The sequence below is a fragment of the Lepisma saccharinum genome, chromosome 23, assembly GCF_977018435.1.
Source record: "Lepisma saccharinum chromosome 23, izLepSacc3.1, whole genome shotgun sequence".
NCBI classification, from domain to species: Eukaryota; Metazoa; Arthropoda; class Insecta; order Zygentoma; family Lepismatidae; genus Lepisma; species Lepisma saccharinum.
Window position 1 is genome coordinate 5,915,922 of NC_139251.1, and position 510,386 is coordinate 6,426,307.

The window sequence follows — 510,386 nt, forward strand, 5'->3', positions numbered from 1 at the left end:
TACATAGAAATAACAATTACGAATGAGAAAAATGAAATCATTGATTTTGCCGGTGCTAATAGCACTGCGATAATAGAAATTAATATTTAAAATATATAAATAAATACTACCAAGATGGAAAATATCGAGAGTTATGAATTACAGTCTTTTCCTCCAAACACGAGGACATTTGCAAATTTGAATCGAACCAATAAAGAGATACAGTATGACATCACGGTTGAGGGATGGGTTTATTCATCCACATAGATTTGATCTGTATATAAAGTTTGATATGGTAAAACAAAGTAATGGTGAAGAATATCCCCTCCCCGGGGCTAATATAAAACTTATAGATAATTTTGTTCCATTCTTGTTTTCTCAAATTGAAGTCAGGAAGCATGGTACAGTAATTGACAGGATTGATTGTCCTGGAATTACATCCACTACAGTGAGGGCATTGAAACTTTCCAAATCAGAGAGTGCATATTATAAAGTTGGTGGGTTCGAAGCTGGAACAAAAATTCAAGCAAAAAGTCACACAGTACTGTTCCCCATGAGATTGCTATTTGGATTGTTCTCTGATTATAAAGAAATTATGTGGAAAGGTGGCTTGAGTGTCATATTTCGCAGAGCACCCAATGATCATAATGCCATCATGAGATACAAAATTTTGAATGCAGATGGAACAGCAAATGAGGCTAGTTTACGCAAAGCTGCGAAATATGTGATCCAGTCTATGGAGTTGCGAATGCCTATAGTTGAATATGAATCGAATTATGCTCTCAAATACAAAGCCAACATTTTGAAAAATCCTCAAATTCCGATACAATTTTATACATTCAGAGGTCAGTGGAGGGTAAATTGTTTGAATTTGACATTACTAATCAGTTCCAATCTTTGCAATGTGACATGCCAGAGTTCGTAGCTGTGCTGTTTCGAACAGGGAGAGATGACGATCAGGAAAAGGATAGCAGCCAGTTTGATAATTGTAAAATTAAAAATGTGTATCTGAATAATGGCAGACATGAAGTATTCCCTCATGAAAATTATAATTTAAACATTGCAGAAAAAGGTTATTTAAAATTATATGAAGCTTATAGTGCATTTAATAGAGTAACGGAAGGTAACATAGATATGTATTATAATCCAGATGAGTTCATAATTAACAGAAAAATGTCTTTAATAAATGCATCAAAAAGAAAATTGGTAGTTATAAATGATCGAACGAATATTAAATTGATATGTGAATTTCATGAAACTCTACAAGAAAATACTACATGCAGTGCCATTTTAATTGTGGAGAAATCATATACTTATGATGTAAAAAATGAAAGAGTGATAGAAAAATGTTAATAGGAGAGAATAATATATAAAAAATTAGACTACGTGTAGATTTTTTTTATTTTAAAATTTTGGTTTGATGTTAGGTTTATTTTTTTTCACATGTGTTCAGTGCAATTATTATTAACTTCTTAACTAAAGTGCCCCCAAGGCAAAGTATGGATTCCACACTCGAGAATACACCTCTTGTCGTCGTGTGGATCCAGGGCTACTTTTTGTATTTTATTTGTTGTAATCTCATTGTTTGAGCTTTGTATTCTATTATCCTCTCGAAGTATCCTCGACTGTGAAGAAAGGCAATCAATATAATCCTGGAATGTTAGTTTGTTTTCCACGGTATCTTTGCACGTTCCTTTTGCTTTCTTCGTGACGCTGCTTTCTGTTCTTAATGTATACATCTTCGAACGCAAACCAGCGAACTCAACAATAATATCACCGTTACATTCATCTTTGAACTTACCGAGAACCTTCTTGATGCGGGAAGGAGTTCCAAATCTGTTGGGTTGAGGGTAGGAAGAAGTGTCTAAATACCCAAGCATGGAAGGATGTTTAAGATCTTAGTAGAGGTTAGGTGTTTGTATGTCATAAATAAAACTATCGGTGTCTATGTACAAAATTGACAGCTTATCATTATAGAAAGGTTTCATAATATTATAATGAAATTCGAACATGTACAGTTTTGACAAGTCGAGAACTGTTGCACCAAAGTTAATAGGTTTTCTGAATTTTATTAATTTTATATCTAGATTAAAAAGTGTTAAATTCTCGTTGTAAATTTTTCGCGATTTGAATCTAGGATTAGATACCAATTTTCTACATTTCTTGTTATCTGAAACCAATTTTATATCTATATGCTTTCTGACGTTCTCCAGTGTTTTTCCATAAACGGCATTATTCATTAGTTTATAAAAATCTCTATCTAATTTTGAAATGGCAGCTGTTCTGTGTCTCATGTTGGTCTCAATATAAGATTATAACCATGGAGAGTGTTTGAACTTGACAATTCTTCTCACATTTACTACCTGAACACCCTTCCCAATCAAAAACTGGAGATTCTTGTAGTGGACGACATATCTCTCTTTTCTCTCCAGATTTAACATAAGCTTGCTTTGATTAGAATCAGGTGGACATTTAATTTCGGGAGCCGGAGGTAAATCGGAAAAAGTATCATGCAAATTATTTGGAAATTCATTTTCCACCTCAATGAACAGACCAAATTCACGATCATCCAGATGATTAATATCAATTGAAATAGGATCTATCCATTCGAATCCTCCGTATGGAAGTTTTTATATCATTGCAAATCCGTAGAGATTGCTTACGTCAGCGTAAAATATGTAATTCGATGGCATGTGAATATTGTTTGCCTATGCGTATCTCTGCGAGCATTGAACCATCCCCCCACATATTCCCCTTTCTATAAAAAGTAACAAGTCCACGTCCGATATCAATTGCAACTTGATCCTGGTCTGGAGCAACATAGCAGACCACGCCAAACCAGGAAGACTGTACACGTATGCCGGATCTAATTTATAAATATCTTTTGCTGTTTTTCTGACTACCTGAAAAACATCAGCAAGTATTGTTATGTCTAATTTAAGATATGCATCGCGATAATCCCCGAGAGTATTGCATCTTAATTTCTTCCATATTAATTTCGCATTTTCGTATTCTTCATTCGTAATTTCGGTTTTTCAGTTAACTGAAGAATTCTTTTTGAGGTGGGAGAGTGGCATCATCAAATTTAGATTCATCGGTTACATATTCATAAGGATAAACACCTTTACGTTTAATCAGTTGTACGTGTATGTTGGGAAAACTAGCTTTTGTAATTTTAAATTGTTCGTCAGTAAGTTTACTCGCTAAAGCATCGAGACTTTCCGATAGGTATCTAAAATAATCTAGAAATTTCATCTCTATGATTTCATTCCTTACTGGAATTTTAACTTTCTTACTTATAGAAATATAACGTTCTTCGTTTTAGCAAGAATATCTATTTTTTGCATATCGTATCCAAGATTCCTAATTAAAAAGTGGAAATCGTAATTGAATCCATTGTGAAAAATTATTGGTACGAATTTGGGCTTCTGGATCTTGAGGTTGCAGGTGTTACAAATTCCACTAATGTAGTTTCCGGTGAAATGATTATGGTGAAATATGTTCCGATTCTCATCCGTAAAATGTTGATCACACACCGGACACGTTTCAATGTTATTGTAAGATTGAAGTTCATCGCTAGATAATAGCAGCATTAATTTCGATTGGCATAAGAGGCTTCCAATGTTCTCAACCTCCTCCACCATCTTTTTAAAGAAGAGTTCAATAACATTCGGTCCGCGATATATGTATATATATGGTTTATCTATCCTATCCTGCCAAACAACAACATATCCAAAACTATTTGGATCATGAAGCTGGTACGGTGTTGTGGAAGAAAATTCAGGATCCGGATCGCAATAGAACAATGGTTTGAGAAAAGTCTCAAAGTCTGGAATGATAATGGTCTGATGTTCCAACAAGGCCTTGTGCATTTTAAATTCTTCGAATTCATTTGCTTTGGGCATCAACATGCGAGCCGGTCTGTTGACTCCACAGTAGACTTTATGTTCAGCGAATTATTGTTTGGCAATTTCTTGATTTCGGAAATGTTGGTAATTACGTTTTTCACGATCCTCGAATACGGTTAAACACCTTGGACAAATTTCGATGTGTGCAGGAAACTTGGTTGTTTGGCTTCTGACTACGCGGGAGAGTGAACGAATTAGAGTGTAATGATGAACATTATCGTAAGCAATAAGCAGCAGATTGATTTCCACGGGTTCGTCATCAACCATATTAGTTATCCTAACGGGATGCACAAAATGCTTAACTGAAGTATACGAATATACATTTATAGCTAATCGTTTTCCTTCTCTATTTCGTACCCTGTTTTCAAACGTTGTTACGTCAGATATAGCAACAGTGTATTTGATGCCTGTCATAGCATATTCAATCTCGTCTACATATTGTGTGTAATGACTAACCTGTTGCGAATTATTTGAACAATGAACTGGTTGAAGTGCCGCTAAAATGCACCACATAAAACACTTATTGTCAGTGTTATGAATATTCTGCACGGCTCTCTTATGCTGAATTTCTACTGGAAGTGGAATGTAGCTGGAAGCAGAAAAAGTTGTAAATTTGTTTACATAAGCGATTAATCAGCGTAAAAACCAACCCGAACCCTCACCCTCGAACTTGTCGTGTTTTCTAATCAATTCACTAGTAAGATTAGAATAAAAAACGTTCAAATTATCAATGTCTGCTAAATAAAGAACTTGGTTTTTCGTTTTGTGAAAAAAAAATATTTCTTGTACCATTGGTTTTCTCATATTTACAGATTAGATCAACATATACTTTTATGGAGTTGTTTTCCAGTTTATTTTTCAAAATATTTATGATAGATGTTTTAATTTCAGTCAAGAAACTAGAAATATCACAGCCTAGTTTCGAAGTAAAAAGAAAATCCAGGAGTTGGTTGTTGAATGCAGATCTAATCAGCTTTTGATCATTAGACATTTGTTTGGAAGTAGAAGCTTCAGTTTCAGGATGATCAATTTTTCCTTTCAATGTTCCATGTTCGGTTGATGCCTTGCAAATTTTCAGGTGTTTACTTAAATGTGCAATGCTAATAATTTTTTTGCATTGAGGACAAGGCTTAGTAGGTAACGAACGATTTATTTTCGAACCGGTTTCGAACCGGCTACATCTTGCAATATGCTTGCTAATATTAGTTTTGAGTAGGGGTAAAAAGACAGTTCTACGCCAGAAAGTGGTGCGTTTTTCGCAACCTTAACGGAATATATCGTAAGGCAAAACAATGCCTTGGAAAAGCGTAACAAAAATATTGATTTGTTCTCTATGCCATATATACAATTTAAAAACTGTGTAATGAAAACAATATCAAATAACAGTAACTGAAGCATGTATAAAAACCTGTATCTCTGAACTCTCTAACTGGGCGCCAGCCTGTTGAGTTCATTATTGAAAATAAATAAATAAATAAATAAATAAATAAATAAAGTGGTGCGCTCGCAGTGTTGGCAGCCCACCCCAAGAAAATTTCACCATATGATATTTTACAGGCGAAGCTAACCTACAAATAGGAGTTGGCAACACTGACTATCAGCGTCTTGGAAAACGTCTTAAGACAAATATCTTAATTTTTAAGAAAGTCGACTTCCGGTTTTTCAATTCCGGCTTCTAGAGGCTAATCTACAAATAGGAGTTGACGGCGTAATATTTTGTAGCCTTCTAAGATGATAAGTATGCAGCAAGATGAAGAAGAGTTGGTGATGCTAACTGGTAATAGTGGTGGTGGTGCAGTGTTAATATTTTCCCTCCTCCTCCTCTATTTTTTCTAGCATACTGATGTATTGCAAGAGTAGAGGTTCTTGGCGGGTTCACCAACACTAAGTGAGGTTCAGTGTTGCCAACCCTCCCCAAGAAAATTTCACCTTGTGATATTTCACATGCGAAGCTAACCTACAAATAGGAGTTGGCAACACTGACTAGTTGCTTCTTCGCGTCTTGGAAAACGTCTTAAGACAAATATCTTAATCTTTAAGAAAGTTGACTTCCGGTTTGTCAATTCCGGTCTGTCAAGAAAATTTTCTTGAGACAAATATCTTAAGACGTTTTTCCAAGACATTGATTTTCTTGGCTCCTAATTGAGCTAGGATGACGATTTTAGGTTTGTTGGATAGGATTCGACGAGAACTGTTCGACTGGAAAATATAATCAATTCTACCCCCTCCCCCTCTATTTTTTTTCTAGCATACTGATCTATTGCGTGCTAACCAAACCTCTTTTGAGGCAGGGGGGATCTTGTAACGCCACGTATGTATGTATGTATGTAATGTGATTTGTGAGGGTCCAAAATTTTGAACTTACGGCTGGAAAATGTTTCTATAAAATAACCATGCCTATGAACCTGTTTGGCTTCAGGAACCCGTCCAGCCCACGTCGTCGTCGAGCTTCAACGAACTCCTGCCTTCCATGCTATCTAAACTTAACGGTCTGTTAATTATACACTTGAATAGCATCCTGACCCAGTACGACGAGGATGTGGGCAAAACTTTCTATGTATTCAACAACAACTTGAATTATTACCGGTTCCCCATCTCCGGCAAACTAAAGTTCGACATGAACCCCGAGAACGAAGGGGAGGCTAAGGTTTCTTCTGGCAAGAACATCTATCGCATCAAGCATGATAGGATGGATGCGACTACAACATACGATGTCTCTGCTGGCGATCGCCTGTACGTGGAGCTCTTGGACGACTACGGTAAACTCATCCCTCTCTTCATAGAAATGAAAATCACCTATCCTATAATAAATAACCACAGTGGCAAGAATGCCTAACGATATTTTCGGTCACACGAAACGCAACGATCACGGCGACGAGCTTCTCATGCTCGACGTCAGGGTCAAGTAGTTGCGAAGGCGACCTGCAGGCCCTGCAGTCAACGCTCAACTCCAGCCTCCAGTCAGAGTTCATTAGAGGCGAATGCTTTTGATATTGTGTTTTCTAATTAGTTAAAAAAATACGTAATGTGATGACTCATATTTTCTGATTGCCCAACAAATTATGACGTAATATGGTCACTCATATCTAACGTGGTCTCTTCTGATTGGTTGAAAAATACGTCATAATTAACGTGGTCTCTTCTGATTTGAGGGAAAATACGTCAGAAATAAACCGAGGTTATATAAGGGTTGCCAGAGCAGTTAGTCACAGTCTGCGAGAGCAGCTTGAAGAGTACGGACGTCCTGTCGCAGTGTTCCTCGTAGATTTGCCTTACATGGTGATATTTTCTGTTTGATTTTTAAAAATTTGTATACACAGTAGTTGAGTTTTTGTGAGACTGATTGAAGAGTAGTGTAGTGCTTTTTTTTGGGGTATCTATTTGTGCAACACTCAGTACCTAATTGTGCAATACTCTGTACCTAATTGTACTGCACTTTATACCTAATTGTACAACATTTTGTACCTAATTGTACAACAGCACGTGTGGATTCGACATCTAAAAAAATCATACATCAGCATATCTACATATATAAATAAACACCCCCCCCAAAAAAAATATGCGTCCTACGAAGATTTGTATTACATGTAAGAAAAATATTTCAAGTGCTCATTATGCACGACATAGTCGTACCTGTGTGCCTGGCAAGCATTTAACAGCAACCGAATTGTGTCCTAAGTGTAACAAACACTTTACAATTGCACATGTGAAAAAGCATATGCCTAATTGCAAGGGTACAGGATACCCTGTGCTGCAACCATCGAACTCGGTCAAAAGAAAGGCTGAAGCAGATATTTTTAACATATTACCATCTGCCAAACGCGTCAAGTCGGCAACAAAAGCAAGCCGGTTTGCTTTTGATCATATATTAGAGGATTTTGTTTTTACCTCAGATAGCTTATGCGATGTACGTAGCTTCCTAGAGAGTGTGCGACCCAAGATAATTTCTATCTTAAGTGATGTACTGGTTTTAAACTCTACTAAATTTTATGCATCGCTGGGATGCCAATACAAAAAGCCATCTGATGAGGAATACAGCTTTCACCATAATACCAAGGCATAAATATTGCACTTGGCAGATGTTGCCAACCTCTAGAGTATCTTCGACAAATTCTTGGAGGAGCTGGTTGCCAAACAGGAAGAACATCAGGCTGAAGGCTCGGGTGGTTCATTGTGTGGTAATCCGCATAATCTTAAATTGAGGCTTAACAAGTTTGTTCCACTGTCTGGGTCTAGTTATGTTCCACTGCCGGCAATAATTGCAGTCACGAAGGCTGTTCTAAACATCCAGAATAGCGATTCAAAATGTTTTCTTTGGTCGGTGCTGGCAGCGCTGCATCGTATCCACTGGAAAGATCATCCGCATCGTGTTAACCACTACATGCCCTACGAATCAAAATTGGAAAATACGATGGCTGGGATTACCTACCCAGTTCAATTGTTGGACATAAACAAATTCGAGAACCATGCACACAACTTACTAAACCTGCAACTAGCTATCAATGTTTACGGCCTTACTAAGAACACAAATATTGTATATCCTATTCGAGTGAGCAACATGGAAGGTGAAGCTGTACAAGAAATCAATTTGTTACTTATTAAGAACGAGACTTGCCATCATTACACGCTTATTCGCTCTCTCTCCCGGTTAGTTTCAGGTCAAAAAGCAAGCATGATGGTTGTATAGAAGTCTGTCGCAGGTGCTTGTCCACGTTTGATAATCAAAAACCACAAGATTACCAACATATTCAAGGTCCTGATATTGCTGCCCAGAAGCTTGCACACCACATGCGCTATTGTAACGACAACTGACCTGGGGTTGCAGTCTTACCCCAGCCTGGTACTGTGGAGCAATTTCGGGCGCATAGTGCTATGGGAGAGCACCCTGCTATTATCATTGCAGATTTAGAGGCCTTCCTTGAACCGCTGTCCACCTGTAAACCCAACCCAGAAGTTTCTTCTACCATGCTTTGTCAAATTCACAAGGTCTCCAGTTTTGCCTACTTTGTGGTGCGACGAAATCAAATAATTGCCCCTGAGCCATATGTATATCGCAGTCCTGATACAGCCAAACATTTTCTGGAGAGGATGATTGTATAAGTGAACGAGATACGAGAATAATTGTTAGATCCCATAGCTATGCGAGACTTAACTCCGGAAGAAAAGCGTAAACACGAAGAGGCTACACACTGTGCAGTTTGTAACGAAAAAATTATTGATAGTAGGAAAAAAAAGAAAGTTCGACACCACGATCACTTTACCGGAAACTATATTGATTCTTGGTGTAACGGGTGTAACCTGAACGCTAAGGACCCACGCTTCATACCCGTATTCTTCCATAACGGCTCCGAGTATGATTTTCACCACCTTATCAGGCATCTCGGATACGATTAATATTGTAGCACAAAATGAGGAGCACTACATTGCCATCTCTAAATGGGTGCAAGGCATAGAACTTCGGTTTCTCGATTCCCTAAGGTTTCTCCATTCAGGCCTCGATGCTCTTGCTGGGATGCTCAACAACAATCAACTAATTATTATCTGAGCCAATTTCCCGAACTTGGATGCTAGTCTCTTCAGGTGTAAGGGAGTCTACCCCTACGAGTATGTCGGCGACCCTTCCAAGTTCGATGAGGAGTCGTTGCCTCCCCAGGCTAAGTTTCACAGCCGGCTGCGAGGTTCGGGCATCAGCGATGAAGAATATCAGAATGCTCAGTCCATGTGGCTCAAGCTGGGTTGCCGAAATTTTGGAGAATACCACGATGCCTACTTAAAACTCGATGTAACACTCCTCGCAGACGTTTTTCAAGCGTTTCACGCAAATGCAATGCAAATCTACAAGCTGGACCCTGCATATTTCTACGGTCTCCCCGGGCTGGTATGGTCGGCCATGCTCCTTCTAACAAAAGCCAATGTGGACATGATGCTTTTTGTGGAAAAGTTTGTTCGGGGTGGCATGGTCCAGGTGTCACAACGGTACGCTCGCGCCAACAACCAACACATGTCGACCGGGAACGACCCTTCTCATCCAGCTACATAATGTACACGGATGCTGATAATCTTTACGGGCACTCCTTGGTGCAAAAATTTCCATTTGGAGGATTTGAGTGGGCTGATCCTTCCAAATTCGACGTAGAAGGTTTCGACGACTCAGAACGAGGCTTCTTTGTCGAGGTGGACCTCGAGTTTTCCGAGAAGCTGCAGGATGTGTTCTGCGACCTCCCACCAACATCGGAATTCAAGTGTCCACCTGCGTCAAAGCTGAAAAAACTCATCATGGATTTCGAACCCAAAAAGCGTTACGGGTTGCACTACCGAAATCTTCGGTGGTTGATGAAACGAGGGGTCACGATTACAGCAATTCACCGAGTCCTCATTTTCAACCATTCAAATTAGTTGAAGCCATACATCTACCTCAATACCAAACATCGTACTGCTGCTACCTCGGAACTTGATCGCAAATTTTTTAAGGACATGAATAATATAATATTTGGTAAAACAATGGAAAACACGCGAAATCGTGAAGACATAAGGTTGCTTACTAGCGTCGACCGTTGTGCAAACTTGTTGCAAGCCCACTGTTTAAATCTCGAACAATCTACAACGAACAGCTTGCTTTGGTACACATGAATCGTGGTGAGGTAAAGCTCAACAAACCAGTCTATGTTGATGTAACAGTGTTAGAGTTAAGCAAGCTGCAAATGTTCGAGATATATTATGATATACTATGCTTGCACTATGGTAACAACATCAATCTTCTCTACACAGATACGGACAGTCTGGTATATCAGGCCCACACTGCTAACGCATATAAAGATATCGCCACGATTCCAGCTCTCGTTAACTTGTTCGACACGTCGAGCTATCCCCAACCAAATCGATATGGAATCCTGGGTCGAAACAAAAAAGGACCTTGCAAACTAAAGGATGAAAAAGATGGAGATATTATATTAGAGTTTGCTGGTCTTCGTGCCAAAGCATATGCAATTCAAGCTGAGAGTTCTGTGACCAAAAAAGCTAAAGGCATAGACAAGCGGGTGGTTCAGAGAAAACTCAAGTTTGAAGACTACGTCGAGTGCCTCGAAACCAAAAAGCCGATTCTGCGAAAAGAGTATCGCATCCAGAGTGTTAAACATATACTTAATACCAACGCCGTCAGGAAAATTGCTCCTGATGCACGAGACGACAAGAGATGTGTTCTCGAATGTGGGATTCATACCCTGCCGTGGGGCCACTAACGCCTGAAAACAGGTAAAACTTACTCTGTGTGCTCAAAATAAAAAAAATTAAAAAATTGGCCTCGAATGCAAAAACGAGGGAGTGGAGGTGGGATATTTTTTCAAAATATTAATTTCACAGTTTTTTTTGTAATACATACTATATATTCAATCAACAGAATTTTTTGTTGACCTACACAAAAGAATACAAAAAACTTAACAATGTCTGCAAATATATAGTATGCATATTTTTTTAACGGAACTAATTCCCGCCGTGTCCTACGGGACGAAAATTTGGGGAGCATGAGCAGGGCCAAAAAGGGAAGTTCCTTTCCGCGCTCAAGCATGGTTTTTTTATTTCTTGTTATTTCCTACGCATACTTAAAACTGTTCGGTCACTCTTTCATTCTTGACATCATACACAAAAGTTTTCTCTGCAATAAGGATGACGCTGCATAGAGTATTGGCAGGCAAGGCATCGTGGAACTCACAGACAATCTTGATGTTGGTGCGATCGTTAACAATCACCTGCATTCTCTTCGATGTGTTAATGACGAACATGGGTCTGCGAGCTATGAACTCATTGGGGTTGTAGTACACGTCCACGTTGCCGGAGGTCTCTCTCTTGTAAGCTGTGTATGCCTCGTACAGTTTCAGGTAGTCGTCGTTTGCAATGTTCAGGTTGTAGTTCTCACGCGGGAATATCTCGTTCCTGCCATTTTTGAGGTAGATGTTTTTGATCTTGCAATTGTCGAACTGGCTCGAATCTTTTTCTTGGTTGTTGTCCTCCCCCGTCTGGAAGAGCACGACCACAAATTCTGGCATATCGTACCGGATGCTGTTAAACTGTGTGGTCACGTCAAATTCAAAATGGTTGCCGGAAGCAGGTTTCTGCACGTACTGGTAACCGTAAAATTGGATGGGTACTTGGGATTTTTCAAAATGTCTGCTTTGTACTTGAGAGCGTAGTTAGTTTCATATTCCACTACGGGCATGCGCAGCTCCATGGACTGGATGATGCACTTGGCAGGATCATGTAGAGTGTTGGGAATTGCTGAACCGTCTGCGCTCAAGGTGCTGTAACGCATCAGCGCATTGTTGTCGTTGCCGCTTCTGCGAAAAGTGACGCGCAAACCACCCTTCCACATAATCTCTGTGTAGTCGGAGAAGAAGCCAGGAAGCAGGCGCATGGGAAACAGTACTGTGTGACTTTGAGTTTTGATTTTTGTACCTGCTTCGAATCCACCTGCCTGGTAGTATGCTGCATCGGTCTTGGAGAGTTTCAGTGTTCCCACAGCTGTAGAGGTAATCCCGGGGTAGTCAACCCTATCGATGACGGTGCCATGCTTTCTAACTTCCACCTGCGAGAATAAGTACGGCACAAAATTATCTACGAGTCTTAAATTTGCATTGGCAAGGAATGCTTCGCCGTTGTCTCTCTTCACAACTTCAAACTTGATATACAAATCGGCTCTGTGAGGGTGAATGAATCCATCCCCGACGTCCACATCGTATTCTATCTCTCGATTCGCTTCGTTGAGGTTGGCAAACGTGCGACGCTTGGGTGGGAAGAACTGCAACTCGTAACTTTCGATTTGCTCCATGATGGTTATTTATTATATGTTAATCTCCACGACGGCAGTGGTCGTGGCTCCTGCAAAATCAACCACCTCTCCCTTCTCGTTTGTAATTGCCAATTATATGTTGTTTATGCGATTACGAGATACAGGAAAGTATATCGGTGGGGAGGGTGTATAGATAATTGGCTCCATGAACTCAGAGTTTGGTTTGAACGTAGCGATAATACCTGTCTGCTTGTGACTCGCTGGGATGCCGTCCGAGGATTTGGTGATCATACCTTCTGCCACATTGCAATGTATGTTCAGAGTCTCGATGGCTAGAAATTTAGGAATGTTACCACCGATGTGCTTGATGCCAGGTTCGAGCTTTGTGTTGTTCTCGAATCCCAAAAGCTCTCCGATGGTACCCAGGTCTACGGTTTCCGTGGCAGACACCAGTTCCACCCTGTGAGTTACAGAATTTTGCGACAGCAGTACACTTCTTGGCAATTGAGCCTGCAAGGTAGACAGGTTGTACTGGCCAGGGGTGATGCTAATTTTCTCGCTGCCAATTTTGATGGTATTGTTGTGTACCGTCACGTTAGGTATCAGGTACAAGCTGTAGAATGCACGAAGAGCAATAGATTTAGGATAGATGATATCGTCATGCAATGTGAGTTTCAGAAGCGATGTCTCGCTTGTGAGATGGAATACCCCCATAGTGTTTCAGGTGCCACAATGCTTTCTGGAAATCCTCTATTGTTGGGTTATTTAATTGGAGAGGAAGACAAGCATGGAAACGCAGAGATGGCCACAGTTCACATCGCTGAGACCCTGGATGCGTTCGTCATTGTAGTAGAGGTTGGCAACACTGAGATACTTTAAAAACCCAGCAGGTGGCGTGCCTCCGAATGAATCGAAAACAAATGCTTTGTTGTTGTTTTTGACTTTGCGGTAGCATATCCAATGTATACCTGGATTTTCGTAACTGTCCAGGTTAACCACACCACACTCTTTTTTCTTCAAAACAGAGGGTAGAGAATCAGACATGAAAACGCCCCTGAAGTTCTTGACCCCCAACTTTTCGATCAGAGATTCACTATCGAAGTTGGACAGGGGCTCTTCTTTTTTTAAACTTTTTGAAAGCTTCGAGGTTGTTTTTTCACTTTTTGGTCACACCTATCCTCTTCTTCTCCATAGCCAGGTTGCGTTTCTGCTCTTCCAGCTCGGCCTTGATCTTTTTTGCATCCATGACGGTCTTGGCAATGGTGACACTGCCTCCTGCCAAGCTGCCAACTGCGCCCAATGCTGCCAAGATAGCCGGGATGCTGAATATGAAACCTCCAGTCTTCTGCTGCTGCTTTCGCGAACCTTGTAACCTCCTCAACTGAGGAATGCTAAACAGCAATTTCATTCCATGACCTTTTGCCAGGCAGGAATGTTTCTTCTCGCGCTGGTTTTTGGTGAGAATTCCATCAAGAGCTCCGAGAGACTTGAGGTTTGCGTAGGGTATTTGGTAAACAACACCTTTGGGCTTCATGGTGATAGTATGGTATTTATATATATCGTGAAGAAAGGTAAGGCTTTGCCCCCTAATAGGTTGGTTACACAAGTAGCTTTTTTCACAGGTTGTTATTTATTTACAGCCCCCACCCCAATTTTCGTTTTGTGTTCATGGCGATGGTCGTACCCAATGCGGCAACCCGTTCACCTAGCGAGGCATCTCTGCTGACGAGTCTCCCGAAAGCTGCATGCTCCAACTTCCTGTCGGCATCGTGACGTACGTCAAGATCTGTGTGAGTATTGTAGGCAATGTCGTGATCCTTGCATGCTGCGTCCAGGGGGTTCACACCCTTGTCTCCTTTGTCCAGTCGCTGTTCGAGTTTCGTACACGGACCGCAGTACTGGTAACCCGGCAGGTGCATCTCGAAGGGTAGCTTGTTGATAATATCGTTCACGAGACCTCGACCCTCGGCCACATTCCAGAATTTGGGAGGCAGGTTTGACAATGAAGTTGCTAAGCTTGGTGCTAATCATGTCCACGATGCCCACCTTCTCGTTGTGGAAGTTGCGATTGCCTGCATTTTCTTCGCCTGAAATAACCAGCAATCGATCTACAAGCTTCCTTACGTCGTCTACCCAAACAAACTCTTTAAGTAGGGTATTGTAGAGTTTGACACCGCTGCCAGTCTTGAGCTGGGTCCATATCGGCTTGATGAGGTTCTTGTACTTTTCTCCACTGCTAGATTTCACGCGATTCTGCGTCCGTCATGATCAAAATTTCTGTGTAACTTTGGTAATCCTCGTCTGTATAATCTTTAGGTTGCTTCTTGGTGATAAGTTCCCACAGTCCCACCGTGCCGGGATACCTAGTCCAGCTGTTCTTCTCGCCCAAATTGATTTTCACGTCGTCACCCTCGAACGTGACTTTCGATTTTCCAATTTTCCAAACCACACCCTCGTTATGTTCCATGGTCGGGTACTATCCGAATACCTCGTCTTTTTCGAATTTCCCGGTGCTTACGTAATCCCTCGCCAACGGACCTAGATCGACTAGCTTGTCCAAAGAGGTACTGCCTAGGGCCTGGCGTCTCGGAGCCGGAGCATGTTCGAACGGAGTAGTGTGAATGCAGGATATCGGTGTGGGTATGGTATAATTTCGAACAGTAAGTGGCACAAGCTCGTTGATTAATTCTTTGTTTTGCTCGGTCACATCTTTGACTTCTTTACCAAGCCCACTGATGGCATCGATGATAGGCTGGTCCTGACGTTTTTTCTCTTCGTAAATTCCGCGATTCTCGGATTTCCAACCCTTAAACCGTTTTGCCAGGTAGCTACGCAGCTTCAGGTTGTCGTCTGCAAGTTTGCGTTTCATTTTTTGTATTTAGTTATTTATAATAGATCTTGCAACGTTGCAACGTTTAGAAAATTATTAATTTTGTTTCTGTATTTTCCGTTATTGGGTTTCCTCGTCATGTCTCTTGTGACAAATCCGAAATCATCTTGGTTCTTGAAGACCAAAATTTGGAAAACTGATTGTAGTTTATGTCTCCACCTACATAATCATCGTAAGCGTGTTTTAAATTGGTGTAGTCTTGACGAAACAAACAAATGAAATCAGCATTGTCTCGGAGTAGCTGCTTGGGGATTTTGGAAAAAGTCTGGGCAAGGTAGAAGCAGTCCATGCCTCTGTGCCGACCCTGAGTAAAAAAATTGCGAATTTCGTTCTGGTTCTGCAGGATCACATCGTCAAAAACCACCACCGAATTTTCGAGACAGCAGTCTAGTGGTATCACTTCAGAAGCAAATATAGCTATGCCTAGTCCCTCGTACAGTTTCGACAGCTGACGATACTTCGATTGGTCCAAACTTTTGGAAAAAAAAACATACAGGTGCCTGTTCTTCCAGTTTAACCAGTTGGGTGCAAGAAGAAAATTATCAATGAGCAAAGTTGTTTTTCCACATCCAGAAGGTCCAACAATATGGCAGCGAATGTTGTCGGGTAGAAGCTCGCCATTTTTCCTATCCTGACGTTCCGATGAAAAATCTGGCAGTCGCCGTACCACGTCCCAAGCACCCGTTACACAATCACCTCGTTTGCGTCTATCCAACTTTTTTCCTCGAGTCACAGCCATTTCACCAACAGTTTGTCACCTTTGCTACGTAATACCTTTTCAATAAGATACGTGTCGGGGTATTTTGTTTTAGAAAGTTGCTCTTCGTAAAATCTTCCTTTCAGAATTTCGTCGCGATTATCTTTTATTATATACGTGTGACGGTTTCCGGGTAAGACTTGAACTACGGTGAAAAGTTCCGTACTCCAATTTTTTTGTGAAGCCCTTTTCGAACGCACGCTTAACTTTACTAATTCTCACCTGAGCTCCAATTTTGTATTTCGGTTTCTTGCTTGTAAATTTGTACTTTGGACAATAAACCGTAGAAATTAAACGTCGCTCGTCAGATTTGTTGACGTCAGCCGGTTTCATGTTTATCGTGCGATGCAAACTGTGATTATAGCTGTTAACGAGTTCCGGAAGCATGTCGAGCCACTTGTAATTCCCCTGAAGCGTGAACTGTTTCCACATCCGTGTTTTGAGAGTTCTGTTGAAACGTTCCACTATGCTGGCTTTGATGTGACTAAAAGTGGAGTAATGTGGAATATTTCGTTTTTGAATAAATTGCCGAAAGACAGAGTTGTAGAATTCTTTTCCGTTGTCTGTGTGAAGAAAACGAGGTCGCCTGCCACTTTCATCGAAAATAGTTTTGAATGCTTCCACCACGCAGGTTCCTGTTTTTGCCTTTAGAGGTAAAGCCCACGCAAATTTTGAAAATGTGTCTATAACGGTGAGAAGATACTTGTATCCCTTGTTGATTCTATGGAAATTTTTTGATTGCCACTGCTGATTTCCACAAGGTCAGCTTCCCACAAGTCGTCTATGCCTTTGGTCACTACCGCCAGTCTTTTGTAGTTTCGCCGTGCAGGTTTGTGCAGCTCGTTCACAATAGCCTGCCTAGACATTCCGCGAAAATAAGAATATAGCTTGGATGGGATTTCTGGCCGCAGACAATGTCGGGTTTTCTATGTACAGCTTATCACCTACTTCTATGTCGATAATTTGAGTGGCATCTTCGGCATAGGCAGTCTCGCGAGTTTCGGGGTGGGTGAAATCAACCAACTCCACTCCTCTTATTTTAGGCTCGTCACTGATGTTCGTCACGGTCATGGTTGGGTAGTGGGTTGCGTGAGGCAAAGACCAGTATGAAACCTTAACGAACTGAAGTGTGCCAGCGATGAAAAATTGGTGATAGGCTTTGGCAGGAGTCAGCATGTGGAGATTGACACCAGGATGGAATAGCGAGGAAAATTCCCTGTTTGGAATGCTGTACAGTTCGATGACAACGTTGGACTTGAGATTGTCGATGCTGACATTCAGGGTGTTTACGTTGGTTCGAACCTCGCTCTCCACATCCCCCAATCTACCGTTCACCGATTCCAGGTGTTCCTCGATAGCACGGCAACAGTGTCGTAATCGGGCTTGATCTTCACATCGACAATTAGCCTCTTGAATTTTTCGTTTAAGTCATGTAGTTGGGTACTGAAATTAGCTATGTCCAATTCCGGGCTCGCCTCGATGCTGCCAATTTGCTCTTTCACATTGGCGATAATCTGCTGTAGACTTTCCACGAGTGTCAACTTGGAGCTCTGGGTTGCGAGGTCGTGGACCTGGGTTCTAATTTCCGCAAACAAGGCATGCAGCTCGCTGATGTTCTGGTTGGTGGGTAAGGTTGCAACAGACTCCCGAAGCAATTCAATTTCGGTTTGGATGTTTTTGATGTCGTCGGATTTGAGTATTCGGTTGAGAGCCGTCTTCACGCTTTTCAGTTCCTGCGAGGTAGGCAGGGTGGCCACCGTATTTTGGAGCGACTCCAAAGCTTTTTCATCGCGTCCAACTCCGGGGCAGCTGCAGCAGCACGTATGCCTTCTTGTAATTGTGTTATGTCGTCCTGGGTGGGGGTGGATTGTTGCAAAGTTTCCAACTCGGCCTGTATGTCGTCGATCAAGTGATGAAAATGCGACAACTCTGATTCGGTATTTAGATTTTCCAGCTTGGTGATCTGCTGTTGAACGCTGGCCAGAGTATCCCTGATGCGAGGCAGTTTGGATTCCAGTGCTTCGTGTACGTTTGCCAGATCATTTCTAATAACTGCAAGAGCATCCTCAATATGGGCTATGGTACCTTGCAGCTTCCCGAAATCCTCGTAGGTCTCAAGTTGGAGTTTTATGTTGGCAACTCTACGGGCAATGGCATTCAGCTCGCTGGACGAAGGTAGATTGTCGATAAAGTCCTGTAGCGTTTGGAGTTTACTTTTGACTTCGTTGATGGCTGCATGCAGAGCGTCCGTTTGAAGCTCAGCCTTCATGCTTTCCAACGTAGGAATTTCGAACGATTGAAACTGTTCACGCAATTTGGCATTGGCATTCACGCGATCGTAGTCATCTTGAGTCTTGATGCTCTGGATAATGTTTAGCAGTTCAGTCTGGATGGTGCTCGTTTGGTCCTGCAAGTGTCGCTTCAGCTGTTCCACATCGGAGGTCTGCGCTTGCTGCAGCTTCACAAGTTCGTTCTGCAGCTTGCCTACGCTCAGCGCCAAGTTGTCAAAGTTGTTTATTGACGCGAGGTCGGTGTACTTTTGCAGGAGCGATTTTAGCTCGGCATCAATTTTGAGTACGGGCTCCAGGCACTGAGACTGTAGGCTGGCTATCTCTGACTGGAGGCTGGAGTTGACTGCAGGGCCTGCAGGTCGCTTCGAAACTACTTGACCCTGACGTCGAGCATGAGAAGCTCGTCGCCGTGATCGTCGCGCTTGGTGTGACAGAAAATATCGTTAGGCATTGTTGCCACTGGGGTTATTTATTATAGGATATGTGATTTTCATCTCTATGAAGAGAGGGATGAGTTTATCTTAGTCGTTCAAGAGCTCCACGTACAGGCGATCGCCAGCAGAGACATCGTACGTTGTAGTCGCATCCATCCTATCATGCTTGATGCGATAGATGTTCTTGCCAGAAGAAACCTTAGCCTCCCCTTCGTTCTCGGGGTTCATGTCGAACTTTAGTTTGCCGGAGATGGGGAACCGGTAATAATTCAAGTTGTTGTTGAATACATAGAAAGTTTTGCCCACATCCTCGTCGTACTGGGTCAGGATGCTATTCAAGTGTATAATTAACAGACCGTTAAGTTTAGATAGCATGGAAGGCAGGAGTTCGTTGAAGCTCGACGACGACGTGGGCTGGACGGGTTCCTGAAGCCAAACAGGTTCATAGGCATGGTTATTTTATAGAAACATTTTCCAGCCGTAAGTTCAAAATTTTGCCCCCCTCACAAATCACATTACATACATACATACATACATACGTGGCGTTACAAGAGCCCTCCTGCTTCAAAAGAGGTTTGGTTAGCACGCAATAGATCAGTATGCTAGAAAAAAAGAGGGGGAGGGGGTAGAATCGATTATATTGCCAGTCGAATAGTTCTCGTCGAATCCTATCCAACAAACCTAAAATCATCATCCTAGCTCAATTAGGAGCCAAGAAAATCAATGTCTTGGAAAAAACGTCTTAAGATATTTGTCTCAAGAAAATTTTCTTGACAGACCGGAATTGACAAACCGGAAGTCAACTTTCTTAAAGATTAAGATATTTGTTTTAAGACGTTTTCCAAGACGCTGAGAAGCAACTAGTCAGTGTTGCCAACTCCTATTTGTAGGTTAGCTTTGCCTGTGAAATATCACAAGGTGAAATTTTCTTGGGGAGGGTTGGCAACACTGAACCTCACTTAATGTTGGTGAACCCGCCAAGTGCCTCTACTCTTGCAATACATCAGTATGGTAGAGAAAATAAAGGAGGAGGGGGGAAAATATTAACACTGCACCATCACCACTATTACCAGTTAGCATCACCAACTCTTCTTCATCTTACTGCATACTTATCATCTTAGAAGGCTACAAAATATTACGCCGTCAACTCCTATTTGTAGATTAGCCTCTAGAAGCCGGAATTGACAAACCGGAAGTCGACTTTCTTAAAAATTAAGATATTTGTCTTAAGACGTTTTCCAAGATGCTGATAGTCAGTGTTGCCAACTCCTATTTGTAGGTTAGCTTCGCCTGTAAAATATCACATGGTGAAATTTTCTTGGGGTGGGCTGCGAGCGCACCACTTTCGCGTTTGCCATACGATATTTTCCGTTAGGGTTGCAAAAAACGCACCACTTTCTGGCGTAGAACTGTCTTTTTACCCCTACTGTTTTGGAGATTGATTTCCCACAAAAAGCACATTCCATGAAATTGGTAGATGACATTTTTTTAATATTCTTTTCTAGAGAAAACGCAAATCGAAAAAATTAAGTAAATAACAATAAGACGCACAATCGACTCAAAATTCAATGAGATAATTACAATATTTGATAGAATGTAAGTTAAATAAACAATAGTTATATTTATAATAGAATTTTTCAGCTCAGGTATTTATATATAAATTTTCTCGGGAAAATACAAAAAAAAAAAAAACGCACAATTCAAGTCAAAATTCAATCTATGTGAAAAAACCACTTAAATCACCTTCAAAATAAAATATATATTTGTACTAAGTATAAAAAACAATTAATAATAAAGATAAAATTTTTAGTTATGTTATTTATATAGAATTTTTCCGAAGACAACAAATAACATCCAATCACATCAAAACTAAATCTGATCAAAATTACTATAAAAAACACTTGAAACACTTTTAAACTTGAAATATAAAATAGTATGTAGCTTTAAAATAAGTTAAAAACCTTAGCTTTTATCAAAAAGTAACTCTTTAAGTAGCCTAAGCGCAAAACCATGTTGAAAAACAGAAGACACCAGGTCAGATACAAGTCATCATAATTTTACGCAATAACCTGTTTCCATAAACATGATGCAACAGGTAACCTTCTGTGCCATTGTAATGTTGCGTAATGTTATGTAATAACCTGTTGCATAAGCATGATGCAATACTTTACGCTTATAAAAATACAATAAAGGGAGATTAATATAGGGGGCATCACAATATAATGTAATGTTACGTAATTTAACTCGTAATAAATTATGAAACTCGTACCAAGTACGAGATGAAAAAATCACAGATTTGCAATAGTATAAAATTAACAAAAACATCGTCAAATAGGTTTTCAACTGTGGTTAAATTAAAAACAATAGGCCTCGACATTCGTACCAAGTGTTAGGTAAAAAATCACAGATTTGCATTAGTATAAAATCGACAAAACCATCATCAAAATACTTAGTTCATTCAAATGAAAAGGTCCATTTCCTTGCAGAAACTTTATTACAGTAGTTGGCTACACATATTCACCGTATGAGGTAAGACACTGGTCCCACTTTGAAACAAGCTTATGAATTCCTTGGTAGAAGAAGTCCTTGTGCTGGGAATGAAACCATTCCCTTTCAGCTTCCTGCAGCTCAGGACTCGAGGCAAAACGTCGTCCTCTGAGGTGTTTCTTCATAGGTCCGAAAATGTGATAATCACATGGACTGAAGTTAGGACAGTAGGCAGTTTGGTCAAGCACTTCCCAATGGAATGATTGCAACATATCCTGTGTCTGTCTCACTGTATGAGGACGAGCATTGTCCTGGAGTAAAATGATGCCTTTGCTGAGTTTTCCTCGATGCTTATTTTTGATTGATGTCCGTAGACGATGCAGTGTTTCACAGTACGTGTTTGCGTTAATTGTGTGTCCCTCCGGAAGGAACTCTACTAGCAGTGGCCCCTGGTCATCGAAAAATACGATCATCATAAGTTTGTCGACTTTAGGTCGTGACTTGCTTTTCTTTGTTTTTGGTGATCCTGTATGCTTCCATACCATACTGTCCCTCCTTGATACTGGCTGGTAATACGGGCAGATGGATTCATCTCCAGCAATGATTTTGCTGATAAAGTCCACACCTTCATTCCTGTATCTCATCAAATGAGCCAATGACATTCCCATTCTGCACATTTTTTGTTCCTCTGAAGTAGTGTAAAAGTATATAGGATAAGGACAACAAATGAAGAGCCCATTTGATTAACAGACCCGATTTGGCTACACTTAAAACTATGTCAAGATGCCCATATGGCTCAACTGCCCCAAGTGTGCTATGCTGTCAATCCCAAGAATCCTGAATCCTAGTGTACAAATGAAGAACCCTCAATAGATTAATTTGGCTACACTTAAAATTATGTCAAGTTGTCCATATGATCTTATTGCTTACAGTGTGCTACTCTGTCAAAATCCCAAGAATCCCGAATTCTAGTGTATAAATGAAGAAGCCTCAACAGATTGATTTGACCATGTGTGCAAAAGCTACATCTGTGAGATTGTTGTCCATAAGCTTGTCAAAAATATGCCCTTCTTGATATTGTTATGGCTACACTTAAAACTAAGCCAAAAATGCTCATAAGAGCTTTTGCTTACACAGTAGTATAATGTAATATATGCTTAAATACTTGTTGCTGTTATGTTAATATGTTACCTGGAATATGCTCAATATTTTAATTGGACCCAAGGCCCAACTTGCATATCTAGTACAAAGACAATGTAATAAGCAGAGGCTTTCTAGAATTGCTCTGTGACTCTCTCATTTCTTACATCATAAACATATGATTTTTCACCTATAAGAATAACACTACATATGGTGTCATCAGGGAGTGTATCATGGAATTCACAGATAATTTTAATGTTTGTCCTGTCATTAACCACAACGTGTTTTCTTTTTGAGGTGTTGATGACAAAAATGGGTTTCTGTCCTTTGAATTCATCTGCTTTGTAATACATGTCAGTATTGCCAGTTGTGACCCTTTTGTATGCTGTAAATGCTTCATATAATTTGAGGAAATCATCCTTGGACATGTTTAAATTATAATTTTCTCTAGAAAACACCTCATTTCTGCCATTTTTAAGTTATATGTTCTTGATGTTGCAGTTATCAAATTTACTTGAATTTTTTTTCTGATTATTGTGTCTTCCAGTCTGAAACAGTACCACCACAAGATCTGGCATGTCATATTGTATACTGGAGAATGAATTTGTAGCATCAAACTCATAATAGCTACTAGTGGCAGGCTTCTGCACACATTGATATGTATAAAATTGTAAAGGCACCTGTGGATTTTTTAGGATATCTGCTTTGTATTTAAGAGCATAACTGGCTTCATATTCAACTACTGGAATTCTTAGCTCCATAGTCTGAATAAGGCACTTGCCTTCATCAGGTAGGGTATTAGGCAGAGCTTCCCCAGTAGAGTTTAATGAACTGTACCTCATCAAAGCATTATTATCATTCGCAGCTCTTCTAAATGTAATTCTTAAACCACCCTTCAACATAATGTATTTGTAATCTGAGAAGAATGCTGGCAACAGGCGCATAGGGAACAGCACTGTGTGGCTCTTAGATATTATTTTATCACCAGCCTCAAATCCACCTATTTTGTAGTATGAGGCCTCGGTCTTGGATAATTTTAGTGTGGCCAAAGCTGTAGAGGTAATACCAGGGTAATCTACTCTGTTTATAAGAACACCATGTTTTCTGATCTAAATTTCAGAGAACAGATGTGGCACAAAATTATCTACCAGTCTTATATTTGAATTAGCCGGATAATCTGTACCATCGAGTTTTACAACATCAAATTTGATGTATAGATCTGCTCTGTGAGGGTGTATATAGCCATCCCCTACATCAAGATCAACCTCAATCTCTGTGTTGGGTTGATTTAAATTTGCAAAGGTCCTCCTGTTTGGGGGGAATGATTGTAGCTCATAACTCTCAATATTTTCCATTTTTTTGTATGTATTTTTATTTAAATATTAATTTCTATAATAGCAGTTGTTGTGGCTCCAGCAAAATCAACTAATTCTTCTTTTTCATTAGTGACCATCAATTCAATGTTATCTATTCTATTATGGCACACAAGAAAATATAATGTTGGTGATGGAGTGTAGATGATCGGTTCCATAAATTCAGAGTTAGGTTTGAATGTTGCAATGATGCCAGTTTGTTTGTGAGTGCCTATGCCATTTGATTTGGTGATCATACCCTCGGCCACATTACAGTGAATATTTAGAGTTTCTATGGCTAAGAATTTAGGTATATTAATAGCAGTGTGTTTGATGGCTGGTTCAAGTTTTGTGTTGTTCTCAAATCCTAACAGCTCTCCTATAGTACCCAGATCTACTGTCTCTGTAGCAGATACAATTTCCACTCTGTGAGTGACAGAATTTTGAGTTAACACTATACCTCTAGGTAACTGAGCATTTAGAGTGGATAGATTATACTGCCCTGGAGTGATGACAATGTTTTGGTCACCAACTGCAATCTTGTTGTTGTGGTGTGTAATATTAGGTATAAAGTACATGCCATAAAATGCTCTAAGAGCCATTGTTTTGGGATAAACTATATCATCATGTAATCTAAGTTTCAATATTGAATTTTGGCTGGTGAGATGGAATACTCCCATGATGCTTCAGATACCACAAGGCCTTTTGAAAATCTTCAATTGATGGTTTATTTATTTGAGACAGATATCTAAGAACAGATAAACACAGATGTCCACAATTAACATCTTTGAAATTTTGGACACAGGCATTATTGTAATAAAGATTAGTTGATTTTAGATATTTTACTAAATTCTCAGGTGGAATACCTCCAAATGAATCAAACACAAATGCCTCATTGTTTAAATATTTAACATAACAGATCCAGTGTGTGCCATGATTTTTGTACTTATCCAAATTAACTATGCCACACTCTTTGTTGAGTGGTTGTTCTGGTAAAGAATCAGTCATGTACACACCTCTAAAATTTTTGATGCCCAGTGGCTTGATTAAAGCTTCAATATCTTGGTTTGTAAGCGGCTCTTGTTTTTTTAAACTTATTCATGGCTCTCTTAACACCTTTGCCTTGTTTTTCCATGGCCAGATTACGGAGCTTCAATTCATCTAATTCTGCCTTATTCTTCTTGGCATCTATTACTGTTTTTGCTATAGCAGCTGATCCCCCAGCCAAGCTCCCAACAGCACCAAGTGCTGCTAAGATGGCCGGGATACTAAATATAAAGCCATCTATATGTGATTTTTTTCTAGATTGATGTAATTTTTTTAATTGAGGGGTACTAAGTAATAATTTCATACCATGGCCTTTGGCAAGACAAGAATTTTTTTTCTTGCGCTGCTTTTTGGTTAGAGGACTATCAATAGTTTTAAGAGATTTAAGACCTGCATAAGGTATCTGATACATAACACCCTTGGCCTTCATCCTAGGTTTATTATATACATATTCTGGGTTTACATAGCTTAATTAAGTTGCTTAAATTTATTTAATTTATCACAACCCCCACCCCAGTTTTTGTTTGGTGTTCATAGCTATGGTGGTCCAAAATGCTGCTATTCTTTCACTTAAAGAAGCATCTTTGCTTACAAATCTACCAAATGCAGCCTCTTCTAATTTATTGTCTGCTACATGTCGCCTATCAAGATCAGAATGTGTGTTGTATGCTATGTCATGGTCTCTACAAGCAGCATCTAGAGGATTAACACCAGGGTCACCTCTGTTTAATCTATGATCTAGTTTTGTGCCTGGACCACAATACTGATAGCCTGGTATGTGTAGTTCAAATGGCAGCTTGTTTATGATGTCATTAAACAGCCCCCGACCCTCAGAGATATTCCAAAATTTATGTGGTAGAGTATTAATAATTTTTATAAGATATTCAATCCCCTTAGTGTCATTAACTATAAAATTAGACAATTTGGTGCTTATCATGTCCATAATTCCAACCATTTCATTGTAAAAATTGTGGTTGCCAGCATTTTCCTCCCCAGTTATCACCAGCAATCTATCTTCAAGTTTCCTGACATCATCAACCCACACAAATTCTTTAGGCAGGGTGTTGTAATGTTTGATTCCACTACCTGTCTTAATTTGTGACCATATGGGCTTGATTAAGTTGTTGTATTTTGCTCCACTGCTAGACTTGACTCTTTTTTGTGTGGGATCATTGTTCTGGTATAGAGCATCTGATTTTATTAATATTTCTTTGTAGTGCTCATAATCTTGATCTGTATAGTTGCCAGGTCTCTTCCTAGTCATCAGTTCCCACAATCCAGGTGTGCTAGGAAACTTAACAAAACCACCTCTTTCTCCAAGATGAGATTCTGAATATACAATTTGATCATCTCCCATAAATGTTACTCTAAACTTGCCAATTCTATGTATGATGCTACCATCACGCTCTGTGTCAGCATATAAGCCAAAAACCTCATCTTTGTTGTCTTTAGGTGTGCTTAAATATTTTTGAGCAAGAAGACCCAATTCAATAGGATCCTGAGTAGCTTCAATTCTTCGAGGAGCAACAGGACTAGGTGTATGAATACTAGAAAGTGGGGTGATTGGATAATCTAATATGTTCCTTGCAGCTACAAGTACAAGATCTGTGATCAAATTTTGATTTTGCTCTGTAACAGTTTTGATATTTTTACCTAATTCACTAATAGCATCAATAATAGGCTGTCCTGTTTGCTTGTGTTGTTCATAGATTCCTCTGTTCTCTGATTTCCATCCCTTAAATCTTTTTACAAGATAATCTCTTAATTTAAGATCATCAATGATTGGCCTTTTCATGGTTATTTATATATGTTTCAATGTCTAGAAAATTGTTAATTTTATTTCTATATTTACCACTATTAGGTTTCCTTGTCATATCAATTGTGACAAACCCATAGCTGTCCTGGTTCCAACACCTACTGCAAAACTTGGAAAAATCATTGTAGCTCAAGTCCCCACCTACATATTCATCATGTATGTGTTTGAGGTTGGTATGATCTTGATGAAACACACATATAAAATTGCTGTTGTCTCGGATCAGCTGCTTCGGTATTTTAGAAAAAGTCTGTGCCAGGTAGAAGCAATCTATGTTTTTGTGTCGGCCCTGTGTAAAGAAATTTCTAACCTTGTTTTGATTATCCAGTATAATGTCATCAAACACAACAACATTGTTATCAAGACAGTCATGGAGTGGCTTAACATCTGATTCAAAAGTGGCTATATCCAGTCCATTATATAGCTTCATCAGCTGCTGATATTTTAAATTTCCAAGCTCTTAGAGAAAACATACAAGTGCCTGTTTTTCCAGTCTAACCAATTGGGTGCCAATATAAAATTATCAATCATTAGTGTAGTTTTACCACAAGCCGATGGCCCAACAATAAGACATCTAATATTATCAGGCAGCAGCTTTCCATTTCTCTTATTCTGCTGTTCAGGATCTGGTAGTCTCTTTATAACATCCCAGGTGTTCATAGTATCACTTTGTCTGCCTCGATCCAGCTGTGTACTGGAAGTCCTAGCCATTTAACCAGTATCTTGTTGCCTTTTCTGCGGATGATTTTTTCTATGAGATATGTGTCAGGCTGTTTAGTTTTGCTGAGTTCTTCTTCATAAAACCTGCCTTTGAGAATTTCTCCTTGGTGATCTTTTATTATATATATGTTAAGGGTCCCAGGTTTAACTTAAACCACTGTAAATAATTCAGTGCTCCAGTTTCTGGTAAAGCCTCTTTTGAATATGTGCTTATATTTGCTGATTCTTACTTGATCAAGTACAATGTATTTGGCTTTTCTTGTTGTTGGCTGGTATCTAGGATAATAAACAGTACTGATCAATTTTTGCTCATCAGATGAAGTTACCTCACAGGGTTTTATGTTGATTGTCGAGTGGACCGAGTTGTTATATCTATCTAAAAGCTCTGGTGGGATTGTAAGCCATTCATAATTACCTTGAAGGGTAAATTGTTTATACATATGATTTTTTAGGGTTTTGTTGAATCTTTCTACAATAGAGGCCTTGAGATCACTGTAACTCGAGTAATGTTGTATTGACTGGCTTTTAATAAATTGTTGGAACACCAAATTCTAGAGTTCTTTGCCAATATCTGTTTGTAGATAGCGCGGTGATCTTCCACTCTGATTGATGATTGTCCTGAAGGCTTCTGTAACACATGCTCCAGTCTTGGATTTGATTGGCACAGCCCAGGCATATTTTGAAAATGTGTCCATGACAGTGAGTAGATACTTGTAGCCCTTGTTGATCTTGTCTAAGTTTTTCAGCTGTCCACTTGCCATCTCAACCAAGTCACACTGCCATAAATCATCTATGCCTTTTGTAACCACTGGCAGTCTCTTATAATTATGTCTGGCTGGTTTGTGTAATAAATCAACAATAATTTGTCTAGACATAGTATGTAAACAACAATATTGCAACTATAGGGTGTTCAGCAGCTGATACTACAGGATTTTCTAAATATAATTTGTCTCCTATTTGTATATTAAATTCAAGAGAACCATCATCTTCAGCATAAGATGTCTCTAATGTACTGGGGTCTGTAAAATCCTCTAACTCTACACTGATGACTTTTGGTTTGTTTTCAGCATTTGTTATTTATAAAGTAGGGTAGTGGTGTGGCTGTGGTTGTAGCCAATATTTGATCTTGATTGGTCTAAGTGTGCCCCCAACAAAAAACTGGTAAAAAAATTGTGCAGGGGACAGCATATATATTTTGCCACCTGGTGTAAATGGTGAATCATATTCTTTGTTGGGGATACTGTACAATTCAAGAATTACTCTATGTTTAGGATTCTCGATTAGGCCAGTTATTTCTTTTTCTGCTGTAAGCAATCTACTTGTTACACATTCAAGATGCTCATTGATAGTACTAACAATCTCATCGTGGCCTGGTTTGATCCTTATGTCCACAGCAAGTTTCTTGTATTGTTGCACAATCTCTTGTAGCTGTGTGGCAAAAACAGACAGAGCATTTGCTTGGTTGGATTCCATGGTCCCTAGCTGTTGCTACAATTTGCTGTAAATTTTCAACAAATGCCAATTTTGAATTTTGAGCAGTAAGATCATGGACTTGTTTTCTGATATCCTCAAACAAAGCATAAAGTTAATTAGTATGTTGATTAGTTGGTTGAGTGGCCACTGTCTGAGTAAGTTGTTTGATCTCTGTCTGGATATGCTTGATATCTTCTGATTTCAATATGCGATTCACAACTCTCTTAATATTTTTAAGTTCCTGTGATGTAGGCAGATTTGCTACAGTATTTTGCAAAGATTCAAGTGCCAATTTCACATCATTTAATTTAGAAGCATCAGCCACACTACGCATAGCATCTTGAAGCAGGGATATGTCTGCCTGAGGTGGTGTTGATTGTTGTAAAATTTCAAGTTTTGTTTGGATATCATCGATCAAGTGAGGAAAATGAGATAGCTGAGATTCAGTGTTGAGGTTTTCAAGTTTGGTGATCTGTTGCTGGACACTGACAAGGGTGTCTACAATACCAGGCAGGCGGGATTCTGGAGTTTCTTGTACATTTGTCAGATCACCTTGTACTGCTGCTATTGTACCCTCAAGATGGGTTATGGTACTCTGAATTTTTCCAAAATCTTCATATGTTTCAAGTTGCAGCTTGATGTTGGCAACACTACGAGTTATAGCACTCAGAGCATCAGAAGATGGTAGGTTGTTCATAAACTTTTCAAGTGTCTCATTTTTTTCTTTAACCTCGGCTATGGCATTGTTCAGAGGGTCCAGATTAGGTATCTGTAGTGATTGAATCTGTTCCTTTAGAGTGGAAGTTACTAGATCAAAATCTTCTTGTGACTTTATGCTTTTGACAATTGTTTGGAGCTGTGTCTGGACATAATTAATCTGTTCTTCTAATTGTTGTTTCAATTACTCAGAGTTGGTAGCCTGAGTCTTAAATTTGGCTTGAAGAGATGCTACAGCTTCCTCTAAACTTTGAAAATTATCTAATGTGGCGAAGTCAGTATATTTTGGAAGCAGCAATTTGAGTTCTGAATCAATTTTAAGAAGAGGGTCCATGCATTTTGATTGTAAATTTGTAATTTCTAGTTGAAGACTAGTATTGAGTGTTGTTTGTAAAGCTTGTAAATCACTTCTTAATTTTTTGACTCTGACATCAAGCATCAGAATCTCATCACTGTGATCTTCATGCATTGTATGGAATATATCATTAGGCATTTTTTTATTTTAGTGGTTATTTATTATAAAATATCTAATTCTTAATTCTATAAAAAAGGTATAAGCTTGTCATAGGATCATGGGACCTCAATATATAAACAATCACCGGCAGAGACAGTATATACAGTGCCAGAAATCATGTTTGAGTCCTTAATTCTATAAATATTTCTCCCTATTGAAACCTTGACATAACCCTCGGGAGTTGTAATAAATTGTAATTGACCACCTACAGGTAATTGGTAATGATTTAAATTATTATTAAATATGTACAATGTTTTACCTGTTTTATCATCAACATCTGTAAGTATGCTATTCAGATGAATAATTAACAAAGCACTTAGTTTAGATATCATAGATTGTATATCAGAAGAGGGTGCTGGTGTTGGCAGGTCCATAATAGCCTGTTTTTTTAACCCAAATAAGTTCATAGGCATGTTTATTTATTTCAAATCATGCCCTGTAATTGGGTTTTGATTACCACTTCTCAAATCACAATGACCCCATGGTAGATTATGTATGCCACATGACAAAATACATCTCTTATCATCATGTGGGTCCAGAGCCACTTTTCTTACAACATTTGTAGTCAACAAGTGATCCACACTCCGAATTCTGCATTCTGATGTTCTGATTACACTCTGGGATTTGAGACAATCTTCATAATCTTTAAATTGGAGCTCTTTGTCAACAGTTACTCTGCCAATGCCCTTGGCTTTTTTGGCAACAGAACCACTACATGTTTCAAAACTATACATCTTGGCCCTTAACCCAGCAAATGCCACAATAACATCACCAAGTGTCTCATCTTTTAACTTGCCAGGCACCTTTTTGTTGTGGGGTTGAATCTTTGTATGTTCACTGGTATCAAAATATTCAAGCAATGCAGGCTGTAACATATCTTGATAGACATCTTCTGTCTGAATATCAAGAATAAAGCTATCTGTGTCCACGTACATCAGTTTTACACAATCACTATAAAAATACTTCAGCACATCATAATGGAGCTCCAGCATGTGTAATTTGGCCAATTCTAATATCACAGCCCCTACATAAATAGGCTTATCAAACTTAATCTTTGTTTTTTCATATTAAAAGTGCCATATTGTCATCATAAATTCTTCTATAATTGAAATTAGGCTTTGCCACCAATTTTTTGCTCCGGCTGGGGTCAGTAATTAATTTAACATCAGTATGTTTTCTGACATTTTCTATGGTTTTGCCATACACTGAATTTACCATCAATTTAAACAAGGTCTTATCAAATTGGCTCATTGCAGATGTCCGAAGCTCTGTGTTTGTATCAATATATGGCTTCAACCATCTTGAGTGCCTGAACCTTAAGACTTTGCCAACCATAGTTACTTGAACACCATGATTCATCAGGAACTTGAGGTTTTTGTAATATATGTCATAACCCTGTTTTAGCTCTAGAGTCATCATTAGCTTCTTCTGTTTAGAGCCAGGTGAGCACTCAACCTCAGGAATTGGGTGCAGATCAGAAAATTTGTTGTGTAAATCATCAGGAATTGTCAGATCAACCTCTAAGAATAGACCATAGTGACTGTCATCAAAATCCTGAAGATCTCCAATATTGAAATCTTCAACCCACTCAAGCTCTGCATATGGCAATTTATCCATCATAGCATAACCATACAAGCTGTTTGCATCCACATAAAGTATATAATTTGATGGCAGTGCTGGATCATAATTGGGAATATCCTTGTTATTTGCTCTGGCATATCTCTGAGAACATTGCACCATGCCTCCTCTTATACATTGCTCCATAAACAGATACATATCTTGATCTTGGATCAGATCCAATTGCATTTTAGTGTTTAAAAACATTGCAGACCATGCTAGGCCTGGAGCACTGTAGAAATACATTGGATCCAGTTTATAATTTTCCATCGATGATTTTCTAAATGCCTGAAGTATATCAGCTAAGAGAGTCACATCAAGTTTTAAATATGCCTTATGATAATCACCAAATTTCTGTCATTTTAAGTTGTCCCACATCAACTGGGCATGGTGATAATCATCATCAGTAATTCCAGATGCCCTGAGTTTACTGTAGAATGCTTGTTGTGGTGGCAGAGAACACTCATCAAATTTAGAAAAATCTGTAACATAGTCATATGGATATACACCCTTCCGCCTAATTAATTTCAGGTCCTGATTTGGAAACAAAGCACATGTGATTTTGAATTGATCATCAGATAATTGAGTGGCCAGTGTAGCCAGGCTAGCCGACAGAATTCTGTAGGAATCAAGAAATCTTAAGTGAATGGGAACACCATTAACTTTAATTATCTTGCTAATAGCTATATATATTTCTCATCATTTTCTGCTAAAATATTTAAATTCTGCTTGTCAAATCCCTCGTACCTGATCAGATGATGAAAATCATAATTAGATGCACCATGGCAAAATATAGGGACAAATTTTGGTCTCTGGATCTTAATATTACAGCTATTACACAGGGCCATTTTGAATTTACCATCTGTGTGAGAATTGTGTTTCACCTTGATATTTGTATCTGAAAATTCAGAATCACATACCGGGCATTTTTCTGCATTGTTGAAATCTTCAATCTGATCCTCTGTTAAAGGCAACATAGGTTTTGATTTTAATAAGACATTAGATGCTATGTCATGGCATTCATTTTCTATTCTATGTGCAAATTCTTTGATGGCATCTGGTCCCATGTATAAATATTCTTCACTAACAACACCATCCTGTACAACCACATAATAAAAACTAGAATTCTCATGTAACTGGTATGATGTAATTGAAGATTCATCAGGATCTGGGCTGCATAATGGAAGGGGTTTGAGGTTTTATTGAAAATCACAGACTATATATGCTGGGTGTTCCAACAAGGCTTCAAATTTTTTGAATTTGGCATTTTCATTTGGCTTAGGCATAACCATATGAACAGGTTTATGGTTGCCACAGTATTTTAAATGTTCAATTAACTTGTTTTTAGCAATTTCTGCATTTTGTTCCCGAACCCCATTTATTATTTTTTTACCATCAAATACAGTTAAACATCTTCTACACAACTTAAATATTGTATTAGATTTGTCTAGTTGTTTTCTGACTAAAGCTTCAAGACTGTGTATCAGAGTGTAATGATATGTGCCATCCTCTTCAATTAAGAGCAGCAGATCAATCGGAAGAGCAGAATCATCATCAAGTGTACTGATTCTGAGAGGATCTATCAAGCAATTGCCACGGCCAGTAGAACAAATAAAAACATTAATAGATAATTGTTTACCATTGTTATCTCTGGCCTTTTTTTCAAATTTATCAATATTATGAACAGACATTGGATATTCTAAGCCCTCCATAGCATCATCAAAATCATGTTCATGTTGTTTATAATAAGTTATTCTCTCAGGATGCCTTAAAACTGGAAACAAAGCAGCTAAAATACACCACAGAAAACATTTCTCATCATTATTTTCTATGTTAACCATGGCTTTCTTGTTTTTTATATTGGCAGGTATGTAGATCCTTGTAATGGGCTGAATTCAGAAATATTAATATATAACTTGTGTGTAGATCCACATAGGCTCCAACCCGATTCCTTAGCAGCAAATTCAGAACGTTTAATATTCAATTGATCTATCAAACTGCTTATTATTTTGTCTAAATTTGTATTTGAATATATAGCTACAGTTTCTGTTATGTGGGGCTGTGTAAATTTTGTGCCATTTGGTTTCTTATATTGTGTAAACAATTTGAGGGACAGCTTATAAGAGCCATTTTGTGCATTTAGAATAGCCTGCACATCAGGATTTATACTGCTCAAAAAATTCTTAATGTCACATCTTGGCTCTGATACAAAACTGTAATCCCTAAGTTGGCCAGCAAAACTGCTACAGCGTGGCTGCTTTGCTGCTCTAACTTTAACAGGTGTTTCAAGCTTTCTTTTTAGACAGGATGTAGATGGTTGTGGGGGCCATATTGATGACTGTACATAACAAGTACACTTTTGCCTATTGTAATATGCTTTGCTTAATATTTTATGGCATTTTGGGCATACTTTTGTGGGTGTTCTGCATTTTTCTGGATCACAATTATGCCGGTGCCTAGCCCAATTAGAACTTGATATATTCTTATTGCATTGATTGCAATATTTCTGATTTGGCATTTTTGTTGTTGGGTTATTATATAAAATTTCTTGGTCCAAAAAACAAAACTATGGATAATATGCCAAAACAATTATAACAGCAGTTAGTGGCTGAGCTGGTGCTTTAATACCCAGACAACAGCAATAACTAGGCTCTGGTGATCCCCAATATAGAGTAGTTTTGCTCTATTATGCTGTTGTATAACACACTTTACCAGGTATCAAACCCGGGAGCTATCAGCTGGATATCAGCTAAATACAGTCAAAATTGGATTTTAAATCTGCATTGAATATTCTCGAAGTCTCACGTGTGGGGATATTATTCTGCCACATGTATTTCAATCTCACACACTCTACCAGGCCTCAAACCCGGGAACCTCTTGATTACAAGGCAATAATACCAACACTTTGCCATCAGGGAGGCCCACACACTCTACCAGGTATCAGACCCGGGAGCTCTTGATTACAAGGCAGCAATATTAACACTTCACCATCGGGGAGGTCTCAAACCCGGGAGCCTTTGATTACAAGGCATATAAGCCTTGGGGCTAGGCCCACACTCTACTGAGTATCAGACCCAGGAGCCTCTTGATTACAAGGCATATAAGCCATGGGGCTAGGCCCACACTCTACTGAGTATCAGACCCAGGAGCTGTGAGCTGGATATCAGCTAATACAGTCAAAGTCCAACTTTGGATGTGCAGTGAATATTCTCAAAGTCTCACGTTTGTATATATTATTTCAGAGCATAGACATGTGGAATTGGAGTCAGGTTTGCATGCTCTCATGCAACGGGGTAATGTCCTTTTAGTAAGAATTTTCCCTATTACACAGAAATATCAATTAAAGTTTCTTGCCCTTCCAGTGAATTGGAATGAATAGCATGTGTCAGGCCTGCATGATGGCATGCAACGGGGTAATGTTCTTATAGTAAGAATTTTCCATAGAATTACACAGAAATATCAATAATGCCCCCTTTCAGCTTATTTTTCTGTGTAGATTATCTCCCATGCGTGCCAGCAAAATGGAATATGAAAGCCCCCAAGCCTGCACAATTTATCTTCCCGATCGAAACTGTCTGACAGACTGAAGTATTTCTGAGCTAAGTAATTACTGCCCCCGGGCAATTAACTGATCAAAGATTAGGAAGGAAGCAGGCAACAGTTCAATTTGCAGCCTGATTTTGTCCAAGATAATCCTGTAATCTGTAAGTTGTTAGAGGCACCTACATGAGTATTTTTGGCTTAGTTTTAAGTGTAGCCATAACAATATCAAGAAGGGCATATTTTTGACAAGCTTATGGACAACAATCTCACAGATGTAGCTTTTGCACACATGGTCAAAGCAATCTGTTGAGGCTTCTTCATTTATACACTAGAATTCGGGATTCTTGGGATTTTGACAGAGTAGCACACTGTAAGCAATAAGATCATATGGACAACTTGACATAATTTTAAGTGTAGCCAAATTAATCTATTGAGGGTTCTTCATTTGTACACTAGGATTCAGGATTCTTGGGATTGACAGCATAGCACACTTGGGGCAGTTGAGCCATATGGGCATCTTGACATAGTTTTAAGTGTAGCCAAATCGGGTCTGTTAATCAAATGGGCTCTTCATTTCTTGTCCTTATCCTATATACTTTTACACTACTCTCTGACAAACACTTTGGCACCCATTGTGTGCACACTTTACTGTAACCCAGTCTGTGCCTCACAATGTCATGCACACTACCCAATGACACGTTCACTTGTTCCCTAATGGCTGCCATGGATATTCGTCTGTCTTCTTGAATAAGGTTGTCAATAGCAGCCACTGTCCAATCAGGAATGCGATTTTTCAACTGTCCCGGCCGAGCATTGTCCTTCAATGTGTTTCGTCCACCACGAAAATGCCTACACCATTTTCTCACTGTTTTGTCCGATACACATTTTTCATACACAACTTTCATTCTCCTATGAATGTCCGCTGGATGTACTGATTCCGCATGAAGAAACCGAATGACACCCCACTCTTCTTCCTTGGACACGTTCCTTAATGGTAGCTCCATTGTTCAGCACAGCGTTCCACCTAGGGGAAAGAAAGTGAAGGTGATTAGATAACGGACACGTGCTACCTGGACACACTTGCACATGTGCAGATGCCTCATTACTAAAACGTCATATATACCTGTGGGTATACAAAACACATGAAATTACTGTCTCGCATAAAACGCTCTTTCAGAAAAAATAAAATGGACCTTTTCAATTGAAAAGGTCCATTTTATTGTAATAGGTTTACCTTTGTGCTGGTTAAATTAATAAAAACAATAGGCCTCGTACCATGTATGAGGTAAAAATCACAAAGTTGCAATAGGTGTGCGTGGGTGGGTGTGGGTGGGTGTATGTGTGTGTGGGTGTGCGTGGGTGTGCATGGGTGGGTGTGGGTGTAGGTGGGTGTGCGTGGGTGTGCGTGGGTGGGTGTGGGTGGATGTAGGTGTGCGTGGGTGGTTGTAGGTTTTACGTACTTTACCTCGTAAGAAATTATCACACTCGTACAAAGTGTGAGGTGAAAAAACACAGATTTGCAATAGTATAAAATCGACAAAAAACATCGTCAAAATAGGTTTACCATTGTGCTTAAATTAATAAAAATAATAGGCCTCGTACCAAGTGTTATTTTGATACAATCTGATTATTCTACTTTGGAGGAGTTAGATAAACTCTTCATGGACCCACATGAGCATGTGTGGGAGTGATTTATGCGGTAGCGAAAGTGGTGTTCATGACATATTTTGTCAGAGTACACAGCTCTTTCAAGTAACCCAATAGAAGAATGTCCAGGGGAGCGATGTGGGATAATCTTGGTTGCCATTCAACGGGATGACAGGTTAGTCCCATCATTTGTAACGTGCAACAAACAGACGATCTCTCAAACTTTAGTTTTAATAACTTTTGTTCCTTACATCTATCACAAACGTAATTACATTATTGTAATTCTTTTAAAATTCTATTATGATTTCATACTCTACATAAACCCTTGTCATTTGAAGAATCTGAAAAGAAAATTTCCTGTATATTCTTCAGGACTTGAACATATTTGCAATCGATTAACTATAGATTGAGTACGGAATTGCAATATTTTCTCAATCACGGATTATGTTCTAATCTGTCAGGTGGCGTATTGCAAGCAGTTAACCTGTACAGCATTGGATGTTCTTCAATAAATAGAATAACTATAGCTTAATATGAAAATAACAACTTTATGATTTTCACATATATGTGTTAAAGTATATATTTTATTTGACAGGAGATCCAAAGAGAATGCAAATGAGATACCAAACATGACATTCATCTGGAAATTTGAGGCAAGAAGAAGGCGGATGAGAGTCTTACGAGATATGGTGGATATGTTTGGTAATTTAAATGTTCTATTTTCAATCCAATTCCCAACTGTTTTCAATTGACTAACAACATTTATCATAATGCTACTAAATGTACCAATTATTGTAGTAAATTTTAACGATTGATAATACTTACAATCTGTGACTGGAATTAGGAAGAATGAGAGACAGTTGCAACATCCGCCACTTTTTTACACTTTTGTCCCGCACTATGGTAATCCGTATGTACATTTTGTTCACATAAACTGGCACAATCAATTGAATTAAAAATCACCTTAGGAGCCGATCAATTATGTCACTACTGCCGAAGTAAAAGTTCGTACTCTTGACTGTTTCTTACCACTAAAGTTTTTTACCGGCTGCAGTTAATTTTCTGACTTGCCGAAGGAAAAGAAACTGTTACTGAAACTTCTTGCATTGTAATTATTAATGCAATGAAGTGTCGAATTTTACAGGCAAATTACAGGAGAACAATTTGGTAAAAATTGTATTCCGTAACTAATCAGTACAGGCTGGATGGATATTTCGTAGATTCCTGAAAAATCACTCTTTGTCAAATAAATATTACAAAAATTAAATAATGAATGCCTTATTGACCCTTAATGTTCGACGCCATATATAAGAATCCGCTTTGATGACAGAAGCTAGAGTTAGGTGATAATTAAGGTTGAAAACACTAACCATGCCCAAACGCACGTCTTTTTCAATAATCTTAATTACCACACTGTAACGCGATGTCTACTTATTTAACGTGCTTGACGTCGATCTGGTTCTACATTACAATGGTAATGTCAAACCCACAAAAACAATTAAACAAATAAACAAAAGGCAATCATTAATAACCTATTTACCTTTTGTCCCAGGGTAAGTGCCATCAGTTGGAGCCCAAGAGATTACATAGGGTAGAACAAATCACACGACAGGGTTAGTTCTATATATATACTGTAATTTCTATAAAAGAGCACATGCATAAACATTACATCATTGCCCCTTTCATTCATACATTCACTCACGCATTCATATCTCGGCAATCCAAAAGACATGAGTAATTAGTACAATAATAGTTCGGCGGCATGTTTAAAGTTAGCTACATTGATTTAAACTGTTCTTAATTTGACATTTACTTTTGCTTTCCGGGAAAACCATGTTCCGGCAGGAGCTTAACCTGTACGACAAAACACTACTCCTTTTATGTTGTTGTAATTTAATGTTAATCTTTATATTGTTACTTTTGCAGTTAACTAGGATCACTGTTATATAATTATATTGACAATTTATAGCGTCGTACAATCTGAATGTTAAATACTTTGGATAAATGAATAAATGAAAGCTGTACGGTTTTACATGTTAAAAATATAGTTGATGCAATTTAATCACCGTAATAAGCAATGTCTTGGTAATGTTTACGTGATTAGCGAGTTCATTGGATGTCACGACGGGGCAAACGAAGCTTATCCATTTTCACGTCCATTCCGGCTTACCTTTGTCGGCTCAGACTGAAGCCCTCGTGGTGGAAATGTGGAAGCTTGTCGGCGTGGTCAATAGATGGTTTCCTGGCGATAAGATTGGATCTCCGCATCCTCAAGGATTGGCAACTAGGTCAGACGCCCCCCCCCCCCCTAACGGGGTCTTTCGCTGTCTCTACTCCATCTTGATAGTAAACAACCACGTGCGGAATAAACACAACACGGAACGGTGCGACACACAAAGCGGATACTGTACGCGGGTGGTTCGCGAGAGATTGTGCACGATAACACGTCGAAGAAAATCTGAGTAAAACTGTACAGCTTTCATTTATTCATTTATCCAAAGTATTTAACATTCAGATTGTACGACGCTATAAATTGTCAATATAATTATATAACAGTGATCCTAGTTAACTGCAAAAGTAACAATATAAAGATTAACATTAAATTACAACAACATAAAAGGAGTAGTGTTTTGTCGTACAGGTTAAGCTCCTGCCGGAACATGGTTTTCCCGGAAAGCAAAAGTAAATGTCAAATTAAGTTCAAACTGTTTAAATCAATGTAGCTAACTTTAAACATGCCGCCGAACTATTATTGTACTAACTACTCATGTCTTTTGGATTGCCGAGATATGAATGCGTGAGTGAATGTATGAATGAAAGGGGCAATGATGTAATGTTTATGCATGTGCTCTTTTATAGAAATTACAGTATATATATAGAACTAACCCTGTCGTGTGATTTGTTCTACCCTATGTAATCTCTTGGGCTCCGACTGATGGCACTTACCCTGGGACAAAAGGTAAATAGGTTATTAATGATTGCCTTTTGTTTATTTGTTTAATTGTTTTTGTGGGTTTGACATTACCATTGTAATGTAGAACCAGATCGACGTCAGGCACGTTAAATAAGTAGACGTCGCGTTACAACACAAACACAATATTATCTTATATTCTATGCGCAATGGGTACACATATTGACACTATCCGATGAAGTGTATTGTTTTCAAATAAATGTTATTATGAAGAAGGGACATTGAAAGTTTGGAACAACATAGGAAAAGGTGCAATCTTCACGAGAAATCACCCGAATAGCATGCTTTCTGCTCCTCCGGTTGTGTCCATGTCAGTAGAAATTCAACTTCGTAAGATGAAATCCTACGTTCGATTCCCCGTGTGATCGATGAATTTATTTTAATATTTCTGCCAAACGGGGGCCACGAAAAGTATTTCACCGAGTCACAGATTTATACCGTGTTGTTGTTCGTGTTGCAAAAAGAACATAATTATTGAAGAAACTATTCGTGAGTCATAATTTCGAGTTTGGAACGATTTGTTCTTTATTGTGTTTTTATTGGAACTCCTTGCAAACAACAAACAATTCTAATGTTTCTCTTCTGGTAACAAATCCCACCCGAACATCAAAAGTTATTGTTATGTGAAAGAAAGCATTAAAAAGAAGTTAAGTTCAAAATTTGGGTTTCAGTGGTAATTAATATCTTCTGTCTATCATGCCACACTTACTTCCTTTCATACAAACACTGACAGACTGGTTTGATACACAATCCTATTCCAGTATTTTATGCATGAGAGGAGGAATATACCGTTAAAATTATAAAGTCAAGATATTTCAGTCTGTCTTATTAAAGGCGTGTTTTTTAAACAAATAACAACAATATTCGTCTACGGTTATTGGACGAGAAACATTGTTGTTATGTTTAGAAAACAAACGTAAATTCAGTTTATTGTTAATTAGATATATAAATTTTTTACAGCATATAAATAATTATTTGTCATATTTCTTATGATGCTATTTTGTCTTCCCTATTACTATTGGTGGCCGCTGGGTTCTATCCTCCAAGAAGAATGAATTTACAGTTTTTCAAATTTTCTCCATTTTTTTTATTTCTATCCCATTTTCCCATTCGTCGTATATTGGATCTGCAGATATTCATTAAATTTTCACACTAACTTATACAAATTTTTAATCTTTTTTTCATTATTTTGCATTTTTTCTGTCCATATTTGTTAATTATTCTACGTCTCCCATTGTCCCTTGTGCTCTTTGCTTTGCTTCTAGTATTTCATCCTTTCTTCCTATGTATCTTACTAAGTTATAGTTTATTTTCATCCGTTGATACAATCTTTCTCCATTTTTGAAGGACAATTTACTTCCCTTGAAGTCTGTACAGACAACAGCACCAAAATAATTCAGTATAATAGGCATATTAAGTTGTACGTGCTTCTAACAGCGGTTGCGATTTAATTTCTTTCTGGGGTGCATTTAATGGAGGAATGCTTGTTTTCTAGTGATCAGAATCTCAATGTGGTGAGGAAGTTACTTAAGGGTGTGGACGAGGAAACGAGTGACTGCTTGCTTGATTTAGTTGGTTTATTATAATTCGTTTTATGCCACTTTTAATTTATTGCTAAGATGGGGTGAGTGATGACAATATGAAATTGATGAATTAAGACTCACAAATATCCATGAACAGGCCGGGATTTGCACTCGGGACCCCTGGCTTCCCAGACGCTGTCATAACCAAGGGTAAATGAACAGAGTTCTTATTAGCATAATGTGTGAAAAGTTGTAGAAGGAGCGATAATGGGGAAATTATGTTTCGTTTTTGCGACCCAAGTTATTTTATTTCTTTAATTCCACATGGCCAAATTCACACTGGACAAATCGCATCGATGAGAATGAAAGATGGCCAGACGTAAGTCTGACACGTCGAAATCAGTATCAGTTATTCTAAGATATTGGAACCTAGATTGTTTGTTGATAAAGATAGATATATGGTATCTGGAACAAGTCCTAGTAAACCGATACACACGTAATATAAATAGGAAATATTAGGGTATAATTTTGTAATAGTTGGAATTAATGAAATCGTGAATAACCTATTTCAGGTTGGTTGGGTCGTTGGTTGGTTGATTTAATGTTTTGAGCCTTGTTTATGCACAGTAAGGCTAATCGGTACTGGAGGTACAGTTTAAAGTGAAATCCGGACCACTATATGCCTCTGCCGGGTATCGAAACCGCGACCCCTTGATTACAAGGTGACAACGCTACCACTGAGCCATCGGGGAGGGCCCTATTTTAAGTGGAAATACTTTCTGGTTACTAATTTTAGTCACCTGCTCGCGTAGTCTACACACAAACACACACACATATCAAGACCTATTTACATATATGCGTACAAGTGCATTCAACACATTGAATTCTTCATTCAATATGAAGAATTATTCTCTGCGAAACAATTAGACTACTTTTCCTAATACATGTCCAAGTGCAAGAGTTAAAATGAAATGTTTCACTAAAAATCTGCTGAGATTGAACAACTCAACTTTTATTTACTTCCGACTTCGGGGAAAAGTCACGACGAAACGTCCATAAATAGTGAATGCAACGTAATGACAATAATAAAAAATAGGACAGCGTCCCCTCTGTAAAAAAATGAAGCAATATGTCGCTCTCACTCCACATTACCTTCCGTGACATCTCTTGTGCCATATCTATGTAAATGAATTGATTTACAAGTAATCTCTGATACTTATATTTCGTTAAATATATTGTTCTTTGTTACAAATGATCGGCAATTTATATAATAACAGGGCTCTGAAGTCTGAAAGTACAGTCAGTATTATCCTCTGTGGGTTTTGGGTTGTGTTCATGGACGTTCCCAGGAGAGAAAATAACGTTATTTTGAATTTCAAGTGGGGCAAACGAGGCAAGTTCTTCTCCCTTTAATATTGTTTCCAACTAAAAGAAACACTATTTTAGTTTGTAATCATCATGTCCCTGTACACGTTTTCAAAATTGAACAACATATTACTGTTAGTGAAATTATCTGTGTGAAATGTCTAACTTTTGTTGACCACTCCAACCTTGCTCCCCTTCCGGACAAACATTATAACGATAAATGTTGTTTTTGGACTTTTGAGTCGCAGTTTCGTTTAAGCTAGAACATATTTTTGGTTTTACATTTCTAATTTACACTTTAAAACTCCTTAAGAAAACCAAAGGATTCTTTACTGTTTTTATTACAAACTTTTAAAAGAAACTAGCGGTTAATAAAGTTTTAATTTGACATGGAAAGCTGCAGGGCTTTGTTTTACATAGTTAAAACTAATACAAAAATTACCTCCAGTTGCCATAGATTAATCTTAGGTTAGTAACATGGATTAATAAACAGAAAATAAACACTTTGACCTCAATTAAAAGAATATGGTCGACCTATTTACGAAATTTACTCAGCGCTGCGCTTTCATTTTTATTGTAATCAACAATTACGATATAAAAGTAAAAAGTAAACATCTCGAGAGCTCTCGACACTAGGGGGAAACACTATTGGCAGAAGCTCCTTGATGTCTTCTTTCCGCCGCTTCTTCTTTCCCTCGAAGATCTTCGACGTCTATCCCTCGAAGAAATTCACCGTCGCATTCATAGTTCAAAGTTCGAACTTGGTATCAACGTCGTCACCCTGATTAGCAATTCTCTGTTCACAACTACACACTTGCAGTGTTCTTTTCACTTCTCGCGCTATAAAAGTTGCCACGAGAAAACAGTCTGTATTTAAATAAAATTCCTTGCGCTCTTCTGTCAATCACGTGAACGTTCAACTGTCCGGAACACAGGTCACTGTTAACTGTCCACTAGGCAGACGACATCTACAAAAAACAGACCACGAATAACTAACTGCAACTTGCTGCCGATAGCACAATCAATTTCGCGAATTCTCCATACCCAGAAATCTCGACGCCAACTGCTGCATGTAAACTTCTGCAGTCAACGCGCGAAGCAACGCGGCCTTTCACTCAAAGGCTCTACAAACACTGCTCCTTTGTCCCTTTACACAATGCATAGTAAGGACAGTTCATTTTGCTCGAGGGGTGTTAATCTCTCTCTCCTCCTTCTTCTAGGAAGAAATAATCAGTCCTCAAAATAATGTGTTATAACATGTGTATGATGCTCATTTGTGTATGTGGTTGAATCATTCACCTTACTGTCATTCGTCCTCATCTTTATGAGTAGCAAAAGTGACAGTAAAGAGAGGTACAGTAATTGTTGTGGCCGGCACGCTAGATAAAGATAAGAAGAAAACACATGTTTCCGTCGTACGTGGTGTTCTCCCCAGGAAGCAAGAGCGAGCTTCCTTGCAGTTAACTTCACACACAATGAGTGTATAGAGCGCATACGTCGTTGGACTGACACTTCTCGTTTGTATTTTTAAATTAGAAGTCTGAAACTTTTTGACTTAAGTTTGAACCGTGTTTAGATCATTACTTTTTTTAAGTCAAGAGTTATATGTGACATATTTTGAAATTAGACTACATATTTTGGGCTCAATTTGGCATTTACAAAAACAAATTTCAAGTAAATAGCAAACCTTTAGATGTCAAAAAGTAGTGCCAAAGAGAAACAAACATATTTTACGTTTAAGGTAACAATCCACAAACAGAACATAATTATGACATTTTTATTAAATAATTATAATTTAGTATTTTATTACCTTCATTTTTTTTTATATATTATATTTTCAAAGTGACGTCCTTCTTGCAAAGTGTTTTTTGCCTACATAATGTCTCGAAAATCTGTCGACATGTCACACTTCATTGTTTTAGACGCTTGATTTACAAATTAGAAGCTTGAGTACAGATATAGGCTGATAATTTTTATAGTTCTTCCATCATGCGTTTCAATTTTGATTTAAACCCGCTCATCCAAAGACAGTCTAATCGGAGCTAGGCCTACAGTTCGAGGTGAATCAAGACCAGTGCATACTTCCAACTGGTATCGAAACCCGGACCATTCGATTGCAATATGACAATTTTACCAATATGGCATCGGGGAATATTTTGTATCTTTCATGTTTATAGTCACGCTTAAGCTAGGGAAGTATAAAATTGATTCTCTAAATTAATTCGTGAAATTAAACATAGTTCAACAATGAAAATATAAAATAGCCCATGTTCCTGCATAAAAAGGACATGCACATTTCTATCGTGGTTTAATGGTTTGAATTAAATGTTCATAAAATATGGCAAATTTGATAGTTGAGTTAGGCGCCAAACGCAAAATTCAGGCAGAGTTTTGGAATTTGCGACAGCTGCATTCTTACTGAATAGTGAAGAATAAAATACCTTTAAAATGTTTCCTTCAGTGTGTATACATTTTAGTTTCCTGATTCGGAAGAGTCACAAGTGTTATTCCCTTATAAAATGTATAATGGAATTAAGAAATAAAGTTAAGGTAATACGTTTATCACTGTGCCAGAAAGGAACACCTACCACCGTTTATTTTAAAGTATACAAATTTGAGACGAGATTCAACTTTGTAGTATTAAGTGCAAAATTTTCAAGAAGAATAGGATCTTGTTGGCTTAATTATAATATTTTATTTATATTGTTCCCTCATCAGAGGTGAAACCTCCAATTACATACTTCTGAATGGTCACTAAATTTTATTATGTGAGCATTTACCTACTATATATGTGCTAAATTATGCAAAACCTTATAATAAAACTTGCTTGCTTGTTTCTTAAGTAACGAAACTCTCATCAGACAATACAAACCAACTACCTGTAAAACTCACAATTCTACTATTTTTAAATTTAATAATAGATTTCTCAAACAAGAAGACATTTTTACCTCTTCCTCAAGCAAATACAAAATTTATATAATTTCGGTCGATATTAAAGAAATCGAAAATTTATAGTAATAGGACCTTCAATCACACATACAGGAAGTTGATTTTACAATTTCGTTCTAGATAAGCCCCCACCAACTCTATCCATTCTGTAGTAATCTCTTCATGTGTATTTTTATCAAAAATAAAAAGATTGCTGTTTTTCTGAGTGTAAAAAGTGTAAATTTGAAAAATTCAAAAGTACTACTACATTCACTTTTTATAGGGTAAAATCGCAAGATTTAGATAATTTCCCCTTATTTTTAAAAAAATTCTAAATGTAAATAAATAACTACTTTTTTTAAAAAAAATGTTATTTATTTGTTTTGAATAGGGTTGAATTTCAAAATCCAGATGTTTCTAATTTAAGAGAACTTGTTCTTAAGCAGTAGCTTCAAGCAAATTAAGTATTAACACAAATGATTTAAGAATTCTCATGTAACCTAGTTTTTTTACTCAGACAAATTCAATAGTCTCGCATTCCAAAGATTCCTGAGTGTGTGTGTAGAGATTGATGTGCCATTGACTTGTTAAGAATGTCACATCAATAATACTGGCTGTGGAATGTCATGACCTTTACCTCTCTACAAAGAAAAAAAACATGTGACTTGTGCTAATTAGCTGGCTAAGGGAAATTTCCTATTACTAGTTTTGTTACGAGAATTCTTTGCATCCAAACATTCCTGGGTGTGTGCGTAGAAATTGATGCACTTATGCATGTGTGTGTGAATATTGTGGCATTGACCTGTTAAGAATGTCACATCAATAATAGTGGCTCGGGAATGTCATGTAACTTGTGCTGATTGGTTGGCTAAGGGGAATTTCCCGATTAATATTCTTGTCACAATAATTCTATGCATTCCAAACATTCCTGAGTATTTGCGTAGAGATTGATACACTTACAGCTATGTGTGAGCATTGACCTGTTAAGAATGTCACATCAATAATTCTGGCTCGGGAATGTCATGTGATTTGTGCTGATTGGTTGGCTAATGGGGAATTTCCCGATTAGCAAATTGTGCTTAAAAATAGAGGTTTGCTACCTAAAATTATTATTTGTGAACTAGAGGTTGTACGAAGAGGTTTGTTAATAATTTATTACCTAAAATTATATAGTTTTTGAGAAGAATCATATAAAAGTAAAAATTTATTGGAGAATATAGTATATTTTTATAACATTTTCTATTTTTCTACAGATTTTTAATAATATAAATTTATAATTATTTTTTAATTAAATATATTAACCTATTTTTATATACATATATAACCTAATTATAAAAAAATAACAAACAAATTAAATTAAACCAAAAAAAGATATTTTATATCATGTTGTATATGATGCAACAAATAATATAAATAATGAAGCATTAGATATTCCAAGTTTTCTAACTAATCTTAAATCTAAAATTAAAAATGAAATCTATAAATGACTTACAGAGTGTTCCCTCACAATATATTTTATGTTATCATCAATGTATAAAAATCCTCATCTTGAAGAAGAAAGATATTTTCATCCTACCTGTGTGTTAACTTTACACTATGATCACATTCATCGATTAAATGATATTACTGATGAAAAATGTGAAGAACTTAGTTAGCACAAGAAAAGTTCCAAGGGAGAGGTTCTGGTTGGTCACTTAATGACACAAACCATAAACGTGAATTAAAAATAGCAAAATATGCCCCTTTTGGAGATGGAGCTAGTTATATTAAACGGCCTGACCAGATCAAAAACAGAAAAGCTGTATTGAATATTAAAAATAATGATAATAAATGTTTTTTTCTGGTGCATTTTAGCACATTTTCATCCAGTTAGGAATAGAATATCCAGTACACATCTCAGATATCGCGAAATTTGAAAAACAATATAAGCAGTATAATAATCAATTGATAGCTGTGTATGTTTATGGTACTGATAAAAGCAATGAAATTTATGTACTGCGCATGAATCATATGTTGCACATATTACAAAATTATATATGTCACAAAGGGAAACAAGAAACACTATTGTCTCATACAGGACCGAGGACGATTGCTACATAGTCAAATAACATCAAATTGTCATAAAATTAGTGTATGTAATAGATGCTTGTCAAAATTTTATGGAAGAGGTGAGAAATCCAGCAAACAAGAATTAGTGGAACATGTTGAAAAATGTTATCTTTATCCTCATGTAACTTACGAATTTCCATCCAAAAGTATAAAATTTTCTAATTATAATTCATTAATACAACATCCATTTCTAATCTATGCTGATTTTGAAACAATACAAGAACGAATGGCATCATGTATCCCAGATTCGAATGTATGAAGTACAACAAATATAGCTAAGCATTAAGACTGTGGTGTTGCACTAAAACTGATAAACACTTATGAAAAATATAATTCAGAACTATATTTTTATCGAGGTGAAGATGCAGCCGATAAATTTATTCAAAAACTTCGAGGGTGGGGTAATAAATATGGTCCATAATTACATAAAGAAATACCAATGAAGAATCTTACACCACAACAAAAATGGGAACATGATAATACTTTAAGTTGTATATACTGTAGTAAATATTTTATTTCTGATAGTGAAAAAAAGAAACACCACAACCATTTTAATGGAGAATATATCCATATAATTTGTAATTCATGTAACTTGAAAATACAGAAACCTAAATTCATTCCAGTATTCTTTCACTATTTACAAAATTTTGATGCACATTTATTTATCAAAGAATTATGGTATGATACAGAGAATATTAATATTATACCACGTACTAAAGATAAATATATTGCCATAGAGAAAACATTTAAATTAGAAAAAGGAAAAAAAGTTGTTCTTAGATTTCGGGATTCATCTCGGTTTCTCTTCCAGCACTTTGGCTACTCTGGTAAGTCAATTAACCAACAAAGAATTTGTTCACACAAAAGAATATTTTGGTGAGGATAAGATAGAATTGCTGAAAAGAAAAGGGTTCTTCCCATAGGATTTCATAGATAGTTTTAATAAATTCAATGAGACACAGATAAATTTTATAACAAATTTCAGGATGAAGAATGTAGCCAGTTAGGTTTTTAATATGCACAGAGAATCTGGAAAACACTAAATTGCAAAAGAATGGGAGATTATCATGACAACTACTTAATTTTAAATACTCTACAGTTGGCGAATGTGTTCGAAAATTTCGAGAACGTTGTATTAAATTATATGAAGTAGATCCAGTGCACAACACCCGGTTTATCCTGGCAGGCCATGCTTTTAAATACAAAAGTTGAAATTGGTCTCATTAATGATATTAACCAATTCATGTTTGTTGAATCTGGTAAACGTGGTGGTATAGTCCATTGTCCTTGAAGATATGCAAAAGCAAACAATAAATATTTACCTAACTATGATCCTTGTCAACCATCTAAATACATATTTAACGTCGATATGAATAATGTATATCCTTATCGGATGACTGAATCAATTGCAATTGGTAATTACGAATGGATGAGTGAAGAAGAACTTAAAACCGGGTATTTCCTAAAGTGGCCTGAAGATCATCTTCAAAGTTGATATAGAATGTCCATCACATCTCCATGACGAACACCACGGATTAGCTATGGCACTAGTTTCTCAGAAGGCCCCGGGTACAGAGGAAACAAAATTGATATTATCATTTGAAAATATAAATATTATGTGCTTGATTATCAACTGTTGCAATGTTACTGGAAGCAAGGTTTGAAATTAATAAAAGCCCATAAGGGGTTAAAATTTGACCAAGGAAAATGGTTAAAATCTTATGTTTATAAAAATACAAAGAATCGAATACAAACAAATTCAAAATTTGAAAAAAATGTTATAAATTAAAGAGTAACTCCATATATGGAAAATGTACAGAGAACAAAATAAATCGAGTAAGGTGTAATTTGGTGTGCGATCGAAAAACTCAAGAAACTTATTGCCGATCCCACATAAAAAGGTTTTACAAGAATTACTGATAATCTGACTCTTATTGAAAGATCTACTACCAGTGTTATGTGTGATGCACCAATAGCGGTGGGTGTTACCGTCCTAGAATTGGCTAAATTAAAAATGTAAAAATTTCATGATATTATGAAAACTAGATACAAAGATGATTTTAGCAATAATCCAAAAAAATAATCCATTATACAGTCTTGAAAACCACATGGTTCCTGGGAAAATGAAAGATGAGGCAGCAGGGTCTATAAAAACAGAATTTGCTGGTCTAAGACCAAAAATGTATTACCTGAAAACAGATGGGAAAAAATAAATTAAAAAAGCCAGGAGTGTAAATGTATAAGAAATTTTACAGTGGAAGATTTTAAGGAATGTTTATTTGAAAATAAAATAAAAAAGATGACTGCATGTCAACTGAGTAGCAAATTGGATGGTGTCTATACTACAGAAAAAGTCATGTACCTCTTGATAGCAATGATAATAAATTGCAAATATTAGATTGCAATGTCCATACTAGAGAATGTGGACATTATAACACAAGTAAACAATGTGATAAATGTTTACTTAAAAAATTGATATAGATATTAATATTATATTTTTTAAATATTTTTCTTATTTATTGTAATATATATTTGCAGAGTTAGGTGGTGTAGAGTAGTCCTAAAGATAAATTTTGTTCTAAAAGTAAAAAATAAATAATAATATATTGTATTAGTATTAAATAGTATAAAAATTTAAATTAATCTATCACTCTTTCATTCTTTAGCTTCATATACATATTATTTCTCTACAATGAAAATTGAATTGCATTTGGTATTTTCTTGTAAAGTATCATGAAACTCATATATTAACTTTATATTTGTTCGATCAATAATAACCACCAATTTTCTTTTTGATGCATTCATTAAAAACATTGGTCTGTGAATTATAAACTCGTCTGGATTATAATACATATCGATATTTCCTTCAGTTACCCTCTTAAATGCACTATATAACTATATAATATATATAACTTCAAATAATCTTGATCAGCAATATTTAAATGTTAATTTTTACGTAGGAATACCTCATTTCGACCATTCTTCAGATATGCATTTTTAATTTTATAATTATCAAACTGGCTGCTATCTTTTTCCTTTATATCTTCTCTACCTCTTTGAAACAATACAGCTACAAACTCTGGCATATCGTATTGTAGAGATTGAAACTGATTAGTAATATCGAATTCAAAGAATTTACCCACCACTGGCCTCTGTATGCATTGATATGTATAAAATTGTATCGGAATTTGAGGATTTTTTCAAAATATTCGCTTTGTATTTGAGAGAATAATTCAATTCATATTCAACTATAGGCATATTTAGAACATCACATTTCAAGTATACAGTAGTCCATGATTGTATCTAGTATATGAACGCGATGTGTCCCTCTTCTGAAGCAATACGTGGGTTGTCCCTACGGAACAAAATGTGTCACTTATAAATTAAGTATCCGAAAGCAGGTGTTAGTCATGAACAGAACAAAAAATACTCGTGAGCAACTAGAAATGTTAGAACCAGTTCATGTCCGGGAGTTATTGACGGTCTTCCCCAACATATATGCTGTAGGTTTCAGGTTCGAGTTCTGGTCTCGCAATCTCCCTTTTAAGTGTATCTTCATCAATTTAATCTAATTAACATCCATCTACATAGCTTCGATTAATTATAACAGCGACATAAAAGCAAAGCAAATTAAGACAAACTAAATAATTGTAATATGACTACAATGTCAGAACTACATTTGAAATATAAAAGATAAATCTTTAAACAGGTATTTGGGGAGAATTGAGTAGACAGAGAGCATGCTCCCGAACGTTGTCAATCCACTTGTAGCATGACCTTCGTTACTGAAGTGGTACTTTTCAGGAAAATTTGGTCAACCGCTCCTCAAGCGTCTTTTAAAGAATGCTTCGGTCTTCGCAACATTGACAACTGATTTTCCCTCGGTAAAATCGTTTTCGTACTATTTAATTTGCGGTTGGCTGTACCCTTGTTAACTAAACATTTACAATATATCACTTATAGCTGAAACATATCCAGATATTTGAAGAAATGTGAATATTGTACCTGTAACTATTAACAAAATTGGAAAAATCAGTTAATTTAATAATTATAGCCAAATTACTATATTAAATGCCATGGCAAAGTTTTAGACCACAAACTTGCTTATTTTTTGTCTTTCCTTTAAAACCATATATGTATAAAGTTTTACTTAAAGTTTGAGATACAGTACTGAAAGACCATTTTATACTGAAACTGTAGACACAAGGAAAAAATAAGAATATCAAAAAAGAAGGCAGGACAATACAAGATGGCAAACGAAAAGAAAATAGATTGTTACATGTATATTCTCAGTGACTATCGGAAACTGTTCTGACAAGAAAATATCAACATTTACTGGCAAGTGTGGGGGCCTATAGTAAAGAGACCGCTTCAGGAGAGAGGGCCTTGTAGCGGGATGTGAAAGAGCTTTACGATGCGGGTTGGCTCTGCGGGTACTCGTAGATGAATTTGGTTGACAAAGAATTCAGTTTTAATTTTGCCATTAATGATTATATGCAAATATTTCATGTCTGCTAGTTCGGGACGAGTGTGGTGGATGTATGTTCAAAATAGACATAATATATCTTTTAAGGAAGTCTCTGAGAGAAGGTATTCTATGGCGAGCAATGGCGAGAAAAAAAGCTGAGAACATAATGAAGCCTGGAAAGATTAGTTTTAAAAGCCATAGTCCAGATGGGAGAACAGTGTTCAAGAATGGGAGAGATAATGGATTTGAAAAATATGCTAAGGGTTATTTGTTTTGTATTTCGGGAACCTATACAGAATTCTGAGGAGACGTATGGCTCATTTAGTAGTATACCTATGTAATGTGGTCATTGAAAATTAGCATTTTGTTGATGATAACACCAAGATCTTTTGAGAGGAAAACTGTTTTCGAGAGTATAAAAAGAGAGCACTTTGTTCCTTTTTAAGGAAATGGTTAGGCAGGAGCATTTCTGAGTTTTCAATTCACGTTTCCACTGGCGGAACAACGAAGTAGTACTGTAACAGCTTGTTGTAAGATTAGTGAATCGCGTTCAGATGAAATTTCTTTGAAAAGTTTAGAGTCATTGTCAAAGAGAAGTACATTTAAGGGAAGAGAAGACAGTCTGTCGGGCAAATCATCCATGTAAAGAAGGAACAAAACTGGCCCAAAACTGGCCTGGCAGACTGCCTGGGGGACACCAAAGAGGGACGGATAGAAAGATGAAAAAGGAGCCAGAGAGGATAACACGCTACTCTCGTGCATGCAGATCGTATTTTAGCAGAGATAGAAGTTTACCATGGATGTGTAATCTGGAGTGTAATTTATAAAGAAGGAGATTATGGTTGATTTTATTGAAGGCTTTTGAAATATGCAATTATATAAGGTCAAGCTGGGAATTGTTTGAGATAGACTGAGTAGCATAAGCAAGTAATACCGATAAATTGGTCAAGCAAGGGCTGCCTGGAAGAAAAAAAAGGACATGGTAAGCAGTATTTATAAGAGGTGATGTGAACTTCAGTAACCTGTCTTTGATTATTTTCTCACAGATTATAGACAGAGGTGACAAAAGAGAGATAGGTCGATAAGATTTTACCGAATGTTTGTCTAGAGATTTATAGATCGGTACGACATCTGCACGCTTGAACAGTTCAGGAAACACACCTGCATAAAAGCACTTGTTTAGTAAGAAATACAGAGGGTGGGCCTGGGAGCCAGCAGTTTTGCAAAGCAAAATGGAATTTCATTGGAGTCTAAGGAACGGCAAAACGGCAAAGAGGTGAGGAGAGATTTGACTTCTTGAGGGGAGGTTTTAATCGAAGAGAATGTGTGGGAATTATCAGACTTTACATGAGGAGAAGGTTAGAAATTCTAGAGTAGAATTTCTTCGGTTCAGCAACACACTCGGCTGTTATGTTATTTACATATTGATGGAAATCAGATTTTCTTTTTAGAGAACGGTTTGCTATTATACATTTATTGGATGTAATACACACACTTAAATCTTAACATTAGGAAGCAATCCATGACTGATATCTTATTATTGACTTTGCTAAAGTCTTTGAGAGTGTTAGCCATTTCCTATTACTTTATAAACAAGACCAAATGGGATTATCATCACGATTTCTGGAATGGTTTTCAAATTTCTAGTAAATAGAACATTGCCTGTTAAGATAGGTGAAATAGTTTCCTCTAAGAAATAAATATTTTGTGGAGTACCTCAAGGGCCGACACTTGGCCAAATTATTTTGCTGTTTTATCAAACATGTTGCCTTATATTTAAAATCTAGCATGGGTTTACTATATTCAGATGATATTAAAAAATAAGAGTATTTTAACAAATTACACTGGTCTGCAAAAAAAAAAGAAAAATCGAGCCCTGACACCATTCCTGCTGATTCTTATGTAAAATGACCTCCTGAATCCGAATATAACCCCCGTTTTCCCCCATCACCCACCATTTTCGGGGGGAGCCCCCACCTATTTTTATCATTTTTCGATAATTTGGAGGGATGATAAGGATTATTTCAGCCTTTACATTTCTTCTGAGGTGCTAGAGAGGAGAAAAGATCTAAAACATGAACATTTGTAGCAAGGAGTTAGATTTGGGGGGATTTGCCCCCTTAAATTGTAAAAAAATCATTAAAAATGATCGATTTTTCCAGTTTTTTCGCACTTTTTCACTTATTTTCCACATATTCTAGCTTCCAACCCCTTCATCCTCCCCCAAACACCCCCAAATAATAAACATATATAGCAAAAATATATATCAACAATAATAAAAACATATAGCAACAATAATAAAAATATATAGCAACAGTTCGGAAGATTCACTGTAGCATGCTGGCGCTCTCAATACCTTGCGGGAACAGGTTTGCATAGGAATTTGCATCCTTTGGCAAGTTTAAACTTGCATTGCTCTTGTCACTATAGTCCTGCACTGTAATCCTTATCTTTCCTCAGTATAGGTGAACGCTCAGGAGTAGGACCCCGAATGAAGGGAGACGGAGGAACAGAGGAACGGTGAAGGTCGGCTCGAAGGTACCCGTAAATCAATGCCATTTGCTGTGCCCATTGTTTGGCGGGAACCTTGCTGTCATCTCACAGATTGTTACTTTTGTGTTACTTCCATCGTCGGGTTTTCTAGCAAAAGTAAGCATACAATTCAGTATTCTAATATCCCTTCAGCTCTAAGACCAGTTCCTAACAACGAATCTTTGCCAATCCCAGTGCCCCCAAAAACCTATACTCTAGAGCCAGAAATGGATTTGAAAGACTTTGAGCCACAGCCTGGACCATCAAATGATACGTCCACCGATGATGAAGAGTGTTCTGCTTATTCAGCTCTTTGACAACTTCACCTCGTTCCTCAGTCTGAATTGAATGATATCGTCAGGGATTTGGAGTTACGTAAGATTAAATATCAACTTCTTGGATCTCGACTTCAGCAGTGGAATCTCTTAGAAAAGGGCGTAAAAATCTCTTCTTACAGGACCAGGCAGTCAACCCAAAAATTACGTTTTTCGGAAGATGAATGCTTAGTGTTCTGCCCTAATTCAAATGCATTGATGATAGAACTGAAGATCGCATGTGACCCAGACAAATGGAGACTGTTTATAGACTCATCAAAGACAAGCTTGAAAGTTGTCCCGTTGGCCAATGGGAATGAGTTACTCTCAGTCCCGGTTGCATACCCTGTGGATATGAAGGAGACGTACGAAAACATCAGCCGAATCCTTGATAAAATCAGTTATCATGATTATAATTGGAAACTTTGCGCTGACTTAAAAGTTGTTGCTCTTCTCACGGGCCTGCAATTAGACTTCACAAAATACTGCTGCTTCCTATGCGAATGGGATAGCCGAGCCCGAGACAAACATTACATCGTACGGAACTGGCCTCTGCCAGAAAGTTTTACTCACGGTCAGAAAAATGTCACTCACGATCCTCTGGTCTCGATTTAAAATATTTACTTGCCGCCTTTGAACAATGGACAAGACAGGTGATTTATTTCAATTTTTGAAAACAAAATTTCCTCGTCTCAGTGAGGTTAAAATCAAGGAAGGAGTTTTCGTGGGCCCCCAGATAAGACAACGTTTCCAAGATTCGACGTTTATTGAACACCTGAATCGAAAAGAAAAACGAGCTTGGCTTGCATTCCAAAACGTGTGTGACAACTTTTGGGTAATGAGAAAAGTAATGATTATGTCGCTCATGTCGAGGAATTGCTGTCAGCGTACAAGGCCATGGGGTGTACCATATCTCTTAAAGTGTAAAAGTGCATTTCCTCCACTCACACCTGGACTTCTTGCCTGAAAATTTAGGAGCAGTTTCGGATGAACACGGGGAACGGTTCCATCAAGACATCAATAAGTTCGAGAGGAGATTTTCATGGAAGTGGAACGCGAGCATGTTAGCAGAGTACTACTGGTTTTTGGTACGAGAAACTTCTACCTCAGGGTACAAAAGGAAAAGAAGCACCAAATAAAGGTACTTATCTTATTTATTAATTATGCTCTAGATTTATTATTTTACTTTTTATTTATTATTCTTTACAGCTGAAATATTCTTTTCAACTCTCCAAATCAAAATCATGGCCATAAAATATCAAAAAAAATAATAATAAGGGGGCTCCCTCGAAAACGGCAGTTGATGGGGGAAAATGGGGGGCGCACGAGGTATTGAGAGCGCCAGCATGGTACAGTGAATCTTCTGAACTGTTGCTATGTATGTTTATTATTTGGGGGTGTTTGGGGGAGGATGAGTGGCGCTGGAATCTAGAATATGTACAAAATAGGTGAAAAAATTGCGAAAAAACTGGAAACTCGATCATTTTTAATATTTTTTTTACAATTTAAGTTGGCAAATCCCCCCAAATCTAACTCCTTGCTACAAATGTTCATGTTTTAGAACTTTTCACCTCTCTAGCACCTCAGAAGAAGGGTAAAGGCTGAAATAATTTTTCTCATCCCTCCAAATTATCGTAAACTGATAAAAATAGGTGGGGGCTCCCCCCGAAAACGGTGGGTGATGGGAGGAAACAGGGGTCATATTCGTATTCAGGAGGTCATTTTACATAAGAATCAGCAGGAAGAGTGTCAGGGCCGATTTTCATGCAGAGCAGTGTTATCATATTGCTCCACTTCAGTCCGATATCGATTGATCTTCATATACTTGTATAAAACGATAGTTCGTCCTATATTTCAATATGCTAATGAATTATGGTTTCTGACAGTCACCAGTTGCCTTCACAAGTTGAATATGTTTAAAAAATTGGTCAGGTTATTATGCACCAAGTTTACGAAAATACTATGACCAATATTACTCGGAATGGTTGGCGCAGTTGAATATGATTACCTTAAGAGAAAGAAGAACATGAAAGGGATAAATCTTGTACAGAAAATCTTAACTTTTCAAATAGACAGTGAATACTTCTTGATTAATATATATATTATGAAATTCCAGATATTCCAGTAGAATATCTCAATTCTTACATGTCTAAGTAAGGCCAGATATTTAGTAGCTGAACTTGTTGAAATCTGCAATTTGAATTTCTGATGATGTATAATACCGTAGGATCCACTTTTGTTTTACCCATTAGAACCCAAAGTTGTTTTGATTGGAAAAATATATTTATATTGATGTCTCTTCCTTTTTCTGTCATACTAGAGACCAGAAATTACCTTTTTGTGCAATAGTTGTTGCGCACTGCATTCTAGGTAGTGTCCGTTTAAACGGACGTCGGGCACAAGTCCAGTAACAGCAACTGTGAGTAGAATATTTATGTTGCATGCGTTTATACTTTCTATTAGCACTTTTTTGTTCTTGTCTTAAATTAACATCTAACATTATTTTTATAATAATCTAATTCTTATTAGGTATTATTATTATTACTGCTATAACAACGCGTTTGAAAAATAGATAATCATATGAAGTGGAATATAAATTTCCAACTCATTGTTTTCTTTTAAATAGATATTTATTTGTATATTTTCACATTATGATACATAATATTAAATGTGTAATATTATTTAGACCCATTATATATATATATATATATATATATATATATATATATAATTATTTATTGAATGGTAACTACTTGCATTCAAGATAATGATGGTTGACGTTATATGTACCCAAGGCAAATCAAAAATATTTTTACATTTCTTATATATTTGTGTTACATGCAGTAACAAATCTCTTGCATAATAGCACATCCCAAGGTTAAATTTAACCTGCATGATAATATTTGAAGCAATATGCATGAAGACCAACATTGCATTTGTCGCAGTAATGCTTTGATAATAATCTGTCCTTCAGCATTGAGATGAAAACTCATAATTTGACAAGCTTATCATTTGCACGTAGGTTTGTGTTGTTAGCTAAATTGATATTCTTAAGTATATCATCAAAGCTATTTCACCACATAGAAATTGACAGCAATTTGGGTACATCCTCTTCAAGAGAACAATACATCCTGCTATGAGATAACTTATAGTATCCACAAAGAAGAAGACCACCAACATACGCAAACAATTCATCCATCGACACATTCAGTTCTGTGTTCTTCTGACTTGCATACAAATTGGTATTAAATTGTATGTACTCCATCTTTTCTGTGTCGAAAAATAGTGAAAAGAAATCTTTTGTTGTTTGCAATTGAGAGTTATGAATCATAACATTTGGATTGAATAATAAGTCACCTAGATACGAGTTTCTATCTGACAGCAACTTCAACATCTTCAACAACTTCAATATCTTCAGCAACCTCCACACTTTCAATATCTTCAGCATCTTCCAGCCTTCTCCTTCCCTGGCAATTCACAGTAAGAATTTAGTGTCGACCAAAATGATTGATGTTCCATTCACAGTCATCATCAGATTTGTCACTATCTGCATCTGTAATCTTTACCTACATCTATATAAATGTCCACGGGTCCAATATTGCCATCATCAACTTCAAATTCTGCAAAAATTCAGCTAATGTCCTCAAAAATAAGAAATGAGGGTAATATCAGAGCCAAATAAGGGTTAGTGCCCAGCGTCCGTCTAAACGGACGCCATTTTATTTTTGATGTATTTGCCTGGAAAATAAAAAAAATGAATTTATTGTGCTATTGTATAAAAAAATGAATGAAAATAGAAATATAATGGAATATTTACTAAATCCCTGATGTATTTGATCCAAAAGTAAATTTGCTTGTTACATGCAGATTATTTGGTTTCCTCTCCATATTGAAATAATAAAAATTTTAACAGGTGGGAATCTCATCTAATGTAAAAAATATATCCAAAGAGGCACTCAAAGGAGTAATTACAACCATCTAAGACATCTGAGAGCAAAAAAGTAAAATTTCGATTAATAACAAAAGCACCAGACACAATAAACAAATGTCCGTTTTAACGGACATCGGGCACTAATTAGTTCAATTCCTTTATGAAATCTGTAATTTTGCATGATCAATTTTGCAATTTTGACATGGTGGTGCACCTGGTTGTCAATCGTGCTTAAATATATATTATATATTACAAATGGAGGGACAACGTTTGTTTGACGGAAGGTGAACTTTACTTATGGGACGGGAGACCTGTATCACACAATGAACCATGTACGTATACCATGAGCCAGTTTTGAACTTAATGTTGTATATTACGTAGGTATTTTTTGAAGTTCAATACAAAGAATTGATCATAGACGTCTGCTTGAATTGTTACGGAAGGAACGCCACAAATAATCAAGAGGGAGTGGGATTTCTTTGGTATTTCGGCTCTTACACTTTCTTTTAAGAGTTCCTGGTTATTGAGATACTTATATGTGTCTTCATTGTAGATGTCTCAATTGTCACATTGGCATTGACAGTTCTCAGACTCCATATCTTTATATTGCCAAGGATCGACAGGCCTGCCTACTAAAACACATATTGCAATTGCATTATTTTTTTTCCTTTCTGTGCCCGAAATGAAGACTGCGTGTTTTGTTACAGCGGTTGCGTTTTGGATTTTAGGTCGACTTAGAATATGTAACCGGTGGGCCAGCTGTTGGGACTGGTTGTTGGAAACTGTGCCTCTCTTCTTTCAAGGTGTTATTTACGACTGTGAGATATCTGATTTCTGATATTAGATCTTAATAGGGTTGAGAGCTTCTAATGGGGAGGGTTTTTTTTTCTATGGTCGGGTTTTGCGCGAAAAATAGTTTCCGAAATGTTTCTAAATTTATCAATACGTGTCTATGTATTCAAGTTATTTGGCTTGATCTGAACTCATGCTTGTCGTTTTGAAGGAGGAAGTAGGGGAAGGTTGTTTTTTGAAAGGGTTAAGAAAAATTGGAATGGGCATCTTCTTGATACGTTGATACACTACGCGGTCTGGTGAAAGCGGTTTCCTTTTTAACGGGCTGTGCATTATGTCAACCATGTAAACTTCCCTCTTCTTCTCAGGGGGTTGAGAGTAGTTTTGAGGTTGGATGGAGGTAAATCCCCTTGTGGCGAAGAGTGCTCATAAATGGTACAATCCGAAAATGTCCTGGGTGTAGAGGAAACCTTCCTACATGTCTTTGGAATTAACCACCATTTGAGGTGTTTTTCTTCGGAGCACTTTGTGCAGTGGGAGATATAGTAAGGATTCTCTAATCAGTATATTGGATACTAAAAGTATCATTATTGTTCTTGATGTATATGGTGAATACCATATGTTCTTCTTCTTAGTGACTTGCATTCAGCTACTTTCAACTAAACAGTGTGTTTGATGCAACTAAGTGTCCATCCCGAGCATTGACCTTCAAAATTGTCTTTTTCTTAGAGATAGTTGTGCAAGTTGTCGAGGATTTTATTCATGTTCAACAAGAATATGTTGCATAATATCTTAACAGGGCTTCTAATCCTTTGAAATTATTATCGATTTTTAAAAATCATATTTGCCGTATCTCTACTAATTTTGTATTCTGCCTGATCAGGAACTGTTACTGCATAATCTTCCAAACAGAAATTCAAATCAAAAACATCACTTACACGAGGCTTCTGTGTGGGAGAAGTAATACCACTTTCAGATTTATAAGAAGATGAGGGCGATGATGGTTAACATTAGAATGCACGGCTACTATTGAAATGATGATCACATTGCACAGTATGATCATAGTTATGTAGATAGAATGCGAGGACCACAAATATGTTTGTGCCGTGGGTTATTTTGTTTATTTTCGATTAGTTGGGCAGAGTTGAGAATTCATGTTGCTCTTTCATGTATGCTCTGCCTATTTTCTATGGGATTGGTTTGTAATATATCATATATTAAACGCGGTATAAGGAAGATTATTTTGTAAAAAAATTTCTAACTGCGTACATATATATATCTATTCCTTCTTTCTCTGTTAATGTTAATGCTACGAATTGCTTATTCTACCGTGTCCATGTTTGTTTTGTTTGATTTTCGCAGTAATATATTTGATTTATTTGTTCATCTGTTATTTAATGTGTAATTTTAACTTCTTCTTCATAAGGCACTACAACCTCATACACTAAAAGGATTGGCCTCCTCAAGAATTGCTCTCCATTGTTTCTGCCCTAGACATACTTCTACCTTTTGTTGATCTATATATATATATGTGTATTATATATATATATATATATATATATATATATATATATATATATATATATATATATATATAATTGAGAATGATGACGCAAAATTAGAGGCAAAGTAATACGTGTGCGTGTGTGTGCGCGCGCTTCGTCATGCAAATGTGAGAACTATAGTAAGTGTCAGTGTGCCATGAAAATTCTGAAGAATCATGGAGAAGAATCTGACGGCACTACAAGGCATCATGAGAGAGAAAGAAAGGACTTAAAAATACGTGTCAGCAGGTACTCGTCTTTATCAACCGCAAGTACCTTCCTTCCAGGAAGACACTGCCATTTCGGAAGATGAAGTTGTAGATGATCCAGACTACGTTCCCTCTACGAGGAGAAGACAAAATGAAAACAAAAATTATTGCAGTGGCGAGGGAGGTCCCATGTACACTCCCCTCAATTAGTACTCCGGCAGTTTATTTCTTTATACAGTATATTTGCAGAAGAGCAAATTCAAAATTCAAATGTATCAATTGCGCTGTATAAAACACAACTTATTACCAATTTTATTGACCCTGTACTACATCAGAAAGATAGCCACAGTAGTCTTCGTGACAGGAGCCCTATAAGACCACCGGACAGTGACGTGGAGGACACCTCGAAGGTACTTCTCAGAAAAGCAAGATGTTGGGACAAGAGAATATAGCGTAACCAGCAGAGGTTAAGGTCCCCAGTTGTCCAGAGTATCCCCAAAAATAGGACTAAAGATTGGATATTGATATCGATGCCATCCATGCATGCCACTGACCCTATGGTTGTATGTGAGAGGCGTCTGGAGGGAAAGCAGCGTGATGACGGAAGATAGGAACCCGTAACACACGAATCATTACATTTTTAATATTGTTTTCTGCTGGTTTTGGTCCACTCTGCTGACTCTTTCCTTTTGATGAACGGTACCAGATGTCTTTCCTTATTGGTTTGGTTTGGTTTGAGTTTGTGTTTTAAGTCCACTTTATGCACAGTAAGGCTAATCGGGACTGGACCTACAGTTTAAAGTGGGATCCGAACCACTTGTGCCTCCAACGGGTATCGAACCCGGGACCCCTTGATTACAAGGCAATGACGCTACCACTGCGCCATGGGAGAGGCCCTTCTATCCTTATCATTGAGATACACAACTTGCTCGATATGGCGAACGTAGGGTACCGAAGGCGACGTCTGAGTCAACCGTTACATGTGTTAATCGTTTTTATTGTTGGCATTTCCGGCTTGCGTCAACAGAAGATGTTGTCTCATCGAAAATATATTTTAGTGGCGATCTAGTTTTGTAGTTGTGTGCTTGTGCGTATGTGTACGTTTTTCTGTATACACGGACGCACACACACACCATACATACAAGAACATACGCACACTTCTTACTTTGTCTCTAATGTTGCGTATTCGTTCTCAATTTACCAGTAGAGTACAGTGTTTGGATAACGTAAATGCACCCTTAAGGACGAAAAGCGTGGCAAAAAGGCAATGTCAGTTCTCATTGAGGCTCGAACCAGCGATCAGCCTTAACGGTGCATGCTACGTTGAAAATTGAAGCCCATTATATTGAAAACCTCATATTTCCAACTACTTTCCCCTTTTCCCATTTTTCGCCATCTGCTATACTCTAATAACGCAGTTCTCCTATGGTGTCAAGACTTTTGAAACTTCCTGTACATCTAAAGGTTTTCAAGAATTGAACTAATTTTATTTAATGGACTTAGTCTGACGCACATTTTGTTGGTACCGTTGACCTCTGGCACATCCAAAACGTAAGGTTTGATACAAAACATCATGAAATAGCTGAAAGGGTTACTTTTAGACTTCTCGCAGCCATATTGGCAGCTATATCTAATAGTATTTGATAAAGTGGGTCATTTTAATTTGTAATTATCATAATACAGTTATAAACTGCAAATTAGGTGAAAATAAGATGTCATGAATGATAAATAACTGCAATAAACTAACAGGTTTCAGGTTTAGAATATTCGTCAAGACCGCCATTTTGAAGACGTCATTACATACACACGAGAGATTTAAAACATGGGATGTGGGGCGTTTTGGGTTCGGGAATTAATGTAGTATCCGCCCTCAAAAGGGCACGTTCTCCGCCGGAAGTGAAATATTTTCTGTCGTTCCGACCCGACTAAAATATCCAAGATCCTAAAATCGACTTTTCTGTATCAACCTTAAGAGGTGTCCCCAAAATGCCAGTTTGCAAGTCCATGCGCGAAAGCCGAACTTGTGGTTATGCATCGTTAGCCTGTGTCGACAGGTCTTTTGCCAGGGCGATTCCAACCCGACTAGTAGCAGTTTTCTTCAAAGAAAATCGTGCCAGCGCTCGAAGTGAGGAACGCCGACTGGGACCAAGGGTGTCTACATGTGTTAAGGAACAATTTAGTCTTGTTTCTTTTGCTTTTGATCTTTGAGTCTAAAGGCTGGACTCGCAAGTTACAGCAATATGGAAATACAATACATATGTATGTAACTTATAACTTATTTTAAACCAGTATAAAAAACAGCATTGTTTCCTACAAATCTTTAAAAAGTATAAATCATAGTGTGGCAACGTTTTTCAGATTTGTTTAAAACACATTTTGAAACATTCTAGTTAATACTGTGTTTAATTTTGTATCATCCTTTTCATTCAATCCGTGTCATTATGTTTATTGTGTACGGAAATCTGTTCAATGACAGAAATTATACGTATATTGAGTTAATAAAACAAGATGCATAACGTAAGGAGTACCAATTGAGCTTGTTTAAAACACATGGGTAAGTTATCTTTATACTTCTTTCTTTAGTGTTTGAAATATTTATAAAATTAAATACTAAATGCATGAAACAGATTTGTTTCGCACTTAACACACTGCACATAGTTATTAATGAAGGACATATTAAAGAGTTATTTCACGGGGTGGGGAAACCCCTGAAAGACTTGCTACATACAAGAAGAAAATGAAATTATGAAATAACTCAAATTAAATATTGAAGATATACTTGTTGCTTAATCCAAGGTGATATATTTATACGAAACGTACTGGACGGTGTAATGGACGGTTTGACCATTACTGGTTTTGGTATATTGTACTAATTAAATACTGGCTAGCTACAAGGTGTAGGGTTAAGTAATATGTTTCCATGAGTGTACTTTTATGTTATTGTTGCATGTAAGCGTATGTGCTTATTGGATTGTGCTTTACTGGATATTAAGATTTTCCTGTTTTTTATCTCCCCGGTTGGGGGAGCTAGATGTCTTACAAATGACCGTTGGCACTGGAATGTTTCCAACGCTACGGGGTCCACGTCCACGGACATTTACCCCGACTATAAAAAAGGCCAGTGGGCTTTAGCTAAAACACAGTGCTTCCCCATTGATCGACGAAGAGGAAAGTCTCCTGAAGTTTAGTCCACTTTTGGTGTCTATACTCGATATAATAATGTAGCATTTGGTATAAGCCGACCCCTGTTGCTATCCCAAGTCCCCTTTTAGAAAAAGCTTTGAATATATGGATATTTACGTATTAAATAATTGATGCCCATAAGAAAGAGTGAAGGCATAAGTAAACGCATTTGTAATGAACGGAATATCATTTAAGTTGAGGGTAGGCCCGAGATATTTATGCTAACTCTACGGTAACGAAATTGCCGATGGCATAAGCCATAGGTGCGCAATTATGTTAATTTAGAGATTTGTTAATTTGGTCAATGCAAGACACACATGGAAACGCTATGTATATATATATATATATATATATATATATATATATATATACACACACACACACACTCTGTAAAAAAATAGCATAACTTCATTATTTTTGGTCGTCAGCATTTCGCTCGTGAATTATCAGTTGTTTTATTGATTTAATTCGACTTGTCGATTTGTTTTCCTAACAATTATATAAAACACTATATCTGTACAATATATTTTTATTATTTAAGTCATAGTTACGTAGATAATGCACTTGACAGAACTAATAACAAAATTATTGCAAATATAGATTGTGGAACGTTTTCGCACAAAGACAATTTTTACAAGTAAAAAGATTGAACAAAGGTTTTAAATGCATCATGATATCTCAATTTGAAATGATAGTAAGTAAATACATTGACTAGTACTTAGTGTGGCCACCCCTGGCTTCCTAAGTGCTTCCAACCTTCGAGGCATGCTATGAATGAGATTTTGACAATATTCGACCTCAATTTCATTCCAAACATGTACAATTGCTGCCATAAGTTCCTCTTTTGACCTGTATATCTGATTATCAAGTATTTTACACATCATAGCCTACAGGTTTTCTATAGGATTCATGTCTGGAGAATTGGGCGGCCACCAATGTCTTTCAGTATTCATATCATGAAACCAGTTATTCACCACTTGAGCACGGTGACAGGTTCCATTATCGTCTCGAAAAAATAAAGTAGTTCAAATTCTGTCCATAAAAATGATCTCCTGCAATTTGTAGAACTTTCCGATTCAGGATTTCCAGATATTGATCAGCCTTAACGGTCCATGTACAAATATGCATCCTGCCAATTACTTTTGCAGAGAAACATGCCCAAATCAAAACACTGCCACAAAACTTTTGAGTTTCCAAAATACAAGATTTTGCAAGTTCTTCTCCCTTCCACATCCACAGTTTAACTGAGCTGTCATTCCCCAGCAATTTAAATCGTTTTTCATCAGAAAATATCACATGTTCCCAATCTGTGTCATTCCATGCGCCATAACGTATGACAAACTCACGTCTAGCTTTTGCATGTGCGTCAGTTAGTCTGTTTTTTTTTTACGGGGACGTGTTTAGAAACACCCTGTTTCTTTAGTCGGGATACTACAGTAGCATGAGTAAGATTAACTCCCACCTCATTTTGAAGTTTATGTGCAATTTGGAGTGAACTCATTCCTCTGTTCTTCAGTGCCATGTCCTTTATCATACGATCCAGTCAAGGTGATGTATTTTTCTTTCTGCCAGAGTGACTTCTCAGTGAAGATTTTCCATGTTCTTGTTATTTTTGCAGGCAGCAGCTAACTGTCGATTGATGCATTTGAAGTTGTCGACCAATTTCTCTCTGAGAATGACCATCCATATACAAAGCAAGAACCATTCCTTGCTTTTGTGGGGAAATGTCACACTTTCTGCCCATTTTTTCGAGAAAACACGCTCAAATACACTACACACGACCAGAACATTTCACAAATATGATAACGTATCAGAACTGTCAATAATGAACATCTAGTTGCAACATAAAACACGTCACAAGTTGCACTACTAACAATCGTTTTACAGATTCCTGACAATTGATTACAAAGCCTTGCAGCAGTAACTGATTGATACTAAATCAACAAAAGAATAACACCACACTACGCAGTGATACCAGACCAATGCTTCAATCAATTGATTTCAAGTTGTGCAGGAAAGATGCATACATGCGAAACTCAAAATTGTCAACATCCGTAATACTAGGGACGTTCAATATATAAGTTTCCCTGTGCTATAAAATATTGTATAAAGCAATGACATTAAAAAGAAGCACATGGTTGACAAGCGCCATCCTTTGCTACAAGGAACAACAATCGATTCGTTATCAGACGTGAAGGCACATGCGCTCAAGGGCGAAAAGTAAATGCTTGTTCGCAAAACGTGGGCTTGCGTCATAAGGAGTTCGGAAACCTGGATGCTAAGGGTGTTCTGCTGATGGACTTCTTGGAGCGAGGAAGAACAATTAATGCTGACCGTTATTGTCAAACATTCGATAAACTGAAAAACGCAATTCGACATAAGCGACCAGGTCTCATGTCAGCTGGTGTCATTCTCCTTGACGATAACGCTCGCCCCCACTCAGCAGTGCAAACACAACGGTGGGAACGGTTGCCCCACCCTCCATACAGCCCCGATTTAGCAAAGAGTGATTTCCATCTTTTTCCGGTGTTAAAGTCTGAATTGTAAGGTTACCGTTTCGAAACAGATGAAGAAGTGAAGCGTAATGTGAGAATAGTGCTCAATAGCCAGAGCCCTGATTTTCTTGCAAAGGGTATGGACAAATTGGTGCAACGGTGGGACAAATGCCTGAATCTCTATGGGGATTATGTGGAGAAGTGAGGAAGGATCCTCCTACACATGTATGTATAGTTTTCTAATGTATCTTAAAAATAATTTTTTTTACAGCATACGGAAACTTATATATTGAACAACCCACGTAAGAATACAGTGATGCTATTTTTTTTTTTGCAGAGTGTATATATATATATATATATATAAAACAACGTATAATAAACAAATATAATCCTACTAGAAATGTTATGATTCCAAGAATTACCGTACTGTCCATTTTCAACCAGCTGTTTATTCACTTGCTGTAAATGTGTAACGAATCAGAGACTAAAAAAGTATAAATTGTTATGTGAAACCCCTTTTGTAATTCTGGCGCAAATATAATCTGCTCGCTTTTTAACCCAGAGTGAGGTGAAAGGAGATATTTGAAGGATTAAGACAGGAAGTATTCCAGAGACCCGGATTAAAACAAGGGAAAGGGGGGCCGAAAAATGAAAACTAGTTGTTGAAACTTTCTGATGGACTCAGCCAGATACTGAAAACATAGGCACATATGTACTGTTCGTAAAATTATTGATTCCTACCTGCTTGCAAACATCTTTCCACAGACTCTCGTTGCCATACAGACAACATAGTAGAAAACTAATTGACTCCTTCTTTTCATTGTTTTATCCATTTATGAACAGTAACTTAGTGTGTTGGAAGTGGCCCCTGCTCCCACCCAGGGTCGAATAACATGGGTACTGGGAGAAAACCGGGGGAGTTAAGGCGGTCAGGGGCGTGATGCTGATCACATCATCCCAACTAACGACCGGATCAACAAAGTGTAAGGCGTTACCCCCAGACCACCTACACGCGTTTATGGCTTGGTGCTAAGCACAAGGGAGCACTTTGCATTTTTTTTACTCAGTGTGTTAGAAGTTAAGGTAGTATCTTTGATTTCTATTATTCAGCTATTATTCAGCCATTCAAGTCCTGCATTTAAGTTTGTGGGATTACAATCAGATAAATAAACCATGAAATCAAGGTCATACGTCAAATAAAAATAATGTATATAACAAATATCGACATTCTCCTTTTCTTCTGAAATCTCCTGCTAGAATACGGGTTGGAATACATTTCGTGGTTTGGATAACGGCCAACCTGTTTGTCAATCTTATACTTTGTCGTACAACCTTAGTGACAATGAAGTTCGACCAGTCACAAATATAGGAGTGCGTTGTGAAAGAAGGAGAACTCATGCATATGCTGAACATATTTTATTCAGCAGGCTACATGGAACAAAGGAAAACATAAATTTCCACTGCAACGCAGCAATGTATGGTGTCCACACAAAATAAAACATTTTCGTCCATCTACACGTGACATTGAGGTTCGACCACTGTTAGAGGCGATCCTGTTTACCATGGTGTGACGCCGCCCCGTCGGCGAATAACTGTGGCAATGCGTCGGGGCATGCTGCGGACGAGTCGTTCAAGGTATTCCACATCGATGCGGTGCCATTCCTCCTGCAGGCAGGCGATAAGAGCAGCCACTGTCGTGGGTCCCCTCTGTTGCACACGTCGCTTAAAAACACGCCACACATTCTCAATGGGCGACAGGTCGGGACTCGATGGTGGCCATGGCAGAGTTCGCACGTGATGGCGAGTCAACCATTCTCTTGTCAGCCGCGCTGTATGAGGCCTGGCATTGTCGTGTTGAAAGATGAGACGCCTCCTGTGGAACAGGTGCCTTCGCACTGTGGGAAGATGCCGCTCCAGTATGTGTGTATAGGCGTGTGCATTCACAATGCCCTCACAGACGTGTAGTGGGCCAACCCCAGATGCATCCCCATACCATCACTGACGCAGGTTTCTGTACACGACGTGCATAACATTTTGCTTCATTCTGTTCCTCCTTCCGATAAATGACTGTTTTCCGTATTTTCCCGTACACAACATTGAAAATGGATTCGTCCGTCCACAAAACCCTGTTCCACTGCCGAAATGTCCATCCCCGGTACATTCGTGTCCACCGTAGTCGAATGTCTTTGTTCAACATGGAAAGGAAGGGTTTACGTTTCGCCTTGTACACTTGGTAACCGCATCGTGGAAGGTAACGGCGAATGGTTCTGGTTGACACTTCATGTGAAAGCGTTATCGAGTCCACAGTCGTAATTCGGCCACAGAAACATGATTGTTGGTCTGGAAATAGCGCCTAAATATCCGTAGGTCACGCACGCTCAGCAGGCATTTTCGAGCGGGGGCCTTACCTGACTCTGTAGTACCCGTATTTTGGTGGTGTTTGATGATGCAGTGGACGGTTGACTTGGGTAAGTTCAGTTGGCGCCCTATTTCCCGTTCACTGAGTCCATTCCGTTGCAACTCCACCACTCTTGTCCTCACGGTGTTGTCAATAGGTTTGCCCCTGGCCATGGTGATGATGCACTGCGGTTCCTCGGTGCACAGCATGCGCTTATATACGACGGACTCCCTTATCGTGTCCGTGACGTCATGCTTCCGCTGGAATTTTCCGTATGGGTCTGGTACCTGGTCGAAGTTCAATGTCACGCGTATTGTTCCCCGTTTTCGTTCTTTACGTGACCTTGGGTGCTACATGCTGGGATCACGATTCTTGCCTGCTCACACGCCTCCTCTTACACACATGCGTCACTTCTGCGGTTCACCCATTCCACCGCCTATACCTCTGTGCATTTAATGACGTATTCCTTTCTGGTCGAACTTCATTGTCACCAAGGTTGTACTTTCATCCAGGGGGTTGAATGGTCTGGTTCCACTGTCAAGTCTATTGATGGAAGCGGAGATGTGGTGGTTCCCCTTTTTGCTAAATATGTACTTTCACAAGTGTTCCGTTCCATCCTTTGGACATCTCACGAGAAAAGAGCTATTAAAATGTGACGAATCTTCTTCGCTCCATCAGCTGTATGGTGTTTCTCACATTTCCCTTCCGTTGAAAATAGGTTATTTTAACTGTATTTGAGATTGAATAAGGTCACCTCACCGATGGTCATTTGCTCCAAGAGCTGAATCTACAATATGTTGAGCACGTATTTTTATTTGAAATGTTGAATGTTCGTGAACTTATCGAATGTGCTGATTTAACTGTGTTAAAAATCGACTTTCAAACCTTCAAACTCCTAAAAATCCTTTTATTGGCTGTTGCCAATGTTTAAACAATTGAATGTAACATTTCTACAAGTTCGGGCATTTTGTGCTTTCTGTGAGAAATTATTTACTACTTTATGGATTACTTGCAGGTCTATTTCAATGTTCCACTTTTAACTTTTCAAAAGGAGCTCTTAAATCCATTCTCAACTGCCAAGTAAGGATGTTAGGTATTTTATTTTCCTCCCATAATTGCAAGTATGTAATATGTGAAATACCTTGGTGCAGCACTACGGATGAAAAGAGTATGGTACTGAAAGCATCAGCTTCAATATTATCCGGTAATGTACGTGCATTGTGGTAACTTACACAATTCCTAACAGGATTTTATCCCATGGTGTAAGGAGAAGAGAATCGTCCATGTCTTTTCCATGTTGAAAACAAGACTGCAATTAACATAAAAAAACGAACTTTGTATTAAGTCATATTCGGAGTATAAAATACACAATATATGACTCACTATACATATGTTCCAAGTTTAAAAAAAGAAACCCTTCAACTGTAAAGAAGGTACAGCACATATTTTCTAGCTTATTAAATATATCAGTGTTGATACTATTGTTTTGTTTTGTTTTAGTATCAATTGGAGGTGCCGTAGGACTCTTCATCGGAGCAAGCATCATGAGTGTTGCTGAGATCTTCTACTACCTACTTGTCAGACCCATATTCCAGTACTTGAAATATTAATGTTAGGATATACTTAATATCTGTTATCAACATCATAAATTAATGAGTAAATGCAAGGACATTGTAATTCTAACTGTCATTGCGAATTTTATGTTTTTCAATGGACAATATATGTTGGACTGTCCACATTGCTTTCTTTACACCGACCGCACAGCATGAAATATATATATATTTTTGCAAGAAAACACCTGTTTATATAAATGGGAAATTTATTACTATTATACATTACACAGCAACATCCTATCTGAAGTTACCTTTATACATTATTGCACAATATGTGAAGTGTTGCTAATTAATTATAAATATGGAATAAATGAGGAAAACTAACAAACCCAATGTTATTTTGCTGTAAGAATATTCCATTATTGGTAGCCATTACGTTTGATATAATATTCTTAACATATTTGGGAGTTTTGTTTCAGTCTGTTGTGCAAATTTGACTTGTTTGTTTTGATATTTGACTTGTGATTTGTCTAAATTTCTGATAATTTTCTGACAGCGTTACGAGAGTTGATCTTTAGGATCATTTTCCAAATTGTGTTTACTAATTCTTAAATTTTATAACAACAAATATCAGGAAATGAGAGGTCTAACTGGAAACTTACAAAAAACATTATTATTTTATTTCAATAACATTGGATAAGTTGTGCTTGTTATTAACGATAAAGGCCATTGGTATTCTTTAAATTTTATTGAATGAGATGAGGTATACATTAATAGTTTCAGTTAGTATCATTCGTATATTTTGTGCTTTCAGTATGTAGATTATATACGCCTGTCACACAATGTGGCGATAATAATCTTAATTAACATAAAGTTTGGGTCGGATCCAAAACAAACAATAGCAACATTTGTTAAAATCTCCCTAAATAAATACTCAAAACTATTAATTCATTCATTGCATATAATGAACTAAAAGTACACTTTCTCTGAGTACTAAAATATCCTTAACTATTAAAAGCTTTGGCTGTAAAATGGTATTCAGCATACAGAAGGACAAACATAGGAAATACCCACTTCAAAGGGATTATATTGCTCGTGGATCCAGGCGCCAGGTATATGCAAAAGTAGTTACCAGGGTGTACTACGAAGAAGTACATTTGAAGTTTAGGTGCGACACCAGAATGTGCAATGTATACCCGTACAAATTAAGAGGTTGATAGATTCGGCATCTACCTGGGGTATAAATGGTACAAAATCCATTCATAGTTGGTTTGTGATTGTGGCCCAACGCCGTATAAATGAATTTGCAATAACCTGCCCACGGTAGAATTGAATATCTGTGCTAGGACGAAGCGGGTGAAAATTTATATAATAATATCTCAAGCAAACTTTATTGCTGCTTTTATTTGTCAGTGCCATCCACACACGTTAATTATTAGTTTCTACTTTACATTTATTTATTAAGTTTTAAAAAAACATTTAGACATTACAGTGGAATGTATTAAATGGTCAAAATACAAACAACGCAACAAAACATATTTATATATTACACAGAATTATATAATTTTTACGCATAAAACCTAAAAATGTATTTAATTTCTGAAAATGCATATAGCGATTATAATGTAAGTGTTACAATAGGTGGAATCAGAAACATAGGATCAGGGTCATCCCATATACTTACATACTCCTTGAGTACTGAAGTCCTTAAAATTCCTTGGCCTCACTTACACTGTAGTCCATTTCGTTCAATCATCTACTCTCCTATTGTATCTTTTTACAGAAATCCTCGTGGTTGCAACCACAACACCTCAAAACATGTTATTTTGGAAAGTCCTCTTGATCTTCTCCATATTGACTATCCTGTGAATACATTCTTACTGTCCTATTTCAGGAATCCTTTCTACATTCTCCAGCCGCCTCACTGTCATGTATGTTATATCAGGTACTAATTTAGTATACCGGGTGAGTCGCCTAAAATTACGAAATATTTTGTGAACAATAATAAATATTGAAAAAACACTTTCGCAGATATATAAGTATGAGAGGGGCTCATGAAATTATTGGACACAATACGATCAAGGACGTATCAAAATCACAAACTTAGTTTCTCTAGTGGGAAGCCCATTTGATTTTCAGCTCATTTAAAAGCACGGAAAAAATCATTAAGAATGGTGTTTGTTACATTGTAATACATAAAGTAGTTCTCAGGTATGTAACCTTAAGTTGAATGTGAAGGCGCATCCTTCACTATGTCTGTCGGCAGAATCAAGCGAAAATGCCGTCGCGCATACAGCCTGCACGACTGTGCTGCAATTTTCCTAAACTCGCCATAGATAATTATCATCCCAGCCTTTTCAGAGTTTGAAAATACTATTTTCTCAGCAACAGTTCTGACGTACGTACACTATCACCAATGTCTTGTTAATTAGTGCTCTTTGTTACGCCCTTGCTTTATTTGATAAATTTGATAAATCAATTTGAAGGAAAAAAATGTATAAGCTGCAAAGTTTAAAAGTTGAAAGCTTAAAGATTTATCATGACCCAACTTGAAGAGTTGGTTGTTCCAATGCACTAAAAATTATGTCGCAAATAAACGAACACCAACTAAAAATTAGAAAGATGTTAATGTACTAACATTTATGTATGTAACAATATTTGTTAACTCAGAAAAATGTGTAAGAACCTTTTAGATAAATTGTCAAAGCCTACTTATGTACAAACTTCACATTTTATTGTAACCCGCAGCTGTTGGAACGTAACAACTTTCCTAAGCACAACGCATAGTTTACAGAAGAGTAACATGTTTGTTACGATACCATAATGGCGTCAAAAGCGGATTATTTATTGTAGAAGGTAGGGTGTAAGCGACGCACAAAACTTGTCTAATGCCCACGTAAGCTCGACGTCAAACGTCCAGCGTGATAGGAAGGTCATACACCTACCTGCTATATGAGCATAGGAGCAATTATGTGTGGCTCTCTTTTGTGTCTCTCTTGTCATCCAAGTTACGCCTAAGCTATTGCGCTTATGATACGTTGTCTTCAAGGAAGCATCGCCGGATTAGGCAAGGTGAGTGAATGAGTGTGCCTTCCGTTTACAATCCTTACCTACAGTCACATCAATAAACCTAATTTGGAGATAGTAGTTAGTTATCTTAGTTAGATTGGAAGGTAGTTGGAAACACTTCATTACTCCTGTATTGGATAAGAAAGTGGGGGAAGGCAGTTGCAGACAAGGCCATCACTACCCTATGCGCACGTAAACTTGTTTCCGGAAAGCTTTCTGTTGGAGTCTTATCAGGCATGATCTGGTCAGTTTGTGGAAGATTTTTGTGTTCCTACCCTCTCCCCCCTCCCTGTGTATGTGTGTGTGTGTGCGTGCGCGCGCGCACGCCGACACCCGTTTCTTTTTAAGTTTGGCGTACTTTTATTGCATCGACTAATTGCTGTTATGGCTGGGAATGAACCAGGTTAGCAATGGGCAAATAAAAAAGTATAAAAAGTACCAAAATTCCTGTCATGAGTAGTTAGTAGTAGTAAAGGTTAGGTAAAGTTCCTCGTGCGTAGAGCAACCTGCCATGAAGACACATTTAGGGGGTGTGGTAGTAGGGCACCGCATATTCTCGAGCTCCGCCATTTTGGAGGTGATACGATCAGCACCACACTCCAGCCGACTTTTTTCCGCCAGGGTTGTAGTAGAAATGAGAAAATAAGAAATGTTTTGCATTCTGTTTATGTGACAGTATTCTTTGGATATTGTCCCTGAAATATCTGATAACATCCTAACCCGCAGTTTTTTCAGGATAAACTAGTTGAAGGCCACGAGGGGTTCCTGAGAAGTAATGAACATATCACAGAATGCGCACTAGTTTAGCTCACGTTTCTTGGGGGGAGGGGGGAATGATATACAAATTTATTCTACGAATGCTTACGTCATTGAGACAATGGAGTATATTTTGGAGACTAACGAGGATCTGGCGTCTAGACAAAAGGCCAGTATAATGGTCTGTGAAGTTTGGGCTGTGTCCTACGTTTGTGACTGCCTTTCACAAATTTCGTCTTAACACACATTTCATCCTTATCTATGTGATTACTCAAAAGTGGAAGAAAAGCGAAGTAAAATAAATAAATCAATTGGTCATTGTGTCCCTGCGTTTTTCAATATTTCTTCCTAAACGAAAATTAGTGTTTCACCGATGTAATGTATCAATATAGTCATGTGAATTATTATTTTCCGTCATCATAGTGTGCTTAATCATTCCTTCAAGCATAGACTTTAACGCTGTTGTCCTTAGTGTAAACGATCTTAACTGTGTGTAAGTTTTTATGTAGGCATAAAAATGGTTAAGAGTAAATCCCAATTGATTGTTAGAAATGTAAAATATTATAACTCTGACGTGACGCATATTAACTGTTCTTAGTTCGTTGTCAAGGAACGATTTCTCCTAACTAAAAAGGATTCCGGCCTCCGTGGTAGAGTGGTTAACACAGCTTGCTTAAACACCGCCTTGGCATTGTGTTCATTCGGTGTTCATTGTGAGTGTCCCTTCATCAATTTCATCATTTCATCGCTCATCCTCATCGTCGCGTTTAGCCAAAAGTGGCAGAAAAGCAAAGTAAAATAAACGAAATCAAACATAAATAAGAATCTGAAGGGGAAAATATTCCATTACCAAAAATAAAATATATAAATATACAGTAATTACTTTCTTGACACTGCAGTTTTTTGGCAGTGTGTAGCTGTCTTAGGGTCGTATGTTCGAATTAGCCAACCTCAAAATATACGAAGAGTGAACGATTAATGGAAATGGGGATGCACATTTCTATTACTTTAGTAAGCGTTCAGTCGTAAATCCTGTGGACACAGTGTGATTTTCATGCAAGGAAGGGTTCCTGGGACATCAACTAGGTCGACGTTTACTTATAACGTTACGAGGGTATAGATTTCTCTCAACAAGTGCAACAAATGTTTATGGTCATGGCAATTATTTATACAATTTGTTTGAATAACGTCGTTTTCTACCTCTTGAAATTAATGGTGACTGGAGATGAAAAGACGCACGTGGCAGATTGAAACGTTCTTTGAAGACAGAGATCTTAAGTTCGAACCATGATTAAGGCATGTTTGCCCCATTACATCCATGGTATCAATTGGTCAATCATTCTCATCGCTACGGATTAACCAAGAGGCAAAAAGGCAACGTAATATATCCTAAATAGAAAAGAATACAGAAAAGGGGCAAGGAAATACACATATCGTGCCTAGCCGAGGTTGCGTGTTGAAAGACGGAAATGTGTAACAATTATCGCAAGAGCACGTTCAATTATATTAGGGCAAACCATATATCACACAATACAGATGAAATTGTTGTAGGTTGACGTGAACTGTTAATCTGCCTAAACTCTTAAAATACTCTAATATCAGGTTGTTTTTTTTTGTTCCACTTATTATTTCAATTTTGAGTGTCTTCATGACCGAGTACTTTGCATACTTCTCTATGAAACCGGAGACCCTATGTTCGATTGATTGATTTGCTTTATTTTACTTCGCTTCTTGTGCCACTTTTGGTGGCAAATATGGAGGAGGCCTCCCCGATGGAGCAGTGGTAGCATCGTCGCCTTGTGAACAAGGGTTCCCGGGTTCGATGCCCGGTGGAGGCACATAGTGGTTCGGATCCCACTTTAAACTGTAAGTCCAATCCCGATTAGCCTTAGTGTGCATAAAGTGGACTTCAAACACAAATTCAATCAAATATGGGGATTAGTGACGATATGATGAAATTGATGAATAGACACTCACAAATCCATGCCCAGGCCAGGATTCGAATGCGGGACGCCTGGCGTCGTAGCGTGACGTGATAACCACTCTGCCACTGGGGCCGGAATCTATTTTCGAAGCGTGGGTAATATTTAGAGCTTTTTGTGTTCCTTCATTTTTTCTGGTCACTCCAACATTCGTCCTTATCGTTGAAAGTAAACAAGAGGAATATAATATGGTCGTAAAAATAGCAAAGTTACCACATATGCCTGTCACGTGCCGAATGAAATGGCTTTCCGGCCTTCTTTGCTCGTTTTCTTTTTATATTTGTTTTAGAGCTAATGACAGAAGAGAGAAAAGAAACGAAAAAATGAACAACCTATTTTCATTCATGAAGGAAATAAATCGCCAGCTCAGAACCTGATTTCTTGAAAGCTCAAAATGGACAACAAATATTTCTTCCGAGGCCGAATAACCACAGAAAGAAACGCTGTGCTAATTCCTTGATGACTCATGGTTAACATTGCTCTTCTGTGTGGTGTTCACGACTGACAACTCTGCAGCTCTTCCTTATCTTGTTTTGTTTCGGCATTGAGGCTGGAGTGTTTCAAACTCAATATCGGTTTTTGTTTGTTGCTTCCAATGTAACTGAGAGGAGGGAGATATTTTTTTAAAGTTCGCCAGTGTACATGTCATTGTAGTTTACGGTGTGCCTTATCCCGGTATGATATCTGCTCTCCCACAGGATACGCGGTTAGTAGAGCAACGATCCAGCATCGACTTGTCCTTTAGCGGACGCCGTTCCCTCGGGGAGAGTGGAGACTAAATAGTAGAGGCGCCGAAATTAAAATTTAGGCGAACAGTTAATTGATTCTGAAATAAAATCACACACATTAGAACCTTGGATGAAATAACGAGACTAGCGCTCACACCAACCCCTATAGAAGCTCGTAACAGAGTAATAACTTGCAGTCAGGCTAGGTTGGCACAGATTAGAATAGACGAAGGGCGTACCTATAGTGCATTACCGTTCGACACATCAGATACCACTTTCGCAGGGAAGGAAAAAGAAGACGTCCATAATTTTCTGTAGTGTTTGAAAATATCGCAGAATATAATGTGTGGAAATCAGAGAAGAATAACACAGTGCTTGCAGTATGTCTTAGGGGTAGCGCTAGAATAGTTCTCTGCTGTACAATTATCTCCCAGTTATGCAAACACAACATTCGATCAGATCGCACAACTCAAAGAAACCTTTCACCAAAGGCCAATCTGCTAATGACTGAGGATAGGATCAGAGCCTGTATCCAGAGGAAAAATGAATCTGGGCTGCATTATATCGCTGCGAATTCAGCATTAACGAGAAAGTTAATTCCAAACATCGTGCATGACAAATTAATGTACAGTTTAATCAGGTGCCTCCGTCAATGAACAGGGGGAGACTGAACTTCAGCCCATCTGCTTCGCGAGCCGCACTTTGAAAGAGGCTGATAATAAATACGACACTTTCTTTTTAGAAATTTTGGCATGCAATTATGTATTACGTAGTTTTCGCTTATCTATTGGGAATACCGGTATATCTGTTCACGGATAACCGTGCTTTAACAATTTTTAACAACAGCAAGAACTCACAAAATTCAAAAATGGCGAGGTGGAGTCAGAATATCTAGGAATTTCAAATATTTCCCGTTCACATGAAAGGGGTAGCCAACAAAATGGCCGACAGTTTATCAAGACAGCCACTTGAACCCACAGAAGACGAAGACACAGACAAGACAGATATAAAAATGCATCACTTGGAAAGTCCGAATTTTTATATACGGTGCATGCAAAATCCAACTCACTCTCCTCTCTCCAAAACTCAAAAAAACCCTTTTCTTACTCCCGAACCACTCTCCTGTTCTCTTCCAAAACTCAAGACCAACTCTCTGTCTCTCTAGCGCCAGATCCAACCTGCCTTCCTCCTCATCAAAACTCCTCCCCTTTTTCTCTCTCATCAATTTTCCTTTGCAAATATTGGCGAATGCTTTTCGCTGAGCTGGTGCTGAAGTTAACACTTTCCTATACTTCCTGTCAGGCTGCCTAGCTACACGTAACTCGAAAATGAAAATGAGGGATACGTAACGCAGACAAGACAGATATAAAAATGCATCACTTGGAAAGTCCGAATTTTTATATACGGTGCATGCAAAATAAGGACCCATATTTTTCTAAAATTTTCAATCATCTCACAGGACAAGAGATTTCAGACCAGAGACACTTTAGAGTTTCATAACTGTTCCAAATTATCGATCGGAAACTCTTTCGACGTCAGAGACACGCAAACACTAAGATCAACATTTTGTGTATTGCACATGAACTTAGACACGAAGGTGTAACCAAAATAGAACAGTCGCCAGCAATGGCTGCTCATTTAGGCCCGACCATAACGTACAAACTGTGCAATCAAAAGTACTATTTTCCCGAGGCTATTCTACCTTGTACGCTACTGTCACATTTGCCAAATCTCAAAAAGAGCCAACTGCCCACCAAAGTATGAATTGAAACAGGTAGAAACGAACCTAACACCTTTCCTCGTAATTAGTCTAGACACCTTCGGTACCTTGACATCGACCCCTGTAGGCTACCAATATGTTCTCTCTTGTGCGGCCAATTGCACGAAATTTATTGTCCCAAAAGGTTACTCGTAGCACTACGGAAACAGTTGCAGAATTTTTAACCGAACATATAATCGTGTCATATGTGTCCCTCAGGTTCTTCTGCTGGACAAGGCTACTCCACACACGTCTAACGTGTTTAAGTCTAACTACTTAAATAAAAATTAAATTCATTATGTAACAATTATAACCACTCGCAGTGCCTTGGCCATGACGTTAAACTCCACATGTGCCTTTTACTCTTATGCAGTGAAATATGGCTTACCGATATATTTTCGAGACATTGAGGTAGCAAAAATGTATTTGGCAGAAACGTAAACATAATGAAATATTTGTTTTTTAAGTTACAATTGTCTATCTTTCTATGTATGCAACATAAAAGTGCTGAATTCCAGGTCCCATTTCCACTGATTTTATGGTAAATGAATATTTCTCTTGTTTGAGGCATTCCAATTGTACGTTATGAACCGAAATATCGAAGCCTATCTTCAAGTACTGTTCACATACACAGACCATTTACACATACCACTGCGCCATCGGGGAGGCCTCACCCATATTTGCAACTTAGCCAAAAGTGGCACAAGAAGGGAAGTAAAATAAAGCAAATCAATCAATCAATCAATCGAACATAGGGTCTCCGGTTTCATAGAGCAGTATGCAAAGCACTCGGTCATGAAGACCCTCGAAATTGAAATAATAAGTGGAACAAAAAAACTGATATTAGAGTATTTTAAGAGTTTAGGCAGATTAACAGTTCACGTCAACCTACAACAATTTCATCTGTATTGTGTGATATATGGTTTGCCCTAATATAATTGAACGTGCTCTTGCGATAATTGTTACACATTTCCGTCTTTCAACACGCAACCTCGGCTAGGCACGATATGTGTATTCCCTTGCCCCTTTTCTGTATATTTTTCTATTTAGCATATATTACGTTACCTTTGTGAATCTTGGTTAACCCGTGGCGATGAGAATGATTGACAAATTGATAACATGGATGTGATGGGGCAAACATTCCTTAATCATGGTTCGAACTTAAGATCTCTGTCTTCAAAGCACGTTATAATCTGCCACGTGTGTCTTTTCATCTCCAGTCACCATTAATTTCAAGAGGTAGAAAACGACGTTACTCAAATAAATTGTATAAATTATTGCCGTGACCATAAACATTTGTTGCACTTGTTGGGAGAAATCCATACCCTCGAAACGTTATAAGTAAACGTCGACCGAGTTGATGTCCCAGGAACCCTTCCTTGCACAAGAATCACACTGTGTCCACAGGATTTACGACTGAACGCTTACTAAAGTAATAGAAATGTGCATCTCCATTTCCATTAATCGTTCACTCTTCGTATATTTTGAGTCAGCTAATTCGAAGACACGACACTAAGACAGCTACACACTGACAAGAGACTACAGTGTCAACAAAGTAATTACTGTATATTTATATATTTTATTTTTGGTAATGGAATATTTTTCCCTTTGTTTGGTTTGTTTTACTTCGCTTTTCTGCCACTTTTGGCTAAACGCGACGATGAGGATGAGTGATGAAATGGTGATATTGATGAAGGGACAGTAACAAAGAACACCGAACGTACACAATGCCAAGGCGGTGTTTAAGCAAGCTGCATTGACCACTCTACGACGGAAGCCGGAATCCTTTTAAGTTAGGGGAAATCGTTCCTTGACAACGAACTAAGAACAGTTAATATGCGTCACGTCAGAGTTATAATATTTTACATTTCTGACAATCAATTGGGATTTACTCTTAACCATTTTTATGCCTACATAAAAACTTACACACAGTTAAGATCGTTTACACTAAGGACAACAGCGTTAAAGTCTATGCTTGAAGGAATGATTAAGCACACTATGATGACGGAAAATAATAATTCACATGACTATATTGATGCATTACATCGGTGAAACATTAATTTTCGTTCAGGAAGAAATATTGAAAAACGCAGGGACACAATGACCAATTGATTTATTTATTTTACTTCGCTTTTCTTCCACTTTTGAGTAATCACATAGATAAGGATGAAATGTGTGTTAAGACGAAATTTGTGAAAGGCAATCACAAACGTAGGACACAACCCAAACTTCACACACCATTATACTGGCCTTTTGTCTAGACGCCAGATCCTCGTTAGTCTGCAAAATATACTCCATGGTTACAATGACGTAAGCATTCGTAGAATACATTTGTATATCATTCTCCCCCTTCCCCTAAGAAACGTGAGCTAAACTAGTGCGCATTCTGTGATATGTTCATTTCTTCTCAGGGACCACTTGTGGCCTTCAACTAGTTTATCCTAAAAAAACTGCGGGTTAGGATGTTATCAGATATTTCAGGGACAATATCCAAAAAATACTGTCACATACGCAGAAAGCAAAACATTTCTATTTTCTCATCTCTACTACAACCCTGGCGGAAAAAAGTCGGCTGAGCGTGGTGCTGATCGTATCACCTAAATGTGCCTTCATGACACGTTGCTATACGCACGAGGAACTTTACCTAACCTTTACTACTACTAACTACTCATGCTAGGAATTTTGGTATTTTTTTTTATACTTTTTTATTTGCCCATTACTAACCTGGTTTATTCCCAGCCATAACAACAATTAGTCAATGCAATAAAAATACGCCAAACTTAAAACAGGTTTAGGCGTTCGCGCGTGCGGGCACACACACACACATATACACACAGAGAGAGAAGGGCGGAGGAACACAAAAATCTTCCACAAACTACCCAGATCATGCCTGACAAGATTCCAACAGAAAGCTTTCCGGAAACAAGTTTACGTGCGCATACGGTAGTGCTGAACTTGTCTGCAACTGCCTTCCAACACTTTCTTATCCAATACAGGAGTAATGAAGTGTTTCCAACTACCTTCAAATCTAACTAAGAGGAGCGAGACCTTTTTTTAAAAAGTTCGCCAGTGTACCAGCTGCAACATGAAGCAGCCATTTTACCTCCATATCATTTTCTACAACATGAAAATCACATATTTCCGCTATTATTAGACACATTAAAATACGTTTCCAACATGAACCATGATGATTTTTATTGAGCTGTTCGTCAAATTCTTGAAGTTTTTGTTATTCATCTGGTAAATAAGCTCACAAATCTCTTGATTGTATTCCTCAAATATCATAATTTCCTAAATATTTGAATTCAGTTGTTGATTAGATTACGTAATATTCAGTTTAAAATAAATAAAATTTCTGAGTAATCTAATTTACTTCATCCCCCATAGAAAGTTTAACACTATTAATTTCTGGAGGCGTTCAGAGAAATGGATTAAATATTTACAAATATGATGCTATAATTTGAATGAATAAATTTCAGGATTACATTATATTAGTTATATTACAATAAGTAATCCAGTATGTAACTGTTAATTTTAAGCTATTTACATTATATCAACAAATGATATTTACATTATGTATGGATCTGGTTAATTTGACTATATATGATTGTGTAATTGATTTCTTCTATTATTGGTCTATTTATATGTTTGTACATACGCTTCTAGTATTAAAACTTTTCATTATGTTTTGTTTCAAAACCACTATATGTATATGTTTATCTGCCTTATGTAATTCAAAGTTCAACTCCTGTTGAGGGCAATTTACAAAATAAATAATAAGAAAAATCCCTGGTTAAAATATTATCATTGCGAGATAAAATGGCTTTTCACTAATTTCTGTATATTGCAATTGAGAGATCACATTACTGTTGTGAAAATGAAAAGTTATATATCATGTCCTAGTTTATTACAATTAAGTTCTTTAGCATAATTCCCTGTTCAATCAGATACAATATTTCCTGGTTTCAAATTTTTACAATAGCGTTTTTGTTTTAAGACGAACCGAGACGAGGTTTACCCTCTCATGTTGTTGTTGCTGTGAAAATGGATTGCGAGGTGAATTTCGACTTTTCAAAAAAGCTGATTGAGAAATCAAACAAATAATTATTAAACATGCAATGCTGAAATTTAATGATTCATACCAAAATATTTCAGTGAGCACCACACCACCTACGCGTCTAATGGATTTACGGAAACAGCATGCATGGTGGCACAGAACGACACAACATTCATTTCGTGACAAAAACAACGGAATTCTCAAAATATTCACATCAATTATTACAGATGTATAGCTGATTGTTCAGTAGTGTGAGATTAAGGTTTGGTACAATAAGTTCACTTCATGCACAGTAAGGCTAATCGGGAGTGGACCTAAAGTTTATAGTTGGATCCGATACACTATTTACCTCCACCGGGTATCCAACCCGGAACACCTTAATTACGAGGCAAAGCCATCGGAGAGGCTTCAGTGGTGTGAAACAAGAGGAAATAATATAGTTTTGCTTAACAATTAATACATATTTCTGATTATATGTCGGTGAGCACAACACCGTCCACTCCCTTAGTAACGTTTCAGAATTTACGGCGTGTACTGCTGCGTTAAATGAGTTATACAATCGCAATGGTAACATTCTTCTTATCAGCCATTCCTATATGAACAAATTTCTTCAACAACTTTCTATTTGAAAATAAACTTATATCAGAAATGCTAATATCTAAAAAAAAATCCTCAGTAATTAAGTTCATAACAGCTGTGAGTAACAATTAGACAGTAACAACAATTACTGTTTACAACACTTGTTATGGTGGTTCAAAATTGGATTTATTTTCTTGTTTTCATAAATGGTATGTTTTATCTCAAATTCTATATTGAAAAGATCTCAATTGCTTTACGATGTTCAATTGTGCACTCAATGAAATCAGAACGTTAAAAATAAATTGCCTCTACGGTAATAGTATCTATTTTGAAATAACTGTTGAAAACATATCACCCAATTAACGCTATTTTTAAACATTTTTTCTTTAAATATACGGATTTAAGTTGTAAGTGCAAAGTCTTTTAAGAAGCGAGGAACAATCAGTGCTGCCATAAACTTTGCTAAATTTCCTTACACATTACACAAATTAATTTTCTATAACTAAATTATGTGCGTCAAAATATGGATATATCTATGTATGTGAGTAGATGTTTGGACCGTTTCTGCGCCCTCTTTTTGGGCACAGTGGCTCGCAGTATTGCCAAACTACCTCACGAAAATTTCACCATATATTTTACAGGCGACGCTAACCTACAAATAGGAGTTGGCAACACTGACTATTGCCAGAAAGACGCTTCACAAATGTTTTTTGGACTTAGTGTTGTCAACAAACACTATGAAAAGTTTGCTATATGATATTTCACAGGCGAGGCTAACCTACAAATAGGAGTTGACAGCGCTGACTACGATCTATGCTGTAATATTTTGTAGCCTTCTAAGATGATAATTCTGCAGTAAGATGGAGAGTTGGTGGCAATGACTACGATCTAACACATGCTAACTGGCAATAGTGGTGGTGCAGTGTTCATGCTCTTGTTAACCCTCCCCCCCCCCCTTCTCTGTCTTTTCTAGCATACTGATCTATTGCATGCTAACCAAAACCATTTAAGCAGGCTCTTGTCTTGTAATGACACGGACGAAAACATGCATACCTCTGTCCTCCACATGTATGTAATGCGATTTGCGGGGAAGAGGGGGTCCAATTTTAACCTTACAGCTTAATTAATCTGCATGCATGCTTAATGTTTGACTTCTTTATTTCTAGTTTGACGAGATACACACAATTTTACTTTTTGAAGTACAGTTAATATTTCTGATTAATTTTACTGTCCAAAAGTGAGCAAATTCAAAGTGTGATCTATCGTGAACTAAACTTACCTCACTCACCCACCCACATATAGCCTTACAGAGTACAGCAGATGTGACTCAAAGGCAGAAAGTGGTGCACAGCTTTGATTGGTCGTGACAGGTCGATCTATCGTGAACTAAACTAACCTTACCCGCTCATCCACACACATAATATGCCTTGCAGAGTAAGGCTGCTATATCACTTGTAAGGGCTGACGGTTGCCAACACACAAGATCTATTGCAAACTAAATTAACCTACGACATAAGCCATGGACACACACACCAAGCCTTCCAGATGGGGTATAAGCAACTCACATCTTGCAATTGTTTTTATATTTTATGACGGGGAAAATGAACCTACAGCTAGCAACACTCTTTGAACTGCTTTCGACGAGCAATGTTACCAAACTTACACTTTGCAAATATTTATTTCTATAGGCTAAAGATAATGCTCTACAGTTAGAGGCTTGAAACATATACACACAAAACACCCTAGCAGAGCATGCTAACTTACCTGATGTAAAAATATTACCTCGTACGGTTTTTCACGACCATCTGACGAAAATAAGACACACAGACAGGGAGAGTGAGACAGTTTATACTCAGTTTTTCCTACACATGTACTGGGTTTAAAAGGTAACTTGCAACAACTATTTCACTCACCTCCTATCAATTTCGACTAACATATAAAAAAATAACCACAGGTTTTTCATACTTGGTGCCAGAGCATAGTGGTTTTAGACTGTAAATTATTCTATTTGTGAATAAAGTGAACTTAAAAAAAAGAAAAATGATGATGCCTGCATTTGGAATATATAATTCTCCTTTCTTGGCTTACGGTATTTTGCGTGCCACAGTAACCTTGCGTTCAATTCACGGAAGCTATGACGTGTATTTCCTGTTTCGCGAACATACGAGAAAATTTAACAATGTTGCATCAGATAATATATTGCAGGAGTGAGTTGGTTGTGTATATAAATCTAGTCTTGGAAATGGACATGAATATAATGTCAAAATTATTGCATAACTTAAAACATTGATGAAAAGGACATTTATTGTACTGCGCTTTCTAGCAAAGGTATTATTGTTTGTAAATGTGGAATGCAAAAAGCTCTGTCACTGGCTCCTCAGGGATTCGAATTCTGTTAGGTTAAACAGCATAAAAATGTCATCACTAACAGCAAGCACTGTCACATGGACTGACGATTATTATTTTTTTTTTTAAAAAAAGACCTTGTATTGAGTTATAACTTGTGCTGTCTTGCAAGTCACTCAAGTAGTTAGAAACGGGCCACGAGCTATCACACCCCGCTCTCCAAAATCTAACAATTTCATAGTGAGCTCTCTTAGTGTAATTTAACTGAAAATCATGACTTTAGCTGATTTTCCAAGTGTAAAAAAACTGAAAGTTTGTTTTACGCAAGAGCTTAAATTCCAATTTTATTGTACACAAATTCTAAGATTTAGATAATTTCCCCTATGACATCCAATTTTTAAATTTTCACTTTTTTCAAATAACTAAAGCGAAATCCATTACTTTTTTTAAATAATTTTTTGCAACTAGATGGCGAGCACTTACACACACATAAGTATATTTGTTAGTACCACCCTCCTCCTCCTCTCCCTCTTCTGGAAAGGTGTAATATGCAAGTGTATGTACAAACATTGAGGCATTGCTAAATATTACTAACTCGGAGAAAGTTACGCATGCTCAGATATGAAAGATATATTAGTACTTTCTATTGCAACTAGATGGCGAGCACAAACACACACACACACACACACACACACGCGTTCGCGCGCATGCTTCTATTCTGTTTTCATGTTTCTCCAAGTACAATTATTTGCTACTCGATGGCAATACTGTGTAAAAAATAACCTGTTTCTCTTCGGAGGCTCTGTAATATGCAGGTATATGTAGGATAGGAACAACATGCAATGCTCTGTTAGAAATATTATTGATTTGCAAAACAGTGTTGTTCGGAAAAGTCAAAGGTTCCCGAGGGAAGCATGTTTTTGTTTGTGCAGGTTGCTTAAGGTTACATGATTTATTGCAAGGTGGAGATATTGACCAGTTAGGGAAAGTTATGTTAATAAATACTGTCTTGGGGGGGAATGTTAACCCCTCCCTCTCTTTTTTCTCCTCCAAAAAAATGAGAGATACAAAAGCTGAATGAATGAATGAATGGCGAGGTCATGTTGTGCGAACACTGACATATGTAGTGTGCGAACAGGAGATCGATGACAGTTCGTGACATGACACGCTAAACAGATTCAACTTGGAATAAAGATTTTTATCTGTTTCTTTGCGTGTAATAAAGAAAGATAATAAGTAATAGATTTTGTCTTACAGTTTTCTTAACCCTCGGATGCATGTGTGAGGTCATTGTCTGTTTTTTTCCTGGTATTATAATAAAATCTAAATAAAAAAATCTCATTTTCTGTGACATCTTATCATGCTACTTCAGATATAGGAACATGTATAAATAAATTTCTTACAATTTATTTTAAATTATATTTTTAACGTTTTTTTTAACAATATCCCTCCTTTCCATGTGTGGGGTCATTTTGATCCCAGCCTGAAAACCGCAGGAAAACATTCATAAAGGGAAATTGATCCTACATATTATGTTCAATTATGCCCAAACTAAGCGCAATCATCTCAAAGTCAACCACCTACCCTGCCATGACTCACTGCAAAGTGCGCATGCGCAGATGTATTTGGCACGGATCGAGGAGAAACAAGCCACCAGTTATTGTGTAACGAGGCGGCGTGTGAGTCGATCGGTATTTCTACTTACAGTTCGTCGTTTAGATTTCATTGTTGCATACGAAGAGTTGCCGATAGCGTCTGGTAGGTCGTCGCATTGTGTTTGTTACCAGTTTGTTAGTGCTGTTTTGTGCCACTCTAAAAGCGTCTGTGTATTACATTGAAAGTGACACTGACAGTAATGACCACAAGAGGATTAACTCTGAATAAAATTCACGAGCTGCTAGAAGAAGACGACGATGGTGTTGCCAGTTCCAAGGACACCTTTGACGAAGAGGATGGTGTTACAGAAGCGGAAGAGGTTCCGAAAGAGAGCAGTGATGTTGAAACAGACATAAGCAGTGAAGACCGTGAAGAGGATGATGCAACAGATGAACAAGAACTTTTCGGCATGACCTCAAAGAATGTAATTCAGTGGAAAAGCAAGCCGTCAAGCTCTTATCAGATTGCTGCATACAACATCATACGAGAACCATCAGATCTGCCGCGGTCTGTAGTCTTGACGTCACCAAAAGAAAGCTTCGATTTGTTCATGTTCAAGTTGGGATGTTCCTGTTCGTGAGCTTTTTCTCAACAAATTCTCCAACCCGAAGTACAAAGCAACCTTAGGAGTAAATCGTTTCTAAGACATCAGAAGACTGCTCCGATTTGATGACAAACGTACTTGCGCTGCACGTCTTGAGACTGCATTTCGATATATCTGGACACTTTTTATCGGATACTGTTGCAGAATCATGTTACCAGGCGCCTTTCTTATGATTGATGAACAGTTAGTACCTTTCCGTGGGAGATTCAAGTTCGTGCAATACATGCCAAGTAAGCCGGCCAAATACGGCATCAAGATCTTCTGGTTGTGCGATGCTGATAACTTTTACGGCAAAGACGGTCTAATCTACTTGGGACGACAGCCAGGAGAGCCAGTTCAAAAGAACCTTGTCAGCAACGTCTTGAAGAAACTGTGCTACACACAGCGGAACTCTGGAAGAAATATCACAATTGACTAATTTTTCACAAGTCATGACTTGGCTAACGATCTCCTGTTGCAAAATGTACCCATTGCTGGAACAGTAAAGAAAAACAAACGTGAAATCCCACCTGCACTTACCAATATCAAGACAATACAGCCTTGCATATCACAATTCGCCTTCCATGAAAATGAGACCCTGGTAAGCCACGTGCCGAAGAAAAACAAGAATGTCATTCTACTCAGCACCATGCATCATGACATACACATTGATGATGATGATTCTAAGAAGAAGCCAGAAATCATAAAATGTTACAACCTATCAAAGAGTGGAGTGGAGGCCATGGATAATCTGGTTCAAACATACACCTGCAGAAGACAGACACGTCGATGGCCAATGGCCCTCTTCTATAATGTAATCAATGTAGGCGTTCTCAATGCATACACATGCTACTTGTCACAGCATTCTGATTACCATTCAGGCGTCAGTCACAGACGCCGTATGTTCCTTATCGAGTTGGCGAATGAGTTGATTCTTCCTCACATGCGGGGGAGGTGCCAAAGCTTGAACCTGAAGAAACCAGTAACCGAGGCAATGAAACTTTGTGGCGTAGTAAGGGAGTCACAGAGACTGGAGGATAGATCTTCAAAGAAAAGAGTAAGATGCCAAGTCTGCACAAGACAAGAGGACAGGAAGACGACGGAACGTTGCAAAATATGTGGGAAACCTGTGTGCGAGGTCCACAGCAGCGTGATTGTGGTGTGCACAGAATGCGAGTGAGGTGTATTTAATTGTCATGAGAGGCCGGCATATTCTTATTTTTATTTCTTTTTTAATATTTTCTTATTTTTATTTTTTTAAATTTATTTGTTCTAGAAAAAAATAATATTTAGTGCTGTGTTCTGTTATCTCTAAAATACTCTTTCTCAGGTCAACTGAAGTTCTGATAATTGCGAGCGAAATGTAACTACCATTAATATGTAGAAGAGTGAATTGTCAAAACACTGCTAACTTTTTGGGGCGTGGGGGGTTAAATAATAATAAAGGGTAATTGTTTCCTATGTTATTAATATATTCAGAGAAATTATTGATCAATAAACCATATTAGCTGAACTATTTACTCTGTCGCACTTATTTCAATGCATAATTGCATTCGGGTCAAATTGACCCCACGTATGTAAAGTTGTAGAAACAAAAGTGACGTGCATCCGAGGGTTAAACTAGTGGTTATTTGCAAATTATTAAAACACTCATATCTCGAAAACTATACAACGTAGAATGGTGCGGCTTTTTTTATTCGCTTCGTCTCAACGTACTTTTTAAAATGAGACTAAAGTCGACATAGCTTATTATAAAAAATATTTTATATTTTAAGAATTAGTAAAAAATTAAATATATTAAAATGATAAAAATATCCCAAAATAAAAAAATGCCAATGAATGTATTTGGCTATAAAAAGCAACATTCCCCAAATAGAGAGAAGTTCAGACAGCAGTATGCAAGTGATTTCCGATCTTCATCGTAAATTGAGAGGGTTGGTTATTATTCAACTTAATAGTATATGGTACGAAGTTGATGAGAATACCGGAAAGCAATTATATGTTTTTAACAACAACTATTCGTCATATGAAATCCCTGTGACAGGAAAGATCCAAATAAGAATCTCTCCATCCAATTCAGCAGTTCTACACATAGGTCGAAATTTGTACAAAATTAAACACAATAATATGATCCCCAACAAAATATATGATGTGGAAGCAGGTGATTTAATCTATGCTGAAAAATTAGTTTATCATTAGTTATGATAAACTAATTCTCCTCTTCATCGAAATAAGAATAATCTATCTTCTTATGAATATATAAATACCGAAACAAAAATAAAAATAAATAAATACAAATTAAACATAAACAAATAAACAGGAAATACCAGATAATTCCAGCGACATTACCAGATTAGACGAACGTATTAAGAAACGTAAATCTGATTTATTAATATTACAAAATTCTTTGAATGTAAGCCTACACGCTGAAATTACCAATCTACAGTTTGAATTAATTAATCCCATAGTAAAAATTGATGGGGAACTCAAGCCTTTACTTCAAAAATATACTAATTTACCGTCTCTCGATAATGTTGAAAATTTAAAAGAGAATTTAGCTAAATTAAAAAATTATCTTAAGAAATTCCGTCAAATTCAAACAATTACCTCGGAACATCTATAGCAAGAACTAAATAACCAAGTGAATACTATTCGTACCGAACTACTTTCCATAACTGAAACTATCAAGACTCAAGAGCAATATGAACTGCTTAATGCAAGTATTCTTGAATTACGTAAGCAGTTTTTATCTTTTGAAATTCCCTCACTGGAATATATTAAATCCGAACTGCAAACAGACCAATTACATGCAGCCATAACAGAAGTTCAATCCAAACTACAAACATTAGAAGACTTTATCAATAATTTACCTTCATCTTCGAAATTAAATAACATCGCTTGCAGTGTTGCCAGCATCAAATAGCAATTAGAAACTTACGAAGATTTTGGAAAGAATCAGGCTACCATAGCTCATATTGAAGATACTTTGACAACCATGAGAAACGAATTGACGAATGTACAGGAAACTCTGGAATTTAAGTTGCCAAGCATAACTGAATCATTAAATGTAATTCAACGACAGATCACAAAATTAGCGAATCTCAATACTGAATGTGAACTATCTCATATTCACCATCTCATAGACGACATACAGAACAAAGTGCAAACACTGCAACTGTCTACCCCTACGCAATATGACATACAGCAACTTAAAAATGCCATAAATGAATATCAAGAAACGGTATTAATCAGATTAGACGATCTCGAATTACGTCAATTTTTCACTGTTTAGATAGTTAGGCTTGAGAGTGTACCAAATGTACGAGGGCACTGGACTTACGTTAATGCAGGAAATGTTTACAAAATGTACCCTTACAGTCAGTCTCATGAATTTTTCCTTGATTGCGAAATTGAATTTTTAAAATTTGGCTATGTGAAGAAGGGAAAGGATGTGGAAGTGCCAAATTTCACCATACAGAGAAAAGATGGCATCTACAGAACACTACAGATACCTGTTGCATATTGGGACGAATCTGGAAAGAAATATAAAATACATGAGGATCAAGAATTATCTGTTTTCTCTGTGCAAGCTAATGACAAATTATTATTTGAGGTGAAACAATTATACCCCGAGGATAATCCATTTTATGTAATATTTTCTCATAGAATCCGATGTCACGACAAGATATAGTTAATGAATTACACAGACCACCTCGTCGTAACTAGAAACGACTGAATGTGGTAACTATAGGTGAGAATGATTTGTCTCAGGCTGATTTGATTGAGATGGCTACAGGGACTTTAAAAATTTGGATAAGAGCAATCATGGTTACAAATATATGCTTACAGTTATTGATACATTTAGCAAATTTGCATGGGCTGTTCCCCTAAAATCCAAGACTAGTACTTGTGTTACCGAGGCTTTTAAGTCGATATTTAGTGAGGGAAGGATACCAAAATATTTACGGACACATAGAGGGAATGCATATTACAATTCTACATTTATTAAGTTAATGCAACTACATAATATTAAACATTATTCTACATACAGTGATCTGAAAGCTAGTATGGTGTAACGATTCAACAGAACATTAAAAATTCGCATGTGGAGACAATTTACTCCACAGGGTAATTATAAGTGAGTACAAATTTTACCCGAGCAACTCGGTTAAGACTGAGGAGAGGTATCCGAACCTTGGTTCGACCCCAGCCTTGTGCTGAGGAACAAGTTACCCGAGCCTTAGTTGGCTCGTCTACAAGTCTTTAACTGAGCGGTAGGTAATCGAACCAGATTCGATCCCGGCTTCGTGCTGTGAGGAGTCTCTTGTCATACCGACTGGTTCGACCCCCGATGTTGCACCGCGTACCGCGGGAAGGCACCCGAACGTGAGTATGTAATGACCCTGCGTGGTCATCACATTTAGCTATCCTGCGTGATAGCCATATTCTTTAATATATAATTATTAATGCTTCAGAAATGCCCTGCGAGGCTTAGGCTTTTGATTTATCTTTTATCTAATTTTGAGTGCATTGTTGTTAAGCATATATTGTTATGGCACACACGTTTCGGTTAAAGAAAGCATGCTAAATACCCTGCGTTGTTTACGCATTCAGTTATCTTTTGTGCAGTAATTGTTGTTTAATTTGTAACTTGCATTGTCGAATCTCTTTATCTTGTAATTTCTTTAATGTAACGTGTTCAGTTCAGCACACAAGTGTTAAGTTTATATCGCCACATGCTAGTGGTTTTTACAATGCTAAACTTGATATTTTATAACGCACGATTTGAATCTCGTGAATTGAAGGGAGTTTGCAACGCTGCAGCCGGCTTAGTTCCGATCTTCTCCACCCGCTTCAGTGCTGCCACCAAACAGTATATAAACAAAGCAGCGAGGCCCGGAGCTCAGTCGACTGCCAGATGCCGACTGCGAAAGACCTGGTTCCCAGAACTAGTCTGGATGTTTCCCCTACCAGGATCCAATAGCTTCCTTGAGAAGGAAGGAGGAGATTAAGGAAAGCAGATTCCCTACCTACCTGGTCTGCTCCATAAGAGCTTGGTGTGCTACCCTTGGGTCGTGGCGGCCCAAGCCCAAGTCTCCGGGGTGCTTCCAGACCTTCCCTTTGTACCTTGCCGTCTCTTGCTACTGACTGGACATACCAAGGGACCGAACCGTTCCCTTGTCGTAGCTGGATTGACTTTGCTGCGTCCTTTCATACCAACACCTTTGTGAAACCGCGGGCTCCCTGGCCCGTTCCTCGCTATTGATTGGACGCTTTCGCATGTTGTCCCCAGACGGCGTGGCACGTGACGACTACCAAGGTTCCTATTGGTTACCTGTACTAGTTGGTTCCCCCTAAATTAGATAAGAATACTAATACTGCCCAGGTACCTCACTGAGGAAGATTTAAGAGCGTATGTGCTAAACAGGTTATTTACATGCGTGTATAAATATAAATAAACTTTAACAAGTTGACCTTTGACCTTTCCATAAAAAAACCCGCAAGCTCTGAGATACTTTGAGTCCATGTCTTCGGCTGGCTACAAGCTAGCATATATGGGTACACTTTTGCACCGCTCCGTGGTGTAGTGTGCAGTGCTCCGGCGCGCGGACGTTGCAAACGATTCAACACAACATTAAAAATTCGCATGTGGAGACAATTTACTCCACAGGGTAATTATAAGTGAGTACAAATTTTACCCGAGCTAGTTCATAATTATAACAATACAGTGCACAGTACTATTCACATGAAACCTGCTGAGGTAACCAAATCTGATGAGCAACGATTGATTTCTACTGTTTATTGTCAAAAATATACATACACTAGCAAGAAGCCAAAGTTTAAAAATAGAGGATCAGGTAAGGGTCAGTAAATATAAACAATTATTCGAGAAGAAATTGACTAAAAATAGGAGTATGGAGTTATTCTCTGTGGTTCAAGTTTTACCAGGGAATAGAAATAGTACATATATCATAAAAGATAATCATAACAAAATATTGAAAGGAAGATTCTATGAAGAGGAACTCAGTAAAACAAAATATCGAAATACATACCTAAACGAGAAAATATTGAAGAAGAAAAATAATAAATTGTATGTGAAATGGTTAGGTCTGCCAGACAAAAGTTGGATAGAAGCAAACCAGGTTATTCTTTGACACCAACATGGAATGTGGTACAGCGTTTACCAGATGTAGTGGAAAGTAATAAAAAATAAATAAAAAATGAAGAGTTGTTACCTGATAACATAAGATGCCTCATTGCAGGCACATCAGGTACTTTGCTGGTTGATAATTTCTTGCTTGCCACCAATTGGTTAGATTGGAAAAATAGACACTTGTATGTATTCTAAAAGAGTTTAGAACAACCGAAATACCAACAACTCATGAAGCTGTACGAGGGACTAGGCACAGCTACATTTGCATCAACAATAAAACCTCTCAACCAATGTTTGAAAAATTCTGTTGTGGTTTTTGATGATGTTATTCTGGAAAATCAGAATGAAATTAGAATTTTTTACACAGGGTCATCACAAAGAAATAGAGTGCTTTTATTTAGCTCAAACTTATTTGTATTAGTACGAGATAATACAAACTTAATCTGTTTGTTTCGTCAAGATCATACTAATTTGAAACATGTATACGATGATTATGTGGGAGGAGACTTAAATTACAACCAATTTCCAAAATTCTGTTCATCTTGTTGGAACAGCGACGATTTTGGATTTGTTACTATCGACATGACTCGGAAACCTAACAATGGTAAATTCAGAAATAAAATCAACGATTTCTTAAACGTTGAAACGATATAAAATAACCATTAATCAAAAAATAAATATGACGAAACATAAAATAGAAGATAATTCGAAATTACGAGAGTACTTGTCCGAACGTTTCAAAGGTTGGAAATCAGAGAACCGTAGATTCTACGAACAAAACAAGCGTGAAGACCAACCCATTATCGATGCAGTCAGTGGTATTGGTAAAGAGATTTAGAGTGTGACAGAACAAATTAAAAATCTCATCAATGAATGTCTACCTCTTACTGCTAAAAATTATGCAGATTTCCCTCCTACGCCATTATCCAGCATCCATACTTCTGTGATACTCAAGGAACCAGCTGCTAAAACAGCTATAGAAGAAGCAGAGAAAATCGAGTTTGGTCCCATGGCAAGGGATTACCCGAGTACTGGAAAATTCGAAAAGATGAAGTATTTGGATTGTATCCAACTATGGAGGGAAATGAAGGCGTAGTATGGAAAATTGGCAAATCTAAAGTAACATTTGAAGGGGACAACATAAAAATCAATTTGGGTGGGATAAACAGCTGGTCCAGATACCATGGTACTGTCGGGCTATGGGAGCTGAACACTAAGAAACAACCAAAAAATTTTAAAGAAGATGATTATCAAAGTTTCTCTGAAATTTTGACACTCTCTGTTGCTCTGTACCAAAATAATGATGCCAGTCAAAAAGGAGTGAAATCGAGCAGTGGTGAAAATACAAAAATCTAATCAAACCCATCTGGAACCAACTCAAAACCGGTAGTGGTACAAAACAATACAATACTCTACCTAAGGAATTTGTATGGGTAAACTATGTGAGAAAACTCACATATAGATTGTTGGTTATAGCAGGGGAAGAAAATGCTGGGAACAACAACTTCCATAATGAGAAAAAGGGTATTGTGAACATGATTAGTGACAAAGTAGCTTATTTCATTGTAAAAGATCCCAAAGATATAGGATACTTCATTAAAATTATCAATACTTTACCTCCTAAATTCTGGAATATATCAGAGGGTCGAGATTTGGTGAATGATATTATTAATAAACTACCATTCGAATTACACGTACCTGGTTACCGATACTGTGGTCCGGGGATAAAACTTGAAAAAAATTAGAAAGAGGAGACAGGGGTATTAATCTTCTCGATGCAGCTTGTAAATAACATGACATTGCATACAACACATACAAAGATCTGGATGATCGTCATGTGGCTGATCAAAAATTAGAAGAGACTGCATTTGGAAGATTAACCAGCAAAGATGCTTCTTTAGGTGAACGAATAACAGCATTGGGTACAACTATTGCTATGAATACAAAACAAAAATTAGGGTAGGGTTTGTAATATAAATAAATATATAATATAAATACCCTGAAAAATAATAATAATAATAAGTAATAACAACAACATGAAGCCAAAATGAGTTGTGTACCAAATACCATATCACAATCTTAAAAATTTTAAAATAAATTCAATTTGAACAAAGAATCAACAAGCAAAGAAGAGACAATGGATAGGTAAAGGAAATGGAATGAAATTAATACTCAGTACGCTACAATTAAATATATTGCAAAATAAAAGAAAGAAAACACATAGTGGTGGATTCATATTCAGCATTCCAGCCATCTTAGCCGTTTGGGGGCATTTGGGAGCCTAGCCGTGCAGTGCTGCTATAGCCAAAACTGTAATTGATTAAAAAAAGAATAAGGCAGATCTAGAAGAGCAGAGCGTCATAATCGTGCCATGGAGAAAAAAATAGGCAGCGGAGTAAAGTCCAGAGCACTCAGAAAATTAAAAAAAAAACGCACTTACGAACCAAGATATTGAATCTTTAGTTAAAATATTTAAAATTAAACACTTCAGGGGGGTTTCATGTTTGATTCTCTCCCTAAAGGTGGTCCCCACTCTCGAGAATGTTGTGTGATCAATTTGGATAAGTTCGAAAACATTGGTACCCACTGGATATGCTATTATAAACAAAATGACAATGCTTTTATTTTTTATTCTTTCCCCTACAAAATTAATTCGTTACTTACAACATGTTAAGGTTTATTACAACGACGATCGTATTCAAGATTTCGATCAAATTTGATGTGGCCATGTTTGCATTACGATGCTCAGAATATTAAATAAAATACCAAACATCAAATTAAAAGATTTTCAAAAAGATGTATTATATATTAAATATGGGAATTTTCCATCTCTCCAGCGAGACTTCGGTTTTGAAACTACATCTTCACGATGATATTATCTATCCAAAATCCATAGCTCTGAGAGCATTCTACAGCATGTATCTGATTCCGAATGTAACTACCTACAACAATAATATATTAGTAGGTAATGAAAAAATTATTGTTCCTCCCAGACAGTATAACTTATCTACTTTACAATCTCAACTTCCAAACACTGTATTACTGTCTCAAAATTCTGTAACACACAGAGTGGAGATGTGTCTACCAATGAAACAGTGGACTTATCTACCATGGGGGAACTTCTAGGATTCGAGAACAATAGCAAATTAGAACCAGGTGTTAGGCACATAGGTAAATTTATACCAAAATTCTTAGCTATAGAGACATTAAATATTCACTGAAACATTGCCAAAGGTATGATTATCAAAGCTGAGGAAAATTCGATTGGTAGTCACAAAGAAACAGGTATCATTGCTACATTTAAACCAAATTAAGAATTTATGGAACCCATCTTCTATTTACCAATCCCACCAGTCTATTTTCCTGTTTCTATTGATAAAGTTAATTACATAGATATAACAATTACAAATGAGAAAAATTAAAACATCGATTTTGCTGGTGCTAATAGCACTGCAATAATAGAAATTAATATTTAAAATATATAAATAAATACCAAATGGAAAATATCGAGAGTTATGAATTACAGTCCTTCCCATCAAACAGGAGGACATTTGCAAATTTGAATCAGCCCAACAAGGAGATACAGTATGACATCACGGTAGGGGATGGGTTCATTCATCCACATAGATATGATCTGTAGTATATAAAATTTGATATTGTAAAACAAAGTAATGGTGAAGAATATCCCCTCCCCAGGGCTAATATAAAACTTATAGATAATTTTGTACCATTCTTATTCTCTCAAATTGAAATTAGGAAGCATGGTACAGTCATAGACAGGATTGATTGCCCTGGAATTACATCCACTACAGTGGGGACATTGAAACTGTTCAAATCAGAGAGTGCATATTATAAAGTTGGTGGGTTCGAAGCTGGAACAAAAATTCGAGCAAAAAGTCACACAGTATTGTTCCCCATTAGATTGCTATTTGGATTTTTCTCTGATTATAAATAAATTATGTGGAAAGGTGGCTTGAGTGTCATATTTCGCAGAGCACCCAATGATCATAATGCCATCATAGGATACAAGAGTTTAAATGCAGATGGAACAGTTAATGAGGCTAGTTTACCCGAAGCTGCGAAATGTGTGATCCAGCCTATGGAGTTACGAATGCCTATAGTTGAATATGAGTCCAATTATGCTCTCACATACAAAGCCAACATTCTCAAATTCCGATTCAATTTTATACTTATCAATGCATTCAGAAGCCTATGGAGGGTAATTTTTTTGAATTTGCAATTACTAATCAGTTCCAATCTCTACAATACGATATGCCAGAGTTCGTAGCTGTGTTGTTTCAGACAGGAAGAAATGACAATCAGGAAAAAGATAGCAGCCAGTTTGATAATTATAATTTAAAAATTGCAGAAAAAGATTATTTGAAGTTATATGAAGCATTTAGTGCTTTTAAACTAGTAACTGAAGGTAACATAGACATGTATTATAATCCAGATGAGTTCATTTATCTTTTATGATATATGTATTTCTATTCCCTGGTAAAACTTGAACCACAGAGAATAACTCCATACTCCAATTTTTAGTCCATTTCTTCTCGAATAATTGTTTATATTTACTGACCCTTACCTGATCCTCTATTTTAAACTTTGGCTTCTTGCTAGTGTATGTATATTTTTGACAATAAACAGTAGAAATCAATCGTTGCTCATCAGATTTGGTTACCTCAGCAGGTTTCATGTGAATAGTACTGTGTACTGTATTGTTATAATTATGAACTAGCTCGGGTAAAATGTGTACCCACTTATAATTACCCTGTTGAGTAAATTGTCTCCACATGCGATTTTTTAATATTCCGTTGAATCGTTCTACTATACTACGGTAGCTTTCAGATCACTGTATGTAGAATAATGTTTAATATTATGTTGTTGCATTAACTTAGCAAATGTAGAATTGTGAATTCTAATCTGAGAACCCAAGTCTATAAGTAAATTAATTTGTTTTTTTCTAGTACGTTGGCGTTAATATATATATTATCACCCATTTTTCTCAGTTTTTGGAAGTATCTGTTATTAGTTTATCGTCGGTTACATTCCTGCAAGCCGAAGATGAATTCAGTTAATCGAGGGGCCTATCTTAGTTTTAAAAACACCTTGAAATTTAGTGGTTATTTTTACCACAGAATATGCAATTTGGTGCATTAGTGCTTTTGCGATTAGCATTATTTTTATATTGTCCTCTTGAATTAAATCCTTGTGCCCCCTGAACTGACTTTTAGTATTTGAACTTTATTGTCCTCTTTGATTAGCTCTAAAGTTACTTTTGTGAGGGGGCAATTGTGGTTCCCCACACTGTTAGACCTGGTGCTTCTTGTATTGTTAGAATTACGAGCAAATTCAAAGATGTTCGCAGAAAAATCGAAAACAGATCTGGGGATGTGGGTATTTTTGCCTGTAAGACATAAACACTGAATCTGTGCAGTAATCTCATCTAGGTTTGTTATTTCACCACTAGGAGTCGCTGTAGTGGTACGAAGAATCAATTAATTCTGGCGCCGCGGTGTGGCCGGTTTGGAAACCACTTGGAGCAGGGAGGTTTTGTCGCTGATAAAGGTGCGTGGGAACAGAAATAGGGGTTTGTCCTTGATGGTAGTGCTGGAAATTCTGCTGTGCTGGGTGAAGTGGACATTGGTTAGGTTGAGGAAGGCACTGGTAGTTTGGAAAAGGATTGCTGTTCATGGGAAATGAACAGCTGTGAAGCGGGGGGAAACTGTTTGATTGAACCTTGCCTGTGTAACGCTCGCTCTATTTCTCTCCGTTCCTCAACCAAACGAGACTGAATTAATTCTTCCTCTCGCTCAAAATTCAGTAAATGGGTAATGAGATCTTCAGTTTTGAAGAATTGCTTATTTGTCAGGCAACCAATGTATTTGGATTATGTAATTATGTGTGACATGATTAGGTCATCATTTGCTCTGGCAAAATATTATGAGACTAAAGACATTTTTGTCTTTACATAATCGTGAATGGGTTCCGTCAGCAATTGCTTCTGTTCTAACATTATTTGCACTGGCTGACTGGGCATGTAAACTCCCATAAATAGAGTACTTAGTTCATTCTTAATTTAGTTGTATGTCTTTGCATTAAAGTTTGGTCTTGTTTTACTGTCTTGGAAGTGGGTAAATGCTATGTCAGTCAAAAATAGAGGCAAGATCTCCTTCCGTTTCGCATCATTTAAGATTGTAGCAATTGCAATCGATTCAAATGTCTAAAAGAATTTTCCAATTTCTCGAGGGTCTTGTCCGTTAAAAGGAGAGAGATATAAGGCTTGAGGCATATTAGTAGGGTAAATCTAAGTATCTGTTACTGGGAGTACTTGCTATGGGCAGAATATGTGTTCATTTGGGTGTTTCATGACTTTGAAGAAATTGTGGATAGGTTTTTATAGCAGTTTTGGATATAGTTAATGGTGGTGAGGGTGCGGTATTTAAGGGTTGTGCTGGTGGTGGGGTTACTGTGAATGTAGTAGGTAATTCTAGGATTTGGTATAGGGATTGTTTGTAGTATTGATGCCAATCTAACTGTGATCTATGCATGCGCTGTTTTTACGATAGAGAAAAATTAGGGGGAGGGGTAATAGCATTGCAAGTATACCCGAGAGTAGTGGAAATTAGTTGTTTCAAAGTAACACTTTGTAGGTATGCATTTGTAGCCTCTTTTTTTATCAATTGAATATCAGTTTTTGACGTATTTTGACAATTTTTTGTCGATGTTTTAGCGTTTAGCGATGTTTTAGTAAAATTTCCCTTTTTTCCCACTCACACTTGGTAGGTATGCATTGGTATCCTCTTTTTTTATCAATTGAATATCAGTTTTTGACATATTTTGACAATTTTTTGTCGATGTTTTAGCGTTTAGCGATGTTTTAGTAAAATTTCCCTTTTTTCCCACCTCACACTTGTAGGTATATCACGATCTTACGTGATATAACTTAACCTATTCATTTTTTTTATTACGTGCTAAACTACACGAGAGCCTCTACGTGCCTTGACCTACTTTACTAGTAGTGGTAGAAGCCCGGTTCACCAACCGAAAATGAGGCTCGAAGTGAGGCTCGGTGAGGCTCGACTTAATGGTTTTCTCTTGTAAGGCATAAGCCTCATTTTCTCGCAGTGTTGCCAACACCTTACTCGATCACGATCTTACGTGATATAACTTAACCTATCTTACGATTTTTTGCTCTTGTAAGGCATAAGCCCCGTTTTCTCGCAGTGTTGCCAACATCTTACTCGATCACGATCTTACGTGATATAACTTAACCTATCTTACGATTTTTTTCAACGATCTTCAGTGACCTATCATTTTTTTTTATTTACGCACCGAACTAACTTACATTGAACTCCGCGTTTGTTTTAATATTTCAGTATTTTAAAGTTTTCACATATTTTATATAACCTAAAAAATGTATTGATTTTTTTATTTAGTATGTGGCAATTTTTTTAGGATTTTTTTTTAAAACTGCTCCGTGACCCTCTCGTTCTTCACGTCGTGGATGAAGGACTTCTCGGCGACCAGGATGACGCTGGCGACCGCGGTGTCCTCGGGAAGCGCGTCGTGGAACTCGCAGACGACCTTGATGTTGGTTCGATTATTGACCACGACCTGCTTCCGTTTCGTCGTGTTGATGACGGACATGGGTCTGTGGGTTTTGAATTCGCTGGGCGTGTAGTACATGTCCACGCTTCCCTCGGTCACGCGCTTGTAAGCCGTGTAAGCTTCATAAAGTTTTAGATAATCATCTTTGGTCATGTCGAGGTTGTAATTCTCGCGCGGGAACACTTCGTTCCTGCCATTCTTGAGATAAACGTTCTTGATCTTGCAGTCGTCGAACTTGCTGGAATCTTTTTCCTGATTCTTGGCCCTCCCGGTCTGAAAGAGCACTACGACGAAATCTGGCATGTCGAACTGTATGTTGTTGAATTGAGTCGCGTGTCTTTCCACGAACTCCAGGTAGGCCTTTGCCGTTGGCCACACGATGCTCGTGACGATCTGATAGACCGAGTCCGTCGTACGATATCCCGTGTCGAAGTATTCACCCCACGCTTTCTTCAGGATCGTGATCAGAAAATTTCTCTCTCGCACGTCTATGGCGGTTCTCAGCCCTTTAAATTGCACCTCGTCGCTGTCAGCCAGCTGCACGACGTACTTTTTCTTGGTCAGCGCGAAAAAGTTTTTCAGTACGAATTCGACCTTCACCCTCAAGTTCGGGAACCAACCGCTCGTGCAGGAGATCGATCAAGCTATCCTGATCGCGTTTATCCGTGAGTACATCATGCGCGGTCGCGGGTTCGAGGGAAAATTTTCGACCACGTCGCGCGATTTCAGTAGGATGGTTCGCGACAGAAAAGTGACGATGGGGACGCGCAAGCGGGGTGTTCTTCGAAACGAACGAGCCCCCAACGTTTTCCCGTACGGCCTTCGAATGTAAGGCTGGTTCACGTGAGCGCGAATTTCTTCGGGAATGTCTTTCAGCTCGTACATCTGACCGTACATGCTGTTCATCATCAATTTTGCCGTATTCTGTTTCGCGTCCATTTCGAGCAATTTTTGCCCGGCGGCAGTGGGTCTTGCAGTTCTTGGCATCCTTGATTTTTTTACGCAAGGTCATGATCTTGCGAATGCACAGGGCGTTGAGCGTATCGGGCGAAAAATACACGTGGAGATCCGCTTCCGTGCAGGCGGTTGGGGATTCGTGCTGCCGCGATAAACGTCCACTTCCGTGTCAGGTTGTTCCGGTGTGGAATTCACGCCCTTCAACGTGAACTTGGAGTGGCGAGAGCCCCGCTGCGACCATGACGCTCGGGTATAGGGAACGTATGAACCCCGAGAAAATTCTATTTAAAATAACATACCTGGAAATTATATTCACAGTAGATTGAATTTTTGATTTTTGTATTCCCCTGAGAAATTCTATATAAATAACATACCTGAAAATTCTATTCACAGTATAGATTGAATTCTTGAGTTTTTTGTATTCGCACCCAAGAAATTCTATATAAAATAACATACCTGAAATTCTATTTACAGTATAGATTGAATTCTCGAGTTTTGTATTCACACCCAAGAAATTCTATATAAAATAACATACCTGAAAATTGTATCGCTATATATACTAGACTTTTTTGATTTCTGTGATTTTGGAGAAAGCAATGGTATCCACCACCAGTTTCAATCGTAAAAATGATAAAACTGAATGTGTTACTTGTGGGAAGCTAATCTCAAGGAACAATTTATCGGTACACAGGGCAAGATGTAGCGAAACAGCTTCGAGTTTAAATCGTTCGTTACCTTCTAAGCCTTGTGCTCGATGCGGAAAGATGATCAGCATTGCACATTTAAGTAAACACCTGAAAATTTGCAAACCATCGATCGAACAAGGAACATTCAAAAGAAAAATGGATGATCCAGAAACGGAAGCTTCCACTTCCAAACAAGTTAAATTATCGGATGAACGCAAAAACCAATTAGATCTGCATTTAACCGTCATATTCAGGATTTCTCTTTTACTTCGGAACCAGGCTGCGACATTCTTAGTTTCTTGCGTGAAACGAAAACATCCGTGATAAATATTCTAAAAAATAAATTGGAAAATAATTCCATAAAAGTATACGTTGATCTATTTCCGAATACGAAAAAGTCGATAGTACAACAAGAGTCTTTTATCATCGAACAAAAAACCAGGCTGTTCATTTGGCGGACGTCGATAATTTGGACGAATTTTATTCTGGTCTTTCAAATGAACTGGTTAAGAAACACGACGATTTCGAGGCTAAAGGGTCGGTATGGTCTCTGTGTGGAAGTCCTCACACGTTAACCGTTTACGTGAACCAATTCTCGCCTCTTCGCGCTTCCAGCTACGTTCCTCTTCCACCGAACATTCAACACAAGAGGGCTGTGTTAAATATACAGAACAGCGATAACAAGTGTTTTCTTTGGTGTGTTGGCAGAACTTCATCCGATTCATTGGTCAAATAATCCAGAACAGGTTTATCATTACAAGCAGCATGAACCCGAACTGGAAAATGCAATGGCTGGCATCGAATACCCGATGACCACCATTTCTGATATATCAAAATTCGAAACACGAGCACGAGATGCAGAAGGAAAACGCTTAATCATCAACTTGTATTCCTATACGTTGGATAAACATGTCGTGCATCCCGTCAGGATAAGCGATGTCGACGATGATGATGCTCGTGTGATTAATCTTCTTCTAATTTCAAACGACAGTGTTCACCATTATTGTCTCATTCGTTCACTATCACGTTTGGTCAGAAGTCAATCAACCAAGCATGCAAACCACATCGAAGTTAGCCCAAGGTGTTTGACCACGTTCGACGATCAAAACAACCCAATTATCGAAAATACACCGGACGTCAGGTTGCTATCGATAAACTTGTTCAACATAAAATATATTGCGGCAACAACAGACCGGTTCGAATGTTGATGCCCGAGAAAAACGAAGTGGAAGAATTTAGGATGCACAAGGCGTTGTTGGAACATCCGGCCATCATCGTTGCTGATTTCGAGGCGGTCCTCAAACCACTCTCATACTGCGATCCGGATCCCGAAGTTTCTTCCACCACACCTTACCAGCTTCACGAACCAAACAGTTTCGGTTACGTTGTCGTGCGACAGGATAAAATAGATGAACCGTACGTATACCGAGGACACGATGCAATCGAACGCTTCTTCGAAAAGATGATCGAGGAGGTTGGGAAAATTGGATGCATGCTGCGAACATCGAAACCGATGCTTCCGTTATCTGCTATCGAACTTCAAAATTACTATGACACTGTCAAGTGTCCTGTGTGTGATAACCACTTCACAGACGACAATCGTAAAGTGTTTCACCATTCGCATACGGACGGTCGCTTAATAAGCGGAATCTGTAATGCATGCAACCTCAAAATCCAGAAACCAAAATTCGTCCCCATATTCTTTCACAATGGCTCTAATTACGACTTTCATCCCTTAATTAGGAAACTCGGATACGACACTCAAAAAATAGATATTCTTGCTCAAAACGAAGAACGATACATCTCTATAAGTAAGAAAGTTATGATTCCTGGGACTAAAAATACCATCGAGATGAGGTTTCTGGATTCATACAGAATTCTCTCTGCCAGCCTGGACGCTCTTGCCAGCAAACGTTTAGACGAACAATTCAAAATTACAAAAGCTAGTTTACCCAACGTAGACATAGAACTCGTTAGACGTAAAGGGATTTATCCTTACGAATATGTTAGTGATAATTCTAAATTTAATGACGACGCTCTCCCACTTCCAAAAGAATTTTACAGCAGACTCAGAGAGAAAGGAATCACGGACGAAGAATACCAACACGCGCAACTCATGTGGTAGAAATTAGAATGTAGGACACTCGGAGACTACCACGATGCCTACTTAAAATTAGACGTAACGATACTCGCGGATGTTTTTCAAGCGTTCAGGAAAACGGCAACAAATATTTATAAATTAGATCCAGCGTATTTCTACAGCCTACCGGGATTAGCGTGGTCGGCAATGTTATTCCAGACAAAGGTCAAGCTGGAACTGATATCGGACGTGGACATGTTACTTTTCATCGAGAGGGGGATTCGGGGCGGGATGGTATAATGTGTGCAGAGATATGCAAAAGCCAACAACGTGCACATGAAAGAAGATTATGATTCAAATCGAGCATCGAATTACATCTTCTACGCCGACGTAAATAATCTCTATGCAATGGTACAGAAACTTCCTTACGGGGGATTCGAATGGGCGTCAATAGATATAGAAAATTTCGACAATAGTGAGTATGGCTTCTTCGCAGAGGTGGATATCGAATTCCCCGACCATTTACACGATCTGTTCAGCGATTTACCACCGGCATCCGAGTTCAAATCTTCGCCTCATTCTAATCAATGCAAGATTTTATTGACTCTAGAGGGGAAAAGAGATACGTTGTTCATTACTCGAATCTCCGATTCTTGATGGGGAAGGCTGCTAAGGTAGCAAAGATTAGAAGAGTCCTCAGGTTTAAACATTCCGAGTGCCTCAAACCGTACATTGAAACAAACACGCAACATAGGACAGTTGCCACTTCCGATTTAGACAAAGATTTTTTTAAATTGATGAATAACGCGGTGTATGGCAAGACGATGGAAAACGTGCGGAATCATGTAGACGTGAAATTGGTTTCAGATAAAATTAAATGCATGAAGTGGGTGGCCGATCCTAGATTCAAGTCGAGAAAAATTTACAACGAGAATTTGGCACTTTTCAATCTAGATATAAAATTGATGAAATTCAGAAAACCAATTTACGTTGGCGCAACGGTTCTCGACTTGTCGAAACTTTACATGTTCGAATTTCATTACGACGTGATGAAACCCTTCTTCAATGATAAGATATCACTTTTGTACACGGACACCGACAGCTTCATTTACAGCATACAAACACCTAACCTCTATGAAGACATAAAAAATCCTTCCATGCTTGAGTATTTCGATACTTCTGCATATCCTCAACCCAACAGATTTGGGATTCCTTCCCTCAACAAAAAAGTCCTAGGTAAACTGAAAGATGAATGTAACGGTGATATTATTGTCGAGTTCGCGGGTTTGCGTTCGAAAATGTATGCCATGAGAACAGAAAGTAGCGTCACGAAGAAAGCAAAAGGTGTGTGCAAGAATACGGTGGAGAACAAACTCACCTTCCACGATTACATCGATTGCCTTTACTCACAATCGACGATACTAAGTATAGAACAAAGAATCCAAAGTGTAGACCACGTGATTACAACAAACAAAGTTAGGAAAGTAGCATTAGATCCGCATGACGATAAAAGATGTATTTTGTCTTGTGGAATCCACACGTTGCCTTGGGAACACTATCGTTTAGAAATTAGTAAAAATTGTAGGCAATGCAAATGAAAAAAAATAAACTTAAACTCTCTTACATACACAATAAATAACTAGCAAGGACAATGAATCTCTTTGGTTTCCGAAAGCAAACAATGGAGACTGTACACCGCACGACAGATCATGAATTTCTGCCTTCCATGTTATCTAAACTCAACGGTCTACTGATTATTCACCTCAACAGCATTTGGACGAAATTGGACGAGGACGTGGGCAAAACCTTTTACGTCTTCAATAACAATTTACATTTCTACGAAATTCCGATCGACGGGAAACTTCTGATCACCGTGAACCCGGAGAACGAAGGGCGAAAAATCAAAATTTCTACCGGCAAGAACATTTTTCGAATGAAGCACGACAAGGTACTTTCTAACATGGCGTACGATGTTTCTGCAGGAGATTGTTTATACGTGGAACTCCTAGGAGATTACGACAAACTCATTCCTCTCTTCGTAGAATTACGAATAACCTATCCTATTATAAATAACCCTTAACAAAATGCCTAACGACATTTTCGGCCACACCAAGCGTGTAGACCACGCAGAAGAGATTCTCATGCTGGATATTCGAGTTAAAAAGTTGAGGAGCGATTTGATCGCTTTGCAGGAGACCTTAAACAAAAGTTTAGAGTCGGAGATCGCTACGCTCCAAACGCAATGTCTCGATCCTATTCTGAAAATCGATTCCGAACTGAAAACGCTCATAAAAAATTATGTTGACGTACCTTCTTACGACAACGTTCAAAATATACAGTTGAGCGCGGATTCGCTTCAAAATGATTTGGCCAAATTACAGCAATTTCAATCGAAAGATTTGGAAAAATTGAAACTCGAAATCGAAGAACGAACTTCCGCAATTGAAAAGAATTTCTCTGAACTTCAAACCGTCGTGAATGATATCGATGTAGATGTACGCTTGCATGTCGTCGTTTCCAAATTACAAGAAGAATTCAACACCACGTTGGAAGAAATTAAATCCAAGTTACAGACTTTGGAAGATACCATGACGAACCTACCATCTTCAGACGAACTGCAGGTCATCGGTAAAAGCGTCGCGAACATAAAAATTCAATTGGAGGCTTATCAAGATTTCGAACACATTCAAACCACCATCGCTACGCTTCAGGCGTCTTTGGAGTTGATCAACGAAGAAATGAAAAATATTCCCGTTCAAGCAAGCGCGTTGACGAGCATTCAAGACACGTTAAGCACGGTTCAGCAGAAGATCGAATATTTAGAAAATTTGTACGTGGAATCGAACCTTGCTCATTTTCATCACGTACTCGACAACATACAGGGTGACTTGGAATCGTTACAGACGAGCGTGCCTTCGAAGGAAGATTTGGAAAAATTGAAAACGGTTGTGACGGCATTATCCGATTCGAGCGACGTGGAAAGATTCAATCGCACTCTGAAATCGCGCATGTGGTCACGCTTTACGCTTCAGGGAAGCTACAAGTGGGTCACCATTCTTCCGGAACTCGTTAACGACTATAATCACACGGTGCACAGAACGATAAGCATGAAGCCAGCTGACGTTACGAAGTCCGACGAGCAACGATTAATTTCTACCGTTTACTGCCCAAAGTACACACCCACGACAAAAAAGCTAAATACAAAATTGGAGACCAGGTGAGGATCAGACAATTGAAGCGAACGTTCGACAAGGATTTCACACGAAACTGGAGCACGGAACTTTTTACCGTGGTTCGTGTTTTACCCGGGAACCGTCACACGTATATAATAAAGGACAGTGGCGGTGAAATTTTATTGGGGCGCTTCTACGAGGAGGAACTCTCTAAAACTAAATACCCCGACACGTACCTTATCGAAAAGTTTTGCGTAAGAGAGGTGACAAACTTTTGGTGAAATGGCTGGGACTTCCGGGAACGAGTTGGATCGATTCGAACGAAGTGATTCTATGAGTACGTGGAATGTTGTGAAACGTTTACCTGATTCGGAAAGTCAAACGAAAAAAAGGAACGGCGAGTTGCTCCCCGATAGCATACGATGTCTGATCGTAGGACCTTCGGGGTGCGGAAAGACGACACTGCTCACTGATAATTTTATCCTCGCACCAAATTGGTTAGACTGGGAAAACAGACACCCCTACGTATTTTCGAAAAGTCTCGAACAACCGAAATACCAGCAACTTATGAAACTGTACGAAGGACTGGGCATTGCAACTTTCGCATCTGAAATCATTCCACTGGACGATTGTCTCGAGAATTCCGTTGTGGTGTTCGACGACATGATCCTGGAAAATCAAAACGAAATTCGTAATTTTTTCACTCGAGGTCGTCACAAAGGATTAGATTGTTTCTACCTGGCACAAACTTTTTCCAAGGTTCCGAAACAACTGCTACGCGATAATGCTAATTTTATTTGCTTGTTTCGACAAGACCACACCAATTTAAAACACGCACATGATGATTACGTAGGGGCTGAAATGAATTACAATCTATTTTCTAAATTCTGCTCCCACTGTTGGAACCAAGGTGATTTCGGATTCGTGACTATTGACATGACTCGAAAAGCAAACCATGGAAAATATAGGAATAAAATAAACGTTTATCTAGACGTCTCAGAGGCTAACAAGAGGAAAATTTCAGATTTGCAACAAGAAGAAAAAATCCAAAAAAATCAAAGCGGTCGTGAGAATCTAAAAAATAAAATTTGATTTTTTTTTCAAACATCTGACAAGCATATATAAAATAACCATTACAACAAAAAGTGAGTGTTAGAAAAAGTGGATAGTCTCAAGCGGGTGAAGGCAAGAAAACTACGAGAACCGAACGTATAGGCTGAGAATTCGATGTTTCAGAAACGTTTCGACGTATATAGAAAAATGTCAAAACGTCAATTTCAAGAAGACGAAAATCTCAAGTTGCCGGATTACCTCGCGAAACGCTTCAAAGGTTGGAAATCCGAGAATCGCGGATTCTACGAAGAGAATAGACGTCAAGATCAACCTGTGCCATCAGCGGTCAAGGTAAAGAAATTAAAAGTGTCACGGAACAAAATAAAAATTTGATCAACGAACTCGTACCACTTGCAGCTAAAATTTACGCTGTACCCACGCCCATTTCGAGCATTCCTTCGACGCCGTTCGAACTGAAGGACGTACCGGCACGACGTCAAGCCATAAGCAGTACCTCTTCGTCTTCGGATAAGATCGAGTTGGGACCTTTGGCACGAGACTACCTGAGCACGGGGAAATTCGACAAGGATGAAGTGTTCGGATTGTATCCGAGCATGGAAACCAACGAGGGTGTGATTTGGAAGATTTGGAAATCGAAGTCACCTTAGAAGGCAACGACATTAAAGTTAATTTAGGCGAGAAGAATAGTTGGACCAGGTATCCGGGTACGGTGGGACTGTGGGAACTCGTTGCCAAAAAGCAGCCGAAAGATTACACCGACGAAGATTACCAGAGTTACAGGGAAATTCTAATCATGACGGATACCATGTACCAGAACAACGATGCCTCGCAGAATAGGGTGAAATCGAGCAGCGGTGAGAAGTATAGGAATCTCATCAAACCGATATGGAACGCGGTGAAGAGTGGAAGCGGCGTCAAACGCTACAACACGTTACCCAAAGAATTCGTTTGGGTGGACGACGTAAGGAAGCTCGTGGACCGATTGTTGGTGATAGCCGGCGAAGAGAATGCAGGCAATCGTAATTTCTACAACGAGAAGGTTGGCATCGTGGACATGAACAGCACGAAACTTTCCAACTTCATCGTGAACTACGACAAGGGCATAGGTTACCTGATCAAAATCATCAACACGCTGCCTCCGAGATTCTGGAACGTGGCCGAAGGAAAGGGACTCGTGAACGACATCATCAAGAGGTTACCTTTCGAGATGCATTTACCTGGCTACCAGTACTGCGGACCGGGTTTCAAACTCGAGAAAAGATTGGAGAGAGGAGACAAGGGTGTGAATCCGTTGGACGCGGCATGCAAAGATCACGACATCGCTTACAACAACACTCGCACCGATCTGGATGCACGTCACGAAGCAGACAAGAAATTGGAACATGCCGCTTTCGAAAGATTCGTCAGCAGAGACGCTTCTTTGGGAGAAAAAGTTGCAGCACTGGGCACCACCATCGCCATGAGCACGAAACAAAAATTTGGATGGGGTGTATAAATAACATACAGTAAAAAAAATAACAACATGTCTTGTATAACCGACTTACCACACGAACTGCTATGTAAAATATTCAAACACGCAGTAAACGGAGATGTAGGGAAACTTTTAATCATAACAAAAACAACGCCGGAATTTCGTATCCCTTGTGAAATGGTTGTCAAGGATTATCTTCGGGAGATCAGTGGAATGAGGTGCGGTGATCTCGACACTCTTCTTTCAGCTGCAGGGGAAAAATTAAACGAGAGGATGGATGAACTTCATGAGGCGAGGCAGGGAAGAAGACGATACACGGATGATTGGCGCAAGTCTAAACAGGAGACCGAAGAAATCATCACGCACATCATCGCGTTTTCCGAAGCACGAACTTTCTTCCTCTGTGAAAAAAAAAAATAATATATACATGTCAAAACTTGATATATAAATAACACACATCGTGAAAAAAAATAATCTTCAGTATATATAAATAACACACATTGTGAAAAAAAAAATTCTATAACACCCTGAAATTTCTCCTCGATAGGACTGACCTCCAAGCATTAAAACAAATGCTAAATTCATCAGTCGAATATGTAAAAATTCAGGAATTGGAAGTGGACAAACCTTACACGATTACTTCCGGTTCAATTGTTTCTACCCAGTATGGTCCCAAGGTGCGTCTGTTGCTCAACGGACAATACAGTCTATTTTTACCAGATCGATACGCTATCATGTTATCCGACGAGAAGCTAGCTATTTTAATCGAGAACAAAACTCAAATCGTGTACAAGGGGACAAAGGAACTTCTTGGTAAGAAAACGAAGCACGTAATAGAATTTGTGCAAGGGCTGCGCGGAGTATATCCTTGAGAAAAAAAAATTACACGAAACAAAAAAAATCTCAGAAGATTCATATATAAATAACATACCGTGAAAAAAAAACATGAAGCCCAAGGGTGTCGTGTACCAGATTCCATATTCGAATCTGAAAAATCTAGGTGCCCTGGATGGGTTACTCACCAAGAAACAACGCGAGAAAAAACGTTCTTGCCTGACGAAAGGACACGGAATGAAATTACTTCTCAGCACACCTCAATTGATTGCAGCGCTCGCGGAAACAGCAAAAGATCGGAGGTTTCATATTCAGCATCCCGGCCATCCTGGCAGCATTGGGGGAAGTTGGAAGTTTGGCTGGGGGTAGCGCCGCCATCGCGAAAACAGTCATTGACTCGAAGAAGAACAAGGCGGAATTGGAAGAACAGAAACGTCACAACCTGGCCATGGAGAAAAAGGGGAAGGGGGTCATGAGGAAGTTTAAAAAAAGAAACAGCACTCACCAACCGAGACATTGAATCTTTGATCAAACCATTACAAATCAAACACTTCAGAGGAGTTTTCATGTCCGAATCGTTACCTTCAACCGTTAAAAAAAGAGAATGCGGAGTAGTCAACTTGGACAGTCAAGAAAATCCAGGCACGCATTGGATATGTTACCACAAAAAATATAAAGCATTCGTTTTCGATTCTTTCGGAGGTGTTCCACCTACAAATTTAGTTCGTTATCTGAAAACGAACAAACCTATATACTACAACGACGAACGCATTCAAACTTTCGGAGACGTGAACTGCGGTCATCTCTGCCTCTCCATGCTCGCGTTTCTCTCTAAAATAAATAACCCTTCGATCGAAGATTTCCAGAAAGCATTGTGGAACCTGAAACAGCATCACGATGAGCGTGTTCCATCTCACGAGCGAATCTTCGATCTTGAAACTCACGCTGCACGACGACATCGTCTATCCTAAATCAGTAGCTCTGCCTGCATTCTACAGCATGTACCTCATACCTAACGTCACGCAGCACAACAACAAAATTAGCGTCGGAAGCGAACATATCGTCGTCACGCCAGGTCAATACAATCTTTCTACTTTGCAAGCTCAATTACCCAACGGCACGTACCTTTCTCAAAATTCGGTCACGCACAGAGTGGAAATCGTGTCCGCTACGGAGACCGTGGACCTGGGCACCATAGGAGAACTTTTAGGTTTCGAGAACAACCACCCAAAACTCGAAGCTGGCATCAAGCACACGGGAGTAAACATTCCTAAATTCTTGGCCATCGAGACTCTGAACGTTCACTGCAACGTAGCGGAAGGCATGATCACGAAATCCTCGGACGGATTGCTGGGAAGTCACAAGCAGACGGGAATGATAGCCACGTTCAAACCCAGTTCCGAATTCATGGAACCGATCATCTACACACCCTCTTCGCCGATCTATTTTCCAGTATGTCGCAACCGCATAGACAACATAGAGTTGATGGTGACGAACGAGAAAGGAGACGTGGTGGATTTCGCAGGTGCAACGACGACGGCCGTCCTGGAGATCAACGTATAACAAATAACACACATAGTGAAAATGGAGCTGATCGAAATTTACGAATTGCAATCTTTCCCTCCGAACCGTCGCACGTTCGCAAATTTGAACGAAGCGAACCGGGAGATCGAATATGACGTGGATGTAGGCGACGGGTTCGTTCATCCTCACAGAGCGGACCTTTACCTTCAATTCGACGTGGTGAAGAAAGAAAGCGGAGACGCGTTCCCCGCAGCAGCCAATTTGATACTCGTGGACAACTTCGTGCCTCACCTGTTCTCGCAGGTGGAGGTGAGGAAACACAACACCGTCATCGACAGAATCGATTATCCAGGTATCACGTCGACTGCAGTGGGAACATTGAAATTATCCAAAACGGACGCAGCATACTATCAGGCGGGAGGATTCGAAGCGGGGACGAAAATATCGACGAGAAGTCACACGGTGCTCTTTCCCATGCGTCTGCTTCCGGGATTCTTCTCGGACTACAAGGAGATCATGTGCAAGGGGGGACTGAGAATCACATTTTGAAGAGCGGCCAACGACAACGACGCACTGATGCGATACGCTACTTTGGGTCCGGACGGCACCACGCCACTGCCCAACACTTTACCCGAAGCAGAGAAATGCGTCATCCGGAGCATGGAGTTGAGAATGCCGGTGGTGGAATACGAAACGAATTACGCCCTCAAGTACAAAGCGGAGATCTTGAAAATTCCACAGGTGCCGATTCACTTTCACGGTTACCAGTGCGTGCAAAAGATAGCGTCGGGAAGTCACATGGAATTCGACGTGACGACTCAGTTCAACAACATACAGTTCGACATACCAGATTTCGTCGTAGTGCTCTTTCAGACCGGGAGGGACAAGAATCAGGAAAAAGATTCCAGCAAGTTCGACGACTGCAAGATCAAGAACGTTTATCTGAAGAATGGTAGGAACGAAGTGTTCCCGCGCGAGAATTACAACCTCGACATGACCAAAGATGATTATCTAAAACTTTACGAAGCTTACACGGCTTACAAGCGCGTGACCGAGGGAAGCGTGGACATGTACTACACGCCCAGCGAATTCAAAACCCACAGACCCATGTCCGTCATCAACACGACGAAGCGGAAGCAGGTCGTGGTCAATGATCGAACCAACATCAAGGTCGTCTGCGAGTTCCACGACGCGCTGCCCGAGGACACCGTGGTCGCCAGCGTCATCCTGGTCGCCGAGAAGTCCTTCATCCACGACGTGAAGAACGAGATGGTCACGGAGCAGTTTTAAAAAAAAAATCCTAAAAAAATTGCCACATACTAAAAAAAAATCAATACATTTTTTAGGTTATATAAAATATGTGAAAACTTTAAAATACTGAAATATTAAAACAAACGCGGAGTTCAATGTAAGTTAGTTCGGTGCGTAAATAAAAAAAAATGATAGGTCACTGAAGATCGTTGAAAAAAAATCGTAAGATAGGTTAAGTTATATCACGTAAGATCGTGATCGAGTAAGGTGTTGGCAACACTGCGAGAAAACGGGGCTTATGCCTTACAAGAGCAAAAAATCGTAAGATAGGTTAAGTTATATCACGTAAGATCGTGATCGAGTAAGGTGTTGGCAACACTGCGAGAAAATGAGGCTTATGGCTTACAAGAGAAAACCATTAAGTCGAGCGTCACCGAGCCTCACTTCGAGCCTCATTTTCGGTTGGTGAACCGGGCTTCTACCACTACTAGTAAAGTAGGTCAAGGCACGTAGAGGCTCTCGTGTAGTTTAGCACGTAATAAAAAAAATGAATAGGTTAAGTTATATCACGTAAGATCGTGATATACCTACAAGTGTGAGGTGGGAAAAAAGGGAAATTTTACTAAAACATCGCTAAACGCTAAAACATCGACAAAAAATTGTCAAAATATGTCAAAAACTGATATTCAATTGATAAAAAAAGAGGATACCAATGCATACCTACCAAGTGTGAGTGGGAAAAAAGGGAAATTTTACTAAAACATCGCTAAACGCTAAAACATCGACAAAAAATTGTCAAAATATGTCAAAAACTGATATTCAATTGATAAAAAAAAAGAGGCTACAAATGCATACCTACAAAGTGTTACTTTGAAACAACTAATTTCCACTACTCCCGAGAAAGAAAATACTTGTTGTATAAGCATATTCACATAGTTACTCTTGGCATTATGTAATTGTTCTTGGAGTTTGGGACGTAATAATAAAAACAATTTCGACGGGTGAAGTTAAATAACAAAAAAAATCTTGGGGCTGGGAAAAGCTTTTTAGAATTTATACAATTTGTCCTGGAGTGTACAAAGTTACAGGAAAGGCCAAAGCATCTCCTCCAGGAAGTTTGACTCGGATAAATCTTGGGGATCGAGAGTCACTGGGATGTAGCAAATTATTAGACGAGAGGTTTTAGGTTCATAATGGCTGTGAAGAGCCCGCCCCTGTCCATGAAGAGAAATATGAGATATAACTGAGTCAAATGGCCTCTCCACACTTATCATGCCTGTCCGGTGTTCTCAATGAATACTGCCCTTGATGAACCTAACAAGAAGTGTCCATAGCTTTGCCAGAGTTTGTGCTTCGACTCTGACACACGCATCTCCCGTTATGCCGTACTAAGTGTAGCGATGGAATTTGTAAGTCAACTGAGGACGATGTCCTTCCGAAATTAACCCCTTTCAAGAGAATTCAACCGAGGCAAGTCAAATTTTGAGTAGGCTACTACATCGTTACAAAGGACTACACTTGGAGCTATTCATACGAACCCGAAGATAAACAGCAATCCACTGTTTGGGTTTTCAAAATAAGCCGAAACCAACAAAAGTTGTTCGTTCGAGGAGTGATGGCAAGCAAATGATTGCTTGTTTCTTCCGTTAAACCGGATATGTGGCAACAATAGCTTTAGAAGATCGAAGATGCTGTAGATGCTGAGTGGTATACAACAATTTGTTTGCCAGAGGTCATCAACGAATTGCGTAAAGCAAACCCAAATCGTCGCATTATTCTTCATTACGACAACGTCAGTTCCCACTCAGCACAGCAAACTGTTGATTTTCTAGGTAAAGCACAATATGATTTTGGGTTAGTTGATCATACTTCTTCTTGCTAAATAAATTAATTATGATTGGTTATTCTTCATGCTGTATTCTTATATTCTACTCAAATTAATATCATATCTATTTTATATCGAACAACCCACGTCCTATCAAGAAATAGACTGGTTCAAGCAGGGAATCTAATTTTTACTGTGGATATAATTTTAACATCTCAGATGGCAAATACAATCGAAAACTTCCAGTAAGCTTTCAGAGAGATATTCACATATAGAGCTCTGGGGACGTAATACGTAGTAGGAATTATTCCACTCAAAAAAAAGATCATAATATTACTGTAAAGTCTTGTTTATATGATGTGAAAATTATGAAGTGTGTTCTAAGTGAATTTACTTACATTTTGCTATTTTAAAGTATATTGTAAAAAAAATCACTAGAATACCCGTCTCCGCTAATTTATTGCACATGCAAAAAATACCAAATTGAAAAATCGCATGTGGATAACGAAACAATGACTTGTATTTCCAGTAGCCTATTTAAAAAATAGAACATTACTTCAGTAAAATTTCTAAAATATTTTTGTTGTAGTTAGCACAGTTAGAAAACAAATTACAACTGAATTAGAATTAGAACTATCAACTGTCATTAAATATGTACTATACTCATGAACAATTGTGTGTGGCAATAATTCTAGTTATATATTTCAAATTGTTTTTAGTCAATTTTATTACTATGGAGTTCTCAAAGTTATAGATATATATTTACGTTACTTTAGTTCAAATTAAAAGTAGACATACTTGCAATTAAATGATTTTCTAAAAGAAATAAAAATAAATTATTAATATTCAAAAAATAACAAATATAATGTTTAAAGAAAAAACAACTGTGGATTTTAAGACGAATATATGATTAATGGTTTGTAAAATTTTCTTCTATCCTCTGCCAATTCTATTATCGATTTTTGTTTAACTCGTTATTTTGTTTTAAAATCAGGCGTAAGCAATATGTTGCTTGGTATATAGTGTTTTAATTTCTCTCTGCCCCTGATATTACCTCACAACATTGAAGTTTACACAGACTTTCAATGGTTTTTGGGAAAGATGAGGACCCAACAGCGATTGTTGAACATGTCGTTATCTGTGTCAAAGAATTCCTTGTGTTTGGATTAATTTAATTTCTGTTTGGTGAACCCATACGAAATATGGAAGGAATTTAATGAGATCATCTCTAAGCATGCCTTGAGACTAATGGCGATCACTTTTAACCCTTGGTTCTAGATTATCTTGCTTCTCATAGACAAAAGGATATCCTTGTCAAATGTTACTGATATACGTCCATTAACTTGAATGTTATGGGAGGAAATTAGGGTGAAGAGCAAGTGTAACACACTGCAGTATTATGAACTGACAATGGTTATCTTTCTGTCAAGACACAGCAATTTCGACAAACAATATTTCCACTGAATGATTAGAGTCGTAACCTTAGCCTAACTGGCCTGTGCGAGAAATCTACTTCCATAGTAGCGAGGGGGTGAGGAGGCTCACAGACCTACACTTTTTCTCATAGTTTAAATTCAGGAAACAATTTTGTTATTGAATTACTGTCATCTTTGATGATTATACAGCGTGTTTCAAAAAGAATATACGTATTACAAACTATTATTTTGTCCAAACTATCGATCGCTGTGCCCCGGCTCGGCTATTACAGAAATGAATACATAGTCTAGTTTATATAATAGCCGTTAGATGTCAGTTGTGTTCTGTTTTGCTTGGTAACCGTCAGTTGTTTGAAATGGCTACTCCGCAGCAGAAATCATTTTGTGTTATCGAGTTTGCGAAGTGCAATTCCGTGATTACAGTGCAAAGACGTTTCAGGTTGATGTACCAAATTGATCCTCTGAATCGGTGGAACATTCGCAGATGGTATCGACAGTTTGTAGACACAGGATGCGTATGTAAAGGAAAGAGTCCTGGCCGCCCTCGTGTTCCTGAAGAAAATGTTGCACGAATTCAAACTGCTTTCCAACGTAGCCCTTCAAAATCAACTCGCCGTGCCAGTCGGGAGTTACAACTTCCTACAACAACAATTTGGCGTGTTTTGAGACGTCGGCTGGTTATGAAGCCGTACAAGGTACAGCTGTTACAAGCTCTGCGTCCTGATCACAAACGCAAACGTGTGGCATTTTGTATCGAGAATCTTGATGCTATTGACAATGACAACACTTTCGCACAACGCATCGTGTTTAGTGATGAAGCTGCGTTTCATGTCAGTGGTCAGGTAAACAAACATAATGTTCGCATTTGGGGCCTACAGAACCCACATGCATTCATTGAACATGTACGAGATTCGCCCAAAGTGAATGTGTTTTGCGCGATATCCCGATCATCTGTTTACGACCCATTCTTCTTTGATGGAAACACGGTTAACGGTCAGCAGTTACAAAACTGGTTGTTTCCGAGGCTGCACGAAGACAACTTAATTTTTCAACAAGACGGGGCACTCCCTCAATGGAGTCGCCAAGTGCGTGATTATCTGAATGAAACTCTACCGAACCGTTGGATTGGTCGTCAAGGAGCTGGCGACTTAGCATGTATCAGCTGGGCTCCACGGTCACCGGATTTGACACCCTGTGACTTCTTCCTGTGGGGTTTCATTAAAGACAATGTTTATGTACAACCACTCCCACAGAACCTGGAATAGTTGATGAACCGGATCCGTACTGCCGTAACATCAGTGACGAAGGACATGCTTGCCCGAGAATGGGAGGAATTTGAGTATCGATGTGATATTGTTCGTGTCACTGCTGGAGGACATATTGAACATCTGTAATCTTAACTTGAGAGGTTCGTAAGTATGTGTGTCAAGTTTCATCTTCGTATGTCTTAAAGTTTAATAAATATATGCATGCGAAATACGTATATTCTTTTTCGCAAACAACATCATCAACGTTTGGGTGCGGGTAGATATCATAAAACAAGCAACTTTTCATAATAAATATTACTTCGAAAGCAATTAGATTCTGTGCAACAAGCGCTTAATACCTATCCTGTATGTATGCAACGCAACACAATGAAGGATCTCTCTGACATAAGTCCCAGGGACACGTGGCAGGGTTGTCACTAGCGTTCCTCGTTAAGAGAAAAACTTGAAAAAAAAAAATTAGGAGTCTTACATTAGCAAAACACAAAATGATAATTGGACTTTAGACTTTCTAAGAAGTATTTACACTATTTTGAAACAGACCAAGGCAAACAATTTCCAATAAATGCGGACGGAAATACAAGAGTGTTCACGTTTCTGGATACATTGTCAATAATTGCATGACTGATTGGTTGATTCATCTGGATTATTTTATTTATTTTTCTGCCGCTTTTGGCTCATCGCGAGGATGTGGATGAACGATGTGATGATATGATGAAATGATGAACGGACACTCACAAATAAAATCTATGCCTAGGCCGGGAATGAAATAATCGCAAGAGACACGTGCGACAGGTGTTCATTACATCGATGAACAAACAAATGCAAATATTATGTGTTCGGTGCCTCATTACAAACACAAAGACTGTAATGTTGTTACAATTTATTTATTTGGAAATTATACCTATATGTGTTACAGTAGTTCCTGATCGAGTCAGTCACTTAATTCCCTTGCAAGTCCGTTACTAAAAATAAAATAATGTTAAGGGTTCTTGTAATAAAATAAAAAAGCCGGTTAGATAATTTTTGATTCAGAACAAAGGGATGAACTACTTAATAAAACCTAGAATCAAATTGCCCATACTGATCTCAAGCTCTGAGCTGTATAGGACGCTCGAAACGCATAACGACAAAACACAAGGCAACACAAATCCCTGCAAAGGAATATTCACGAGCCGCCTTAGTAACCGATTACTGTGAGTGATCGACACACGATCTCACCACTGAAGGATCCCTATTCGAGTTTATCATAGACAAAGGTGCCACTTCACCATTTTTCGTCATCGGTGTGATTTTCCTGAAAAGGCAGAATGGTTACGAAAAATGAAAAAAATGGAAGTGCACAAGGGTAATTCTGGAAACTGGTCCACTTGTCAGAAGCTCGCGCGTCTTCTGCAATATGATGAAATAAATGTTGAAATTTTGGTGCCTTCCGGAAACGCTACACTTCCACTCCAATGTATCATGAAAAATACGGAAAATTAACGACTTGATCTCTATATTTCTTTTTCCTTAATAATATTTCTTGTGTTATGGTAAAATTCAGCTACGCTACAAAGCACAAAATAAGGAATTCCACGTAAATAAAGTATGAATTACGAGTATCTCAGTTTAACAACCAAGGTCATTCGATGTGTTGAAGTGTCGAATATATTAGCACAGGCACCAAACTCATTTCGATGAAAACCAAATCATTGATGTAACTTTAATAATAGAGCATTTTGTATGATAGATACACTGATAAAAGAAATTACTTGCAGGTTCAAGAGATATTTTGCTGGAGAAAATTTGTTACATTAAGAAAGTTTCGTTACTCCTACAGTGCAACTTTTTACATAAACCATTTGGTTGAGTTCCTTTAAGAAAACTATTTATTTCACCTTATTTCGTTTCACCGAAAGATGCATTGTGCCTTGTGACAGTCTCTTGTTACGATGAAACATATGTGTTACTTATCGGAAACAAAGGTGATGTTTGTACTGGCAAGTGTGACAAAAAGAAACATGGCGGATCCCGAAAGAAAGGGATATAAGATCTTCGATTTTGTTTAAAAGTCATGGGGATTTGAAACCGTGATACCTACATTTGCTGGTAAGTGTAACGGTATTGGTGTTAAATGTTGTTAAATATGTTAAGTAGCAAGTGTAAGTTATAGAAATATATATATATATATATATATATATATATATATATATATATATATATATACACACAGGCGTATGCAAATTTTGAGGTGGTTTTTGCTCGTACCTTAATTTGTGATTGCTATGCAAATATTTAATATCTGATCATGCTGAATGTAAAATACAATACATCACAAGTGGTGCAAGCGTGTTTAACGTCAACATAAACGCGATTGCTCTGTTGATATAGGCTAGCATCTTGACTACCATACGGAGAACCTGGGTCGATCCTCGGGTTAGGTGATCTTGGCCAAGCAGGATTTCCACAACAGTGAAGATAATTTTTACAACAATTTACCTTTTGATTGTAAGCTACTGGCGTAGCAATGCAACATGTACCTTGTTAGTCCTATCACATACTGCATCTTGTTACATTATGGGGTCCGTTGTTCCACTGTCCTCCCTCGAGAATTGCTTTGTGTATTTTTAAAACGAGAGAGTTCGATGTTTTACGGAGTATAAAATTATTTCCAGCATGCGAAAAACACATATAACGGAGATGTCTAATATCAAAATATTGTCAGCATAATTAGTTTTGCCATGACGAAGTAGTTTCGCCTCTTGTTATTAGTAAAAACCGGTTGTATGCACACTCAAATAGCTAAAGATCAAATCGGAAATTGCTATCAGCCCCAAACCTAAACCTCTTAATCTAACTGCTGTCGTGATATGTCATATTAGGTGCTACATTCACTTGGCACGAAAATTTCAGGCGGTTCTGCTTAATGTTAAAGTAACAGGTATAGTTTTCTTCACAATAACACATTTCTTCAGGCTATAAGTAAGGGAACAACACATTCCTCATAAAGCATGCAGAATATTTCATTTGCCTGAGAGCGTTAAACACATTATTATATTGGAAAGGTCAAACAGCGTGAAATGAAATTTTTATTGCATTTTTATTCTTTCACTCAGCAACATCCTACAAAATAAGTATTTTAATATTGTGCGCATAAACATAGGGCATGGGTAGTATGTCATAGTGTTTCCTGTGCCAATTTCCCCTTTTTTACCACAAAATAGGTTGCCAGGTGCAAAGTAAATAATAAGGTGATTAGAAATGTTCTCTCAGCTCAGTATTTCCTTTGGTTTTCCTCAAAAAATATTTATTTAATTAGATTCAGTTTTGGTCCATATGTAATACAATGACTTGTTTTGCATGAACATTTTGCTTTGGTTGATAGGTTCAACGTCTCTCTTTAAATATATGTATATGTAATCTTTGCAAAATCTCTATGCTTAGTATGTTAAGCATTTAGATCGAATGTCTCTCTTCAAAAACACTATTACGGTAATTTTATTTATGCTTAGTGCCATTGATTTTACCTACAAAACATTGGCAATGTGTGAAATATAGAAAGTACTTGATGACATAAAATGCTGGTGAAAGTAGTTAGTCTGATAATTTGTTTTGCCCCTTTATTTTGTTGGCACCCACACCACCAACATACCACCTAAATGTAAAGTGTTATAATGGTGGTATCAGAAGTTTTTAGAGCACAGAATCATGAAATATATTTTTACGGAGTTATGGTAGTTAGAATGTATTCTGAAATGGTATGTTTCAAGCACAACGGAAATGCCATTTCACAATTGTGCTAGAAATGTGTAAACATATATATCAAATCATAATAAAATCATGCATATACAGGGTGTTAATTTTAACTTGACATATGAAAATAGCGGGAGTGATATGCATGTGAGGAAAATTTGGTCCAAACAAACCATGATCCTTGTCGGGGGGAAAGTTAATGGAGTACAAATGAGCCCCCGCACAGGGCCCCCTGGGGGGGCAGGGGGGCAAGTTGTGTTTTTCCAATAGGAACCCCCGAATTTTGTTTCATTTTGGGATTCGCGGAGTCAAAATCAATAATAATTATGCTTGACATGGATGCAACAACATGCGAAATAAGAAAGATATGGCCATGTGTATGTTTGGAAACACGTAAATGTCGTGCATGGAAAGACGGTAACAGGCCCCCACGAAAATACGAAGAATGGCGTGTGCAGAGGAAAATTTCATTGCTGTCGATGGTGTCATTGAAGAGTGGAAGAAGTACCAAAAGAAGAGTGCGGAGGGCATAGGGGGAGGGGGCAGCATGCAACGAACAAAGTGGAAATACATCTGCTGGATTAATGCAGATGCTAAGGATATGAGGGAAACAAAATAACGAACTGTGTCTGTGCCAGAAAAGTGATGGGGTAGGGGATGTAAATCGTGTTTCCAGAACTCACGCGAAGAGTATGTTATCGCCACCGACGTTGTCGGATCAGCTGTGTTATCAGACGCCAGCCACACGTAAGGTACAAACTAGGCCATTTCACCTTGCGCTGAAGTCAGCTCTCTGTGCCCGTGCTTGCTTGGGGAAATAGGTAGTTTTTGGGCGTGAGTGCTTCAGAAGGTTAGTGGACGTGCCCGTGTTCGAAGTGAGTGCAGGGTAAAAGTGCAGGTATACCTAGGACGATGGAGTGTGTATCTGTGGAAGACAGAATTGAAATGATATTCATGTATGGTGAATGTCGACGGAATGTGGACAATGCTGTCACCGAATATGCCAGACGCTATCCGAACAGAGTGCGTTCGCGGTCGACTTTCGCCAGGATTGTCAAGCAATTTGCAACAGTAGGAAGCGTGTGTCCGCAACAAAGACGGCGTCGAAGAACTGTCACTGGGGAAAATGATGAAATCGCTGTAATAGCTGCAGTGGCGTATGGTTCCCATTCCAGCACGCGTAACAAGCTCGCCAGAGTGGCATGTCCCATGTCAGTGTTTGGAACATACTCAAGAGGCACAAGTTTCACCCGTACCATGTGTCCCTGCACCAGGAACTTCATGGTGATGATTTCCGTGCACGGATGGTGTTTTGTGAATGGGCACGTGGACAAATACATCGAAATCCGGCATTCTTTCGGGACGTTCTGTTCTCCGACAAAGCAACATTCACAAACCATGGCCAGGTTAACCGGCACAACATGCACTACTGGAATGCCGACAACCCACACTGGTTGCGTGAAGTTGAACATCAACGCCCGTGGTCAGTGAACGTATGTTGTGGCATCATGGGTGACAAACTCAATGGTCCGTTTTTCATTGACGGTACATTGAATGGGCGAAAGTATCGCAATTTCTTGCAGGACGCACTACCGATATTGCTGGAGGATCTAAGCCTTGCACAGCGACAGGCCATGTGGTATCAGCATGATGGTTGTCCGGCGCATTATGCTGCCATAGCTCGGGAAGTATTAACGCGCAAGTTCCATCATCGCTGGATCGGACGACGTGGTCCTGTCAATTGGCCGGCTAGATCACCAGACCTTACTGCGCCAGATTTCTTTTTGTGGGGTTTTCTTAAAGGAATGGTGTATCAAACTGTACCCACAACGCACAACGACATGATGCAACGAATACGAAATGCTTGCACATAAATTGATGCAGCCACACCTTTGCGTTGTGAACAGTCATTTCATGCAAGAATAAATAAATGCATCGACGTTCGTGGTCACCATTTCGAGCATTTGCTTGGGTAAGGCATGTATGCCCACACACCACCCCATCTCCACAGTTGAGAGGCAAGGGGACTCACGTGAAACAAGCACCCAAGAGGTGAGAGGCAAGGGCACTCACGTGAAACAAGCACCCCACACGTGAGAGGCAAGGAGACTCACGTGAAACAAGCACCCCACAGGTGAGAGGCAAGGGGACTCACGTGAAACAAACACCCCACACGTGAGAGGCAAGGAGACTCACGTGAAACAAGCACCCCACAGGTGAGAGGCAAGGGGACTCACGTGAAACAAGCACCCCACAGGTGAGAGGCAAGGGGACTCACGTGAAACAAGCACCCCACACGTGAGAGGCAAGGAGACTCACGTGAAACAAGCACCCCACAGTTGAGAGGCAAGGGGACTCACGTGAAACAAACACCCCACACGTGAGAGGCAAGGAGACTCACGTGAAACAAGCACCCCACACGTGAGAGGCAAGGAGACTCACGTGAAACAAGCACCCCACAGTTGAGAGGCAAGGGGACTCACGTGAAACAAGCACCCCACACGTGAGAGGCAAGAAGACTCACGTGAAACAAGCACCCCACAGCTGAGAGGCAAGGGGACTCACTTGAAACAAGCACCCCACACGTGAGAGGCAAGGAAACTCCCTTGAAACAAGCACCCCACATGTTCGAGGGTAATAGTATTTGCATTCCATCCGTCCCATCTCCTACACTTTTCTGGCATCCCTGAATACGTTTTTGTGTTTCCTCATCTCCATGCCATCTGCATTAATCCAGCAGATATATTTCCACTTTGTTCGTTGCATGCTGCCCCCTCCCCTTATGCCCTCCGCACTCTTCTTTTGGTACTTCTTCCACTCTTCAATGACACCATCGACAGCAATGAAATTTTCCTCTGCACACGCCATTCCTCGTATTTTCGTGGGGGCCTGTTACCGTTTTTCCATGCACGACATTTACGTGTTTCCAAACATACACATGGCCATATCTTTCTTATTTCGCATGTTGTTGCACCCATGTCAAGCATAGTTATTATTTATTTTGACTCCACGAATCACAAAATGAAACAAAATTCGGGGGTTCCTATTTGAAAAACACAACGTGCCCCCCTGCCCCACAGGGGGGCCCTGTGCGGGGGCTCTTTTGTACGCCATTAACTTTCCTCCCCCCGACAAGGATCATGGTTTGTTTGGACCAAATTTTCCTCACATGCATATCACTCCCGCTATTTTCATATGTCAAGTTAAAATTAACACCCTGTATATGTGAATTAAATGTAATTGAAAGAGGGAAGACTAAAACTAACTGCTTAACCTACTCTTGTGTGAATTCCTCTCCCATAATGTCTAGAGAGACATTGGTAGGCTAATTCTTGATTAGCCTACCTACAAACTTTCATTCAGAGAAATAATGAAGAATGAATATTGGCAGGAAGTAATAGAATTTTCAGCATAGCCTTCTATTTTCTTTAATTTTATTCTCATTAATAAATGACAACTTAGAATTTTTTTATGCATTCTCAAATAAGAACATTGTGTTTTTACATTTCCATGTATTTTTTTCACTCGTAATGTTGTTCTCGTACCTGTGGTTGATATTCTACATATTTCACTATTATTTATATTGTTATTAATGTTTAGAAATTTATCAGAGTGGAAAGTTTTGACCATAAGGTGTGTAGTACATGTAAATTCCGCCATTGTGTGAGGGCAGCACTGTCATGCTTTATTAATTGTGAAATTAATGGTTTAGATTATAAATGCCTCGTAGACTCGGGTAGTGAACTCTCCTTACTCTCTGCAGATAAATTGAAAGAGATTACTCAAGAAGTTACACGACCAATTTAACAACCAGTAACAGACAAAATACTTGTAAATTATTCAAGATGGAATTTTGTTGTATCGTATTTTCATTTCATTGATCATTATAATTTGTGTATACCTATATATTTAGTTCCAATACTTTTAAGGTCATATCATGACAACATGGGTCATTTTGGAGCAGACAAAATGCTCAGAAGAATGAATAAAATATTTTATTGGTCTGCAATGAGAAAAGATGTGCAGAAATATGTTAAGAATTGTGTGGTATGTCAAAGAACCAAAGCTGACAGACATCCATCTGAAAATGTATTTTCATTTCAAGATTCTTCTTCGAATGGTGTTAGTAGTTGTATTGGCTACATAACCAGCTCGATAAATGATGAGCCCCCCTCAAGCAGATTTGGCTACACTTAAAACAAGCTCAACATGCCCATATGAGCTTTTTGCTCAAGTGTGGAACCCTGTCTAATCCAAGATTTTTGTAAAAAAGCCCTCGGGAATTTTCTGTGAAATGATGAGCCCCCTCAGATTGATTTGTCCACACTTATAAAAGGCACTTCTGTGAGATTGTTGTCCATAAATTTGTTAAAAATATGCCCCTCTTGATATTTTTTTTGGCTACACTTAAACCTAGGCCATGATACACCCACCTACACACATATACACACATACATACATACACATCCACACCCACCCACACCCACCCACATACACCCACACCCACCCACACATATTCACTTCCGGTTCACTTCCGGTCCACTTCCGGTCCACTTCCGGTCCACTTCCGGTTCACTTCCGGTTTACTTCCGGTCCACTTCCGGTCCACTTCCGGTTTGCCTACTTCCGGTCCACTTGTGGCCAAGTTGTGGCCTATTTCTGGTTTATTTATATTGCATCATGCTGTGCAACAAATTATTAACCAATATAGGGTTTTGATTTGAACCCCAAGAAATTTTATATAAATACCAAAGCCAAAAATATTAACACACATACACACATACACACATACAAAATATACAAAGCACACTGCTGAACCCAACTGATATTTATTATTAAGCATAGAATTTTGATTTGGACCCCAAGAAATTTTATATAATAAACTAATAATAAAAATGCCGAATCAAAAATATTGTAATCAATGCAATAAGAATATATCCAGCCCTAATTGGGTTAAGCACCAAAAGAATTGTAATCCAGATAAAAGCAGAATTCTCACAAAAATTTGCCCAAAATGCCATAGAGAATATAGCATGCAATACTTCACATATAAACATACAGATACTTCTTCTGCACAGTCATCAATATTGCCAAACAAAATTGATTGGAAATATTTGTGTGATTGCCCTGTATAGCTTGGATTGCAAGGCCATATTTTGTAATTTTGTAGACCAGGAACTTGACCCTGTGCACCAGAAACAGGCCATAAGATGTTTATCTACAAATTATGCAAATATAATGGAGCATTTTACAATTTTGATAACAGAAGATGATGAAAAATATAATATTGTTCCCCTATTACCCAGGCTGTGCTCAAATATTCAATATGAATACCTGATGATGTGCATGTATTTCCAGGATGACAATAAAACAATTACAGATGTAAGCAGGTGCGGGCAGCCTATTGTGCCCAATATTGAATCTGCAAAAATTTGTTGCACTGATGTGAAGAGCCTATTGAAAATTAAACTTGTTAGAATTGACAATGTTCGTATCACCGATAAGAATAATTATTATAAGATTACAGATATGTTTTCAGGTTTATTTTTTTGTTTAGTTTATGAAGTTGTTAGAGCATATAATCACAGAACATGTGGCAGATATTATTACAGTGATGGCCCATATGTTGCTGAGTACATATACAGGGACAAGACTAAAGTGTTTGTAACAGCAGAGCTTGAAAAATACAGAAACATAAAATCAATAAAACATCTCATACATCCAAATTGTTGCAGGTTGTCATATCTTATAGAGGTTTGTTCTGAGTACAATTATATCTTATCAATTATGAACAGCTCTGCTGCATGTTGTGATGATGAATATCTAGTCCCTAAACCTAACAGAGCTGTGCAGTGATGTTGTTATTGGGAACAGGATTCAAATCTTACACAGATTTATGGATAGGAGTGAAGAATTAATTTTTGCCATGAAATTATATCTAGATACTTAATATCCCTGTGCAATAATGCTGTTATTGGGAACAGGATTCAAATCCTACACAGATACAGATTCTTGCTGAGCTTAATAGGTGATTGTCATGGAAGATACTCAATATTTCTGCTGTTATTAGGTACAAAATTCAATTACACAGACACAGATATAATATCTAGATAAATAATAATGCATACAGAACTGTGGTTTCTATAAATTTATACTCAATATCCCTATACCTGACAGATGTGCGGTGATGCTGTTATTGGGAACAAGATTCAAATCCCACACAGAAACAGATTTTTGCTGGGCTTAGAACTATTATGGATAGGTGATTGCCATGAAATAATATCCCTATACCTGACAGAGCTGTGCAGTGATGCTGTTATTGGGAACAATTTTAACAGAGCTGTGGTTTCCATAAATCTATACTCAATATCCCTATACCTGACAGAGCTGTGCAGTGATGCTGTTATTGGAACAGGATTCAAATATACAGATCCTTGCTAAACTTAGAACTATGCCATGAACAAAACTGTGCGGTGATATAATTATTGGGAACAAGCTTCAAATCCCCGCACAAATACAGATTCTTGCTGAGCTTAGAGTAAAGATACCAGTGATATAATTATTGGGAACAGGATTCAAATTTTGGAACTATTATGGATAGGTGATTACCATGAAGATACTCAATATTTTTGTTATTAGGTACAAGATTCAATTATACAGTTACAAAAATATTCATTAACAGAGCTGTGCGGTGATGTTGTTATTGGGAACAGGATTCAAATCCTACACAGATACAGAGCCTTGGAATTATTATGGATAGGTGATTGCCATGAAGATAGATACTCAATATCTCTTTACATGACAGAGCTGTGCAATAATGTTATTATTGGGAATTGGAACTTAGGTACAAGATTCAATTACACAGATACAGACACGGAAATAATATCTAGATAATAATTTTTAACAGAGCTGTAGTTTCCATAAATTTATACTCAATATCCTATACCGTGCAGTGATGCTGTTATTGGGAACAAGCTTCAAATCTCACACAGATATAGAGCTTTGGAATTATTATAGATAAGTGATTGCCATGAAGATAGATATTCAATATCCTATTAGACACAAACACAGTATCAATAAATTTATAATATTTTTATATTTAATAGAACTGTGCTGTGATACTGTTATTGGGAACAGGATTCAAATCATAGATAGGTGATTGCCATGAGGATAGATATTAGTCACAGGCACAGAAATAATATTTATCAATAAATTTATAATATCCCTATACCTGACAGAGCTGTGCGGTGATGCTGTTATTGGGAACAAGCTTCAAATCATGGATAGGTGATTGTCATGAGGATAGATATTAGACACAGACACGGAAATAATATTTTCCATAAATCTATACTCAATATCCTTATACCTGACAGAGCTGTGCGGTGATGTTGTTATTGGGAACAGGATTCAAATCATGGATAGGTGATTGTCATGAGGATAGATATTAGATACAGATACGGAAATAATATTTTCCATAAATCTATACTCAATATCCCTATACCTGACAGAGCTGTGCGGTGATGTTGTTATTGGGAACAGGATTCAAATCATGGATAGGTGATTGTCATGAGGATAGATATTAGATACAGACACAGAAATAATATTTTCCATCAATCTATACTCAATATCCTTATACCTGACAGAACTGTGTGGTTAATATTATTAGGAACAAGCTTTAAATCTTACACAGATATAGAGCGGAATTATTATGGATAGGTGATTGCCATGAGGATAGATACTCAATATCTCTGCTGTTATTGGACACAAACACAGAGAATGAAATAATATTTAATAACATAAATCTATACTCAATATCCCTATACCTAACAGAGCTGTGTAGTGATGCTGTTATTGGGAACAGGATTCAAATCATGGATAGGTGATTGCCATGAGGATAGATATTAGATATAGATATAGAAATAATATTTATCCATAAATCTATACTCGATATCCCTATATTTAATAGAGCTGTGTAGTGATGCTGTTATTGGGAACAGGATTCAAATCATGGATAGGTGATTGCCCTATACCTAACAAAGATGTGCGGTGATATAATTATTGGGAACAGGATTCAAATCTTACACAGATACAGAGCGGAATTATTATGGATAGGTGATTGTCATGAAGATAGATATTAGACACAAACAGATACAGAGCCTTGCTGAGCTTGGAATTATTATAGATAGGTAATTGTCATAAAGAACACAGAGAATGAAATAATATCTAGTTAATAAATTTTTGTAAATCTATACTCAATATCCTTTTGACAGAGCTGTGCGGTCATAATGTTATTGGGAACAGGATTCAAATCATGGATAAGTGATTGCCATGAAGAGGTAAATAATATTTATCCATAAATCTATACTCAATATCCCTATACCTGACAGCTGTGCGGTGAAGCTGTTATTGAGAGGATTCAAATCCTACACAGATACAAATCCTTGCTGAGCTTAGAATTATTATAGATAGGTGTGTTATTGAGAACAGCATTCAAATCCTACACAGATACAAATCCTTGCTGTGCTTGGAATTATTATAGATAGGTGATTGCCATGAAGATAGATATTAGACACAAATTTTATAAATCTATACTCAATATCTCTATACCTGATAGAGCTGTGCGGTGATGCTGTTATTGGGAAGAAGTTTTAATACTGAGCTTGGAATTATTATAGATAGGTGATTGCCATGAAGATAGATATTAGACACAAATTTTATAAATCTATACTCAATATCCCTATACCTGACAGAGCTGTGTGGTGATGCTGTTATTGGGAAGAAGCTTTAATACTGAGCTTGGAATTATTATAGATAGGCATGAAGATAGATATTAGATACAAATTTTATAAAGTTATATTCAATATCTCTATACCTGACAGAGCTGTGCGGTGATGCTGTTATTGGGAAGAAGCTTTAATACTGAGCTTGGAATTATTATAGATAAGCATGAAGATAGATATTAGATACAGACACAGAAAATAAAATAATATTTAGTATTAATTCTATACTTAATATCCCTATCTCTAACAATTACAAATCCTACACAGATACAGAGCCTTGCTGAGCTTGGAATTATTATGGACAGGTGATTACTATGGAAATAACATCTAATAGAGCCTTGCTGATATTTCTACAGCATGGAACTGTTATGAATCCCTAACAGAGCTGTGTTGTGTAGGCTGCCTTGAAAATATTATTTACCCTTGCTGATATGTTATGGATAAGATGTGAATAATACATACCCTGATAATCTGATTCTGATATTTTCCACCATTGTTTTTTTTTATAAACGTTTCAACATACGTTCCAGCAAAACTAGAACAAAACTGGAACGTATGTTTATTAGATTATCAGGGTATGTATTATTCACATCTTATCCATAACATATCAGCAAGGGTAAATAAGATTTTCAAGGCAGCCTACACAACACAGCTCTGTTAGAGATATGGATTATGACAATAACAATATCAACAAGGCTCTATATCTATGTGCGAGATTAATGTTAAACCTGTTAAAACTGCTCCGTGACCCTCTCGTTCTTCACGTCGTCGACGAAGGACTTCTCGGCGACCAGGATGACGCTGCATAGAGTATCGGTAGGCAGCGCGTCGTGGCACTCGCAGACGACCTTGATGTTGGTTCGATCGTTGACCACCACCTGCTTCCGCTTCGTGGTGTTGATGACGAACATCGGCCTGCGGATTTTGAATTCGCTGGGAGTGTAGTACATGTCCACGCTTCCTTCGGTCACGCGCTTGTAAGCCGTGTAAGCTTCGTAAAGTTTGAGGTGATCGTCTTTGGTCATGTCGAGGTTGTAATTCTCGCGCGGGAACACTTCGTTCCTACCGTTCTTCAGATAAACGTTCTTGATCTTGCAGTCGTCGAACTTGCTGGAATCTTTTTCCTGATTCTTATCGCGTCCGGTCTGAAAGAGCACCACGACGAAATCTGGCATGTCGAACTGTATGTTGTTGAACTGAGTCGTGACGTCGAATTCCATGTGACTTCCCGACGCCAACTTCTGCACGCACTGGTAACCGTGAAAGTAAATCGGCACCTGCGGACTTTTCAAGATCTCCGCTTTGTACTTGAGGGCGTAGTTCGTCTCGTATTCCACGATCGGCATTCTCAACTCCATGCTCCGGATGACGCATTTCGCCGCTTCGGGTAAAGTGTTGGCTATCGGCGTGCCGTCGGCGTTCAAGTTGGTGTATCGCATCAGTGCGTCGTTGTCGTTGGCCGCTCTTCGAAACGTGATCCTCAGTCCTCCCTTCCACATGATCTCCTTGTAGTCCGAGAAGAATCCCGGCAGCAGACGCATGGGAAAGAGCACCGTGTGACTTCTCGTCGATATTTTGGTCCCCGCTTCGAATCCTCCCGCCTGATAGCACGCCGCGTCCGTTTTGGATAATTTCAAAGTTCCCACCGCCGTCGACGTGATGCCTGGATAATCTATTCTGTCGATGACCGTGTTGTGTTTCCTCACCTCCACCTGCGAGAACAGGTGAGGCACGAAGTTGTCCACGAGTTTCAAATTTGCATTGGGCGGAAAGGCTTCTCCGCTTTCCTTCTTCACCACGTCGAATTGAAGGTAGAGGTCCGCACTGTGAGGATGAACGAACCCATCCCCTACGTCCACGTCGTATTCGATCTCCCGGTTCGCTTCGTTCAAATTGGCGAACGTGCGACGGTTCGGAGGGAAAGATTGCAATTCGTAACTTTCGATTTGCTCCATTTCTTTTTTCACTATGTGTGTTATTTATTATACGTTGATCTCCACGATGGCAGTGGTCGTAGCACCTGCGAAATCCACCACCTCTCCTTTCTCGTTCGTCACCACCAACTCTATGTCGTCTATGCGGTTGCGACATACTGGAAAATAGATCGGCGAAGAGGGTGTGTAGATGATCGGTTCCATGAATTCGGAACTGGGTTTGAAAGTGGCTATGATTCCCGTCTGCTTGTGACTTCCCAGCAACCAACCGTCCGAAGATTTCGTGATCATTCCTTCCGCCACGTTACAGTGAACGTTCAGAGTCTCGATGGCCAAGAATTTAGGAATATTGACTGCCGTGTGCTTGATGCCAGCTTCGAGTTTTGTGTCGTTCTCGAAACCTAAAAGTTCTCCCATGGTGCCCAGGTCCACCGTCTCCTTCGCGGATAGGATTTTCACTCTGTGCGTGACCGAATTTTGAGAAAGGTACGTGCCTTTGGGTAATTGAGCTTGCAAAGTGGAAAGATTGTATTGGCCTGGCGTGGCGACGATGTGTTCGCTTCCGACGCTAATTTTGTTGTTGTGCTGCGTGACGTTAGGTATGAGGTACATGCTGTAGAATGCACGCAGAGCTACGGATTTAGGATAGACGATGTCGTCGTGCAGCGTGAGTTTCAAGATCGAAGATTCGCTCGTGAGATGGAACACGCCCATCGTGGTGATGCTGTATCAGGTTCCACAATGCTTTCTGGAAATCTTCGATCGTAGGGTTATTTATTTTAGAGAGAAACGCGAGCATGGAGAGACAGAGATGACCGCAGTTTACGTCTCCGAAATTTTGAATGCGTTCGTCGTTGTAGTATATAGAGGTTTTGTTCGTTTTCAGATAAGTGACTAAATTTGTAGGTGGAACACCTCCGAAAGAATCGAAAACGAATGCGTGCCTGGATTTTCTTGACTGTCCAAGTTGACTACACCACATTCTCTTCTTTTAACGGTTGAAGGTGTCGAGTCTGACATGAAAACTCCTCTGAAGTTTTTGATTCGTAATGGTTCGATCAGAGATTCAATGTCTCGGTTGGTGAGTGCTGCTGTTTCTTTTTTTAAAACTTTTTCATCACCCCCTTCCCCCCTTTCTTCTCCATGGCCAGATTATGACGTTTATGTTCTTCCAATTCCGCCTTGTTCTTCTTCGAGTCGATGACGGTTTTCGCGATGGCGGCGCTTCCGCCGGCCAAACTTCCAACGGCCCCCAATGCTGCCAGGATGGCCGGGATGCTGAATATGAAACCTCCGATCTTTTGCTGTTTCCGCGAACGCTGCAAGCGTCTCAATTGTGGTGTGCTGAGCAGCAATTTCATTCCGTGTCCTTTCGTCAAGCAAGAACGTTTCTTCTCGCGTTGTCTCTTGGTGAGTTACCCATCGAGGGCACCTAGATTTTTCAGATTCGAATATGGTATCTGGTACACGACACCCTTGGGCTTCATTTTTTTTTTGATGCTATATGCTATCTGGGAAAGAGAACAACTTTTTTTTCCCGTTAGGTTTACGATGTGTGTTATTTATATCGTCTCACTCAAAACAACTGTGGCGATGTGTTATTTATATATATGTATTCTGGGAAAGAAAAAAAGTTTTTGCTTCGCCTAATGCTATCATGTGGTTTACAAGATCGACAGTTTCAATGTTCGACGCGTACCAGTCTTCGGTAAATCTTCTTCTCCCCTGCCTCCACTCGTGCAGCTCGTCTAACCTATCGTCAATTGTTTTGTTTGCGGCTCGAAAGAGAGTCTCTGGGGATCGGAACATTTTTTTCATTCCGCTTATTTCTCGGAGGTGATCCATGAAAATCATTTTGCACGGTGAACGAAATTCTGGCGTTACTTTACACAAGTCTATGAGTTTAGTTACATCCCCGTCGAACGTGAACGTAAATATTTTGTGCAACACTTCGGGAGGAAGTTGAGTTATAGAAGTTGACATTTTTTTTTCATTGTATGTTATTTATATATATATATATATTCCGGGGGTTGGGGTGTCCATGATTAAACAAATTCTATTACGTGCTTCGTTTTCTTACCAAGAAGTTCCTTTGTACCCTTGTACACGATTCGAGTTTTGTTCTCGTTTAAAATAGATAGCTTCTCGTCGGATAACATGTTAGCGTATCGATCTGGTAAAAATAGACTGTATTGTCCGTTGAGCAACAGACGCACCTTTGGACCGTACTGGGTAGAAACGATTGAACCGGAAGTTATCGTGTAAGGTTTGTCCACTTCCAATTCCTGAATTTTTACATACTCGACTGACAAATTTAGCATTTGTTTCAATGCTTGGAGGTCACTCATTTTTTCAGTCGTCATATCGAAGAAAAATTTCAGGGTGTTACAGAATTTTTTTTTTGATGATAAAAAATTTTTACGATAAGGCAACTTTTTTCTGACGGTAATAATTTTTCCACGTCAACTTTTTTTTTTACGAGACAAATTATTTTTTTGACGATAAAAATTTTTTACTATAAGGCAACTTTTTTTTTCTGACGATGTCCACGTCAACTTTTTTTTTGAAGAGACAAATTTTTTTTTAACGATAAAAATTTTTCCCATGGCAATTTTTTTTTTGGACATGTACATTTTTTTTGACGTATATTTTTTTTTCTCATATTTTTTTGACACTTACATTTTTTTTTTGACACGTACATTTTTTTTTGACATGTATATTATTATTTTTTTCACCGTGTGTGTAAGAGGAAGAAAGCTCGTGCTTCGGAAAACGAGATGATGTTCGTTATAATATCTGCCATCTTCTGTTCAGACTTGCACCAATCGTCCGTGTCCATCCTTTCGTTTAATTTTTTCCCTGCAGCCGAAAGAAGAGTGTCGAGATCACCGCACCTCAGGCCGCTGATCTCCCGAAGATGGTCCTTGAGAACCATTTCACAAGGGATGCGAAATTCCGGCGTCGTTCTTGCTATGATTACAAGTTTCCCTACATCCTCACAATCTCCGTTTACTGCGTGTTTGAAAATTTTAAATAATAGCTCGGGCGGCAAATCAGTTATACGAGACATGTTGTTATTATTTTTTTTTACTCTATGTTATTTATATACCCCACCCCAATTTTTGTTTCGTGTTCATGGCTATGGTCGTACCTAATGCGGCGACCCGTTCACCCAGCGATGCGTCTCTGCTGACGAACCTTTCGAAAGCGGCACGTTCCAATTTCTTGTCTGCTTCGTGACGTGCATCCAGATCCGTCTGCGTGGTGTTGTAGGCGATGTCGTGATCTTTGCATGCGGCGTCCAACGGATTCACACCCTTGTCTCCTCTCTCCAATCTTTTCTCGAGTTTGGTACCCGGTCCGCAGTACTGGTAGCCAGGTAAATGCATCTCAAAAGGTAACTTGTTGATGATGTCGTTCACGAGTCCCTTTCCTTCGGCCACGTTCCAGAATCTCGGAGGCAGCGTGTTGATGATTTTGATGAGGTACCCTATGCCCTTGTCGTCGTTCACGATGAAGTTGGAAAGTTTCGTGCTGATCATGTCCACGATGCCAACCTTCTCGTTGTAGAAATTACGATTGCCTGCATTCTCTTCGCCGGCTATCACCAACAATCGGTCCACGAGCTTCCTCACGTCGTCCACCCAAACGAATTCTTTGGGTAACGTGTTGTAGCGTTTGACGCCGCTTCCACTCTTCACCTCGTTCCAAATCGGTTTGATGAGATTCCTGTACTTCTCGCCGCTGCTCGATTTCACCCTATTCTGCGAGACGTCGTTGTTCTGGTACATGGCATCCGTCATGATCAGAATTTCCCTGTAACTCTGGTAATCTTCTTCGGTGTAATCTTTCGGCTGCTTTTTGGCAACGAGTTCCCACAGTCCCACCGTACCCGGATACCTCGTCCAACTATCCTTATCGCCTAAATTAACTTTAATGTCGTTGCCTTCGAAGCTCACCTTCGATTTCCCAATCTTCCACACGACACCGCCGCTTTCGTTGCTCTCCATGCTCGGATACAATCCGAACAATTCGTCCTTGTCGAATTTTCCCGTGCTCAGGTAGTCTCGTGCCAAAGGTCCCAACTCGATCTTATCCGAAGAGGTGTTACCTATGGCTCGACGTCGTGCCGGTACGTCCTTCAGTTCGAACGGCGTCGAAGGAATGCTCGAAATGGGCGTGGGTACGGTGTAACTTTTAGCTGCGAGCGGCACGAGTTCGTTGATCAAATTTTTATTTTGTTCCGTGACGCCTTTAATTTCTTTACCTAGATCGCTGATGGCGTCGATCACAGGTTGATCTTGACGTTTCTTCTCTTCGTAGCATCCGCGATTCTCGGATTTCCAACCTTTGAAGCGTTTCGCGAGGTAATCGCGAAGCTTAAGATTTTCGTCTTCGATTTTTCGTTTCGTCATAACGTTATTTATACACGTCGTTTCTCACAACGTTCTCACAACGTTTAGAAAGTCGTTGATTTTGTTTCTGTATTTTCCGTCGTTGGGTTTCCTCGTCATGTCGATCGTCGCGAATCCGAAATCGTCACTGTTCCAGCAAGAAGAGCAGCAGCGTTCCGAAAATTGATTGTAGTTCATGTCTCAGCCTACGTAGTCATCGTACGCGTGCTTGAGGTTGGTGTGATCTTGACGAAACAAACATATGAAATTAGCGTTGTCAAGTACTAACTGTTTTGGAATTTTGGAAAACGTTTGAGCTAGGTAAAAGCAATCCATTCCTTTGTGACGACCTTGCGTGAAAAAGTTGCGAATTTCATTTTGATTTTCCAGGATGACGTCGTCGAACACAACGACCGAATTTTCACGACAATCGTCGAGTGGTTTTATTTCCGAAGCGAACGTTGCAATGTCCAGACCATCGTACAGTTTCATCAGTTGCTGGTATTTGGATTGCTCCAAACTTTTCGAGAACACGTACAGGTGCCTGTTCTTCCAATCTAACCAATTAGGTGCGAGGAGAAAATTGTCCACGAGCAGTGTCGTTTTCCCACACCCCGAAGGACCTACGATCAGACAGCGGATGCTGTCGGGAAGCAACTCGCCGTTCTTTTTTTTCGTTTGACTTTCCGGATCCGGTAGACGCTTCACCACGTTCCACGTACTCACAAGATCACCTCGTTCGCGTCGATCCAACTCTTTTCCGTAAGTCCCAGCCATTTCACCAAAAGTTTGTCACCTTTCCTACGCAATACTTTCTCGATGAGGTACGTGTCGGGGTGTTTCGTTTTAGAGAGTTCCTCTTCGTAAAATCTTCCTTTCAAAATCTCGCCGCTACTATATTTGATTATATACGTGTGTCGGTTTCCGGGTAGAACTCGAACGATCGTAAAAAGTTCCGTGCTCCAATTTTTTGTGAATCCCTTCTCGAAGGTGCGTTTGAATTTGCTGATCCTCACCTGGTCTCCAATTTTGAATTTTGATTTCTTGGTAGTCGTGGGAGTGTACTTTGGACAGTAAACTGTAGAAATTAAACGCTGCTCGTCAGATTTCGTAACGTCAGCTGGCTTCATGCCTATCGTTCTGTTTATCGTATCATTATAGGTGTCGACGAGTTCCGGCAGGATGTCGACCCATTTGTAATTTCCCCGAAGCGTGAATCGTTTCCACATGTGTGTTTTCAAGGTTCGATTAAATCTTTCCACGATGCTGGCTTTGATGTGACAGAAGGTCGAATAATGTCTAATGTCATGTTTTTGAATAAACTTTTGGAATACGGCGTTGTAAAATTCTTTACCGTTGTCCGTGTGCAGAAACCGAGGTCGTCTGCCGCTGCTTTCGCGAAAAATTAATTTGAATGCTTCCGTTACGCATGTTCCCGTTTTGGCTCTCAACGGCAGAGCCCATGCGAATTTCGAAAATGTGTCTATGACGGTGAGGAGGTACTTGTTGCCCTTGTTCAATTTATGTACATTTTTTAAGTTGCCGCTGCTCATCTCCACGAGGTCACTTTGCCAGAGGTCATCGATTCCCTTGGTTACCACCGCCAAACGTTCGTAGTTGCGGCGTGCAGGTTTATGCAATTCTTCGACGATGGCTTGCCTAGACATTTTTTTTTTTAGAGATTACGTTTGAAGAGAAGCACGAACGTGAGTCTCCTGTAAATCGATTAAATCGCTCCTCAACTTTTTAACTCGAACGTCCAGCATGAGAATCTCTTCTGCGTGATCTACACGCTTGGTGTGGCCGAAAATGTCGTTAGGCATTTTTTTTGTTAACGGTTATTTATTAAAGGATAGACGATTCGTAATTCTACAAAGAGAGTAATGAGTTTATCGTAATCTCCCAGGAGTTGAACGTAAAGATAATCGCCTGCAGACACATCGTACGCCATGTCAGAAAGCACCTTGTCGTGCTTCATTCGAAAAATGTTCTTGCCGGTAGAAAATTTTGATTTTTCGCCCTTCGTTCTCCGGATTCACGGTGATCCGAAGTTTCCCATCGATCGGAATTTCGTAAAAATGTAAATTGTTGTTGAAGACATAAAATGTCTTGCCGATTTCATCGTCCAATTTTGTCCAAATGCTGTTAAGGTGAACGATCAGTAGACCGTTGAGTTTAGTTAACACGGAAGGTAAGAGGTTATTGGAATTTGGTGGTGCAGTTTCCATGATGGTCTGCTTTCTGTATCCGAACAAGTTCATAGGCATGGTTATTTTTTATTTTTGTACGTGCAAGATTTTTTGTCATTTTCAAATTTTTGGTTTGATGTTAGGTTCACTTTTTTTTCAAATTTTTGGATTGATGTTTGGTTCACTTTTTTTGTCATTTTCAATGTTTTTTTTTTTGTTTGATGTTAGGTTCACTTTTTTTATGGACATTTGTAACATTTTTTTTCATCTCTCAAACGATTGTGTCCCCATGGGAGTGTGTGGATTCCACATTGGAGAACGCACCTCTTGTCGTCGTTGGGATCCAGGGCAATCTTCCTCACCTCGTTGGTGGTCAACACATGGTCGACGCTCTGGATGCGCTGTTCTGCTCTTAGAACCGACGACCTGGTCTTGAGGCAATCCACGAAGTCCTCGAATGTGAGATGCTCCCGAACCACCTGTCTGCCGACACCCTTGGCCTTCTTGGTAACGCTACCCTCGGCTTTGATGGCATAGGCCTTGGCGCAAAGACCTGCAAACTCAAGAATCACGTCTCCGTCCTTCTCGTCTTTGAGTTTGCCAGGCACCTTCTTGTTGCGGGCCAGGATGCCGTACTTGTTGTGCTGGGGATAGCCCGAGGTGTCGAAGAGTTTAACCAAAGATGGAACTGTGGCTATATCCCCGTATGCGTCGGCTGTGCGAACGTGGTACACCAAGCTGTCCGTGTCCGTGTAGAGAAGCGAGATGTTGTGGCCGTAGTGTGGACGTAATATGTCGTAGTACGTATCGAACATGAGGAGCTTGCTCAGATCCAGAACCGTGGCTCCAACGTAGATGGGCTTGGTGAGCCTCACCTCACCTTGCTTCATGTGAATCAGAGCCAGCTGCTCGTTGTAGATTGTTCGAGACTTGAACAATGGACTCGCGACAAGCTGACGACATCGCTCTTTCCTCGTCACCAATTTTATGTCCACGCGATTCCGTACATTCTCCATGGTCTTGCCAAACACCGCATTATTCATGAGCTTGAAGAAATCCTTATCAAGCTCAGACGTGGCTGCGGTGCGGTGTTTAGTGTTTACTTCAATATATGGACGCAACCACGGAGAATGCTCGAACTTGAGGATGCGGTGAACTGCGTGGACCGTGACCCCTCGCTGCATCAACCACCGGAGATTCTGGTAGTGCAGGACGTAATTCGTCTTGTGTTCGAAATCCATGACGAGCTTCGTCTGGTTGGAATCGGGTGGACACTTGAACTCGGGTGCAGGGGGAAGATCGCAGAACAAATCCTGCAGCTTCTCGGAGAACTCAAGGTCCACCTCGGCGAAAAATCCGCATTCCACATCGTCGAAACCTTCGACGTCGAATTTGGAAGGGTCAGCCCACTCGAACCCTCTAAAGGGGAGTGGCTGCATCATGGAGTGCCCGTACAAGTTATTCACGTCCGTGTGCATGATGTAGCTCGACGGTTGGGTAGAGTCGTAGCCAGTAGCCATGTGATGGTTGTTGGCGCGCGCGTGCCGTTGCGACACCTCGACCATGCCACCCCGGATAGCGCGTTCCACAAACAGCACCATGTCATAATCGGAAGGAAGCTCCAGCTCGATTTTCGTCACCAGAAACATGGCTGACCACGCCAGTCCGGGGAGACTATAGAAGTAGGCGGGGTCCAGCTGGTAGATCTTCATTGCGGTCGCCCGGAACGTCTGGAACACGTCGGCGAGGAGCGTCACATCAAGTTTGAGGTAGGCGTCGTGGTAGTCCCCGAGAGTTCGACAACCCAGCTCGCGCCACATGGACTGGGCATGGCGATATTCTTCGTCGGTGATGTTCGAGTCTCGTAGCTGACTGTAGAACTTCGCCTGGGGAGGTAGCTGGGAGGACTCTTCTTCGAACTTGGCAGGGTCTGTGACGTATTCGTAGGGGTAGACCCCTTACGCCTGAAGAGACCGGCGTCCAAGTTCGGAAAGTTTGCAGAGGTGCTGAGTATTTGCTCGCCGCTAAGCTTCCCCGCGAGAGCATCGAGGCTTGCCGGGAAGAACCTCAGGGAGTCGAGGAAGGGAAGCTCGACGGTAAAGTGTGATCCCGGGATCGACACTCGTTTGCTCACACTGATGTAACGCTCCTCGTTCTGGGCGAGAACGTTGATTCCCTCGTTGTCGTACCCAAGATGCTTGATCAGGTGGTGAAAGTCGTACCCCGAGCCGTTGTGGAAGAAGATCGGAATAAATCGCGGGTCCCGGGCCATGAGGTTGCATCCGTTGCACCAAGGACCTACGTAATCTCCAGAGAAGTGGTCATGATTGCGAACTTTACCGTTGTTGGCGGTGTACTCCTTGACGCAGACAGGGCAAGCGATGGCCTCGTCGTGTCTACGTTGATCGTCGGGGGACAGTGGGAGCATAGACTTGGGGGCCAACAGTACCTTCCCTATCTCGATGGCCTCGACAACCATCCTCTCGAGGAAGTGTTTGGCTGCGTCGAGACCACGGTACACGTAGGGCTCGGGGGCGATGTGCTGGTCTCGTCGCACCACAACGTAGGCGTAACTCGAGGCCTCGTGGAATTGGTAAGGGGTAGTGGAGGAAACTTCGGGATCGGGATCGCAAGTGGACAGGGGCTTGAGGAAGGCCTCGAAATCCGCGATGATGATAGCGGGATGCTCCACCATGGCACCGTGCATGTGGAAACGCTCCACGGTGCCAGGTTTGGGCAAGACTGCCACAGCCGGCTCGTTGGCATTGCAATAAAGTTTGTGGCGAGCGAGCTTCTCGACAGCGATGTTGGGACCTCTGATGCGCTGGTAATCCTGCTGTTCTCGATTATGAAATGTACACAAGCACCTGCGACAAACTTCTATGTGGGTTTTTTCTTTGCTCCGTTGGCTCGAAACAAGTCTAGAGAGGGAACGGATGAGGGTGTAGTGATGGTGAGTTTCATCCTTGATGAGCAGAAGGTGAATTTCCTGCGCACCGTCGTCGTCTACGTCGCTCACCCGGATGGGGTACACCACATTTTTGTTCTCAGTGAGGCCATAAACGTTGATGGCCAACCGCGGGTTGTGTGTACGGGCCTCGAACTTGCGAATGTCCGGGACCTCCACCGGGTAGTCGATCCCAGCCATCGCATCTTCCAGCTCTGGCTCGTAGGGTAGGTAGTGGGTAACGCGTTTTGGATTATTTTTTGGCTCAACTGGGTGCAACGCTGCAAGCACCGAACAGAGAAAGCACTTGGCGTCACTGTTCTGAATGTTCAGGACGGCCTTCTTTGTCGCGATGGAAGGTGGTAAGGGTACGTAGCTAGAGGCGGAGAGAGGCACAAACTTGCAAAGTTTGATGCACAGTTCGTGAGGCTCGCCACACAGCGAACCCCCCGAGCCCTTAGCTTGATGTTCTTCTTGCTTGGTCACCAGCTCCTCGGCAAACTTTTTGTAGATGACCTCGAGGTTGTCGACATCCGCCAGATGCAGCGTCTTCGCCTTGGTGTTGTGGCAGAAGCTGTAAATTTCGTCAGACGGCTTCTTGTACTGGCAACGTAGCGATGCGTAGAATTTGGTAGAGTGCGTTGCCAGCCCATCGCCGAGGATGGAAATAATTTTGGCTTGCACGTTCTCCAAAAAACTACGCACGTCGCATGAGCCCTCCGAAGTGAGGACAAAGTCCTCTAACAAACGCTCGAGAGCAGACTGGTTCGCTTTCGCCACAGGCTTGACACGTTTGGCGGATGGTGGCGAGTCGGCTTCCGTTTTCCTCTTGGTCGAGCTGGTCGACGGTTGTGGAACAGGTGCTCCGACGACTTTGCATGATGTTATATGCCTTTTCAAATTATTAATGGTTATATGTTTGTCGCACCTGGGACATGGTTCTGTAGCGGTCACATGGTTACCAGGTACGCAGGTACGACAGTGCCTTTGGAAGTGATTAGTTGAAACTGGTGTTTCACAAGTGGGACAAATTTTCACAGATTGCATTTTGTTGAAAATAATATTTGTGGGTATGTTTAGTGGAGTGTCACAAAATAAATACTTTTACAATAAAAAAACCTTGGAAGGCTAATTCACGATAATGAAATATTTGTGGGGTATGTTATTTTATATATATAGTAGAGTGCCACAAAATAAATACTGTGCAATAATAATAAAAAAACCTTGGAAGGCTAATTCACGATAATGAAATATTTGTGGGGTATGTTATTTTATATATATAGTAGAGTGCCACAAAATAAATGCTGTGCAATAATTCACGATGGTGCAGGGTTTGGTATATGCTACTTCTTGCTTCTTAATCAATCCTGTAAATAACTGAAAAAAAATAATTAAGCTTGTGTATAGAAAACACAAAAATATTATGTGTACATAATTCTACCAAACAATCTTTTTTTTTCTAACCCTCAGCCCTCTTGGTGTATGAAGTATAAATCATAATTTCAGGAGAAAAAAAACAGTTATTTTCCGGTCGCCATTTTTTGAAATTAAACCATAAGCTTTATTTATGTTTATAGTATTCGTCGAGTAATAGCAGATAAAACAAGAATGGGTTTTCTACAACCCATAGTTGATGAATTACAAATCATCTTAGAAATTACATCTTGAAATTTTAATCTAAAATAACTCGGAAACAGCTAGCACTAGTCATCATCCCTCCAATAGGTTGTAGAGTCTTTCCAATTTTTTTATCGAATGCTATTAAAATTTTTGAATTAGGGTCAAAACTAAGCCAAGACATTTTACAAGACGTTGATTATCTCGACTCCTATGGGACCCAGAACCTTGTAACTTTGGTCTATGTATATACTAGTGCTTTTCCAACATGTTCACAAAACCTTAGAACCTTCACAGACAAGAAAAAAGATAAATTTTCCCCCTGTGTACATGTATAATTCGAATCCCACTGTGGGTCCAGTCCCGATTAACATTACTGTGCATAAAATAGACTTAAAACAACAAATCCAACCCAGAGTATCAACAAATTCAAAAAGATAAAGTTTCCCACTGTACACTTGTATAATTTAAAACACCAAGTTCGATACCCGGCGGAAGTGGTTCGGATCCCACTGTAGGTCCAATTTCGATTAGTCTTACTGTGTATAAAATAGACTTAAAACAACAAATGCAACCCAGAATATCAACAAATTCAAAAAAGACAAAATTTCCCCCTGTGCACATGTATAATTCGGATCCCACTGTAGGTCCAGTCCAGTGCATAAAATAGACTTAAAACAACAAATCCAACCCAGAGTATCAACAAATTCAAAAAAATAAAGTTTCCCACTGTACACTTGTATAATTTAAAACACCAAGTTCGATACCCGGCGGAGGTGGTTCGGATCCCACTGTAGGTCCAGTTTCGATTAGCCTTACTGTGCATAAAGTAGATTTAAAACAAAACAAATGCAACCCAGAGTACACGCGTCAATATCATCCACCATGAGTAAACTAACATGATCATGATCATCGTCCCTCCCCTCCCTCCGATTGTTACCTCGCTTTTATGTTATTCGCGATCATATTTTTTTTGTTTAGCGTAAATTTCAATGTTTAATCAAAACAACACTTCCTGTTCACTAACGCCACTCGCAATTATTATTATTAACACACACACATGCAAGAGAAATAACAAGAAACAAAACTTACCTACAAAAAAGCTGCTAGCAATTTAACACACACAAAACGGTAGTATAATCGCGTACAGTTGCAAAAACGTTACTCTTCTGTACAGAAACTTTCACAGTACTGTGTTTGATCTGACCTACATCGACACCACAGAAACGAAAGTCATCTCTCCCCCACCCGTCGTCACATCCGATTGCGATGACAATATAAGCAAAAAACTAGGTCGTGTCAGTATTGCCAACTCACTAGGCCGTATTAGTGTTGCCTCTGAGTTTCGAGGCAACTCGAATTGGACGGCATCGAAGTGGTGCGTTATCTTTTCGGTAACCTCTCCTCGTACACGCTGAAGTACGTGTCGCTGTACTTCAACCTGGGCGAGAAGCTGATGCCAGAGGGCGAAACTGTGCAGACGCTCTACGAGAAAAACAAGATAGACGATTTATTGCAATACAACGTCCCAAGGATTCGATGCTTGTGAGGGACGTGTGTTTCTGAAAAAAAAACGGACTCGTGCAAACGATCGTATCCACGTGCTGCCAGAGCGTGTTGCGAGCGGACCAGGTTCGAGGGCACCAACTCAACTTGCATCTCTCGCATTGCTATTTCAGCGAAGCGTTGCAGAACAAGCGATGTTTATGTTTCCCCCGGCAACATCTCGAGTACCACCACAAGCTTGGTCGGGGGCTACGTGTACCGTAAACCCTCCAACATGAACGTGGCGCTCAAGAACAGGACGGAGGACGAGATTATTTTGGTGCTGGATTTCACGTCACTCTACCCGAGCGTCACATGGTTGCAGCTGGCCTCTCCCCTTTCAAAGTGAACTTTGGGAGTGGCGCGAATTCCACACCGGAACGTCCGTTCCGCCGGGCACGGAAGTCGATGTTTATCGCGGCAACACGAATCCCCAACCGGCTGCACAGAAGCGGATCTTCACGTGTATTTCTCGCCTGACACGCTCAACGCCACGTGCATCCGCAAGATCATGGCCTTGCGTAAAAAAATCAAGGAGACTCAGAATTGCGAGACCTTGCCGCCTGGGGCAAAAACTGCTCGAAATGGACGCGAAACAGAACACGGCGAAATTGATGATGAACAGCATGTACGGTCAGATGTACGAACTGAAAGACATTCCCGAAGAGATTCGATCTCAGGTGAATCAATTTTACGTTCGAAGGCCGTACGGGAAAACGTTGGGGGCTCGTTCGTTTCGATGAGAGAGTGCATTTACTCATCACGCTGTGTCAGCGCAACGAATGAAGGCGCTGAACGTGGAGAGAAAGTGAGTTTTTTGAGGTTTTGGTGCTGTTTTCTACGCTGCGAAACATCGTCAGCACAATAAATGAGGCACGGAACGTGGAGAGAAGGTGAGTTTTTTTGAGGTTTTGGTGAACGCCAAATGAGTAAAGTGAATTTTTGAGGTTTTGGTGCTGTTTTCTACGCTGCGAAACATCGTCAGCGCAATAAATGAGGCGGGGAACGTGGAGAGAAAGTGAGTTTTTGAGGTTTTGGTGAACGCCAATTGATGACGTTCAACCCGGGCACCTGCACTACTATTTTCCATCAATCTATACTCAATATCCTTATACCTGACAGAACTGTGTGGTTAATATTATTAGGAACAAGCTTTAAATCTTACACAGATATAGAGCGGAATTATTATGGATAGGTGATTGCCATGAGGATAGATACTCAATATCTCTGCTGTTATTGGACACAAACACAGAGAATGAAATAATATTTAATAACATAAATCTATACTCAATATCCCTATACCTAACAGAGCTGTGTAGTGATGCTGTTATTGGGAACAGGATTCAAATCATGGATAGGTGATTGCCATGAGGATAGATATTAGATATAGATATAGAAATAATATTTATCCATAAATCTATACTCGATATCCCTATATTTAATAGAGCTGTGTAGTGATGCTGTTATTGGGAACAGGATTCAAATCATGGATAGGTGATTGCCCTATACCTAACAAAGATGTGCGGTGATATAATTATTGGGAACAGGATTCAAATCTTACACAGATACAGAGCGGAATTATTATGGATAGGTGATTGTCATGAAGATAGATATTAGACACAAACAGATACAGAGCCTTGCTGAGCTTGGAATTATTATAGATAGGTAATTGTCATAAAGAACACAGAGAATGAAATAATATCTAGTTAATAAATTTTTGTAAATCTATACTCAATATCCTTTTGACAGAGCTGTGCGGTCATAATGTTATTGGGAACAGGATTCAAATCATGGATAAGTGATTGCCATGAAGAGGTAAATAATATTTATCCATAAATCTATACTCAATATCCCTATACCTGACAGCTGTGCGGTGAAGCTGTTATTGAGAGGATTCAAATCCTACACAGATACAAATCCTTGCTGAGCTTAGAATTATTATAGATAGGTGTGTTATTGAGAACAGCATTCAAATCCTACACAGATACAAATCCTTGCTGTGCTTGGAATTATTATAGATAAGTGATTGCCATGAAGATAGATATTAGACACAAATTTTATAAATCTATACTCAATATCTCTATACCTGACAGAGCTGTGCGGTGATGCTGTTATTGGGAAGAAGTTTTAATACTGAGCTTGGAATTATTATAGATAGGTGATTGCCATGAAGATAGATATTAGACACAAATTTTATAAATCTATACTCAATATCCCTATACCTGACAGAGCTGTGTGGTGATGCTGTTATTGGGAAGAAGCTTTAATACTGAGCTTGGAATTATTATAGATAGGCATGAAGATAGATATTAGATACAAATTTTATAAATCTATATTCAATATCTCTATACCTGACAGAGCTGTGCGGTGATGCTGTTATTGGGAAGAAGCTTTAATACTGAGCTTGGAATTATTATAGATAAGCATGAAGATAGATATTAGATACAGACACAGAAAATAAAATAATATTTAGTATTAATTCTATACTTAATATCCCTATCTCTAACAATTACAAATCCTACACAGATACAGAGCCTTGCTGAGCTTGGAATTATTATGTACAGGTGATTACTATGGAAATAACATCTAATAGAGCCTTGCTGATATTTCTACAGCATGGAACTGTTATTAATCCCTAACAGATCTGTGTTGTGTAGGTACAAATCTCGCACATAGATATAGAGCCTTGTTGATATTGTTATTGTCATAATCCATATCTCTAACAGAGCTGTGTTGTGTAGGCTGCCTTGAAAATCTTATTTACCCTTGCTGATATGTTATGGATAAGATGTGAATAATACATACCCTGATAATCTGATTCTGATATTTTCCACCATTGTTTTTTTTATAAACGTTTCAACATACGTTCCAGTTTTGTTCTAGTTTTGCTGGAACGTATGTTGAAACGTTTATAAAAAAAACAATGGTGGAAAATATCAGAATCAGATTATCAGGGTATGTATTATTCACATCTTATCCATAACATATCAGCAAGGGTAAATAATATTTTCAAGGCAGCCTACACAACACAGCTCTGTTAGGGATTCATAACAGTTCCATGCTGTAGAAATATCAGCAAGGCTCTATTAGATGTTATTTCCATAGTAATCACCTGTCCATAATAATTCCAAGCTCAGCAAGGCTATGTATCTGTGTAGGATTTGTAATTGTTAGAGATAGGGATATTAAGTATAGAATTAATACTAAATATTATTTTATTTTCTGTGTCTGTATCTAATATCTATCTTCATGCTTATCTATAATAATTCCAAGCTCAGTATTAAAGCTTCTTCCTAATAACAGCATCACCGCACAGCTCTGTCAGGTATAGAGATATTGAATATAACTTTATAAAATTTGTATCTAATATCTATCTTCATGCCTATCTATAATAATTCCAAGCTCAGTATTAAAGCTTCTTCCCAATAACAGCATCACCACACAGCTCTGTCAGGTATAGGGATATTGAGTATAGATTTATAAAATTTGTGTCTAATATCTATCTTCATGGCAATCACCTATCTATAATAATTCCAAGCTCAGTATTAAAACTTCTTCCCAATAACAGCATCACCGCACAGCTCTGTCAGGTATAGAGATATTGAGTATAGATTTATAAAATTTGTGTCTAATATCTATCTTCATGGCAATCACCTATCTATAATAATTCCAAGCTCAGTATTAAAACTTCTTCCCAATAACAGCATCACCGCACAGCTCTGTCAGGTATAGAGATATTGAGTATAGATTTATAAAATTTGTGTCTAATATCTATCTTCATGGCAATCACCTATCTATAATAATTCCAAGCACAGCAAGGATTTGTATCTGTGTAGGATTTGAATGCTGTTCTCAATAACACACCTATCTATAATAATTCTAAGCTCAGCAAGGATTTGTATCTGTGTAGGATTTGAATCCTCTCAATAACAGCTTCACCGCACAGCTGTCAGGTATAGGGATATTGAGTATAGATTTATGGATAAATATTATTTACCTCTTCATGGCAATCACTTATCCATGATTTGAATCCTGTTCCCAATAACATTATGACCGCACAGCTCTGTCAAAAGGATATTGAGTATAGATTTACAAAAATTTATTAACTAGATATTATTTCATTCTCTGTGTTCTTTATGACAATTACCTATCTATAATAATTCCAAGCTCAGCAAGGCTCTGTATCTGTTTGTGTCTAATATCTATCTTCATGACAATCACCTATCCATAATAATTCCGCTCTGTATCTGTGTAAGATTTGAATCCTGTTCCCAATAATTATATCACCGCACATCTTTGTTAGGTATAGGGCAATCACCTATCCATGATTTGAATCCTGTTCCCAATAACAGCATCACTACACAGCTCTATTAAATATAGGGATATCGAGTATAGATTTATGGATAAATATTATTTCTATATCTATATCTAATATCTATCCTCATGGCAATCACCTATCCATGATTTGAATCCTGTTCCCAATAACAGCATCACTACACAGCTCTGTTAGGTATAGGGATATTGAGTATAGATTTATGTTATTAAATATTATTTCATTCTCTGTGTTTGTGTCCAATAACAGCAGAGATATTGAGTATCTATCCTCATGGCAATCACCTATCCATAATAATTCCGCTCTATATCTGTGTAAGATTTAAAGCTTGTTCCTAATAATATTAACCACACAGTTCTGTCAGGTATAAGGATATTGAGTATAGATTGATGGAAAATATTATTTCTGTGTCTGTATCTAATATCTATCCTCATGGCAATCACCTATCCATGATTTGAATCCTGTTCCCAATAACAACATCACCGCACAGCTCTGTCAGGTATAAGAATATTGAGTATAGATTTATGGAAAATATTATTTCCGTGTCTGTGTCTAATATCTATCCTCATGACAATCACCTATCCATGATTTGAATCCTGTTCCCAATAACAACATCACCGCACAGCTCTGTCGGGTATAAGGATATTGAGTATAGATTTATGGAAAATATTATTTCCGTGTCTGTGTCTAATATCTATCCTCATGACAATCACCTATCCATGATTTGAAGCTTGTTCCCAATAACAGCATCACCGCACAGCTCTGTCAGGTATAGGGATATTATAAATTTATTGATAAATATTATTTCTGTGCCTGTGACTAATATCTATCCTCATGGCAATCACCTATCTATGATTTGAATCCTGTTCCCAATAACAGTATCACAGCACAGTTCTATTAAATATAAAAATATTATAAATTTATTGATACTGTGTTTGTGTCTAATAGGATATTGAATATCTATCTTCATGGCAATCACTTATCTATAATAATTCCAAAGCTCTATATCTGTGTGAGATTTGAAGCTTGTTCCCAATAACAGCATCACTGCACGGTATAGGATATTGAGTATAAATTTATGGAAACTACAGCTCTGTTAAAAATTATTATCTAGATATTATTTCCGTGTCTGTATCTGTGTAATTGAATCTTGTACCTAAGTTCCAATTCCCAATAATAACATTATTGCACAGCTCTGTCATGTAAAGAGATATTGAGTATCTATCTTCATGGCAATCACCTATCCATAATAATTCCAAGGCTCTGTATCTGTGTAGGATTTGAATCCTGTTCCCAATAACAACATCACCGCACAGCTCTGTTAATGAATATTTTTGTAACTGTATAATTGAATCTTGTACCTAATAACAAAAATATTGAGTATCTTCATGGTAATCACCTATCCATAATAGTTCCAAAATTTGAATCCTGTTCCCAATAATTATATCACTGGTATCTTTACTCTAAGCTCAGCAAGAATCTGTATTTGTGCGGGGATTTGAAGCTTGTTCCCAATAATTATATCACCGCACAGTTTTGTTCATGGCATAGTTCTAAGTTTAGCAAGGATCTGTATATTTGAATCCTGTTCCAATAACAGCATCACTGCACAGCTCTGTCAGGTATAGGGATATTGAGTATAGATTTATGGAAACCACAGCTCTGTTAAAATTGTTCCCAATAACAGCATCACTGCACAGCTCTGTCAGGTATAGGGATATTATTTCATGGCAATCACCTATCCATAATAGTTCTAAGCCCAGCAAAAATCTGTTTCTGTGTGGGATTTGAATCTTGTTCCCAATAACAGCATCACCGCACAGCTGTCAGGTATAGGGATATTGAGTATAAATTTATAGAAACCACAGTTCTGTATGCATTATTATTTATCTAGATATTATATCTGTGTCTGTGTAATTGAATTTTGTACCTAATAACAGCAGAAATATTGAGTATCTTCCATGACAATCACCTATTAAGCTCAGCAAGAATCTGTATCTGTGTAGGATTTGAATCCTGTTCCCAATAACAGCATTATTGCACAGGGATATTAAGTATCTAGATATAATTTCATGGCAAAAATTAATTCTTCACTCCTATCCATAAATCTGTGTAGGATTTGAATCCTGTTCCCAATAACAACATCACTGCACAGCTCTGTTAGGTTTAGGGACTAGATATTCATCATCACAACATGCAGCAGAGCTGTTCATAATTGATAAGATATAATTGTACTCAGAACAAACCTCTATAAGATATGACAACCTGCAACAATTTGGATGTATGAGATGTTTTATTGATTTTATGTTTCTGTATTTTTCAAGCTCTGCTGTTACAAACACTTTAGTCTTGTCCCTGTATATGTACTCAGCAACATATGGGCCATCACTGTAATAATATCTGCTACATGTTCTGTGATTATATGCTCTAACAACTTCATAATCTAAACAAAAAAATAAACCTGAAAACATATCTGTAATCTTATAATAATTATTCTTATCGGTGATACGAACATTGTCAATTCTAACAAGTTTAATTTTCAATAGGCTCTTCACATCAGTGCAACAAATTTTTGCAGATTCAATATTGGGCACAATAGGCTGCCCGCACCTGCTTACATCTGTAATTGTTTTATTGTCATCCTGGAAATACATGCACATCATCAGGTATTCATATTGAATATTTGAGCACAGCCTGGGTAATAGGGGAACAATATTATATTTTTCATCATCTTCTGTTATCAAAATTGTAAAATGCTCCATTATATTTGCATAATTTGTAGATAAACATCTTATGGCCTGTTTCTGGTGCACAGGGTCAAGTTCCTGGTCTACAAAATTACAAAATATGGCCTTGCAATCCAAGCTATACAGGGCAATCACACAAATATTTCCAATCAATTTTGTTTGGCAATATTGATGACTGTGCAGAAGAAGTATCTGTATGTTTATATGTGAAATATTACATGCTATATTCTCTATGGCATTTTGGGCAAATTTTTGTGAGAATTCTGCTTTTATCTGGATTACAATTCTTTTGGTGCTTAACCCAATTAGGGCTGGATATATTCTCATTGAATTGATTACAATATTTTTGATTCGGCATTTTTATTATTAGTTTATTATATAAAATTTCTTGGGGTCCAAATCAAAATTCTATGCTTAATAATAAATATCAGTTGGATTCAGCAGTGTGCTTTGTATATTTTGTATGTGTGTATGTGTGTATGTGTGTTAATATTTTTGGCTTTGGTATTTATATAAAATTTCTTGGGGTTCAAATCAAAACTCTATATTGGTTAATAATTTGTTGCACAGCATGATGCAATATAAATAAACCAGAAATAGGCCACAACTTGGCCACAAGTGGACCGGAAGTAGGCAAACCGGAAGTGGACCGGAAGTGGACCGGAAGTAAACCGGAAATGGACCGGAAGTGGACCGGAAGTGGACCGGAAGTGAACCGGAAGTGAATATGTGTGGGTGGGTGTGGGTGTATGTGGGTGGGTGTGGGTGGGTGTGGATGTGTATGTATGTATGTGTGTATATGTGTGTAGGTGGGTTTATCATGGCCTAGGTTTAAGTGTAGCCAAAAAAATATCAAGAGGGGCATATTTTTAACAAATTTATGGACAACAATCTCACAGAAGTGCCTTTTATAAGTGTGGACAAATCAATCTGAGGGGGCTCATTTCACAGAAAATTCCCGAGGGCATTTTTACAAAAATCTTGGATTAGACAGGGTTCCACACTTGAGCAAAAAGCTCATATGGGCATGTTGAGCTTGTTTTAAGTGTAGCCAAATCTGCTTGAGGGGGGCTCATCATTTATCGAGCTGGTTATATAGCCAATACAACTACTGGTGTTGTATTATTTTTTGACGTACAAGGGCCACTTGTCAGGAGCAAGTGTGGCAAGAAATATTTGTTGAAAATTCAAGATTTAAAAACAATATATTTTTTTGTTTATCCTATTCGTAATTGTAATAGAGATAGTATTTTAAAATGTTTGAAAGAAGGATACATCAGACATATAGGTATTCCAGATGGTATTGTTTCTGATAATGCTACAACATTCCATTCAAAGAAATATGTGAATACATTAAGTTCTCTAGGTATTATCATGCAAGTTCTAATTTAGTAGAAATGGTACATGCAGAATTAAATAGAATGATGAATATGTGTTGTTCAGAAAGTCAAGAAAACTGGCCAAAATATATAGATATTATTGTTCATTTAATCAATTATAGTATCCATTCCAATTTAGGATATGCATCAGTAGAATTAATGTTCAATCGTAAGTTAGATGCCAATGTACTAAATTATTTTAATATTCCCCGGACAGAAGAAAAGAATTGGGATGATAAACTTTTATGATTTGTTCCTTGTCTTCAAATGGACCCAAATATTTCATCTTCGTGTCTTCCACACCGTCATAAGAATCTCTTTGTACAAGTTGAATAACTACTTTCTCAGCAGCATTTATATCTTCTATTGACAATTCTGCTGTCCTATTGTTTTTTGGATGATGACAATCGAAAATTAATCTTCTCATCCACCCTATCATTCGAACAATCTGTTCATAGCTGGAAAATCTGCGATAGTACCAATCATCCCTTTGTATAAATGAACGCATGTTTTATGGTGATAAAATAACACGTTCCCTGTGAGTTCTTTCTGAATATTTTTCTCCAATTGCATAACGTTGTCGTCTTTTAATGAAGAGGTTCTGGTTTCTACTGCCCCCTTCCCTGGTGGGAGCACAATGCACACTGGTTCGCACTCCACTTTAAACTGTAGTTTTAGTCCCGATTAGCCTATCTGAGCATAAAAGTGGATTTAAAAAAAAGCAAATGCAGAAACATTATAAAATATAAGGAACATCTGCAGATTGTGTTGACCTTTTCGGCTGAACCTCTGATGCTTCAAAAGTTTACCCTATTCTCATCGTGATTGATTAGTTCTCTGACGCCCTCAAAACAAAGCTTTCCTTCCAAGCCCTTCTTCTGGTAATTCTACGTAAGTTTATCACAAGAAAAATCGCATGATTCCGTAACTGATAGGCAAAATTTATGTGTGAAACTAGGATTTCTAAATAGAATTAGCCACCCACTATCAATTCAAAAATTCTGTTGCTTTTTCCAAACCCACATAACTGTTACATCAAAAATAATATACCTCGGTATTGTAGTGGCTATTGTAATTGCTTCTTATTAGTATTTATTAGTAGAACGCATACGAAATTGTTATTTTGTATATACCATGTACATATTTGAAAATTACAGGTAAGTAAAATATAAATATAAAAATTGTAATGATCTAAAGAAAGAGACACTTCTGGAATTTCAATGTAGACCTAATTAAAAGGTCGGTAAAACTGTCATATTAGGGAAATCGCTCTAACTCGTTCATTCTCTACTTTTTTACATTCGTACTTACCTATTCTGGATAGCGAAACATTGTTTAACAAGAAATTTCGCTTTTTTTAACGAAATTAGTATCCATTGTAGACATATTGAGTAATTATTGTTCGTTTTTTCCTCGCTTCCTGAACGCGCAAAATGGAGGCAAATCTTTACTAGCGTTGTGTTTCAAACCGCAAAGCAGTGTTTCAACCTTCTTAACAGAAAAATTCCCGCATAGCCCCGAAAACCATTCCTGCATAGCTCCAAAAACCATTCACCTATAGCCCCAAAAACCATTCGGGATAGTATGACCATCCACGAATAGCCCCCAAAACCATTCACGCATAGTCCCTAAAACCATTCTGGATCGTATAATCATCTACGAATAGCCCCAAAAACCATTCACGATAAGGTAAGGTTAGGTTAGGTTGCTTTAGGTTGGACGATATAGTGAAAGAAACTGTGTGTTTGGAAACACTTACCGGGGATTACGTCATCAGATGCTCGCAACATCCGGTTCAAGTACATGGATGGAAATGCAAGTGGCAGCCCTTAAGCTCACCCTAAACCTGATCTCATTTTGACCATACCCTGAATACAGTTCTTGCATGGATTAGACGCAATGAGCCGTGAAATAGCTTTGTAGGAAATTGTGTGCGTGAAATAAAAACGATGAGTAAGAGATAATTTTGGAATTATGTACCAGGTATTATGAACTGTGCTGATCTTCCTTCGAGAGGGTGTTCATCAAAACTGTTAGTAGAATCAAGATGGTGGGACGGTCCATTATGGTTAAATGAAGCTAAGAATGAATGCCCTGAACAAAGGTACATATGTCAAGAAGAAATTATTGTCCAAGAGAAGAAGAAGACGATTGTATCGATTTTAGCTAATATTAAAAGGGTGCACTGCGAGAAACAAATATTTCAGACTTTCGGAAAACAACGTTCTTGTTCACGGAGTTAGCAGCCTTGATCCAAGAATGAAACAATGTGAAATTGAAACTGCCACCTCAACTTTCGAAGCGGTATGAAACTCTACTTTTGGAAGAGTAAGTTGTTGCTGATTCCAGTGATTTGTTCTATGTGAAGTCACTTTTCTGCTATTTCGCTAATGACGACGACGAGGTTCAATGGTGATTAGGTGAATTAAGGGGGAAGCCCCGAATATAACCAAACCTCCACCTATATACATTCGAGGGTATACGTTAATTTATTATGTATCTTCTCTAACATCACATTTCTTCCCACTTTTGGCTAATCGCGACAATGAAGATGAATGACTACAAGAAGTATTCGAAGTCGGGGTGAAGAAGAAACTCCCTCCCTCCCGCACACACACACTACCTCCATCACCAACCAGCACAAACGAAGTATCGCCCAACCTGCCACTATACGAGACGAAGTTTTTGGTCTGTCTCATCTCGTTTCGAAAACATTCACTTGTCCCGTCTCCTTTTACCGTATAAGATGAGAGGGGAAATTTCTCGTCTCGTAAGCAACACTAACATTAACAGTAGAAGCATCCCCCTAGCTGTCCCCAAAGTATCGAGAAAACATCGCCCATTAAAAATTTCCAGTTCAATGAAATGCCATTCACAAAGAAACAGTCATGCCCAGGTCGAAAGTCAAACCTGGAACATGCGACTTCCTCAGAAAAATAATGAATTTTGTGTATAATAATTGCAACACCAGTTCATTAATGGTATTTCTGAATCTGCTGTTTGGTTTGCATATATAAGCAGGATAATATCCAGTTTTCGAGTGCTCGTAGCGTCGAAACGAGGAGTCAAACAAACAACAACAAAAATAATTAAGAAAAGTTATTTTTCTTGTATTTATAATCTCTATACATTGTGAAAGTTTGTACGATAAGCGTTTGCATACGTTGTTATTCCTATATTTTTCGAGACTAGAGACGAGAACGAGAATTGCTCCGAAACCGAGACGGATGTTTATAAATCGTGACGAGACTGTCAATTAGAGACATACAAATGAACACGAGACTGGCATTTACAACTCTAAACGAGAACTAGACCAAGGCTGCCATGTCTATACTCGATAGGAAACTTTAGTGATAAGGTTGTGTACCAACCAATTAATGCGCTCGGTGTAAAAAATTCAAAATATATCGTACCATTTCAGTATGGGGTATATTGTTATACAAAATGGGCGGATATACATGGTGAACAGAAACTACAGGGACAAACTTCTGGAGGTGATTGCTGACAGGTAAAGGAACAAAAAAGTTCATATCAACATATGTCCAGAAATGGACGGTGAGTCTGCAATAAACCAATTAGTACCGGTACGCATAACATGGAGTGACTTTCATCCATGTTACAACAGGTGTTCAAAGTGGCCTCCATGGGATGCAATGCAAGCGTCCACACGTCGCATCATGGATTGCCTCACTCGTTCGAATGTTCCAGCCTGTACCCGAATAGCGTCACAGGCTACACGGACACGCTATTCAAGGGTCTGCATATCAGGAACTAGCTCAGCATACACAACACTTTTCAGATGCCTCCACAAGTAAAAATCAAGGGGTTTTAGTCCGGTGATCGAGCAGGCCATGCCACAGGTCCTCTTCGTCTGATCAATCTACTGGGGAAGATGTTGTTGAGGTGCTGACGAACAATAATGCAAAAGTGGGCTGTCGCTCCATCATGCATCGGCCACATTACCTGTCGTATTGTCAAAGGCACATTCTGAAGCAAAAGAGGCAGTGTGTTCTGCAGGAATTCCAGATACGTCTGTCGATGACTGAATACAGAAATCCCAAAATGGTGGTGGCCTGTTGCAAAAACATGGCTGTAAAGGTTTTGTGGTTCGGGTGGTACTGTCTATCCGGGTACTTGGCTCGATAAATCCGTGTGGCCTCTCGACCGTTTCCACCTGCTTGACTCTATACGAAGACCATCTCGGCTTGTTCCTGGTATGAATAACGGACCATGGTGTTTCGACGTAGCTCCCATCACACCATCTTCAGCACAAAAAAGTACACGGCGAGTGTTGTTATGAGAGGATGATGTCGTAATTCAGTGCCATCTACCTTGACAAATATGCGTTTCCGGACATATCTTGATATTAACTTTTTTGTTCCTTTACCTGTCAGGAATCACCTCCTGAAGTTTGTCCCTATAGTTTCTGTTCACACTGAACAGTTCACGTAAGGGGGGGGGGGGGCAACTTTTGGTACGATTAGCGTTGATTTATTTCGTAAGTGAAAATCCAGGACACTCCTGGCCGGAAGCATGTTGGGGAGCAGGAAGGAGGGGGTTCTGGACCCGACAAAGTTGTGTGTATGTAGTCACGAAGTCACGCTACTTAGTATTGATACTTTTTTGTTCATCTTGTGTCACTGCGTTTTTAAAAAACAAATTTATTTTAGATGACTCTGGGGGGGGGGGGGAATAACTGATTTGACAGTCGTAATGCAGTTTCTTATCGCAGAAATTCCGAAACTATCAGGAAATTGCAGACATTTTGTCTGCAGTCCCATCTGGTGCCTGGGATTACGTAATTTCCTCTCCATCCGTATCCCGTCTTTTACGTCTCTAGTTTAAGAGAATTAAATAAGTCCGAAAAATGTTTTATGAAGAAGCGGATAGAGCAGGTAATCTGGTAATTTTACTGAACCAAAATGCGAGGGGTTGGAGCCGTTGACCACCCCCCTTAAATACGCCCATGTTTATACCCATTATTTCCTTGTAATAATTATACATAAACTAAGTATTGATATGTACTGTGCAACTGATGTAATCTTCTCAGTGTATTTCCTCTTATCTGCACAAAAATATTGGATCATAATTTGCGCAAGAGAAATTAAATACAAACTTAAATTGCTTTATGGAAAAGAAAGTAAAATAGGCTTTATAAATAAAGTGAAGAATTTGAAATATCTTATTTTGCACTACATAGCTTACGGTAAATTTCGATGAATACAAGTTTAAAATATATTTTTGAAAGTTTGGTCAGCAACCAAGTTTACAAGCAAAATTTTTCGCATGACCTGAGAACACAACCACGCAGCAAAACCCTTTCATTCATCTTTCACTTGAGCAGCAGGGTTATTTCATAGAAGAATGATCAGTACAAAGAATAGCTTTCTCTTCCCTTCTATTATATAAATATATACAGATTTGTAAAATTGTTGCACATGTTCGCTCACCATGGGCCACCCCCCAGGAAGAGCTCGAAGCAGATGTCAAACAAGCTCTCTCTAAGTAGTGACGTATTAACATGGCGGGGCGTGTTTTCAGCGCAACGCTAGCCTTGCAACTTTGGAAGTCTCGTTTTTGCCTGAAACTGAACGCAGAAAAACGCGACATCTTTCAGGGGTCATTTTTCCAGGGTGTAGTTTATAAAAATGTTGTAAGAAAAATTGAGTGGAAATATCAATTGTCTTTACGTGACTCTAGATGGGAGAATGTTAAAAATAGAAAAGCAGTATTCTGTGTATTTGCTTGATAAGAGTAATCTGTGTGTGTTTTTGATGTGAACATTCTGTGTATGTTTTTTGCGGGATACTTATTCTGTGACCGGAGAGAAAGATTTCATGTATTGGATGTCTGTGTGTGAAATAAAACATTAGTTTACTTATATTGGCGTTTTGTTTCCAACAATTACATTCATCATCTTATTTATAAGAAGTCTATGTAGCGTCAAGTATTTGGAAGATTATGTTCTCTAGACTTTAGAAAGTTCTTTCACAGATAATGTTTGTGCACTGATTCGCATCACTATGGAGGACCATGTGTTTGTGCTTTTAGATGTTTTATTATTATCATGAGCAATACACATAACGAATATTGTGGTTGGGTATCGCAATATACACCGGAGCTGCTTTTGCACAAAACGTTCGAGCAGACAACACTGTTCGCGAGCTCTCGCCAGACTGGCGCAACGTCCTTACCTCTGTCCTTACTGGCATGCGTACATTAAAAAAAGTAACAAATGCATATTCCTATGCGCGCAAAGCGCTGTGTTTTTGGTGACACATGAAAAAACACATGATTATCATACACAATCGTTTTATCTAAAAATGTCTGATACTTCTTATTTTCGTTTCTTGGATATTTATTATTTTTATTTCTGTTAAAAGTTCATTTCTAGCTTGATTTGATGAAAATAGCCTGAAAGAAAACACTGTGACTTGTACTACATTCGTTATTTTTATAATTCCTATACTCTGCTAAGCCTTTTGATTTTTTTTAAAAAATTACAATCGTAAAACCTCACAAGTAATAAAAATAATAATGTAGAACGTTTCCTGAAAAAAAAAAACTATTTGAATTTTTTGGTGAGTTTATCTAAAAATAAACAGTTGGGGAAAACTGGACTTGCCCCACCCGGTAAAACCCTGATGCGGGGGGGGGGGGGCAAGCATTTATGGCGCCCTTGCTATACCATTTAGATATTCATATATGTGTTTGTAAAACAGTTAACATGGTAATTTGTCCAACACCACAGATAAAAGAAAGGACAACGAAATATTGAATGTTTAATGATTTTTGTTCATTGTAAGTTTGCCAAAATGCAGTCAGCGGGATTCGAAGGGGTACTTACTCAACCCTTGTTTTACTTCCGCACCTTTTTCAGTACCACCTTTTCAAAACCTATGATAAACCTAAAATCTTACAGTACCATATTATGACATTATTATATGGAGCACTGAATGTTAGATACTGAAGTGAGACGGCTGTTATTGTATACAGCAGGCAATCATTGATCCTACTTTGAAAGAGAAGCCGCATTTACTTTACTGTATTGGCAACAATCAATTTAAAGGTCAGCGAATTGTTAACAATTCTCTCTCTAAATGGTCTGTTCTTGGTTTTCAATAATTGCCTATACTTCAGTATAAGTGGTTTAATATTTCCTTCTCATCATTGATAAATGGTTTTATTTTTCTTTGATTGATTGATTGATTTAGTTTATTTTACTTGGCTTTTTGTGCCTCATGGCTAATTTGCGAAGATGGTGATGAGTGATGAAATGATGAAATTGATGAATGGACATTCACAAACAACCAACCCGAGTTGGATTCGAACCCGGGACCCTTGGCGTATTTTTCTTGAGTTAGAGTAATGTATGTTAATTATTATAATAGTGTTCCAAGGACATGATAATTACAGTGAAGGAGTTCTTTCAGAACAACACTATTAGCGAGAAAAATATAACTAGTTTGCACCACTACTCGTGGAAAAATATCTTGCTTGTACCTCCCTGGAAAAATCATCGGGTTGTTCATACAAAGGCATCATGTATGTCCTTCCACGTGATTTTCTTTTGTGTGTGTGTGTGGTAGAATGTGCTTTGCTCCCACCACCAAAGCCCATGTATGTCATTGACCTCCCTTTGGCAAACTCTTCCTTTCAAACTTGTCATTGTTGTGCTAAAATCAAGCCAAAAATGAAGCAAGTTCCAAGTATTCTTCAGTTTCATTGTCATATATATACTGCCCCAATGTAGGCAGAAGTTTCCGGTTCCTGAGATTCGTTTAATGCTCCATACCACTAACTAAATATTAATATATGTGTAACAACAAGTGTTTCTTCCCTAGATCTGTGGTGTGGAAATAGGAGTTAGAGTTCGAACTCCGGGGGGATGAGGGGGGGGGGGGGGGGGCTGCACAAATAATTTGTATTCTCCTAATTTTCTTCCAGTATTGACAGTAATGTGGCTTTGGATTTGCTATTTGCAAATTGTGTGAGGATATCAAATCCTATTAGAAGAGCACTTTCGGCTAAGAAAGATCTTTATTCTTAAAGCTGTTCATCACATAATGACAGATGTGAAAGATAAAGGAAAATCCGAGGTCCGAGCTTCATTATTTCACGACTTTTACATAAATCACGTAGTCATATCACTTTCATTGATATTTTTCGAGAATGTCTTGACTAATATGATGCATTGCACAAAATGTATATTATATGAGTAGTAGTATTTACGGTACTATAAACCCGAGAAAGTATGAACCCCTCTCCAGCAGATTTGCTATACTTAAAACAAGCTTAACATGAGCATATGAGCTTTTTGTTCAAGTGTGGAATCTTGTCTAATCTAAGATTTTTGTGAAAATGCCCTCGGGAATTTCCTCAGAAAGTATGACCCTCTCAGATTGATTTGTTTATACTTACAAAAGGCACTTTTGTGAGATTGTTATCCATAAATTTGTTAAAAATATGCCCCTCTTGATATTGTATGATATCTTAAGTATAGTAACTGTTATAGTGCCCTAGCATGTATAGATTTCAAAATTTTGTTAATATTGCATTTTTCAGAAAATTCTATTTATAAAAATTGGACATTTACAGCTTAAGTATTGCATATATCAGGAAAATTATAGAGACATAAAATGTAGAGAATCATGTCTAAAATATGCCTACAAAATTTCAAGTCTCTAGTACTGATAGTTTTTGAAAAATCTCAAATCCAAAAAATTATCGATTTTTTAACAAAACTTCTAAATCTCATCCAGAATTGAAATAAACAACTCCCATGCCTCTATCTTGAAAAATAGGTAAGTTATTTAAGATCTAGAGAACAACAAGATATTTTGAAAAATTTATAGAGACCAAAAAGTTGCATCTTGCCATGCCCAGTCCAAAGCAACAAACCCCATGTCTCTAGGATTCATGGTTCCAGAGATAATCAAAATCCAAAAAATTATCGATTTTTTCAAAATTTGAGTATGTTGCTCAGGGGGCTATGCTGAGTCACCCCATAAAATATTACTGGCCTAGGATCAAAATTAGTGAAAATAGCAAAAATAAAACAATCGATTTTTTCAAAATTTCAGTATGTTGCTCTGGGGGCCATGCAGAGTCACCCCATAAAATATTACTGGCTTAGGATCAAAATTAGTGACAGAATGCAGAAACAAAAATTATAATAGGGCTTGGATACAGCTACCAGCCACTATATTTTTATTTTGAACACAGCACTTAAAACTAAGCCAAGATGCACCCCCACTCCTACCCACCCCCACCCCTACCCATACACACACATATACACCCACACATACATACACACACACATACACACATACACACATACACACATACATATTTATTTCTGGTTTAAGTTCAATTGGCCACCAGGTTCAATTTACATATCTAATATTAAAACAATGTAATTCTTCTAGAATTGCTCTGTGACAACAGACCCATCTATGTGCAAATGCCTGAACTCGGTGAATACTTGGGAACAAGTCAATTTTTTTCATTATGTCAACATTTTTAACTTCTTTTGCCAGTAATAGGGAATGGTAGTAAGTGTTAAACAAAGTACTTTGGAGCTGAATATGCCTTTCTTAAGACGTCGTATATTGCTAAAATATCTTTAATTCACATATTTCTCATACCGCCGTATCTTGTTCTATTAGGCCTCTTCAAGAAAATTGCCAATTAGTGAAAATTAATTGAGCACAACAGCAAAAGAGGCTAATAGGCAAGCATACAATGATATGGGGATATGTGAATTGTCGGTTTCTTCAATTCAGATAAATGGATTGAATAGAAACTGGGATATTTTGTATTTGTTATATTCAGTTTCTTTGTTGTAATCTGTTCATAATATAAAATCAAGCCCCGAGAAAGTATAAGATCAATACTTGAACAATATGTGCGCATGACGGCCCCAAAGCGGTGGGATCGATACTTTCTGCACAGCGATCAGTTCATTTCGAGCCCAGCACCGGCGTGTCGATCAATATTTGGAGCAGCGATCCTTTACAAATTAGTTCCAGACAATTCCGCTCCCCTAAGCGTGGAGGCGCTGCGGTCGGGATTGCATGTACGCTCAGCAGAAAAACGGGATACATTCAGAAGAAAGTACTTCGGCAAAAATGTTAGAGAATAGCTCATGTTTCTGAATGTACTCTCACAGTGTTTCTATTGGCTCTGTAAAACTATAAAAGCTAGGGTACAGTGCAGATTCTTCACCATTGCTGGATTGGCAGTGGAACCCACTGCTCCACCAAAGTATAGGAGACTTGAAGCATATAATTTGGCGGAATAATCCAAGTAAGGTCATATATACATATACATACAAAGCACAGTGCTGAACTCAACTGATCCAGCATAGAGTTTTGAATTTGAACCCCAAGAAATTGTATATAAATACCAAAGCCAAAACTATTAATACACATACACACATACACACACACACAAAGCACAGTGCTGAACCCCAACTGATCCAGCATAGAGTTTTGAATTTGAACCCCAAGAAATTGTATATAAATACCAAAGCCAAAAAATATTAAGTGTATACACGCATATATACATACACACACACAAAGTACAGTGCTGAACCCCAACTGATATTTTTATTCAGTATAAAGTTTTGAATTGAAACCCAGGAAATTGTATATAATAAACAACAACAAAAATGCCGAATCAAAAATATTGTAATCAATGCAATAAAAATATATCCAGCCCCAATTGGGCCAAGCATCAAAAAATTTGTAATCCAGACAAATACAAAACTCCCACAAAAATTTGCCCCAAATGCAATAGAAAATACAACATGGAATATTTCACATATAAACATAAAGATACTTGCTCTGCACAACCATCTACATCTGGTCTGAAAAGAAGGCACGAAGCACCTGTTAATGCCAGAGCAGCAAAACAGCCACGCCATGAACCTACCCGTAGCAGTTTTAATGCCCAACTTAAGGATTACCAGTTTGTATCAGAGCTAAGATGCGGCATTGAGAATTTCTTGAACAGTATAAATTCTGATCTGCAGGCAATTCTTAATGCACAAAATGGCTCTTATAAGCTATCCCTCAAATTGTTTGTACAATATAAGAAACCAAATGGCACAAAATTTACACAGCCCCACATAACAGAAACTGTACCGGTATATTCAAATGCAAATTCAGACAAAATAATAAGCAGGTTGATTGATCAATTAAATATCAAACACTCTGAATTTGCGGCAAAAGAGTCCGGATGGAGCCTATGCGGTTCATCACACAAGTTATATGTTAATATTTCTGAATTCACTCCATTACAAGGATCCACTTATCTGCCTTTACCTGCCAATATTAAAAACAGAAGAGCCGTGGTTAATATAGAAAATACCGACCAGAAATGTTTTCTGTGGTGTATATTAGCTGCTTTGTTTCTAGTTTCAAGGCATCCTGAGAGAATAAGTTATTACAAACAGCATGAACATATTTTTGACGATGCAATGAAGGGTTTAGAATATCCAATGTCAGTTCAGAATATTGATAAATTTGAAAAAAGGGCCAGGCACATCAATGGCAAACAATTATCTATTAATGTTTTTATTTGTTCTACTGGACGTGGCAATTCTTTGATAGAACCTCTCAGAATCAGTACACTTGATGATGAATCTGCAATTCCGATTGATCTGCTCTTAATTGAAGGGGATGGCACATATCATTACACTCTGATACACAGTCTTGAAGCTTTAGTCAGAAAACAACTAGACAAAACTCATACAATATTCAAGTTGTGCAGAAGATGTTTGACTGTATTTGATGGTCAAAAAATGGTGAAGGGGGTTCGGGAAGAGAATGCAGAAATTGCAAAAAACAAGTTAAAAGAGCATCTGAAATACTGTGGCAACCATAAACCTGTTCATATGGTGATGCCCAATCCAGGTGAAAATTGCAAATTCAAAAAGTATGAAGCCTTGTTGGAACACCCAGCATATATTGTTTGTGATTTCGAATCGAACCTCAAACCTATTGCATTCTGTAGCCCAGATCCAGAAGAATCATCAAGTACACCATACCAGCAACATGAACCATCCAGCTTTTGTTATGTGGTTATACGGGACGGTGTTGTTATTAAAATAGATTCATACATGGGAGAAGATGCCATCAAAGAATTTGCACATAGAATGGAAAATATGTGTCGTGACATAGCATCTAACATCTTATTAAAATCAAAGCCTATGTTGCCTTTAACAGAGGAACAGATTGAGGATTTCAACAATGCAGAAAAATGCCCGGTATGTGATTCTGAATTTTCAGATACAAATATCAAGGTGAAACACCATTCTCATACAGATGGTAAATTCTTAATGGCCCTGTGTAATAGCTGTAATATTAAGATCAAGAGACCAAGATTTATCCCCATATTTTGCCATGGAGCATCCAATTATGATTTCCATCATCTGATCAAGTACGAGGGGTTTGAGAAGCAGAATTTAAATATTTTAGCTGAAAATGATGAAAAATATATATCTATTAGCAAGATAATTAAAGTTGATGGTGTTCCTATTCACATAAGATTTCTTGATTCTTACAGATTTTTACCTGCTAGCCTGGCTACACTGGCCTCTCAATTATCTGATGATGACTTAAAAATCACACGTGCATTGTTTCCAAATCAGGACCTGAAATTAATTAGGCGGAAGGGTGTATATCCATACGACTATGTCACAGATTCTTCTAAATTTGATGAGTGTTCCCTGCCACCACAAGAAGCATTTTACAGCAAAATCAGAGGATCTGGAATCAGTGATGAAGATTATCACCATGCCCAGTTGATGTGGGACAATTTAAATTGCCAGACATTTGGTGATTATCACATGGCTTATTTGAAACTTGATGTCACCCTCTTAGCTGATATAATACAGATATTCAGAAAATCTTCTATGCAAAATTATGGACTGGACCCAGTGTATTTTTACAGTGCCCCGGGCCTAGCATGGGCTGCAATGTTTTTCAACACCAAAAAGCCATTGGATCTGATCCACGATCAAGAAAAGTATCTGTTTATGGAGGAATGTATAAGAGGGGGGATGGTGCAATGTTCCCAGAGATATGCCAGAGCAAATAACAAATACATGCCTGATTATGATCCAACACGGCCATCAAATTATATACTGTATGGAGATGCAAACAACCTCTATGGTCACGCTATGATGGATAAATTGCCATATGCAGAGCTTGAGTGGGTCGAAGATTTCAATATTGAAGATCTTAAGGATTTTGATGACAGTGAGTATGGCCTCTTCTTAGAGACTGATCTGACAATTCCTGATCATTTACACAACAAATTTTCTGATCTGCCCCCAATTCCCGAGGTTCAGTGCTCACCTGGCTCTAAACAGAAGAAGCTCATGACGACACTGGAGCCGAAACAGGGTTATGTCATATATTATAAAAACCTCCAATTCCTGATGAAACATGGTGTCCAAGTGACCAAAGTTGGCAAAGTCTTGAGGTTCAGGCACTCAAGATGGTTGAAACCATACATTGATACAAATACGGAGCTTCGAACATCTGCAAAGAGCGAATTTGATAAGGGCTTGTTTAAATTGATGGTGAATTCAGTGTATGGCAAAACAATTGAAAATGTCAGGAAACATACCGATGTTAAAATAATTACTGACCCCAGCCGGAGCAAAAAATTGGTTGCAAAGCCCAACTTCAATTACAGAAGAATTTATGATGAGTACATGGCACTTTTCAACATGATGAAAACAAAGATCAAGTTTGATAAACCTATTTATGTAGGGGCTGTGATATTGGAATTGTCCAAATTACATATGTTAATATTGTATTATGATGTGCTGAAACCTTTTTACGGTGATCGTGTAAAATTATTGTACATGGACACGGATAGTTTTATTCTTGAAATTCAAACAGAAGATGTTTATCAAGATATGTCACAGCCTGAATTGTTTCAATACTTTGATACCAGTGAACATACAAAGATTCAACCCCACAACAAAAAGGTGCCTGGCAAGTTAAAAGATGAGACACTTGGTGATGTTATTGTGGAATTTGCTGGGTTAAGAGCCAAGATGTACAGTTTTGAAACATGTAGTGGTGCTGTTGCCAAAAAGGCCAAGGGCATTGGCAGAGTAACTGTTGAAAAAGAGCTTGTATTTGAAGATTACAAAAATTGCATCAAATCACAGAGTTCAATCAGAACATCAGAAAATAGAATTCAGAGTGAGGATCACTTGTTGACTTCAAATGTTGTAAGAAAAGTGGCTCTGGACCCACATGATGACAAGAGATGCATTTTGTCATGTAACATACATACTCTACCTTGGGGGCATTGTGATTTGAAAAATGGGAAACAATGCCCAATTCCAGAGCATGATTTGAAATAAATAAACATGCCTATGAACTTATTTGGGTTCAAAAAACAAGCTATTATGGACCTGCCTACACCACAAGCCTCTCCTGATTTACAATCTGTAATGTCTAAACTGAGTGGCTTGTTAATTATTCATCTGAACAGCATACTTACAGATAATGATGAAGAAACAGGCAAAACATTGTACATATTTAACAATAATTTAAATCATTACCAATTACCTGTAGGTGGGCAATTGCAATTTATTACAACCCCTGAGGGTGATGTTAAAATTTCAGTAGGGAGAAATATTTACAGAATTAAGCACTCAAACATGGTTTCTGGCACTGTATATACTGTTTCTGCTGGTGACTGCTTATATATTGAGGTCCCTGGATCCTATGACAAGCTTATACCCTTTTTTATAGAATTAAGAATCAGATACTCTATAATAAATAACCAGTAAAACAAAATGCCTAATGATATATTTGGCCATACAAGACATGAAGATCACAGTGATGAGATTCTGATGCTTGATGTCAGAGTCAAGAAATTAAGAAGTGATTTACAAGCTTTACAAACCACACTCAATGCCAGTCTTCAATTAGAAATTACAAATTTACAATCACAATGCATGGACCCTCTTCTCAAAATTGATTCTGAACTCAAATTGTTGCTTCAGAAATATACTGACCTTGCAACATTGGATAATTTTCAAAGTTTAGAAGAAGCTGTAGCAGCTCTTCAAGCTAAATTTAAGACCCAGGCCAACAACTCCGAGCAATTGAAACAGCAATTGGAAGAGCAAATAAATAATGTCCAGACACAGCTCCAAACAATTGTCAAAAGCATAAAATCACAGGAAGATTTTGATCTAGTGATTTCCACTCTAAAGGAACAGATTCAGTCACTCCAGATACCTAATCTGGATCCTCTGCACAATGCCATAGCCGAGGTTAAAGAAAAAATTGAGACACTTGAAAATTTTATGAACAACTTGCCATCTTCTGATGCTTTGAGTGCAATAACTCGGAGTGTAGCAAATATTAAGCTGCAACTTGAAACATATGAAGATTTTGGAAAAATTCAAAGTACCATAACCCATCTTGAAGGTACAATAGCAGCAGTGCAAAATGATTTGGCAAATGTACTAGAATCCAGATTGCCTGGAATTGTAGATACCCTTGTCAGTGTCCAGCAACAAATCACAAAGCTTGAAAACCTCAACACTGAATCTGAACTGTCTCATTTTCATCACTTGATCGATGATATCCAAACAAAACTTGAAATTTTACAACAATCAACACCCTCTCAGGCAGATATAGCTCTGCTACAAAATGCTATGCAAAATGTGGCTGATGCTTCTGAATTAAACAATGTAAAATTGGCACTTGAATTTTTGCAAAATACAGTATCAAATCTTCCCACATCACAGGAACTTAAAAATATTAAGAGAGCAGTGAATAGGATATTGAAATCAGAAGATATCAAGAATATCCAAGGAGAGATCAAACAACTCACTCAGACAGTGGCCACTCTACCAACCAATCAACATATTAATGAACTGCATGCCCTGTTTGAGGATATCAGAAGGCAGGTCCATGATCTTACAGCTCAAAATTCAAAATTGGCAGTTGTTGAAAATTTGCAACAAATTGTAGCTAATATCAAGCAACAGCTAGGGACCATGGAATCCAATCAAGCAAATGCTCTGTCTGTTTTTGCCACCCAGCTACAAGAGATTGTGCAACAATACAAGAAACTTGTTGTGGACATAAAGATCAAGCCAGGCCATGATGATGTTGTTAGAACCATCAATGAGCACCTTGAATCTGTAACAAGTAGATTGCTTACAGCAGAAAAGGAAATAACGGGCATAATCGAGAATCCAAAACATACAGTAATTCTTGAATTGTACAGCATCCCCAACAAAGAATATGATTCACCATTTACACCAGGTGGCAAAATATATATGCTGTCCCCTGCACAATTTTATTATCAATTTTTTGTTGGAGGCACATTGAGACCAATCAAGATCAAATATTGGCATCAGCCACAGGCACACCACTACCCTACCTTATCAATAACAAATGCTGAGAACAAACCGAAAATTACCAGTGTAGAATTAGAGGATTTTACAGATCCCAATACATTAGAAACAGCATATGTTGAAGATGATGGCACTCTGGAATTTAAAATACAGATAGGGGACAAATTATATTTAGAAAATCCTGCAGTATCAGCTGCTGAACACCCCATAGTTGCAATATTCTTGTTTACATATTATGTCTAGACAAATTATTGTTGATGAATTACACAGACAGGCCCGACATAATTTTAAGAGACTCCCAGTAGTCACAAAAGGCATAGATGATTTATGGCAAAGCGACTTGATTGAGTTGTCAAGTGGACAGTTGAAAAACTTAGACAAAATCAACAAGGGCTACAAGTATCTACTCACTGTGATAGACACATTTTCAAAATTTGCCTGGGCTGTGCCACTCAAATCCAAGACTGGAAAATGTGTTACAGAAGCCCTCAGGACAATCATCAATCATTCAGGAACATCCCCGCGCTATTTGCAAACAGATAATGGCAAAGAATTTTATAATTCAGTGTTTCAACAATTTATTAAAAGCCAGGCAATAAAACATTACTCGAGTTACAGTGACCTCAAGGCCTCAATTGTAGAGAGATTCAACAAAACTCTAAAAAATCTTATGTATAAACAATTTACACTTCAAGGTAATTACAAATGGCTTAATATTCTTCCAGAACTTCTACATAAATACAACAACTCGGTCCATTCCACAATCAACATGAAACCCTCTGAAGTAACTCCATCTGATGAGCAAAAATTGATCAGGACTGTTTATTATCCTAGATACCAGCCAACAACAAGAAGGGCCAAATACAGGGTGGGCGATCAAGTAAGAATCAGCAAATATAAGCACTTATTCAAGAGAGGCTTTACGAGAAACTGGAGCACCGAATTATTTACAGTAGTTCAAGTTAAACCCGGGACCCTTAACACATATATAATAAAAGATCATCGAGGAGAAATTCTCAAAGGCAGGTTTTATGAACAAGAGCTCAGCAAAACTAAACAGCCTGACACATATCTCATAGAAAAAATCATCCGCAGAAAAGGCAACAAGTTATTTGTCAAATGGCTGGGTCATCCGGAAAACAGCTGGATCGATGCAGACAAAGTGATAATATGAGCACCTGGGATGTTATAAAAAGGCTGCCAGAACCTGAACAGCAGAATAAGAGAAATGGCAACTTGCTGCCTGATAATATTAGATGTCTTATTGTTGGGCCATCTGCTTGTGGTAAAACTACACTAATGGTTGATAATTTTTTATTGGCACCCAACTGGTTAGACTGGAAAAACAGGCACTTGTATATCTTCTCTAAGAGCTTGGAACAATTAAAATATCAACAGCTGACGAAGCTATATGATGGATTGGATATTGCCACTTTTGAACCAGATGTTAAGCCACTTCATGAATGTCTCGATAATTCTGTTGTTGTGTTTGATGACATTATATTGGATAATCAAAACAAGGTTAGAAATTTCTTTACACAGGGCCGGCACAAAAACATTGATTGCTTCTACCTGGCACAGACTTTTTCTAAAATTCCGAAGCAACTGATCCGAGACAATAGCAATTTTATATGTGTATTTCATCAAGACCATACCAACCTCAAACACATACATGATGAATATGTAGGTGGGGACTTGAGCTACAATGATTTTTCCAAATTTTGCAGCAGGTGCTGGAGCCAGGACAGTTATGGGTTTGTCACTATTGATATGACAAGAAAACCCAATAGTGGCAAATACAGAAATAAAATCAACGATTTTCTAGACGTTGAGACATAAATAAACAACCATGAAACGACCAGTCATTGATGATCTTAAGTTAAGAGATTATCTTGTAAAAAGATTTAAGGGATGGAAATCAGAGAACCGGGGAATTTATGAAAAACACAAACAAACAGAACAGCCTGTCATTGATGCTATTAATAATTTAGGTAAGAATATCAAAACTGTTACAGAGCAAAATCAAGATTTGATCACGGAGCTTGTGCCTGTAGCTGCAAGGAACATATTAGATTATCCATTCACCCCACTTTCCAGCATTCATACACCTAGTCCTGTTGCCCCTCGAAGAATTGAAGCTACTCAGGATCCTATTGAATTGGGTCTTCTTGCTCAAAAATATTTAACCACACCTAAAGACAACAAAGATGAGGTGTTTGGCTTATATGCCGACACAGAGCTTGATGGCAGTATCATACACAGAATTGGTAATTTCAGAGTAACTTTTATGGGAGATGATCTGATTGTTTATTCAGAATCTCGTCTCGGAGAAAAAGGTGGTTTTGTTAAGTACCCCGGAACACCTGGATTGTGGGAACTGATGACTAGGAAAAGGCCTGGCAGCTATACAGATCAAGATTATGAGCATTACAAAGAAATATTAATAAAATCAGATGCTCTATACCAGAACAATGATCCCACACAAAAAAGAGTCAAGTCGAGCAGTGGAGCAAAATACAACAACTTAATCAAACCCATATGGTCACAGATCAAGACTGGCAGTGGAATCAAACAATACAACACCCTGCCTAAAGAATTTGTCTGGGTTGATGATGTCAGGAAACTTGTAGATAGGTTATTGGTGATAGCTGGGGAGGAAAATGCTGGGAACCACAATTTTTACAATGAAAAGGTTGGAATTATGGACATGATAAGCACAAAATTGTCTAATTTTATAGTAAATGACACTAAGGGGATTGGATATCTTATAAAAATTATTAATACTCTACCACCTAAATTTTGGAATATCTCTGAGGGCCGGGGGTTGGTTAATGACATTATAAACAAGCTGCCATTTGAACTACATATTCCAGGCTATCAGTATTGTGGTCCCGGTACAAAATTGGACCATAGATTAAACAGAGGGGATCCTGGTGTTAATCCCCTAGATGCTGCTTGTAGAGACCATGACATAGCATACAACACACATACCGACCTTGACAAGAGACATGTTGCAGACAAGAAATTAGAAGAGGCTGCATTTGGTAGATTTGTAAGCAAAGATGCTTCTTTGAGTGAGAAAATAGCAGCATTGGGAACCACCATAGCTATGAGCACCAAACAAAAACTGGGGTGGGGGCTGTGAATATGTATATAATAAACCTACGATGAAGGCCAAGGGTGTTATGTATCAAATACCTTATGCAGGTCTCAAATCTCTTAAAACTATTGACAGTCTTTTGACCAAAAAACAGCGCAAGAAAAAAAATTCTTGTATTGCTAAGGGGCATGGTATGAAATTGTTACTTAGCACCCCCCAATTAAAAAAATTACAGCAATCAAGAAAAAAATCACATGTGGGGGGATTTATATTTACTATCCCGGCCATCTTAGCTGCTCTCGGGGCTGTGGGGAGCTTGGCCGGGGGATCAGCCGCCATAGCAAAAACAGTAATAGATGCCAAGAAAAATAGGGCAGAATTAGATGAGCAGAGGCGCCATAACCTGGTCATGGAGAAACAAGGCAAAGGTGTTAAGAGAGCCATGAATAAGTTTAAAAAAAACAAGAGCCGCTTACAAACCAAGATATTGAAGCTTTAATCAAGCCACTGGGCATCAAACATTTTAGAGGTGTGTACATGTCTGATTCTTTGCCAGAACAACCACTCAACAAAGAGTGTGGCATTGTTAATTTGGATGAGTACAAAAATCAGGGCACTCACTGGATTTGTTATCTTAAATATGTAAAAAATGAGGCATTTGTGTTTGATTCATTTGGAGGTGTTCCACCTGAAAATTTAATAAAATATCTAAATTCAGCTAATCTTTATTACAATAATGCCCGTGTTCAAAATTTCAAAGATGTTAATTGTGGACATTTGTGTTTATCTGTTCTTAGATATATGTCTCAAATAAATAAACCATCAATTGAAGATTTTCAAAAAGCCTTGTGGTATCTGAAACATCATGGGGGTATTTCATCTCACCAGCCAAAATTCAATATTGAAACTCAAATTGCATGATGACATAGTGTATCCCAAAACAATAGCTCTCAGGGCATTTTATGGCATGTACCTAATCCCCAATATTACACACCACAACAACACAATTGCAGTAGGGGATGAAAAAATTGTCATCACTCCAGGGCAATATAATCTCTCCACTCTAAATGCTCAATTACCCAGAGGTGTAGTGTTAAGTCAAAATTCTGTCACTCACAGAGTGGAAATTGTATCTGCCACAGAAACAGTGGATCTGGCTACTATAGGAGAGCTGTTAGGCTTTGAGAACAACACAAAACTTGAAGCAGGCATCAAACACACTGCTATGAATATACCTAAATTCTTAGCCATAGAGACTCTGAATATTCACTGTAATGTGGCTGAGGGTATGATCACCAAATCAAATGGCATAGGAACTCACAAACAAACAGGCATCATTGCAACATTCAAACCTAATTCTGAATTCATGGAGCCCATCATCTACAATCCATCCCCAACATTATATTTTCCTGTGTGCCATAATAGAATAGATTATATTGAATTGATGGTCACTAATGAAAAAGAAGAATTAGTTGATTTTGCTGGAGCCACAACAACTGCAATCATAGAGATTAACATTTAAATAAAAATACATACAATGGAAAATATTGAGAGTTATGAGCTACAATCATTCCCCCCAAACAGGAGGACATTTGCAAATTTAAATCAACCCAACACAGAGATAGAGGTTGATCTTGATGTAGGGGATGGCTTTATACACCCCCACAGAGCAGATCTATACATCAAATTTGATGTCGTAAAGCTCGATGGAACAGATTATCCGGCAAATTCAAATATAAGATTGGTAGATAATTTTGTGCCGCATCTGTTCTCTGAAATTGAGATCAGAAAGCATGGCGTTGTTATAAACAGAATAGATTATCCCGGCATTACCTCCACGGCTTTGGCCACTCTAAAATTATCCAAAACCGAGGCTTCATACTACCAAATAGGTGGATTTGAAGCTGGTGATAAGATATTAACTAAGAACCACACAGTGCTGTTCCCCATGCGCCTGTTGCCAGGATTCTTCTCGGATTACAAAGATATTATGTGGAAGGGTGGTTTAAGAATCACATTTAGAAGAGCTGCAAATGATAACAATGCTTTGATGAGGTACAGCACATTAAACCCTACAGGGGAAGCTCTGCCTAATACCCTACCTGATGCAGGCAAATGCATTATTCAGACTATGGAGTTAAGAATCCCTGTTGTTGAATATGAGGCCAGTTATGCTCTTAAATACAAAGCTGATATAATAAAAAATCCACAGATTCCTCTGCAATTTTATACATATCAATGTGTACAGAAGCCTGCCTCTGGTACTTATTATGAGTTTGATGCCACAAATTCATTCTCCAGTATTCAATTTGACATGCCTGATTTTGTAGTGGTATTGTTTCAGACTGGAAGACACAATAATCAGGAAAAAAATTCAAGTAGATTTGATAACTGCAACATCAAGAACATATATCTTAAAAATGGCAGAAATGAGGTATTCCCCAGAGAAAATTACAATTTAGACATGTCCAAGGATGATTTTCTCAAATTATATGAGGCATTTTCGGCTTTCAAAAGAGTCACTACTGGCAGTACTGATATGTACTACACTCCAGATGAATTCAAAACACGGAGACCCATGTTTGTAATCAACACTTCAAAAAGAAAACAAGTTGTGGTGAATGACAGAACAAACATTAAAATTATCTGTGAATTCCATGAGGCTTTACCTGAAGACACCATTTGTAGTGTCATTCTCATAGGTGAAAAATCATATGTTTATGATGTAAGAAATGAGAGAGTCACGGAGCAATTCTAGAAGAATTACATTGTCTTAATATTAGATATGTAAATTGAGCCTGGTAGCCAATTGAACTTAAACCAGAAATAAATATGTATGTGTGTGTGTGTGTGTGTATGTGTGTGTGTATGTATGTGTGGATGGCCAGTTTTAAGTGTGGCCACAAGAGGGGCATATTTTTAACAAATTTATGGATAACAATCTCACAAAAGTGCCTTTTGTAAGTATAAACAAATCAATCTGAGAGGGTCATACTTTCTGAGGAAATTCCCGAGGGCATTTTCACAAAAATCTTAGATTAGACAAGATTCCACACTTGAACAAAAAGCTCATATGCTCATGTTAAGCTTGTTTTAAGTATAGCAAATCTGCTGGAGAGGGGTTCATACTTTCTCGGGTTTATAGTACCGTAAATACTACTACTTATATGCTAATTCCAATCTACTTACCAGTTCGACATATAAACATCTCCTCCAATCGCAAAGACTGCTTGGATACAGTCACAATTTTATATAACCTAGCCAACGCTGAATTTTCACACCTAGACCAGCTCTCTAAGGGGTCTCCCCGATGGCGCAGTGGTAGCATCGTCGTCTTGTAATCAAGGGGTCATGAATTCGATACCCGGTTGAGGCATATAGTGGTTCGGATCACACTTTAAGCTGTACGTCTAGTCCTAATTAGCCTTTCTGTACATAAAGTGGACTTAAAACACGAAATCAATCAATAAACAGCTCTCAGAAGTGACTTATCAAGAGTTTCGTCTGTGTATGACTTTACAACACTTCTGCATTAAAAGTACAATACAATTGTACGTAGCTCTCCAGAGGTATGCCTACCTCCGTGGCAGAGTGGGTAGCACAACGTGCAACGACGGAGGCACCTGATTAGAATCCTGGTATGGGTGTGCTATGTAGGTGTCCCTTCCTCAATTTCATCCTCATAGCATCGATTAGGCAAGAGTGGCAGAAAATCGACGCTAACAAAAATGAAATATTTTTTTTCACACACACACACACATTGAAGAAATTGAATAACAGCGAAAGCTTTGGCATGTCCTTTCACAAGTGTATTTTATATTCAATTGGCCTTTAACGATTACAATTTTGCATAGCTAAGAAATGAAAATTACTTACCTCTAAGAACCAAGATAATGGATTTTGGGAGTAGAGGAACACCCACCTGTAAATACAGATAAGTTTCATACACGATTTTATTTCTTTAAAAAAATGATATTTTGATATCCATGTAATAATATCTGTCTATCTAAAATTTAAATATTATGAAACATGAAGTTTTTGTTCAGTGTCCGGATTGGAGATAGGCAACACTGGCATCGCCTTCTGAATTCCATTCCGTACGATCACTATGCCGTAGTGATTATTTATTTATTTATTTATTATTCATGTATTTATTATGCTGATATTATCCTGCTGAAAAGCAGCTGCCGAGCCATAGTACAGCAGTACGTATACATGTAAAGATATATAAGTTACAAATTTATAATACAAGATTGAATGTAAATGTAAAAGTGAAATACAAAATACATTAAAAAGTACAATAAAATATACATGATAAATACGTTAAAGTATACCTGATGAATACATAAAAATTAAGGCTGAGCTTATACCAATACCGATGTATCGGTATCGGCCGATAACGGCGGTATTGGCATCGGCGAGTATCGGTTGATTTTCTCTTGCAGCACCATCCGATAATTTACATTAAATATTAATCAGGAACTTTACTCTTCATGAAATGGACTTACGTACCATCATTCTCTTTGTTATTCAATAAATATTCAATTTTTTTACTTCTGTGACATAAACTTCCTTGCCATGACTTTTGGGATTGCCAGAAAAAAGTTGGATAGATGCAAACCAGGTGATTCTATGATACCAACTTGGAATGTTGTACAACGTTTACCAGATTTAGTGGAAACTAGTAAAAAAAATGGTGAGTTGTTACCCCATAATAATAAGATGTCTCATAGAAGGTCCCTCTGGTTGTGGAAAAACTAAACTGCAGGTAGATATTTTTTGCTTGCCATCAATTGGTTAGATTGGAAAAATAGACACTTGTATGTGTTCTCTAAACGTTTGGAACAACCAAAGTACCAGCAACTCATGAAACTGTATGAGGAACTAGGTCTAGCCTCATTTGGATCAAATATAAAACCACTTGACCACTGTTTGAAAAATTCTGTTGTGGTGTTTGATGATGTGATTCTGGAAAATCAAAATCAAATTCGAAATTTCTTCACTCAGGGTCGACACAGGGGAATAGATTGTTTTTATTTGGCTCAAACTTATTCCAAGATTCCCAAACAGTTACTGAGGGATAATATAAACCTTATTTGTTTGTTTCGTCAAGATCTTAAACATGTTTATGATGATTATGTGGGGGGAGATTTAAATTACAATCAGTCTTCCAAATTTTGTTGATCCTGTTGAAACAATAATGATTTTGGATTTGATACAGTTGATATGACTCGAAAACCCAACAGTGGAAAATTCAGAAACAAAATCAACGAGTTTATGAACGTAGAATCGATAAAAAAAACGTTATAACATAATAAAATAACCTCTAATCAAAAATATGACGAAATATAAAATCGAAGACAATTTGAAATTACGTGATTACCTGACCAAACGATTTAAAGGCTGGAAATCAGAGAATCGAGGATTCTATGAACAACACAAACGTCAAGACCAACCAATTATCGATGCAATCAGTGGTCTCGGTAAAGAGATTAAGGCTGTCACAGAACAAAATAAAAATCTCATAAATGAATTGGTACCTCTTACTGCTAAAAATTATGCAGATTTTCCTCCTACACCACTATCTAGTATTCAACCATCTCTGACCCTCCAACAACCACCTACTAAAACTATAAGTGAACCTGAAAAAATTGAATTGGGTCCCTTGGCAAGGGATTACCTAAGTACTAGAAAATTTGAAAAAGATGAGGGGTTTGGATTGTATCCGACCATGGAGCCAAATGAGGGTGTGGTATGGAAAATTGGGAAATCTAGAGTAACACTTCAAGGCGATGATGTAAAAATTAATTTGGGTGAAAAAACAGCTGGTCCAGATATCCTGGAATTGTGGGCCTGTGAGAATTGATAACCAAAAACACCCCAGAGATTATACAGATGAAGATTACCAGAGTTACTCAGATATTTTGATATTGTCTGATGCTCTATACCAAAACAATGATGCCAGTCAGAATAGAGTTAAATCAAGCAGTGGGGATAAATACAAGAATCTGATTTAACCCATCTGGAACCAACTTAAAACCGGTAGTGGTATCAAACAATACAATACTCTACCTAAAGAGTTTGTGTAGGTGGATGATGTGAGAAAACGCATCAATAGTTTGCTGGTTATACCCGGAGAAGAAAATGCTGGGAACAATAATTTCTATAATGAACAAATGGGTATTGTAAACATGATTAGTGACAGACTAGATAATATTATTGTAAATGATCCCAATAGTATAGGATACTTCATTAAAATTATCTATAGTCTACCTCCTAAATTCTGGAATATATCAGAGGGTCGAGGTTTGGTTAATGATATTATTAATAAACTCCCATTTGAATTACATGTAACTGGTTACCAATACTGTGGTCCAGGGACCAAACTTCAAAAACGGTTAATAAAAGGAGATATCGGAATTAATCAACTCGATGCTGCTTGTAAAGACCATGATGTTGCATTCAACACACACAAAGATCTCGATAATCGTCATGTACCTGATCAAAAATTGGAACAGGCAGCATTTGGAAGATTAACCAGTAGATATGCTTCTTTGGGTGAAAAATAGCAGCATTGGGTACAACAATTGCTATGAACACAAAACAAAAATTAGGGTGGGACCTGTAATATATAAATACCCCTTCAAAAGTATGAAACCAAAAGGAGTTGTATATAAAATTCCATATCATGATCTTAAAAATTTAAAAATTTAAACTAATAAACGACAGGATAAAAAACAATGTATATCCAAAGGAAATGGAATGAAATTATTACTCAGTACACCCCAATTAAAACGTTTGCAAAATATAAGGAAAAAGTACATAGTGGTGTATTCATATTCAGTATTACTGCCATCCCAGCTGCTTTGGGTGCGGGGGGAAGTTTAGCTGGTGGGAGTGCTGCTATTGCAAAAACTGTTATCGATTCAAAAAAAAATAAAGCTGAATTAGAGGAACAGAAACGTTACAATTTGGCCATGGAGAAAAATTAGACAGTGGTGTGAAATCCAGATTACTCAGAAAAAAAAGAAAAAACACTTACTAACGAAGACATTGAACCTTTAGTTAAAATATTTAAACTTCAATATTTTACGGGAGTTTTCATGTCCGATTCTCTCCCTCAAGATAGTACCCATTCTCGAGAATGTGGTGTGCTTAATTTGGATAAGTCCGAAAATAATTATTAATTATTTAAACCATCTTAATATTTATTACAATGACTTGATTTGATTGATTGATTTCATTGATTTAGTTTATTTTACTTCGCGTGTTGTGCCTCTTGGCTAATTTGCGAAGATGGGGATGAGTGATGAAATGATGAAATTGATGAGTGGACATTCACAAACAACCAAGCCCGACCGGGATTCGAACCCGGGACCCTTGGCGTCGCAGCGCGATGTGCTAACCACTCGGCCACAGGGTCCGGCTTATTACAATGACGATCGTATACAAGATTTCGATTAAATTATATGTGGTCACATTTGTATTATGATGCTCAGAATATTAAATAAAATACCAGATATTAAATTACAAGATTTTCAAAAAGCAATATTACCTATAAAATATGGGAATTTTTCATCTTTCTAGTGAAACTTCGATCTTGGAACTACATCTCCACGATGATATTATCTATCCAAAATCCATAGCTCTGAGAGCATTCTACAGCATGTATCTGATTCCAAATATAACTTCATACAACAATACTATATTTGTAAGTAATGAAAAAATTATTATTCCTCCTGGACAATATAAGTTATCCACTCTACAATCTGAATTTCCTAACACTGTAATACTCTCTCAAAATTCTGTAACACATAGAGTAGAGATCGTATCCACCTAACATGGGTGAACTTCTAGGATTACCGAACAATTCAAAATTAGAACCTGGTATTAGACACATAGGTAAATTTATACCAAAATTCCTAGCTATTGAAACATTAAATATTCACTGTAATATTGCCAAAGGAATGATTATCAAAGCTGAAGAAAATTCAGTTGGAACTCACGAGGAAACCGGTATTATTGCCACATTTATACCAAATTCGGAATGTATGGAACCCATTATCTATTCCCCAATCTCGCCAAACTATTTTCCTGTCTTTTATGATAAAGTTAATTACATGGAGATAAGAATTACAAATTTGAAAAACGAGATTATCGATTTTGCTGCTGCTAATACTGCTGCAATTATAGAAATTAGTATATAAATAAATACCAATGGAAAATATCGAAAGTTATGAATTACAATCATTCCCTCTAAACAGAAGGACATTTGCTAATCTTAATGAACCGAATAAGGAAATTCAATTTGACATTACAGTAATCGATGGTTTTATTCATCCACATAGATTGGATCTGTATATAAAATTTGATATGGTAAAAGAAAATGATAGTGAAGAATATCCAGCTACTGCTAATATAAAACTTATAGATAATTTTGTTCCATTTTTATTCTCACAAATTGAAATCAGAAAGAATGGTACAGTCATTGATAGAATTAATTATTTTGCAATCACATCCACTCTAGTGGGGACATTAAAATTATCCAAATCAGAGAGTGTATATTATAAAATTGGTGGATTCCAGGCTGGAACAAAAATCATAACAAAAAGTCACACAGTACTGTTCCCCATGAGATTGCTATTTGGTGTCTTGTCTGATTATAAAGAAATTATGTGGAAAGGTGGTTTGAGTATCATATTTCGTAGATTACCCAATGATCAAAATTTAATGATGAGATACAAAACTTTGAATCTAGATGGAACAGTCAATGATGCAAGTTTACCCGAAGCTGCAAAATGTGTGATTCAGTCTATGGAGTTACGTATGCCTATAGTTGAATATGAAGCGAATTATGCTCTCAAATTCAAAGCTAACATTTTGAAAAATACTCAAATTCCAATACAATGTTATACATAGCAATGCATACAGAGGCCAGTGGAGGGTAAATTCTTTGAATTTGATATTACAAATCAGTTCAATCTCTACAATACGATATGCCAGAGTTTGTAGCTGTATTGTTTCAGACAGGGCGAGATGACAATCAGGAAAAAGATAGCAGCCAGTTTGATAATTGTAAAATTAAAAATGTATATCTCAAGAATGGTCGAAATGATTCCCACGTGAAAATTACAATTTAAACATTGGAGATCAAGATTATTTGAAATTATATGAAGCATATACTGCTTTTAAAAGAGTAACTGAAGGAAATATCATTATGTATTATAATCCAGACGAGTTTATAATTCACAGGCCAATGTTTTTAATAAATGCATCAAAAAGAAAATTGGTAGTTATTAATGATCGAACAAATATTAAGCTAATATGTGAGTTTCATGAAACTTTACCTGAAAATAACATATGCCATGCAATTTTAATTGTAGAGAAATCATATATATATGATGTAAAAATGAAAAAGTGATAGAACAATTTTAATAGAATAGAATAGAATATATTTTTATTTATTTACTTCAGAGCAAAATTTAGCCTTAGGCTACTCTACACCACTTAACTCTGCAAATAGATATTACAATAAAATATAAAAAATAATTATATAACATGAATAAATTAAACATAAATAAGAAAAATGTTAAAAAATTATGATATTAATATCTATATCAATTTTAAAAACTTGAATTAACATTTATCACATTGTTTACTTGTATTATAGTGTCCATATTCTCTAGTATGGATATTACAATCTAATATTTGCAATTCATTATCATTGCATTCAAGAGCTATTTTATTTTTTATTGTAGTATAAACACCATCCAATTTTCTAGTAAGATGATATGCCGACATTATTTTTTTTTTCATTTTTGTTTTTTAAACAGTTTATGAAATCTTCTATTGTGAGTCTTGCTGTACATGCTCGATTCACACCCTTAGCTTTTTTAATTTCTTCATTCCCATCTATTTTCAGGCAATACATTTTTGATCTGAGTCCGGCAAATTCTAATATATTAGATCCTGATGCCTCATCTTTCATTTTCCCAGGAATCATCTGGTTTTAAAGAGTGTTTAATAGATCATTTTCTGAATAGTTGCTAAAATCGAAATATTCTTTCATAGCAAACAAGTATAGCTTGGGTTTTAAATTAAACAAAGTGTTTTTTTTTTGTGTTAAACTTTAATTGATATTTGTAAGTTTTATGTCCTCAATATTTAAAGATAACATCCAATAAATGACCACCATTCGAATGATGCAAATTTGGGCTCTTTTTATTGCGTTTTCATGGTGTTGGAAAAAATCTGCGGGGAAATGTTTTCAATTTTATGCTGAATATTGTTCATTAGTTGCTGTAACGTCTCTGGCTTATTCACATAAACCAATTACTTCAAATATTCCCAAAGGAAAAACTCCGTAGTGGTTAAATCGGGGGAACTGGCCGGCCATGGCAAATCACCAAAGGATATTACTCTGCCCGGAAAAGTGTCACGCTAATGTTTCGCGGGCTGTATGTGGGGTATACTTATGCATCTTCTATTTAACTGACAAAACACTACTGATATAAACAACAAGATGTCAAAATAAAGGTCAGTTCCCATAGCATGATGACTTTTGCGCCACCTGTTATAATGAGGCATAAATTTTACATCTTAAAGTTTTTTTATGTTAATTCTTTTAATATGGAACATTACAGGGATAATATACATATTGCATCATCACTGTTAGAATGTTTATACATGCCTAATTTAAAATTATACTTGTAATATTTTCCTTAATTGATTCGCAGTGGGACTTAAATGAAAGCCTGTACCCAGGAGAGGTTACCATGAAATATTAAATGTGAACCTATAAAAAGCTACAAAAAACATCGACGATTGTGCAAATTTGGAAAAAAATTCAATTTTGTTCTTGCATAAATGAAAGTGTTTGTTATGTAGAAGTCTTTATAGCCTGCGATATTAGGTAGTTTCAGCTTTACAATCATTGATGCAAGGCTACCAGACGTCCGATTTAGCGATTTAGTGGGGGCAGTCCATTACTTTTAATCCCTGTCACGGAGCAGACAGACACACACACATACGATATATATATATATATATATATATATATATATATATATATATATATATATATATATGTGTGTGTGTGTGTGTGTGTCTGTGTGTGTGTGTGTGTGTGTGTGTGTGTGTGTGTGTGTTTCTGTTTGTCTTGTGTAGTATCGGTGGTGTGTATGTACGTGTCTTGTGTTGTAGTTGTGCTGTCTAGTATGTTTGTTTTGTCTTGCGTAGTAGTTGTGCTGTCTAATTTGTTTGTGCTTGTCTTGTGTAGTAGTTGTGGTGTATAGTTTGTTTGTGTTTATATTGTGTAGTAGTTGTGATGTGTTTGTGTTTATATTGTGTTATAGTTGTGATGTGTTTGTGTTTATATTGTGTTATAGTTGTGATATGTTTGTGTGTGTCTTGTGTAGTAGTTGTGCTGTCTAATGTGTTTGTGTTCATCTTGTGTAGTAATTGTGCTGTCTAATGTGTTTGTGTTTGTCTGGTGTAGTAGTTCCTCCATTTATATTGGGGGTTAGGCGTAGAGCTGACAACTCTGCACTGTAAAAAGACATGTCAAGAAACAGCAATATAAGGCCATGGATGTTCCCAAGGTAAAATATTCCGGAGGTAAAATAGTCCCCCGTTCGGATCTCCGGGTGGGGACTACTTTGGGAGGTCCCTGGACTAAGGATAAAATCTACATTAGGAATAAGGATATTAAATAGGCACCTGGAATGTTCTGAGCCTTTACCAGCCTGGGGCATTTCAGTGTACAGTTAATGAGATAGTTAAGTATAAATTAGATGTAGTAGCTGTCCAGGAAGTTAGGTGGCCAGGAGAAGGGAATTGTAAAACTAAAAATTATACTTTTTTCTATGGTGGTACTGAAAATCATAATTTTGGAACAGGCTTTTCATAAATAATATAATTATCTCGGCTCTTAAAACAGTAGAATTTATTAATGATAGGATATCATATGCAGTTTTACAGGGTAGATGGTGTAAAATTATTTTAATAAACATACATGCACCAACGGAAGATAAAGATGATAATACTAAAGATGATTTTTATACAGAGTTAGAACAGGTCTTTGATAAATTTTCACAGTATGATATGAAAATTCAGTTAGGTGACTGTAATGCACAGATTGGCAAAGAAGAGACATTTAAACCCACGATTGGTAAAGAAAGTCTTCATGAATTAAGTAATGATAATGGTATAAGATTGATTACTTTTGCAACCTCAAAGAATTTAATTGTGAAAAGTACCACTTTTAAACATAAAGATATCCATAAATATACCTGGTCTTCTCCAGATGGTAAAACTCATAATCAGATAGATCATGTTCTCATTGATAAGAGAAGGCATACTAGTATAATTGACGTTCGTACACATAGAGGTGCTGACTGTGCCAGTGACCATTATTTAGTAATTGCTAAATTAAGAGAAAGACTCAGTGATAAATCATAAGCAACAAAATCTAAAAGTTATAAGATTTGATACAGGAAAGTTTACTGATGAAAGAATTAAGAAAGATTACCAAATTAAACTAACAAATAGATTTGATGTTTTGCAGGATTTAAATGATGATGAAAATATAAATGAAACAGACGTAAATAAGAATTGGGAGCACATACGTAATGCAATAGAATTAACAGCTAAAGAAAGTATAGGATACCATAAACCGAGAAAAGGTAAGCCATGGTTTGATAATGAATGTCATAATCTAATAGAAATAAAAAATCAGGCTAGACTTAAGTGGTTAAATAACTCTGATGATACAAATCTAAACAATTATAATAGAATAAAGCGAGAAGTTAACCGCACGTTTAGAAGTAAAAAAAGAGATTACTTGAAAAGCAAAATTAACGAAATTGAAACAAACAGCAAGAATAAAAATATCAGAGATTTATATAAAGGTGTAAATGAGTTTAGAAAGGGGTGGCAACCTAAAGTAAACTTGATAAAAGATAAAGACGAAGATTTTCTAGCTGACCCAAGTGATATTCTAAATAGATGGAAGAACTACTTTAATGAACTTTTAAATGTCCATGTAGGAGATAAATCATAAGTAAATGAAGTACACACAGCAGAACCTTTAGTACCAGAACCTAACTTGATTGATGTTAAAGATGCTATTAAAAAGATAAAGAATAACAAAGCACCTGGCATTGATTTAATACCAGCTGAGTTAATTAAATGTGGTGGAAATTCATTAATATGTCAAATTCATAAATTAATTTGTTTAATATGGAATAAAGAAGAAATCCCTCAACAGTGGAAAGAATCCATAATTGTTCCTGTGTTTAAAAAAGGTGATAAAATGAACTGCAATAATTACCGTGGAATTTCTCTACTCTCAACAACATACAAAATATTGTCTAACATTTTTTTAACAAGACTAACCCCATATGCTAATGAAATTATAGGTGATTATCAATGTGGATTTAAACGTAACAGATCAACTACAGATCAAATTTTTCACATCAGACAGACACTTGAAAAAAAGTGGGAATATAATCAAAATGTCCATCAGCTATTCATTGATTTCAAAAAAGCATATGATTCGGTCAAAAGAGATAAATTATATAATATATTAGTAGAGTTTGGAATATCTAAGAAGCTTGTTAGTATGATAAAAATATGCACCAGTGAAAGAGAAAGTAAATTCGTGTGGGTATTAATATGTCTGACAAATTTACAATTCATGATGGGTTAAAACAAGGAGATGCATTATCTCCATTGCTCTTTAATTTTGCCTTAGAATATGCTGTTAGGAAGGTAAAAGAAACTAAAGAAGGACTAAAATTAAATGGTGTGACTCAGTTGTTAGCATATGCAGATGATGTAGACTTACTGGGGGATGATGTGAATACAATTAAGAATAATGCTAAAATATTTTTCAAAACTGCTAAAGAGATAAGTTTGGAAGTTACCAAAGAGAAAACTAAATATATGCTTAAAGGCCGAAACCAAGTGTTAGGTAATAAGCAAAATCTAATTATTGATAACAATTTGTTTGAACCAGTTTCCAAATTCAAATACTTAGGTGTAATATTAACAAATGAAAATGATATTAAAGAGGAAATAAAAAGTAGGCTTAATTCAGGAAATGCATGTTACTTCTCTCTTCTTAAACTTTTGTCTTCTCGTTTAATATCTAAGAAACTAAAAGTTAAAATATACAAAACAGTAATTTTGCCTGTAGTATTATATGGGTGTGAAACTTGGTCCCTTACATTGAAAGAGGAACATAAATTGAGAGTATTTGAAAATAAGATCCTTAGGAAAATCTTTGGACCTAAAAGGGATGAGGAGACAGGTGAGTGGAGAAGGTTACATAATTTAGAACTACATAATTTGTATTCATGTCCAGATATTATTAGAATAATTAAATCAAGAAGACTTAGGTGGGCAGACCATGTGGCACGAATGGGAGAGGAAAGAGGAGTTTACAGGATTCTTGTTGGGAAACCTGATGGTAAGAGACCTGTAGGAAGGCTAAGACGAAGATGGATGGACAACGTTGAGATGGACCTAAAGGAAATCGGTAGGGATGGAAAAGAGTATATAGATCTTGCTCAAGATAAGGAAAGATGGAAGGCCTGTGTTGCTGCAGCCATGAACCTTCGGGTTTAAGAAGGCTAGAGAGTTAGTTAGTTACTTTTAGCATACAAGTCACTGTATAAATCACATGTTTCTATCACATATACAAAACTGTCCATATCTATATAAGCTATTTGAATATTATTTTTGTATCTGGGTTTCATAACATTATGATGAAATTTATACATCTCCAATTTACTTAATTCTAGGACGGTAACACCCACAGCTATTGGTGCATCGCACATTACATTGGTATTGGATATTTCAATGAGAGTCAGATCATCAGTAATTCTTGTAAAACCTTTGTATGTTTCTGAACTTTTTTTGATTGGACACAAATTACGCGCACTACGGTCCATAACCTCACTCGATTTCTTTTGTTCTCTAGACATTTTCCATATATGGAGTTACTCATTAATGTATAAAGATTATTTTTAACTTTCGAATTTGTTTGTATTCGATTGTCTGTATTTTTCTCAATATATTGAGCTAACCATTTTTCTTGGTCAAATTTTAACCCCTTATGGATTTTTATTAATTTCATACCATGTTTCAAATAATATTGTAACAGTCGATCATGAAGCACATAATTATTTTTGTTTGCAAATGATAATATCAATTTCGTTTCCTCTGTAACCGAAACGTTTTGAGAAACTGGTGCCACAGCTAACCATGGTGTTCGTCATGGAGATCTGATGGATATTCCAAATCAACTTCTAGTAGACAACCTTTTGGATGATCTTCAGACCAGTTTAAGAAATTGAATTGAATTCAATTGAATTGACTTTATTGCTGGGCGAGGTTCAGCTCTTGCTGGTCTACCACCTAACCCCAAAAACTACAGGAAAGTAAGTTATCTATTGGTCATCCATTTGTAATTACCAATTGCGAGTGATTGAGTCATGACATACCCATATCAATTATTCATATCAATATATAGAATATATTTATTTTTTTCATTAGCATTTTAATTAGATAAATATTTATTGTTTGCTTTTTCATATCTTAAAGGACACTGGACTATACCACCACGTTTACCAGATTCAACGAACATGAACTGCTCAATATTGTTGATGAGACCAATTTCAACTTTTGTATTTAAAAGCATAGCCTGCCAGGCTAAACCGGGTGTTGTACACATAAAAACAGGATCCAAATTATATTTCTTGAAACAACGATCTCTAAAAATCTCGAACACATCAGCCAACAAAAGAACATCTAGAATCAAGTATTTGTCATGATAATCTCCCATTTGTTTACAACCTAGTGTATTCCAAATTGTCTGTGCATATTGATAATCTAACTCGCTACATTCTTCATCCTGAAGATGGTTATAAATTTTATCTCTCGATGGTAACTGTGTCTCATCAAATTTATTAAAACTATCCATGTATTGATAGGGTAGACTCATTTTCTCCTTAGCAATTTCATGTTATCACTACTAAAATATTCTGTAGTATGAACAAATTCATCATCAGTTAATTGACTCACCAGAGTAGCTAAACTGCTGGAAAGAAACTGATATGAATCCAGGAACCTATGAACAACTTTATTTTCATTTTCTAATTTGATAGTTTTCTCTATAGCAATATATTTATCTTTACTGCGTGGTATAATATTAATATTATCTCCATCATACCCCAATTCTTTGATAAATTAATGTGTATCAAAATTTTGCAAATTGTGAATAAATATTGGAATATAATTTGGTTTCTGTATTTTCAAGTTACATGAATTACAAATTGTATGAATATATTCTCCATTAAAATGGTTATGATGTCGAACTTTTGGATAATCTAAATTAAAATTATTTTTACAGTATTTACATTGTATGGTATTATCATGTTCCTGTTGTTCTGGTGTAGGATCCTTCATCGGTTCTATATTATGAAAGATTGGAGCAAGAGTTTCACCCACTTTCGAAGTGTTTTGATAAATATTTGAGATGCATCTTTGCATCGATAAATATATAGAGGTGGATTATTTTTTTCGATTAGTGTTTACTAATTTTAGTGCAAAGCTACAGGCTTCATGCTTAGCTATATTTGTTGCGTATGATGCATCTGAATCTGGAAAACATATTGCCATTTGTTTCTGTATTGTTTCAAAATCAGCACAGATTACAAATAGATGTTGTACCAGTGACTTATACAGTGCTCAAAAAAAGTTTTGCATATTCAGGGTTTGTGATCATTATATTGTACTAGATACATGGAATCATATTTAAGAGTACAGGGGAGACATACAAACTGAAAGAAAACAGTGCAGCCACACAGAAGAAACAAAATCATACCAGAATCACACCACAAGCACAAGATTGAAAATGTGGAATGCGAAACACAAAAGAAAGGCAGTGCAATACCGTGTACCTACGGCTCGCAGGCATGCTTGGGATCAACAGATGGGAGTTCAGTACCGTGTATAGCCACCTCGAGCCCGAAGGCATGCTTGAACACGACGGGGCATGCCAAGGATAAGAGCATTCAACTTCTTCTGAGGAAGACTGTCCCACTCATGAATGGCAGCCTCCCGCAATTGCACCTTGTTCACAGGAGGATTTTCGCGGCTGACAATTGCTCGCTTCAGGTGTCCCCATGCATGTTCCACACAGTTCATGTCTGGAGAATACGCCGGCTACACCATGCGTCGAATGCCATGCATATCAAGGAACTCTTGAACCACTCTGGCTCGATGTGGTCGAGCGTTATCATCCACCAGCGTGAAGCCATCCCCCACAGTTGTAGAGAAACCGGCTACCACGGGTTCGAGAATAGCGTTTCTGTACATCAGACCAGTCACGTGACCCTGGAGAGGAATTAGGGGCGTACGTCGACCAAACATGATTCCACCCCAAAACACGATGGAGCCCCCCTGCTGCTGGTGACGTTCCTGGATGAAGGGCTCGTTCAATATCTCATCTGATCGTCTCCAAACCCTTATGCTTTTGCTTAACGGGTGCAAACTGATGGTGACCTCATCTGTAAAGAGCGTGTGCTCCCACTGTTCCAGACTCCATACGCTGTGCATTGTTGCCCACCTTACACGGTCTCCCTTATGGTGTGCTTTCAGAAGAACCTTGGATATGGGTCTTCTTGACGTCAATCCTTCCTCATGAAGTCGATTCCGCACTGTCTGATCGGAAACATTCGCTCCTGAGGTCCTCCGCAGATCCTGGCACAAACTGCTAGCAGTTGCAGTGGGTCTACGACGTGCCGAAATCACCACGTACCGATCTTCCCTGCGTGTTGTTTTGAGTGTCCGCCCTGTCCTTGGTCGATCAGCAACTGGTTGTGTCTCCCTGAACTTTTTCCACACTCGAGAGACATTACTTTGGCTCACTCCAACATGGGCAGCGACGTTCCCTTGGCGATATCCTTCTTGCAGCAGCGTTACAATTCGAAATGGTTGCTCGAGGCATGTTGCCCTTCGTTTTCCACCCGCTCTCTGTACAGTTTCCAACTCACAAGAGCGGATAAGACAAGGACAATGCTTCCCATCGGGCTGCTTTCAAATCTGCTCAGGGATCAGGTGACAACTACTGCCCTCTATCTGCTGAATATCGAACTCACTCGGCGCATTATGTCGGTTTCTGTCTCGGGCATAGCTCACATAATGAACATTATATACCTTTTGGGGATATCGCGACTCAAACCGCATGCAATCATAATATGCAAAACTTTTTTTGACACTGTAATTAGAAAATTGTGTACATTTTTATGGAAATTTGTAAGTTACATGAGGATAAAAAACGTTTTTTAATAAGTTTTGTTACCCCTTCCATAAAATATTGACAGGCATCTATCACATATAGTAATTTTATGATGATCGGATGTTATTTGTTTTCTTACCAATTTTGGGAGATCCTGTATGAGACAATAGTGTTTCTTGTTTCCCTCTGTAACATATAATAATCTTATAATATGTGCACCATCTGCTGGTGGATGGTGTCTGAGTACATAAAAATTATGATTTTCATTATAACCATAAACATGCACAGCTATCGATTGATTATTATACTGTTTATGTTGTTTTTCAAATTGCTCGATAGCTGAGATTTCTACTGGATATTTTATTTCTGACATGGATTTTTTAAATTTTGTTTCAAATTTTTTTTATTGGGAGACACGGCATTTATTAATTTTAACTGGATGAAAATATGCTACGATGCACCAGAGAAAACATTTATTATCATTATTTTTAATATTCAATACAGCCAATTTGCTTTTGATCTGTTCAGGCAGTTTAATATAACTAGATCCACCAAATGGGGTATTTTTTGCTATTTTTAATTCACGTTTATGGTTTGCATCACAAAGTGACCAACCCGAACCTCTCCCTTCGAACTGTTGTTGCTTTAACTTAAGTTCTTCACAAACTCTATCATAAATATCATCTAATCGAAGATTGTCATTATAGTGTAAAATTAACACACGGGTAGGATGAAAATATTCTTCTTTTATTACGAAGATTTCTATACATTGATGATAAAATCAAATATATTTTGAGAGAACATTCTGTAAGTTTTTTAAAGATTTCATTTTTAATTTTGGATTTAAAATTAAGTAGAAAATTTGGAATATCTAATGCTTTATTATTTATATTTATTGTATCATATACAACATGATATACAATTTCTTTCTGTTTTTGTTTTTTTTTGTTTTTTAATTTGTTTGTTATTCATTTTTTATATAATTAAGTTTTATATATATTTTTAGGATAACATATACTTAATTAAAATAATTATAAATTTATATTATTAAAAATCTGTATAAAAACAGAAAATTTTATAAAAAATATACTATACACTGCAATGAATATTTACTTTTTATATATTTCTTCTCGAAACTATATAATTTTAAGTAATTAATTATTAACAAACCTCTTCTTACAACCTCTAATTTACAAATAATAATTTAAGATAGCAAACTTTTATATTTATAACCTCAATTTACTAATCGGGAAATTCCCCTTAGCCAACCAAATAGCACAAGTCATACGCGTATGACCTTTTGGCCATGACATTCGCAAGTCAGTATTATTGATGTGACATTCTTAACAGACCAATGCGTCAATGTTCACACGCATCCCGTAAGTGCATCGATCTCCACACACACACACTCGGTAATGTTGGAATTCACGTGACAATACTATTGATTTGTCAGAGTAAAACTAGGTTACCTGAATTATTCATGCAACGTTTCTGTTAGTATTCAATTTGTTTGAAGTTACTGTTTAAGAAAAAGTTTTTTAAATTAGAAAAATCTTCAATAGAGGGGGATTTTGAAATTCAACCCTATTCAAAACAAATAAATAACAATTTTTAAAGAATTAGTTACTTATTTACACTTAGAATTTTAAAAATATCAAATTTTTAAAAATAGGAGGAAATTATCTAAATCTTACAATTTTTATAGAGTAAAATTTAATATTGAACTCTTGCGTGAAGCAAATTTTCACTTTTTTACACTTAGAAAAACAGCTAAATTTTGATTTTTGATTAAATTACATTTGAAGAGATCACTATAAAATAGTTAGATTTTGGGGGGTGATCTGAAACGTAGCGTTCTCTCTATTATTGTCTTTACTATTTATGTAATAACAATATTTATTAGTCACGATTGAAAGAACAAAATAGATATTATTAACGTTGTCGTTCCTTCTTTTCTTAGTCTGTGGTTACATACACCAATACTCCACACGCATCGGAGAAATTAAGTACTAATTAATTAATTTTCATATTATTACAAATAATTATATTAACTTATTAATTCACCGTTTCTTATTATATTTCTGAGACACTTGGCTCGGACTGGCTCCCCAAATTATATATTTCTAAATGCGTGCCTAGTGATGTGACGAGTTAGTATGACTCGGTAACAAGCCTTTATATTTTGTACTGGAATTATAGAAGTATCGGTATCGGCATCCGTATCGGTGGGTACCGGTCATGGTATCGTTATCGGTATCGGCAAATGTTGGTATCGGCTCAGCTGTAATTAAAATACGATTGATCTTTTGGATCAGTGTAAATCATTATAATTGTTGACTACAGACTTTAGAAAATCATTGTATTTATAATTTCTACATGTTGCAATAACGACCCTTTGGCTCGTATATAATGCTGTCGCCTTGTAAACAATGAGTTCCGTGTTCGATCCTCGGTGTAGGCACATTACACAGGGTCCGGTATCAATAAGCCTAAATGGGATAGACAAAAGATGAATTGGCCCTTTCCTTTTATTAAAAAACTCGATTTCAAGTAAACGAATTCACTAATTGTAACTAAACATATTGTGAGCAATTGTAGCTCAGTTCATCGGGGTTGTTAAGGGTCCAGGAATTTTAAATAAATTCAATTCCGGTCCAGGATATAACATAAGATTGCGTTAATGGTTTCTGGACCATGAAGAACCGTTTTATCTGTAAAGACTTTCAATTAGGTTCAGGAATCTCTTTTTCTGGATCAATTTAATCCGTGAATTAACAGTATCACCTACAGGTGCAATGATTTCATAATATTATTAAAAATAGAAGTTATCACAGAAAATTTTTCATTTTATAATATTTGTTTCTTAATGCTTTACCATAACGGTTCAGTGCCGTCGAACACTGCTCTGCTCTTGCGTCCAACATTGAAACTAATTGATCAAGATGACGGATTGTAGAGACGAGATCTCCCACTGCCTCGTTCACATTTCGATATACTGCGCGAGACATAAATTATTATCATCATATTTGCATATTTAGTTACAAGAACGTTATTAGTATGTGATATAATTGTTTTTGAAAGAAAATAGTAATGTATAATTTATATCATTCATAAACTTCTTTTCCGGGTGTATTTGCTAATTGTTATATTTTCCAAAATTTACCCGTAACTGTGGCCTCTGTAGAACGTACACTTTAAAAACTTCAGCCAATAAAATATTATCTACGGAATAGTACAGTTCTCCAGTTCCTTGCGAGCCAGAGAGATCGGGAGATGTGTTGCGGGAGGCGCTAGCGGCGATGCCGACATTTTCGACCAGTAACGTCCCGCTTAAGTGTACCCTCGAAATCGTTTTGCTTCGCTCGGAATCGTTTGGAGGTTTCGAATGTGCAACACTGTATCAAGATTACGTTGCAGACTAAACTGTTAAAGATGAAAGGTTTTCCTGAGCATTTTTTTTTCAATCTGAAAGCTCCGAGCTTGAGTTTTTCTTTGCTTCGCGACTACAGGTGCCCTGGACAGAGCTACGAACGGAGTGAGGAACAGACCCTGAACCAAGAGCGGGTTAATTTCGTACTGTGTGAAAGAGTGTGGTTTTTGTTTACTTGCCGTGCTAGTTCATTGTGTAATTGCAATGTTTGTGTGTGTTGCATAAGTGAGGCGATTGAATTGCCAGCCGCAAAGTTCAAGTTAGAACATAGAACTTTTTATGTATGACTCTTACGTGCGCCATTATTATTTGTGGGGGGAACCTTAAAAAATAATGTCCTGAAATAAACCTCATACTATCGACGAACTAAAAGACAATTTAAAGGCAGAACTTGGAAGAATTACGGAAGTTGAACTTTTGCGTGTGAATCAAAATTTCATCAAACGATGCCAGGAATGTGTGAATGTAGGTGGACATCACTTTGAACAACTCTTATAACAGAGGTTAGTGATCGCTTTGCAATATTAATATAAATATCTGCAAGCTAAAGATATGTCCATAAAAATAAGCGGGAAGTTACTGGTAGAAAATGTCGGCATCTCCACTAGAGACGACCGCCACACTTCCCCCGATCTCTCGGCCTCGCAAGATAATGGACGCACAGCACTTCCTCGGCAAAGAAAGACATTTACATGTATACACTTTTTGAACAATGAGCACAGGTAAACGAAACGGCTAAACGTTGAGCACGCTGTGAAACATTTTGCTCATGCCAAAGCATGCAAGCTTATGTTTTAGATTTTTAAATTATTATTTTACGCTAAATTTACTATTGTTACTTATTTCTTGTATCTTGATTGTTCGATATGCGTTAAACACACATTCAATCTTGTTTTGTTATAATGTTCAAACTTCTTTCAATAAACATCAACCATGCATTGTGGAATTTTTGAGTTAAACATGCAATTCATAATTGTTACCGTCAAATACCATTGCTGGTTGCGGAGAGGGGGGGGGGTCAAACACATGATACACGATCGGGCATCCAACGTTTTACGTTTATTACATATATGGTAGGACCGTAGTTTGGGAGGAAAGTGTGCTGGGCCCCAAGAGTTCGGGGGGGAGGTGTTCCGAAAGAGGTGTCCGACCCTCTGAAATAACGTCTTTAATCCGCCACTGTACACGTTGCAGATGGTGGGGATACAACTATTGTTCTCTCTTCACATAGTGGAACGAGGAATATCCACTTGCGTTGCTAACCTTCGTTTGCTGATTTCAGGAGTTGCAGGCACAATAGAATCTCCTCTTCTTGCAGAGGAGTCCTAGATCGAGGTCGTCCTCTTTCAACAACACGAGGTGCGAAATTGCCAAATTCACACAGGCGGCGATGGATACTCACAAATGTTTTTCTATCTGGGTATCTTCGGTGTGGGTACCTTTCGTGGTGTACAGTGTCTCTCAAAAGTTTTAGAACAATGCCATTTTAAACTAGGCAACACAATTTACACAAGGCGTTGGTGGGTTGCGTGTAGAGTTAGCCTCACTTTCAGGGTTGGCACATGCACAATATATATATTTATGAAATACGTGAAAGAAATAAATCTAAGTATTATTGCATAAAACTAGAAAAAAATATCAGTATTACATTTGTTGCAAATGAGAAATACTTTCTGAAAGAAAGCAAATCGATTTTCTAGTACACAAAGAAAAGAAGAGGAAGGAAACGAAAGGGGATAAAAGAGAGGAGAAGAGAGAATGGGTAAGAAGGGAAGTAAAGGAGGGAAGAAAATAGAGGACAGATATGAGAAGTAATGAGGAGAAAGGAAAAAGGTTTGTGGAGAGATTAGGAAAATGGAGTAAGAGGAGATACAAAAAGGAAAACGAGATGAGACAAGAGGAGAAGAGGAGTTTGGAGAGGAGAGGAGGAGACAAGAAGAGGGGAGTGGAGAGTAGAGTAAAAGAGAGAGAAGGAGAAGAAGACGAAGAAAAGAAGAGGAGAACAGTGCAGTTGAGTCGGAAATCGAAGACAGGAGAGAACATAAGAGGAGTGGAGAAGAGTGGGATGGAGACAAGATGCGAGAAAAGTAGGGAAGACCATATGAGATAAAAGGAGAGGAGAAGGAGGGGAGAGAAGAAGGAGAGAAAGAAGAGAAGAACAGAAGGGACTGGAGACGAGAGGAGAGAAGATGTAGTTGCAGAAAATATCGTCTCAGCGTCAAGAGTTGATGCATTAATCAAATTATCGACATAAAATATTCAATAACATTTTGAAATGGATTGGAGAATGTATTAAATATGTGCGAAATGCCTTTTGGCTGAGTACAAATCAAGAAAAAAATCTTCCACGTAAGATCTTTGATTTTACTAAAAAAATTTAGTCAAATTTCATTAAAATTACATTGATGCTTTTAGTGATATAATTGCAGGTAAAATTAAAGATCTTACGTGGAAGATTTTTTCTTGCTCTGAACTCAGTCAAAAGGCATTTCGCACCGATCTAATACATTCTCCAATACATTTCAAAATGTTATTAAATTTCCTCAATGCATCAATTTTTGACACCGAGACGATATTTTCTGCACCAACCTCTTCTCTCCTCTCGTCTCCAGTCCCCTCAGTTCTTATCTTCTCCTTCTCCTTCTTCTTTCCTCACCTTCTCCTCTTTTATCTCATATGGTCTTCCCTACATTTCTCGCATCTTGTCTCCATCCCACTCTTCTGAATTCCTCTTATCTCCTCTTCTGTCTTCGATTTTCGACTCCACTGCACTCTTCTCCTCTTCTTTTCGTTCTTTTCTTTTTCTCTCTTTTACTCTACTCTCCACTGCCCTCTTCTCGTCTCCTCCCCTCCACTCCTCTCCTCTCTTGTCGTTTTCCTCCTCTCTTCTCTTCATTTTTCAATTCTCTTCACCTCTCCTCCTCCAATATTTCTCCTTTCTTCTCACTACTTCTTTTCTCCTCATCTATCCTCTCTTTCTTCTCCTCTACTTTTCCTCTTCTCATCTTTCGTTTTCTTTCTCCTCTCCTTTGTCACCTTTCGTTTTCTCTCACCTCTTTTTCTTTCTGTAGACTCATCAACAATGTAATACTAGAAAACCTATTTTTTTTTCTTTCAGAAGGAATTTTGTCTTTTGCGATATAATAGTGATATTTTTATAATTTTATACAATAATACTTTATTTCTTTCGCGTATTTCATAAATATCTATTGTGCATATGGCAACCTTGAAATTGAGCCTAACTCTACACGCAACCCATCAACGACTTGTGTAAATTGGGTTGCCTAGTTTAAAATGTCGTTGTCCTAATACTTTTGAGAGACAGTGTACAAACGACGGCCCTCTACAGCATTGCCATCTGCCAAATCATACATGAAGTGCATATCTGCTCGTTTCTGATTGGTGTACATGGTCGCAACAGCGCCAATTTAGCATGTACCACTTATCAAATACCTGGTTGTTATACAGTAAACCACCTGTGGAAGATAGACAAATTCCAGTGAGCACGTTTGGGACAGCCTATAACTCGGAAACCAAACATTTCCGAAGCTATGTTCATATAAACTTTTTCGATTATTTACATATAACCTGAAGTTATACCACCTATATCAGGGACACCCTGTATATTGGAAGGCAACTATGCTGACCATTATCAATGGGTACTTGGAGTAGCCCTAGAGGATAAAGGCGGCCGAAGCATGGTGCTGATCACATCAGCTCCGAAAAAGCCGCGATCGAGAATGTGTGGGGCCCTGTTCCCCCATCCAATAAATGTGCCATCATGGCACAGTGCTATATGCACGGGTAAATATACCATTCATTTTATACTAGCTCATTCCCCGGCGTTGCCCGGGTGTTTATTTATTCCAATCTTCTATTTAAGTTGTCCGTGGGAGAAACATGGCGATCTTAAATCCACTCCGCAGTACTTAAGAGACTGCTCCTGTGAGTTGATCGTGATCGAGAGAGCAAGTCTCACACTCTCACTCGGTCTCTCTCTCTGTCTCTCAAACGTCGTCGTGAATGTCATCAATTAGCTAAGCGACTCCGAAAACTATGGATTCCACACTAATGTAGGATATTTTTGACATTTCATTTTTCACCCCCTCTCACCCCCCCCATCCCGATAGGTGATGAACTTGTAGTTGAACGGCATTCGTATCGTCACTGTTTATCTTAGCGACCCAGAAACCTAATATCGCTAGTTTTCGATTATTTTTATATGCCACACCCTTCCCACACCCACCCTAGTAGTACCAGAAGTTTGAACGGCATTCGTAGTGACATTATTCACCTTAGCAACCCCGAAAACTATGGATTCCACACTAATATCGGTCGTTTTCGATTATTCTTACATCACACCCCCTTCCAACTTATACCCCTATGGGTGTCAGTGGCGTGTTAGAATTGAACGACATTCGTAATGTCACTATTCATTTTAGCGACCCCGAAAACTATGGATTCCACACTAATATCGGTCTTTTTATTATTTTTACATCTCACCCCATTCCAAACCCTATCCCTAGAGCTGCCAGTGGGTCGGTAGAGTTGGACGGCATTCGAAGTGCCACTATTCATCTTAGCGACCCCGAAAACTATGGATTCCACACTAATAATGGTCGTTTTTTTATTATTTGTACATCTCACACCCTTCCAACAGTGGTGTGTGAGAATTGAACTGCATTCGTAATGTCACAATTCATCTTAGTAACCCCGAAAACTATGGATTCCCTACTAATATCGATCGTTTTCGATTATTTTTACATACAATCTCCTTCCAACCGCTACCCCTAGGGGTGTCAGATGTGTGTTTGAGCTTAGCGGCATTCGTAGTGTCAATATTCATCTTAGCGACCCAGAAAACTGTGGATTCCACACCAATATCGGTCGTTTTCGATTATTTTTACATGTCACCCCCTTTCCACCTCAACCCCTACGGATGACTGGGTGTCTTACCCCCACAGTATTTCTTTCCAGATTGTAAGTGATATGTGTACCAAGTTTGATTGAAATAGCTCCAGTTGATTGTAATTAAGTTTACTGCACCATAGCTACATACAAAGGCTTCGTTACGTAATTTTTGGTGACTGTGTACAATTTACATGGCATGGGTCCGTAGGTCCCGAGCCCACTGAATAATTCATTTATCAAACACTTGAACTTAATTTCAAGTGTTTGAGCCCACCCAATGATTTGAAATATTCGCGCCTCTGGCTGTCTCTCTTGTAGATGCAATGTATTCGGTATTTTTTCAGACTTCTGGTGTTTCATAGCCTACATTTTTATCGAATACTAAAACTGGGCTGTGTGTCTGACGTATGTTGGGTCGCTTTGTCTTTTAATACCGTTTGAAAGATTGTTGATATCTGTAGTGGTTTGTTGTGTCTTACAAAAATAAGCCGAGATGGTACCCGATCGACTCGTGGTGGAGGCACATAGTAGTTCGGATCCAACTTTAAACTGTAGGTCCAATCCCGAGTAATCTTAATTTGCATAAAGTGGACTTAAAACACCAACTCAATCAATCAAACCGTGGGAGGTCCAGGTTTGAAGGATTGGTAAAACATTTGACAAAGTTGTTATATATGGTGGCATTGGCTGTACTTTATGACTCTCTACAAGTTCTGAAAGTAAAGTAATTTTATTGCTTCAGTTCTCAGAGCAAAGCAAGAAATTGACGTGGCTACTTTTGAAACATTGAAAACGATTGGTTCGCCGTGTAGGACGACGGTAGTTCAGGAATTAGAGGAAAACCATACGTTCGAAAGGATTTTTTTCAATCTTTGGTGCACAATATGAATAGCCGATTTGAAGACCTTTTCGCATGTAGTCCTATTAAATGAACTCACATGACATTTAGATGATTAAGAACGTGTGTTGTATGAAGACATATCAGGTGATCTTTAATGGAAGGGAAAGCATGTATCTACAAGGAAAATCCAAAACACATTCAAACCTCATTCAAGGATTATGTGAATTCAGTTAAAATTTTACCAATATCCGGCTGAGTTTGAATGCGGGTTCAGTGCCATGAATCTAACCTTTACTGAACAGAGTGAGACGAAATATTTGCTTGGATCAAAGAATGCTTCGGTGTAAATCAATTTTGATGATAGCCAGTTGTTGGTGTTTTATTTTCATGCAATATGAGCTCCAATTACCATTTAAAACTTTTGTTTTAGGAGATATTCAAACACAAAAATAGTTATCGGGGGCCACTAAGTCCGACTTCATTACTGCCGTCATTTCATTTTTTTTTTATTTTCTAAAAATTTTGGGGGAGCTGTAACTTCTTCACCACCACCCCCCTCTGCGTACGCCAGTGGCTCTTAAAGAAATGGGAATTGTCGGATTAAGTACAACCCAGAAACCTATTTTCAATTAAACATTACGCAACTTGGATCGAATTTAAATTATGTGAGAAGAAAAGTTCCGATCCTGCAGAGGAGCCCAATGGAACCCTTCCTGAACCTTCAACAACCATGAAGTCCATGTCGACGTCCGTGGAGGAGTGATTATGCCAGGGTCCCGGGTTCGAACTTGGGTGTTTTTGTTTGTCCCAATGAGAAGAGAGAAAATTGATAGATGTGAAAATTGAGAAATAAAGTGTATAACGGGGGATACTACCGCTTAGGGGTATTCTGTTGTTGTTTTTTTTTTAAAAAAAAAGTCGTTAAGCGTCCCGGGTTCGATCCTCGGTGGGGGAAATTTTCAAGCGTGCACCTGAAGGAAACTCGGGGGGGGGGGGGGTAAAGGCAGCCAGGGGCGTGGTGTTTATCAAATCACCTCCGCCTTCGGCCGTGATCAAGAAAGTGTAGGGCCCTAACTCCACACCCTCTACACGCCTGATGTATAGAACAAAGGATAGCACTTTACTTTTTACTTTTTACTTGACTGAAAATGCTGAAGTACTTAGAGTTCTAGGCTAACGTTGAGATTGCCATTGACAACTCCGGGGATTTTTAAAAAGCATTCAAAACCTCTAAAATCAGGGAAATTAATCAATTTTTTGATTTGCTTTTTTGTAAACGAAAAAACATTTCGTTCTTTCTTCACGAGATTTTTTGGTGGGGTAATATTGTCCACATGTAATAACGTTATTCATTTGAATAACTTGCAAGGTATAACACTTATTTATTAGTAAGTTGAATCATAATATTCAAGAACCCGTGGCTCTATAGCCTCGGCCTATCTCCCGACAGCCAGTCTTCCTCCCACAATCCTACCCAGAGGTGTGGAGTTCTTAAACCGGTAACGGGGTGTCGTGTGGTCAGCACGTCGAACCCCCAGCCGTTGTAGGAGATTTCCGAGACCGAGCTACGCTACTCACTCGTAGCTCCCCAATTTCCTCAAGATGGTGGGTTTCCACCAGTCCTATTCACAGGCCGAGAACCCAGAGACTGAACCAAGGCAGACTCGAACCCATACCATCAAGCAATCAAGCCCAAAACACTGCGCTTCAGATCTCACTGCCACGGAGGAGGACGGGTCATAACATAGCAGCATGGAAAGATATTTGAAAATTCGTGGGAATAGTCAAGTCAAGTCAACTTTGATTTTGCAAAATTGGTGTGAAAGCTCATCTACCACCAACACGTTGCTTATAGTAACATTTTCGATTTGCTATTATTTTTAAAAAAGAAGGGAACACTTTATTATATTTTTCTATTTTTGTAGTGTGCGTTTGTTAGTTTCATTCAGACCAATAAAGAATCATATCCATCCTCCCTTCGTTACAAGGTGATAACGTCAACCACGTTGTTATCGGAAAAGCAAATTATTCACATGGAACGATGCCTGCGTGTTAATTACAGAGGAAAGGAAATCATTACCAATTAAATTTCATTTCACTTGTGCATGAGATTAATAACATCACGAACAAGGGTGGTTATCGAAATAGCACGACATTTATTGTCAAAATCTGAAACGAATTTATCTCTTACCACAGCTTTCTGTGTTGCCTGATATCAGTCAATTAATGGGGAGCGGAAGGGGAAGTTGTATAAATAAGGGTGAACAATTACACATAGGCTTCTTCCACTGTTATTAATCACGAGAGTCAACAACCACTCACCATGACGAGGCTAATTGTTGCAGCGTGTGCTGTTACGTCCCTTCTGTTACTTGTAGATGGTAAGACTTTCTGGATTTTTCTTAATTTACAGCTTCGTGATTCATTGATATCCTTTATTTTATTTAGCTTTTTGTGCCACTTTTGGCTAATTTGCGAAGATGGGGATGAATGATGATATGATAAAATTGATGAATGGACACTCACAAACATTCATGCCCAGACCAGGATTCGAACTCGTGACCCGTGGCGTCGTAGCGCAATGTGCTCACCACTCCGTCACGAGGCCCGGCAATTTACAACTTGTGATTGTGTTTGTGAGTAAAGGCCGAATCACACGGAACTGGATTTCCAGTAGGAATGCCCTAATTAGTGCTGCACATCTGCTAGTTTTCGCCTCACACGATACTTATTTACCGTACTTGTTTGTCGGCATGCTTTTGTTCCCATAAGACATTGCGCAGAGCAGACAATTTAAAAAATGAACAGTAATTTGAAGAACGTTGTAGGAGAATTACTGCTGTTATTAAAAATTAGGAACGAAAAGTGTGGCCTAGAAATTGGCTCGAAAGAGAATATGGTACTCAAAGGGTACTGAACAAGCTTTTTTATTAACTCGGGTCTCGTACATATTCAAATGTAAGATTCGCCGAATTCATTCATAAAAATATATTTTCTTCACCTAAATATGTCAAACATTTAATATGCTTCTAATAATAAAGATTTTTATTATCAGCTAATCATATTAGTCAAATCTCATCGCATTGCATAAATACCTAAATATTAATGAACTGGACACGAATGCACATTTCTTTCTCTTTTATCGAGAAGCGAACCAAAACAACCAACACTCGAAAACCACAGACAAAAAGCTTTCATTGGCAAACTCACACATTACTTTAGGGAACAGCCATTTTTTATCCTCTTAGCGAATAGCTGTTTTTAACCAATGTCTGCATGCTGATTTCGGATTTGCCACTCACTTTTCTCCCTAACGTTCGATACCATTTTCGAGATACAAGTGACGTCATTGTATATGATATAATGTGGGGGTCATTAGATGCCATTTCGACAAATTTTTAATTATTTTGTCGCCTCACAATTTTTAAAAATGTAAATAGTTTAAGCACATTTTTTACAAATAAGTGTTCAAAACCAACATTGAAAATTTTCTCGAGCTTGCGTTTGGATCTGGCAGCCATTTTTAATCAGCCCTTTACGACAATTACTGTTAACTTCTGTTCTATAATTCCAAATGTTATAATACAAAATATAAACATCTTTATTTTTGCTTCTAGATTAGTAGTTTCTATGCTATTAAGTCCGATAGAATTGTTTTCGAAAATTTATCTTCTTTGGGGAGCAAAATTACCATAAAGGTCGCGAAACACCATAACCTGATTTCCTATGTTTACTGTGTGGTGCCGGATAAGTCCGAAAATTGTTAAACATATGAGTTCTTTGTGCCCCCTTTTTTTCAATAAGCTTCCAAAAATTGAAAATTTTGAAAGCAAAAAAGTTTGACGCTCTGTATCCGAAATGGAGAACAGGAAAAATCTGAAATTTGCAACTTTTGAGGCTCAACATAATAAGGAAATTTGATGAAGGTGTTTTTCCGAATAAGAAAAATATTTAAGATAAAATGTACCCAAAAATAAACAAAGACAAATATCAAAACTGGGAAATGAAATTTCAAGACAAAAGATATCTATAAATACATTTCAAACCTAGGATTATTAAAAATATATATTACGTATGAAACTACAGATGGGGGACAAAATAATACGAACACCTGTGGAAAAAGTATGCCACATTTCACACCGGCAGTACAGCAGCACCACCTGGCACTGAAGTCTGCCACCTAGTGGCTGTGAAGGGGAAGGTATTAGTTTGCCAACAGCAGTCATTGGTGGTACATTCGTCTATCACACGCTCTCAAGAGACACTGCAATGTCAGACCTGACAGAGTTCCAAAGAGGCATGATTGTTGGAGCACGTTCAGCTGGAGCCACGGTGACTGAAACCTCAAAGCTTGTTGGGTGTGCAAGGAGCACAGTATCAGCTGTTATGACAGCGTACACAACACAAGGTAAGATGGCATCTTCAAAGCACAACAGTGTACGAAAGACAAAGCTTGCTGCTCGGGATAGGAGGGTGTTGAAGCGCATAGTGGCCCGAAAGCACAAGCAATCGTTATCCGAGATAACATCTGAAATGAACAGGCATCTCCAGGACCCCATTTCAACCAAAACTGTCAAAAGGGAACTCCATGCTGCAAACATACATGGCCGAGTGGCAATTCGTAAACCATTGGTGACATCATGTAATGCTGTCAAGCGACACCAATGGTGCAGAGCTCACAGAAGTTGGTCCCCACAGCAGTGGCAACAAGTCATCTGGTCTGATGAATCAACATTCACGTTATTTCAGACCACGGGGCGCGTTTATGTGTGGAGAACGCCTCGAGATGCATTTCATCCTGACTGCCTCTTGCAGCATGGAGGTGGGTCCATTATGGTATGGGGCGCGATATCTTGGCATGGTGTGGGACCACTTGTTTTTCTGCATGGGAAGATCAATGCCAGTCACTATCGCAGCATTCTAGGGGATCATCTCCATCCTTTTGTCCAGACTTTATTTCCTGGGGACCGACCGCTTTTTCAAGACGACAAAGCTTCTATCCACACTGCTGGGTCTGTCCAAACATGGTTTGAAGAACATGACAATGAAGTAGGATATCTTGAATGGCCCCCACAGTCTCCTGACCTGAACATTATAGAACATTTGTGGAGATATTTGGAGTCCAAACTTCGTGCTCGAAGTCCGCCTCCAGCCACACTTTCGGAATTGGAGACTGCTCTGGAGGAAGAATGGCTCCATATTCCCTTAAACATTGTGCATGACCTCTATGCGTCCATCCCACGTCGCATAGAAAGTGTACTTCAGTCACAGGGTGGTCCAACCCCCTATTAATAAAGATTTTCTCTACATTCACAGGTGTTCGTATTATTTTGTCCCCCATCTGTATGTATTATATGTAAGTGAATCAAAAATTCGTGAAGCACCCCAATCTCTCTAAAACGCTTGGAGTGAAAATATTCAAAAGCATTATCATTAGGTATCATATTAGTTTTTGTGTCATTGACTATGTGACATGCCTCCTCCTTGAAAGGAATTATTTGGAACTCAAGGGCACAATTTTACATCAACATCAACAAAGTATAGGCTACCTAGAGGTTCCCATTGACAACTTAAAAAAAACTACAAAACTCGAACATGCAACAAAAATCTCTAACTTCGTGCATTGCACAGTAGTAGATATGTAAATAATTTTCTCTATATCTGAAGAAAGTACAATATCAATTCATATCAATTTAAAAAATGGACATTAACATTTTTCATCCTTGTTATTATTTTAAACATTAAACATTAATTTATAATTTATGTAACTGTTGCTCAAATTATGTATTATATGACGTACCAGCATTTGAATCATTATATTTATTACATAAGAAAATATTACACATATGTTTCATTAAGAGCACTTAATCATCTGTTTAGGAATGAAGTAAGTCGTATGTTCATTTATTTTAATCCTAAGCATTTCGCTCTAAATATTAGGTATAATGAACTCTGTAATACAAAGATGTATTAAATTTTAAGTTGGCAAAATATCCACTGAGAACGCAACACGAGTCTCTTAGACTAGATTGTGTAGTTGTAACGAAGTGGCATTTTAACTAAAGGGTCTCGGGTTTGATCCTCGGTGGAGACATTGAACGGTGGTATGATTCTACTCTAAAGATTAAGTTCATTCCCGATTAGCCTTCCTGAACATAAAGTCAACTTCCAAGAAAATTTTGAAAAAATAATTTAGATTACGCGAGGTAGTAATAGGGACAGTGGCGTGCCCAAGGGGTGTTGTAACTCTCCCTTTGGTCCAGGATTCCTAAAAAAGAGAAATTTAAAGGTAGGAAAAAAATAACAAAATGAGGGTTGACTACCAAGAAAAAGTATGCATAACGCCTTCCTTTCGAAAATTTTGGGCACGCCACTGAATAGAGAGACATGGACGTCCGCAGACTTTTTTCCAGGGAGCAAGGTAATTTTTTCCATGGGGGTTAAATAAGTCATATATTTTCCCCCATAAGGGTGACGGCCTTTCAAAAATCCATGCTTCAGGCTGAAATTATCATGTTTTTTCAACACCCTTATAACATTTAACATAAATTAATGTGACCTGAAATGAAATTATGTGTGAAACATATACATTTTAGGTGGACATTCCTTTTCCAGGGGTGCCATGCACCCACTTGCCCTCCTTCTGGAAGTCCATGTGGAGAGAGTAATATAGTTGAAAATATTATATAAAAAATCGCAGTGTTGCCAACCCATAAAATAAAATGTTCCTAACCGTACAACAATTTCTTGGCCCGTTTAAAAACAAAATGACTAATTTCTCAAAAACTGTAGGTAATGTATGCAAGTGTTGGCCATATCTCTTTCTATAGTAAGTGCCCACCTATCACAAACACCACACGAAATCCAGGAAGCAAAACCTTTGTTGCACAGTGTTATCTTGAGATACAGGAATTCCATTTTATTATATACGCAATCCATTAGTGGTGCAGTACTTAATGAAATCGGTAAATAGCAGATATATATTTAAAAAAAAAAAAAATAAACATCCATTGCTGGTGTGCATTATTATCATATGTCGATGGGAGGGTTTGTGCGAATTTTGGGGAATTTAAAATTCACGTTTATGAGTCCACCCACAACTAGTCTCTTAGATGGCAGGCATTCCATAATTTCTCAGAGTTCTGGTGTTTTACAATTACTTTTTTATCTAATTCTAAAACTGGGCAATGTTTGTGACGTATGTTGGGTCGCTTCGCTGTTGAATTAATCCTGTTGGAAGCCATGTTGAGGTTTACAGCGTTTTGTTGAGTCGACCAAAAAATGATTCTGGACCACAGATCTCTAGATACAGACTGGAAACTATGCGCCTTTGTTTGAAGTCGCCCATCTTCGCTCGCACATAGCCAGTGGGATAGAAATATGGTTCAGAGGAGCATTAGATCTTTTTAAGTGTTCATTTTTACAAATACATTATTTGTACTCACTGGTGGAGCGTAATACGAAGAGTTATATCCTTCTTAGTACACTTACAAATTGCAATGGCTCTTTGTTGTTACAAGTAGAAATACAAAGGCATGCTCACCGCCATAATAGTATCACCCGGCTTCGATATTTTTGTCTTCAAGTTGACTTGCTAAAAGGCTCACTTTTCCGGTCTGGTATCTGTGGTCGGGACGGTCCCCAGTCGATTCGTGAAAGGTTCAGGTTTGAAGGATTAGCCAACATTTGATAAAGTTGTTATTTATAATGTAATTTGGTGTACTTTAGGACGCTCTATAATAAATGAAAGTACAATCATTGTATATGCAAAACCGGGATCCTATATTGCTTAGAGCAAAGCAAGAAATTGACATGGCTACACTCTTGAAGGTTAAACATTGATTGATTTGGTTTATTTTACTACGCTTTTTAGTCACTTTCGGTTAATCGTGAAGATGGGGATGAGTGATGATATGATGAAATTGATGAAGGAATACAGGGATTTGAAGCTAAAACCCCTGGCGTCGTAGCGCGGGGTTAGCAGGAGTTAGAGGAAAACCTTACCTTCGAAATCATTTTTATGAATTTTTCGTGGACAATATGAATCGCCGGTTTGAAAACTAAGATTTTGTTTCGAATGCAGTTCTTTTAATTGCGCATACATGTCATTTAAATGATTGGGAACCTGTGTAAGCCTCAGAAATGACAAGTTCTTCTTATAATATTAAGAAGAAAACCTTGTTGGAACTCGTTTTTGGAAAGCACCAATTATACCAACATTAAACGTTCCATATTGTTACAATGTAACGATGATGTTTGCGACTTTCGTGAAATTAAAATCTTCGCTCAGAGCATAGAATACATTGCCGTAAATAAATTTCGGTAATACATCGTTGATTTTGTTTTCCTGAGATGTGAGATCCAATTACCATTTTAAACCTTCGATTTGGATGTGATTTGAAGACATAAATGGGTATCAGGCGTCATTTTATGAAGGGGGAGGGGCACTTCTTATCACTTTCGCTTTCACGACTTCTTGACTTAGATGACCAGCCAAGAGGCAAAAAAGCTAAGAAAAGTATTTTACCTACTAAATGAACCAGTCATAGGTCAGACAGAAATACTAGGATGGATGTCCCTAAAAACAATTACCTTAAGGGTCATTTCAAGGTCATATTGTTGGCCTAAAAGTCAAAACACAAAGTCATCCAAATATAGTCATGTAATATAGGGTGTTCCGTATAGGACGCCGAATTAGAAAATTATATAAAAATAGAGAAAATATCATGAAAATAGTTATATTTCACATATATGTAAGCACCTCCCATTTACGTATGAAAGACAATGTCAGGCATACGTATGTCCACCACTACTGAGTCTGCATGCATTTATACGCTCCTCAAAATTATTGATAACACTCTCGCAGATGTCTGTCCCGAAGCCTCCAATCACGCCTATGATTTCCGCCTTTAGTTTCAAAGGGTTCGTGGTTTGTTGGCGTACCCCTGTGATTTCACAAACATAACTGGGAGATTTGCCAATGCAGCGCACCTCTTGACATGTAGTGTAATATCTTCGTTATCGGTGTACTCTCCGCTTAGATCCACTCTCTGTTATAACACCATTAAGCCTTGTTTCCATGATATAAAAACTAAATATGCTGACGAAGGCAGAAATTTATTTTATTATAAAACATAAACAAAGTTTTTATTCCACTCTCTGAACTGCTCTCCACAGCGCTTCGTTGAAGTGAAAATCATATCCCTTTATATCTACTGCAGGCCAAGCATCCTGTGTAGCGGAAAATGCTGCAGATTCGAAGTCCATCATTATAGTCTTGGGATTAAACCCCGGACACCACCCTTTGACTAGATTGAAAAGTCGTAGATAAGTGCAACGTTTCTTATCTGGAAGAAGAGCGTACACTGCTGGTATAACACAAGTCACCTCGTCAGTACTCCCTGCATCTAAGTGAATAGTGTACAACTGAATGAATTGTTTTGGACAACTGTCGAAAGTCCCGTCGGCAAAGGCACAATTGGTATTTTCCATAAAATTCCTTACTTCCTCCGTGGCAAACATGAGAATTCTGGAACCATCAGTCGAATCAACGTGCAGAAAACTTTTCCCGTCATAAAACCTCATTCGTTCGTCCGGGATGACAATGCCCTCTGCCTTCTCGGGTTTTTGCCTGACACCCAGATAGGCTTTCCGTAGCTTGTTCAAGCCCGACTTTACCGACGAATACAGGGGAAGTTCGGTAACCATTTCGTAACTGTTATCCTGCACAGCTTTCATCTCTTGCGAGAACACTTCGCGAACAGGTACACCTACATCTTCCCGTACTCTCTTCCTACATACAATCCGTGCCTTCCTCACTTCAGCTGCCGCTATATTTGGTACACAGGTATGGGCCTTCTTTGAAAAAAAATGTTTCTCCATTTGTTGATATTGTCGCCGGACATCCCCTCTTCTCGTTCAGGCAGGTCTGAAATAACATTAAAAAAATGGTTGTGTACGGTTTCTATTAATTAATTAATTCATTCTATTAATTACAAGAAAACAAGAAAGAGATTATTATTACAATTTATGAAGAAACTTGCCCATAGCACCGATCCCTTGTTTCTCCTCTTGAGGCGAAATTGAATGCCCTGGCGAATGAGCACTGGTTTTCCCTTGTTAGTTTCCGTTACTTTGAACTCCATTTCTCACACGATACAAGTACTGAAGTACTTGCAAGTCTGGTCTTTATATATATATATATATATATATATATATATATATATATATATATATATATATTGTCCTGTTCGTATTTCAATTCCTAGGAAAAGTGAAAGATGTATTTCTATTCGTATGGAAAAGTGACAGGTGTTTTTCTATTCGCAGAGAAAGTGAAAGGTGTAGTTCTATTCTATTCCTATGGAAAAGTGGCAGGTGTTTTTCTATTGGCTTACCCTATTTTATCCGTAGAAATAAATAAAAAAAAAACAGGTAAAGGAGTGTAAGTGGGGTTGGCAACACTTAACGCAAAATCCATCCGGGAGCAAATTCCACCGGCGCAAAATTCCCGCATTCAGTAAGGGACTGGGTGCGACTTTGAAGGAAAAAAAAAGGAAATCCTACAAAATTTATAAGTAATAAAATAAAACGAAAAGCCAAAAATATATAAAAATAATAAAAATAGGGTGGCATTACACTATTTTAGGTCAGAATATCGATCTCAGAAGTAGGTAGATAGATAGATTTATTTTCTTTTTGTGCGAGCCATAGGCTGTACGCACTACATATTTTTGATTTTTCTACACTATTTTGTCACATTTAGTTTTCTTTTAAGCTGTCTCTTACTTTGTCCCCTATATACACATTCCTCCTCTCCCAGTCTTTCTTCCTTCCTCCTCTCCCCACTTCTCTTTTCCTGCACTCTCACCAAAAAACGCATACATTTTGCTTTACACATACTTACACTATAAAGATGGCTCGTCTGGAGCATGATCACTCATTTCGCTGCCTTCTCTAATAGCTTTCCCCCGCCGTTCTCTTACTTCTCCCAGTATTTCCCCACTTGCTGCCCCCGCTTCCTTTATCTTTATTCTGTTGTCTACCACTTCTATCACCTCCCTTCCTGTTAAGTTTTTCATCCATTTGCCCCTTAGGTCACGTGTAGAAAGGCAGTTCAGTAGGATATGCTCGTCCGTCTCCTCCCCATCGCACAAAGGACATATCGTTTCCCCGGCTTCGTTTATCTTTCTTAGTTGTTTCTATCCCCCTAATCTGAACCATGCCAGCGCGCCACTTTCATTTTTTCCCACAACCTTGATATATTTCGCTTTCCCCCATTCTCTTAGTCTTAGCTGTTCCCTGATTGAGGTTTTTGTTTGGAAGTCTGCTATTATTTCTTAGATTGATTTATTTAGCATTGGTGCTCGCTTTTATTAACATTCCATGCATTGAAAGTTCTTTAAAGCCATCTCGGAGAAAAAACGCTGATATTTCATGCGGTATGGAGAGTATCCTAATGTATGGTCCTGAATTTTTTTTTACATATGTCAAAGAATAAGTAGCGATATGCTAATAGTGAATTGTGATATGAACTTTATGATTATATTATGATATTGTAAATCAACAGCAGAAATTATCAAAATTTATAAGATATCAATAAACAACTTTTCGCAAGACGCATCACTCAAGTAAGTTTTGAAAATTATAGGAATGTGTCTGTGAATGAGCAACAACTGTTGATGTGCAGACAAATACAAACTACAAAATTTATCATAAAAACCATTGTGTTCAGAAAATACCGAACCAGACTCACAATATGAACTTTTATTTTGTTTTGTTATTTTCCATTGAAAGTTAGAGTTCTTATTTTATTTTTAAGTTCAATTTATCCATAGATATGGTATTTGGGACTGGACCTTCTGTCTGAAGTAAGATCCGAACCACTATGTCATCCACCGAGTATCAAACCTTGGACCCAGTGATTGCAAGAGACTTCGAAAGTTACCTATTGTTGATCTACATGTTTCCATCCAGTTCTATTTTCTATATTTTACTCTGCTTTTCTACCTCATGATATAATCGAGACGACGAGGATGACAATGAACAAGGACAAACGCATTCATATCTTCGCCAGTGTTCTAAGCAAGGACCCATGGCTTGAGGCTGCCACTCTGCCACGATGTTTAAATATTTTATGTTACATTAATATTTCATTAAGGGAACTGTTCATATTGTTTTCTTATCTTCCCTAATGACAGGGCTTTTAGCGGAGTAAAAATTTATAAATTGTGCCTCCCAATAATTAGTGTTATGTTGAATAGAATATTTAAAAACATGGTGCATCCCTCAATGGACCGAAGTGAGTGAAAATGTAGTATGTAGCGCAGGTACATTTCTGAAACCCTGCAAAGTTTTGCTGAGATCAGACTGATCTTGCGTAAAAAGTAATGACATTATATAAAGAGCAGTGTTGCCAGATTCGGAATTATGTCAGGAATTTCGCTTCTATAATCGGCTGTATGAACGCTGTATGGATAAAATTTGTCAGCAAACACGACAGAAGACCACTCTATGAGGATATAGCTATAATGCCCGTGCCGCAACTTTGAAATAGAAAATCGAAAATTACGGTGTTGGAAAATTTTGCGTAATTACAGAAAATTTCGGAATTTGGTCCTTTGCTCCCGCTTCCCCTCCATTGTCAGATGTAACTTAAAATGTTGCTTCTTAGTCATTCTTACATTTCGAATTTAAATTGATGAAAAAGATGCAGTGTTTGGGAAGTTACAGCCTTTTTTCTTTAAATTATCCCATAGTAACAAAAGGGAAAACAAAGCGTTAGCTAAATAGTAACAAATAACAGTAACAACAGATGTATTGTTTTGTAATTCTAATATATAATACCTCTAGATGAATACTAATAAAGGAAAAGGACAGATCTGAAATATCATGCAGCTATAGTTTTTAAGAAATTAATTGCTGCTGCGCGCTAATGGTCGAAATGTCGGAAGATCCATCCTCAAAGGGGTTCATATGTTAGAAATACTCTTCCTTTAACATGTATGTAAGGTTTCATGCTGTGAGGTTGGCAACGCTCGAAGCAATCTGCCTGCAACCACCCGACGCGCATACGCTGGCATGGGGAAAATACATGTACGTATAGAGCACGAAATGCGCGTAAAAAGATAGAGAGCCCTCCAATGCCCTCTTGAAGTGGCAGGAGCTTAAGGCACTTGTCTTGTCTTACGGCGGACGGCTACATCCTGGCAAGGGAAGTGGCGAGCGGGGAAGCGACTAATCCAGCGCGATAAGAAACGCAGCAGACTGTAGGACGAGTTGTGCTCAGCACATCCTCCCACGACTTCATAACTCTCAGCGCCACCGCTGTTGTCTGTGGCGTATTCCCCGCTCCCCACTTCCTTGTCAGCATGTAGAGCGCTCGCCGTAAGGTTAGACAGGAACTATAGTACATCCTGCACGGAAAGGAGATTTTCATCCCGCGCACTAGCACTGACCCCACAGGCAAAGGAAGAAGACTAAGTTTGCAATAATCGTATTCTGATATTTGCTACGTTCATTAAATCATGTTAGAAACATTTGGAAATGTACCACGAACATTTTATTATCTTTGGTAATCTTATTCAGTAATATAGTGTATAAATTAGCCTAAAGTAATTTCACACGTATCAGGTATTGCATGCATTCTTAAGAACCTGATGAATACTCTCTACAATTTACATGTAAATTATTGATATCAATTACTTACCTTTTGCTTTCATTTTGTCGGTAGTTTTACTTTCGCCATTCTCAATTTCGTCATTTTTTCCATTTGCCATTTTTACTTCTGCCATTTTTTCCGTTTGTCATTTTTACTTTTACCATTTTTTACGTTTGCCACTTTTGCTTCGCCATTTTTACCGGACACCGGTTGAATACGTTTGTTGATCCTGTCTGGAAATCAGCACCCTTCATTCAAATAATTGTTGTTATTATTATTATTATTAATAATAATATTAATAATAGCAGTTATAAAGTTTAGTTAGTCTGAGTTTCAAAGATTTATAAAGTTAAAATTGTATTACAAGGACGCATTTAGGGGAGATCAAGGGGGTCCTGACCCACCGAAAGACTTTTCAAGTACAAATTAAATAATGAAAAATATATTCGTTTAGCCTCAATTCTATCGTATTCAAAAGTATGCAGTGCATCTTAGTCTACACCGAAAGCAGCTTACATCGTAAGAAGTAAGTTTTAAGTAGCCTGAAGAATTTATGTGTTTTAAAAGAAGCTTTACGTAATGGGCATAATCCCTCTAAAAATTTGGCATGAAATCTGCGACTAATATGTAGAATTAGTCAAACACCTAATTCGACTAATATTAGTGGAGAAAGTAGCCCACTATTTTTTTCCGACTAATTTTGTTACGACTAACGATTATTTAGTGGATGGTGCCTTTCAAGAGCTTTATACTCTACCGTTATGCCTGATTGAGGTACAAAGTGAACAGGATCCCACTTTAATCTGTAGGTCCAGTCCCGAGTAGCCATTTTGTGCATAAAGTGAACTTAAAAAGAAAGGAAATAAGGAAAAAAGCAACTAAAAACTAACCTTGCGGCCGTATGAGAATATCGCTAACCTTCTTCAATATATGATGGTGTATATTGTTAGTGCTAAAGCAGGGCACATTACTCTCCTAACGAAAAGCGCCATTGTCGGCAGAGAGATTCGATAAATGTTACCAGACTGGCTTAACAATAATGAAAATGACTAATATACGTGCTGTGAAATGCAATAACAACACGAGAAATATATTTTTGGTTTGGAAATCATCGAATCGTTATGTAGTTCTTTATTATTTCAATATCTCCTTACTAACAATATCATGGCACACGTCTTACAGGAGTATATTTAGTGTTCTCGCACGTAAATTGTTCTACTAATTTAATAGTGTGTTACAGGCATGCGTGCATGACACTAAACTGGCAAGCTGAAAGTACATGACAGTGTGAGTACAACTTCCATAAGCATTTTTCCATCTGACCTTTTGTAATGAAAGTAGCCGAATGCAATGGATGGAAATCCCAACTGCTGGCGCTGTAATCATAGTCACCCTTACCGATGAGTTTCTTTCTTGCGAACTTCTTGCAGGCGTTCTTTTAAGAATGCAGAAGTTTGCCGCCTGAGATGAATGTCTGCATTTTACCTTTGTCTGTGCTGGCACACAACAACAGAAAACGTTCAGCATGAAATTCGCCTTATATATAGTATATTATATAACTATTATGCACTACAAATAAGTTTTAATTTTTCTATACAAGTTCAGGAATATGTGGTTGTTCCTCAACTTTGCCACGTCGTGGCTCCACAGCCTTAACTTTGTCAAGTACAAGACGAAATAAATAATAAATAAGGAGCCGTTACAGCTGCTTCTCGTCCAGTAGGATCATGAGTGCTTTCCCATTCTTGTCATCCCTCTCCTTCCTTCCCGCTGCTGGCGTCCTTGAGTGATATGACAGTAATAATTATGTAGCTATATCTTTCTAACACACGCTGGAAAGCAGCAGATAAGAAAGTGATATAATCTTCAGTCCAAAAGTCAACGCGTTAGCCTATTTTAATTTCATGCTCACAATTAGCATTGACTCAGGTTGAATACGAATTCCCATAACATTCGTCTGTCATTGATATGGATTCCTCAACTTTGCCACGTCGTGGCTCCACAGCCTTAACTTTGTCAAGTACAAGACGAAATAAATAATAAATAAGGAGCCGTTACAGCTGCTTCTCGTCCAGTAGGATCATGAGTGCTTTCCCATTCTTGTCATCCCTCTCCTTCCTTCCCGCTGCTGGCGTCCTTGAGTGATATGACAGTAATAATTATGTAGCTATATCTTTCTAACACACGCTGGAAAGCAGCAGATAAGAAAGTGATATAATCTTCAGTCCAAAAGTCAACGCGTTAGCCTATTTTAATTTCATGCTCACAATTAGCATTGACTCAGGTTGAATACGAATTCCCATAACATTCGTCTGTCATTGATATGGATTCAAAATTCTTTTCTTGTCCTTGCTTTAAAGCCAGAGAAGTGCAGAGGGGCGGCTCAAGATAAAATTTTCACCAGGGAGAGATGAAATCTTTGCGCCCCTTAATTTCTACCTTGTTATGCGCCACAAGGAATTCAAGCGGTGGAAATTTTCTTCGAACATCATATTTTCCGAACAATCATGTTGGCTATAGCTATGCCTTACTTTATTTGTTTGAAATCATTATCTTTTCTTCAGTAGCAGGCAGGCATGGACATAACAAGTAGAGCCGGCCTCCGTGGCGGAGGGGTTAGCACTCTGCTGCGACGCCAAGGGTTCCGAGTTCGGATCCCGGCCTGTGCATGGATGTTTGTGAACGTTCATTCATCAATTTGATCATATCATCACTGATGCCCGCAAATTACCCAAAGTGGCACATAACCGAAGTAAAATAAAGCAAATCAATCAATCAATCATAACAAGTGGAGCTGTATCGGTTTATTTTATTTTATTCCCTTCCTGATCACACTTGCGAAGAAAATGAATGAGTAAACAATTCAATAACATTATACTTCCGAAACGCCACGCCCTGTGTAGTGGCACGCGTCGCATACCCTTAACTGCATAAACATTTTGTTGAAGCTCAAACAGTTTTTCTTAGAAACAATATACAGCGTAATTGAAAATGAATGGTACAAAGAGAAACACTATCTGCGTCCGCTGTAATGAATGTAATTCACAATTATCGATGTAACGTGAAAAGTCAACTCATCAAGTTACTTGTTACACAAAATACACGTTTCTACTTTGACTTTGATGGGGCATTGTAGGTAAGATGAACGAACGGTTTCAACCACTTCGTTCTTGGCAGATGACCGTCCTGTGCATTTTCTCTTGCACCAGCATCCCGTTCCCTCAAACTGTTTCACCCACCTTATGATGTTGTGACGGTAGGGCGCTTCTGAATCGAAGTTCGTGATATAATGTGAATTGAAATTTCGTGAATTTCATTGCCATGAAATGTCTCAAACATTTAGACTCGGTTTTCAAGCTAACTCCTAGACTTTTTTAAATCAGGTCAAATTGAAATTTATTTCAATAATATCGACGGGACCACCGGACTGTGCTAGTCGGGACGTATGGTCACCCTATTTTTTCAAGTTTTCGTTCTTCCCGACTGACTTTTCATGTTGCAATACTCTGCCTGCCCTTCCTCTCCCGTTGACTAATCTTCTGATATGATCATTGTTTCAACATCTTCTTCCGGGTATATTTGGAAAAAAGTCGCTTTTCAATTTGAAGTTTTGTATGGAAGAAAATGCAGCAGCTTTCCGTTACCCTCTCCATACCCTCCCTCTTTCCCAACTTGAAATATCTCGAGAACTCTGTCTCATCTATCTCTGGAGAAGGCCGCGCATACCGTCAGAGAAGGGGAGGAAATCGAGCGGACAGTAGGAGACAGCAAACGCTGCTGCGAAGGCTGCAGTCGCTTTGTCCCTTCCACGCAATTCCGTTCATTGGCGTGGCCGTCTCGCGTCACTACTTGCGCAATCATTTGTTTCCGTTCTCTTCCTCCAGAGATTCCCGGGACAGGGAATACTTCAATTTATAATACTATGTGAAATACACGTAGAACTTCTTAATGGAAGGAAACGATCAGCCATTATTCCGGCGTTACTTGCCTGTAAGCATTTTTTTGGATTTCAGGTTTCCATATGAGTGGCATGTACACGAATACCTGCAGAGCACAGTGCGAATTAGACTATTTTATTTGGGGGCGGTGCTAGAAAATTATTTATTTTGGAGAGGAGATTATTGTTATCATTAGCAATTATTTGCAGTAGTGGTGGTGGTGGTGTTACTGATATTATAATTGTTATTATTAATACAATTACTAACAGTACTTAGATGATTGTCATAAATTATTGTTATTATCTCACTGATCTTTTCCCAAATATTCGCTGTTTCATTGAATGCGGCAATGGATTTTGTTTTTCCATCTATTGTTATTGCACATTGAAAAGCAAGTGTCGCTATATAATACATTTTACTGTTTCATGGAATCAATATTTATTTGAGCTCTATGAACTTCGAAAAACAGCTCATTCAAGCACTTCCTTAATACATGTGTGAATGGCGAAACAAAAAGCAATCGATTGAAATAACACCTCTGTGTTCTAAGTTCGGAATGTTCCGGCCTTCTCCCCATATAAAGTGGCTCTTCGGTTCACCCAGCCTCAAATCAATGGTTACCTGTGCTCAACCCGTTTGAGGTGAAGGCGGTCGGAGCGTGATGCTGATCACATCACCTCCAAAACTGTCGAGATCGAGAATGTGTGCGGCTCTACCCCACATTCCCTAAAGGTGCCTTCATGGCACGGGGAACTTTACCTTTGCCTTACCTTAAGTGTTTTCAGGCCTGTAGCCTGGCATGGCCAGTGTCCGTTGCTGGACCAACAGTTTAAAGTGGGATCCGAACCACTATGTGCCTCCACCGGGATCTTGTTTATTAACTGAAGTCTAAGTAGCGGCAAGTATTTAGAAGTTTATCTTCTCTAGTCTTCAGAAAGTTCATCAACAGGGGAGCTTCTTCATCTGTACCTGTTACGACCACCTGTTTAGACAGAAATCTGTGACATTGAAGTCATCATATATTCCCTCCGTAACGCCTGTTATGGGCTGCTGTCGATTTACCCAGTTAGTATTAGATGACGTAAAGGAAGCGCGTGCAAAAGGATACCCATATCGACATCTAAACCCGCGCAAGCGATACAAAACCAAAATAATGCGACGTCCTTGCTTCGCGCGAGTTCCAGGAACTACTCCGCTAACAGGGAGGTCGCATTAGGATCTAATTATTATTAGAAACCCGAAGAACGGGGCTAATCATGCTGATTCCGTTCTATTTTACCCTATAAAGGAACAATATTAGTTATTTACGATAATATGAGATTATGTTACCGCTTTGAGCGATTATCTTCCCATACCTGAAAAAAGGCAATCACGCACATATATGTTATATCTTATACCAACTATTATCTACTAGACCCTTGTAACGTCGCTAAGGTGTACCAACGCCAATCGCGATGGCCTTACTGTTCACGTTAACTATGTGGTACAATCTATTTTCCTTTACACAGATTCATAAAGTAAAATGACTGTTCTTGCTTTAGGTTTACCGATATCCACTAGAGGGATCTACAAAGGTTCGATTAATTAGTCATAGTCCAATTTTCATAACTTTAACAATTTTCCCTTTTTTATTACGGTGTTTGACACCTAACCAATTGAACACTACATTAACAACTACGCCACAAAGGCATCCCTTCAAACATATGTACAACTGTACATTCAGTAATTACATTGTGCTAACATTGCACCATTCATATTCATATATGTATATATATCCAGCGAATCTTTTCGCAGTTAATCATGCATACAATAAATACTCTTAAGAAGGACGCTGTTTTTCAAACAGCCGCGCCATTCATTAATTCTGGTCCAACATTTAACATTAAGGACAACTTTACAACGGACCCATATAAGAATCAATTATGGGTCAAAAAGTTTCATCACTAGAATAATAATTTAAATTCTTTCAATGCCTGTGTTACTTGATTATCTTAGTTTCTATTCAATACACTTCATGGACGCTCTTAAACCTTTGTGCACGGATTTGATGCTACTAGCTAGGTCTAGGAATGCTAAGGTCGTGTTTCCTATTCATCGTATTGTGCAAGGTGGAGGAAGGATCTTCTCTTTTTTTACTAAACGCTCAAATCGCGAAGAACGATAACCTGGGATAAATGGACAAACACCTTATTCGTCGTTCTTGAACAAGCAAGTCAAAAAGGGCAATTCACCATGGATTGAATTATGCAGCACATTATTATTGTGTTTAATTTTATTTTCGCACGTATAAATCATTTATGTCCTACGATTATTCGCCGTGTTGGCTTAGTGTCAAATTCACTGGCACAAATGGTCGAATAACGACTCGTCGAACAAACACATAAGTCTCGCCAATTTTAACGTTAAGATCGACTTCGTAGACAATAGGTCCTATCGTAGAGCAAATAACGGGTATATTTATGAAGTCTCTGATTTACCTTGTACTCCTTGACGCCTGCTTGAATATTCCTCTTTTAACCGCACGGGTACCCACTTATACGGTTAGCTGATTCCACATGGATGCAAAAGCACTCGGCGACAAGGAAAAGGCTCCCGTTTCCGCTGACTGTAGAGGCGTGCGAAGGAACTGCTGTACTGGTAGCGACTTCTGAACTGCCACTTGCTTCCGATCCAATTTGATCCGCTTGACGGCGACAAAAGTCCTGGCACAGTGCTGCTGCCGTCTGCATGCGGATGTGAGAACTTAATTAAAACAAATAAGTTCTGTTTCCGTACGTTCACGTACGTGTAACTATCACAAAAGTCAATAAAGGCTTTGTGATGTTACATGCGTCAAAGGTGACCAGCTCGCAAGTTTTGGGATTTTTATTGCCTTGGTCGGGGTGTAACTTGCGGTAGACACTATGATTGAATATTGTGCACTTTTTCTTGTACGTATAATATAAATATCTGTATCATCAAAAGTAGTAGGGAATGTGTATAGCTCTTATTCCAGTCTTACGGCGGGCGCTCTATATGCTGGCAAGGGAAGTGGGGAGCGGGGAAGCGGCCAATCCAATGCCATAAGAAACGCATCAGCCTGTAGAACCAGGTGCGTGCAGCTCCTCCCCCAGTGAGTTGGTAACTCTCGGCGTCACCGCTGTTGCCTCTTTTGTCTGCTACGTATTCCCCGCTTCCCACTTCCCTTCCAGCATGACGGCCTCTCGCCGTAAGAGTAGAAAATACCTATAATAAGGGATGAAGCCAGTAGTAGTCAATTAACACTTCAAGAAATGTTTGAGAAGTATATATATATATATATAAATGTAGTATTTCTATATTTTATATTATCTTAATGACTCCCAATGTAATATATCTTCATTTAATATTGTTCAACTTTTGAAAATCCCGTTGGAAATCAATTCTAGCAACGACCTATTTTTCTTTTTCTTATTTTTAGTAGACCTTTATAACAATAAACGATGAGGCAAAAGTCAAATTACAAAGGAAAACAAATGCATACATACAAACATTCACATAAATGAGAAATAAATGGTTACAGTTAAAGTACATGTTCATTCACCATCTGCTTCAATCCTTTCCCCCACGCCCCTCCAACTTGCCACGGCCATACGAGTCATCGGCTCTCTGTCACAATGTCGCCCGTTGAATTCCGGATCAGTCTCTGGATAGCATGTCAGTAATCTGCAACAAACGAAAATAAATATATCACCAGCCTGGACTCCTTGTAGGAAACACTCTCCCGCGGAATCGAGTCTGATGTGACCGTACAGTGGAAACTTCCCAGAGAGTGCCATAGGTGCCTTGAGGATGGTCATTGTAAATTATGATCTTACAGTTACTACGAGCATTTATTTCAATTAAGCATATAAATATTTTCACCTGAAGTGTATTCATTGTCTGGTGGTAACATACGTTTCAAAATCCTTCAGATATCAGAAAGGCTCTTTAAACCCTTTTATCAGTTGAATGATACATTTACATACTTTAACCCTCAACTACTATGGTTGGGTGACGGCTGACCCCACCTGAAGTATTTTCCTTTTTCGCCGCCAGGTTGTGTTTCTGTTCTTTTCGTGCCGTCTTCTATTCTGAATCCAGGCCGTGTGCTTATAGAATGGAACAATTCGTGCAGGTGCTGCCAACTGTTGCGGTTAAATAACTGCAAGGGGTCTTACTTGACCCCACAACAGATCAGGCGCTTAACGGGTCGAGATAAATTGGCTTTTTTACAGACAGTGGCGAGAATGACAATGAACTTGAAGCAGTAGCTTTTGCAAATTTGAACATGGAGGAAAGTGACAACGAAAATGAAACAAACTCAGAAATTGTGTGAGTTGTAAATATAATACTATAAGTGTGTGTAAGGAAGGTACATTCTCATGCTCCCTTCATATTTGAGGAATGTCTGGGAATTAGAAAGATGATCTTTTAGTTGTGAGTGAGGACGCCTGATAATTATTGTGTATTGATACATTTTACCAGGGATATGCGTATATTCTATATTTTATATCGAAAACATGTGTGTCATTTTCTTTCCTATAATACATTGATTTGTTTATTATCCTTCAATTCTAAGTTTAGTACTATTACAACAACACTTGAGTATAAGTTCATTGTACATTAGGTATTCACGATATTAAGCATAGTTAAGGAAGAGTTTGAATTTCGTTTGAAAATTGTGTAACTTTTTTACTACGTTTCAAAAATACACTTTATTGTACAGATTCATAATTTACCATACTTTTCTTCCTATTTTAAAGTGCAAAGAATTGTCATAGTCAGGGCTCGAAAAATCTCGCCATGGCGACTAAAAATTTCAGCCTGGCGACTGTGATCTTTTGCTGTAATATTGAAGTTCTTTTAAGTTTGCATGTACGAATTTTTGAAGATTCTAAGTTCATATTGTAGTACAGCGTAAGTTAGCAAATTAGTTTTTTGAAAAACTCAATATGCTGACCAAGGCAGAATTTTATTTTATTTTAAAACATAAACTAAACGTAACGTTTCAACTTTCTAGCAAGGTCTTCTTCAGACTCTGTACCAAGTACAAAAGACCTTGCTAGATGGTTGAAACGTTACGTTTAGTTTATGTTTTAAAATAAAATAAAATTCTGCCTTGGTCATCATATTGAGTTTTTCATATCATGGAAACAAGGCTTAATGGTGTTATGATTTTTTTATTAATGTTGCGAACATTTCATAGAATCAGTAACTATTCCTTACTCTTTGTCCCCCAACCCCTAATTTTCTACTTTCTCACATGATTTAGCAATGTTTTCAATACGGTGATGCTCAACTTCTTATAGTATTCACAATTGCTAGCAGGTGGTTTCCTGGCGCCTGAATTTCAGAGCTGGCTTCTAGCTCTGATGAAGATTTTTCGAGCACAGGTCATATTCAATTAGAACCTTCAAAAAATACGTAGTCCATCCTCAGTAAGTTTTAAGAATTCGGAGTTAGTCTTGACTCCATCATAGTAGTTGTGTAACCAAAAAATCATAATAATAGTTAAGGGTTAAATCTTAGTACACAAACAAAACCTACAACATCTTCACTTTCAATACTTTTACCTATTGTACGTAACGATCTCAACTCGCTTAATTGGATGGTGTGTGTGAACGTTCAAGCACTATGCAAGATACGTGTCAATAACATACATTTTGCTCGTTCTTTACCAAAAGGCGCGCCCATTACATGAAGTGTGTTCGAGCTGTGTGTGTGTACGGCTTGCTACCCAGAACTCGAGTTCGTATTCGGTAGCACCAATCATATCACGCCTGACGTGATATATACTATTATATCTAGTAACGCCTATATACACTCCAAGGCCACTTAATAATAACATGGAGTGGTCTTAATCAATATCACCTATGTAACCTGACTTTCGCCTTACCCTCTAGGTCGATGTAGTGTAAGCGGTGTCTTAGACATGGATTTGTATTCATTGTATTTATTTATTTTTACTAGTATTTCTTATTCTGCTGAAGAACAGCTAAGGAGCCTTAGTACACAGATAAGAGTTTAACTTTAGAGAAATGTGTAAATGTATGACTTTCTCCGTGGTGTGACTGATGCCACGGATTCCTGGAGCCACTTTGGGGGGTGGGGAGTGTTATAAATAGAACTAGGATTTTAGGTTTTTAATTTATTTTCTCCTGGGTAGATAAATAAGAAATTAATTAGGTCAACGTTTCGTTAAAAAACACAACAACTGATGTACTTTTAAAGATCCTAAAATAACCTATTTTGCTTGTTAGTACTGTACATATTGTGTATATTATGCGCCAAAATCCAACATTTTTAGGTATTTTTGTATATTTTAAGCAGGGTGGATAAAAATCATGATCTTTATTTAAGAAGCCATTTTTATGATTTTCTTGATTTAAATCTGATTTTTTTAAATATAAATCGATTTTCTTCCGTTTCTTAATAAAACGCTAAAATTTCTGGTATAGATCTTGGCAGCATACATAAATGTAAGTTTGTTGCTTTTCTTTTCTTTTCATATAGAAAGTTTTATTTTAGCAAACAGCTCTAAAATATGTAATGATCGGATTGACCATTACTGGTTTTAGTATTTTGTATTAATTAATTGCTGGGAAGCTACAAGGTGTAGGGTTAATTAATATGTTTCCATAAGTGTACTTTTATATTATTATTGCACGTAAGTGTATGTGCTTAATGGATTGTGCTTTACTGGATATTAGATTCCCCTGTTTTTTAGCTTTCCAGTTGGGGGGGCTGTCTTTCAAAAGACAGAGTGCTACGGGGTCCACGTTCACGGACGTTTACCCCGCCTATAAAAAAGGCCAGTTGGGCTTAACAAGACAACAATGTTTCCACATCTTTTCGACGACGAGGAACGTTTCCTCGAGTTGAGTCCACTTTTGGTGGCTAGACTATTATACGAATGAAGCATTTGGTTTAAGCCAACCCCTGTTTGCTCTCCCAAGTCCCCTTTAGAAAAGTTTTGAATATTTGGATATTTCCGTATTGAATAATTGATGCCCAAAAGAAAGAGTAAAGGCGTAAGGAAACGCATTTGTAATGATCGGAATATCGTTTAAGCTGAGGGTAGGTCCTGAAATAGTTATGCTAACTCTGCAGTAAAGGAAGTGCCGATTTTGTTGATTTAAGAGTTTTGTTGATTTGGTCAATGCACACATGGTTTATTGATTGATTGAATTGGTGTTTTAAGTCCATTTTGTGCACAGTAAGCCTAATTGGGACTGGACGTACAGTTTAAAAAGGGATCCGAACCACTGTCCAATGTGCCTCCACCGGGTATCGAACCCGAGACCAATGCACACATGCAACGCTATGTAAATTTGTATATAAAACAACGTATAATAAAACCATGTAATCAATCCTCCAAGGTAACGTTATGATTTGTTGAATTGCACTCCCTGAGCAATAGTACTGCTTTTTACCAATTGCATATTCACTTTCTGTACATGTATAACGAACCTAACGACTAAAAATATAAATGTTATGTAAAACCCCTTTCATAATTCCGTCGTTAATATAATCTGCTCGCTTAGCATCCAGGCCGAGGTGTAAGGAAAGATTAGAAAGGATTTTAAAAGGAAAGTAATACAGAGGGCCGGATAGAAACGAGGGACTGGAGGGCCGCCTATCGTAAATATTTGAATAGTTTCATTATAGGAAACAAAATAGTATATGTAACTATATATTTTTCTGTTTCAGAAATTATATATGGGGGGGATGTCTGTGTGTGTGTGTGTGTGAACCTACTATGGAACTGCTTGTTGAGTGTGTTAATGAAAGTACAATACGTAGTTTCAGTAACTTATCTTCCAGTGAAAATTAAACATTCTGGATGAACTCTATAATTGTAACTTAAGATATATTTTATAATCCTTGTATCTGAATTTTTGGCAATTCTTTTAATGATAGATTGCAAATACCAGCTGCCATGTTGTTTGTTTACAGTTTAATGATGATGACACTGTTTACAGTTTGACATGATTAGTATTTTGTATATTTTTCTACACAAAATGTTTGCTATTTTTGCCTATAACAGTTACTGAATTTTAAATGGAGAGATTTTAAATGCGTTTACAGGTTACATGTTACATTTCCCTTTGTATGAGCTTCACCCAATAAGTACATACATTTCGTTTCCTTTGTTTTCCTTTTTCTTAGAACCTTGGCGAGTGTCAGTTTCCAGAAAGCCCCGCACTACACAGGCTAACTGGCTGAACTCCACCCTGACCCGAATTATCCTAAATTCGCCGGTTCCTGCACCGTGGCTGGTGAAGTAAAAGACGCAATAAGACAAATATACATATATATAATTAGTACTATATACAAATTCACGAATGAATACACGATATACACGAAGGACTGTCAATTCGGCTGTAGAATCTGCATCTGCAGCGCACTTGTAACAGCACGCGTGTGTCATGGTTCTTTTCACGACGACCCTTGGTGACGCCTGTTGGCAACGCCCAAGCAGAGAGCCTGGATGAGCTCTCGGGACGTTCCCGAATTCACTTCTGGGAGTAAGTTCCCGTTTTCAAAGTCTGCGGGAGGTTCCGCAGTTTTTACTCCCACACACTTCACACACCTCTAAGTTACACGTAATATAAAATCACTTACACTTGATTTATACACAAATAATAAAAAAGATAAAACACTAATTATGTACATTGTTCACCGAACACACTCCCCTCCGTTGAAATATTAATTTCAACCGCAATCAATAATCTGAATGTAAGTACACTTACGATGTCTCCTTGCAATAGTGGAGAGGGGCAAGTTTCACAATTGGTTGGACGTCTATATTGTCCATCAGCTGTTCGCACTGTCACAGATCGTACTAACTTGTCTGGTCCTGGATGAACTTTCACTACTCTTCCTAGCTTACCTTGCTGTGAAGGGGTAGGTTCCTTCAACAACACCAGATCTCCTATCTGTAGATTTAAATTCTTTCCATCCATTTGGGCCACTGCTGGAGTCTGGACAAGTACTCTGTTGCCCACCGTTTCCAAAAATGTTGAGGCATTTTTTGGATCAACTGCCACTTAGACAAACAATTCGACGTGGATGGCGTAAAGTCTGCTTATGGTACAGCCAGTAACGAATCACAGGTTAATAAGTGTCCTGGCGTGAGTGTCGTTAGGTTATTTGGATCAGTACTCAGCGCCGATAATGGTCTTGAGTTAAGACACGCTTCTATTTGTATCAATAACGTGATGAACTGCTCATAAGTGAGTAACGTTGAGCCCATAACTCTTTTGAAGTGATATTTCACTGCTTTCACTGAAATTTCCCATACTTCATTCCAGTGTGCTGCTCCCGGTGGATTGAAATTCCATTGTATGCCTTGAGAGGCCGTAACATCTCACACCGATTGGACGTGCTTTTTTTCTCGCATGGATTGAAGTAGCCTTTTCCATTCTCTGTTTCCCCTACGAAGTTTTGTTCCGCAATCGCTGAAGATCTGGTTAGGTTTGCCACGTCTGGTCACAAACCTACGTAAAGCAACAATGAATGTAGGCGTTCATGCATCATTTACCGCTTCCAAGGGAATTGCCTTTATTGCAAGACACACAAAAAGAGCGACGTATTCTTTGTTGATTTTTGAAGACCTGAGTTGGCAACTCTTACATCGAGCTCGGAATTCGTTCGGCCTTTCTCTGATCTCGGTTTACATCTTTGTTGTGATACTTTGCACGAGTGTTAGCTATTACTTGTGAACAGTGTGGACGGAAAAAACGAAAGACTTCATGCGTGGAAGTGCAGTGAGAGATGTTTTGTTGTTTCAGCTGCAGGAGTATCTCCGACGCTTTTCTCTGCCTCGCCGAGGGAGACCCGTGCAACGGACAGCGGCCAAGGTAAGCACCCGCCTCGCAGCTCTTGAACTTTCTCTTCCTTGCGCTGTTGCGTGGGGACGCTAAGCTGAACCCAGGCCACAGCCCGATGAGAAACAAGTTTAGTGTGTACGTCTTGGACACAGCTGGCTTGTAACGACCCTATTGAAGAAGCAGTGAAACAAGCCATCTATGTCTGACCACAAAGCGCCTTGTGACTAGACAACCCAAACAGCATTGCAATTTTGCGGCTTGTATACCAGTCACGGGTATACATCTCTGTAAATTGAGTAGTGATGCCAAAGAGAAATACGAGATGAAGATTGTCGATCGTAATGTCTCGTGTTCTCGACATGGAATAATACTCGGTCCACGTTACGTTCCATTATTTAATGTTGTTTGGGAATGAACCTGACGGACTAGGTTTATATTTTCAATCCTTGCATTACAGTAAATTCCATATTTTACAATTATATTAATGTTTGAACGAAAATAATGCCCAGAAAAACATCGAACACACGTTCACACCATTCTTCTCACACACATGCAGGTGAAAACAAACACACAAAGCTAAGTTTTGACTTCCAAGTGAATCTCCAAATAACATTAAATGGAGAAGAACGATGTGCGAAACATGGGATTTTTCACATAAAGAATGCGTCTATTTGTGACATACGTGGTTTCTATTAATAGACAATGAAACAATTATGAGAGAAATTAACATGCATTTTCGTCTTCAGGTGCTGAGGAAAGAAACAGACTGACTGGAAAAAAGAAAGCATGGTGCTATTGATAGGCTGTTGGTTAGCGTACAGAGCTTTCATCAGTGAGGTCTAGGTTCGATCCCCACCAAGGACATTTATTTTTATTCTTTTCTATTAGTGAAGAAGTATATAATATTGTTTTCTAGGCATTTTGACGAAAGGATACGCATCAAATTTGTTCGTTTAATCTGTATTTTCATTCTTCTAATAAGTTCTCTATCGCACCCACCCACTTGTCTTATTTATTTACTTCATTTCATATCTAACGAAAACACACAAATATAGTTAGAACAAGAAACACACCTCGCTTCGAAGGTTCCAGACTCGAGTTCTGGCTTTTTTTTGCGAGGGTGATTATTCTTGTGTGTCTGTTTATCATCTCTGTCAACAAAATATTCCTCATTATTGCCGTGATTAACTTAGGGAGAGACCAAAGCGACTGAAATAACAAAAGTACAGAAAATGCAAGACATATCTGTCTAGGCATGTTATACCTTGGGAATTAGCAATCTGAAAGTTAACTTGCGTTTCAGTCGACTATTTGCGAAAGAGTTTCGTGTTGTCTCGTTTGGAGTGTTGGTTATCGTGTCGGACTAGCAGGCGGCCAACCCGAGTTCGAGCCCAGCGGAAGGCAAGTTGTTTTTTTTTTTTTTTTTTTTTTTTTTTTTTTTTTTTTTTTTTTTTTTTTTGGTCTAATTTTATCCAACCTTTTTTATAAAACTGAGGTTTCTGCAAAACCTTTTGAATTGCATGCCACTTCGTATGTTGGTAATCTGAAAGCATTAAAGATGAAAATTTGATGTTTCGAGGCGACGATGTATTTGTGTATGTGTTCAAAAAACGCAGTTATTTAATAACGAAAAACATGCAGCCACGTGATCATTGAGAACGCTTCCTAGTTGTCAGTGCTAATATGGCAGTAACTACAGTCTGTCAACACACACCAACTTTTACATTTCCCGTAAAATGATTACCTTTCCACGTTTCAAAATCATGAGTGCTGTCTAAAGCAATACTTTGATACTTGCGTTTGCATGTTCGAATCTAAAGTAATACGAAACTTTTTCCCCAACAAATGACATTCAAACCATTAATAACTGTTTGAAATGTGATACTGATATCATATATATAGAAAGAATAAAAATGGAGAATTTCGCTTAATACAACTTATAAATAGGGAGCGGAAGTTGATGAAATGTCATCTTTTTTCTGACATCTCGGACACGATGCCCATTAAATATACACAATATTACATTTCATCTAGAACCCAAAAAAGGTAATTTTAAAGTGCATTTATTTGCATTTGTTGCCATTTGTCAGGTTTTAGGTCATTTTCCCGGATTTTCGGCATTTACCCATCATTTTTTGCAATATTCGGTATATTGTTTCATCATATTTTGTCACTTCTTTAATTTTGGTAATATTCTTGAATCTTTTCGCCAAGGTATATATATCTCGCAGGATTGCAATTTACGAGCAAAAGAAATGCTGAACTGGTGACAGTCTTTGTTGTGTCGGGGGAAACCACCAGGTGCCCGTCTGGGGCAAACTCAGATTTAAGATCAGATAAGGAGAGGCTTGAAATACCATAGCTAGACCCCGTTTGCACTGAAAATCCTCGTTGCATATTTTAATTGAATGTGCATGTGCTATCATTTGGTGCCCTTTTTTTTAAAGCAAGATTGCATTTTGTTTAATTTCATTTTCATTTAAATTTTTAAACTGAAACCAACAAATTTGATGGTCATTTTTTGCATTTTACGTCATTTTTCCCCATTTTTTAGGATATTCTATAGGTCATATACCTATATTTTTTAGGTCATCAACTTCCGCTCCCTACTTATAAATATATTAAATTATGTGGATACCTGATGTGAAACGTACGATGCACGATCAGAGAGCCTGAATGTTGCATTGAAAACTGCAGAGAACAATGACTGACTTATGAACAGTGAAAGGTTTTTCCATGCTCCAATGGGATTTTATTTATAACTATAAATAAACAAGGGAGAAGGACACAGGTGGGTATGATGAACTAAATTTTAATCTAAAAGTTTTAATTGAAGAAACAAAACACGTTCGCGGTTAAAAATAGGGCATTCAATTTCAGACACATTAGACTAACTGAAAGACTATTTTCAAAATTAATAATATTTGGTTAACCGGCAAATCCAAACTTGATGTTAACAACGTAATGCATTTGATAATCAAAGAAACATAATTTTTCTTGAGCATGCCCTTTATTTTGTGTCTTGATTGTTGAAATCTTACGTTGAAACGAACAGTAGTATGTTTTAGAGCGTGTTTAGAATCTCTTGCGTACTGCATGTAAATACTGAAGTCATTTTAGTTTCCTAATCAAATAACAATTATTCAGTGTAATCCTTTAAAAGGAAAGCCTTTGTTTCTTTGCAGCTGTTCATGACAGAAATTCAATTGCAAGACAAGTTACCAAATTAGCAATAGTTATCTTACATATTTGTGGTATGTGCTTGTCTGCCTTATACAGGTGATGAAGGAAGCAGGTATAAAAGATAGACAATTACTGTTCTTGAGTAGCTCGTCCTGCTTTTGTCAGAAAACCTGATCAGCATACTGCACCAAGCCATCACACGAGATACGACTTCAATAATATAATCCCGTTTCTGTGGCCAAATACCTCAAAAAAAAAAAAGGCAATAAAATTGTCAGTGTGAGGAGACGGAGAAATAATTTCCTTTTATCTTACATTATACTCTGTCTGTATGCCTAGTGTGGTTTGTCTGTCCCAAAGCTGAAGACAAACCTCAGTCTGTTGTAACGCGTGGCATGTTTTCTTCCAGTTTACAAATCAAGCAAAATACCTTCCTTCACTTCAGTGTGCTGGTTCTGCAGGCTCAAGGTCATGTCGACGGATAACGAGATAGACCACGTGACTCCGGGGCCAACTGTCAGCACCGAAGACAAGCTTCAGTAACTTTTGCGAGGTTCCTTCTAGCTAGTCCATGACAGAGCGCATGCTCCGTAATTATGTTCAGAAAACCCATGTTTTCTGTGTATAAAATTTACGTATGTTTGGATTGTGTGCTCAGATGTTGCAGTAAACATAACTCCGTGACACACAACAACAATTACAAGCGCTTGAAAGATTAGAAACTTAGCAAGCGTTACTCATAAGACGATTAGATTGTCCGACAGACAGAAGAACAGGTGGTGGGTTGGTAGCGTGTAAGTTTGACGCGCAGGAGATACTAGGTTCGATTCCCCTTTGATTGCATCCAATTTTTTTTCTTAACTCGAGCGACTATATATTTGAATTTATTTATTGCGAACATTCTTATTTTATTTTCAATGCGAATTGTTGAATTTTGTTATCCAAACGATTACGATAATTTCTTGTGAATAGTATTGTATGTATTTCTGGATCATTTTCTCGAAATAAATGTATACTTTTCGCCAGGCATAACATTTTGTTGAGTATGTTTGTAAAATGATGAGATATGTAGAAAAAACTATCGCAAAAAAAATTTCACAAATAAAATTTAAAACGGTAAAGTAAAGATTTCCACCCAAAATTAAAGTAAAAATGTATTTAACTTTTACTCAAATAAATTATTAAATAAAATGCAATAATTAGTTGCACGAGTTATATAAAAAAACATAGGGCAATAGAACTGGAATCGAACTCAAAGCCTTCTGTACGTGAAACTTATACGCTACCACGGGGCCACTTGACCACTTGAAAATAATGTAATAGCTTCGCCTCATCAAGGCACTTGGAACTCATCGAAACCTTCAAGCGCTTTTCCTCGATTTTTTCCTTCTTTTTAAGTCCACTTTATGCACAGTAAGAAAACTGGATCTATAGTTTAAAGTGGGATTTTAACCACTTGGAACCACTAAACCGCGTATCAAACTTTTCCTCTGGAATTGTTGGCTAGCGTGCGATATTACCAATACTCGGTTCGGGCATGGATGTGGGTGTTTGTCCCAATGAGAATACAGATAATATAGAGGAAATTGACATGTGTCACAACTGAGAAAAAGGTGAAGAACGAGAATACTATTAATTTTGAAAATACTCTTTCAGTTAGTGTAATGTACATCAGGTATCCACATAATTGAATATATTTATAAGTAGGGAGCGGAAGTTGATGACCTAAAAAATATAGGTATATGACCTATAGAATATCCTAAAAAATGGGGAAAAAATGACGTAAAATGCAAAAAATGACCATCAAATTTGTTGGTTTCAGTTTAAAAATTTAAATGAAAATGAAATTAAACAAAATGCGATCTTGCTTTTAAAAAAAGGGCACCAAATGATAGCACATGCACATTCAATTAAAATATGCAACGAGGTCTAGCTATGGTATTTCAAGCCTCTCCTTATCTGTTCTTAAATCTGAGTTTGCCCCAGACGGGCACCTGGCACATACGAAGTGGCATGCAATTCAAAAGGTTTTGCAGAAACCTGAGTTTTATAAAAAAGGTTGGATAAAATTAGACAAAAAAAAAAAAACTTGCTGGGCTCGAACTCGGGTTGGCCGCATGCTAGTCCGACACGATAACCAACACTCTAAACGAGACAACACGAAACTCTTTCGCAAATAGTCGACTGAAACGCAAGTTAACTTTCAGATTGCTAATTCCCAAGGTATAACATGCCTAGGCAGATATGTCTTGCATTTTCTGTACTTTTGTTATTTCAGTCGCTTTGGTCTCTCCCTAAGTTAATCACGGCAATAATGAGGAATATTTTTTTGACAGAGATGATAAACAGACACACAAGAATAATCACCCTCGCAAAAAAAAAAGCCAGAACTCGAGTCTGGAACCTTCGAAGCGAGGTGTGTTTCTTGTTCTAACTATATTTGTGTGTTTTCGTTAGATATGAAATGAAGTAAATAAATAAGACAAGTGGGTGTAAGGGACTGGAGAATCGCAGCTACGTAACCATTGAGAAGATATCCATCGCCTAAATAGAGAATCTCTATATCCCATTGCGATAGAGAACTTATTAGAAGAATGAAAATACAGATTAAATGAACAAATTTGATGCGTATCCTTTCGTCAAAATGCCTAGAAAACAATATTATATACTTCTTCACTAATAGAAAAGAATAAAAATAAATGTCCTTGGTGGGGATCGAACCTAGACCTCACTGATGAAAGCTCTGTACGCTAACCAACAGCCTATCAATAGCACCATGCTTTCTTTTTTCCAGTCAGTCTGTTTCTTTCCTCAGCACCTGAAGACGAAAATGCATGTTAATTTCTCTCATAATTGTTTCATTGTCTATTAATAGAAACCACGTATGTCACAAATAGACGCATTCTTTATGTGAAAAATCCCATGTTTCGCACATCGTTCTTCTCCATTTACTGTTATTTGGACATTCACTTGGAAGTCAAAACTTAGCTTTGTGTGTTTGTTTTCACGTGCATGTGTGTGAGAAGAATGGTGTGAACGTGTGTTTGATGTTTTTCTGGGCATTATTTTCGTTCAAAGCATTAATATAATTGTGAAATATGGAATTTACTGTAATGCAAGGATTGAAAATATAAACCTAGTCCGTCAGGTTCATTCCCAAACAACATTAAATAATGGAACGTAACGTGGACCGAGTATTATTCCATGTCGAGAACACGAGACATTACGATCGACAATCTTCATCTCGTATTTCTCTTTGGCATCACTACTCAATTTACAGAGATGTATACCCGTGACTGGTATACAAGCCGCAAAATTGCAATGCTGTTTGGGTTGTCTAGTCACAAGGCGCTTTGTGGTCAGACATAGATGGCTTGTTTCACTGCTTCTTCAATAGGGTCGTTACAAGCCAGCTGTGTCCAAGACTGTACTATCAGAATGCCCAGAGTATCAAAAATAAGCTCATTGACTGCACTATAGAAATGGAAAATTTTATGGAACAATATTACATTGCAATAACTGAAAGATGGCTCAACGACAGTGTACTGGATTGTGAACTGCCATTTGCAAAACAGTTCACTATCTACAGGAAAGACAGAGGATCAAGGGGCGAAGGAGTGGTGCTTTGTGTAAAGAACAAGTGGAACATTGTTGTTCGTAGTGATCTGAATCGTAATTGTGAAATTCTGTGGGTGGAGGTGCTTCTAGGGAAAAGAAGCAAACTATTCATCGGTTGTTTTTGCAGGCCACACAAAACTTGCCTCGTAGCAGTTCTGGAGGCCTGTTACAATTATGTTCTGTCGGCATCCTCTATGGGCGATGTAATTCTTTTCGTGGACTTCAATCTCTCAATTACATGGACAAACTCCACGTACGCCTTTCTAAAAGACAAGAACGACACGTACGTTATGGATCACTTCATACACGGCCTCGGACTTCAACAGCACAATATTTACAATACACGTGAAGACAATAATCTGGATTACATTCTCTTCTCACTCCCTTCAACGCACATCACGCCTTCGAGAAACCTGATCCCTTCGGACAACGAATCTCTGGACGCTGCATTCTGGTTCCCTGACCACCTGAAGACTCAACAACCACCCCCCGGACGGCAATAACTTGTCTGGCGCAAATCAGCCTGGGGGGACATCCGTTCGGCCCTGAACTCCATCCCCTGGAAGATACTGGAAAGTGGAGGTGTGTTCGAAGAAAGTGACGTTTTGACAGATGTGATTCACTCAGTGATAAAAGGCTATGTTCCACTCAAGAAAAATTAATCTTGCAAATTCCCTTCTTGGTTTGACCCTGAATTTCTGCTTGCCTTTCGCAACCGATAGAATTCCTGGGGTATGTGAAAAAAAATCATATGAAAACACACGAAAAACTTTCACGGAATTACGACGCCACTCTAAACAACTGCATAAACTGAAATACATATACAGTGAATACATTGGCAATATCAAACTAAATTAAATCCAATCCCAAACGCTTTTGGTCACTCATTAACTAAAGGAGCCAAAATTCTCGAATACCTTACAAAGTTAAACAGGACTCAGTATACGCACAAGGCTCTGACAGAGCGGATATTTTTAACTCTTTTTGCACTAAAAATACAGTATCAAATACACTGGCTTCTACTCTTCCCAACGTCACTCCAGTTTGCTGTCACTCTCTGACATCTCTCTGTACGTCTCCAGAAGAAGTGCAATATATCCTATCTTCAATGCCTGAATAGCGTGCTAATGGTTCTGTTGAAATCACTTCTATTGGCCTAAACACCACTGTTTCATCTCTCTCTATCGGCGTCTCCATTTTATTAAACAGGTGCTTCAATGAGGGTACATTCCCAGACTCATGGAAAAACGCTAATATGGAGACAAGGGTGCCATTGCTTCTTATCACAGCTTTCTATCGCCTGTAAAAATATAATAAAGGACCGACTCTACAAATTTACTTCTCATTACATAAATACAGCTTTGACTCCATAAACCACAATTACTTGCTACATAAATTATCTCATCGATTGAATATTCATGGAAAATTTCTCTCTCTGCTCAAACATTACCTCCAGAATAGACAACAATAGACAACAAAAAGTTGTACTTTCCGGAATCTCCTCTTCTTATCAAGCTGTTTCTTCTGGTGTGCCCCAAGGCAGTGTTCTTGGACCTCTTCTCTTCCTGTATCTTGATGACCTTCCAGAATATCTTTCCGACTCTTGTAAAAACCTCCTTTTGTTTGCCGACGATTACAAAATTTACAGTAAAATATAAAATTTCAGTGACGTTGCACTTCTGCAAAAGAATTTAGGCTCCCTGATTAAGTGACGAGAAATATGGAACTTAAAACTTAACCCTCAAAAATGTACTACAATGACATTCTTCTTAAATAAAAAAACATTAAACACAAAATACTTCATGCATAAAAATTGTGTACAAAGAGTTACAACACAAAAGTACCTGTGAGTCATATTTGATAAGAAACTAGCCTTTTCTTCTGAAGATTTTAAATATCCACCTACCTCACGAGAGACATAAATTGGCAAAGCAGGCATTCTTTCATAAAATAATTAATGGTACCATCAGAAGTGACCGCCTTCTTCGGGAAATCAACTTTCGAGTGTCATTTAAAAAACAAGAAGCACTCAATTTTTCGCTTCTCAGAATCCAAGGTGTATGGGTCTTTATATGACGTAATTTTTTGTTTATGTTATTATTATTTTTTGTTATTTTTATTGTTCTTTTTCCACTGTTTACATTCCAATGTAAAATGGTTAACGCTGTATTTTGAATTCTTGTTAAATAAATAAATAAATAAATACTTTGTGTCAATTTCCCTCCCTTCAAGTTCATCATGTTTTTTCCAAGTATCCTTCTACATCTTTCACCATTCCCAGAAGGTGAAGAAGCATTATACGAGATTTGTCGGAAAAGCCAATAATAGTCAATAGAGTTGATTATGCTATAGGAAAAGCACTATTTGATATTTTGATATAACAATAGAATATCCTACTTATGGTCTGTTGAGAGTATCAAATGAATTAAAGAAATGCGGCGTACTTGTATCTCTTGGTGGGGCTAGATCAATAGCGCTAAGGAATGGCCTGAATATTTTCAAGAAACGGCTTATAGCATTGGAGACAAAAATAGCTTATCGTCAAATAGTATTCACCCTAAGATATGACCCTATTCACCCAAACTCTTGAGGGTGAACAGGCTCATGTAGGGTTGAAGTGTAAATGCTACGGGTAAAAAAATAAGAGAATTATTAGCTACTGGATCTCTTTATTACCATATTACCTATAATTTAAATTTGAATGAAGTTATTGGAAATATTTTCATTACTTGATTTTTTGATCCGATTTACATTAAGTTATTTATATATGTTCTTTCTGCAGTGGTATCGTCCTGCTCGCTGCTGCAGTTTGAGTGCAGGAATGGACGATGCATTGAGTGCAACTACCTCTGCGACGACGTTGACGACTGTGGCGATAACAGCGACGAAGGGACCGAAATTTGCAGTAAGTGTTCGTTTCTGGCAAGTCATGATTTCCCACTAATTATATCTACATTCTTAAACTTTGCTACATTTTTCTTTGTCGGGTTAAGTGGTAGATCAGCATTTGCTGAACCTCGCCCAAGAATAAAGACCATTGAATTGAATTGAATTGAATTGAAATGTCAAAGTGAACCAACTTCATTGTTATTTATATATTTATTTTGCAATAAGTATGTTTTTAGAATCTGTATGAGTGGAAGTATTTACGAGGGTAAGTCATTAAAAAGCAGAATTTTTTTCTAAACTAAATGGAAATTTAGGCACAACCGAAATTTGTATTTCGGGACTCGAAATGGTTCCTTGGCAACACGTCATAAAGGTGTCGTGACGATCGAGCAGTATGCGTCTGCGCAGTAGCTCGTGCAAAATGGTCGCTTCACTGTTGACTTTCACCGTCGGAGAGCAACGAAGTGTTATTCTCATTTTGTGGTCAGAGGGAGTGAAACCTTCTGATATTTACAGCAGAATGAAGGTTCAGGAGCAGTGGCGTAAATAACACCTCCGCAACCCTGGGGTTTGCGGGGCACACGAGCTTCAGGGGCGCAGTACGAATGATAAATTAAGAAAGACCGACAGGGTTCACAGACGTTTTCCTTTCCACGTTAAAATATATTTTCAACAAGCATATTATAGTTTTATGCCTGTACAACTCCAGACAGAAAATGTTAATCACTAGAAAAGTAGAAAGCACATTAGAATAAAACCTTCATTAGCTGAGTAGTTCAATTGGATTGATTGGATTGATTTGTTGTTTTAAGTCCACTTTATTCACAGTAAGGCTAATCGGGACTGGACCTACAGTTTAAAGTGGGATCCGAACCACTATGTGCCTCCACCTGGAATCGAACCCGGGGAACCCTTGATTACAAGGCAACGACCCTACCACTGCGCCATCGGGGAGGCCTTGAGTAGTTCAAGAATGATGGACGACAGTCAAGGAAATGCGTTGGCTTTCTCGACCCATTGAATTATTTTGAAGTAATGATTTTCTACCGTGCATTACATAATCTAGAAAATCGAGTAAAGAATCTATTTCAGAGTACGAAACAAATCAAAGAAAGCTTCAACTTCTTAAGTTCCTCCGCTCTCACGGAACACACCGACAGACAGTTAGTGGTATCAGCTACTAATTTCTGGGAGAAATATGAAGATCATGTATCTTGCACTAGAGCGACAGGGATTAATAACTGAACTCGGTCAGTTATTGTCAACTGAAATCAAAAGAAGAAGATCAGTGAAATTTCAGAATCCCTCTTGTTAGAAAACAAAGTTCTGGCTAGTGGCATTCCTGACTTATGCACTTCTTATATTCTGTATTTGATTTGACCCTATCTGTGACGTCTTCGTCACACCTGAGAGCTCGTTTCCGAAGCTAAAATTGATATAAAAAATATTTGAGAACACAATGACAAGAGTCAGATTGAGTGGACTGGCGCTGTTAAGCATCGAATCGGATCGGGCTCGAAAACTAGGCTTTACCAAACTAACTGCTTCCATCAAAACACGCAGAGGACTGGTAATATTCATTTAACAATATCCTATTTCTTGTAGTAACAGTTTATTTCCAAAGTGTATTAACAATGTACTATAATTCTATAATTGCAGTATATAATTTTGTATAGTTTGTCTTTTGTCTTAACTTTTCGTACCAATTTTTAGGTTGATTCAAGTTACGTGTATGTATTTTCATATTTGTATGTACCTGATATAAATGTAGGCGTGAATTGATATTTTAGAAATAAAACTTTTATTAAAAAAATGGTAGGGGCACAACTGAAAGTAGGGGCAGATCCTATACGTTACGCTTCTGTTCAGTACGGAGACAATGTTTTAGTCAGGGGAGATTCTAGTAAATTAACAGATATGCTGGTCGTTCTGCTGTTTCACTGCCTCAGTTGTCACTCAAACTGGCCTCCAATTCCGGTGTTTGTCACTAGCATTTCGTCTACTGCTTTTAAAAACGGATCTATCAATCCATTCAAACAATCTCTCGTGTCTTAAACAATTGTCTCCGTACAGAACCTTCATTCTGCTGTAGAAGTCAGAAAGTTTCACTCCCTCTGAGCACAGAAAACGAATAATACTTCGTTGCTCTCCTGCGGTGAAAGTCAACAGTGAAGCGACCATGTTGCACGAGTTACTGCGCAGGCGCATACTGCTCGCACGACACCTTTATGACATGTTGCTAAGGAACCATTTTGAGTCCCGAAATACAAACCTCGTATTAGAACCACAATGTATGACAGGTTAGACATTCTTCTAGCCTATGTGCAAATAGGCTACACTGAACTGAATTGCTCAAATTAAACTAAAAAAGAACATTGTAATGTCACCTTTCCACTATATCTGTTGAAAATATTGACATCATGCAGTGGACACATCTGTCTGCTCTTTTCGCACCGGGAAAAATAATCACATATTTATTTGTTTTTTAATACGCATGTGTGAAGGTGATTGCTTTTTTATCTACAGTATTGAATCACAGCAGCAAAACACTCTTCGTTAGCTTCACAACAGCAGTAAACTATACTTTGCATACATGCAGAAGTAGAAATATAATCCCCGAGGCGAAACATATTAAATTTCCAACATATTAAATTGCAAGTAGAACAAAGACGAACCAACTCCACAGTAAGATGGCCGATAGTGGAAGGGCTGCCGCTGCAAGGTTGGTTGAACACAACGACGATTTCTTAAAAGACATGGAAAATATATGCAGAAAAGATACGAGGGGAAGTATAAAATTATCCGCACTATCACTATATTCCTCCACCGGGTATCGAACCCCTTGATTACAAGGCGACGACCCTACCACTGGGCCATCGAGGAAGCCAATCTGGAATATTTTGGCAATGACATTTCCCCCCATGCAATTTTAGATAGTTAACCTTGGAAATAACAGTATCACTAAATCAATAAAATAATATTTATTTATAAAATAATATCAATAAAATAATATTTATTTTAGGCAATATTTACTTTTGACGACAGCCCGACCCTGTGGTCGAGTGGTTAGCACATCGCGCTGCGACGCCAAGGGTCCCGGGTTCGAATCCCGGTCGGGCTTGGTTGTTTGTGAATGTCCATTCATCAATTTCATCATTTCATCACTCATCCCCATCTTCGCAAATTAGCCAAGAGGCACAAAACGCGAAGTAAAATAAACTAAATCAAATCAAAACTTTTGACGACAATTATTTGAAGCTCCTGAGGCATAACATAAAAAGTATATTTCAAAATCGTTTGCAAGTTAAGAGATTAATGTTATTTCCTTTTAAGATTTTTGGTTGTTTGGCAGAATTGTTTAACATTTCTTTTATAGTTATCTTCCGTTTCCTTCCAAAATATTCCCAAGCTTCCATCTTTGCTTGTTTTACTGCCTCCTTGGCACTACTTCTTATTTGAACATGTTCCTTCCAGTTATTTTCTGACTTTTTTCTCAGATACTTTTTCCAAGCTTCTTTCATCTTTTTAAATTTCATCTTTAAGAGTATTGCTCCACCATTTTGTTCTTTACTATTGTCCGCACACCTCGTCTTCCTTTTTCAGCAGAGTTGTTCTTAACAAATTCCATCTCTTTCCCAATATATTTTCCCCATTAATTTCTTCCTCTCTTATGCTCAATTCTTCTGTCACTCTTCTTTCAAATTCTGATCTTTCTCTGGGATTCGTAAGTTGTGCTACTTTCAATTTTGTTTATCTTTCTCTATTCTGTTTTCTTGGTTCTATAAATTCTGTGTTCATAATAAGTAGGCTAAATTCAGTGCTCAGTTCTGCACTTCTACTGTTATACCCTAACATCCTGTACTGCATATCTCATTGTCCTGGTGTATGTAAAGTAATGTATTGTACTTCTAGCTCCTATATTTCCGACTTCGAAAGTTATCTTGTGGATCTGCTTGTGTAATCCCTATGAGCCAAGTTGCTACCTTTAACCAAAGTTTATCATTCACTCTGCATTTGTGTAACAACTATAGCCGAGATCAAGAATATGTGGAGCTCCTTTACCTGCTACCTGCGCATCACCCCACATGCCTTTTTACCTTACTCATGCTCAAGAGTTAATAATCAAGTTAAGCTCATTGGTAAATGTATAAGCAGTACTTCAAATTATAACATTAAATACAACACACGAAGGTATAGCATCGGAATTATATGCTTGTTATTTTTATAAAACTCTCTTATTATGCTTTTGTTTTTTCTAGGATTCCCAACGCCTAAAATTGGAGTGTGGATTACAGGTTTGTTCATTTTATATGTTAAAATGTAACAATTTATTATACTTTTTTACTCATTGACAGAAGTGTTGAGAAAGCGAAGAAGTAAATGTGAAGATATACTGTGCTAATATTTTTAAGGTTTTAACTTGTTGTCTTGTGTAAGCAAGGTATGGAATTGTCGGAATAAATACATTTTTAGTCACTGCTTTGTCTTGATGATGTGTTGCTATAATTGGCGACAATGATAATAAGGATACTAGTATGATGATAATAATGACGATTAACCAGCAACGATTCCGACAGTTTGCAATGATTTTCCCATAGTTGTAATGAGTATTAGGAAGTGTTCTAGAATACTGAAAATGATTGTGGAAGTAAATTCGAAGCGTGGGTAAACTAATTAGCACATGTACTAGCTACACTTCGTATTAACCAGAGAAATTATTGTTTCAAAACACTGCCACTTGAGGGACCCTGGTTCGATTTCTGGGGTGGGTGATCAAAGATCGGAATTCTTCCAGCCTTATCCTCCCATAAATTGGCTCTGAGGTTCAAACAACCTGAAATCAATGGGTACGTGGGGGCAACCATGGGGGGTGAAGGCGGCCTCTTCCCACCCCATGCACCTGACGTAGATGGCAGCAGCAGTCCGTACCAAGACGGCTGCCTGCAAAGGATCTTATAGAACATAAGAATATCGTTCCCCTGACAAGACTCAGGTGGTAATCAATAAGACTGAATTATGTGCTGATAGACAAAAATAGAAATCGGGATGTTGTAAAAAATGCCTGTCTACCATGATTAATTTGGAATTACACAATCGAAACTTGGTCAGATTAAACTTTGAAGTACGTAGGTCAGGAAATGTCACAATTCAGGAAGTGCCAAGTGAGAAAATTCCAAATTCCAGAACTGATCTGTTCGGTGGATTAATTGAGTGTAAATTAATTAATCTTCCCAAATCAGAAAACCCTACTCCAGACAGTGGCATAGCTAGAATTACTCATCCAGGGGTTCTGAATGAGTTCGGAATGAAATTTAGGGGTGCGATGTTGAAAATAAACATATAAGACGCTTTAGCCATCACATTGAATATCAATCAACTTTTATTTGTCTTTTATGAAAATATGCCAATGAAACCGAAGGCTACTTAGTGACTTGCTTCATGTTGCTTTGAACATAAAAAAACACATGTTTTGTAATTTGAAACGAAGAAAGCTTTTTAGGCAGGCCAATGACATATAGAAGGTGGCCACGAATTAAAGGGCACCATTTGTCACTGTAACTCGTGTATTAATTGAGATAGTATTCTTCTATCCTTTTTATCTTTTCTTACACGCATGTAAAATCTACCCGACATAGCAGAAGAAGTGGATGTCGTTTAGAATTGCTTGCTGCAATTCTAAGTATTGCCTAAGTATTGAGCAGCGTGTCAAATGTGTACGTGCATTTTCCATTACCAATAACGTGTAGCTGAAGTTCAGCGACGAATACTGCAGAAATGTGGACCTCCAGCACTTAAAAGTTACACTATCTCAAGAATCAACAAGTGTTTCAATCCTTATAAATTTTAGAAAGCCACGAACAGATACAAGGAAAGCCGATTACGTCTCTTGATTTAAATGGAGCTCAAATTGATACTTATGTGGAAAACAGATAAAATTGTCATTGTGATGTCTAAGCTACTATCTTCAGAAAATAAAAAGTTGCCAATTTTATAAATATGTTCTCATTGCTAAACGCAATTGATGATCAAAGGGTGCCTCTTAATTTATGACCACCCTGTATATTGTCTTTACAAGAAAAGAAAACCTTAATAACAATTATGACGAAAGAAACACAACTGCCCTTGGTAAGTGTTGCAGAGAGTGTCCCTAGTTCAGGATAGTAAATGCGACTTCTCTTGCACAATAGCATCAATGAATTGTCTGCTGTATAAATAACACTAAACATTCTACCTTCAATATGACGAAATTGTTTAAGTAAGTCATAACGTAATAAGACAATTTTACTTATTTATTTATTTAAGTATTGGATTATACTGCTGAAAAAAGTATACATGCCTTATACAACAGATTATGATGCTATATCACATATGCCCAATATACACAATAAAAAACTTCAACAAAAGTACTACATGATAACAATAGAGTCAGAAGACCAATTTCGTTAAAATAAAATAATTACAAAATTTAAAAATACAATGAAATCACTTATAGCAAAACACACGTTAATAGTAAACTTATACATGTTATTATCATAATAAAAGGTTACTAGGCTCCAGTGGATTATGGTATTGGGATGTAAGTAAATTAAAATACCTATTATATCTAAAATAAGAAGTGCCGGAAATTTCAGAGCAGATAGTGACTAGTCTTTAGTGTAATTTTAGATAATAAATATGGTATATCACGTTTTCCATTAACTAATTTGTAAATTAAATTGTAATTGGTAGCATTTCTTCTTTCCAAAGGGCACGAAATATTAAGTTTGTCTAACAAATTATAATATTCATAATAAAATGTAAAAATTCTCAATTTAAAGTACAAAAATTTAAAAAATATATTTTCTGTACATTTTCAAGAATGATTTTAATCTTATCACTACATGCAAAATTCCAAGTTGCTGTAATGTATTCCAAAATAGGCCTTACATACACAGTAAATAACTGATCTAACAAGAGTAGATCGCTTGAATTTGACCATATGTAGATGTAAGTGTAAGTGGCTGTATTTCTTTCTAACTTTTCTTACAATTTTATATACATGATCTTTAAAATCAAGCCTCATATCTAGAATGGCAACCAAATATTTGATAACTTCAACTCTTTAACTGCACATAAGTCTAATTTATAATTATGACTGCGCCACTGACCCCCCCCCCCCTTGGTGCCACCCCTGCCTCGGGAGGGGAGAGGAAGGACAAGTTTTCGAGATGTTTTCATCGTTACCGCATTTTACCTTGAAACGGTACATAAATATTGCCCTTTTTGATATGTGTTGTTCGTGTGATTCGTGTACGTACAACCACCGGTAATAAAAGTGGGACACCTAGAATCTGAATGCGTAATGTGTGTTGTACAGTGTCTCTCAAAAGTTTTAGGACAACGACATTTTAAACTAGGCAACCCAATTTACGCAAGGCGTTGGTGGGTTGCGTGTAGAGTTAGGCTCAATTTCAGGGTTGCCACATGCACAATAGATATTTATAAAATACGCGAAAGAAATAAAAACAAGTATTATTGTATAAAATTATTAAAAATATCACTATTATATCGAAAGTGACAATTTTTTTTTCTCAAAGGAAAAAAAATAGGTTTTCTAGTGTTTCATCGCTGATGAGTCTACAGAAAGGAAAAGAGGTGAGAGAAAACGAGAGGTGACAAAGGAGAGGAGAAAGAGAAAGCGAAAGGAGAAGAGGAAAAGTAGAGGAGAGAGGAAAGAGAGGATAGACGAGGAGAGGAGATGTAGTGAGGAGAATGGAAAAAGATTCTAGGAGAGATGAGGAAAATGGAGCAAAGAAGAGAAAAGAGAAAGAAAACGAGGTGAGAGAAGAGGAGACGAGAAGAGGGGAGTGGAGAGTAGACTAAAGGAGAGAAAAAGAGAAGAACAAAAAGAAGAGGAGAAGAGTGCAGTGGAGTCGGAAATCTAAGACAGGAAAGGAGATACGAGGAGTGGAGATGAGTGGGATGGAGATAAGATGCGAGAAAAGTAGGGAAGGCGATATGAGATAAAGCAGAGCAGAAGGAGGGGAGAGAAGAAGGAGAAGAGAAGAGAAGAACAGAAGGGACTGAAGAGAAGAGGTAGTTGCAGAAAATATCGTCTCAGCGTCAAGAATTGATGCATTGGTCAAATTATCGACATGAAACATTCAATAACATTTTGAAATGTATTTCAGAATGTATTAGATCGGTTCGAAATGCCTTTTGGCTTAGTTCAGAGCAAGGTAAAATTTTCCATGTAATATCTTTGATTTTACCTGAAATTATACCACTAAAAACATGATTGTAATTTTAATATTTATAAGAATTATCCAATTTTTGTCCACTACTCGGTTCGTTGAAATGGAGATTTTATAATTTAATATTTCCCCTCCCCCCATCGTTAATTCCAAACTGAATCATTCCGTTTCACAGAGTGCGGACAATGAACACAATAGGATATGTCTAAAACTTACGAAAATTTTCTGCCACCGGAAGGGTTTGAACCTACGACCATCAGATTCACAGTCCTGAACGGTAAACACTACCCTACAAGCTTTCGCTCCTGAAATTAAGTAGAAGGAGCTGACCAATGTGAAATGTAGATGCAACTCTCCTCCTACATGTAATGTGCAAACAATACTTGTTTGTAACAAAGAAAAAGAATGTAGTAAGACTCGGCGAAATCAATTAATGGAGAATTGCACATGATGAGAACTTTTCATTCGATATTTGCGGAGGTATCCTTGCATTGAACTCGAGTGGGAAAGGGGTAAAATTAGTATGTCCTGAATTGCCACAAATATAAATAGTTATTTCATTAATATTTGTCAATGTCTTTGAAGCAGTAAACAATTATCGTTAGAGTATCATAATTCACGATCTTATACATGAAAATATCCCTTTGAACGTGTGTCAATTCATTTATTTGTTTATTTTTTTATAAATTCCATATGGAGAACAATGTAGCCACTATACACTGCTATTACAAATAATGTTACCATGCTCTTGTTTATAATAAAAGGAGAATTATAAAAAAGAACACCGCCTAAGGAGAATCGAACCTGGGACCGCTAGCAGACTAATAAAGAACTCTAACCACTACACCACGCCCTTACCTTCGATTGAATCAACAATTTTTAAGTATTCTGTCCCTCCAATATTGTAAATGTCGTTGGGTATACATGTAGTCGAACTTTTACTTTAATTTTGAATTGCTTTCTTGTAGTATAGGAGATATATTCGAGAAATAATTTTCGAAGTGATGAAGAAAAACGAGAATATTTTTAGTTCTGAAAATGCGAGTTATTTCTTCTAACTTATTATTGTGATTAGACATTATTAATGGAAAACATCTAGAGGCTTGAACATTGCAGGACGATATTCTTTTCCTATGATACTGCAATAGACGAAATGCTTGTTTACTGACGCAAGTCCCGTGTTCAGAACAGTCTTATGAAATGTATTTGCTGTTCCGTAAGGTAACACGAAATAATTACATCGTTTGCGAACTACCAAATCTGCGTAACGTTAGACGTAAACAGGCAGAAAATTTTATTCATAAAATCACTTCACATTTGACAGTATTAGTCAAGAGAGACTCGTGGGACACTGTGTTAAGGTGCTGGAGTAAATCCTTCTTATTTTTCTTCCTCGAAGAACAACAATTTTTAAAGTAGAGCAACAGTCGTTCCGCTCTTTCTTATTTCTTTTAAATTCTTCCACATTCCTTTAGTTGGGTTAAAAATAAATAAAAATATTGCTTGCATTTCTGTCATTGACGTAGAGTAAGCCCTTACGCAGGATTTCTTTGAGGGAGGTGCCAGACTCAAATTTATATATATATAAGAGAGAGAGAGAGACAGATATTACAAAATAGTTCAAATAGTGCAAGCGCCATTGAAAAGCCATGATAATTTTATGTTTAGAAAATAATATATTTATAAATTAAATGTTGCGCACTAGGAATTATTATTACAATAAAGAACATGTCTAATTGTGAGTTAAGAAAAAGACAATAATAAAGAGACATTCTCGCATCACGATTGCAGTTCGAAAAAGCCGGGAAAGGGATTGAAAGTAACGCACTGTCCTGACTAAATCGGTGAATTGGACGTCTGGTAGCCTTACATTATAAAACTAAAACCATCCAATATTGCAGCCTGAAGACTTTTGTGCAAGAAACAGATTAATTTATGTAAGAACAAAATAGAAATTTTTACACATTTCTAAAATCGACGATGTTATTTTCGTAGTTATTGATAGGTTCACATTTAAATATTTCAGGGTTCGAGGGGGCATGGCCCCCATGCCCCCCCCCCCGGGTACTGACCTGACCTGATATAGACAGTGGGAGAGAAATCTTGGAGAATCTTTCTATTAAATTTATTATCAGATAGGTTTATTGACAATCGTGAACTTTTCGTTTAATAGATAATATTTGGTTTTATACGACGGGAGAACATTGGTCGAAATTCCTTTCTTGCTCTTTTGAGAGAATATATACTTCTACAATAGCAATCGAGTTCGGAAACGGTGAAAAAAAATGACTTTGTTTTCAAAGGCAGACAAGCTTGGTAGCGTAGCTTGCTCGCGTTCAAAGTGACTCACTCACGCTATTCAAGGCCGCTTGTTATCGCAAAACTGTGCGCCCATGCACAGTGTCTGCACCCAGCAAGTTACAAGTGACCAGAGTCGAATTTGAAAGAGAATCTAAAGAATGATAGATTTCATCAGAGGCGGCTAGGTGGACACTAGCTCAACATGCAATAGTTTAAGTGATAATTTCTGACAAAAAAAGAAACCTTATTAAATAATTATTGGGATAGTAATACGTGTATCAGTTCCTTTTTAACAATGTAAGCTCGAAAACAATCTGTATTCCATTTGTTTATATTGGCAAATTGGTCAACCGGAGTTTATTATAAGGAACTATTTCGTAGATGTTCATGTAACCGTTACAAAATTACAAATAAAGTATATTCACAAGCTTAGATATACTAACAACGAAGAAATAAATTCAGAGTTAAATTTCAAATGCATGTGTATAGAGTAATTCTAGAAGTACAGAGCTATATCAGAGTATTGGACTTCTTTTTGCAGGATAACGTTTACAATATTGACGCGACAGAATAATTAAGAACTGTTGCTCCAAGGGAAACAAAGGGCGTAGTGTATTGGTTAGAGTTCTTGAAAGCATTGATTGCGGTCCCAGGTTCGATCCTCCTTAGGAGGTGTTCTTTTTGAATTCTCCTTTTATTATAAACAAGAGCATGGTAACATTATTTGTAATAGCAGTGTATAGTGGCTACATTGTTCTCCATATGGAATTTATAAAAAAATAAACAAATAAATGAAGTGACACACGTTCAAAGGGATATTTTCATGTATAAGATCGTGAATTATGATACTCTAACGATAATTGTGTACTGCTTCAAAGACATTGACAAATGTTAATGAAATAACTATTTATATTTGTGGCAATTCAGGACATACTAATTTTACCCCTTTCCCACTCGAGTTCAATGCAAGGATACCTCCGCAAATATCGAATGAAAAGTTCTCATCATGTGCAATTCTCCATTAATTGATTTCGCCGAGTCTTACTACATTCTTTTTCTTTGTTACAAACAAGTATTGTTTGCACATTACATGTAGGAGGAGAGTTGCATCTACATTTCACATTGGTCAGCTCCTTCTACTTAATTTCAGGAGCGAAAGCTTGTAGGGTAGTGTTTACCGTTCAGGACTGTGAATCTGATGGTCGTAGGTTCAAACCCTTCCGGTGGCAGAAAATTTTCGTAAGTTTTAGACATATCCTATTGTGTTCATTGTCCGCACTCTGTGAAACGGAATGATTCAGTTTGGAATTAACGATGGGGGGAGGGGAAATATTAAATTATAAAATCTCCATTTCAACGAACCGAGTAGTGGACAAAAATTGGATAATTCTTATAAATATTAAAATTACAATCATGTTTTTAGTGGTATAATTTCAGGTAAAATCAAAGATATTACATGGAAAATTTTACCTTGCTCTGAACTAAGCCAAAAGGCATTTCGAACCGATCTAATACATTCTGAAATACATTTCAAAATGTTATTGAATGTTTCATGTCGATAATTTGACCAATGCATCAATTCTTGACGCTGAGACGATATTTTCTGCAACTACCTCTTCTCTTCAGTCCCTTCTGTTCTTCTCTTCTCTTCTCCTTCTTCTCTCCCCTCCTTCTGCTCTGCTTTATCTCATATCGCCTTCCCTACTTTTCTCGCATCTTATCTCCATCCCACTCATCTCCACTCCTCGTATCTCCTTTCCTGTCTTAGTTTCCGACTCCACTGCACTCTTCTCCTCTTCTTTTCGTTCTTCTCTTTTTCTCTCCTTTACTCTACTCTCCACTCTTCTCTCATCTCGTTTTCCTCCTCTTTTCTCTTCTTTGCTCCATTTTCGTCATCTGTCCTAGAATCTTCTTCAATTTTCCTCACTACATCTCCTCTCCTCGTCTATCCTCTCTCCTCTACTTTTCCCCTTCTTTCGCTTTCTCTTTCTCCTCTCCTTTGTCACCTCTCGTTTTCTCTCACCTTTTTTCCTTTCTGTAGACTCATCAGCGATGAAATACTATAAAACCTATGTTTTTCTGTGAAAAAGAATTTTATCACTTGCGATATAATAGTGATATTTTTAATAATTTTATACAATAATATCTGTTTTTATTTCTTTCGCGTATTTTATAAATATCTATTGTGCATGTGGCAACCCTGAAATTGAACCTAACTCTTCACGCAACCCACCAACGCCTTGTGTAAATTGGGTTGCCTAGTTTAAAATGTCGTTGTCCTAAAACTTTTGAGAGACACTGTACATATATTTCTATTTTGAAAAGAAGCAGGTTCAATATTGTGCTTGATAGGGGGCCTTTCCACTCCACCTGTAATACATATGGACGTAACAATTTAATATGGATAGCTTCTTGACTGAAAGGAATAGAACAACAAAAACACTTTATGTCATTATTTCTGCTGAGTGTGATGTAGATATTTTACTTGTAGGAATTGCTCGTCGAAAATTGTGTTTAAGTGAGTCTGGCGTTAACAGTTTCTGAAGGGTGAGGATGGAAATTTCGAGGGCATTCTTTCTTCTCTTAATACGAGGGTCATACAATAAGTTCGTGCCCTGAACTATTTACAGTAGCGATATCGGAAAATTCCTTCTATCACTTTTCGACATAGTCCCCTCCGAGTGCCAGACACTTTCGTCATAGTTTCTATAACGCTGGAATTCCAATGGAATAAAATGTTCTTTCTTGTTCCTCTAACCACCCCTCCACTGCATCAATGATGTCAGAATCTTTGTCACATTTCTCCCTTCCTTTAGTTTAAGAGAACAGGTATTGTTTGGTCCCTTGGTGCCAGATCTGGAAAACAATGTAGTCAGTCTATGGGCCAGCCAAGAAGTCGGTATAATTTGGGGGTACTAATTTTGCTTTATTTCATAGTTATATGGGTGCGTAAGGATACCAAAAACCATGCTTGTCATCTCAAAGTGGTAGCTAATAGAAATGACGGCCATTCCAAGATGGCGGATGTTGACATTTGAAAAAAATGACTATATCTCTGAAACCAAGGGCCCGACCTCAATTAACTTTTTTTTTAAATGAAAGACTGATATATGTTCAAAATTAATGTTATCTTTAGTTTTTCGATAGGATCAACTGTTAAGTACTTAATCACGGAATTAGTAAAAAACATTCGTATTTTTTACTATTAATTTTATATTTAGCAATAATTTATTAATAATATAGGCATCTGAGAATAAAATGTTCCAAAAAACATTGTAGCGTAGACGCTTCTCTTTAATTCGACATATTACACTTGTTAGTTTTCACTAGAATTCATATAAAACAAATGAATTATGTAGTGTGTGCATCGAATTCTTCTAGCAGCATGTGTCCTTATTCCTATTTAGTTACACGTTTTGTAACTGCTATTGACTATTGTATAGTACATTATTGTTATATGCATGCAATAACATTTCATAATAATCATAATGATTGATATTAGTATTCTTATTAATATTATTATTATTATTAATAATAATAATAATAGTTATTTTTGTTGTAGTATTAACTAGCTATTAATTTTGTTTAATTGCTACCAATGTTCATAGAATAATGTTATTGATTGATTGAAATTCAAATTTTGTATGCGTCAGCACTTACACTATTTTCACCGGTCATATTATATGATGCCAAGTCCCTTACAATGTATAAGAAATCACCATGCTAATATATTCCTATGAGCAATACACAGGAGACCATACATACAACCATACAAAGGCAGCCTCCCCGATGGCTTAGTGTAACGTCATCGTCTTGTGATCCAGGGGACACTGGTTCGATATCCTGTGGTGGCACAAAGTGGTTCGGATTCCACTTTAAACTGTAGGTCCACTCCGGATTTTCCTATCTGTGCATAAATTGTACTCATAAAGAAAATCTCAAATCAAACAACACTACAAAGGATTGTGCTTGCCGTGGGTTCAGACGACAGGGCCTCGTTTGGTCTCCAAGACTGCAGTTGCTGAGGAGAAGTACGTGGAAATGAGGTTAACATTTGGGAGTGTTCAGAAGAACATCATAACATACGTGTATACTCGTTATTAGTTATTAAAGCCGAAATGTCTGCTTTAAAGAAATTAAAAGTCTGTAATAACAGAAGACGGACCAGAGAAGTTAGTAGGGGACATGCATTCGCCAAAACACGTAGACAGTTTTGTACAGTGCTGCCGTGAGCATAAATTTTGATTGAGAATAAATATGCATGATTTATCGGCTGAAAATTTTCATCGCATATGTCTAGCAAATTTTACCAATATCAAGTCCTTAAGAAAACTAGAAGCAGATGCTTCATCCTCCAATTTGTTTCTTAAAGTCGTCCTTGCTCATCAAAGCATGCTGAGAAATGCTTGAAACGGACACTCACAGATTAACACATCGTATACATCAAGAATTGTGTTTCGTGTGACAAGGAAAGGAAATACAATAGAATATTAAGATCAAGGGAAACACTTACCCAAGTTCCTGAGCTTCGAATTGATAAGAAATTGCGTGGGACTGCAATTGAGAGGAGAGAGGAAAAATCATCGCAATCAAATATTGGAAGATTTTAGCTGCCGTACATGTTATCATGAATCTTATTACTTTGCCTACAACAAATTCAGATCAGATGAACCTGGAAATATTGGTGAATGTAGTTAAGCAAGAAAATGGGCACGTATATATTTTATCCGAGAAATTAGAAGGTTGAACCTCAAAGTTACTTCCCTTCAAACAATTAAGGATGATGATGATCAAATATAAGAGTCTGCCGAAAAAAGTTTCCGTTATAGTTTGTACCAAGAATTTTGTTCCTCTTAGTGTATTCCAGCATTGACGGTACGATATGTAATCTTACTTAGGATTTGCTACTTGTAAACTATCTGAGGATGTAAATCATATTAGAAGCAGCTTTTGAAATGAAAAAGTTTAACTGAAGGGTTGTTTGGTCGAGACTTGAAGTTATCTGAGGGGATGCTTCTATGGAATGAGGTAACTGGGAAGATGATTTGCGAAAATTTCGCTAGCTTTTGGGATACCATTTCCAAGCATACCCTCTAACTTTGAGCATTGATTAGAAGAGCACATTTTGGCTAAGGTAGGGGGAAACCTATTCATGGAGCTGCTAAAAACATAAAGGAAGATGCGAAAGGTGTAGACAAACCCCATCATCATCTTACGAGCTTTACATAAATTACGTAGTCGTACTTCCTAGGAAGATTGCCTCGAACCTTTTAGATTGATGCAATTTATAAAAAATGTAAATGTTAGCTCGTAGATATAGCGTTGTGTATAGAACAATTGCTCACAATCATTTCAATTGAAAGGTATGTAATCTTGCATACACGAAACTGATACTGCAATACTTTCTTGATTGCTCCTGCTAACTGTACTACTAGACCTATGTTGCAAGTAGACGACATTTTTTTGGCAATAATTATATTGACACGATAGGAAGTGCCACCTCACTTAATGTTTCCTCTGTATGGTGTAAATTGTCCGAGACATGAATGCTGCTTGATTGTCACACGAAACACAATTCTTGATTTATGTATACGAGGTGTCCATCTGTGAGTGCCCATTTCAAGGGTTTCTCAGCATGCTTTGATGAGCAAGGACTTTCAGAAAACAAACTGGAGGATGAAGCATCTGCTTCTAGTCTTCTTAAGGACCTGATAGTATTAAAATTGGCTCAACATATGACATTTTCAGCCAATAAATCATGCATCTTGATTTTCAATCAAAAGTTCTGCTCACGGCAGCACTGTACAAAACAGTCTACGTCTTTTGGTGAATAAATTTCCCCCACATACAATATAACTTCTGTGGTCCGTCTTCTGTTTTTACAGATTTTTACTTTCTTGAAAGCAGATATTTCGGCTGTAATAACTAATAACGAGTATCCCCGTATGTTATGATGTATTTCTGAACACTCCCAAATGTTAACCTCATTTCCACGTACTTCACCTCAGCAACTGCAGTCTTGGGAGACCAACGAGGCTCAGGCGTCTGAACATATTCTTCTCAGATGCCTAGATTATTAATCAATTAATGATAAATATAAAATTAATATTAAAAAAATACATTTTTCTTACTATTTCGTGATTAAATACTTAGCGATTGCTCCTATCGAAAAACTAGAGAAAACATTAAATATAGAACATATAATAAGCTTTTATTTAAAAAAAACGTTAGTTGAGATGGGGTCGTTGGTTTCAGAGATGTAGTCATTTTTACAACTATCAACAACCGCTTTCTTGGATTGGCTACAATTTCTATTAGCTACTACATTGAGATGGCAAGCATAGTTTTTTGGTATCCTTACACACCCATATAACTGTGGTAATAAAGGACAATTACAACCCCCAAATTATACCGAATTCTTGATTATGGCCACTTGGCCCATAGACTAATGTAGATGTCGCAAGCTTTTGAAGCCACAGGATTGGAAAGTCGATTTTGTTAACATTTGTCATGTTTTGAGCATATGCCAACATTAGTAGCGGCCAAAGACATCTTACTCTATTTAACCCAACAATATCACCAAGTGTTTTAGAGGTGAATCTCATATCAGTGTTTATTAGTTGCTGCACACGATCGACAGTTTCCTAGGTAATGGCTGTTGATTTTCTTCCGGTACATTGTTAATCTTCACATGACTCACGACTGCAGCTGAATTCCCTATGTCACTTCTATATCGTCGAATATGAATGTGCCTTATCCCCCAATGTCTGCACCATATCATTGTGGACGTTTTCAGGTGATAGACCTTTCAACAATGGATATTCGATCACAGTTTGCAACTCTGAAGACTCCATTTTCCAATATAGCCTTACCTTCTGTTATGTTTAGCACCTTCGTAACTCACATCCCTTATACCCTTTCATAGCGTGGTGCATAGCACAGGGGAGCACTTTACCTTTTATTCTGTTATGTTTACACTTGCAACACAAAAAGTTTATTAGATACAAGATATGGTTATTGGTATTTTATTAATTAAACCCCACATACAACGAATATCTTGAACATCCCCTATAACATGAATTACCGGCATCCACGTATCTTATTTCCTACGGATGGTATGACCCATGAGTGTAATACATCTGCGGATGTATTTAGAATTCGAATATCTATATTAATCGGCAACACTGTCCGGTTATCTACATCTAATAATCGAAATGAGTTTGTTATTATTTCATTTGTTGGAGTTATATATGAGTCAAATTCTGCCATTATAAAATCGCAACACATACAACGAGAGGATATGAGTAATACTACAGAATTTGGTTCATCAAACACATATTGTAGTAATCCAAACCACAAAGCGCTAAAGTGTTCCAATTGAAGTGGGTGAAATCAAATCACTGTAGAAAGACTTAATTATTGTTGATATCGGAAGAGTTAAGACAAATTACATTGTTGTACAAATTACAATTGCGCTTTTGTACAATTCCTTCTCAAATATAATTTTAGTAGGTACCCTTCTCATATGTCTGTTGATTCATGACAAATAATTAAAAGATATAAATTCAATTACTACAGCTCCTGTCTACTCTTGTGGCGGGAAGCCTACATGAAACCTAGCAGCTTGTAGAACGAAGTGCGCGCAGCACCTCCTCCTTCGACGCCGTAACTCTCGGCGCCAGCTCTGTTGTCTGGTTGTCTGTGGCGTATTTTCCGCTCCCCACTTCCCTTGCCAGCATGTAGGCCGTCCGCCGTAAGACTAGACTAGAGTTATAGTAAAATTATATTTTTATATTTGATAGCAGAAACGTTACAGAAAATTGAACTTACTCGCCATTTCAATGTGGAAAGGAAAATTTTCTAGACAAGCATTTACCAAATTTTATCACTGTTGCCAGCGTACACAGGAATTTCTTATAGTAAAGAATGAATAATATTTTCCACATAAAAATGGCATATTTCTTCCCAATTGTAGTCTCATCAAATAACATATCATGTTTGTACGAATCCTATACCGTATATTTCTTTTCGTAGAAAACCAAACATGTCCTGCTTCGAGATTAGGATGTAATTACTATGAATGCTTCCCTTGCTCATTTCTCTGCGATGGAGTAAAGGACTGCAGGGATGGTGAATTGGACGAGAATCCAGATATATGCAGTAAGTTATTTTGCAATCTAATTTTTTCCTTGTTCATTCATTTTTTAACATAATAAATGAAGATTATATTAATTTTGAGTAAAAATAATGGAAAGCAAAAAACGACTAATTTATCCTTGTAACTTTTAAAGATCTTTCTTAACTTTTATGTCTGTGCGTTTTTCACAGATCTCTAGATACAGACTGGAAAAGATTCGATTTTGTTTTAAGCCGCGCATTTTCACTATATTTCGTATAGAAATATGGCGGAGATGAGCATTAGTGCTTATTAAGTTTTCATGTATATGAATAAATTATTTGTACATTAAAAATTGAAGCCTTTTGGTACAATGACTCATAGTTGTTGCAAATTGAAATATGAAAGTATGCTCACCGCCATATTATATCCCGACTTAAAAAATTGTCTTAAAGTTGAACCATAATAAAACGCTCGCGTTTCCGGTCTGGTATCTAGAGGTCTGTGGTATTTCTCCCCTGGTGAAACTACACATACAATATTATCTCTTTGGCCGGCTCCCGTGGTGAAGTAGTTACCACATCGTTTTACGAAGCTAAAGGTCTCCGATTCGAATCCCGGTCTACGAAAGGGTGTTTGTGAGTGTCAATTCATCAATTTCATCACATCTTCATTCATCCCCATTTTCGCAATTATTCAAAATATAAACTATTTAGAATGACCATACGAAGGAGACTTATGACCTCCCCACGTAAATTACCTCTATACGAGTAGATGAAGCAACTTGCGAGCGAACGTCTTACCATGTGATGTGTTGCCAAATCGTACAGCTATGAAATGGGGTGGTGATAACCTCCCCCTCTTCCCTAAAAAATATACAATATAATATAACAACACCTTTTCTAGCTGTAAAGAATTTATAAAGATATCAATTTATGCCTTGGTCTTCGGGTAGCGCTGTGTGCACGTGTAGTTGTTCTATGTTGACCTTATACCATCATATCTCCTGAAATGCACAAGGACAAGAAACAGTATCGTTGTACAATTATATATATATATATATATATATATATATATAAACACAGACATGGATATGAATTCATTTTTAGTTTACAATATTCCCTTTTGCATATAAAGGTGAAATCGATTTCTAAATCAATTCATTATCCGGTACCATTCAAACTGATTTACATACAACACGTGATTACGTAAACGTAAACAAACAACAGATCCAACAAGAAAAACAGGAGTACGTACTCTTCACAAATATACAAGATAAACCAACACGAACTCGTCGGTCTCGAGTAGCTAAGCCTAAAGCTATGGATTGAGGCGAGGAAGATATCTTTTAAGATAGCATACATGTGACCTTCGCAAATTCTTGATGTCTCTGCAGTCTTCCAGCAGAACAGTGCTTCCACTTAAGAAATTTTTAACCAAATATGCTCCCTGATATTTCGAACATAAAGATTTAGTAATTTTATCAGACAATTTGGAAATTTCCTGAGACTGTATCAGTACTAGATCACCAACCAATAATATAATATCAGAATATCTTTTCTTGTTAAACGTATCAGATTTTTCCACATTTTCGCCATATTTCCAATAGCAATTTCCCATTTTGAAGCAAGATCCTTTATATTCGTATCTTCCTCAGATTGAGAAAGTTTCCATTTAATTTTCAATGGCGAATGTAATGGACGTCCCAAAAATAATTCTGCTAGCGACATTTTCAATGTTTCGTGGTACACAGAATTAATGCTAAATTGAATTTATTTTAATACTGTACTCCATTTTATCTGATTATTATGAATTTAAGTTCATAATGCACCTTTACTGGTGGCAATGTATCGTTCACTTAAATTAGCTGCGGCATGATATGGAGAGGTTATATGGAGAGGTTATATGTCTTATTCACATTTGAAACAAATATGAAGCAAAATACTCACTCTTGAAATACGCAGCATTATCTGTGACGCATTCAAAATGTATGCCATGTAACATAAACCAATTATGCATAATTTTAACTTAACTTTTAGCACTTAATTGTGTCATAGGGTGGCACATGCAGAATTTTGAAGACTCGTCTACACAAATAAGAATATATTTAAAATTATTAGATATTGGCAGAGGGTCAACCTCATCTATATACAATCTTTGCAACGCTTGCGTGACAATTTCTGACTTTAGAACATTGAATGGTAATACATTTCTCTTTTTTGCCTTTTGGCAAATATCGCAAGAAGATACAATGGGTTTGATATGTTCTTTCATACCAGTCCAAGTGAACTTCCGTTTGAATTTGAATTTTGAATTTTGAATTTAAAATTTTGGGTGCGTCAGCACTAAGGCTATTTTGCACCCGTCACATTATACGGGGTCCAGCCCCTTATCGTTACAAATAACAACTCTAACGTTGCAGAACTAAAATCATAAAATACTAAAATGTTCTGACTTTCGTTAAAAAATGAGGCTGTAAAGGGGCACTCAGCACACATAAGGACAAAACAGGACAATACAAACCCAATTATACTGGCCATGGGGCCAGTCGCCAAAGCCTCGTTAGTCTTCATTCCAGGGTGTACTACGTGGAAGGTCACCCCTTACACCCCCAAGTGAACTTCCGTTGTATCTTTTCCAAGGTTTTAACCCAATAGCTATGAGCACCTCCTATAACATTTGCGTGATAATAATCTATGATGGAATTTTGTAAATGTTTAGGAACAAGAATTTTCAAAGGTTGTCCACTTGCTCTGGTACGTTTATACAACAAGCCACATACTAATTTATAATCCTGTATTACTTCCTTATTCTCGATCCTATTCATAATGTTTGACAATTCAGAATTTTTCCGTTGTTCATCTTTCAAGTACATATAAAACAGAGGATGAAAATACATACTTAAGTTTACACTTTGCAATGTTTCTACATCTATTTCTTCAGTATCAAATTCGTTACTATTGTATATTCTAGACAGAAAATCTGCTATTACATTACTTTTACTATAGATGTGTTTAACTTCACATTTAAATTCAAACAATTTCTCCATATATCTAGCATATAACGGGCACCTTTTTGCTCTTTTTAGCATCCACGTTACACTTAAAGAGTCCATTTATACTTCAAAGAGCTGTAATTTCAAATAGGATGCAAATTTTTCAATGGCTCACATGAGGCCTAATAATTCAATTTCATAAATTGACTTATTCTTATCTTTTTCTATAATTCGTTTAGAATAAAAATGAACAGGCCTCAATATACCCATGTCATCCTTTTGTAACAATGTACATCCATACCCTTTTAAACTACCATCTACTTGTACTACAAAGGGCTTATTCAAGTCTGGTAACTTTAATATTACATATTTTTGATTTTCTCTAAGGCCAATTCTTGAGCCTGTCCCCATTTAAATATTACTTCCTTAGTTTTTAATTCATACAGGGATCCCATTAATTATTGAAAATCAAGAATAAATCTACTGAAATATGATAGGAAACCACATAATATCTTAAGTGCACGTATGTTCTTAGACTTGGGGATCTTTCTTATTGCCTCTAAACGTTCTGGATCCATATTCAATGAAAAAATCTCTAATAATAAATCCTAAATATTTAATTTCATTTTTCATAAACTGGCTTTTCTCTCGTGAAATTATAACGCCCCATTTACGAAATCTTTCAAATACTGTACGTACATTTTTCATTCCTTATCTTCACTAAATATAATCACATCATCCGCGTAGAATTCTAGAATAGTCCCCTTGAGATGCCCTAGAATTTTATACATTATTCTAGACAAACAGCTACTTCCGATTGAAACTCCAAATGGTACACGAGTGTACTGATACAAATCAGAAGGAGCAGCAAAGGCCGTTAACGGTTTGGATTCTTCTGTTATATTTCCGTGGTGAAAGGCTTTTGTTATATCAAAAACACTATACAGGGTGTCATTTTAATGGCGCCCACGGACCACGGAAACGTATAGAGGACATCAAAACAAACAATTTTTCTCCGTAACATTTTTCTCGTTGGTGCATCATTTCGGTGCTACAGTCGTTCAAAAATGACAGTTTTGCCGCCTGAATGCTGGCAACCACACACAACATTTGATTGCATTTGTGACGTCATACACTCGTCGTGAAGCGATGCGTTCCAGGATTGCCAGGAACACACATATTCTTTGAAAAATGACATAGCTACATTATGTACCTTTAAACAAAACGAGAAAACACGTTCTGTAACCTAACAGGAAGCAAACAAACGATACGAGAAATGGTAGAAAGAAAATAGAGTTCAGTGTAAGTGGCCATATCGAACTTTGTCTCAGCTTACAGGTCAAATATTTGCAAATCTAGTTACCATGTTTGCATCTACAATTTAGTTTATCCATTTCGTCGGTAGTTGTCTGTGACACACTGGACAAATGACAAAATAGATATGAAAGAACTCAAAATTCAAAGGTAAGCAACACATGTATAATGTATATTCAGAGCATTACGAGGCAAGAGCAAAAATGGTTGAAAATACAGGGATATAAGTAGTAGTAGAACAAAGTCTCCGACGACTGTGTTTATCTACGCACCAGAAATAAATGTAATAGTTGGCAACTGTGAACAGTGCAGTATAGGGGAAGGTGGGGGACTTTGCAACACTTTTCAGTTTAATTTTTTTTATTCAAAAACTGTTACAGTTGGAACAAGTTACAAATATGCTATGAAATGGTACATCTTTTGGCTACTTAAGAAACAAATATGAAATTTTAATTTTGAACCTCAAGTGAGAAAAGTCTGTTAATTTAAAGCAGGTCCGAGTGTTGGTATGTGCCCCATGCATGGGGTAAGTTGCAACAGTGTTTGGGGTACGTTGCAACAGGGATTATGCGTTGTCTGAATGACACTATTTGCAATAAATGCACACATAATAAGGATTTCTCTTCGCGCACAGCCAATGGGACCACATTTGCAATGCTTGCACTGCACCCAGTCTTCTTCTTCTTTGTAGGATTCTCCACACACTAAACAGTGATATTCTTTGCAAGAACTTTGGAATAATGTTTTCTTGCACATAAATTTCTTCTTGCCCTTTTCCTTTGCACTACTCTTTTTTGCATCTTCCAAAGCCTTTTTTTCCGGTGTGTCTGTTAGAATGGCACTTCGTTTACGTTTACGATTCGTCGTTTTCCTGGGTTCAGCCTTTGGGTATGGACGAACATTTTCAGGAGAGAAGGAAACTTTAGGTCTACTCACTACTGACCACATTTGTGTGCCACTTGGACCCGGCATTTCAATTTGCGAAAGCAAATGTTCATTTTGAACATCACCTGAAGATGATTTAGTTGGCAGTGCATCGCACCTGGCAGTTTGGACTATGTCATTACTATCAGATACGGGAGGCCTACTATCTACCTGTCCTGCTGGATTTGGTCGATCTGAAACGAAACACGACGCAAAGTCGCTTTCATGGAATACCTCAGAATTGAAGGGAAATATTCCTGTTTGAACAAAACCTGATGTTATGTTGGTAGGGGTAACTGTATTCAAAAATGCTGTTTTAACTATCTGTGGTATGTCGTAGATTGTAAGAGCTTTTCCTGGATGATTCTTATGCCAAGAATCAATTGCTCGGCCACACACTTTCTTAAATGGACCAAAAACACTGACATCTAACGGTTGTAGTCGATGCGAACAGTGTGGAGGAAATGACAAAAGGGTAATATTATTATTTTTGCATTCATCTAAAGCTTCACAGCTGAGATGGGAAGAGTGATTATCGATGAAAAGAAGCACAGGGGAGTTTTCGTTAGGATTCACCTGAGAAATGAAGTGTCGAATGAATTGGACAAACGTTTCCTCAATCATCCAACCTGAACCAGTAGCTGCTCCAATGCAGTCTGTTGGGCCATCTCGAATGAAATGGTCCCGAAAGTTCTTACGTGGAAATATTAGCATTGGAGGTATAAAAGTCCCTTGAGCACTAACTGCCACTGCAACTGTCACAAGTTCACCTCTTTCTGCACTGCTCACTATGCCAATCTGTTTTGCTCCTTTTCGAGCTACAACCTTATTTGGTTTCATGACAGTTGTGACACCAGTTTCATCCATGTTCCAAATTCTTGAGGATGAATAATTGTTTCTGGACAGAACTTCGGAAACTTTGTCAAAAAACATGCGCACATTTTCTTTGTTGAAACTGGACATTCGTGCTAAAGAAGTTGATTCAGGAAAGCGCACCGAAAGATATTTGTTTCTCTGTAGGAATCCCCTGAACCATTCAATACCAGCCATTCCGTTTACCGACCACGATGAAGGAGCACTTATATCAAACTTAACTGCACAGAGATGAGCCAATTTTCGCACTTCCTGTGGTGTTAGTCCAAACATAATCTCACTGGAACGCTGCAAGTACATTTTTAAGATATTCTCTTCTTCCTCTGAAAACACTTTCCACGGTTTCGCATAACCACAACTTATGTTCTGTCCCTCACGAGGACCACTTTCTTGTAATTTCTTCTTTTGTATGTATCTTGAGAGGGTTGAATAATGGATGTTGAACTCTGCAGCCACTTGTCTTAAGCTGACATTTTTGTCATCTTCGTGTTCCAGGACTAAATTTGCTGCTCTATCCATCACATCAGGCGGTGTAGTCCCCTTTTGGGTCTTCCTCTTGTAGTTCCTCATCTTGCAGGCTACCTGAAACAATATAAATAATAATAATAATAATACGGCAACAATTATACAGCAATTCGACAACAATAGTTTCGGCGGGAACATAAGAAGGAACAATCTTTTAAAAATAAATCTGCAAGACGAAAGAGACCATATCAGAAAGCATAACAATATTAATGTTTCGTGCTGCTAGTAGAAATTACATGCACATGATTATAAACAAAAATTCATTCACAATTTATCTAGCACTACTTAGTGAAATATAGTGTTTTCTTGCCGTACTGACGTGCGTGTAATTTTGTATAAGAATAAATAAGTGAAAATTGAAAATGTGTGTTGGTTACTGAATATAGGACTAAATATATGCGATCACATTTTTCATTTACTTGAAAATATTGTAAAATTAGTAAACAATAAACCGTATTTCGATTTATCACATTCGGGACAGTGAACAATTACATTCAATATCTTATTCAAGCGCTGGTCTGTCATGGGGCAGTTTGCAACATTGTGGGGTTAGTTGCAACATCTGTTGCAACTTGCCTCACCGACATGTTTGATTAAGAAAGCTATTCTTGCCTCCACAAAAATTGCATAACATAAAAAGCAATATCACTTTCCACACCTTCAATAAACATGCTTTCAATTGACCACATGTCGCATGCTGTGGTCATTTATAGGAATTGCGTATTAAAAATTGTAAGAGATTCTTAAAAATTACTCACCGTCCTCAAAATCCTTCTTTCTTCCTCCACTCTGACAACATCTGAAAAACTGGTGTAACGAACGGTTCATCAGAGACACCTACCAACGTGTGTTGGAACGACAGTAAGCGCAACGCAGTAGAGCCATCCTACATAACAGAAAAAGCACTGTTGTAACGTGCCCATGTTGCAAAGTGCCCCACTTTCCCCTACTCGCTACTGATTCATCATTAGATTATTACTGTTGTTGTACGTGTTTTAGCAGCAATGTAACAACTTGAACCTAAGATACTTCCGTTATCAGCACAAAAGTACCACTAGGCATCTAGACACAAACCTGTAGATATCAACCTTGCAACGAGATTTGCAAATACAGATGTAGCTGGGCGTAAACAACCACATGTAAGCTGTCAGTCCAATAAAAACTATTGTTGTTGATATTTGACATGTAGGCTGAGACAAAATCCGATATTGACACTTCACTTTGAATACGCTTTTTACCATTTCTCATATGGTTGGTTCACTTCCCCCTTCCACTGAAATGACTGCTGATCTGACTGGTAGGCTATGATGTTCGGTTTACTTGACGCGTTCCTCACTTCATTTTACAGCTAATAATGTGGTTGGTAGTTTGTCATTTCTCGCACAATTTGTGTATTCCTTGCAACACTACCGTGCGCTGTTTTGCGGTAGGAAATGACGTCAAAGATATTATCAAATGTTGTGTTGGGTTGTCAGCACCCAGGCGGCAAAACGGTCTTTTTTGAACGACTGCAGTGTCGAATCGACGCACCAACGAGAAAAACGTTACTGAGAAAAGTAGTTTGTTTTGATGTCCTCTATACGAATCTGTGGTCCGTGGGCGTCATTAAAATGACACCCTGTATATAGAACCCTGACAAAGTGATGTTAGTGTTTCTTCCAGTACACTATTTGGACAAAAATCGCAAACTATATTTTTATTCAATTCTGAATAATTACAAACAAGCCTGCTCTTGTTTTCTCCTTTAACTAGAAAACCGGGACTACAATAATTGCTACTAGATTCTTCAATAATACCCTTCTTTAATAATTCCTGTATGATTTCTTCCATTTCAAGACGTTTTCACGTGTCACAGGATGCGGATTAACTCTAACAGGAATATTATCTGTTACTTTAATTTTATATTCCAAATCCTTAATGCATCCCACTTCATTATCACAAAAAACATCAGAAAATTATTTCTTTAATATACCTATTTCATTTCGATAGTATTTCTCCCCCGAAAAAGCTGCATTGAGACATTGACCTCTCTGTTGTGGAGCGGGTCTTCTGTTTTGCTTCCAACGCTGACCTTGGCCACCTGCAGCAGTGCGTCGAGCTCTTGTCTGTGGGTTACTTCCTTCTCCAGAATAGCTTTAATGAAGTCCTTGGGATGGAGAACTTGCTGTAGAAAAGGAGTTAGCACTATCCTGAAAAATGTCACATCCATTAATAATACTGCCACTATTCCACGCAATAGGTACACTATTTTTCGAATGTTTCAAAGTGACAAAACCATTTTCGAAATTTATCTTCATGCCTTTTTTTATATATTTGAAAGTTTAATCCTAATACGCAGTCTGTAGGTAAGTTCTTCGCAACATAGAATTCGACAGGGCATGACACTCCATTTATCACCAAAGGTAACACTACTTTCTTATTAATTTGCAACACACTTGAATTACCAACTGTAACTTGAAAGTTTACCTCCTGTTCATTACATTTCCTGTTCTTTTTATATTTTCCCACAAGGATTCTTTCAAAATATTGTGAGTGATTCCTGTTTCCACACAAGCTAATAATTCTTGTTGTGCAACCATACAGTTAACGAAAATAGCATGACACTTAATATTAGGAGAATTGGTTCGTGGTTGGGGAAAATGAAAGTTCCCTTTTTCCCTTTTAGTATTTCCATAAAAATCCTGTTCAAGTTTATGGTGTTCCTGGATGTTAGTCAAGCCACTTAAAATTCAACAAATGAATTAAGGATAACACCATCAAACGAGAACTATTCTGAATATTTAGGCAACAAACGTTCCAAAAATAATTTGCATTTTTCTTCTTCTGTCTACGAAACACTAAGTATACTTGCTGCAAGCATTCTACTTTCCAAAAATTCAAAAGGATCTTCAGTTTCCCCTTGTTTCTTGAATACCCATTTAGCTATTAAATGGTCACGGCCCAAGGCACTTAAGAATTTATCCATTAGTGTATCCACTATAAATTGCCAACAATATCCCTGTTCCACACTTTTCATCCATATTTCATGATTTTCTCGTGCACCTTACGAAATAATGCTAACAATAATTCTCTTAGAGGAAAGACATTTTGTCCACCAATACAGTCTACCTCGTACGAGAAGGCAAAAAGTTCATCACATCTATCACTTACACATGGGACTTTATTAAGTATCCCTGTCAAGGTTGTTTGGGCCACATGACTTGAAATTTTTCCATAAGAATGCCTCGAAAATATAGGGTAAGAATAATTTCTTATTGCATTTGGAACTGAACTTTCGTCTTTCGAATCGGAAAACTGAATCAAATGTTCCCTAGGTTTACGACCAATCCGTGAAGTATTAAAGGGAATTTTTGGTAACTCTTTCTGCAATAATATAACATATAGAAATGAACAGACACTATCAGAACAATTTCTCGCAGAAGCTTTTAAGGTCAATATAGCTACAGTTCTCTGGCTCCAAACCAACCATGCTCTTGTCTGACCTCCCCACGTAAATTACCTCTACAGACGAAGCAACTTACGATATAATGTTGTGTTGCCAAGTCGTAGAGCTCTGATATGGGATAGTGATAAACTTTAAATATAACTTCATGTTTCAAGTTATATTCGAATTCAGCAAAAAAGAAGCACCTGATTATAATTTCAGTGTTTGTTAACTGTTGTATGAACAGCCACCTCAATGACGTGTCATCATAAAAAACCGGGGAAAAGGGTATATAACAAAAAAGTAAAGTATTCTCTGGTGCTGTGCATGACGCCATGAAGCTGTGTAGGGGGTGTGGAGTTATGGCCACACACTTTCTTGATCACGGCCGAAGGTAGAGGTTATGTGATCAGAACCACGCCCCTGGTCGTCTTTGCACAACATAGTTTGCTCCAGATACCGACTTTATACGACGCTGGGTGGGCGCCGGAGCCGCTTGAAACCCAGCCGGTATCAAACCCGGGTCTCTCGCATGGTAGTCAGACGCCTAAAGGAGTTTTATTAAAAGGAATACCCCTATGCGGTAGTATTCCCCATTCCCCGAGAAACACAAACATCCATGTCCTAACAAGGATTCGAACGCGGAACCCCTGGCGTCGTAGCGCGCTGAGCTAACCACTCCGCCACGGAGGCCGACGACGACTGAGCTATCGTGGTTCATGAAAAAGGGTGTCCATACAATTTATCAGATAACAGATCCAAATATCCTCACTGTAAAAAATGTTCTCGAAAAGAACAGACATGGTATTACATTTATTGACTCAAATGAGTTGAGGCCGGACCCTGTGGCCGAGTGGTTAGCACATCGCACTCCGACGCCGAGGGTCCCGGGTTAGAATCCCGCTCGGGCTTGGTTGTTTGTGAATGTCCATTCATCAATTTCATCACTCATCCCCATCTTCGCAAATTAGCCAAGAGGCACAAAACGCGAAGTAAAATAAATTAAGTCAATCAATCAATCAATCATGTGAGTTGAGTTTTTGAGTTGGTTGTAAATCCACTTTGTGCACAGTAACGCTTATTGGGACTGGACCTACAATTTAAAGTTGAATCCTAACTACTATGTGCCCCCATCGGGTACCGAACCCGGGACCCCTTGATTACCAGGCGACGACGCTACCACAGCGCCATCGTGAAGGTCCTTATTGACTCAAATAATTTATAGTGAACATACTTCCCATTATTAATAAACCTCTACATGGACACCCTGTAACTATCACGATATCAAGTCTGTTGATGAATTCACTCCACGAGTAACGGATCATATCCAAGGTGATTGATGCCACAGCCTCCTCCACCCTGGACTTCAATTCCACCAATTCCGTAGCTTCCTTGCATTAGACGATGTCCTTCACGTAACTCCACACAAATAAATTTTACGCTGAACAGTTACAGAACATAAGATTTTGTTCCCCACAACCACAGCACACACGTTGCCTTTCCTGCACCGTCTCCATTTTCGCTGGTTTACTGTTTTGTCGCAATGCATGATGGTATCAAGTATTGCCAAGTACATGGTAGAATCTTTTTAGACGTTCTTCATGTTAATAATAAAACCTTCTTCACTCCACTTGCATATAATTTTCTTTATGGACAAGATTTATAACTAACTCTCTAGCCTTCTTCAACCCGAAGGTTATGGCTGCAGCAACACAGGCCTTCCATCTGTCTCTATCCTGAGGAAGCCTGTACTCTTTCCATCCCTACCGATTTCCTTTAGGTCCATCGAAACATTATCCCTCCATCTTCGTCTTGGCCTTCCTACTGGTTTCCTACTATCAAGTTTCCCAACAAGAATCCTGAAAACTTTTCTTTCCTGTCCCATTCGTGACGCATGGCCTGCCCACCTAAGTCTTCTTGATTTCATCATTCTAATAATATCTGGACGTGATTACAAATTATGTAGTTCTAAATTATGTAACCTTCTCCACTAGCCTGTCTCCTCATCCTTTCTCTGAGGACCTTATTTTAAAATACTCTAAATTTATGGTCCTCTTTCAATGTAAGTTTCGCATCCATCCTATTACAGGCAAAACTACTGTTTTGTATATTTTAACCTTTACTTTTAGTTTAGCATGAACAACATTTATTGGGTGCATAGTATCTGGACACGCTGTACATCTTAAAATGAACTGAATCAATGGCATGTTGTATTTGACTTTATGGTATTCAATTGTGGCTCATAGAATGTATCTGTCGATATAATGCAGCCAATGTTTATTTATATCGCAGGTGCTGTGAATGCCGAAGGTGAGTTCAGATGCAGAGTTCCTAGTTTCTTTCGTGCTTCATTAGTAAGTATAATTGTATTTACAATTTCACCAAATAGTCACACGAAGTGGAACCACTTAAATAAATGCTGCTTATATGTGCCTGAATGTGGTCAAACGTTCCATTTTAGATTCGAATAGTGAAACTCAGACGATAGACCATCGATCCCATATTCCAGTCGTCTATTTGTACGGTCAGTCGTGCTACTGAGTCTGAATCTGCCTGGCCATTGCGATCCCTAGATTTCAAACCATTAGACTTTTTTACATGTGGCTTCATTAAATATGTTGAATACAAGAGGAAAGTTCGCTATGTGGAAGATTTGAGACAGCGTGTTGTTGCGCTAATAACTCCTCAAATGCTGGTCAACATTTGAACGAACTTCAGTATCGTTTGGATATCTGTCGAGCTACCAGTTGTGCCCACATTGAGGTGTGCAGTGTCTCCAAAAAGTCTTAGGAGAACGATATTTTAATCTATGCAACCCAAATAACAGAAGGCATTGGTGGATGCGTGTAGACTTAGGCTCAATTTCAGGGTTGACACATGCACAATAGATATTTATAAAATACGCGAATTGTATAAAACCAAGTATTATTGTATTAATTATTTAAAATATCAGCATTACTCGTATATCGGAAATAGCAAAAATCTTCCTAAAAAAGAAAATAGATTATCTAGTATTTCAATGCTGATGATTCTACGCAAATTAAAATAGGAGAGGGGAAACGAAAGGAGCAAAGGAGAGGTGATAAGAGAAAGCGAAAGGGGAAGAGGAAAAGTAGAAGAGGTGTTCTTTTTTTAATCCTCCTTTTATTAAACAAGAGCATTGTAACATTATTTGTGATAGCAGTGTAAAGTGGCCACATTGTTCTGCATCTCTTATTTACTCAAACAAATAAGCTAATAAATGAATTGTCACATGTTCAAAAGATATTTTCACATAGAAAAGAAAGGTTACAAGATAGTGAGTTATGATACTCTGACGATAATTGTATACAGATTCAAAGACATTGACAAAAAATAATAAAACAAGTATTTATATTTGTGGTAATTCAACACATCCTTTTTCCCACTCGAGTTAAATTCAATGCTACCTGATCAAATATCGAATGAACAGTTTTCATCATCTGCAAATTCCAATTAAATACGTATATACGTTCTTCGTTTTTTCTTACAAACAAGTATTCGTTACACATTACATGCAGGAGGCGAGTTGCATCTACATTTCACATTGATGACATCCTTCTACGTAAAGGAAGTTACCTGCTTTCTCACTTGTAGTATCTGGTATTGATTGAGCAATTAAAAATCGAGAACCATGGTCACTTGCACTTATTATATATTTATGGCGAAGCAAACAGCTTGGTGGATACCGTCCGCTAATATCTGGAGCTGACACACCTGCCGTGTCAGCCAAGGATATCGTTGAACGCACTAATGTCGCCGCAGCGACGATAGCAGACACAGCGGGGTTGTTTGGTCTCACTAGACAATCGTTGATTCGGCGTTGTCATCTCTGCGTGGAAGTTAATAGCAGACAGTTTGAACATCGTCTGTGATGTGGTTCCCTCGGCACCTCCACTCTGCACACAGTGAACATGTCGACCCATATGCAACCTAGCGCACCACCACCACCATCTTTGTTTTTCTACGTAATAGTGATGTCCACTACGGATATTCGCTTTATTTTTCTTCTTATTTGTCAGTCTCCACATATCACATATCACATCTCGCTAAACCCTTTCCTACCCCCATGACTGCAACAGACCCATTCGCTTCGTTTGGGGAATCCCTTGCGCATCAACTTCACACATCTGACATGTGCTCTGAATAGAGCATGCCGTATTTCTTTGTGGAACGCCCTTCGCCGCAGTCATATAGTTCGCCTTATATATATATATACACGTTGTCTGCTTCAAGAAGAGTGAAATTCATTGATATAGGAAGAGACTATCAAGTGCTGTTAAAGAGAGTAATATTATGGGAATTTACTTGAACTTTTTGTGAGAATCCGGATCAGGAAATTTTTTCTCCTTCTCCTTCTTCTCATTCTTCCTTCTCCTCTGCTTTTATTTCATATCACCTCCTCTCCTGTTCTTGCCTCTTGTCTCCATCCCACTCTTCTCCACTCCTCTTATCTTCTATCTTGTCTTCGATTTCCGACTCCACTGCACTTTTCTCTTCGTTCTACACTTTCTCGATCTCTTACTCTACTCTCCACTCCCCCGTTCTCGTCTCCTCCTATCCTCTCCAAACTCTTTTTTTCTCTCCTCTCATCTCTTTTTCCTCCTCTCTTCTCTTTGCTCCACTTTCTTCATCTCTCCTCGCATCTTTTCTCCTTCTTCTCACTATTTCTACTCTCCTCCTTTCCTCTCGTTTTCTCTTTTCTCCTCTTTCCCTCCTCTACTTTTCCCCTTTCCTTTTTAATTTGTATAAACTCATCAGCAATGAAAAACTAGATAATCTAATTTCTCTTTAGGAAGAATTTTGTTATTTGCGATATAATGCTGATATTATTAATAATTAGAACAATAATACTTGGTTTTATACCTTTCGAGTATTTTATAAATTTTATAAATTGTCATTGTTGACAATAATGATAAAATACTGGTTTATTACCATCGGGATATACAGCAAAGGTAAAATTTCATTTGAAATCCAGTGCTCTTATGTTCGTGACACATATATAAGTTTTTTGGCTCCAATGTTTGCATATTTCGCGTTATATACACTGTGTATATATTTGGAAATGCTTTTTATATTTGTTAACCACCCAAACACTTTTTTGTTATATTTCTGGTGAGTCAGTGGCGGGTCCAGAATTAACAGTTGGAAGGGGCGGATTTCAGTCGAGTGCTTCGCCTCATCCAGAAGCTTTTCTAACCTACTCTTACACTGTATTATGTAAACAATATATAGTACTGTAAAAAGGAAACAAGCTGATTTTCATGTTCTAGAAATTAGAGTATTGTTTCACAAAATTAGGTGTCCAGGGCTGAAATAGATTATGATTGTTGTGTGAAATGAAGAGTCTGAGTAGAAACTAGATTAAGTCTACACTGATTTATTGAACGTGCGTATTTTTCTGCGTAAATATTTATTTATTGAACTTGTTTGGATGGCAATCAGGGCGATAGAGCTATTCTCTCAAGGAGTCTATGGTTCGATCCCATTTTGAGGTTCGATCCCTGTGATTTAACTTCGAAATCTCCAAAAAAAAAAAAAAAAAAAAAAAGAGAGACTAACTCCAGTGATTTGGAAATCGAATGAACTATATTTTCGCTGCAAAATAGGTGGCTAGGATAAATCTTTGGCTCCTCGTATCTGCAGTGCTTCATGTGAGATACTGTTTTCCTATGCCTTTCGAAGTGCCCATGGATTGGAGAAAACCATTGAATCAATCAACGGATTTCTGTATTACAAAAAACTCTGGAATAAAAATAAGCGAGGACTAGGCATTTCAACTAGAAGACCTGTGCCTCATATTTCAGCCTTTCCATGTTTGAATGAAGCTGATTTGGAAGCAAGGGGAACAATCTAGGAAGTTGTAAACAATTTCATCGGAAATCACAAGGCAGATAACTACAAATAACTTGTTAGATTGAAAACTGCAGAAATCATCCAGGCCATTTCACCCACCACCTCCGATTTTGATGAAATTCGGTACACTTATACAACTTTTGATTCTGATTCCAAAAAGGACAACTTTCCTTTCATTGGTTAAGGGGTTCAGAAGTAAAGTGCTTTTAAAATCTTCGTATGCGCCACATTAGGCTCCAATTTGAATGACATGCATTAGGTTATAAACTATCGTATCTTCTATCAAGTTTGCCGTAGAAACTTCAAATTTGTTTTCGTTTGTTCAGAATAGTTTAAGCTTTAATTTAAATAAAGTTTCAGACGAGTGCATTAATATTCATGTATTTTTTGTATAGTTTCATGTATTTCTTTAGAAAAATAAATGACTTAATTCAAGAGCAAATTTCGTGCAATGCCCCCCCCCTTCAATTTCCCCCCAATTTTATATGTAGCTAGCTCAAAGTAGATACTAATGCCTGATGCAAAAATTGGGATGGGCGGTTTAAAGACAGGATGATAAAAAATCATTTGCATCGAATGACATTTAGATTTAATCTTATTATAAATACTTATGTAAATTATGTAGCACAAAGCCTGAAGTACAAAATTTTTTTAAGGTATAATATTCTAAATTTCTGTTCACTGTGTGTGAAGGGAAGCATGAGCTGAACCTGGCGGGAGCAAAGGGAAGCATTTGCTCCCTCCCAAATTTATAGATTAATTAAAATTTACAAATGAAAAATATATATATCCCAAGTTACGCCTATAAAGATAGTACCAAATAATACTTACTCTATTGTACTCTATGCATTGTCAATATTTCGTGAACTTTAAATTGTGCCGTTCACATTTTAGAAGAATATTTCGATCATTTCGAACAGACTAAAGTATTTGACTTATCACTAAGTACATATACCCTTCCATTTGTGTTGTTAATGCCCACTGGACACAGAATACTTTGTGGCCAGTAGAATGAAGTTGATGGATCAAGTGGATGCAAGAATTTAATTGCTGAATTTCATTTTTTCACGTGGACTTTTGAAGCAAACCTACAAACAAGTTTGAGTCGCACACGCAAGCTACTACACAACTGTTTGGGACTGGAATGCAGGAAGCCACTTCTTCACAACTGTCAAACCATACATCTGATTATACAGTTCACACATTCATCAGCACTTGTAATTTTTGAATTGTCTGTAAAACGACCAGTGTTTGGAAGTAACTGATTACAAGTAACAGTTACTTTCTATTTAGGAATTCTAACTGTAACTAGCGACTTTTGAAAGTAAATAACTGTATCGTTAACAACGGTAACAGAGCTAGCTACTTTTTGTAGTAGGGGGAAAAGCAAAATTTGACAATTCTGTTCCCAACTACGTATAAAAAAAATATATGTACCTTCTCTGGATGCTAGGTGAAAGGATTTTCTTGGAATTGCTGGCCTGGCAAGGAAGCTATGCTTTGTTACATGCTAGCTTTAGAACATCCACGCATTCATTTCTAATTGTATGTGAAAACTTCACTGTTTTTGGTGGACTGCTGCGTTCGTTTGGAATGTGGTTGTCAAACTAGGAAGAAGTAATTGTCGAAGGAGTGGATCTTTGGATCTTTTTGAACTTGGAATAGAAGAAATAAATATGTGTAAGTGGAATCAATGACACTCTATTCAAAATACCGTGGTCAGCAATCAAATGATTCCTTAGTGAAAATAGTTCAAGCAAAGCTGACTCTGGGTTCCATCATTTATTTGCAGTAGTAATGAAAATATATGAAGACATACGTGTATTATGTATTAGTAACATAAGTAAACGCAACTACAAACGCTAGTCTTCATGATCATTGATTGTGTGTAATTTCTACACACAATCAATGATCATTAACTGTAAGTTACTTTCACAGTAACTGTAAAGTAACTCAAAGTTACTTTCACAGTAACTGTAAAGTAACTCAAAGTTACTTTCAAGGTACCAGTAACTATTACCGAGTTAATTTTTAAATGAGTAACTGTAACTCGGTTACTTGTAAACAATAACTTATCGAACACTGTAGATATCCTAAGTTTAAAATTGTGCATACTTAATTTTCGTGGAGCTGTTGTATACATAGTACTGACACATTGTACTGCGGGTTGTTGTCATTTCACCTTACGTGATTTATAAGAAATGTATGCCTTTCTACGGGATTGGTACATCATTGCCGCACTTGTCACGTATTACTGTGGAAGACTATACAAGTCTTTTAACTGTTCCAACCAGCGCGTCACAAAGTGATTTTCTGTGGTATGTGGCAAGAAAGCTCCAATTGGAAAGACTTGAATCAGCACAAATGTGTATTATTTATTCTTACTTCATATTACGTATCCCCGTGAAGAGTAGTCAAAAACGTAACTTCCATATTGACATAAAATTCATAGAAGAATGTTCTCGATGAAAATTTGCCAAACTTGGGAATGCTAATAATGATGATTATAATTTATTTAAAAAAATTGAAGACAGTTGAAACTTAGATACAGTGGAACCTCGATTTTACGTTATTCAGGAGGACAAAGCTGAAAAAACTTAAAATGCCAGAAAATGTAACACCAAGGAATATTTCTTAGCAATTTGCTATGTTCGGACCACCAACATTGAATGTAAAATGCAGGAAAATGTAAAATCGAGGAACTTGAAATCGTGGTTCCACTGTAATTATGATTTGTAAATTTTAATTAATCTATAAATTTGGAAGGGGCAAATGCTTCCCTTTGCCCCCACCAGGTTCCGCCCATGCTTACCTTCAAACACAGTGAAAAGATATTTAGAATATTATACCTCAAACATGTTGTACTTCAGGCTTTGTGCTAAATACATAAGCATTTTTAATAAGATAAACTCTTAATGTCATTTGATGCAAATGATTTTTTATCACCCTGTCTCTAAACCGCCCATCCTAATTTTTCAGGCATTCTGAGCTATCTACATATAAAATTGGGGGGAAATTGAAAGGGGGGCATTGCACAAAATTCGCTCTTGAATTAAGTCATTTATTTTTCTAAAAGAATACATGAAACTATGCATAAAAATACATGTTTATTAATATACTACCTGAAACTATATTTAAATGAAAGCTTAAACTATTCTGGACAAACGAAAACAAACTTGAAGTTTCTATGGCAAAGCTGAGAGAAGATACTATCATTTATTATCTAATGCGTGTCAATCAAAGTGAAGCCTCAAGTGGCGTACACAGTGAATTTAAAAGTGCGTAACTCTTGAACCCCATGACCAATCAAAAAAAAAAATGTCATTTTTGTAATCAGAATTAAAAGTTCTGTAAGTATACGGAATTTCATCCAATTTGGGAATAGTGGGTGACATTTTCGCAAAATTCTGCATGATTTGACATGGAATGACCCGAAACTAACATCTAATGTGTTCCTAAAGTCTATTTGTTGCTCTAACGTTTGGACTTATCCCCCTCCGACAATGGCAGTGTAAGGGACTAAAATGGAGAATGCTTCCAACAAGACAAATCTGGGTTCCTCGCATCTGCTGTGCTTCATGTGAGACACTGTTTATGTGTGGCTGAAAGAGATTGTCACGTGCCTTTCGGAGTGCCCATGGATTGGAAAACAAGTATGGAAAACATGGAAAAAAATTATCAAGGTAAATGGAACCTACGAATGTTAGCACAATACTCCTGGAATCTCGAAGGAAATGTTCCTTAAGCTTAACACAGCCGAAAATACTTTCGGAGTATATTTTAGGTCAGCATACAGAATATGTAGCATATATTAGTTTCAATAAAGCAAAGTTATTTTAGCACAACAAAAAGTTGTATTGCAATAGATCTGAGTCCAATAGAGAAAACAGTAAACAAATTTGAAATCAGTGAAAAAATCCTATAAGGGACCTTTTCGTTTCCATTTAACAGAGAAAAAGTTATAATTTGTTGTCGTCCAGTATAATTAGTATTGCTAAATTTGAAAATAGGAAAAAATATCTCACGTGTGAATGTGCCGTATGTAAACTCTAAATGTGTTTTTTTTTCATTAATAGACACAATGATCTGTTTTCTGCTAACAACGATGTCAATTTTACGTTGTATTGGGTTTAATTATATTTCAATGTAGACGGTAATCTCCTGCGCATTCGGCCGTGCTATAAGATGTTCATCACATTTAATTTACAGTGCGTCCGTTCTGGCTCTGGGTCGAGATAGCGCGTGACTGCAGACATGGAGCACAAGATTGCATTCTCAACCCGTGACGTCCCGCTGATTTTCACACATACCTTTAGCAAGCATAATTATAATAATTATAATATAAATATAATTATATTGCATAACAAGTACTCGCCTGTCTTATAAGAGTTATTCAAAGTGGTCGCTAACCACATAAACACATTCCTGGCATCTTTTGATGAAATTTTGATATTTGGGTAAAAATAAGCAGGACGTCATGGGCCGAAAGTGCCTCCATCTGCACCATGCCGCGTAGTCTGCAGTCACGCGTTATCTCTGCCCCGGCCCAAAATGAACACACTTTATTAGTTACTCAAAATAACAAGGAATTTCTCCCCTTAGATGCTGCCCCCTGTGCTCACACCCGATTCAGCTGTGGCGATGGGAAGTGCATTAAGGGCACCTGGCAGTGTGACGGCTACAACGACTGTGCGGATGGAAGTGACGAGGACGCTGCTCTCTGCGGTGAGTATATGTTGTCGAAATAAATAAGCTAACGTCAAGCCTGTTATGGCTATTGTGTGACCTTAAAGCGGGCGGCCTACATGCTGGAAAGGGAAGTGGGGATCGGGGAAGCAACCAATCTAGGCAGAATGAAAAGAAACACAGCGGCTTGTAGAACGAGGTGGACGCAGCACTTCCTCCCGCGACGTCGTAACTCTCGGTGCCACCGCTGTTGTCCGTTTGGTCTGCTCCGTATTCCCCGCTCGGCTATCAACTTCCCTTGCCAGCATGTAGGCCTCCCGTCGTAAGACCAGACAAGGGAAGTGCAGCAACAGAAAATAGCATTGAATGTCTGTTTAGTGCTGGTTATAACTATTTAGTTTGTTTGTAGTGTGATAGGATACACGATTACTATGTTACAGTTTTAGTTAATTTGTGGTGAACCATACTGGTCCTCCGCACGAAACACTTAAATCTCTTGAGGATCAACATTTTTTTTTATTTAACAAATAAGATTAGTGTACATTATATATTTACGTAATTCATGGAATGAGGGGGCATTTTTTGTGGTGATATTATAACGGTCAAATATTGAGTGACAAGTAATTAATCTAATTGCCCGTTAGTAGGAATTAATTGCAATTAATAATATTAATATCCGTCGCGAATACAGGTGTCTAGCGAACTGCCTTAGCCAGCACTAGCTTGCTCAACCACAGTTTTCCGCCCGAATTCGGATTTACATGCATTCTTATGGGAATAACAAGAAAAATGCAACTTCTAAACCAATGGACCGAATTGGATGAGATTTTCACCAGCGGAAGAACACCTCATGAAAGTACTGATTCCAAGATTTGAGCCTAATCAGAACAGAACTACGGGAGTTATGAATTATTAAAGATTCATCGCCGGATTGAAAGGGAGAAGCTACCCTACTGAGTTGTTCCTGCGTTTCGTGACTGAATACAAAAGAGGAAGAGTTAGCCTAATCTCTGCGCGAGGGGCTGCTGCCAGGGGTTAAGGACCTGAGTGAGCATTGGCCAGGATAGGAGGACAACGGTCAAAGCACCAGAAACAATAAACAAGCACCTGATCATAGAGGGTACAGCGTCACTACGTTCAAATCTGGAATAAAAGGGATGATTTGGAACAGTTTTGCACAGTTTTGCCTAGAATCGCCACCGGAGTGTGAGCTACGCACGACCGAGCTGCGAGTTGCAAGCAGACTCGAGGTCTGGATTTGTTTTTCCACGAGTGAGTGTTTCAGAGCCATGGAGTAGAGCAGAATATAGAACCAGGGGGTCGTCCTCCCCTTGCCGTCAACGCATCCGTGCACATACGTGTGGTTATGTGAGAATAACGCCAGACACGTCCACCCGTGTCAATCGTCCGAAACAACGTCCAAAGTAGTGAAAGTTAATAATATTTGATATCCATGTGAAACCGCGAATGGCTCATCGCGTATGTTCGTCTCATCGCCCAAGTCACGTATCTGTACTTACGAGTGACCGCGAAGAACTGACCTATTATTGCGCAAGTTGTCGTATGGAGTCGACAGTGCACGAGAGAAGCCAGGATCCGATGAGGCCAGATGGAGCTGCCGACCGATCCACTTGTGCCAACCAAGATAACCGTGAAGTGCAACACTGGAGTGCAGATGTCTTCCAGAACTGTAGGACCACTTTCACCCAACCCAGGTCAGAGGGAATGCAGCGAAGGTAAGATCCAACCATGTGCGTGTGTGAGAAAGATGACGACTATCTACCGCGAATCTGCATGAATCAAATCATTGCTTAACTTAAATCAGTGCTATGGCAACCCTAGACATCTGTTTTCCGGCGGAGTAATCAAATGTTAAAGATGAGAGTTTATGTTAGCCGCAAACGATAGTTCATGAAATATATTTATACCTTCAGAAAAGATAGAAGGGGTTCGCACAAGGAACAATTATTCACTTTATACTTAAAATCCTAAACGATAAATTGTAAAAGGCAATGTAGCCAAGACATAGCAAGAGTATGGTCAAAGTAGTAATTAATCTAACCTTTGTATTTGTCATATTGTCGCAATATGCCATGGAATGAGAGAATGAATGTGAGATCGAGTGAAAGAGGGCAAGATATAATGTGTATTTATCTGTGCTTTAATATATATGTATATTCAGAAACACCGTAGTATTATGTAACGTCATTTCAGGTATTTAAAATCAAATCCTCCTAGGTTTATTCTCGGTAAACCCGACTGTTAGGCACTTATCCTGACCGTATTATATTTCATGTAGTGTTTAATTCGCCCAGCAGGTGAGGCGAAAGATTCTTCGTTGTTGCGTTGCTAAGCTCAGCTCAGTTGAGTTAGTTGAGTTAATTAGTTATTTATTAAATTAGCAGCCCGTGACAAAATATGGCGCCCGAACATTCGACGAGTAGGCGAATAAATATGTAGGCATATAAAAGTTGCCCGAACAAGGGACGAGTAGGCAAATAGATATGTAGGCATATAAAAAGTTGCCCGAACATTCGACGAGTAGGCGAATAAATAAGTAGGCATATAAAAAGTTGCCGGAACATGCGACGAATAGGCAAATAAAATAAGTAGGCAAGTAAAAAGGTACGCCGAATAATCGACGAGTATGTGAATAGACAAGTAGGGGTGTAAAATAGTACGCCAAATAATCGACGAATAGGCAAATAGAAGAGTAGGCAAATAGGAAGCAAATAGGAATTAGGCTCGTAGAACGATGTTACAGGCAGGCTAGTAAGGAACCTGGAGGTCACGAGTATTCTAATTAGTTGCTTATCTACTCAATGTGAAATTTATTAAGTTTGATTGTAATGGTTAACAATCAGTTATGTCTATTACCCAAGGGGATTTAATACTTGTTGTTAAAGAGAGTTTTCAGCCTACGAATGTCTACGACAGGGTACCAGAATTTAACGCTAAGGAAGAACTAAGATTTTTTTGTTGAAAATTAAATAATCGCAACCTGTAACTGAAAATCCTGATAAGAATCTATAAAGACGTGTTCGTTTAAAGTATTAATATTTATTTTGTACGGTGATTTTAATTAACTGAATATGCAATCGATGTGTAGCTAGAACTATATTGTGTGTTTTTTATGGTGTAATAGTGAAAATACTTTGTTGCGACTATAGCATTTTTCCATAGCAGAATTATTAGAGAATCTTATTATTTTATTAACAATGGGCGTTATTAACTTCGGACGATAAAGGACAAAAGGACACGCGTTATGACACACGGAAGCAGGTGAGGGGTGCGATCCCCGGGATCTGAAACCAGAAACCAGGAAAAGAATTTTGATTTTTTCCTTCGGCGATAGCAAGCCACGAGAAGAAGAAGAAGAAGAGGAAGAAGAAGAAGGGAGAGAGGCATGCAAAGGAGCACTCGACGCCGCCAGCGATTAGCCGACAATACGATGGACCGCCCAGAGGTTGAGCATCCCACAGATACAGGCGTTTCGCCAGCCGGCAACATTGATAAGGATCTAGGGAAAGATCAGTCGGTAACGGGGTTGCCAGTTCCAGAGAAGATGGACGTGCAGGCCATGTTCTCTCAGCTAATCAGCTACATCCAAGCCAGAGATGAAGAAAGAGATCAGAAGAGGAAGGGAGAAGAAGAAGAAAGGCGGAAGATAGAGGCTGCCGAAAGGAGAGAGAAGGAAGAACGCCGAAAACAGAAGGAAGAAATGGAAGACAGAAGAAGGAAAGAGTGGGAAGAAAAATGGGACCGCCGTTTCCAAGTACTGCTATCCGAAAATGACCGAATGAAGGAGAAAGTACTTCAGTCGGAGAAGGATTGCGAAAAGAGGCATCAAGAGACAAACATTAATGTAGTCACAATGGAGAAAGATCTGCGTATAGAGTTACGTCAAGTTCAAGAAACTATTGGAACGCTGGACGCAAGAACGACCGAGAATCAGGCGGGCATAACCAGCCGATTAGAACGACTGGAAGCGGAGACACGTGAATTGAAGGGTTTCCAAATCACGCAACGGAGAAGAAACGAGGACGAAGAGATTCGCCGATTGGAGACAACGTCCAGGGATGCGAACCCAACCCCTTTGCTCGTCGCAGCAGACGTGACCAACCAGCTGACCTGTCAATCAGCACCAACTTCCTTAGATCGCCAAGCAGCGCGTGACGTCATCGGCCGGAGCGGGAGCTCGCCGAGCTTGAACGCTTTCGCCCAGCAGGAGACACGCAGTGTGTCCAACCCGGAGTCCAATACTCGCGGAATCTTCTCAAAAGTCGGCCTAGATCATTTTCAAACGTACAACCCCGATCACGACGAGGCTTTACCGTCAATGTTCATAAGGGACTTCAAGGAAGATTGTTTGTTGTACGGTGTCGATAGCCCAGACTGCTTGAGGCTAATGCGAAAATTACTCAAAGGGAGTGCAAGGATCTGGCTCGAGCAGCGTAATCCACAATTTAATAGCTTTGAAGAGTTTGAACTAGCATTTCTACAACAGTTTCAAGGTCGCCAGCTAGTAGAACGAAAAATCACTTTACTTAGAAATCGCAGGTTTGATGAGAGCCAGAAAATCACCTATAAACAATTCTTTTGGCAGCGAGTGAGTGATTTCCACGCCCTGAAGCCCGGAATTGAGCCAGTTGAAATGTTAGCCGCAATACGCGCAATGTTTCCGCATTATGTGCAACGTCAGCTAACCGGAGACGCACTTTCCAACCTGGACACGATGTCGATGATTCTTTGCGATTTGGACGCGCTGGAGCAAGAGAAACGAGCATCCTGGGAAAACAAGAATCAGAGAAGAAAGTTTGGAGATTTTGATGAAGGAAGGCAAGGGGGATTCCCGAAAGTAAACTTGGCAAAGAACAATAGACGGAGACAGAACTCTGGGAGGAACTATAGAGAAGCTTATCCCCAGCGAGGCCAGTACAGCAATCGCCGCCCACAACAACAACACTTCAGAGACGATAGGGATGGAGAATACGCGAGATGGCAACACTGCCGGGGTCAAAACAACACAAGACAAGATGAGAGGAATCGTGCTGTGAATGCAGTTAGAACAATGGTGACCCCGCAGACTGGTGGTAATTTACCCGACTGGAATAGACCGTCTACTAGCCGTAGCGTGAACCCACTCTCCCCAGATTACCAACCTAGACGAAGTGGACTGAGGCAAGAACAGCGATCTCTGGAGCAGATAACCGATATTCAAGGCCCGACGGGAAACTAGCGGACTCCTTTGTCAGTCCGGCTCATGTCAAAGGAGACACTGAAGAAAATACCGCACTAGAGCCACCCCGATTATTAAGTAAACAAAAACAAAAAATGACCGATATAGAAATTAGAGACTGTTGGTTCATAAATGACCTGTCAGAAGATGAGGAACAAATCGAAAATGACACAGTCAAAAGTAAAAAACTTTGGCCAACCAGGACTCCACAAGTCGAAGTTCAAGTAGGAGAGCAGATTGTTAAAGCCATACTGGATACCGGCTGCGAGCTGAACCTGTGCAGTACCGAGGTGTGGAAGCGCATTTCGCAAGAGATATCAAGCCCGCAATTAAAGCGCTGCCAAGATATACGTTTGGTGGACTTCTCAGGAAAAGTGAAAGAAAAACCAGTTGGATATGTTACTATTGGAGGTAAAGTGGGGCAGATGGATACCCTGATTGAGGTATATGTAGTTAAAAGTCTCAGCATAGACATGATATTGGGGATGGATTTTTTGGCCCAGTATGAGGCACATATTAACATAAAAAATGGCAAATTGCGATTGCAGCACGATGGTGTTAGTGAGACTGCCGAGTTTTCACATGAAAATAATGCCCCAGAAATTAGAGACTGTTTTTATGTGTTTGAAGAAACCCCTGATTGCCCCGGCGAAGATGTGAAAAAACGAATAGAAAAACTGGTTTGTGAGTTGGATACATGTAGCTTGGAAGACAAAGTTGGCTTTAGAAGAGTTTTGCTCGAACTGGCAGAAGTTTTCGCAAAGAAACCCGGTACGTGTAAAGTTTACACTCACGAGATAAAAGTGAAAGGAGAAGATCCCGTAGTGTCGCATGTCTATCCCATAGCCTATGCCTATCGGCCCGAGATTCGCAGGCAGATAAGAGAAATGCTGGAATGGGATATCATCCGTCCGTCAAGTTCATGTCATCTCAACCCTTTACTGGCAGTGAAGAAGCCAGGGGGGAAGGGGCTACGCATCTGCATCGACTTCCGGGCGCTCAACCAGCGTTGCCAACTCCAAACAGTGAAAACACTAAATTTGAATGAAATTTTACAGCTTTTCCACGGGAAGAAAGTCTTCTCAAAATTGGATATGAACAGTGGATTTTGGCAGCTAAACTTGTCCGAGGACAGTAAGTCATTCACGGCTTTCCTATTTGAGGGTAATTTATATGAATTTCAAGTCATGCCGTTTGGACTTTCAAACGGAGTACAAGGCTTCACCAACGCCATGAACGCGGTACTGGGGCCAGAAGTGAACAGTTTCTGTCTAGCTTACGTTGACGATCTAATAATTTTTTCGGATGATGTACAATCACACTTGCAACACATCCAGATTGTACTAAGGAAGATAAAAGACGCCGGCATGACGATTCAGCTGGAAAAGTCAGCATTCTTTCAGAGAGAGATCGAGTATCTGGGACATGTAATCAACACCGAAGGAATAAAACAGCACCCAAAGAGATTTGAAACGATTAGGCAACTGAAACGACCGACCTCCATTAAGGGAATACAACGCTTATTAGGGATCTTTCAGTGGCATGCAAAATTTATTAGGAACTTTGCCCAGCTAGCAGCGCCACTGTACGAGCTCCTGAAACAGAAAAAAAAATGGAAGTGGACAGACGAGCAACAAAAAAGTCTTGACGGTTTAAAGGACGCCGTTTGTGAAGAACTACAGTTATACCACCCTGACTTTGAGGACAAGTTCTATGTTCAGAGTGATGCGAGCCTACGCGGATTAGGAAGCTGCCTGTACCAAATAAAAGATGGTGAGAAGCGCATTATCCAATATGCGAGCAGATCACTCAAAGGCGCCGAGACGTCATACAGCATCAACGAGCTCGAATGTCTAGCCATTATATGGTCAATCAAGAAGTTCCATGTGTACCTGGCGGGCAGAGAGTTTCTCGTTGTCACAGACCACAAAAACCTACAGTGGTTACAAAGAGCCAGAGACTGGAACAGCAGACTGACCCGCTGGAGTTTGCAGCTTCAGAATTACAACTATAAAATTCTACACTGCAAGGGGAAGGAAAATGTAGTCCCAGATAGCCTTTCACGGTATAATGAAGGAGCAGGCGTGACAACAAGCCATGTGTATTCCATCTTTCTAGGAGAACGGATGCTGACAGGATACACCGCGGAGCAGTTTGCAGAAGAGCAACGGAAAGATGAAAACTTGCTGAAAATTGTACAACAACTAGATGGCAACCCTGATCGAGACGAAAGGAAGGACAGGAGAGTGAAAGAATATTTCCACCTACAAAACGGAATCCTGGTCAGGGAAGATTTCCACGATAACAGCCAGATAAAGATCTGTATACCAAAACACCTCACCGAGAAGGTGTTGAATGAAAGTCACGAGAAAACGGGGCATTTCGGTTTTGAGAAAACCTGGAGGTTGTTGACAAACAACTACTATTGGAAGGCAATGCGCAAAGACCTAAGAAACTGGCTGAGAGATTGTGAAACGTGCGCGGAAACAAAGCCTGGAAAACAAAAGAAGAACCGCATCCTTTCGTCGCTGAGCGCTCCACACGCTCGTGCCCTCGTCGCGGTTGACCTGGTAGGTCCCTTGCCCCGGTCAAAAACCGGGGAGAAGTACCTTTTCACCGTGATGGATCTGGCTACCCGTTTCCTGGTGGCATACCCAGTTAGATCATCTAACACGAGATTATTGCTGAAATATTTGACGAGATTCTATTTTGTCCACTTAGGGACGCCAGAGTGTATTCTTAGTGACCGGGGACCACAGTTTTTGAGCAACGAGTGGAAAAGCACATTGCAGGACTACGGAGTGAAAGTAATGCTAACCGCCCCTTATCACCCAGCATCCAACCCGGTTGAGAGGCTACATGCTGAGATAAATAGACTAATGCGCGTGTTCTGCAAGGATAACCACCCAGCATGGAGCGAACACGTGACATCCATAGTGTTATTGCTAAATTACACTGTATCTGCCTCAGCGGGATACACCCCGGCAGAGCTCTTTATAGGACACACAGGAAACAAAACACTTCTAGAACACTTCGGCATAAAGGCTCAGGGAGAGGAAGTTCGCTGGGAAGAGAAGCTAATAATGGCAGAGGCGAAAGTCACAAGAAAGAAGAAAGAAAATAATGAAAAGCAGAGCAAATCTGGAGAAGAGATCAAAGAAGGAGACCTTGTATTCAGGAAGAGCCATTATTTAAGCTCACAGATTGATAAAAGGATAAGCAAATTTTTTAACTTGTACGAAGGTCCATTCCTGTGTGAAGAGAAACTGGGGAACAGGATATTCCAGTTAATCGATTGTAGAAATGGTAAGTCGGCGACGCCACAACACGTGGACAATCTGAAAAAATGGAGATGTTCAGAAAAGAAGAGGGAAATATGGCTGGCACATCTGGAGCAAAACGGGAATCTGCCCGAAAGGGCAAGCGACCACTAAAAGGCCCAGAAAGTAAACAATAGGAAAATTAGAGATTATTTTTATATATTAAAAGGCAAAAAATGTAGACCTTTCTTATAATTAATGCAAGAAGTATGCAAACATATGTGTGAGAGGGAACAAATTGCAAATCAAATATTTACTTGTATCTTATTTACTTTATTATTCAGTATTCACTTTATTATGTATAAAACTACAGGGTGAACCCAAAGTTAGTAGGTATGTGGTAATATACGTTGAGATTTTGATGTTAAAATGTACTTTATATTGTATTCTTGTATAATGTATCATATTCGTTTATATTCTCATGATTATATCACAATTGCAGAAAGTATAACTTCATTGTAATGTTGAGTTAAAAGTTATACAGTCCAGGGTTCGAGTCCCTATTCAGACGCCTATGTGTACGATCACTAACAAATATCATTGATATGTGGTATGAATTTTTTCCTGTCACTCGCAAGTTCGTTCTGAAAAAAATTCATAATTAAAAGGAGGGGAATGTTATAACGGTCAAATATTGAGTGACAAGTAATTAATCTAATTGCCCGTTAGTAGGAATTAATTGCAATTAATAATATTAATATCCGTCGCGAATACAGGTGTCTAGCGAACTGCCTTAGCCAGCACTAGCTTGCTCAACCACAGTTTTCCGCCCGAATTCGGATTTACATGCATTCTTATGGGAATAACAAGAAAAATGCAACTTCTAAACCAATGGACCGAATTGGATGAGATTTTCACCAGCGGAAGAACACCTCATGAAAGTACTGATTCCAAGATTTGAGCCTAATCAGAACAGAACTACGGGAGTTATGAATTATTAAAGATTCATCGCCGGATTGAAAGGGAGAAGCTACCCTACTGAGTTGTTCCTGCGTTTCGTGACTGAATACAAAAGAGGAAGAGTTAGCCTAATCTCTGCGCGAGGGGCTGCTGCCAGGGGTTAAGGACCTGAGTGAGCATTGGCCAGGATAGGAGGACAACGGTCAAAGCACCAGAAACAATAAACAAGCACCTGATCATAGAGGGTACAGCGTCACTACGTTCAAATCTGGAATAAAAGGGATGATTTGGAACAGTTTTGCACAGTTTTGCCTAGAATCGCCACCGGAGTGTGAGCTACACACGACCGAGCTGCGAGTTGCAAGCAGACTCGAGGTCTGGATTTGTTTTTCCACGAGTGAGTGTTTCAGAGCCATGGAGTAGAGCAGAATATAGAACCAGGGGGTCGTCCTCCCCTTGCCGTCAACGCATCCGTGCACATACGTGTGGTTATGTGAGAATAACGCCAGACACGTCCACCCGTGTCAATCGTCCGAAACAACGTCCAAAGTAGTGAAAGTTAATAATATTTGATATCCATGTGAAACCGCGAATGGCTCATCGCGTATGTTCGTCTCATCGCCCAAGTCACGTATCTGTACTTACGAGTGACCGCGAAGAACTGACCTATTATTGCGCAAGTTGTCGTATGGAGTCGACAGTGCACGAGAGAAGCCAGGATCCGATGAGGCCAGATGGAGCTGCCGACCGATCCACTTGTGCCAACCAAGATAACCGTGAAGTGCAACACTGGAGTGCAGATGTCTTCCAGAACTGTAGGACCACTTTCACCCAACCCAGGTCAGAGGGAATGCAGCGAAGGTAAGATCCAACCATGTGCGTGTGTGAGAAAGATGACGACTATCTACCGCGAATCTGCATGAATCAAATCATTGCTTAACTTAAATCAGTGCTATGGCAACCCTAGACATCTGTTTTCCGGCGGAGTAATCAAATGTTAAAGATGAGAGTTTATGTTAGCCGCAAACGATAGTTCATGAAATATATTTATACCTTCAGAAAAGATAGAAGGGGTTCGCACAAGGAACAATTATTCACTTTATACTTAAAATCCTAAACGATAAATTGTAAAAGGCAATGTAGCCAAGACATAGCAAGAGTATGGTCAAAGTAGTAATTAATCTAACCTTTGTATTTGTCATATTGTCGCAATATGCCATGGAATGAGAGAATGAATGTGAGATCGAGTGAAAGAGGGCAAGATGTAATGTGTATTTATCTGTGCTTTAATATATATGTATATTCAGAAACACCGTAGTATTATGTAACGTCATTTCAGGTATTTAAAATCAAATCCTCCTAGGTTTATTCTCGGTAAACCCGACTGTTAGGCACTTATCCTGACCGTATTATATTTCATGTAGTGTTTAATTCGCCCAGCAGGTGAGGCGAAAGATTCTTCGTTGTTGCGTTGCTAAGCTCAGCTCAGTTGAGTTAGTTGAGTTAATTAGTTATTTATTAAATTAGCAGCCCGTGACAATATGTTTTCACTTTTTTGTGTATACCTAGGTATAATGAAAAAAACTGTGAAACTGGACGTCTGGACTATATTTCATACAAGGGTTAAGGTTCTCCAATTCCCATGGTCAACTGTGGCGGGTGCGGAGAATGATAGAAGGACTTAAGGCATAAAAATGATTTAACGTAATAGTTAATATGAAATATTGTCAAAGTATTCCGTTTTGGACTGTGTTTAAGTAAGTGTAATGTTGGACTGTGCTTAAGTAAGTGTAGTGTTATGTATTTCCTTGTACGTGTGTATGTGTAAGGGAAAAGGTATGTATGTGTGAGTGTGAGTGTGTGTGCCCGTAACTATAGGTTACATTACCATTCTTATATGCATTTTTTTTATTTCCCTGTAATTTTTATATATTTTTTCTTTCTTTCTTTTTTCAATATTTCTAATTCAAATTTTGTTTAAGCATGATTAAGTGGAAGAAAACGCTCCACAGCCTTAACTTGCAAAAGAAGACGAAATATATAAATAAATAAATAAACTATATAATATTTTAGAATGTTTACCTTGTGGATCATATGCCTGGTGTCCATTCATTGGAATTGGCACATTCATGTGCATGTTTCTGCTTTTGTTTCATAAAAAAAGCTTGTTTGCATTATTATTTTAACTTGATTTTAATTTCCTGTATTGTTGTTCTAATTTGACGCAAAACCATTGTTCGAATAACATTTCTAGGCTTTCCCAACGGTCAATATTACGAGATACCTCTTTACTGTAGTGTAGTGGAGAGTAGAATCCATTCGAGTTCCCGTTTGTTTTAATCGATTTTCTGTCATTTTTAATTAAGATTACTGGGTCTTTATTGACTTTTATTAAGTTTCGAGGTGGACGCTATTGTTAATTAATTCAGAGGAGAGTATAGGAGAAGGGGCAGGTAGATGAGTCATGTATGACTCATGCCGTGGCGTAACTTAGAGTTTTTGATATTCAATTAATGTACAATAGATACTATCTATTATGTATCCCGTTTCCACCCTAATCTAACCCAATTGTTGTACTTTACATAAGCGTTACAGCCGGATATGAGTCACGGATGGTTCATGCACACTTCGGAGCTGGGTCTTAATGGTTTTCAATTTGTGTACAATAGATACTACTATTATGGAGTGCGTTTTTCTTATTCTCACCAAATTTATGTATTTTATATAAGCGAGGATGAGTCACGGATAATTCATGCATTCACTTGAAGTTCATGCGTTTTCAATTAGGGAACAATATTCACTAACAAGGACCCGTTTTGGCTATTCTAAGCCAATTGATGGTGTCAGGAGGGGTTTGCAGTCCGCGATGACGTATAGTAGCGTCGCTGGTAACTCATACTTGGTATACTTAAGGAGCTCGAAGGGACCTGGGTAGAGTCTATTGTAACACAATATTTTGCGTTAGGTACGTTTTAAAGGCGAAGCAATTAATTATTAGTATACAGAGGCCATGTAGCCTATATGAAAAAGAAGTATAAGGACATAATACGTGCTAGAGTGCATCACACATAAATTTGCCGTTGCGTAGAAACGAATTTTCGTTTCGTCTCCCTCTCTCTTACCATCACGTGTTCTACCCTGCTATTGTTGCCATATTGTCATTCCATTCCTGGACACACTCGCGCAAACATCATTGAAAACAATTGAATAGCGCTCCAGCTCGCGGTTCCCACCGTTCGGCAGGGACGGTAATGTGGCAATATAGCACGGCGTAGTGGTTGCTTCTTTTATGCAGTGCATGTTCATTGGCTAGCTAGTAACTAGTGTTGCCAACTGTAATAATGAAGCACTATTTCTGTCACGAACGGGGAAAGGCAGGTAAAGTGGCGGTGAGTTTTGTTGGATTGGAAGCAGCGTATTTTTATTTTATACTAAGTATTTGACCGGTTTGACGTTGTGTGCGTGTATTGCGTGTGTGTATGTAAAAGTGTGTGTTTGCTAATGAACGTTAAATTCCATAATGTCTCCAGTTCTGTCGAAGTTGAAATCAAAAACCTTGCATAGCCAAGCTCGGGAAATTCTAAGCAACGTGCACGAGTTCATGAAGGAGGAAGCCAGTCATGGTTTTAACATCCCAATAACTTTAATAAATACTTACCTTTACATATTTAAGGAAAATATACTTAATTTTCCATATTTCAACAGGTTTAATTCACAAATTGTTCATATTTCATAATTTTGGAATTATTCAAAATAAATAAATTATGTGGCTCCAACATCATTTCAACTCTGGCTCCGGCACGTGTTCTTGTAGAAATTGCATAGAGGAGGCTGTCATTTTTGCTGCTTAATGCGATACATATTATTTTCTGTGTTAAAATTGCCATGCTTTGATGGGTGACCAAGTTCATAGCAGGGCCGGCGGAAGGGGAGGGCGAACCGTGCCATCGCCCAGAGCGGCAAAATTTGAAGAGAAGAAAAAAATAAGCCTATTGAAAACTGTGATCGAGCGAGATATTCTTTTGCGCTGAATAGTATTGAAATAGCATAAGAAGTCTCATTATTTATTTTATATTTTGATGTTTTAGTTAGGAATATATTGATTTTCAATTTTTCGTTGCTGCGTAATGACCGGGGGGGGGGGGGTCGAAATAGAGCGGCATCTGCCGCCACCTCCCAGGGAGGCAAAATGACTACCGCCGGCCCTGGTTCATAACAAAAGAAAAAGACGCGCAGCTTATCGTCTAGTGGCAGTATATGTACTTGTTATTGTTGTGGAAGCCGGCATCCTTTGTAAATGTACAACAAAGGCAACCGACTGTCGCCGATCTCAGAGAGGAAATAATAATACTGCTTGAGGAGGAGTGTTATGGTGCAATTGTAGCGGTTTAACACGTTGGCATGTTATTATCTGCCGTTGCAGTTCCATACCAGTGTATACGGGTTTTGGGAGTGAAAAGTTAGAACGCCACCAGTGCATTAATGCAATGAAAAATAATATATATATTTTTTTATTTTGTTTGAAATCACTCAAATAAGGAATCGTATGAAGAATTCTTCTTTGCAGCATTTTTGGTAATTTTACTTATGTGTTTGTTCATATTTTGCGAATTTTTAGTCCATTTGTATGTAGCTACATACAAAGCCACTTGTTAGTACATATTAATCCTAGTCCTGGTATAATGCATGACGTTTAAAACTCAACGTTAGATAGACCTGAATTCTCTAATTTTATTGTTGTACGTAACAGCTGTGCATCGGCGCACTGCAGCGATTTTTCTATCTGCTCTATTAGCAACACTGCTTCTTTAGTTGTATCGCGCATCGCACGGCAGAACTATCTGCGCTGGACTCTATTAATAATAGTTACTCTTTAAAAAGGCAAGAATGTGTTCCGTGAAGTCTTCCCTTTCGTACGAATTTGATTACATAAGAGAAGAATATTTCCCCACCACCCCGACCCGCGAGCGTTCACTCCCAACCTAGGGGAGATAAAGGATCCGTTATTAGGTTCCCATCGGTCGCTTACCAGAACTGAATGGGATAATAATTTGTGATGGAACTTGCATGGCACCAATATCTTAACACGTAATGATACTTTGAGATTCCAATTTTCCGTAGTAGAGGTAACTTAAGTGGGTTTTTCCTCCTTCAGAATGTAGCTAACAGGCTATTTCACCTCAAGCGTAAGGGATTTATCCGAAGTAAAAACAAGACGGAATAGGAATTACAGATTGAAGCGATTTCGATCCACTATTTGCTTTTATTACTGGGTTTCGAACCACGAACCCTTTTATTATCAATTTATAAATTATAGGATGGTTGTTAATGCGTATTTGTTTATATAAAATTGACAAGATTTTGACATTATGTCCAATATTTCACAATTTTTCAAGTATTTTTAACCAAAAAGCGCAATTGAAACTATTCATGCAAGACTTTTACTTATATTTTGTATTTCCAGAGATTTTACCAAAGAGAGAATTATACCAGGTTTGAGTTCTATGTTTCTCTCAAAGATTTTCAAATTCTCAATGTGGATTACAAGTTTATTTTTTAATATTGTATTTGTGGTGGTTTAGAAAGTTGATTTAGTTTTCAAATACCTTTTTTTAGTAACTCAATACCGTTTTTCTAATTAAACAAATGGTCTACACAAGAAATGTTTATTTTTATATACTAATCTACTACAAAGTAGAATTAAAATAATGCAATGTATGTAATACATAATGCCCTTTCATTTGTTACATAGCAGAGCATACTATTCTACTACAAAGTAGCGTTATACAAAAGCTTTTTTTTATCACAAATTTAATTTCATCATGTTTCTACTCAATTTCTTGATTTTTCAGTGATTGGCAGTATGTTTGGCAAGACCTTTCGATTCATTCAGCTCCCAAAAGTTATGTTAACACACATTAAATATTTATATGTCATAAAAAGATGTTCTTAAGCAGGATGTTGTAATCAATGTGTCCCGGGTTTTATATCAGATGGTGGCTCATTGCACAGTAGTTCGGATTCCTGCTTAAACTGAAGGTCCCGATTAGCCTATCTGTGCATAAAGGAGACTTAGAATAACTACAACAACAACAACAACAACACACACACACATACCATCATACACACATACACACATATTCCATATTCTTTGTTTGTGCTCTTCACTGTGGACCTAAAATATACGTCGGATTTTCAAATGATACAAGCACAGATATTATGCTATATTCAACGCTTGAATCTACTCACCTCAGAGTTTACATCGCATGTTTCTGCATCCGGAAATGCTGGACGTCAATCGCATAAATATCACCCACGACCTTCCATTCCGCAAGCAAACACGATCCACCTACACCACATGGTTCACGTTATTTTATGCAGTCGTTTCGAGGCATGAAGACATACACATTTTTGTTGTGATGTAGTTCAGTGTAAAGTGAAAAGTTTTAGGTGTTTGCTGGAGTCATTAGGATAGCTGAGGAATGCTTGTAGGGTTAAACATGATAACTAAGGCTCGAAAGTTGGTGACCTAAAAAAATAAAAAGATGACTTATAAAATGACCTAAAAATGATAAAAAAATATTATAAAATAAATTTCCCACTATAAATGAAAGATTGAATTTTTTCATAAATTACAATAGTAGTAATATCGATTACTGTTTGATATTATGCAAGGTATTGTATATAAAATGTCGCAGAAACTATTCACAAATTTGCTACTTTTGCTTAAACGTGATGGCGATTTCCTCCAGGTGGAGAAAGATTGTATTCAGTGTTTCAAGTCGAGCAAGGAGAATCGTAAAAATTCCTCAAAGATCCTTTTCCAATGTATTATTTCTGCTTAATTGTGTGTTATAATAGCGGGTTATAGGTTGTAAGTTCATGGAAAGTGCGAAATTGAAAACTTCTCTACGCAGTGTTTTTTTCTAGTGGAAAGACCAACTCAAAGTTGGATACTCTCACTTAGAGCCGAAGTGCAATGTTGCTACGTTTACGAATTCTGGACTTAGAATTCTTTTGGACGGTCAAATATGATGTTGGGAAGAAGAGTACGGTGCGGTCCAATGTATTCCAGGTCCAGAATCTCGGCCTGTATTCATAATCAGGGAAGCTGGAAACTTGATATTTTTTTCGGTAAGGTGTTGTCCTCAAACACTCCAACGAAGCTTTCAGATAGAACATTGTCTTGATCTACTATCATGGCAATGCTTATGGTATCCATTTTGCAGGTGAATTCAATGAACATAAGGTCTCGTCTGGCGACGAGATGCTTCCTTTTATGTGGTCTGATGTCGAGTTGTTCTCGCCTGTGGTTGATGCACAAGCTGGTACAACGTGCTGAATGAAACTGTAGTGGTGTTGAAACTGAACGTACTGGTGGCGTATCTCAGAGCACAAGATATTTTTCTCCAGCGGTGGTTCTTCTAACAGCAGCTATATGCAGGGTAACTTAATAGAGCTGATGTAGGGCATGCAAGCTGACCCAAGTTAATCACAGTGCGGTGAAGTAAGGTAGAAAGAAAGTGGCATTTTTCTGCACCAAAGGAATAAATGGCTCAGGCGTTTTATGTACAACAGGATAAAATAGTGGACATGTTGGAAACATTCACTTCCCCAGGTTCCCAGGAGAGACCATGCACATTTTGAGTTTCCAAAGAATTTTCATTTTGTATTCTGATATCAAGATCTTCCCATGCGCAAAGTGGTTTTGTCACCCATGATTGCAAACAATTGAAATCTGGATCGACAACAGCTTTTTCTTTTGGAATATATTTGCCATGATCTCTAAATCCTATAAAATCGATAACGACTATCATATTGTGATCCGACTTTGTGACTGACAGACACTCAACTGAAGGCTTATTTGCTTTAATCAGCATATATGCTACGGTTTTTGTCAAATTGGATCAACGAATCAAATTCTCCATAAATAACACAAGTGACTTAGGAGAGGAGTGGCGAAGGAATAGAGACCTTTAATGTTACACTACTATCGCGAATTAAGTCCCACGTGGAATCAGTTTCCATGGTTGGTGAAAGAATAAAGGCATACAGGCAAACGCATTTTCGTAGTCCTCACGCGATATACTGTTCCCACTTTCAGAAAAATAAAGAGAAGTACCAGAAGTTAATGTGTAATATGCTTGAACGATATTTTTGTCACTATAATTGAGTGTCAGTGGCTGACTTGGGATATACTTATTTCCAATTTTAAACTGAAGTGAATCAAGATTGAAATGTTGAAAGTTGAAAGGGTTAGATTGAAATCGACCATTGAAAGCGCTATTCGATACGAATCCTACTGTGATACGTTTACGCACTGAACCTAAAAAAGATGTTGTCGAGATTATAGGAAGTGATATTTGAGGCAGTATGATTGATTTTTCTTCTACACGAGTTACTTTGCTATTGCTTTTCAAGGGCCTCACTGTGTGCTAAGCCTACATTAGGACTAATAGTCACACGGCGAACAAATAAGAAGACATCTTGGAATTGAACTCGAAATTCTGAATTCGCACTGGTTATTAAGCATCACTTGTTCTGTGCAATTTAACTCGCGTAGACACTTTGTTCATTAAAAGACGTGGCTTAGAGGTAATGTCTGTATGAAGGCGCCCATATATTTCGAAACTACGGCTACCTGTAGCAAAAGACATGCGTTTCTCAATTCCTTTGTTTTCTGTTAGATTTTCTAGTTTTCCAGGAGTATCGCGGTACCAGAGAGGCAGTGAGGTGTGATTTTTTTTGCTTCGTTCGAGTAATTCGATAAAGTTTCAATGTAAACACGGTACACATATGACCTTAAGGAGGGTAAAATCAATTTGTCGCTCAACATTACATCAACGTGAGAAATGAGTGAATGTAGAAAATTTTTCACTGGGGAAACCAAGTTATCTGCAGCCAAATTTGTTCCATCAGGTTTAGTAACCTTCCATCTCACGTACAAATAAACGTGCGAAGCGTCCAAATATTCATCACTGCCACCAACTACTGAAAAATCAATTGGAGAATCTGATGTCAACGTTGAAAGTGGGCGATATTCAACTAAAACTGAATTCTCCATACTTGTCTAAGTGAGTGGAAGCGGAAACAAATCAAGTTCCGAGTTTGTACAATCGCAGGAGGCAGGATGTAAGAAAGACATGACGCTTAGCTATCAAAAATATATCTCTTTCCTCTACGCCTTATCTTTTTCGACTGAGAAGGTACTAGAGTGATGCCAAATTTTATAGTTGCAGCCTTCCGTTTTCTTTTTCCGCTACCAGAGAGAAGTTGAGCAACTTTTTGTGCTGCCTTGTCTCTCAATGTTTCCCTTTTTTGGCCTAGGCGGGTTCTAATTGAATGCTTTACCAGCTTATTTTCTAGCACATCCCCAACTACTTGCATATTAGTTGTCAGTGCTTGTTTTTCCAAAGTTTTAGCGCCTTGTCTGAGCAAAGGAATTGTCAGACGGGCCCACCTCTTGAATATATATCCTGACCCGTGACCCCTTTTAAACACCGGACCTTAAAAATATGGGTGTCCAGAACTGGCCTAGTCGAGATAGTAATTGCGTTACAGCTCTTTTCTGTCGTATGTCATTTTCTCTTAAAATGAAGTTTAGGCGGGAGAACATCGCACTTTACTACCCCGAATATGTTCACCATTGGTGGAAACTCGGAGGTGTAAATGACCGGTTTGCCCGAAGACATCTCTCGCTATTTCATCATGGCCGGGTACAGGGAAACAACATCTAAAAGTTTCATACGTGAATTTTTGCCATCTTGGCGTTCGTATAGTGCTCTGAAAAGTTTAGTACGACCTCCATTGAAGGCATGTTTGGGGATAAGAGGGCTGTCAAGGAAGTAGCATTTCTCACCAATAAAATTGCGTAGTTCTCTTTGGTTTTTATTATGTTACGGAGCTCAAATTCCCATTTTTCAATTACCGTGTACCCAATTTACTCCAGCAGCGCTTTACTTGTTACCATGCGTTCGTACTTCTGATTTAATGTTTCGCCTGTTTCATTAAGGGTTTTGTTCCTATTTTGAGGGGAGCATGACCTGCAAACGTGAAAGTTTTACTCTCTTCATGGAGCCCGTCCAGCTTATAACGGCCTGCTTTCGCTTCCCCGAGATTGCCAGCATGCCTCAATGTGAAATTGTTGGTATACTCTAACCATTTCATCCATTTCAGCGAAATTAATAAATAATTATCCTGGTCCTGGAATCCTTTCGGTGGTATCTTGATAACTTTGTTATCTTTTAGAAATTTTGCCCTGAATATCAATGAGGATAAAGATGCAAGTGTGGCAAATCTCAAAAAGCACTGAATTCCCGACAATTCATCAATTAAATTTGAAAATTTAATACACTCAGCTGAAAGGAAATCCAGATCATTAATACAATACTGTTGCAACTCTTGCTGGAAATCAAATATTTTCCCAACCTGAACAGTTTCTTCATGCCACTTGCGCATTCCTTCGCGTTCTTTAGTGGACTTGGAATCAACATCATAAAAAGATAACCCACGTAATGTTGGTTCTCAGGCGTAGAGAATAGATAGGGAATGTCGCCTTTACGCAGTTCATCTCTAAAACCCAGACATGTAGGCAAGTCTTTTAATTTCAGTAACATGAAATTCAATCAATCACGGAAAATATTTTTCTTGCATATGCCCATTTCGATAATATTACGACCATCAAGGCATAATATTTTTTTTAGTGATCAAGTAGTTTAGCACAAATGGATTTCGTAATGTCCAGAATTATGTGCTATGCACACAATTTTCTTAAACTCCTCTTTTGGTGTTTGAATATAATTCATACATTCCTCAAATATTAGGGAAAATGTCCCTTTCCCCACACGTTTCGCAGAAATCTGCTTCAGAGTTTTTACATGTATGACAAGCCCGCTTGGCAACAGCCAGGTTCACTTCGTGTTTTTGTGCATCTTCCCCGTCAACCAACATACATTCTAAATCATAAAAAAATATTACGAAATTTAGTGATTGGTTCCACTTTGACCCGGAGAATATAACATATTTGTGCAGGATCAACAAAAGCACTACAGCTTTTACAAAAAATCTTCACATTTATGTGGTGTTTTGCGTGTCCTTGTATTAGTAATCTTGCAACAGATAGTGTACTGGTGTACTGTTTCACACACACTGGATTTTCTGCCTTCTGTACGTAAATGATTATAGAAACAATTTCTGGACAGAAACGTACATTTACATGTAGATCATTTTCGAAGGACAGAGTGGCTACCTTCACATTTAGAACAATATAGTGTACAATCCGTATGCTGGTTTTTGTTATTATACCCTATTTGGCATTTGGAGCACTAATAATGTTTCACGATAAGTGAAGGAACCAAATTGACTATGATAAAGTGTTCGTTCTGGTATAACAAATTGATTTATTTAGGGGCGAACGGAGGAACCCGAATAACCTCGTAGTCCCTTTCCCCATCTTTCGTTGTAAAAACTACAATCTGGTACTCTGGACCAAGATTTATTTGGAATTTTAATAAGTCTTCCACAGCACAGCCATTGGAAGGGTCGACGCCTGCTTCACGGCACAAACGCATATCGGCTTCCCTGAATTTATCATCATGTCTTCGGAAAGAATTGATTTTCTTGCTATCCTTAGCGATTTTGGCTTGTGCGTAAGCGATAGCTCTGGGTATACAATGTTTATCACCACTATTGATAGCCCGCTTAATCTGATTAGCGTTGTTCAATGTTAGTAACGGAGCATTCTTTTTGTACACGGAGGATTTACTTTTCCGTCTTCCACGTGTCGGTTCCACAATATGCACCGTGCATTTAATAGTAGTCCCTCAAAGATAGACTCGTTCCTATTCAGGACTTTGGCAACATAATGATACATAATGTCAGCATTTAGTGCTTAAAGGCGTCGCCAAGGGATGGAGACATCCTTGTCGTTACCTTCCGCAGAAATAATCACTCCAACTTGACTTTCGGGTACACCATCATAAAGAACCCTCCCCAGAAACTGAAACATTGAATTGACAAGAGATTGGGGTACCCGACTACCTGCATTGGGATATCAATAGAAACCTCCCGTCCTAACATGGTAAACCGCCTGCAATACCTCTCCCTTTCACCAACCACAAAAAATTAGGTTCCCTCACTCCAATTTATTTCAGTGTGTTGTGATCCGACTCACAAAACAAGGTCGGATCAGAATATGGGTAATCATCGTAAAAAACTACCCTCTCGCAAAAGTTATTATAGGTATTAATAATTTCAGAAGTGCATTATCCCACGATTAAATTCGTTTAAATTGATTTGGCAGTACTCACCGCACTGTTGTTGGCATTGGAGTTGGAACCCATTCTTCGATCGTTGAATTCAGAGAGAGAACCTGGAACATTAACATTACATATTGTTATTGTTATTTTCGACTATTCATTGTATAATATTTTCAAATATAATGTAAATCGGTTAAATTTGTTTCCCGGGCAGTAAGAAAAACAATATTCCAATTCAATCCTCTTCCTTAATGTAAGATATAGTACACAAGAAAATACTTACCAAGTTAAAAAAGCCTTTACTTTTCACTGCAACAACTCAGTCACGCTAAAATCAGCACGTCTTAAAAGACAAACACTTGAAGACACTCTGGGTCCGCTCCTTATTTATAGATTCATTTCTCTCTGATTGATTCATTCATTTAATAAAAACCTTCTCCCATTGGTTAATATTTTCTAGCCTCTACAGAGGACCCTTCGAGCTCCTCAATTATACCACATACGAGTCACCACTGACGCTACATTACGTCATCGCAGAATGCAAAGCTCGCCTGACGCCATCAATTCGCGTAGAATAGCCAAAACGGGTCCTTGTTAATGCATATTGTTTCCTCGCGTACATAAAATGTTTAAATTGCCTTAAAATAGGCCGAAACCGGGTTCCATAATAGTATCCATTGTACACTAATTGAAAACATTAAGTCCAAGCTCCCACGTCAGTAGTGGGGTTTGTGGTATAACCAGCACGAGAAATGATGAGCCCCTCTCAGGCAGATTTGCTTACACTTAAAACTAGCTCAACATGAGCATATGAGCTTTTTGCTCAAGTGTGGAACCCTGTCTAATCCAAGATTTTTGTAAAAATGCCCTCGGGAATTTCCTGAGAAATGATGAGCCCCCTCAGATTGATTTGCCCACACTTACAAAAATTGCATCAGCCAGATTTTTGTCCATAAACTTGTCAAAAATTGATATTGTTTTGGATATACCTGAAATTAAGCCAAAAACCCATACCCACACATATTTACTTCAGGTTTAAGTTCAATTGGATACCAGGTTCAATTTGTTTATCTAATATTAAAATATTATATGCAGAGACCCTCTAGAATTGCTCTGTGACCCTCTTATTTCTTATTTAGATCAAAATGATTAATGTGCACAATTCCCGACACAGTAGTATTGATTTTTGCTTTGCATGTTTCAAGTGGTTCTCCTCTGCGTCAGTGCTTACAGAAATTTCCGAGTATTGAAGCTTTGCGTGCAAACAAAATTGCATCAGCCAGTATTGTGAGAGTGGCTGAGGAGAACAGATGTGTTGTTACAGTGCTTCTCATACTTACAGGCCTGTTTGGTTTAATATATAATTATTCATATTTCTGGTATGTTGAACAATATTTTGTATAAAAAATCTGATATTTGTTACATCCAGCTTGTTTGTTGTAATCCACTCATATTTAGGGTCAAGCTTATATCTGTCCCAGCCTGTTATACAAAAATCAATACATAACACTCAGTGCTAGGCCATTGCCATTCTAGACATGCATGTCTGTGCAGGTATTTGCGGAAGGTCAGTGTGAATCAATATTTATTCTCTTTTTCCACTTGTAGGCTATTGGCTTTACAACTTGTCATAATAAGCATAGAGTTTTGATTTGAACCCCAAGAAATTTTATATAAATACCAAAGCCAAAAATATTAACACACATACACACACATACACACACACACACACACACACAAATCACACAGCTGAACCCAACTGATATTTTTTATTAAACATAGAATTTTGATTTGGACCCCAGGAAATCTTATATAATAAACAACAACAAAAATGCCGAATCAAAAATATTGCAATCAGTGTAATAAAAATATATCCAGCCCCAATTGGGCCAGACACCAAAGGAATTGTAACCCAGACAAATGCAGAACTCCCATTAAAATATGTCCTAAATGCAATAGAAAATATAGCATGGAATATTTCACATATAAACATAAAGGTACTTGCTCTGTACAGTCATCAACATTGCCCTCACAATCATCTACATCTGGTCTGAAAAGAAAGCATGAAGCACCTGTTAATGCTGGACCTGCAAAGCAGCCACGCTATGAACCACCTATCCATAGCAGTTTTAATGGCCAATTAAGGGATCACTGTTTTAAATCAGAGCCAAGATGTGATATTAAGAATTTTTTGAACAGTGTAAATCCTGATGTACAGGCAATTCTAAATGCACAAAATGGCTCTTATAAGCTGTCCCTCAAATTGTTTACACAATATAAGAAACCAAATGGCACAAAATTTACACAGCCCCACATAACAGAAACTGTACCGGTATATTCAAATGCAAATTCAGACAGAATAATAAGCAGTTTGATAGAACAATTGAATATTAAACACTCTGAATTTGCAGCAAAAGAGTCTGGATGGAGCCTATGCGGTTCTCCACACAAGTTATATGTTAATATTTCTGAATTCAGCCCATTACAAGGATCTATTACATATCTGCCATTACCTGCCAATATTAAAAACAAACAAGCCGTGGTTAATATAAAAAATAATGATGAGAAATGCTTTTTGTGGTGTATTTTAGCTGCTTTGTTTCCAGTTTCAAGGAATCCTCAGAGAATAAGTTATTTCAAACAACATGAGCACGATTTTGACGAGGCAATGGAGGGTTTAGAATATCCAATGTCTGTTCAGAATATTGATAAATTTGAAAAAAAGGCCCGGGATATCAATGGCAAACAATTATCTATTAATGTATTTATTTGTTCCACTGGCCGTGGCAATTGCTTGATAGAACCTCTCAGAATCAGTACATTTGATGATGATTCTGCTGTTCCGATTGATTTGCTCTTAATTGAAGGGGATGGCACATATCATTACACTCTGATACATAATCTTGAAGCTTTAGTGAGAACACAACTAGACAAATCCAATACAATATTCAAGTTGTGCAGAAGATGTTTAAGTGTATTTGATGGCAGGAAAATGGTAAATAGGGTTCGGGAAGAGAATGCAGAAATTGCTAAAAACAAGTTAATTGAGCATCTGAAATACTGTGGCAATTATAAACCTGTTCATATGGTGATGCCAATGCCAAGTGAAAATGCAGGATTCAAAAAATTTGAAGCCTGGTTGGAACACCCAGCATATATAGTCTGTGATTTTGAATCAAATCTCAAAACTCTTGCATTTTGTAGCCCAGATCCTGAAGAATCTTCAATTACACCATACCAGCTACATGAACCTTCTAGTTTTTATTATGTTGTTGTACAGGATGGTGTTGTTAGTAAAAAATATTCATACATGGGAGCAGATGCCATCAAAGAATTTGCACATAAAATAGAAAATTAGTGCCATGACATAGCATCTAATATCTTATTAAAATCAAAACCTATGTTGCCTTTAACAGAGAAACAGATTGAAGATTTCAACAATGCAGAAAAATGCCCGGTATGTGATTCTGAATTTTCAGATACAAAAATCAAGGTGAAACACCATTCTCATACAGATGGTAAATTCAAAATGGCCCTGTGTAATAGCTGTAATATTAAGATCAAGAGACCAAGATTTGTCCCTATATTTTGCCATGGAGCATCCAATTATGATTTTCATCATTTGATCAGGTACGAGGGGTTTGACAAACAGAATTTAAATATTTTAGCTGAAAATGATGAAAAATATATATCTTTTAGCAAAATAATTAAAGTTAATGGTGTTCCTATTCACATAAGATTTCTTGATTCCTACAGAATTTTGTCCGCTAGCCTGGCTACACTGGCCACTTAATTATCTGATGATCAATTCAAAATTACATGTGCATTGTTTCCAAATCAGGACCTGCAATTAATTAGGCGGAAGGGTGTATATCCATATGACTATGTTACAGATTTTTCTAAATTTGATGAGTGTTCTCTGCCACCACAACATGAGTTTTACAGCAAAATCAGAGGATCTGGAATCACTGATGATGATTATCACCATGCCCAATTGATGTGGAACAATTTAAAATGCCAGACATTTGGTGATTATCACATGGCATATTTAAAACTTGATGTAACCCTCTTAGCTGATATACTGCAGGCATTCAGAAAATCTTCCATGCAAAATTATGAACTGGACCCAATATATTTTTACAGTGCCCCAGGCCTAGCATGGGCTGCAATGTTTTTCAACACTAAAAAGCAATTGGATCTGATCCAAGATCAAGATATGTATCTGTTTATGGAGCAATGTATAAGAGGGGGGATGGTGCAATGCTCTCAGAGATATGCCAGAGCAAATAACAAATATATGCCTGATTATGATCCAGCACGGCCATCAAATTATATATTGTATATGGATGCAAACAGCCTCTATGGTTATGCTATGATGGATAAACTGCCACATGCAGGGCTTGAATGGGTTGAAGATTTTAATATTGAGGATCTTCAGGACTTTGATGACAGTAATTATGGCCTATTCTTAGAGGTTGATCTGACAATTCCTGATGATTTACACAACAAATTTTCTGATCTGCCCCCAATTCCTGAGGTTAAGTGCTCACCTGGCTCTAAACAGAAGAAATTGATGATGACTCTTGAGCCAAAACAGGGTTATGTCATATATTACAAAAACCTCCAGTTCCTGATGCATCATGGTGTTCAAGTGACCAAAATTGGAAAAGTTTTGAGGTTCAGGCACTCAAAATGGTTGAAGCCATATATTGTTACAAACACAGAGCTTCGAACATCTGCAAAAAGCCAATTTGATAAATCTTTGTTTAAATTGATGGTCAATTCTGTGTATGGCAAAACTATTGAAAATGTCAGAAAACACACCGATGTTAAAATAATTACTGACCCCAGCCTGAGCAAAAAATTGGTTGCAAAGCCTAATTTCAATTACAGAAGAATTTATGATGAAAATATGGCACTTTTCAACATGAAAAAAACAAAGATTAAGTTTGATAAACCTATTTATGTAAGGGCTGTGATATTGGAATTGGCCAAATTACACATGTTAAAATTGTATTATGATGTGTTGAAACCTTTTTATGGTGATTGTGTAAAATTGATGTACATGGACACTGATAGTTTTGTTCTTGATATTAAAACAGAAGATGTTTATCAAGATATGTCACAGCCTGAATTGCTTGAATATTTTGATACCAGTGAACATACAAAAATTCAACCCCACAACAAAAAGGTGCCTGGCAAGTTAAAAGATGAAACACTTGGTGATGTTATTGTGGCATTTGCTGGGTTAAGTGCCAAGATGTACAGTTTTGAAACATGTAGTGGTGTTGCTGCCAAAAAAGCCAAGGGCATTGGCAAAGTAACTGTGGAAAAAGAGCTTGAATTTAAAGATTACAAAAATTGCCTCAAATCATGTAGCACAATCAGAACATCAGAATCCAGCATTCAGAGTGTGGATCACTTATTGACTAGCAATATTGTAAGAAAAGTGGCTCTGGACCCACATGATGATAAGAGATGCATTTTATCATGTGGCATACATACTCTACCATGGGGTCATTGTGATTTGAAAAATGGCAATCAATGCCCAATTACAGAGCATGATTTGAAATAAATAAACATGCCTATGAACTTATTTGGGTTTAAAAAACAAGCTATTATGGATCTGCCGGCACCACAACCCTCTTCTGATATGATATCTAAACTGAGTGCTTTGTTAATTATTCATCTGAACAGCATACTTACAGATGTTGATGATAAAACAGGCAAAACATTGTACATATTTAACAATAATTTAAATCATTACCAATTACCTGTAGGTGGTCAATTACAATTTATTACAACTCCTGAGGGTGATGTTAAAATTTCAGTAGGGAGAAATATTTACAGAATTAAGCACTCAAACATGGTTTCTGGCACTGTTTATACTGTTTCTGCTGCTGACTGCTTATATATTGAGGTCCCGGGATCATATGACAAGCTTATAACCTTTTTTATAGAATTAAGAATTAGATGTTCAATAATAAATAACTACTAAAACAAAAATGCCTAATGATATTTTTAGCCATACAAGGCATGAAGATCACAGTGATGAGATTCTGATGCTTGATGTCAGAGTCAAGAAATTAAGAAGTGATTTACAAGCTTTACAAACTACACTCAATGCCAGTCTTCAATTAGGAATTACAAATTTGCAATCACAATGCATGGACCCTCTTCTTAAAATTGATTCTGAACTCAAATTGCTGCTTCAGAAATATACTGACCTGGCCACATTGGATAATTTTCAAAGTTTAGAAGAAGCTGTAGCAGCTCTTCAAGCCAAATTTAAGACCCAGGCTAACAACTCTGAGCAATTGAAACAACAATTGGAAGAGCAAATAAATAATGTCCAGGCACAGCTCCAAACAATTGTCAAAAGCATAAAATCACAAGAAGATTTTGATCTAGTGATTTCCACTCTAAAGGAACAGATTCAGTCACTCCAAATACCTAATCTGGACCCTCTGAACAATGCCATAGCCGAGGTTAAAGAAAAAATTGAGACACTTGAAAATTTTATGAACAATTTGCCATCTTCTGATGCTTTGAGTGCAATAACTCGGAGTGTTGCCAATATTAAGCTGCAACTTGAAACATATGAAGATTTTGGAAAAATTCAAAGTATCATAACCCATCTTGAAGGTACAATAGCAGCAGTGCAAAGTGATTTGACAAATGTACAAGAAACTCTAGAATCTCGCCTGCCTGGGATTGTAGATACCCTTGTCAGTGTCCAGCAACAAATCACAAAGCTTGAAAACCTTAACACTGAATCTGAACTATCTCATTTTCATCACTTGATAGATGATATCCAAACAAAACTTGAAATTTTACAACAATCAACACCCTCTCAGGCAGATATAGCCCTGCTCCAAAATACTATGCAAAATGTGGCTGATGCTTCTGAATTAAACAATGTAAAATTGGCACTTGAATTTTTACAAAATACAGTATCAAATCTGCCTACATCACAGGAACTTAAAAATATAAAGAGGGCAGTGAATCGCATATTGAAATCAGAAGATATAAAAAATATCCAAGCAGAAATCAAACATCTCACTCAGACAGTGGCCATTCTTCCAACCAATCAACATATTAATGAACTGCATGCCCTGTTTGAGGATATCAGAAGACAGGTCCATGATCTTACAGCTCAAAATTCAAAATTGGCAGTTGTTGAAAATTTGCAACAAATTGTAGCTAATATCAAGCAACAGCTAGGGACCATGGAATCTAATCAAGCAAATGCTCTGTCTGTTTTTGCCACCCAGCTACAAGAGATTGTGCAACAATACAAGAAACTTGTTGTGGACATAAAAATCAAGCCAGGCCATGATGATGTTGTTAGGATCATCAATGAGCACCTTGAATCTGTAACAAGTAGATTGCTCACAGCAGAAAAAGAAATAACAGGCATAATTGAGAATCCAAAACATACAGTAATTCTTGAATTGTACAGCATCCCCAACAAAGAATATGATTCTCCATTTACACCAGGTGTCAAAATATATATGCTGTCCCCTGCACAATTTTATTACCAATTTTTTGTTGGGGGCACATTGAGACCAATCAAGATCAAATATTGGCTTCAACCACAGGCACACCACTACCCTACATTATCAATAACAAATGCTGATAACAAAGTGAAAATCACCAGTGTAGAATTAGAGGATTTTACAGATCCCAATACATTAGAAACAGCCTATGTTGAAGATGATGGCTCTTTGGAATTTCATATACAAATAGGGGACAAATTATATTTAGAAAATCCTGCAGTATCAGCTGCGGAACACCCTATAGTTGCAATATTCTTGTTTACATATTATGTCTAGACAAATTATTGTTGATGAATTACACAGACAGGCCAGACATAATTTTAAGAGACTCCCAGTAGTCACAAAAGGCATAGATGATTTATGGCAGAGCGACTTGATTGAAATAGCAAGTGGACAGTTGAAAAATTTAGACAAAGTCAACAAGGGCTACAAGTATCTACTCACTGTAATAGACACATTTTCAAAATTTGCCTGGGCTGTGCCACTCAAATCCAAGACTGGAAAAAATGTTACAGAAGCTTTTAGAACAATCATCAATCAGAGTGGAAGATCACCGCGCTATTTGCAAACAGATAATGGCAAAGAATTTTATAATTCCGTGTTTCAACAATTTATTAAAAGCCGGTCAATACAACATTTTTCGAGTTACAGTGATCTCAAGGCCTCAATTGTAGAGAGATTCAACAAAACCCTAAAAAATCTTATGTATAAACAATTTACGCTTCAAGGTAATTATAAATGGATTAATATTCTTCCAGAACTTCTACATAAATATAACAACTCGGTCCATTCTACAATCAACATGAAACCCTCTGAAGTAACTTCATCTGATGAGCAAAAATTGATCAGCACTGTTTATTATCCTAAATATCAGCCAACAACAAGAAAGGCCAAATACAGGGTGGGTGATCAAGTAAGAATTAGCAAATATAAGCACTTATTCAAAAGAGGCTTTACAAGAAACTGGAGCACTGAATTATTTACAGTGGTTCAAGTTAAACCTGGGACCCTTAACACATATATAATAAAAGACCACCGAGGAGAAATTCTCAAAGGCAGATTTTATGAAGAAGAGCTCAGCAAAACTAAACAGCCTGACACATATCTCATAGAAAAAATCATCCGCAGAAAAGGCAACAAGTTACTTGTCAAATGGCTAGGACTCCCAGAACACAGCTGGATCGATGCAAACAAAATAATAATATGAGCACCTGGGATGTTATAAAGAGGCTGCCAGAACCTGAACAGCAGAATAATAGAAATGGCAACTTGCTGCCTGATAATATTAGGTGTCTTATTGTTGGGCCATCTGCTTGTGGTAAAACTACACTAATGGTTGATAATTTTTTATTGGCACCCAACTGGTTAGACTGGAAAAACAGGCACTTGTATATCTTTTCTAAGAGCTTGGAACAATTGAAGTATCAGCAGCTGATGAAGCTATATGATGGATTGGATATTGCCACTTTTGAACCAGATGTTAAGCCACTTCATGACTGTCTCGATAATTCTGTTGTTGTGTTTGATGACATTATACTGGATAATCAAAACAAGGTTAGAAATTTCTTTACACAGGGCCGACACAAAAACATTGATTGCTTCTACCTGGCACAGACTTTTTCAAAAATTCCGAAGCAACTGATCCGAGACAACAGCAATTTTATATGTGTGTTTCATCAAGACCATACCAACCTCAAACACATACATGATGAATATGTAGGTGGGGACTTGAGCTACAATGATTTTTCTAAGTTTTGAAGCAGGTGCTGGAACCAGGACAGTTATGGGTTTGTCACAATTGATATGACAAGAACACCCAATAGTGGCAAATACAGAAATAAAATCAACAATTTTCTAGACATTGAAACATATATAAATAAACATGAAAAGGCCAATCATTGATGATCTTAAATTAAGAGATTATCTTGTAAAAAGATTTAAGGGATGGAAATCAGAGAACCGAGGAATTTATGAAAAACACAAACAAACAGAACAGCCTCTTATTGATGCTATTGGTGAATTAGGTAAGAATATCAAAACTGTTAAAGAGCAAAATCAAAATTTGATCACTGAGCTTGTACCTGTAGCTGCAAGAAACATATTAGATTATCCATTCACCCCACTTTCCAGTATTCATACACCTAGTCCTATTGCTCCTAGAAGAATTGAAGCTACTCAGGATCCTATTGAATTGGGTCTTCTTGCTCAAAAATATTTAACCACACCTAAAGACAATAAAGATGAGGTGTTTGGTTTATATGCTGACACAGAGCTTGATGGTAGCATCATACATAGAATTGGCAATTTCAGAGTAACATTTATGGGGGATGATCTGATTGTATATTCAGAATCTCGTCTCGGAGAAAAAGGTGCTTTTGTTAAGTACCCCGGCACACCTGGATTGTGGGAACTGATGACTAGGAAAAGGCCTGGCAGCTATACAGATCAAGATTATGAATATTACAAAGAAATATTAATAAAATCAGATGCTCTATACCAGAACAATGATCCCACACAAAAAAGAGTCAAGTCTAGCAGTGGGGCAAAATACAATAATTTAATCAAGCCCATATGGTCACAGATCAAGACTGGCAGTGGAATCAAACAATACAACACCCTGCCCAAAGAATTTGTGTGGGTTGATGATGTCAGGAAACTTGTAGATAGGTTATTGGTGATAGCTGGGGAGGAAAATGCTGGCAACCACAATTTTTACAATGAAAAGGTTGGAATTATGGACATGATAAGCACCAAATTGTCTAATTTTATAGTGAATGACACTAAGGGGATTGGATATCTTATAAAAATAATTAATACTCTACCACCTAAATTTTGGAATATTTCTGAGGGTCGGGGCTTGGTTAATGACATTATAAACAAGCTGCCATTTGAACTACACATTCCAGGCTATCAGTATTGTGGTCCAGGCACAAAATTGGACCATAGATTAAACAGAGGTGATCCTGGTGTTAATCCCCTAGATGCTGCTTGTAGAGACCATGACATAGCATACAACACACATTCTGATCTTGACAAGAGACATGTTGCAGACAAGAAATTAGAAGAGGCTGCATTTGGTAGACTTGTAAGCAAAGATGCTTCTTTGAGTGAAAAAATAGCAGCATTGGGAACCACCATAGCTATGAGCACCAAACAAAAATTGGTGTGGGGGTTGTGAATATATATATAATAAACCTAGGATGAAGGCCAAGGGTGTTATGTATCAAATACCTTATGCAGGTCTCAAATCTCTTGGGTCTATTGACAGCCTTTTAACTAAAAAGCAGCGCAAGAAAAAAAGCTCTTGTATTGCCAAGGGTCATGGTATGAAATTGTTTCTTAGCACCCCCCCATTAAAAAAATTACAGCAAACAAGAAAAAAATCACATGTGGGTGGATTCATATTTACCATCCCTGCCATCTTAGCTGCTCTCGGGGCTGTGGGGAGCTTGGCCGGGGGATCAGCCGCCATAGCAAAAACAGTAATAGATGCCAAGAAAAATAAGGCAGAATTAGATGAGCAGAGGCGCCATAACCTGGCCATGGAGAAACAAGGCAAAGGTGTTAAGAGAGCTATAAATAAGTTTAAAAAAAAACAAGAGCCGCTTACAAACCAGGATATTGAAGCTTTAATCAAGCCACTGGGCATCAAACATTTTAGAGGTGTGTACATGTCTGATTCTTTGCCAGAACAACCACTCAACAAAGAGTGTGGCATTGTTAATTTGGATAAGTACAAAAATCAGGGCACTCACTGGATCTGCTATCTTAAATATTTAAAAAATGAGGCATTTGTGTTTGATTCATTTGGAGGTGTTCCACCTGAAAATTTAGTAAAATATCTAAATTCAGCTAAACTTTATTACAATAATGCCCGTGTTCAAAACTTCAAAGATGTTAATTGTGGACATTTGTGTTTATCTGTTCTTAGATATATGTCTCAAATAAATAAACCATCAATTGAAAATTTTCAAAAAGCCTTGTGGTATTTAAAACATCAAATGGGGTATTCCATCTCACCAGCCAAAATTCAATATTGAAACTCAAATTACATGATGACATAGTGTATCCCAAAACAATAGCTCTCAGAGCATTTTACGGCATGTACTTGATCCCTAATATTACACACCACAACAACACAATTGCAGTTGGGGATGAAAAAATTGTCATCACTCCAGGGCAGTATAATCTGTCCACTCTAAATGCTCAATTACCCAGAGGTATAGTGTTAAGTCAAAATTCTGTCACTCACAGAGTAGAAATTGTATCTGCCACAGAAACAGTGGATCTGGGTACTATAGGAGAGCTGTTGGGCTTTGAGAACAACACAAAACTTGAACCAGGCATCAAACACACTGCTATGAATATACCTAAATTCTTAGCCATAGAGACTCTGAATATTCACTGTAATGTAGCAGAGGGTATGATCACCAAATCAAATGGCATAGGCACTCACAAACAAACTGGGATCATTGCAACATTCAAACCTAATTCTGAATTTATGGAGCCAATAATCTACAATCCATCCCCAACATTATATTTTCCTGTGTGCCATAATGGAATAGATTATATTGAATTGATGGTCACTAATGAAAAAGAAGAATTAGTTGATTTTGCTGGAGCCACAACAACTGCAATCATAGAAATTAATATTTAAATAAAAATACATACAAGAAGAAAATGGAAAATATTGAGAGTTATGAGCTACAATCATTCCCTCCAAACAGGAGGACATTTGCAAATTTAAATCAACCCAACACAGAGATTGAGGTTGATCTTGATGTGGGGGATGGATTTATACACCCCCACAGAGCAGATCTATACATCAAATTTGATGTTGTAAAGCTCGATGGTACAGATTATCCGGCAAATTCAAATATAAGATTGGTGGACAATTTTGTGCCACATCTATTCTCTGAAATTGAGGTCAGAAAACATGGTGTTGTTATAAACAGAGTGGATTATCCCGGCATTACCTCCACAGCTTTGGCCACACTAAAATTATCCAAAACCTAGGCTTCTTACTACAAAATAGGTGGATTTGAGGCTGGTGAAAAAATTATATCCAAGAGCCACACAGTGCTGTTCCCCATGCGCCTGTTGCCAGGATTCTTCTCAGATTACAAAGATATTATGTGGAAGGGTGGTTTAAGAATCACATTTAGAAGAGCTGCAAATGATAATAATGCTTTGATGAGGTACAGTGCAATAAACTCTACAGGGGAAGCTCTGCCTAATACCCTACCTGATGAGGGCAAATGCATTATTCAGACTATGGAGCTAAGAATCCCTGTTGTTGAATATGAGGCCAGTTATGCTCTTAAATACAAAGCTGATATAACAAAAAATCCACAGGTTCCTTTACAATTTTATACATATCAATGTGTACAGAAGCCCGCATCTGGTACCTATTATGAGTTTGATGCTACAAATTCATTCTCCAGCATACAATATGACATGCCGGATTTTGTAGTGGTATTGTTTCAGACTGGAAGACACAACAATCAGGAAAAAAATTCAAGTAAATTTGATACCTGATAATTTGATCAAGAACATATATCTTAAAAATGGCAGAAATGAGGTATTTCCTAGAGAAAATTACAATTTAGACATGTCCAAGGATGATTTCCTTAAATTATATGAGGCATTTTCGGCATTCAAAGGGGTCACTACTGGCAATACTGACATGTATTACACACCAGATGAATTCAAAGCACAGAGACCCATGTTTGTAATCAACACTTCAAAAAGAAAACAAGTTGTGGTTAATGACAGGACAAATATTAAAATTATCTGTGAATTCCATGAGGCATTACCTGATGACACCATATGTAGTGTTATTCTCATAGGTGAAAAATCATATGTTTATGATGTAAGAAATGAGAGAGTCACGGAGCAATTCTAGAGGGTCTCTGCGTATAATATTTTAATATTAGATAAACAAATTGAACCTGGTATCCAATTGAACTTAAACCTGAAGTAAATATGTGTGGGTATGGGTTTTTGGCTTAATTTCAGGTATATCCAAAACAATATCATTTTTGACAAGTTTATGGACAAAAATCTGGCTGATGCAATTTTTGTAAGTGTGGGCAAATCAATCTGAGGGGGCTCATCATTTCTCAGGAAATTCCCGAGGGCATTTTTACAAAAATCTTGGATTAGACAGGGTTCCACACTTGAGCAAAAAGCTCATATGCTCATGTTTAGCTAGTTTTAAGTGTAAGCAAATCTGCCTGAGAGGGGCTCATCATTTCTCGTGCTGGTTATACCACAAACCCCACTACTCACGTCTGCATGAATCATCCGTGATTCATCCCCGGCTGTAACCCGTATGTAAAGTACAACAATTGAGTTAGATTAGGGTGAAAACGGGATACATAATAGTATCTATTGTACACTAATTGAAAATCAATAACTCCAAGTTGCGCCACGGCATGAGTCATCCATGACTCATATACCTCCCCCTCCCCTTATACTCTCCTTTGAATTAATTAAGAATAGCGTCCCCTCGATACTTAATAAAAATCAATAAAAACAATTAATCTTAATTAAAAATGACATCGATGAAAACGACAGGAGCTCGAATGGATTCTACTGTGGAGTCAACCAAACTTTCAAAAATGTTTTGTTGACGGACTTCTTAGGTGATAGAAAGGTTTTCCAGAACTCGCTCCATAGGTTCAAGTACAATCTCTTTCGAAACAAATGCCAATGGACTTAAATGTCATAAAAATCAATAAAGCAATAACCTTTTCAGTAGTCATCGGAACCATTTGAAGTGTGCCAAGAGCCTTTAACATCATCTTCAGACACTAACTACTTTGTCGGCACCTATAACAAACCTGCGAGGTAGTCTGACGATTCCTGAACCAGTTCATCCTTCACAGCAATTCCACAGTACCACATATATTGGATATTAGTTCTTACAATAAAATAATTTATTATTGTGTGTACCTACCCGGAATGAAAGAATATATATATATACATATATATGTGTGGGGGGATGTACGTAAGCATTGTATGTATATGTTTATGTATGTTAAGTGAAGTTGTTGTTTTAAGTCCACTTTATGTGGACCACTAACTCAAGTGGGATCCGATCCAATGTGTGCTTCACTGGGTATCGAACCCGGGACCCTTTGATTACAAGATAACGACTGTACCACTGCGCCATCGGGGAGGTCCTTTATGTGTAAGCATGTATATATTGTTATTACTATTATTATTGGGGCTGAGCCGATAACTCTTTGAACAGGTACCGATGCCTATACTCTTGCATATTCCCACCGATACCGATATTCGGATTCTGTAATAATTCAAAGCTGTTCAAGATATTGATCAACATTAGTGTGTAAGTATTGTACTTTTATCGAGAGTTTCGATTTAAAATCTTAACAAATACACCAGAAAATTAAATTACATGCTATGTCATCGACAAATTAATTTTTGAACACAAACTTGTATAAAATATAAAAAAACTTCGAATTTGCATAATTTCCTGGATAATTACTAGGGCACGGATTTTATGTGGTAAAAAAATGTAAAATATTTATGTATTTAAGCGAAGAAAAAGCGAAAATATACACTTATAGAACATAAATATGTAAGATTGTTTTTTTTTTTATCAAAGGAAGGAAAAACGGTTCTACCTTTTCAATCTTGCATTGCAGTGGTGGTGTGATGTTGGTGGTGGTGGTGTAGGTTGTCAGTTGTGAAAGAATGACGATTTTCCCGGAACAAGGCTTTGTTAAACGAAAAGGTGATTTCCACATCACAGGTTGTGAACTTTGCATATTTAAGAAAGCCAGTTGTTTCACTGTGAATCCCTCTGGGAGCGATGCAGATGGGTCACCGTTCAAAGCAGCAGTTACAATACGCATAGTTTGTAAACCATGGTTTCCTTCGAATAGGGAACGAGCTTTTTGTATGGTGCCGTCTTAATTGCGAACAGTCCTAATTGCGAACACTTGATGCCTGAACAGGAGTAACCTCGAAGACTGTGTCCAAATTGCGAACACATTTTTCTGCCTTGGGACCTACAACTTCTTACCTCCTGTATCATTTTTGAGGATTTCTTAAAAAAGGACTTAGTTCCACACTTGAAACTGGTCAGTGCCTTATGGAGCACAGTTATAACGTAGAAAGTTCAATACGATTAAAGTCGTCGTCGAAGTATACATATAAATTAGTAATAAAAGTATGGCCTATTGTAAATACGACTACATACTGTGCAATATTTAACTGAAGAAAGATCTGTCAATCAATAATATAATTACTGACTTTTACCTAAATTTGAAATCCAAATTTCAAAAAATGCCACACTGCTCTTATAATTTTAGGTATAATACCAATCTCCTTATACTTGTTAGTGCTCCTTGCAAGCCTTTCGTACAATAAAACATATTTCTTCTTTCGCTCTACACCTTCCAGGTTCATCCATTCTAATAACCGTGTCATTGGACTTTTCTGCCTCAGCCTTTAAGCTCTTTATAAGATATTCCACTCTTGGATGTGGCCTGCCTAGCTCACTGTTGATTTTGTGGTTCAATTACTTCACTGCATGATCCGGTAGATCCTGTTGAAGTAATTCCTTATCTAGTTTAGTACTACGGGATTTTCGAGACTTTTAACAGTTTAACACTCGAATGAAAATCAGATTACGTCAACAAACTTCAAGGGTAAAATGACCTTGGAGGAATTTTTAAAGCCGAAGATAAGTCAATGAGATTGACTATTGTTGCTAGTCAAACCAGTTGTCTCGCTGGTTCAATACCGATTGTTGTGTTTCAAAACAGTTTTTTCAGTTGCATGTGTTCGTAATTAGGACATGGGAATATTTCTCACTTTTATGTGTTCGCAATTTGGACCATTTATGCGTTGTTCGCAGTTAGGACTGTTCGCAATTAGGGAACACATTTTTGTACAATTGTGTCGGCCTACCTTTCGGAGTGCTTTGAGGCCATTATCAACCTCATGAACTGCATCAGTGAAAGGCATATCAGAGGTTTCTAAAGTGTTAATTACCTTTACCAGAAGTGTAAAGTTTGTTATTTAAGAATGAAAAATATGTATTAAACATTCGCTATCTTTGAAATATTTGATTTTATGTGAAAGCACTGGAAAAAAGGAAGTTTTATATGGTAAGAAATTCTGTCAGGGGGTCCCACAACACATGATCGGTGCACATACAAATTCTGAAAGGTCTGCTAGGCATTCAAAAAATATGTAAATACATAGAAATCCATGTCCTAGTATCCCGCGCCACTTTTGCGGAGTCCGTGGAAGATCAGAATACCGGGAAAGTATCGGGTGGTATCGGTAGATGAATTCCAACCGATACTTTCCGATATCGTCATCGGTATCGGATCAGCCCTAAGTTTAATTATTAATATGAGTCTTTTCTAGAGTTTTTATATATGGGTACCGTTTTCTTGGAGAAAGATTTTGAAATGTCTGCATACATTAAATTTAAAAAATGCTATTAACTTTTTCAGAACTTCACGAATGCACTCGAAACTACTTCAAGTGTAACAACAATAATAAGTGCATCCGACCTGAGTATCGCTGCGATAGTTATGACGACTGTGGTGATGGCAGTGATGAAATTGGTGACTTTTGCAGTAAGTACGACTCTTTATCTTACGGACATGACATATTTGTTTTGGAGTATACTGTTTGATGAAGCGCATTATAAAACTTTATTCAAGTTCATGTGGTAACAATGAGTTTGAAACGTTATACAGGATGTACAATCAGTCCTGTAAAACTTTCAAAAATATATTGTATAGAAACTAGTTTTTATTTGTATTGCAGTTGTTTCCTGCAGTTCCATTTCTCGCCGCTGGATGGTGGCAAATTCACGATGGCGCTATCTGAAGCTCATAAAGATTTTTTGTGTGTTACATTATAATAAAACAAAGAGTGCTACAGATTCACCCTAATGATATGATCGTTTAACCTCTCCTCTATCCGATAATGCTTTAATAATAATTATAATTAAATTTATTTAGAGGGAGCGAATAACATTGCGATAGTTGCTTGCTTAGGGATACCAGACGTCTTCTTTTACCTTGACGTGTCCTCTTTTTCGGGTCCTAAAAATCGTCCTGACGAGTTTTCAGGAAAATGGGGAAATGTCCTCTTTTAGGGAAACTAACAAAATTTTGTATTTGTAAATAATTGTTAATATTGTTTCCGTGATCAGTTTCAATGTAAGGGAATATAAAACTGTCAATTACAATCACAAAATAAATAAACTTTTCTTCCAACAAATAAAAATTGTCTCTTCTGTTGAGTCGCCGCTCCGTGCGATGTTTTACGAAATGTAAAAATGTAATATTTTGTGAAGATTGTCATCTGGTAAGAGATTTCTGTGAATCGACTTTCCCTCAACATCCCATGTTTCATGTTCTCACATAAAAGTAATCTACGATCCTTAGGGTAAATGGTAGTAAAGAATTTTGGGAAATTTACATTAGCTTATAAGTTGACTAATATTAAAGTGACGTAAATACATCCATCGATTATCTGTTATTTCTTGTCAAGGTACTGTTGAATGCAACGAGGATGAGTTCCAGTGCAGCAACAGGAGATGCATCTCGAGGTATACGCTCTGCAATGGGAACAACGACTGCGGCGATGGAAGCGACGAAGACGTCGAAATGTGCTGTGAGTTCCAATTCTCTAACAACATTCTCAAGTTTTCTAAGTTGAGTTCCTCTGTTTCGAAAATATTTCAAAGCACACTTGCAGAATGTTTTTCTCAGTGTGGCCAGAGGAAGATTTCATATCTTGCCCTTCAATCATAAAAACTTTTATTATTATTATTATTATCATTATGTTATCGCTATTATTAGGTCTATAATAATCATTATTATTGTTAAGTGTATTTATGCATAATATGCTCTCATCACTGATCGATAGCGAATATTTCACTAGAGCTATTGGATACAAAGTTCCCAATTACATATAACATGACACAAAATTCCTTAATCTCAGTAAATAGGAACAATTGTGGTGAACTAATTAAAACACTAATAAATCAAATACTTGATGTGTGCTGATTAATCGTAATAACTGGACGTTGTTAAGTATCTGGCCGTTGATCTGTCCAGTATTATTTAATTAATTATTAAAGAAATAGCTGAAGGTGTTGCAAATTTTATCCTTGCACTTGTGTGAGTTGTATGTCGCTTAGTGGTGCTTCAGGTTGTATACTGTGCTCAGCACTTAACATAAACTATTACTATTATTATTATTATTATACTTTACAAATCATAAAATTCAAATTGAATTGACAATACTTTGCGCAGCATACAAGTTCAGACTTAATTGAACTTAAATGAACATTTCTCAGATATCTCGAGGGGGAGGGGGAGGGCAAGTGCTCCTGCCCGCTCTTACGGGCGCTCCTGTACTTGTATATTGTAAATCCATCAACGAAAATTCCTTTTCATATAATTTTTAGCCCTATAAATAACCTTTTTGGTTAGCAATATGAAGGATAGGCTTTAAAAGTAATGTTGATAATGTTGAGATAGACGTGAAAGAAATCGGTAAGGATGAATAAGATCGGAATGATCTTGCCCTCTTGCCCTGGATAGAGACAGACAGTTGAAAAGGGTTTATGAATGCTAGCGAGTTATTAGGTAACTAGGCTTTAAGAGTTTTCCATTGCTGGTGGTGGGGGGTTGAGTCTCGTTTAACCAATAAATGCAGCGTGTACCCGCACAGAATATTAAAAGCATGGAGCGTTTGTGTTCACATTAGAGTTATCACTTTCAACTGTTGACGTTATTGTTTGCTTTACATTACCACGTTTGGATTATGTCCTCCTTAGGATAACACAAAATCAATATAATCTTCAGAATAATACAAAACTTTTAAAGATTATCATGCGTGAGGAAAACGGTAATGTAATTAAATATTTAAAAGGTCTATGATTTCCCTTTGGAGATCTACAAAGAAGTGAATGCAATTATAAATTACACAAGTATGCATTTTGAAACTTTTAATCTGCTTCACTGCAAGTAAGAACTGATTTACATAAACTTATGTGTGCTGAATTCAGATCTGCTTTCAGTTTTCTCCTATCACGTCATTTTATTTTGTAATATCGTTTTAAAATTAATGTACATTACACAAGTTTGGAGTATTTTCAATGAAACTGAAGTATTACAACAAGTCATGGGAATTAATATTTTATACAAGTTTTGTCATTGGTGTCAGTGCACCATCATAAAAAGAAGTTCATAGAGTGTGAGTGAACCCTAACAGATCAAACAGAAGCTATTTTGCTCCGTTTCACTGAGCTTCTACTGTAATTGACAGAAGTATCTCTCTTGAGGCACCAGCAGTAATCAGCCATCATCGCCTCATTCCACCGCCCTTGATATCTTGTTTCCATGGTTCTGATATCTTTGTGGAATCTTTCTCCTTGCTCATCACTTTTTGCACCAAGATTCTCAGGGAAGTAATCAATATGGCTATTCAAGAAATGCAACTTAACACTCATTCTGCACCCTAACAATTTCAAGTTTTGTAGCATTTCGTCAACAATCTGTTCGTAGTTTTCTGATTTCTTGTTGCCCAGAAAGTTTTCACATACACTTTTGAATGACATCCACGCTGATTTTTTCACTTCATTCATGCACTTAGGGAAATGTTGGTCTTTCATAAAAATGAGTATCTGTGGGTCATCAAATACACCTGCCTGAATTTTGGCTTCAGATTTATTTTAAAACTTTGACCTCCGATATTGAAGGATATTGCTTTCCTGGCTTAGACTTGTTACGAATTGCTTCATGATGCCTAACTTGATATGGAGTGGAGGAAGGGCAGCTTTATCTCTAGGAATCAAAGATTCACTCACAACATTTTTTGTCCTGGTATAAGATCAGTACGTTTTGGCCAGTGTCTTCTCGTCCAGTGTTCATTTCGTGCTCTGCTATCCCAGAAACACATAAAGTAGGGATACTTAGTAAAACCAGTTTGTTGACCAAGAACAATTGTTAACACTTTTAAATCAGAGCAAACAATACAGTTATGCTCGTTGTACTTTATCTTTTCCAACATGAACCTCAAGGTTATGTACGTTTCCTTCAAAACTACTGAATATCCTACAGGTATCGAGAGCAACAAGTTGCCGTTATGAGGCAGTACTGCTTTCATGATCCTCACCGAACTGTCAACAAATAACCTCCAATCAGCAGCATTATACTCGACTCCAAGGGCTTCAATCAAACCTACCACGTTATTGCAGTACACCAGTTTATCCACCTTTGAAAAAAACTGTACAAGTTCATTTTCTCTATGTCTGTACCAAGCAAACGTAGTTACCGGAGCAAGTAAATTATTTTCTTTGAGTCGCGATCCAAGAAGTTCAGAACTAATTTTGGGTAATTACAGGTCTCTAACTAAATTGTTTAACTCACCTTGTGTGAACAGACGAGGAGAAGAAGGTCCACTTGTTTGAAATGAAGGATCATGTTCGTGTTCAGAAGTCTCTTCTGATTCACCACTGTTATCCTCCAGCTGCGTAGGTGCAGGGATTGGCAGTTCATCACTGTGTGGAAGGGGGCGGATGGCTGATCTAAGATTGGGATATTTCACGGATTTCTTGTTCTTCCTGTTTATTCCTTGCACGTTACATAAACAGAAGTAACAATAACTTGGGTGATCTCGAGGTTCCAACCACACCATTGGACAACCAAACTGCAGTGAAGCGTGTTTCCCTTTCACCCACTGATTCATGTTTACTGAACACGTACTACATATGTAATGAGGTGCCCACGCTTTGTCTTGATCGCTTAGACGAACACCAAAATATGCCAAGTAGGCCTTTTTGTAGAAAGAAGTAATATTTCTCCTCTGTGTTGGCAACATATAACTTCCACAAGTGTAACAGAAACTATCGGGATGATTTCTACATGCCCGGTGAGACATTTTTCAGCACCACTTCACACTACAATCTCAAATCTAGGTTTCCTGGATAAGCTCACACACAAACACATATAGACCACCTGAAAGCAGTTAAATCCAAGACAGAAAAACAGTTCAACAAGTGAGAAGCATTTCCCAAACGAAACTAACAAACGCCAGTGAAGAAATGAGTATTTTCTTCACGTGCATTTTGAAACAATAGGTAGACATTGTTTTATCAGAAATACTTGGGCATTGTTGGAAGCCAATATCAGGGCATTATTGAAAGTCAATATCAGGCCATTGTTGGACGCCAAGTTTCTTAAAACAAGATTAAAATTAACTTCAAATTACTTAAGTAGATATATCCTAACTAATTGTCTTATACTAGCAAAAAGGCGGTTTTGTTAGAAATTTGAAAAAGCGTAAAAAGAAAGAAAAAAGAAAAAAAGAAAAAATCCTGACGTGATGAGAAGGAACAAAATGTCATTTATGTCATCACTGACGGTAAGCTTTCTGAAAATGTAATTACTTTCGCTGAAGCATACTTGTGTATCGATTGATTTTTTTAAAAAAAATTGAATGAAAATCCCAAATTTTGAGACATTTTCAAAGGTTTAAATAAATGTAGTGGGGAAATACACGTTAAAAACATAACTTTTCCTGCAACAAAATATTGTCAAAAATATACATTTTATTACGTAATAATGATAAAATAAAACCACAGAAACGTGTATAGGACAAACAATTTGTATAGCCCAAGATATTACTAAAATTGATGAAATGTCAGTTGTAACAAGATACGTCAATATTAAACCTGAAGAAAATATTCTAATAGGGGAGACATGTTTTGGATTTATTGAAGTTTCAGACGAAATAACTGGAAGCTATTTCCATGGTTCCATCCACGAATCGATGTATGCATTCTCAACCAACCAGACAACAGCGGTGGCGCCGAGAGTTACAACGTCACCTCGTTCTACAGGCTGCTGTGTTTCTTATGGCGCTGGATTGGTCGCTTCCCCGCTCCTTGCTTCCCTTGGCAGCATGAAGAGCGCCCGCCGTAAGACTGCACAAGAGCCACTGACCGGTCTAGAACCAGATATGTTATTCTCCAACCCCCTCAATTACATAATAATCGCATCATAATGTAATTAAATTACGTTAGATGGAATGTTTTATACATATATTCATTGAACGTTTAAATTTGAAATATTATACATTTCTTTCTTTAAGTTTGCTCTCTAAGATAATAATTTTTGCCTTATAAATTGCAGACATAAGTCACTTACATTCAGGTTAGTTTCTTTTATACATTTGATTTGATTTTGATTAATTGAGTTGGTGCTTTAAGTCCACATTATGCACAGGAAAGCTATTCGGGACAGGACCTACAGTTTAACGTGAGATCCGAACCACAATGTGCCTGCACCGTGTATCGAACCCAGGATCTCTTTACATTTGAGCTCTGATTCTGGTAACACATGTAAATGTCCAAACAACAATTATGTAATGTTCTAACGCTACAAATTTCTCAATGATATATTTGTTACAGAGCCGTAACACAATTGTTGTAATTCATTTGCAGCTTCCCGTAACTGCTCAAGCTACGAGTTCCAGTGCAACAACGGGAGGTGCGTATATCAAGGCCTGACGTGCAATGGAAGAGACGACTGTGGGGACGCAAGCGACGAGGCTGCTGACATTTGTTGTAAGTCTTCATTTCTAGCTTTTACATGACGGCTGAACACATTGTTTAGCTGTAGGGTCATTCTACATCAAATGAACGCAATGAAAAATAAGATATTGTCAAACACCATCTCAGATTTCGATGAAACTTGGTGTACACTCTTTACTTATGGTTGAAAGAAACCCCCTAAAAATGTTCACTCTATCTCAAACGGTTTTATTTTACAGCTCTTCGAAATGTCATTAAATCTGTGTTATCTGTCACTCTTGAGACCCTCGACACCAGATAGCCTTGCTCACAATTAATTTTATTTCTCCTTAACCAATGATAAGATCTCTTTCAAATTTTATACAGAGCTCAATTAAATAATGGAGATTTCAGAAAAAAGTATACATCAGCACAGAAAAAGTTTTATAAAAGCCTCAAAAAAGGACTAATAATGGCCTATTTTTTGTGATGGAAAAACTAGGTTAGGATAAACGGAATTTTCAGCATGTGGGCTTGATGGAACTAAGTGTGTTTGATGTTGAAAATCATTACAAAGACATGTTCTTTCTCTACAAACAATGAAATTTGTATTTCTTTACCCTTGTACTGAAAATTTACGTTTTTTGGACACTGTGGAAATTTTCCCGGTCAATTAATATGAAATGGTCCACCACTGATCGCACGACCATTTATTATTATTATTTTTTTTTGTAACACCTATGCAAAGGTAGTTCAAAACATGCATTATTTTTCTAAAACTTGATTTCGTTTCAATATTGCATCCATTCTGTTTCATGACTTGCGGCATTTTTGGCCTTTGTAGACAGTTGTACGAAAGATGATAGAAAGTTTCGGTAAAAAACATTGTTTTCAGTACACTTAAAGAAAAAATTTATTTTCCTTATCTTTTTTCACCATCTCTAATGCAAATGGCTGATATTTAGGGCCAAAACTGATATTCAATTTTGTTTGTTTTTGTTTTCTTAATAGGGAAGTAATGGAATATCAGAGCTATATTTTGTAGAGGACACAAATTTGCCCCTTCTTTTAACTAAACCTGTATTTGCATTCCGAAGCAGTGCTTCGGTAGCTTACCTTGTATGCACGCTACTGATATCACACATACGATTATCAACGATAATAATTGTCTACATATAATTAACTTACTCTTATTCATAATTTTTACCAGTTCATTCTTTCTATTTGTTGTTCCAATTTACATTGGTTATAATATAAGCCTCTTTTTAAATTAAACTTTTCTTTCTTGTGATTTAGGTTCACCAATCAATGGTCAAGAATCAACATATTCAGGTACGTGCGCTACTAATTCCTTTGTACAATACGTTTACTTAGAGCCCAACCCTGTGGCCGAGTGGTTAGCACATCGCGCTGCGACGCCAAGGGTCCCGGGTTCGAATCCCGGTCGGGCTTGGTTGTTTGTGAATGTCCATTCATCAATTTCATCATTTCATCACTCATCCCCATCTTCACAAATTAGCAAAGACGCACAAAACGCGAAGTAAAATAAACTAACTCAATCAATCAATCAAATGTTTACTTAGAAATTAGAATATGCAATATTTTAATGAATATGAATTGTGATGAGCAGCGGTAGGTGTAGCCAGCCTCCGTTGTATTTAGAATATTGCCCTACTGCATCAGGCTTCAGTTATAGCTCTTGTCCAGTCTTATGGCGGGCAGTCTACATGCTGGCAAGGGAAGTGGAGAGCGGGGAAGCTACCAAGCTACCCGTTGTGCGCAGTACTTACTCCCGCGACTTCGTAACTTCCGGCGCCACAGCTGTTCTCTGGTTGGTCTGCTGCAAATTCCCATGACAGCATTAGGTCTCCCGCCGGAAGACTAGACGAAAGTTATAGAAGCAGACAAGAGACTTAACTTAGATTGAATTGTTATACCCTGTCGCAGCTAGCTGTGGAGCAAGGCCGCGCATAGAGTCAGAGAAGCGAGGGAAATCGAGTTGCCAAAGCGAAGCAGTACACGCTGCTAGGAAGGCAATCGCTCTCACCCACTCCACGCAATTCCGTTCCTCTCACGTGTTCATTGGTGGAGCCGTCTCGAATCACTACTTGCGCAGAGACTTGTTTTCATTTGTCTGCTCCACAGTTAACTGGGACAGAGTATAGTCTCGAGGTTCGGTTTCACTGACACTCTTATCTTTGTTTCACATGTTTTAAAATAAAATACTCTTTCGAAATGTATAATAGACTAAATTTGGAGCCGAATCTCCACTTGAAAGTTTCAAGTGCACAACCAGAAATCAAGAAACTGTGTCAGACTATGCAGGGACATCCTTCTCACTAGAACCTTTGAGAATTTACAATAAAAACTTCAAAATTGTGCTTCACAGTTTCTTTACAAATTTAATTTTATACTTACTTTTTTCAGTATCTCTGGAAAAATGTATGAAAATTAAAGTTTTTCTTATGTACTTCTTAGCATACACGTTTCACATTTTAATTTTTACTCCTAATTATTAAGATTGTAAACGTAGGAACACCCAATAAAATAATAAACGTAGGATTCTAATGTTTATTATAGTTCACCATCCTTCCACACACACACAGCCTGAATGCCATTTTGCTCCATTGCAGAAACCGCCTACAACATTTTAAAAACGCCCCACCAATCAGAGAGCCAAAAAATTCCCCAAAACACAATATTCGGAGAAAACCTATTGCGCGGGCACATTAGATGTTTAGTTACGACTGAAGGGTACAACGAGGAAAAAAAGTTTGAGAACCGCTGGTCTAAGGCCTTTTCTTCCTGTTCTCATTATACATGAAGAATCAGCAAATTATCAATGTTCAGCTAGGTGACATGAAGTTTAGACAATTTAGTTTTAGACTTCTGAGGAGAGTAACAGTACTCTCATTATTTCTTTTTGCAGAAAATGAAAAATGCCAGAGCTCGGAGTTCGCATGTGCAAATGGTGAATGCGTTCTCTGCCGATTTCGCTGCGACGGATATGACGACTGCGGCGACAGAAGTGACGAGAGTCCAAAAATGTGCGGTGAGTAATTCTGTCGGCAAAAACATAATTTAAAAATCGCGTCAAAATAAGTGTCGAATCTTTCGTGTTTACAATCATACTTTTAGATGTTTTTTTATTTCGCTTGTGCACACATTCTATTACATTAAATTTAAGCGTAAGTGTGTGTTTACATGTTTGCATTGTGCTACCAACTGCAATATGTTATATATAGAGCTCGATTTGGTTATTTCTATTATATACACACAGGGCATACAGGGTTATTCAATAGTCACACATGAATTCATTGTTTTTATTATTTTTTCAACTATATTTCTACATTCATCATATTAAAAATTATTTATACACATTCATTGCATATTATATGTAACTTACAAGTTGAAATTTGTTTTATTTATTATGTAATAACAAAATAATATTGTTGCATTGCAATATTACTGATTACCTATTTTGAGAGACGAATTATGAAGGAAAACGTAACAATTTATATAATTTTATTTCGAATTTACTAATGATGTTAATTTGCATAACATTAGCAAATTCAATAATCTACTTCTTCACAAAAGAGATGAACAGGCGTGGAATGAAATACTTCTCCTCACAAGATTAGTGGTATTAAGGCTGTATTGGGATAAGTATTTTTATCCATGACTGTACATTCTGTTTCGTAGTTTCATCCTGCACAATAGATTGAGGAAAAAGAAGAAGCAATAATAGATTCATCTTCATAAGATGATTTCATTATCAATGTTCAATGACTCCTCAGCAACATGATCTTCTGAGCCCTGAGAATGAAACGCTCTTCCCAGGTCTTTTCTTTCTCATCACTTGATTCAGCAAGCCATCCTGGGAACTGCTGGTGTTCATTCGTAACGAACATCAGGTTTTAAAGTGCATTTAACCAGGAATTGTAGCAGCAATAAGTGAATGAAGTCCAATAAAATAATTATCGAAGAATGAAAACAGATAGCAGTGATACAGCACGAATTCAGTGTACATAGAAAAAAAAATGTTTGCAGGAAATGATTTTCGCGGTCGCCAAACACGGACCGTCATCAAAATGATGTGACTGCGTAGACTTGCAGTAATGCCATAACCTATAAGTGGTACCATCTGGCCATAGACACTGCAAATGACAGCTACGCAAGATCAGAGAGTATCATCATTATCTGCGCCTGAAAATCTTACAATTATACAATAAGGGGAGCGTTGCGCTCACACATATGCCTGTGGAAAGTTAAAAATGTATGTAATTTTTTTCTATCTTCATTTATATCAAGACCATGAATATTATAATAATGAAAGGTAGATGAATTTGTGCAACAAGAAATGCTCAGATAGTATGTGGAGGAAAGAATTTGACAATATTGAACGAAGACAATATGCAAGAAAAATGTTACGAGAACGAAGAGTAACTATTTATATTATTCAGCAGTCATATTTATTCCCATGTTTGACTGTTGTGTTGACTTCCATTAAGCTCTCAAATACGGCATTCAGCTCAGGAAATGAGATACAGCAAAACAAGGATTATTCGGTTTATTTTTCTTGTAGAATAAGAAAATAGAAATATAAAATCTCATAAGAGGAAACGTTACAAATGGCTGTTAAATGAATGTTGTCGTTGTGATTGTACAACTGTTTTAACACAGTTACATCGTCAAAGTTATTATGCGTCGATATTTTTATTTCTGCAGTCTTGGAACTTTAATGAAAGGTAAGGATTAGACAAAGGCCAGGGTCTCACCTTTCTCAATCTTTTCCAGTAAGGCACAGTGGAAATTTTCCGCTCCACATATTTCAGCACTGAAAGTTGCTCGTTTAACAACTCACGTTGGCTTCTAATTTAAACATTACTCCTGACGAAAAGGAAAAATTGTGTTGAATAAGCACAATATTATTTTTAGTCTCTCCTTAAACTTCTTCCCAATAAACAACACTGCCTCTACCCACGTACCTCAACGAGTTAGAACCAGCTGTGGTGGGAGGGGGGAAGATGAAGACCAATCTTTCAAAGCAGCTACTCTGAAGGGAGCTTGGCACTGCACTTTCATCGTAATGGATTATACCAAAATAATAATAAAAGAAATAAAAATACAGCAACACCAGACAGAGCGATGTCAGTTGAACCGCAAAAACCGCGATCTGTTACTGCGTGAGACGTTCCACGTTCATCTTTACTTCGTTGAAGAAAAAATCTGTATAAAATCGGTTTCTCAATGTGAATTGACAACGATAATGGTTTTTAGGAACAGCTAAAAAAAGAGATTCAAAACAAGGCTATTGTTACCAATGCTAAGAAAAGTTGTTTCACAAAATTGATAAGAACGTTTTTTTGGAACATTTTTAAAATTTTAAGATAAAGAATTGTGTTTGAAACCTTCTTGCCTGAACTGTACTAAAATTTCGTCACGATCGGACAACCCGTTTTCTAATTATAGAATTTCAAAAAGAGGGATGGTTTGCAAAAAAAAATGCACTTTTTTGTTCTCACGACGATTAAAAATAGAAGTAATACTCGAAGGAAGAAATAGTACAGATTGACGAAGAATTAAAAAGGCTAAAATTTAATTTAACTCGTTTTTCCATAGATCTACTGGTTAATTTTTAATAGGAGTATCCATAATTTTTAATCCGACAATAAATTATTCACTCTTGTAAATTCACCTCCCAGGACTCGTGCGCCAAACAAGCAAAGTTTAACCTTAAATTCCAGGTCTACTCTCATTATAATAATATTTTATATTTGTGACAGAGAAGTGCTTCTGATGTTAATATGTTTCTATTGTAGGAGAGCCACCAGCCCTTACTACTTCATCTGATTATATAGGTAAGTTTAATATTGTTATATATTAAACACGTAAATTATAATCTTCTCATGTGGATTTGACGTCTAACTAGTAAGTAAAATTAATTTTAAAATTATAGGTTTCGAGAAGTAACTTAAACAAAATCATTGACGGTGTTTGAATTTATTTTTCTGGGCAGTTCATGAAATATGATATAGAGACAGGATTTTAAATGGAATTCTTTTTTTAAATTTTGAACAAGGATCATGAAATAATTAACAAAAGTGTTGATAATTATCTTCCAGCAACAAGATTACATGGTTTTGACTTTCCTTTTTCCTATTTAGGCCACATTCCCTTCTTTCCCTTTTTATGAAATATCTTCCTTGGTCCTTTAACCTTACCTTCCCTCCATGAATGTTGAGATTAGTTGCAGCGATTGTTGCAACGATCGATGCGATCTGGGCTTAAGCAGTAACAAACGCATTATAAGCGACACGCATGTGGAGTTAAAAATTTACTTATCTGCTAGATTTAGACTTTCATTGTGAAGTTTTTACAATAGTTTAAACCTAACTCTGTGACAGTGACGACAGTATTGAGTGCAAATGAAATTGCGAAGCCAGGTAATAATGGCAGCAAGCTATGGAATGCGGTAAGTTGTCTTAAAAAAAATTTCATTGAAACAGATGAAAAAGAACTACATCTTACTTGTGCACGGTTTCTAGTACCCAATACGTAGTATTTTTGGTTTGTCAGAAATTATTGCCAAATTTTAGACTGTATAATTTACCAATATATCTTGGAATTATGAATTAACTTATTAACTTAATGGTGTCGAGAATTACAGAAATAAATCTTTGCAGTCGTAAAATTCCTTGCAGTTTCTGTTAAATTAGATTTGGGCTAGCAAGAACAAATGCTATTAGTAATGAGATTTGTAAATTTGTGAAGTAGAGAACGTTCTTGGATATTGATGCGAAAATCGTATTTATGATAATCTCTTCTCGCCCTTGGATCTACTTACAGTAGAGAAAATATACATTTTCACCTGGAAATAATTGCAACACAAATGTTTTCTGTGCCAGATTGGATGGTATAGTAAATAATATTAAAAATCCGCCATCCAAATGGTTGGGAAAAATCCTCCATCTTGGAAAATGGTGGCAAAACTTCAATTTAAAAAATAAAAAAAATAACACCTCGAAAACGGTGCATTGTACGCAAGACATGAAGTTAGCCAAAATGACAACAGAAAATTTGCTAAATTATGTTTCTTATTTGATAGAGCTACCATAAATCTTAATTGAATTAGAAACATTCAAATATTTTCTTTAATTTCTAAATTTAGCGCAAAAGTTGGTTCCTGACACAAAGAACAGCGATATGCAAGAAACTATGTAATGTGTGTAAATGTCACTGAACCAAATTCATAGCTTATGATTTCCTCTAGAGATCATGCTCTGCTTCTTCTGCATCAAGGCCAACTCCTGTGCTACAAGTGAACGTCTGTATATAGAGGAAAGGATGAAATTTAACATGTTAGCACCATCTATCTACGAAAATTCTGCAAAGTAACCGGTTTAGAATCGTATTTTACCGTATGATATCAATGTATTGACAGTGGCGACGATTAGGGATGAGGGGATGGGGAGCAGTCCCCAACTCCCCCATACACACTTTTTGCCCCCGCACTGTGGTATCTTAATTCTAAGAATTATCTACCAGTGGATTTGACCCAACTTCATCTCCCGGATTTCCATTTTCAATACGATTCTTTCTAATTGCAGCCAGTAGAAAGTAAACTATCCTTGCTCCTCCCCAACTCCTGCTCAGTTAAGACACCTAATCGCCGCTACTGTGTGCATACATTTTTAAACAACAAAAACAACATGTAAGTAACAAACGCCGGGTGAACGAAACTCTGCAGAAAACAATGTATTACGTTCTCACTAATATCATATTCGCCTGGCTACGACACCAGGGGTCGCTGATTCGAATCCTGGCCTGATCATTGATGTTTGTTGAGTGTCCATTTATCAATTTCATCATATCATCACTCATTCCTATTTTCGCAAATTAGCCAAAAGTGACACAAAAAGCGAAATAAAATAAAGCAAATTAATCAATCAATGAATCAACAAATATCATATGAAATGAAACAAGTAAATTTAGGAAAAACCCATGATTCTGCCTAAAACTCCATATCTCCTCAACCCCTGATTCTAAAGGCACAAAACAAAAACCAATCTCTAGAGGAAATCATAAGCTATGAATCTGGTCCAGTGACATTTAGACACACATTACATAGTTTCTTACATATCGCTGTTCTTTGTGTCAGGAACCAACTTTTGCGCTAAATTTAGAAATTATAGAAAATATTTGAATGTTTCTAATTCAATTAAGATTTGTGGTAGCTCTATCAAACAAGAAACATAATTTAGCAAATTTTCTGTTGTCATTTTGGTTAACTTCACGTCTTGCGTACAATGCACCGTTTTCGAGATGTTATTTTTTTAAAAATTTTTAAGTTGAATTTTTGCCTCCATTTTCCAAGATGGCGGATTATTTTCAAACATTTGGATGGCGGATTTTTAATATATTATTCACTATACAATTCCGCACAATTGGGCACAAAAAAACGTTTGTGTTGCAATTATTTCCTGGTTAGACCGTTTTTCTTGTTCGTTTCCTCTACTGTTAGAAACAAAGGAATAACTGGAATGAAAAAATAAATTTGTATAGAAAATGTAGACCAAGCTATGCATCTCATGTATTTTTGGCATGTTTAAAAGAAAAGTATTGTAAACAATTTGTTTTAAACGTTTAAAACAGATGGTTTAGTTATTTCACAAATGTTTAGAACTGGGTTTTCCAAACTTTTGTGTCTGAGGCCCCCTCAGCTTATCGCAAGCATGTTTGAGGACCCCGTAGCCACAGCATATAATACTTAATTCAGTAAATAAAAGAAAGAATTTTGTAATGTTACCATGTTTGATTTTATTCTTATAATATAGGCCTGATATTTACTTTCCTTTAATCTTTTTAAAGTTTAATTAAACTTCAATTACATAATCATACTTCCTAAATGCATAAAAATTATAAAGCAATGTGACACTTGGCTAATAAATATAACAGTCTGGATCCTGAAAGTTACTTGAGAAAATTCACTTGGTACAGTTTTTGGATCAATGTGACGGATGGTGCTGTTTTCCAGAGACGAAGCGTTGTAGGTCTGGTTCAAGCGTAGTCACTCGAAGCCGAAGATCAGCCTCTACATTAGCTCTGTTTCTGTGTTTCGATTTGATTTGTGTGAGAGCAGAAATGGTACACTCACACAGGTATGTTGTCGTGAAAGGCATTAAACGCAGTATTGGCTTTCTAGAAATGGCGGTGTATGACGTGCATGAATCCAGAAATCGATCAGAGGCAGGACTGCGTGTTAGTAGACATGTCAGGTTCCTAAACGCGAATGGGATCGGAATAACAAAGAATAACTTATAATTCTTTTGTTGTGATTTGATTGGTACTTTTACCTCCATGTTGAGGCCTTGATTAGATATTCTGCACTGAGTCAGGGGTATCTGGTAGTACATGTCAACAAGTTTGGTTGAAATAGCCAAGTCAAAACCTTCACTCAAAATGTTTTCTTTTTTTATTTTGTTAAGGTCCCTGAGCAATCCTGTTTTCGGGATAACGTGTTCACTTGTAAAGTGGTGTTTGCAATTCGCTATGGTATCTTCAAATTGAGAAATTTGCATGAACTTGCATAGTTGTACCATAATTGTCATGAATTGTATAATAAACGCTTGATTTAGATGCGTGCTTTTATTTGTTAAATTTCGTAATTTGGACAGCAATTCCTGCTGATTACGTGCCAATGTCTTTGAATAGTTGTTATAAGCACAGAACACATCGTGGATTTGATGCTGGAAAATTGATATTTTGGAAAAATATGTGATTGGCTTTTAATTGAAGCTGCATGCCTGTTATTGTTTGATTAATTTGTTTCGCATTTTGAAACAATGGGTCAATCTGCTTTGTTGTGGCAAATCACAACACTAGCTCGCCATTGTGCTAACAAAGCCTAATATGGATCGCTTCTGTTTAGAGGACTGGTTTTGTCTGGAAAAAAGGGAAATGCGATTGAACAAACGAGCGTTTAAGTTCTGCAGTTGAATGGATAACACAGCTCGGTGTAGAGTTGTCTTGAGTCACATAACACGTTGTGCAAGGAAGAGGAAAGTTGTTGGGGTTTTGGAATATCAATGGAGATGTAATAATGCAAAGGGTTCGTGTGGTCGTAAGTAATTGTGCCGGGAAGTTCCTTGAAATACAGCCCCGATGAGATTTTTAATTGCTGGGAGGCTCGCCCAGTTGTAAAGGTACAGGCGAGGAAGAAGAGAAGAATGGCACCCATTTCGTTTCCGTAGTGTTCTGCAAAGATGGTAAAATCGTATGTTAGTTTAGTTAGCATTGTGGGATGTGTTGTTGCAAAATAATTAACTTTCACTGATATATCCTTTACTTATTTAATAGTGATTAACTTATGAACTCGTTGTAATGAATGAATAAGTAGCACTAAAACAAGCACAAGTTTATGCACTATTGACATTTGTGCATAATGTTAGTGTTGTTAATATTAATGTTATCATTTCTCACTTTTTGCTTTTTTTTTTTTGTTATTGTTATTGAATAATAGTTCGAAACGAGAAGAATCGGGTATACCTGAGCAAGCAATTCTAGTTTCCTATCATGAATGCGCTTCTCTATTTATGCTTTATGAGCTTTGTTATATTCTTTAGCCGAGACTGTGTCATACACACAGCAATTGTAGGCTGTCAGCAGATCTACTGACCCCGTGAAGTGCTGATCTTCATTCGATTGATGAGTTTGCTTGATTCTATGCTTTTACATACGTGGTTGCCAAAAACACACGAATTCTGTGGAATAAGCAAGTACGTGATGCACGCTGTTTCACGTGATTCATATGAATTGCTCTTAAGAAATAATTCGTCGTGCTTTCTATGTTATTTGTTTTATATCTTGCGCGAGTGTGAAAATTACTGATTCTTATAGCCAAGCTACGCTCGGAAATGTTTACTTGTTCTTTTCGTTTCGAGATTTTGGTTTGTGAGAAAGAAAATAAATCTTTTAACACTGGATAGGTTGTGCTGTTGCTTATTTTCGTTTATATTGGAACAACTGCAGCGGTTAACGTATGGGGTTAGCTGTGGGGTCTTCCTGTAATATTTTCATTATGTTACCAAAGTAAGTGTCTCATTTTTGTGCAGAAACCATGTCAAAAGACTCCGCTTGGATGTAAAATTCCTGGCTCGCCACGTCTTCGCTATCGGAATGAACTTCATCTCCGCGGTTAGCCTGATTTATCGGTTGGTGACTTAAGAAGTAGGACAGTGCATTATTAGCCGATGAAATATGCGGAATATCAAACTCGTACTCTTGAAAAAAATGGCCTTCCTCGCCAGAAAAAAATTCTCCGCTTTGCTTGTTTACCTAAAAGTTTTTAGCAAGTATTGCGCTGCTGTGATCTCGAGTGTGAAAACGTCATATTTCTTCTCAGCGTCTGTAAGACAGCAACTACAATATGCCATTAAGAAACGCATACCGTCTTTTTCTTCCTGGAGAAGCGCTCCAGCCATTAAAACGTACGACGTTTTCACAAAATTAGTTTTTCTTTCTTGAATCGTAGCATTTAAGAACTGGCGCAGTTTTTATCATTGATTTTAACTTATTAAAAGCTTCTTTTGTGAATTTATGTTAATTAGAATTTAACGTTCGTTTTTAGAAAGCGAAATAAGCAGTCCGCGGGTACATGGAAACTAGTGTTGCTCACGGGACGGGACATGTCCCGTCTCGTCTCGTGTCCCGTCTCGAAAACGAGACGAGACACGAGACGGGACAAGCCTTTTGAAATTCGAGACGGGACGAGACGGAATGCCTTTCTCGTCTCGTTTTCGAGACGAGACACGAGACGGGACGGGACGGGACGGCTTTTGAAAAGTCTCGTCTCGTCTCGAATGTCTCGAAAAAATAAAAGCAAAATATTTTATCAGTTGCAAATACTTGTTTGCTTGGAATAAAGTATTTCAATTAGAAACGTTGGTAAGCGTGTATTAAGTCAAAACAAGACTGTTCTAGAGAGAGTAATGAATGAATTGAATACCTAAACTTATTTTCTATACTCTTTCGAATCACAACGTTACTCCCCGTTTTTTTTTCAATTTATTCCAGGTTAATAACTTTATGTTACGATAGTACTCCAGATACTAATACAATTCTGAATAACATCAAGAAAAGGGCAGGTAGAGAAGGTGGAAGGAGGGGCCAAAAGATCGTGGAATATCTGCGTCCGAGGTTTATCTTGTAAAAATAGTCTCAGCTTTATAGGTTGGAAAGATAAACGGACCGAAGAATAGGGTTTATTATTATTATTATTTAATTTTTACATCAAAGGGTGTACAAGTGAAGTTATTAGGATGTAGGAAAAACATTGTAGGAAACATGGCAGTACAAATTGATAAGGAGTTGTTGGAAAAGTTTTTAAGGAGTCCAATATATTAGCAAGACTAAGAGAAGGAGATGATTAGGGCAAAATAATCCTGCATTATCCCACTACGAACAGCTGAGAGCTAAAGAGGAGGAGAAAATACGGGAAATTTGGAAAGAAGTAATTTGGTGATTTTAGTGTTTACAGGGAACCATGACAAGATTTTGCCACATGATTATTTGCACGGATTGCGAAATTATTAGAATGTTATGGAAATTTCGGAAATGTCTTGGTTCAGAAAATTCTTGTTGTTTCCCTCAGGCAATCTACAGGTGGTTGGATTCGATTTCTTTACGTCCGTTTGAAGATTATTTCCAATGCTTTTTATTTATTTATTTATTTCTTATTTAAGGAGAATACTATTCCTTGGATTGTAATAACGAAATACCGAGTCTGATATAGGATAGATTTCAAATAAAGAAGAGCGCAGAGTTCTGTATAATCGCCGTAGAAGGAAACGTTGTTCTACGAGGGGACTCCTCGATGGTGCAGTGTTAGCGTCGTCGCCTTGTAATCAAGGGGTCCCGGGTTTGATACCCGGTGAAGGCACATAGTGATTTGAATCCCACTTTAAACTGTGGGTCCAGTCCCGATTAGCCTTTCTGTAAATCAGATGAAGGAATGTGTAGCTGTTACTTTAATTCTGTGAATCTAGCCTTCAAAAAAATTTCACAAAGTAGTTTTATCAAATTTCAGACGGAAGCTGACAGCAATGTCAGGGTGGCGGGAGCCTGTTTATGGCCAGGGTGTATTCCGAGACTATTTTTCGCAGTTCCCCACTGACAGAGGTTTCGCTTTGAACAATGGACACCGTTGCTTCAGGGGGCAATCACCAAACATAGGGGCTAGGTTGACCTGCAGTAGCGGGTAACTGCCATAAATCCAGGCCTGAAGTAGGAATGAAGGTTGATGCAAAGGAGGGGCAATAAAAATTATGTAATTTGGTTTGCTTGCTGACGACGTCTTGCAGGAAAAACTGAAAAGGAAAACGGCAGACTCTGAATGAAAGAGGGACAGTGAACACAAGTTCTTTGTATTATTTGCCGACACACAAGCTTCCATTTCGAAGGTGAGGCTATCTGCAGCGAAGTTATTAGAAGGTTGGAAGCAGTAACGACACCAGAGGGGGGCAGGGGGACGCCCCATGTCAGACACTTCGCCCCCCCCGGCCCCCCAACTGAAGTTAATGAAATATCGAATAATAGGAGAGTTCATTTATAAGAGTATGACGATTTTCACCTTTTCAAAGTATGTATTCTGCATGATATCACTTTCCTGCTTATAATACCAACTTGATTAACAAATATTAATTTGTTTAGTGTATATATATTTGGTCTAGGAATTAATTAGTGCGGTTGTTACGCACACATTGAAGCTTAAGTTCAAACACAAAATACATAAATACCTTAAGAAAAATATTCTCCATCGTGAGCCACCACTTTCGCCCATCTGTCAGGCAAGTTACGGATTCCGTGGCGAAAGAAGTCCTCATCCTTTGAAGCGATCCAGTCAGAGACCCATTTTTCGATATCTTCTGAAGATGTGAACCGCTGTCCAATCAAATCGTTATTCATGCAATCGAACAAGTAGTAGTCCGAAGGAGCAACGTCTGGTGAATATGGCGGGTGGGATAAAACTTCCCATCCGACATTTTCTAAATAGGTTTTGACCGGTTTTGCGACATGTGGGCGAGCGTTATCATGTTGAAAATTAAGTTTATCATGTCTGTTCTCCCATTCTGGTCGTTTCCTGGCCAGAGCTTGCTTCAAACGCATTAATTGTCGTCGATAACGTTCTCCATTAATAGTTTCACCCAGTTGCAGCAGCTCATAGTACACCACACCTTTCATATCCCACCATATGCACAGCATAACCTTTGCACAGTGAATATCTCGTTTCGGTTGTGATGGACCTGGTTTACCTGGCTTCACCCAGGCCTTTTTTCGTTTCGGGTTCTCGTAATGGATCCACTTCTCATCGCCAGTAACAATGCGATGCAAAAACCCCTTTCTTTTCTGTCTTTGAAGCAGCAATTCGCAAATGGTTTTTCGCCTTTCAACATCTCTGTCTTTCAATTCATGTGGAACCCAATGTGACATCTTTTGAATCATTCCCATGGCTTTGAGGCATTTGGAAACTGTTGTTTGATCAACGCCTAATGCTTCTGCAAGTTCTTCCTGCGTTTGACATGAATCCTGATCGAGCAATGCTCTCAATTCTTCGTCTTCAAATTTTTTTGGCTGTCCAGGTCGTTCTTGGTCTTCCAGGCCAAAATCACCACTTCTAAACCGTGCAAACCACTTCTGACACGTTCGCTCAGCTAGCGCATGGTCACCATACACTTCCACCAAAATACGATGACTTTCGGTAGCACTTTTCTGCATGTTAAAGTAATGAAGCAGAACACGCCGCAAAAACACTTTATCTGACCCGAACTGCGCCATGTTCAGTTGATTACAAAATGCTGTTGTTGACGCGTCAATCAACTGCCCTATACTATGAACGATGCGGGCTGACAGGAGTTTTCAACGCATGTGTGGATACACGGAACTGTGGGACGATATGCTCGTTATGCCATCTTTTGTCCAGGGGCACGAATTAATTCCTAGACCAAATATATAGAGCTATGTGTATGTGACTTTCGTTCAAGATTCGAGCGCCGACCCGGGCATAGGTGATTTCTCATTCATTTATGTCCTGTAATAGCCGAGATTAACCTAAGTTTTACCCAGTCTTAAGAACTGCGGAAAAGTGTTGAATGTGGATGGTTTTAAAACATCACGAATATTTTCAGGACCACAAGACATCATCTGTAGTACGGGCAAATTATTCTAATCGTGGTCGTTAGTGACAACGCTAATTATGAAAAGACATTCAAAGTTGATTCAAGATTTGGTTGGGTGGTTAATTTGGTGTTTTAAGTCCACTTCATGCACAGTAAGGCTAATCGGGACTGGACCTACAGTTTAAAGTGCCTCCCCTGGGTATCGAACCTGGGACCAAAGGTGATCGAAGAAAAACCAACACTAAATGTCAGTTGTGGATTCATCGCGGTTTCTTACTATTCAGGGACTTGAATTTCGAGATGATGAGTCTGAGGAAACCTTAACAAAGGGAATTTCTTCGATACTCTTGAAGCTAATGAGGGGATATTATTTGGAAATGTATTGAACGTGAGCCTTAAAATGCAAATTACACTTAAAATTCGATTCAAAACATATCGCTGGCAGGTAAAAGAACGCTTATTAGGATTTGCCACTCTTCAATCATTAGATGCAGGTTCGCTCTTTCTCGTACATATCAAAATCGAAGAACTTCTTCCCACGAACTCCATAAGTGCCTGTAATTGGATAGCACAGACATACTTTGGAATCATGAGCGTCCGGAAGGGGGGGGGCAAGGGGGGGGCGCGGCCCCCCTGGAAAATGAATGTGTACTTAAAAATTATATATTTCATATATAATTTTATTTCAATCACAGTAATTTATGTTAATTATTATAAATTCGTTGAAGAAACATGATAATTTCAGACTGAAATAGTGTTTTTTGAGAGGGCATCACTATTTTGGAGGAAAATATATTTCCTTTGCCCCCCCTGGAAAAAATTACCTTGCTTGCCCCTCCCTGGAAAAAATCCTGCGGACGTCCATGTTTGGAATGGTAGAGTATGAGTAAGTAATGCCAGGGTCAGAATATTTCTTGAATTATGAGATAACTGAAACCTTTGTCTGATTTTTTATCCTGTGATAACATTTCCCTGAAAGGTGAAACACAAATTTTGACCAAAACTCTTCAGCGTTACGAAGATGGTTGTCCTTAAAATCTTTGAAAAGGCTTGCTCGAAACAGGATGCTGGATGCAAACTGCCTCATTTGGCTGTTCTTGCAATTGAGAAGAAATGTCAAGTCCTGGACGTACCAAGGGTGGGCAATGAGTTCTCCAAAGCACATAGAGCAGAATTCTCCTGCAGGAGAATTGCACTTCACTAAGTGCCTCACATTGTTTCTAATACTTAAGAAGATTAATTTCTTCCAACGTAACGTTTATTTTCCAAGAAAATTAAACTCTTCGAAGCATTTTTTCGTCATTTATATTATTATCTTATAACTTAAATATTTATATCAGTAGTTTCATCTCAAGAAAGACGATGAATTATAAAATTATGAATGTCTTTCAATACTGAAATAGGCTACTAGAGACAACACAACTTACCAATAAAAAATAATTAAAGTCTTTATGAAAACGAATCATGTGGAGATAAACTCGTAATCAAGAAATAAATTTAGGCAGTAAACGTCAACTCTAAATAAAAGACGACACAAAACACCATACATGAATATAATAATAATAATTATAATAATTATTATTATTATTATTATTATTCTAAGTATTACTATATATGTATATATGTGTATTGTTTTCGGGCGTTTTAATGTGACTGCCCCCTTAAAATATTTTGTTGCCAGCCTTCCGCTCCCCCCTCAGTCACATTTCCCTGGCGCCGTCACTGGTTGGAAGTAAATTGATTAGTCGAGGAAAGTAACATTAGCTGTTGACAGTGTTGCACCAAAGGACGTGATATGTGATACTGTTTGTATAAATGATAGGAAATTTAAGCATAAATTTATAATTGTTGAGACTTGAGAATTGTCTCCGCCATTTGATTGTAGGAAGAGGTTTTCTGAGACAGAGTGGGATTATTTTACACATACATGAGAAAGGGTGGTTGTTTAAAGATAGATACGTATTTTGCATATTTTTTAAAAGTTCAGATAAAACGAGAATTTAGCCTTACTGTTATGAAAAGAAGTAACGCAGTACAGGGAAAGAATAACTCTGCACATTTGTCGCACCTGGTGGGATATAACACACATTCACAAGGTATTGAAGGAAGTCTATGAACGAGGATGAAGAGGGATACGTGAAATTTGACTTGCCTGCGGGTGAATTAGTGGATTCGAATATTCTTAAGGTTGATAATTTTTTTTTTTTTTAAGTCCACTTGATTCACAAATAGGCTAAATCGCGAACCGACCTACAGTTTAAAGTGCGATCCGATCCACTTTGTGACTCCATTGGGTATCGAACGCGAGGACCGTTCATTACAAGACCTCGAAGTTATTACTACGCCATCGGGGAGGCACCCAATTTACACAAATATGTTGATTCCAATAACACGTTATATGCATAATCTGATAATGATGGACTTTTGGTGCATCTAAACATACTTTTTTCAACTATAGCATGTCTAAAAGAATCAATCAAGTTGGGATTTTTATAACTTCAGGAGGCACGGCTCTGTAAATATGCGATATAAACTAAATGCAGGTTTGCCTTCCATACGTGGTGGTTTTGTTACGTTTCTTCGCTTCTTAAAACATACACTTTTGCAGGAACGGCTTCTTGCATCCTCCTGGGGCCTTGCTCTAGCTAAACAAAAAAATATATTTGTTTAGCATAATCGAGGGTTACTTATTCCTGCCGAACTTACTAGAAAACAAGGATTCTATTGAGATCATACGGCTTTGCATGACAGTATCAATGAAGATTTATGTACAGAAATATTAATTAGGAACTTTTTTTTTTCGTAAACTTGATTTAACATCCTTTTTTGTTATTCAGCAAATATTCAATTCATCACCTTTTTTGACATTAATTTCCTAGCCAGGACAGCTGTTTTTATGCAAATTTTGGCGATCTTAACTACACGTACGCTAGATATTAGCTAATATTCGTGCTGTTATATTACTATCCTTGTACCATCTTTGTAACGTTGCATGTAATAACAATAATAGAATTAATTAATTTACATATTCAAGTGAATAGACCTATGAATTATATTAATGTAGTAATTTAAACATTTGCTTAATTGTTGTCGTTAATGTTGTTATTATCATTTTTTCTGAAACACTTGGCTCGGACACCTTTCCCGACATATGTTTCTAGATGCGTGCCTGCCGAAGGATAAATCAGATCAAGCGGTGGTGGTACCGGACTTAGAGGCTAAAGGGAAAGCAAAGTATGTGCGTCATGAGCTGAGCGTAAGAAACAGCACAATATCACAAAGAAACACTTTTTGAAACTTATATCTTAGAAGATGTTTAACAATATTAAGAACAATAAATGCTTTCTATTTGTAATATACTAAGTATTGAAATTTTAAACAGTCTTTTGTGTTCGTACTACACATTTAAAAACTTTTTTGTTGCTCCCAGCGCCAAGCTTAGAATTTAAAGAAAAAATGTACATTTTCATAGTGCACGGAAGTTCGACATTCCGAAAGAAAGAAGGTCTAGTGGAAAACACTGAAGACTTCCAAAAGGTATAGCAGCAAAAGAGCACTCACTTATGTACGATGCATAGACAGTTGTATGGAAACGAGAAAAAACACAAGGTAGATTTCATAAGATACCTAGCAATCAGTAACCAACAAACTGCATTTTTAATATTAATGTCCTCGTGATTAACGAACCTTATTTATTCTCACCACGCAATGAGTAAAATATTTGGAACTTTATCCCACTTTCCGGAAAAAATATTTCGTGTTTCTGCTACTTTTGACTTTTGTTGGCATGATATCCCGGATCACTTTTACGAGACGGGACGAGACAAAACGAGACGGGACGAGACGAGACAGAACCCTTCGAGACGGGACACGAGACGGGACAAACAAATATTTTCGAGACGAGACACGAGACGAGACAGCATTTTCGCGAGACGGGACGGGACAGACCAAAGTCTCGTCTCGTCTCGTCTCGTGGGCAACACTAATGGAAACCGAAAAAAAAATCCTTATGAAGTTTATAAACCCGAGGAATCTTTTCAGATTCTCTTTTGATTTCGGCTGGGGGAAGTTTGTAATGGCCTTGATAATGTGCTCTGATATTCGGGTGCCTTATTGAGAGTGTGTGAGAGTTCGTAGAGGACGGACGTGTTTTTCCTTAGCTCCGCGTGCAGGGGTGAACAAAATGTGGTGAAGTGATTTTCTGAAGGGAGTGACCGTTGTGCTGCAGTGGACGTGATTTTTTTTTGTGCATGCAAATCTTTGCAGGAGCAGCAAAGTAAATAATTATCGCCCCATATCAATAACTTCCTCATTAAGCAGGATTCTTGAAAAGGTAATAGACAAGCAATTAGAACAATACTTAGATACTAACAATCTACTTACTGACAGACAGTTTGCTTTTAGAAAAAATCGCTCGACAGAATTACTTGTGCATGAACTGTTACATAACTGGCGAAATATATTAGATCGTAGAGGAAAGCAATACATTGGCATTATTTCTCTAGACATCAGTAAAGCATTCGACAGTGTTCAACCAAATTTATTAATACAGAAATTACATCAGCAATTTAATTTCTCTGCCCTTGTATGCAACTGGATCGAAAGTTATTTATGGAATAGGAGTATCGACACAAAAGTAGGCAACTCGATTTCAAACAGTTTAAATGTATCTTTCGGTGTACCACAGGGATCTATTCTAGGTCCTAAACCGTTTAACATGTTTGTGAATGACATCGCAGACAGGGAATTTGGGTTTGAATTATATTTGTACGCAGATGACTGTCTCTTGTACTGCGCGTCAAGCAAATTAGAAAAAGTAATTGCAAATATTGAGGAAAATATGCCCGAAGTTCTTGAGTGGTATCAATCTAACATGTTGAAAGTGAACGAGCCTAAGACGCAAGTATTAATACTATCCAGTGAAAATAATAACAATACGCTAATTGACAACATTAAAATAGGAAATTTCAAATTAAAACCATGTGAATCTCTAAAATATCTCGGTATGCACCTAGATAAAAGTTTATCCTTTTCAAAACATGTAAAAAGAATGTGTTCACGCGCAGCACCTAGAATCAAGCAGTTTCAATTTATCTGCAAATATGTACACCTTGCTCACAAATTAGCGTTCTACAAAGCATTTATTAGTAGGCTTGAATACTGCTCCTCTGTACTTTATGGGATTAATAGAAATAACACCACGAAACTAGAGAAAATGCACATTTGGGCTATTCGTAGCATGAAATACAGCGCACACGACCTCACGTGCAAGCAGAGAAGAACTCCAATTACCCACGCTGGAATCCAGACGAAAATATGCATTTCTACTAAAAATTCACAGGCAATTAACAAGCACCACCACATATTAAAGGACAAAGTAATGTTATCTAGTAATATACATTATCCCAATCTGCGATCCAACAACACCAACAGTATCCGAGCACAAAATGTAACAAGGCAAGACACGGATCAAAATCCCTGTCATCCCTGGCAAGTAAAGCGTGGAATCAACTACAGTACCTGTAAATTGCAGAAAGGAGAGAAATTTCGCCAAATTTAAACAACATATTAGGACATTAATCTATGAATACTGACACTGTGCCTATTCTACCTCATTTCCTCCTTCATAAAACGTAGCTGCAAAAAATGTTTATTTTATTCTATTTCTTATATTTTTCAATTATATAAATTTATAATATTCCATTTTATGTATACTTATAAACAAATAGCATAACTGTATATTAATTCATGTAGGGCAAAAAGCTGGTTTTGTAGTTCGGAATCAATGTAAAAAAAATGTAAGCTTAATTGTAACCCTACTTTAATAATAAATAAATAAATAAACAAGGTGTCCTAAGAACCTCGTTATACAAAAATTGAAATTAGCTTCTCGCAGTTTACGAAATACCTTTTCCAGAAAGTATAGCATTTCTGCATTTGTGTTTCCAGTACACACCAAATCATCTGTGTAACATGATACCTCTGAAGCTGGAATTTCACGTAGTACCTTCTGCATGAGAAAATTAGTAGTATAATTGATGCTATAATAAACTCAACTTATAAGTGTAGAAAAGAAGAGGTTATTTGATTGAACAGCCCGATTTGGCTACATTTAAAACAATGTTAAGAGGGGCATATGCCCCAATTCTTCAAGTGTGATATGCTTTCAATCCCAAGAAATTTTGAATTCTAGTGTAGAAAAGAAGAACCCCCCTCAGACAGATTTGCCTACACTTAAAACTATGCCAAGTTCCCATATGATCTTATTGTTTACAGTGTGTTTTTCTGTCAAAATCCCAGGAATCTTGAATTCTAGTGTAGAAAAGATGAGGCCCCCCTCAGATTGATTCCGCCATGTGTATATTAATATAAAGCTCATAGCTCCTGGGTTCTGAGACCCAGTAGAGTGTGGTGCATAGCCCCATAGTTTTTATTGCCTTGTAATCAAGAGGCTTCTGGGTTTGAGTTCTGATAAAATGTGAAGCCTCCCCTGATTGCAAAGTGTTAATATTGTTGCCTTGTAAACAAGAGGCTCGGGTTTGAGTCCTGATAAAATGTGTAAGATTGAAATACATGTGGCAAAATAATATCTCCACACGTGAGATTTTGAGAATAATTACTGCTAGTTGATATACAACTGATAGCTCCCAGATCTGAAACCTGGTAAAGTGTGTTGTACAACAGCATAATAGAGCAAAATTATTTTATATTGGGGATTACCAGAGCCTAGTTATTGCTGTTGTCTGGGTATAAAAGCACCAGCTCAGCCACTAACTGCTGTTATAATTGTTTTGGCACAGTTCTGTTTTTTTGGACCAAGAAATTTTATATAAATAAACAATAAAAATGCCAAAACAAAAATATTGCAATCAGTGTAATAAAAATATATCTAGTTCTAATTGGTCTAGGCACCGGCATATTTGTGACTCTAAGAAATGCAGAAAGGCCACAAAAATGTGTCCAAGATGCCATAAAATATTAAGCAAGGCATATTACAAATGGCACAAGTGTAATTCTTATGTACAGTCATCAACATTGCCCCCACAACCATCTACATCTGGTCTGAAAAGGAAGCATGAAGCACCTGTTAATGCTAGAGCAGCAAAGCAGCCACGCTATGCACTACCTATCCATAACAGTTTTAATGGGCAACTTAGGGATTACCGGTTTGTATCAGAGCAAAAATGTGGTATTAAGAATTTTTTGAACAGTGTAAATCCTGATGTGCAGGCAATTCTAAATGCACAAAATGGCTCTTATAAGCTGTCCCTCAAATTGTTTACACAATATAAGAAACCAAATGGCACAAAATTTACACAGCCCCACATAACAGAAACTGTACCGGTATATTCAAATACAAATTTAGACAAAATAATAAGCAGTTTGATAGATCAATTGAATATTAAACATTCTGAATTTGCAGCAAAAGAGTCTGGATGGAGCATATGCGGTTCTCCACACAAGCTCTATGTTAATATTTCTGAATTCAGCCCATTACAAGGTTCTACATATCTGCCATTACCTGCCAATATTAAAAACAAAAGAGCCGTGGTTAACATAGAAAATAATGATGAGAAATGCTTTTTGTGGTGTATTTTAGCTGCTTTGTTTCCAGTTTTAAGGCATCCTGAGAGAATAAGTTGTTATAAACAACATGAAAATGATTTTGATGATGCAATGAAGGGCTTAGAATATCCAATGTCTGTTCAGAATATTGATAAATTTGAAAAAAAGGCCCGGGATATCAATGGTAAACAATTATCTATTAATGTATTTATTTGTTCTACTGGCCGTGGCAATTGCTTGATAGCACCTCTCAGAATCAGTACATTTGATGATGATTCTGCTGTTCCGATTGATCTGCTCTTAATTGAAGGGGATGGCACATATCATTACACTCTGATACATAATCTTGAAGCTTTAGTCAGAATACAACTAGACAAATCTAATAGAATATTTAAGTTGTGCAGAAGATGTTTAACTGTATTTAATGGTCAAAAAATGGTGAATGGGGTTCGTGAAAAAAATGCAAAAATTGCTAAAAACAAGTTAATTGAGCATCTGAAATACTGTGGCAACCATAAACCTGTTCATATGGTGATGCGTAATCCAAGTGAAAATGCCAAATTCAAAAAGTTTGAAGCCTTGTTGGAACACCCAGCATATATAGTCTGTGATTTTGAATCAAATCTCAAACCTCTTGCTTTCTGTAGCCCAGACCCTGAGGAATCTTCAATTACATCATATCAATTACATGAACCTTCCAGCTTTTATTATGTTGTTGTACAGGATGGTATTGTTAGTAAAGAATATTCATACATGGGACCAGATGCCATCAAAAAATTTGCACATAGAATAGAAAATGAGTGCCATGACATAGCATCTAATGTCTTATTAAAATCAAAACCCATGTTGCCTTTAACAGAGAAACAGATTGAAGATTTCAACAATGCAGAAAAATGCCCGGTATGTGATTCTGAATTTTCAGATACAAATATCAAGGTGAAACACCATTCTCATACAGATGGTAAATTCAAAATGGCCCTGTGTAATAGCTGTAATATTAAGATCAAGAGACCAAGATTTGTCCCTATATTTTGCCATGGAGCATCCAATTATGATTTTCATCATTTGATCAGGTACGAGGGGTTTGACAAGCAGAATTTAAATATTTTAGCAGAAAATGATGAGAAATATATTGCTATTAGCAAAATAATTAAAGTTAATGGTGTTCCTATTCACTTAAGATTTCTTGATTCCTACAGAATTTTATCGGCTAGCCTGGCTACACTGGCCACTCAATTATCTGATGATCAATTCAATATCACATGTGCTTTGTTTCCAAATCAGGACCTGAAATTAATTAGGCGGAAGGGTGTATATCCATATGACTATGTTACAGGTTTTTCTAAATTTGATGAGTGTGCTCTGCCAGCACAACAAGAGTTTTACAGCAAAATCAGAGGATCTGGAATCACTGATGATGATTATCACCATGCCCAGTTGATGTGGAACAATTTAAAATGCCAGACATTTGGTGATTATCACAATGCATATTTAAAACTTGATGTGACTCTCTTAGCTGATATACTTCAGGCATTCAGAAAATTTCTATGCAAAATTATAAACTGGATCCAATGTATTTCTACAGTGCCCCAGGCCTAGCATGGTCTGCAATGTTTTTAAACACTAAAATGCAATTGGATCTGATCCAGGATCAGGACATGTATCTGTTTATGGAGCAATGTATAAGAGGAGGGATGGTGCAATGCTCTCAGAGATATGCCAGAGCAAATAACAAATATATTCCTGATTATGATCCAGCACTGCCATCAAATTATATACTGTATGTAGATGCCAATAGCCTCTATGGTTATGCTATGATGGATAAATTGCCATATGCAGGGCTTGAGTGGGTTGAAGATTTCAATATTGAAGATCTTAAGGATTTTGATGACAGTAATTATGGCCTATTCTTAGAGGTTGATCTGACAATTCCAGATGATTTACACAACACATTTTCTGATCTGCCCCCAATTCCTGAGGTTCAGTGTTCACCTGGCTCTAAACAGAAGAAATTGATGATGACTCTGGAGCCAAAACAGGGTTATGTCATATATTACAAAAACCTCCAGTTCCTCATAAAACATGGTGTTCAAGTGACCAAAATTGGCAAAGTTTTGAGGTTCAGGCACTCAAGATGGTTGAAATCATACATTTATACAATCACAGAGCTTCGAACATCTGCAATGAGCAAATTTGATAAGGCCTTGTTTAAATTGATGGTCAATTCTGTGTATGGCAAAACCATTGAAAATGTCAGAAAACATACCGACGTTAAAATAATTGCTGACCCCAGCCTGAGCAAAAAATTGATTGCACAGCCTAATTTCAATTATAGAAGAATTTATGATGAAAATATGGCACTCTTCAACATGGAAAAAACAAAAATTAAGTTTGATAAGCCTATTTATGTAGGGGCTGTTATATTGGAATTGGCCAAATTACATATGTTAAAATTGAATTATAACGTGTTGAAGCCTTTTTATAAGGATCGTGTAAAACTGATGCACATGGATACAGATAGTTTTGTTCTTGATATTCAGACAGAAGATGTTTATCAAGATATGTCACAGCCTGAATTGCTTGAATATTTTGATAGCAGTGAACATACAAGGATTCAACCCCACAACAAAAAGGTGCCTGGCAAGTTAAAAGATGAGACACTTGGTGATGTTATTGTGGCATTTGCTGGGTTAAGAGCCAAGATGTACAGATTTGAAACATGCAGTGGTGTTGTTGCCAAAAAGGCCAAGGGCATTGGCAGAGTAACTGTAGACCAAGAGCTTGAATTTAAAGATTATGAAGATTGTCTCAAATCCCAGAATTTAATCAGAACATCAGAATGCAGAATTCAGAGTGTCGATCACTTATTGACTACAAATGTTGTAAGAAAAGTGGCTCTGGACCCACATGATGATAAGAGATGCATTTTATCATGTGGCATACATACTCTACCATGGGGTCATTGTGATTTGAAAAGTGGGAATCAATGCCCAATCACAGAGCATGATTTGAAATAAATAAACATGCCTATTAACTTATTTGGGTTCAAAAAACAGGCTATTATGGACCTGCCAACACCACAACACTCTTCTGATATAATATCTAAACTAAGTGCCTTGTTAATTATTCATCTGAACAGCATACTTACAGATGTTGATGATAAAACAGGTAAAATATTGTACATATTTAACAATAATTTAAATCATTACCAATTACCTGTAGGTGGTCAATTACAATTTATTACAACCCCTGAGGGTGATGTCAAAATTTCAGTAGGGAGAAATATTTACAGAATTAAGCACTCAAACATGATTTCTGGCACTGTTTATACTGTTTCTGCTGGTGACTGCTTATATATTGAGGTCCCTGGATAATATGACAAGCTTATACCTTTTTTTATAGAATTAAGAATCAGGTATTCAATAATAAATAACCACTAAAACAAAAATGCCTAATGATATATTTGGCCATACAAGACATGAAGATCACAGTGATGAGATTCTGATGCTTGATGTCAGAGTCAAGAAATTAAGAAGTGATTTACAAGCTTTACAAACCACACTCAATGCCAGTCTTCAATTAGAAATTACAAATTTACAATCACAATGCATGGACCCTCTTCTTAAAATTGATTCTGAACTCAAATTATTGCTTCAGAAATATACTGATTTGGCCACATTGGATAATTTTCAAAGTTTAGAAGAAGCTGTAGCAGCTCTTCAAGCCAAATTTAAGACCCAGGCCACCAACTCTGATCAATTGAAACAACAATTGGAGGAACAGATTAATAATGTCCAGACACAGCTCCAAACAATTGTCAAAAGCATAAAATCACAAGAAGATTTTGATCTAGTGATTTCCACTCTAAAAGAACAGATTCAGTCACTGGAGATACCTAATCTGGACCCTCTGAACAATGCCATAGCCGAGGTTAAAGAAAAAATTGAGACACTTGAAAATTTTATGAACAACTTGCCATCTTCTGATGCTTTGAGTGCAATAAATCGCAGTGTTGCCAACATTAAGCTGCAACTTGAAACATATGAAGATTTTGGAAAAATTCAAAGTACCATAACCCATCTTGAGGGTACAATAGCAGCAGTGCAAAATGATTTGACAAATGTACAAGAAACTCTAGAATCCCGCCTGCCCGGTATTGTAGATACCCTTGTTAGTGTCCAGCAACAGATCACAAAGCTTGAAAACCTCAACACTGAATCTGAGCTATCTCATTTTCATCACTTGATTGATGATATCCAAACAAAACTTGAAATTTTACAACAATCAACACCCTCTCAGGCAGATATAGCCCTGCTCCAAAATGATATGCAAAATGTGGCTGATGCTTCTGAATTAAATAATGTGAAATTGGCACTTGAATTTTTGCAAAATACTGTATCAAATCTGCCTACATCACAGGAACTTAAACATATTAAGAGAGCTGTGAATCGCATATTGAAATCAGAAGATATCAAGAATATCCAGACAGAGATCAAACATCTTACTCAGACAGTGGCCACTCTACCAACTAATCAACATATTTTGAACTGCATGCCCTGTTTGAGGATATCAGAAGACAGGTCCATGATCTTACAGCTCAAAATTCAAAATTGGCAGTTGTTGAAAATTTACAGCAAATTGTAGCTAATATCAAGCAACAGCTAGGGACCATGGAATCCAATCAAGCAAATGCTTTGTCTGTTTTGGCCACCCAGCTACAAGAGATTGTGCAACAATACAAGAAACTTGTTGTGGACATAAAAATCAAGCCAGGCCATGATGATGTTGTTAGGACTATCAATGAGCACCTTGAATCTGTAACAAGTAGATTGCTTACAGCAGAAAAAGAAATAACAGGCATAATTGAAAATCCTAAACATACAGTAATTCTTGAATTGTACAGCATCCCCAACAAAGAATATGATTCACCATTTACACCAGGTGGCAAAATATATATGCTGTCCCCTGCACAATTTTATTACCAGTTTTTTGTTGGGGGCACACTTAGACCAATCAAGATCAAATATTGGCTACAACCACAGGCACACCACTACCCTACCTTATCAATAACAAATGCTGATAACAAAGCAAAAATCACCAGTGTAGAGTTAGAGTATTTTACAGATCCCAATACATTAGAAACAGCCTATGTTGAAGATGATGGCTCTCTGGAATTTAAAATACAAATAGGGGACAAATTATATTTAGAAAATCCTGTAGTATCAGCTGCTGAACACCCTATAGTTGCAATATTCTTGTTTACATATTATGTCTAGACAAATTATTGTTGATGAATTACACAGACAAACCAGACATAATTATAAGAGACTGCCAGTAGTCACAAAAGGCATAGATGATTTATGGCAGTGTGACTTGATTGAGATGGCAAGTGGACAGCTGAAAAACTTAGACAAGATGAACAAGGGCTACAAGTATCTACTTACTGTCATAGATACATTTTCAAAATTTGCCTGGGCTGTGCCACTCAAATCCAAGACTGGAAAATGTGTTACAGAAGCCTTCAGGACAATCATCAATCAGAGTGGAAGATCACCGCGCTATTTGTAAACAGATAATGGCAAAGAATTTTATAATTCTGTGTTCCAACAATTTATTAAAAGCCAGTCAATACAACATTACTCGAGTTACAGTGATCTCAAGGCCTCAATTGTAGAGAGATTCAACAGAACCCTAAAAAATCATATGTATAAACAATTTACACTTCAAGGTAATTATAAATGGATTAATATTCTTCCAGAACTTCTACATAAATATAACAACTCGGTCCATTCCACAATCAACATGAAACCCTCTGAAGTAACTTCATCTGATGAGCAAAAATTGATCAGCACTGTTTATTATCCTAAATATCAGCCAACAACAAGAAAAGCCAAATACAGGGTGGGTGATCAAGTAAGAATCAGCAAATATAAGCACTTATTCAAAAGAGGTTTTACAAGAAACTGGAGCACTGAATTATTTACAGTGGTTCAAATTAAACCTGGGACCCTTAACACATATATAATAAAAGATCACCGAGGAGAAATTCTCAAAGGCAGGTTTTATGAAGAAGAGCTCAGCAAAACTAAACAGCCTGACACATATCTCATAGAAAAAATCATCCGCAGAAAAGGCAACAAGTTACTTGTCAAATGGCTAGGACTTCCAGAACACAGCTGGATCGATGCAAACAAAGTGATAATATGAACACCTGGGATGTTATAAAAAGGCTGCCAGAACCTGAACAGCAGAATAAGAGAAATGGAATGTTGCTGCCTGATAATATTAGATGTCTTATTGTTGGGCCATCGGCTTGTGGTAAAAACTACACTAATGGTTGATAATTTTTTATTGGCACCCAACTGGTTAGACTGGAAAAACAGGCACTTGTATGTCTTCTCTAAGAGCTTGGAACAATTAAAATATCAACAGCTGATGAAGCTATATGATGGATTGGATATAGCCACTTTTGAACCAGATGTTAAGCCACTCCATGAATGTCTCGATAATTCTGTTGGTGTGTTTGATGACATTATACTGGATAATCAAAACAAGGTTAGAAATTTCTTTACACAGGGCCGGCACAAAAACATTGATTGCTTCTACCTGGCACAGACTTTTTCTAAAATTCCGAAGCAGCTGATCCGAGACAACAGCAATTTTATATGTGTGTTTCATCAAGATCATACCAACCTCAAACACATACATGATGAATATGTAGGTGGGGACCTGAGCTACAATGATTTTTCCAAGATTTGCAGTGGGTGCTGGAACCAGAACAGTTATGGGTTTGTCACAATTGATATGACAAGAAAACCCAATAGTGGCAAATATAGAAATAAAATCAACAATTTTCTAGACATTGAAACATAAATAAATAACCATGAAAAGGCCAATCATTGATGATCTTAAATTAAGAGATTATCTTGTAAAAAGATTTAAAGGATGGAAATCAGAGAACCGAGGTTTTTATGAACAACACAAGCGCACAGAACAGCCTATTATTGATGCTATTGGTGAATTAGGTAAGAATATCAAAACTGTTACAGAGCAAAATCAAAATTTGATCACAGAGCTTGTACCTGTAGCTGCAAGAAACATATTAGATTATCCATTCACCACACTTTCTAGTATTCATTCACCTAGTCCTGTTGGTCCTCGAAGAATTGAAGCTACTCAGGATCCTATTGAATTGGGTCTTCTTGCTCAAAAATATTTAAGCACACCTAAAGACAACAAAGATGAGGTTTTTGGCTTATATGCCGACACAGAGCGTGATGGTAGCATCATACATAGAATTGGCAATTTCAGAGTAACATTTATGGGAGATGATATGATTGTATATTCAGAATCTCGTCTTGGAGAAAAAGGTGCTTTTGTTAAGTATCCTGTCACACCTGGATTGTGGGAACTGATGACTAGGAAGAGACCTGGCAGCTATACAGATCAAGATTATGAGTATTACAAAGAAATATTAATAAAATCAGATGCTCTATACCAGAACAATGATCCCACACAAAAAAGAGTCAAGTCTAGCAGTGGAGCAAAATACAACAATTTAATCAAGCCCATATGGTCACAAATCAAGACAGGTAGTGGAATCAAACAATACAACACCCTGCCTAAAGAATTTGTGGGGGTTGATGATGTCAGAAAACTTGTAGATATGTTGCTGGTCATAGCTGGGGAAGAAAATGCTGGCAACCACAATTTTTACAATGAAAAGTTTGGAATTATGGACATGATAAGCACAAAATTGTATAATTTTATAGTGAATGACACTAAGGGGATTGGATATCTTATAAAAATTATTAATACTCTACCACCTAAATTTTGGAATATTTCTGAGGGTCGGGGGTTGGTTAATGACATTATAAACAACCTGCCATTTGTACTACATATTCCAGGCTATCAGTATTGTGGTCCAGGCACAACATTGGACCATAGATTAAACAGAGGTGATCCTGGTGTTAATCTCCTAGATGCTGCTTGTAGAGACCATGACATAGCATACAACACACATTCTGATCTTGACAAGAGACATGTTGCAGACAAGAAATTAGAAGAGGCTGCATTTGGTAGATTTGTAAGCAAAGATGCTTCTTTAAATGAAAAAATAGCAGCATTGGGGACCACCATAGCTAGGAATACCAAACAAAAATTGGGGTGGGGGTTGTGAATATGTATATAATAAACCTAGGATGAAGGCCAAGGGTGTTATGTATCAAATGCCTTATGCAGGTCTCAAATCTCTTGGGCCTATTAATAATCTTCTAACCAAAAAGCAGCGCAAGAAGAAAAGCTCTTGTCTCGCCAAGGGCCAAATTGTTACTTAGTACCCCCCAATTAAAAAAATTACAGCAATCAAGAAAAAAATCACATGTGGGGGGATTTATATTTACTGTCCCTGCCATCTTAGCTGCTCTCGGGGCTGTTGGGAGCTTGGCCGGGGGATCAGCCGCCATAGCAAAAACAGTAATAGATGCCAAGAAGAATAAGGCAGAATTAGATGAGCAGAGGCGCCATAACCTGGCCATGGAGAAACAAGGCAAAGGTGTTAAGAGAGCCATGAATAAGTTTAAAAAAAACAAGAGCCGCTTACAAACCAAGATATTGAAGCTTTAATCAAGCCACTGGGTATCAAAAATTTTAGAGGTGTGTACATGTCTGATTCTTTGCCAGAGCAACCACTCAACAAAGAGTGTGGCATTGTTAATTTGGATAAGTACAAAAATCAGGGCACTCACTGGATCTGTTATCTTAAATATTTAAAAGATGAGGCATTCGTGTTTGATTCATTTGGAGGTGTTCCACCTGAAAATTTAGTAAAATATCTAAAATCAACTAATCTTTATTACAATAATGCCCGTGTTCAAAATTTCAAAGATGTTAATTGTGGACATTTGTGTTTATCTGTTCTTAGATATATGTCTCAAATAAATAAACCATCAATTGAAAATTTTCGAAAAGCCCTGTGGTATTTAAAACATAATGGGGGTTTTCCATCTCACCAGCCAAAATTCAATATTGAAACTCAAATTACATGATGATATAGTGTATCCCAAAACAATAGCTCTCAGAGCATTTTATGGCATGTACTTGATCCCTAATATTACACACAACAACAACACAATTGCAGTTGGGGATCAAAAAATTGTCATCACTCCAGGGCAGTATAATCTGTCCACTCTAAATGCTCAATTACCCAGAGGTGTAGTGTTAAGTCAAAATTCTGTCACTCACAGAGTAGAGATTGTATCTGCTACACAAACAGTGGATCTGGGTACTATAGGAGAGCTGTTAGGATTTGAGAACAACACAAAACTTGAACCAGCCATCAAACACACTGCTATTAATATACCTAAATTCTTAGCCATAGAGACTCTAAATATTCAATGTAATGTGGCCGAGGGTATGATCACCAAATCAAATGGCATAGGCACTCACAAATAAACTGGGATCATTGCAACATTCAAACCTAATTCTGAATTTATGGAGCCAATCATCTACAATCCATCCCCAACATTATATTTTCCTGTGTGCCATAATAGAATAGATAATATTGAATTGATGGTCACTAATGAAAAAGAAGAATTAGTTGATTTTGCTGAAGCCACAACAACTGCTATCTTAGAAATTAATATTTAAATAAAAATACATACAAAAAAATGGAAAATATTGAGAGTTATGAGCTACAATCATTCCCCCCAAACAGGAGGACATTAGCAAATTTAAATCAACCCAACACAGAGATTGAGGTTGATCTTGATGTAGGGGATGGCTTTATACACCCCCACAGAGCAGATCTATACATCAAATTTGATGTTGTAAAACTCGATGGTACAGATTATCCGGCAAACACAAATATAAGATTGGTAGATAATTTTGTGCCACATCTGTTCTCTGAAATTGAGATCAGAAAACATGGTGTTGTTATAAACAGAGTAGATTATCCGGGTATTACCTCCACAGCTTTGGCCACACTAAAATTATCCAAAACCGAGGCTTCTTACTACAAAATAGGTGGATTTGAGGCTGGTGATAAAATTATATCTAAAAGCCACACAGTGCTGTTCCCGATGCGCCTGTTGCCAGGATTCTTCTCAGATTACAAAGATATTATGTGGAAGGGTGGTTTAAGAATCACATTTAGAAGAGCTGCCAATGATAATAATGTTTTGATGAGGTACAGTACATTAAACTCTACAGGGGAAGCTCTGCCTAATACCCTACCTGATGAAGGCAAATGTCTTATTCAGACTATGGAGCTAAGAATGCCAGTTGTTGAATATGAAGCCAGTTATGCTCTTAAATACAAAGCAGATATCCTAAAAAATCCACAGATTCCTCTACAATTTTATACATATCAATGTGTACAGAAACCTGCATCTGGTACCTATTATGAGTTTGATGCTACAAATTCATTCTCCAGTATACAATATGACATGCCGGATTTTGTGGTGGTACTGTTTCAGACTGGAAGACACAATAATCAGGAAAAATATTCAAGTAAATTTGATAACTGCAACATCAAGAACATATATCTTAAAAATGGCAGAAATGAGGTATTTCCTACAGAAAATTATAATTTAGACATGTCCAAGGATGATTTCCTCAAATTATATGAGGCATTTTCATCATACAAAAGGGTCACTACTGGCAATACTGACATGTATTACACACCAGATGAATTCAAAGCACAGAGACCCATGTTTGTCATCAACACTTCAAAAAGAAAACAAGTTGTGGTTAGTGACAGGACAAACATTAAAATTATCTGTGAATTCCATGATACACTCCCCGATGACACCATATGTAGTGTTATTCTCATAGGTGAAAAATCATATGTTTATGATGTAAGAAATGAGAGAGTCACAGAGCAATTCTAGAGGGCCGACTCAAACCCAGAGCTCTTGTTTTACAAGGCAATAATACCTACACTTTGCCGTCAGGGAGGCCCACATATAAGCCATGGAACTATGTCTACAGCACTTCTGCATTTTGCAGGAAAGCTCAAATACATATAGCACTTCTGCATTTTGCAGGAAAGCTCAAATACATATAGCACTTCTGCATTTTGCAGGAAAGCTCAAATACATATAGCACTTCTGCATTTTGCAGGAAAGCTCAAATACATATAGCACTTCTGCATTTTGCAGGAAAGCTCAAACACACATAGCACTTCTGCATTTTGCAGGAAAGCTCAAATACATATAGCACTTCTGCATTTTGCAGGAAAGCTCAAATACATATAGCACTTCTGCATTTTGCAGGAAAGCTCAAATACATATAGCACTTCTGCATTTTGCAGGAAAGCTCAAACACTCTACCACCCTGGACTTTGAAATATGCAATGAATATTCTTGTAAGTTACACTCGGTATATATTATCACAACAAGGCAAAACTTGAACCCTTCAGGCTTGCATGACAAGAGGCCAATATTCTCTTTACTAAGAATTTTCCTTGAAGTTAATGACATGATGGATGGCATGTAATTTCCCCTCAAAGGGCACGTGTAGATTATATCTCTTGCGTGCCGGCATATAAAATCTCCCAGGCATGTATGATTTATTGCTGGCCGGGACATGTGACTGATGAAAAGATTAGAAAGAACATGAAAAAGCCTGCTTTTGTCCTATTGTATTGATCTGTAAGTTGTAGCATATGAGAAAATAAGCATTTTTTACTTAATTTCAAGTGTAGCTAAAACAATGTCAAGGAAGGCATATTTTTTACAAGCTTATAGACAATAAACTAAGAAATTCAGCCTTTGTACACATGGGGGAATCAATCTGAGGGGGGCTCATCTTTTCTACACTAGAATTCAAGATTCCTGGGATTTTGACAGAAAAACACACTGTAAACAATAAGATCATATGGGAACTTGGCATAGTTTAAAGTGTAGGCAAATCTGTCTGAGGGGGGTTCTTCTTTTCTACACTAGAATTCAAAATTTCTTGGGATTGAAAGCATATCACAACTTGAAGAATTGGGGCATATCCCCTCTTGACATTGTTTTAAGTGTAGCCAAATCGGGCTGTTCAATCAAATAACCTCTTCTTTTCTACACTTATAAGTTGAGTTTATTATAGCATCAATTATACTACTAAAATTCATTACTGTAGATGAAGTCTTCATTACTATAATTATATTGTTGTAATGAAATAAACCAATACCTTCAACAGAGAACGCCGTTAACTCGCTAGAATGCTGCGACAGCGGTATTTGAAGAAACGCTATCCGAAGGTCCAAAATACTGTACCATTTTCTTCTGCCTACACCAGCTAAAATTTGCGCTGTTGTAGGCTGAGTTAGACCCAGGTGTTTTAATGCAACATTGAAAGCACGTAAATCTGAAACAAAACGGTAAGAATTAAAGCGTTTCTTTTTCATAAAAGTACGGGGTGTCTGTAGTTGAAGCCCTGTGACTCGCTTAGAACATCGTCTTTGACAAGTTTCGCGATTTCATTTTTCATGGTTTCTTGTAAATTAAAATTAATTCTACACTGTTTGCTTATAATTGGCTTATCGTACGTTAACTCAAAGTCGTATTCGTAAGCAGTTGTGACACCTTCCAGAGACATAACATCCGAATAATTGTGCACTAAATGTAATAACTTTTGCCTGTCTGCCTGTGAGAGATCCGGGTTGACGTCTATAAATTTGGGGTCAAACCTAAGCTGACTGCTGAGGGATTTTCGATCTATGTGCATGAAAATGAAAAGTCATGATTAGCCTGAGAATTGACGAAATGCAAGACTCCGTGACATCTCTTATTATATTACATTATGTGATTTCGCCTATCTGTGTTCCCGCTTTTGAAGTAACAGGCACATTACTCGGGTTAATGACAAGTAAAATTCCTGACTGGGGGTTTAATGTAGAGTGTGGTACACAAATATTATGAGTAAGCAATGTTTCAACACAGGGAGTCTGTAATACGGGCTTGTTTTCATTGTTTCGTTGGAACGAAACTGACACGTAGTCCATTGTGCGAGGACATAATGTGACATTTTCTGAAATAACAGATTTTGTACTTCTGATTTCAATTCTGTGAACGACTTCATTATACACCGTATGCGACGAGTGCTTCTTTTTGATATTCCAAAGTGGGATGCGTCCAAGACTTGTGATGGATATAGTTTTTTTTCCTTTTAAGAAATATTGCATTTCTGATCAGATAAAAAGTCATTTCCTAAAATGCAAGGTATTCTGTCTGAGTCAATGATTTTAAATGCGTGAGAGTACTTAAATTTACCTATTCTCAGTTGCAAGATCGTCATTTAAGAAAGAGTCACTTGCTATCCAGTTACACCTTTTATCGTTGCTTTTGCATGCATTATTTTTGCACTTGACGGTACAATACGCTTGCTGCAGATGGATAGTTGCGAACCCGTATCGATCATGAGTTCGATTGATTTATTGTTAAGGGTGGCCTTAAAATAAGGTAAACTGTCCTTTTCTATCAATTGTTCTGTATGCTGAGCGGTACAAGATCGGATTGGAGCCAGTGTCGTACGTGTACTTAGTTTAAATTATCCTTTGGGTTATAAGAACAATAATTTGATTCATGGTTTCGTAATTCACAGTGGTCACAGGGGTTTGGATATAATGGGAGGGGGCTTTGATTCTTATATCCTCCTCGCATCCTTGAATTGTTTCGGGTTGGCCTTGTTGCTCCCCTGAAATGCCTATTCCCGCTAATGTATCCGTTTACTTGATACTGATAAAAAAAATCCCCTGCTCTGATACAGTTTGTTTGGGGTTGGGTCCTCTACAATCAATACAGTTAAGATGTCTAGGTAAGCTAATTCGATAATGGTGATTAATACCTGGTGTTGTAGATTCTGCAACACAGCAGCTTGATTTACAAGTTTCAATGCTTGAGTTTGCTCATCATTCTTTCTTGCTAGGATGAGCGATTCTTGACACTCGCTGCTTTGCAGGAATCGAATAAGCTGACTCGCGGATTCAAACTGCTGATAGCCGATCGCTTGAATGTGTTTAATGAGCAGACCAGAGATGAGAAATTACATTATTTGTTCATTGGTGGCTTGGGGAAAAAATCTTATAATTAGTGTGTACAGCCATGTTGTTTGTGGTATGTGGTCTAGGTCACTCAGAAGTGCTCGTATAAGAACTTTCCACAAGGCTTAAAAATAGAGTGTAAGGCGCTGTTCCCTTCGATCTGCTTGCGTGTGGGTTGGGGGCTTTATGTAATGCTGCCGCTAAATCTAATATTTCATCAAAAGCTGCCACGGACTCAAATGATTAGCGCTCTCAATCAACATTGGGGCGAGAGGTTTTAGGATCGATATCTGGTGTGAGCTCCAAAATCTCTCTGCCAACACAACATCGTAAAGACAATTCTCAAAGAAAACTCCGCCAGATGGGCATCCACGTGATGGATCACACGTCACAAAATGAAAAGAAAACATTAGTAGCCTTGGCCATGGAGTATAACTTTGCTGAGCCGCTTGATATTCTTAGAGGAGCATCCAGTAATAGGAAAATGGGGAAGCTGAATCATCCGGAAGAATTGGGGTACCCTATACGTGCTTTCACCGCGAAGGTACCTGGTCAAAAACGCTGAAATTTTTTCAAACGCAAACAGCCCAAAAGCCAAAAACGCTGAATTTTTTCAAACGCAAACAGCCCAAAAGCCAAAAACGCTGAAATTTTTTCAAACGCAAACAGCCCAAAAGCCAAAAACGCTGAATTTTTTCAAACGCAAAGCACCTATAGGGTAGGGAAAGCACCTATAGGGCAGTACTTTCACGGTTAAACCAAAAAAGCTGAATTTTTTTCAAAGGCAGTACCTTCACGGTTAACCCAGTACCTTCACCGGAAAGCACCTATAGGGCACGGTTAACCCAGTACCTTCACCGGAAAGCACCTATAGGGCACGGTTAACCCAAAAAAGCTGAAATTTTTTCAAACGGAAAGCACCTATAGGGCAGTACGGACAGTACCTTCACGGTTATTTTCCAAACAGCCCAAAATAATAACCCCCTTTCACGGTTTTTTCCAAACCTAACGCAGGTAACTGTCAGCGTTGCCAACTCTGCGTAGCCGTTTACGCTGTATATTACAAGAGTTCACGGTGTACGTTAACCTTACTGTCAGCGTTGCCAACTCTGCCATAAAAATTTCGCCACAATATTTTACGAGTTAAACTAACCTAGTGAGTTGCCAACATGTTGTTTACGCTGTATATTTTAAGGTCGTTCACGGTGTACGTTAACCTCCCTGTCAGCGTTGCCAACTCTGCCATCAACATTTCACCACAATATTTTACGAGTTAAACTAACCTAGTGAGTTGGCAACATTTATTCTATCATGCACGAACTAACCTAACCTCTCCCAATGGTGAATGGCTCTGATTGGTCAGGTCACCTCAGACAGCGTGCCCCCTCCGAACATTACATGGCGTCTTTTGTGATCAATTTTGTGCGCGTGAGCCTCGAAGTCTTTTGTGAGCCCGTATATTTCATATTTTTATGGTGACTGTACAACACAAAAGTGAAAATAAAATTTCATTATTGTTTGGTGTTACTGTTGTTTGAGCCGCAAGCTAAATTTAACTAACAAATCAAACGAGTGCTCTTCAGGGGGAGGAGTATGCTTTCGTAAACAAAGAAACAACACAAATTCCAGAATTTGCTCTACCGATAAGCCTCTTTTCGCCGTTCGGGCGGCTCTGTTCTGGTTAATTACGCAAGGGAAAAAAGGGCGTTGGCTTCGAAAGAAAATCTTTACCAGTAAAAATATCTGCGAGACCTTTTCTCGAAGCAAGAAGAGGAAAAATTAATAAAATAGTCTGAGTAGTGGGAAAGAAAGAAATGCTCTATAACATGCCAATCAACGTGTTCGGCTACAACAGGAGGAAACCTGGCGCCACGCTTCCCAAGTACGTCAAGATATCCAGCGAAGAGGTCGTCAAAGCTCGAGACATGCTTGACGATGCCTTGCTTGCTTTCCGAACCGACCTGTTGGCAGCTACAATCGTCCACTTGAACGGTATTGTGATGGACTTCGAAGAGAACACTGGCAAGATCTTCTTGATCTTCAACAACAATAGCATATTCTACGAACTCTCGCTAGGTGGCGGAAGTCTCCGGATTGTGAACTTGCATCCCCCGAGCGGTGTCGCGATAAGTCTGCATCACGGGGAGAGTTTATTTAGGATCAAGCACGACAACATGAAAGTCGGAGCCTCGTTCGACAACGTTTCCGTCGGAGATCGTCTGTACGCCGAATCTATCGAGACGAATATGGAGCATCCGATACCGCTTTTTTTGGAGTTGGTGCTCTCCTATCCCGTCGCCAGTGTCAGTCGTCTATCGTAAGCAAGCAAGTAAGCAAAGAAAAAAATGCAAGAAAGCAATGAAGATAATAGATCGTGCTCCATATTTTTGCATCGGAGCCTTTGTTGTCTATAAGTATCAAACAACCTCCATTGTCATGAGAGCAGCTATCGTGAACGAACTGCACAAACCTGCCCGCAGGAATTATCCTCGACTGCCCGTGGTCACCAAAGGGATTGACGACCTCTGGCAGGCCGACCTCGTGGAGATGAGCACGGAGAATCTCAAGGGGCTACACAAGATCAACAAGGGGTTCAGATACCTCCTCACCGTGATCGACACTTTCAGCAAGTACGCTTGGGCGATACCCGTTAAAAACAAGACCGGGATCGAGGTCGGCAAAGCTTTCGCTTCTGTTCTCAAACAGAGATCCCCTTGTTTCTTGCAGACCGATCGAGGCAGGGAATTCTACAACTCTGCCTTCGGGAGAATGCTCAAGGAGAACGGTATTCTTCACTATTCAACCTACAGCGAACTGAAAGCAAGCATCGTGGAGCGATTCAACAGGACCCTCAAGGGGCTCATGTGCAAACGGTTCACCCTCCGCGGGAACTACAAGTGGGTGGAACTGGTGCCCAAACTGGTGGAGGAATACAACAACCGAATTCACAGGACGATCGGGATGAAACCCTTGGAAGTGACCAAGCGAAACGAAAGGTGGCTGCTCTCCGAAGTGTACTGCAAACGAAACACTGGCGAAAAAATCAAGAAACCAAAGTATAAAATAGGAGACAAGTTGAGAGTGAGCAAGTTCAAGCGGCCCGGAGTGTTCGACAAAAGTTTCACTCGATACTGGTCTACAGAAATTTTCACCGTGACCGATGTTCTCCTGCCTTCATCACCTCCCTACATCCCCACATACAAGCTGAAGAGCACCGCGGACGGTGAGGACATCGAGGGTCGATTCTACGAGCAGGAACTGTCCGCCACTAGGTTCCCGGACGCTTACCTTGTGGAGAAAGTGCTCCGACGCAGCAAGGGCAAACTTTACGTCAAGTGGCTTGGTCTTCCCTCTTCGCAGAATTCTTAAATTGATGCCATCGATATCGTATGAGCTGGGAGGTGACCAAGAGGCTCCCGGACGTTGGTGAAGGTAAAGGAAGAAAGAAAAATGGCGAATTGCTTCCCGAAAGTATCAGATGCCTCATCGTGGGGCCCTCGGGTTGTGGCAAAACCACATTGATGGTAGACAATTTCATCCTGGCTCCCCACTGGCTCGATTGGGAGAGCAGGAACCTGTACGTCTTTTCCAAGAGCCTCGAGCAATCGAAATACCGGCAGCTGATTGCAATCTACGACGATCTGGAAATAGCCACCTTTGCCTCGCAGATGGTACCTTTGGACGAGAGTCGTGAGAATTCGGTGGTTGTCTTCGACGACGTCATCCTCGAGAATCAGGAAGAGGTTCACAACTACTTCACTCGAGGCCGCCACAAGGGCATGGACTGCTTTTACTTGGCTCAGACCTTCTCGAAGATCCCCAAGCATCTGATCAGGGACAACGCAAACTTCATTTGCTTGTTTCGGCAGGATGCCACCAACCTCAAGCACGTGTACGATGAGTTCGTCGGAGGGGATATGACGTACGAATCGTTTCGCAACCTCTGCACGCATTGCTGGAATGCTGACTACTACGGCTTCCCCACGATAGACATGACTCGCAAACCGAACCAGGGGAAGTATTGTAACAAGATCAACGAGTTTATCGTGATAGAAAATGTAATATAATAGTACGATGCGAACAAAAATGAAAAATGAATACATCACGATCTGCTAATGTAATCAATCTTCCTGTGGAGCTGCTCTATCAGATCTTCAAGATTGTGTCGGGTAAAGAAGAAGATAACATCCACAGAATAATTGATATCGCAGATAGTTCGCCAGCGTTCGCCGTGCCGTGCCAGATGATCATGAAGGATCACATATTTAAAATCACGGGGAAAAAGATCGTGAATACCGAAGATCTTCACGCAATAACAGACGAAATGGAAGACATGCTTGATGGATATCATAAGCAGAGTGTTAGAAAATTTTCAGATGCATGGTACGAGATGAACAACGAAAAAGATAAGATTATCAACAATATCATTTCATTGACAGCTCTGTCTTGTTTCTTCCGTCGAAATAAAATAACAAAATTGTAAGAGAACAGATAGGCCCAAAACTTCAGTTGCAATGTCCAAAAGGAAAGCCGAAGAAAACATCAAGTTGACCGAATACCTTGCTAAACGATTCAAAGTTCGAGCCCCCCCCCCCCCCAATGTTAACGATGTGGGTGCAGGGCCTCCAAATAATTTTGCTTAATACGATCTAATGTATTATTTTGCTTCTCTTGTAAAGTTTACTCTGAAGGAAGAGAATCGTGGATATTATGAGCAGAAGAAGCGACAGGAGCAACCGCTCATCGATGCGATCGGTGACCTGGGCAAAGAAATCAAAGATGTTGCCGAACATAACAAGGACTTGATCACAGAGTTGGTGCCGGTGGCACTTCGCAACATTACGGACTATCCTCCCACTCCTCCTTCATCCACCACAACTCTCCAACACTTCCAACTGCCGTCGCTACCCACTAGGTTTCCGTCAACCAGCAGCAGCAGCAGTTCGTCTTCCGTCGAGGGAATACGATTAGGACCGACCGCAGCCAAATATCTGAGCACCAAAGGCGATGACAGAGACGAAGTTTTCGGTTTGTATCCATCACCCGACCCTTCTGGGAGCGTCGTGTGGAAGATAGGCAGCTGGCACGTCACGTTCGACAAGGACGATATCATCATCTACAACGAGAGCCGAGCGGTACGGAGAGGTTTCTTCAAGAATTACGCAGGAACACCGGGACTATGGGAACTGACCACTAGAAAACGCCCCGACGCCAACGTGTATTCCGAAGAGGATTACGACTATTACAAGGAAATTCTCAAGATGACCGATGCTTTGTATCAGAACAACGACCCATCTCAGAACAGGGTCAGGTCGAGTAGCAGCGAGAAGTACAGGAACATCATCAAACCGTTTTGGAACGAAATCAAGCAGCAACCTGGCACCACTCGCCTGCCTACCGGCAGCGGTATCAAGCGCTACTACAATTTTCCCGTTGAATTCGTGTGGCTGGACGACGTTCGTAAACTCGTGGACCGGCTGCTGGTCATAACCGGAGAAGAAAGGGCTGGAAACCGAAACTTTCACAACGAAAAGGTTGGCATCGTGGACATGATCGTTTCCAAACTAAGCCGCTTCATCGTCAACGAACCGAAAGGCATCGGGTATCTGATCAACATCATCAACATCTTGACCCCGCGATTCTGGAAGCTGGCGGAAGGGAAGGGACTCATCAACAAATTGCCTTTCGAGATGCATATTCCGGGCTATCAATACTGCGGTCCCGGTACTAAATTGGACGCGCGACTGGATCGCGGTGATCCGGGGGTTAATCCCTTGGACGCTGCCTGCAAAGACCATGATATTGTGTACCGGGACAACAGGGATCTCGCAGCAAGGCACGATGCCAACATTCAGTTGGAACAGCAGGCTTTCCGGAGGGTAGTCAGCAGAGACGCCGGCATAGGTGAAAGACTGGGCGCTCTAGGAACGACAATGGCAATGCACACGAAAAGAAAACTCTGTTGGGGGTTTGAAACAAATTTGTATTTATTTCATTTCAATAAAAAATATCAAAACTGTTCAATGATTCTCTCGTTCTTTACATCGTAAACAAACTTTTTCCCTGCAATCAGGATCACGCTGCATACTGTATTGTTTGGGATCACCTCTTGGAAATCCACGACCACCTTGATGCTCGTGCGATCGCTGATCACCACCTGCTTGCGTTTCGATGTGTTGATCACGTACATCGGACGTTTCTGGATAAACTCCGCTGGCGTGTAGCATATGTCGGTAGATCCTTCCATGGTGACCCTCTTGAACGCTGTGTAAGCTTCGTACAGCTTCAAGTAATCATCTTCCGCGAGGTTGTAGTTCTCTCTGGGGAAAATCTCGTTACGGCCGTTCTTAAGGTAAATGTTTCTAACTTTGCAGTAGTCGAACATACTCGAATCCGTATTCTGACTGCCGTCGCGACCGATTTGAAACACGACCACCACGAAGTCGGGCATGTCGTACTGGATGCTGTTGAACTGTGTCGTCACGTCGAACTCGAAGTATTGCCCGGACACTATCCTCTGCAAGAATTGGTACATCTGAAAATCGAGCGGGATGTTCGGGTTCTTCAGGATTTCTGCTTTGATCTTCATGGCGTGGTTAGCTTCGTATTCAATGATCGGCATGCGAAGTTCCATGGATTTTATCACGCACTTACCCTCGGACGGGAGGCTCGCATCGTCCACGGCGCCCCCAGCCGTCGCGGATTTCCATCGCAGAAACAAGTTGTTGTCGTTGGACGCTCTCTTGAAAGTGATCCTCAGATCGCCCTTCCACATGATTTCCTTGTAGTCGGAGAAGAATCCATAGAGGAGTCGCAGAGGGAATAGCACGGTGCTGAGTTTACCGGTAATTTGTTGTCGGTTTCGAAACCCGCCGCTTTGTAGTACGAACTCTCTGGCTTCGAGAGCGTCATGGTCGCCACGATGGTTGAAGTTAGTCCGTGGTTATCCATCCTGTCGATGACTGTGCCATGCTTTCTCACTTCCACCTGGGAGAAGAGGTGTGGGACGAAATTGTCTATCAGCCTGATGTTGGCTCCTACGGGGTAAGCTGCATTTTCGTTCCTGGTGACAATTTCGAATCTGATGTAGAGGTCAGCGCGATGAGGATGCACAAACCCGTCACCAACGTCCACATCAAATTCGATGTCCTTGTTCGGTTCGTTGAGGTTGCCAAACGTCCTTCTATTGGGAGGGAAGGACTGCAGTTCGTAACTTTCTACGTGATCCATCGTGTGCTTTCGATTAACCGTCTATTTTATTACAAGATAGCCAGTACGGCCGTGCTCATGGCTCAAGCGAAATCCACCAATTCGCCTTTCTCGTTCGTTATAGTCAGTTCTACTTCACTGAACTTGTCGTGCTGGATGGGAAAAAAGATCGGTTTGACTGGTTCGTAAAGAATCGGCTCCAGGAATTCCGAATTGGGCTGGAACGTCGGAATTATACCGGTTTCCTTGTGTGTTTGGTCCCGATTTGCGTCCGTCGATCTAACCATGCCCTGAGCCAGGTTGCAATGTACGTTCAAAGTTTCTATGGACAGGAATTTGGGAATAGAGGACCCGACGTGCTTGATTCCCGGCGCCAACCTGCTGTTGTTAGGGAAACCCAAGAGCCCCCCGATGGATCCGAGGTTTATTTCTTCTGTGGCGGACGTGATCTCCACGCGATGAATGACCAAACTCTCGGACAGGATGACGTTCGAAGGCAATTGGGCTTGCAGCGTAGTCAGGTTATATTGTCCAGGCGAAACGGTGATCTTCTTGCTTCCCACGTGGAGGGTGTTGTTGTATTCGGTGACGTTGCGAATCAAGTACATGCTGTAGAAAGCCACGACCCCCAACGACTCTTGTTGCAGAGTGCTCCTGATTACATCGTAATGGAGTTTCAGTTTGAGGATTGAAGTCTCGCTGGACAAATGCAGGACTAGCATTTTTCTTTTATCGCTATTGTTTTATCAAATCCGTTGCTCTCTGAAACATTTCCAACGATGTCGAGTCGCCGCTGCCGGTTAGTTGCGAAAGAATGACCAGCATTACAACGCAGAGATGACCAAAGACCACTTCGTCGAAGCCCTGCATCCTTTCATCGTTGTAAAATATTTCGGACGTCGATTTCAGGTAGTTCACAAGCGCGAGAAGCGGAACACCACCGAAAGAATCAAAAACGAAAGCGCTTCCGTCCTCAGCAATCCAATAACATACCCAGTGGGTTCCCGGGTTGAGAGAATTATCCAAGTTGACCACTCCGCTTTCGCCGCCACTTCGGGGTCCGTTAGCAGGCAATGTATCGGACATGAACACACCTCTAAAGTTTATAACGTTGAACAATTCGGCTAGAGACTCAATATCTTCGTTTGAAAGGGGCACTTTTCTTTAAGGTTGAATTTCTTCAATGCTGCTTCGGTGGTTTGCTTCTTCGTTCTTCTTCTCTTCAATCCGGAACCAGTAGTGTTCATCTTGTTTTCCACGGCAAGGTTGTGTCTTTTTTGCTCTTCGAGCTCTTTTGTGTTCTTCTTGGCATCGATCACTTTTTTCGCGATCGCGGCACTGCCACCTGCGAGACTTCCCACGGCTCCGAGAGCAGCGAGGATCGCGGGAATGCTGAAAATGAAACCTCCCTGCTTTCTTGATCTAGACTTTTGCAACTTGCTTAGCTGTGGCCTGCTGAGAAGGAGCTTCATCCCGTGCCCCTTCTTTAAACATTTGTTTTTCTTCTCGCGTTGCTTCTTCGTGAGTATATAATCAATGCACGAAACCTTTTTGAGTTCCGAGTAAGGGATTTGATAATCCACTCCTTTCGGACGCATTGCGAAGAACTCCTATTTTATTATGTCTATTTATTTACTATTGACTTACTGCTATCCGTGAACTGCAATCTGATTCAGCTGCTGCCATCTTTTCTCTCTGTGCCAACCCCAAGACCAACATTGGGATAGTGTAGGAAAGACCAATAAATGGATAGAAAAGGTTTTGGTGATACGATAGGGAAGAGACTGCCGTTTATTTCAGCAAAAAAAATAGATGAATGTCGGAAATGAAGTGAATGAAAAAGTATTTACAGAAGCATGTGTGTATGTGCGAAGTGGATTCGTTATATACAGGATTAGAATTAGTCTAATTACAGTTATTGCTTGATTTGAACTTCTCTCCGATTGGTGAATAGCCCCATGGAACGGTGTGAAATCCGCACAGTTCAAAACTTTTCTCTTGTCGTCCTCTGCATCCAACGCCACTTTGTTCAGTTTCACGGTCTTCACATCATGGTCTATGCTCTGGAACCTCCTCTCTTCCCGCAGGATGGGAAGTTTCTTCTTCAGGCATTCGATGTAATCCTCGACGTTTAACTTCCCCTGAACACTGCTTTTCCCAACTCCCTTGGACGTCTTGATGGTGGCGACGGTCGTTCTGATACAATACGATTTAGCCCTGAGTCCCACGAACTCTCTGATGATCTCACCGGTCATTTCGTCCTTCATCAATCCGGGAACTTTCTTGTTTCTTGGCAAAATGTTGTAGGGGTTCGGCTGTGGATAGCCCGAAGTGTCGAAATGTTCCTTCAATTCGGTTACCATGCCCCTCTGCGGATCTTCCTTCATCACATAAACGAAACTGTCAGTATCCATGTAAGCGAACTGGATTTGATTTTTGTATCGTGGCTTCATGATGTTGTAGTGGAACTCGTACATTTACAGTTTCGACAGTTCGAGAATTGCAGCCCCCACGTACGTCGGTTTGTTGAACGTAGTGCAGGATTTGTCAAGATGAAGCAACGTCAGGTTCTCGGTGAAAATTTTCCTGCTCTTGAAGCGTGGGTTGGCAACCCACTTCATGCATATTTTTCGTCCGAAACTATCTTGACGTCCTTGTATGTCCTTACATTCTCCATTGTTTTTCCGTAGATGGCGTTGTTCATCAGTTTATACATATCCTTATCCAGGTCAGATGTCGCCACCTGCCGCTTCTGGGTGTTCATGTTGATGTATGGTTCCAGCCATTTGCCCTGAGTGAATTTCAAAACTCTGTACACTTTAGTTAAAACAAGGCCCTGCTGGAGATAGAATTTCAGCAGTTTGCAGTGCACTACGTAATGATCCTTCCTCTCCAACGTCAGAAGCAGTTTTGGTTGATTGGACCGAGGAGGACATTTAAGCTCAGGCGCCAGAGGAAAATCCGAATGGAGCTGGTGCAATTCTGAAGGATACTCCAAGTCTACCTCCGCGAAGTATCCTGTCGATCCTTCAAAATTATCCTCTTGAAGCAGATGTTTCAGTCCTTCTTCGGTGATGTCCGACCACTCGAAATTAGACTGTGGCAGCTTCTGCGTCATCGCATAACCATACAGGTTGTTGGCGTCCAAGTATATTATGTAGCTGGACTCCTGATTGGGATCGTACTCGTCTCCCATGTACTTGTTGTTTCCTTTCGCATGTCTTAAACAACATTGTACGATGCCGCTCCTGATACATTTCTCGATGAAAAGCTGCATGTCGCATTGATCTTCCGCGAAAAGTTGCAATCGGATGCTACTATAATACAGCATGGCATTCCAGGTGAATCCCGGAAGACTCACGAAGTGCGCAGGGTCAACTTTGTAATCACGAATAGCGGTTTGACGAAACGCTTGGAACACGTCGAATAGGAGAAGTACGTCCAGCTTCAAGTATCGATCGTGGAAATCACCCAGCGAGCAGCATCGAAACTCGTTCCACATACGTTTGGCGTGCGCGTAGTCTTCGTCGGAACACACAGAGTCCCTCAAGGTTGAATTGAAAGCGTCTTTCGACGGAAGATCCGTCTCATCGAACTTTTCGGGCCCGTCGACGTACTCATATGGGTACACTCCTTTCCTTCGAATAGCGTCCAAGGACACATCTGGGAAATGATCTCTGGTAACTTCCGGCACGCCCAATATGGCGACGCATTTTTCAAGGCTAGCCTGGAGAAAGCGGTAAGAATCGATGAATCTAAGTTCAATTCTTCTGTATTTTGGCTTCTTGCCAGCAGCGCACAACGTGCACTCATCGTCGCAGGGGATCATTTTGCTCATCTTACAATGATAGCCCTGTGGAATATTCACCCACTTGCTGATAGTAATTTATTTCTCATCGGTCTCGGCAATCACACGGATGGATTTTTTGTCATAGCCCAGCTCTTTGACGAAATGGTGAAGATCATAATTGCTGAGCCAGTGGAAAAATACCGGCACAAACTTGGCAGTTTGAAGCTTCAAATTGCATATATGACATAACGGACGGATGTACTGGCCCGTTACGTGATTTTGGTGTGCCACTTTTATCACACAATCATCAAATTTGGACCCCCAATTTGGACAATGTGTTGCACAAACAAACCTCAATTCTTCGTCTTCGGTAAGATCATTCATGGGTTTAGTCCTGAACAAAACATCACACCATTCCTCCACTTCCTTGACTAGGAATTCCAGGAAGCGTTTTCCAGCCTCGGGTCCCCGGTAAAGAATCGGTTCCTTGCTATCTTCGTACGCTCCTGCCATCCAGTGCACCTAGTATGCGAAACTGCAAGGTATGTGCTCGTGGTAGGCAGTAGTTGATGATTTCGCCGGATTGGGGTCGCAGATCGCCATGGGCTTCAAAAATGCCTCGAAGTCCGCAACGATGACAACGGGGACCTCCAGCTGGGACTGTACTTTCTGAAGAAATGAGAACCACCAGGGAACACGCACCTGGATGGTTGATGCTGCAGGCATTCTCTGAGGTGCTCCTGCAGCCTCTCTTTGGCGGTTCTTGAACCTAGATTGCTGAAAAATGCCATACATCGATAACAGATTTTGTTTTGTTGTTTATGTTTCGTTATCCCGCTTCTGACTAGCTTCGAAAGATCACGGATGAGGCAATAATAATGCTGTTTCACATTTTTTATCAACAGCATGAGCACTACATTCACCTCATCACCTACAATATTGCTGATCCGAAGCGGAAAAATATCTACTTTTTTGTTGCTGATTGTATATCCGTACACATTTACACCGATTGGAATCTCGTTTTTTTGTTGATAGGCTTTTTCGAATTTTTCGATTTTTGCCAGCTGCACAGGAAATGTAACGTCTTCGAAATATTCATCCAATTCATTCTCGTACTGGCTGTAACTTCCAACGCGCACAGAGTTTTTGTTTTATGATGCAAATGGGCCAGCAGACACCATTTGAAACACTGGTTGTCGTTGTTTTCAATGTTAAGAACGGCTTTCTTGTTCTCGATCATCTGCGGGAGCTTCACGTAAGTCAATCCCGAAAGAGGCTTGTATTTGCTTATGTTGATGATGATGATGTGTGTAGTGTTGCAAACACTCCAACCCGATACTTTGCCTTGAAACTCTTCCTGCTTCCGGACGATCTCATTCACTAGCTTGTTGTAAATTTCGCTTATCACCTCCCTATCACTATCCAGCAGAAGTTGTTGCTTTGTTCTACTGGAGAAAACGTGAGTGTGTTCCGACGAATGCTTCTGGAAAAATGAATCCAAAACCATGTCGAATTTGAAGGGGCCCTTGTCGAGAGTGGAAACCAAAATCTTAACCACTTCTGCTTTCTTCTCCAAGAAAATTTCGGCACTACAGGGCAAACCCCTATTCTCACTGGTGAGGCTGTAATTTGCCAACATATTCCTAAAGGCCGTTCTCTTCGGATTAATGCATTCTGGATCGCGTGCTTCAGCCGATTCTATGATCTTCGTTCTCTTTCCATGGCTCAACTGGTCATCGTTTGAAGACTGCTTTCGCTTTACCCCACTCTTCTGATTGACGATCAAATTTTCTGTTGTTATCACTTTCCTGGATGTTGGGGAAGGTTTGGTGATGCTGGCGGGTTCTTTCGACGAACCAGGCCGTTGAATACATCTTTGTTTATGCCGACTTAGGTTGGACTTGGTTTGCGGGATATTACAGAAGGGGCAGGAAACTTGGGGTTTCGTCTTCGGAACTGACGACGCAGTGGATGTGTCTTGTGGCTGCGACATTTTTCTGCAACAGAGAAAGCCAACTTTTCAGGGATAAGCAATAGACTATTATATACACATTGAGGCCATTGATTTGATTCAAATCTGTAAGTAAACAGTAAGACGCATCAAGATGCCGAACAATATCTTCGGTCACTTCAGAGGCGACACGGATATCGAGCCACCCGACAACACTGAAATTCTAAAACGCGACCAACGAGTGAAGAAACTTCCCAGCGACCTGCTGACTCTCCAGAACACTCTGTCCTCGAGCCTACAAGATGAGATCGCAAGTCTGCAGATAACATTAGTGGATCCGATCCTGAAGATCGAAGCGGAATTCAAATCCCTGTTCGCCAAGTATGCTGATTTAGCATCCTTGGAAAGTTTGAGCGGCATTCAGGAAACAGTGAACAACCTGCGAGAGGAACAGGAAACAAACATCCAAGCTAGCTTGAGTGAACTTCAAAATGTTATTTCTAACATTAAGATCCAACTTGAAACGAACCCGGCACCCGAAGACATACTTCTGATCAATCGAGCAGTGGCCGATCTACGAAACGAACTCGGTAGTTTTCGGGATGAGATCCCGTCTCTGATATCCTTCGCAGAACTTGAAAACTCGGTGAAAAACATCAGGGAGAAACTTCAAACCGTCGAAGAAGCCATTGCCAACTTTCCTTCGTCCGAGGAACTGAAAATTATAGGAAAGTCAGTGGCCAACATCAAACTGCAACTAGAGACGTACGAGGATTTCGGTAAAATCCAAGGCACCGTAAGCCACATCGAGGACACTTTGTCGACCATGAGAACTGATCCATCGACCGTGCAGGAAGCTTTGGAATCGAAATTGCCAGGCATAACGGAAACCCTGACCACCGTTCAACAGCAAATTGCCAAGCTGGAAAGCCTTAACACTGAAACCGAACTTTCACACTTCCATCACCTGATCGACGACATACAGAGCAATTTGGAAACACTGCAGCAATCAACCCCTACACAGGACGACATGACGCGACTCCGGGATGCGCTGGGTACGGTAGCCGATGCCAGTGAGCTGGACACCGTGAGAAAAGCTTTGACCGCGCTGCAGAATACAGTCGCCAACTTACCAACATCGCAGGAACTGAAAGCCGTGAAGAGGACAGTGAATCGTTTGCTCAAATCCGAGGACGTGAAAAACATTCAGATTGAAATCGTGCAAATTCGAGATACCATCGCCACGATGCCCACCAACCAGAACGTCAACGAGCTGCACACTCAGTTCGCAGAAATCAGAAATCAGGTTCACGACCTCGCGACACAAAACTCCAAACTGAGGCTCGTCGAAAGCTTGCAACAGAGCATCGCAAACGTGAAACTTCGAATCGACGACGTGGAGACAGGTCAAGAGTCTGCTTTGGCTGATTTTGCCGACAAGCTTCGCGAACTGAACGAACACTTCAAGCAACTTCGCGTGGAAATCAAGATCAAACCTTCTTACGACAGCATCGTCAACCTCTTCAGCGAACACCTGGAGCCCGTACGGAACAAACTGGACGACGTGCAGGAGGAACTGCGAGCCAACGTCGGCAGCCTGAACGTTAGCCTCGACAACTTAAAATCGACAGTCGTCCTAGAGATATTCAGCATCCCAAATCGAGAATTTCCGTGCCCTTTCAATCCACGAAGCAAACTTTACATGCTCACTCCTGTCAAAGCATACCATCAATTTTACTTCAGGGGAAACTTCAGTTTGTCAAGGTAACTTACTGGTCGCTACTGCGAGCCCTTCACTATCCGACTATGACTGTGACAAATATAGGGGACGAACCTAAAGTCCGCAATGTAGAGCTGGTTGATTTCACACATCCCGAAAGTGGAGAGACTGCATATGCAGAGGATGCTTCGCAAATCATAGACATTCAAGTCGGTGATAAATTGTATGTAGAGAACCCCACGCTCTCTCCAGCACAAAATCCCATCGTCATCGTGTTCCTTTTCTCACACGACGTCCAGTAGAAGCAAGTAAAATTTTGTTATGTAAACTTATTAAAGATTAAACGAGACTTTCCTGATTAGCACAAAAATACACTGATATTGTGTGATCACGAGATAATTCGAGTTAATACTATGCAATGTAAAAGTAAATTCCAAGTTAACTCGGGTTAATAAAGCAAGTAAAAACATAATTGCTGTACTTACCTCTGTTGAAGTAAAGCTGTTCTATCTCCTTCTTCCGAAAGTTTTCATGCAAATGAACACACCGTGCACCACAAGCACATACAGATCTCAGTTACTAGAGTTAATACAGCAAAAATGTCACTAACAATTCACGGCAGGAATGGTCATCTTCTCTCTAAGCACTGCGAAAAGTCGAGGCGATGTATGGCGTGGTAGGAAACAATATCGATCCGTCTAGGAGTTGACCTACATACATCGTATGTAATGTAAATTGCATTAGCGACGACTCCTATACAGATATTTTTACTGGTAAAGATTTTCTTTCGAAGCCAACGCCCTTTTTTCCCTTGCGTAATTAACCAAAACAGAGCCGGCCGAACGGCGAAAAGAGGCTCATCGGTAGAGGAAATGCTAGAATTTGTATTGTTTCTTTGTTTTCGAAAGCATACTCCCCCCCTGAAGAGCGCTCGTTTTGATTTGTTAGTTAAATTTAGCTTGCGGCTCAAACAACAGTAACACCAAGCAAAAAAGATAGTAAAAGCGTTTTTTTTGTTTGTTTTTTTCGGTTAAAGAGCCAAAAGTGCCACTTGTCATCGCTAGAAACAAGTAGTGGGAAAGTATATAGGATAAACTCGAGAAATGAGGAGGTCTTGCCTGTGCTAAAATTAGGCTAAGATGTTTATAAAAGTTTATTGCTCAAGTGTCCTCCTCTATCAAATTTAAGATTTTTGTACAAGAAAACTTTTTGAGAAATGAGGACCCCCCTCTCAGATTGATTTGACTACACCTGAATCTGCTACCTACCCACCCACACCCACCCACATATATATTTACTTCCGGTCTATTTCTGGTTTATTTTTGCTTTAAATTTAGAATATTAATATGTTAACTCAAATATTTTAATTCAGGACCAGGCTCAACTTGTTTATCTAATACTAAACACAATATAATATGCAAAAGTCTTCTAGAATTGCTCTGTGACTCTCTCATTTCTTACATCATAAACATATGATTTTTCACCTATAAGAATAACACTACATATGGTGTCATCAGGGAGTGTTTCATGGAATTCACAGATAATTTTAATATTTGTCCTGTCATTAACCACAACTTGTTTTCTTTTTGAGGTGTTGATGACAAACATGGGTCTCTGTGTTTTGAATTCATCTGGTGAGTAATACATGTCAGTATTCCTAATTGTGACCCTTTTGTAAGCTGTAAATGCCTCATATAATTTGAGAAAATCATCCTTGGACATGTTTAAATTATAATTTTCTCTGGGGAACACCTCATTTCTGCCATTTTTAAGATATATGTTCTTGATGTTGCAGCTATCAAACTTACTTGAATTTTTTTCTTGATTATTGTGTCTTCCAGTCTGAAACAGTACCACCACAAAATCTGGCATGTCATATTGTATACTGGAGAATGAGTTTGTAGCATCAAATTCATAATAGGTACCAGATGCAGGCTTCTGCACACATTGATATGTATAAAATTGTAAAGGCACCTGTGGATTTTTTAGGATATCTGCTTTGTATTTAAGAGCATAACTGTCTTCATATTCAACTACTGGAATTCTTAGCTCCATAGTCTGAATAAGACATTTGCCTTCATCAGGTAGGGTATTAGGCAGAGCTTCCCCAGTAGAGTTTAATGTACTGTACCTCATCAAAGCATTATTATCATTAGCAGATCTTCTAAATGTAATTCTTAAACCACCCTTCCACATAATATCTTTATAATCTGAGAAGAATCCAGGCAACAAGCGCATAGGAAACAGTACTGTGTGGTTTTTAGATATTATTTTATCACCAGCTTCAAATCCACCTATTTTGTAGTATGAGGCCTCAGTTTTAGATAATTTTAGTGTGGCCAAAGCAGTAGATATAATACCAGGATAGTCTACTCTGTTTATAACAACACCATGTTTTCTGATCTCAATTTCAGAGAATAGATGTGGCACAAAATTGTCTACCAGTCTTATATTTGAGTTAGCCGGATAATCTGTACCATCGAGTTTTACAACATCAAATTTGATATATAGGTCTGCTCTGTGAGGGTGTATAAAGCCATCCCCTACATCAAGGTCAATCTCAATCTCTGTGTTGGCTTGATTTAAATTTGCAAAAGTCCTCCGGTTTGGAGGGAATGATTGTAACTCATAACTCTCAATATTTTCCATTTTATTTATTTATTTATTTATTTTTTGTATGTATTTTTATTTAAATATTAATTTCTAAGATAGCAGTTGTTGTGGCTCCAGCAAAGTCAACTAATTCTTCTTTTTCATTAGTGACCATCAATTCAATATAATCTATTCTATTATGGCACACAGGAAAATATAATGTTGGCGATGGAGTGTAGATGATCGGTTCCATAAATTCAGAGTTAGGTTTAAATGTTGCAATAATGCCAGTTTGTTTGTGAGTGCCTATGCCATTTGATTTGGTGATCATACCCTCGGCCACATTACAGTGAATATTTAGAGTTTCTATGGCTAAGAATTTAGGTATATTAATAGCAGTGTGTTTAATGGCTGGTTCAAGTTTTGTGTTGTTTTCGAATCCTAATAGCTCTCCTATAGTACCCAGATCTACTGTTTCTGTAGCAGACACAATTTCTACTCTGTGAGTGACAGAATTTTGAGTTAACAATATACCTCTAGGTAACTGAGCATTTAGAGTAGACAGATTATATTGCCCTGAAGTGATGACAATTTTTTGGTCACCAACTATAATTGTGTTGTTGTGGTGTGTAATATTAGGGATCAAATACATGCCATAGAATGCTCTGAGAGCTATTGTTTTGGGATATACTATATCATCATGTAGTTTGAGTTTTAATATTGAATTTTGGCTGGTAAGATGGAATACCCCCATGATGTTTCAGATACCACAAGGCTTTTTGAAAATTTTCAATTAATGGTTTATTTATTTGAGACAGATATCTAAGAATAGATAAACATATATGTCCACAATTAATATCTTTGAAATTTTGAATACGGGTATTATTATAATAAAGATTAGTTGATTTTAGATATTTTACTAAATTCTCAGGTGGAAAACCTCCAAATGAATCAAACACAAATGCCTCATTGTTTAAATATTTAAGATAACAAATCCAGTGAGTGCCCTGATTTTTGTACTTATCCAAATTAACTATGCCACACTTTTTTTTGAGTGGTTGTTCTGGTAAAGAATCGGACATGTATACTCTAAAATTTTTGATGCCCAGTGGTTTGATTAAAGCTTCAATATCTTGGTTTGTAAGTGGCTCTTGTTTTTTTTAACTGATTCATAACTTTCTTAACACCTTTGCCTTGTTTTTCTATGGCCAGATTATGGCGCTTTTGTTCATCTAATTCTGCCTTATTCTTCTTTGCATCTATTACTGTTTTTGCTATGGCAGCCGATCCCCCAGCCAAGGTCCCCACGGCCCCCAATGCTGCTAAAATAGCTGGGATACTAAATATGAATCCACCTATATGTGATTTTTTTCTAGATTGTTGTAATTTTTTTAATTGTGGGGTACTAAGTAATAATTTCATACCATGGCCCTTGGCAAGACAAGAACTTTTTTTCTTGCGCTGCTTTTTGGTTAGAAGACTATCAATAGTTTTAAGAGATTTAAGACCTGCATAAGGTATCTGATACATAACACCTTTGGCCTTCATTTTTTTGGTTTATTTTATACATATTCTGGGATTAACTAGTTCAATTAAATTATAGCTAATTTACTTAATTTATTACAACCCCCACCCCAATTTTTGTTTGATATTCATAGCTATGGTGGTCCCCAATGCTGCTATTCTCTCACCCAAAGAAGCATCTTTGCTTACAAATCTACCAAATGCAACCTCTTCTAATTTTTTGTCTGCCACATGTCGCTTGTCAAGATCGGTATGTGTGTTGTATGCTATGTCATGGTCTCTGCAGGCAGTATCTAGGGGATTAACACCAGGGTCACCTCTGTTTAATCGATGGTCTAGTTTGGTACCTGGACCACAATACTGATAGCCTGGTATGTGTAGCTCAAATGGCAACTTGTTTATGATGTCATTAACTAGTCCCCGACCCTCGGAGATATTCCAAAATTTAGGTGTTAGAGTATTAATAATTTTTATAAGATATCCAATGCCCTTAGTGTCATTCACTATAAAATTAGACAATTTGGCGCTTATCATGTCCATAATTCCAACCTTTTCATTGTAAAAATTGTGGTTGCCAGCATTTTCTTCCCCAACTATTACCAGCAACCTATCTACAAGTTTCCTGACATCGTCAACCCAGACAAATTCTTTAGGCAGAGTGTTGTACTGTTTGATCCCATTACCTGTCTTGATCTGTGACCATATGGGCTTGATTAAGTTCTTGTATTTTGCTCCACTGCTAGACTTGACTCTTTTTTGTGTGGGATCATTGTTCTGGTATAGAGCATCTGATTTTATTAATATTTCTTTGTAGTGTTCATAGTCTTGATCTGTATAGCTGCCAGGTCTCTTACGAGTCATCAGTTCCCATAATCCAGGTGTGCCAGGATACTTAACAAAACCACCTATTTCTCCAAGATGAGATTCTGAATATACTGTCAAATCATCTCCCATAAATGTTACCCTAAAATTGCCAATTCTATGTATGATGCTACCATCAAGTTCTGTGTCGGCATATAAACCAAAAACCTCATCTTTGTTGTCTTTAGGTGTGGTTAAATATTTTTGAGCAAGAAGACCCAATTCAATAGGATCCTGAGTAGCTTCAATTCTTCGAGGAGCAACAGGACTAGGTGTATGAATACTAGAAAGTGGGGTGATTGGATAATCTAATATGTTCCTAGCAGCTACAGGTACAAGCTCTGTGATTAAATTTTGATTTTGCTCTGTAACAGTTTTGATATTTTTACCTAGTTCACTAATAGCATCAATAATAGGTTGTTCTGTGCGCTTGTGTTGTCCATACATACCTCGGTTCTCTACTTTCCATCCCTTAAATCTTTTTACAAGATAGTCTCTTAATTTAAGATCATAATTGGTCTTTTCATGGTTATTTTTATATGTTTCAATATCTAGAAAATTGTTAATTTTATTTCTATATTTACCATTATTAGGTTTTCTTGTCATATCAATTGTGACAAACCCATAACTGTCCTGGTTCCAGCACCTACTGCAAAATTTAGAAAAATTATTGTAACTCAAGTCGCCACCTACATATTCATCATGTATGTGTTTAAGGTTGGTATGGTCTTGATGAAACACACATATAAAATTGCTGTTGTCTCTTATCAATTGTTTTGGTATTTTAGAAAAAGTCTGTGCCAGGTAGAAGCAATCTATGTTTTTGTGTCGGCCCTGTGTAAAGAAATTTCTAATCTTGTTTTGGTTTTCTAATATAATATCATCAAATACAACAACAGAGTTATCGAGACATTCATGAAGTGGTTTAACATCTGATTCAAAAGTGGCTATATCCAGTCCATCATATAGATTCATCAACTGCTGATATTTTAATTGTTCTAAACTCTTAGAGAAGACATACAAATGCCTATTTTTCCAATCTAGCCAATTGGGTGCCAATAAAAAATTATCAATCATTAGTGTAGTTTTACCACGGGCCGATGGCCCAACAATAAGACATCTAATATTATCAGGCAGCAGCTGGCCATTTCTCTTATTCTCCTGTTCAGGATCTGGTAGTCTTTTTATAACATCCCAGGTGTTCATAGTATCACTTTGTCTGCCTCGATCCAACTGTGTTCTGGGAGACCTAGCTATTTGACCAGTATTTTGTTGCCTTTTTTGCGAATAACTTTTTCTATGAGATATGTGTCTGGCTGTTTAGTTTTGTTAAGTTCTTCTTCATAAAACCTGCCTTTGAGAATTTCACCTCGGTGATCTTTTATTATATATGTATTACGAGCCCCAGGTTTAACTTGAACCACTGTAAATAATTCAGTACTCCAATTTCTTGTAAAACCTCTTTTAAATAAGTGCTTATATTTGCTAATTCTTACTTGATCACCAACTTTGTATTTAGCTTTTTTTGTTGTTGGTTGGTATTTAGGATGGTAAAGGTACTGATCAATTTTTGCTCATCAGATAAAGTTACCTCAGAGGGTCTCATGTTAATTGTAGTGTGAACTGAATTATTATATTTATCTAGAAGTTCTGGTAGGATAGTAAGCCATTTATAATTACCTTGAAGAGTAAATTGTTTATACATATGATTTTTTAGAGTTCTGTTGAATCTTTCTACAATAGAAGCCTTGAGATCACTGTAACTCGAGTAATGTTTTATTGACTGGCTTTTAATAAATTGTTGGAACAACAAATTATAGAATTATTTGCCATTATCTGTTTGTAGATAGCGTGGTGATCTTCCACTCTGATTAATAATTGTCCTAAAGGCTTCTGTAACACATTTTCCAGTCTTAGATTTGAGCGGCAATGCCCAGGCAAATTTTGAAAATGTATCTATGACAGTAAGTATATACTTGTATCCTTTGTTGACCTTGTCTAAGTTTTTCAGCTGTTCCCCATGAGGGGCCATTTCCACCATTTCCACCATAAATCATCTATGCCTTTTGTAACTACTGGTAGTCGCTTATGATTATGTCTGGCTGGTTTGTGTAATTCATCAACAATAATTTGTCTAGACATAGTATGTAAACAAGAATATTGCAACTATAGGGTGTTCAGCAGCCGATACTACAGGATTTTCTAAATATAATTTGTCTCCTATTTGTATTTTAATTTCGAGAGATCCATCATCTTCAGCATAAGATGTTTCTAATGTATTGGGATCTGTAAAATCTTCTAACTCTATATTGGTGACCTTTGGTTTGTTGTCAATATTTGTTATTGATAAGGTAGGGTAGTGATGTGCCTGTGGTTGTAGCCAATATTTGATCTTGAGTGGTCTAAGTGTACCTCCAACAAAAAACTGGTAATAAAATTGTGCAGGGGACAGCTTATACAGTTTCCCACCTGGTGTAAATGGTGAATTATATTCATTGTTAGGGATACTGTTTAATTCAAGAATTACTGTATGCTTAGGATTCTCGATTAGGCCAGTTATTTCTTTTTCTGCTGTAAGCAATCTATTTATTACAGATTCAAGATGCTCGTTGATAGTCCTAACAATTTCATCGTGGCCTGGTTTTATTCTTATGTCTACAGCAAGTTTTTTGTATTGTTGCACAATTTCTTGAAGCTGACAGAGTATTTGCTTGGTTGGATTCCATGGTCCCTAGTTGTTGCTTGATGTTTGCTACAATTTGCTGTAAATTTTCAACAACTCCCAATTTAGAATTTTGGGCAGTAAGATCATGGACTTGTCTTCTGATATCCTCAAACAAAGCATGCAGTTCATTAATATGTTGATTAGTTGGAAGAGTGGCCACTGTCTGAGTAAGCTGTTTGATCTCTGTCTGGATATTCTTAATATCTTCTGATTTTATTATGCGATTAACTGATCTCTTAATATTTTTAAGTTCCTGAGATGTGGGCAGATTTGCTACAGTATTCTGCAAAGATTCAAGTGCTAATTTTACACTATTTAATTCACTAGCGTCAGCAACACTACGCATAGCATCTTGGAGCAGGGTTATGTCTGCCTGAGTAGGTGTCGATTTTTGTAAAATTGCAAGTTTTGCTTGGATATCATCGATCAAGTGATGAAAATGAGATAGCTCAGATTCAGTGTTGAGGTTTTCAAGTTTGGTGATCTGTTGCTGGACACTGACAAGAGTGTCTACAATACCAGGCAAGCGGGATTCTAGAGTTTCTTGTACATTTGTCAGATCACTTTGTACTGCTGCTATGGTACCTTCAAGGTGGGTTATAGTACTCTGAATTTTTCCAAAATCTTCATATGTCTCAAGTTGCAGCTTGATGTTGGCAGCACTACGAGTTATAGCACTCAAAGCATCAGAAGATGGTAAGTTGTTCATAAAATTTTCAAGTGTCTCAATTTTTTCTTTAACCTCGGATATGGCATTGTTCAAGGGGTCCAGATTAGGTATTTGTAGTGATTGAATTTGTTCTTTTAGAGTAGAAATTACTAGATCAAAATCTTCTTGTGATTTTATGCTTTTGACAATTGTTTGGAGTTGTGCCTGGACACTACTAATCTGCTCTTCTAGTTGTTGTTTCAATTGTTCAGAGTTGGTAATCTGAGTTTTTAATTTGGCTTGAAGAGTTGCTACAGCTTCCTCTAAATTTTGAAAATTATCCAATGTTGCCAAATCAGTATATTTTTGAAGCAATAATTTAAGTTCTGAATCAATTTTAAGAAGAGGGTCCATGCATTGTGATTGTAAATTTGTAATTTCTAGTTGAAGACTGGCATTAAGTGTGCTTTGTAAAACTTGTAAATCACTTCTTAATTTTTTCACTCTGACATCAAGCATCAGAATCTCATCACTGTGATCTTCATGTCTTGTATGGCCAAATATATCATTAGGGATTTTTATTTTTATTTTATTTTAAGGGTTATTTATTATTCAATATCTAATTCTTAATTCTATAAAAAAAGGTATAAGTTTGTCATAATATCCCGGGACCTCAATATATAAACAATCACCGGCAGAGACGGTATATACAGTACCAGAAATCATGTTTGAGTGCTTAATTCTATAAATATTTCTCCCTACTGAAATTTTGACATCACCCTCGGGAGTTGTAATAAATTGTAATTGACCACCTATAGGTAATTGGTAGTGGTTTAAATTATTGTTAAATATGTATAATGTTTTACCTGTTTTATCATCAACATCTGTAAGTATGCTATTGAGATGAATAATTAGGAAACCAGTTAGTTTAGATATTATATCAGGAGAGGGTGCTGGTGTCGGCAGGTCCATAATAGCTTTTTTTTTAAATCCAAATAAATTCATTGGCATGTTTTATTTATTTTAAATTATGCTCTGTAATTGGGCATTGATTACCACTTCTCAAGTCAGAATGTCCCCATGGTAAGGTATGTATGCCACATGATAAAATACATCTCTTATCGTCATGTGGGTCCAGAGCCACTTTTCTTACAATATTTGTGGTCAACAAATGATCCACACTCTGGATTCTACATTCCGATGTTCTAATTAACCTATCTGATTTAAGACAATCTTCATAATCTTTAAATTCAAGCTCTTTATCTACAATTACTCTACCAACGCCCTTGGCATTTTTAGTAACACCACCACTACATGTTTTAAAACTATACATCTTGGCCCTTAACCCAGCAAATCCTACAATAACATCACCAAGTGTCTCATCTTTTAACTTGCCAGGCACCTTTTTGTTGTAGGATTGAATTTTTGAATGTTTATTTGTATCAAAATATTTAAATAATTCAGGATGTGATATATCATTATAAACATCTTCTGTTTGAATATCAAGAATAAAACTATCTGTATCCATATACATTAATTTTATACGATTACCATAAAAAGGTTTCAATACATCATAATATAATTTTAACATATGTAATTTCGCCAATTCTAATATCACCGCCCCTACATAAATAGGTTTATCAAACTTAATCTTTGTTTTTTTCATGTTGAAGAGTGCCATATTGTCATCATAAATTCTTCTATAATTGAAATTCGGCTTTGCCACTAATTTTTTGCTCCGGCTGGGGTCGGTAACTAATTTAACATCAGTATGCTTTCTAACATTTTCTATAGTTTTGCCATATACTGAATTAACCATTAATTTAAACAATGTTGTATCAAATTGGCTTACTGCAGATGTTCGAAGCTCGGTGTTCGTATCAATATATGATTTCAACCATCTTGAGTGCCTGAACCTCAAAACTTTGCCAACCTTAGTTACTTTAACACCATGACGCATCAAAAACTGCAGGTTTTTGTAATATATTACATAATCCTGTTTTGATTCCAAAGTCATCATCAATTTCTTTTGTTTAGAACCGGGTGAACACTTAACCTCAGGAATTGGGGGCAGATCAGAAAACTTATTGTGTAAATTATCTGGAATTATCAAATCAACCTCTAAGGATAAACCATAGTGACTGTCATCAAAATCCTGAAGATCCCCAATATTAAAATCTTCGACCCATTCAAGCCCTGCATATGGCAATTTATCCATCATAGCGTAAACATACAAGCTATTTGCATCCACATAAAGTATAAAATTTGATGGCAATTCTGGATCATAATCAGAAATATATTTATTATTAGCTCTGGCATATCTCTGAGAGCATTGCACCATGCCCCCTCTTATACATTGCTCCATAAACAAGTACATATATTGATCTTGGATTAAATTTAACTCCATTTTAGTGTTTAAAACATTGCCGACCATGCTAGACCTGGAGCACTATAGAAATAAATTGGATCTAGCTTATAATTCTCTATTGAAGATTTTCTAAATGCCTGAAGTATATCGGCTAAAAGAGTTACATCAAGTTTTAAATATGCATTATGATAATCACCAAATGTCTGGCATTTTAAGTTGTCCCACATCAACTTGGCATGGTGATAATCTTCATCAGTGATTTCGGATGCCCTGAGTTTACTATAGAATGCTTTTTGTGGTGGCAAAGCACACTCATCAAATTTAGAAAAATCAGTAACATAATCATATGGGTATACACCTTTTCGCCTAATTAATTTCAAGTCCTGATTTGGAAACATATTACAAGTAATTTTAAATTGATCATCTGATAATTGACTGGCCAAAGTAGCCAAGCTAGCCGACAGAATTCTATATGAATCAAGAAATCTTAAGTGAATAGGAACACCATTAACTTTAATTATCTTGCTAATGGCTATATATTTCTCATCATTTTCTGCTAAAATATTTAAATTCTGCTTGTCAAACCCCTCGTACCTGATCAGATGATGAAAATCATAATTAGATGCACCATGGCAAAATATCGGGACAAATTTTGGTCTCTGGATCTTAATATTACAGTTATTACACAGAGCCATTAAGAATTTACCATTTGTATGGGAATGGTGTTTCACCTTGATATTTATATCTGAAAATTCACAATCACATACCAGACATTTTTCTGCATTGTTAAAATTTTGCATTTGTTCTTCTGTTAAACGCATCATAGGCCTTGATTTTAATAAGATATTAGATGCTATATCAAGGCACTCATTTTCTATTCTATGTGCAAATTCTTTGATAGCATTTGGTCCCATATATAAGTGTGGTTCACTAGCTACACCATTCTGTATAATTATATAACAAAAACTAGAAGGTTCATGTAACTGGTATGATGTAATTGAAGATTCATCAGGATCTGCACTGCAGAATTCAAGAGGTTTGAGGTTTGATTCAAAATTACAAACTATATATGCTGGGTGTTCCAACAAAGCTTCAAATTTTTTGAATTTTGCATTTTCACTTGGGTTAGGCATCACCATATGAACAGGTTTATGGTTGCCACAATATTTTAAATGTTCAACTAACTTGTTTTTAGCAATTTCTGCATTCACTTCACTAATCCCATTTACTATTTTTTACCATATAATACAGTTAAACATCTTCGGTACAACTTAAATATTGTATTAGATTTATTTATTTGTTTTCTTACTAAAGCTTCAAGATTGCGCTTTAGAGTGTAATGGTACGTGCCATCCCCTTCAATTAAGAGTAAATCAATCGGAATAGCCAAATTATCATCAAGTGTACTAATTCTGAGAGGTTCTATCAAGCAATTCCCAGCACCAGTAGAACAAATAAATACATTAATAGATAATGGTTTACCATTGATATTTCTAGCCTTTTTCTCAAATTTATCAATATTTTGAACAGACATTGGATATTCTAAGCCCTCCATTGCATTATTAAAATCATTTTCATATTGTTTATAATAACTTATTCTTTCTGGATTTCTTAAAACTGGATATAAAGCAGCTAAAATACACCACAGAAAGCATTTCTCATCAATATTTTCTATATTGACCACGGCTCTTTTGTTTTTAATATTGGCAGGTAATGGCAAATATGTAGAACCTTGTAGTGGGTTAAATTTAGAAATATTAATATATAACTTGTGTGGACTTCCACATAAACTCCATCCAGATTCTTTTGCTGCAAATTCAGAATGTTTAATAATTAATTGATCTATCAAACTGTTTATTATTTCGTCTAAATTTGTATTTGAATATATAACTACAGTTTTTGTTATGTGGGGGTGTGTAAATTTTGTTCCATTTGGTTTCTTATATTGTACAAATAATTTGAAAGACAGTTTATAAGAGCCATTTTGTATATTTAGAATAGCTTGCATATCAGGATTTATATTGTTTAAAAAATTCTCAATATCACATTTTGGCTCTGATATAAAACGGTAATCTTTTAGTTGGTTATTAAAGCTACTTTGAATAGGTGCATAGCATGGCTTTTTTGCTGATCTGGTATTATTAGATGTTTCAAGTTTCCTTTTTAGACCAGATGAAGATGTAGATGGTTGTACATAACAAGTATTTTTATGTTTATATAAGAAATATTCCAGATTATATTTTCTATGGCATTTTGGGCATATTTTTGTTAGTGTTCTGCATTTTTCTGGATCACAATTCTTTTGGTGCCTAGTCCAATTATGGCTAGATATATTTTTATTGCATTGTTTACAATATTTTTGATTTGGCATTTTTATTATTAATTTATTATATAAGATTTATTGGGGATTCAAATTAAAACTTTATACTTAATATGTTAATATTTTTTATTATTAATAATTTATTATATAAGATTTCTTTTATTATTATATAAGATTTCTTGGGGTTTAAATTCAAACTCTATCTTTATTATGAAATATCAATTAAGTTTAGCAATATGTTTTGTGTACTTAGTGTATATATTTAGTGTGTGAGTATTTTTTTATCCTAGGTTTATCATATACAATTTTTTGGGGTTCAAATCAAAATTCTGTACTTAATAAAACTATGACAGATTGTCTAACTAAAGCCACTTGTGTGAAGTTAAAATGATTGGTTGGTTGGTTGATTTAGTTTATTTTACTTCGCGTTTTATGCCTCTTGGCTAATTTGCGAAGATGAGGATGAATGATGAAAGGATGAAATTAATAAATGGACATTCACAAACAACCAAGCCCGACCGGGATTCGAACCCGGGACTCTTAGCATCGCAGCGCAATATGCTAACCGCTCAGCCCCAGAGTCGGGCGAAGGTAGAATAAATATTGATCTACGGAAGCACCGACTCCAGAATCAGTGACCTCGTGCAATTGCATGTTTCTACGGGCATAAAAGCAGTGACCATAATAGCGTGTGTTATGTTTCGATCTTGTATATTGCCATATCTATCAAACAGCAAGACTTACCCACCGGAAACCAAGCAGCGAGACTCAACAAATTGAGAATAGCCACGCGAAGCCAAGCATCGAGACTCACCCACGCAGACCCAAGCAGCGAGGCTCAACAAATTGAGAATAGCCACGCGAAGCCAAGCAAAGCAATTCTAGAAGACTTTTGCATATTATATTGTGTTTAGTATTAGATAAACAAGTTGAGCCTGGTCCTGAATTAAAATATTTGAGTTAACATATTAATATTCTAAATTTAAAGCAAAAATAAACCAGAAATAGACCGGAAGTAAATATATATGTGGGTGGGTGTGGTTGGGTATGAGTGGGTAGGTAGCAGATTCAGGTGTAGTCAAATCAATCTGAGAGGGGGGTCCTCATTTCTCAAAAAGTTTTCTTGTACAAAAATCTTAAATTTGATAGAGGAGGACACTTGAGCAATAAACTTTTATAGACATCTTAGCCTAATTTTAGCACAGGCAAGACCTCCTGATTTCTCGAGTTTATCCTATATACTTTCCCACTACTGAAACAATATTGAAATTTTATTTTCACTTTTGTGTTGTACAGTCATCATAAAAATATGAAATATACGGACTCACAAAAGACTTCGAGGCTCACGCGCACAAAATTGATCACAAAAGACGCCATGTAATGTTCGGAGGGGGCACGCTGTCTGAGGTGACCTGACCAATCAGAGCCATTCACCATTGGGAGAGGTTAGGTTAGTTCGTGCATGATAGAATAAATGTTGCCAACTCACTAGGTCAGTTTAACTCGTAAAATATTGTGGTGAAATGTTGATGACAGAGTTGGCAACGCACACCGTGAACGACCTTAAAATATACAGCGTAAACAACATGTTGGCAACTCACTAGGTTAGTTTAACTCGTAAAATATTGTGGTGAAATTTTTATGGCAGAGTTGGCAACGCTGACAGTAAGGTTAACGTACACCGTGAACTCTTGTAATATACAGCGTAAACGGCTACGCAGAGTTGGCAACGCTGACAGTTACCTGCGTTAGGTTTGGAAAAAACCGTGAAAGGGGGTTATTATTTTGGGCTGTTTGGAAAATAACCGTGAAGGTACTGTCCGTACTGCCCTATAGGTGCTTTCCGTTTGAAAAAAATTCAGCGTTTTTGGGATAACCGTGCCCTATAGGTGCTTTCCGGTGAAGGTACTGGGTTAACCGTGCCCTATAGGTGCTTTCCGGTGAAAGTACTGGGTTAATCGTGCTCTATAGGTGCTTTCCGGTGAAGGTACTGTCCGTACTGCCCTATAGGTGCTTTCCGTTTGAAAAAAATTCAGCGTTTTTGGGTTAACCATGCCCTATAGGTGCTTTCCGGTGAAGGTACTGGGTTAACCGTGCCCTATAGGTGCTTTCCGGTGAAGGTACTGGGTTAATCGTGCTCTATAGGTGCTTTCCGGTGAAGGTACTGTCCGTACTGCCCTATAGGTGCTTTCCCTACCCTATAGGTGCTTTGCGTTTGAAAACATTTCAGCGTTTTTGGCTTTTGGGCTGTTTGCGTTTGAAAAACTTTCAGCGTTTTTGACCAGGTACCTTCGCGGTGAAAGCACCTTTGGGGTACCCCAGTTCTTCCGGATGATTCAGCTTCCCCATTTTCATACTACTGCATCCCAATTCCATTACTTTCAGCAGTATTTGGATATCGTGAGGTAATATTCCAGTTACACATATTCCGAATCGGTAGCATCTAAAATACGTATAATCTCGTATAATATAATATTCATACAATACATGTTTCTGAATTTAATTTCACAAAGGGTAATTGTATATTTATTATTAGATAGTTAATTATTAATGATAATATTTTTTTCTGTAGACGCTGAGCCATGCGATGAGACTGAATTCAGATGCAACAGTGGAGAATGCATTTCATCCTATTGGGTGTGTGACGGAGACAATGACTGTGGCGATAAAAGCGATGAGGTTGTCGAGACATGCAGTAAGTTGGTGAATCTGATATTCTGTTATTTTTTTCTTCAGCTTTCTCTTCTACATACATACCCGTATTTCTCAACTCCATGTGCTCTTTATGTTTGTTAGATATTGTACTGAGACCAAATGAACTAAGATCTGAGAACTAATTGTGTTGATAACAGGAATACAGAATAATGTTTCGGAAATCACAGCAGCTAGGCGAATAAATATTTCTGTACAGAAACATCATTGCGTGGATCTCTAATGGTTAAATATAATGCAAGACAAAAAAGTTGCAAAGTAGAGTCCACAACAGTATACACTGTATAGTTTTTTCTTTTTTTTTAAATTTCGCATGGTTGCTAATTTTGTTCCTTCCTTTCTCATGTACTCTTCGCAACATCTTATTTGACCGCCCCGAAAGAATTCTAAGTCCCGAATTCGTAAACATTGCACTTCGGCTCCAGCTGAGAGTAGCCAACTTTGAGTTGGTCCTTCCACTAGACGAAAAACGCTGCGGTGAGAGGTTTTCAATTTCGCACTTTTCATGAACTTAGAAACTATAAACAGCTGTTATAGTACACAAACAAACCGAAATAATAAATTGGAAGAAGAACCTTCAAGAATGTTTAAGATTCTGCTTGCTGAACTTGAAATTAGAGGGTTTGAGACACTAAATCCAGTTTTTTCTCCACCTGGAGGAAATCGCCATGAAGTTTGTGCAGCAAGAAGCAAATTTGTGACATTTTATTTACAATACCTTGCATTATATCGAACAATTCTCAAAAAATAATATTTTTCACAACTTTTCGAGAAAATATGCTTAGAACACAGGAAAGTGGATGTTTTCATAAACGTCAACCTGTTTTTAAGAGCATGATGTCAGTAGGTTTATGTAGAAAAGTTGGTTAGACACAGAGGTCCTTATTTTTCGTCATGCATGAAAGGTCGCTGGTAAAAATCCCACGTTCTCATTTTTTTTTAATTTTGTGGTTAACTGAACAGAGACCGTTGATATTAGATTTTTTTTAAAAAAAATATTTCGATGCACGCTTGAGGGATGTCCCTTCTGCGCATTTCTCCACTTAGAAGTTGCAGATTTCCAGGATTTAAGGTTAAAACCTTTTTTTAGTTATTCTTCATACGTTGAGTTAATACACACATCATGATTAATTCACATATCACATATATGTATTCAGGATGCAAAATCTAATCTTCTTTAAGTTATGTATTATTTATGTTCTTCACAGACACCTAAAATATTGATTACTACGATATCCTAAAACACACATATACAATTATATTAAGTAGTGATGTAGTGCATTACTGTGACGATAGAGAGAGTTTAATGAGTTCATAATTACTAAGATTGGTAATTTTATGTCCGTTTCTTTGTAATGACTGTTGTCAATCCCCTCACCACCATCTTACGATGCGTCTAAAATTAATACATAGTGAATCGCCAATTAACATAATCAAATGTTTATTGCGATGGAAGCCGATGCGATAAGAAACTATTATATAGTGAGTGACAAACAAAAAATTCAAAACCTCAGAATGATCGTTAATTCGTCACTGTTTTGTATCTAAAATTTTTGTTTTATTTCAGCAGAAAGTACGAGTATCAGATCTAAGATACTTTCCCCACTAACTTTGCAATATTCGAAACCACTAGTAAGACTTAGCTCTACGTAACTTGATTCTGCGCATTCCACGTGGCATGGGACTTCCTCCTATCATCGAAATAACTTCCTCTTACTATCTCCTTTCACCTCGTGAAATAGAGAGACCAATGTTAATTTCTTAGTACGGCGGATAAACTTTACACCCAACTATATGCTCCTGAAAAAATCCTGCCTAGGTGGAGAATTGAACCTACGACCTCCCTAGTGAAAATGAAGCACGCTACCTCTTCTGCAGATAGCTCACGTTAAAATTTGTTATCAGTTTGAAGAAGCCAATTCACACATAATATCATGTCTATAATTTCCTCATGGCCATTTGTACGAGGAAACGAATTTAAAAAAATCGAGAAACAATGAAAGGGAAGAATGATTGACATTTCTATTGGTATTTTGTCACATTTTGTAAATTGTGTGTAAATCCCGTGTTTTGAACAAGAAATGCTTTAGTTACAATCTTTTTTTCTTTTTGTTCTAACAAGCCCATTAGTTAAGACAACTGGACTATTTGCTCTATGTATAAAAAAATACCAAAATAAAGTAAATTTACCAAAATTAAATAAATACCATATTTGCTACAGAAATGCAAATATTATGAAAAAGAATAGATATATTCAGTCACTGTTCATTTCAAAATTAGAGTCTTTAAAATCCAAAAATAATCTCATTAAGGAAGTTGATAAGTCACTCCAGCTCTTGGGTTAATATTCACATATTCATTCATTCATTGAGATTTGCCCAGGGGCAGGTCTTTCCTTGGAACTTCCATGGTGGTCGACCTTGAGCACTTCGTTTTGAAGCAGCGTAAGACCCATTTACTTTCATGTCGTTAATCGTTTGGCACCTTCTTCTTACCAGGATTTCTTTCTCCGACCATTCCTTCAAAAGCATTCCTTAGGATACAGTTTCTTCTCATCCAGTGACACAACCAATTTCTTCCTATATCATGATTATCTCCAGCATTTTCCCCAACTCTTTCAGGCACTGTTTCATTTTTTACTCTTTCTGTCCATTTCACCCGTTCCATTCATCTCCATAACCACATATCAAGAGTTTCCAGTCGCTTTTTCTCACTTGTTCTCAGTTATCCATGTCACCGCACCATATAGAGCTACACTCCCTACAAAGCATTTCATTAGTCTTTTCCTCATTTCTTTGTTCATAGATCCACAAAATATTTTTCTATCTATTAAAGACTTCCTTTGACATTGGTATTCTCACTTTTATGTCTTGACTGCATTTCATATCACTGCATCCAATATACTGTCTACTTGTTCGATTCCCTTACCTCTGATGGAACATGAAATCAACATTCACTGGAAACAAACGTAAGTTGTAAAGGAATTCAAGCCTTTTATTTTTAAGCTCTGGGAGTTTATCAGTTAGATGAATATTGAATATCTGTTTTCTTCACAAGCCTTAAGACAATTTATCATCTCTTGATTTCCCTGATAGATACTTTCTCTGAAAAGGGCTGAACATTGCCCTTTAATAAAGAAAAATTGAATTTGAATTTGATCACTATCGTGTATGATAGAACTGGATTCATCACTAGAATTAGGCAACAAAGTGTCGAAAATAATCAATTAGCTACCTGCCTGGACATGGCCAACAACTTGACAGTCTGCATGATGCTGCTTCCACTTAGAAATTTTCGGAAATAGTTAGATACAGTAGTAATATACCACCTAAGGCGGAGGAGAAAACACATTTTCGCGAAAATGAGCGTTTGCCAGGTTTTTGCACCAAGCACTCCAAATATTAATCAACGAAATGTTTGGTAAATGAAGTTTATTATAATATTAATTTTATATCAATACACAGGAGCAGTAGCGTCCATTCGGGGAGAGAGGAGGGGGCAGTTGCACCCTACTTTTAGCTACTTTTGCCCCCCCCCCCACTATGCTAAATCTTATCTACAAAGAAAAATATACTGTCTTTGGCCCCCAGTTTGGAACCCAATCGCCGACATTGCACAGGAGGCAAGAATACAATATATTCTTCACGTTTGGTTTCCATGAATCTTCAACTCAAAGAACAGACAATGACCCAAAATTGCTCTTGCAGGACAATTTATCCAGTGCTATTTTGCTTTGTACACATAATTGATCATATTAGTAGACTGATCAAATGTATTTGAATTCTACGAAATAATACAAGATAACCTTTTTGTTTTAAGCTTTATAACAACATGACATTGATATATGCGAAACGGCTGAATTCTTCATATAGCCAGTGTGGAAAACTTTGAGGGTTTTGAAAAACCCCTAAATTCTTTTTTCTGTTACCAGAACTTTTGCACAGAGTGTCCAGAGTAAATTGAACAAACTTAGCAACTATGTGTTAAATCAGAGCAAACATTCAACTCCCCGCGCTCTCATGGACCACTATACTGTAGTATAATGAACCGAATCATACATACTTTCGAAGAATCATATTCACGATAAACCCATTTCATCATTCCTAACTTTGAAATAATACTCTTTTCTCTCAATGTATTACTTAGAAACATTTATATGATCTAGTTTATTAATATTTACTCAGCCTTAATTTCTTTCTGACCAATGTTGAAAATAGTACATTATACGTATGTTGTTCTATTTTGGTTCTCTGAGCAGTGCGTTTTAAAAGTCCTGCAGGATTAAAAAAAAGTATAACTTTAAAACAATAGATTTATTACAACGAAATATTGTTTTTCTTTTTTACACAGAGGGAAATTAAAATTTTGTTCTGCCCAAAATGCTCAATGATGTGTGTGTAGGTGATCACACGATCACACGATTCCAAGATGGCGTCGATGCAGGAAAAAGAGGTCCGTAAGGTCACCAGATCTTATGCTTTTCGATTATTTGCTGTGGGGACATGTCAAGACCCAGGTTTATGCACAGAAACTGACAGATCTTGACAATCTGAAGTTCAAGATACGTGATGTGATCCACAACATTCCGAACGAGCACCGCCAGAACGCAATTTTTGTATTCAAAGATTGCACGAGTGTTCGGCATGAATGGTACCCAGCTAGAGATCTGCTGATGAACCAAGTCACACCAAACATAAATTTTAAAGTTTCCTCTGTGTAACAAAGAACATTTAATTGTAATAAACCTATTATCTTAAAAGTTATAAGTTTTTAGAATCCTGCAGGACTTTTGAAACACACTTATAATATGCATACATACGATTAATGCACGACATACATGTGTAATGCCTAGCTATCTTAATGTAGAGAGCACACGAATATGGAAGTAATTCTATGTTTTTTCCCAGTTTCCAATTCCTGCCCTGAGCATAAGTTCAAATGCAAGAATGGAAGATGCATTAGAAAGTACCACAAATGCAACTTAGAGGACAACTGCGGGGACGGAAGTGACGAAGATATACAAATCTGCCGTGAGTAATTTCTTTAGTCACTTTGGCCAGAGCTGCGGGTTACTCAGAAACACATTACTTTTCCTGTAATACTCAACCAATTAAAACTCGCTTCAATTTAGATACTTACATTAGTAATGGCCTACCTAAATTGCGAGAATGAGGTGGGTGAGCCAAAGGTGGCCGTGTTCCCAAGGTGGCCCACTTTACGAAAATCAGATTAATATTTAACACAGCTAACAAATGGCACTACATTCATTCACTGAGTCCCCCCCTCCAGGTGCACCATGCAGAAAACCAAGTATCTCGAGCAGCCAGCAGCCATTTTAAATTAGTCATTGTGTTGGTGAGCGAGAAGATTAGTTGTCGTTGTTATTTTAAGGTAAGTAAGAAATGTGTGTGTACGTCCTTCAAAGTTAACATGTTCATATAGTACTATATATATTTTGAAAGCTCATTCATTTATCTTTTTGATCATGTAGTTACACTGTAAAAATATTTTCTGTGTGAAAGTAACGATACCTATTTTTGTTTAAAAACGTGGTATAGAAACAAGTTCCTAACGTACCCCATTGCTGATTGGTTCTTTAACATCGCTTTTCTGGCACTTTTGGCTAATCGCGAAGATGAGAATGAGTGATGATATGATGAATGAATGGACACTCACAAAGATCATCCATACCAAGGCCTGGTTTCGAACCCGGTACCCCCTGGCATCTTAGGGGATGTGCTAACCACTCCTACAATCCGAAGTTTGAGATCAAACATTTTCTCTAACAAATTGTGAAAACGTGCATAAACATGAATAAATATGTTTTCTTGAGTACAAGGAACATTTTATAAGAAACTATAAGCCGTGGACCACCTTTGGGACCCCTGTTCCAATGGTGGACCATATATAACGGTTATGTATTTTTTTTTCTTAAGTTACAAACAGTTTTACAAAATATCCATTTGGTAAACGTTGTTAATTAGTGATAGAAGTGATTTCTTTTAATTTCAGAAATTTATCTCTCATTGGAGGTCTGTAAATTACCCTAGAGGCTTAACTATGGCCACCTTTGGTTCACCTACTTTAAGTGTAACGATACTTCATTTAAGGGACAGTCCCTTTTATGAGTCTGTCCCATAAAAAGGGTCGCCAAAATATCTCTTTTTGTGACAATGACTTGCAGCCATAAAATTACTGTAACAATACACACACTCAACTATTACTATTCGGTACAAATTATTTCACATTTCAATGTCAACAACGTACCATATTCCAGTTATCTTAAAAAATTGGCGTTCTTCTCTGTTTACCTGGAACCCGTGGCGGATTAGTAAAGACGTTATCTCGAAGGGAGCGGACACCCATCGCCCCCCCCCCCCCCTCCTCAGAACTTTCGGCGCCCAGCACACTTCCCTCCCAAACTACGGTCCTACCATATATGTCATAACATCACTGTCGTAACTAAAACGTAAAACGTTGGAGGCCCAATCGTCTATCATGTCCCCCCCCCCCGCAACCAGCCATGGTATTTGACTTTTACAATTATGAATTGCATGTTTAACTCAGAAAATCCACATCGCATGGATGATGTTTATTGAAAGAAGTTTGCATTTTATAAGACAAGGTTGAATGAATTTAACGCATATCGAACAATCAAGATTCAAGAAATAAGTAACGATATTAAATTCAGTGTAAAATAATTATTTGAAAAACTAGAACGTTCACTTGAGTGCTTTGGCATGGGCAAAGTGTTTCACAGCGTGTTCAACGTCTAGCCGTTCCGTTTACCTGTGCTTATTGTTCAAAACGTATATGTTTGAGTTTTTGTTTTTTTGCCGAGGAAGTACTCTGCGTCCAGTTCCTTGCGAGGCCGAGAGATCGGGAGAAGTGTGGCGGGCGTCGCTAGCGGAGATGCCGACATTTTCGACCAGTAACGTCCCGTTTATTTTTATGTACATGTCTATAGCTTGCAGATATTTAGGGTAAAGACGGGGTAAACTGACATGTGGGGCAAACGGACAAATCCTAAGAAAATCTCCGCTAAAATGGGAAGGGAGTTGGCAACAGTGAATTGAGACGAGTGCTATGAAGTGGGAGAGTTGCTTGTGTTTGTTGAAGGGAAAATTGTCACCTGTTAATGCTTATATCCAGTGCTAGAGGGAGGAAATCAGTAACACAGGAAGAGAGGTAAGTGACTTGGAACGTTTTGATTAAGAACGTGTTGTTAGAGACTAAGACATAATCGCGTAATGAGCTGGCCAAAATTTCCTCTGGAACATGTACGCGCGCAACGTGCATCGACCATCATAGCATGCAAGGCGACAGATCCTGCCATCTATTGCCAGAACAAGAAAATATTTGTAAAACGTGCGTTGGGGGGCAAACGGACATGTCACCTGGGGTGCAAATGGACAGTGAAGAAAAAAACCATAGATTTCTGTATTTAAAATCATGTTGGTCGCCAAGTAACTAAACAGAGGTGTTGCTAATAAGTTGTACGATCTTTCCAGCAATGGCTTGTCAACGAGAACACACCACAAACAGATGTAAATGGGAAAAATCAGCCATGACAGCTGCTGTTACTGCAGTAAGGGAAGACAAGATGCCTCTGAACACGGCTGCGAAAACATTCAATGTACCGCGCAATACACTACGCCGACGAGTTCTTGCACCGCACGTATTGAAGAAGTTTGGACAACACTCAACGTTCACAGAAGAAGTAGAAAATAGATTAGAAAAACATACTGGCCTTGGATGAAATCGGTTTAGGTTTGACACTGCACGAACTGAGAAAGTTAGTTTACAGATTTGCAGTTGTGAATAAGTACAAGCATCCTTTTAACATTGACAAGGAAGTGGCAGGCCAGGATTGGGTCCGAGGATTCTTACAACGGCATCAGGGACTTAGTGTGCGTGTAGCAGAATCTTTGTCATTTGCACGAGCTAGAGGGTTAACACGTGAAAATGTGCAGCATTTTTACAATAATCTGTCTGAATTATTAACGAGGTATAGCTTGTTCAATGAGCCTAATAAAATCTTCAATTGTGATGAAACTGGCCTTCAGTTAATATACAAGCCAAAAAAACATATTTCAAAATGCGGAAAGAAGGATGTTGTCTTTCAGACGACAGGAGAAAAGGCTGAAACAGTGAGTGTGAAGGCCTGTGTCTCTGCATCTGGTACATTCATGCCACCATTCGTTGTTTTCAAAGGTGTACGTTACAAGGATGAGTTCGAAGCTAACATGACTGCTGGAACGAAAGTTGTTTTGTCTGAAAGCGGATATATGAAATGGGAACAATTTGCTATGTTTATAGACCATTTTATTCTTCACAGGCCACAGGTAGACGTGATTCTCATTTTGGACGGGTATGGATCACATTTCTCTGATGTCGCTACACTTGAAAAGGCTTCAAACAACAACATCCACCTACTATGTTTAACCCCGAATAGTTCCCACAAATTACAACCTTTGGATGTTTCCTTCTTTGCACCTTTAAAATCATTTTACAATGATGCATGCCAAAACTATGTGCGGCAACATCCTGGGAAAGGAATTAGCAAGCCAACCTTCGGCACCATCTTCGCAGAAGCTTGGAATCGTGCCGCAAGTGTTGGTAATGGTACTAGTGGCTTTGTCAGCTGTAGAATCTTTCCATTTAATGACCAGAAACTCCCTGATCAAGTTTTCTCACCTTCCACTGTATTCTGCTGCAAACGTTAGTTCTCATCCTGAGAGCAGCCCACAACAGCCAAATGAAGTGCCCCATGCGTCGGTTTCCACATGTTCCGACCTCTCTACATCTGCAACGTCTTCGGAAGGTGTAGCAGGTTGTTCTTTTGCTGCTCTCAGTCCTCTACCCTCTACGTCACAGCCACAAAGAGGTCGCCAAAACAGACGAGGACAATCTCGAATCTTGACAGATGATGTTGCACTTCAAGGACTTAAGCAAAAGAAGCAGAAGTTAGTGTCTACTAGCTGAAAGCAACGGCGTAAGCCTAGAGGAAAGAAAGATATGACCAACACTTGTGGCATGTGCAGAAAACGGTATGAGGATGGTGAGAACTGGGTCCAATGCACAATTTGCAACTTTTGGTTCCAGGAACAGTGTGATCCTAATGGTAAGGATGTTTATTTTGTATGCACATGTTGTGACGATGATGATGACATGTAAAACTTCCACTGTCCATTTGCCCCATCACACGTGTCCATATGTGGGGTACATGGACACTTTACACCTTCTATCTATTCTGTGATTGTTTACAGACCTAATTAATGAATGAGTTTGTCTTGTACTATGTATCCTTTGTAGAAAGCCTAATGGTTCCTTACAAATATAGTTTATTCTTCTTCATGCATTCTTTATGTATCATTTCACGACTTATATCATTACGGTGTCCGTTTGCCCCGTCTTTACCCTATATTAATATTGCAAAACTAGCATTAACCTGTGTTATAAGACTTGTTAAAAGTGATGTCCACCTGCATTCACACATTCCTGGTATCGTTTGATGAAATTTTGATTCACACGCAAAAGTTCTTCTTCCGTAATTCTTCCAAGTTCTGCCCATTTAGTTCGGCGATAATATGAGGGTAATTTGGGGAGACTCTATTTTTTAAGGTTCCCCAGAAAAAGTAATCGCACACGTAAGTGTCATGCATAAAAATTATTTGTTCTAACGTGAACTTTGCGACTGGCATTTCAATCGCCTCACTTACACGCAACACACACACACACTGCAATTACACAATGAAGTTGCACTGCAAGTAAACAAAGATCGAAGCGATCTTCTGGAGAAGATAGAAGAACGCCATTCCGAAGAAGAAGTTCGTATGGTAATAATAATTTCTCCCCACATCGCGATAACCGGTATAGAGGTAACTACAATTGGAGGAGGAAAGAAAGTGCTACACAGACGGAAGATTTCGAAAGTGGAGAAACTAGTGTTAAACAATTAGATGTTACCACTTGGAATACGTCTGCCCTGCCCTACACTCCAAGAAACTGAGAAGCAGTTGTTGAGTTGAGTGAATGGCCACAGAGTTTGAAAAATAAAATTTACTCCATTTTCATTTTGTTAATTTTATTTTTGTTTGTGGGAGGATGCCATGCTACGCACTCACTTATTGTATCATTTTAAGTGTTTAATATGTTAATTGTCTATGATGACGTAATTTGTATTGTTCAATTGGGTAGTCTGTTATGGTTATGGACTAACCTTAAAACATTTGATTGTGGGTTGTTAGGACAGAGATATTATGAATGTTGCTGGATAATGGAAGTGACTTTGGAAATATGAATGTGTTCATTTGGTAGTGAAAAATAATTATGATCTTAGTCACTGGCGTAGCATGAGCATTTCGGATGGGAACGCCAAGCTAGAAGGAAGGGTAGGCCTTTTTTTTCTTTTTTTGCTTAAGAGTTTACTTATGGAATTAGCCGACACATTTATTGTCTATTTAAAATCACAATCTCATTGTGTTTATTACATTAAGTCAGCCGGGTTCAGATAAAACATGATCCATGCTTGTTTTATGTAGAAAATAAGATGCCTCAGTGTGCAATAAATGCTTGGAGCACTGGTGTTTTATACCATTTTTAATTAGATTGCTCAAGTCAGAAACACCGTACACCATTCGGAGTATTTTGGTCCACACGTAACACATGTGTAGCAAAACAGTATTTTATAATCAAGGAAACCTTTCGGCATGACGCAAGTAATTAAAAAAACCTACCTGAATCACAAGTGCGGTAAATTTCTCGTATGGGACAAACAGCTGAAATTTGCTAGTTTATTTAATTTGAATATTCGTACTTACGTATTCTGCATTGAGAAACATTGCTGAAGGTGGCATTTCGCTTATTTCACGGAAATAAGCTCTATTTGCGACATATTGAGTAAGTTTTCTTCGTTTCTTTTTGCCTTCGGTAACACGCAAAATGGCGATCACAGTTTCACTACCGTACTCAGCATGCAGTGTTTCCACCCCACTGCACCCAAAAATACCTACGTAGCCCACAAACCATTGACGCATAGCCCCACAAACCATTCATACATAGCCCCACGAACCATTTCCGGTAAGGTTAGGTTAGGTAGGGTCACTATAGGTTACAATAGTTAAAAATTGGTTTCGAAAAAAATATGCGTAGCCCCACACACCATTCTCGCATAGCCCACTAACCATTGACGCATAGCCCCACGAACCATTGACGCATAGCCCCACGAACCATTGACACATAGCCCCACAAACCATTTGTGGAAACGTATCTCCTTCAGTTACAAAAACACGTGTTTGGAAACACTGACCAGGATTGCGTCATCACACACAGGCTACATCCACCTGGAAGTAAATGGATGCAAGAACTTCCGTGCATCGGTCACACATTTATATCGAAAAATAGATGAATTACCGTCAAAATTCAATGAACGATGCGAGAAAACACTTCCCCGAACTTCCAGAAGTATAAAGAAACTGCATTCGGTAAGTAATTTCTCCTGTAAATTTGATGAAATCCGTTTGTCCCTTACGAGAAATTTACCCACAAGGGCCTCTAGAACAACAGTAAACTTCATTGTTGTGGATGATACAAGCATGGACGTCCGCAGGATTTTTTCCAGGGAGGGGCAAGGAAGGTATTTTTTTCCAGGGGGGGCAAACAAGTATCATTTTCCCCCAAAAGAGTGTTGTTCCCTAAAAAAACATTGCTTAAATTTGAATTTATGGTGTTCATGAAAAAATTAACAAATATTATTGTGGTTAAAATGAAATTTTATGTGTGAAGTACATAATTTTTTGGTTGACTTTCATTTTCCAGGAGGGGGGGGCACGGCCCCCCTTCCGGACACCCATGGATACAACTATTGATTGGTTTGGTTTATTTTACTTCGCTTTCTACCACTTTTGGCTAATCGCAAATATGAATATGAGTGATGATGCTGATGAAGTTGATGAAGAGACTCTCACAAAGAACAAACATGCGTAGGCCGGGATTCGAACCGGAAATTTCTGGCGTCTTAGCGCGCTGTGCAAAACACTCTGACGCGAAGGTGGGTGGATTATCCAACAATCGTACACTCTACTGACGTAACAGTGCCTATTAGTAGTAATTCAGAGTTTCAGACCACTGTTTATTGCATCTTGAGAATGCTGATAAACATTTTAAAATAATTTTGTCAAGTGATCATACGATGTTAAGAGTTTTGAAACGAATGCTAAACATTTCCACTGGCACAATATTAGGCAGTTAGATACTAACGAAAAAATATTTTTTAAATAAATAATTTTGTGGGTTAGGTGGTAGAGCAGCCACAGGCTAAACTTCTACCACGAGGACTTTATCAACTTGTTTGACAAAACTTTTTTGTTCTTTTAGTTTTTAATGCACTTCACTGTTCTTGCGATAAATTACACGATGCAGTGGTCATTAAAGATACGTCAGTCAATATTGCGTATTGTAGCATCACACAGCACGAGCAGAGGTACGAGCGCGAAAAACCGGGTAGGAATTCTACTTCTGTCGTCTGCATCGGAAGTACAGCGCCTTGAATCGGAAGGCAGGAAAGGTCACATGGCCCCTAGAACCAATCAGGTGCTCCGTACGCCCGCGTATGGCGAGAGCATTTCGCCCGTGCTGTAGAGATCCAAGCCACAAGCTTTCCCTCCTTCTCTCTGCCTACAGACAGGCATGGTCCTGTACGCCAAACCTAGCCGGCGTCCGGCAAGCAAAGACATTACAGAAATGCTACAACGAGAGCTGTTAGTGGGGCGTTGTAGACGGATCGCGAAAAATATCATTTATAATGCCATTATGCTCAAACATGTATATAATTAGTCACGTTTTACTTTATATTTACAGCATTTACGCATTTTTAAAATTTTAAATCAGGGAACGCCGGGCGTATGTGCGTATTAGGACGCTACGCCACTGATCTTAGTACAATTTTGTTTCTAATAAGGAGTTTAATTGCGAGTGCAAGTGTAATATATTAACATTAACTGACATCTATATATTTTTTTTGTGCGCGAGAGTTAGTAAGGTTTACGTAAGCATATCCTTATCTGATTTCCCACAACCTGAGGGCTTCAAAGTAGGCTGATAAATCTCATACTCGCCGTAGAGGAATAAAAGTAAGCAGATCCATTGAGACTAAACCGGGGAACGTAACAAACTTCAATTGACCAAAATCATTCATTATCATGGGCGTATATATAGTTCACATAAGGTGGGGAAGGGGAGTTCAACTTTTGGTATGATTAGAATTCCTGTATTTCATAAGTGAAAACCTGGGACACCGGTGACTGGAAGCTTTGTTAGGAAGCGGGGGGAGGGGGCTGGACCTGACAAAGTTCAAAGTTGTATATGTACAACATAATTATTATGTACATATATAGAGTCCCATTATCATATTGTTTACACTTCCTAATAAGAAAACAGAAATCTACTTCTAATATATCATTATCCTTGCAATTCCATTTCGGTGCCACAATGAACTAAGCCGCTATCACACAATGAAGAAACTTTACTTGAAAACTGCGGACTGAACAGATAAGCGCCCGAGCACTTAACTGTTTACAGTAAGCAGTTTACTATGCTGCTAGCAGATGACTGTGCCATCGTGGAGTCAAATATCTTTTCAGCATCTTCTTGTAACTCGATAACTCTGTATTAATGAGAGGGAATGGTTCAATTTACAGTTAGATTGTTTTATGAAATTATGCATTTTAAAATTACGCCCAGGCATTAAAATAGTTGCAATGTGCTGACTGTGTTCAGAGAAACGTGAGTTCATTTGTACTACAAAATGGTCCAAAAATGGACGACAGAGGCTTACCTTGTAATATTCTTTGGTGCTCTCAGGTGGTGCATTGATCCTCCTATTGGACGGCTGGATGTTCTAGGTCTCTTTACGTATTTCTTCATCAGTTTCTCTGCTTTGGAATAAATTTAAGTTCTCACCACAACTCTTTATTAGTTTTTTTAAATATCTCTACTACAAATAGAAGAAAGAAGAAGAAAAATGGAGACAGTGGAGATGACATTTTTAAGGAGTATGTTGGGAAACACTAGAAGGGAGATAGAATAAGGAATGAGGAGATACAACAGACAGTGGGAGTGGTAAAGCTTCATGACATAATAGATCAGGTACAGATGGGATGGTTTGGACACATGAAGAGCATGGATGCAGAAGGACTAACAGTAAGAGCTAACAATGCACAAGGAATGGGAATAAGGGCCAAGGGGGAGACCAAGATGTCGGTGGAAAGAGCAGATAGCGGACAGTGTTAGGAAACGAGGAGAAGTTTGGAACACCGTGGAAAGAGATAAATGGTGGAAGATCAGAAGAAAATGGAGAGTCTTGACTTCAATGCCGACGCAGCCAGATGCAGGAAACGGCGAAGGATAATGATGATGATCTCTATTAGAATGCTGACATGTTCACAATACTGAACAGTCCACCTTTCAAGATGCCCAAAATAATGTTGCAATGCATCAAAACAATTTGATTAGAACAAGTGGAGATACTTCAAACTCCCCACAGGTTACACACTGAAGAAACTGAAGAGCTTGCTGAAATGTTTTTCTTGTAGTGGTAAATTGTAAAGTCTGAAAAGTTTCTACAGTTAATGAAAACAATTCCACAAGTCACACTACTTAGTTTTGATACTTTTCTGTCCATCTTGTGTCAAACAACTTGAGAATATTACGGTGTTTCTTTGGCTTTCTTCCAATGCGTTTTTTAAAAATAAATTCCTTTCAAAAGACTCGAGGAAAAATATATAACTGATTTTACAATCTCTAGTTTCTTATCGTATAAATTTCACATGATGTGCAACACCTAGAGTAAAATATGTGCTAAACAATACACAATAATTGCTTTTGGGCATTCTCTGAAATTATCGATTTGACCCCCTTAAATCTACCATGCGTTACATCATCGCCAGCATATCCTTGAACAAACATTTTTTTCTCTAAATCCATACCCAACCAAGAGAGAGTAGAAGTAATAGCTGAAGCTAACCCACATGCTGTTACATCTCCAACAGGAATAGATCGGAAAGATAGTTTCCCATTCCGATATAGACTCGGAAATTATTTATCGACTCTCTGGATTATCGAACAGTTCGAAAATTTCAAATTGAAAAAAAAAATAGAACTTTATGAATGTTCAATATCGGGAACTTATAATGAAATGGTAATTGTGGCGTTATAAATTCACAAACAGCTGCTTCGGGCAGTTAATCCGTGTAACATTATAGAATTTGTGATATGTCAGGAATTATCTGAACATTTTCAAGAGAAATTCCGAAACTATCAGGAATATGGGTCTGCAATCCCATCTGGTGTGTGGAATTAATTTTTCCCATCCTTATCCCGCTCTGTACGTCTCTAAATTACAAGAACAAAATTGTCTGAAGACATTTTTATGAACAAGCTGATATAACAGGTAATTAGGTATATGTAAGCTTATATAGCCTACTATATTTATTTATTATTATTATTTAATTTTCAAACATAAATGTTTATGTACTCTATATTGTGAAACAGTTTTTATATAAAAATCTGTGTATTTTGCCGTCCCGTTGTGTTCAATTTTCATTCAGAATTATGTGAAAAAATGTCCGTCTTGTTGTTTTAATAATCTGGTCACCTTCGATACGTTCGTACGAACAGACACTGGAAAAATATTCACAACTGAGAGTAGATGTGATACTTATCCAAACATGTTATTCTATGATCACAGCCCGCTACTATCCTAGGCACTCGGCCAACCCGTTTGATATTGATAGAATACAATTCCTGCCGCTACTAAGCTGACGGCGCTAGTTGTGAACTTATGACTAATGCTTACGGCATAAGTATTTATATCTCAATAGCGATGCCAAAATAATAACCGGATGGGAAGCATAATAATAATTATTATTATTATTGTTATAATTATTATTATCAACATCATTATACACATTTACACGGTGGTGAACAGCATTAATACCTTATCACAGCAGTTTTACATAAACAATACATGACATACAATTACAAGTTTAGAAGATACAAAATTTGATAAAACATACAATTACAAATGATTAAAATCTTTGACAGCTTAAACTAAACTTAAATAAATATAATAAAATACATGATATCAGATACTTTACAACTTTGGTGCCACACAGCACAACTTGCAATTGACATAAGGAAACCTAAAAATTGAAAACATTTAAACGAAATGCACACTCAATAAATTAGCTTAGAAATAGCTTTAGAGTTGTGCGCACCCATCGCTGGACAGCCTCATGGAGTTCCTCACAATTGTTGAAATGGTGACCACGCAGGGGCTTCTTCATGGCGCCAAACAAGTGAAAATCGGACGGTGCCAAATCGGGAGAGTATGCTGAATGTGGTAACACCTTGAAACCCAGTCGGTCAATAGCAGCTGTTGTTTCACTACTGGTGTGCGGCCGGGTATTGTCATGTTGTAGAAGCACACCTTTGCCCCATTTGCCTTGCATCTTCTTTTGAATTGAACGACGCAACCGCGTCAGTGTTGCCACGTAGACTGCACTGTTAACGGTGGTTCCCCTCGGTAGCCAATCAATGAGGATGATGCCATCACTATCCCAAAACACAGTGGCCATTTGTTTCCCAGCCGTGGGCGCTGTTTTGAATTTCTTGGGTGGGGGGCTACCCTTATGTTTCCACTGCATGGATTGGGATTTGGTTTCCGGTTCGTGGTAATGCAGCCACACTTCATCACCTGTCACAAGCTTCCCCATGAAATCAGCTGGATTCTGGTCGTAAAGTTCCAAAAGCTCCCTGGAAATGTCTACGCGTTGTTGTTTGTGGCATGCGTTAAGACATTTCGGTACCCACCGAGCTGACACTTTACCCATTTTCAAGTCACTGTGCACAATGCGTTGCAGGGTTCGTCTGCTTAATCCCGTAATCCTCTCCAGTTTCGTAAACGTCACATGCCTGTTCTCCAGTATGACATTTTCCACACACGCGATGTTTGCGTCTGTTTTCACACTCACATGTCGCCCTGGACTCTTTCCCTTCTCCGTCGACGTTTGACCGTTTTCCAGCCAGTTACCCAATTATACACCGTTTTCCGTGACACTGCATACTCGCCACGCACAGCCACTAACCGTCTATGGATACATGCCGTTGTTTCCCCTTCCTTCCACAAAAACCAACTCGTCCATCGTTGACCACGTTCATCTTGTTCCATGTTGTCCGCAACAGCACTCGTGACGTTGTGCTTCGACGGCTGCACAGGTCACAGACTACGCACTGTCACACGGTGCTGCCAGCTTTCGGTAGACAAGGTACCTATGCGCCCATCCTGCGCAGTGCGTGGAATTACGCCATTTCATTTTGCATTAAAACAATAAAGTGTAATTCTTTATGATACGCCCCTCGTATTATATATTTGGAAGTTCTACTTGATGAATGATAATTAAAACGATAATATTCCATTTGCGAATTACTATTACATAAACATGTATCCTCTGTCATTCCCAGTGGCTATTTACCGTGTTTCTTTCTCTCCCCCTGCTTTCCTTTCCGTTTCTCCTGATTTATTATTTATTTGATCATGTTACGCCCCCTCACGTTTCACTTTTCTGAACTCCATTCTCCATGTTTGTCCCACTTGTGGAGTTATAGAAATCATGTCTTGCTCCAAATGCAACGCACAAATATCTACCCAATCCTGTAGTTCGGCATTTATATAGACCTAATTTATAAAAGTGACAAAATTCGAATGATCCCCTTGCCAAGTCGCCCACAGTTATTGGTGTTTCGTGGAGCTAAACCTACAAGAAAACATAGAGCCTAGTACCGGCTTTGAGACAGTGTTGTTCTGTTCCACAAATAATGACCATTCTGAAGATGTAAGTACGTAAACTTATCTGTAGATTCTTCATTCCAATTGCGTTTAAGTGTGTTGCTTATTCAACGACAGAAATGTTTGATAGATCTAAATACTTAAATCACAAGCCAGTCTCAATCATAAAGTTCACCTGCTTTAAAAGCGCCTTGGTAGAAGCAGACCAGTCGGACATCGGTGAGTAGCTGCAGAAATTGCAACTTCTTGCAATAACATGCGAACTGGTATAGTGCCAAGGATGGAAGGTTATTGTCAATTACAATACACATTTATAACAATATGAAAAAAATACCAGTATGTTGTTCTTCGTATGACTCAAAAATCTTGTAGTAAATATTGACAACAACTCACGTACTTTCTTCATCCGCAGGTTCTTCCATATCGCTCGACCCAGTCCAAGCTTTGCTGTTTGGATCATGTTTTGAAGATCTACGCATGAGAGACTTTCTAAAGTTCAAGGTTTGGTTTCGTTTTTCCATATTTGGTTTAGTTCTGTGAACAAAATGATTCCTCTCTCTGCCTTCCGGATGGCGCAGTGGTAGAGCTGTCGCCTTGTAATCAAGGAGTCCCGGGTTTGATACTCGGAGGAGGCACATAGTGGTTCGAATCCAACTTTAAACTATAGGTGCAGTCCCGTTTAGACTTACTGTGCATAAAGTGGACTTAAAACACCAACTCAATCAATCAAGGCCTCCCCGATGGCGCAGAGGTAGCGTCGTCGCCTTGTAATTAAGGAGTCCCGGGTTCGATACATGGTGGATCGGATCCCACTTTGAATTGAATTGAATTGAATTGAAAAGTCTTTTTTAAATTTACTACAGTGCGAGATTCAGCCTTGGGCTGCTCTACCACCTAACTCTCGTGAATAAAAGTTACAATACATATTTTTATAATACTGAAATCAAATATATAACATAACATGAATAAATTTGACATAAATGAAAAATAATAAAATTATAAGATAATACAATGACAGATACATTAACACACATACACACATACACACACGCACACACATACACACGTGTACATACGCAATTTCCAGATCGATAGTAAAATAGCATGCACGCAGGTTGAAATATTCGTTGTGTCAGATAAGTGTTTGCAAAATACATGTGTTTACTTTACTTGATTCTTGCTACTTATCCGTACGAGCTAATGCTCAATTATTGTCTTTGCAATAAAAATAATAAGACTTGTTCTTTGAAGTTTTTGGGTGTTGTAGCAAAATAAACATAATCGGGAAGAGCATTCCAAACCTTTGCAGACCAGAGGGAGAATGAGCCTTCGAAACTGAGAGCAGATTGTCGATTTTTTGCCGACCTCTAGTATTGTATGGATGTATGGAATTTCTAAATGTCAGTTTCTCGTGGAGATAGATAGGTGTTTGCAATTTTAATACCTTATATATTGTAGAACACTGATGCAGAAGACGTCGCTAGACATGTTAAGTATTTTGTATGTATTGAGCAAGGGTAGGATGTGCTGATTTCTCCTGATCGAGAGAACGTAACGAATGCAAGAATTCTGTATTTTTTGTATTTTGTTCGATATTTTACGTTATAAATTCTTGCCGTACACCACATCACAGTAATCAAAAATAGGATATATTATAGTTTCGCTGAGATATAATTTCGTTTCTCTAGTGAAAAAGTATCTTCTCCTGTAGAGTGATCTCATTATTGTTATTGCTTTTGTGCATTGCGCTGAGATATGCCCAGCCCAGGAATAATTAGGATCAAAAGTAAGGCCTAGATTTTTAACTCTATCGCTGCGGAATTCTCTGGCACACAATATCTCTTGGCTGCGTAATTAAATTTGAAAAAATATTTTTTTTTATAAACAAATAATTTTCACAATTACATTGCGTTATATATGAGAAAGAACTTTCAAAATTCATTCCTTGCACTGGAAAACCATTCTGTAGTCCCTGGTGGTATGAAATTTTGAAAAATTTTGAAATTTTGAAAAACAAATTTCAAAGAATAATTTTTAAAAAAATGCATTGCAAAATATGTTATAGAGAAATTACAAAAGTCATTCCTTGCACTCTCAAACCATTCTGTAGTCCCTGATGGTATGGTATTTCTCAAAACACGGGATGACGCATAGTGGTGGAGCGGCGTGGAAATTCGTAAGTACGAGGGATGATCAAAAAAAAGTTTACAAAGCCTATTATGGCGTATGTGTTAGACATAGCTGGAAGATCAACACACCTTTTGATGGAGGGCACTCAACACTAGTCCTCGATGTAATCACCTTTTTTGTTCAAGCACTTGGCACAACGGTAGAAGAGGTTTTAAATACCGGTTTCACAGAAACCCGCGTCAAGTTCTCGAAGCCACCGTGAGGCAGCTCTTTTGACATCATCACATGTCAGATAATGGTGGCCAGCCAACCAAATGGTAGTCCCAGCTCAGCTGATATTGAGCGTAATGTTCTTCTGTCCTCACGAATACACTCATCCACAAGAGCACAGTTCACGTCAGTGGTTGAGGTACTGGGCCTACCGCCGTGTCCAGGGTTGTCATTAACAATACTGGTCCGTCCTTCTTTGAAGGCACGACACGACTTCGCAACATGTTGTCTTGAAATTGTCTCCTCCCCATACACCTCCACAATCTGTCTATGAATGTCAGCAGGTGTATTGTTTTTGGCCCACAGGAAACGCACCACTGCTCTCACTTCTACTCTTGACCAATTTTCTAGACGAGTCGCCATTTTAAATGTCCGCTTCTCGGGTATACATGGTCAGAATCCGAAGTCCTCAAACTCGCAACAAGACAAACATGTTATTAATTTACACATAAATTTTCGTTACGTTACAGTGAATAAAACAAAAGTTATATGCTTTGTAACCTTTCTTTCCGATCATCCCTCGTAGTATCAAGATACTGGGTGGCGAAAACTTCAGTTTGTTCTGCTGTGTGTTCAAATACTGAGCGGGGGAATTATTTGATAAAACAAGAAAATGGTGTGTTAATACTGTACTGTCACCAAGTAACTTAGCACTTTCCTGTGGCGAACTTCAATGCTGTTTTGCACTCTGCTCCATGATGTTACGGACGGCGGTACAAATTCTTCATCTGACACTACACAATCACTGTCACCACTTGAAGTCTCATAAAAACTGTCGCTATTATCGTCACAACTTAATTCACCTTCTGATTCTGAGTCGGCAAATAACAGTTGAGTAACATCATTATCAGACAAGTGTTGACGACTTGACGAAGCCATGTTGTTTACATTCGAACATGCATTTGAAACTGACATGTCAGAGCACTCAACGCTCGTATTCTAAACGGAGGCGTAATTAGCGACATCATACGGATATAAACAAAACTACAAGTTCAAATAGTTCCAAATAGTATCAACAGATATCTGAAGGCTACTAAAAGCGACGTACTGCGTAAATGCGACACCCGCAGCGAGTGGAAGTATGAACTCGCAATAATGCGACTTCCGCGGAGCAAGGCACCTGGCGTGCTGTGCATAAATGCGACGAGCGCAGCGAACCATTGATGCATAAATTATGTTTTGGTTTTTAATTTTGATGTTAATTGTATCATAATTTACTTTTTCAAGATAATAGTTGTTAGAGCCTAAAATTGTGTACACGCATTTATTCTGGTTAATTGCGAGCCCATTTGCAGTGAGCCACTTGTTAAGGGTATGTAAATCCCTTGTTTAGATTATCTATCTTGTTTAACAAATCCGATGGTGATGACGATATCATCAACTGCGTATCACCCGCGTAACAATGTATATTACAATGGCTGATGGTCTTTGATATATCAGCGACGTATAAGGTGTATAAAAGGGGGGCCAGAATGGAACCTTGCGGGACTCCTCCATTTAATGTTATCGGTGATGATCCGGTGTCGGCAGGGTAAAAAACCCTTTGTCTTCTTTCGTGTAGATATGAATGAAACCAGTTTATTACAGGCTTCGAAAAACTGTAGTATTTCATTCTTGCTAGGAGAAGGTTATGATTGACAAGATCGAAAGCTTTAGAAAGGTCTAATAATACTAGTATAGTTAGTTTTTTATCGTTAATCGAACGTAAAATATTGTCCGTGACAGATAATAATGCCGTGGTTGTACTATGAGAAGCACGGAAACCTGATTGAAAATCAGGTAAGATTTTATATTTTGCAATTTAATATTTTAATTGTAGAGATACTATCTTTTCTGTGAATTTTGAAATATTGATAGGACGCTAATTGGTCTTAAATAGCTTAGAGAGGTTAACGTCTGCCTTTTGGGGAGCTTTTTGAACTCGAGCTTCTTTCCATGCATTTGGAAATTGGCTGGTTTTCAGAGAAAAAATTATAGTATGCGTGAGTGCCGGAAGTATGAAGGGAAGGGCCAGTTTAAGCATTTTGCACGTAATGTTGTTCATTCCTGCAGCATTTGATCGAATGCTGTACACTGCCTTTTCAACCTCAGAATCTTGAACCTGGCGAAAGGATAATTCTTTTGCATCGTTTAGCAAGCTTAACTGTAGGTCCAGTACCGATTAGCCTTACTGTGCATAAAGTGGACTTAAAACATTGAATCAATCAATCAATCAAAACAATGCTTCCTCACTGCTTGTTTCGAGAATTTTTTACAATTTATTCTATGTATATGGTTTATTCTTATGCTAAACACCATCATTATATTCTGTTCAAGAAGAAAATAAGCAATAAAATGTGTTGTATTAGAATATTATCAGCTTCTGATTGTGATATCGTGCATTGCCTGCGAATCGTATTATAATTCTGAAGAAATGAATCCTGTTGAGTTGTTGTTTTAAGTCCACTTTCTGCACAGATAGGCTAATTGGGATTGGACTTTTAGTTTTAAGTAGGATCCGAACCACTAAAGGCATCCATAGGGTATCGCCTTGATGACACTGCGCTTCAGAGGAGACACTGAAGAAATTAATCCACGGTATTTCATATAAAATTGAACCTGTGTAAAAATTTACAATTTAAAAGTGTTATACAATCTTAATCACTCGACACCATACATAACACTTTGATGTAGAATTCTCCCAAACAACTACACTTCTCAATTGCATTAGGGTCTTTCCGATTTGTGGTTAGAAATTGCAACATACATCCCCCATATACGTGATAACATGGTAATATATTTTTCATTTTAAAATATTTTGGAAACTTCGAAAATGTAATTTTTGTAAAAAAAAGTTTCGGAATTTCCTGCATTTTTAAACCCGGTAAAAATGGACAACTTATTCAGGTTTCATTAAAAATTGAATAGAACAGAGGATGGTTAAGTCAGAAGTTTGTAACATTATAGTTAAAAGAAAATCATGCTATTCTAACTCATCATGAAATTTTCATATGATGCCAAAATCCTTTGAAAAAGTTGTGATGAATATTCTGCCTGATATCGAACATATTGGAGAAATTTGCGTTGAATTTTAAACGTACCATTGAAGCTCATATTGCTTGGAATGGATTATTTCTTCGATTTTTTACTTGTGTTTCCAGAAATTCAATTTTCCTTTAAACGAATGAAACGTGTAACACGCAAGACCTCCCAGTAATGTGTCTGAAACATTCTGAAGAATTTTAAAACAAGCGTTTAGTACACAGTGAAGGATGTGAAAAGGAAAATAACTTTTTGGTCTGTCAACTTGTCATCTTGCGTTGGCCGATATCATCCCTACAAAATCATACGATGTATATTTACATACCTTTTACCAATTTATAGAGTTAGTTATGACGAAAGAGTTGTCCGACTCCATTCAATAAGCTCAAGAATGTAGGCTACAGGTAGCTTTGATTGATTGATTGGTTCGTTTTATTTTACTTCACATTTTGTGCCACTTTTGGCTAATTTACGAAGATGTGAATGAGAGATGAAGTGATGAAATTGATGAATGGACACTCACAAACATTCATGCCCAGGCCAGGATTCGAACTCGGGACCCCTGTACAGCTACTTTTGAGAATAAAAAAAAATGGTACAAGAATGGACACCTGCACTGGCATTTGCATTCACGTTCCACACAGTGATGGATGAATAAAGCCAAGTCCTGGGATCGGATGCAACCATGACCATGAGGTTCTCCGAATACCCTGTCTCATTTATCTCTGGAGCAAGACTTTATTTTCGTTCGCTCCAGAGATAGTTGAGACAGAGTGTAGTAAATTATGCATTTGCTATAGAAATATCCGGAAATAAGTATGTGATAAATTACATCACGCCTTCAACATGCATTCTTTAGGCAAAAATGAGAATAATATTGAAGTTTCCTCATAATGCGAGAATACAAATTCCAAAGAGAAATTGCATTTGATTTTTGTCTTTGTTTAGTAAGCTTCGAATACCGCAAAAAGACGTTGGAGAATTGCATCAAAAAATATGTTTCCAAAGTTTGTTCTAAGTATACTTTATGCCAACTGGAACTGATTGCAAGGCGACACAATTATTCACAATGCATCAGAAGCTGAGGAAATTGCCACTGACGTATTTCTCCATCTTTATGGTGTACTTGGCAACATTTAGGTAATCATATCCTCAACCTTGACTGCAGTTTGGCGAGGGTAGCCCGTATATTGTTGCTCAATTTTGAACGCTGGACACGTACGGGTGATCAAATTCATTTCAATATCCCGTCCCGTGATTTCTCACTCCTTTAACACTAAAATAGGCTGAAGGGGTCAAAATTGCCCTACCTTCACTGTTTCTTTAATAACTATCCCGTTTATTTTATTTTCTCCTCGAAATTTTGTGACTTTTCATAAATCTTTCTTCTTGTTTAAATGTTATATTGACATCAACAAAATATAATTTCTTTCTGTGAAATTTCATGTTGCATCCCAAGTTTTATTTATATCTGCTACAATATCAGTGTTAGGTTATGGTTCCTGTGTAATCCTGTCTTTAGCATGTTCCCACATGTCACTGTTTACATGTCATGTAGGTTGTGTTCTTGGACCGGGAAGGGCGTCTAGGAATATATCGCGTCAAGTAGCAGTTTCTCGTGGTCAGTGACGTGCACTGAGGAGTAGCTAGTCTAGCAGAGATAGATCAATCAATCTCACGTCTCACATTCTTTTCAAATCACAATATTTATTGTCTTGAAGCCACAGTTCATATGCAACACTTCTTTTCTATGCGCTTCTCGTCCCTCGACGTCATCAGCTGGCAAGGCTGGATACTCTAGTTGGCTTCTCCTCCGCATTACCAGATCCAGGTAGAGACAGCCGCCCGAAGGGAAAGGGATGATTTCTGCCTCCCTTGCCCCTCGCCCTCCGCTCCTATGGTTGAAAACCCATACTTTCAGGTCCTCCAGTCTATCTCCTACACGATAAATAGGGGATTGGTTTCCCTTTGATTCCTTTGTAAATCCTCTAAAGAACTCAGGGGAAAATTTTACTTATATTTATATTTACTTATATTGCCTGTATTTACACAGCAACTTTTTACACGTTGTACAATATGTATGTATAATATGGGATGTAGTTTTATTTGTTTATGAAATGGGAACTTACTTGCATTATGTGCAGACAAAAATCTTATGGTTTCATTTCTTTTTTAATATGAAATATATAATGATTAAATAACAAATATTTGCTCACGCTTTCGTTTTGTGGTGTTTTATTTAAATATTATATTATTTTGGGCTCTGCCGCGGTGGCTCAGTCGGTAACGCGTCTGCTAAAGGTCTACCATGCTAAAGGTCCCGGGTTCGATCCCCGGCCGGTTCAAATCCGGGAACTTTTCTAACGTTGGAAGCGGCCCCGGCGCCCACCCAGCGTCGAGTAACATGGGTACCTGTGGGAAACCCTGGGGGGTAAAGGCGGTCAGGGGCGTGATGCTGATCACATCACGCCCACTCACGACCGGATCAAGAAAGTTTGGATCGTAACCCCCACACCCTCCATACGCCTCCATGGCGTGGTGCTATGCACAGGGGAGCACTTTACCTTTTATTATTATTATTATTTTGGGCTTCATTATAAAAAATTGGTAAGGTAAACAGTTATAAATACTGATGTATTAATTTTGGCTAGATAACGCGCGTTCTAATTGTTGATGTTGGTTTGGTGTATTATACTTCGTTCTCTGCCGCATTTGGTTATGGCGAAAACGAGGAACAATGATGATATGATGAAGTAGATGAAGGGACCTCACAAAGAACAATTCAAGCCGGGATTTGAACCCGTGACGAGTGCGCATTCTTGTTCCTATGTGTTGTACTCTGCAGTGAATAATGAAATAATTTGGAATGAAAATGTATTCCAGAACTAAGAGAACCAAATTAATATTATCTAAGAAACTACAAAAAGGTGTTTATTGTTACCTGTTATCCTCTCTAATATATTGCATTTTTGCCACCTTCCATCACTTTTTCTAGCTGCATAGATTTAATCGCAATAAGTAACTAATGAGCTTATGGAAGTCACGAGGGACAATCATAAAGAGAGAATTCTGGACTCCTGATTTCACAGTGACCTGCAGATGCACTGGGAGGATTTTTTTATTTAGCGTTGCTGTTCCATAACTTTAACTAACTTCTGCCATGGCGATGAACGTTGATTAAATTAAACGGATGAAGAGTGGTTACAAAGAAACACTCATGCACAGGCCAGGGTTCGAGCTCGGCTCCTTCAGTACATTCATTCATTTGTACAGACAAGCACAGCGTTTCTAACAACATTTATTTGAATTTACCATAGCCTCTTACATTTGTGAGAAATTGTATTTCACTTTGGACACATGGACGTGAATTTGGTACATATTTCATGCATCCACATACTACAACGAATACACTGGATCCAGTCACATTGTGGTCCTTTCTCCTCATAATAATGTCCATGGGCATATTGTACTTAATTTCTGTGGGCATATCACGCCACAGCTACAAGCAGAAAATTCAATCACTTGGTTGGCAACTCTGAGCACCATTCAGATATGTTTCCCTCACGCTTGATCTTCACACCAAATATAATTCAGTTTCTTTCTCTCTGTTGTGTTACCAACCACGGTAATATGATATAATAAATCATGTGGGTTCGATTTTATACAAAATAATAATTTAATCCATAACTAAGAATATACAACATGGCTAACTCCATGCTTGACAATCCAAATCAACAAAACAATTGAACATCTATATTCAAAGATATAATAACATCATAGATGTTTCACAATCTAGCTACTGCAACTTTCCCCTTCTTCCAAATGACAGCTGCAGCCTGTCAGGTGGTTTCCTACTTCTAAAAGATCGTCGTGGACTGTTCACTGCGGAGGCAGTAACAGCTTCCTCTCGCCCAGTCTGTGGTCTCTCCTCACACGCCCTGTCCTGCGCTGACACGGAACCATCAAAGATCAAATAGTTATCTTCTCCACTGTCGGTATCCGACCTGTTAGATTTAAACTTCACTTGATGCAGGTGTACCCTTCTCGTTGTTCCACCGGCATTTACCAATAACAATCGTCTTCCTAAATGACCCGTAACTATGGCTCGTACGTATTTCGGAAATCTGGATGTATAATTTCTTGTCCACACTGAACTTCCGATTGATGGTAATTCTTTGTTCTTATTGGTCTCACTTCTGAAACCTACACATTTTTATCAACATAAAACTAGATTCCAATATTAATATTTTTTTGTATTTATAACTTAGATATGGTACATAACTTTTTACAAACTGTTTACTATATTCGATAGTCATATGTTTCATTTTGAACACGTACGTTCATAAATTCACATTGCAAACTCATCACAACATTGTAACTATTGTGCTCGTCACAATATAATCCCCTCTCTTAGGAAGTTTCTGCGTGAGACAATTAATCAATATACATTAAATTGTCGAACATGAAGAAAATTTACAATAAAAGGGGCACGATTACAAACTGTTTTCTACAAACACTAACGCAATACAAATATTTGCGTTCAAGCATGCCATTCATACATAATTCAGGCAATTTCTTTGTCATATTCTCTTTATACAAAGAAGCAAAATATATGACTTTCATCAATATACACAAATATTTAATTGAGATCACAGAAAATAAACACAACATTATACACAAAAATCATTTGGGTTACACATTGTTTGCTTTCAATAGCTCACTTCTCTTTTCTTCTGTACAATTGAAAAGTTTAAGATTTGTTAAGTTCTGCTTTTGTTCCTTTGCTGGCGTCGACAATGATATTAAATGTGCTTGGTTATTCTTAACTTCCTTGACTTGATAAGGACCAACATACAAGCTGAAAAATTTGTGAATGCTATCACTAATAGCTTTGCTTTTAAGATAGTTTCTAACAAGAACCAGGTCACCAGACTTTATCGGATGCTTAGGTTCATTAAAATCCCTTTTAATCTTTTGGTTTTTATGTTTTATATTTGCTTCAGCCATTATACACTTTGTCTTCCAGGGTAAATGTTTCAAGTCATCTGGCCAACTTATTTTGTCTATTATTTCATCGTGATAATCAACATGCATAAAAAGTTCAGATGGTGTGAAACCGGTTGTTTCCGATTTTGAATTATTCAATAGATGAACAACAATATTCACATAATTAAACCAAAGTTTATGGTTATACTTACAAAACATTCTCAATAGTCTCACCAGCTCTTTATTGTAAGGTTCGACAGGATTGGCAAAAGGTGCATATGGTGAAGTTAACACATGTTTAACACTCACAGAATCCAAATAACTTTTAAATTCAGTTGACTTAAATTGCGAACCATTGTCGGTGAGAATTACCTTACACTTTGGGTAATGATTAAAGTAAATTCCAAATTTGTTAATTATTTCCTTTGAGGTTGCACGTCGAAGACAATAAACCATCACAAATTTACTCATTACATCTACAATGACTAATATATGTTGGAAACCTTTAGACAAAGGTAATGGACCAATCAAGTCGGCTGAAAGTAAGTAGTGAGGTTTGGTTGAATACACATGTAATTCTTCCTTTGAAATTTTAAAGGTGCATTGCTTATCCCTTGCACATGAAAGACAGTTTCTTAAATAGTCCTTAATACTTTTACGCATTTTAGGCCAATAATAAAACCTTTTACAAAAATCATAAATTTTAAAATAGCCGAAATGTCCCTTTAAATCATGCTGTTTATACAAAACATCTCCAATTAAAGCATTAGGAACTATTATCTTCCAATCATCATCTACATAGGGTTTGAAAAATAGTATGCCAACGGAATACTTCCTTTTAATTATCAGATTTACTTCTTGAGACTAATTTTCTTCTTAATGACGAACAAAGCAGATCTTTCTCTTGTGCACTTCGCCAGAAATTGGGTTCTATATCAGAGATTACGTGATTTACGTACATTTCTTTAATCGTAGTCACTGGTGATTTACTAATTGGATAACGACTTAACGTATCAGCAACTGGATTTTGAAAACCAGCTACATGTTCGATTGTAAAGTTATATGATTGTAAGTGCCCATCGGTTCAACCTAGGGTTCAGTGTCCTTACTGATTCAAGCCAGCACAACGATTTGTGGTCACTGTAGATTGTAAAATGTCTTCCAGTAATATACACGGTAAACTTTTCCACGGCATAAAGAATAGCAAGGCATTCTATTTCATGTGTACTGTACGTGGTTTCAACTCCTTTCAAAGTGCGACTGACATACTGAATGACATTTACATTTCCATCTTCATCCGGTTGCCAAAGTACTGCTCCTACGCCGATCTTAGAACCATCTACATTAATACAGAATTCCTTATTAAAATCAGGTTGTCTTAATGATGAAGATGATAAGATTAATTTCTTTAGGTTATTAAAGGACTGCTGATGATCTTCCGTCCAGCACCAGTTTGAGTTTCCTTTCAGTAATTGATACAGTTAGCCAAACCCAGAAAACGACGAACATCCTTCTTACATTTTGGAACTGGAAATTCGGAGATTGCCTTATTGCTCTCTGGATCTACTTTTATTTCGGTGCCAGATATTATATGTCCTAGAAATTTAATTTCAGTGCTAATGAACCTGCACTTAGACAATTTTACAGACATATTTACGTTATGAAGTGTCTCTAGCACATATTTCAATTGCTCATAATGAGAAGACAAATCAGGTGAAAATATAAGAAGATCATCTATGTAACAGATTAGGAACGAACTTGTAGATGGATTAAAAATCTGATTCATTCTTTCCACAAAAACAGATACAGCTGACGTTATGCCAAACGGCAAGAATTTAAAAACGTACTGTCGGCCTCTGTATGAAAATGCTGTATACTTGTAAGAGCACTCTGTAAGTGGTATTTGGAAATAGCCCGATGATAAATCCAAGGTTGAAAACACTGTAGCTCCGTGGAATCTCTGAAGTAGTTCATTAATCGGTTCCACACGAACTAGAGGAGATATCACATGTTTATTTAAACGACGAAAATCAACAACTGGCCGCCACTGTCCACCAGCTTTTGGTACTATATGTAGCGGATTTAAATAAGGTGAAGCCGATTCTTGAATGACTCCCCAAGATTTCCATTTAGTGAGTTCCTTCTCCAAATCATCTCTTCGAGCTATAGGTATAGGATATATGGGAGCCACAATTGTTTCTGTTGTATTTAATTTAATCTCGTAAGGCTCTACTTTAGCTTGCCTTGGTTTATCAGAAAACAATGTTCTGAAACTTAACAATAACTTGAGAAATAAATCATACATTTCATCAGTAGCAATCAACAAACTATTATCAGCTAAAGAAGCTTTAAGATCGGTTTCAGATGCTAAGTAGTTTTCATCTTCTTCTTCCTCAGAATTCTTAGCAAATGTTACAAAGTTACTTTGAAGAGAACATGAAGGGAATATGTCAGTCGTTTCTAAAACATAATTAGATTGAACTCCCTTATCACTTGATAATGTGATATTTTGCTTCTTGAAATCAATTATTGCTCCGAAGCGCCAAAGAAATGGCAATCCTAATATTACTTCGGCATGTAACTGCTTAATAACATATAACTCTATATGAAAGTGCTCTGAAGCTATTATTAAACTAATATTCTTAGAACCAATAACTCTAAATCTTTTGTCACCAGCAAAAGAAAATAATTTAACATTATCCACTGAATCTAATCTAGCAGTAGGTATAATAGTTTTCAATTTTAACCAAGTTGCATAATCCATTAAATTTGCTTGACTCCCACAATCAATAATACAGTTAATGGTTAAATCACAAATTTGACCTGGCAACACAATAACTCTTCTGTTTGAAACAAGAACACCGTCATCGTCCATTACCCATTCTGGTTCAGCTTCATACCAATCGAGTACAAAGTTTATAGTAAGAACTTCCTTTTCCGAATGGTTGGGAACAATAGATGTGTTGCTCTGAAAATTGAGATTATCTTCAATTGATGTTGGAGTATAGTGATGAATATGCTCCCTGTAATTAACTGGACAGAGGAACCGGAGCTCATTACTCTGCCTTACATGTTTAAGGATGAGTGTTCACTTGTATTAGCAGTCGTTCCTGTTAAATTGTACACTCCACTACTCGAAGGTACTAGACTTTGGGTCACGTTACTGCTAGTCCCAGGTTGTGGTAACAAATTGGAATTATTACCATACCATAAAGAATTATTCGATGGATATATACTTGGCTGAGTTACTGTAGTATTGCAAGAAGTAAATGGTGTAGTCCAGGGAGAGAATATCCACGGTTGAGTAGGATATTGCACCATGGAATTTAAATTATTTGCATTCCACTGAGGTAAAGGTACAGATGGATTCACCTGCATACTCTGCGAAGGCCTTAACCACGGTTCAGCTAAAGAAGGTTGAGATTGTTGTTTAGATTGTTCAGTGTTGCTTCGTACTGTGTTCCAATTACATTTACCCCGTTGGTTCCTTACTGGACGTTTATTATAACAACTTTGTGTATTTGATTGAACACTATTCGGAGATGAAAAGCCTTCATCCGTTCGTAAAGTATTTTGGATCTGTTGATTTGAGCATGGATTTGATTGCTGAACGTTGCTCGAAATTCTGCTTGCACCACCAATTGTTGTAGGTTCCGTATTTTGGGAAGATGTAAAATTTCTGGTCTTACGAAAATCTTGCGTTTTGACAGAAACTTGTCCAACATTGAATGATTGTTTGGATTTGTTGTTCAGAAATTTGGTTGTCTTATTTCTTCTCATAAATTCTTCCTGGTCCTCTGGAACTCTAAAAGATTTGTTTTTTCCCGAATGAACCAAATCAATTCTGTCTAAAATAGATATCAGTCTGTCCATACTTGGTATGTCATGACATGACACATATTCTGACACATTTCTCGGTATTTGTCGCAACACTAACTGAATCATATCAGATTCAGATGGGTCTTCTTCCAAATTTGAATAGGCAGAATAGAGTTTCAATGCAAATGTAGCTAAGTTTAAATCAACATTAGGATCATATTTTCTTGTTCGTAGAGCTGCCAATTGTGCTTGTACTACTTGTTCAGAAGCATAGTGATGCAAAAACTTTCCTACGAAATCCTGAAAACATGAAAATCTCTTCTTATGAGAATTATACCATAACAAAGCCTTGCCGTAAAAACACTTATATATACTATTCAGCCTGTATTCCTCCGGAACTCCCATTAGATTGAATGTTGAAACTAACTGATCAATATAGTCTCTAGGACTTTGTTTCTCTAAATTTCCCCCGAACTTTGGGAGTAGGTTCAAGTCACTCACTTTTAATATGCGTTGCATAGTCTCATTACAGCCAGTTACTATTGCTTGTGAAGGACGGTTATTCAACGAAGTCATCGAATTCTGAAGACGAGGTGTCATTGGGTCAAACGGAACTGTAGTTACTACTGTGCTATTCTGATTATTCGGACTTATGAAGTGTACATTACTTCTGGCAGTACCAAAACCTGTGCCGCGATTATATGTAGCATTAATTCGTTCAGAATTATTGTCTAACACACAACTATTTCTGCAAACTGTTAATGGGCAGGAATTGGTATGAATGCTACAGTTAATAGAATCCGTAGTCATAGCATTTGTTGAACAGCCCGAGAAACAAGCATGGACATTGCTAGTACAATTGTCAGGCGAGTTGTGAACAGAACCGGTGTTAAATTGCCCTTGTAATGAATTATCACAACAGCATATATCTCGTGTGACATATGAATTAGTGAAAGAAGCATTTGTACAGTGTTTAGAATTAACATTATTGATGGCCTGATAACGCTCCCTAACTAATCTGCTTCTCTTCGTTCTCTTGCCCTTGTACATTTGCTTTACATGCGTAGTATTCGAATCTTCACTCCTAAAATCTGTTACGTCTGTATCAGATGAAGTTGCGTTTGAATTTTTGCCTTTAAAAGAAACAAATTTCTTCTTTCTCTTAATATGGTTTCTAGTTAAAGCTGTTATTGGAGTAGTTTGTGCAGCTTGAGAATTTACATCGACTTGATTGGCCTCAGACACGACAGATATTTTATCAACGGTTGGTGCTTTATCATTCTCAGAAGCTAACACTTTTGTACTACTAATGCGCCCTATTTTAGTTTTAATATCACCAATCTCATCTTCTAAGCGAGAAATAGATACTTGTTGCTCATTTAGTGTAATTTTAACAGCACTTATATTGCAGACTTGTTCTTCCGCTTGTGTCGTTAGTTCGACGAGATGTTCCTGTTGAGAAGACGTCTTTGCAATAAGTGATTCTATATTAGACTGCACACCACTTAATTCCTCTTTAACATCATTTTTAAGGGCGTTAGTATTCATTATGCAAGCATCAGCCACCTGTTTTATTTCTTCTCGGAGTTCAGCGCGAAAAGTAACAAGAGACTGATTGAAACTTTCTGAAAGAGTCGCTGTTATTAACTCCTGACTTTCAGAAAACTTTTTCATTTGATCAGTGAGTTGTTGTTTCATCTGATCTTGGCTGTCTGTGAGCTGCTGTTTCATCTGCGCTTGGTTGTCTGTGAGCTGTTTCAGCTGCGCTTGGCTGTCTGTAAGCTGCTGTTTCATCTGCGCTTGGCTGTCTGTAAGCTGTTTCATCTGCGCTTGGCTGTCTGTAAGCTGTTTCATCTGCGCTTGGCTGTCTGTAAGCTGCTGTTTCATCTGTGGTTGGCTGTTTGTAAACTGCAACTGAACGTCATCCATTTTATGAATTATTGTCTCCAATAATGCATTGAAATTAGTATCTTTATTTTGTTCAGTCCCATGCTGGCCAAACATCGGATCGCATACTTTGCACAAGTACTGATCAAATGTATCAGAATTACTGGAATGTAACGCTGCTAACTGTAGACATTTATGGTGATATAACTTTCCACATTTGCGACAAGTTATATACTTAGCATTCTTATCTGGATCCTTACAACAACCGAAATTTTCAACATTGATTTCCGCATTGTCAGAAATCAAGCTTTCATCAATAGTTTGTCCTTTTCGTGTTGATCTTTTCCCTTTATCTGTCATTATTTAACTATATTATTAAGAAAAACGTATAGCTAAACACTTACTAATTCGAATCCTGAAAACTGGGTCGCCAAAATTTTTGAAACCTACACATTTTTATCAACATAAAACTAGATTCCAATATTAATATTTTTTTGTATTTATAACTTAGATATGGTACATAACTTTTTACAAACTGTTTACTATATTCGATAGTCATATGTTTCATTTTGAACACGTACGTTCATAAATTCACATTGCAAACTCATCACAACATTGTAACTATTGTGCTCGTCACACTTCTCACCACTTCCTTCTCCATTATTTGCGAACAGGACCAATTATAGATATTACGAGGTTGATATGACAACAACAACAACAACTCTGCAGGAGTCTTTCCCGTAGCATGGCAAGGTGTAAACCTGGCTACTCTTAACGCACCTTCCACCGCTTCTCTGAAATCGAAACTTCTTCCTAGATGGCAATCTTCTAACCACCTCTTCTTCAGAGTACTTTTTACGTTTTGGACCCACTTTTCGGCTAAACCATTACTGGGTGGATGATATGGTGGTGAATGAATAATTCGTATTCCTAACTTAGTGCAAAATTCTTTAAGCTTACTTCCCGAAAATAGAGGTCCATTATCACATGCTACTACACTAGGATATCCATATCTTTCAAAACATTATTTGAGACAATTTATCGTTTCTTCACTAGATGTGGACTTAACTCTCCAAACCTCTATCCATCGTGTGCATGAATCAACTAACAATAAACATGTGCGACCAGCGAAATGAGAGAAATCCAAATGAACTCTTTGAAATGGCTTATCTGTTTGCTCCCAAGGTACATATTTATTTTGCGGAGCATTGTTCTGAAGTGCTTGACACTGTGGACAGTTAACAACTTCTCTTTCTAAGTGAATATCAATCTGCGGCCACCAATACATAGATCTCGCTAAATTTTGTAACTTCCACAAGCCTAGATGATTATAGTGCAGTTTTTTCAAGACTGCATTATGCAACGATCTTGGAATAATTAACCTGTTGCCCCATATCAAACATTCTTTTACAATCACTATTTCATGTCTTCTCCGAAAAAAATGTGCAAATGGTGAAGCTTGTTGATCTTTATTTAGCTTTGCTGGTGTAACGTATTAGGTGGGCGCTCAATCAAATAGCAAAAAAATGGGTGAAGACGTGCAATTAGGCCGTGGACTCGAATTACTCGTGCCCTACCTAACAGTACAAATGTTGTTGTTTGAGGTTAATGGTACGTATTTTATACGACCACCTCAGTCTCAAACGAGAACCAATTTATTCGATACAATGCGGCGCGTTAAACAGGTGACTTCTTCGTATTGACGTCAATAACTTGCCCCCCCCCCTTTCCTTCTCTATTGTAATCACGTAAGCCTTAAATTAAAACATAAGCCTTGCCACGACTCCGTCTTCGAACAACCAAGTTCATTTTTGTACAATCTTAATCTAGGCGCAATTTTGGTATGAGAAACAAACACGTACTACAAAAATTAGTTTGCGACGCGAGGTCAATTTTATTATATTAACCTCGCAACGAAGAATGGTTAATATCTTTTCTCATTCAAATAACAAATACGTCCACGTAACTACAACCATTCTTTCTTGATGAATTGGACAAATGTTCAAAAGTTTGACATTCCCTTGTAACAACTTAATAATATTAGTTGAACAAACAACACATGTATATAAACGTACCACCGGTACAAAAATACCGTTAAAAGTTACAACATCAATTCTTGGCTTATAACAACACAGCTCTCTTTTTTTTCCTTTGGGAAAAGTAACCCCCCCTGATTACTTTGATGCTCTTATTCTCTCTCTTTTATTTTTATTAATTACGGCCAGTGCTTGCCTTTTTTGCTTTGATGCTTGCCTTTGATGCTCTTATTCTCTCTCTTTTATTTTTATTAATTACGGCCAGTGCTTGCCTTACGGGAAAAATGGGATGCAACGGAGGTTATGTCACTACCGATCAGAGCAACCGCGGCGACGGGATACGAATAAAGGAGGAAACGTTGACGAACTTCTCATTTGAGTTTTCCTTTTCTGATATTTCGACGGGTATCACAACTCATGCTAATTTACTGAGCGAGACGTTCATTTGCCGAAAAAACACTTCACTGTTCACTGAGTTAAATGTTGCAAAAGTACATACCTCAAAAAACAGGACCAATCGGGCTGCGTGGCTCATCAGCGGCGGTTACTAGAGAACCGAACTAGACCTTCCAATAGTAATATCCGCAATCATCCACAGTATCTTGTCCTGTCGTCTCTATACTTCCTTCTCGTAATTGCCAAATTACGTCTTCTAAACTTCCTTCTCGTAATTGCCAAATTACGTCTTCTAAACTTCCTTCTCGTAATTGCCAAATTACGTCTTCTAAACTCCGGGTTCCCTTTTCGACGCGAGAGAAAACGAGGATCAAAACGGCCAATTGTCAAAAATGATCCACATGGTCCCACCTACTGCTCGCCGTAGTTTCTCCAGCAAAAAACAAACTGTAACTTCCACATATCGTTCGCAACTCCAGTGCGAAAACAAAGGGGGCAACTCCACGACGTGTTTGAATGAAAAAGCGTGGTCCCCTTCTACCTCAGATCATCGAAAGCCCAACTGAGGCATGTATAGCGATACGAGTTCCTCATCGCTCACACAAGTCAAGGTCGTGAGTTCCTGTCTTTCGTGCAACTGGCGAACTGTTATTTTCCTTTCGATCGTGATCACACAAAAAAAGGAATTTACCACTGAGGGCCTCTAGTGGTCAATCGACCAACTAGCCGCCAAATAACAAACTGACGCACAGGCGTACCGAAGCATGAGGGAAAATGTGGGGCTTTTTCACGCAATAAATTTAACGTAATACTTTTTTATTACAGTTTGCGGGGAAAAACGTCACACTGGCCATCCTTCAGTGACATACAACTTTATCTGCTGCAATAACAAGTCTTTGGCTGTTTCTTCCTTAATACATTGTAACAAGACTGGTTCACATTCTAAGTGAAATACATACTCATCGCTAGGAACACCATCTTCAGGTACTTCCATTAAGGGTAATCTTGATAACAGATCTGCTACTTCCACATGCTTAGTGCATTCAATTTTAAAATCATAGGTAGATAAAAGCAAAGCCCATCTTTGAAGTCTACTTTTACCCGTAGAAGGAATTTTAGCTTTTTCTCCAAAAATATATTTCACAGGAAGAGAATCGCTATGTACAATAAAGGTTCTACCATACAAGTATTTGTGAAATTTCTTCACGCCATGTATAAGAGCTAAAGCTTCCCGTTCAAACTGACAATAATTCTTCTGAGCGTCAGTTAACGTTGCTGATGAACAAGCTACTGTGCGTAAATTACTTTTGTACACAATACACAATTGACAACCTATTCCTACAGGACTTTCATCTGTAATTAGTACAACTTCCAAATTCTGATCGAAAGGAAAAATGACATCTGCTTTCTTCACCATTTCCTTTACTAATTCATATTCCTGTTGATGAATATCAGTCCATTCCCATTTATGTCCTTTCTTCAGCAATTCATGCAAATGAGGTATATGCATTGACAAGTTGGTTATATGCCTATGGTAAAATGAAATAACTCCCAAAAATGACTTTAGTTGACCGACATTACTAGGTACAGCACATTTTAATATTGCTTCTAAGTTCTTCACAGATGGTCTAATTCCTTCACCAGAAATGCAAAATCCTAAATACTCAACTTCCGTAGCAACAAATTGACACTTCTTAGCATTTACCTTCACATTATATTTCTGAAGACGATCTAGTACATTCCTCACGTTATTATAACACTCTCTTGGGAATATTATTGCACATTGTTAATGCAGCAACGTCCAAAAAATTATTGCCTCAAAAATTGTGTTCTTACCTCATGAAATTAACCCTGAATGGCTTCAGATTCTTCTCACAAGCTCCAAACCTGCTGCCCCGTCTCACCACGGAGGGAGCTTTCAAACAAGAGTCGCAGAATTGTCATAGCATTAACGATGCGCGAGATACGAGGGGGTGGGCATTTAACCCCGATGGGCATATTCCCCCGAGTGACTTTACAAACATGGTGGTCCAAAAATCCAATTGAAATTTACCACTGAGGAAAAATGTAGTTTGCTTTACCGATACCCACGTATCCAAAAAGTTAGAGCTTTCCACTCATCTTTGTTGTCGGCCGACCTCCCTGGGGGAGTGAAAGTGGTCCCGGATCGGTACCCGGTGAAGGCACATAGTGGTTTGGATCCCACTTTAAACTACGCCAAGAGCCCCGGGTTCGAATCCCGCTCGAGTTTGGTTGTTTGTGAATGTCCATTCATCACCTTCAGCATTTCATCACTCATCTCCATCTTCACAAATTAGCCAAGAGGCACAAAACGCAAAGTAAAATAAACTAAATCAATCAATCAACCCACTTTAAACTCTAGGTCCAGTCCCGATTAGCCTTTATGTGCATAAAGTGTACTTAAAACACCAAATCAATAACCACGCTAAGACACCAGGAGTTCCGGGTTCGAACCCACCTCGGCGTGGCTGTTATTTGTGTTTGTCTCTTCATTAATTGTATCGTATCATTTTCGCGATTAACTAAATGTGTCAGCGACGCTAAGCTACAAAAATAAAATAAAATCATTGATTGTTTCATTTGGTTTGTTTTCGCTTTTCCGGGACTTTTGGCTAATCGTGAAGATGATACGATAAAATTGATGAAGGGACAAACAGAAATAACACCCATGGCCAGGTCGGGTTTCGAACCGGAGATCTCTGGCTTATTTGACAAATCAACATGTTTTGGAATTTGGAAAGGGGTTGGGAGTTATGTGTACTTTCATTTAGTAGTACTTTCTCATTTTGCAATATTTTACTTTCTTTGACTTTCTTTTTTAGGAATACTGGACCCTAAAGGGGGGGGGGAGGGGGGATATAACCAACACCAACCTCCTTTGGGCACGCCACTGATTGCTACCCAAAGTGTCGACGTCACCCCACGTCGCTGCTCGTGTTGAGAGGTTGCGTATCTGGAATATTCAGTTGTTGATAATTATAATTTTAATTTGTAATCAAAGTGTATCACAAACCACCTAAACATTTTGATTATAATACATAATGCACAGAAAATAATATACAATAAAATTATGTTCCCATTAGAAATTAATTTGGAATTTTTAAATGCACGTCTTTTGAGGGGTCAAAATGACCCCTTTCAGCTGTTCTAGGGATATTGCATCTTTCGCCGTTCTATAGCTAACAAGAAATCTTGAAATGAACTTTCCGGATATTTTCATTTCGAATGTAATTGATTTCGTGAGAACCCTCTTGCTCAAAAATTGCAATTTCCAAAATGATGGTAGAAGAAGGTAAAGTACATCTTTCTTTACTGCCAAATCCTTCGCATTTAGAAGCTGTTAATCCGCTTCATTTATAGCTTTAGCAAGCGCTATATCTTCACTTGATTTAGATTCAGATGTACAAAAAGGGATAGAAGAAATTCCTCCCCAAAAAGCTTTAAGTAAATGTACGTTATGTAAGATTAAACTTCGCCTCTTTTCTTTTCATTTATAAGAATTTCATGAGTAGAGCCCGGAAGTTCAGGCATTTATTTTCGTTAAAATAGGCAGGCAAAAAGGCATTTATAATGTGGAAAATAGGCACTAAAAATGGGAAAAAGGCAAATAAACTGAAAAAGGCACATTTGAAAGTCACTTACTTTTATCTATAATTTCTGGAAAAATGTTAATGAAGCATACATAAAACAAGCAAATGTAGCTGGACTCATTTCGATAACAGCATTTTCACCTTTTAGAATATCACAAATTTTTTTCAATTGTTTCAAGTCATCATTTGCACTCACTACCCATTTGCACTTTTCCACAACAGCTGACCCCTTTTCTCCTGACACTTCCATCATCTGCTGCATAGATTCCTCGAAGATTTTCATGGATGCTACAAGAGTCTCACCTCTTTTTTCTAGCTTTGTAATTGTCTCTGGCAATGCACCATAATGTGCGAAAATAAACGACAGTTCATTCTTCAGTTCTGAATAGCACAGGAGTTTTTTCACTTCACGAATTGAAGCCGCTTAATTTTCTGGAAGAGCATCGATCACCTCACTGATTTTTTCAAGGTGGTTAGCATAATATATAGCTGCTGATATCAAGGTTCCCCATCTCGTCAAGACTGGTTGCGGAGGTAAACTAAGCTCAGGTGCAACTTCCTGAAATGTTCGGGTTCGAGAGGGAGATTTCAGAAATATCTTCTTTGTGTTCGAAATCATCCTGTCCACTTCTGGGTGCAACACTCTAACTTTTTCGGCGATTCTGTGCATTGCGTGGGCTACACATGTGATATGAAGCATGTTCGGGAAGAGAATTTTCAATGCTATGGCAACCTTCTTCATATAGGGAGCTGCATCACTGATAAAAAGTAACACGTCATCATGAAGTACACCATCTGGCCAGAGCAGAAGTAGGAAATTTGAGAATAACTGAGCCATTGACGAACCATTGGCTATCTCTAGTTGTTCTGACGTGAGATGAAATGACGAGGATTCTCCGCATGTTGGTTCCATAGTTCCTCTGATGACGTTGGCTATGTAGCGTCCCATAGCGTCAGTACTTTCATCTGTTTAAATCCAAACCTTCTTTCCACCAACTTTAGCACGAATTCTTTGCAGAGCTTCTTCGTAGCAGATGCTTAAATATGTTTTCCGCAGCGTAGGTTCCGACGGCACCGTTTCTTTAGTGTATTTCTCCAGGAATTTCCTCAGTGACTTGTTTTCCACTTTCCAGAAAGGTATCCCTGCTTCCATGAAAGCTTTGCACAGTTCAAGAGAAAACTGAGATTGCCTGTTGGACGAAGTACCCACTGTTGAAATTAGGGATATCTTCTTCTGTCCAACCTGTTTGGCAACTGCAGATTTATGTTTTGCTGTTGACACATGCTGAGATATAAAGTATTTTTTCTCATGGTTGAATGTTTTTTCACATATCTTGCAGAGAAGAATAGTACCATCTGTCCAAAATGTGCTTTCACGAAATTCATGCACGTAACCATGACACTTACCACTTAATAGCACACTAAATTTCGGCATGATGACAACTACACGATCCTTTCCTTCCAAAGTGCAGAACTAAACTAAAGATAGAGAACTTGATTTTGGAATTCATGCAAAGGCCCTTGGGCATTAGTGCTGTTTCTTGTCAATAACCTCGTGACACGGACGCTGGACGTGATGACGTAATTGTGCAGGTGTTCTGCAACAGGTTTTCAGCAGTCAATCATTCACAAGGACATGTTAACGGAAAGGCAATATCTTAACTCAGCATGAAATACTATTTTTTTTTTTAAACACACTTTTCTCCTTCAGCTATGTTGAAACATACGTGAGTTCAATATTACTTAAATAAGGCGAAAATTATTCACATAATAAACGGAAGAAAAATAAATGCCAACAACGTTTTTTGGGAGAAAAATAATTTATTTACACATTTTTTTAAACAAAATTTTCAAATTTCATTGAAAAAGGCAAAAAAGGGCATTATAATTAAAAATAGGCAGTGGGGTCCCAAATAGGCAAAATAGGCAAAATGAAAAGGCTTCTAAAACATTCGAAACAACATAAAAAACGTATATCCGGAAAATTTTTATTAATATATGCAGTAGATAAAAAGAGGCATTTTGCCAAACTTCCGGGCTCTATTCATGAGCGTACTGAAAGTAATTTTAAAAATTATAAATGTGAAAATTCACCCACTACTTATTAAGTATTGCTGCAATATATTTCCCCCACCTACTACGAGCAACAAAAGGATGGAGGAACCTCTTCCATTTCGTTTGTGTCCTACTTTTGCATTTTCAAAAGAGTGTATCATGTGTACAATTTTCCGTGTCATGTGTTTACAAATGTGGGAAGTATACTCTGTGCCGGGTATCTGTAGAGCAAGCAAACGAAAACAAGTCTCTGCTCAAGTAGTGGCGTGAGACGGCTCCACCAGTGAACACGTGAGAGGGAATGGGATTGCGAGGAGATAGGGAAAGCGACTGCAGTTAGCAACCTTCGAGCAGCGTGTACTGCTTCACTCTGGCCACTAGATTCCCTCGCTTCTCTGACGGTATGCGCGGCCATGCTCCAGAGATAGTTGGCAAAGAGTATAGCTTAATGGCTCGGTGAGTTTGGAGACCTATAATCTAGATATAGACTATGCTTCATTTCCCTTCCAGTTGATCGAGAAGGAAGGCAACAGCTGCATTGAACGAGTAGCGCCGATCGTTGGCAGAGGAATGAAGTGGAATGGGCCCAAAGAAGAAATACCTGTGGATGCAATGAAGACAGTTTGCAGGTTAGTAGTTTGTATTCTTCTATGCCTCTATTTACTTATTTTGTCACGAACAAACACGGTGGATAGATTTAAGTGCGTTTTGATTTAAATCAGGTGATTTATAAAAAAAAATCCTCATTTAAATAACTTTAAGGAAATAATTTATAGATTTTGTAGATATCAGAATTACTTTTGGTGAAAGAACATTAACCTCGTCATCATTATTTATTGATGTTTATTAAGCTATAAGAAAGGGAAAGAAAGGAAAAAAATATATTGATGGCGTGAAGGTCATACGAAAGAAAATATAATACGTAAACTGTAAGCACATTTAATTTTCTCTTGATTTAAAATTTCATAAATTTAACAGGCAAAGATAGCAAATATTTTGTACAGAATAAATATAAAATACTAATTAAACCGTAAATACTAGTGTCATTATCATTAAACTGTAAATAAACATGGCAGCTGATATTTTGCAAATTATCATTAGAAAATTAACAAAATTCAGCTACAAAGTCAATAAAAACATTTTTGTTACAATTATGTAGTACGTCCAGAATGTTTTATTTACACTGGAAAAAAAATTTCTAAAATTATTATGTTTTCAATAACATACTTAAACACTTCCATAACAACTTCATATCTACATCACAGAAACAGAGAAACGTATATTTACATACATTGTTTTATTTGCTTTAATTATTCAAACTGCTCAAATATTTTACAGGGCCATTTACCAGAATAAGGTTTTCTATATAGAAAAAAACAATATTTATAAGTACAGTGCCAAAAACCATACAAGCAATTTAAGCGTTTCTTCTTAAATCTATTTAAATAAAAAAATCGATTTAAATCTTTTAGACTGGATTAATATTAAGAGATCATCAAAAATTATATTTTGATATAAAAAATCGTAATTTTTATCCACCTTGCGAACAAATGAAAACACGAAAAGTGGTAAATTTAGTCCAAACCGAAAGAGTGAAAGAGCCAGGTCTAAAAGGCACAATAAAATTTAGAACATAGATCTTGCCTCTTATGGAATTATTTTTTCTACCCAGGATATTGAATATTGATATAAATGTCAACCCTATTATTCCCAATTTCAAGATAAATGTTAAATCATTTGTAGTCCCTCATATATGACATCAATATTCCTTGCGCAGTTTGAAAGGTTGAATTCAAAATTAGAAAATTTTAAATTTTGATTATAAAATGCTGAAGTTAAAATTCCTTTTTGGTGTTATTGAACATTTATAGTGTTAATATCATGTTTAAGAAATATTCGTACGTCATGGCAGCTGCCAGTAACAGTGAATTGAGAAAAGCAAGTAAAGAAACCAGAATTGATTGAATTGAATGATTGAAGTATTGTTTTAAGTCCATTTTATACTAATCGGGACTGGACCTACAGTTTAATTAAAGTGGGATCCGAACCACTATGTGCTTCCACCGGGTAACTAACCCAGAACCTTTGATTACAAGGCAGGGATGCGACCACTGCGCCACCAGGGAGGCCCGTAAAGAATCCAGGAGTAAATATTGTAGACGGTAGGGTGCAAACGACGCACGAACCTTGTCTAATACCCACGTAAGCTCAACGTCAAACGAGACAAATTGTGGGGGGAAAAAAGGTGTGGCATAACATTTTATTGCACCCAACTGTTGCATACCAATGTTTTCTGAAATGAAATTCAGTATGCACAAATGAATAATTTAATTTTTATTTCAAGAAGTGCTTGATACAACACAAATGCTTTATCTTACAATTTAAGAAATTATTGTCAATCAGTCTCATGCAGGAGCAAAGATATTAATTTTGGATGTCAAAATTGCCAAGTTACAAAACTACGCAAATAGCTTTCCTCTTTGATTAGCAAGCAGTTCGTTGAATCATTGCTTTAGGGCACATACAGCCTTCACCAAGAGCAGCTGCTTTCACCTCTTTCTATGCAGTTGATATGTATTTATGCTCCTGTTTCGCAAATTCCTCCGATGACACTGCACTCACTGATGGCATTTTCATTTCCTTTGCCGTTTTCTAGGTGATTTCCCTTGAAAATTAAACTTCAGGTACAGCGCCTTGAATAACGTAGTGTGGAAAACGGCAGTGTTCTGGGCTCTCTGGTTGGTTCCACTCGAATACAATACCGCTAGAGGCGCTGGTGTCGGTACAGCTGCATGGTATTCGTCTGCTTATAATGGAAGTAAATGGAGTTTTCGTTGCAACGTCAGGTTCTTTTACGTGAAGCATTTCTATGAATGTGAAAATTTCTATGATATTTGGTACAGTGGTTGCGAATATATTAACGAACATTCTAGACAGTCCACCACGTCCTGTTTTCTCTCCTTTCATTAATAATACGGGACAAGATATTCGCGTGGGATGCTCTTGGTAGCCTAACTAAATTCTTGTGTATGAATTAAATTCATAATTATCATCATCATCATCATTTGTTTTAAAGATATACACACTGATGCATTTGTATTTTTGATATTTGCTGTCTCTTTTCTTCCGCTTTAAACTAATCGCGACGATGATGATAATGATGATTGCATGAAACGACAAGGAGAAACCCACAAAACTTCCTTAGTTCTATCGACATGAGTGTAAGGAAACCTTCAGACCAATAGGACAAGCGACACGGGATGTTCACACTAATGAGACCAGTAACACAGACACTTCCAGACTATAAAAGAGCATTCATTCCGCATGAAGATCCAAACAACAAACGACACGTTCATATGGCGTATTCGCGTGCTACATGTTACTTCGGTCTGAAAGCTCCTTAAAGGAAGGGTGCTCAGACCGAAGCGACACTCCACAGGATAAGTTCCCAACTAAGTGACAAGTGACATGGTGCCTTCAGTCTATTAGCAAGCGTTTGCTGCTAATTATGCGAACAGCAGATAAACCACAATAAACCGCATGTTACAACAACAGATCTAGGCGACACGATAAGCCACACGTGTCGCTCATACCGGGCCATTTTCGTCAATAGCTTGCAACGTGTTGCCGTGGTTTGTTTTTCGCGCATGCGCGATGCAATGAGTGTCTTGCTTTAGGGAGATTGCACACCAGAGCGACAAGCGGCACGCGACACTTATCGCTTGAGAATTTCACCAAGAGAACGCTGGCCTGTGCTGCCCGTCATGCCGCTACGATGTGAAATGTTGCTCTTGATTGGCTCGTTTCCAAGCGAGATGTGTCGCGTATCGATTCGGTATGAAAGTTGACTTGGACAGAAGGACCCGTGAAATCCCCGTATCGTTTGTCGGTGCAGTCAGAGTTTGTGTCCCATCCCTACGGTTCGAAAGCCTGCATTGATTACCAATGCTCGCTTCCAAGCGACACTTGTGGTTTGTCACCTCAGTATGAAATATCTCTCAGGATACTATTTATATTCTAACAACATAGAAAAATAAACTCTACTACACAATCCAACACCTGACGTCCGGAATCACATTGCGATGTTTCTTCTTGTGTTACGCATGCTATTTATTTATTAATTTTATTTTACTTTTCTTTCCAAATTTGTCATTTTGTGACTGCAAATCACTCCACAAATATAACTGTTTCCATCAATTCACGTACCGCCTTTCAAGTCAAACAAATCTACATAATATATTCCAAAAACTAACTAAGCCGCATTACTTTCATAAGAAAATTAGCAGCTATGCTGATCGCACTGCCATCTATGTTGTCATCCGTCTCGGGAACCAGTTACTTGGGTCGTTTTCCACACTACGTTATGCAAGGCGCTGTACTTGAGGTCTGATGAAGCAGTAACTTTATCATCCGAGGTGAGAGCAGTCTCTAATGGCAACACACCAAAAAACACCAAAACATTTTTCAAAGAATTTGTGAGCAAGATAATGGTATTCAAAACAAAACTTTTTTCCCGGTGCAACATAATGGTACGTAACACAATGAATGAAAACGAAAGAAACCAATACATTCACTTTCGTCACTATCTGAGGAGTTTCCACTGCTTGGTGATTTTTATAATGAATCACTACTTCAAAATCAATTATATCTCCAACAAATTAACTTTCAAATTGCTTCTATGAACGTTCACGCTTCCCCCAGCAAGGCGTCCATCTTGCCTTGTGGGTTACCACTATGTTGCTACGAATATGTGGTGATGGTATAATAATAATGGCCAGAAAACGTTCATGGCAGTATCACATGCGAACTCTGACAAAACAGGAGGAAATTAAGCATATGTAGGCTCGTGAAACAACTTTAACTCAATTTTGGTCAAACTGTGGGTTACCATTATCTTGCACCGAGGGGCAGAATTGAGGAAGAGGTTTGTTATTTCGGTGGGGTACAGTCTGTTCCAGTGTCCTGCAGAGGTAACAGTAAATGAATTGACGTAGAAATATTAGATATGTGGAGAGGAATGGAGAGCAGAGATTTTTCACGTGATCTGGTGTTGCGGCAGTGAAAGTTGGAAAGATATTGAAACCGCCTGGAGAGGCATTTTGGATCTTTCATTTCTAAGGTTTTGTGGAGGAGGACAAGGTTGTGGTGATTATGTGGTTGTACTGCTATTCATACGAAAGTTTTTGTTGGCAACTCCAAAGGTTATTAAATGTGTTACTTCATCATTTGTAGAAAGAGGGAGTTGTTCTTCGAGTGCACCAGCCAATACACCAGAGTGGCGGAACTCTGTGGAGGACCTGGAGATTCCGAAACCACAGACAACATCTTACGAGCAGTGCTGGATTCCTTCTGTAGGACGGAAGAAATGGTGGAACTTGCAAGTAAGAAAGATTAACAGTTATACACTGTATCGAATTAACTATAGCTCTTGTCCAGTCTACGGTGGGCGGCCTACATGCTGGCACGAGAAGCGGGGAGGGAGGAATACGCCAGAGACAAACCAGACAACAGAAGTGGCGCCGAGAGTTAGGACATAATGGGAGGAGGCGCTGGGTGCACCTTGTTCTTCAGGTCATGCTAGTCATCGCACTGGATTGGTCTCTTTCCCGCTCCCCACTCCCCTTGCTAGCATTTAGGTCGCCCGCCGTAAGACCAGACAAGGGTATTACAGCAGTTCTTGAAAGTACTTATAGTTACTTGTTTTAAGGAATTGTACTTTTGAAAGTAAATAGCTGAAACTCTAACAGAGTCACATTTAATAAAAAAAAAAGTAGAAGTAACTTGATTTTTGTAAAAAGGGAGGGAATTCCTGCAGGAGGCTAGCCTCCATTCGATTACATTCTGTGATGTGAGTTTAGTGCCCTGGTGTCAGGGGTCATATCCGCGTGATTCTGAAGGTTCCTGATTTTTCTCAATAACTAACTCTCTAGCCTTCTTAAATCCGAAGGTTTATGGTTGCTGCAACACAAACCTTCAATCTGTCCCTATCCTGGGAAAGATCAATTCAATCTTTTTCATCCCTACCAATTTCCTTTAGGTCCCTCTCAACGTTATCCCTCCATCTTGGTCTTGGGCTTCCAGCCGGTCTCTTACTATCAGGTTTCCCAACAAGAATCCTGTAAATTTTTCTTTCCTCCCCCATTTGTACACGTAGTCTGCCCACCTAATTCTTCTTCATTTAATCATTCTAATAATATTTGGACATGAATACAAATTATGGAGTTCTAAATTATATAACCTTTTGGTACCCTCTTTCGCCAGGTAAGAGACGGTCAATTTTGAGCAAAATGCAGAGTTTTATAAAAAAGACTGTAGATCGGAGCTTAATTGACGTAAACAGACCAATAATATACCGCTATACGCGGAATGAACCACAGATTCGGACTATATAAAATTTATGAACATTCGGCGTAAGTAGTTATTCACCCCCGTTGAGGTCGATAAATCAATTGATTGGAAAAGATCGATCAAAGATCAATTGATGACCAAGCAGTGTGGGCAAGCAAGGGTGGGGATTTTGGGTGATGACGTCATAAATGGGTGGAGTTTATTTTGTTAGGAGGGATTTGATTGGTGTGACGTCATTGAATGGGGGTTTTGAGCGTTTTGATTGGTTGATGGGGAAAAGTGGGCGGGGCTTAATGTTTTGAGCGTTTTGATTGGTTGATGGGGGAAAAGGGGCGGGGCTTAATATTTTGAGCGTTTTGATTGGTTGATGGGGAAAAGGGGCGGGGCTTAATGATATGGATTTCCTGTTGTGAATGAGGAGATTGATAAGTGTTTCCGGGGGGCGTTTTCGGTGGCTTTGATAAGTTTGCGGGAAGTGTTTTTTGTTGTTATTGAGGACTTGATAAGGGTTTCCGGTGTTGATGAGATAGGTGGTAAGTTTTGGGGGGCGTTTCCCGTTTGAGACCGTTGATAAGTCTGAGATTTCTGGAAATGGGTGGAACGGTTTTTCTGTCTGAATAGAACATGTCCGAACATGTTTTGGGCGTAGGTTTGGATGAATTTGCAATTTCTGTGAGTCACGTGACTGTTTGTGACGTCACAAAATGGAAATCACGTGACCAGATTATATTATTAAATTATTATTAATTTAAATATTATTATATTATTATTAGGAATTGTTTTAATTTCTGTGACGCCATTTTGTTACGCTATTTTGGCGTGTGACGTCATATATAAATTGGAGTACGTGTTTCCGGTGTTCGAAAACAGATGGCGTTGATGAGTCGGAAATTCTCGGATTATTATTATTATTATGAATTGTTTTAATTTCAGTGACGCCATTTTGTTTTTGTTATGTTATTTTGGTGTGTGATGTTATATATAAATCGGAGTACGTGTTTCCGGTGTTTGAAAACAGATGGCGTTGATGAGTCGGAAATTCTCGGATTATTATTATTATTATTATGAATTGTTTTAATTTCTGTGACGCCATTCTGTTTTTCTTATGTTATTTTGGTGTGTGATGTTATATATAAATTGGAGTACGTGTTTCCGGTCTTTGAAAACAGATGGCGTTGATGAGTCTGAAATTCTCGGATTATTATTATTATTATTATTATTATTATGAAATGTTTTAATTTTTGTGACGCCATTTTGTTTTTGTTACGCTATTTTGGCGTGTGACGTCAGATATAAATCGGAGTACGTGTTTCCGGTGTTTGAAAACAGATGGCGTTGTTGAGTCTGAAATTCTCGGAAATGGGTACATGTATCCGGTGTTTGGGGAGAGATGGCATTGAAGAGTCATTGTGAGAAATTCGACAGTTTTCGTCCTGTAGTCAAAATGTAAGAATTAAAACGCTTTTCAGGCTCTGAAAAGCATAATAATTCAACATTTTCCTGAAGATCATCTTTGGTTTGCTTTGGGGAGAAAATGAGTTTCAAAAGAATATTAGCATTGAACGCGATTTGTTGCAACACCGATATTATATAATTACTCACCTGTAGAGTTTTATTATGTGTAAGAATTTCTGTGTATATATTTTGTAAACTGATGATCGACACCAATAAATGTTGCGATGTGTAAATATGAACTTATTATTTGACAAAATGAAATTAATATAAGGTACTTACATCGTCCCCGTTCTCCATTCTGATCCTTTGTTAACAATTTCAAAGTGTGAAATGATCGTAGAGAAACATATGCAGCTGCCGCAAACACAGATTCCAGTATCATATCGCCTTTCAAGATAGTAAGTTAATTGCTGACTGTTGATGTTGATAAGCGTCGACGGTTGAGAAGATAAAGGAGTTGGAAAGGAAATGTGTTGGGATATTGAAGCGATATGGAGAGATTGTGGAACACGTGTTGGGACATGTCGGGTGTTTCTTGGAATGGGCGTGTAGAAGTTCGTGGGAACGTTGATAAGGTATGACTGTGTGCAGGATACGTTAGTAGGCGGCGGAATGGAGAGCGGGCAAAAAGGAAAAAAAGTTTCCGAGAGGCAGCACGTGAATAGAATAAAAAAAGTAGTGTTCTCGGAGGAGGTGGAGTTTCATAGTATACCGGGAAAAGAGGAGGACCGACGAGGCACGTGGGCGTTGGATGCCTTGCGCGAGAGAATGCGCAGAGAATATCAGGGAATTTAAAAATCTGTTTGCGGATTCATCATGTACGCCTATATGTGAGTAAAATGTAAATAGAACCTATGTTCGGAAATCCAAAATGGCGACCGGAAATGGGGTTATCTTGGAAACGGTAAGACTTAGGAAAAATCTGTTTGCGGATTCATCATGTACACCTATATGTGAGTAAAATGTAAATAGAACCTATGCTCGGAAATCCAAAATGGCGACCGGAAGTGGGGTTATTTTGGAAACGGTAAGACTTAGGAAAAATCTGTTAGCGGATTCATCATGTACGCCTATATGTGAGTAAAATGTAAATAGAACCTATGTTCGGAAATCCAAAATGGCGACCGGAAGTGGGGTTATCTTGGAAACGGTAAGACTTAGGAAAAATCTGTTTGCGGATTCATCACGTACGCCTATATGTGAGTAAAATGTAAATAGAACCTATGTTCGGAAATCCAAAATGGCGACCGGAAGTGGGGTTAATTTGGAAACGGTAAGACTTAGGAAAAATCTGTTTGCGGATTCATCACGTACGCTTATATGTGAGTAAAATGTAAATAGAACCTATGCTCGGAATTCCAAAATGGCGACCGGAAGTGGGGTTAATTTGGAAACGGTAAGACTTAGGATGACCTTATGCCTTATGCAATAAGAGAAAGCGAATTTTTAAGGCGCGTAGGCGGTTATTTCCAACTGACATCTGGTATCATTTTTTGCAACGCGGCCGAGATGAAAAGCAGATGAACTGGAGGGAAGGATGCCTGCAGAAGGAATTCTATCCACTTCCTTATAGAGACACACATCTGCAATTATTTTTTGCAACGTACGTTAGAAGTCTGCATATGAGATCACGACGTTTTTGTGAGGCACAACAGTTCCTTGATGAATTTCACAGAAGTTCCTTGTTCGATGTCAGCACATGTTCTACGAACAAGACTTCCTTATAGAGACGGACATCTGGTATCATTTTTTGCAACGCGGTTTCCTAATTTCTTTATTTGCAATCGTAGACCCACCTTCCGACCACTCTAACGAAAGGTCTCGACGTGCAGATTACAAATATGTAATCAGATCCGCTCTACGTCAATTAGGGGAGGAGCTAGAGCGATTTGAAAATTTCGATTTTTGCAACTCATATGAGTCAGGAAGACATCTGCGTTGAATAACAGAATGTGTCACTGCTAAAAACCATCTTGTAAAGACGGTTAATTGATTCCGAGAATTTACATGAGCCTTCGTATCAGTCAGAAAAACATCTGCTGAAGACGTTTGACGATTTCTGAGAATTGTACTGATAGCATGTAGATTAAAATGTGTAAGTCGTGTCCACGTAATAAATAGAGCGTTGCACTTTACTATGAATATTGTAAGAAATAATACTGATTTAGAAGCCGTAAAATGTAGCATAATACTGATGGACCCCACTGTACTTGGGGTTTTTAAAATGAAAATAACTATTGGTAGTATGAATTCACAATCCGCTAATCCTTTTTATACCACCCTTCCGATCTACGTCATCGATACACATTGCTCGCATCCGTTCCCGCAAAGCGTCCAACGCCCACGTGCCTCTCCTATCTTCTTCCTGTCCTGGTACACTATACACAGTCACTTCTTCCGCAAAACCTACTCGTTTTGCTCTCTTTATTTTCTTTACATCTAGACTCTCCGACTCTTTTTTCTCTTTTTGCTGTTTTTCCTCCATTATATGCTAGCAGACTTTTATTCTCCTTTTCTTTGACAGTATGATGATGTCATAACCTCTTCTTAATCACCAGACACATTACCATTCCACCTACCCATCCCAACAAACACGCCACACATATCAGTCACTAATTCCAAGAATTGTAGCTATACACTCACACACCATCTGCTCTCATCCATTAACACCCGGGAAAACCTATCACCACACGGACAAAGACATCACACCAAAGCCGTTCGTAACAAACACCATTTGTTCTTGTCCATTAACAGTCTGCAACCCTTGGCTCCATTCCAAGGTCAAGGGTCAAGAAGTATATATTACATACGTATATATATTTATAGAATACTTTTTTCCGCAAATTATATAACCGATATTATAATATGCACCCTTATTAGTGGAGAGCTCAGTGCATAAAACGGATTTTCAACATCAGTTCAATCCGGCACCCGATAGATCAGCCTCGGTGCATAAAACGGATTTCGAATACCAGTTGAACCCGTCATTCGTTAAGAGTCTGGATATGAGATCACGGCGTTTTTGTGTGAGGCACAACAGTTCCTTGATGGTGTTTGCAGGAGTTCCTTGATGATTGTCGCAGGAGTTCCTTGTTCCGTGTCGACTCAACTTCTTCAACGAGGAACGAGTGATGCCTCTTAAATGAATATAACGTAAAATGTGAAATGTCCTACGGATTGAACTAGTGTTTGAAATCCGTTTATGCACCGGGGGTAATCGGTACAGAAATATACGACGGCATGGTAGAAAATGTGGAATCCTCTGATCGATTGATTGAACTGATGTTTGAAATCCGTCTTATGCACCATAAAGTAGAATGTGTAAAATGTTCCGAATTTTCAAGCTGTTATTTCGCCGAATAAAATACAGCATAATACTTATTGAGCCCGCTGTACAAGGTGTTCTTAAAAAGAAAACAAATATTGGTAGTATGTATTGTAAATAGAGTAAAATGTGTAAGTTTTTTCTGAATTTTGAATCTTTTATTTCGTCGAATAAAAGACAGCATAATACTTATGGAGCCCGCTGTACATGGTGTTCTCAAAATGAAAACAAATATTGGTAGTATGTATTGTAAATAGAGTAAAATGTGTAAGTCGTGTCTTAGTAATAAATAGAACGGTGTTTACATACAAAAGTAATGTTATTATTATTGCGTTGCACTATACTATGAATATTGTAAAAATGGAAGTAAGTATTAAGGAACATACTACATTTTCGGAAAGGAGTTAAAGTTCAGGGGTATACCAAAAATATTGGAAAAGGGTAAGGGTGTTATTGGTTGGATTTAAAATAATGTGTGGCGGCGGAGAGTTTTGAAAATGTTATGTAATATTGAGAGGTGTATGGATATTAAACACCGCTAAGTTTGAATGTGATGTGTTCAAAATTCTTCTAAATATAATCCAAATGATATTCCTGTAGTTCCATATATGTTTCTTACAAATGGAGAGTAAATTCTTGTGCACACACGATTTAGTAAGAATTATGCAATTCAGTTAAGGATACAGCTATTTGATATATAAAAGGTGTCCTAATAGGGTTATAATAAATGTTTAAAGAGTTTTTGTTATATCCACACAATGCTACGAAAATTTCCATATGTTCCAAACAGGAAACATCTTTTAACACCCAGAAAATGTTAAAAAAGAACAAGTTTTATTCATATCTAAATCGTGTCCAGATAAGATTCAAATGTAGTCTAAAATGTATTTTTTGTATCCACACTATAACCAAAGTACGTACAAAAATGTCTAACGGAAGTATATTGTCTACATAACGTCCACCCACTTGGTGTACAAAATATTCCAAATATGATCTCGAATTGCCCATAACATATCCAATTCTGGATATCCCCCAGGGTCCTGTCCCAATTACCCTATATGTGCATAAAACTGAAATTAAGCAGCAATCGAGCCAAAAATAGAACACCCAGAAAATGTTAAAAAGAACAAGTTTTATTCATATCTAAATCGTGTCCAGATAAGATTCAAATGTAGTCTAAAATGTATTTTTTGTATCCACACTATAACCGAAGTACGTACAAAAATGTCTAACGGAAGTATATTGTCTAGATGACGTCCACTTGGTGTACCAAATATTCCAAATATGATCTCGAATTGCCCATAACACATCCAATTCTGGATATCCCCGGGGTCCTGTCCCAATTACCCTATATGTGCATAAAACTGAAATTAAACAGCAATCGAGCCAAAAATAGACCCCGGTTCCAATCACCCTAAATATGCATGAAGTGAAGGTGGACACATTGGTAAAGATATTCAGCTTCATTATTGAAAGGAAAAGAAATGCGTCAGTAGTCGGTGATTTTGTAGAAAACATACATAGAGCGCAATATGTACCTTCGCATTTGTCGTTAAGAATTTGGTTCGTCTATCCACTTTTTATCATTTGTGGCCCCGCAGTATGCTAAAACGCACCTGCGAGGGAAAAGTAAACTGTCCCTGCCCCAGTTTTGTCACTTTGCTCCCCTAGTTTGGATTTGCTCCATAAAACGTATGGAGCGCACTGTACACGGTGTTTTTAAAATGAAAATAAATATGGGTAGTATGTATTGTAAATTAAGTAAAATGTGTAAGTGTTTGTGAATTTTGAAGTTCTTATTTCGTCGAAGAAAATACAGCAAAATATTTATGAAGCCCGCTGTACATGGTGTTCTTAAAATGAAAACAAATATGGGTAATATGTATTGTAAATTGAGCAAAATGTGTAAGTTTTTCAGAATTTTGAAGTTCTTATTTCGTCGAATAAAATACAGCAAAATACTTATGGAGTCCACTGTACATGGTGTTCTTAAAATGAAAACAAATATTGGTAGTATGTATTGTAAATAGACTAAATGTGCAAGTCGTGTCCAAGTAATAAATAGAGCTGTGTTTACATACAAAAGTAATGTTATTATTATTGCGTTGCACTATACGTAGCAAATTCTTTCCCTCCATCTTTGCACTGTACTGATAAAGACGTTACAGAAGAATAAAAAACTGTCTGCAGTGATGGTCGGAACATATGCACATATTAGATACGTGTAGGGTTTCGTCATTAACGGAACGGATGCAACTTTCTTGTTGGGTCTGCATGCCTGAGATAGCAAAAACTTCCTCTCAGAGTCTCCATAAAAACATAAGTTGGTTCACACTATGTTCCTTGTCACATCCTGCTACAGATGCACAGGCATCAGAAAATTGAACACTTGCAGCCGAAAGAATCGAGAAGGTGCCAGCGGAAATCGGGGTGCGGATTTTATCCATAGTTCCCCTGCACAATATTATTCCTTAGCAGCATTGAATAAAATATTGAAATGTTCGGTGTGTGAATGTGTGTATTTTGTATAGTAAATAAAGAGAGTGAATTAACTTTATGCACTGAGGCTAATCGGAAGTAGAATGTATGGTTAATCGGGAGCAGAATGTATCTATGTGGATTGAACCGCTGTTTAAAGTCCGCTTTATGCACAGATAGGTTAATCAGGACAGAAACAACTTTATACACTGAGGTTATTCGCGAGCAGAAAGTATCGAAGTGGATTCCGCTTTATGCACGGATAGGTTAATCGGGACAGAATTCACTTTATGCAATTAGGCTGATCGGGACAGAAATATACGAGGCCATGGTAGAAATCAGGTTGTATAATAATAGCAATGGGATAGGGCCTACAGGCGTCAATTAGGATATCGATCAAACTTGGCGCATAAAACGGATTACAAATATCACTTAAGTGATAACAAATCCGTCTTGACACATTTTTCAATCACCAATCATCCGATTTGTAACAATATATCACATGACGTGTAGAAACTGTTCAATTTCCAAAAACATAATTCGCCCTGGAACATTTTCGGATAATTATTCATGCTCAATATTATAAAAAGTTTGTTCTCTGATCAAATTCAACACACGCCCATTTCTTACGTCCATTCATTCCCAACTGTTTTCCCTATTCACTATTAAGTCCTCCAGATTGTTCCAACGGTTTTGCTTATCAAGGTACGAAAAATACATATAAGGGGAATATAAGATGTCCGTAGGCGAATGTCATCGAGTATCGAACCAGGGATCCCTTTAATATTTTCAAACTTGTAGTCAAAAGTCAGTTTACTGTTCAGTTTTCTGCTAATCAAAGGTTTTGTGTTGTGTTCAAGTGCTTTATCGCAGATCTGTGTGAATCGAATGGAAAAGAAAACGCAAAAGTGCAGTAAAAAATATAATCTCTTTCATTCTCAACATTTCAGGGATCCCTCGAACGCGTTCGAGGCAATAAGAGAAAGCGAATTTTAAAGGCGCGTAGGCGGTTGTTTCCAACTTTTAAATGTTTTTATTGTGTAAGGAATGTGATATCAGATTAAAATGTGAAGGTACGTGCCAATGGCGGTAGTGGGAAAATGTTGAGAATGAAAGAGATTATATTTTTTACTGCACTTTTGCGTTTTATTTTCCATTCGATTCACACAGATCTGCGATAAAGCACTTGAACACAACACAAAACCTTTGATTAGCAGAAAACTGAACAGTAAACTGACTTTTGACTACAAGTTTGAAAATATTAAAGGGATCCCTGAAATGTTGAGAATGAAAGAGATTAAATTTTTTACTGCACTTTTGCGTTTTCTTTTCCATTCGATTCACACAGATCTGCGATAAAGCACTTGAACACAACACAAAACCTTTGATTAGCAGAAAACTGAACAGTAAACTGACTTTTGACTACAAGTTTGAAAATATTAAAGGGATCCCTGGTTCGATACTCGATGACATTCGCCTACGGACATCTTATATTCCCCTTATATGTATTTTTCGTACCTTGATAAGCAAAACCGTTGGAACAATCTGGAGGACTTAATAGTGAATAGGGAAAACAGTTGGGAATGAATGGACGTAAGAAATGGGCGTGTGTTGAATTTGATCAGAGAACAAACTTTTTATAATATTGAGCATGAATAATTATCCGAAAATGTTCCAGGGCGAATTATGTTTTTGGAAATTGAACAGTTTCTACACGTCATGTGATATATTGTTACAAATCGGATGATTGGTGATTGAAAAATGTGTCAAGACGGATTTGTTATCACTTAAGTGATATTTGTAATCCGTTTTATGCGCCAAGTTTGATCGATATCCTAATTGACGCCTGTAGGCCCTATCCCATTGCTATTATTATACAACCTGATTTCTACCATGGCCTCGTATATTTCTGTCCCGATCAGCCTAATTGCATAAAGTGAATTCTGTCCCGATTAACCTATCCGTGCATAAAGCGGAATCCACTTCGATACTTTCTGCTCGCGAATAACCTCAGTGTATAAAGTTGTTTCTGTCCTGATTAACCTATCTGTGCATAAAGCGGACTTTAAACAGCGGTTCAATCCACATAGATACATTCTGCTCCCGATTAACCATACATTCTACTTCCGATTAGCCTCAGTGCATAAAGTTAATTCACTCTCTTTATTTACTATACAAAATACACACATTCACACACCGAACATTTCAATATTTTATTCAATGCTGCTAAGGAATAATATTGTGCAGGGGAACTATGGATAAAATCCGCACCCCGATTTCCGCTGGCACCTTCTCGATTCTTTCGGCTGCAAGTGTTCAATTTTCTGATGCCTGTGCATCTGTAGCAGGATGTGACAAGGAACATAGTGTGAACCAACTTATGTTTTTATGGAGACTCTGAGAGGAAGTTTTTGCTATCTCAGGCATGCAGACCCAACAAGAAAGTTGCATCCGTTCCGTTAATGACGAAACCCTACACGTATCTAATATGTGCATATGTTCCGACCATCACTGCAGACAGTTTTTTATTCTTCTGTAACGTCTTTATCAGTACAGTGCAAAGATGGAGGGAAAGAATTTGCTACGTATAGTGCAACGCAATAATAATAACATTACTTTTGTATGTAAACACAGCTCTATTTATTACTTGGACACGACTTGCACATTTAGTCTATTTACAATACATACTACCAATATTTGTTTTCATTTTAAGAACACCATGTACAGTGGACTCCATAAGTATTTTGCTGTATTTTATTCGACGAAATAAGAACTTCAAAATTCTGAAAAACTTACACATTTTGCTCAATTTACAATACATATTACCCATATTTGTTTTCATTTTAAGAACACCATGTACAGCGGGCTTCATAAATATTTTGCTGTATTTTCTTCGACGAAATAAGAACTTCAAAATTCACAAACACTTACACATTTTACTTAATTTACAATACATACTACCCATATTTGTTTTCATTTTAAAAACACCGTGTACAGTGCGCTCCATACGTTTTATGGAGCAAATCCAAACTAGGGGAGCAAAGTGACAAAACTGGGGCAGGGACAGTTTACTTTTCCCTCGCAGGTGCGTTTTAGCATACTGCGGGGCCACAAATGATAAAAAGTGGATAGACGAACCAAATTCTTAACGACAAATGCGAAGGTACATATTGCGCTCTATGTATGTTTTCTACAAAATCACCGACTACTGACGCATTTCTTTTCCTTTCAATAATGAAGCTGAATATCTTTACCAATGTGTCCACCTTCACTTCATGCATATTTAGGGTGATTGGAACCGGGGTCTATTTTTGGCTCGATTGCTGTTTAATTTCAGTTTTATGCACATATAGGGTAATTGGGACAGGACCCCGGGGATATCCAGAATTGGATGTGTTATGGGCAATTCGAGATCATATTTGGAATATTTGGTACACCAAGTGGACGTCATCTAGACAATATACTTCCGTTAGACATTTTTGTACGTACTTCGGTTATAGTGTGGATACAAAAAATACATTTTAGACTACATTTGAATCTTATCTGGACACGATTTAGATATGAATAAAACTTGTTCTTTTTAACATTTTCTGGGTGTTCTATTTTTGGCTCGATTGCTGCTTAATTTCAGTTTTATGCACATATAGGGTAATTGGGACAGGACCCTGGGGGATATCCAGAATTGGATATGTTATGGGCAATTCGAGATCATATTTGGAATATTTTGTACACCAAGTGGGTGGACGTTATGTAGACAATATACTTCCGTTAGACATTTTTGTACGTACTTTGGTTATAGTGTGGATACAAAAAATACATTTTAGACTACATTTGAATCTTATCTGGACACGATTTAGATATGAATAAAACTTGTTCTTTTTTAACATTTTCTGGGTGTTAAAAGATGTTTCCTGTTTGGAACATATGGAAATTTTCGTAGCATTGTGTGGATATAACAAAAACTCTTTAAACATTTATTATAACCCTATTAGGACACCTTTTATATATCAAATAGCTGTATCCTTAACTGAATTGCATAATTCTTACTAAATCGTGTGTGCACAAGAATTTACTCTCCATTTGTAAGAAACATATATGGAACTACAGGAATATCATTTGGATTATATTTAGAAGAATTTTGAACACATCACATTCAAACTTAGCGGTGTTTAATATCCATACACCTCTCAATATTACATAACATTTTCAAAACTCTCCGCCGCCACACATTATTTTAAATCCAACCAATAACACCCTTACCCTTTTCCAATATTTTTGGTATACCCCTGAACTTTAACTCCTTTCCGAAAATGTAGTATGTTCCTTAATACTTACTTCCATTTTTACAATATTCATAGTATAGTGCAACGCAATAATAATAACATTACTTTTGTATGTAAACACCGTTCTATTTATTACTAAGACACGACTTACACATTTTACTCTATTTACAATACATACTACCAATATTTGTTTTCATTTTGAGAACACCATGTACAGCGGGCTCCATAAGTATTATGCTGTCTTTTATTCGACGAAATAAAAGATTCAAAATTCAGAAAAAACTTACACATTTTACTCTATTTACAATACATACTACCAATATTTGTTTTCTTTTTAAGAACACCTTGTACAGCGGGCTCAATAAGTATTATGCTGTATTTTATTCGGCGAAATAACAGCTTGAAAATTCGGAACATTTTACACATTCTACTTTATGGTGCATAAGACGGATTTCAAACATCAGTTCAATCAATCGATCAGAGGATTCCACATTTTCTACCATGCCGTCGTATATTTCTGTACCGATTACCCCCGGTGCATAAACGGATTTCAAACACTAGTTCAATCCGTAGGACATTTCACATTTTACGTTATATTCATTTAAGAGGCATCACTCGTTCCTCGTTGAAGAAGTTGAGTCGACACGGAACAAGGAACTCCTGCGACAATCATCAAGGAACTCCTGCAAACACCATCAAGGAACTGTTGTGCCTCACACAAAAACGCCGTGATCTCATATCCAGACTCTTAACGAATGACGGGTTCAACTGGTATTCGAAATCCGTTTTATGCACCGAGGCTGATCTATCGGGTGCCGGATTGAACTGATGTTGAAAATCCGTTTTATGCACTGAGCTCTCCACTAATAAGGGTGCATATTATAATATCGGTTATATAATTTGCGGAAAAAAGTATTCTATAAATATATATACGTATGTAATATATACTTCTTGACCCTTGACCTTGGAATGGAGCCAAGGGTTGCAGACTGTTAATGGACAAGAACAAATGGTGTTTGTTACGAACGGCTTTGGTGTGATGTCTTTGTCCGTGTGGTGATAGGTTTTCCCGGGTGTTAATGGATGAGAGCAGATGGTGTGTGAGTGTATAGCTACAATTCTTGGAATTAGTGACTGATATGTGTGGCGTGTTTGTTGGGATGGGTAGGTGGAATGGTAATGTGTCTGGTGATTAAGAAGAGGTTATGACATCATCATACTGTCAAAGAAAAGGAGAATAAAAGTCTGCTAGCATATAATGGAGGAAAAACAGCAAAAAGAGAAAAAAGAGTCGGAGAGTCTAGATGTAAAGAAAATAAAGAGAGCAAAACGAGTAGGTTTTGCGGAAGAAGTGACTGTGTATAGTGTACCAGGACAGGAAGAAGATAGGAGAGGCACGTGGGCGTTGGACGCTTTGCGGGAACGGATGCGAGCAATGTGTATCGATGACGTAGATCGGAAGGGTGGTATAAAAAGGATTAGCGGATTGTGAATTCATACTACCAATAGTTATTTTCATTTTAAAAACCCCATGTACAGTGGGGTCCATCAGTATTATGCTACATTTTACGGCTTCTAAATCAGTATTATTTCTTACAATATTCATAGTAAAGTGCAACGCTCTATTTATTACGTGGACACGACTTACACATTTTAATCTACATGCTATCAGTACAATTCTCAGAAATCGTCAAACGTCTTCAGCAGATGTTTTTCTGACTGATACGAAGGCTCATGTAAATTCTCGGAATCAATTAACCTTTTACACGCCGAATTGTCTTTGGATTTGAAATTAATGAGTTTATCAGTAATTTGTGTCTCTTTGGTGTACATTAAAGAGAATTATTAAAAAAAATTGTTATTTTTTATTTTCTCTATATGTAAACTGGAGTGTTCCCAATTGGGAACATTGGCGTTTCATGTGAAGTATTATTACACAGTTTTCTAATTATAATTCAACTGGACCAGCATGTTTTCCGTTTATATATTAGCATAGTAAATGTACAGAAATATTACATATAAGCTTACAGAGAGTCAGACAACAATACAACCTTCAAAATACAAAATACTAATACAAATACATAATAGGATAACATAATTGTATAAAAATGAGAAAACATCCTTGTGCAATTTTACTCAAGGAGAAAAGGGTTTATTTTATTGAAAATGTAGCAATACCAAATTTTAAATATATGTAGTTTACACATTTGAAAATGAAAAAAAAATACACACACACACAGAATGTCCTAAACTGGTGATAAGCCATGGAAAGCTGGGAAGCAGTGTAAATGCATATTTCTTGCACACTCGCGACATTGTAGGCGAGCATTTTTTTTTGGCAAAATGCACACCTTCCTTGTCCTGCTTCAATCAGAAAATGACCATCAGTTTTCCTCATAGACCCTGGGATTCCAAATCGTGGTCCTGGCCTCGAAGATGTTCGTGGATTTTTGCGAATAAGGAAGGTAGCTACTTCTCTTCGAAAATCCAAGTGATTCTTTGAACTCTTCCAATGAAGTTCTTGGTGAATTTTCCAGGCTCCAACAACTGCCACATTCAAAGCATTGGAAAATAAATTCCACCACCATTTTTTCCCTCGCAGCTGAGGTCTGTAGCTGGACAGCATACGGTCGAAGACATCGACGCCCCCCATTCCTTTATTGTACTTTCGTACTAAGTGAGGTTCAGGGACATCAATCCTCTTCTTTGATTGGCGAGAGTACCGCTTTGCTGTTCCTAATGGCAAGTGTGTCTGGTAGTTGGATGCCAAGGTGACTACGGAATTATCATTCCATCTACACATGTAAATATCACCATCACATCGAAAGTCAAACTCTCCTCTTTTCTTTCTCTTCATTTCATTTGTTGGAACCAAGGGACATCTACCAGTCCTTCCTTCTCGTACTGTACCTATTACTTTGAACCCCTTTATTTTCAGCTCTTTCAGCAATGTGTATGAGGTAAAGAAATTATCAAAGAAAACTTCAACTTGCAGAGGATTAGTGACAACATTCAATAAGGCTGTCACCACTCTAGTCCCAAGTGGTGAGTTAGATTCATCTTCTTCCTTTCCTTGATAGATTTTCATAACATAAGGATATCCATCACTTGAACTAAGAGTCCAGATTTTGAAACCGAAACGAATCGGTTTTACCTTTATGAACATCTTGCAAGAATGATGCCCATAATAGGGAACCATTGATTCGTCGATGCTGAGTTGTTTATGAAAAATTCCATATTGCTGAAGATTGTTGTTTAGCTCATCATATAATGGTGAAATTTTTCCAAGTTTATCACCTTGTTTCAATTGAGTATTGTCCATAACGTGGAAATATTTCTTTATATCCCGAAACTTCAGCCTGAACATCGCAGTTGGGACAATTGGTACAGTCACGTCTTCTGCTGTTGACCAGTACATATCTTCCCTTGGAACATTGTGGTAACCGCTGATTAGAAGCAAACCAAAGAACTGACCTATGTCATGTTTGGTGAATGACACAATTTTGCCCTTTTGAGCTGCATATAGGCACGTCATTGAAGAGAGATGCTCGAGGTATGTCTCTGGTAAAATTTTATGAAACAACTCAATAGGTTCCAGTGACAGTAATTCTGGGTGTTTGTCGGATAAGCACTGAAATGAATCATCGCAATGGAGCGAATTTTTTTCTATAACCGTAGACTTCTTCCACGAAGGATGTCCTACCTGTTTACTTGATGCCCCTTTAGCCTTTCTTGATGTGGTTGGCTGAAGAGACTCCGGAGTAGATTGTTCCACGTTAGTTGTGACAACCAATTCACCACACACATCTGAAGGAACCACTTCTTCCAAAACGTTGTCATCAATTTTTTCCTCATCGGTAAGATCTGCAGTTTCTTCTGGAGGCAACTGACAAATATCCACTACATCTCAAATGTCTTCAGTATCGTCATCTAAAATTTCATTCAAATACTGAAAAGCTGCTTCCAATGTTAGGAAACGATTCGATGCCATGTTGTTCGTACAAATGTTGTTGAAAGACTGAATTTTATAACAACGTGACGGCATGAATCAACAGAAGCAGCTAACAGAACGTGGCAGAAAACACGCCGGGATATTTGTTATACAAACAATGTAAAAACAATTATTTCAAATGTACTTGTAGCCAACAATAGGCATGATTTTATTTCCATTGTTGACCAAGTTACAAAACAATCTTGCCTCAAAACTGTGAGAGAGGAAAATTTCTCTTCAGTTTTTTGTGTGAGTTATTTGTTGTCTGTAACCATTGTTCATGCAAAACGCCAATGTTCCCATTTGGGAACATGACAATATACTTAGGTCCAGACTAATAGAAATCAATGAAAAACCCATTCTAATGCATTTCATGTAATACTAGCATTATGTTCTGCCCGATATTGTACAAAGAAGAAAAAAGTAATTTATTAGGGTGTAAATAAAAAATATATAATAGTATGAATGCAATTTTAACCATTTTTGTGTAATTTCATAGTATACTATCCAGACGATAATAATGAAAATATTAACTAAATGTTGTTAATAGTAAATATACACCCTAAATTAATAGATGAAACAAGAAAACTTTGAAAAAAAAAATTCATTATAGTTTTAAATTGAAAATTAGTTGATGTTCCCAATTGGGAACATTGGCAGGTTAAGGGTTAACCGTCTTTACAAGATGGTTTTTAGCAGTGACACATTCTGTTATTCAACGCAGATGTCTTCCTGACTCATATGAGTTGCAAAAATCGAAATTTTCAAATCGCTCTAGCTCCTCCCCTAATTGACGTAGAGCGGATCTGATTACATATTTGTAATCTGCACGTCGAGACCTTTCGTTAGAGTGGTCGGAAGGTGCGTCTACGGTTGAAAATAAAGAAAGTAGGAAACCACCGGTCCTAGAACAATGAAGCCTGATTCACCGGAAAGAGGACTTCACTCCGAGTCCGACAAGCTATCGATCACCCTCCTAGCTCAATTAGGAGCCGAGCTACAGCGATTTTAAATTTTCGCAGGAAAAAAAAAAATCGAAATTTCAAATCGCTCTAGCTCCTCCCCTAATCGACGTAGAGCGGATCTGATTACATATTTGTAATCTGCACGTCGAGACCTTTCGTTAGAGTGGTCGGAAGGTGGGTCTACGATTGCAAATAAAGAAATTAGGAAACCGCGTTGCAAAAAATGATACCAGATGTCCGTCTCTATAAGGAAGTCTTGTTCGTAGAACATGTGCTGACATCGAACAAGGAACTTCTGTGAAATTCATCAAGGAACTGTTGTGCCTCACAAAAACGTCGTGATCTCATATGCAGACTTCTAACGTACGTTGCAAAAAATAATTGCAGATGTGTGTCTCTATAAGGAAGTGGATAGAATTCCTTCTGCAGGCATCCTTCCCTCCAGTTCATCTGCTTTTCATCTCGGCCGCGTTGCAAAAAATGATACCAGATGTCAGTTGGAAATAACCGCCTACGCGCCTTAAAAATTCGCTTTCTCTTATTGCATAAGGCATAAGGTCATCCTAAGTCTTACCGTTTCCAAATTAACCCCACTTCCGGTCGCCATTTTGGAATTCCGAGCATAGGTTCTATTTACATTTTACTCACATATAAGCGTACGTGATGAATCCGCAAACAGATTTTTCCTAAGTCTTACCGTTTCCAAATTAACCCCACTTCCGGTCGCCATTTTGGATTTCCGAACATAGGTTCTATTTACATTTTACTCACATATAGGCGTACGTGATGAATCCGCAAACAGATTTTTTCCTAAGTCTTACCGTTTCCAAATTAACCCCACTTCCGGTCGCCATTTTGGATTTCCGAACATAGGTTCTATTTACATTTTACTCACATATAGGCGTACGTGATGAATCCGCAAACAGATTTTTCCTAAGTCTTACCGTTTCCAAGATAACCCCACTTCCGGTCGCCATTTTGGATTTCCGAACATAGGTTCTATTTACATTTAACTCACATATAGGCGTACGTGATGAATCCGCAAATAGATTTTTCCTAAGTCTTACCGTTTCCAAGATAACCCCACTTCCGGTTGCCATTTTGGATTTCCGAGCATAGGTTCTATTTACATTTTACTCACATATAGGCGTACATGATGAATCCGCTAACAGATTTTTCCTAAGTCTTACCGTTTCCAAAATAACCCCACTTCCGGTCGCCATTTTCGATTTCCGAGCATAGGTTCTATTTACATTTTACTCACATATAGGCGTACGTGATGAATCCGCAAACAGATTTTTCCTAAGTCTTACCGTTTCCAAGATAACCCCACTTCCGGTCGCCATTTTGGATTTCCGAACATAGGTTCTATTTACATTTTACTCACATATAGGCGTACGTGATGAATCCGCAAATAGATTTTCCTAAGTCTTACCGTTTCCAAGATAACCCCACTTCCGGTTGCCATTTTGGATTTCCGAGCATAAGTTCTATTTACATTTTACTCACATATAGGCGTACATGATGAATCCGCTAACAGATTTTTCCTAAGTCTTACCGTTTCCAAAATAACCCCACTTCCGGTCGCCATTTTGGATTTCCGAGCATAGGTTCTATTTACATTTTACTCACATATAAGTGTACATGATGAATCCGCAAACAGATTTTTCCTAAGTCTTACCGTTTCCAAGATAACCCCATTTCCGGTCGCCATTTTGGATTTCCGAACATAGGTTCTATTTACATTTTACTCACATATAGGCGTACATGATGAATCCGCAAACAGATTTTTAAATTCCCTGATATTCTCTGCGCATTCTCTCGCGCAAGGCATCCAACGCCCACGTGCCTCGTCGGTCCTCCTCTTTTCCCGGTATACTATGAAACTCCACCTCCTCCGAGAACACTACTTTTTTTATTCTATTCACGTGCTGCCTCTCGGAAACTTTTTTTCCTTTTTGCCCGCTCTCCATTCCGCCGCCTACTAACGTATCCTGCACACAGTCATACCTTATCAACGTTCCCACGAACTTCTACACGCCCATTCCAAGAAACACCCGACATGTCCCAACACGTGTTCCACAATCTCTCCATATCGCTTCAATATCCCAACACATTTCCTTTCCAACTCCTTTATCTTCTCAACCGTCGACGCTTATCAACATCAACAGTCAGCAATTAACTTACTATCTTGAAAGGCGATATGATACTGGAATCTGTGTTTGCGGCAGCTGCATATGTTTCTCTACGATCATTTCACACTTTGAAATTGTTAACAAAGGATCAGAATGGAGAACGGGGACGATGTAAGTACCTTATATTAATTTCATTTTGTCAAATAATAAGTTCATATTTACACATCGCAACATTTATTGGTGTCGATCATCAGTTTACAAAATATATACACAGAAATTCTTACACATAATAAAACTCTACAGGTGAGTAATTATATAATATCGGTGTTGCAACAAATCGCGTTCAATGCTAATATTCTTTTGAAACTCATTTTCTCCCCAAAGCAAACCAAAGATGATCTTCAGGAAAATGTTGAATTATTATGCTTTTCAGAGCCTGAAAAGCGTTTTAATTCTTACATTTTGACTACAGGACGAAAACTGTCGAATTTCTCACAATGACTCATCAATGCCATCTCTCCCCAAACACCGGATACATGTACCCATTTCCGAGAATTTCAGACTCAACAACGCCATCTGTTTTCAAACACCGGAAACACGTACTCCGATTTATATCTGACGTCACACGCCAAAATAGCGTAACAAAAACAAAATGGCGTCACAAAAATTAAAACATTTCATAATAATAATAATAATAATAATAATCCGAGAATTTCAGACTCATCAACGCCATCTGTTTTCAAAGACCGGAAACACGTACTCCAATTTATATATAACATCACACACCAAAATAACATAAGAAAAACAGAATGGCGTCACAGAAATTAAAACAATTCATAATAATAATAATAATAATCCGAGAATTTCCGACTCATCAACGCCATCTGTTTTCAAACACCGGAAACACGTACTCCGATTTATATATAACATCACACACCAAAATAACATAACAAAAACAAAATGGCGTCACTGAAATTAAAACAATTCATAATAATAATAATAATCCGAGAATTTCCGACTCATCAACGCCATCTGTTTTCGAACACCGGAAACACGTACTCCAATTTATATATGACGTCACACGCCAAAATAGCGTAACAAAATGGCGTCACAGAAATTAAAACAATTCCTAATAATAATATAATAATATTTAAATTAATAATAATTTAATAATATAATCTGGTCACGTGATTTCCATTTTGTGACGTCACAAACAGTCACGTGACTCACAGAAATTGCAAATTCATCCAAACCTACGCCCAAAACATGTTCGGACATGTTCTATTCAGACAGAAAAACCGTTCCACCCATTTCCAGAAATCTCAGACTTATCAACGGTCTCAAACGGGAAACGCCCCCCAAAACTTACCACCTATCTCATCAACACCGGAAACCCTTATCAAGTCCTCATTAACAACAAAAAACACTTCCCGCAAACTTATCAAAGCCACCGAAAACGCCCCCCGGAAACACTTATCAATCTCCTCATTCACAACAGGAAATCCATATCATTAAGCCCCGCCCCTTTTCCCCATCAACCAATCAAAACGCTCAAAATATTAAGCCCCGCCCCTTTTCCCCCATCAACCAATCAAAACGCTCAAAACATTAAGCCGCGCCCACTTTTCCCCATCAACCAATCAAAACGCTCAAAACCCCCATTCAATGACGTCACACCAATCAAATCCCTCCTAACAAAATAAACTCCACCCATTTATGACGTCATCACCCAAAATCCCCACCCTTGCTTGCCCACACTGCTTGGTCATCAATTGATCTTTGATCGATCTTTTCCAATCAATTGATTTATCGACCTCAACGGGGGTGAATAACTACTGCGTATATATGGAGGGAGGGGAGGGGAGGAACCGGAAATTCAAGAATTTTTCTACACTCACCTGTCTCCTCATCCCTTTTAGGTCCAAATATTTATCTAAGGATGGACCAAGTTCCGCATCTGTATAATACTACAGGCAAAATTACTGTTTTGTATATTTTGAATATTAGTTTATTAAAAGAGAAGACAAAAGTTTATGAAGAGAAAAGTAGCACGCAATTTCTGAATTAAACCTGCTATTTATATAATTTTTAATAATATTTTCATTTGTTAGTATTACTCATAAGTACTTGAATTTGTAAACTGGTTCAAACGCGTTGTTATCAATAATTAGATTTTGATTAATACCTAACACTTGGTTTCGGCCTGGAAGTGTAGTTTTGTCCTTGCTAACTTCCAAACCTACCTTTTTAGATGTTTTGAAAAATATTTTAGCATTATTCTTAATTGTATTTACATTATCCGCTAGTAAGTCTACATCTCCTGCAACTGAGTCACACCGTTCAATTTTAGTGCTTCATTAGTTTCTTTTACCTCGCTAACGTCATATTCTAAGGCAAAATTAAAGAGCAATGGAGATAATGCATCTCCTTGTTTTAACCCATCTTGAATTGTAGTAAATTTGTCAGACACATTAACACCCACACGAATCTTACTTTATTTCTTACGTTGCATACTCATTTTAACAAGCTTCTTAGGTATTACAAACACGACTAATATATTATTTAACCGAATCATAACGTTTTTAATATCAATGAATAGCTAATGGACATGTTTATTATATTCCCACTTTTCTCAAGTGTCTGTCTGATGTGAAAAATTACACTTGATCTGTTACGTTTAAATCCACATTGATAATCACCTATAATTTCATTATCATATGTGGTGAGTCTTGTTAAAATAATGTTAGATAGTATGATGTTGAGAATAGAGATATTCCACGGTATTTATTGCAATTCATTTTATCACCTATTTTAAACACAGGAACAATGCTTGATTCTTGAGAGATTTCTTCTTTATTCCATATTAAACAAATTAATTTACGAATTTGACATATTAACGAATTGCCACCATACTTAATTAACTCAGTTGGTATTAAATCAATGCCAGGTGCTTTGTTATTCTTCAGCCTTATATTAGCATCTTTAACTTCAGTCAAGTTAGGTTGTGGAACTAAAGGTTCCGCTGTGTGGACTTCATTTATTTCTGATTTATTTCCTACATGAACATTTAAATGGTAATTAAAGTAGTTCTTCCATCTATTTAAAATATCCCTTGGATCAGCCAAAAATTCATCGTTTTTATATTTTATCAAGTTTACTTTAGGTTGCCACCCCTTTCTAAATTCATTACCGAATGGTCTTACGTACCGAATGGGACCAACTCATGTAAACGGTTTGCCGGGATGGAATAGAGACGGCAGCACAAGGTGTGCAAGATTGAAGATTAACACGAGATACGCGAATTGCAGTTTAAATGAGCGCAGAGTAATTTGGAAAATTAACAACAATAAAATCCATTATAAGAGGATGAAGAAAAGATATAAAAACAATAAATTAATGTAAATACGTACTTAATAAATTAAATTGGTGCTCATATGTAAATACACCGGAAAACTAAGGAAGTGAAAACACTGATACAAATTCGTGTCTTCTAACAGATCTTGAATCTGTTAGCTTGATTTACCATGCCCTTGGTGGAAATTTTGATATATACCAGTGCGGGGCGTTCCAGTCGCGAACCACATTACCTTTCATTGCGCGTCTCAGCCGTTGCACCTACTTGGAAGCGCGTTTCAGTCCTATAGCACCAAGTACTATATACACTTTGTTGTACTTATTTAGTGTTGGCGCGCTCCTATCGTTTCCACAAGGGAGGAGAGTAAGATTATGCCCAGAAGCAGGAGGGAAAAGAGAGACCCTCGAAATCGTAACCCTCTAGGACTTGGTGTGGATGAAGAAAAAATGAAGTGTTACCAGCTTGTGAAATTAGAACTGAGTGAAGAGAGGAAACTTAAATATGAAAATACCAGAGGGATTGGAATAAAGGACCCACGTTCCAGGGAATACATAAGAGTCCAGATGGAAGTCCAGATTCCCACAGAGAAGGAAGTCCAGATGAAAGCATACACGAAAGAAGATTATACGCAATAGAAAGAAGAAATAATTTCTTGAAGTATATAAATTGAATGTAAATAAGAAGCATTATGTAAATATATAAATCCATGTATCCTTGTTGAGATAATATAATCGGTTAAACGTCCCCATTGGGAGGCATCCAGTCTGGTTTCGTTTTCAAAAAAGAACCCTACCCTCAATATATATTAGCCGTGGTTTAATATTAGGATTTATGTACATTTGCACAAATAGAGGTAGCACGTAGAACATATTCATGTGAATCCCATATCCTGAGTAATTGCGGTGTCAGTGAATCCAGAAGGTTGGGAATGAGGACATTTCTATGCCAAAGCATTAGTAAGGAGGCAGAGAGTTGCCACAAATGTTTTTTTTTTTAATTGGTTGATAGATTTAGGATATTTTACTTCGCTTTTCTGCTACATTTGACTAATTGCAAAGATGGGTATGACTGATGAAATTGATGAAGGGGTATTCACAAATGACACCAATGTTCAGTCCGGTATTCGATCCCGAGGCCCCTTTGTTTCCTTGGAGAGCAGTGTCGCATTTATTGTATCCTTCAGTACCTTGCAAACATTCACATTTGAATAGAAACGTTCTTGTGTGTGTTCAATAAGGCCTGTTATTGGTTTCTCTAATGTCAATGTCTTTTCTGAATGCAGTCTATGTGACTGCAGAAGCAAGTGTAGGATGTAGAAAATTATCTGGCCGTTTTCTGAAGGGCCGACGTACGTCGCGAGGATGGGAATGAGGATTTAGTGTCAGCAGTCTATAGGAAGCAGTCGACAAGTTCTGACTTAAAATTGTGATATGTTTTACGTAATTTTGATACCATACCAGCGTTAGTTTCTAAAGAAAAATGTTATTTTGGGGAGTACTTTCCTCAAGACACTCAATAAAAATCAAAACGATTTAGAACGCTGTTGGAAATTTACACTACCGTTGGCAAAATCGAAGTACTTTATTTGACTTGTAGTTACGGTTCTTGCAAACAGATAAACACAATTCTTGATGTAACGTTTCTGAACAACACGCTCCCTTCATCGGACGATTTATTCTCAGCACATTGTTGGCTAACTTCGTAGATCGACATTCTCAGGGTTTCGTGCTAATTTACCTGGGATTAATGGCTGTGAGCAAGGGAATCGCAACAATTGCCATAAATTCAAGCAATGCATATTATTATTATTATTATTATTATTATTATTATTATTATTATTATTATTATTATTATTATTATTATTATTATTCTTTCTCTCTTGTCATATGTACTGAGTAAGTTTATTTTCTTTCTAGTGGCTATTTTTAATCAAGGACGGGAGAAATCCGAGATACATCCTGTATGTAAGCTCATAAACGTTAAAAATTATACTGCTGGTCTAGGCCAATGCTTTTTCACAGATATAATTTTGCTGAATTAATTGTATTAGATCATGTACTATCTTTTATGTGCGGATTTTTTTTGTACATTTTTAATATATTCTTAATGAGGAAATAAATAGTATTTACATTGTTAAACTTGTATTCTGAGCTCTAATTCAAGCAAGAATGAGAATGTGGTGGCACGGTAGCCATTCAACAACAACAAAATTCGACAGAACCAACATTTTCAGATTTATTTATTAAATTTATCGTGGGAAGTAACAGTAGAGCATCAGATACAGAACAACCTTTAAGCTTGCTTCGACTAAAGGAAACAACAAAAATATTTAATAAGTATAATTTCTTTATCTATGTGCTTGAAAGGTGTAATGCTCATAATTTAAATAGGGTGTTCGAACCAGTCTTGAAATTTTCGTTCACCAAAATACATATACGTATTTATTAAATACTCCTACACACAAATCTAAAATCACCGTCCCACATTTATTTTTGGGGGAAAATATAAATGAGTAGAAAATAATCGACACAGAATAATTAAATTAATTTGACAGTACTTGTCTGTAGTTTCCTTCCAGGTAGTACCATGAAAAGGAAGTAATACCTCTGGGACTGACGCCATATTGAAGGCCTTACCATAGAGCTGGAACCACGGACACAGCTACAAATTTGTATATCATACAGGTCCTTTAATTCACTTGACATTATACAATAATTAAATACGTTTGCACACTGATGAAATACAAAAAAAGAAAAAAAAAAAAAAAACTGCATTTGATAGGACAGCTGAAAAATGTCCTTCCCGCTGCCGCGAGCAGACATGCATCATGCCGCTGTATTATGAAAATCGCACTCCCAGAATTCCGCTCGCTCAAGAAGTTCCCAGCGGAAGTAAAAAGAAAACAAATGAGGAGCGGAAAGCAACACTACATTATACAATCTTAAACAGTACTATTTATGCACTAACATGTGTATAAGTGAACCGTTATTTGTTATATTTACTTTATAAGTTTTGCAATGGTGTCATAAATGTTGTCTATGTGCTCAAATTCAATTTGGTTTCGCAGAGAAAGTGTTCGCGGAACTAATCCCGTCTGACGAGGAGATGGAAAGATGCTTCAATTTCGTCTACAACCGCACCAAGTCCGTCTGCAATTCCAGAGTAAAATCCCTGGCAGCAAGCAACACCCCTGACGACTGCAGGTAAGTTGAGCATTGAATTAAGATTTCCCTGGTACATTGCTGAAGTAAATGGTTTGATTAAATATTACCATATTTTCTGATTATCCATCAAAACCCTTACCACCAGCTACTGCATGAAAACCAGATTTAAGAATATTATGGGTTAAAAATATCACTCTGCACAATGTAAAAATTTATCCCTCTCATTCTTTTTCATTTTTTTCATTTGTTTTCATTTCTGTGACTGGTACATTACCAGTTTCCAACAAGTACATTATTACATACATACGTAAACATAATATATTATATAGATAGGCTAAATATATATTAGATCTGCATAGACAAAGAAATATTTCTTGTCATCGAACAATTAGTACTGACTTAACATTTAAAAGCAATTATGTTAAGTATATTAATTTCTGGAGATTCTGAATAACATTTAACCGTCTCTCGCATAAGAAATGTCATCTACTTTTGATTTGCTCCTCATTCCACAAAGTTGACAATTTCTTTGTAAATTTTCCCATCTGTAGGAGGCAAATTAATTTAGAAGCCTCTTTCAGGGCAAATGGGAATATCATATGTTGACCCTAATCATCCGAATTTCATGACCTTACTCCACCAAAAGTGCAACATTTCTTTGTCCATCAGTTTGACAACTAAATACCATGTCATGAACAAATGGTCTTTAAAATATCGCATGTAGTACAGTACAAAACTAATAAATACAGACAGAGATTTTTAAAACACGGTTTTCTTCGTCTACTTACATTTAACACGAGTATTATTTGTAGTTTTGGGCAGCTCCAACTACACACTTCTTGGTAGCCTCTACGTTCAACAGATACTTCCAAACTTCACTGCCAGATCTAAATATTTCCTTCAGTTCTTTTTGTTTTGTGTAAGGAGAGAGAATTTCAAAAGGAACCCTATTCACCACTCTACTCGTAAGTTAGCCAATTTCTGGCATACGTTCGATAATTATTACGATTATAATTGTTGGCCTGCTCAATTCAGAAGTAGACGCTAATGTAAGTTCAAGCTCTGAGGTGCTGAAGGCGCAAGGCGTCAAATCGATCGGGGGATCGAGCTGGGCAGTCATCATGATGATAAATCATGTCACGTCTTGTAGCTAGAGGCACATCCTCCAACAACATTGCCATCCCGTTCCTCAAAAAATGCTCATAAGTGATGCCATTTAAGATTTGGGGCAGGAAAAATGGCTCGATCAAATGATTGTTGATTACGCCCATCCATACTTCTGCCTGGGCGTGCGACAGTGGCTGGATGAAAATTATCCAAAGAGAAGGATTGGCCGAGGCGGCCCGATTCCCTGGCCGGCTCGATCCCCCGATTTGAAGCCTTGCGAGTTTTACATTTGGAGTCACATGACAAGACACCGGTAAACTCGCAAGAAGAGCTCAGGGAGAGGATCTTAACAGCTGGTCACCACATCAAGGACACCATCACATCACGAGTTAAGAGAACAAATGTCCGTAAAAACCTGCGTGCCTGCATTCGTAACGGAGGTGCCCACTTTGAGCAAGACGTGTAATGTTCTTTAATTGTATTGTTCATTGATTCCTTTCACATGAAGATGAATGAAGTATTATTTCTTGTACACAAGTGTGTATGTTAGCAACATTTCTACCTTGTTGGATAGCAGATGTCACAAGGAAGTAATTTACGTAATTTGTACGCTTCGTGTCATACCATTTTTGTTATTAATACGTTGCCAAGTAAACTAAGAGTGCAATTTTTTATCATCACTTGTAAGATTAGACCCACTAGTTACTTACATGTAATTGATATTTGGGAATAACTTTTTTTTTCAACGAACCACTTATTTGTTAGCTATCAGAAAACGCTGAAATATGTTCCATACAATGAGCAGTTTTTTCTCAATTCATCTTTTAATTGTGGAAAATTGTCATTTTTTAAAAAAAACAATTGAAACTCGATTATCTTGAAAGCTACTAATTTTCGGACGGGGTATCATATGGCCAAATATTGCAAATTGTCTCTACTTTAACCCCTTTCAGGGAATACATCTAATTGCCAGTCACCCTGTATATTTCTTATAACACTAGTAATATCAATTACAACATGTTACGTTTTCTGCAGATCATTGACATGGTAGGTAACGGCGCAATATCTGAAGTATGGCGAATAATTACAATATTTCGCATGAGAATGGAATTGACTTGTAACTGAATGGGATTTGGCAAATGTGTTTGGTATGTAAGGTATGACAACATTCTGTAATATTTGGCGTCTGATCAGACAGAATGTTCTTTTCACGTGTCTTGATCTGCTCACAAACTAAATCAGATTGTCACTATCGTAATGCACATCTGTAAGAATCATATTCGTCGCTTTCATTGTTGTCATGTTTGTCTTCTACGTCTTCACCATTGTCGCCTTGGAAACACTGAAAACAAGAATGAAATTTGTACCTGCGACGATATTTTATATCACAGCCGGAATTTGTTTTCGGTTCTGTGAACATGTTACTTTCTTACTTCCAGTGTTTATACATTTTGTGTGTAAAATATCTACAGTAGTCATCTATGAACCTTAAGAACGTTTCACTATTTTTCAGCCCTCTTGTGTCACTGCTTCAACACTTTTCTAGTTTGTTGTATAAAATAATAACTTTCCTTGTGAATTTCATGGAAACATGTCTTATTATCTTCGGAATGACGAAGAAAATATTGCAATTTGGAAATTTCCTCCCAATATTCTTTACGTTAAGTACTACTTTCTTACTTTTAAAAAAGGTTGTTACTGAAAGTTGAAATAGTTGCATATTGTCAATACTATAGATGGGTGGCGTGACCTTGACTGGACTCTTTCGGTGGATTCAGGTACAAGTTCCTCACACATTAAAAAAATATCCTTGCCCGGACACCAATTGTTTGCATATATGTATGACATTTTAATGTGTAAAATTACGTTGTATGAACATTTACTAACTCTCTTCCAGGGCCAAGCAACAGCAGCTCCAGTGCTTGAAGGAATCTGTAGCAGATTGCAACATACCACACACAGCGAACCTCTTCACTACAGTACTCGATCGCCTGTACGAGAACAGCCCGTGCAACCAAGAAAATTTCTCAAATTTAGAGGACTTTGAGGCCCTGAGTGAATTATTGGAGCCTTGAAATTCTGGCACAGATTACGAAGTCGATTTTGCTCTTTGCTTTCTTGTTCAGACTTTCACATTTCAGGCTAAAAGCACATGATTCCTCTCGTTCAGCCACATCTCAACCCTAACTGATTGTTAACTGCACATTCGCCAGTAAAAACGTTAAAATAATTATTATTATAACTGAAACACCACTAAACTCAACACACATGACATTTATACTCTGATATTCAGAAATATCTTCCGTTACCCAGAAAATTGCATGTGCCTTTTAGCCTGTGTTTTGCACCTATTAAAAAATCACATTTTTCAAACAATTTACTTTCGTTTAATATGAATTAAATAAATGCACATGTAATTTTGTTATCTCCTTACACGTTGTATTAGAATAATTACAAGAAACAATGTTGTTTTATTTCATAAACCTTATGCATAATTTGGTGTCATTAGTATCTGCAGCAATTTAGTGACTTTAATAAACGTCAGGTATTTTTATGTACAGTGTCTCTCAAAAGTTTTAGGACAACGACATTTTAAACTAGGCAACCCAAATTACGTAAGGCGCTGGTGGGTTGCGTGTAGAGTTAGGCTCAATTTCAGGGTTGCCATATGCACAATAGATATTTATGAAATACGCGAAAGGAATACAACCAAGTATTATTGTATAAAACTCTAAAAACAATATCAGTATTACATTTGTCGTAAATATGAAATACTTTCTGAAAGAAAGAAAATCGATTTTCTAGTATTTCATCGCTGGTGAGTCTACACATAGGAAAAGAGGAGAGAGGAAACGAAAAGGGACAAAAATGAGAGGAGAAAAGAGAGCGCAAAAGAGGAAGAGGAAAAGTAAAGGAGGGAAGAAAAGATAGGATAGATGTGGATAGGAGAAATAATGAGGAGAAAGGGGAAAAATGTGAGGCGAGATGAGAAAATGGAGCATATAGGAGAAGAGAGGAGGGAAAGAGATGAGAGGAGAAGAGAGGAGGGAACGAGATGAGGGGAGTTGAGAATAGAGTAAAAGAGAGAACATGAGAGAACGATAAAAGAAGAGGAGAAGAGTGCAGTGGAGTCGGAAATTTAAGACAGGAGAGGAGATAAGAGGAGTGGAGAAGAATGAGATGGAGACAAGTGGCAGAATATTTTCGTAAGTTTTAGACATATCCCATGGTGTTCATTGAACACGCAGTGTGAAACGGAATGATTCTGTTTGGAATTAACGATGGGGGAGGAGAAATGTTAAATTACAAAACCTCAATTTCAACGAACTGAAAATTGGATAATTCTTATAAATATTATAAATTACATTCATGTTTTTAGTGGTATAATCGCAGGTAGAATCAAAGATCTTAGGTGGCAGATTTTATCTCGCTCTGAACTCAACCAAAAGGCATTTCTCACCGATCTAATACATTCCTCTATTCATTATAAAATATTATTGAATGTTTCATATCGATATTTTGATCAATGCATCAATTCTTGACGCTGAGAGGATATTTTCTACAAATAACTTATCTCTCCTCTCGTCTCCTTTCTCTTCTATCCTGCTCCTCTCCTTCTCCTCTCCTTCTCTCCCCTTCTTCTCCTCTGCTTATATGTCATATCGCCTTCCCTCCTGTTCTCTCCTCTTGTCTCCATCTCATTCTTCTCCACTCCTCTTATCTCCTCTCCTGTCTTAGATTTCCGACTCCACTGCACTCTTCTCCTCTTCTTTTATCGTTCTCTCATGTTCTCTCTTTTACTCTATTCTCAACTCCCCTCATCTCGTCCCCTCCTCTCTTCTCCTCTCATCTCTTTCCCTCCTCTCTTCTCCTATATGCTCCATTTTCTCATCTCGCCTCGCATTTTCCCCCTTTCTCCTCATCAATTCTCCTATCCACATCTATCCTATCTTTTCTTCCCTCCTTTACTTTTCCTCTTCCTCTTTTGCGCTCTCTTTTCTCCTCTCATTTTTGTCCCTTTTCGTTTCCTCTCTCCTCTTTTCCTTTGTGTAGACTCACCAGCGATGAAATACTAGAAAATCGATTTTCTTTCTTTCAGAAAGTATTTCATATTTGCGACAAATGTAATACTCATATTGTTTTTAGAGTTTTATACAATAATACTTGGTTGTATTCCTTTCGCGTATTTCATAAATATCTATTGTGCATATGGCAACCCTGAAATTGAGCCTAACTCTACACGCAACCCACCAGCGCCTTACGTAATTTGGGTTGCCTAGTTTAAAATGTCGTTGTCCTAAAATTTTTTAGAGACACTGTACAGTGTCTCTCAAAAGTTTTAGGACAACGACATTTTAAACTAGGCAACCCAATTTACACAAGCCGTAGGTGGGTTGCGTGCAGAGTTAGGCTCAATTTCAGGGTTGCCATGTGCACAATAGATATTTATAAAATACGCGAAAGAAATATAAACAATTATTATTGTATAAAATTATTACAAATGTCACTATTATATCGCAAATGACAAAATTCTTTCTGAAAGAAAAAAATAGGTTTTCTAGTATTTCATCGCTGATGAGTCTACAGTAAGGAAAAGAGGTGAGAGGAAACGAAAGGTTACAAAGGAGAGGAGAAAGAGAAAGCGCAAGGAGAAGAGGAAAAATAGAGGAGAGAAGAAAGATAGGATAGACGAGGAGAGGAGATGTAGTGAGGAAAATGGAAAAAGATTCGAGGAGAGATGAGGAAAAAAGAACAAAGAAGAGAAAAGAGGAGGAAAACGAGAGGAGAGGAGGAGACGAGAAGAGGGAAGTGGAGAGTAGAGTAAAGGATAGAAAAAGAGAAGAACGAAAAAAGAGAGTGCAGTGGAGTCGGAAATCTAAGACAGGAAAGGAGATAAGAGGAGTGGAGAAGAGTGGGATGGAGATAAGATGCGAGAAAAGTAGGGAAGTCGATATGAGATGAAAGCAGAACAGAAAGAGGTGAGAGAAGAAGGAGAAGGAACTGGAGAGAAGAGGTAGTTGCAGAAAATATCGTCTGAGCGTCAAGAATGGATGCATTGGTCAAATTATCGACATGAAACATTCAATAACATTTTGAAATGTATTGGAGAATATATTAGATCGGTGCGAAATGCCTTTTGGCTGAGTTCAGAGCAAATTAAAATCTTCCATGTAAGATCTTTGATTTTACCTGCGATTACACCACTAAAAAAATGAACGTAATTTTTAATATTTATAAGAATTATTCAATTTTTCTCTACTTCTCGGTTCGTTGAAATTGAGATTTTGTAATTCAATACTTACCCTCTCCCCATCGTTAATTCCAAACTGAATCATTCCGTTTCACACGACGTGGACAATGAACACATTGGGATATGTCTAAAACTTACGAAAATTTTCTGCCACCGGAAGGGTTCGAACCTACGACCATCAAACTGACAATCCTGAACGGTAGCCACTACCCTACAAGCTTTCGTTCCTTAAACCAGGTAGAAGAACCGCTACACCACGCCTTTACCTTCCAATGAAACAACATTTTTTTTAAAGTAATCTGTCCCTTTAATATTGTAAATGTCGTTTGGTATACGTGTAGTTGAACTTTTACTTTAATTTTGATTTCCTTTCTTGTAGTATAACCGATATCTTCGAGAAATAATTTTCGAAGTGATTAAAAACGAGAATATTGGTAGTTGTGAAAATGCGAGTTATTTCTTGTAACTTATTATTGTGATTAGGCATTACTAATGGAAAATATCTAGAGGCTTGAACATTACAGGACGATGTTCTTTTCCTGTGATACTGTAACAGACAAAATGCTTATTTACTGATGCAAGTCTTGTGTCCAGAACAGTCTTATGAAATGTATTTGCTGTTGCGTAAGGTAACACGAAATAATTACACCGTGTGCGAACTACCAAATCTGTGCAACGTTATATGTAAACAGGCGGATAATTTTATTCATAAAATCATGTCACATTTGACAGTATTAGTCAAGAGAGACTCGTCGGACACTGTGTTAACGTGCTGGACTAAATCCTTCTAATTTTTCTTCCTCGAAGAACAACAATTTCTAAGGAAGAGCAACAGTGATGATCTTTCTTATTTCTTTTAAATGCTTACACTTTCCTTTAATTGGGTTAAAAATAAATAAGAATATTGCTTGTATTTCTGTCATTGACGTAGACCAGAGAGAGAGACAGACAGACAGACAGACAGATATTACAAAATAATTCAAATAGTCCGAGCGCCATTAAAAAGTCATGATAATTCTATGTCGCGTACTTAGAATTATTCATACAATAAAGAACATGTCTAATTGTGAGTTAACAAAAAAACAATAATAAAGAGACATTTTCGCATCACGATTGCAGTTCGAAAAAGTCGGGACAGGGATTGAAAGTAACGCACTGTCCTGACTAAATCGGCGAATCGGACGTCTGCTAGCCTTGCATCAATGATTATAAAACTAAAACCACCCAATATTGCAGCTTGAAGACTTTTGCGCAAGGAACAGATTCATTTATGCAAGAGCAAAATTGAAATTTTTACACATTTCAAAAATCGACGATGATATTTTCGTATTTATTTATTTATATGTTCACATTTAAATATTTTAGGGTTCGAGGGGGGAGCATGGCCCATCATGGCCCCTCCCCTGGGTACTGACCTTACGTAGACAGTGGAAGAGAAATTTTGGAGAACCTTTCTATTAAATTTAGCATTTACATTCACCTTATGCTCAGATAGATTAAACCGTTTATTGACAATCGTGAACTTTTCGTTTAATAGATAATATTTGGTTTTAGACGACGGGAGAACATTGGTCGAATTTCCTTTCTTGCTCTTTTGAGAGAATATATACTTCTACAATAGCAATCGCGTTCGGAAACCGTGAAAAAAATGACTTGGTTTTCAAAGGCAGACAAGCTTGGTAGTCTAGCTTGCTCGCGATCAAAGTGACTCACTCACGCTATTCAAGGCCGCTTCTTATCGCAAAACACTGTGGTTCGAAACACAGTGTCTGCACCGAGCACGTTACAAGTGACCAGAGTCGAATTTTAAAGAGAATCTGAAGAATGGTAGATTTCATCAGAGGCGGCTAGGTAGGCACCAGCTCAACATGCAATAGTTTAAGTGATAATTCTTGACAAACAAAAAACCGTATTGAATAATTATTGGGATAGTAATACGTGTATCCGCTCCTTTTTAACAATGTAAGCTTGAAGACAATCTGTATTCCATTTATTTATATTGGCAACTTGGTCAACCGGAGGTTATTTTATCGCCTTCGATAATCGAATTGTCTGATCAATTATTATTTGTTTACCCAGGAATATGCCCCATAGGAGATTTCCGAGACCGGGTTACGCTACTCACTCGTAGCTCCCCAATTTCTTCACGATGGTGGGTTTCTACCGGTCCCATACCAGGCCGAGAACCTAGAGAGTGAGCATAGGCGGACTCGAATCCATGCCGTCCTGCAGTCGGAGTCCAAAGCACAGCTCCTTTGACAGCACGGTCACGGAGGAGGACTTTTCTTATCTTACCTTTGGCTAATCGCGACGATGAGGATGAATTATGAATAGAAAAATAAAGAAGGTCACGCACAAAGTAGAGACGATCTTCAACCTCTTGGGATGACGAGTTCAAGCCCTAAATAAGAGGATTTCAACCTTAGACGACCTCAAATTCAAAATTATAAACAAAATGCCTACTTACACTAAACTTCTCATCAAGGCCAAAATAGTTTGTAACTGTGAAACTACCCCTGAATACAAATTGACATTTTTTTTCCATGTGAGTAAGAATTCAATGTGTGGCATACAGACATAGATGATACCTTTTGAGAAACAATTAACTGTACCCTGTCCCAAGATCTCTGAAGCAAAGCCACGCATAGCGGAAGAGGAGTGGGGAGAGGGGATCGAGTGGACAGAGCGAATCAGTGCATGCTGCTGGGAAGGCTGGTAACTGCAGTGGTTTTCCTCCCTCCACGCAATCCCATTCCTCTCACGTGTTCATCGCTGCTCAGATACTTTTTTTCGTTCACCTGCTCCAGAGATAAGTGGGACAGAGTGTAGTTCGCATACATGTAGCAAGTAAAGAAACTTATCCCAGAATGAAAATTCCACGTAGTTTTAAAACGTTTGTTTAAGCAATGAATGACTGGAAACGGATCACACATAATTCCCTTGCCAAAATCTAGTGGTCGAAAATTAATTTCAAGACATTTCATATCTATTCACCATATTCCAAGTTATAAGGAACTATTTCGTAGATGTTCATGAAACCGTTATAAAATTACAAATAAAATATATTCACAAACTTAGATATACGAAGATAATACGAAGAAAGAAATTCAGAGTTAAATTTCAAATGCATGTGTATAAAGTAATTCTAGAAGTACAGAGCTATATCTGAGTATTTAACTTCTTTTTTGCAGATAACGTTTACAATATTGAGGCGACAGAATAATTAGGAACTGTAGCTCCAAGAAAACAAAGGGCGTAGTGTATTGGTTATAGTTCTTGAAAGCATTGCGGTCCCACGTTCGATCCTCCATACTAGATGTTCCTTAAAAAAGAATTCCCTTCCATTAAACAAGAGCATGGTAACATTATTTGTAATAGCAGTATATAGTCGCTACATTGTTCTGCATATGAAATTTATAAAAAAAATAAACAAATAAATGAATTGACACACGTTCAAAGGGATATTTTTATATATAAGATCGTGAATTATGATACTCTAAGGATAATTGTGTACTGCTTCAAAGACATTGACAAATATTAATGAAATACTATTTATATGTATGGCAATTCAGGACATGCTAATTTTACCCCTTTTCCCACTTGAGTTCAATGCATGGATACCTCCGCAAATATCGAATGAAAAGTTCTCACCATGTGCAATTCTCCATTAAAAGTTTTCGCCAGGTCTTACTACTTTCGTTTTCTTTGTTACAAACAATACTTGTTTGCACGTTACATGCAGGAGAGTTACATCTACATTTCACATTGGTCAGCTCCTTTTACCTGGCTTAAGGAGCGAAAGCTTGTAGGGTAGTGGCTACCGTTCAGGATTGTCAATCTGATGGTCGTAGGTTCGAACCCTTCCGGTAACAGAAAATTTTCGTAAGTTTTAGACATATCCCATTGTGTTCATTGTCCACGTCGTGTGAAACGGAATGATTCAGTTTGGAATTAACGATGGGGAGAGGGTAAGTATTGAATTACAAAATCTCAATTTCAACGAACCGAGAAGTAGAGAAAAATTGAATAATTCTTATAAATATTAAAAATTACGTTCATTTTTTTAGTGGTGTAATCGCAGGTAAAATCAAAGATCTTACATGGAAGATTTTAATTTGCTCTGAACTCAGCCAAAAGGCATTTCGCACCGATCTAATATATTCTCCAATACATTTCAAAATGTTATTGAATGTTTCATGTCGATAATTTGACCAATGCATCCATTCTTGACGCTCAGACGATATTTTCTGCAACTACATCTTCTCTCCAGTTCCTTCTCCTTCTTCTCTCACCTCTTTCTGTTCTGCTTTCATCTCATATCGACTTCCCTACTTTTCTCGCATCTTATCTCCATCCCACTCTTCTCCACTCCTCTTATCTCCTTTCCTGTCTTAGATTTCCGACTCCACTGCACTCTCTTCTTTCGTTCTTCTCTTTTTCTATCCTTTACTCTACTCTCCACTTCCCTCTTCTCGTCTCCTCCTCTCCTCTCGTTTTCCTCCTCTTTTCTCTTCTTTGTTCTTTTTTCCTCATCTCTCCTCGAATCTTTTTCCATTCTCCTCACTACATCTCCTCTCCTCGTCTATCCTACCTTTCTTCTCTCCTCTATTTTTCCTCTTCTCCTTGCGCTTTCTCTTTCTCCTCTCCTTTGTAACCTTTCGTTTCCTCTCACCTCTTTTCCTTACTGTAGACTCATCAGCGATGAAATACTAGAAAACCTATTTTTTTCTTTCAGAAAGAATTTTGTCATTTGCGATATAATAGTGATATTTGTAATAATTTTATACAATAATAATTGTTTATATTTCTTTCGCGTATTTTATAAATATCTATTGTGCACGTGGCAACCCTGAAATTGAGCCTAACTCTGCACGCAACCCACCAACAGCTTGTGTAAATTGGGTTGCCTAGTTTAAAATGTCGTTGTCCTAAAACTTTTGAGAGACACTGTACATGATATGATCATGAAGCAGTTTATTTCAACAAAGAACATTTAACAAATAGATTACCTGATTGATGCTGTGTATATAGTAAGCATGTATTAAAACTATAAGTATTACATTTTTAATTTCTATCTATCATGAAAGAAAGATCATACATTTCTTGCTTTAACATTAAATATACAGTCAGCGGAAATAAAAATGGTACACGTAGAACATAAAATACTCGCTTTCCTCAAAGGCGTTATGTGTGTTGCCTAACTATACAGCGTTGGTAGAAGTTGCCATTCAAAATTTTCTATTAAAATCCACTTCTCCCGCATGTTCGAAGTGTCATAAGAGCACAGCAAGCCTACATTTGTTACCAACTGCCAAGGAAATGAGGTGGACTGCATCGGAGAATGTCAACAAACATCTCAGCCGCCACAGGGTCGAATCTTGCAGTAAAGTCCTCTTCTGACTGTCGCGTGTGACGCTGCGTACACAAGTGGACTGTACAATTTTTAGGACCTTTGAAATTGTCGATATGTTAGTAGTAACAGATTGTGTTTTGTCTTATATACATGAAGTTCGTTACAAATTGCTAAGTGGCAATTTTGGTGTTAAAAAAATTATATTGGTTTATGCGGTGCATTTCTCGTGTGTTTCAATACATAGCAGTGACCATTGAATCAAAGCTTCCAAACTTCGAGCGTAGTCAAAATGTCCATAAGAAACTCAGATTAGAAGCTTCGTGATAGAAATTGTATGTGAAAATTGTACCCTGCACATATGCAACCATGAGTTACAAATACGTAGTTCCCACTTACACATACGTACTTTCCTCTGTTGTAGCATCCAACAAACAATACCAGTTTAGTGTTGGATCTTATTTCGCATGAAAATGTTGGGAAATTTCTGAAATAAAGCACAATATTAAAGGACACGTAAGGTAAGGTGAGGTTATGACGTTTTTTAAGCACTCTAGGCGTAATACACAAAAAATACACGTCACTTTGCTTCGGTAAAACACAACCTGGGATAAAGAAATAAGATACTTACAATTATTTGATTTCAGCTTCAACCATCTTTCTTTCAGTAGTGCTCCTGATAATTTTTTACCTCGTTCTTTATTGATATTTTTCTTTCCAGAATTGAATAAAAGTGGACATAATTTCTACGAAGTTTTATATTAACAAATTTGAATAGTTTTTTTACAATATTGTATCATTTTAACTTATTATTGAATAATTTGAAATAAAATAGGTTTTAAAAAAAATCGCTACTATGTTGGGATATGGTTTGCTATGGTGAACAATAGATGGCTCTGAACTTATGAGTATTTTTCTAACATTTTTGTTTATTGTTTCTGAAAGTTTTACCGTGGTGGAAATGAGTTAATATCTTGATCTTTTTTACAGAATTTAGAATTTTATTTGAAATTGAGAAGATAAATCACATGTAGGAAGATAACAAAGCTTAATTTCTAATTGCCATAAAGAAAAATGTATGTAATTTCCTTTTATAGAAGTAATAAGAAAGCTAAATTTTTCTTGCCAAATGGCTTTCATATCAATATTATGATGATATTGATATATATGGCGCTCAACAAGGGTTTGAACTACACGACCCTGAATGTCCCAAACCATCCACTGCACAACTCAACCAAGACATTTTACATGAAATTTTAAAATGTACATAAGTATGAAATTTTTCTTTTACAAATGATATAATTACAATTTGTTTTTTGAATATCCTGAACTTTTCTGTTTTGTTTTGAAACATTTACCTAAATAAATTTATTTCACAATGATTTTTTAGTTTTACTATGTTTATATGGAAACATACAAAGGCATAATGATATTTGTACATAATAGAAATCAAGTGATAAAGATTGTGATGTGAAATTATGAAATGAACCCACATCATATTGAAATATGCTAGCTTAATAGCATAATGCTATACAAACAAGAATAGTAAATATGGTATAATACCTGAGTGAATGAGTAATTCGCAATGACAATATGCAACAATCATGTTACAAAATAGTAGTAAGTTCTACAAGAAATTTTTAACAAAATTCAGCAGGAAGCACTTTGCTACTTCCAATCTTAATGCAATACAAGAAATAATACAAACTCTTCATTTGAGAGCAAGATGCACATACATTTATTTGTGCTCACTTTACATCGTCAACATGAATAAAATGAGTTTAAGGAATGAATATTATGTATTCAGTATATTTGCAACTGAGCGTGTATATACCACACGTAGTAGTTATGCACCCCCGTTGAAGTCGATAAATCAATTGATTGGAAAAGATCGATCAAAGATCAATTGATGACCAAGCAGTGTGGGCAAGCAAGGGTGGGTGTTTTGAGCGTTTTGATTGGTTGTTGGGAAAAAGTGGGCGGGGCTTAATGATATGGATTTCCTGTTGTGAATGAGGAGAGTGATAAGTGTTTCCGGTCTGGAGTTGATTAAGGGGGGCGTTTTCGGTTTGGGGGCTTTGATAAGTTTGCGGGAAGTGTTTCCTGTTGTTAATGAGTGATTGATAAGTGTTTCCGGTCTGGAGTTGATTGACAGGGGGCGTTTTCGGTTTGGGGGCTTTGATAAGTTTGAGATTGCGGGAAGTGTTTCCTGTTGTTATTGAGGACTTGATAAGGGTTTCCGGTGTTGATGAGATAGGTGGCTATTTTTGGGGGGCGTTTCCCGTTTGAGACCGTTGATAAGTCTGAGATTCCTGGAAATGGGTGTAACGGTTTTCTGTCTGAATAGAACATGTCCGAACATGTTTTGGGCGTAGGTTTGGATGAATTTGCAATTTCTGGGTGGTGTAACGGTTTTCTGTGTGAACATGCCCGAACATGTTTTGGGCGTAGCCTTGTAGTTTGAAGTCTGTTTAACGGAAATGGTGACGTAGGAGGGAAAAAGGTATAAATAGAAAGGATGGAGGATAGTAGTATCATGTGAGGATGGATGTAAGCGGTACACGTTTGTCTGATAATGGTGTGAATTTCTACGAGATCAGCTACGAAGAGTTCTGGGAACTTGTTCGGTCTTGCGGCGATCTGGACAGCGATCGAACGAGCCTGGATCGGTTGCTGAGTTATTTCCCGTTTATGTATGTAGCGATACCTGAATCTCCCTGGTGTGGATGTCACGTGGTCAACGGTTCAGGAAAAAGACTTCACCGTCGCTGCGAGACTTTGAAGGAGATAGAAGAGAGGAAAATAAGAGGTGACGAGAGAACAGGATTTCCGAGTCACCGGTGTATCTGCGAACTACGTCGCAGGAAGGAAGAGTTGGGCGAAGCTTTGAAGAAGAGAGTGAAAGAGTGGCTTTCTTTGTTGGCAGACAGAAATTCCGTGTGGTGTTCTGGCTGTGATCGTCCATTGTTACTTAACTTAGAAGGTCATCCTTGTTTCCCTGTGGTTCCTCCCGAAGGTTTCGATTTTCGCAGACGGCTGTTCCCCGACGATCCTGAGGATATTCTGGCTGAACCTTTATCGCCGATACCGAGGACCCCGTCACCTATAGTATCTGATTTTGAGAATATTCTGGCTGAACCTTCATACCCGATGCCAAGGACCCTGTCACCTACAGAACCCGATTTAATTCGTTTTTACCTCGTATGAGAGTGTTTACTCACCACGATTGCTGGACTCGCACCGAGCCTACAACGCCGTCACCTACAGTATCAGACGAGTTTCCTTTGTTCGACATATGAGAGTGTATACTTACCATACTCGTCTGATAGCAGGCGGTCCTTTTACCACCGATTATATGTCGGTGAATGCGAGATACAAGACTTACAGAAAGTGGCCAATAGGATTACGTCAGACTGCTGAAGAATTAGTCACTGCAGGTTTTTATTATTCAGGATTCAGTGATAGGGTAATATGTTTCCATTGTGGGTACGGAGCGTGTGATTGGACATCCGAAGATTGCCCGATTCTAGAACATTACCAGGCAATACCAGCCTGTACTTACATACAGAGTGTTGCAGCGTTACACAGTGATTCGAAAAGTTGCAAATATTGCGACAGTGTGGAAACTACTGAAAAAACATCCGATAAAAAGAGTGTGGATTCTGTGCTACTCTGTAAAATATGTTTTGAAAACTCTCGCAGTGTGGTAATTCTTCCGTGTCGACATTTTGTAGCCTGTGGTCTCTGTGCCTCTCAATTGGACAAGTGTGCGGTATGTCGGGGCAGTATTGATGATACATTGACAGTGTTCACCTGTTGAACAAAATGGATGCCTGTTTTTTGGACATTCAAGGTTTTCGAGGAGTCGAAGGAGAATTTGTGTGTAAAGAAGTAGGAATTTTAAAATTTCCTTTCGACAGTGCATTTGACTGTTTAGTGAAACCTCCATATGGTTTACACTTGTTGAGTGAAAAGTATCGCCGAGTGAATTACTGGCTCCGTACCAACAAACATGGTCTCGATTGGAATGATGGATGGCTACCGTACGAGAAATTAGAAGATCTTCTGTATTTAGTGCTTATGAATCAGCAAGTTTATGTTAAAGGTACGGAGAAAATGGAATGGGTGAAAACATTAGTGGGGAAAAAAGGTGAGGGTAAGATGACTGTATGCAATATCGAAGAACTTGAATGTCCAAAGTTAAGCAGTGTCAAAAACAGTTCAGAAAGTTTAAAATGTAAAGAACATGGTAAAGGTGAAAAAACCTGTGCAGTTGAAAATGTCTGGAAAATGTACACTTTTTATTGTAATAAATAAAAGAAATGTTCAAAATATACAAATGTTTTATTTATAATTGATAGTATGGATATAGAATAACACAAATATTTTATTTACAATTGATGATATGGAAGGTTTACAATACCTGAAGGGTTATATTACAATACATAAAATAAAAAGACTGATTTACAATACATAAAATAACAAAGACTGATTTACAATACATAAAAATAACAATGGAATACAATATGGAATAGATTTACAATGGATACTTTACAGCATCAGATACATAACATAACTTATTTACAATATCAATGTGTGTCCAAGATTGTTCTCAAGATATATTTCAATCATCAGTTCGTTGTACCAAAGTACATAAAAATAGTTCAATACATCGGGTACTTCTTTTTTTTCTGAAACCATATTCTTTTTTATATAATATACAAAAGCCTCCATTTCGGGTTGTAATTTATGATAACGTTCGTTCATTAATTTTTGCAGAGGTCTAAAAAGATTACACATAAATAAATGTAGTTCAGAGGCTGTGAAAATGAAAGCATCCGGAGAATGATGTTGATACATCGAGATGCAACGTTTCCCGAAAAAATTTACACCACTAACGGTGATATTTCCAGTAACCAAATAATTGAATCGTCGACCAGTGTCGACGTAATTCAGTAAGTCAGATTTTAAAGCACACAGTTCTCTAATCTGTTTAGAATCGATGCGTACGGGCGATCTCCCCTGTTGCGAAAACTCCCACACCAAATTGAAAGGGGATTCCTTTTCGAATCCTATGGCTACGTACTTGTTTTTTTCCTTGTTCAGAAAATATGTGTTTGCAAGATAGAGATCTAAACATGCATCTACGTCATGTAGTTTAGGACACTCGATTTTGTCTGTGGAAAAACCAATTTCCCTACGTCTCTTTATGAAATCACAGTCCGTAGTCACATCCATTCCCTCGTCAGCCGTCTCGTTCTTGAGAGTAACGGTTTCTAATTTAATAGGTTGCACACGTTTGCGAGGTTTACGTTTGGAAACATCATCCTTATGGGTCATGCGTGTCACAAGTTTGTCGTGTTTCTCCATTATAGAATCCGCAGTAGGTGCCATGGTGTGTTCACTAGAACTGTCTCGATGGCACTGAGAGAAAGATACGGCAGCACACATTTTAAATAGATTTCTTCATGACGCGAGCCTGCATGGTGTGGATAGAACAACACGTTTGTTCCCCTCTGGAACACTTGGAATGTGGTAAACATTTGAAGATCTGACGAAAACGGTGCAGGATATATCCATCTTTACTGATACCTGGTGGAAATGTGTGGATGAAATCCTTGGTTGTAACGTGACGTGCTTTGTAATAAGCATACACGCAACAGTAATGACCGCATGTTGTGGCCAATATCCCCTGTAAGGGAATGTTGTTGTAAGTCCATACCGAGGAATGACTGTTCAGGAAATTTACGAATTCTTGATAGAAAGGATGAAATCCGTATGAATCGAAATACTCGGCCACATTGTTTTTGTCGAAATAGAAGGCCACCCAGTGTGTACCCCGGGAGTCGGACTTGTCAGTGTTTGCGATGATCAAGGCCGGGGTAGGAAACGTCCGAGGTAAAAGATCTCTCGGGTAAACACCGTAAAAAATGTTTCTGGTGGAACAGTTACGAGATAGAATCTGTCTGATCTGCGACGTGTTCATGCTGCTTATGTTTTCAATAATGTATAATAATGCGTCTGTCTTTGGTCATTTCTATGCTTCCAGGGCTGTTGTCAAGTAGTTCGGGAAACGATTGTATCTTCACAGGTTTCGAAGTTGTCACTTTCGAAGAAACACTACTATGCTTAATAGTACGGGTTATCACTTTGGTGGGTTTTTCCATCACAAGCAGTATAATGTTTACATAAGAGCTGTTTCGATAACACTGTGAGTCAGAAACACAGGCAGACATATTTATGGAAAATTCTGTCTCACTGATGGAGGATGACACTTCTATCTTTAGGTATATCCACTGCAGATTCAAATTCAGCATACAAAAGGCATGTTATATTTTCCGACAGCGGGGGAGAAAATTGCATCTCGGCTCCGATGATGCCTTGTTCCTGGAGACTGGTGTGCGTGTCGTTTCCTGAAGAGTCAGGCGTTATGTCGTAAATCAGAAAAAAGAATCCGTTCTCGAACATTTTCCGTGTGATCTGGTGTCCGTAATTGGCGTGGTGAATGCCTGTACCGGAAAATAGAGTTTGATAGGCACGTGTTATCAATCCGCTGTTTCCTCCTGTGGTGATCCGTAAAGGTTCGGAAGGTACGAGTTCTCCATTTTTCACAAGATGGAAAGAAGATAGGTTAAAACTTCTAAAGTCGAACGGATTTTTCTTACTGTCTCCGAGAAAGCTGGCGGTGGATACCATAGCAAAAAGAACAACATTCGGAAAAGGACCTTGAAAAGCATTATCGATCGAAATCTGCTGCGTTCCGGCGACGTAAGAATAAGCTTTGATCACGCTTCTGGTGAACGGATAATGAGCAGGAGCGTAAGTGAGTGCTCTGTCTATGGCCAAACTGGTGGTGGGAGTAGGAATGATGTGATTTATTTCGAGAACAGCCTTTAAAATTTTTATTCTGACTGTAGGTGATGTCTGGTCTCCCCAGATGTAAAAAGCGTCACGTGATCTAGCTAGATCTATGCGTACTTCAACACCGTTGATCAGGTATTTAGACTGGTGGAAGAAATCTATGTGAAGTTTTCCCATAAGGTCGACCACGGCTGTCACTTCCGTAGGATTGCCTGTCGTCGGAACATACTGGAAAAAATTTTTCCTTGTGGTGAAACCTGTGTTGTCGGCAGTGATTTCATCTTGATGTTCAGGTGTGTCCAAATACCATAGGGCATTCGTGAGATGCGTGTTTGCGGCATCGCTTCCGTAATTGATAGCTGCTTCGAAGATCGCTTTATATGCGTAATTGTTATCGGCGGTTGTTACAGCAATGCCGTTGAGAGTCACTGTACATTGGGAAAAGAGTGAATGGAGAAGATAATTCACGACCCCGCAGTTTTTTGTGAGGGCATTTTCGGTTTCGGAAGCACTCATGGGACTTCCATCCTGTTTAACCATTTGCGTTTGCAGACGGAGATAGGCAGATGAAAGATCGAGAAAATCAGTTCCTGCCCCCGGTATGACAAACTGAATTATATTTTGATTATCGATGGAAGCGATAGGTTTGTAGGTGGCTGTGTACGTTTTTTCCACATTTTGCTGAATAGGTTTTTTCCGGAAGAGGTCGAACTGCGAGATCATGCACATGTTATCCTCCATCATTATCCAAAAATATCTTTCCCTGAGACCTTCTGTTTGATTTTTCTTTTACGTGTTGTGGATGTTTTCCTTCGTTTTTGGATGCTCGTTTTTTACGGATCGTAGATGTTCTAATACGGGTGGCTGAACGTTTTAACATCAACTGAGCAATTCTTGTTGCAGGTTTCGTTCTTATACCAGAACCTACCAGAGAGTCGATTTTCCGTTGTGCTATATGCGTAATAATTTTTATCGGAGGCTGTTAGAGCAATGCCGTTGAGAGTCGCTGTATATTGGGAAAAAAGTGAATGGAGAAGATAATTCACGACCCCGCAGTTTTTTGTGAGGGCATTTTCGGTTTCGGAAGCACTCATGGGACTTCCATCCTGTTTAACCATTTGCGTTTGCAGACGGAGATAGGCAGATGGAAGATCGAGAAAATCGGTTTCTGCTCCCGGTATGACAAACTGCGAGATCATGCACATGTTATCCTCCATCATTATCCAAAAATATCTTTCCCTGAGACCTTCTGTTTGATTTTTCTTTTACGTGTTCTCCTAGATTTTGCGGATGTTTTCCTTCGTTTTTTGGATGCTCGTTTTTTACGGATCGTAGATGTTCTAATACGGGTGGCTGAACGTTTTAACATCAACTGAGCAATTCTTGTTGCAGGTTTCGTTCTTAAACCGGAACCTACCAGAGAGTCGATTTTCCGTTGTGCTTTACTTTGAAGATTTTGACCTGCTTCACGTACCCGTTGACGAATAATAGTTTTCGGAGTTTGCTGGCTTGTTGCAATGTCGGTGATAATGTTAGCGCCTGTTTTTAAAGCTTCTCTTCCGATCGTCTTTGCACCGCTCCAGAGTAGAGGTTTCACCATTCTAAACAGTCCTGCGAAAAGTGACCCCAATCCTCTGCCTTTTTGATTTCTAGTTGAACGGTAGATGGGGCCAATTCCTCCACGGATTTGGTTACTGTAATATTCGGTCTGCGAATTCATGATGATTCATTCGCTTTTCGACAAAGACTGAGACAAATAGCTGTCTACTGTTTTTTTTAAAAGGACTTTGCTTTTCTACGAAAATGTAAAACAGCGATTGTGGGTACGGAGCCAGTTCTCAAAGGTAAGAAATTTCCTTTTCTATCGTACAACGCAATTTCTATTGTTTCGAAAGAGGCTTTATCCAGAGGAACGTAATGAATCGGGTCGAATGATTGATGGGCTACGGGTACTGTGCAAGACGTATTTGTGTCCGAACACTGTTTTCGGGTAAGACGCAAGAGACGTACCATTTCTCCCCCGACCAATTGTTGTTTCACCAGATCGGAGTAAATAAATATATATGGGTTTTTATCCACAACGCTATTGGACTGTGCGTGCGTAGAATAAATAGATTTCAATATGTCATATCGAAATTTAGCATAGTCATCAGTTTCGTTTATGGGTGTAACGGTATTTGTTGGAGCATCGTCAGGTTCAGGCTTCGGAACCCCTATCACGGATAGATGTTTGTACACGGCCTGTTTGAAGAAAAACCTGAGATGAGTAGGAACAGCTACATTAGCAGGGTCTGTTTTCAGGAAATAAATCAGATCCTCTATCGTATATGTTGTTGCAGGAAAATAAAATGGTTGTTCGTTAATATAGAGTGTGTTATCCGCACAAACAGTAGATCCAAATGTTCCCCATTGCGGTTCCGTCAAAAAATGCCAGAATTTCTCGAGAACGGATCTCCTTATTTCCAGGTCGTCGGGGAGAGATTCGATGATGGTAGAGATCAGGTCCTCAGCACTTGCATATGTCCGAACAGGAAGAGTTAACATTCCAGAATCAGTTTCCAAAACATTGTCGTATAGAGTTGAATAATGTAGTTCTGCCAATCCGACTTCCCACAATTCTGGAGACAGATCGATCCGTTTAGCAAGTTTTACGGTGAAATGAGTGAGTGTGTTGTCTGGAAAATATTCCTCCGATGCAGATGATAGGAGGTAAACGTAGAAATTATCATCCATTCTCGCCGAACACAGAGGACTCACTGGATCGCTGTAACGTTATATTTTGATATAAATATGTTTTGAAAATTATTTTCCCGATAACTGTTTTACGGATGATGCCTTGATCCATGAATCGAAACTAGGCGGATATCCGAGCCAACGAACCAGGTATTCCAAATTTTTTCCTTTTCCCCGGGTGTTCAAAATCTTATCAATTTTATACTCTTCGTCAGGATCCGAATAAACTTTCTGCAGTTCGTGTTTGTAAAATGTACCTTTTACTGGTTCTTCATTTAAGTCGTCTAATATGTATACAGGCACAGGTGTTCGCTGAACAAGGGAATGGATTTTGAAAAGTTCTCGTGACCACGTTTGTTCGTATCCTTTCTCAAAATGTCCTTTGACGACAGAAATTCGTACAATATCACCTACATTAAGATCTGAAGACGGTTGCGAGACATGTTTGTCAGGTTTGTTAAGACGTTTCCACACAATGTAAACATTTGTCTCGTTGACATCTCGAGGGGCCATTCCTATGGAACTATGGATTGCCGTATTGTAACCTTCGAGAAGTTGCGGTAAAATATCTACATAACGTCTTGTCTGTTTTGAGGTGAAATATTTCCACATCCGTTCTTTTAATGTTCTGTTGAAACGTTCCACTACACTCGCTTTCACAGGATAATTTGTTGCTGTCGAAAATTGTACATGTTCATTTTTTAAAAATTTCTGGAATGTAGAATTTGTAAATTCCGTTCCTTGGTCGGTCTGCAATGTAACAGGTTTCCGTCTGTTATCTTCGAAAATAGTTTTGAAAGCTTCGGTTACCGAATTGCTTGTTTTATTTTTTAGCGGTAATGCAAAGGCATATTTTGAAAATACGTCGATCACTGTCAGAAGATATTTGTATCCGTCGTTATGTTTTTGTATCGAGGTCATGTCGTTGAGATCAGCTTCCCAAAGCATGTCTATGTTCCATACATTGTAATGATTTCGAGGAAACCTTTTTCTCGCAGGTTTGTGGAGAGTGTAGGTTTCCTGATGCATCAGCCATTTTTTCACCGTATCGCGGGATATATTTTTATCCCGTACCGCTTTCCACAGACGATCTACAGATGAGAATGAAGCATGGTGTCGGGGATCGTAATATATTTTGGTGAGAATTTTATTGTGTTTCAACTTAGAGACTCCCATGACCGATCTCTCTGTCTACGGCTTTTTCTCAGAGGAACCAGTTTGTAAGCGTCAGGTGTTCTCAGAAAAGGTGTAGTTTTCCTGGAAACACGGACTGTCACTTTCTTCTTCTTCTTCTTCTGTCGATGAGACGGTCCAGGGCTTTCCGTTGGCGACGATGAGAAGTTCAACGTTTTCGGATCCGGAAGTGTTTTTTCCTGACGTTCGTCTATCAAATGTTGTGCCGTAGATTGGTACTCATCTATGATATTCTGTAACTGATGACGTGTATTACGGGGTAATGTCTCTGCCAGGTTCTGAGGAAAATACGTCGATTCTGGTGAAATAGTAGAAGAACCGTCGTTATCTTGAACAATAGGAATCTGTAATGGTTCTTTGGATTTTCGACTCAGCCATAAATACTCGTCCAGTTCCTTTCTGTAAAGACGCCATTTTTGATCGTCTGATATATTTTTCATTTTTAGAATATCATTCATCTTCTTATCTAGAACCGATAATTTTTGAGTTACAGACAATTCGGAACCACGAATACGTGCTAACTGTTCCGGTGAAAGGACGATCATCTTTTTGTAAGAAGATGTCATTTCTCAATGAGGAATGAGAGTACCGAGAAGACCCGATAACAAGGAGCCTAGAAGTAAAGGTAGAAATCCTCCTTTCTGAACAAGAAGCTTTCTGCGTTTCTCGATGTTCACTTTCGGTTTCACTAGATTGCGTATGACCGACTTGTAAGGTGTCAGACGACGTTTTGCGGACGGTTTAATTTTCACGTTTCCTTTTAAAACGTTCAGGCAGCATTCGCTGATGAAACGTATCGTTTTTTTCGGAGCACTTTTCAATAATGATTTACGGATTTTGGGCGGTGAATTTTTCAACACGTGCAAGAAAGGTGAATGTTTCTTGAAAGAAGTGGAATGTCTATTCCTGTTAGAACGTGAGTTGGTACGTGTCTTCCTCGTTTTCCTCATCTCGATGTTTTAAACATTCCTGAGGAAGATATACAGTTGAGTAATTCTGGTTGAAAACGTCTGTCTGATAACGTAAAGGATCCGGTGTTGACTGTGAGAGATCGATATACAAATAACTGAAAGGTTGAGTGGTAGCATCTATATATACTTTTTCGAGTTCCTTCATGCGGTGAGGATGAAGTTGTCTTGCAAAAACAGTGAATTGGTTCATATCTCGAGGATTTTTAAAAATAACAAAGTGCTTCACGTTCAACGAAATATCTCTGCAATTTTTTCCTTGGTGAAAAAGATTCTGTGTTATGAACACCACCGAAATGTTTTTGTGATGGCTACCTTTTGTGAAAAGGTCGGCGACTTTTTCCCCTTGTGCAACCATCATAAGATCATCCAGGATTATAAGTGTAGGAGTTTTTCCGTTCCACGACTGCCAATCGACGATACCTTTATGATATTGCACATCTCGAAGACTTTGTGGAATACTGTTCTCCTGATCGTAACACCATATGATTTTCTTGACGGATCCTTCTACAAGATGAACGATGGAATCGACCATATTTGTCACAAAAGTAGTTTTTCCGCTGCCTGATGCTCCGCAAACCATCATGGTGAAAGGATGAGAAAGTTTAGGAATCATGCTGAAGAAACGTCTTACAGATTCTGAAGAAAAATGAAGGTCTGGCAGTCTGCGAACACGTTTTATATCAGCCCCCGAAGGGTTCGAACTCTGGACCGTTACAGACATATTTTAGTCTGCACAGTATCCGAAAGGAAACGATAAATGTTCATGGTCGAATTGTCGTTTCAACAATACTGGCTGAAACAGCTTTTTTTCATTTGTACTGATGACTTGGAACTGTTTTGTTCTTCTGATTCGGAAAATATTTTCGACCATAACTTCAGGTTTCTCATTGTTTATCATGTCGCACATGGTATCGAAATTAATCAATTCTGATGTGGAGGTATTCAATGTAATCCCTTTCACTTTACAAATATACTGTGCTTCGGAGAACGGTTTTGTTATTTTCATGCTGTAACTTTTCGGTCCCGTTGAAACAAACTGTTCACAAACCGCATCGGTGCCGAAATCTGCCAATTCATCGGTGAGTTCTCCTAGTGCGTCACCTGTCTGGGGATGGTATTCCATTTCAGGACTATCTATGTAAATTACTGAATCTGTATCACAATAACATACCCTGTCACCCAATTTTTCTAGAAGTTCATAAAGTTTCAGACGAGCATGACATGTTGTGAAGGCAGCGATAGGAACGTTTACTTTCCTGTTCTGACTGACTGCCTCTTCAACATATTTCCAGTTCACTAAAACGGTGTCCTGATTGATGAATACGACTCCTCCGATTATGATATTTGGGTCAGTCATTTTATCGAGGAAATCCTTCGATTCCTTGATGATGCTTGTCTGGGAAAGATTGTCCCGTTGGCAGAACTTGCCCCATAAAGAATTAAGGCAGAGTTTAGCCAGAGTACGTTTCCCGGGATTGACTTCGATACTGTTTTCTTCCAACAGAATACCCTCCTTATCGAAATATTCCTGTATGTATTTCTGCTTATCCTCGTCGTTCTGACACCATGAAGGCCACCCGCTCGCTTCCTGTTTTATTTTCAAGAAGGTGTTGACATAACCAGAAAAAAGTCCTCCAGTCTTTGTGACAGGGTCGTACATCGATGTTTCATACTTCCACACTTCCGATACCGACAGTACTTTGTAGCCTAAACTGCAAGCTTTACGCACCTCGGCTATGACCCAAGTCCCCGAAAGTGCGCGTTGTTCATCGGAATGGCTGCATGTACCTTCACATTTTAATCTGATAGCACATTCGTTACACAAGACAAACATCAGTTTTCCGTGCATTTTTGTAGGTAAAACAGGATGCAAAAGGGTTTTCGGTGGCAGAATAGTACATTTGATGAGTCCCTCCATGTTCAAAACCTCATTTACCGGAGGAATAGAATTTCCTAGAAATATTGTAGGATGTCCGACAGGATAGGAACAGTATTTGTTCACATAAGGGTACAAACTTGTAAAATCGTTGTACTGCAATTTCTCGTTTTCCTTGATCTTGTAATAAGTCCTGACTGTTTCAACTCTTCCTCCATATAAGGCGTCACGTGGATTCAAAGGAATGCAGCAAACAATAGGATGTGTCGATAGATGTCTATTCAGTTCAGGATCTGCTTTCAATATTTTGTTGAAATTGCATTCCCACATAGTGACGACATGGTATCCTTCAGAACGTAAAGCCGCAAGTTTACGACATGTTGTCTCGTATCTGAAGGCTGCTGTGTTCAACATGTCACTGTGTTTCTGACTGTTACTATCCTGATCGGTTTCATCGTCATCTTTCGGATACATATCCCTGTTAACGGATATGCAACGTTGACAACCATGCCAGTAACAGCCCAGGGCCTCATACACTGTTTTCGTCTCCTCGTGATAACCGTCCACTCTGTAACGTCCTCCTATGACATATTTTTCACGAGTACGTCCGCCGTGAAGAAGTATTACATCATTCTGTTCTTCAACGTAGGTTAGCCATTTCAATGCAAACTTCGACATCTGATCTGCATGATGGTAACCTCCTTTAGGAATTATTCCTATAGTGTTAGCAGGCATAAATTTCTGTCTGTAAATTAGTGAACAGGCAGATGCTATTGTGAGGCAATCCTTGAAAATGTCTATTTTGCATATGTCTAGGAAATTCTGTCTCAGCTTCAGACATCCTTGTCTCAACAGGGTAACATCCTTGATGCAGTATTGGAGAAGTTGGTTTCTGTTGTTGAAAGGTATGTTTCGCATGCATTCGACGTCATACCAAGACATGAAACGGTGTTGATCTTCAACTGTTTTCATGTATTCATAACCGTATGCAGAAGGAGGAGGCATCGGTCCAATGTAATTTCTGTTCTTGTAGGTGTTCCACAAATGCGGATAATATCCCTTCTGAACAGGCAAACCGAAAAGTTTCGAAAAACCTGCAAGATTTGTCTGAACGTAGTTGAGGCTGTCCACAAAATGAAGATTTTGGTATGTCATGCTGATGATTTTGGTACCATCTAAGATGACACGAGGTTTCATTTCTCTCTCCAACATTCTCCGTAATAAAAATGTACAATCGTAACCTCGTGCATTATGTGCACAGATGATTATGTCGGAAAACTTATGCTGCAATTCCAAATAGGACAGGAATGTGTCTACAGGGTCATCCCAGAATATAAACTCTCTTGTTCCACAAACAGAACACGGAACTGTTAAATCCTCTTTTTTGTAACATGCGTGACAGGCCGTCTGCACCACAATAAGATTCGGAACGTGAAGAAAAGTTTTTTCTTTCTCAAAATAAGGAATGTCAGTGTAGCATTCAAAGTCGTAAAACACAAATAGAAATTTTGAGTTCTGTTTAGGTTTCGGTATAGACATGTAACAGAAATGATTTACAGGTTTCACACAATTACATACCGTACAATATTTCATGTTGCATCTATGTACTTTCTCATATCTATTGTTCGTGAGAATAATTCTGAAACATCGGGGACACTGTTGGATTTCGCTGCAGACAGTACCGTTTCGGAACGGTGTAGAAACATGATTCGTGAAGCAGTTCTCATTTTTGAAAATTCTGTTACATGTTTGACATATTCTACAAACACCCTGTTCAGGCACACACGGTGGAGTTGAACGGCACATAGAACATAACTGTTTACACAGATGCTTATGAGCTTTCTGAAATATGAGTTCGTTACACCCGCGACATTCTTGTTTTGCCGCAAATGCTCCAACACGGTTCACTATCACATCATAATGCTGTCTCAGGTTATCGTAGAGAAGATATATAAATTTGGAAGCGTTTTCAACCTGTCCTTCAAACAAAACATCTTTAACGTCACGAAGATTGTTGTATACAATAATTTTATATTCTGGGAGAACTTGCTGAAATTTTCTCAGTTCGGGAATTCCACTTCCGACACACGTATTGTCTGTCAGATCTACATCTGCTTTTCGCATAATTTCGAAAACAGGTTTGATAAGATTTCTGTTTCTTCTGTATTGAGTATAGGAAGGATCGTTATCAGCATAGGCTTTCCCAATGACCAGCGCTTCAGCTAAACAGAGGGGTTTTTTTCTATTTGGCACACCGACGATACTTCTTTTTCGAGTGCTTAACATGTAATTAGGTAAACAATATGTTCGATTACCCCCACCTCCAACAGGTATACTGACATGGTCTGCTCGTAAAATTAAGCGATCTGTAGCAGTGAAGGTTTTCGCACTTTGTAGTATTTTGTACATAATGTTCCACACCATATCACTATGCAACTGATCACATCTATGCCACCCGATGTAAATATCTTTCACAGTTGGGTCAGATATATTAGACAAAGTTAAACCTATTTTGTCTTCATCCTTGGTGTCTTTTTTAACGTAGATGAGAAGATTTTCAACACCTTCGCGAATCCAAGTGTGAGGATCGACATTTTCTGGTGGCTGTGAGAAACTGAATTCAACACGTCGTCCCTTGGAACGGAATTTAGGATATTCACGTTCTTGAATGTTATGTAATGTTATATTCCCTATCTGTTCACGAGACACTGAAGCACGTTTCCTTTTCTTACCTTTCCCATTTGATGGCTGTTCTGCTGGTGGGTCCGGTCTCCATGACGGTCCTGGCAAAGGCTCCGGGTGTGATCTGGATGCAGCGTTAGTTCCTGTGTCGGATGCCTGCGTCTCCTTGGTGCCTCGGGATACAGGATCAGGTGTCGATGGGGGGCCTGGGGACTCTTCGGGAATACCTGTCCATCCTCCTCCTGCTGGTGGGTCCGGTCTCCATGACGGTCCTGGCAAAGGCTCCGGGTGTGATCTGGATGCAGTGTTTGTAGAAGTTCCTGTGTCGGATGCCTGCGTCTCCTTGGTGACTCGGGATACAGGATCAGGTGTCGATGAGGGGCCTGGGAACTCTTCGGGAATACCTGTCCATCCTCCTCCTGAAAGATCGGGTGCGGATGTTGTCACTGTCCGTAGTAAGTGGTCATACTCCTCGACCAATGAGATATTTTCTCCCGCGATGATTTTCTGAGCAATGTTCGCCAACACTTCCCGTAATTGTGCAGGTGTTGTGTAATATCCGTCACGATATAGCACTAACAGATCGTCAGCGGATAACTGTACGTCCATGATCGTACAATGATTATTTCACGAAGACTGTCTTGTGGAGAGAACGCCGTTCTTTATATATGCAAGCATGACGCAACAGTTATCTCTGATCCTAACGGTTCTACTGACCCTATGTAATTATCCCGGAAATGGTTAACAGGCTTCACCACATGTTTTCCTCTTTGATATCACTATGTAACGGTTTTTATGTTTATCTGAAAACGCGGGATACACGATGTAGATAAATGCTTAACGAAGGAACGTCTGAAATGTTTATCTATCGACAAAGGAAGAAGGACGTAGATAAGGAAATAGCTCGGCTCCTAATTGAACTAGACCGGAAGTGATGACATATTCTCTTCACCACATGTTTTCCTCGTAGATATCGCTATGTAACGGTTTTCGTGTTTATCTGTAAACACAGGACACAGGATGTAGATAAATTCTTAACGAAGGAACGTCTGAAATGTTTATCTATCGGCAAAGGAAGAAGGACGTAGATAAGAAAATAGCACGGCTCCTAATTGAGCTAGACCGGAAGTGATGACAAATTCGTAATCTGCACGTCGAGACCTTTCAGTAGAGTGGTCGGAAGGGGGTCTACGATTGAAAATAAAGAAAGTAGGAAACGGCCGGTCCTAGAACAATGAAACCTGGTTCACCGGAAAGAGGACTTCACTCCGAGTCCAACAAGCTATCAATCATCCTCCTAGGTCAATTAGGAGTCGAGATATAGCGATTTTAAGTTTGAAGGTCATTTCAAGGTCAAGTTGTCCAATCGATAGATCTCGAGGCGTAGAATCCGAATATGGTGTCATTTCCGGTCTAGCACTTCCGGTTACCGAGATATCCGGGTTTGAAGTTTCAAGGTCATTTCAACGTCAAGGTCAAGGTCAAGGTCACGGCCAAGGTCACGGCCAAGGTCACGGCCAAGGTCAAGGTCAAGGTCACGGCCAAAATCAAGGTCAAGGTCAAGGTCAAGGTCACGGTCAAGGTCACGGTCAAGGTCAAGGTCACGACCAAGGTCAAGGTCAAGGTCACGGCCAAGGTCAAGGTCAAGGTCATCTCAAGGTCAAGGTCAAGGTCACGGCCAAGGTCAAGGTCATCTCAAGGTCAAGGTCAAGATGTATATGTATATGTAATATATATACTCTGACATATGTGTGTGTGTGTGTGATATATATATATATATATATATATATATATATATATATACACTGTTATTAGCGGTCAGTAACTTACGGTTACAAAGGTATACGGTTTTACACTTTAACCATGTGTGTTAGCGGGCTCTGTGACATACTGCGAATGGTTTGTCATTCTCGTTAGCAGAATATGATACCGCTATCCACCCACTTCCGTACAGAGATATCAACATCCACCCATTTCCTTACAGAGATATCAACATCCACCCATTTCCTTTTGATATTGCGAATGGAACATGAAACTTGTCGAATACACTGACAGTGTTTGTTCTGACATCTTATAGAAGCCATCAAGAATATGGAGAGAGAGAACTTTGTAAGTATTCCAAGTAAATAATTAACATAATCATTTTTATATATATTCAATATATGTTTATTATACACATTACATATATAGAAATAACGAAAATTGAATAAGATGATTAGTGTGTTAGCATTGTTAGTTTTTAGTTATCCAATTTTCGTTTTTTCAAAATCTCTAGCATCCTCTTCTCCATTTCACCTTCTGTACCCCCCATTTTATCTATACCACTCTGCTTCCGCACACCTTTGAAAACTTCCATCAGTTCAAAACACACTTTCATGCTGAAGTGGGATGGTACATAGGTAGCTTTTCTTATATTTTCAATAAATCCCTCGAACACCGGACTTGTTTGTTTCTTGTCGAATATGTACGTGAACAGCTTGACGAGGTTGTCGAGCCTAACCTCCATATCCTTGCACACCTCTTCCAGATTTTCCAACAACTCTCCAGCTAAACCATTCTCCTCGCAAAAATCTACAAAGCACGCAATCTGCTTCTCAGCCTGCTTCGCATGGGTCTTGCTCCATAGATTCCTCCTCTCACCTCCACGTTCAGCTTCATTTTTCACATTCGCGTGTAGCAGGTCAAATTCGAACGGTAGGGATGCCATCTGGAAATAAGAAACAAAAAGTAAGACATATGTTTTTGTTTTCAGGAAAAGTTTTTCACCATGGGCAACATGATGAAAACACAGTTCATATTAATGCAGATATTTGGTGTGATGACGGGTACGGAAGAGACGTTTCTCAGAAAGATAAGGAATATATCGGCGAAATATGACAGGATAAATCAGCAAAACAGAAATTTCTTCAAGCAAAAAATAGACGCCATGAGGGGACAGTTGGACCAGATGGAAGAGGAGCTGGACCGGAGATTCGGTACTCATGATATGCAGAACGAGATTCTGGACGAGTGCCGTACCCACCAAACAGGGTAAATACCATATTTTATAATACAATATTTTTGACACGTCTATTATATCGGAATACATTTTTTCTGGAATTCTCAAATTATAATTTCTTATACACCCATATTTACAATTTTTCGATTAAAGTATTTGATAATTCCCGATTCACACATAGAAACATACTTTCCTATACTTACAAACGTTCTTCCAAATTTAAACATTTTAATCATTACTACTTCGTTCTATATATTTATATGCATTTTCTCACAAAATATTTCTATCTATTTACAGGTTCGATACTCTCCGAAAAAGACATGTAAGACGTTACCAGCATCTAGCATCAGGGAAAAGTTTAAGACGAAAACAAACTTCTTCATCTTCCACAACAGTAAACCCCCCACCCCCTCTGTCCCGAATACCTACGTCTCCGTCACCTTTCGACCGTTCCAAACCTTCTACCTCTACTACTCACACTGTTGCTACAGAACCCATGCCTCTCGAACCTGCAGCTCTTCCACAAATTCCCCCTCCGAGTTCTGCTCTATTTTTCGCACGCCTGTCCTCCCCCCTGATACCGAATGCTGGTAAGTCTACTACTTCACTATCTTCGGGTGGAAATAACCCCCAACCGGAGATAGTGGAGATACTTTCCGGAGAAGAAGAAGAAGAAGCTCAACAGGTATAAGTACCGAATCTCCGGTGAGTTTTCTGTTTTTTATATTCTATCGCTTCTAACTTTGTATTCATAGCTCATTTTAAATATATATGTACACGTTTATTACTATTTTTAAATATCGATCTTTTTTTATTTTACCCTCAGTTTCGGAAATTATACCCTACTCCGGAATACAGAAAAAAAACAATATGCTTTCTCACCTTTCACTCTTCGTCAATTTCTGAGGTGTCCGTCTCTTCTATGATATCTGGGTACCGCCGTGTCGGTGGGGTTCTACTTCCGGAAAACTGTTCCTCCACTTTGTATATGCTGGAAAGAAGTCCAGGAACAAGTGTCAGCAAGGTCGCAGATGATTACTACCTGATAGCTTACAGTCTGCCGAACTGTGTAAGTGAAACACGGTAAAACTTCTTATATACCTACCTACCCCTCCTCTGTAACAATTCCCTGATATTCTCTGCGCATCCTCTCGCGCAAGGCATCCAGCGCCCACGTGCCTCGTCGGTCCTCCTCTTTTCCCGGTATACTATGAAACTCCACCTCCTCCGAGAACACAACTTTCTTTATTCTATTCCCATCCTGCCTCTCGGAAACTTCTTTTCCCTTTTGCCCGCTCTCCATTCCGCCGCCTACTAACGTATCCTGCACACAGTCATACCTTATCAACGTTCCCACAAAGTTCTACACGCCCATTCCAAGAAACATCCGACATGTCCCAACACGTGTTCCACAATCTCTCCATATCGCTTCAACATCCCAACACATTTCCTTTCCAACTCCTTTATCTTCTCAACCGTCGACGCCCCCCAACCGAAACGGATACCCATATCACCATTCCCAGAAAACTAACCGTAATCACCTCCTCAACAGGAAACCCCAACCCATATCAACATTCCCAGAAAACCGTCACCTCATCATTAACAACAGGAAACCGTCTTATCAAATCCCCCACCGACTTTTCCTCCTCAACCAATCAAAACACTCCTCACAAATTAATCACAACCCATTCAATGACGTCACACCAATCAAATCCCTCCTAACAAAATAAACCCCACCCATTTATGACGTCATCACTCAAAACACCCACCTTTGCTTGCCCACACTGCTTGGTCATCAATTGATCTTTGATCGATCTTTTCCAATCAATTGATTTATCGACTTCAACGGGGGTGCATAACTACTCACGTCATTCAAATGCCAATTATACCTGAACATGGACAAAATAAGCATATTGAAGGAGCATACAAATTTTACCTTGAGCAGTAACTAAATAAACACCGGGCATATTCTTTTACATGTAAGTATTATTGTGTGGAATGCCATATCGGTGCAATACCACCTTATTAATCTTTTAAATTTAAAATTTTTGTTATTTGCTCTTGCATATATTATGCTGAGTATTAACTATGAGTGAAAGCACAGAATTTGTTAACCAGTTATTCTGACAATTCACATACCGTCAGTATTTATGCTCATTATATGCCAAGATTGAATATTCAAAATTAAGATTGCATATCTTAACTATTCACAAAGAACAAAACATTTAAGGATATATAGATCCGACGAGCTAGGTTTAACTTACATTATACTGGAAAATAAATATTATGTGATTTTATAACATTACCTTGAGAAGTCTAAGGGTATCACATATACATTTTCATCACATTAAAGATAACACTCTACAGAGCTTACACGTCTACGTATATATCAAGTTACAAAATATTACAAAATTATGTCTGAATAATTAGAAAATTTAAACAAAGTCAGTATACTTAAGTTAAAATGGGATTGCATTGATTAAAGTGATTATTTCAATGAACCAGACAAATTACCATCTAAATAAGAAATACCATTTCTTTTTATTATTATTTTATACCATAAATATCGTTACGCCAAATGCCGTGTATCTACAATACTGCCACAGCAACTTTATAAAATCAAATTTTTATTTATATGTTTCTATCTATGTTGTACTAATTAAGCATGAACTATGGGTGAAATAATGGGTGACCTAATTGACCACTCAATTTCAAGATTAAACATTCAAAGTACAAAAAAAAATCATATGAGACTGACTACTAAATACCTTGCATGTGAATGAGACACTGAACAAAGTAATGGATACTGAAAATATAACTCACTATCTAGAAGTCAAACGTTACCGTAATTACTATAATGCCTTTGAAATATTTGTCTTTAGTGGAGGTGTGGATACCAAATTAATCTTTACAAATTTTTGTTGTTACAATGCCAATACAATTTTAGGTAAGTTTTCTCCTAGTGTCATGTTATGAAGAACTTTGCGATCGATTAATAGCATAAAAGTGAACAGCTGGCTGCAAATGTATCACAAAGTACATTGCACTTTGCCATATTTACTCATTTGTTATTATTCGGAGTTCAAGAATTAAACATAAATTCAAAGACACCAGAATACAAATGCTGGACTAGCATCATGAATAATAATGTTATTTTGAGACATCAAGGATATAGAAGAAAATAAATGTATTTATTTTGCAGCTGACTGTACCAATAGCGATATTTAAAAACTGATACTTTTCAAATCTCAAACTACCTGATTTAAGGTTTTGCCAGTAAAGCAGTTTACGTTACATCAACATACCTAGATGTATGCAAATATAGAGATATACATGAACATACATACACACTTATCATCTCTAATATTTTAATGTACTACCTACCACTCAACTTATTATTAGAACATAATTCATAGTACACTTATGAGAAAACAAAAGTAGTTAAGTAACTATACATAAGCTTCAATGGCATTACATTGCATGCATATGGTATGGTTAATTCTATTATTTAAACAATCCAACCACTGCATTATGGTAGTACTAGGAAATTTTGTACTGTTCTGGTTTCATCACCTTAATATGCTGAACATGGACAAGAAAAATAATGTTGCAGTGCACGTTACTTAACATTTCGTTTTAACATATTACCTTGCACTTAACTTTTTTTTCTTTTTTTTTTACATTTATGAAACACTTATGAAAGAATAAGACAACATGTTTTACTATAAATGACTTTTGAAAGAATTACAATATATACATCTGGTTAATTTCACAAAGCACACTATTGACATTAAGGCAATACTAAAAATTTTGTGGGTATGTTTTCTGATCCAAGATTGTCTGTATTGTTGCCTATGGATGTAGTTAGTAGTTGATATACATCTTCATTTATAGTTTTAAGTTTTGAGAGATACTCCTCTCTCTTTAGCTTCGAACATCTCCACAACTTTATGTGATCAAGGGACTGATTGTGTATGGTTTCCCCAGTGTGACAATTGACAACACTTATGGTGGACTCTTTATTCTTGGCAATACAAAAGTAAGGGCCTACATATAAGTTGCAGTACTTTTTTATGCTCGTATGCTAAGGAGTGTTTTGCTGATGGTTTTTCATGAACACAAGATCACCTATGTTTACCACTTGCCTGCTGGAGTGAAGTGCATTCAACTTGGCTAATTTCTTGCTCCTCTTCTGCTTATTTTTTGAACTAGCCATCAACAACTTATTTTCCCAGGGAGGTTCTGAAGTTGTGGAAGTAATGCCTAACAACTTTCCATAATCCACTTGGGTGGTGCTGTTCAGACGTAGTTCCGAAGGCGTGAAGTCAATCTGGTCTGAGATAGAGTTGTTCAACAACGACAATGCATCATTTACATAGCGTGTCCACTTTGCATGATTTTCTTGACATAAAACTCGCATCAATCGATTTAGTTCAGCATGGTACCTTTCCACCAGATTTGAGCTTGGGTGGTAAGGTGGAGTGAAATATAGTTTTATGTGGTACTGATTTAAAGTCTCTCTGAACTGATCTGATCTAAACTGTGGTCCATTGTCACATATGATGACGTCTGGTATTCCTAGATGTGGCATGTAAATGTTCACTAGTTTTTTCAAAATTGACTTGGTATCACTATTGGGTATTGGATATGCCATTAAGTACCGTGTAAAAGAATCTAAAATGGTCAACAGGAATCTCTCTCTATTTGGACCTGGAAGAAATGGACCTTGGAGATCTATGAAGACCAATTTTCCTGGTTTTAGACTGGAATGTATGTACATGAGACATTTCACAGGATGCCTATTCGGTTTGTTACGGATGCAAATCTCACAATCCGAGATGTACGCTTTTACGTCAGATTTCATACTTTTCCACCAGAAATGTCTAAATATTTGGTTAATTGTTTTGGTGGTTCCAAAGTGTCCTGATTTGTCATGGAAGTGAATTAACATGTTTCCAATTAGATGTGAGGGTACGCACACTCTCGGCCTTGAAGAGTCATGGAAATCCCTTATACACAAGATGTTTTCATGTACAGTATATGTTCTTGGCCAGTTTCTAGACTGTCTACTCTGACTAAGTTTCTTGCCCAACACATGTAGTTTCACTTCGGACAGCTCCACATCTCTATCCTGAGCTTCTATAAGCTGTGATGATGTAACCAGAGGTTGCAATGATTCACTTAATGAGAACTGGTTCACTTTGTAGATTTCTGTTGGGAATTCTTGGAATGTTCGGCTGAGCATATCTGCAAGTTGATTTTCAGTTCCTTTGCAATACCGCACTTCAAAGCAATATTGTTGGATTTGAATAAACCACCGGGTAAGACGTGCATTCCAGCCATGTGCAGACTCCAACCATGTTAGGCTTTTGTGATCTGATATGATGATAAATTTGCGACCTTTCAAAAAGGACTGGAATTTGTCTATGGTGAATAGTATTGCTAAGACTTCCAATTCAGTTGAGGTATATGACCTTTCAAAACCTTTCAAGATTCTGCTTACGAAGCCCAAAGGTCTAAAGTTTCCTTCAATAAACTGAAAACAATATCCTGCTACACCTACAGCCGAGGCATCAGTCTGTATGTAAAAAGTCTCCTGAAAGTCTGGGTATGTTAACATTACATCTTCGGCTATTAGTCGTTTGATTTTCTGGAAGGCTTGTTCTACGTTATCATCCCACTTCCATTTGGAACCTTTTCGTAACAGTTCATATAAGGGTTGAGCTATTGAAGCATAATTTTTTATGTATTTCTTGACCCAATTGAATGACCCTAGAATTTTTTGGATTTGTTTGAAGTTTTGTGGTGTGGGTAATTTAAGTATAGACTCAACATATCGTGGATCTTTCTTATACCCCAAAGGAGAAATGATGTGACCGAGGAACGTAATTTCTGGTTGACAGAATTCACATTTTTCTAGTCTGAGAGTCATTCCGGAGTTCAATATCTTTTTTAATACAGTGTCTAGATGTTCAAGGTGAGATTCAAAACTAGGTGACTTTATGATCACATCGTCAACATATACAATGGTGAAATCTTGAGTACCATTTAGCACCTTATTCATAACATCTACAAAGATTGCCGTCCCGTTGACGTAACCGAAAACCACATGTTTAAACTGGTATAAGATGCCTTCGAAAGAAAATGCTGTAAATTTTCGACAACTTTCATCCAAGTCAGTCTGCCAAAAGGCATTGGATATGTCTACGCAACTGAGGTACCTTGACCCATGAAACTTCGACAATAATTCCACAATTTTTAAAGGGTGGATTTGTTTCAATTTTACATGTTTGTTAATATTTCGTTGATCAACACATATGCGTAAGGTACCATTTGGCTTAGGTACCACCAAAAGAGGTGATAAGTATTCCGAAGTCGAGGGTTCTATAATATCTCAATCCAATAACTTCTGGATGTGTTCCCTAACTTCTTTTCTGTACGCATGTGGAATAGGATATATCTTACTGACAATGGGTTCGCTGGTAGTTAATTCTATTTTATGTTGATAACCCTTGCAAAGACCAGGCTTGGAAGAAAAAAACCTTCCCATACTTGATCAGCAAATTGTGCAGTTTGCTTTTTTGTTGTGAAGTTAAATTATTTGCTGCTTCCACTTTTTCTCGTATTTGCTGATCAGATGGATGAATGTTATCTTCACATTTCACTGAACATACTTGCACTTGATTAGCAGTTTTCAATGCATTATTCGATTCAACCAATGGTAAAAATTTGGACACGGACTTACCTAGTCTAGACTCAAAAAACATGCTATTGTTTTTCAAATCTAATTTGGCTTGAATAGCATAAATTAAGTCCAAGCCTAAGATCAACGGTACTTGCAGATTGCGCACAACCATGAACTGTACATAGAAATATTGGTTTGCTATATGTATATACACTTGAGTAATAAGTAAAACTCTCTCAGTCTTGCTTCCTGAATAGTCTACCAACTTTATGTTTTTGCAGGTAGTAATCTGGGTCTAGAAGCAGAAGAAGATATTTCTTTCCATACAGCTTCAGCCATTATGCTGGTTTCGGCACCCGTGTCACAAAGGGATTTATATGTTTTATCATTAATTCCTATTTCAATGAGCACCGAAGCACTCTTATTAAACTTCAAGTTCACAGGTACTAGATCATTACTTGCACTGGCTTCATAATCATCAATATTTACATCTTTACAATTCAAATTTACATGAAGGATGGTAGGAATGTTTTCTTCACTCCCGTCACCTACCATACTACAGGAGTGAACATTCAGTTTTCCTGTTCATTACATACACTTAATTGTTCAAATTTGCAAACGTCATCATCTAGCAACGATGTGTTCGTTGGATTCGAATGCACCATACTTTCGGTTGTAATGCATACTCTATGGATTGGGTTATTCACTGGAGTGAAATTAATAATATTTAGCCCATTTAGTAGTTCGATCACTTTAAGCATACCTTCCTTGTTCCAGTGGATCATGTCTACCCGACGGTTATGAATTGGACCAATATGCCTTTCAAAGAGAGCATTGTTGATGGTTTTACCATCTTCCTTGAAGAATACTGGGGCCACATTTATTACTTTGACCTCGGAGCCATCTTCCAATGACATTATAAATGCATTCCATTCTTCCCACTTCTCCCTGAAGCTTGAGTATGGAGATGACATCGTTTTCGGAATAGGTGGAAGTGTCAATAATACAATTTTCTTAGTTAGGTTTTTCAACTTTGCCAATAATTGCAGGTATAAACTTTTCATGTCTTCTAACGGGATGCCCTTAAGCATATCATTAGTGCCAATTAGAACTATCACCGAACTTGCAAGCTCAGTATGCGAGCTTACCCTTGTCAGAAGGTCCTGTATGGTTTTCCCACTTTTTGATAAGCCAATTTGCCTTGTACCTTCTGCTGTATAAGTCATATTGTATCCTACAATAGTTTGTGCCATCTTTAGCACTAAACTATCACCTAAGAGTTGGTTGCCTTGTATCATTGGATGCGGTGATTTTAGTACTCTTCCGTCAGAATTGCCCTTTTGATTTGAAAAGCTTCTACCTTTCACCATAGATGTCGGAGGATTTTTTACCTCACCCATGTCACCCCCAACTTCCACATGGGTGAGCTTTAGTTTTCCGAAGTGGGTACGTCTTTAGTTGTGCGTGACTTAAACATTAATTCATTGGTGTTAAAGCTATCATTTTTAGTATTAGTGCTTGGCATGGAGTTCAAATTTTTTGCTGCCCTTTTGCCAACTTGAAAATTCTCTCCTTTGACCATAGAGACGACCTGACTTGTTTGTTTACCCACACTATTCTTTGTTGGTTTATAAATCGGCACATATCCTACATTGCTTTTCAAAGATTCTGAGTTTTCGATTGCTTGTATTGCTTCACTGAATGTGTTGATGTTATTCATCGTGATATGTTCCCTTATTTTGTATGGTAACAAAGTAGACACCTGTGCTATGATCTGAGCCTCCTCATTGTTGGTTTGCACGAGAGTCAGCAATTTGTAAGTCTTACAGAAAAAATCTACAACTGTTCCATGTTGTGTTCGTTGAAATGGGGTATTCAGAATTTTGGCCAACATGATACTTTTCAAACGTGAATTTTGGTAATGATCTAGAAAAATCTTCTTAAATTGGTCATACGTATTCAGCTTGTCCTTTATTGTTTGATACCATGTCTTTGCGCTCTCAGTGAGCAATTTTGGTACATAACGTAGGTATTGAGATCTGTCTATTTCATACAAATCCAGAGTTTCTTCTATCTTTTCTATGAATTCGGACGGAATTTGATAAGTTACTATTCCATTGAATTTTTGTAACTTTTGTAGGTGTTCTGGTTTCATGTGTAACACAGCAGGCTTGTGTGGACTAGATTTCAAACTGGTATTGGAGCTTGGAACATTCAATGGAACCTGCATGGATTCCTGTTTTATGTTTCCGCTTGCATCATTTTCATCAATACTGAATGCCATCACTTGTACTTCCCTTAATTTGTCTTCATTTCTTGTTGATCGCAAGTTTCTCTTTCTATTTTTTACTTTCTTCACCATTTTCTCTTGTTTTTGACTATCTGAGGAGTCGTTGCTGCTACTGGATTTCTCGGAACTGGCAACCTTAAGTCGCTTCACATCCTCTGCTTGATTTTGAGAAAAGTACGTAGAATTATACTTATGCAAACTGTTCTGATGAGGTACATTTACTTCCATTAATTCAAGCAAGCTTGCATTGATTTTACTACTCTCCTTAAGAGACTCTCTAATTTCACTTAAGGCATTAACTATACACTTGATGCTTTGTTCTACATAGTTCTTACTTTCTTTTTCAAAATCAAAACTGTTCGTGGCAATAACTACACCTGTAGGTGGACATGCATCATTTTCTGGGCACAAGAATTTACATACCTCCTCTATGTCTGTTGCATTGCTGTGTCCTTTTTGCTCAATTTGGATTTTTGATTGGCTAACTGCTTCCGTGTCTAACTGACTAATAAGTGCAGACGTAGGAATCAAGATTGGTGAGTCATCCAATAGATTTCTTCAAGTACCTCTGTCTAGCATGCATCTCCCTTGTTTTTCTTCAATTCTCCTAATCTTTTCTTAACACTTCCAAATTCTTGCAAAAACATTGATGTGGTTCCATTTTCACTTTTATTTAAAATCTTTCTCACTACCTCTTTGGTGTCTGCTAACTCCTTTCGAACTTCACTAATTGAGGAAGAGTTGTGCTGGATCATTTTTCTACTCTCCTCATTTTTCTTTTCAATTATGTCAACATTTAGCTTTAAACAGGTGGTTTCCCTGCTTTGTTTATCTATCTTCTTATCTGACTTTTCACTCCTCTGACTACACTCCACTCTGTACTGTGCCAAATCCTTTTGCATTTGTTTCATTTCGCTTTTCAATTCCCTTACCTTTTGATCTAAACTTCTTTCTAGACTAACTTTTGTGTCCATTATCAATGCCATTATTTTATCTAGTTTCTTCTCCATTTTGTTGTGATTTTCCTTTTATACACTTGCACTGAACTTACCTGCCTAGTTCTTTGTTCAGTATCAGTCTTGCACGTGCAATTTATCTTATGTCATTTATCCCTTCTGAGTCTCATATATCTTATTTATGACGTTTTTTAAGCACTCTAGGCGTAATACACAAAAAATACACGTCACTTTGCTTCGGTAAAACACAACCTGGGATAAAGAAATAAGATACTTACAATTATTTGATTTCAGCTTCAACCATCTTTCTTTCACTAGTGCTCCTGATAATTTTTTACCTCATTCTTTATTGATATTTTTCTTTCCAGAATTGAATACAAGTGGACATAATTTCTACGAAGTTTTATATTAACAAATTTGAATAGTTTTTTTACAATATTGTATCATTTTAACTTATTATTGAATAATTTGAAATAAAATAGGTTTTAAAAAAAATCGCTACTATGTTGGGATATGGTTTGCTATGGTGAACAATAGATGGCTCTGAACTTATGAGTATTTTTCTAACATTTTTGTTTATTGTTTCTGAAAGTTTTACCGTGGTGGAAATGAGTTAATATCTTGATCTTTTTTACAAAATTTAGAATTTTATTTGAAATTGAGAAGATAAACCACATGTAAGAAGATAACAAAGCTTAATTTCTAATTGCCATAAAGAAAAATGTATGTAATTTCCTTTTATAGAAGTAATAAGAAAGCTAAATTTTTCTTGCCAAATGGCTTTCATATCAATATTATGATGATATTGATATAAGGTACTGTAGAACGCAATTTTTCTGTTTTCCAAAGTCCAGCATTCCAGCATTCGTGGGAGTGACATATGAGAATAAACAGAAAATATGTCAAACATTGACGGGCGGTGGTTTAAAGACATTTTAGAGACACGATAATAAGAAGAAATGAGAGAAACCAATTGCTAGGATAACCAGTATAATTTCGGACATGGAACACATAACGTGAAAAGAGGGGAATTGATAAATGTTGTTTCAGTAGGGTAATATCTTTAAATAGAAATAGAGGAAATATATTACTGTTCTTTTGTTTACGAAATAGTTAAATATATGGACAGCTGGATAGAGAAGAATTATTTTATAGTAAATCGGACCTCGTACACCCGTCGTAATGAAAAGAGAGAGTTCTTGCATGGAAGCAGGCAAGTAGCTAGAATTGATCTCCAGGGGGGGCTCACGGGTTATCAGGGGGGCTCATGGGTTATCAGGGGTCTTTGTAAACCAAGCCCAGTCTTCAAAAGTTTAACAGTATTAAATGAAGGTAAATTAGGGGCATTATATTATTATCAAATATAAAATTTAGAAATATCATGCAAATACTACAGTTTTTTTCGATATCTCCTAAACCATCTGTTGATGTGTTAATTGACTGTTACTGACACCATCCCTTAATAAACACTCTATACTATTCTTGATGATACAGGTATTTATACCATATATATTTATATCATATCACTTCAATTATAGTGCCTACCGTGCCCTGGCCGAAGCAATAAAACTCCTCTTCTTTCCCAAAACTATGGTTCTGTTGGAATTTGACGCAGCTGGGGAAGGAATGTGGATGATGACGTTAAAGTCCCAGACATTTGTCAAACGAGGGGCTGCAACATAGGCAGGGAAGATCCCCTATGAATGGACTTTCTAAAGTCTAGAGAATCTTCTAAGCACTTGCCGGTACTTAGATTTCTGCTCACAAACAAGATGAACAAATATAATAGCTGCTGTTCAGGTTCTGTGAATTTATCCCTCGCGAACTTGTGAACAAAATAATATCTGCTGTCTACATTTTCACTCTTCACCTCAAAGAAATTAGAATACAAAATAGTTTTACCTAATGTCAAGAGGGCTGGCGGCTGTGCCAGGGGGGGCTGAGCCCCGCCTGGCCCCTGCCTGTCTAAGGGCCTGTATGGGAGTGGGACTGACAGGTTCCAGCTGTACTGCAGCGTTGGAAGAGGTGGGGAAGAAGACGAGAAGTTCGCTCTGAATTGCTGCCCTCTACAAGTGCAAGAAAATTTCCTGAACTTGCGACTGTCCTTATCTGAACCCTCTAACCGAACTTCCCTGTATTTGCAAGTAGAGTATTTTTCGTACATGTGATTGTTATTAACGATCTGTCTTAATCAATTTGCGCCAAAAATTTATTTTTCTCATTTGCATGAAAATTTGTCAGATACATTATTGTGGGACTCAGAATAAAGGGAAAAATGTTTTTAAGAAATGTCATGAAAATGAAAGAACGTGTGGGTAAATATAAGAAAGAGGAAAGTAGCTATTTCTTGAGATATTTTATTAAAAGAAATTAAATTTTACACATTGCGCAACGCAAATAAAAAAAAAGTATTGTTTGACATTCAGAATTGAATATCACACGCGTGCACTCATACGCGCCATCTAGTGGAAATAAAACGCAATACAAGTAGAGGTAGCGCTCCGGTTGAGCGCCCGAAAATGGAGTTCCCCCTTAAGAAGAAAACCATCTAAGGCAGAAAAATGGAGCTCGCAGTGTTGCCAACCCCCCAAAAATACCATAAAATTTATCATGGCATTTCTTGGCCTAACCTAACTTAAATCAAGGAGTTGGAAACCCTGTCGTAGCTTTTCATGCTGTATATTTTGATGGGCTCACAGCCTCTCACGCTGTATGTTAACCTCACCGGCAGTGTTGGCAACTCTTCGTAGCATCTCACGCTGTATATTTTGAGGGGCTTACAGCCTTTCATGCTCTATGTTAACCTCACCGGCAGTGTTGTCAACTTGGCGTATACTGTATATTTTGAGGGGCTCACAGCTTTTTACGCTGTATGTCAACCTCACTGGGCCCCTTGGCATACGGTATTGTCAACTTATGTTGTCGAGTCACACTCTAATCTAAACTAACATCGTACTCTATTACGACCTGAACTACGTTACCCTGGCAACTCATGTTACATTAACAATCGGTGTGTTGCCAACCCAACCTAACGTAAAAGGATAGCATGTAATACTAATATACCAATTTTGCGCTTGGAAATGTGGCTCCTGGGGCTTGCCTTACGGTGCTCAGTGATGACGTAGTGTTCCAACTCGAGCGCAGAAAATAGCCATACCCATAAACTTGCTCGGGTTCAAACAGCCTTGAACTGTTTTTGTTGAAACTAAGTGACAGTGCTGTGAAGTAAGTCGCTCGGTGGTTTTTAGTGTTCAGTCACCAAGCCCGTGGTAGCCATTCTAGCATCTTAGAAAGGTAGTTGAGTCGATATTTCACTGGAAATAATGTGTTTTCCATTGTGGGGGGGAGGGGTGAAGCAAGCTTCCAGTTTGTATGAATAAACTATTTCGTCCACTCCTGTTGAGCCACCCAGCAAAAAGTTGAAAACAAAACTTCCTTGAAGAGTAAAGAAACATAGTGTTTCTTGTCACATTGCTACCAAGGTTTAAACACACGTACGTACATGAAGAATATGCATGGGTTGATTTATTTATTTCTTCTTCTCTCTTTCTGAAAGCATACGCGCTTCTTATTCAAGAACCGGAATGATTGTGCCTTTCCTTTTTTTTATTTTAATCGAATTTCAGGAGGGGTAGAGAGAGAGAGAGAGAGTACCATGACAAATAGCTACTGAAGTTTTAAGATGCGGCCTGCTATATTCCTGCAGAGTTTTGTATGTCCCCTCCTAAGTTAGTGTCTCGTACTTGTGTTTTCGGTTTCCAATATGGACAAGTTAGAAAAGAGTGTAGTAAATAAAATAGTGAAATAAGAACCCCTTGGGCCTAATCCTTATTATATACGTTGATAAGCATATTGTTATTATTATCCTGCTGAAAATGATGTTATGATAGCCTAGGTGTTCTCCGTCGCCATTTCAGGATGGCAAATGTTTAACTCTATTAATAACATTAATTGTTGAATTTTATTTCTCAATGTTCAATTAGATTAGAGAGAACTGTTCTGCATGAAGATTTCATTTCATTACAATGCAACAATGTTTTATCATTTCGTCATACGTTTCAACGTTTTCGTAGTCGTCTAAACGTTTGACAAAACCTTTTTTGGTTATGAAGATAGGAGGAGAAGAGATAGAGTGATTGAATAATTTCGAGAACTACTTCTTAATAGGGGACAGTATTTTTTTTTTGTTTGTTTGTTTTTGTTGATGTAACCACTATGTTATCGATAGGAACAAGACAAGAATAACATTACCACTATGCTATCGGGGTGAAGGGCATTTTTTCATTATCAATTGTGTCCACACACAAAACTTCGTGCCTGTAGGCATCCATACATAGACCGAGAGATTCGAGCCATGTATCAGTCCCTTGTGACTTATTTAATTCTTTACACTCATCAAAATATGTGCTTCCTAGTGCTTAAGAATATGCCTCAATCTCAATTCCAGGGCGCACGAGCTATGGCATCCTTGGGTAGCTTTTTCATCCTTTGTAAGCATCAAGAAAGTGAGCCAAGCAACCACATGTATAAATTAGTCTCCCACACATCATGCTCTTTAATGTCCAAC

The 510,386-nt window shown here is 38.0% G+C and overlaps 3 protein-coding genes and 1 long non-coding RNA gene across 4 annotated transcripts; 2 read left to right on the plus strand and 2 right to left on the minus strand.

Annotated features, from left to right (window-relative positions):
- Window positions 1-36,021: 36,021 nt before the first annotated feature.
- LOC145977852 (protein GVQW3-like) lies at window positions 36,022-36,468 on the minus strand. The gene has a single exon (XM_083110176.1). It carries the CDS (start codon window positions 36,466-36,468, stop codon window positions 36,022-36,024), a length of 447 nt encoding a protein of 148 aa, XP_082966302.1.
- A 1,263-nt stretch (window positions 36,469-37,731) lies between these two features.
- Window positions 37,732-71,569, plus strand: LOC145977704 (uncharacterized). The gene is made up of 2 exons (XR_014440620.1): window positions 37,732-37,813; window positions 71,374-71,569. It is a non-coding gene; the product is annotated as an uncharacterized LOC145977704 (long non-coding RNA).
- A 121,047-nt stretch (window positions 71,570-192,616) lies between these two features.
- Window positions 192,617-193,009, minus strand: LOC145977853 (uncharacterized). Its single transcript, XM_083110177.1, has one exon. The coding sequence runs from the start codon at window positions 193,007-193,009 to the stop codon at window positions 192,617-192,619; it is 393 nt and encodes a 130-aa protein (XP_082966303.1).
- A 12,104-nt stretch (window positions 193,010-205,113) lies between these two features.
- LOC145977863 (uncharacterized) lies at window positions 205,114-468,422 on the plus strand. The gene is made up of 19 exons (XM_083110188.1): window positions 205,114-205,254; window positions 239,888-240,010; window positions 244,254-244,289; window positions 258,564-258,689; window positions 270,993-271,010; window positions 279,177-279,299; window positions 318,033-318,158; window positions 319,084-319,206; window positions 324,047-324,169; window positions 325,412-325,447; window positions 327,045-327,167; window positions 329,938-329,976; window positions 391,168-391,290; window positions 396,215-396,337; window positions 409,568-409,656; window positions 433,877-433,995; window positions 438,599-438,747; window positions 464,769-464,904; window positions 467,870-468,422. Exons 1-19 carry the CDS (start codon window positions 205,197-205,199, stop codon window positions 468,045-468,047), a joined length of 1,971 nt encoding a protein of 656 aa, XP_082966314.1. The 5' UTR covers window positions 205,114-205,196; the 3' UTR covers window positions 468,048-468,422.
- The last annotated feature ends 41,964 nt before the right edge of the window (window positions 468,423-510,386 follow it).

Bases quoted from the DNA above. Each gene is read 5' to 3' on its own strand.
- LOC145977853 (XM_083110177.1), bottom strand. From the start codon at position 193,009: ATGCACAGCGTATGGAGTCTGGAACAGTGGGAGCACACGCTCTTTACA.
- LOC145977852 (XM_083110176.1), bottom strand. From the start codon at position 36,468: ATGGAGCTACCATTAAGGAACGTGTCCAAGGAAGAAGAGTGGGGTGTC.
- LOC145977863 (XM_083110188.1), top strand. From the start codon at position 205,197: ATGACGAGGCTAATTGTTGCAGCGTGTGCTGTTACGTCCCTTCTGTTA. The intron at 205,255-239,887 runs GTAAGACTTTCT...TTCTTTCTGCAG, and splicing joins CCTTCTGTTACTTGTAGATG to TGGTATCGTCCTGCTCGCTG. The intron at 391,291-396,214 runs GTAAGTTGGTGA...GTTTTTTCCCAG, and splicing joins TGAGGTTGTCGAGACATGCA to TTTCCAATTCCTGCCCTGAG.